This window comes from Dasypus novemcinctus, chromosome 3, assembly GCF_030445035.2.
Source record: "Dasypus novemcinctus isolate mDasNov1 chromosome 3, mDasNov1.1.hap2, whole genome shotgun sequence".
NCBI lineage: Eukaryota > Metazoa > Chordata > Mammalia > Cingulata > Dasypodidae > Dasypus > Dasypus novemcinctus.
In genome coordinates this window covers 58,860,082-59,436,797 of record NC_080675.1, presented here as the reverse complement: position 1 = coordinate 59,436,797, position 576,716 = coordinate 58,860,082, and the positions used below count along the sequence as shown (strand labels likewise).

The 576,716-nt window shown below is 37.6% G+C and overlaps 6 protein-coding genes, 1 non-coding gene and 4 pseudogenes across 14 annotated transcripts; 4 read left to right on the top strand and 7 right to left on the bottom strand.

The window, feature by feature from the left end:
- Positions 1–64,904: 64,904 nt before the first annotated feature.
- Positions 64,905–66,685, bottom strand: LOC101429141 (pyridoxal-dependent decarboxylase domain-containing protein 1 pseudogene; annotated as a pseudogene).
- Positions 66,686–75,328: 8,643 nt separating this feature from the next.
- Positions 75,329–75,678, top strand: LOC101428253 (cyclin-dependent kinase 2-associated protein 1 pseudogene; annotated as a pseudogene).
- An 8,553-nt stretch (positions 75,679–84,231) lies between these two features.
- Positions 84,232–84,338, bottom strand: LOC111759418 (U6 spliceosomal RNA). Its single transcript, XR_002793407.2, has one exon. It is a non-coding gene; the product is annotated as a U6 spliceosomal RNA (small nuclear RNA).
- Positions 84,339–96,475: 12,137 nt separating this feature from the next.
- On the bottom strand, positions 96,476–229,109 carry TXNDC16 (thioredoxin domain containing 16). Of its 3 annotated transcripts, none has more exons than XM_004449347.4 (21): positions 228,730–229,109; positions 216,075–216,117; positions 215,181–215,481; positions 214,135–214,217; positions 209,993–210,066; positions 208,653–208,727; positions 181,519–181,640; positions 164,026–164,116; positions 160,161–160,311; positions 153,607–153,773; positions 153,184–153,241; positions 145,422–145,548; positions 142,855–142,998; positions 142,277–142,336; positions 138,853–139,021; positions 138,377–138,513; positions 123,857–123,941; positions 121,623–121,761; positions 115,182–115,342; positions 112,334–112,524; positions 96,476–99,212 (listed from the first exon to the last, which is right to left on the bottom strand). In XM_004449347.4, exons 3-21 carry the CDS (start codon positions 215,341–215,343, stop codon positions 98,950–98,952), a joined length of 2,460 nt encoding a protein of 819 aa, XP_004449404.3. In that variant the 5' UTR covers positions 215,344–215,481; positions 216,075–216,117; positions 228,730–229,109; the 3' UTR covers positions 96,476–98,949. The 3 variants fall into 3 exon arrangements, with proteins under 3 accessions (XP_004449404.3, XP_071070035.1, XP_071070034.1); XM_071213933.1 differs by lacking the exon at positions 96,476–99,212 and adding an exon at positions 112,069–112,185; XM_071213934.1 differs by lacking the exons at positions 215,181–215,481; positions 216,075–216,117 and having other exon boundaries at positions 228,730–228,980.
- Positions 194,304–203,845, bottom strand: LOC139438150 (MOB-like protein phocein pseudogene; annotated as a pseudogene).
- Positions 229,110–229,271: 162 nt separating the features above from the next.
- GPR137C (G protein-coupled receptor 137C) lies at positions 229,272–296,850 on the top strand. Its single transcript, XM_058293424.1, has 7 exons — positions 229,272–230,001; positions 268,017–268,060; positions 269,573–269,801; positions 290,692–290,841; positions 292,596–292,721; positions 292,899–293,017; positions 294,032–296,850. Exons 1-7 carry the CDS (start codon positions 229,564–229,566, stop codon positions 294,207–294,209), a joined length of 1,284 nt encoding a protein of 427 aa, XP_058149407.1. The 5' UTR covers positions 229,272–229,563; the 3' UTR covers positions 294,210–296,850.
- Positions 296,851–297,491: 641 nt separating this feature from the next.
- Positions 297,492–367,460, bottom strand: ERO1A (endoplasmic reticulum oxidoreductase 1 alpha). Its single transcript, XM_058293423.2, has 15 exons — positions 367,120–367,460; positions 357,240–357,359; positions 355,963–356,046; positions 352,778–352,816; positions 322,057–322,133; positions 321,900–321,973; positions 318,631–318,751; positions 315,047–315,093; positions 307,515–307,541; positions 307,319–307,411; positions 306,408–306,654; positions 305,858–305,927; positions 301,883–301,969; positions 301,661–301,794; positions 297,492–300,607 (listed from the first exon to the last, which is right to left on the bottom strand). The coding sequence occupies exons 1-15, from the start codon at positions 367,231–367,233 to the stop codon at positions 300,547–300,549; spliced, it is 1,395 nt and encodes a 464-aa protein (XP_058149406.1). The 5' UTR covers positions 367,234–367,460; the 3' UTR covers positions 297,492–300,546.
- Positions 367,461–384,695: 17,235 nt separating this feature from the next.
- Positions 384,696–404,985, top strand: PSMC6 (proteasome 26S subunit, ATPase 6). The gene is made up of 14 exons (XM_004449344.5): positions 384,696–384,851; positions 385,831–385,910; positions 386,001–386,040; positions 386,845–386,897; positions 389,444–389,511; positions 390,144–390,258; positions 392,397–392,484; positions 394,455–394,516; positions 395,712–395,835; positions 396,275–396,336; positions 397,762–397,882; positions 398,136–398,216; positions 400,718–400,789; positions 404,477–404,985. Exons 1-14 carry the CDS (start codon positions 384,725–384,727, stop codon positions 404,593–404,595), a joined length of 1,212 nt encoding a protein of 403 aa, XP_004449401.1. The 5' UTR covers positions 384,696–384,724; the 3' UTR covers positions 404,596–404,985.
- Positions 404,986–406,730: 1,745 nt separating this feature from the next.
- Positions 406,731–436,681, top strand: STYX (serine/threonine/tyrosine interacting protein). Of its 2 annotated transcripts, XM_004449342.3 has the most exons (11): positions 406,731–407,117; positions 414,080–414,112; positions 415,152–415,205; positions 419,080–419,177; positions 424,484–424,544; positions 424,938–424,974; positions 425,402–425,441; positions 425,526–425,576; positions 427,220–427,292; positions 431,025–431,118; positions 433,085–436,681. In XM_004449342.3, exons 1-11 carry the CDS (start codon positions 407,061–407,063, stop codon positions 433,156–433,158), a joined length of 672 nt encoding a protein of 223 aa, XP_004449399.1. In that variant the 5' UTR covers positions 406,731–407,060; the 3' UTR covers positions 433,159–436,681. The 2 variants fall into 2 exon arrangements, with proteins under 2 accessions (XP_004449399.1, XP_058149405.1); XM_058293422.2 differs by lacking the exons at positions 424,484–424,544; positions 424,938–424,974; positions 425,402–425,441; ... (2 more) ...; positions 431,025–431,118; positions 433,085–436,681 and adding an exon at positions 420,507–422,030 and having other exon boundaries at positions 406,735–407,117.
- An 8,531-nt stretch (positions 436,682–445,212) lies between these two features.
- On the bottom strand, positions 445,213–456,626 carry LOC101426313 (glucosamine 6-phosphate N-acetyltransferase-like; annotated as a pseudogene).
- Positions 456,627–536,914: 80,288 nt separating this feature from the next.
- On the bottom strand, positions 536,915–552,267 carry LOC101425877 (glucosamine 6-phosphate N-acetyltransferase). 5 transcript variants are annotated; one of them, XM_058293419.1, is made up of 6 exons: positions 551,969–552,267; positions 545,073–545,237; positions 544,035–544,097; positions 541,293–541,420; positions 540,417–540,478; positions 536,915–539,614 (listed from the first exon to the last, which is right to left on the bottom strand). In XM_058293419.1, the coding sequence occupies exons 2-6, from the start codon at positions 545,221–545,223 to the stop codon at positions 539,560–539,562; spliced, it is 459 nt and encodes a 152-aa protein (XP_058149402.1). In that variant the 5' UTR covers positions 545,224–545,237; positions 551,969–552,267; the 3' UTR covers positions 536,915–539,559. The 5 variants fall into 5 exon arrangements, with proteins under 5 accessions (XP_058149402.1, XP_058149403.1, XP_004449394.1 ...); XM_058293420.2 differs by having other exon boundaries at positions 536,915–539,611; XM_004449337.4 differs by having other exon boundaries at positions 536,915–538,091.
- Between the last annotated feature and the right edge of the window lie 24,449 nt (positions 552,268–576,716).

Below are 576,716 nucleotides of genomic sequence, written 5' to 3'. Positions count from 1 at the left end.
CAAAGCCTTAATCATAATTTAATCATGCCCAGGTACAGACTAGCTTACAATAATATCTATTTTCGGAATTCATGAACCATATCAAACTGCCATACCCTCATTCAGTTTTTAGATCTAGGCATTTGAGAGAAAATCAGTGTTTTAAATCCCAACTCCCACTTCTCCCAAATTGGCTTTTTATTTCAAGAGCCCCAACCTGGCTAAATCAGAGCATAGAGTATATACCATGAGGGTAGAGTGGAAGGAATATGTGATTATGTAAGAGCAATTCCCATCCAAAAGAGAGGCATTCCACAAACAGGAAGACGAGAGTGACCCCTAGACCCCATGACCTGGAGCCAGCGGCAGAGAGCCTCTGAGGAGTTCCCCCCACTTTGCATCCCCCACTCTGGGCCCAGACATGACAGGGCTGGGGAAGCAGATTGCAAAGGGCAAACCACCAGGTAACTTTGGGAGATGGTAGAACAGAAAGGAGAGGTGGCTGGTCAGGCACCTGAGACCAAGTAGTTGCAGGTAACATGGCCCTGACAGTGGCAGGCAAGTTGCAGACACCAGGTAGGGAGTCGGGCACCAGGCAGGGGTGTTACACCTCAACTGATCTCAGCGAGGCCAGAGGACAGCATGTGGGCCTGAACCCCATGCCCAATGCCAAACATTACAGAAGCAACCTCACCTTAGGAACTTAACTCTCACTGCACAAAGGGGATACCCTGATTTTGCTTTAGCATATAATCCAAGAGCCTGTTTGATCAAGATACCTTGATTTAATTTGAAGTCTTCCCGCTATTAGAAAAATTGAGATCTTGAGAGTGAAGTAATTTCCATTATGGAGAAAAACAGTTACAGCTCCCCACATTAAAAAAAAAAGCTTAATAAAAATCTACACCAATAAATAACTTTAAACAGAGCTGAAATGGAAACTTTTGTTGAAGTAAAATCTAATCTTTGTTATATAAGACATGTTTTTATGCACTATAGTTCAAAGAAAATAATTCCATCTTATGCCTTCATTTGTAAAGCACTTTTTTCCTAAAGAAAAATGACAGTAATTCCATTGTAGTTTTCTCTCTGGGGGCCAAGATAAAATTGAATTTCATAGATAAACCAGTTCTCCTTTTCACATATCCCTTTTATAAGTCATCTTTCCCCCTTTATCAGACATGAGTGGATCATTAAAGCCCCATCTCCATCCAACATTCTGGAAGTATTCTTGACACAGAAGGAAGATAGCAGGAATCTTAACTAGTTTGTGAGGGCTGGGGGGTGGGCAGGGAAGCACAATATTTATTTTTATGGGTTTAGCAGCATAACGGAGTGGAAGTTCACAGGCCCAAGACTCTGCAGGCACGGTTTCTAGGCTCCCAGTGTAGGAGTCTAGTCTCGGGATTTCCGCAAATGTTTTGGTAGCTCCTTTCTGCCTCCACCACTTAAAAAATGAGGGGTTTGATAGAGTTGAGCACCGAAGCTGTGCGTCTCACGCTTGACTGTGAGGTGGTGTTAAGATGTCCACTCTCCCGGTAGATGGGGAGGGGGACTGACATTCTGGATTCTGAACAGCTCCCAGGTGAGGCCAGAGATGCTGGCCCAGGAGTTGCACTTTGAGTAACAAGGCTCTAGGGCAGAGTTCTTAACAAGGGGTCCATGAGCTTGAATTGAAAGTTTAAAAAAAAGAAAACATTATTCTTGGGGGGACGTGATAGTGCGGGTGTGATATATTTATTAAGTAATATACAGTATAGTGTGGACTTAGTAAGGGTCCTGTGGTTTTCACCTGACTGACAAAGGGGTCTGTGGAACAAAAAAGGTTAAGAACCCCTGCTCTAGGGAACAAACCACATGGAAAATTTTTGTTTCAGTACCTCATGTATGTGTTCAGAATACTGCCATTGTCCACATTCTAAAAATACATTCAGACAGTTAAAATTTTACAGAGAACCCATAGTATTCATGTTTTAAAGGAATTGGGGATTGCAAATCACTATAAACAAATACCTTTTTACTTCCAGCCCAGTGGTTCTAAACTGAGCTGCACATTCAGATCAGCTGAGGTTCTTTCAAAAACACACCGTCACCTACACACCTGAGTACAAGCTACTTGGTCTGGGGTAATACCCAGTCATCGGTATTTCTCAAAAGTTTCCCTTGTAATTCTAATGTGCAGCCAAGATGGAGAACCACTGCAAGCTGGTCTCTCCCACTATGAAGACATTCCAGGTATGACCAAATTGTTTTTAAAACTTCCTACAGCTGTTATCCATTAACTGGGTGCTTTCTCATGGAAAGCTTAGTTAAATTATACAACTCGAATAAACACTTCTCCTATGAACTTGTAATTGGATAAGGGTTCTCAGCAGGGAAGATGAGACATTCACTAGCTTTGCTCATTTTTAAAAATAAAGTTTAAAAATTATCACATTTTAATGTACACTGTGGCTGTAGAGCTGTAGAGAGCACACTGGTTTTAAGAGATTTTTGTCTCATTTTCTCCTTATCAAGGTTCAACTTTAGCCAATACATTCTTATAAATCTGGAAGAATCCTGTAGAAGTGGTAAAAGTTCCTGGAGATTCAAATGTGAGCAGAACAAACTCCCTCCAGTCTGCCACAGTGGTTAAGAGCAGACTCTGAAGCTGAATTGTCTGGGAAGGAATTCTGGCTATATTTTCTAACTCTATGACCTTGGGCAATTTTCTTAACACCTGAGCTTCCTCATTGGTAAAATGGTAGAATACATCATCATAACAACACAATGATTCAGACAAAAATGAGTTGAGCCTAAAGGACTTTGAGCAATGTATATAACTATTATCATCTATCCAACGACATTATGGAAGTGGAATATTACAATGGCCCCCTTTTCAATTACATCTTTGCATGGCTGTAGGCAGGACTGGGGCAGTCTTAAAGCCAAAGAGATCAGTTAAGGCTGGTTTGAGGGAGGTCTTCTGGGCAAGGCTGAAAAGGCTGGATCCTGTTGAAACTGGGAGCCACCTGAAAGTCTTGAGCCAGGAAAGGATGAGCTCAGTTTTCTGTCTTAATACAGGCCTGAGCAGAGTTCAAACGGGCTCTGCAAGTATCTCACCTCCTTTTCTTGGGTTCCCAGGTTCTCTGCCCTACTTCTTCAAGTGATACCACAGCATGATTTGTATTTGCAAATTGTGGTTTTTCTGAAGCAAAAAAAAAAAAAGACTCTCAAACCACTAACATTTCCATTTCTGCCGTGAGAGGATGACAGTTGAGGGGGAATGAAGTTCCCAAGTACAGCCTGCCCTAAGGTGATTTTGTTTCCCTTGCTATAGCATATCTGTATCAGGAAAGACCTATTGGAGATTACATTCCAGGACCCTAGCAAGACCCAAATCAAAATAGGAGAGCAAGCTAATTGGGTCACCCAGGAACCGCTGAGGCCCTCCAGGTACTCACTAGCCTGCTCTCAAGAAGCTCATGGTTTAGGCTGAAGGAATTCATGATGGAGATTTGGGGCTTGACCAGATAGGATTATATCCCAGATGCAGGAATGAAGATGTGAAATTTTCTATAAGCTATGAGACTTTTGCACAAATCATGTCCCATATACCCAAACCAGAGTACATCGGACTTTGGCCCAGTGGTTAGGGCGTCCGTCTACCATATGGGAGGTCCGCGGTTCAAACCCCGGGCCTCCTTGACCCGTGTGGAACTGGCCATGGGCAGTGCTGATGCGCGCGAGGAGTGCCCTGCCACGCAGGGGTGTGCCCCGCGTAGGGGAGCCCCACGCGCAAGGAGTGCGCCCGTGAGGAAAGCCGCCCAGCGTGAAAAGAAAGAGCAGCCTGCCCAGGAATGGCGCCGCCCACACTTCCCGTGCCGCTGACGACAACAGAAGCGGACAAAGAAACAAGACGCAGCAAATAGACACCAAGAACAGACAACCAGGGGAGGGGGGGAAATTAAATAAATAAATAAATCTTTAAAAAAACAAAACAAAACAAAAAAAAAAACCAGGTAGCCTAAAACTCTGGGTTTCTACTCAAGAAAAAGACAATATTCTTAAATAAATATATTCCTTCTAAATTAGAGGTAGGAGATATTTGAGAAGGGGAGTTGAAATGAAGTGGCTTCTGAATCTAGTTTCCCCCTGACTTGGGAAAAATCATTTAATATCCAAATCTCTGTTCTCCCCAAAATCAATAATAAATAACAAATTCGCATCCAGATGTGCAAAAGTTGAAATGCTTCAGTGCTTACTATGTGCTAGTCCCCATATTTTATTCATATTATCTCCTTAAATCTTCATAACCCTATTAGGTAATATCGTTAACCCCATTTTGTAGATATGGATACCAAAACAGAGTGGTTAAGTAACTTGCCCAAGGTCACGGAGCTAAAAAGTGGCATGGCCAGGATTCAAACACAGAATCTAGAGATGGTGCTGCTATAATAAAATGCAGTCACTGCCCTGAACAAGCTTAAAGCCTGGTGGGGAGAAATAGAATATGTATAAATATGTTCACAATGCGCGATACAGCTGCAGGAAATCAGAAGGAAGAGGAGGGAGAGAAGACTTTTGGCAGGGTAGAAAAGACTTCTGGGGAAGGTGGTATTGGAAATGGGCTGAAAGAAGAATGCTCAGGATCTCAACAGGCAGAGAGTGAAGACATTCTAGGTAGAAGAAACTTGTGTGAACAGAAGCATGGAGGCAGATACCATATTTTATACCTCATATTTTTGTGCCTAGCTTTGTTGTGATTTGCAGGTGTTGCTTGCTTGCTTGCTTGCTTTTTTTTTCTTTTTTTAACAAATTGGAGGTCTGCGGCAAACCTGTGTGGGCAAGTCTTTTAGGGCCACTTTTCCAACAGCATGAACTCACTTTATGTCTCAAACTTCTTTTTTTTTTTTTTTTTTTTTTTGAGGTACCAGGACTCCCCTGAATTGGTAGGTGATTTTCTCATTTGTTTTGCTTATTGTCTGTTTTTTAATTTGTGGTACCGGGAACAGAACCACCTCCCATATGGGAAGCAGGTGCTCAACCACTTGAGCTATGTCTGTTCCCATCTGTGTCACCTTTTTTTTTTCCATTTATTTGTCTCCCCTTCCCCACCCAGTTGTCTCCTGTCTGTGTTCATTCATGGTGTGTTCTTCTGTGTCTGCCTGTATTCTTCTCAGCAGCTCTGGGAATCTGTGTCTCTTTTTGTTGCATCATCTTGCATCAGCTCTCTGTGTGTGCAGTGCCACTCCTGGGTAGGCTGCACTTTTTTTGCACTGGGCAGCTCTCCTTACAGGGCACACTCCTTGCACTGGGGGCTCCCCTATACAGGGGACACCCCTGTTGGCACAGCACTCTTTGTGCACATCAGCACTGTGTGTGGGCCAGTTCATCACACACAGGTCAGGAGGCCCTGGGTTTGAACCCTGGACCTCCCATGTGGTAGGTGGATGCTCTATCCTTTGAGCCAAATCTGCTTCCCTGTGTCACCTTTTAATTAAGATATATACATTTGTTTTTTAGACAACGCTATTGCACACTTAATGGATGACACTATAATATAAACATAGCTTTTATATGCACTGGGAAACAAAAAATTTGTGACACAGTTTACTGTGATACTCACTTTATTACAGTTGTCTGAAACTGAACCTGCAGTATCTCCAGGGTATGCCTGTATTTAGAGAATATCACTACTGTGTACAGGAATGTAGAAGAGTACATGGAGACAGACTCCACAGATACCTAGAAAAGCATTAAGGATCTGAACTAGTTGAGAATTGAAGTAGGAAAGAAATTTAAGTAATATCACAGAGGAAGAATACCAAGGACTTAGCTACGCTTATATGTCTAATTCAACTTTGTATTTAGAGTGTCTCTATATCTGACACATAGTATACTCTTAATTTTTGTTGAATGAATAATTGGTAAAATGTGTAAAACAGTGCCAAATGATGGGCTAAAAATTCTTCAAATCCTTCGTGGAAGTAGACTAGGTATAAATAATTCAGTAGATACCCTAAAAGAACTCTGAGGTTTCATATGTGAGTAAATGGTAGAGCCATGGCTTTAAATAGGGAAGTGAAGAAGAGAAATTGGTTTGGAGGAATGCCAAGAAGCATGCAAGGTTCTGAGACAAGGCTAACACGTTACTTTTGTAGCTCTATTTGGGGTATACTTGTTTGCATTCATTTATTCAAACGTCTAAGCATTTTCTGTGTCATTTATTCAACAAATATTTCATGAATATCCTGTGCTACAAAGATTAATATAACATAATACTATCTGAGAGAATCACTACCTAGTGATTGAGGTAGAAATGAAATAGAGTAATAACATTTTACTTAACATTTGAGTATGTACTACTATATATGACAGGCACAAGTGCTTTATGTATATTGAATTACTGTGTCCTCATAACAAGCCTATGAGGAATGTATTACTATCTACAATAGACAAGATAATAGCCTCCCCTCGAAGATATCCATGTCCTAATCTCCAGAACCTGTAAATATGTTACCTTACAGCAAAGGAGAATTAAGATTGCAGATGGAGTTAAAGTTGCTAATGGGCTGGCCTTAAGAATAGGAAGATTTGCCTGTATTGTCCAGGTGGGCCCAATATAATCACAAAGGTCTTTAAAAGTAGAAGAGGGGCGGCAGACTTGGCCCAGTGGTTAGGGCGTCTGTCTACCACATGGGAGGTCCACGGTTCAAACCCCGGGCCTCCTTGACGGTGTGGAGCTGGTCCATGCGCAGTGCTGATGTGCACAAGGAGTGCCCTGCCATGCAGGGGTGTCCCCTGCATAGGGGAGCCCCACGTGCAAGGAGTGCGCCCCATAAGGAGAGCTGCCCAGCGCAAAAGAAAGTGCAGCCTGCCCAGGAATGGCACCGCACACACGGAGAGCTGACACAACAAGATGACGCAACAAAAAGAAACACAGATTCCCGTGCCGCTGACAACAACAGAAGCGGACAAAGAAGACACAATGAGACACACAGAGAACAGACAACTGGGGTGGGGATGGGGGAAGAGGAGAGAAATAAATAAATCTTTAAACAAATAAAAAATAAAAAAAAAATAAAAGTGGAAGAGGAAGGCATACGGAGTCAAAAGGAGATGTATCAATGGAAGTAAGTTTGGGGTGATGCAATGTTGAGGATGGAAGGGGCCACAAGCCAAGAAATGCAAGTGACCTCTAAAAGCTAGAAAAGGGCAGGAAATGGGTAGTCCCCTAGAACCTCCAGAAAGAATGCAGCCCTGCAAACATCTTCATTTTTTAAAACCTTTTATTTTTACCCCAGTGAGATTTATTTCAAACTTCTGACCTCTAGAACTAAGATAATACACTTGTGGTGTTTTAAGACAGAGTTTGTGGTAATTTGTTATAGCAGCTATAGGAAACTAATATTATCATAATCTTAGAGATAAGGAAACTAAAGCACAGCGAGATAGTTACTTGTCCAAAATTTGATTACTTAATATTTTCTCTTGTAGGCATCCTGCTCTTTCTCTCACCTCTGGCTACTTTTTCTCAGGTTGCTTGCAAGTTCTTCACCCCTATTCAATAAATATTAATATTGCTGATCTCATCCACTCCCAGAGTTTTAAATACCATTTATATCCAGATGACTTCCAAAATGATACCTCTAACTGGAACACCTTCTTAGCTCCAATGTAGCACACTTAACATCTTTATTTGGATAGTTTGCAAACATTTCAAACCTAACATCTTCAAAACCATCAATTCTTACCACAAAACCTGGTACCTACTTCCACATTCAATCACATTTGCCTCAAGTCAAAAAGCTGATTCAAGTTTGATTCCTCTCCTTCCCTCAATCTGTTTGTTCATCCCAGCAGTAGTCTTTCCAATCCAATCATGTTTTCCCTGTCTTCACTAACACACTCTGGTCCAAGTCACCATCATTTCTCACCTGTAAAACCATAGTTACTTCCTGTATTAGTCAGCCAATGGGGTGCTGATACAAAATACCAGAAATCTGTTGGCTTTTATAAAGTATTTATTTGAGGTAGAAGCCCACAGTTACCAGGCCATAAGGCATAAGTTACTTCCTTCTCCAAAGTCTGTTGCCATGTGTTGGAGCAAGATGGCTGCCAACTTTCAGCCTTCCTCTTTCTCTTAAAGCTCCTGATCCCAGCTACTTCCAATATCAGCTATAGGCTAGCGGGGTCTCTAGGCTTTGTCTCTCTCCCTTGGGCCCAGTTCTCTCTGGGTTCAGGCTTGCTTTTCTCCACAAGGTCAGCTGTAGATCATCAGGCTCTCTCTCTTCCCGGGGCCTCTGCCATGTCTGTGGAGGTGTTTCTATTCCTCTGTGTCTCTTCCTGTATGTTTATTTCCCAGGCTCCAGCTCAGAACTCCAACCTCCCTTCTCTGCAGTGTGGTTTCTCTGTGAGTCCCCACTCCTGTAACTCAACATCCTACTGATGTGGCCAATCAAACCCTTAATCATTATTTAATCAACTATAAGTAAAACCTCTGAATCCAATATGATCTAATATGCCCAGAGGTAAAGATCAGTTCACAAATTTAATCTAATATCTATTTTTGGCATTAATTAACATCAAACTGCTACACTTCCTAATGGTTTCTCTGCTTCTATCTTGTTTCTCTATGGATATAATTTCCTCATCAAAATGAGAATGACCTAGAAAATGTTACTGCCCTGATTAATACCCTTCAATGACTTCCCATTGTACTTAGAATAAGATCCAAACTCCTTTTCATGACTCATAAGACTCTTGCCCCCACCCCTCACCCCCTCTAACCTCACCTGCCACCATTGCCCTATACTCAACTTTCCCTAACCACACTGGCTTCTCTGTGCTGTAAACCCCACAGCCTTTCCTGACTCAGGATCTTTATCATTCCTACTCCCGTTTTGTGCTTTGCCTATCTACCACTTGTTCTTTAGTTTTCAGATTAAATGACACCACTTCAGAAAGGCTAACACCACACCAAACCACACTACCTGAGTATATTCACCTTGCCACCCCATTCCTCCTTTACGTTATTCTCTATCCCAGCTCCCATTTGTTTCCTTCTTAGCACTTATTTCAACTTGTAGTGTGTCACTTTGCTTACTTGTGCGGGTGTGTCTGTCTTTCTAGATTGTTAACCCCATGAGGGTAGGGATTGTGTCCATCTTGGTCACCAGTGTAACCCCCGGAGCCTAGTACTATGCCTGACATATTGTAGGTGCTCGATAAATATGGCCAATAGCCAGTTGAGCTTAAATTTTACAATGAAGTATAATTCCGCTGACCTCACTTAGCTAGATACTAAATCAACTATACTTTCAAAAATAAAATTTCTTATGTAATGACACATTTGATATACATTTTTAACTAAAGATGTTTGATATTGAGTAGCTTCTTTTGACCTTTGCATTATGCTAATGGTAAAACCACATAGAGAAAGGAAATACAGAACAGCTCTAACCTGCACAGAATGTCATTTTTTTTTTCAGAAGGTAGAGGTGCTGAGGGAGTTGACGGTTTAGAGTTAGTTTATAGGAAATCCCCAGTGAGAAATAAGAGGTTATAAATGACTCATGATTCTCAATTAGGTATGTGGAGATGATTGACAAGTGATTAAATATAGTAACAGGCAAGTGAAAAAATGTTGATATATTCATATCTAACCTTAAATGAGGCTATATTTAAATAATTGTAGTCACAAATGGGCCTATTTCTTTGAAAAATATGTAGAATAAGAAACACCTTCAATCCTTCATCTTTCATTAAAAGCAATGTGGTAAAATGTTAATAGAGGAGAGTAGAAAAGGCAGAGGGCATTGGGTATATGGGAATCCCCTATATTTTGTACGTGACTTTTCTGTAACCTAAAGCTTCTTTGACGATAATATGAAAAAAATAAGATACTGGGGGAATATACAGAAGAAATTGTCACTGTACATACAAGACCTTACAGTGATGACACAATGTCTAAAGATTTTTATTTTCAAATTAAAAGTTTTGTTTTTTGTTTTTAAAAACTATCATTATTTCATTTTATTGGTTATTTTGTTGGCTTCATTTTTGGAGAGGTTTTGGATCACAGAAGGGTCACAACTGTGGCAGAGGAGGATCACTGGTGTGGGCTGTTGGTGATGTGGGGATATGTGGGAAAGGATGCACCTGGGGCATGCTTCTAAGACAGCTTTTAAGACAAGTGGTCCATGTGCTTGAATTGAAATTCAAAGAAACATTTTTGTGGGGATGTGTTGGTGCAGGTGTGATATATATATGTAATACACAGTAGAGTGTGGACTTAGTAAGGGCTCTATGGATTTCATATGACTGACAAAGGGGTCAGTGGAACAAAAAATGTTAAGAACCCTTGCTCCAAAGCATGAGAATATGTACACGTGTTCATGGGCCATCGTCTCCGTGGGTGGAGATCCACACAACAATGAAAGAATATTGAATTCCTATCCTGGGAAGTCCTGCTACATTCTTTAAAAGGATGGCAAGAATCCCCCAAGTACAAGGGCAGTACATAATAAAGGAAAACAGACCATTATGCCAGACCCTTGACATTGATGATTTTACTTATGAACCTTTACTTGTGAGTTTAAAACTTAGTCTATTATTATATATTGCCTAAGAGTTACCTCCTAAAAGCCTCCTTGTTCTCAAATGCGGCCTCTCTCTAAGCCAAACTCAGCATGTAAACACTCTACCTCCTCCCCTACCCCTAGCAAGGGACATGACTTCTGGGGATATGCCTCACTGACATCAAGGGATTATTACCAAGCACCAACTAACAACTCATCTAGGAAAAGACCTTGACTAAAAGGGGAAACACCAAATACAAATGAGTTTTTATGACTAAGAGATTTCAAAGTGAGTCAGGAAGTCATTCCAGAGTTTACACTTATGTACATCTCAGCAGGATCTCATTGACTGCCACAGAAAGCAGTGCCTCAAACAGTGGGACTCCTGAGGGCCCTAGAGACATCTAGACACTATAAGCAGGACAGTCAACCTCAGGAATTGGGTACCCTGACAGAAGGCCTTACTTTGGAGTTTATGCTCCCCAGTGTAACAGAGTTAGATTCATCTGTATTTTCCATACACTTGGCACTACTGCTCCTTTTGAACCTATAATTAACACTATGCTTGTTAATGTGCTCCAGAGACCTAACTCTTTGTTCTGTTCATGTGCCAGTTGAACCCTGAATCTCAGCAGAGTTGCAATACCTACTCTTCAGTTCATTGGACTCACCCAGGACAACCAACAAGGAGATGATGATGGACAATGTTCATCCAAGGGAACAGAGAGTGTCTACATCTGCAGGCAAGATAGTTCCATCCATCTGCCCCATAGGATCTAAGCCCCCTCTCAATTAGAAACAGTGGGCATCACCACCCCAAAACCCTCAAGATTGTGGAAAGAACAATGGACTAAAGTAGACTTACTATCCTATTACAGACTTATCATTATTCTGGCAATGGAAGAGCTTTTATCACTGATATAAAGGCAGTGGCCACCAGAAGTTCTGAGGGAAGAGGGAGAAGAATAGGTGTTACATGGGGGCATTTTTGGGACATTGGAATTGTCCTACATGACTTTGCAATGATGAATACAGGCCATTAGTTATATATATATATATATATATTTTTTTAAGATTTATTTTTATTTCTCTCCCCTTCCCCCTCCCACCGTTGTCTACTCTCTGTGTCCATTCACTGTGTGTTCTGTGTCCGCTTGCATTCTTGTCAGTGGCACTGTGAATCTGGGTCTCTTTTTGTTGCATCATCTTGCTGCATCAGCTCTCCGTGTGTGCAGCACCATTCCTGGGTGGGCTGCCCTTTTCTTGCATGGGGCGGCTCTCCTTACAGGGTGCACTCCTTGCGCATGGGGCTCCCCTACATGGGGGACTCCCCTGCATGGCACAGCACTCCTTGTACATATCAACACTGCGCGTGGGCCTGCTCACTACACAGGTCAAGAGGCCCAGGGTTTTAACCCTGGACCCCCCATGTGGTAGGCAGATGCTCTATCAGTTGAGCCAAATCTGCTTCCCCGCCATTATATACTTTGTCATAACCTACAAATTGTGTGGAACAGAGTATAAACTATAATGTAAATTATAGTCCACAGTTAGTAGCAATGCTTCAAATATGTGTTCATCAATTGTAACAAATGTACCACACTAATGAAAGCCATTAATGTGAAAAAGTGTGTGTGTGGGGGGGTGGGACAAATAGGAATCCCCTATATTTTTGATGTAACACTTATGTAATCTAAACCTTCTTTAAAAATTTAAAATTTAAAAAAAGCAACGTGTATCCAATCTGGGGTCCTCCAAAGAGGACAAATAGAGATATGGGATGTAAATTTGAGGGATAATAATCATGGAATTCTTATTTTGAAGCTATAGCATTCTAGATGTTTTTAAAAATATAAAGATAAATTAATCACAATATCTGATATTATATATATTATACTCTTGTTGGATAAACAAGGCAAAATACATAGTTAAGCAATATATCAGGACCTGAGATCTCAAAAGGCAGTATATGATTACTGATAGCACAATGTGCTCTTAAGATAGACATAGGGTCAAATTCTGGCTCTAACACTTGACCAGGAGCTTGACTTTCATCAAGCTATCTAACCTCTGAGTCTCAAACTCTACTGTTAGAAAAGAATTTAGAAGATACTGTATCTCATACAGTCATGAGAGGATACAATTATATAATCCACATAAAGTATTTGTCATCTGCATGGCCCAAAGTAAGCACTCATTAAATATTAGCTATTATGATTATTTTCTTTCATAAGTTTTAAGTAATTGTTTATATAAATGGAGACAGGGGAAGCTTTTGAAATGCATTATTTGCTAAACTGCTATTATCAGTTGTAACACATTTATTATAAACTTACATCATTGGAATAAATCCTACTACAATTTTAGCCAGAACTTCGTGACTTTGACATGGCAATATCTGGAGTTGTTTTTCTACATCTAAGGTGATTGCCTTTTAATTAGATACTGCCATAAGTAAGAGGTAGAGGGGCCCTATTTATGATCACAAGGCCTATTGTAAAAGGATATTTATTCAACAAAAGCTTTTGTTTTGAAGGATACAAAATATCCGATGCAGTCTTTATCCTTTAAAAGGCATATATGTAGTCACAGAAAGCATGTACACTAAAAATGATCTTCTAAGTTGTAAGGGAGTATATTTCTCTACTTTGGAATCTTCTTTCTCATGGTTTTAATTATCTTCTACATCCTGACTCTCAAACCCACATCTGACACCGTAACCTCTACCCTCAGAATTATAGACTCAAATGATAATTGGATCGGGAAGTAGATTTGGTTCAACTGATAGAGCATCTGCCTACCATATGGGAGGTCCAGGGTTCAAATCCAGGGCCTCCTGACCCATGTGGTGAGCTGGCCCATGTGCAGTGCTGATGCGTGCAAGGAGTGCTGTGCCATGCAAGGGTGTCCCCTGTGTAGGGGACCCCCACATGCAAGGAATGCACCCTGCAAGGAGAGCCACCCTGTGCAAGAAAAGCACAACTCACTCAGGAGTGGCACCATACACAGGGAGAGCAGATACAGCAAGATGATGCAACAAAAAGACACAGATTCCCGGTGCCACTGACAAGAATGCAGGTGAACACAGAAGAATATACAGCGAATGGACACAGAGAGCAGACAACTTGGGGGGGGGTGGTAAGGAGAGAGAAATAAATTAAGTAAATAAATCTTTTTTAAAAAAGATAATTGGATAGCTCTATTAAATGAGCATGTTCGAAACTAACCTCACCATTTTGCTGCTGAATATCTATTCCTCCTCCTCTATTACCACTTGTCAACCAGTCTCGCAAGGAACTCACAGTTACCCTAAATTTCTCTTTCTCCCTTCTCCCCAAATACCATCAATCCCCTGGATTTTGCCTCTTTTGCTCCCATTCATTCCTTCCTCTATGTTGATATCACTGCTATCCTAATGTGGGCCCTCATTTCCTCTCATAAACTACTGTAAATTTGCTAAATTGGTCTCCCTAACCTGTTCTGGCCTCCTGCCAGGTCCTCCACACTACAGCCAGAGGGATGCATCTAAAAATTGTCTGACCATGTCATTCCCCTGTTCAAGAACCTTCATTGACTCTCCAATGCCGACAGGCTAGTACCCTGGCTCAGCTTGGCGACCAAGGCAGCTCAGTGCTAAGCACCTTCCCATCTGAAGAGTTCAATCATTCACTCATTAAACTGATTTTTACTGAGTGCCTGGTATGGAGCAAGTACTGTTCAAAGCATTAGGAAAAAAGTAGGAAAAATATAGGTGAGATTCTTGCCTTCATACCATGTATTCTAGTAGGGGACATATACAAAAACCATGTAAACAAATAAGGACATACTATAATATCAGGTAGTTACAATCAATAAAACAGGGTAAGCAGATTGAGCTGGATGGAGATAGCTATTTTAGGTAGACTAATTAGAGGAGGGGTTCTGAACTTTTTTTGTTACACGCACCCCTTTGCCAGTCAGTGAAAACCACAGACCCCTTAGTCCACATTATTCTGTGTATTATTTAATAAATATACCCACACCAACACATCCCCACAAGAATGTTTTTTTTGAATTTCAATTCAAGTCCATTTGCCCCTTGTTAAGAACCCCTGAATTAGAGTCTTTCTGAGAAGAGGACTCCTAAGCAAAGACTTTAATGAAGTTAAGCAATGAATAATCTCAAATCTGGGGAGAAGTGTCTCAGAAGGGGGAAAAGTATATATTTCCTGAACTTGGGAAGCTTCAGAATAGACATGAAACCAGTGTGACTGGAATGGTGTATGTAAAGAGGGGAGTGAGAGTAATAAGTATAGAGAGGCAGGGAGGGCAGACTGTGCAGGGCTTTGTAAACTATGCCAAAGAGCAAAATTACAGGAAGCCACTGAAGGTGGGTTTTCTTTTTTAAATCGAATATTTTATGGTATAATTTATAGTGAAGAAAATGTATCCTCTTTAGGTATACAGTTCAATGAGATTTGACATGTTTTGAATATCACAACAATTGAGATACAGAACATTTACATCACTCCAAAAAGTTCCTTTGTGCCCTTTGTAGTCAGTCTCCTCCCACACTCCCAGCAGCTGGTAGCCCCTGATCTGACTTTTGTTCCTAAAGCTTTGCCTTCTCCAGAATGACATATAAATGGAATCAGTCTGTAGTCTTTTCAGTCTAGTTCCTTTCACTTTGCATGAAGTTTATGAGATGCATCCCTGTTTTTACATATATCGATCTGTTTTTTTTTTTTTCCTCATTCCTGAGCAGTATTACATCATAAATATACCACAGTTCATTTATCCAGTCAATGAGTATTTGTACTGTTTCCAGTTTGGGGCTGTTGTGAATAAAACTGCTAAAAGAACACATATATACAGATCTTTGTGTGGACATATGTGTTCATTTCTTTTGATGAAATACCTAGGTGCAGAATTACTATGTCACATGATAGATGTGTGTTTAATTTTATTAGGAACTGCCAAATTGGTTTCTAAAACATCTGTATCATTTTTACATGTACCAGATGAGTATGGAAATTCCAGTCATTCTGCATGTCCTGCAAGCCTTGATACTGAGTTTTATTTTCCATTTTAGTCATTTTAGTAGTTACAAGAAGTTAGAATCCAGAGGCTGACAAAACCTGCAAGAGAAAGGAGAAGATGCCAACATGTACATTTCCATATGATAAAAAGCCAAGAGAAGAGACAGCAAGATGGTGGAGGAGTAAGGAGCTCCTAGAGTCAGCTCCTGCTACAAGGCAGTTAGTAAATACCCAGAGCTCTCTGCAACTAGCTGAAGCACCTGTTTGGGGGTTTCAGGAGGCCAGAAGGGCATCCTGCAATATCCTTGAAGGAATGGAAGAAGAAGGCTGCCCATCTACAGAGAAGACTCGTAAGTAGAGGGCTCCAAGCCATGGAGGCCGGTGTCCATCCTCCATCGGAGGCACAAGCTACCTTGGGAGCTGTTCCTTGGCTGGAATTGAAAGCTCCACTTCCCAAAAACAGAAGAGGAAGAGATGGTTGGGTACCATCTTCAGCTAATGATGAGTAAATTCAGCGGGCTAAAGAATAATCCTGAGAACAGCTAAAGTTTGAGCCTGTCCAAGTCAGAAAGCAGCTGGGAGCTGCCATCTTAACTCTGCACCTGGCACGAGGGGAAGCGGGACAGACCGAAAATCCCAGTGCTGTTGGTGACTGGCTTCTTTCCATCCAGGTCAGATTGCAGGTCTAGCCTAAGACCCAGTGCCAGCACTGACAGGGAGGAAGCTGCACGGACCTGCACCAGCCTCTCCTGGAAATTGCCAGCCAAGCCACGGAGGCCAGTGATTGTCCTACTCTGGTGGTGCAAGCCACCCCAGGAGCTGTTCTGTGCCCAGAAATGGAAGTTCCATTTCCCAAAAACAGGGAAGGAGGAGACAGTGACTGCCTATTTCAGCTACTGATTGGTAGACTTGGATGGCTAAGGAATAACCCTAGAAACAGCTGGGGTGTGAATTTGTCCAAGTCGGAAAAGGGCCAGTGGTCACCATTTTGACTCCACCCCCAGCCTGAGGGGAAGCTGGCCAGACCAAATATCACAATGACCTTAGGAACTGGTTTCTTTTCACCTGGATCGGCCTGCAGCCCTAGCCTAGGCTTCAGTTCCACCTCTGGCAGGGAGGAGGCTGGCTAGCTCAGCACCAGTCTATCCAGATAACTGAGGGTAGCTTGGCTGGCACAAACTGAATAATTGAAAGTCTACTGGGGTAACTGCAGTCATCTTGGACCTGCACTGCATAGATTGCCGCCCACACCTGCAGCTCAATCCATGCCCCAGGCAGGGGAGAAAGGGTCATGAAGCTTCATCAGTCTCTCTGGGCAACTACAGTCTAGGCCTGCATGACTTGGATTATTCCATACAACTATGACTCTGTCCCTGCCTCTGGGAAAGGAGAAAGTTGGGAGAAGATTTATAGGTCCCTGGGACAATGAGAACAGTTTGAGCCTCCATAGTTGATAGCACCAGTTATATCCTTGGCTCCTACTGCACAACCAGCAAGGGAGAAAGGGCAGGAAGCCCTAAATTAAAGAGAAAAACTGCACCAAGAATAAATACTCTAAATGGTAAGGACCAGGAAGGAATGAGGGTCCAACAGTGAGCCCATGATACTAATGACTATGCTTGTGAGCCTATATGCCTGAAATAAGAACAAGGCCTAGAGCAGAACTGTGCTTAGGAGTTTCCTCCTGACAGCCTTCATGTTACTCAAATGTGGCCAGTCTCGAAGCCAAACTCAGCATGTAAATGCAATGCCTTCCCCCCAGCGTGGGACATGACACCCGGGGACGAGCCTCCCTGGCACTGAGGGATCACTACCAAATACCAACTGATGATGCAACTAGAAAATGACCTTGAATTAAAGGTTCAACGCAGACCGGCAGAATATCCCTGTCTACATATAATAACAGGAGGTAAAAATGCTGTTTGACCTAAATTAAGGGGGAAATGGAAAGGACAAATGAGTTTATATGGCTATGAGTCTCTAAAAAAGAGTCTGGAGGATGTCAGAAGGATTGCCCTTATGCACACATGAGCAGAGTCTCAGAGACAGATAAAGTAGATACAACCCCAGGTATTGGTTCTTTTGAGGGCTAAAGAGACCCACATGTTCTAGGGTTAGGGCAGATGGGGTTCACTGCCATGTCAGTTGGCCCTTCTTTGGAGCTGGTGTTTCTGCGTGATGGAGCTGGACACAGATGGGATCGCTTTTCACAAGGCTTTCATGCTACTTTACTGGAAGTGTAGTTGGTGCTGGGGTTTAAGATATATCTAGGGGATTTGAATCTCTGGACTGACAATATGATAGCCAGGCCCTGAGCCTCAACAGACTTCAACTCCTACACTCTGATTTATTGGACTTACCCCACTCAGCTAACATGGAGTTGAAGAATGTCTACCACCACACCATGGAGCCTAGAGCACCTACAACTGAAAGCAGGAAGATTGCATCCAGTATCCATGTGGAATCTGAGCCTCCTCTTGACATAGAGTTGCAACAGACACAACCAATCTAAGGTCCACTGAGGTGAGGCAGGCTGAAGTCTGGCTGGCAAGCATAGCCGCGCCCAATGGGGGATATGCGCAGCCCACCACTTGGGTGTAGGGCGGCTGGAACGGGTGAACTGCCCTCAGCCATGGAACGGGCACACTGCCCTCGGCCCTGCCCAGGCAACCGACACCAGCCTGCTGATAGCCAGCAGGAGCTGCCTACGCTCACATCCCCCCTCCCGCACTGTCAAGCCGCAGCACAAGCCGCACCATAAAAGGCAAGGAACTAGTCCCTACCAATCACTCCCAGCCCCGTTCCCCTTTCCCGCCGGTGCAGCCCCTTCACCAACCTAGAATCTGCCTCTTCCCCCCACCAACTGCTCGCCACCGCCAATCCAATCCCCCTTTGGCCACAGCCAATCAGTCCCCTGCTCACTCCCCCATAACCCTATATAAACACATGTACTTCCCTTAATAAATTAGACCTGCGTGCTCACCTCGTCTCCATGGTGGTTTCTCTGCCGGGCGCCCTCCACGCCTCCGAGCCCCCGCAGGAGCCTAGGCCTCTCCTGCCCCGTCGTCCACCAGACAGGACGTACCGACCGCAGTCCACAGAGAAAAGGTGGCATTGGTGTGGGAAAAGTGGCCATGGTGGCTGATGGGTATGGGGAATGGGAGGAAGAGATGAGATGTGGAGGCGTTTTTGGGACTTGGAGTTGTCCTGGATGGTACTTCAGGGACAATTACCAGACATTGTAAATCCTCCCAGGGCCCACTGGATGGAATGTGGGAGAGTATGGGCTATGATGTGGACCATTGACCATGAGGTGCAGAGATGCCCAGAGATGTACTTACCAAATGCAATGGATGTGTCATGATGATGGGAGTGAATGTTGCTGGGGGGGGGGGGAGTGGTGGGGTGGGGGTGGTGGGGTTGAATGGGACCTCATATTTTTTTAATGTAATATTTTTACAAAATGAATAAAATTTTAAAAATAAATAAATAAATAAATAAATACTCTAGTAATCCCGATGCCAAGATACCAACCAAAAATTACAATCCACACCAAGAAACAGGAAACTATGTCCCAGTTAAAGGAACAAGCCTCCAGATGACATAAAGGAGTTGAGGCAACTACTTATAGATGTTGAAGCAAATCTCCTTAATAAATTAAATGAGATGGTTAAAGAGTTTAAGGATATTAAGACACTGGATGAGCACAAAGAAGAATTTGAAAGCATGCATAGAAAAATAGAAGATCCAGCAATGAAAGGCACAATAAATGAAATTTTAAAAACATTGGAATCATATAATAGCAGATTTGAGGAGGCAGAAGAAAGGTTTGGTGAGCTTGAAAAAATGGCCTCTGAAAGTGAACATTTGAAAGAACAGATGAAGAAAAGGATGGAAAAAATTGAACAAGGTCTCAGAACTAAATGACAGAGATGTGAAAACATACACATCATGGGTGTCACAGAAGGAGAAGAGAAGGGAAAAGGGGAAAAAGGAATATTTAAAGAAATAATGTTAGAAAATTTCCCAACCCTATTGAAGGACATAGATATCCCTATCCAAGAAGCACAATGTACTCCCATCCGAAAAAATCTGAATAGACCAACTCCAAGGCACATACTAATCAGAATGTCAAATGCCAAAGACAGAGAATTCTGAGAGCAGCAAGAGAAAATCAATGCATAACATATAAGGGATAACCAATAAAATTAAGTGCTGATTTCTTACCAGAAACCATGGAGGCAAGAAGACAGTAGTCTGATATATTTAAGATACTACGAGAGAAAAACTTCCAGTCAAGAATTTTATATCCAGCAAGATTGTCTTTCAAAAATGAGAGTGAGATTAGAATATTCACAGATAAACAGAAACTGAGAGAATTTCTAAGCAAGAGATCAGATTTTCAGGAAATACTAAAGGGTGTGCTAGAGCCTGAAAAGAAAAGACAGGAGAGAGAGGCCTGGAAGAAAGTCTAGAAATGAAGATTATATAAATAAAAGTAACTAAAAGTCTCCAAAGTATGATGAAAATAAAATGACAGATAAAACTCAAGTACTCAGGAATAAACATAACCAACAGTGTAAAGCACTTGTATTCAGAAAACTGCAGCCTAATGTTAAAAGAAATTTTAAAAAGTCCTAAATAATTAGAAGAACATTCCATGCCATTGGATTGGAAAACTAAATATCATTAAGATGTCAGTTCTACTCAAACTGATATACAGATTCAGTGCAACCCTAATATAAATTCCACCAGCATTAAAAAAAATTGAAAATACAACTAGCAAACTTATTTGGAAGAGTAAGCGGTCCTGAATAGCCAGAAACATCATAAAAGGAAAAGGGAACCTTCATCTCCAGACTTTAAATCATACTACAAAGCTATAGTGGTAAAAACAGCATGGTACTGGCATAAAGACAGATACATAGACCATGGAACCAAACTGATGGCTCAGAAACAGAACCTCACATGTATGGTCATGTGATTTTTGACTAGCCTGTCAAACCCACACATTTCAGGCAGAACAGTCCATTCAGCAAATTGGTGCTTAAAGAACTGGATATCTGTTCCGGTCCGGCGGGGGCGAGTCCAGGGACCTGTGGGAAGAAGCAGGGTGGGGCAGGAATCGAGAGAAGAATGGAGACAAGACAGGATTCTGATCAAGTCTCGTTTATTGGGGGTAAAACACGGGGATATATAGAGAGGGAAGGGAATGTGTACATAGGTGATAGGCTGGTCTTGTCGGTGGCAGACGTCCAAGGAGGGGATTGGCCGACAGTTCGCACCGGGTCTGCGGAGTTTCGCGCCTTGCGCATGCGTATTGCTGTGGTCACCTGAGTAGAGGCGGGAGGGGGAGAGCAAAGAAGCAGGGAGGAGAAGAATAAGGAAATGACAGGGCAGATTTGTGGACTCCGCCATGTTGTGAGAGCCACCATTTTGTGGGAGGCTATAGATAGGTCTCACAACGGGTGGCTCCCTACAGGTCCGCCTTTTCTGTTTAATGAGTTATGAATTGAAGAAAGGAACAACCGGCGACGGCTCATGATAGAGCAGGGCTTATTTTCAGTAGTGGCATGCGGCTGCTAGGTGCTCCCGTGCTGAAAGGGGGCTGTGCCTGTCTTAGGTCGGGGCTGCACCCGGTAAGCGATTCGTTTTACCCAGCATGCGATCATTCATACCTGCCATGATTGGGAATCATGGCAGCAAAAGGCCACGTGCCTGTCTTAGGTTGACTGATGGGTCAGCCCAGTTGCCTGTCATTGGCTAACCAGTCCAGCGCCTCAATGACAGATGGCTTGCCATTACAGCAAGCTATAATGGGGAGGCCTCATAGACCGTGTATGACAAGCATGATGTACTGAGATTGGTGGGTGTGGCCACACCCGCCCCGGTCTTGTCAGGCCAGGGTGCCCATTGCTCGTTCGAGCCACTGGATCTTTGCCGAAGCCGTTCAGTGATATAGATTAAACAGAGAAGGCTAAGCCATGATAAGGGAGGTGGTGACTGTAAGGGGAAAACAGGCAAAGAAATGCTATTAGGGTACAAGATAGCAAATGAAACAACATAAGAAATTTGCATTTTCAAAGGTTGGTTGTTCGTTCTTGGGTCTGGAGAGGTTGGTACTGACGAACAGCGGCAAGATACATCAAATGGGCCGAGATTTGCTTCATCTTTCTCTAGCGTGGTCCAGTCATTAGGTGCTCCGGCATAGAGCAGGAGGGCTTCTATGAATGATGCCTCCAGAAATGAGGAGAATTCCAGGAACGGTGCACACCTGCATGAAGGTTGGCAATTACCTGTGGATGAAAAGAAAACTAATCTCAGGGAGACTCCTCTACCCTGGATAGGTTGTTATTATCCACTTGTTTGACTAATCGCTCTGGCAGCCACCTGGCTGCATCTAGTTCTTTAGAGTAGACGCAGACTGATCCTCTGCCCCATATTAGGACAGGGTCTGGTCCATGCCAGGTGTTATCCATTGGGTCCTTCCATAGGACTGTGGCATGCTTTGTGCTAGTATTAGGATGCCAGAAGTGGTCAGCTGCAGAATGTCCTTTTTGATCTAAGCTTAGAAAATTTAAAATAAAGAGAGAGTGGGATAATAGGTTTTGGGGAGATCCTTTGACGGGGTACCATACCCCCTTCTTTATTTTTTCAATAGTATGTGTTAAAGACAAATGTGCCCTCTCAACGATGCCTTGTCCTTGGCATGGAATACCCATGATGAGTTTTATGTTTAAGTGTTTACAAAATGTGGTGAATACATGGCTAGTATATCCGGGTCCATTGTCTGTTTATATTTGTTGTGGGGCTCCCAACACCGACATGACAGTTAGCACATGTGTAATAACGTTTTTTCCAGCTTCCCCTGTTTGTGGTAGTGAAAATAAAGCCACTAAAGGTATCAACAGTAACATGTATATATTTTAGATTGCCAAATTCAGGAACATGAGTTACATCCATTTGCCAGAGGGCATTGGGTATTAGACCACGGAGGTTGACTCCTATATGAGGCGTAGGCAAAAGGGTTATGCAAGAAGGGCATTCTTTAACAATCTGACAAGCTTGTTCCCTGGTAATTTTGAACATAAGCTGCAAGGTATGGGCATTAATATGATGTAGTTGGTGGGCTTTAACAGCTTTGTCAAGGTTATCCGAATCGTGACGAGTGCCCTGAGTAACATAGCACAGTAGCCGAGTGGCTTGGTCAGCTAACTGATTTCCTAGGGCTAGGGGACCTGGGAGATTGAAGTGGGCTCGGAGGTGACCAATAAAGAAGGGGTGACTCCTTTTACGAATAAGGGATTGTAGTTGAGTAAACAAAATGGTTGCCTCTGAGACATTTTTCACTTGAGCAGCTGTTTCAAGCAAAGGGACTGATTGAGCTATATAGGCACTATCTGTGAAGAGGTTAAAAGAGGCACTTTGGAAAGCAGAAAACACAGCTATGACAGCTTGTAATTCTGTAAGCTGTGCAGATTTAGAATGAGTTTGAAACCAGACAGTTTTGTCATCATAGACGTAAGCAGCTATTCCTGAGGAGGAGCCGTCAGTGAATACTGACCGGGCTCCAGAAATGGGCTGGAAAGAGGTAGTTAAAGGAAAAATGAAATCGTGTGTGCTTATAAACTGCAGTAACTTATCATTAGGGTAGTGATTGTCTATTTGTCCAGCATAAGATGCACAAGCAATAGGCCAGCAGTCAGTGGTTTGTAATAGCCAACTGACTTGTGCTTTAGTATATGGTTGAATAATAGTATCAGGTTCTTTGCCAAAATAGTGCTTGCTTTGTTCTCTTCCTAGGCAGACAATGTCTGCAATGGCTTGATAGTAGGGATAAATTACCTTAGCGGGCGACGCAGGTAAGTGCACCCACATTATAGGGGCAGTTTGCCAGAATACTGCTGTGGGAGTAAGAGAGGTTTTGCATATAACAAAAAGTAAGGGTTGGTTATAGTCTATAGTAGTGACGAAATGTGACTGCATAGCTTGTTCAACGGTTTTAAGGGCTTGGCGTTCTTCTTGAGTAAGACTCCTAGGAGAATTAGGATTAGAGTCTCCTTGTAAAATGTTAAATAGGGGTTTTAAATCTCCTGTGGTTAGCTTAAGGTAAGGGTGTAACCAGTTTATGTCTCCCAGGAGTTTTTGAAAGTCATTTAGGGTTTTTAATGTGTCTAGTGTAAGGTTGGCCTTTCTTATAGTGATTTTGTTGCCGGTTATATGAAAACCGAGATAAGTATAAGGGTCTTGTAACTGGATTTTATCAGGGGCAATTTGAAGCCCGTGGTTTTGTAAGGCCTTTTGTAAATCTCCATAACAATTAAGGACATCTTGGTGATTGGCACCTGCAATTAAGATATCATCCATATAATGGATGACATACAGGGTTTTCCACATAGTTCTAGTGCCATTTATAGTGGAGGCAATGAATTTTTGACACAAGGTGGGGCTGTTGGCCATGCCCTGGGGTAAAACCTTCCACTGGTATCTATTCATGGGCTCTTTGAAATTTGTAGAGGGGAGGCTAAATGTGAAACGTTCTTGGTCAGCTGGGTGTAGGGGAATAGTGAAGAAACAGTCTTTTAAATCTACAATAATTTTGTAATATCCAAGAGGAATGGCAACAGGTGTTGGGAGACCAGGCTGCAAGGTTCCCATGGGCACCATAGTTTCATTTACTGCTCTTAAGTCCTGCAATAATCACCATTTTCCTGATTTCTTTTTGATGACAAAAAATAGGAGTGTTCCGAGGAGAATTACTTTCAGTAATATGTCCTGCTGCCAGCTGTTCCTGTACTAACTGCTGGGCAGCGCTTAATTTTTCCAAGGACAGGGGCCACTGATCGACCCACACAGGTTCACTGGAGACCCAGGTGATTTTATCTGCATGGGGTACAGGAAGATCAATGGCCCCTAGGAAAAACACCCCAGGCCTGCACGGTCTGTTTGGCCGGCGGCGGGGACGGGTTCAACCCTGCCTGTTTCTGATGTTCCGAGGCCTTTGCCAGGTTTAAAACCCTGGTTTAACATCTGTGCAGTAACTATATTATTTGGACTTCCAATGATCATTCCCATTTGGGAGAGGAGGTCTCTCCCCCATAAATTAAAGGGAACGTGAGGGAGGACATAGGGCTGAATAAGTCCTTTATTTCCCTCGTCATCCTCCCAGTGGAGGAGTAGTGAGCTTCGTTCAGGGAGCTGAGATTGCCCGATCCCACGCAAACTGGTGATAGCGGGGACCAACGGCCACGAGGGGGGCCAATGAGCTCTCTGGAGGATGGTGACATCTGCCCCAGTATCAACAAGGCCTTGAAAAGCACGGCCATTGAGGCGTAAGGTTAACATAGGTTTGGAAGGGGTAATTGGTTGGGCCCAGAAAACATCTGAAGCTCCAAGGGCCTGGTCCCCCCTATGTGCTCCGGCAGCAGCATGTGAAGTCGGTGTTAATGGTAGTAAAAGAAGCTGTGCAACGCGAGTGCCAGCGGGAAAGGAAAGCACACTCTTTGGTGCTGAAGCGAGAATTTTTATTTCTCCCGTGAAATCTGAATCGACTACACCGGGTGTAATGTGTAGGCCTGAAAGGGCACTAGACCCACGACCAATGATTAGGCCAACGGAGTTAGGCGGCAGAGGGCCAAACACTCCTGTGGGCAGGGGCTGAACGCCCATAGGGGGCGTTAGTACTGTGTGGGAGGTGGTACAGAGGTCCAGTCCTGTGCTGCCTGGGGTGGCGCGCTGGAGTTGGAGGAAGGAGGGGGACGGGAAGTGGGAGGAGCCCTTGTTGTTTGTGGGGCCTCGGGCAGGGCCCCCTTCCAGTTTCCCTATGGTGGACGGAGTGGCACCCTGGAGGCAGAGGTGCGAACGTGGCAGTCGGGAGCCCAGTGATAGCCGGGAAAACAGTGGGGGCATAGACTTGGGAGTCATGGATGAGTGGGGGAGACAGCAGGAACAGCAGGAGGATATGAAAGGCGGGAGGGGCATTCTTTAAGGAAATGACCGAATTGACCACAGAAGAAGCAGATTCTACGTGAAGGGGAGATAGCGGAGGGAGGAGGGGCTCGGAAGGCCTTTAGGGCAGCAGGGAGGGCAGCAGTGCTCGTAGTTATAGCACGACTCTGTTCTTTTAAGGCTGCAGCGATAACAAGCCCCTGCTGATTAGTGGGACTAATGTGGGAACAGAGCTTAATATAACCGGAAAGAGACTCTGTGCTTTTGTGAGCACGGAGGGCCTCCTGGCAGGCAGTCTTCGCATTTTCAAAAGCTAATTGTTTTAAAAAATCAGAGTCAGTGGCCTCTCCCTACAGGCGTTCAGCTGTGGTGCATAGGCGCCCCACAAAGTCTGAGAAGGACTCCTCGGGACCCTGACGAATGGAACTGATAGAGGTGAAGGACTGGCCTTTAGAAGGGAGACGCTTCCATGCCTTAAGGGCAGCTGTATGAATTTGGTCAAAGAGAACAGCAGGGAATTCAATTTGTTCCTTGGTTTTTTTCATAAGAACCGATGCTGAGAAGCATATCTTTAGTATCCTCAAGCCCGGTAAGGCTATTACAGTCGGCGGCCTCTTTGCAAAAGACTTCATATTCGGGGCACCAGAGGAGCGCATCGCCAGCTAAGAGGGTGGCGCGTGTGAGAGTAAACCAATCATTTGGTGTGAGCCAACCGTCAGCAAGACTCTCCAGCACCGAGAGTGTGTAAGGCGCGGTAGGGCCATAGGTGGCGGCAGCGGTTTTGAGCTCTTTGAGGGCTTTTAAATCGAAAGGGGTATGGCGCCGCTCGGAGTTACGGAGAGCGGGCCCGAGGCACTAGGGAAAGCGTCATCATCGTCTGAGGGTGGTAAATCAATGTCTGCTGGAGATTTAGTAACAGGGAAAATGGAGGCGGTGGCATGTCTGGCTAAGGCAGAACAGATGTGGTTGAGTGCACCGCGAGAATGGTTGGAGGGGCGGGTATGAGTAATGGCCTCGACGGGCATAGCAGACAAAGGAGGGGGGGTGTATGGCAAGCTGGTGGATAAGGGAGATACGCTGCTCCAAAAGGCGGTTCTTTTCTAGTAACTGAGCAGTTAGGGTGGAAACCTCAGCGCGCAATTGAGCTTTCGCATCAGGAGGTTCAGAAACAGGAAAGGAAGCAGGAGGTGGTGGCTGAAATGTAGGAAGGAGTACAGGGGGGGGGGGAGGCGGAGGCGGAGCCTGAGATGCAGGGAGAAAATTTCCGGGGGGTAAGTAGGGCGGAAGGGCGGGATAGAGAGGCGGAGGAACAGGCGTTGGTGCGGTGGCTGAGGGATAATGGAGTGAATGGTTATCCGTGAGCTCCGAAGCCTGAGATACAGGGAGGTTACCTTTAGGGGATGTGATACTAGGTTTGGGATGTGTGTCTGAGTCATTTTCATCATCAGAAGGGGAACTTTCGCCCTCATCATGTATAGTGATGGAGACTGAACTGAACTCAGGCGACTGGGAGGTCGCGCAACCTGAGGAACAGGAAGTGAGGGCTGAGGAGCCTTATTGGCTTGTATAGGAGGGGGTGAGGGGGTAGGCGAACAAAGAACTTTTTTGCCCTGTTTAGCCACTGCAGCCGCTTGGGGGCAGAGATGGCGCACAGCCAAAAGATCATTTATCACAGTCCAATAATTAAAAGCAGTAACAGGGACCCTACTGGGGCCAAAGGTTTTGTAAAAGTCCTGTAGGGCGTCACCTACGCGGCGCCACCATTGTTCATCATAGTACCTTCTTGGGGAAACCAGGGACAAATTTCCTCAAGGAAAGCAAAAACTTTAGAAAGTTCTTTAACATGAACCTTTACTCCTCTCGTCTTAAGCGCAGCCTGTAGGCCGGATAGGAAAAGGGAACGATCACTAGAGGAGCCCTGTCCCATTGTAGCCGATCACTTACCGAGACGTCTTCCAGGGAATAGGCAGTCCCCTGAAGGTCTCCTCCGCCCAAGCTGAAAGTTCAGGTCTTCCACCCAAGCTGAAGGCTCAGGTCTTCTGCCTAAAAATTCTCAGGTCTTCCTTATTTACAAAAACCACCTGCGCAGGTTTTCCTTTGTGTCGGCTTGCTTCTTCCCCCGGGTCCTGTTCAGAAATGTTGGGCGCCACTTGCTCTGGTCCAGCGGGGGCGAGTCCAGGGACCTGTGGGAAGAAGCAGGGTGGGGCAGGAATCGAGAGAAGAATGGAGACAAGACAGGATTCTGATCAAGTCTCGTTTATTGGGGGTAAAACATGGGGATATATAGAGAGGGAAGGGAATGTGTACATAGGTGATAGGCTGGTCTTGTGGGTGGCAGACGTCCAAGGAGGGGATTGGCCGATAGTTCGCACGGGGTCTGCGGAGTTTCGCGCCTTGCGCATGTGTATTGCTGTGGTCACCTGAGTAGAGGCGGGAGGAGGAGAACAAAGAAGCAGGGAGGAGAAGAATAAGGAAATGACAGGGCAGATTTGTGAACTCTGCCATGTTGTGAGATCTGCCATGTTGTGGGAGGCTGTAGATAGGTCTCACAGCGGCTGGCTCCCTACAGATATCTATAGCCAAAAGAAGGAAAGAGGACCTCGATCTCACATCTTATCCAAAAATTAACTCAAAATGGATTGAAAACCTGAAAATAAAAGAAAGAACCATAGAACATCTGCAAGAAATTATGGGAAAATATCTTCAAGACCAGGTGGTAGGTAGGTGGTGGATTCTTAATGAAGGTAAGAGAAGGACCAAGATGGACTACTGATGTTTAATGTATGTAGAAGCTTTAATTAGTTTACTGTAAAAGTGTGGAAATGTATAGAATGGGTGGTAAAAATAGTAAAGCTAGTTTATAAATAAGGATGTGACTGAAAATTGTAGTGTAGGGATGTAAATGCCAATTGACAGAATGCTAGAGAATAATCTAGGAATTGAATAGCACAGTAAACCGAGAGGTGGAATGAGAACTGTAGTTGATGGTACAGATGCAGAAGTGTCCTTTGTGAGCTAGAGCAAATGTATATCACTACTGCAGGGCATTGGGAACGCATGAGAAAAATACAACTGGAATGACCTATGGATTGTGGTTAGTAGTGATGATATAATATTCTTGCATCTATGCCAAAGATGTACTGTGTTGATAATGAGCAATATGGAAAATGTGAGCCAAATGTATACTATGGACATGGTAACAATCAGATGTAATCTCTAACAAATGTTCCATCACAGTGTGGTGTGTTGATAGAGGGGTGTTGTTTGAGAATTCTGCATATGTGCATGGTTGTTTTATAAGTTTACAACTTCTGTCATAGAAAATATATTTTAAAAATAATAAAGTGTTTTGGGGGAAAAACACACCAAATGTAAGATACGGACAATAATTAGTAGTAAGATTTTGACAATATTCTTTCGTAATTTGTGAAAAACATCTCACAACAATACAAGGTGTTGATGGAGGGCTGATGTATGGAACACCTGTGTGATGTTATGCATGTTTGCTTTTTAAGTTCATAACTTTTACTATACACTTAATTATTTGTGTATGTTCATATATAAATGACATAAAAATAATAGGGAGGGTTGGGAAAATACTTTGGTTAGTAGAAATATTTTGAGTGCTCTTTAATCATTCGTTAAAGAGGTCTAACAACAATGTAAGGTGTTGGTGGTAGGGTGAGTTATGAGAGTCCTGTATGACATTATATATGTTTATTTTGTAAATTCACAACTATTACTATACACTTATTGTTTATGTATGTTTATGTGTGGGTGATATGTTTCAATAAATTAATTTTTTAAAAAGCCAAGAACCTCAAAGATTGCTGGCCAACTGGAAGATACTGATGCTGGGAGGAAGCAAGCCTTCTAGTCTCTGAACTCAGGAGCCAATAAATTCCTGTTGTTAAGCCAACACTTTGTAAATAAATACACATTTTGAAAAACACAGAGGAATAGATATGGATCCATAGACACAACAGAGACTACGGGAAGAGAGAGAGTCTGATAGTCTTATCGTTGACCTTGTAGAGAGAACAGAGCAGTTGGGCCTGGGAAGAGATGAGCCCCAAGAAGAGAGATGAGCCTTGTCCCAACCTTAGGCTGAGATTAGAAGAAGCTGGCAGCATGGAGCCTTAAGAGGAAGAGGAAGGCTGAACCCTCGCTCACAGCATCCGCCATCTTGCTCCAACACATGGCAACAGACTTTGGTGAAGGAAGTAATTTAGTCTTTACGGCTTTGTGACAGTAAGCTTCTACCCCAAATAAATACCCTTTATAAAAGCCAACAGAAATCTCACCCTTTTGGATGACTAATACATATGGTATTTACTTTAGCAGCTTGGAAACTATGACATCTAAATGGAAATGAGGCTTGCATGAGCAACTGTTGCTTTTGCCTGCTTACCTTCCTTTCATCTTTCTAATAAGATCTTTGCTACCCTGTTTTCCCTTGGGCACCACCCCTCATGCACTCTTAGTCATGAAGTTCCTGAGGGATTGGTGCCATCCCTAGAAGTGAGCATAAGATTCAGAGTATCACAACCACTTGACCACATTGCTTAGTCTGAGGAGGTCCAATTAGGACCCATGACATTTTTGCTGGGACTATTGAAAAGTACTCTTTTCTGCCAGATTGCTGAGGAGATAGGATGCCTGCTTAGCAGTCTTCTCACAACCACGGAAAAAAGCCTAGATGAGGAATCAGAATTCAGAAGAAAACAGAGGCACACCATACTGAGAGACCAGGTCTTGATATCAGACTTTGGGCTATTGGAGTCAGCCATGCTTAAATCCTACTCTTCAGTACTTCAATTTTATAAAACATTAAACCCCTGTTTTATTTATGCCAGTTTGAATTGGGATTTCTATCATTTGCAGCCAGTAAAACCCTAACTGATAAATTGTACTTCTAAAATTTTTCCACTGAATTATCTTTAATGGCAGAGGAAAACAAATATATATCAGTGGTAACTTGATGGTGTAGTACAGAAATGGCAAAAACTACCCAAGATTTCTATAAATTCTCCTGTTTCATCCTAAAATTTAATATGAATTTTATATTGCTGTAAAAATCTGTTTTTTATTAATAAAAAAGAATGCCATCTATCTTCAAATAAAAAATGCTTTCATAAAAATGTACTCTTTCACCTATGGGCTCTGTTTAACCTCCTTTGAGATTTACGCATGACCCTAGAGCTAGAAGTCATTGCTAGAAGTCATTCCATGTGAAGTGAATGGAGGGGCAGGAGATCAAAAGAATATGTTGTTCAGTGCGAAAAATTATCTCGGAGGCAGAAGAGCTGAATGGGAATCTTTAGCTACTTGCTGGTAATTTAAGCAATCCAACTCAATTCTTTGCATTTCGCTTTCTAAATCTGGAAAAAATAGGTCTGCATGTTATGTCTTGATCTTGTACTATTTCATTTTCAATCATTTCCAACCTTTCCTACTACACCTGGCTATTTTGCAAGGACCAATCTATTGGTGAGATGATTCCCATCTCCTTGAGAAATTATCTTTGGGAGTCAACCTGGACTAAAAACTAGTCAGCTTTAAGAACTACAAAAATGCTTTTAAAAATAGCCATTTGTAACCATTTTTTAGAACAATTTGGATAAGAAAAAACAATTTGGAAATTAATGGGCTATCTTAAGTATACTATGTGTTGATTTTTGCAAACTATTTTACACAGCTTCTCAAGGTATCTTGATTGATAAAATGATGAAATTTAATATATTGGGCTTCATTTTTGAAGAAGTTTTGGATCACAGAGAGGTTCAACAATGGCAGGGGAGGAATACTGGTGTGGGAAGTTATTGACTGGGGGCACATGGTTGGAAGGGAGTTCTCCAAGGCATATATCCAGGGTACATAGAAATGTTTGGATATTTTCATAGTGGTTACAATTCAAAACAACAACTGAGGGAGTGCTGAGTTCCTAGCCAGCCAGAGTTCTATCACATTCCCTAAAGGAAAAGCAACAATCCCCCAAGTGCAACGGCAAAGACCAAAAAAGAAGGAATGTCCAACAATGAGACCTTGATACTAATGACTATGTTTGTAAGCCTGTGCACCTGAAATAAGAACAAGGCCTAGAGCTGCAGGGTGCTTAAGAGTTACCTCCTGAGAGCCTCCGTGTTGCTCAAATGTGGCTAGTCTTGAAGCCAAACTCAGCATGTAAATGTGTTGCTTTCCCCCCAGCGTGGGACATGACTCCTGGGGATGAGCCTCCCTGGTGCCAAGGGATTACTGTCAAGCAGCTGATGCTATAACTAGAAAATGACCTTGAATAAAAGGGTCAACTTGGACCAGCAGAATATCTCAGTCTACATATAATACCAGGAGTTAAAAATGCTTTTTGACCTGAATAAAAGGAGGAAATGGAAAGGACAAATGAGTATATTATATGGCTATGAGTCTCCAAAAAGAGCTGGGAGGTTATCAGAGGGGTCACCCTTATGCACACCTCAGGAGAGTCCCAGAGACAGATAAAGTAAATACAACCCCAGGTATTGGTTCTTCTGAGGGCTACAGAGACCCACAGCTTCTATGGTCATGGCAGATGGAGTTCAGTGCCATGTCAGTTGGGCCTACTTTGGAGTTTGTATTTCTGTGTGATGGAGCTGGACTCAGATGTGATCTTTGTCCACAAGCCTCTCCTGTTACTTTTACCGGAACTGTAGTTGGCACTGGGGTTTAGTGTATACCCAGGGGACCTGAATCTCTGGACTGACCATGTGATAGGCCCTGAGCCTCAACAGACTTGCAACTCCTATACTGTGGTTTATTGGACTTACCCCACTCAGCTAACATGGAGGTGAAGAAGGTCAACCACCACACCAGGGAGCCGAGAGTGCCTACAACTGAAAGCAGAAGAATTGCATCCAGCATCCATGTGGAATCTAAGCCCCCTCTTGATATAGATGTGGAGTGGACACAACCATTGTAAGGTCCATAGGATGGAGGAATAGAGTATGGATTAGAGTGAATTTACCGATATTCTATTCATGAACTATTGTGATTAGTAATAGAAGAAAATGTGGCATTGGTGTGGAGAAAGTGGCCATGGTGGCTGCTGGGGGTAGGGAGTGGGAGGAAGAGATGTGATGTGGGGGCATTTTTGGGACTTGAAGTTGGTCCTGGGTGGTGCTGCAGGGACAGTTACCAGACATTGTATGTCCTCCCATGGCCCACTGGGTGGACTGTGGGAGAGTGCGGGCTATGATGTGGATCATTGACCATGAGGTGCAGCAGTGCTCAGAGATGTATTCACCAAATGCAATGAATGTCTCATGATAATGGAGGAGGTGGTTGTTATGGGGGGAGGGGTGGGTGATGGGAGTGGGGGGTATATGGGGACCTCATGTTTTTTGAGTGTAACATTAAAATAAAGACCCAAAAAAAAAAAGAGCACAGTACTGTTTGGATGGAGTTGCAGCTGATTGAATTATAAATTAAGAGTATTGATCATTGGTTCTGTAAAGTTGACTAAGCAGTATGCTGCCAGTCTGTCTTTGGTCCTGTCAGGTACAACATTTTCTATTAATGTGTAAGAAAGTATTACAAATGAATATTAGTTATATTTGACTATCAAAAACAACAGATTAGGCACAACACTGCCTGTTGGGATCTGTGGCAGTTTGATATTTTATGAATTCCGAAAGGAAATATTATGTTTGTAAACTTGTCTGAGTGTGATATACTTTGATTTAAATTCAAAGGCTTTACATTTACTTGATTAAATCAAGTTTAGGACTTTCATTCTACCATATCTTTAGGGTGTGCAGGGTTGTGTCCCTGCCCCCTTAGTGGGCCATGTAAACGGACACTCAATTAAGAACACAGAAGTAGATACACAGAGAAGAAGAAAACTGAGGAAGAGAGACAGCTCCATAGAGAAGGCAAAGGCCCCAGGAAGAGAGATGAGCCTGATAGTTCGCAGCTGAGGAGAACAGAGCAGCTGAGAAGCCCTGAGAGGCTAGCCTTATGCCAGCCAATAGCTGAAATCAGAAGAAGCTGGGACCATGGAGTCTTAAGAGGAAGAAGGAAGGCTGAACCCTTGCACCCATCACCCACCATCTTGCTTCAACACATGGCAAATGACTTTGGGTAAGAACGTACCTCCTATGGTACCTTGAGTTAAGCTCTTTGGGCCTTGTGACTGTAGGCTTCTACCGCAAATAAATATCCTTTATAAAAGCCAACAGATTTCTAGTACTTTGCATCAGTACCCTTTTGGTTGAATAGTATGGGATCATTTTGAAATTTCAAAATAATAAATTTAAATAAGAATTTAGCTACACAGTAAGAAATTCTGGGCTTCAAAGCAATTCTTACTCAATAGATCTGAGTGTATAGTTAACTAAAAGAAAAAAATTAGTTGGAGAAAAAGTATAGTTGCTTTTCAGCTAACTTAGCTTTTAGTAGATATTAATAGGAATATAATTCCCAGAACACAGGAAGTAATAAATTAATAAATACCACATCATTCAGGCCTGATAATATCTTGTGTTACATTCTGGGCACAATATATTATGAGGGATATTAGAAAAACTAGACTATGTCTCCCAAGAGGCCACATGGTAAGGGATCTGGAAAACATTGAGGTTCTGAGGATGTTTAACCCAATGAGGAAAAACACTTGAGGGAGATGTGGTCTTCGTGTCCTTGCTGTTTCTGCCCATTCTACTTGAGTGGACAGGGTTGGGACCAGGAGGCAAAAGAGACAGGTAAAGCAGGTGCTGGCTCCAGATGAGAAAGAACCAGCAGAGCAGCCTGTCTCAGAAGGCAAACCCTCTTTTGCAGGTTGGTCTCGGTGCAAAGACTGCTTGAATCACTCTTGTTAGGGATTTTAGAGATGGACGGATTTGTTCATCTGTTAAAGCTGGACTAGAGGAACTCTCTGGTTCCTTTGAAACCAAAGTTACAAATTACTAAGCTGGGAAGTTAAATCATATAGATAGATACCAGTTCCTTACAGTGTACTTATTTTACAAATGCGAGGCAAGGCAGGAGGTGCCCATGGGTGTCTTATCTCACTACTTACTGTTTGTAGCAATGGTTTTGCTTCAGTCACTATTGCAATCAGATTGGAATTCTGCCTGGCTTTACTCCTTTAGTGAAACGATTAGGAGCTCAAGCTCTGGAGCCAGACTCCCTGTGCCTGAATTTTGGTTTTACCAGTATGGATTTGGAGCACATTACTTCCACTCTTCAGTTTCCCATCTGTAAAATGGGAAACCATCTCATTGGGTGGTTGTGAGCATCAGAAGAAAGGGTGCACATAGAGCACTTGGTGCCCTGTCAGCAGCACAGCCCTGAGAAGTGTTACCTGTTACTAGATTGTTAGTAGTGGAAGCTCTAACCTCATTGGTAATGTATCTCCTAAGTTTTACCCTTCCACTTTTATTTTATTCTACTTCAGGGGTGGAGTAACTGAACTGGTTTTGCTTTAGGAAGAGTGATTTGAAAACACAAAGGGTGGCTTCTTAAACAGATAATGAAAGGCAGCCTGGTGTAATCCTCATTACTGATGAGCTCAGTGAGCGTTGACATATAAATTATCCTCTGCACTGTAAAATGACAGTTACACTGAGTGATCTTTAAGCTCCCTTCTGGCTAAAGTGTTTCATGAGGCTGTGGATGGAAAAGAATAATAAATAATGAGGCCAGACAGAAGGAATGGGAAAACCAAAAGCCCTAATTACAGACTATTTAAAGTAGTCTGTGAGAGTCCCAGAGACAGATAAAATAAATACAACCCCAGGTATTGGTTCTTCTGAGGGCTACAGAGACCCACAGCTTCTATGGTCATGGCAGATGGAGTTCAGTGCCATGTCATTTGGGCCTACTTTGGAGTTTGTGTTTCTGTATGATGGAGCTGGACTCAGATGTGATCTTTGTCCACAAGCCTCTCCTGTTACTTTTACCGGAACTGTAGTTGGCGCTGGGGTTTAGTGTATACCCAGAGGACCTGAATCTCTGGACTGACCATGTGATAGCTAGGCCCTGAGCCTCAACAGACTTGCAACTCCTATAGTATGGTTTATTGGACTTACCCCACTCAGCTAACATGGAGGTGAAGAAGGTCAACCACCATACCAGGGAGCCGAGAGTGCCTACAACTGAAAGCAGGAGAATTGCATCCAGCATCCATGTGGAATCTAAGCCCCCTCTTGATATAGATGTGGAGTGGACATGGCCATTCTAAGGTCCACAGGATGGAGGAATAGAGTATGGATTAGAGTGGACTTACTGATATTCTATTCATGAACTATTGTGATTAGTAATAGAAGAAAATGTGGCATTGGTGTGGAGAAAGTGGCCGTGGTGGCTGCTGGGGGTAGTGAGTGGGAGGAAGAGATACGATGTGGGGGCATTTTCGGGACTTGAAGTTGGTCCTGGGTGGTGCTGCAGGGACAGTTACCTGACAGTTGTATGTCCTCCCATGGCCCACTGGGTGGACTGTGGGAGAGTGTGGGCTATGGTGTGGACCATTGACCATGAGGTGCAGCGGTGCTCAGAGATGTATTCACCAAATGCAATGAATGCCTCATGATGATTGAGGAGGTTGTTATTTTGGGGTGAGAAGTGGGGTGATGGGGGTGGGGTTTTATGGGGACCTCATATTTTTTTAATATAACATTAAAAAAAAAAAGACAAAAGAAAATACATTTTAAAAAAAAAGTAGTCTGTGAATCAGTCCCTCCTTTACAAGCTTCACTATGCAATTAAAGGTCTTTGGGAGCTGTATTAAGTCCAATAACCATGTCTTCCAATTATGAATTACTATACCTGCCTTAAAATTTAATAATGGTGTACCTTGTTCAACTGAGGTAAAGCTAAAGGTAACACATGTCAGATATTGCCACACACCACATACAGCCCAACATTACAGGCCCCATGCCACGGGAAGTGATCACAGCCTAACGGAGTAGAACACTTGCTCCTTTATGACCCCTCTGGGTTGACAATTTGATCTGCACTAAAATTCTGTAGACAGATTACATGATCATGATCTGATGGAATTAAAAGAATCCATTCACTGCCAGATTGCCACCTGAAACGTTACGCCAGAACCACATGCTTTCTATGCATCAGATAGATGGCCCCACTTGTCAAAGGCCCAAGGTTTACTCTTCCACCCTGCCTCCCCTCCACTCCTATCCTCCAGTTTATCAGGTACTTCCAGTGTGAGTGCACTGTGTTTACAAAGAATAAGATGCCATCCCTGGAGTCAAGGAATTCAGTGTCCTGGAAGAAATAGACTAAAAAATGGATGTATTTGATATCAGCTTCTAGATTTGTTTTTACAGAATTAGTTGAAAAAACTAAACCAAGATGAGGGCTGAGAATCAATGACTAGATGGATTCTCTTTTTCGTTGTTGCCTTCAGGAACTTGGGAAGGTAGAAAAGCCTGGCCTGGGGTTCACAGAGTTTTGAAGACTGAGTGGCAGGTATGATATGGGGTAAAAGCCTGGGGAGTTATGGGGTGAATATTAACCATGTTGTGGTAGCAGAACTCAGTGGCAGAGGTGAAGGGCTTTTATTTCCCAGCTAGAACTAGCAGGTTCTATGTCAGAATTCTATTCCTCATTTAGTAGCACTGTGGGGTTGGGATTAACATGAGAAGATTTACCTTGTCATGGAAATAGCCTTCCAAAACTGACTGATAAAACTGGACCCTGCCATCCAATATTGCCTGGGTCAGGAGATCATGAAGTTTTCACATTTTTCTGATCTAGGTCATTAAGTTGGCTGTGGTATAAATGGGAGTAGGGATTTGGTGGGCAAGTAGCAACCTGAGTAGAGATTTAAAATGAAAATCTAACCATGCCACTTTTGACAATCTTCAGAGGATTCCCTCCACCTACAATATACAGTCTATGCCAATGTTTTCCAATTTCCAGTGTGCATCAGAATCACCTGAGAAAACTTGATTTCTGGACCCCACTTCCAAAGTATCTAATTCATTAAGACTGGGAAAAGACCTGAAAATTCATATGTCTAACAAGTTCCCAGGTCCACAGGCCATACTTCTGGAACCACTAGCAGAGGTTACTTAGCATAGCACACATGGATTTTTTAGCTCAGTCCACACCTGTCTCTTCAAGATATCTTTCCTACCTCCTGCCTTTTGCCTTCTGATTCTGGAACAGTATATAGTTCACTTTGTTTTCATGCAGTTTCTTGCCTCTAACCCTTTGTACATTCTTTGTCCTCTGCTTAAAATGCTCATCCCTTCCAGATCCACCTTTTTTGCCTAGCTAAGTCCTATTCAATGTTCAAGGATCAGTTTAGGCATCATCTTACAATAAGCTTTTTTATCATTTAATAGCCCCACCTATCCCCATCTGGGTTAGAGTGCCCTCTTCTATTTCTGCCATATATATCTGACCTATCCATTTATGCATCCATTTCTTCTAGGACTGAATTCCTTGAAGCAAGATACTGCATCTTATTCTTTGTATGCATAGTGCAAAACACTGGAAGTGTTTGATAAACTGGGTATGGCAGTTTGATATTGTTTATGAATTCCAAAAATAGATATTGGATTATGTTTGCAAACTGGTCTGTTCCTCTGGGCATATTAGAATATACTGGATTCAGAGGTTTCACTTTTACTTGATTAAATAATGACTAAGGCTTTGATTGGGTCTCATCAGTAGGACGTTGCACCCTTTGTTGGGTGGGGGCTCAGAGAAAAGACAGGGCAGAGCACAGTGTGGAGTTTTGATATTGGAGCCCCAGGAAGTAAACACACAGAGAAGCAGATACATGAGGAAGGAGAGAAGGCCCATTAGATCCAGCAGAGACCCTGGGAAGAGAGACAAGCTGTTTGCCTGACAGTCTGCAGCTGGCCTTGTGGAGACAGCAGAGCAGCTGATCCTAGAGAGAAACAAGCCCCAGGAAAAGAGGAACCCAGGAAGCCTGAACCCTTGTATATGTCAGCAGCCATCTTGCTCCAACACATGGCAACAGACTTTGGTGAGGAAAGTAACTTATGCTTTGTGGCCTGATAACAGTAAGCTTCTACCCCAAATAAATACCCTTTATAAAAGCAACAGATTTCTGGTATTTTTGCATCAGCACCCCTTTGGCTGACTAATACACTGGGGAAGAAGAGAGAAAGGGAGGTAGGGTGGGAGAGTAAACCTTGTGTCTTTGCCTAATGGGGCCATTTATCTGATGCACAGAAATCACGTGGTTCTGGCTTAACATTTCAGGTGGCTATATGGCAGTGAAAGGATTCTTTTAATTCTATTGGTTCATGATCATGTCATCCATCTACAAAATTCCCATACAGATCAAATAATCAGCTCAGCAGGTTCATATGCCAGAAAGCCTTCTGTTCCATTAGGCTGTGATCTCTTCCCATAGCATGCAGGCATGTAATGTGAGACTCTGTGTGCTTTGTGTGGCAATATCTGACGTGTATCACTTTTATTTCTCTCCTTTTCATTATTTTATCAATTATTACTCTAATGAAATCCACTTGAAGATGGACTTGCATTTGGGAGGCTAAGCAAATTATGCGTTCCCACATATTTATACAATTATAGAGCTGGGGAGTGTCAAGATATCAAAAAGGAATATGTCCTGAAAAGCCCTCGTCATAACTATAATGTCTTCGTAGGCTGCAAAAATACACTTGGTGCATTTGGGGATATTACCTTTTCCTCAACTAAAAAATGTAGAAAACCTTAGGCTGACACTTACATACACAAAATTTGAGAACTTGGTCCATCCTGTAATTTTGTTCCAACCATTATCCTGTAATTTTAAAACTTTATTTTTTAGCAAGCAAATGCTTTTAAAAGCACCATTTATATCAACTTCCAATAGATAAAATAAATGGAACTCAAGCCACACTGGTTGAAGCTCAGGGAGAGGAAAACAAAGCACCTCCTCTAGGCAACTTGCTTGTTCCCCTTGGCAGTCGCTGAGACATCTCCCTGATCCCATTGTTTTAGAATTATTAATATATTCCCATGAGGTATGAATAATCCCACTCCATTAATAAGATTGTGGTAAACAGTTTGTGCTGAGTTTGCTGACTACTGCAATAATAAGAAGGGCCCTAAATAGATGAAAAACAGCAACCCAAAGGGCCAATGTGGCACAAAGATGCTTCTCTGCAATGAGTAATTTAACTAGGTCTAGCAAGGCCCAGATGAGGAAAAAGGCAGGGGAGATCAGGCCTAATATTGATGACTTGGTCTGGCAGAAATTAATGACCAAAAGTCTTCTAACAGCTAAAAATCTTTCATTAAAGATCTATTAACATTTAGAGATTGATACACCAGCAGGGTAGAAATTCATGCCTGTTACTGATTTCCCAGCAGCTGGTTCCTATTAACAGGAATGTTAATGAGGGAAATGAAATTCTTGCCTGTTGAAAACTGAGTCCATGCTTTTTTCCAAAAGGAAGAGTAGCTCTTTACTCTAAAAGAAAGCAGTAGGGAAAGAAGTGGCTGGATGGTAGATAACTGATATAGGTTATTCATGTGTTTAAACACATAAGTTTTCAGAGTATAAATTGTCATCTCTTATACTGCACAGCCCAAGACTTGGAATGGGGTCCCCTCTAAACCTACTGCCATCTTGGGCTACATAAATGGATGTGCTGGTGCCCCTCTCACCAGCTTGGAAGAAGCTGTACCACCAGAGCAGCCAGTTTAGATAGCAATAGCCTATGAGGTAATCTGGCCCCAAAGCACTGCCCCACAGTGAAGATGGTGATGACTGACCAAATCGACTCCCCAGTTTGCGGAATTATAATTTCAGTCCTAAAAAGTAAATTAAAAGTAGCTGGTAGGGAAACTAAAGACTAAAATAAAAGCCAGGGAATTGGAATACAGAGATGACCAAACATAGCACATGACTGCACAGTTTAGTTGAGGCGTATGACAAGAAAGAGAATTATGATCCAATATGATAAATGTAGTAGTGAGACATGGGACACTATGGGAACACAAAGGAGGGGTACTTACTCTAGCTGAGGAAGGTGACCGAGGATGGCTTTCTGCAGGAGACAATGCCAACAGGTGAGGAGCACCCTATGATGGAGACCATATCACCTCAAATTTTGTTTCAGGATAAAGTTGTGTCCTTCAAATTCAAATTTCTCAAATGCAAAACAGACTTCTTGCATCTAATTCTTATAATCCTCACAAGGTTTTAGTGATGTGCATTGTAACCAGTGTGCAGAAGACAAACTTACGGGAATGTATACTCTTATCTCCTCCATTTAGGAACTATGAGTCAAGAATCGAAACAAATGGCCCAATTTACTGATACTCAAACCAGCTTCAAATGTTACATTTTATCACAGAACACTAATTTGAAATTAAAATTGCACACACATACACAAAGGTAAGCTTAATAAAAGCCAGAACTGAATCTACATATTTTCAAAATATGCTCTTAACAGGTTTTTCATTTGGCTCAATCTCTGCATCCAGTTATATTTCCTTAGTTGTCTGACTACTAGAAGATATAAAGGCAACACAGCATGAACAACTATGAAAGAATGAAGAAAAAATTATTTCCGTTTATAATTTAGTTGAACCATTAACTGCAGTAACTGGACCAATAGTAGTATTTAATCTAGTGTCACTACCAATTATGAAAAATTATTTGTGAATGATCTCTTGCAAAATATAAAATTTAATTTAAAAATTTGGACATCCTCCTAAGATGAATTTTTAATTTACCATACAGTATAACCTCTCTAATGTAAGTTTATGCAAATTAAACTGTTAATTTGAGAAGGCTGACCCTAAAATGTCAAATTCTTTCAGCACAAAATCAGAAATATTATAAAACTAACTTTTTAAAAACCTTGAATAATACTTTTGAGCTGAAGGAATAAGTGAATTACCAACTGTGTTTGTACTATTGACATATGTCTTGGCCACTTTTGCTAGTAAACATCCTTGTCAAGCCTTTGGGAGTAATTAGACATGAATTATCTAAGTTTTGAATTTTGCCAAATCTTCAGAAACACGTCACCCACATAAAATGAAATGTATCGTTCTTTCTCTGCTTTAGTCATATGCCTGTACCATTCATGTCAAAGCTTATTTTAATTTATTGACTAGCATTGGGGTATTAAGTGGCAAAAGAATAAGTATCAATACATTTAATTTTTAGGCTATTGTGATGTTTAGAAAAACTGAAGTATATGGTTCATTGGAACCAGTCTTCTGTAGCTTTTTACTGAGTAGTATTTTTGTTTTGCCCTTTTATAGGGTTATGAAGCCCTTTGACAGTCTAAAGAAAAGTTACAGATCTAAAACCCAGAAAAATGCATAAATATACATATTTTATATTCAGGATCAAAGAATTTTATGCCATTAAACCAAGGGTGAAACACAGCTCCTGTTGTTACAAATATTTTTAGATACTCATTTTATTAACTGTTAGCAGTAAGGGCAATGAAAACAAGTTAAACATAGAAGACAAAATAAACTGCTAAATTTCATACAATAAAGATAAAACATCAATGAACTAATCCAGGGTATTTTTTTCTCTTAATATAGTTATTAAATCAATTCAACCAGAAACACAAACATACAAACATACACATATATATATATATACACACCTATAGCTTGCCCACACAGATACATACACATATACAGATATATATATCCAAGCTCAGAAACGCATGAACAAGAATGTATCTTTATATATATTTGTGGATATGTTTTTTAAGAATATACCTTTCTTGAAACAATATTCAGATTTGAAAATATAGAACAAGAAAGGGAATTGAACCTGGGGCTTTCTATCAAACCATGACATATAGAAAGCAATTCTTAAATTTAAAAAAAAGGTGGGAGAAGGAAAAACGGTTCCTTAAACTAGAAGTTTTGCCTGTTCAACTGCCTGTCCTACATATATATGAAGGGGCATTCACCCACAGGATTATTCTTTCAGAAGGCATAAAATGTGGGTTAAAATACATTGTCAAAGGAAAAAAAATAGCTATTTAAAAAAGACATTTGGAGGCCATAAAATCATTATTTTCTCTAGTAGAGGAAAAGTTAAAGACCATTCTCAGGGGGCCAACAGCAATGGACAGAGCGTGAACTCTTGGATCTCCTGTAGTATTAATAGTGATGGAAAGCGTCCATTTTATGAAGTTAAGATTAGAGCACGTGTTAACAAAATAAGGTCTGCTACACTTTGAAAAAAAATCTGATATAACAGTCCACTAAGGGATCAAGGGAGTTGCTAGAAATAACTCTGAAATTCTTTCCCACCAATCCTGAACTTACAATCTTTGTACAATGCATGTCTGCCAATGATTATGAGGAGAAAGAAGGATAAAACAAAAAGGAAAGCTATTACTGTATGATGGGTATAATTTTGTTTATGGGTTCCATTATGAAAAAATATTTTTTCAAATTTAGTGTTCTCAATGTTAGATGTAATCTTATTGTTTATAATTGCATTTGGGGAGATCTCTACAAGCTTTGAAAAGTACAATCATGTTTATAGTTTTTGCATTTACTTTTAAAAAGGCAAATTATCTCATGTATTCCCATAAGAAAAAGATCATTGTAAATTCTTGGGTAAATGCTTATGAAAAACAAGAATGCTTCCTCTTAGGAAAAGCAAATTATGGTCAAAAGTTTTTGACTCAGAAATGCAGAGCTCAACCAGAAATTCTTTCCACTGACTACTGAAGTAGTTGAGGGTGAATCAGAACACTCTGACTGAAGACATTTCAGGTACTGGTTTGTCTTCAGTGTTTTCCTGAAGCCAAATTCAGATTCATGTAAGAAATAAGAGGCTGTCTTGAATTCTAGGGCTTGGAAAGTCCTTTGGAAAAGAAATGGAAGAGAAATAGTTTCTGAGCAAACCTGGGCAACTGTGGCCTAGTGGCAGGGACATAATTGTGATGATGTAGAAAAAGGGAGATTATTGGATGAAAAACAACAAAATCCACCACATAGATTATCAATGATTAAAAATATCAAAATAAATTTATGGAAGTTCTTTATAGCCTTGAAAAAATATATCCAAAAAGTACACTATAACATAATTCGTAGAACTACACACACACACTTGAAAATAGAAAGTATTTGTAGTATACTACTTTAAATGCCACCATCTAAAGCACAAATTTTCAACTAATAGGTGATAACTGGTAACTAAAGGCAACTATCTAAATGTATTTTCTCCCAAAAGTATTTTTTATTCTAACTGTGGCTGAAGTTTTTCATTGACAATAAGATTTCTAAATAATAAGGATTTGGAAAGTCCCAGCCTCAAATAACAAAGAGCTCTCACAACCATAACTTAGTGGGATTTTTAGTGGCAAAAACAGTTCAGAGTAAAGGAATGTTACACTTCATCAACTTCACAACATGGATTGTAGGTTGCATTACCTACATTTCCATGGTCTCAGTTTATTTTCCTCTTTCTTTTTATTCTATAATTTATCATAGCCGTGGTTTGATAGAAAGCTTGAAGTCACAGGTTTAATCCCCTTTCTCCCACATATTTGCAAACATCTTTGTAAAAGTTCCTTCCACTGACCGAGAAGTGATTGAGTCTTAGTTTTATCATTTGTCATACAAAAGCAGAATTACCTACCACTCACATTTTCCTTCTTAGGGCTTGCATTTATTTTATCTTCTAAAACCTGCCATATCTCTTCCCATGTCTTTGGGAAATTATTTCAGCTAGGCAACTATTTTTTCAGTGATTCACCTTCAACTGTCTTAGTCTGCCAGAACTCCTATCACAAAAACCACACAATGTGTTGGCTTAACAACAAGAACTTGTCCTTCAGTTTTGGACGCTAGAAGTTCCTAATCAAGGTATGGGCAAGGCCATGCTATTTCCCCAAAGTCTGTAGAGGTCTGGTGCCAGCAGTCCTTGGGGTTCCTTGCTTTGTATCTCTGCTTTATTACACGGCAACCTCCTTGGTCCTTGGCCTCTTCTCTGTGTCTGTTCTTCGTGTGTTTCGGCTCACTTTAGGCTGTTGGCTCCTTTTGGGGCTTTCTCTAAAATCTCTTTATAAAGTCTCCAGTAATATGGATTAAGCTCACCCTGATTCAGTTGGGCCACACCTAAATGGGATCTTAGAAGAGCCTATTCACAAATGAGTTCTCACCTTAGTTGATAATGTGTCTTCAAAGGGTCCTACATACAAATGGGTTCACACTCAAAGGAAATCAAAGGAAAGATTTAGCACATACTTCTCTTTGGGATAGATAATTCAATCCACCACATCAACTTTCCAACTTATCATGGACTTTTTTCCACCTTGGTTCCTGAAAAGATACAAAGGACAATCCTACCCTAGCCTCTATTTTGTTTTCCTACATTTTCTGCTTTTTACACATGGAAAAAAAAAGATTACATGCAAGTCTTGAATGTCTATAGTAACATGGCCTCTCCTCTTCCCTGTCATTTATTCCCATAAAACATTACCAATCTGGACATTTCTGAGCATTTACTGTCACTCTATGTTCACTTTTTTAAATTCTCCTTTGAAAGAATATTACTCTAACATTTATCACTTTACCGTCAAGCTATATCCATCCACATCCATCCATTGACCCTCATCCACTGCTCCATCCTAACTTGTGATCTATGGGAGGCCTGGACTTGAAGTCAGCATTCCTGGTTTGAGTTCTGGTCCTACTCCTTAATGATTTATAAAAATCTCCTAAAATTTCCCAACCTGTTCATTATCAACATCATCTGAGAAGCTTTTAAACTATTAAAGCAGAATCTTGGAGGCCAAAGTGGGGGGTGAAGAGAGGAATCTAGTTTTTTGGAGACCTCTCCTAGGTGATACAAAAATTTAGGTTTCTGACCAACTTGCTCTACCCTCTCAGTTACTTTCCTCATTTGTAAAATACAGAGATTATTTTATAGTAATATTGTGAAGGTTAAAGCAAAACATAGGAAAGCACTATATAAATGATAGAGTTTAATACAAGGTATTGTGAATCAATATTTTTGTGGGGTTTAGAGTAAAATAAGGTCATTGTCAATCATTTCCATAGCAACCATCACACACAGAGGATTAGAAACAAACATAATCAGTACTGATGACCTCCAAAATGCTTATAGTACAGAATCTCAGTGTATACCAAACACAACTTCAAAAACACATAAAGGGGTTTTAAAACCAACAGACAAAATATTTTTACTGCACTTTAAAACCCATCTGAAAATAAACTTCACCCTATCTGACTTCTTGAATTATGTTAAGACTTCATTGTGGGAATCTGCTTCTCAAAGTCCCAGTTTTCTAGGAAACTAGAGAAACATTGGAACAACTTTGAAGTCAAGATGAAGTGGGGAAAAGTGCAAATATTGACCTCTGTCCTTCCATACTTAAGTTGTTTCTTGGAACTATAATAATTGAGAAGCTAAGGGAGGCTTACTAGTTTTGGGGGGGCAACTTGGTCCCCATTTTATGCATTTTATGTTGCTAGGGAATAAATGGTACTCTAATAGTCTGGAAAAATTACTGCGGGAAATGACTTAAGCCCTTGAGAGTATCTGATTCATTATAATTTCCAGGATAAAATATCCACCTACAGCTTTAAAGTCCTCAGAGGATTTTAATCAACTTTAGCTAATGCAGGAAAAGGGGCTAGTAGCGAGGGACTATTACGCAACATGATTTTAATAATCATTTCGGGTGGCCATGGGCTTTATACTTGACCCTTCATAGAGGTTTAATTTTCTTATTTCACCAAAATAGAAAACTTTGAAGTTTACTTTTGCATCTTGGGGAAAAATCACCTACTAAGTTTGTAACATAAACTCATAACCTCCCATCCAGAGTTCAAGTTCATTAATTCAACAAAATTTTACAAAACTCCTATATCTCTTTCACCTCCTGGACTTCTTCATTCCATATAGAACTGCTACTCTTGTTGTTTCTACCTGCACCCAGTTGTTTCAGGCCACTGCCCATGTTCTTCCCTCTCCCTGGAAATCCCTTATTCTTTTAGCTAACTTCTAGTTATACTTCAAAATTCAGCTCAAGCATAGTGTCCACTGGAAAGTTTTTTGGTCTCCAGCCTGATATAACTGCCTGTACTTTGGGATTCCCTACAATTCTCTGTCCTAACACTCATACACAACAGGCAGATATTATTTCCTCATCTCTCTCATTAGGAAAAGGGCTGTGTCTGATTTGACTTTATACCTACATCACTTAACTCAGGGTCTGGTACTTAGTAGGCCCTCCACAGGTGTTTTCTGGTTGAATGAATGAATATAAATAACAATATGATCTAATGGTGCATTATATAAAATCCAGAGAATCAATTATGACACCTGAAAGTATTGTAATTACTGTGTATTTTCTAATTTTTATGTAATCAAATTTCTTTAAGTTTAAGATGCTGACTTCCACTTCTCTGTTAGGCAAATAAGTAATACAAGAGGTTACCTTTGATGATTTTCCTTGTTCCTTGGAGGGCCATTTGAATTATCCTTATATGTAAAACAAAAGTAAGCCAAGAAAATCCTCTGCCCATGGAAAATGTCGAAAGGGCCCATTCCACTTTGGTTTGCAAAATTCCAAGAAGGGTAAACTGATGTGCATAAAGATTGCAGGGCTTTGGGATACCTTCCCAGTAGGCTATGTGTTCCTGAATAAGGCCAAAAGTCAAGGAAGGAAAAAAAGGCCCCCAAAATAAACACTGAATATGGAAAAGTACTAGAATTGTTGACTCACCTAACACGGAGCTAATAGAGGACTGAGAAGCAGGGTCCTGAGTCAAGAGATGGTAGGTGCCAGAACTTTCTAAACCCAGCCTCAGGGCACATTTGTATCCTGTGTGACCCAAAGAAACCAGTCACTAAGAGCTGTACCACATGTCTTCTTTTGGCATGGACCTTCTTGCTGGACAGCTGGTGGACCATCCTTACTGCTCTGATTAGAGCATATCTTCATACCAGCACCAATGTGAAGATAAAGCAGAATAGTCATAGCTGACAAACTTCTCTCCTATTTTCCTCCTTGTGCCAGAGGCTCCATTTTATCCTTTGGCTTTCCATTGTCATGTCTTACTATTTTCTATCTTTTTACCCTTTTAGTTTCCCTTACTAATAATCTTCATTTCTACACTTTTTCCAAGTCTCTTGCCCTTGTCTTTTCCTTTCAGGCTGCAGCACTCCCTCTGGTATCTCATGTAAATCTGGACTTCAGTACAAACTCTCTCAATTTTTGTGTGTCTGTGAAGATTTTAAACCAACCCTTATTTCTGAATTATAGTTTTGCCAGATACAGAATTCTTGGCTGACAGATTATCTCTTTCTGAATCTTATAAACATTATATCACTGCCTTCTTCCATCCATAATTTCTGATGAGATTCTTACTAAGTCTTAAATCTAAGCACTTCTTCCATCCATGGTTTCTGATAATAGTCTTACTGAGTCTTAAGTTTAAGCACTTAGTCTTACTGAGCTTCCCTTCTATGTGGTGCATTGCTTTACTCTTTCTGCTTTCAGAATCCTCTCTTTATCTCTGGCATTTTACGTTCTAAATAGTAGGTGTATCAGAGTAGGTCTATTCATATTTATTCTGTTTGGGGTGCATTGTCCTTCTTGGATATTGATATTTTTGTCTTTTATAATGGTTGGAAACTTTTCAGTCATTATTTCTTCACATATTTTTTTCTTCCCCTTTTCCATTCTTTTCTCCTTCTGGGACACCTAAAATTCATGTTTGTGCATTTCATTTTGTCATACAATTCCCTGAGACCCTGTTCCATTTTTTCCATTCTTTTATCTTTCTGTTCCCCTGTCTATTCAAGTTCAGATGCTTTGTCCTCCAATTCACTAATTCTGTTCTCCACCAATTAAAATCTGCTGTTATATGTACAGTAATACCATAATATTCTTACATCAATGACAAAGATGTACTGTGTTAATAATAGGGGTATGAAAAAATAAATGCCAAATGCATGCTATGGACCATAGTTAGTGGTAATAATCTGATGATAGTATCTCATAATCTGTAACAAATGTTCCACAATGGTGTGGTGTGTTGGTGAAGAGTTGTACGGGAATTCTACACATGTGCATGATTGCTTTGTAAGTTCACAACTTCTTTAATAAAAAACAGATTTTTAAAAATACAAAAGGGTAAGAAGCAGCTGTGGCTCAATCAGTTGGGCTCCCATCTACCATATGGGAAGCCCTGGGTTCGCATCCCAGAGCCTCCTTGTGAAGGCAGGCTTGCCCACACACTGTGGAGAGCTGCCCAGCCTGCAAATGCCACAGAGAGCTGACTCAGCAAAGGTGACACAAAAAAAGAGAGACAAGTAAAAACACAGAAGAGCACACAGTGAATGAACACAGAAAGCAGACAACAAGAAAGCTGCAAGGCGGGGGGGGGGGAGGGGGCGGGAATAAATAAAAAATAAATATAGACACAGAAGAATGCACAGCAAATGGACACAGAGGAGCAGACAATAAGAAAGCCGGGCCGGGGCGGGGGGGAGGGGTGAGGGAGGGAGGAATTAAAAAAATACAAAAGGGTACATTCTGAATGACTCCCTTTATATAGAAGTCAGAATAACAGTTGTCTCCAGAGTGGGATATTAAATAGAGGCATGAGGGAACTTTATAGGATGATGGAAATGTTCTATATCTTTATTTGGGTGGTACGTTACATGGTGATATAACTTATCAAATTTCATCCAAATGTTAACTTCATATCTTTGCATTGTACTGTACATAAATTATGCCTCATGAAAAATTTTTTAAAAATAATTTGAGAAACAGAAAATACAAACAGAGGAAAGAGTGCTTCATTTGATTAAAAGGCTTATGTGAAATTTTGCCCACTATAAGTCAGAAGGACTATCTGGAATATTTCATAAGACTTAAGATTCTGTATCTGTTTTTCTATAGCTCTTGAGGCCCATAAAGGATTTGACTCTGGGTTATCCAAACTAAATTTTGAATAAAATTCTATTAATATATCTTATTAAAAGAAAAAAATGAATTATTTTAAGGAAATATGAAATTACAACCTGTAACCATGAAGTGTTGTAACATTAATCAACTCTAAATGGGAGAGATGTTTGAATTCTCCGCTCATTGAATAATATAGTAATTGATAACTTTAGCATTATTTTAGATATATATTCATGTATGTTCACATACATATTCACAAAGATATGTATTCAGAGAGACAGATAGAGATTTCAACAAAGAAAGAAAAGAAATATTATAGGCAGAAAAGACTTCATATGGTGTCATCCCATAAAGTGCATAAGAATGAGACTCAGGTTTAATTCCAAGTTTTACTATATATAGCTATATGACTCCCAGATTTTTGTCTCAAGCTCCAGTTACATAACCTAATCTTCAACTCTACATCTCTAGCTATCATTTTGTTGTTGATTTCTAGGTTAATTGCATCATGGCTAGAGAAGTTGTTCTATATGATTTTGATCCTTTAAAAATTACTGAGACTTGGGAAGTGGCTGTGGCTCAATTAGTTGGGCTCCTGTCTACCATATGGGAGGCCCTGGGTTCACATCCTGGGGCCTCCTTGTGAAGGCAGGCTCGCTCACAAGCTGCAGAGAGCTGCTGGCCTGGACGCTGCAGATTGCCACCCTGTCCGCAAGCACCATGAAGAGCCGACTCAGCAAGGTGATGCAACAAAAAAAAGGGGAGACAAGTAAAAACACAGAAGGGTTCGCAGAGAATGGACACAGAGAGAAAACAACAAGCAAGCTGCAAGGGGGGGGGATAAATAAATACAGACACACAGAGGAACACACAGCAAATGGACACAAAGAGCAGACAGCAAGCGAGCCTCAAGGAGGGGTGGAATTACAAAAAATCACTGAGACTTGCTTTATGGACTACTATGTGTACTTTTTTATGAATGTGTTATGTATGCTTATAAAATAGTGTATTCTAGTTTATTCTGCAGATATCATGTGAAGTTACATCTAATTTATTAGTTACAATGTTTAAATCTTCTATGACCTCTGTGAATTTTTTCTGCCAGTTTTATAAATTACTTAGGTACTTTTTAAATCTCCTAATATGATGGTGAATTTGCTTCTATCAACTTTTGTTCCATGTTATTTGACATTGTATTATTAGGTGACTGTTATAAGTTACTGGTGAATGAAGTGACCATCTATCTTTAGTGATGCTTTCTGCTTTAATGTCTATTTTACCTGATATTAAGGTTTATCAGACCAGCTTTCTCTTAGAAACTGCATGGTATACGTTTCATTAAAATACTTTTACTTTCAACATTTTTGGATATCTAAGTTTAACATGTATCTCATATAAACTTCATATAATTCATTTTTTATCCTGAATCTCTGTCTTTTAATTAGAAAATTTGCTCAATGTGCATTTACCTACTGACACTTGAGATTAAATTGCTGTCTTATTTTGCGCTGTTTTGTCACACAATTTAATATGTTGAACATATTAAAACTTCTTGCTTTTGGTTATTTTTTATTTTTTTATCACTTTTAATCACTCTTTTCCTTGAGTAATTTGAAAGTTTTATATTCTTTTAGTCAGTACCCTAGAAATTACAAAATGCATACTCACTGAAAGCTAAAATTAATAAGTCCATCCTTTTCCCAGGGACTTTGAAACACATCAACTCCATTGTCTCTTCTCCCTGCATATGTAGTGTATATTTTACTTTCATTATTTTTGTTTTTAAAACCCACAAGGTGGAAAGCAGATTTGGCCCAACAGATAGAGCATCCACCTACCACATGGAAGGTCCAGGGTTCAAACCCAGGGCCTCCTTGACCGGTGTGGTGAGCTGGCCCACCCACAGTGCTGATGCGCTCAAGGAGTGCCGTGCCACTCGGGGGTCCCCCACATAGGGGAGCCCCATGCACAAGGAGTGCGCCCTGTAAGGAGAGCCATCCAGAGCGAAAAAAGTGCAGCCTGCCCAGGAGTGGCGCCGCACACACGGAGAGCTGACGCAGCAAGATGACGCAACAAAAAGAGACACAGATTCCCGGTGCCACTAAAAAGAATACAAGTGGACATGGAAGAACACATGGCAAATGGATACAGAGACCAGACTACTGGGGAAGGGGGTAAAGGGAGAGAAATAAATAAAAAATAAATCTTTAAAAAAAAACCCACAAAGCATTATTTCAAGCACTCAATGCTCATTCAAATTTACCCACATATTTTCTACTTTCTTTGGCCCTCATTCCCTTTTGATTCCCTTAATTTCCATCAGAGATCTCTTTCCTTTAACATGAAGTAAATATCCTGAAACTCCTTATTTTACTGGTAGCAACTGCATTGTTGCTATCCTTTTTCTTTTTTTCTTTATTAGAGAAGTTGTGGGTTTACGGAATAATCATACATAAATACAGGGTTCACATATACCACCCTGTGATTAAACCTTGCATTGGTATGGAACATTTGTTACAATTGATGAAAGCACATTTTTATAATTGTGCTAATAACTATAGTCTATGGTTTAACATAAGGTTTATTGCTTGTGTAGTGCAGTTCCATGGATTTTAAAAAAATTTTTTATTCTGTTATCCTATATACAATCTTGCATTTCCCCTTTTAGCCACATTCAGATATATATTTCATTGCTGGTAATTGTGTTCACAGTGTTGTCCTACCATCACCATCATCCATTACCAAAATATTTCCATCATTCCAAATAGGAAACTTGTATATTTTAAGCCTTAACTTTCTATTCCCTAGCCCTACCCTATCCCTAAAAACCAATATTCTGGATTCTGACATTATGTGTTTGCATATTCTACTTATATCATAACAGTGAAATCATAAAATATATGCCCTTTTGTGTATGTCTTATTTCTCTCAATATCATGTCTTTAAGTTTCATCCATATTGTCACATGTATCAGAATTTCATTCCTTTTTATGGCTGAGTAATATTCCTTGCATATATAAACCACATTTTGTTTATCCATTCATCAGCTGTTGGACACTTAGACAATTGTGGATAATGTTACTATGAATATCAATGTACAAATAACTGTTTGAGTTTCTGCTTTAATTATTTTCTTATACACCCAGAAGTGGGACAGCTGGGTCATATGGTAGTTCTATACTTACCTTTCTAAGGAACTGCCAAACTGTTTATATTGCTCCACATCCTCTCCAACACTTATTTTCTGTTACTTAATAGCAGTCATTCTAATAGAAGTTAAGTGGTATCTTATTCTGGTTTGTTTTTTTTTAATATTATTTATTTATTTATTTATCTCCCTCTCCCCCACCCCACCCCGGTTGTCTGTTCTCTGTGTCTATTTGCTGCGTCGTCTTTGTCCACTTCTGTTGTCAGCGGCACGGGAATCTGTGTTTCTTTTTGTTGCGTCATCTTGTTGTGTCAGCTCTCCATGTGTGCGGCGCCATTCCTGGGCAGGCTGCACTTTCTTTCACGCTGGGTGGCTTTCCTTACGGGGCGCAGTCCTTGCACATGGGGCTCCCCTACGCGGGGGACACCCCTGCATGGCAGGGCACTCCTTGCGTGCATCAGCACTGCACATGGGCCAGCTCCACATGGGTCAAGGAGGCCCAGGGTTTGAACCTCGGACCTCCCATGTGGTAGACGGACCTCCCATGTGGTAGACGGACGCCCGAACCACTGGGCCAAGTCCGCTGCCTTATTGTGGTTTTGGTTTACATTTCCCTGAGAGATAATGGTGTTAAACATCTTTTCTTGTGCTTTCTGGTCATTTGTATATCTTCTTTGAAGATATGTCTATTCAAGTCTTTTGCCCATTTTCTAATTGGGTTATTTGTTATTTTATTATGTTGAAGGAATTCTTTACATATTTTGGATATAAAACCTTTCTTGGATATGTGGTTTCCAAATATTTTTTCCCATTGTGTAAGTTGTCATTTTACTTCCATGATAATGTCCTTTGAGGTGCAAAAGTTTTCAATTTTGATGATGTCCCATTTATAATTTTTTCTTTTGTGGCTTGTGCTTTGGGCGTAAACTCTAAGAAACCATTGTCTTTTTTGGGAATTGGAGTTGTACTGAATGATATTGCAGGGAGAGATGCAGGACATTGTTTATTCTGCCATAACCCACTGGATGGACTGGGGAAGAGTGTGAACTACAATGGCAACTGTGGTCCATGTGGCGTGGCAGTGCTCCAGGGTGTATTCACCAAATGCAATGAATGTGCCTCACTGATGAAAGGGGATGTTGATGTGGGAGGAGCGGGGGGATGGAGGGGGAAGTGGGGTATATGGGAACCTCTTATGTTTTTTAACATAACATTTTGATCGATCTATTTATCTTAAAAAAAAAAAAAAAGGACAATAAAAAAAAATGTTAAAAAAAAATAGAAACCATTGCCTGACACAAAGTCCTGAAGATGTTTCCCTATATTTTCTTCTAGGACTGTGATAACTCTGGCTCATGTATTTAAGGTCTTTGGAACATTTTGAGTATATTTTTGTATAAGGTGTCAGGTAAGGGTCCAACTATTTTTTTTTTTTGCAAGTGCAGATCCAGTTTTCCTATAACCATGGTGAAAAGACTATTGTTTCCCAATTAGTCTTTGTCCCTTTGTCATAAACCAGTTGGCCATAAATGTGAGGGTAAGTTTGCAATTCAATTCAATAAGTCTGTATGTCTTTCCTTACATATATGTAAGTTCACAATTCAATTCAATTAGTCTGTATGTCTTCCTTGTGCCAGTACCATAGAGTTTTGATTAGTGTGGTTTTGATAAGATTGGTAAGTGTGAGTCCTCTAAATTCATTGTTTTTCAAGATGACTTTGGCTCTTCAAGACACTTACCCATCCATATATATTTGGTGATTGGCTTTTCCTTTTCTGTAAAGAAGGTTGTTAGAATTTTTATTGGGATTGCATTGAATCTATAAATTGCTCTGGGTAGGATTGACAAAATTTAGTCTTCCAATCCATGAACACAGAATGTCTTTCCATTTATTTAAGTCTTTGATTTCTTTTAGCAATGTTTGTATTTTTCTGTGCATATGTCCTTTATATCCTTGTTAGATTTATTCCTTGATTACTTGATTCCTTTAGTTGCTATTGTCAATGAAATTTTTTTCTTGATTTCTTCTTCCTATTGTTTATTGCTTCTGTATATAAACATTACTGATTTGGGGGTATTAATTTGCACCTTGCCACTTTGCTGAATTCATTTATTAATTCTAGAAGTTTGTTGTAATGCTTTCAGGATTTTCTGTAGATGGATCATGTTCTATGCAAGTATGGAAAGTTATACTTCTTCCTTTCCACTTTGGATGTTTTTTATTTCTTTTTCTTACCTAAGTGCTCTGACAAGAACTTCTGGTACAATGTTGAATATCAGTGGTGACAGAGGGCATGTTTATCTTCTCCTGATCTTAGAGGAAAAGCTTTAATCTCCTCACTGTTACGTGAGCTGTTAGCTGTGGGAGTTTCTTATATCATTTTTATCATGTTGAGAAAGTTTCCTTTGATTCCTAGTGTTCTAAGTGTTTTTATCAAGAAATGGTGCTGGATATTATCAAATATCTTTTCTGTCTCAATTGAGATAATCATGTGTTTGTTTTTTCCTTCATTCTATTAATGTGGTGTATTACATTAATTGATTTTCTTAAGTTGAAACAGTCTTGCATACCAGGGATAAATCTCACTTAATCATGCTGTATAATTTTTTAAAAGTGCTCTTGGATTTGATTTGCTAGTGTTTTGTATATTTTGCATCTATATTCATAAGAGATATTGGTCTGTAATTTTCTTTTCTTGTGCTTGCTTTTACTGGCTGTGATAGGAGAGTAATGTTGGCCTTGTAGAATGAATTAGAGAGTATTCCCTTCTCTTAAAACTTTTGAAAGAGTTTGAACAGAATTGAAGTATTCTTGGAATATTTGGTCATCTGCAAAACCATCTGCTCTTGGAAAGTTTTGATTACCTATTCAGTCTTCTTACTAGTAATTTGTTTGTTGAGGTCTTCCTGAGTCATTGTAGGTAGTGTGCATTTCTAATGATTTGTCCATTTCATCTAGGTTATCTAATTTATTGGCATACAGTCATTTATAGAATCCTCCTATAGTCCTTTTTTATTTCCAGCAGGATTGGTAGTAATGACCCCATTTTCATTTTTGTTTGTTAATATTTATATCCTTTCTCTTTTTTCTTTTTCAGTCTAGCTAAAGTTTTGCCAATTTTATTGATCTTTTTAATGAACCAACCTTTGGTTTGTTGATTCCCTTTACTGTATGTTTGTTCTTGATTTCATTTATCTCCTCTCTACCCTTTATTTCCTTCCTTCTGCTCACTTTGGGGTTAGTTTGCTTCTATTTTTCTAGTTCTTTCAGTTTTGAGGTTAGGACTCTGTTTTTGAAGTCTTTCTTCTTTTTAAATTAAAGTATATAGAACTCTAAATTTCTCCCTCAGGGAGGCTCATCCCCAGGAGTTATGTCCCACACTGGGGGGAAGGCAATGCATTTACCTGCTGAGTTTGGCTTCGAGACTAGCCGCATTTGAGCAACATGGAGGCTCTCAGGAGGTAACTCTTAGGCACCCTGCAGCTCTAGGCCTAGTTCTAATTTCAGGCCCACAGGCCCACAAGCATAGTCATTAGCATCAAGGGCTCATTGTTGGACCATCCTTCCTTATTGGTCTTAGCCATTGCCCTCGGAGGATTGTTGCTGTTCCATTAGGGAATGCGACAGAGCTCCCCAGACAGTAACTCAGCACTCCCCCAGCCATCATTCCCAACTGTAACCACTATGAAAATATCCAAACATTTTAATGCAACCCACACATATGCCCTGCAGAACTCCCTCCCAACCATGTGCCCCCCACCAATAACACCCCACACCAGTATTCCTCCCCCACCACCATCCAACCCCTCTGTGGTCCAAAACCTCCTTGAAAGTGAAGCCCAATATATTGCCAGGTTCCATTAATAGTAAAATGGAATATAGTGGTGGGTTTAGAGGTTAGATGTAGAATACATACTAATTTAGAAAAACTAAAGTAAAAATAAATTGGGGTATCAAAAAATTAAAAAATTAAAAAGCTTTGTTTTTGATGTTTTGCCTTCCATCACTGCAATAAGTGTTGCCCTGTATGCACGCTGGCAAGGAAACTTCTTCCATCTCTTCCCCAGGGTCTACGTCCTTTCTTTTTCTTTTTTCCTAATTATTAAGATTGTCTTCGCAGAAGTTTTAGTCCACAGTAATTCATATATACAATATACAGTACTCCCACATATTCAACATCAGACACTTTGTCCCTTCCCCAGCAATAAACTTTTTACATGTTCACACTATATTTACTGCAACTGATGTACAGATAGTGAGACAATAGCTTTTAAACAAGGTTACACTTGGGTTTACATTGTGGTCTATATTTTAGACTATACAATTTTCTAAATTTTTAGTTATCTTATGTTTTACATTATGATTTACATTTTAGCCTATAGGCCCCTATACATTTTTGGTGTAATTTAGCATGTCCTATATCCATCCCTGCATAATCTTGTGGAACACTTCCATTGCCCCACAGTTACATTGATTCTACCTATTCAATACCTCTTTCCTCCTCCCCTCAGGGCCCACAATGACAATCACTCTTCATTGCTTAAAGAGCCATGTTCAGAGATACTTGCAACAATGTTGAGGGCTTGACATGCTCCACTGCCCTAATGCATTGGGAACCATGATTTCTCTCGAGAGATACAATTCCCTCTATTTGAGAACATCAGTCCTCCCCAGGATGTGGATATACCTTCCCTCTCATTGTATGGGTTTCCATCCAATGATATAACCCACTATGACAAAATGAGCACTCGCACACTCCCTAGAAGCCTGTCATGTGTCAGAATCCCCCCTCTAAGCATCTTAAATAGGTAACCTTCTTTATTATATTTTTGAAAAAGTTTTCTCAACAATATACTCTCAACCACATACCTGGCAATCTCCTATGTTCATATGTTCCCCCATCCTCCCCCCAATTTCTTGGGCCATATTACCCATCCTCCCATTCCTAGCCCCCCTCAAGCCCATAAAACCCCACCCAAAGGTATCCCTATGCCCCCATTTTATCCCTTCATTGAACAAATACTTACCTCCAGCTTATCATAGATTTCACCCAGGTAGGTGTCAGTTTTCAACCTTCCTCTCCCCCCCAAATTCCTTTAAACCTGTCATCCGGTCTCTAGCTCTCTGAGGCAGCTTGTTTTACTTATTTCATAACATTGAGGTCATGTAGTATTTGTCCTTCAATGCCTGGGTTGCTTCACTCAACATAATGTTCTCAAGATGCATCCATGTTATCACATGTGTTTGTAGTGTATTCGTTCTTAAAGCTGAGTAGTATTCCATTGTATGTATATACCACATTTTATTTATCCTTCCATTTGTTGATGGGCATTTGGGTTGATTCCAACTCTTGGCAATAGTGAACAATACTGCTATGAACATTGGTGTCCTTGTTTTCAGTTCTACTGGGTATATACCCAGCAGTGGAACTGCTGGGTCATATGGCAAATCTATAACTAGTTTTTTGAGAAACTGCCAAACAATCCTCCAGAATGGCTGGATCCTTCTACATTCCCACCAACAGTGGATGAGTGTTCCCATGCCTCCATATCCTCTCCAGCACTTGTAGTCTTCTGTTTTTTTCATAGCTGCCAATCCATGGGGGTAAGATGGTATCTTATCGTAGTTTTGATTTGCATTTCCCTAGTAGCTAGAGATTTGGAGCATTTTTTCATGTGCTTTTTAGCCAATTGTATTTCTTCTTCGGAGATGTGTCTTTTTAAATCTTTTTCCCATTTTTTAAATGGGTTGTTTGTCTTTTTATTTTCGAGATATAGGAGTTCTTTATATATGCAGGTTATAAGTCTCCTATCAGATATATGGTTACCAAATATTTGTGTAGGCTCTCTTTTCACTTTCTTGATAAACTCCTTTGAGATGCATAAGGCTTTAATTTTGAGGAAGTCCCATTTATCTATTTGTACTTCTGCTGCTCATGCTTTGCATGTGAGGTTCATGAAGCCATTTCCTCTTACAAGGTCCTGTAGGTGGTTCCCAGCATTGCTTTCCAAAGTCTTTATGGTCTTAGTTCTTATATTTAGGTTTCTGATGCATCTTGAGTTGATTTTTGTATAAGGTATGAGCTGGTAATCCTCTTTCATTCCTTTACAAATGGATATCCAGTTTTCCAGGCACCATATGTTGAAGAGGTCATTCTCTCCCAGTTGAGAGGGTTCAGTGGCTTTATCAAATATTATATGACTGTATCTTCTGACAAAATGATCAATCCAATATTGAGTGATGTATTAAAGTTTCCTACTATTTGTGTAGAACTGCAAATATCTCAGTATTTTCTTCATATATTTGGGGGCTCTGCTGTTAGGTGTATATATATATCTATAGTTATTACATCTCCCTGTTGAATTGACCTGTTTATCATTATATAAGGACAATCACTGTCCCTTATAACTGATTTTTACCTAAAGTCCATTTATCTGATATTAGTATATCTGCCCAAATTCTGTTTTGATTACTACAAACATGGTATTTTTTTCCATCTTTTCACTTTCAACCTACTTTTATCTTTGAATTTAATGTGAATCACTTGCAGATAGCATACAGTTGAGTCATTATCCATTCTGCCAATCTCTGACTTTTGACTTGGGAGTTTAATCCATTTACATTTTAGATCACAACTGATAATGCAGGACTTTCTTCTGCCATACTGTTATTTAGCCTTGTTAGTCTAACACCTTTTTTGTCCTTCAATTCTTCAATTCATGCCTATTTTAATATTTACTTGTTTCTTGTGTTGTACCATAATGAGTGCCTTCTCTTTTTCTATCTGATATATTTTTCACTTATTTTCCTTGTGCTTATCATAGGGTTCAAATTTAGCATCCTAAACATATAACAATCATATTTGGCTTGATACCAACTTGACTTCAATAGTATATTCATATATGTTTCCTATATCTCTCTACCCCTCACCTTTTTTTATACTTGCTACCTCTGATATTTTTGTACCTGGTATGTCCAAAACCATAGATTTATCATTACCTTTAATGCATTTGCATTTTAGCACCTGAAAGAAGTAAGAAATAGAATTACATACCAAACAATACAATACATTAATATTGACCTCTATAATTACCCAAATGGTTATTTACCCTGGAGATCTTCTTTATGCCACATTGAACCGCTCTCTAGTCCTTTCCTTTTAGCTTGAAGAACTCCCTTTAGCATTGCTTGTAGGGCAGATCTAGTGGCAATGAACTCCCTCAGCTTTTGTTTATCTGAGAATATCTTTATCTCTCCCTCACTTTTGAAAGAGTTGCACTGGATATAAAATTCTTGATTGGCACTTGTTTTCTTTCATCACTAAGTATTTCAACCCATTGCCTTCTTGCCTTCATGGTTTTGATGAGAAATTGGTGCTCAATCTAATTGGGACTCCTTTATACTTGTTTCTTTTCTCTTGCAGCTTTCAGAATTCTCTCCTTGTTTTTTTTAATTCAATAGTGCAATCAACATATATTGAGATATATTTTTCTTCATTGTGTTCTCTGGGCTTCTTGGATGTCCATATTCATGTCTTCTGCTAAGTTTGGGAAGTACTCTGTCATTATTTCTTTGACTATTCCTTCTGCTCCTTTATAGCTTTCTTCTCTTTCTGGGACTCCCATAAAATGCACATTGTTATGCCTTATGGTGTCTGCAAGGTGCCTTAGGTTCTTCTCACTTTTTATAATGATTTTTTCCTTTCTGCTTCTCAGCTTGACTCATTTCAGTTGTGTCTTTGAGTTCACTGACTTTTTCTTCTGCCAGCTCCAGTCTACTTTTTTTTTCCATGTAAAAATTTATTGAAGTATATCATTCATACATAAATATATATAAACAACAAATGTACAGAAAAAGTTGTGAACTTACTAAACAAATGTGCATAACATCAGACAGGGCTCTCATACCTCACCCTACCATCAATACCTTGCATTGTTCTGAAACATTTTTAACAAACAATGAAAGAGCATCCTTAAAATATTACTACTAACCAAAGTATCTTACATTTGGTGTATTTTCTCCCAACTCACCCTAGTATATATTTTTAAAATATATTTTTATTACAGAAGTTGTGAACTTACAAAACAATCATGCTCATGTGCAGAATTCCCATACAACACCCTTCCATGAATATACCACACTGTGGTGGAACATTTGTTACAGATTGTGAGATAATATTAGGCTATTACCACAAACCATGGTCCTTAGCATATATTTAGCACACTTTTTCCATACTCCCCCATTATCGACACAGTACAACTTTGGCATAGATGCATGAATATTACAGTATTGCTGTTAACCAAAGTCCATAGGTCACTCCAGTTGTATTTTTCCCATGCTTCTCCACATTCCCCTCACCCTGCAATAGTGATGTACATCTCTGTAGGTCACAAAGGACACTCATGCATCTGTACCATCAACCACAATTCTCATCTATCTCTGGGTTTATTGTGTTATTCAGAACCCTAGATTATTCTGTTTTTTTTCAATTGACATTTATGTCCCTAGACTACTCTTTCCTGTCACATTCTCATTTATAAACCAGCTATTACTCATTATAATTTGTTACCATCAATTCTATACATTTCCACACTTTTATACTAAAGTTAATTAAAACTTCTACATACATTAATCATCAGTAGTCCATCTCAGCTCTCCTTTTATCTGCTTTAAGAATCTACCACCTACCATCAGATGTTGAAGATGGTTTCCTACATTTTCTTCTAGAAACTTTATCATTCTTGCTTTTATATTTAGGTCTTTGATCCATTTTGAGTTAATTTTTTGTATAAGGTGTGAGATAGGGAAACTCTTTCTTTCTTTTGGCTATAGATGTCAAGTTCTCCCAGCATCATTTGTTGAACAGACTGTTCTGCCTAAGGTGGGTGGATTTGACAAGCTTGTCAAAAATCACTTGACCATGGATGTGAGGGTCTGTTTCTGAACCATCAGTTTGGTTCCATTGGTCTATGTGTCTGTCTTTATGCCAGTACCATGCTGTTTTTACCATGGTAACTAGGTAATATGATTTAAAGTCCAGAAGTTAAAGTTCTCCAACTGCATTTGTCCTTTTTAGGATGTTTCCTGCTATTCAGGACCACTTACCCTTCAAAATAAATTTGATAATTGTGCTTTCCATTTATTTTAAAAATGCTGGTAAAATTTTTATCAGGACTGCATTGAATCTGTATATCATTTTGAGTAGAATTGATATCTTAATGATAGTTAGTCTTCCAATCCATGAACATGGAATGTTCTTCCAATTATTTACATCTTTTTTTAAAATTTCTTTTAACAATGCATTGTACTTTTCTGAATAAGTGCTTTACATTTTTGGTTAAATTCATTCCTAAATATAAGATTCTTTTAGTAACTATTTTAAATGAAAATTTTTTTCCTGACTTCCTTCTCAGATTGCTTATTACTAATATCTTTTAAAGTCTATTTCATCTTTTCATCTGATATAAGTATAGCTACTCTAGCTACTCTGGCTTTTTTTTCTTTTTTTTTTTTTTTGGTTTGTATGTGTGGAGTATCTTTTTCCGGACTTTCACTTTCTTTTCTTTTTTTTTTTTTTTAACAATTTCAAGAACCTTTATCAAATAGTATCTTAAGGGTGAAATTCTGTTTCAGTAAAACCAATTTAATAATTTCAAATATAAAAACACTTAAAAATCTTGTTAAAGGTGATAATTTACCCCTTCCACATTTTATTTGCTATACATCATTGCACCAAATAAACAGGGGAGAGTGGATGTGGGTCAAGCAGTTGAATGCCTGCTTCCCACATGGGAGGTCCCAGGTTTGGTTCCCAGGACCTCCTGAAAAAAAAAAACAGAAACAAGCAAACAAAAAGATAACTCAGGATTGCTTATGGGGCTCAGTGGTTGAGCTCCAGCTTCCTACATACAAGGTCCCAGGTTCACTACCTGGCCCCAGTACCCAAGAAGTAAAAGAAAGAAAAGAAAAAACATATACTTTGTTTAATCATCTGCACACACACACACACCAAAAAAAAAAAAAAAACCACCAAAAAAACCAAAAACCTACTCTAATGACTTTGAATGCCAAATGTCAGAAATGACATTAAATCAGAGTGTAATTAAGCTTAGTGTGGTATGTAAGGGTTAACAATACTCCAAGCCACAAACCCAATGTGAGTTCCCCACCATTTTAAAAAGATCTTCTATATCTTGAATTTGCTGGATGAAAAAGGCACAGGGGCCAGCCTTTACTTATAATAAATGAAATGATGCAGTACTTTGGAAGAGTAGAAATAGGCAGTAATTCAGGGCTTGCTTCCAATTATTTCAGTAGCAATCTGGCTTCATCAGCCTGAGAAAGATGACTTTTCTGGTTCTTATTTCTGAGTTGGGCCAAAGAGGGTGAGCTGCTAAAGGAACAGAAGCTACAGAAGCTTCGTAATTGTGAGACAGTTCAAAGGTATACTTATTTTGAACTTAACTAGGTGCTATACAGCATATGTAATATTAGGCTCTTAAGGGGAATATGTATCAGGTGTTCATATCGTAAACACAGAAATGAGCACACTCTGTACTGTGTGCCAATTTAAAAGCTTTACGAGCATTAAAAATTTTATATATATATGGTCAGACTTTACAGTTATTCTTTTTTTTTCAAGATTTATTTTATTTACTTATTTCTCTCCCCTTCCCACCCCCACCCCCACCCCTGTTGTCTGTTCTCTGTGTCTATTTGCTGCGTCTTTTTTGTCTGCTTCTGTTGTCGTCAGAGGCGTGGGAATCGGTGTTGCTTTTTGTGCGTCATCTTGTTCTGTCAGCTCTCCGTATGTGCAGCGCCATTCCTGGGCAGGCTGCACTTTCTTTTGCATTGGGCAGCTCTCCTTACGGGGCACACTCCTTGCGCATGGGGCTCCCCTGTGCAGGGGACACCCCTGTGTGGCACGGCACTCCTTGCGCACATCAGCACTGCGCATGGGCCAGCTCCACACGGGTCAAGGAGGCCCGGGGTTTGAATCGCAGATCTCCCATGTGGTAGATGGATGCCCTAACCACTGGGCCAAGTGCGCTGCCTACAGTTATTCTTAATAGATGAGTCCTTTCAATTTGTTTACAAATAGTATATAAAGGGAGAAATTGATTTGTGGCAGAGGAAAGCCACAGAAGCACTGCCCAGTCTAACATGTGTGATAACCCTGCCACAGCTTGAGTGGACACAGTCCTTACTTAGCCTCCAGGAAAAGCAGCAGTTGGGGGTGGCAGGAGAGGGCTTCTTATATACTTACTTATAGTCCCACTGAAACCCATTCTCCTTTAAGCCAAAAACAATCCAGTTGTACATTGCAACTTGATCAAACTAAAACACCAACTCAAACATATGGCAAAGAATGCTGTCTCTCCTCTGTAGAATTACAGGAGAAAACCCAGAGAGTTCTAAAAGAAAGCTATTTACGAAAAATTTATGTGCAACCTAATAATTTACACCTATGTTTAGAAAGATAACAGCAAGTGTTCCAAGTGGCAGGCACTTGAAATTATACGTGTTCTTTTTGAATAAAAAGTATTTATGGTAACTTAGGGACAAATGGTATTAACTACAGTTGGTTAAGATAGAAACAATAGTTGTTTGTTGTTCAACATACCATTAAATTGAACATTCAACTGCCCTCCTAGGAAACCTGGCTTTCAGGCAAATATTTGTGCAAAAATCCCAGTTAAGCACAAATAACAGTAATTCCTATTTATTAGCATGTGGCACAGTTCACATTTTCAATATAACTTCTTCTTCCCTGAAATAATATTCAGTACAGTCTCAAACCAACACTGAATTTTATCTTATAAGCTCTCCATCTCTTCTCCCTGTGGGCAGTCTTCTGGGCGCTGGGTCTGGGCCTGGAGGGCCTTGGTTTGGTCTGCTTCCTGAAGGGCAGGATCCCCTGGCCGCTGCCCAGGGCAGGTAGCCTCTTGGGTGTCTTGTTCTGGCCCACTGGACAGTTGCTCCATCTTTTCTAAGCCTTCAATGTGACTGACTGAGCTTGTCTCACTGAAGGCATCTGAGCCTCTCAGGGACCTTCTAAAAGGCTGCCAGCCTGGAAGTCTCTGTTTAGTTGGAGTACCTTGTACTTTAGAAACATATGTGTGTTCTGTGGACTCCAGAGAGCCTGCTGTTAAGTTAAAAGTCCTTCCCTTCTGTGAAGCTTGTACCAGAGAAAACCAATTCAGCACAGATCCTACTACGGGGATCTGCCGTAACACTCCTTCCAGAAGTCATTCCTCATTTACCTTTTGCAGTTGAACCTGAGCTTCCTGAATTCCTTTCCAAATGACTTCTGTCACATTTTCCAGCAGCCTTGAGTTTTCCTCAATTTCTCTGGCTGCAACTGCAATGGTCTCTGCTAGTTCGGCAACATCTACGCCGTTGCTTGCCATGCCAATGTAAATACAGCTCTTCATACTTTTATACACAGGGCCCATTTTAAATGTAAGGCCAGATTCCAGTTCATTTAACTTTTTCAGGAGTCCAGCAGGAATTTTTTTCCTTCAGGATCTGATTTCAAACAGCTTTTATCATCATTAGCATGTTCATATCTGACATCCCCTATTCCAGGCCAGTTGGGGTCATCCACGTATAAAAGACCAACTGTTCCTTCCACTTCCTGCTTGAACTCTTCTCTCAGCTGGAAGGTACAGGTCAGGACCTGCAGCTTGCTCTTAGGCAGGCTACGAGCCATCCACATCCTCTCCCTGAGTTCCTAAAACTGCTGCTGTCATCAAAGGGCTGAAGCACACACACGCCCTCGACCTCCAGATCCATGACAGTGAGGCCACTTGCAGGCACCAGCTGTTTCAGCTGTTCTCCCAGCCAGCAATTCTGTGCATCACAGGAGTGTCCCTCCTGGCCAGCTGCTGAAGGCACCATATTGGGCACTGGTACAGCCTTAAGCATTGGGTCAGACCTTGAGCCTGATAATTCCTGGAAAAATCTGAACACCGCTACCGGAGAACTAAGCTCATCTTCTATCAAGACTTTGAAGTGCTTCACTTTCTTCAAACTTTCTTGTAACCGCTGACTCAGTTGACAAGCATGCTTTATTCTCTCCACAGTCCCATCAAGTCCCAAGTATTGTAAAGATAACCACAATGGCAAGGCACAGAGTTTGTCTGCTGGTTTATTTGATGTAAGACTGGTGACTAAAGTCAAGTGTAACTGCAGGAACAGCTGGCAAGCCCAGCCACAGGCCAGGAGTCAACGTCATGCTATCACATTTGGTTGCAGCCAGCACTGATAAGGAGACATTTCCTAGAGCCAGTGTTGCCAGATTCACACCCTCCACGTGAAGCCAGACGCCATTATCTGTGTGTCCTGTTGCGGCAGTTCCAGCATTTGCAACAAGCAATAGGGACAGTCTTCCTCGTTCTGTATCATCTTTAATCAGTTTCTCCAAGAAAGCAACACACATTTGATGTTGAGATCCAAACATAGTGTTACAGGGCACATGACATAAGCAGGGAACGGGCAAGACAAGCTGATTACAAAGGTATTGGCCCAGGCCAGGCCTAGCAGCAGCACTAAGGTATATAACAGGTTTTTTGTTATATAATACATTAAATCCATCCACTACAAAGTCTTCACAGTGAGAATGAATGGCAAGCCTACAGATCTTTGTAAGTCCCTCTCTTTCTTCTTCATGGAAATAAGCACAGCCATTTTCATACCTGAAAATTCTGCATAGCCATAAGGTAGTATCTGAAACTATCCTAGTTGTTAAGTTTTCTCAGTTTCTCTTTGTCCAAAGTTGAAATATAAGCTCCCAGACTATGGCCCAACAAAGCCATATGACCTTGTTCTCCAATATTCTGGATTCGGGAACTCTGGGGCCCCTCATCTTCATCTCCATGCATCAAGTTCTGAACTAACTGGAGGATGCTCATCATATCTTGTCCACTGCCCTGCAGTGGCTCTGGAATGTCCCCTGCTTTGAGCTTGTTTTTATTTTCTTCCTCTGTTCTTCTTTGACTGTCCTCTAGCATCTTCATTGCTTCCTTCAAGTTTTTTCCCATTTCAGCTAATGTAGGATCTGCTAATTTCTCCAGGGATGCGTCCATGGCTGAGGTAGTTGGCGGAGCCCAATGACGGCCCGGCGGTCCTGGGCGCTACTTCCGCCTCCTGTGCCTGGCCCCAGTTTCCATGCAGGCAGCTCTGACATCCCCCATGCCCACAGCTGGTGACAGAGAGAAGGAGGAGCCACCTGGGGATGCCATGGGGTGGAGGACCAGCCTTTCACTTTCAATCCATTCGTATCCTTGGGTCTAAGGTGACGCTCTTGCAGACAACATAAAAATGGCCCATGTTTTCTTATCCATTTTGCCAGTCTCTGTCTTTTAATTGAAGAGTTTAATCCATTAATACTCAATGTTACATCTGTAAAGTCTGTTCTTATTTCACTCATTTTGACTTTGGGTTTTATCTGCCATGTTTTATTTTCACCACTCTTTTGAGACTTTAAGTTACTTTTACTGATAGAATCTGCATTTCTAGACACTCTTCCAAGTCTCCCTCACCTATCTTTTCTTTTCAGATTGTAGCACACCCTTTAATATTTCCTGCAAGTCTAGTTTCTTTGTTATAAACTCACTCAGTTTCTGTTTCTCTGTGAATATTCTAAATTCACCATCATTTTTGAAAGACATTCTTGCCACATATAAGATACTTGGCTGGAAGTTTTTCTCTTGCAGTATCTTAAATATAGCATACCACAGTCTTCTTGCCTCCATGGTTTCTGATGGGAAATCTGCATTTAATCTTATTGGGTATCCCTTACATGTGATGCATTACTTTTCTCTTGCTGCTCTCAGAATTCCCTTTGTTTTTTGCATTTGACATTCTGATTAGTATGTGTCTCAGTGTTGGTCTATTTAGATTTATTCAGATGGGAGTACATTGTGCTTCCTGGACACAGACATCTATGTCTTTCAATAGAGTTGGGAGATTTTCTACCATTATTTCTTCAAATATTCTTTCTTCTCCTTTTCCTTTCTCTTATCCTTTTGGGGCACCCATGACATATATGTTTGCATATCTCTTGCTGTCATTTAGTTCCCTGAAACCTTGATCAATTTTTTTCCATTCTTTTCTTTGTGTTCTTCTGTATGTTTGCTTTCAGAGGCCATGTCTTCAAGCTCATCAATCCTTTCTTCTGCCTCCTCAAATCTACTGTTATATGACTCCAGTATATTTTTAATTTCATTTATTACTCCTTTCATTCCCATAAGATCTGCTATTTTTCTATGTATGTTTTCACATTCTTCTTTGTGCTCATTCAATGTCTTCTTACTATCCTTAATCTCTTTAGCCATCTCATTGAATTTATTTAGGAGATTTGTTTGAACATCTATGATTAATTGTCTCAACTTCTTTATGTCATCTGGAAGCATACCTTTTTCCTTTAACTGGGCCATATCTTCCTGTTTCTTGGTATGGATTGTAGTTTTTTGTTTTTCGAGGTTTTTTTTTTTGGTTGGTTGGTTGGGGTTTTTTGTTTTTTGGTATCTTGGCATCTGGCTTAATAGATGTTTTTATTCTGGGTAGTTTCTCCCTTTAGGGCTTTTACCATTTCTTCCTTGCTGGTTTTGTAGGAGGAGCTTGGATGTAGTTGGTGCTGTAAGCTGTGGAAGCTCAAGCTGCCTGCATTGCCCTGGGGACCATGAAGATTCTCCCATCTTTCTATTCTGCCAGGGGTAGGGACAGAGCCACAGTCATGTATAATAATCCAAGTTATACAGCCCTAGACTGTACTTGTCTGAAGAAACTGATGAAGTCATGCCCAAACTTCCCTTCTTGGGGCAGGGATGGAGCTGCAGGTGTAGGCAGACATCTATGCCATACAGGTCCAAAATGACTGCAGTTGCCCCAGTAGACTTCCAACTATTCAGTCTCTATCAGCCAAATGTACCTGAAGTTACCTGAAGGGGCTGGTGCAGATATGGCCCGCTTTCTCCCTGCCAGAATTGGGCCTGAAGCCTCAGCTAGGACTGCAGTCCAATCTGGTTGGAAAGAAGCCAGTCCCTACCATCACAGTGATTTTCAATCAGCCCAGATTCCCTTCACGTGAGGGGCAGAGGCAAAATGGTAAGTAGCAGCCTCTTTCTGACTTGGACAGGTTCAAACTTTATCTGTTCTTAGGGTTATATTTTAGCCAGCCGAATTTACTAATCAGTAGCTGAAGTCAGTGACCAACTGTCTCTTTCTCCCCTGTTTTGGAGAAATGGAGCTTCCAAGCCCAGCCACAGAATAGCTCCTGAGGCAGCTTGTGCCACTAGTGAAGGGTGAGCTTCAGCCTCTGCATCATGGCATGCTCTACTTACAAATCTTCTCTGCAGATGGGCAGTCAAAAGGAATGCTGATGCAAAGTACCAGAACTCTGTTAACTTTTATAAAGGGTATTTATTTGGGGTAGAAGCTTACAGTTATCAGGCCATAAGGTGCAAGTTACTTCCCTCACCAAGTCTGTTGCCAAGTGTTAGAGAAAGATGACTCCCAACATCTGCAAGGGTTCAGGCTTCCTCTTCCTCTTAAGGCTCCATGGTTCCAGTTTCTTCCAATATCAGCTGTAGACTGGGATAAGCCTTGTCTCCCGGAGCTCATTTCTCTCCAGGCTCAGCTGCTCTCGTCTCTCCACAAGGTCAGCTGTAGACTATCAGGCTCTCTCTCTTCCTCGGGCCTCTGCCATGTCTTTGGAGCCATCTCTATTCTTCTGTGTTCTTCTCCTGTGTGTTTACTTCCCAGAGCTTCAGAATCAAAACTCCAATCCTCTCCTCTGCTGTGTAGTTTTCTCTGTGAAGGGGTGGGGACTCAATGTCCTAATCATAATGTAATCAAGTAAAAGTGAAACCTCTAGGTTTACTACAATCTAATATGCCCAGAGGAACAGACCAGTTTACAAATACAATCTAATATCTGTTTTTGGAATTCATAAACAATGCCAAACTGCTACAAGGAGTCTCTTCCTTCCATTCTTCCAAGGATGTTGCAGGATGCTCTTCTGGTCTCCTGGAGCCCCCAGATAGGTTCTTTAAAAAGCTCTGGGTGATTACTAACTGCCCTGGAGCATAAGCTGATTCTAGGAGCTCCTTACTCTGCCACCATCTTACTGGTTGTTCCAGTCTACTTTTGAAACCCTTCTCAGAATTTTTCATTTCAGTTATTGTGGTTTTCAATTCCATAGTTTTGTTTGGTTCCTTTTTAAAACTTCTCTTACTAAGATTCTCATATTGCTCAATCACTATTTCTGTGATATCTTTTAGTTCTTTCTCTGTATTTTCCTTCATCTCCTTGAATATTTTCAAGATCTTTTTTTATTTTTTTATTTTTTTAAGATTTATTTTATTTATTTCTCTCCCCTTCCCCCACTGCCCTAGTTGTCCATTCTCTGTGTCCATTTACTGCGTGTTCTTTTTTTTGTCCGCTTCTGCTGTTGTCAGCAGCACAGGAATCTGTGTCTCTTTTTGTTGCATCTTGCTGCATCAGCTCTCCGTGTGTGCAGTGCCATTCCTGGGCAGGCTGAACTTTCTTTCACACTGGGCGTCTCTCCTAACGGGGTGCACCCCTTGTGTGTGTGGCTCCCCTATGCGGGGGACACCCCTGTGTGGCACAGCACTCCTTGCATGCATCAGCACTGCGCGTGGGCCAGCTCTACATGGGTCAAGGAGGCCCAAGGTTTGAACCCCGGACCTCCCATGTGGTAAGACAGATGCCCTATCCACTGGGCCAAGTCTGCTTCCCAAGATCTTTTTTTTTTTTTTTTTTTTTTTTTTGTAAGTCTTTGTTCAGTATCTCCATTTTCTGGTCGTCTTCATTGGTGCGTTCTGGATTTTTATTCTCTTCCTTTTGATGGGCTACCACTTCCTCATTTTGGTTTGCCTTGTACTCCTTCACTGCATACCATGCAATTTTTTAAAAAGAGGTACCAGGGATTGAATCTGGGACCTCACATGGGAAACAGGTACTCAATCCATGAGCTATGCCCACTCTACACTGTATATTTTAATATTTTAAAATGTTAACTCTGGAATCTATTTCCTGAGATGTCTGTTTCTTGATTTTGTAATCAGTTGGTGATAAGACAGATTTTCTTAAGCTTTATCCCTCCTATCAGAAAAGTCTTCCTAAGGCAAATGCAGTGTATTCTGTCCTCATTACTCTTTCTGGGTGTGTGTCTTCTCCTGGCCTTTGGCTTGTTACTTATTTTGGAGTTCCCCTGTTTACAGGAGTTTGAAAGCCACCTCTCTTTCCCAGGAGACAGATCTCCCTGTCCTGCATTTTTTTAACGCATCAATTTTATTGATACATATTAAAAAAGCATAAATCCATCCAAAGAGTACAATCAGTGGTATTCAGTGTAATCACATAATCATTCTTACAGCATTTTCATTATTCCAATAATAATAAACAAACCAAACTCATCACCTCTCAATCTCTCTATTCTCCTGCCATACATAGCTGCTACTCTTTATCCTTCTCTCCAGTGTATTTGTATTTTTTTTAAAGATTTATTTTTTTTATTACTCCCTCCTTTCCCCTCCCCCATTGTCTGCTTTCTGTGTCCATTCGCTGCGTGTTTTCTTCTGTTTCTGCTTGGATTCTTATCAGTGGCACCAGGAATCTGTGTCTCTTTTTGTGTCATCTTGCTGCATCAGCTCTCCTGTGTGTGCAGCACCACTTCTGGGTGGTCTGTGCTCTTCTTGCATGGGGTGGCTCTCCTTATGGGGTGCACTCCTTGTGTGTGGGGCTCCTCTATGCGGGGGATACTCCTGCATGGCACTCCTGCACGCATCAGCACTGCGGGTGGGCCAGCTCATCACACAGGTCAGGAGGCCCTGGGTTTGAACCCTGGACCTCCCATGTGGTAGGTGGATGCACTATCAGTTGAGCCAAATCTGCTTCCCAATATATTTGTATTTATATTTTTGTAAAAACTGTCTTATATATGCAATATCACCCATATTTATGTTTTACACAAGGTTTTACTATCTTATACAGTCCCATGTTAGTTTTTAGCTTCCCTTCTAGTAATATACATGACCTTAGTCTTTCCCTTTCAACCACTGTCACACCCATACAATAGCTCTGCAAGTTACAAACACCATGTTATGCTTTCACCAATTCTATTCATTTCCAAAGATTTACAAACAAACTTTTTTATCAATTCTGCACAGATTAACCCTCAGCTTTCCATTCTCTACCCTCCTATTTTTCTGGTGACCTATATTCTAATTATTAACTCCATGAGTTTACACAATATATTTAGTTCATAATAGCACAATCATCCAGTATTTGTCCTTTTGTGTCTGGCTCAATATAATATCTTCCAGGTTCTTCCATGTTGTCATATACTTCACAAATTCATTTCTTCCTACTGCTGCTTAATATTTCATCATGTGTATACACCACAATTTGTTTATCCATTCATCAGTTGATGGATACCTGGGTTGTTTCCAATTTTTGGCATTCATGAATAATGCTGCTATGGACATTGGCATTCTCTTCCATTTTGAAAGCAGGCAAGCTTTGCCTCAGACTGTCTGCCTCTGTGATTCCTACACTCCTTTCCTTGTCTCAAGCTGCTTTTACCTGGAGGGCAAATTTTGGGGAGAGGGGACATGCAGGAGATGAGTTTCCCAACTCAGTCTTTCCAAGATGAGACAGGGTCAGGGACCCACAAAATAGGTGCAAACTGGCTTCAAAGTACCCTGGGAAGGGGGTCAGGAAGTGTGACAGGAGCTTCTTCCCTGGCTCCTCACAGTCCTGACCTTGGTTTTTTTTTTTAATTTCAAGATACTTTAATTTTTAAAATAGGTTACAACAAATAGGTTTTTGCCCACTTTGCTTTTAAATACAAGCTACAAATGCTTGCTCAGCAGCTGAGGGGCATCCTTTAGAAGAATGTCTGAAAATGAATAAAAATCTCTATATATAACACATAATTAAGTAGTTTCCATAGGAACACAGATAAGTGTAACCCTCATCTCCTAGTCCTTCATATCAGTGCACCTGTGCCAACCCTACTCTTACAAGGACATTTTAAAACTCGGAGTAATTAAGTTAAATGGTCTCCCCAAATCTCTCCATTCAAGCTAACTACCGTTAACAGCTACAAAAATGACAGTTACTCATTAATACTAGCCCGTGCCCAAGTGGCTGGGTGGCATTTCATCCCACTTCCCCAAGCACAGGACACCAGCAGAGCACTGGCATCTTCCTCCTCTGCTTTCGGTGGAAACTCAAGGTTCTTGATTTGCTGCATGACTTGCCATGTGGACCCTAACATCATGTAGAAGATAGTGGCTTCTGGAATCCATTGAAAGAGGAAGCTTCAGTAACAGCTTAAGCACCTGTGTTCTCAAACAACATCCAATCACTCTTGTGCATTTCTGGCAGGCCATCACACATCATTCCCCATATGCTAGATGAATAATACTTCTCATCTGTTTTGGGTCTCTTTTGCAGAAGGGTTACCTGCATATGATCATAAAGATGCAATTAAATAACCTATATATACTGTCTTTCAGGTAACAAAAAATTTCACTCAATTCATCTTCTTCATCAGAGCCTGCCTGTCCCTTTAATATAATTATTTTGGCAATGATGTTCACTGCAAGTGTGAAAGTTGATGCAACATAATATTGGCCTGGCCTAGCTATGATTTTCACTCCAGAATCTGATGGAAAATATTTGGCTAATGCTAGATTGATGACACTGGTGATCTCTTAAAATTTAAGCTTCATCTCATCAGATCCAGTAAAGCCACCACCAATGTCAAGGAATACGTGCTGAAACCAACCTCACCACCAAGTCAAAGACACAGCAGGCATCAGAGATGGCCTGCATGAAGGTTTCAGGATCAGTACAGTCACTTCCCACATGGAAGGTGACACTGATGACATTGATATCGAGCTCTTTTGCCTGTTCCAAAAGAAGCCTGCTTGTTTTGAGTGTGACTCCAAATTTAACACTGAGGCAACAGGCTGCTTTGGAGTCATCAGTGACAAACTGCAAATTGCCTTTGGATGTGCCCTGGCCACTTTCATCAACTTGACTTTGCTGTCAAAAATTGTCATCTCAACTCCATTGTTGGAGGCATGCTTAATTTGAGAAACTTGTTTACAAGGATTTGTATAGATTATCCTCTCTGGTGGCACCCCAAGACTCTGCACCAACTGGATTTCAGTCTTGCTAGCACAGTCAAATCCTGACACCATGGCCCAGAGTTTTCACTATGGCTCAACTGTCATTACATTTGACTGCAAAGAAGAGGGTAACATGAGAAAGAGCTTTTAACCATCTCAGATGTTTCTTTAGAATGTCTCCAAGGTCCACAACAAAGAAAGCATCCGTAGCATCAGAAGAAACTTCATTTTCTTTTGGTCCAGAATGTCCTTGGCAGTAAAACCTTCATCAAGGAAATGGCAGTCAAACTCTTCATCTCTGAAGTTGTTCGTGGTTTCTTGATGTTCCTCTGAAAGGCAACAAAATGGAAATCTCAGAGACAGAATTTAAGAGATTAATTCCAGCTATTCACAAAGGCAATTCTCCAGGAATTCCAAATCCTGCTGAATAATAAGACTTGTGCCCTTGCTGTAGCTGTGAAAACGTTTTCTGAGCACATGAGCACTGCGGTCAGTGAGAAGATGCCTGAGCTGCTGGCAGAGGGCAATAGGAAGCAGGGCTGCAGGGACCTGACCAGCTGACCTTGATCTGCCCAGCAAACGCAACCCTTCAACTAGCTATTCCCCACAGCCCTGAGGATATACAACGTTTTTAAGTCTCTTCTGTCACTGCCTTTGTCTGGGGCAGGTTGAAACAAGGGCTGCCCTCAGAGCCAAGCCCCCAGGAATTTGAAATCATTAATCAAAAAGCTATGCTCAGGCCCCTGTGCCCGCGCGCCCGATGTATGGGTGATATACTGCGGCGGGCGCAGCCGGAGGGACAGCAGTATTTGGCGGCACGGCCTGAGACACCGACAACAGAAAGTGTGCGGAGCCCGACAACAAAAAGGAGCCCTCGCCGCCTCGCCCCGCGCCCCCTCGCCGCCTCGCCCCACGCCCCCTCGCCGCCTCGCCCCGCGCCCCCTCGCCCCGCGCCCCCTCGCCGCCTCGCCCCGCGCCCCCTCGCCGCCTCGCCCCGCGCCCCCTCGCCCCGGGCCCCCTCGCCGCCTCGCCCCGCGCCCCCTCGCCCCCTCGCCGTGCGCCCCGCGCCCCCTCGCCGCCTCGCCGCCTCGCCCCGCAGCTCCCGCGCCCCCTCGCCGCCTCGCCCCGCGCCCCCTCGCCCCCTCGCCCCGCGCCCCCTCGCCGCCTCGCCCCGCGCCCCCTCGCCGCCTCGCCCCGCGCCCCCTCGCCCCCTCGCCCCGCGCCCCCTCGCCGCCTCGCCCCGCGCCCCCTCGCCGCCTCGCCCCGCGCCCCCTCGCCCCGCGCCCCCTCGCCCCGGGCCCCCTCGCCCCGGGCCCCCTCGCCGCCTCGCCCCGCGCCCCCTCGCCCCGGGCCCCCTCGCCGCCTCGCCCCGCGCCCCCTCGCCCCGGGCCCCCTCGCCGCCTCGCCCCGCGCCCCCTCGCCGCCTCGCCGCCTCGCCCCGCGCCCCCTCGCCCCCTCGCCCCCTCGCCCCCTCGCCGCGCGCCCCCTCGCCGTGCGCCCCGCGCCCCCTCGCCCCCTCGCCGCCTCGCCCCGCAGCTCCCGCGCCCCCTCGCCGCCTCGCCCCGCGCCCCGCCGCGGGCGGTGATGTGTTACAAACCGAACTTGAACGCGCACTTGCCCGCCGCCGCCCTCGACGCGGCTGGAAGTGTCCACCCTCCTACTGGCATGGCGACATCCCCACAGTACCGCCACCTGCTGAGTGGCCACGGGCCGCCATCCCTTGGCTACACCCGGGGAACTGGGAACAGCCAGGTGCCCCAAAGCAAATATGCTGAGCTGCTGGCCATCATCGAAGAGCTGGGGAAAGAGAGCAGACCCACCTACGCAGGGAGCAAGAGGGCCAGGGAGCCCTGAAACGAGGCATCATTCACGCTAGAGGACTGGTTCTCACGCTGGAGCGCTTGGCAGACACAGAACGGAATGCCGGATCCTAGCCGCCTCGTTAGCTTTGAAGGCTTTCCATCTTTTTACAAGACGAGAAATTACAGTTCATCTCCCTGTCCAGATGTAACTCTTGTTTTCGAAATGTTAACAGTTTGTTTTCATGGTTCATTAGGCTCTGAACCTACAGACTAGGATTGAAAAAAGATTTTGCAGTTGATTAGGATTTGTGTTTTAAGTAGTTAGGAAGTACCCGGGTTTTGTTTTTTTTTTTAAGCATTGATTAAAAAATAACACATGGGAAAGTTACCTATCTTACATCAACCATAGTTTGCCTCCAAGATACCAGTATCTCACTTTAATCTTCTCTCTTCAATATATTTGTGTTACCTAAATTGTTCTTTTCATAAGCTAATAAACTCTAAGGATTCTGTTTTTAGCAAATACTGACGGCACGCTTTTCTTAGTAGCCGCCCCAGTTTGGCAATACAGTGTAGATTCTGCTTTATATAACTTTTTGCCTAAGCATTTGCATGACTATTAGTGCTTTGAAGTCAAATAAAAAGTGCACAAGTTATAAATACAGTAGAGCAATCTATCATACCAAACAAGGACCCCTGAAAATTTTTCATACTGAGACTGTGTGTAGATTTCAGTTTTGTGTTTTCTGGAAGTTGATCAAAAGGTCTAGAAAAAAATGACTGAAACTGTTTGGATTTTTGCATGTATTTATTATTTGATGTAATAAAGCTTATTTTCATTAAAAACAAAAAAAGCTATGCTCAGTGATCAACATGCCCACCCTTGATCAGAGTTGGGGATGGGTGCTGGAATTTGCTGCCAGAGAGAGCAATTTACTCATCTTTACCATAATTTACCACCCTTCTCTTCTCCCTTTTCCGTGGATTCTGAACAGTGTTCTTCTGGCCTCTGGAGTTTCAGGATAGTTGTTTCAGACATTCCTGCCTGTTCAGTAGTTGCTCTGGAGGAGGGACAGAATCCTGGAGCCTCCTACTCTACCAGCTTCCCACAATCCTCACCTCATTGTTGATACTTTGAAATGTTTTTATCTTATTCCTTTTCTCGAAAAAATATTTTTGCTGTATATAAATTCTAGGTTAGAAACTATTTTTCTTTCCTTTTGGAGATACCATTCCATTATTTTCTGGCTTAGCTATTGTCTAACTTAACTGCCACTTTTTAAAATGTAATCTGTCTTCTTCTCTGGCATCTTTAAAGATTTTATTTTGTTTTTGTTCCATAGTTTCACTATGTGACTAGGTGTGGATTTCTTTTTATTTCATCTTCTTAAGAATTTATGAGGTTGCTGAATCTGTGGATTGGTATTTTTCAACATTCTGAAAATTTCTCAGCAACATTATCTCCTTGTATAGCATCTCTGATCCCATTCTCCCTTTTTTCTTTCCTTCTAGACCACTTATTATGTTAATCTTTTCCTCACTCCATTCCCTGGGACTTTTACCCTCTCTTTTATATCTTTCAACTTTTGTTTCTCTGTGATATATTCTTTCTTCTAGTTAGCCTCTTTTCAACAGAGTATAATTTGAATTTTCATTTTAATTAGTGCATTTTTATTTCTAGTAATCCTACTTTGTTCTTTCCAAAATCAGTTCTGCTGTCTTATTGCCTATGTTCCACAGATATTTTCAGGCTTACCCTTTATTTCTTCAAATATAGGAAGCATCATTATTTTATAATGTATCTAATAATTCTATCTGACATCTTTATTGGTTTGTTTCTGTTGTTAATCCATGCTACTTCTCATTCATAAGTATAGCTTGTTTTTCTTTGTGTGTGCTTTATTTTTTACTATAAAATTATTTTGGGGACTACTTTGAGGCATTGGATAAAGATGACTGGGGAACATGGTATCAGATTAGGCATAGAAATCTCAGCTTTCACAATAACAATGGAGAAAGAGCTGAAGGCTGCCCAAGGGACCTGCTTTGGGGGGTCAGCAGACAAAGGACAGTGCTTCACAACTTCTGAGAGGATGAAAGATAGACAATGAAGGTGAGACAACAAACTGAGTTACTAAACCTCCTGGATCCCAGGAAAGGCTCCCCTCACCCATCCCCAAGATAGTCAGTGGGTGGTGAGGTGGTAAAACCCCTGGCTCTTTTCAGCTGACCTAAAGGGGAGCAGACATCTTCCTCCCTGCCAACTGTTACAAGGGAAAGGGGGCCCATCGGGGGACTTTTCTTCAGTGAATTCAGCCAGCAGAGCCTACTTAGAATCTCAACTCTGGCCAAATGAAAACAAAGGAAAACCCAGAGACACACCTCCATGGAAAGGGTGTCAACGAGTACCATCTGCTGTCCAATCTGGAAATTACATGGACAGAAACTGCTTTTAGAACTCTCTTTACCCCACCCCTGGGAGAAAGTCTGCACCCCATTAGTGAGTCCCTGGCATAATTTTGATAACCTAAGCTGGGCAGTTTTAAAGGATTAAAATGAGGTGACCCAAATATCGAAGTGCTGTGAAAAAATAATAGCAATAAACAAGAGAGAGAAATTGCCTTCAGAGTAAATTCACCAACATATCAGAGGTCTAGAAATCAGCAAAAACTTGTAAACCATAGTAGGGAACAGGAAGAGATGGCCCAGCAAAGGAACAAACCAAATATCCTGACGAGATTCAGTATTTAAGACAATTAATCAATGACTATCACATTTTAAAGAATTGAAAGAAAATGTGACTAAAGAGATAAAAAAAATATTAAGAACAAACTGGGCGAGCATAAAGAGCAATTTGAAAGTCTGCAAAGAAAAGTAACAGACCTTATGGGAATGAAAGACACAATGGGTGAGATTAAAAATATATTAGAGGCACAAAAGAGCAGAATTGAACTGCTCTGAAGATAGAATTAGTGATTTTGAAGAGAGAACATCTGAACTTGAAAAGATAGGAGAACAGCAAGAGAAGAGAATGGGAAAAAATGGAACAAGGTCTCAGGGAATTGAATGGCAATGTGAAACACAAAAATATATTCATTATCAGAATCCCAGGAGGAGAACAAAATGGAAAAGGGGCAGAAAGAATATTTGAAGAAATAATGACTGAAAACTTTCCTCCCATTAAGAGAGACATAAATATCAATATCCAACAAGGACAATACACCCCAAACAGAATAAACATGATACCAAGATACGAATTATTCAGAATGGCAGATATCAGAGATAAAGAGAAGATTTTTAAAGAAGCAAGAGAAAAGCAAATCATCACATACAAGGGAAACGTGATAATATTAAGTGCCAACCTCTCATCAGAAACCATGGAGGAAAGAAGAAAGTGACATGATGTATTTAAGGTATTGAAAGAGAAAAACTGCCAGTCAAGAATTCTGTATCTGGCAAAGCTGTCCTTCAAAAATAAAAGGGAGTTCAAAATCTCCACAGACAAAAACTGAAAGAATGTGTTACCAAAGACCAGAATTACAAGAGATACTAAAGGGAGTGCTGCAGCCTGAAAGGAAAAAACAAGGGCGAGAGACTTGGAGAAGAGTAGGAAGGGGGAATATTTAGAAAGGGTAAGAAGATAGACTATAGTATAATATGACAACAGAAAGCCAAAGTTCAAAATGGATGAAATACCAGTTACAACATTGAAGGTTAATGACTTGAACTATACCAATCAAAAGACACAGACTGATAGGATGGATTAAAAAATATGAGCCATCTGTATGTTGTCTACAAGAGTCTCACCTCAGATGTAAAGACAAAACCAGGTTAAAAGTAAAAGTTTGGAAAGAGATAGTCCATGCAAATGATAACCAAAAAAGATCTGGAGTAGCAACACTAATATTGGACGAAATAGATTTTAAATGCAAAAAAAAAAATGTTGTAAGGGACAAAGATGGTCATTATATATTAATAAAAGGGGAAATTCACCAAGAAGAAATAACTATTCTAAATATTTATGCACCTAACCTCAGTGCTTAAGTTAATGAGGCACACACTGGCAAAGCTGAAGGGAGAAATAGACGTCTCTACAATAACAGTTGGAGATGTCAATACACCATTCTCAGAATTGGAAAGAACATCTGGATAGAGGATAAAGAAACAGAGCACTTGAATAATATGATAAGTGAACTAGACCTGACAGGCATCTATAGAGCATTATACCCCACAATTGAAGTATATACATTCTTTTCAAGTATTCATGGATCCTTCACCAAGATAGACTATATGTTGGGTCACAAGACAAATCTCAATAAATTTTAAAAGATTGAAATCATACAAAACACTTTCTCTCATCATAATAGAATGAACAGAAAAAGGGAAAATTCATAAATATATGGAAATTAAACAACACATTTTGAAACAATGAGTGGGTCAAAGAAGAAATTGCAAGAGAATTCAGCAAATATCTTGAAATGAATGAAAATGAGAACACAACATATCAAAACCTCTGGGACACTGCAAAGGCAGTGCTGAGAGAGAAATTTATAGCCCTCTATGCTTACATTAAAAAGAAGAGTTAAAATTGATGATGTAACTGCGTGCCTAGAAAAACTAGAAAAAGAACAGCAAACTAACCCCAAATGAAGCCAAAGGAAAGAAATGGTAAAATCAGAGCAGAAATAAATGAAATTGAGAACAAAAAGCAGAGAATCCACAAAACCAAAAGTTGATTCTTTCAGAAGATCAACAAAATCGACAAACCCTTAGCTAGACTGACAAAGAAAAAAGAAGATGCAAATAAATGAAATCAGAAATGAGAGGGAAACATTACCACTGACCCAACAGATATATGAGAGAACAAAGAGGACACTATGAACAAATGTATGCCAAAAAACTAGAAAATGTACAGGAGATGGACAAATTTCTAAAAACACACAAACCACCTACAGTGGACCTTGAAGAAACAGAAGATCTCAACAAACCAATCACAAGTGAAAAGATTGAAACAGTCATCCAAAACCTCTGAAAGGTGAAAAGTACAGGACCAGATGGCTTCACAGGTGAATTCTATGAATTAAGCTCTTCCAAAAAAAAAAACAGGAAAAAAATGCTACTGAACTCATTCTATGAATTCAACATCACCCTAATACCAAAAACTAGATAAAGATACTGCAAAAAAGGAAGATGACAGACCAATATCTCTAATGAATATAGATGCAAAAATCCTCAACAAAATACTTGCAAACAGAATTCAAAAGCACATTAAAAGAATTATATGCCACAATTAAGTGGGTTTTATCCCAAGTATGCAGAGGTGGTTCGACACAAGAAAATCAGTTAGTGTAATAAACCATATTGATAAACTGAAGAAGAAAAACCACATGATCCTCTCAATGGATGCAGAAAAGACATTTCACAAAACATAGCACTCTTTCTTGATGGGGGAAAAAAACCACTCCCACAGATAGAAATAGAAGGAAAAGTGCATATATGAAAAGCTGGCATTGTACTCAATGGTGAAAGACTGAAAGCTTTCCCACTGAGATCAGGAACAAGACAAGGATGCCAACTCACTATTATTATTCAATATTGTGCTAGAAGTTCTAGGTAGAGCAATTAGGCTAGAAAAAGAAATAAAAGGCACCCAAAGAGAAAAGGAATAAGTAAAACTTTCACTATTTGCTGATGACATGATCCTATATCTATAAAACCCTGAAAAATCCACAATAAAATGACTAAAATTAATAGACAAGTTCAGCAAAGTGGTGGGATACAAACTTAATACTCAAAAATCAATAGCATTTCTGTACACTACTGATGTGCAATCTAAGGAAGAAATCAGAAAAAAAGTTCTACTCATAATAGCAACTGAAACAATCAAATATTTAGGAATAACTTAACCAAAGACATAAAAGACCTGTATTCAGAAAACTACAAAACATTGCTAAAAAGAAGTTGAAGAAGACTTAAATAAATGGAAGGACATTCCGTGTTCATGGACTGTAAGACTAAATATCGTTAAGATGTCAATTCTACCCAAACTGATTTACAGCTTCAACATAGTCCCAATAAAAATCCCAACAGTTTCTTTTGCAGAAATCAAAAAGCCAATAATCAAATTTATTTGGAATGGTAAGGGGCCACGAATAGCCAAAAATTGATTGACCAATGGAACTGAATTGAGAACTCAGAAATTGACCCTCACATCCACAGTCAAGCGATTTTTGACAAGGCTGTCAAGCCCTCCCAGCTGGGCCAGAACAGTCTATTCAACAAATGGTGCTGGGAGAACTGGATAGCCATATCCAAAAGACAAAAAGAAGAGCCCTTTCTCACACCTTATATAAAAATTAACTCAAAATGGATTAAAAATTTAAATGTAAAAACAACACCCATAAAACTCCTAGAATAAAATGTAGGAAAACATCTTCAAGATCTTGTGATACGTGATAGTTTCTTAAACCTTATGCTGAAGCACATGCAACAAAAGAGGAAATAGATACATGGGACCTCCTCAAAATTACTTTTGCACCTCAAAGGACTTTGTCAAAAGGGTGAAAGGCAGCTGACTCAATGGGAGAAAATATTTGTCAATCACATATCCGATAAGGGTTTGATATCCATGATATATAAGGAGATTATACAACTCAACAATATAAAGACAAAGTATCCAATCAAAAAATGGGCAAAAGACTTGAAAAGACAACTGTCCAAAGAAGAAATGCAAATGGTGAAGAAACATGAAAAAATATTCAACATCACTAGTGATTCAGAAAATGCAAATCAAGGGAAACGGACTTTGGCCCAGTGGTTAGGGCGTCCGTCTACCATATGGGAGGTCCGCGGTTCAAGCCCCGGGCCTCCTTGACCCCTGTGGAGCTGGCCATGCGCAGTGCTGATGCGCGCAAGGAGTGCCTTGCCACGCACTTGCGTGGGGGAGCCCCCCGCGCAAGGAGTGCGCCCGTGAGGAAAGCCGCCCAGCGTGAAAAGAAAGAGCAGCCTGCCCAGGGTGAAAAGAAAGAGCAGCCTGCCCAGGAATGGCACCGCCCACACTTCCCGTGCCGCTGATTGGAAAACTGTAAATGTTGGAGAGGATGTAGAGAGATCAGAACACTTATTCACTGCTGATAGGAATGTAGAATAGTACAGCCACTGTAGAGGACTGTTTGGCAGTTTCTAACAAAGTTAAATACAGACTTGCCGTGGGACTTGGCAATACCATTGCTAGGTATATACCCAAAAGAACTGAGAGCAGTGACATGAATAGATATCTGCACACCAATGTTCATATCAACATTATTCATGATAGCCAAAAGTTGGAAACAACACAGATGATGAATGGGTAAATAAATTGTGGGGTATACACATAATAGATTATTATGCAGCATTAAGAAGAAATGAAGTCATGAAACATATAACAACATGGATGAACCTGGAGGACGTTATGTTGAGTAAAACAAACCAGACAGAAAAGGACAAATGCTATATGATTGCACTATTATGAACTAAATATATTACATGAAATATAAATATATTATGTGAAATATGAATATGGGAAGAATTGCATACATAAGACTATTTTCCTTTGAAGCTATACAAACGTCTAAGTTAATAGTACAAAATGTTAATATCAGACAAAAAATCATACTAAGTGAAGGAGACAAGACAGAGTACTATATATTATATGATTCCATATATAAAAATGTAAATGTAAATCAATTTATAAAGATGAAAGGAGATTACTGGTTATATTGGTCTGAGGAAGGATTGCTAAGTAGTATGGAGTCTCTCTTTTTGGAGTAATGAAATTGTCCTAAAATTTTTGAGATGTTGAATGTACAACATTGTGATTACACTAAAAGCCATTGATTATACACTTAGGATAGAACAGCCAGAAAGAGCAGCAGCTATGTACATGGGGGAAGCATAGAGAGATTGAGAGGTGAGGAATTAGCTTGTTTATCTGTCTGGTTTTTGTTTATTATTATTGAAATAATGAAAATGTTCTAATAATGATTAAAGTGATGAACACACAATTATGTGATTATAGCAAATACCATTGATTGTACACTTTGGATGAATTGCATGCTTATTAATATGTACCAATAAAATATATTTGTTAAAACAAAAGATGACTTTTCCTGGAAAGGAAGTGGTTTGCTTCTGCTACGTTCCTACTCTAGGTTCCGTTTGGGACCATTTTAAACTAAATTCATCACTTGAGATATTTTTGGGGCCATCAGGTTGTGGCAATTTGGCTTGCAAATATGTTTGCTCAAGGGTTGGATGTCATTCAGAGTTCTCAAAGATGGATTTGTTTTTTGTTTTTCTTTTGCTTACTCAGCATCAAAACACCTTTTCTATTAGTAACTGAATATGTAGGAATATGCAGTTCATCTTTACACCAAAGTTGTAGCCACTTGGAGCCCCAACTTTTTTTTTTTAATTCATTTTTTTAAAATATTACATTAAAAAAATATGAGTTCCCATTCAACCCCACCGCCCCCACCCCCCCACTCCCCCCACAGCAACACTCTCTCCCATCATCATGATACATCCATTGCATTTGGTAAGTACATCTCTGGGCATCACTGCACCTCATGGTCAATGGTTTACATCATAGCCCAAACTCTCCCACGTTCCATCCAGTGGGCCCTGGGAGGAACTACAATGTCCGGGAAAAATATGGAACGCTTCACGAATTTGCATGTCATCCTTGCGCAGGGGCCATGCTAATCTTCTCTGTATCGTTCCAATTTTAGTATATGTGCTGCCAAAGCAAGCACGAGCCCCAACTTTTTATCATGGGTGGGCCTTGGGCTGTGGCTTTGACTTTGGCTTTGGTTCCCAAGGTAGCCCACATTGGGTATTTCCTTTACCTCTCGGTTTCCTGCTTTCATTTAAATTCTGACCTGCTAATTTCTTGGTCTCTTGTCACTTCTTCAATGCTTTAAGAAATAATTTTCTTAACATTATTTAGCATTTTAAAGTGTTTTCAGTAACAGTGTTGATCCAAATGATTTAGACTGCCACAGTCTGGGAAACACTTAGTAGGGTTGTTTTCAGTTGCATATCCTTCACACACTGGATTTATGCCTATTTTGAGGGGCTTTAGGATGCCCTTGATGACATTCTAGCTAATGATATGATCATGTCAGTGCATTCTTCACTTAACAGTTTCTAGCATCTTTCTGAGGAAGGAATGCCTCTAGCTTTGCTGACATAGTCTCTTTTTCTTTCCCATTACCTCCACTTTCCTGGGACTATCTGATATACAATCTCCCACCCCTTGTGCGGCAAACTTCTCCAAGAAAGGTTATATGAACAGAAAACAATATTAAATGACATTAAAACACAAATTCCTAATCACAAATGTCCTGTTCCTAATGCCTGAGGAAGCCAACTGCCCCAAACTTCTGTGTTGTTTCTTCTTGCACAGTGACCGCCCTCCCAGTTTATACATATTCCCTGAGGCATTAATGCTTTCAAGACTCTTAACCTACTGCTTCTCAAACTTTGAAGACACAGAACCTAGTACATGTGAATCATCTGGGAGATCTTATCAAAGGCAGATTCTGATTCAGTAGATCTGGGATGGGGTCCAAGTTTCTATGATTCTGACAATCTCCCGGTGAGGTTGGTGCTGCTGGTTCACAGATCACACTTTGAGTACCAAGATCTTAGACAATGTCACATCTCTGATGAACACTTACTTAATTATGTGCTCCTACCTTTTAAGATTAAAAAATAAGTTTGTTTATTTGTACAATGTCCATTTCTTTCCTGTGCTCTTATTGTCCCAAGTTGTATGTCTTTCTTCCTGGGCAGAATCATATCTTCTCATTTAATTCACAATTTTCCCATTATCTCTGTCATACTATGTCCCCCAATCATGAGAAGCTGAAGTTATGCCAACAATTCACAAAGTTGTGGCTAAGTAGAATCACTCATTTAAGTATCTTGTAGAAACTTCAGAATGATTCCTTTTGCTTACACTGGTCATATAATGTGGTCTTTTTAAATTAAATTTTCCCTTTTATACTTTAACGTAGTACAAAGTATAAATAATTGGAAACAATTATTCTTACACATTTTCAAACTTACATTGTATTTAGCATGAGACATAAAATAATATCACAGCACCATAAAATGTTTACCTCTTTGCTAAATTATTTCAGTTCCAGATTCACACATTTTAGCATATTTCCTTCATATGTGCAAGAAAAACATGACTTCATTTGCCTACCCACTTAGTAATAGGAAAGTCAGAGGAGATATTTTATTTAAAATTCTCAGTTAATAGCATCTCAGTGGCTTGATTCAAGTAATCTTTTTGGTTTTCTTGCTCTAACAAGTAAATATTGAGTTAACTCTAAGTTTAACTCCCTATCAGGATTGTTTCTCACTGACCCCCTCCTGCCCAAACTTAACAGGAAAATGGGCAAAGAGGAGAGTATGTGGGTCTCATGGTAATGGGCTGTGAGTCTCATGGTAATAGGGGCAGAGAGGAGGGCCCATGCTCTGGTCTTAGCATGCACTAGCTGGTTTTTTTTTTTTTTAATTAATTTATTTATTTTATTGACTTTGTAATAATATTACATTAAAAATATATATGTGAGGTCCCATTCAACCCCATCCCCCCACCCCACCTCTCCCCCCTCCAGCAACACTCATTCCCATCATCATGACACATCCATTGGATTTGGTAAGGTTTTTACAGGCATAGTTGGTCTGGTCATGCTCTGTACTTTCAATTGGCATTTATGGCTTAAATCTGTAGCTGATATAACTCCTGTTTCCTGCCCAGGCAGTGTTCTGGATTATTCAGCCTTCTCCCCTGGCTATCTACTTCTCATCTGGATCTTGCTGGCACAGTGGACAATAGACCACCTGAGGTCTGGCTTTGAGTCCCATAGGCCTCTGGTCCAAGAAGCCCATCCTACAACCTCAGCTATCACTTACACCTGCCACCACAACCCCTCAGACCCCTCTACCTTCTGCATCACCCTAGAGCATATGGGAACTCCTGGGTCATCTCCACCTAATACAGGAGTCTAAAATGTTTCAAGGAGGCTAACTTATGTTCTCTTTCTAAATTTGTACTGTGCAGTCATTTTATCTTCCTGCTCAGCCCACCACAAGCTGTTTGAATGCAGTTTCTTCCCAGGGTTCTAAGTGGGGAATGGAACTCTAGACCCTATACTTTCAATTTTCCCTTCAATCTAGCTAAAATCCCTCTCCTGGAATTTCAGCCTGGGGATGCAGGTGTTGGGTAATCAGGATACATGTGTTTTACCACTTACTTACTTTTCCTACTCCAGTCTCTCCTTCTTCCTACATTGAGGGGGCCAGAAAAGGCTCTTTACCTCTTTCCTTCCGTATGACCTGAATTCCCCTTTATCATCTCCTCCTCTTTCTCCAGAAGACTGAGAATGATGGGATAGCCACCATAGTGGAAGGGATGTTCTCCATATATCACAGAAGAATTATCTGTCATCTGAGTATCCTGGCTTGGCTCTTAATATGGAAGCTTCAGACAACATAGTATCTAGGCATTACTGAGATCATTGTTTAATATCCTCCCAGAGTAGCGTTTGTCACCCACAGCACTATTGATGTTCTAAGCCAGACAATTGTTTGTTTAGATATAGGAGACTGTCCAGGGCATTGTAGGCATCTTAGCAGCATCCCTGGGCATCTGCTTATTACATTCTAGTAGCCTCTTCACCCACCTGCACCCAGGGTTGTGTAACTAAAAATCTCTCTGGCTTTAGTTGTAACATATCCTTCTGGCAGTTTCTTAGAAACTTGAGTTCCCAAAGACTCAGTTTCTCTTTATTCTACATTCTTTCTATAAGGCATCCCATCTATTCCTAAAGATTTAAATACCATCTATATGGTGAGGACTCCCAAACTGATCTCTCTTAAACCAGTAACTTCATCCCTCTAACCCCTAAGTGTTGGTGGGTCCCAGGCTAAATAATTGAAATATTTCTCTGTTCTATCTATATTTCACTACCTTGTGACCTCGGGCTTGTGGCTCTACATGCTGTCTGTATCCTGATGACTCCCAAATTACCCCCTCTAGATCAGACTCTTTAAACTCTTGATTTTATATCCTACTGACTACTTGGACTGTCACTTGGATGTCCAATAGATGTCCCAAACCTAACAAGTAAAAAGTTAAATTCCTGTTTCCCCCTCTACCTCCTAACCTGCCCCTTTCACTGTTTTTATCATCTCAGTTAATAATAAATCCATACTTCCAGTTGCTTAGCCCCAAAACCTTTGGTGTCATCTTTTTCTCTCATATCCTGCATTTCATTCTATCAGCAAACCCTGTCATGTATACTTTCATAATACATCCAAAGTCCTTCCTACTTTTTCAATCCTCAGCCAAGCCACACCTTTATCTCTCAACTGGATTATTGCAATACCCTTATAACTTTAGTCTTTCTGTCCATATACAGTCTACTTTCAACATAGCAGTCACAGTGATCCTGTTGAAGCTAAAATCAGATCATGTCACTCTCCTGCTTAAAACCCTCCAATGGCATCCCACCAGACTTAGAATAAATCTAAGTTCCTTGCCAAGGCAACAAGTCTTTGCACAGTCTTTGATAATATCTCCAAATGCATTTTCTACATTCCCCATATTCAAGTCAATGACCTCCTTGCTGTTCCTATACATCAGACCTTCTGCCATCACAGAGCCATTACACTTGCTATTCCCTCTGTCTGGAACATTTTTCCTACAAATAACCCTAAGCCTTGCTCCCATATATCCTTTCAGTTTTTGCTAATTTATTTTATCAGTGAGTCCTTCCTTAACCTTGCTGTTTTAAAGAAATCTCCATACCACTCCCTATCCCCCTTTGCCTTATTTTTCTTCATAGCATTTATTATCACCTGTTTATTTTCTATCTCACCTGCACTAGAATGTAAGCTCCATGAGAAAAAGGCCTTTCATTCACGCAGTGCCAGCCCCTGACAAACAATAGATACTCAATAAATAACTTGTTGAGTCAGTGAATGAAACCTGTCTACTGAATTCCAGATTCAAGGCATGTTCTCTGATCAGGGTTTCACAAGGTTGCAATCAATGTATTGAACAGATTGCATTCTCATCTGGAGTCTTAACTGGGAAAGAATTTGCTTCCATGGTCATTCAAGTTGGTAGTAAAAGAAATTTTCCTTACAGCAGTATGACTAAGGACCCAGCTTTTTTGCTAGTTGTTGGGGGAGGCCACGTTCAGGTCCTGGAGGTCACCCACAGTCCAAGAGTATGCCCACAGTTCCTTGCCACGTGAGTATATATCCCAACTCAGCACATTCAATAGTCACTATATTCTTCATCATACCCTCGAAACAAGGGAGGAAAAAACCGTTTCACCAAAGAACATCTTTGAAAACTATTAATTTTATTTAATTTGATTAAATCTCAAACCTTGAATACATATTATATATATATAACGTTGAAATGCAAAGTACACATAAAAGCAGGGTATTTGTCTTGAGGAGAAGCAGTTATGTGATTGTTTGGGTTGAGAGCTAAACAATTACTGTTTTTTTTTCCTTAAACATCATTTTTACTTGAAAAAAGGACAATCTATAGTTATTTCAGTATTTGGTAGACATTTCCTAATATATTAACAAAGCAACCCTGACAGTATCAAACCAACTTTGTAGCCTTAAATAAACCCCACTTAGTCATGATTTATTAACTTTTCATTTATTGTTGTTTTATATTTGCTAACACCCACAAAGATGTTGGTAGTTTTCTTGCTTCATAATTGGTTTTGGTATCAAAGTAATACAGGCTTCTGAAAATGAATTGAAAAATGTTTCCTCTTCTATTTTTTGGAGGAGGTTGTGTAGAATTGGAATTTTGTTCTTTAAATGCATGGTTAGTAAAATTTGCTAGTGAAACCATCTAGGCTTGGAGTTTTCTTTGTGGAGAGATTTTTAACTACAAATTCAATTTCTTCTAAAGATATGGGGCCGTTCAGGTTATCTATTTCTTCTTGAGTGAGATTTGGTACTTGTATCTTTAAAACTTATCTAAGTTAAGGGTTAGCAAACTTTCTTTTAAAAGGCTATAGAGACCCACAGGTTCTATGGTCATGGCAGATGGAGTTCAGTGCCATGTCAGTTGGCCCTACTTTGGAGTTTGTGTGTGTTGGAGCTGGACTCAGATGTGATCTTTCTCCACAAGCCTCTCCTGTTACTTTTATCGGATCTGTAGTTGGTGCTGGGGTTTAGTGTATACCCAGGGAACCTGAATCTCTGGACTGATCATGTGATAGCTAGGCCCTGAGCCTCAACAGACTTGCAACTCCTACACTCTGGTTTATTGGACTTACCCCACTCAGCTAACATGGAGGTGAAGAAGGTCAACCACCACACCAGGGAGCCAAAGTACCTACAACTGAAAGCAGGAGAATTGCATCCAGCATCCATGTGGAATCTAAGCCCCCTCTTGGATATAGATGTAGAGTGGACACAACCATTCTAAGGTCCACAGGATGGAGGAATAGAGTATGGATTAGAGTGGACTTACTGATATTCTATTCATGAACTATTATGATTAGTAATCGAAGAAAATGTGGCATTGGTGTGGAGAAAGTGGCCATGGTGGCTGCTGGGGGTAGGGAGTGGGAGGAAGAGATGTGATGTGGGGGCATTTTTGGGACTTGAAGTTGGTCCTGGGTGGTGCTGCAGGGACAGTTACCGGACATTGTATGTCCTCCCATGGTCCGCTGGGTGGACTGTGGGAGAGTGTGGGCTATGGTGTGGACCATTGACCATGAGGTGCTGCAGTGCTCAGAGATGTATTCACCAAATGCAATGAATGTCTCATGATGATGGAGGAAGTTGTTGTTATGGGGGGAGGAGTGGGGGGAGGAGGGTGGGGGGTTTATGGGGACCTCATATTTTTTTAATGTAACATTAAAAAAATAAAGACTAAATAAATAAATAAATAAATAAATAAAGACCAGACAGCAAATATTTTAGGCTTGGTGATTATACAGTCTCTGTTGCAAATACTCAGCCATAGATAATATGTAAACAACTGAGTGCATATATTTATAAAATAGGCAATGCCTATCTCTAATTTTTAAGATTTATTGCATCAAGTTGTTTATAATAAACCCTTATTATTATTTTAATGTCTGTAAGATCTATTGTGCTGTGACCCCTCTTGTTTCTAATACTGGTCATTTCTGTCTCCTCATTTTTTTCTTGATCAGTCTGGCTAGAGGTTTATCATTTTTATTGATTATCTCAAAAAATCAACTTTTAGTTTCACTAATTTTCTCTATTTCCTATTTTCATTTATTTGTACTTTATTATTTCCTTCTGCTATTTTTAAAGATTTTAAAAAAGTTTTTATCTTGAAATAATTTCAAATATACAGGACAGTTGCAAAAATAATACAAAAGCCTATACAGATAACTCCAAGATACTTCTCCCCCACATTCAGATCCACCAATCTATCCATCTATCAATCCATCTGTCTGTATTTCTCTACCAATTTTCAAAACATTTGAAAGTAGATTGTATACATCATATTCCTTAAGCATATAATACCTCCATGTACATTTCTAACAGGGATACTCACTTATGTAGCCATCTTAAGTTCAATGATCAAGTTCAAGAACTTTAACATTGATATAAAGCATTCAGTCTATATTCCAATTGTTCCATATGTCCAAATAATATCCTTTTGGGCCTTTTCTTCTCCATTATTATATCTAGTCTAGGATCACATATTGCATTTAATTGTCATCTTTTTAGTTGCTCTTTTTTTAAGTTATGGAAACATGTACAACACAACCTTTTCCCATCTCAGCTTCTCCCAAGCATGCATTCAGTGGGATTGATCATTCACAATGTAGTCCTGCCCTCACCAACATCAATTACCAGAACTTTCCCATCACCCAAAACAAAACCCTTGCACCATTATGCACTAATTCCCCATTCTCACTTACCCCTGACTCTGGTAACCTGTATTCTACTTTCTGTCTCTGTGTGTTTGTATATTCTAGCTATTTCATGTAAGTGGAATCATATGATATCTGTCTCTTTGTGCCTGACTTATTTCACTCAATATGATGTCTTCAAGGGTCATTCGTGTTGTCACATTTATCAGAATTTCATTACTTTTTAAGGCTGAGTAATATTTCATTTATGGATATACCACATTTCCTTTATCCATTCTCTTGCTCATGGACATTTGGGTTGCTTCCACCTTTTAGCTACTGTGAATAATGCTGCTATGAACATTGTTGTACAAATATCTGTCTGAATTCCTGCTTAGGTTTTTGGTTATATACCATAAGTTGGATTGTCAGGTCATGTGATATTTCCATGCTTAACCTTTTGAGAATCTACTGAACTGTTTTCCACAGGGGCTTCACCATATTACATTGCTACCAACATTTAAAGGTTCTTACTTCTTCAATGTTCACCAGCACATATTATTTTCTGTTATTCAATAATAGTCATTCTAATTGGTATGAGATGGTATCCCATTGTGGTTTTGATTTGCATTTCCCTAATGGCTAATAATGTTGAGAATTTTTTCATGTGCATATTGACCATTTGTATTGACTTATTTGGAGAAATGTCTATTCAAGTCCTTTGCCCATTTTCAAATTTGATGGTTTTTTTTTGTTGTTGTTCAGTTCAGAAGTTCTTTATATATTCTGGATATATAACCCCTTATCAGACATACAGTTCCCAAATATATTCTCCCATTCTGTAGGGCGTTATATCACATTCTTGATAATGTACTTAGATACTCAAACATTTTTAATTTTGACAAAGTCTATTTTATCTATTTTTCTTTTTGTTGCTCATGCAACATTAAGCTGAGGAGATTGCCTTCAGCAATAAGTGATGCCTCATCCAGTCCATTGAAGACCTTAAAAAGAGAAGTGTGTTTAGCATTCAGGGAAAGAATTCCCATCTCTACTTTAGATAGCCAGCATCTCCTGGGGAATGCAAGAACCTTCATAAGTGTCCCTGGCTTACAGCCTGCTCTATGGAATTTGGACTTGTGCATCCCCACAGTCATGTGAGAAAATTTTATAAAATCTTGTATTATTTAGTGATACCACTTGTTGGCTCTGTTTCCCTAGAGAATGCTGACTGGTATAGCCATCAATGTATGGGTTTATTTCCTAACTCTGAATTCTATTCCATTGGTCTCTTTGTCCTTGTGCCAGTACCACACTGTTTTGATTACTGTAGCTTTATAATAACTTTTGAAATCAATAAGTATGAGTCTAACTTTGTTCTTTTATATCTTCTGCTTATTTTTGGCTTAAATTGAGCTTTTTTTCTAGTTTATGAAAATAGAGATTCTGATTATTCATTTGTGTTTTTTTCCTAATGTAAGTAATTAGTGCTATACATTTCCCTTTGGACCCTGCACATCCATGTTACACAAATGTATATGTTGGTTTTTCATATTTATTCAGTTCTAAATTTTTCTAATTCCCTTTTGAATTCTTCTTTGACCCATGGATTATTTGAGAATTTTCCAGGTGTGTTTCTTTCTGTTATCAATTTCGAACTTAATTCCATTGTGGTCAGAGAGGGCATACTTTGTGTGATTTCAGTTCGCTTCAGTGAGTTTAGATTTGCTTTGATAGGATATGATTCACCTTGATGAATATTTCATGCACACTTGAAAAGGATGTGGATTATCTTCTTCTTAAGTGAAGTGTTCTATATCAATTAGGTGAAATTAATTGTTGTTTAGGTCTTTTATATTCTCATATATTTTTTATTTACATGTTCTATTAATTACTGGGAGGAATATTAAAGACTCCAAATATAATGGATTTTTTTATTTCTCCTTGCAGTTCTATCAGCTTTTAAAGATCTGTTTTTGGATGCATACATACTTAGGATTGTTAAATACTCTTGATGAATTGACCTCTTTATCATTATGTAATGTCCTTCTTTATCCTTGCTAACAGTCCTTGTTCAACTGTCTCTTTTGTCTGATATTAATATGGCCATCACTTCAGCTTTCTTTTGATTACTGTTTGTATATTATCTCTTTCTATCTTTTAACTTTTAACCTATCTTTATCTTCATTAGTTTTGGAAATTTCTCTAATTATCTCTTCAAATACCTATCCTGCTCTATTGTCTCTCTTTTCCTTCTGGGACTCCAATTACATATATGTTAAATTGTTTATGTTGTCTCACAGCTCTTGGATTCTGTCCTGTTTTACTCAGTGTGCTCCTCTTGGCATTTCAATTTCCCATTGACATATCTTCAGGCTAACTGATTCTTCCCTAAGCTCTGTCTACTAATGATCCCTTCAAAGGAATTCTTCATTGCTGTTACCACGTTTTTTATTTCTAGCATTTCCATCACTGCTGAAATTTTAGAATTTATATAGGTTGCCCACCTTTTCCACTAGATCTTTTAACATATTAATCATAAAATCTCAGACAGTTCCAACATCTGAGTCATCTCTGAGTTTAGTTCTGTTATTTGTTTCATCTCTTGACAATGAATTGTTTCCTTTCATTCTTTATAGGACTTATAATTTTTTAATTGAATGTCAGGTATCTTCTGGAAAAGAACATTAGAAACTGAGGTAAATAGTATTTACATCTGATATTTAGTTTGGGAGATTGAGTCAATCAAGTCAGTCAAAATGGTTTGGATTTTATTGTTGCTGTTTTTACCTTTAGTGCAGTACAGTTCTACATGATCCTGCAGTGACAGGATGCTATTACCTTGTACTTAGAATAGTATATGAGTGGGGAATGGATGTAGCTCAAGTGGTTGAGTGCCTGCTTCCCATGTGTGAAGTCCCAGGTTTGATCCCTGGTACCTCCTAGAAACAAAAACAAAAAACAAGGAAACAAATGATAAAACCAACTCAGTGGAGCCAGTTACAACTGGCTCAGTGGTTGAGCACTGGCTTCCCATCTATGAGGTCTGGGGTTCAATCTACAGTCCTTGTACCTCAAAAAACAAAAAAAGTATCTGAGTGCCAGAGGGTTTTTCCTCAGTATTTCCACTCTACCCTCAGATCTCAGTGGCCCCTGCTTGTATCACTGAGACATGTCACTCCACAATCTTTTTACCCCCCCAAATGGTAAATACTGTTGCTTATTATTCAACACTAACTCACGGTGGATTGAGATGGGGTTCTTGGTTCTTTTGTTCCAGTCTCAGACTTAGGTAGGGCCCATGAATCTGGGTCTTGGGGCAGGGCCTTCTCAGAATCTCTGTCTCCCTCCCCTCTAGACAGCCACACACAGTAGGAGTATCTTTCACCATTCTTGAGCAGGAGAGATTTTCCTGTGCCTCTCCCAGTGATACCAATTCTCTACTTGTTATTAGTGCAGGGTCCTGGACCCAAGAGGTTTTTTACCTCTCCTCAGTGGCAAAGGTTTTTTGCTTTTTCCCTCCTCTAAAGGCCGTCAGGGGAAGCAGACTTGGCCCAGTGGTTAGGGCGTCCATGTACCACATGGGAGGTCTGCGGTCAAACCTCGGGCCTCCTTGACCTGTGTAGAGCTGGCCCATGCGCAGTGCTGATGAGCGCAAGGAGTGCCGTGCCACGCAGGGGTGTCCCCCGTGTAGGGGAGCCCCACATGCAAGGAGTGTGCTCCATAAGGAGAGCCACCCAGCACCAAAGAAAGTGCAGCCTGCCCAGGAATGGCGCCTCCCACACGGAGAGCTGACAAGATGATGCAGCAAAAAAGAAAACATAGATTCCGGTGCTGCTGACAACAACAGAAGCGGACAAAGACGACGCAGCAAATAGACACAGAGAACAGACAACCGGGGTGGGGGGATGGGGAGAGAAATAAATAAATAAATAAATCTTTAAAATAAACAAATAAAGGCCGTCAGTCTGTGCCCAGGCCCTGGGAGCAGTAAGGTTAGTTCTTTATCCCCCAGTGGCTAGTGACTTTTGCTTCATACGAGAAAAAAGGTCAGAGAAAATGGATGTTGTTTCATGCCTGTCTCCCAATATAATTTGAGCAATACCACCTACAATGCTTATGTCACTGAGGGTTCTCTTTCTTTCCAGTCTCCTATCCCATTTTTTCTCATGTACACCCATTTAAGGCTTGTAAGGATTTCCAAAGTGAATGTAAAATGTTGTCATGTCAGGGGATCCTACTTATTCTAAACTAATATTCTAGACCACACTTGTCCTTTGAGAATTCTTTAAAATTTTAGCTGATTTCTGTTGGGAGAAAATTCACTTTGGGTGTCTCAATTTTCTGCATGATTTGTAAATAGAGACATTGACTTGCTTTTGTTCTGGATCTTTTCAAGGCTGTTACACAACAGCTTGGGAAAATAGAGATAGCATGTGCCTCTCAAGGAAAGAGAAGTTTTGCTTATGTCTACTAAAATAAAGGTGTCTCCCCCCAGAGCAAAGTGAAGGCATGATTAATATACACAAAATATTTGGGTTCCCCAAGCTTTGGGTCCCTCCTCCGTAATGCAACCCACTTCATGGAGGTATCATGTCTATTACCTTCACACTGTAGGATTAGGGCCCAAGGAACCAGCACACATGCTGATATTCTCGTTAATGATATGGCTGATGAATAAAGCCCTTCATCTCTGATTTAAGAAACTGTAGAAATGTAACTTACTTACAGGAAATGTAAAATCTCAGATTCTTCCAAGTTCCCAATAATTTCTTCTTTCTTCTTTTAAGGGCAGTTTCCCAAGCTCTGCCGAAGGTGAAACGGTTTGTGTGTTCTGTCTCTCCTTAAAGGGATTTGTCACTTCTTCGGAATTCAGTTTCCCTTGTTACCTTTTCTGACGGGTTTAAGAAAAGTTATATATATTTTTTCTTGTTAAGATGAGAGTAGCATTCTCTTGCAGTTTTCCGCAGTTTGAATAAAAGCACAACTCTCAAGGTAAACACATTTGATTACTTTTTATTACCAAATGTAAACACTTACTGATTATACAACTCTTATCATTCCACTTATACACATTTAGTTTTTAAAAGAAGCATAAGCTTAAGTGGTAAATTTCAGGAATTCTGACAAACAGTCCATGGAATATTTCATCACAAGGGCTAGCAGCAATGGACCAAGGATGTTTACTTTACAGCTTCAGTGAAGGAGAGCTAAAAGAGTCTGATTAATGAGGGACGGGATATTATACAGACTGTACACATGCACCAACCACCAACTCTTTTTTCAATTCTCAACATTCATTATCTTTTTTTCTGGTTAACAGGATATATATTTATTTTATGAAGTTTACTTCTACATATTGTAGAAGCCTTGTTAGTGATACCAATTAAGGTAACTAGTCTTCCCATAACTTTCCCTGTATTCTCTGAGAAACAAGATATAAAACATTTTGAATGTGATCCATCTTTCTGCTGTTAGTTCATGCTATAAAGATCCCAGAACAGCCAAGGTTCTTAACCTTTCAAACCCTGATTTAACTTTCCCTCTAACTCTGTGAATTATCCAATATTCCCATTTTGCTTAAGTCAACCAAAGTTGAACTTCTTTTGCTTGCAACCAAAGAAACTGCTACATGGTAAGTGGCCCAACTGCATGAGAGGGACCAAAAGAGGCTTTTGGAGATGGCCTAAAAGCCAGACACTAAAGTTATTAAAAGAACTTTTATGACAGCTGTTGAAATTGCTGTTCAAGGTATGTGATTAATCAATTTCACATTTGTATTTATAGCTAATTAGCATTTTTTAATGGTTAGGCTGATGGTGTTTTAGAATTACAAACTATATTTAGCGTTTACTCTCATATCTTCCATGAGTTAGAAAATTAAAACAAATGAGAGTAAACTGAAATAATGCATTACGGGATGAACACAGAGCAGGGGTACTGAGAACAGCAAATGGTTATGTTCAAATGAAATACATTAATTATATGCATTTGTTGAAATTAGGCATTTGAGTTTTTTAAATTCCAGTTGTGGAACTCAGTTAAACTAGATAAACCAAATGTGGAGAAAATTTCAAGAACAACATAATCCAGGGAGATATTATAAGGAGAAATATAGTGCAGTACTAAGTCCAGTGTTCTCAATATGTCAAAAGATGCACACAGCAAACATGACACAACTGCTGCAAACAGATCAACCTGACAAGTGCTTTTTGGGCTAAAACTTAATCTTTTGGCTAATATAGCTCTCTTATTTTATACAGGAAGCCATATGATCCAGGGATATCAACTTATTTGCTCAAAGCTTACAAGGCTAGATTTCAAACATGATACAGTTGCAGGATCCTCTCTGAGGAGGATGGAAGAATAGTTAATTCCTATTCAATCTGAAATTTTAGCAACATAACTTACAGATATAAGAGCAAGTTCTAAGAGTCCTTCATAGTGATATGTCTCATTGCTTTTGAAAATAATATTAAAATGAATTTAGGGGAGTGGATGTAGCTCACTGGTTGAGTGGATGCTTCCCATGTACGAGGTTCTGGGTTCAATCCCTGGTACCTTCTTTTAAAAAATGAATTTATAAGAAAAAATAAAGCTGTATCCAGATAATAATCAGCATAAGACCATTATCCTGATTATTATCTTTAATATTAATTCATTAATATTCAAGATTTTTCTCAAACATGATAACTAGGCAGAACCAGAAAATTCAAGGAGCCTAGAGTATCACAGGTTAATTTAACACAAGGTTTCTCAATATACATCTTTGATATGGGCATCTGTCCTATGCATTGTAGGATGTTTAACAGAATCCCTGACTTCTACCCACTGTATCTCAGTAGCATGCCCCTAATCAGGACAATCAAAAATGTTTCCAAACATTACAAAATGTCCTGAGGAGCAAAAATGCCTCCTGGTTGATAAACAAACATCATGAATCCAAAACAAATGCAGCTTCTAGCTGTAAGATTCCAATGTGGACCCAACTGTGATTAAACTGGAGCTTCAGTTTTACTTTAATTCAAATATACATCATAGCTAGAACGCCGTTAAATTAATTATTAGTTTTTGTCTAGAGCTGAGCTATCCAGTACAGTCGTCACTAGCTACATATGGCTGAGCACTTGCAATGTGGCTAGTCTGAATTGAGATGAAGACTTGTTATGAAAAAAAAAGTAAAATTTTACATTGATTACATGATATTTTGGATATATTTACTGGACAAAATACATTAAAATTTATTTCAAGAAAAAATTAAATTTCACTGTTCTTTTTTTGCTTTTTAATGTGCCTATTAGAAAATTCAGAATTTCACATGTGGCTCACATTTCTATTGGTCAGCACTGGTCTAGAAACTTGAAATGATTTATTAAAATGTTTTTAAATAAATAAACTCCTCAGTTTATCAAATAAACTAAAAAGACCTTGGAAATCTTCCTACAGCCCCAGAAAATTAGCTCACTTTTGAACATCATAACTCTTTATCATGCTTAAACAATTTTTCTGCCTCTTTAAGCCAATTATTTCTATTCCAATGCTTTATTCTCAATGTTTCAATTGGTTCTTTTCTGGCTGCTGATTTATCTTCATGTTTTTCATCATTCTCCTGTACATCAGTTTCTTTAATATACTCAGGGGCTTTCCTGATGGGATATTGAGACGCTGCAGCATCCATCATACTTAGAAAGTCATAAGCTGGAAGAGGAGGTTTCCATTCCTGAGCAGGTAAAATAGCTGGAAGGAATATACAATCAAAGGTTAAAGATTAACAGGTATAAAATCACATGAATATACTGGAAAATACATTAATTTGAAAACTACATCTGTAGGGGCGAAGGCTTTACTAGTGTCAAATATCTAAGCAAAAAGATATTTTTCTGTCATTATCAATAAGAAGCTTGATACATTCGTCATTTCTAGCCATTTTCATTTTATATTACATTTATAAGCTGTTATTGTCTACATAAATAAAAGCATCAATAGGGAATAAAAAGGGCAAAAATCTGCCACTTATACCTTATTAAAGGTTAAGAAAAGCTATATATGTTAATGAGATTCCATATAGAAATGTACAAATTAAAATGCAAAAGACTCACACTTCCCTCCTTACTCTTGTCTCTCTCAAAAAAATCGAGGTTTTTTTAAACATTTCATTAAAAATTTGTGGCACATATGTGTATTGTTTTAAATTATTTTGTCATTTAGACAAAATATTTTCCTTACATTCTAAAGCATTTTCTGGTTCTGAAGTTTTTGATTAACATCCTTTCCACATAGTTTATAAAAACAAGGTCACCTGGGATTGTGGAAAGATGGCATAGGACTAGCAGGCAGGGCTCCATTCTCTCACAAAAAAAATGGAGAAAGAACCAAAAGCTCATCGACATATCTGCTTTGGAGGTCAACTGACCAAGACAGTGGTGCACAACTCCCAGGAAGGTGAGGGACAGAGAGGGGAAGACCCGAAATAACAAACTGTGAATTACTAAACCCCTTGACCTCAGGGAAGGGCTCCCCTCCCCAACCCCCAAGATATTAAGCTGGGGTTTAACATCTGGCTAAATGCAACTGACTGAGAGGGAAAAGAGAGGGCAATGGGGGGGGGGGGTGCTTTTCTTCAGTGAATTCCATCAGCAGAGCCCACTTTCAATCTCCACTGTGAATTTTCAACACAGGAAAGCCGAGAATGAACACTTCCGTAAAAAGATGCACTGAGGAGTGTCATCTGCAGGCCAGCTTGGAAATTGCATGGACAAAAACTGTTTTTGATTACCTTTGTATCCTAAGCCCAGGAAGAAAATCTGCACACCATTAAAGAGTCCCTGGCCCAATTCTGATAACATAACTTATGCACTTTTAAAGACTTAGAATGAGTTGAACCAAATACCAAAGAAGAGCTGTGAAAAAAATAGGCAAGAGAGAAAAATTGGCTTTCAGAGTAAATTTACAAACATATTCAGATGCCCAGACATCAGCAAAAATTTAGAAGCCATACTAGGAAACAAGAAAAGATAGTCCAGCAAAAGGATCAAACCAAGTATCCTGAAGAGATACAGGATTTAAAACAATTAATTAATGATAATCACACAACTCTGATAAATCAATTAAAAGAATTTAAAGAAGGTATGACTAAAGAGATCAACGATATTAAGAAGACACTGGGTGAGCATAAAAAAAATACGAAAGCCTGCGAAGAAAAATAAAAACTTATGGGAAGGAAAACACAAAGGATGAGATTAAAAATACATTAGAGGCACATAAGAACAGTTTTGAATTGCTCAGAGACAGAACTAGTGATTTAGAAGACAGAACATCTGAATTGGAAAAGACAAGAGAACAGAAAAATTGGAACAGAATCTCCAAGAACTGAATGACGATGCAAAACACAAAAACATGGAAAACGGACTTTGGCCCAGTGGTTAGGGCGTCCGTCTACCATATGGGAGGTCCGCGGTTCAAACCCCGGGCCTCCTTGACCCGTGTGGAACTGGCCATGTGCAGTGCTGATGCACGCAAGGAGTGCAGTGCCACGCAAGGGTGTCCCCCGCGTGGGGGAGCCCCACGCGCAAGGAGTGTGCCCGTGAGGAAAAGCCGCCCAGCGTGAAATGAAAGAGCAGCCTGCCGAGGAATGGCGCTGCCCACACTTCCCGTGCCGCTGACGACAACAGAAGCGGACAAAGAAACAAGACGCAGCAAATAGACACCAAGAACAGACAACCAGGGGAGGGGGGGAAATTAAATAAATAAATGAATCTTAAAAAAAAAAAAAAAAAAAAGCAAAACACAAAAACATATGCATTATCAGTGTCCCAGAAGGAGAAGAAAATGAAAAGAGGGCAGAAAGAGTATTTGAGGAAATAATGATGAAAACTTCCCAACACTTATGAAAGACCTAAATATCAATATCCAAGAAAGACAATACACACACTAAACAGAATAAATACAAACAGACCAACTCTGGGAGACCTACTATTCAGAATGACAAATTATGAGAGAGTAAGAGAGGATACTGAAAGCAGCATCACATACAAGAGAAAATAAGATTAACTACTGACCTCTCATCAGAAACCATGGAGGAGAAAAGAAAGTGGTAGGATGCACTTAAGATACTGAATGAAAAACTGCCAGCCAAGAATTCTATATACAGCAAATCTGTCCTTCAAAAATGAGGATGGGGAAACGGACTTTGGTCCAGTGGTTAGGGTGTCCGTCTACCACATGGGAGGTCCACGGTTCAAACCCTGGGCCTCCTTGACCCGTGTGGAGCTGGCCCATGCGCAGTGCTGATGCGCGCAAGGAGTGCCCTGCCACGCAGGGGTGTCCCCCGCGTAGGGGAGCCCCACGCGCAAGGAGTGCACCCAAAAGGAGAGCCGCCGAGCGCAAAGGAGGGAGCAGCCTGCCGAGGAATGGCGCCGCCCACACTTCCCGTGCAGCTGACCACAACAGAAGCAGACAAAGAAACAAGACGCAGCAAAAAGACACAAAAACAGACCACCGGGGTAGGGGAGGGGAATTAAATAAATAAATAATAAATCTTTTTTAAAAAATTTAAAAAAAAAAAAATGAGGATGAGTTCAAAGTCTTCACAGACAAACAAAAACTGACAGACTATGTTACCAAAAGAACAGAATTTAAAAGATATTAAAGGGAGTACTGTAGCCTGAAAGGAAAAAACAAGGGTGAGAAATTTGGAGAAGAGTGTAGAAATTAAAATTATTGAGAAGGGTAAATTAAAGGGTAAGAAGACAGAAAACAGAACAATATGACAAAAGAGAGCCAAAGGACAAAATGAATGAAGTAATGTCTTTACAATAATAACATTGAATGTTAATGGCTTGAATTGCCCAATCAAAAAACACAGACTGACAGAACGGATAAAAAAATATATTAGCCATTTTTTGTCATCTACAAAAGACCCACCTGAGATATAAGGACACAGCCAAGTTTTAAATGTAAAAGTTTGGAAAAAAATATTCCATGCAAACAGAAACCAAAAAAGAGCTGGAGTAGTTAATACTAATATTCAACAAAAAAGACTTCAAATGCAAAACTGTTATAAGAGAAGCAGAAGGGCATTATATATTAGTAAAAGAAGCAATTCACCAAGAAGAAATAACTACACTAAATATTTATGCAACTAACCAGAGTGCCCCAAGATACATGAGGCACACAACTGCAAAAGTGAAGGGAGAAATATATATTTCTACATTAATAATAGTTGAGACATCAATACATCACTTTCGGTATTGGCTAAAACATCTGGAAAGAAGATAAATAAACAGAGCACATGAATAATATGATAAATTAGACCTAACAGACATCTATAGAGCATTGCATCCCGAAACAACAGGATATACGTTCTTTTCAAGTACTCATGTATCCTTCTGCAAGACAGACTATATGTTGGGTCACAAGACAAGTCTCAATAAATTTAAAAAGATTGAAATTATACATGGAAAGCGGAGTTGGCCTAATGGATAGGGCATCCGCCTGCCACATGGGACGTCCGCAGTTCAAACCCAGGGCCTCCTTGACCCATGTGGAGCTGGCCCATGAGCAGTGCTGATGTGCGCAAGGAGTGCCGTGCCACACAGGGGTGTCCCCATGTAGGGGAGCCCCACACGCAAGAAGTGCGCCCCATAAGGAGAGCCACCCAGCACAAAAGAAAAGTGCAGCCTGCCCAAGAATGGAGCCACACACACGGAGAGCTGACAGAACAAAATGACGCAACAAAAAGAAACACAGATTCCCAGTGCCATTGATAAGGAAAGAAGCGGTCACAGAAGAACACACAGCGAATGGACACAGAGAACAGATAACTGGGGGGCCGGGGGAGAGAAATAAATAAAAAATAAATCTTGAAAAAAAAAGAAATTATACAAAACACTTTCTCTGATCACAAGGGAATGAAGTTGGAAATCAATGGATGGAAAATATCATAAATACATACAGATTAAACAACACAATCAGTGGGTCAAAGAAGAAATTGCAAGGGTATTCAGCAAATACCTTTAGAAGATGAAAATGAGAAAATAACATATCAAAACCTATGGGACACTGCAAAGGCAGTGCTGACAGAGAATTTATAGCCCTCAATGCTTACACTGAAAAAGAAGAGCTAAAATTGAAGAGCTAACAGTACATCTGGAAGAACTAGAAAAAGAACAGTGAACTAATCCCAAACCAAGCCAAAGAAAAGAAATAGTAAGGATCAGAGCAGAAATAAATGAAATTGAGAAAACAACAACAAAAACAATATAGAGAATCAACAAAAGCAAAAGTTGATTTTTTTGAGATCAACAAAAACGACAAATCCTTACCTAGAATGACAAAGAAAAAAGGGAGAAGATGCAACTAAATGAAATCAGAAATGAGAGGGGGAACATTACCACTGACCTAGCATAAATAAGAGAGCTCATAAGAGGATACTATGAACAACTGTATGCCAAAAAACTAGACAATGCAGAGAAGGTAGACAAATTCCTAGAAACACATGAACCATCTACACTGACCCTAGAAGAAATAGAAGACCTCACCAAACCAATCAGAAGTGAAGAGATTCAAACAGTTATCAAAAACCTCCAAAAATATATATTTTTAATGTAATATTACAAAGTCAATAAAAAAAAAAAAAACCTCCAAAAGATGAAAAGTGCAGGACCAGATGGCTGCACAGGTGAATTCTACTAATCATTCAAAGGTGATATAATACCAATCTTGCTCAAGCTGGTACAAAAAATTGAACAGGAAAGAAGACTACCAAACTCATTCTATGAAACCAATATCAACCTAACACCAAAACCAGATAAAGATACTACAAAAAAAGAAATGAATATAGATGCAAAGATCTTCAACAGAATACTTGCAAACAGAATCCAAGGGCACATTAAATGAATTATATGCAGCAATCAAGTGGGTTTTATCCCAGTTTTGCAAAGGTGGTTCAACACAAGAAAATCAATTAGTGTAATAAACCACATTGATAAATTGAAGAAGAAAAAGCACATGATCCTCTTGATTGAGGCAGAGAAGATGTTGACAAAATACAGCACCCCTTCTTGATAAAAATACTTCAAAAGATAAGAATAGCAGGAAGCTTTTGGGAAGCAGATGTGGCTCAAGCACCTGGGCTCCCATCTACCATATAGGAGGTCCTGGATTTGATGCCCAGGGTCTCCTGGTGAAGGCAAGCTGGCTCATATGGTGAACTAGCCCCCATGGAGTGCTGGCCCACATGGAGACCTGGAGCAGCCAAGATGATGCAATGAAAAGAGACACAGAGGAGAGATAATAAGAGACGCAGCAGACCAGGGAGCTGAGGTGCCACTCTCCCACTCCAAAAGGTCCCAGGATTGGTTCCTGGAGCCGCCTAATGAGAATACAAGCAGACACAGAACACAAAGCGAATGGACACAGAGAGCAGACAATGGAGGGAGAGGGGAGAAATAAATAAATCTTTTTTAAAAAAAAAGAAGGAAGCTTTCTTTTTCTCAGTATGGTAAAGTGCACATATGAAAAACCTACTCAATGGTGAAAGACAGAAAGCTTTCCCGCTGAGATCAGGAACAAGACAGAAATGTCCACTGTCACCACTGTTATTCAATATTGTGCTAGAGGTTCTAGCTAAAGCAATTAGGCTAGATAAAGAAATAAAAGACACTCACATAGGAAAGGAAAAAGTAAAACTTTCACTATTCTCTGATGATATGATCCTATATCTAGAATCTCCCAAAAAATCCACAAAAAAGCTACTAGAATAAATAGACGATTTCAGCAAAGTGGAGGGATACAAGATTAATATACAAAAGTCAACAGCGTTTCTATACACTACTGAGGTATAATCTGAGGAGGAAATCAGAAAAAAAAATACCATTTATAATAGTAAGCAAAACAATGAAATATTTAGAAATAAACTTAACCAAGGACATTAAGGACCTGTATTCAGAAAACTACAAAACATTGCTAAAAGAAACCAAAGACTTAAATAAATGTAAGGATACTCTGTGTTCATGGATTGGAAGACTAAATATCATTAAGATATTAATTCTACTCTAACTGATTTGCAGATTCAACACAAGCCAAACAGCCTTTTTTGCAGAAGTGGAAAAACCAATTATCAAATTTATTTGGAAGGGAGAGGGGCCCCGAATAGCCAAAAAGATCGTAAAACAGAAGAACAAAATTGGAGGACTCTCATATCTGGACTTTAAAGCATATTACTTAGCTACAGTGGTAAAAACAACATTCTGGCATAAAGACAGACACATTGATGAATGGAACTGAATCAAGAACTCAGAAATAGAGCCTCATATCTCCTCCCGGCTGGGCCAGAATAGACCACTCAACAAAAGGTGCTGGGAGAACTGGATATCCATATCCAAAAGAATGAAAGGGGAGCCTTATCTCATACCTTATACAAAAATAAACTCAAAATGGTTCAAGTACCTAAATATAAAAACAATAGCCATATAACTTCTAGAAGAAAATGTAGGAAAATATCTTCAAGATCTTGTGGCAGGCAGTAGTTTCCTAAACCTTACATCCAAAGCACAAGCAACAACAATAAAAATAGATAAATGGGACCTCATCAAAATTCAATACTTCTGCACCCCAAATGACTTTATCAAAAGGGTAAAAAGGCAGCTGACTCAATGGGTGAAAATATTTGGCAATCACATGTCCAATAAGGAGATCATACAACTCAACAATAAAAAGACAAACTATCGGATTTAAAAATGGGCAATACATTTGAAAAGACAGTTGTCCAAAGAAGAAATACAAATGGCAAAAACAAAAACAAAACACTTCATGAAGAAATGCTCAACATCATTACTGATTAGGGAAATGCAAATCAAAACTACAATGAGATATCATATCATATCTATTACACTGGTGACTATTAAAAAGTCAGAAAACTAAATGATGGAAAGAATGTAGAGAGATAGGAATGTTTATTCACTGTTGGTGGGAATGTAGAATGGTACAGCCACTGTGGAGGACTGCTTCATAGTTCCTAAGGAAGTTGAATATAGACTTGCCAGGGAACCAACACCATTGCTAAGATATACCCAGAATAACTGAGAGCAGAGACACAAACAGATGTCTGCATACTGATGTTCACAGCAGCGTTATTCATGATTGCCAAAAGTTGGAAACAACACAGGTGTCCATCAACTGATGAATGGATAAACAAATTGTGGTGTATATCATGATGGAATAGTTTGCAGCGGTAAGAAGAAATGAAGTCATGAAGCGTATGATAACATGGATGAACCTGGAGGACATTATGTTTAAAGCAAACCAGATACAAAAGTATAAATACTGTATGACTGTGCTATTATGAACTAAACATATTGTATAAACTCATGGAGTTCATTAGAATATAGATCACCAGAAAACAGGAGGTCAGTGGATAGAAAGCTGAGGGTTAATCTGTGCAGAAATGGTAAAAAGTTTGTAAATCTTTAAAAATAAATAGAAATAGTGAAAGCACATCATGGTGTTTTAAGTAGCAGAGATATTATATGGATATGACAGTGGTTGAAAAAGTTATCTAAGGTCATGTATATTACTACGAGGAAATCTAAAAACTGTAATATGGGACTGTGTAAGATAGTTAAACCTCATGCAAAACATGCATATGGATGATATTGTAACATAAGACTGTTTTTACAAAATATAATTACAAATATACTTGAAAAAAGAATAGCTATGTAAGACAGGGCAAGCATAGAGAGATTGAGAGGTAATGAGTTTTGTTTGTCTGGTTTTTGTTTATTATTATTATTATTGGAATAATGAAAGTGCTCTAAGAATGACTGAAGTGATGAATGCACAAATATGTGATTAAACCAAATACCAGTGATTGTAGACTTTGGATGGTTTTATGCTTTATTAATATGTATTAATAAAATTGATCTGTTAAAAAAGTTCATAAAAATAATTATACACAAGGAATAACCAAAAATTGCTATGGAACCAACTGTACTAAAACACAGTGACTGAAATTTCTCTTAGATAAGCTTCACAGCAGTCAATCACAATATTATTTTAAAACAGTCATTATAAGAAGAAAATTGATTAAAGTCAGTAATATATGTGAGATAAATTAGCTAACTTTTCTCTTGCTGTAAGACAGATTTCACAAAACAGTTTCAGAATTATTCTGAAAAATAAACTATATAAGGAAATGTCCAAAGTAAGCCTTTTACAGTAAATTCCAGTAAAAGCTTCCATATACTGTTTTCTGCAGGAAAAAAAGTAAATCCTGATAAAATACAACTCTCAAATCATTTTAAATCAAATTATTATAAATACATTTTTAAAAGCTTAAGAAATTGATATAAATTGCCATTTCCTGGATTGGATTAATATATGAATATATGCAGTATATCTGTACTCTTATTAATATATAATTTCTTCCATCACATTCAATTAGATGAAATCCTAGTACTTTGTATATCAGCAAGCTTTAACTTTAGGCTATCCCTGCAATTGATGTTTCAGATTAGTATTGCCTAGGCCCAGCTTAGAAGAATAAAAAATAAGAACCAGATGAAATATTTTCTTTAATATAATTAATAGACAAGAGATAAGAATAACTGTTTATGGCATATAAATGTATTTAAACCATATTTTTAGAAAAGATTCCATTTAACGCTAAACAAATATTTAGCAATATTTATTTAAGGTAAACACTGCAGCCTAGTGGTCTGAGATATGATAAAATGCCTAAAATTTAACATTCCAATCTAGTTACTTGCTCAGGGAACTGAAAAGGGTCTTAATGTTTTCTATAACAAACTAAAACTGTACTCTAATCATGTGTGGGTAATAACTACATTATTTAATCATTAGTAATGATAAATAAATAAAAATAGCTAACATTTCCTCAGTCTTAACATATACCAGGCATTATTCATTTACTTATTTTTAAATTTTTTTATTTTTATTTTCCCCCTTTCCCCTCCTCCTGCCCTGCTGTTTTTGCTGTCTGTGTTGTCTTCTCTTCTCATTTTCTCTCCTCTAGGATTCACCAGGATTCGATCCTGGAGACCTCTGATGGGAAGAGAGGTTCCCTGTCAATTGAATCACCTCAATTCCTGGTTTCTGCTGTGCTTCACCTTGACTCTCCCCTTGTCTCTCTTTTGACACGTCATCATCTTGCTGCACGACTTACTTGCACAGGGCACTGGTTTACCAAGCGGGCACTCGCATAGGCATTGGCTCGCCGTGCAGGCACACTTTCTCTTCTTCTTTTTCACCAGGAGGCCCTAGGGATAGAACCCAGGTCCTCCCATATGGTAGGCAGAAGCTTTATCAATTTAGCCTCATCTGCTTCCCTTCATTTACTCTTTACCACAACCCCATGAGGTAGGAACGATTATTACCCTAATTTTATAGATGAGAAAACCAAGGCACAGAAATAGAAAAGCCAGGGAACTTGACCAAAGTTAAGTGTAAGTCTCAAATAAATTTTAATTTCACAGAAATTAAAGTTTGCAGCAGAAGCAGACAGCTTTGGCACCATGTTATATATTTAAGCTATTCCAAGAGAGTTGCTGACACATGCACATCTCAGAGCACCCATTCAGGTAAAGATTTGTCCACCAAAGAGTAGGGAGAGAGAGTCCTGCCAGCACAGAAGGGAGGACACAATGCACAGAGAAACGTGGTTTGATTTTCTTACCTGCTGCAGAGGCTACAAGAATGACGTAAGAATTAGAGCTGCAACACAGGGAAATGATGGCAATCCCTGCATTAACAAAATTGCAGTTGAGGATATACCAATTGTCTCTCAGGAAACAGAAAAATAATTCTGATTCTTTCCTCGTGGTAGTGGTTTGAGGTGATGGATCAAAGTCCCCAGGGATGCTCCTTTTGGGAAATTATCTTTACATGGGTAATGCCAATACATTCATTAAACAGTGAACACAGACTATCTGAATAGTTCAAGAGCTACAAGCTAAAGGATCCCTACACCACATGGCTATAAATGAAGTCAAAGATCAGTGGTAATCACAAAAAGGGCTCTTTCTAGATTATGACTTACACAAAATGGTCGCCTTAATTTTGTCCAATTTTCTAGGCAAATATAAAAACCAGTAAATACTCTTAGAAAATTAAGACTTAAAATACCATCTGAAGGAACCCTTGAAAAGGAAAATAAAGTTGGAAGGCCCATACTTTCCAATTTCAAAACTACTACAAAGCAACAGTAATAAAGACAGTCAAGCACTGGCATAAGGACAGACATACATATTAATGGAATAGAATTGAGAGTCCAGAAATAAACCCATACATCTATGACCAAATGATTGTTGACATGAGTTCCACAACCATTCAATGGGGAAAGAAGAGTCACTTTAACAAATAGTGCTGGGACAACTGAATACACTAAAAGAACAAATCTGGAACACCCACCTCACACCATACACAAAAAATTAGCTCAAAATGGATCAAAGATGTAATTGTAGGGCTAAAACTATAAAACTCTTAGAATAAAACACATGTGTAAATGTTCATAACCTTGGATTAGGCAATGGTTTCTTCGAAATAACACCAAAAGCACAAGCAAAATTAAATATTCTTGTGTAAAGGACACTATCAAGAAAGTAGAGACATTCCTGCAGAATGAAATATAGGTGATAGTGAAGAAAATATTTGCAAATCCTATTTGATAAGTGTCTAGTATCCAGAATATATAAAGAACTCTTATAATAGAATGATAAAAAGATAAATGACCCAACTAAAAATGAGCAAAGGATTTGAATAGATATTTCTCCAAAGAAGATATACAAATGGCCAATACATGCATGGAACATCATTAGCCATTAGGGAAATACAAATCAAAACCACAATAAGATATCATTTCATATCCACTAGAATGGCTTAAATAAAAAAAGTGTTGACATAGGAGGTTGAAGGATGCCCCAACCTCCCCAAAAAATATGTCTATGTCCTAATACCTGGACCATGTGAATGTTACATTATTTGAAACAGTCTTTGCTATAATTAATGGAGATGAGATCAACCTGGATTACCCAGGTAGGCCCAAAATCCAATAACAAGATCCTTTTAAGAGAAAAAAGAAGACAATATGAAGATGGAGGTGGATATTGAAGTGATATGGCCACAAACCAAGGAACACTGACAGTTACCAGAAGCTGGAAGAGGCAAGGAAGGATTCTCCCCTGGAGCCTCTAGAGGTTCTGCCAACCCTTCATTTCCCACTTGCTAAACAAATTTATTTCTATTGATTTAAGCCAGCTTGTTTGTGGTAATTTCTTACAGCAGTCGCAAGAAATGAATACAGTTGGCAATGATAGGGAGATATTGGGACCTCATAAATTGCAAGTAGGAACATAAAATGGGCAGCCGCTGTGTAAAACAGTTTGGCAGATCCTCAAAGTTAAATATAAAGTTATCACATGATCCAGCAATTCCACTCCTAGATAGGTGTATGCCTAAGAGAATATGAAACACGCATATACACAAAAACTTGTACATGAATGTTCATAGCTGCTCTAGTGACAACAGCCAAATAGTGAAAACAACTCAAATATCCAACTGATGAATAAACAAATATGGTATATCCATACAATGCAATATTATTCTGCCATAAAAAGGAATGAAGTATTGAATCATGCTACAACATGCATGAACCCTGAAAACATTATGCCAAGTCAAAGGAAGCCAGACACAAGAGGCCACATATTGCATGACTTCATTTATGTGAAATGTTTCAAAATAGACAAATCCACAAAGACAGAAAGTAGATTAGTGGATGCTCGGGGCTGGATGATAGAATAGGGAGTAACCAATGATAAGCGCAGAGTTTCTTTTTGGAGTGATGGAAATATTCTGCAATTAGATAGCGATGGTTGCACAACTTTATAAATGTACTAAAACCTACAGAAATATGCACCTTGGTGAATTTTATATGTGAAGTATATCTCAATTTTTAAAAGTATCTATATGGTAAGCACAATAGTTTAGTTAAAGTTGCCTAACGTGACAGAAATGAAGCAGACCACCTGGGAAAAATGGGTGTGCTGCAATGATAGCTCCCTAAATGAACTCAAGAATCCAGAATTTGGGAGTTATTGTGATAAGTAAATCTGATACTTCCAGGAAAACAGCACATTCTCAGTAAATACTGGCCATTATTTTTATTCCAACAGTTGACTTCTCTGATGTACTTGGCCTATGAAGCAAAGGCAAAATATGAACAGAAGGGTAGATGCATGTGATCAACAAAAGCAACAATAATAAATGTCAAGGGAAAAACTAAGGGATGTTTCAGTTTGAAATATAATTTTTAGAATATTCAGACGCAGAAATTTATACAATAATATTGTACTATTAGAAACATGCTCTTTTCTATAAAAACATATTTGCTTATAGTTGTAGGAAAAAACTGGTGGGCATATGAAAAAGCTATATAAGAATTGTCTTGTGTGAAATGTACTATTTCAGTTTTATAAAAAATAGCATGAAGGACTTGAGCTTCAGCAAGCCAATGTTCCCACTGTCACATTAGGGGAAAAAAGGTTAAATCATAAAAATATTTTTAAAGACACTGGTCATCTTACAAGCAGCAAGGACTCCATGAGCTAAAATTCCAGAGAAGGAAGAGGTCTTCTTAGGTGAGTTGATTGTCCCAGACTAAGGCCGTGCATCTCTGGCCTCAAAACTGGAGATTGTCCTGTGGCCAATGCGATTAGCACATCAATATTTAGGTCACTTAAACCATCAAAGTTCAGTCTTTAAAGGATTCATTATCTATGACTAAAATTTAGAATCCATGGAACAAAATACAACAGTATGTGAGTTAAAGAAAACAGAAAACTTACTGGTATGACTTTCTAGTCCTGCTTTTAATTTCTTAAGCCACAATAAAAGGTTTTCTTCAGTTATAGATTGGTCTGAAGGAAATGCAAATACTTGGCCATCTGTATGTAGATTCACCAAAACAAGAAGTGGAAGAGGAGGTAGAGTGTCAAAATATGCCTGCAAGATTCCTCTCCCCACAGGAGTATTCTTTCTACAAAATGGAATGATTGAACATATTAATATTTATTTCTATAAAAAAAAAGTTTGTAGAACATTAAATTTTAAATATAGTATCATGCTTATCAGTTTAAGAAAATCAAGAAGTCTATGAATATATTATTAGTAATCAAGTTTTTGAAGTTTTTTTTAAACATGAGGCAGTTTCTTTTATGAAACTTTTACATGAAAAACAGTCCATCCCACCCAAAAATAAGAAGTATCTACAAGTACAAGTAAAACAATTCCTTCCATCTGCCCCATAATCTGTAAATCTCATCTGAGCCTCAGAGCAGTCAGAGCAGACATAATCCCAAATCCCTAAAGACTGAAGAATGAATAATCGTAGGGGGAAGTGTAACCACAGACCAAAGTAGGTTTACTACTATCGTAGTTATTATTTTGTGTTAATGGAAGAAATTGTAATACTGATATAAAGACAATGGTTGCCAGGAGGTTCAGAACAGATGGGGAGGGATGAATGGGTGGAACAGGGCATATTTGGATTCATGAAAGTCTACTTTATGATGCTTCAATGACAGACACGTGACATTATACAGTTGTCAAGGCTTATGTAACTGTACATCACAACACAAAAACCATAACGTAAACTATAGACTTTGGTTAGTAACAATGTTTCTATATTGGTTCATCAACTGTAACAAATGTACCACCACTAATCTAAGATGTTAATAATAGAGGAAATGATGTATGTGGGGGTTATATGGGAATTCTCTATACTTTTGGTGTAATTTTTCTATAAATGTAAACCCAAAACTTCTCTAAAAATAGTTTAATATTACAAAAAAAAAAAAAAGTCCAAAGGCTTGCCTATTTAGGCTCGACACAATCAACAGGTTTCTTCCAAAGCTTAGCCAAATATCTGATTACATGTCAGTTCAAAATTAAATGGCTATGTGGCTATAAGATATGATCTTTCCATTTTATGAATGTTAAAACAAGATGCTTATTTTGATAAATACTACTTTTCAAAATTGAATTGTGCCTTTCCTCAGAAAAATGAAGAAGGGATTAGCTTTAAAGAGATCAAAAACAATTATATTTATACAAGGAAACCTAGTAGATTTCCTAATGCAACACATTCCACAGTATGTAAAATTTTTATATAATAGTAGGATAAAATAATATAATGTAATATAACAATATTTACCTGGGAAAATTTTGTCTCAAGCAGTGAGTTGTACTGTTAATGAAACTCGTCATAGCAAAACTACATACCCCCTCCATTTTTTAGCAATTTTTCAAATGAGTTAAAAAAATAAAATATGTTTTTCATCTGATGAGCCTGAACAAGGGATAGTATGCATATGTGAACCGTGTTCTCAGACATTAAATGTAACGCAAGCCATAATCTAGAAAACATACCAGTAAACATCACTGTTACATGCACTGAAACCTTTCTGTGAAATTAAAAACACAGAAGTACAGAAAAGGGAATTGAAGGATAATGCCAAAATATCACATTTATACTGGTAACTGACTTGGAAATTTTCCTCAGTGGACATCAATTACTTTAATTAGAGAGGTTATGAGTTTACAAAACAATAGTGCTTAAAATACAGAATTCCTGTGTACCACCCCATTACCATCATCTTGCATTGGTGTGGAAAATTTGTTACTAATGATGAAAGCACTTTTTAAAGTAATAGTACTATTAATTTTTACTAGTAGTTACATTTGTTACAATTGATGAAAGATCATTAAAATAGTTCTATCAGGAAACGGACTTTGGCCCAGTGGTTAGGGCGTCCGTCTACCACATGTGAGGTCCACGGTTCAAACCCCGGGCCTCCTTGACCCGTGTGGAGCTGGCCCATGCGCAGTGCTGATGCGCAAGGAGTGCCGTGCCACACAGGGGTGTCCCTGCGTAGGGGAGCCCCACGCGCAAGGAGTGCACCCATAAGGAGAGCCGCCCAGCGCGAAGGAGGGAGCAGCCTGCCCAGGAATGGCGCCGCCCACACTTCCCGTGCCGCTGACGACAACAGAAGCGGACTAAGAAGCAAGACGCAGCAAACAGACACAGAAAACAGACAACCAGGGGAGGGGAGGGGAATTAAATAAATAAAAACAAAAATCTTTAAAAAAAAAAAAAATAGTTCTATCATCCATTATTTACATTTGATGTATTTCCCATATACCACCCTACAATTAACGTCCTTGTGTTAGTATTGTACATTTGTTAGTTCATGGAAGAACATTCTTAAACTTGTACTATTAACTGTAGTCCATTGCCTACAGTAGGGCTTACTGTATTGTACAGTCCTATGTTTCATCTTTTAATTTTTATTCTAGTAATATTTACATCCTACAGTCACCTCTTTTAACCACATTCTCCTATACAGTTCAGTGTTGCAGATTACACTCACAATAATGTGCTACCATTTCCACCGTCCATTTCCAAACTTTACCATCAATTACTTTTAAAATCAGAAAAACTGTTATTTTAAGAAATTTATTGTAGAATAGAATTCACTTTAAAACAAGGTCATCTTGGATCATCTGAGGGAATTTTTTTACTAAAATATCATGATATTGGTCCCATAATAACTCCAAAGATGGAGTTAGTTTCATTTCCTAATGAAAATGTAATAATTACACTTTCTTTTTCTTACATATTAAAAATATACTTACAGATTTAACCAGCAAGGAGTAAGGGAATCCAGGTGTTTCTGTTTTACCAGGTTCAATATTGCTTTTTTATACTTATGATTTATGCTGCCATCACTAAACAAAATAAGAAATGGTTTCTGAAGTCTTAAATAAGCTGGAAGATTTTCCACAGTGATTTCTGGCTATTAAAAGTAGAAAAACAAAATAAAACAAAACATGGGAAATGATGATGTATAAAATAGAGAAGAATGTTCAAATCACTTCTGCAATTTTAGTTTGCAAAATTTAATTCAAACATTTTTCATTTAAGTGAAGATTTTACCATACCAACCTAATAACTATGAATCTAGAGTTTCTTTATCCCAAGCCCACCACATCTTAGTAAATTTTATTTTCAAAATAAAACTACTAATAAAATTTCAGAATAAATTAACACAAAGCAGTTTCCTGTTGTACGAGGATATAACACTTACAAAAATTTCTTAAACTAAAATCTGGGATCAGTATAGCCAATATACACAAGACAAACAAAAATCCTTTTTGTAATAATTTCCTTTATTACAAAATATGACAGAAAGTATAAATGGAATTTTAAAGGTACAGTTTTTCTCTCTAACTTCTATGAATACCTAAAGTAAGTTTAATAAAACTTTACTTTTTCCAAGTATTATGGATTTTAGCATAATTAAAATAATCAGAGATATACTCAAACAAATCCAAAAACTCAATCTCATTTCTTTTAGGTTTAAAGTAACAAAGAAAAAATTTAATAAGAAGTAAAACTAACTCTTTTAACATTTTAATTTTTAAAAATTTTTATTTGTAGAAAAGACTTCACCTGGATTATAAAAAAAATTTGAAAGAGCAACAAAGAATGCTAATATATTTAGGATTAAAAATAGCAATGACTAGGAAGCGGACTTGGCCCAATGGATAGGGCGTCCACCTACCACATAGGAGGTCCGCGTTTCAAACCCTGGGCCTCCTTGACTTGTGTGGAGCTGGCCCATGTGCAGTGCTGATGCGGGCAAGGAGTGCCCTGCCATGCAGGGGTGGCCCCGCATAGGGGAGCTCCACATGCAAGGAATGCGCCCCATAAGGAGAGCCGCCCAGCGTGAAAGAAAGTGCAGCCTGCCCAAGAATGCGCCACACACACACAGAGCTGACAGAACAAGATGACGCAACAAAAAGAAACACAGATTCCCGGTGCCACTGATAAGGATAGAAGCGGTCACAGAAGAACACACAGTGAATGGACACAGAGAGCAGACAACTGGTGGGGAGGGAAGAGAAATAAAGTAAAAAAAAAAAAATAGCAATGACTTATAATAGTAAAACCTTCTAACCACTTTCCATTTTTAATTCCATATCCATTATTTCATCTTCCTGATGTACCTGTGAGTAATAGAACCTATCAGATCAATTATCCCATGCTGACAGATGAGGAAACCAACACAGATAGGTTGCCTTACTAAAGTAACACAGCTAAGTAGGAGGAGGAGTCAGGACTAAATTAACCCAGGTGTCCTGCTCATTAGCTACTTCCTGTTTCTTAGATCACATTCAAAATCCAAATGAAGCTTTTTTTTTTTAAATGGTGTCAACCATCTCCGAATATAGTACTGGTTCAGAGATTGGACAATGTTTCCTTCCTCAAACACCAAACTCCAGCACATACTTCTCCCTACTTAGTTCTTAAAGGTGTGCCCCTCTGCAAATTTTCATTTTTCTTCAATTTTTTTCTTTCACAGTCAAAATTCTCCTTTTCTGACTTAAGTCTTAGATCCCTTCTTCTCCTTCAAATTCCCCTGTGCTGTCTTCCTATGTTAACTATCACCTTTTAATCTTCCATTTGAGTTATATCCCCTTCCTAAATATTGACAGATGTAATTGAGCCAGCAGATCTGCTCTCTCTGAACAGATTCAAAATATTTGGTGAGAAGCCAGCACTGCTCAATACAGACATTTATAAAGAAATAAAAAACTCAAAATTTTACTCTAGATGCTGAATCTATAAAGAACTAAGATACTTTTCCTGACTGCAGATTAATACTTCAGAGGAGGAGCAAATGGGTATACAAACTTCTATGATCTGTGAAAAAAATATATACAGAACAGTAAGGAAACCTACTGGCTCAAAATTAAACAAGGAATAGAAGGAGAAGGTAGGGGAGATTGTGGAGGATTTTAGCAAGTGATATTTAAGCTGGGTCTTGGATAAGGAATAAAGCCATGACAGACCAAGGCATGTACTTGAGCAAGAAATCCAGACAAAGGGCAGAGCGTGAGAAAGCCATTCAGGCATATGTACTATCTGGAGAACAGCAAAGTTAAGTGTGCCAGATTGAGGCATGCAAAAGTCAAATGGCTGCAAGACCAGATGAAGAAAGGCCCTGAAAGGTTCTCTTGACAAGCTGTGTGTCCACCAGAAATACTGAGAAGATTCTAGATCAAATGAGTAACATGATTAGGACTATTTTCAGAAAGAAGATGAGCTGGAATATTTATTTGTGGAAAGAAACACCGATGATGGGCAATATAGGATATAGGATATCTCTTTCCTACATCTGCCAGGAAAAAAAAAAGAGGTTTAACAGGAAAGAAAGAGTTTAAAAATCCAATTTAGCAATCATTAACTGGCATGATAGTACAAGTTACAGGATGGATAAAATCCCCAAAGATAGAATGTGGCCAAAGAAGTAAAAGAGGGTGAAGGATATAGATCTAGAGAACAAATGAGACTGAGTGTGGTAGCAAAAGGGTTACGGCAGTATCTGGAGAGGACTGAACTCCAAAAGCCAGGGGAGGAGAGAAATTTAAGGATTGGGAGATTGTTGGTGGTGGCAGATTTCCCTCTGAGTTTTGAAAATATTTTGCATTACATGACTATAGGTAGACAATGGGTTTTGATCTGGTTGCTTTAAATTGTTTGTGTTTTTAAGGTGGTGCCGGGGATTGAACCTGGGGCCTTGTACATGGAAAGCAAGTGCTCAAAACACTTAGCTATACCACTCCCTAAATTATCTGTATTATTTACGCTGTCCAGTTAATTACTGAATCAACTATTTGATTTGAAAGCTTATGACTTCAGGAAAATTTTCTGTTTAACTTGAAGTTATTTCTTGGCTTGCTAAGAATGATGGCATCCCAAAAGCAACATGGACTTATCTATGGTTGTGAAATGCCATTTTATTTTGAACGGTTTTTTGGTGAATGTTTAAAAAAAATACAAAGATTTAAATTACGTATTTATACACACACACAAATAAATAAAAAGTCTCCAAAATGGTCCTTGGGCATATATGGGTTAAACACAAGTTCTAACTCAGTTATTACTGGAAAATTTTTCCCACATTTGTAAAAGCTGTTCTCTAATGCAGAGGAAATAGTCTCCCAACCCAGATGAGAAAACAAGGTAAATACTTTGTGTTTTCATTAGCTTTCAAGGCTTAGTTAAATAAGCATTTAAAGTTTGCTTCTAGGGATCCATTTCTTTATGGAAAGTTGAAATCCCTGTGCAGTATCGGCACATGGAAAATAGTGAGATGGTTTGATGTTACAGTTTAGGACCTGTTGGCAAAAAGACTTTTTTAATCTAAACTATTGACCTGCATGTTTTTTCTTTACCCCCAACGTGGTCCTTACATTGTAGGCTCAATCTTTTCAGTATTTGGATTGCTGGTTCAGCAGAAGCCAAGGAAAATAATAACTTTAAGTAATCAGAATGTTATCTAACTGTATATTGTTTACTTTATTGTAAATACTGAACAGTGGTCAACAAACAGTTTTATATTTTTAAAAAATAGAAGGAATGGCATAGTCAACAGTGCTGAATGCTACTGAGAGGCTAAAGAGAAACAGTTAAAAGGTCAGCAACTGGGGTAACTGGAGTGTGACCTTGGACAATTTGAATATAAAGAGGCTATAATTCTGCCAGTCTTTGTATACCTATCCATAATAACGGCAGAAAAAAGGAACTCAATGTATCTGAGAAAAATGCTAAACGTATGTCCTAATAAATAGCTCCAACGGTGACTGCCTTGGATATATCCTTGCATATGTAGTAATTATAGTGTAGTTCAGATTCAGGCATTATTTGCCCTAATTATCATCAAGTTCATTAAAATAAAAATTTTATGTCACTTAGAAAGTCCTAAGAAAGTCCATTCCCCTTTCCCCATCCACATGAGGGACCTAAGTCTTCCCAATGCCTAACTGCTGGCCAAGAGGTGAGCTGGCTGCTACCTGGTGCTCACATGCAGTCACTGTATGCTCTGGACTTAAACCTCCAACACATGACAGTTTTATGAGTTTAAAAACCACTTGAGGGCTTCAGAATTTGTGGAAAGTTCATAAGCTAAAAACAAAATATTTAACTTTTATAATAGCTCCCCAGTATTTGGTTGAACACTGCAAACCAAAACAATGTATACTGAAACAAAGTCATAACGCTTATCACATTTGCCTTAACTGTAAACAGACTTTGACAGTTTTGTCCAAAGTTTCTTAGCATTAAAGAATATTATTTAAAAGAAAAAATTACATACCAATTTTTATACATCAGACAAAGATGAAAGGGCAAAATGATACAAATCTTCTTTAGGGCAATATAGAAATATTTCTCAGAAGCCTTAAAAACGTGCTTACTCTTTGGACTAGCAATTCAAATTCTAAGAATTTACCCTAACTATACAATCATCAATACACCTGATTATCTACAAGGATGTTCCCTTAGTAAAAACAACTAAAGACAACTTAAATACCCATCAATAGGAAATTGGTTAAATAAACTATGGCTGGCATGTGGGGTATAAAGGAACCTCGTATATTTTTTAATATAACACTTTTTGTGATCTATGTATCTTTAAAAAAAAAAGACAAATTAAAAACATAAATAAATTAAAAAAAATAAACTATGGCACAAATGTTTCCTCAATAAAGACAAACAATTTCTAAAAGTACAGGGACATATATTCTTAAATTTAAACTCAGAGAGGTTATGGTTGATTTTAATTTTCTTTTTATAGTTTTCTGTATTTTCTGGAAAACAGTCTTATTATTCTAAAAATAGTACCTTATGTACATACTAAGGGAATATTTTTTCTACTAACATGTCAATTAAGACCAAAATATTACTTTAATAATTTAGAAAATTACATCTTAAAAATATTAACCCAATGATTTGATTAATTATACCCTGTAACATTTATGGGGGTGTCTGGGGATGGGTGACAAAACCAATGTCACAGACTAAAGATTATAGTCATTTATCTGAGCCTAAAATGTGATGTCATTAGATCATTCAGTAGGATATTCAGGATATACAGTCAGCACTTATAGCTGACAATAGTGCTTTCTGTATTTAAAATGTAGAAAATATAAATTGGTAACATTCTAACCATATTTAATATAAATGCACAGTGAATGAAATCAACTAATCCAGGTTATACCTGGATTACTATTACACAAAGTAAAGCATTATAAAGGCCTTTCATATGACAGTGTCTTGTTCTAAAGCTGCATAAATAATCAGAATAGTAGCTAATATTTGTTAAATGTTTACCATAGGCCAGACACTTACATTAAGCACTATTCACATTCTGTCTCATTTAGTCCTCCCACTAATAGTAAGTCTGTGCAGCAGGTGCCGGTGCTGCTATCACCTGCATTTACATAGATGGAAACTGAGTCACAGAAGTCAACATAGGTGGCGGACTTGGCCCAGTGGTTAGGGCGTCTGTCTCCCACATGGGAGGTCAACGATTCAAACCCCGGGCCTCCTTGACACGTGTGGAGCTGGCCCATGCGCAGTGCTGATGTGTGCAGGGGTGTCCCCCGCATAGGGGAGCCCCACACGCAAGTAGTGCTGCCCGTAAGGAGAGCTGCCCAGTGAGAGAGAAAGCGCAGCCTGCCCAGGAACGGTGCCACACACACGGAGAGCTGACACAAAAATATGACGCAACAAAAAGAAACACAGATTCCTGTGCCACTGACAACAACAGAAGCAGACAAAGAAGATGCAGCAAATAGACACAAAGAACAGACAACCGGGGTGGGGTGGGGGGAGGGGAGATAAATAAATAAATAAATAAATAAATAAATAAATAAATAAATAAATAAATAAATAAAGCTTTAAAAAAAAAAAAGAAGTCAACATAAAGCCAGTAATGGAATCAAGCAAAGATCTGAAGCTAGGTGATCTAACTCTCCAGAATCCCTGTGCTTTTTTACCACACACTAGCTCAAGTACTTCAACTGAACATCAGCCATACTTAAGTCGGCAATAAAAATAATCCAAAGCCATGTAAACTTTTGGCAGTGGGTCAGACAAGCTGTAGGAATAATGAGTGAACAATAAAACAGAGAAAGCAATAAATCTTCAGATTATAAAACATCATGCCCTGTGCCAGCAAAAGCTAGAAAACTGTGTATCATAACATCCCTATTTAAAAATATACTCACAAATGTTTCTAGTAAGGCATTTGTTATTATTTTAGCTATGTCTTGTTCGTGGGAGTTAGCTAGTGGAATGCTCTCTATTTTGCCTTCTTTGTGTCTGGCAAACAGCAGGGCTGGAAGAGTTGCAGAATATTTATTTGACCTGCGGAGAAATGTAGTATTAAAATCCACAACCAAAATATATCTGGTCATCAAAAACATGAACTATTCTGCCAGAAGGTCAGAATGGGAGGCAGCAAATGGGAAGCCCTATTACTAAGGAAAAATTGAAGGCAATTTTAGGCAAACTAGTCTTCTAAATGAGGTTATCTGAGGAACTTCCGGAGCCTTGATGACTTAGATTAAAAGAAACCAACAGACAGTCATCTAGCGAGTTTTTTTTTTAGAACCATTTACTCATCAAGAAATTGTCTTAACAGGATTTCAAGGACACTGCATGGTTCTCAACGTTTTAGGCTCACCATATTGCTGAGTAAGGATATGGGCATTTATTAAACACGTACTATTTGTCAGGCACTATTCCAGGTGCTTCAGTTACCTTTTTAGTTAAGTTTTCATTTAACCCTCAGTTAGCCCTATGATGCATCCCCATTTTACAGCTGAGAAAACCAGGACTCAAAGAGAAAGATAAAGGGTAGAGATAGGAGTCAAACTGAGGTTGCTCTAGATAAAGAGCCTGTGCTCTCCTCAGGGCACCAAGAACCCCAACAAACCCCCTATTTTGTTTACTAAACCTAAAAGACAAATCTTTCAATTCTATAGGAAAAATATTTTGTGTGAAAATATCACAAATTCATATTATATGTAAAAGTTTAGTTCCTGTTGGAACATAGACGTTATAATATTATAAGCATTAGTAGAAAACACAGCTGTCAGATCACATGAAGGATCCTGTGGTGGTTTGGAGGTATATACCCCAGAAAAACATGCTCTGAAACATGAACTCTTGTAAGTAAGACCTCTGATGAGGTTACTTCAGTTAAGGTGTGGCCCAGTTGAATCATGATTGGTCTGAATCCTATTACTGAAGGCCTTTATAGGGAAGGTCACAGGGAGAGAGAAAGCCAGAGCAAGCAGCCAGAAGCTGAAGGTCAACAGAATCTGGAAGAGAAGGTAGAGGCCACCATGTGTACTGCCATGTGACAGAGAAGCCATGGACCAAGGACAGGCAATAGCCAGCCCCAGAATGTCATCTTCTAGGAGAAAGCATCACCTTGATGACACCTTCATTATGGACTTCGCCTAGTCACAAAACTGTGAACCAATAAATTCCCATTGTTCAAGCCAACCCATTGCATGTATTTACTTTAGCAATGAGGAAACTAAAACAGACCCTCTTAGTTAACCAGTTGGTTATAAACAAAATACAGTCTGAAAACTACTAGTCTAGTTCTTTTAGCTATAAATGCACAAAGACAGCTGCATAGAAGATAGTGGGTTATTATCCATGTGTCATGTTGAGAGTCCCATATTTCTTTAAAGATCTGGTGTTCAATATTTACTTTTCAAAAATCACTGGCTTCACACATATAAGAGCTTAACCATAAAGTGCATATGTCACCAGTGTTTACAATGAAAGATTTATGTTCAGAAATCACAATTAAGAACATTATAATCATAAAGTAAGAAAGACAAACTACTGAGGCTTAACAACTCCAGCTGCCCCTGGAAATGAGCCATTAAAGCAGAATGTGATCTGTATTAATAATATTCTCCAAACTTACAGATTAGTCCTTCATTCTAAAGCAGCTAAAATATTTTTGGTAGTTCACAGGAACCCCACCTTCCAAAGGTAAAGCAACTTAAGTGGCTAAAAAAAGGACTAAGTGTATACCAAAATAACTTAAAATTAGGTAGGTAGTTTAAGTACAGTTGCATTACCCTAAAACTCCAGGAGAAATAAGGGAAAAGACTGATTTTTATAAATACCTTGCTGGCAAAAACAAGCCCAGACTCTCAGGTAAAATTCTCCAAAATAAACTATGACAGCCCCAAAGAGCTAAAAATGCAGGTAATGGGGCCCAAAGAAAAAATTCCTATAGAAGGATAAAGTAAGAATCCAGAATCCAGAAAGACTATAAATAGCCTGTCACTTCCCAGAGCATCCTAGAAGAAAAATTAAGCATTTTAGTAAAGCTCATGTTATGCTACTGCCCTTTATACCTTCATTAACTGTATAAAAAGAACTATTATTTTACATAACTTCCTTACTAAAATTAGAAGAGCAAAAAACTTACAGCATCAAAACATCTTCTTCAGAATAAATTCCAGTGATGACCAACCCTTTTAGGCAGTTTGCTGCTTCAATGAAGTCTCTTTTTGCTATAAAGACAAGAATAAAAATGGAACCATTTAAAATTGTGTTATTCAATTAATATATAGATTTATAAATTGTAATACTTTTATCATTAATTCATTATAAAGAAATATTTACAGGTAGACAGCTTACATAATTTAGTGGTTCTAAAATCTTTTACATGTTTTTAACGATATTTCTTGATTACTACAGAAACGTTAACTGATGTAATACAACTGTGTTTCCCTAAATAAATGTACTCTAAATATGATTTATAAAGTTAATAGCATTCTAATCATATAGTTACTGAATAAACATTTGTTGCTTTTTTTTTTTTTTTAAAGATTTATTTATTTAATTTCCCCCCCTCCCCTGGTTGTCTGTTCTTGGTGTCTATTTGCTGCGTCTTGTTTCTTTGTCCGCTTCTGTTGTCGGCAGCGGCACGGGAAGTGTGGGCGGCGCCATTCCTGGGCAGGCTGCACTTTCTTTTCACGCTGGGCGGCTTTCCTCACGGGCGCACTCCTTGCGCGTGGGGCTCCCGCATGCGGGGGACACCCTTGCGTGGCAAGGGCACTCCTTGCGCGCATCAGCACTGCGCATGGCCAGCTCCACACGGGTCAAGGAGGCCCGGGGTTTGAACCGCGGACCTCCCATATGGTAGATGGATGCCCTAACCACTGGGCCAAAGTCCGCTTCCCAACATTTGTTGCTTTAAAATTTACTATGATGGCAGGGTAAATGGAGACAAATATTCTGCATGTAACCTGGAAAGAAAGGCATGTGAAATTATTATATACACTATAACCTACAATATCTAAACTGCCCATATGCACAGAAAAAACAGGAAAGAGAAAATTCTGGTCCTCTAATAATGTCTGTGTTAAGGTTATACAACTGTGAGGAATTTGTCTTCTTTTTTTATTGCCTATATTTTCTTAATGTTATTACTTTTGAACGTTAATTTACATGTCTTTTCTCATTAGAATATACATATTCTAGATAAAAACTATTATTTCTGTATATTTTCTGAATACAATTTCATAAATATTAACATATTCTGAATCAAGCATATGATTATCTTATAACCAAAAAACAAGCTTGAATGAAGCAGCTGTAGACTAATAAGAAAGAGCAGAAGGTGAACTTAGAGGTAAACGATCCATTTTTGCCAAGTGAAGGTTAAACGACACCTCATCTTGCTGTAGAAAAGGTTTCATAACAGTTCAAGTAGGAAAACACTGATGGAAAAACTGAGTCGTGAAGCATCTAGCAGTGTAGGCATCCTGAATCCAAAGATGTGTCCCTTGGCAGTCTGCACTCTCTTCATGAGGTGGGTATCAACAGGGTCAATGTCAGGTTACCTCAAGAATTTTTTCTTGAAAAAGAGTACATACATTCTACAAGATTATTCCAAAAGATTGATAAACACTGTCTATGGTAAGGAAGCAAACTTATCAGGGCAGTACAGTCAGCTGGGAGGCAGTACTGGAAGTTCATCTGTAGTCATGAATTTTAATCAGATACCAGCAGGAATGCAAATATTTTACTTAACCTTTGTTATACCAAAGTGGAAAATATTTATAAGATAATTGAGCAACTAAAAGGACTGGGTGTCTATATTTTCATTTCTAAGAGAAAATAGAACTAAATACTGATTAAAATTGATGATTATTTTTTAAAGCAGTAACATACTGGAATCTGTGTCAACAGCTGCTTTTCTGTTTTGATAAGTAACAGTGAGAAATACACTAATATCCCCACAAAATTTCATCATACAGAAGCCTTTCAACTCATGAAGCTGGTGACAAACTCTTTAGGAATTCGCTTGTTCATAAATCCTAGGTAACTTGTGGGGAGGAAAGGTTTAAGACTGTAGCCTTTGGATACATTTTCATTATCAATATATCAGAGTGTAAATTTTCCCCTGAAGCTTTAAGATCAAGCATATTCTTCTCCTTCTCAGTAAAAACTGCACATATATTAGAAGATATGGTAACCCCAAATGTAAGGAAATAAAATTTTAAATTAAAGATACAGAAAAAGGGTTTTTTGACCACTCTAAATATATTTACGTATGTAGATAGAATAGTTGTAGATAGCTATAATACTTAGTTGTTTAATTATACATTTTATTGCCTAAAATATAAATTAAACATTAATTTAGCCAAATTTTTCTACTATTCACGTTTTAGGGAGTAATTTGTATATATACATACACACACAAATATATGTACACATACATACATCTATATTATAGCTCTGTCAGCTGAGAGGGTTGGAAGAACACCCCAATAATAATAAGCATACCTAGTTCTGAGACCTTGGTTTCTAAATTCAATTCTCCACTAAAAGGAAGCTGCAGTTCTAGGAGAAATGGCCAATTCCAAAGATGGGACTGGAGACATTTTGTGACAAAAATTAGGGCACATTCAAAGAATGATAGACATGTCAAAAAGACATAGGAGTCAGACTGAAGGCAATGCCACTGGTCAAATATGGGACACTTTAAGCAAACCAAATAATGATAGTAACAGATTATAGAACCCACTGAATAAAATAAGAATTTAAGTCTATGTGATAAACTAGCAAACAATCAAGAAGAAGGGAAAGTTATTTCCTATAGTAGTATGCCAACTAATAAATGTAGAAGAAACGATGGAAGTTATGAAGTTTCCATTTGGGAACCATCATAATAGTGATTGTTTCAGACAATGGATTCTAAAACTGTACAGCAAAAGTGTGATGAGAAGCAGGACATTTTACAGAGTTTTAATATCCTTTAATTACAAAAGATAGTAACTTTCCAGTAGAGAGACCCAGGGGACACACCTTAGCCAAATGATCAAGGTTAACATCAACAATAATAAAAAAAAAAAAATTAGTATCATGTGCCTCCTAATTATGATGCCCTGAAAAGAACATATCATCACTTCTGTAGCTCTCACCAAAAAATGCATAACCTGATTCTAATCATGAGGAAACAACATACAAACCCACACCTAAGAACATTCTACAATAACTGGCCTGTACTCTCTTAAAACATTAATTATAGGAGACAAAAGGGTATAACTGAATACAACATGTAATCCAGGATTTTGTTTCACTATTGGTACAACTGGCAAAATCTGAAGAATGTCTATAGATTAGTTGATAGTATTGTATCAATGATCATTTTATGAGTTTGATAACTAGAATGTTGTTACGCAAGAGAATTTTCTCATTTTGTATAAATCACACACTGTAGTACTAGGGGCATCATGCCTACGACTAACATTCAAAGTATCTAAAAAATATGCTCAAATAGAGAATAAATAAAGCAAATGTAGTAAAAGGTTAACATGAGGATTTTGAGTGAAGAGTATATGAGAATTCTTTGTATGAGCCTTGAAATTTTTCTGCACATCTGAAATTATGTCAAAATAAAAAGTTGAAAAGAAAAAATTGACATTTAAAAAGAAAATAATTGCAACAAATTCTTCACATGCACCTTTGATATCAGTGTCCTCATCATCACCAGACTCACTGTTTGACCCCTGTTTTTCCAGATCTGATTAGTATTTCAGATACAGTATTTCTGAAATCATATATGTCCCTCACAGTGGAACTGTTTCCTCAAACTACATGTATTCATTTTCATATCATTAGGACAGCTAGTTTTCTATTTATTCATTGTATACTGTTCTTAAAAAATAATCTTTAAAACAATAATCATTGTAGGTCTACAGTTAAAACTACAGTGGTAAGAATGTTCATTAGGCAAATATGGCAGGGGAGGGTTATTAGTACAAGGCTTGGGGGGGTGGGGGGATATATGGGATAGGCTATCCCTGGGGCATGCATCTACAGAATATGAAAATGTTCATCTTATCATAGTGTGTTATCTCAGTGGGTGGAGACCCATACAATAAACAAGGAAACATTAAACTCCCATCCTGGGGGGTCCTTCTATGTTCTCAATTAAAGGGGCTAGAATCTCCCAAAAATGTAGGCAGTACCTTATAAAAGAAAACCGACCAAATATCAAGCCCTCAATATTAATGCATGTAACTATTAACCTTATTCTTCAAAAACTGAAATATAGGGAAACGGACTTGCCCGAGCGGTTAGGGTGTCCGTCTACCACATGGGAGGTCTGTGGTTCAAACCCCAGGCCTCCTTGACCCGTGTGGAGCTGGCCCACACATAGTGCTGATGCATGCAAGGAGTGCCATGCCACGCAAAGGTGTCCCCGCGTAGGGGAGCCCCACACGCAAGGAGTGAGCCCCGTAAGGAGAGCCGTCCAGCGTGAAAGAAAGTGCAGCCTGACCAGGAATGGTGCCGCACACACGGAGAACTGACACAACAAGATGAAGCAACAAAAAGAAACACAGATTCCCGTGCGGCTGACAACAGAAGAGGACAAAGAAGAACACGCAGCAAATAGACACAGAGAACAGACAACTGGGGGGGGGGGGAGGGGGAGGAAGGGGAGAGAAATTTAAAAAAACAAAAAAAAAACAAACTGAAACATAGGGATTACCATAGGTTCCAAGGGAAGGAGTAGGGAAAAAAAGAATAGTTGGAACATAGGGCATTTTTAAAGCATTGGAATTGTTCTGAATTATCTTGCATGATGGATACAGGCCATTATGAATTTTGTCAAAACCTGTAATAGTATACAGTACAAAATGTAAACCATAATGTAAACCATTGACCATGCTTAGTAGCAATGCTTCAATATTTGTTCATCAATTGTAACAAATGTACCATACTCATGTAAGGTGTTATTAATAAGGAAAAATGTGAGGGGGGGGGGGTTATAGGGGAATCCCCTTTGTTTTCTACGTGATTTTTCTGTAAACTAAAGCTTCTTTGAAAATGAAGCAAAAAGAATAAGACACTGGGGGAAGATACAGAAGAAATGCTACTGTATATAAAAGATAACATTTTATGGTAATGAAAGACACAAATTTTTTTTTAATTTTTAAAATTTTCTATTCTCTTTTTATTTTTGTATTTTACTTGTTATTTTTTATTATTTTCTTTTTTTATTATCTTTATTTTTTTACTTTGTTTTGGGGGAAGATTTGGATTGCAAAGGGTTATAACTGTGGCAGGGGAGGATCACTGGTGCAGGTTGTCAGTGGTGGAGGAATGTGTGGGGAGAGTGCACCTGGGGCATGCCTTTATGGAATATGAATATGTTCAAGTGTTCATGGGGTGTTGTCTTGGTGGATGGAGACCCACACAAAAACCAAAAGAATCCTGAATTCCCATCCTGGAAAGTCCTGCTACATTGTCTAATAGAGCAGCAAGACTCCCTAGAGTACAAGGGCAGTGCCTAGTAAAAGAGGACAGACCAATACACCAGGACAGACCAATACACCAGGACAGGACAGACCAATACACCAATATCAATCTTGATATTGATGGTAGTACTTATGAACCTTGTTTGTTTGAAATTGAAACCTAGCCTACTATTATATATTGCCTAAGAGTTACCCCCGAAAGCCTCCTTGTTGCTCAAATATGGCCTCTCTTAGCCAAACTCAGCATATAAAATCACAACCTTCTGCCTTTCCCTTTACTCCCCTGTATGGGCCATGACTCCAAGGGATGAGCCTTCCTGGCATTGAGGGATTATTACCAAGCACCAGAGTGAAGCATTTGGAAAAAGACCTTGAAAGAGATATTAAATACAAATGAGTTTTTATGGCTAAGAGATTTCAAACTCAGGAGGTCATTCCAGAAGTTACACTCAAGCAAGTCTCAGGAGGACCTCATTGACTGCCACAGTAAACAATGCCTCAAGCAGGGGAGTTCCTGAGGGCTCTAGAAATAACTAGACAATATAGGCAGGGCAGAAAATCTCAGGAATTTGGCACCCTGTCAGTGAGCCTTACCTTGGAATATATGTTCTCCAACGTAACAGAGTTAGACTCATTTGTAATTTCCCTATGCATGGCTCTTCTGCCCCTTTTATTTGAACCTATACCTAGCACTATACTTGTTAAATCTTTGGTCTCTAATTTGATGGTTAAGCTCTGAATCTGAGCAGAGCTGCAACACATACTCTCCAGTTCATTGGATTTGCCCAGGACAACTAACAAAAGGATGACAATGTACAACACCCATCCCAAAAAACAGAGATCTGTAACTGCAAGTAAGGCAGTTCCATCTATCTTTCCCATACAATCTAAGCCCCTCTCAATCAGAAACAGAGTGGGCATCACCATCTTAAAATCCTCAAGATTGAGAAATGAACAAACATAAGGAGAGAATGCATCTGTAGACTAAAGTAGACTTGTTATTCTAGCAATGGAAGAATTTGTAACACTGATATAAAGACTGTGGTCACCAAAGATTCTGAGGGGAGGGAGAAGGAAGAATAGGTGTAACAAGGGGTATTTTGGGGGCACTGGCATTTTTCTGAATGACAATACAATGACAGATACAGGCCATTATACATTTTGTCAAAACCTATAAAAATTGTGTAGTGCAAAGTGTAAATATAATATAAACTATTGACCATGGTTAGTAGCAATGCTTCAATATGTGTTCATCAATTATAACAAAAGTACCACAGTAATGAAAGACATTCTTAATAGGGAAAAGTGGAGGAGGGGGGAGAGGGTGAGGTATATGGGAAATTCTCTATATTTTCAATGTAACATTTATATAACCTAAAGCTTCTTTAAAAATAAAATAAAAAATTTTTTTAAAGTAGGAAGGAGAGGAAAAAATTCTTTAAATGGCTTGTTTACAATGACTTTGACAATATGCCCCAGGGGAAAAATGACTAAATTTTAAAATTTTGCCTCTTTTTCTCTGATTCCATTATGTGACCTCTCTCTGCACCAAAGCCAGAGCTGAACGGTAAGTTAATGGCTCCCCAAATACTATGAAGTTCAAAATTTAGTAATAAAGAGTATATCACAAAAAGAACTGTTTTATAAGGACTTAATTATAAGGAGACATGTTTTTTTAGGAAAAAATAAACGTTTTCTATCTTTGGCAAATATTACACATGGCATCGGGCACTCTTTTTTAAAATAATAACATTTCATTAATTTGCTGAAGAAAATAACCTCCCTCCTTGATCTCTGCAAGGATACTAGAGAATTTCTTAGCAGTCTCATTATTTGTGCTCAGAGCTTGGCCACTCACAGGGATGTGTATATTCAAATGGCCCTGATAACTTTGGAATCATCCTTGTTTTCAGACAAAAGTTTCAACAACACATTCACCAGAATTAACTTTTAAATCATCAACTTTTTCACTTCTTCTGAATTAAAATTAGTCCAACAAATCTCTGCTAATTCCCAAGGTGCACATTAAAAGAGTATTACTACCCAACTCTTCTTGCTTTTCTTTGCTAACTGTACTGCATTGGCATGGCATAGTTCACATTTTGCAGATTTTTTTTTTTCCTACTCTCAAACAAATGCCCCCCGTATGGAACATTTTCTCACCTCTCAGGTGCTTTCATCTCTCCCTTTGTTTTCATCATAATAATACACCCCTTTTAGTGGCATAGTCTATATACAGACTATTTTTACACTTACTAAAGTCAGGAAACATACTGTATGATAAGGAACAATGTGTGCTGATGATTAAAATAACTAGGAATGATTACTAATGCCATCTGTTAGTGGTGGACAGAGTTAGCTGAACTTCGGTCTAGAATGTAGCTTTTAAAGAAAATAGATACTGTAGATAATATAATTTTTTATTTCTAATATCATGGAGACCAGTCTTCCAAATAATCAAAAATTTCAGTTAATCAAGTTAATTTACAACACACAACTCTCCCTTCAGGTCTCATTCTGTACTTACCTCTGTCTACAACCTCAAATAAGACAATATTTGAAATAAACTACACTGAGGGAAGCGAACATGGCTCAACTGATAGAGCATCAGTGCTGCTGTGCGCAAAGAGTGCCATGCCACATAGGGGTGCCCCACGCGCAAGGAGTACGCCCCAAAAGGAGAGCTGCTCCATGTGAAAAAAAGCACAGCCCACCCCGAAGTGGTGCCACACGCACACGGAGAGCGGAAACAGCAAGATGATGCAACAAAAAAGAGACACAGTTTCCCAGTGCCACAAGATAATGCAAGCGGACACAGAAGAACACACAGCAAATGGACACAGAGAGCAGACAATGCGGGGAAGGGGAGAGAAATACATAAATCTTAAAAAAAAAATTTTTTTAATTTAAAAAAATAAATTACACTGAGGTTCTGAATATTTAGAGAAAAAAAGAAGCAAGAAAACAAAGAGGCAGTGGACCACCAAAGCGAACAATAGACACTTCATTTCATGTGAAACTTTGAAACCTTAAAGTATTCTCAAACACACAAGAAGTATTATATAAAATACAATTTTATACCACTGAATTGTATGCTTGAAATGGGTTAAAACAGGAAATTTTGAGTTGTAGCTATTTTACCACACTAAAAAGTTTTTAAAAATTCAAAATTAAAATTTAATAAAATAAAATTTTATTTTAAATACTTTAAGTGTTGAATATAAATAACTTTCAATTTGTAGTAAATGCTCCAAAGCTTTACCAATAAAAATGCATAACTATTTGGCTTAGAGAGATAACTATGAAAATGTATGTTTTAAATCCTAATTCATGGAAAACTGGCAGTGCTTTTTGCCAAGAGGCTATTTGAATTCTGAAATACACTAATTTAGTATGTGGAATTTGGGTCTCTTTCATATTAGCACTAAACTGACCTATATAATATATGCTCTTCTCAAATCTGTTTTTTAGTGGGGTTTTTTAGTTTTGTTTTGTTTTAACTAGAAAGTGTTCCCTTCTGATTGGCTTGCCTTAAACTCTTAAGAAGGTCTCCAATAAAGAATCTATTTTCTTTAAAAGCTCCAAGAAAGAAAAAAAAATAAAGAATACAAAGGTATATGAAAACAGCTTTTATCCTGATTTTAAAATTTATGATTTCTAAATTATGACTATGACATCAAAGAATTGCAGTTAGGGTGGCAGACTTGGCCCAGTGGCTTGCCTTAAACTCTTAAGAAGGTCTCCAATAAAGAATCTATTTTCTTTAAAAGCTCCAAGAAAGAAAAAAAAATAAAGAATACAAAGGTATATGAAAACAGCTTTTATCCTGATTTTAAAATTTATGATTTCTAAATTATGACTATGACATCAAAGAATTGCAGTTAGGGTGGCAGACTTGGCCCAGTGGTTAGGGCGTCCGTCTACCACATGGGAGGTCCGTGGTTCAAACCCGGGCCTCCTTGACCCGTGTGGAGCTGGCCCATGTGCAGTGATGATGCACGCAAGGAGTGCCCATGCAGGGGTGTCCCTTGCGTAGGGGAGCCCCACGCGCAAGGAGTGCGCCCCGTAAGGAGAGCCACCCTGCACGAAAGAAAGTGCAGCCTGCCCAGGAATGGTGCCGCACACACGGAGAGCTGACACAACAAGATGACACAACAAAAAGAAACACAGATTCCCATGCCGCGGACAAAGAAGATGCAGCAAATAGACAAAGAGAACAGACAACCTGGGGGGGGGGGGGCGGGGGAGGGCGGGGAAAGGGGAGAGAAATAAATAAATAAATCTTAAAAAAAAAAAGAATTGCACTTATGTTAAAAAGCAAAGTTTATTCTTTCAGTAAACTTAACACCTACTATGTGCCAGGCAAAATTATCATCAGTGGGAAAGAAAGATGAACAAGAACTAAAGGTACCTGCTCCTACAAAGTACACATTCTAGTTAACAGAGACAGACCTTAAACAGATATACAAATAATGAACAAGGTAATTTCATATCATGATTGAATTACAAAAGAGATTAAAATATGATAAATAGAATATTTAAATAGTTTCATGTTATGAAAGAACAAAAATCTTTAACACATCAAGCTACATTTGATTTATATGTTTTTCAGTTGATTCTCTTCTTTACCCGTCAAACTTAACCAGAGATCCAGCATGTGACCCATAGGCTTAAGATTCTTGGTCAAAAACAAAACAAAAATAAAACCCTTTATCAAATTGATAAGCACAAACTATAAGTACCTAAAGTCCTGCCAGGAAGAAATTTGAGAAGTTTGGTCTTAAAATGTCAAAGTTAACATACCTTATCTCAAATAGGACCTGAGGAATTAAAGGAAGAAAGTTTTAACTGTATATTTAAATTGTAAGAAGGATAGGTGAGCTTCCACTGCATAATCGGTCACTGAAAAAAATTAATGTCATCTGGGCAATGCACATGTGGATTTCATATTATGCTGTCCACCATTCAAAGACTGAAGATGTTTTTAACTTAAGTTGTTTATATGTCTAATGAGTGGTCCTCAACTTTCAAATGATCTCTGCTTCAAATCTCTATAGTCCTACTTTCCAAAGTAAAGATCCCCAACTTCATATAACAGTTTTTCAGTGTTATAAGTTAAATAAATTAAAAATCTGCCTTTATTTTCTTTTTCTTCCTTTCTCTATACACTGGATCTTTAGTTAAAAATTCTTTGTCTGCTAGTTTTAAATAAATAGAGTAACTGCTTGGCATAGAAAACTAAACTAAAATTTTCAGTTAATTGGAATAAAAGTTCAGAGATGTTTTACGTGGGAGTCTGTGAACTTCTTAAAATTGTATGCATATTTTGTTTTGGTGTGCTTGTGTGCATTTTGGAAGCTCTTTTACCAGAATTTCAGAGGGGTATAAGGTCCCTCCTGCCAAAACTCAGTCTTTACTTTGGGGATTTACTTTTTATTTCACTCACTTGGAATCTGAGAATCATTTTACTGAAGCTCCAATATTTTTCCTTAAAAGAAGGAAATGAAAATGAATACAGTAATAAATAACAGCTGATATTAAAATTTTCTTAAAGAGTATTTTTGTTCTTCCCTACACTAACCTAAGATAAAAGTCACTCAAAGTTTCTACTCTTAGAAATTTCCACCGATTGTACATATTTTTTTTAAATGAAAAATGCCTTTGACAAGAAAAAGCAGTCATTTAACTCCTATAATAAGAAGAACTACCAAAAAACAAGAGGTGACTAAAAGTTACCAGGACACTTACTGAATAAAACTGGTAATTAAGAGCAGTTTTCCCCCATTTTCAGTCAACGTTTAGTATATTAGTAAATTAAAAGGAAGTTTTTTCCAAACTACAAATTTTGTACTCAATTTAAAATTATTACTGGTATGATTTATTAGGGAAATATTTCAAGGCAATTGATTATTGTTTGAAAGAATTCTTTATTCAGGAATGTAATGCTATAATATACAGTAATGAGAGAGACAAACCGCATTCACAGACTTAAAAAAAAAACTTCCTCACAAAGTACTTCAAATTAATAATTACTAAGATGTAACACTTTAAAGATCTTTGCTGCTGAATCAATGAGTTTTCTCAGAAAAGATTCTGGTTTAAGTAGAGAATTTAAGGTTTATAACCTGGGTAAAACACCTGGCTGACTGCAGCCCACTGAGAGGGAAACAGGCATCTTTCTCCCTGTAAGCTGTTTCAAGGGAAAAGGGAGGGGAGATCAGGGTGCCTTTCTTCAATGAATTCAGCCAGCAGAGCCTGCTTTGATTCTCTGATCTGGAGATTCGACACAGGAACACAAGAAAGCAGAGACGGAAACAACTCCTGTGGAAGGTGCACTGACTAGCACCATCTGCTGGCCAGTCTGGAAATTGCATGGACAAAAACTGGTCATGGTCTGCATCCACCCCTTGGGAGAAAATCTGCACCCCATTAGTGAACCCCTGGCTTGATTTTGAAAATTTAAGATGGGCAATTTTAAAGACTAAGTTGAACCAAATATCAAAGAAGAGCTGTGGAAAAAAAAAACCAATAGAGAAGAGCGAGAAATTAGCCATCAGAATAAATTTACTAACGTATTCAGATGCCTAGACATCAGCAAAAAAATTACAAGTCCTACTAGGAAACAGGAAGAGATGGCCCAGGCAAAAGAACAAACCAAATATCCTTAAGAGATACAGGATTTATACAATTAATCAGAGATAATCACACACTCTCCTAAATTACTTCAGAGAATTTAAAGGAAATATGACTAAAGAAATAAAGGATATTAAGATGACACTGGGTGAGCATAAAGAAAAATCTGAGAGCCTGAAAAGTAACAGACCTTATGGAAATGAAAGACACAAGAGATGAGATTAAAACTACACTAGAAAGGGAAGTGGATTTGGCTAAATTGATAGAGCATCCACCTACCACATGGGAGGTCCAGGGTTCAAACCCAGGGCCTCCTGACCTGTGTGGTGAGCTGGCCCACGTGCAATGCTGATGCACGAAAGGGGTGCCATGCCACGCAGGAGTGGTCCCTATGTAGGGAAGCCCCACGTGCAAGGAGTGCACCCCATAAGGAGAGCTGCCCCATGTGAAAAAAGTGCAGCCTGCCCAGGAGTGGCACTGCACACAAAGACAGCTGATGCAGCAAATGACACAACAAAAAGAGACACAGATTCCCGGTGCCACTGACAAGAATACAAGTGGGCACAGAAGAACACACAGCAAATGGACAAAGAGAGCAGACAACTAGGGGAGGGGGAAGAGGAGAGAAATAAATAAAAACTAAATCTTAAAAAAAAAAACTACATTAGAGGAACATAATAGCAGATTTGAATTGCTTGAAGATAGAATTAGTGATTTCAAAGACAGAGCATCTGAAGTGGAAAAGACAGGAGAATAGAAAGAGAAGAGAATGGAAAAAAATGGAACAGAATCTCAGGGAATTGAAAGACAATGTGAAATGCACAAACATTCACATTATTGGTGTCCCAGGAGGAGAAAAGAATGGAAAAGGGGCAGAAAGGATATCTGAGGAAAGAATGACCAAAACTTCCCAACCCTTATGAAAGATATAAAGATCAATATCCAAGAAGGACAATGCCCTCCAAACAGAATAAACCTGAAGAGACACACCCCAAGACCCCTACTATTCAAAATGACAAATATCAGAATAGAGGATTCTGAAAGAAACAAGAGAAAAGCAAAGCATCACATACAAGGGAAACTCAATAAGATTAAATGCTGACCTCTCATCAGAAACCATGGAGAGAAGAAAGTGGTATGATGTATTTAAGGTACTGAAAGAGAAAAACCGCCAGCCAAGAATTCTGTATCTGGCAAAGCTGTCCTGCAAAAATGATGGTGAGTTCAAAGTTTTCACAGACAAACAAAAACTGAAAAAATATGTTACCAAAAGACAGAATTGCAAGAGATACTAAAGGGGATGCTATAGCCTGAAAGGAAAAAACAAGGGTGAGAGATTTGTAGAAGAGTTTAGAAATGAAGATTATTAGGAAGGGTAAACTAAAGGATAAGAAGAGAGACAATAAAATGATATGACAACAGAGAGCCAAAGGACAAAATGGATGCAGTAAGTAATGCCTTTAACTGAATGTTAAACTGAATGTTAATGGATTGAACTCCATTAAAGAGGTTTAAAGACAAAGACAAAGACATAGACTGATAGAATGGATAAAAATATATGAGCTGTCTACAAGAGACCTACCTCAGATGTAAGGAGGGAACACTACTTAACTCATTCTAGGTCAACATCACCCTTATATCAAAGCCAGATAAAGACACAACAAGAAAAGAGTATGATAGACCAATTTCTCTTACACATATAAATGCAAAAATCCTCAAAAAATACTACAAATAGAATCCAACACCACATTAAAAGAATTAGAACCATGATCACGTGGGTTTTATCCCAGGTATGCAAGTCTGGTTCAATAGAAGAAAATCAATTAATGTAATACACCACATTAACAAAATGAAGGGGAAAAAACATATTATGATCTCAATAGACACAGAAAAGGCATTTGACAAAATACAGCATTCTTTCTTGATAAAAACAAAAATATGAATAGAAGGAAACTTCCTCATATACTCACCATGTATTATAAAACTAATAATGTAACAATAGGCAAATAAAATGAATATAAGAGAAAAATTAAACATGTATACACACATATATAAATGTATATGAATTTAATGTATAATGATAGAATCACAAATAAGAGGAGGACAACCCATTAAATAGTTTAAAATCACAAAGACTCAAAAATAAAAATGTTCTTCATATATAGAAAAAAGGGAACAGTGTAAATAGTATTTGTAAGTAAATGATTAAATTTTTACAAACATTTAAAATTATGTTTTTGAAAAATATTAGTCACCTGGAAAAATACACCAACAGAATGCTAAATGAAAACAGCACAATATTTATCTGCATACACTTAATCCCAGTTACATTAAAGTCTATATAAACATACAATATATAGGTACAGAGAGAAAAGATGAAAGGAAATATATCAAAATTTAAAAGCATTTATTTCTGAATATTATTTTTTCTTTAAACTTCTATGTACTTTCACATTTCTCTATAAATTGAATTCTCTATGAGAACTTTTAACTATATATTTAACTATATATTTTATAATTAAAAGCTCAACTCTTCTTACCTGTTTTCATAGTTGGGCTAAATATTCCCAGAACTGAGACACTAGAATAGAAGATCAAGTCTTTATGTAATTCCCCACTTAAATATTCTTCTGCCTCTTGGACAGATGTTATGTTCACTGGACATGAAATCCTGTTGCTGAATGAATATATAATCACATTCAAAATTAAATGTTAAAAATATTTTCCAGTTTAAAAAAAATAAAACATACTGGACTTAGCAAACAATATATTCCACAGGATAATCATTTGAAAAAATAAAGACAATTAAACACTACTCTTAAAAAAAAAAAAGCCCCATTAAACAAAATAATTACTATACCCAAAAATGATAGAATGTGAAAGGGCTCTCATCAATTTTTATTATGTTAACTCAATTTTAGTATTCTTCTTATTCCATTCAAAGTATGTCAACAAAGTAGAATTTGCAGACCTAAATATTTTTTTAAAAAATCTTATAGTGAACTTGAATACTTACAGCTGAATAAATTTTAGAAGATCTTCAGCTCCCAACATACCAGTGTAAGATATTGGGTTCTCACCTCCCTTGTACATCTTCACAACAGGAAATTCAGTAACATTTTGCTTAGTACATATGTCAGACCAATCTCCACAATTTACTCTACTGAGTAGCATACTAGATGTGCCTAAATAAAAGCAAAATGTACAATTTATAAATATTAACATAGAAAACAACTGTTCAGAATTATTTCAAGTATTCAATATAACAATAATCAGAAAATGTTTGAAGATATTTCAGTGTAAACTTGTAATCTTAATTTAAAAGAAGGTCCAAATACCAAATATCCCTAATATAAATTTCACAATGGAATTAAATTCTACAAATATTTATTAAGCACCTACTGCGTGTGCTACCTAGTAAATCAGAAAAAGCCATCAGAATATTTGTTATAAAATATTCATTAAATTCCAAGCTCTCTGAAATTACAAAGTTTTAAAATACATTTAAAAACTTCAATGATAGCATTACTACAAGCTCCTAAAACTGGCAGAAATCAAAATGCAGAAATGATTTTTTCTAATTCAAAAGACTGTTATTTTTAAAAAGGACTATGTATACATAAAAATTTTTAATTATTTTACATTACTATATATATTATAAGAATTGGCTTTTCCACTTTCTGAGTTTATGGATCAATATAAAGGAATACAGATACATTTATATAAAATGCTTAGACAAATTTCATTTATCTTAACAATCTATTGAGATTTAGTGATAGACCAAAAAAAAGTTTTACAGTCCAGGAAGCAAGTCTAGATGGTACACAAACACTACTAAATATAATACAAGTTTAAACAGACTGTGTCTGTTTCACTCATCATTGATTTTTTAGCATCTGTAGCGTTTCTTGCATAAAATACACCTCAAATACATGAATAAAAAACTGACACACATGGAACTCATTTGTGGCTTCAGGTACACATCCTAGCAGAATAATATAATCTCTTCACAGTCTAAGAAAAGACATAGTGAATTCTCAAACAAATTCCTATTTGTTCTATAATAAAATATGTAAGATTCTAGGTAGATTATTGGGCAGAAAGAGATTAAAAAAAAAACATAATAATTACACAAATCAGCAACTGAAAGGAAGGAATAAATTATAACAAAAACAAACTTTAAAATCACATTAGATCAGAAAAAGAATCTTTGTGTATCAATTTAGGATATAGCCTAAATGTAACCTAACCATATGAATTATAATTGTGAAATATAGTATATTAATAATTTACCACCAAAAGTTTTAATACTGAAAATTCATTTATTTTTTGAATTATTTTAGATTATATCTCACGGATGCAATAACATCAATTTAGATTTACTGTTAATTATCTTTTTGATAATACAGACAGTGCCCATTCTGTCTTATTTGCCCCTATTTATCCCCGGCACAATGTGTTACATAGTATATACCCAATAAAACTTCATGGAATGTACACTGATATTTCTAATAAACAAATTTAAAATTTTTACACCAAGGCATATTAATTTCTAAATATTTTTAGAGCACATATACACAAAGATAAATCCTTATTTCCTTCCAAAATCAGAATCTTCCCATTGACTTCTCCACAAAGTTCTCATCTATTATTTAGTGATGCATATTTATATAGAATATCAAATTATATATTGACATCTAAGTATGGAATCTAATACAGTTCTTTCCCTTCAACAAGTACCCTCAACATGTCTACCACTGCTAAATATGTTTATTATTCCTTTGTCCCTACAGTCCAAGCAGAAAATTTGGATTCTATCTTTAAAATTGGAAATAGAATACTGATACATGTCATTAAAAGTTATGACTACTTTTATTGAAGTTATCCATTTAAAATTTTTCTTTTCTGTTGTGGGAAAACAGTAAGGAACATGGTTTGAAACTGAAACATTTCCATAACAGAGACAAAAAGTATAGGCTTAGGAACACTGTTTCATCAGCACGAAAAAATGTTTGCATGAGGAGGTGTTTGAACTTTGTATGACTTGTACCTTATTATTGTAAATGTTGCACCTGTCCCTTATTATAGTAAATAACAAACAGCTCCTTGTTAGTTCCTAAATAAATACAATGTGGAAACTAAGGTTGGAGCTCTCAGTTTCAGAAGCTGTGAGTCCCCTGGTCCCATCTTTATTTCCTCTCTTGTGTCTTTCTTTTTATCCTTTTATTTCTTCAGTTCTGCGTCGCCTTCCCTTTGTGCAAACATATTGCTGAGCTGGTCTCAGCACTTTCCTTTCTTGTAAAATAGTTTCAGTATTTGATTATGTTTCAATTGTAACACCCTAATATTCTAAGATGTCTATAGCATATATGCCATATACTTTATTAATACAGTAATTTCAAGTAGGGTTTCTAATTTTAAGGGAAAAAAAACACAGATTCTCTTAGATACAGATACTATGTAAGTATAAAAACTAGACTTTGCTGCCACCTTGTGACTAAATATTCTTCAGCATCTTAGACTAAGAGGAAAACTGGCTTTTTTCCCAAGGAGTCAACATGAAATAAAAATTATTGGGCTAAATGCCCATAGTATTATAATATTTTCCTAATTTACGTTATAGAATAAGATTTAACAAATACACAAAACACTACAGATACCTGTATGACACATTTCTACCATAAGCCCCTTGAACTTCCAAAATAGTCTACTTATCTAATTGCTAAAAAGAGATTATTATTCATAGAGAACATAATGAAGGAAAAGAGAAAAGCAAGTCCTGGGGTAGATACCTGCTTTTTTATTTACAAACACAAACAACTGTCTTATTCAAATGGTTACAAAACATTGTGCACACCTTATCCACCATTATTTCTCTTACTAACAGGCCTCCTTACCTGTAATGTCTTTGCTGGGATAATAGCAAAAACATTTGTGTAAAAGTCCATTCCTTGAATTCTTATTTGGCCATCATTGGATCAGGTTTCATAGAATAATTAAAACAAAAAGATCCACACTATGAAGAAATCTCCTGATCTGTGACGAGCTAACTATATAGTTCAAGAGCACTGGGATCTTGGATCTTTCATTGGACTGCAAGTGCTGCAAAGGACTGCCTTTTTATCTCTAGCATCTAACAGTAACTGGCATAGGATAAGCACTCAATAAATGTTTGCTGAAAAAAATGTTATTGGATTAGGTGTGCAGCCATGTAATACACAGGCTCTCTATGTTCCACTAAAGTCACTTCCAGGAAGACCATCAAAGTGAATGCTTCTGAGCATTTTTGAGACTCTTAGTTCATTAACTTAACCTTGGAAACACAAACATAATAACCTAGAATTTTATGTAATTTTCTATATCTTTAGCACTATACAAAGTCTTAGAAATTGCTATGGCTCAGAACCAGGAAAATAAATATGCATTCCATTATACAATACCTTTTAATTTAATTGCCACATCAATATAAGATTGTAGAAATGCCATGGATACTGCTTCCCCTATAAAAAATTCAGCAGATATTACATTATTCATATTTAATATGTAACATATATATAACAAACATATAGATAGGGTTTTCCAAAATTGTTACTTCTTAATAAGAAATACCCTGGTATACAATACTTAATATTTGTTCAGATGCTTATAAAGAGTTTAAAATTCAACTAATTTTTCTGTACTCATACTTCAGGAAATATAGATGAATGACTTATTTGAAAATAAAAGCAATATACTTCCTATAAATCTATAAAAACTGTTAGGATATTAAAATGATTACTCTGAATCCATATTAATTTTCCTAAATTAGTTAAACACCTAGTTTAATCATCAACTGATCCATATAATCAGTTTTACAACCTCAGAATCAGAAATGCTTCAATGTATACAGTCTATCTAGGACCTATATAAGTTATATCATTTTACAATGTAAAGGCAACACACAGAATGTGAAAATAAAATCTGTCTACTTTGAATGTCTTAATATGTAGTATAGTTTCCTCTGACGACTTATACTCACAACCAGCATAGAAGAGCACTATGCTGTCAGAAGCCATTACTGTCATGTTAAATGTCTCTTCTGTTAGTTCTACCGTGAGTTCCAAAGGTAATTGTCTCTTCCTATCTCTATAAACAGTTTCAGCCACTTCATCATCTTGAATATCTATAATGTTTGAAAAGAAATGAAATATAAATGTATTATTCAAAATATTTAAGCTCCTCTCATAAGCAAGTATAGGAGAACTTGGGCACTTGATAAGGCTTTTGATATATGGTATCCTAACAGATTGCATGACATTTTTCAAATTTTCCAGTTGTTTAGCTTCCTACGCTAAATGATTCTGAGACTTTTCCTGGCCCCAAATTGTTAAGTTTTAGTCAATTTCAAGAGCAAAAATTTAGTTTTGTTCTAGATAAATGATTAGGGCTATTTTGTTTCAATAAATATATTAATTTATAATCCAAAGAGGTTCTACCATACATATTTGACAATGTTTATTTAGCCTCTATTATAATACCAAGCATTGTGTTAGATACTATAGAAAGTGGTAACACAAAGCAGGTAGTTCCTGACCACATAGTGTTTTTATCTATGGATAAATCAGAAAATAAATCACTGAATATAACTACAAAATGTAATCAGTTTATGAAGAAAAATAAAGGAGAGATTATAACAAGGAGACTTAGATTGAGGGATCTAAAATTTACCAGGTAGAGAATTAAGACTATTTTAAGCAAAGAGAATAACATATATGAACGCTCTGAGACATAAGAGAGCTTAGCATATACTAGATACTAAGGGAAGGCAAATTTGACTAAAACAAGAAGAGGTAGAAGGAATAAATGGCATGAGAAAAGGGTAGGTTAGGTATTGGCTAGATCATAAGAGACCACATGAACAAGAATTTTGGATTTTTATCCCAAGTGCATAGAGCTAAAAATGGATTCTGAATATGTAAAAACTTGTCATTCACGGATATGTACGTATGTATATGTACATGTATGTATATGTGTGTACACACACAAACATACATCCATATTGCAGAAAAACTTATTTTCAACTGATAAACATTCTGTGGAGGTTTGTATATATTTTATGAGAACACCAAGAGGCATCTATATTGTTTAAAGAGACAATTACAGCTTCCCAGAGGAGTGGGAATACAAGTAAATACAAGTAAAACTTAGCTAGACAGAAAAGGGAGGCAGTGAAGGCACATAGAGCAAAGGGAACCATGCATGCAAAGGCACAGTGGCCTGAAAGAGTATGATGCAACTGGAAATTTGAACACTGACAATATTTGATGATATTAAGGAATTGTTTTTAATTTTTAGTTGTGATAATTATAATAATTATGTTAATTTTTAATGCACTTCTGAAATGCATAGTGAAATATTTATGGATAAAATTATATGTTTTGGATTTGCAACAAAATCATAATGAGTAGATGGTGGGTGGGTCAGAATTAGGCATGGGTTTATGATAGCTGGGGCCAGGTAATGGGTACAAGGAGATTCATTCTATTATCTTGTCTACTTTATATATCTTAAAAATTCTCACATTAAAGAAAAGAGAGAGAATGAAAGAAAATAATGTATTCAAAGAACTAAACTATTTTGCAGATGCTCTCTAATACTATAAAATAGAATACTACATCTGGACTTCACAACCATCTCACCCGTTTTCTAGCTGTGTGACTCCAGTCAGTCACAGAACTATCTGGGCCTCAGTATTCAAATCTGTGAAATATTAAAAGTTGAACTATATTAATTTTAAAGTCCTTTTAAACACCACATTCCACAATACTAAAACATTATGCCCTCAATACTAAAATTAGTAAAGGCCTATTTTCTTATTTACTATATGTTTTCCTTCTTATTCCCAATAGTTTTAGTTTCCTGCCAGTCCCTTTTATTTCCCAATCCATCCCTTCTTTTCTCCTCTTATCTTGTTCCAACACGTCCTTTCCCTCTTTCCTATATGAGTCTCTCACTAATTTTACTCACCCAGTTCTACCTTTTCACCTATTCATTACATATCCTCTTTTCAACCACGAGGGTTTCTTTTCTTTTTTCCATGTTTCTTTTTTTATAGAATGCAGTCCTTTTTACTTTGACTCATCTTGTGCCATTTCCTTTGAGGGACATTTTTCTCTGTATCCTACTGTTACATAGTAAAAAACTCTTCCCTAACCTTCATCTATTTTTCCTATATAAATAGGAAAAAGACAGAGGGAAAATTTAGGTATATGGGCACAAAATCACACAATAATTATGGGCCAGTTATAGATTATAGACATGGGACGTTCAGACCAAAAAAAGAGGGCAGGGGTCAAAGCCACAAAAGAAATACTAGAATTAGGCTCATGTGCATAAACACACATATACAAAAACACATACATTAAGCATTCTTCTATCTTTTCACCAAACTAAGTTGATAGAATATGATTCAAAATTAAATTTCTTGAGATTTTTTCACATCTTAAAAGTGAATATGTTCTATAAGAAAATTAATTCAATGAAAATATCACTGACTTATGGGAGCTGGGCAGAGCAGTGATGGGGAGGGGATCATAAAGGTGTTACCCATGTCTGGATCCTCCATGTCTTCATCATCTTCATCTTCTTGGGTTTCCTCAACGTGCACATTACTTTCCACACGGGATATTATTAAATCAATATCATGCAACACCAAAAATTCCACTGGCACTCCCTAGGATTACATTTATTTAGGAAACGTGACTAAAATGCAAATCATTTTATTTTTTGTTTTTTATTTTTTTTAAGATTTATTTTTATTTATTTCTCTCTCCTCCCGACCCCCCACCCCCAGTTGTCTGCTTTCTGTGTCCATTCCCTGTGTGTTCTTCTGTGTCCACTTATATTCTTACCAGCGGCACCAGGAATCTATGTCTTTTTTTGTTGCACCATCTTGCTGCGTCAGCTCTCCATGTGTGCAGCCCCACCCCTGGGAAGGCTGCACTTTTTTTCGCATGGGGCAGCTCTCCTTATGGGGTGCACTTCTTGTGCGTGGGGCTCCCCTACACAGGGGACACCCCATATGACAAAGAACTCCTTGCGCGCATCAGCACTGCACATGGGCCAGCTCACCACACAGGTCAGGAGGCCCTGGGTTTGAACCTTGGACCTCCCATGTGGTAGGCGGATGCCCTATCCATTGAGCCAAATCTGCTTCCCTTCAAATCATTTTAATATATGTTTTATGTTTAACTCTAAAATGAAACTAAACCTTTAACCTTCAATTTTAAAATAAAATGAAATGAAATTCACAATAAATATAAAAAGAAAAGCATTAAGTCATATTTTATATAAATAAGGTTAGTATGCACTATTAAAAAGGATAACAAAAAGAGGAATTAAAAGCCTCACTTGGGGGCCTTGACAGTGGTGTAATGATACTGTTGGGTTGGGTGGTGCTGGTTTGTCAGGGAGGTGGGGTAGTGGGGGTGCAGTGGACTATCCATGGAACTAGGGGCAGCGTTGGGGGAGGGATCAGATGAACACTGCTGGATTGATGGGTACATGGTTGAAACTACAATGTTGGGAATGCTCTTTTGGCAATATGGCAAATGAGGGTTGCTGGTTTAGGGTGTTAGATATGGGGGGCATTTGGGACATGGCATGCTTGAGGCAGGCTTCTAGGGAGTGTGTGAGTATGTAATATCAGTGGGTGGAGATCCATATAATGAGCAGCAAGGTAGTGGACTCCCATCCTGGGAAGGCCCACCATGTTCTCAAATAGAGGGACAGGGGTCTCTCGAGAGTATGGGCAGTGCCTAATGGGGAAGACAGACCAAGCCCTTAGTGTGGTTGCAAGGAACTATGAATCTTGCCCTCCAAGGAGTGAAAACTGGTGGTTGCCTTGGGTCCCAAGGAGAGGAGTATAGAACAGAACAGATGGACTAGGGGGAATTTGGGGAGCGATGGAAGTGTTCTACATGATAATGTTCTACATGATAGATACAGGCCAAGTTAAATTGCATCAGTTTATAAAAACATATGATCCAAAATGTAAACCATAATGTAAATCATTGACCATGGTTGGTAGCTATGTATTTATGTATCAGTCGTAACAAATGTACCATCCACATATAAAATGTTATTACTAGAGGAAGATGGGAAAGGGGGAGGATGTTGGATATATGGGAGTCCCCTGTATTCCGTATGTGATTTTTCTATAACCTAAAACTTTTTTAAGGACAAAATGAAAAAAAAGTAAGACACTGGGGGAATAAATGGAAGAAAATGTCACTGTACATACAGGACAACAGATCTTAAAGTGAAGAAAGACAAAATGTCAAAAAAGAATTAAATATTTTTTCATTATTTTTATTATCCCAAATTTTTATTTTATCTTATTTAAACATTTTTTTTTGTATTTTATTTCTTATTTTTTAAACTATCATTATTTCATTTTCTTATTAATTGTAATTGGCTATCTTATTGGCTTCATTTTTGAAGAAGTTTTGGATCACAGAAGAGTTAACTGTGGTAGGTGAGGATCATTGGTGTGGGGTGTCAGTGATGCGGGTACATGGGAGGAAGCTCACTTCTGCATATATATAAGGCATATGTAAATGTTCATAGGGCATTGTCACAGTGGATGGAGATTCACACAATAACCTAAGGAATATCAAATTCCCATCCTGAGGAGCTCTGCCACATTCTCCAATGGATTAGCAAGAATCCCTGTAGCACAGGGGTAATGACTATTGAAGGATGATAGTCCACTGACGGGCCCTTGATATTGATGACTGTGTATATGAATCTTTTCTCTTGAAATTGAAACTTAAGCCTAGTATTATAGGGTGCCTAAAAGTTGCCTCCTAGGAGCCTCCATGTTGCTCAAATGTAGCCTCTCTCTAAGCCAAACTCAGCATATAAATACATTACCTTCCCCCCAGAGAGGAACATGACTCTCGGGGATGAGCCTCCCTGGCACAGAGGGATTACTACCAAGCACCAACAAGCAATGTAAATGGAAAAAGACCTTGACCAAAAGGAGGAAAGGGTAAAGACAAATGAGTTTATATGGCTAAGAGACTTCAAAGTGAGTTGGGAGGTCATTCCAGAGGTTACACTTACGCAAGACTCAACAGGATCTCATTGACTGCTAAAGTAGTTACTACTCAAAATGGAGGGGCTCCCGAGAGCTCTTGCAACACCCAGACACTATAGTCAAGGCAGATAGCTCAGAAGTTTGGTGCCTTGTCAGTGGGCCCTACTTTGGAATTTATGCTCCCCAGTGTGACAGAGATGAACTCAGTTGTTGTTTTCCTATGCACGGCTCTTCTGTCCTTCTATTTGAACCCATAATTAGTACTAGAGTTGGTAGGTGTACTTTCAAGGGACTTAAATCTCTGAGCTGTCCATGTGCCAGGTGAGCCCTGAATCTCAACGGAGTTGCAACACCTACTCTCCAGTTCATTGGTCTCACCCAGGACAACTAAAAAGGAGGTGAGGATGGGCAGCTACCATACCACAGAACTGAGAGAGTCTACAACTGCAAACGAGTCCCATCCATCAGCCCTGTGTGATCTAAGCCCCATCTCAATCAGATGTGGAGTGGACTTCACCATCCCAGAATTCTCAGGATTGGGGAATGAACTATGGACTAAAGTAGACTTACTGGTATTCTACTATAGACTTACTGTGATTCTAGAAATGGAAGAAATATCATTGATGAAGAGGCAGTGATGTAGAGGAGGTTCTGAGGGCAGGGAAAGGGTGTAATGTGGGGGCATTTTCAGGACTTGGGAATTGTCCTGAATGACATTATAACAACAGATGTAGGCCATTATCTTGCCATAACCTCCAGAATTACACAAGAAAGAGTGTAAACTACAATGTAAACTTTAATCCATGCTTAGTGGCAATGTCAAAAATGTGATCATCAACTACAATGGATGTACCACACTAATGAGGGATGTTGTTAATGTGTGAAAGTGTGGGAGTTGTGGAGAGCAGGGCATGTGGGAATCCCCTATATTTTTTATGTAACACTTATGTAATCTAAGTATCTTTTAAAAAGAAAAAAATTTTTAATTGAAGAAAAAAAGCCTCACTTGCTTCTTGTAAAAAATTGTACTATACCAAAGTTTGGGAAACATTTAACATACAATAACAGAAATATAAAATATAACCCAATGTAAAATGGAAATATATACCTTTTATTGCAGAACCATACAAAATTATTTTGCTATTCCACAAAATACCATTCAAAATAATACTTAACCTAAAATAATTCCACTAAAAAGATCAATTGTCTGCTGAGTTATAAACACAAAACTACAGATCATCTTAGGAATACCAAATTCTATTCCACTGAGCGCAACACTATTCCATTAGGATTTCTCTCACTAATACCCAATATGACATTTTAGAACATTAGGTTATTTTAATAAGTTATCCCTTGCTAAAACTATATATTAGAATAAAGCCATAAAAGAGCTCCAAGTGTGTTTGTTCTTTGACATCACATATCTTCATCTTTTTTTAATATTAAATTTAAAGCAGATCATTTTGACTCCAATATAACTATAATGGAGTTAAACCGAACTTATTCCAAATATACATGATAATTGCCATAGTAAACTTTTTTATTGATATAAAATCCCCACAGAAAAGAATACAGATTGTAAGTATATAGTTTGATGAATTTTCACAAAGTGGATAAACCTGAGTAACCAACATACAAATTAAGGCAGAACGTTACCAGCACCTAAGGCTGTCTTCTTGTCCCTACCTCTTATGAACCTCCCTGAAGGTAATCATTATTCTGATCTTCACCATCATCTAAAAATGCTGCCAGTTTTGAATTTATATAATAGAATTCTATAGTTTGTATTCATTTTCTGATGGTCTCTTTTTTATTTTTATTTTTTGTGATAGCTTCTTTCACTCAACATTGTTTTTTGTTGTTGTTGTTGTTTTCTTTTTCTTTTTTAGATTTATTATCTTTTCATTTATTTCTCTCCCCTTTCCTTACCCCCCTCCCCCCCCCCCCCAGTTGTCTGCTCTCTGTGTCCATTCACTGTGTGTTCTTCTGTGACCGCTTCTATCCTTATCAGCGGCACCGGGTATCTGTGTTTCTTTTTTGTTGTTGTTGCATCATCTTGTTGTGTCAGCTCTCTGTGTGTGCAGTGCCATTCTTGGGCAGGCTGCACTTTCTTTCCCACTGATTGCCTCTCCTTCGAGGCGCACTCCTTGCTCGTGGGGCTCCCCTACGTGGGGGATACCCCTGCGTGGCACGGCACTCCTTGCATGCATCAGCACTGAGCATGGGCCAGTTCCACACGGGTCAAGGAGGCCCTGGGTTTGAGCCGCAGACCTCCCATGTGGTAGGCGGATGCCCTATCCATTGGGCCAAGTCCGCTTCCCACTCAACCTTATTATTGAGTTCTGAGTTGTTATATACAGTATTAAGTGTTCAAAGTAGATGATATATACAACCCACACTTAAGTGTTCAGAGAATGGATTGACAGACACGTAGATATACAGATAGATGGACAAAAAGATGTGCTGAATAGAATGGTGTATAGATGAATAGTATGGTAAATGTGGCAAAATGCTAAAATGGGTATATCTGAGTAATCTGGGGAGGATAGAGAAATGTCCAAGTCCTCTGTATGAGGTATTATTTTTGTAACTGTCCTTTTAAAAAATGTTAATTGCTAAATCTAGGCAGTATGTAAATGGGAGTTCATTCTATTTCTCTTTCTGCTTCTCTATATAGGAAGCTTTTTATAATAAAATATTAAAGAAAGGAATATAAAGGTTTTTTTTTTTTAACTTAGCTATAGAAAGATCTCGAGCATTGGCACTATTCCTAATAACACTACCCTAATACACAAAAAAACTCCCATTCCTAGGGCCTCTGCAGTTGTATTCTCTCTGCCTGGAACACTTTCCCCACAAATCCACAGGTTAACTCCCTTCCTACTTTTGTCAGATAGCTGCTTTGTTCACACTTATCTGCCATGACGGCCTTCTCCCCTTAACTTGCTTTGTTTTTCTCTATTGTCCTTAGCACCATCTGACATTCTAGCTATACTTTTCTTTTATCTGACTCCTGCTACTAATATATTAGCTCCATAAGGGCAGCAACTTGATTTTTGTACACTGCATATTCCTAGAGCCTAGGACAATGCTTGAAACAGAGCAGGTACTTAATAATACTTATTTGAATTAATGAACAATCATTAATATTTGTTGAACACTTACAATGTGTCAAGCCCTGTGCTAAGTACACTTTACATTACTTCATTAAATATACATAAATATAACAATCCTCCTCATTTTGCAATGGAAAAAAATGGAGACATATAGAAGTCAAATAATTTGCCCAGAGTTAAAGTAGAATTTGAACCAGAAAGTACAAATCTGTAGAATAAACTGTTAACACTATATTGCTAATCATTGTCATAGGAAAAAAAATATGTGAAGAACTAATGCAATGCCAACAGAATGTTTTATACCTTTATAATATATTCTAAGGCTTGTAATATAGAAATATGAGTATAGAATACTACCTGTGCAACAAGTATTAGTACTTTAGGACTCCTCTAACCCTATGCCAGAAGGGGTACAAGAAAGGAGAGAGAAAGCATTAATATTATTACCCTGACTGAAGAGGTAAAAAATATTTGCATTGTTTTTAAAAAAGAGACTGATAGAAAATCCTATTGCAACCTTTACAGAGAACACCTTTACAGAGACTCTTATCTAATATATAATCTATCTTACCTCTCAATATACAAAATTATTCTTAATATATTTTAACAATTTAAGGCTTCGAAACTGGGAAAACAGAGCAAACTTTAATTCTTCTATAAAACCTGCTTCCAATAACAAGCATTGTAAGTCCTTATCTAAAAATAGCTTCAGAAGTTTCTTCCTATGCTTTTACTGTTAACCTGGGCAAAGGCCAAGCATACCTGCAATATACTATAACATATTTGAAATGCTATAGTTCCCAAAAATTGTTCCCATTTTCCCTAGTCTTGTAAGTTAGAAGGTGAGGCTTTATGACTACTTCACAAGTGAGAAAAATGAGCTTTGGAAAAATTAATTCATTCATCTGATTCCATAACTAGTGAGAAACAAAACTGAAGTCTTCTGCTTCTTAGCCTAGTATTACCATAGACGTAGGCAAGAGAATCTAAATTTTAAACTGTCTGGCAGTTCTTAAACAAATTAACCAACATTTCAGCATATTTATATAATATTTAAATGATGTTAAGAATAAAGAGTTCACAAAAATTAAGAAAAAGAGAGATACTTCAACAGGAAAAAATGGGCAAAGTACACTAATAGAAATTTACAAAGGAAAAATAAATGACCAATAAGCCTAAGAAAAAATGTTCAAACTCACTAGTAATCAAAGACATACAAATTCAAATAAGAAATTTGTATTGCCTACAAAAAAGTTTTTATTTTTTAAGATGTTAATGCTCGGATTGACAAAGAAATTTAAGAAACAGGAATTCTAAACCCTGCTAGTGAAGTATAACTTTACTGGAGGGCAATTTGATAATGTATTTTAAAAGCCTTAAAAATTCTCATTTCCTTTGACAAATATCACTTCCAGGAATTTAACCAAACAAAAGAACCAATGATATTCAAAACAGGATATAAAGGTATCATAACACAATAGCAAGTAATGAAACAGTCTAGGGAAGTGAATTTGGCTCAACTGATTGAGCGTCTGCCTACCACATGGGAAGTCCAGGGTTCAAACCCAGGGCTTCCTGGCCCATGTGATGAGCTGGCCCATGCACAGTGCTGATGCGTGCAGGGAGTGCTGCACCACGCAGGGGTGTCCCCTGTGTAGGGAAGCCCCACGTGCAAGGAGTGCACACCGTTAGGAGAGCTGCCCCATGTGAAAAAAGCGCAGGAGTAACACTGTACACAGAGTGCTGAAAACACACAGCGAATGGACACAGAGAGCAGACAACTAGGGAGGGGGAGAAGGGGAGAGAAATAAATAAAAAATAAATCTTAAAAAAAAAACAGACTAAATATCTAACAGTGTGGCTATCATTAAATCATGATATATAAACTGAACAAGTAAACACGAAAAAAAGATCATAACAGAATTGGATATATAGCATAAGCCTCATTTTCTTTAAAATATATGTATGTGCGTGTGTGTATTATCTTACACATTAAAAAATATACCAAAATGTTAACAGCAACTAATTTTTGAATAGTGGCAATTTATGGAATTTTTATTTAACATAGTAAGCATGTTTTATTTTTAAGATCACATGTATTAACTTTCTTTAAGTAAGCAGACATTGTAGAACAATAAATAAAATGACTAACCTCTTCTCTTTTGAAGACCACATTAGTGTGCTGAGGAATGTTCATTTCCAAAAAGTCCCTTTTTCAAAACAGAAATAAATGTTTTAAGTTGCTAATCTAGTTATTTATGATGACACTCTAGAATAGAACTATAATTCACATACTACACAATATTTATGCAAAAAGAGTACAAAATTTAGGGAATCTGAGAAACTTCACACATAAATACAGACCAGAATTTCTAGCCTCCATCTCTCAGTAAGATTTTAAAATCTAACTTTTAATCAAGCTTATAATTAATGTACAGATTTTAACTCAGCAACTGGTTCTAACTGTATTAGAATCTATTAGAAATTTGAGTTTATTAATAAATAGATTACCATATTTAAAAATGAGTAAAATATTAGTGTTTTGCTAAATATAGTAAATATCCAACTTTTATACCTTAACAAGAGTAGAACTCCTGCTTTCCCCAGAAGACGCCAAGCAACCCATTCTGCAGTTCTTCTATCAGCCTCATATGTGGCTTGTTGACTAACAATAAAAACCAGAGGTAATCCTAGTTGGAGATGAATAGTTGATACTTGTTGAGGATCTTCAGCAACTTCAGTCTTCATTTGAAAAAATAAATAAAATAAAATGCCGTTACTGTGTGATAATAATGTCCCAACATTTGGATTTAAACTCAACTAGTTCTTATTAATAAAATCATGAGTTTTTAAAAAGTCTGTGAAATAAATCCAACATTAAGAAAAATGGTCCCATAATTTCCTGTCTAAGGATCCCAATGAGTTTAAACATTTAAAAAACTAATAAATTTTGTAAGAAATTAAAAATAAAATTGCAACTATAAGGAATAAGCATTTTACAAAGCAACAACTATTAAAACAGTATGGCACCGATAAAGACATAACTGAAAAATAATTTAACATAATTAACACATTACAGAACAATGAGGAACTTGTGAGTTAACAGACTAAATACACACATCTAATTTCACTCCCTCCAGTAATCCCACAAAAACTACAGCAGAGGAATTTTTCAAATGAAATAAATACAAAAGATGTGACAAAAGGAAAAGAGGTAAGGCAGCAAAATTTTGGAAGCTGGAGGTCAGAATAACAACTATAAAACGAAAACCCAAGTCATGAAAAGGGACAGCTAAGATACAATTCAATCTAAAGAGCAGAATTCTAAAATTCCCAGGAACTCAGTTCCTGACATCTCTGGAGCTGGGAATGAAATATTGAAGGGAATGGCTGGAAGACTTTCAAATGAAGACGAGGTAAAAGCTTTTGAGAAGCAGTTAGATCCCCAGGTTCCCCTCCCCAACTCCATGAGTTTAGGCAGCTGTCCTCCCCAACAGCAAAAGAAATCTGGGGGATTCAGGAACAGCTAAGAGTGTGAATACCCTGTCAAAATAAAGGGGATTAAGTAATGAATGCTGAGACGTCCCCCACTCAGTTCCCAGAATGTTAGTAGCCAGGCCTCTGCCCTCCAGAAGAAGGTTTATCTGGAGATCTTGAGTAACCCCAAGGAAATGCCTAGATACTGACAGGGTTCCCCCAAATCATCCTAGGCCTGATCATTCTATGGAGCTCAAAGTCAACAAGTCTCACTGACATTCTCAGACCGTCCAGTCAGCTTTTTAGCTCAATATTCTAAATAATAAATGGATATCCAGGGATTAACAACCAGCTGAAGAGAATTTCTAACATTAAAGATAGAGACCAAAACAAATAGAAAAAATAATAATTACATAAAGGAAATACAAACTATACAGAAGGAGAAAGGTCAGAAAACCATCACTGATAACCTCAAGGAGATGAGAAGAAAATGCATCCATAAAGAACTGACAAATAAATTGAAATAAGTCTCCCAGAAAATAGAACAAAAAATAGAGATGGAAAATATATAAGAAAAATGAAGGACTAATCCAATAGGTCCAACATTCAAATAATAGGAGTCCCAGAAAAACCAAAAGAAGGAAAATAGAAGGGAAGAAATCACCACAGATACAAACCAAAAAATTTCCCATAAATGGAGGATACAAGTTGCCAGGTTGAAAGGGCCTATTGAAAAACCAATATAGTTTATAAAGGCAGATATTTAGGAAGGTATAGTCTTGCAAGCTGTCCAATTATTAAAGATTTTTTAAAATCCAAAAAAAATTTCAAGGGAGACTCCTATACTTACCTATGATAAACAGTATTCTTAGATGGCCCCATAAGATTCCTGACCCCTGGCATACATGTCTCAGATAATCCCCTCCCCCTGAGTATCGGAAGAACCTGCAGGCTGGTCATTCCTTTGATTAGGTTACATTATTTAAGACTCTGTCATAGCACATAGTGAGACTGTCTGCTGGTTTTGAAGAATCAAGCTGCAGTGTTGTGAGAGGACCCTGGGGATAGGGCCTGAAAGCAACCCATAGGATCTGAGAGCAACCCCCAGTCAAAAGCCAGCAAGAAAATGGGGACTCTGATACCACAATCAAAAGGAACTGAATTCTGCCAAAAATCTGAATGAATGGAACATACTGAAGGAGAAGAGCCTGATTTCCTCTCTGTATATTTGGAGTATAGTAAATGATTCAGTATGATGAAGTAAAAGGGAAGAATAGGCAGTAAGGATAGAGGTCTGGCAATAGACCAGATCATTAAAAACCATGGGGAAAGCAGACCTGGCTCAACTGATAGAGCGTCCACCTACCATATGGGAGGTCCAGCGTTCAAACCCAGGGCCTCGTGGCCCATGTGGTGAGCTGGCATGAGCTGTGCCATGCTGGGGTGTCCCCCGCATAGGGGAGACCCACAAGCAAAGAGTGCACCCCATACTGAGCCTCCCCACGTGAAAAAAGCGCAGCCTGCCCAGGAGTGGTGCCACACACACGGAGAACTGATACAGAAAGATGACACAACAAAAAGAGACAGATTGCCAGTGCTGCCAAGAATGCAAGCAGACACAGAAGAATACACAGTGAATGGACACAGAGAGCAGACAACAGAGGGGAGGGGGATGGGAAAAGAAATAAACAAATCTTTAAAAAAATTAAAAACCATGGATATGCTGCTAAGAAACTATGGCTTTAATCCATAACTAAAGTGAAGCTGTTTATAAATTGTAAGAATTACCATGTCAAGGACATAGACATGTTTAAAAATATTCTGCCAGTGATGGGGAGCAAAAATAAGGGAATAGAGACCAGATCAGTTGCTATTACTAAAATAACCCAGATAAGAAATGCTGAGGACTTGGATTAAAGTATTGGTAGTTAGAAGGCAAGAATCAAAAGATATTGAAGATGTAAAATTATAAATGGGAAGATATAAGAACTGAGGATGAATTTCCAGGTTTCTAGTAAATATGACTAGAACATAAGTCAACCAAGGTAATGGGGAAAAAATAGGTGGTGGGGAAAGACAACACCTTAATATTGGACATACTGAGCTTAAGAAGAGAGACATCTAATTAGTTAGATATACAATACAGGAGCTCCAGAGAAATATGTGACCTGAAAAATATTTCTTTTTCTTTGCTTATTTTTTGTCTAGTGTCTAGCTTACAATTCCAAGAGTGAGCAGCCCAAGAGAGCAAGGCAGACATGTATGGCATTTTTATGACCTAGCCTCAGAAGTCACACAGCATCACTTCAGCCACACTCTATTGGTCAAGGCAGTCAAATGACCTAGCCAGGTTCAAGATAAGTAGACACTGATATAACCAATAGATGGAAGGATTATCAGAGTCACATTTTTAAAGTAGCATGTGGATGGCAGACACTATTGTAGCCATCTTTGGAAAACACAATTTTCCAGAGAGTATAAGAGAAAAAAAAGAAAAAAATCAAGGGGAAAACTCTCTGAAGAGCAAATATCCAAGGGTTGTATCTCCCAAAAAGATACATTAGAGTCCTAACCTCCACTACCTGTAAATGTGACCTTATTTGGAAATAGGGTCTTTATAAATGTAATTAGACCAGTTAGGGTGAGATCATATTGCATTAGGATGGGCCACAAATCCAATCAGTGGAGTTTTTATAAGAAAAGGGAAATTCGGACACATGGAGAATACCATGTGATGAAGGTGGCAAAGATTGGAGTGATGTGTCTACAAGCAAAGGATTGCCAGTAACTAGTAAAAGACAAGAAAGATCCTCCCCAAGAGCTTTCAAAGAGAGCATGGTCCTGCCAACACCTTGAAATTTGGACTTCTGTCCTCCAGAACTGTGAGAGAATAAATTCAAATTATATAAATATAGAAATTCAAATTATATAAATTCAAAATAAATTCAAAGTACCAAGTTTGTGGTCCTTTGTTATGGAAACCCTAGAAAACATTCATCCTAGTAAAAAGATATAACAAAGGAAGGGCAGATAAGTAGAAAAAATAATGGCAGAGTAAAATCATAAAAGTTACAACTAAAAAATACATAAATATAAGCAGAAATCAGTATAAGTGAATACATAAAAGTAACAGAAACTCTTGCATTAGAAGTGGGATTATCTCTAATTTTCTAAAATTCATGAATTATTAAATCACTTAAATAACTTTAAAATTAATTTTAAAAGAAAGGATATAATATCAGGAACCAACATCTTGCTGTACAATATTGCACACTATCCTCAAAAACTAGAAGATAAATGAATAAACCATAATAATAGCAGCCTTCTAATCACCTATATAAAAGAGAAGGTTTGATATAACTCAAGTGTCTTGGATCTGTCTGAGACAAAGAACTATCTATATCATATGCACAAACACAAAATGAATTAAAATCTTCTGAAAAATGATTACTATATATAGATATATATACACTTATCTATTTTTTAACATTTTATCAGATATTTGCATTCAATGATTCTTTTGGGGATTCAGATAAATGGTTTCCTTCTCTATACCAGATATAAATAGACTCCATCATGGAGAAAACTATCAGCATTCCACAATGTTCTTGGTATTATTAGTCATCAGGACAATAACTGAACATTTTCCCATCTCTTTTCATGGTCAGGAAACTTAAGAACAAGTATAGGGTAATTTCATGCCTGCTAGAATCTCACTTAATAGACATGACATTGAAACCCATGTGAAAATGCTATGCTCAAGATTTATTCTTAGTTTGGCAGGATTAAAATGACATGTCAGGAAGTGGCTGTGGCTCAAGTGATAGGGCTTCCACCTACCATATGGGAGGACCTGGGTTCAATCTCTGGGGCCTCCTGGTAAAAAAAGAAAAAGAGAAAGCATGTCTGCGCAATGAGCCAGTGCCCACACAGGAGTGCCTGTGCAGCAAGCCAAATGCCTGTGCAGCGAGCCGAGTGCCCATGTGGTGAGCCAGTGCCCGCACAAGTGAGTCATGCAGCAAGATGATGATACAACAAGAGAGAGACGAAGGCAAGAGTCAAGGTGAAGCAGAGCAGAGACCAGGACCTGAGGTGGCGCAATTGACAGGGAACCTTTCTCCACATCACAGGTCCCTAGGATCGAATCCCAGTGAATCCTAGAGGAGAAAGATGAGAAGACAAAAAGAGAAATAGATACAGAGGATCACACAGCGAATGGACACAGACAGCAAAAACAGCAGGCGGGGGGAGGGGAAAAAAAACATGTCCCCATCATGATAAGGCACAGTTGTATTTTATATCCACGATAATAATAGTTTCCAAGTACCTTATCTACTTAAAAACACAAGTAAACACAAACACATGAAAAAGAATCTACATCTGATTTTCATATGCTTAGAAGTGAAAGAATGATGATGCATATAATTGTAATGATCAGACACACAAAACAGCTTTTAAAAGTCTGAATTCCAGTTTCTATTTCAATTAATGTTTATAGATAAAGTTATTGTATTCACACTAAATTTTCTCAATCCTGGACCCATTAGCCCAGGCTGGTTTGCAAAGCATCTTACTAACCATACAAAACCCAAACTTAATTGAGCCTCAAAGGCTTGTATACTGTAACATTGAAGTAGAAGATACTAAAGGAGGAATAGCTAAGAGTGATGTAAGAAGAGGAAGAAAATCAGAGGGTCTGTGAGGGAATAAAAACAAAGTAAGAAATACTAATTCCAAGTCAACTACTAGTAAGTCTCTGTAGATAAGAACCTGTAACAAATCAGCAAATTTAAGGCAGTAACTTCCAAAATCTCTCTATTTCCTTCTAGTTTACTATGCCAGCAAAAAGCATAACTCAGCTTTATCAAATTTTAGTCTTAGATGTGCTTCCTATAAAAGTGTTTGGACTTACTTTGTTTTTCACCTCCAGTCTATTCCGCAAGAACACAAAACAATCTCAAATACTAATACGGCCAAATGTTTAAAGTACCAAAATGTACCAGAACGTTTTAACATCTTTCTACCCCCACAACGGTAAAACCTTAGCCATCTACCAAAAGTCTCAAGGAATCATTCTAATTTCTGTCTCCTTTTCTCCACTCTGTATTCATTGGCTCTGTTCGGGTCTGTAAAAGTCCACTAGTCTGTGCTTCTTTGCCTATCTCTAACAAGCCCTTCGGGCTGACATCCAGCTCTGGATTCTTAGCTTGGATCCCCAACCAGGCACTGACCTTCAATTCCAGGGAGCACCATTCACACTGTTTGGAAAATGTTTGTTTCAGGGGTAGCAATTCACATAGAACCCAATATAAATAGAGCCCTTGATTGTTTACAATGCCATGCTCTCAAGTGAATTCACACCTAATTGAATCCTAAGTTATTACAAAGTCTTCAAAGTTTTAGTTTTTTAGCTTCAAAATTAAGATTACACAATTCCTGATAAATATAGCAAACACAGTAAAGAAATAAGATCAGAGAATCTTCCTTATTATCGATCTAAAAAACAAAAATAGTTTAAAAAAGCAGCAAAATAAAATTCATGAGCAACAACTTTAGGAAACTTTAGTGCATCTAAGTAAAAGTCACATCTGTGACTCAAACCATAATAAATCTTACATATAAATTATCTAATGTACTAAATAAGATACATACAAGCAAAGGTGCTTCCATTGTCTTTAAAAATCGATGAATGTTCAGTGTAGTCAATGGCTGTTCCATTAGTGTTCTTCTGCATTGCTGGGTCAAGTCCAAGACGGGTTTGCAATGAAAAAAGTAAAGATGTGCATATTCTATGTCCTCGGTGCTGCAAATTTAAAAATCAGGGGCAGATCCACTTAATGAAGTTCAATGTGTGAGCTTTCTACCATTCAAAAAGATATAACAACAAATTTCTGTCTTAACTTTTCTGCTTTTCGAATTACTACTTTGGTAAAAAGCATGTAAGAGTATAATGTTAAAATAAAATGGACTTATGCAAAGAAGAGGATATGGCATATTAAAGAAAATAAACCTTAATATTCGAACAACCCATGTGAGTCATATAAAAAATATTTTTCCTGAACTCTTTCATATGATAGCTTCTAAATTAGGTATTAGGCAGGCCTGCATTTTTTTTTTTAAATAAAAAGCTGTCACCTTATAGACAATGATATTATCCTCAAATATAGTTGCTTTTCTAGAGCTATGCTAAATAAAGCTTTGTTACACAAATTTTCTAGGTTTAATTTAAACCTAAAGCTGTTTTGAATAAACTACAGCCAAAACATGCCTTAAGATAGAAACCATGTGACAATTTGTGGGAGTTTGTGAGTTTGTATCCGAAATATAACAAAACTTGGCAAATATGGCTTATAATTTGAGTTCTGGCATTTCCTTAAATATGAGAATTCAAAGATAAACTTATAGTGTGGGTAAGTTTTGCCAAAATTAAAAAGTATTTTTTAAATCTCCATATGGCATTAGTAGAGTTTGGTAAAATACTCCAAAATGTTATTTTTTAAATGTTATTTTAATTCTAGGTACATACTTATACTGAGCATCTGAGATTTGCTGACTTTCTAATTTAATAACACAGTAATTTCTAATAGATTAAATGGTTAAAGGCTTGCTAAAAATTTACTTAATGTCTACTATGCATAAAGCCGGTACTAAATACAAGAGACAATAACAAATAAGACAATTCAAATCCTTGAGGAGCTCAAACTAAAAGGGATACATTTAGTAAACAAATAATTAAAATATACATTATAAATACAATATTAGGTAAACATACAAAATGCTATGAGAAACAGAAATATTTCATTCTGCCCCAAATTGGGGAGGAGAAGGAAAAAAGGGGAAAGAAATTCATCCAACTAATTTAAGCAAACAAAAAGGGATGCAATTTACTTTATTGGAAGTTTAGAGAATACAAATATTTGTATTCAGAATACAAAGAAAATACAAATAGTTGAATCAGAGAAAAGGCAGACACCAGAATAAATGTAAAGACAAGAAAAGCAACAGTTCAGGGACCTTCCTTCTGTCATGAACACTTTTCAAGTCCCAAATTTCTCTGCAAATACACCATCTCTGCTTCAAGTCTATGTTGGCAAAACAATTCCCAAGTGCAAGACAGATACCATGCTGTGCAATCCAGTTTCTCCATGCCCAATTATAAGTTCCTGGGAGAGAGGGTCTCATTTGTTCAGGCAAACCAATGAATTGGCTGGTCCAAGGATAGTTGCCCACCTCTGATTTTCTGATTTTAAGTAACTGATATGTATGGGGCAGGGGTAACACCCTTCCTAGCCTGTCCATAGATTCTTTAAGAAGGGAGTATGGGGGAGCAAATGTAGCTCAAGTGGTTGAGCACTGGCTTCCCATGTATGAGGTCCTGGGTCCAATCCCTGGTACCTCCTAAAAACAAACAAACGAAAAAAAAATACAACTCTCCTTGGGGAGCAGATATAGCTCAGTGGCTGAGTGCATGCTTTCCACATACAAGGTCCTGTACCCCCTAAAAAAGAAAGAAGGGGGAAGTATGGATAGAGAGCAAGAAGTAAAGATTTTCTAAGGTATGCTATCTCTTTTATTGCCTATCATATATACCCTTCTTAAAAGACATAATTTCAAGCATATTCAGGCCCAACATGATATAGTAATTAATATAGTAGTCTTATGCAATGTTATAGCCCCAGCACCTGGAATAGTGCCTAGCACAAAGGTGTTTAATTCATTTGAATGAATGAATAAATGAAATGAGCAAACCAAAGAAATGTTTTCACCCCTCCCTTATGGGGAGATAACCCAAAGCCATAGTCAGCTACTTCATCCAGAAGTGATGTCATTGGACTACTGCATTCAGAATCTATAGTTCTTCCCAGTTCAGGTGTGACTCCTCACCATCGTCTCATCCATGGATAAATTCTTATCCATGAATAAACATTCTAAACACATTGAATACTCCAAAGTACATGAAAAATACAATACCTGCACATTTTAAAATTCCCATTTAGAAAATGAGGAAAAATAAAAAAGCTTTCAGAACAGTACTGTGCCTGTTTATTATATGTTGGAACTCAGTGACTACTCACAGCAAGTATTGTCAGCATTTATGGTACTGTCAGCATAATTCTCAAAAAAAAAAAAACAAAAAAACATAACTCTTGTATAAATAATAAACTCTTATTAAGGCTATATTTTAAATACATGAATGAGGAATTCAACAGAATGATGTAGTTAGTTCAGTACAAAAAGACTAATGGAAAAGGAATGCTGGTTAACGTCCTACAGGGCAATAAACACGTAACTTCTTTTTATAGGGGCTTTCTTCTCTGCCTGCCCCTCCAAAAAATCATTTCACCTTATGAGTTTTCTGTGCATTAACCTTTACATTTACAGAGTTGTAAAATGTCTGGACCTTAGTCAATTATATATAGTAAATCAAATAGAATTACTGTTTTCTGAGGTCAACAGGACTCATTTTTTCAAAAAAAACTCTTGCATGGCATTAAAAAATAACACAATCACCTTTTTGCCTTGCTTTGGATTAATTTTCCTGAATAGCTATCTGAAGCCAGACTTAGGTCTTGAAAATGCTCTGCTCATTCCTTGTGTCCTTAAGTACTAAAGGAAAGAAAAACTTTAACCCTAAGTTGCTTAGCCAAAAACAGTCAAGGATAAGCAGGCTTCTAGTTAGAATCGTAAACTGACAAAGAAAACAAACATTTAAAACATTCTGCTCAAAAACTGTACTTAAATCTATTTAAAATTATGACAAAGTTCATTACAGAACTCTGATAAAGCATTTCCAGAGCTTAGTTATAAAAGCCATTTTTTATTCCCTACTTGATCGCTGTGGAGGATCTATTCCTAAGGTGCCTCACTGGACAACTCACGGTATCAGGTCTTGTGGCTTATCCACATTGCCTTTCATCATCTTAGTCTAATACCACTTCTGTATATTTACTCATTTTCAGACTGCACAGAAGATGGCAGAAACGAATTAGATTTTAGACTTCCTGGGAAATGGACTTGGCCCAGTGGTTAGGGCATTCATCTACCACATGGGAGGTCCGTGGTTCAAACCCCGGGCCTCCTTGACCCGTGTGGAGCTGGCCATGCGCAGTGCTGATGCGCGCAAGGAGTGCCGCGCCACGCAGGGGTGTCCCCCGCGTAGGGGAGCCCCACGCACAAGGGGTGCACCCATGAGGAGAGCCGCCCAGCGCAAAAGAAAGTGCAGCCTGCCCAGGAATGGCGCCGCCCACACTTCCCATGCTGCTGACGACACCAGAAGCGGACAAAGAAACAAGACGCAGCAGATGGACACAGAGAACAGACAACCGGGAGAGGAGGGGAATTAAATAAATAAATAAATCTTTTTTAAAAAAAAAAGATTTTAGACTTCCTTTATATATTCAAATCTGCTTATGGTTCCTTTCTGATAAACCCATGCTGTAAGAGTTTTATGGAAATCCGAAATAAGTGAATAATTTTTAAAAACTTAAAAGTCTTGATATATGTCTCTTATACATACCCAATACTTTCCAAAAGAGCAATTTCTGTGGTTAAGACAAACTGGTACGTGGTCCCATATACAAAAGCAGCTTCCATGACTGCTCTGTGCTCTGAAGGAGAAATAAGGGAGTTGGGAGAGAGAAGTTATTTTATTTGACTCTGTGGCAAAATCTATTCTGAAAATTTCTTCACACCCTTTTATGCTGTATTATATTTAAACTGCTACAAAGAGAAAAAGATAAAACTTTTAAGAAAACCCTTTGTAGAGATCCCAGTTGGGAAATGTAGGCAGGCTTAAAAGTTAAGGAGAGTCTATTTTATTCAAGGTAAGAGAAGAATTAAGAGGGAGAATAAATTGAGCTACAACTGAGAACATATGACAAGCTTGTGACAGCTTCTTTCTAGTACTAAGGAAGAGCATGTGAATTCACCACACAACTTTATATTTTATATATGTGTATTTGTGTGTATAGTTTTCAGTTTAGTTATTTTAACAAATGTGTCCATATACACAGCTTAAAGAGAAATAATTCTATAAGACATATTAAGAAAACAGCACTTCTCCTATCCTCATCTTATTTCCTGTTCCCAAGGGACATCACCACTATCAACTCTTTTACTATTACTTTTGATATTTACATCCAAAACTGTAAAGCACATATTTATGCTCTTACTTCCTAATGTCTTTTTTTTTTTAAGTTTTACTATTATCTATGGACTTTTCACTACAGAAGATTATAAGTCAGCTCTTTACCGAAACCTGACACCACAAACATGCAAATTCTCCATACCCTCACTCTCCCAGTATAGCTAAAATTTTTATTACACCAACATTCAGTATTTACATTATTATAACTTAGTAAATGCCATTCACAGATGAGCCACCCAGGAAGGAACACTTTCCTTTTTGGCACAATTTTGTTTTCATACCAGTTGTAACTAATTTTAAAATTTTTGTTTAGATTTCTTCCAAATTTATTCCTGAATTCTTCCACAATTGTTTAAACCTCTAAATACTTCAAATATATCATGTATTCTATCAATTCCATCTTCTTAGAGACACTTCTGAAGGCTGTTCTGATTTGCTCTAGTGTGGACTGTTGCTACTTGACCTGCTGCACAACCGCCTTTCTGGGAAATCACTTCATCATCAACCTGGGGATTTTCTTATTCTCATCTTGTGTTGGATTCTTTTGCCTGTTACCCACAACTCTTTACTGATTTGCTCCTTTGAACCTGCATTGGTTTAAAGGGGTATCAACTCCAAAATATCATGTTCTTAAAGCTAATCCATTCCTGTGAGTGTAAACCTATTGTAATTACAATCTTTTGACTTAAGTTGTAGCTCAGGATGGGTCTTAATCCTCTTACTAAAGTCCTCCATAACAGAATGAAATTCAGTCAGAGAGAGGCATGGAAACAAGAAACTGAAAGCAATGAAACCTGGAAGAAAAGGGGGAGACCAGCAGACATTGCATTGTGCCTTGTCATGTGACAAAGGAGTCAGGATCATGAGCAGCCAGGCTTTGGGGAGAAATGAATGCCTGATGATACCTTGGTTTGGACATTTTTCTCAGCCTTGAAACTGTAAGCTTCTAAGTTAATAGGTTCCTACCTAATGTTAAAAGTAACTGCATTTTGGGGCTTTTCCGCAAGATGGTGGCTGCGTGAGCTTGCCTGGTAGTGTCTCTGCAGGGGGCGGCTGGGCAGCGTTGAAGGCTCTTTGGGACCGCGCTGTTTCGGGGATTTTTGCTGGTTGGAAGGTGTCTGGACGTCAATTCGGTGGGAAGGTAACAGAGAGGATACATCTATAATATATAAACGGAGGTCCCAGCTGGGCTCGGGAAGTTCCCTCCTTGGGTGGGCGGAGCCGCGGTAGCGGGTGCTCCTGAAGCTCCGGAGCTGCGGCGGCCAGGGTTTTTGTTTTTTTTTTCCTTTTACTAGAGGCTTTGCGGTGCTGAGAAATTCGCGGATACTGGGCTGGCTGGTGAGGGATTGTTGGGACAAGACTCCTTTGCAGATTGATTTGGGGAGACAGACGGTGTTTTCTTGTGAAGCGGGGGACGTTTTTGGTCGCCGGACAGGGGGGGTAGTGCTTCCGCCTGGAGCCCCATCCCCACAGGTCCGGCTGCCGATCTGCAACGGAATTGGATTTTGGACAATAAGGGGACACAATTGGGAGACTGTTGTAGGGTGCAGTGAGGGAGGAGGACACATCTGGAAGCTGATTGGGGGATATTTTGCGAAGTTTGGGATTTCGGATCTTAGAGTCTGTTTTCGGCGTTTCCAGCTGAAACCCACCCCACCCGGCGGGGCTTGGGATCTGGGTCATTGAACTAGCCGTGGTGTAGAGGCGCCCTCAAGTGGCCGTTGCGAGCACAGGGAGGGAGCTGTCCAAAGGCTGATACCCTGAGGAGTTAGGTGAATTTCAGGGATCAGAAATTCAATATAAAATTCGCGGATCTGGCTTCCCCCATAGGGCTGGCACCCAGCTACGGGGATCCCTGAGGGCTGTGTTGCACTGCGGGGCTCCTAAGCTTTCTGTGGACCAGATTTGAGCTTGCCAGGTCTGGGTCCCCTGAACTCTGGCGGTCCACACCTCAGACTCACACCTCTTGAGTCTTCAGTGTCTCAGACTTTCGACCCCTGAATCCATCACGCTCTGGGGTCTACCTGGGGTCCTTGAGTGCCCTGGACCTTAACGTTTGCGTTTTATCTTTATTGGTTCATATTGTTTTGTTTTTATTTTCACTTTATCTTATTTTTTACTCTTTTTGACGCCCTGATTGCTAATATTGCATTATCCCCTAGTCTTTTCTCCTAGCGTCTCCCCCAAAGTCCTTTTTTTTTTTTTTATACAGATATTTAGGGGTTTTTTTGGTTGTTGTTTTAGATAGTGTTGCAATTGTGACACGTGTATACCTGTATCTCTCTCCCCCCTATCTGTTCCCCACCGTTTGCCTATCCTCTTTTTCTTTCTTCCTTTCTTCTTGTCTTTCTTTTTTTCTTTATTATAATTAGTGTTTTTTTTTTTTTTTCGGTTCTCTCTTTCCCTCTTGTCCCTCATTTTCCACTTATTTTATTTTAATTCAAGTACACAATACGTGCTACAGGGAACACCTCACATTTGCTGGGTTTTCCCATCCTCCACTGCCTCATTTCTGTGTGAACTGATCTAGGCTACCTACACTATCCCTCTTCCCCTGCATCTTGATAACCACTACCATCTACTGTCTCTCCTATATTCCACCCCCCACCTCCCATTCTTTGATCCACAAAGTGTCTAACTCTTAATTTCTAATACCTTTGTTCTGTTTTCTGTCTGTTATCCACTCTTGAAACTATTACCTTTCTTTTCTTTTTCCTTCTCTCATGAAAACAATAGCTTTGTAGTTCATACCATATTCCGCCTATATTCAGTCATCTACTTCATAAAAGATACTCTACCTACAGCTATAACTCTATACAATCTACATGAATCTAACCTCCATCCTCCCAGATCTCATATTCTTGCTTTGTTAACATACATTACCAATACCACTTTACACTTTACCCTTGCTGACACAATTGCCTTTCCCCAACACTAATACTTTCTTCTAAAGTGAACTTAACCAACAACAAGTAACTTGAGTAAGAAGAAAAAAGTGACAAAGAGAAGATATAACACCTATGCAAAAATAACAACTAATTAACCTCCAAAAGCAGACAAAGAAGCTAAGGAACTGATTAAATTCGTCAAACTAAAGAGATGACCAGAAAGCAACAAAAATCTACAAACCAAACCAATAATCAGGAAAACATGACTGAATCCAATCAACAAACCAATAATCACGAAGGGGAGCAAAACTTGGCACAAGCAATGAAAGAACTCAGAACATTTATCACCGACAAATTTGATGCAGTAATGAAAGAGGTTAACAACATGAAGATATCACTTGGAGGGGAAATTGCAGACATACGCAAAAACATAACAGATATGATGGGAATGAACACCACAGTTCAAGAAATCAAAAATACACTTGCAGCAAATATCAGCAGACTAGAAGAGACAGAGCAGAGAATTAGTGATGTGGAAGACAGTACCTCAGAAATCAAACAGATAGTAGAAGGGGTCAATAAGAAGATAGAAAAAATCCAATTAGGATTTAGGGACCTGAATGACAATGCAAAACGCTCAAACATACGTATTATAGGCATTCCAGAAGGTGAAGAGAAGGGAAAGGGGTCAGAAGGAGTGTTGCAGGAAATAATGGCTGAAAACTTCCCAAATCTACTGAAAGAGACAGATGTACATATCCAAGAAGCACAGCGCACTCCACAAGTCATAAACCCCAACAGGGCCACCCCAAGACATATACTTATCAAATTATCCAAGGCTCAAGACAAAGAGAAAATCCTAAAAGCAGCAAGAGAAAAGAAAACCATCACATACAAGGGAAGCTCAATTAGATTAAGTGCTGATTTCTCTTCTGAAACCATGGAGGCAAGAAGACAGTGGTATGATATAGTCAAGGTACTAAAGGAAAAAAACTTCCAACCAAGAATACTCTATCCAGCTAAACTAGCATTCAAACATGATGGAGAGTACAAAATATACACAGACAAACAGAAACTGAAAGAGTATACCAACAAGAAACCTCCCCTTCAAGAAATTCTAAAGGGAGTTCTGCAGGAAGAAAGGAAAAAACAGTAAAGGCAAAGTTGGAGGAGAGTATAAGACCAACAACAACAACAAAAAAGACCAAAAAAATATACAAACAAAATATGACAAACACAAATCCAATCAAAATATGGCTAACACAAATAATTCCTTGATAGTAATAACACTGAATGTCAACGGATTAAACTCACCTATCAAAAGATTCAGACTGGGACATTGGATAAGGAAATATAACCCATCCATATGCTGTCTACAAGAGACACATCTTAGACCCAGAGACGCATGGAGATTGAAAGTGAATGGCTGGAAAACAATCATACAAGCTAACAATAACCAAAAAAACGCAGGAGTAGCTATATTAATATCAGACAAAATAGACTTTAAATGTGAAACAATTGTGAGAGACAAAGAAGGATACTACATTTTAGTGAAAGGGAAAATCTGTCAAGAAGATCGAACAATCATAAATATCTATGCCCCTAACAAGGGTGCCTCTAAATACGTCAGGCAAACGCTGGAAAAACTAAGTGAAAGAATAGATACATCTACAATTATACTGGGGGATTTTAATACACCACTATCAACTCTGGACAGAACATCTCAAAAGAGAATCACCAAAGAAACAAAACATCTGAATAGTATATTAGAGGAGCTCGATCTAATAGACATATATAGATCACTACACCCAAACACAGCAGGATATACATTTTTCTCAAGCGCACATGGATCATTCTCCAAGATAGATCATATGCTAGGCCACAAAGAAAGGCTGAACGAATTCAGAAAGATTGAAATCATACAAAACATTATCTCTGACCACAGTGGAGTCAAGCTGGAGATTTGCAAGGGACAGAAGCCCAGATTTCACACCACGATTTGGAAATTAAACAGCACACTCTTAGAAAAACAGTGGGTCAAAGAGGAAATCTCAAAAGAAATCAATGACTACCTTGAAACAAATGATAATGATAACACAACATACCAAAATTTATGGGATGCAGCAAAAGCAGTACTGAGAGGGAAGTTTATAGCCATAAATTCATATATCAAAAAAGAAGAAAGAGCAAAAATCGAAGAACTAACTGCACATTTGAAGGAATTAGAAAAACAACAACAAAGTAACCCAACAGGAAGAAGAAGGAAGGAAATAACAAAGATAAGAGCAGAACTAAATGAAATAGAAAATAAGAAAGCACTTGAACAGATAAACAAGACCAAGAGCTGGTTTTTTGAGAAGATTAACAAAATTGACAAACCTTTAGCAACACTAACAAAGAAAAAAAAAGAGAAGATGCAAATACACAAAATAAGAAATGAGAAAGGCAATATCACCACTGACCCAACAGAAATAAAGAATATCATAAGAGGATATTTTGAAAAACTATATTCCAACAAAAATGACAATCTAGAGGAAATGGACAAATTCCTAGAAACACATAAGCAGCCCATATTGACGAAAGAAGAAATTGATGATCTTAACAAACCAATCACAAGCAGAGAGATAGAATCAGTTATCAAAAATCTCCCAACTAAGAAGAGCCCAGGGCCAGATGGCTTCACAGGTGAATTCTACAAAACATTCCGGAAAGAACTGACACCAATCCTGCTGAAACTATTCCAAAACATCGAAACGGAAAGAACATTACCCAACTCCTTCTATGATGCCAACATTACCCTAGTACCAAAGCCAAACAAAGACATCACAAGAAAGGAAAATTACAGACCAATTTCTCTGATGAACCTAGACGCAAAAATACTTAACAAAATACTTGCTAATCGTATTCAACAATACATTAAACGTATTATACACCACGACCAAGTGGGATTCATCCCAGGTATGCAAGGATGGTTCAACATAAGAAAATCAATCAACGTAATACACCATATAAACAGATTGAAGGAAAAAAATCACATGATTATATCTATTGATGCAGAAAAAGCATTTGACAAAATACAGCACCCTTTCTTGATAAAAACACTCCAAAAGATTGGAGTACAAGGGAATTTTTTGAACATGATAAAGAGTATATATGAAAAACCTAAAGCCAATATTGTTTACAATGGAGAAATCCTAGACTCTTTCCCTCTAAACTCAGGAACAAGACAAGGATGCCCACTGTCTCCGCTCCTATTTAACATTGTCTTAGAAGTACTTGCACGAGCACTGAGGCAAGAACCAGAAATAAAAGGCATTCAAATTGGAAAGGAAGAAGTCAAAATTTCATTATTTGCAGATGACATGATCCTATACATAGAAAACCCTGAGAGATCTACAGCGAAGATTCTAGAACACATAAATGAGTTTAGTAAAGTCGCAGGTTATAAGATCAATGCGCAAAAATCAGTAGCATTTCTGTACACCAATAATGAGCAAGATCAGGAGGAAATCAAGAAACAAATACCATTCACAATAGTAAATAAAAAAATCAAATACTTAGGAATAAATTTAACTAAAGAGGTAAAGAACTTATACAACGAGAATTATACAAGATTATTCAAGGAAATCAAAGAAGACCTAAATAAATGGAAGACTATTCCTTGTTCATGGATAGGAAGACGGAACATTATTAAGATGTCTATCCTACCAAAACTGATCTACACATTCAATGCAATCCCAATAAAAATCAACGCAGCCTTCTTTAAGGAACTAGAAAAACTAACTATGAAATTTATTTGGAAAGGAAAGAGACCCCGAATAGCCAAAGACATACTGAAAAAGAAAAACGAAATTGGAGGAATCACACTACCTGACTTCAAAACATACTATAAAGCTACGGTGGTGAAAACAGCATGGTATTGGCATAAGGAAAGACACATAGACCAATGGAATCGAATTGAAAGCTCTGATATAGAACCTCACATATATAGCCACATAATATTTGATAAAGCCACCAAACCCTCTCAATTGGGAGACAGTGGCCTATTCAACAAATGGTGTCTGGAGAACTGGATAGCCATATGTAGAAAAATGAAAGAGGATTACCATCTCACACCTTATACAAAGATCAACTCAAGATGGATCAAAGACCTAAATATAAGAGCCAAGACCATAAAAACCTTAGAAAGCAGTGTAGGGAAACATCTACAGGACCTTGTAATAGGAAATGGATTTATGAATATCTCACCAAAAGCATGAGCAGCAAAAGAACTAATAGATAAATGGGACTTCCTCAAAATTAAAGCCTTCTGCACCTCAAAGGAGTTTGTCAAGAAAGTAAAAAGGGAGCCCACACAGTGGGAGAAAATATTTGGCAATCATATATCTGATAAGAAACTTATAACTTGCATATATAAAGAACTCCTATATCTTGAAAATAAAAAGATAAACAACCCATTTAAAAAATGGGAAAAAGACTTAAACAGACACTTCTCCGAAGAAGAAATACAAATGGCAAGAAAGCACATGAAAAAATGTTCCAAATCTCTAGCTATCAGGGAAATGCAAATCAAAACTACAATGAGATACCATCTTACACCCATAAGATTGGCAGCTATGAAAAAAACAGAAGAATACAAGTGCTGGAGAGGATGTGAAGGAAGGGGAACACTCATCCACTGCTGGTGGGAATGCAGAAGGATCCAACCATTCTGGAGGACAGTATGGCGGTTTCTCAAAAAACTAGCCATAGATTTGCCATATGACCCAGCAATACCACTGCTGGGTATATACCCAGCAGAACTGAAAACAAGGACACAAACCGATATATGTATACCAATGTTCATAGCAGCATTGTTCACTATTGCCAAAAGTTGGAATCAACCCAAATGCCCATCATCAGATGAGTGGATCAATAAAATGTGGTATATACACACAATGGAATACTACTCGGCTGTAAGAACAAACACACTACAAACACATGTGATAACATGGATGAATCTTGAGAACCTTATGTTGAGTGAAGCAACCCAGACATTGAAGGACAAATACTACATGACCTCAATGATATGAAATAAACAAGCTGCCCTAGATAGCAAGAGACTGAACGATAGGCTTGCAGGAAATCGGAGGGTGGAGGAAGGATATGAGCCGATGTCTGCAGGGGTGGAACTTAAGACGAGATGGTGGTAAGTATGAACACAAAGAAGAGATAAAATGGGGGCAAGGAGTTGCCTTTGGTTGGGGCTTTACGGGTTTGAGGGTGGCTGGGGAGGGACGGTTGGGTAATGTTGCCCAAAAGTGGGGGGAGGGAGGGGTAGCATACGAACACAGGAGAGGGTTAGGAGGTGGTGGAGAGTAAAATGCCGAGAAAATAATATCAAAATATAATAAAGAGGGTTACCTGTTTAGAATGCTCGGAGGGGAGGGTCTAATGCAGGACGGGCTCCTGGGGAATGTCTAAATGCTCATTCTGCCAGAGTGGGTGACACCATGGGGTAGAATCCCAAGTAGTGAGAGTGGGGGTGGACCCACATCCTGGGGAGGACTAATGCCACCAAATAGAGGGAACTCTATCCCTCGAGAGAAAGGGTGGCTCCCAGGGCATTGGGGCAGATGAGCAAGTTAGGCCCTAAACACTATTCCATCTATCTCTGGAAGTGGCTCCTCAGGAAACGGAGGTTGGCTGTCACTGTGGGCACCAAGGTGGAAGGGAAAATGGACGTTAAATGTGTGGAACCAAAGTAAATGGGGGGCAAGGGAGGAGTTTCTTGAGAGTACACAAGGATGGATATAAAACATGTAATATTACACCATAACATATAGGAGACGACAGACTGATAATGTAAACCATAATGTAAAACATAGGAGAACTAAAAATGTAAAGAACTGTGTATCCTAAAGTATGCACCATAATGTAAGCACAGATATTACCATGTTAGAAAGCTAATATCTCAGACTCTGTACATCACCTTAAGTAAATATGATGTGAATAGGGTGTAAGAGTATCGCTGTGGAAGGAAAAAGGTGTTGTGGTGGATGTATGGGAGTGCTGTATATTATATATATGCATTGCTGTGGTCTAGGACTCCTACGAAGAAATGCTGAATAATTAGGGGGGGGGGGGAAAAAAAAAAAAAAGGATAGGATGTGGAATTTTTTCAAGTCAACATTCTTTATCTAAGTTCTTTATCTAACTTTATCCAAGTTCTTTATCTATCCTTTAAACCCATCGCTATATGCCATTCCCTAGTAAGGGACCATGACATTATATTGGGCTTCAAATTTCGGGGAGTTCTGGATCACAGAGTGTTTCAACAATGGCAATGGAGGGATACTGGTATGGGATACCAATGACAGGTGATATATGACTGACAGGGAGCTGTACAGAACATATGTCCAGGGTGCATGGTAATGATTGGATATACTCATAGTGGCAACAATTAAAAACCCAGCAGGGGGGGTACTGGGTTCCTGGCCAGTGGTGCTCTGTCGTGGTCCCTAGGGGAGCAGCGATAGTCTCCCAGGTACAGCGGCGGGGACCGGGAGGGAGTGAGGGTTCAACAGTGAGCCCCTGATGCTAATGACTATGCTTGTGAGCTGATAAACCTAAAATAAGAACAAGGCCTAGAGCAACATTGTGCCTGGGAATTTCCTCCTGTCAGCCTTCATGTTACTCAAATGTGGCCAGTCTCGAAGCCAAACTCAGCATGTAAATGCAATGCCTTCCCTCCAGCGTGGGACATGACACCCGGGGATGAGCCTCCCTGGCAACGAGGGACCACTATCAAATACCAACTGATGATGCAACTGGAAAAGGACCTTATATGGAAGGTTCAATGCGGATCAGCAGAATATCCATGTCTACATAAAATAACATGACTTTAAAATGCTGTTTGACCTAAAGTAAGGGGGAAATGGAAAGGAGAAATGAGTTTATATGGCTACGAGTTTCTAAAAAAGAGTCTGGAGGCTGGCAGAAGGATTGCCCTCATGCACAACTGAGCAGAGTCAGAGAGACAGATAAAACAGATACAACCCCCAGATATTGGTTCCTATGAAGGCTAAAGAGACCTATGAGAGTTATGGTCATGGCCGATGGGGTTTACTACCAGGGCAGATGGCCCCTCTCTGGAAATGGTGTTTATGTGTGATGAATCTGGACTCAGATGGGATCTCCCTTCATAAGACTTTCATACTAATCTGCTGGAGGTGCAGTTAACGTTGGGGTTTAAGATATAGTTAGGGGATTTGAATCTCTGGACTGATAATGTGATAGCCAGGTCCTGAGCCTCAACAGACTCCAGCACCTACAATCTGATTTATTGGACTTACCACACTCAGCTAAGATGGAGTTGAAGAAGGACAATCACCACACCATGGAGCCTAGAGTGATTACAACTGAAAATGGGAGGATGGCAGCCAGCATCCATGTGGAATCTGAGCCTCCTCTTGACAAAGAGGTGCAATGGACACAACCAATCCAATGTCCACATAGAAGAGGTGGCATTGGATTGGGAAAAGTGGACATGGTGGACGATGGGTATGGGGAAGGGCAGGAAGAGATGAGAGGTGGGGGCGTATTTGGGATGTGGAGCTGCCCTGGATGGCGCCTCGGGGGTGATCACCGGACATCGTGGATCCTCACAGGGCCCACTGGATGGAATGGAGGAGAGTATGGGCCATGATGTGGACCATTGTCTATGAGGTGCAGAGGTGCCCAAAGATGTACTTACCAAATCCAATGGATGTGTCATGATAATGGGAACGAGTGTTGTTGGGGGGGGAGAGGGGGAATGGGGGGGTGGGGTTGAATGGGACCTCACATATATATTTTTAATGTAATATTATTACAAAGTCAATAAAAAAAAAAAAAAAAGTAACTGCATTTTGGCAGCATTAGCAGACTAAAACACTCCCATTCTCCAGCACCTTCCTGTGAAAGGATATATGGAATACAGACAAACGTTAGAGAAATTGCAGGTTTGGTTCCAGAGTACCACAATAAAGCAAATATACCAATAAAGCGAGTCACACAAATTTGTTTACCAATGTATATAGTATGCCTACATTATATTGTAGTATATTAAGTGTGTAATAGAATATGTCTAAAAAAACAATGTACATACTTTAATTAAAAATACTTTATTGTGAAAAACAATGCCAACCATCATCTGAACATTCAGCAAGTCATCATCTTTTTGCTGGTGGCAGATCTTACCTCAAGGTTGATGGCTGCTGGCTGATCAGAGTGGTGATTGCTGAAGGTTGGGGTAGCTGTGGCAATTTCTTAAAATAAGAAACCAAAGAAGTATGTCACTCTTCTTTTCACAAAATATTTCATGTTGCATATGAAGCTGTTTGATAACATTTTACTCACAGTAGAACTTCTTTCAAACTTAGAGTCAATCCTCTTAAACCCTGCCACTGCTTTACCAACTAAGTTGATGTAATATTCTAAATCCTTTGTTGTCATTTCAACAACATTCACAGCATTTTCATGAGGAGTAGATTCCATCTTAAGAAACCACTTTCTTTGCTCATCCATAGAAAGCAGCTCCTCATCCATTCAAGGGAGATTGCAGCAATTCAGCCACACCTTCAGGCTCCACTTTTAATTCCAGTTATCTTACTATTTCCACCACATCTGCAGTTACCTCTTCTGCTAAAGTCTTGAACCTCTCAAAGTCATCCATGAGGGTTAGAATCAACTCTTTCCGATCTCCTGTTAATGGTGATATTTTGACCTCCACTCATGAATCATGAATGTCCTTAATGGCATCTAGAACGGTGAACTTCTTACAGAAGGTTTTCCATTTACTTTGCCTGGATCCATCAAAAGGTTTTCCATTCACTTTGCCTAGATTCATCAGATCAGTTGTAGTTGGCAGCTACAGCCTTGTGAAATATATTGCTTAAATAATAAGACTTGAAAGTTGAAATGACTCTCTGGTCCATAGGCTGCAGAATGAATGTCGTATTAGCAGGCATGAAAACAACATTCAACTCACTGTACATCTCCATCAGAGCTCTTGGATAACAAGGTTCATTGTCAATTAGGAGTAATATTTTGAAAGGAACCTTTTTTTCTGAGCAGTAGGTCTCAATAGTGGGCTTAAAATATTAAGTAAACCATGTTGCAAACAGATGTGCTATCATTAGGTTTTGTTGTTTCATTTATAAATTTTCAGAGTGGTAAGTCAGCATTGGTTTCAACTTAAAGTCACCAGCTGCATTAGCCCCTAAAAAGAGAGTTAGCTAAACTGATAAAAAGTCTATAATAGAATATTATCCTAGCAATGGAAGAACTTTTATCATTGATATAAAGGCAGTGGGCACCAGAGGTTCTGAGAAGAGGGAGAGAGAATAGGTATAATATGGGGGCATTTTCAGGACATTGGAATTGTCCTGTGTGACACTGCAGTGATGGATACAGGCCATTATATATTTTCTCATAACCTATAAAATTGTGCAGGACAGAGTGTAAACTATAATGTAAACTGCAGTTCACGTTAGTAGCAATGCTTCAATATGTGTTCATCAATTGTAACAAATATACCACACTACAAAGGATGTTGTTAATATGTGAAAGTGTGAGAGGGAGAAGGGTTCAGGCATATGCAAATCCCCTATATTTTTATGTAATATCTATGTAATCTAAAGCTTCCTTAAAAATAAAAAAATAAAAATAAAATAAAGGGAGTCAGGCTTTCCTTTGTTTTTGTTTTTTTTTTAATCACCTTTGGGTCTTTATTTTTTTAAAGATTTTATTTTTTATTTATTTCTCTCCCCTTCCCTCCCCCCCACCCCGCCCCAGTTGTCTGTTCTGTGTGTCCATTTGCTGTGTGTTCTTCTTTTTGTCCGCTTCTGTTGTTGTCAGCAGCACAGGAATCTGTGTTTCTTTTTTTTGTTGCGTCAACTCTCCACGTGTGTGGTGCCATTCTTGGGCAGGCTGCACTTTCTTTCATGCTGGGCAGCTTCTCCTTACAGGGCACACACCTTGCGCGTGGGGCTCCCCTACATGGGGGATACCCCTGTGTGGCAGGGCACTCCTTGAGTGCATCAGCACTGCATATGGGCCAGCTCCACACAGGTCAAGGAGGCCCGGGATTTGAACTGCAGACCTTCCATGTGGTAGGCTGATGCCCTATCCACTGGGTCAAGTCTGCTTCCCCAAGCTTTCCTTTGAAACTTTGAAGTTTGAAGCTACACACTGACTTCTCCTCTCTAGTTAGGAAAGTCCTAGATGACATCTTTTTCCAATAGAGGGCTGTTTCATCTATATTGAAAATCTGTTGTCTATTGTAGTCACTTTAATCAATTATCTTAGCTAGATCTTCTGGAAAACTTGCTGCAGCTTCTACATCAGCACTTGCTGCTTCATCTTGCATTCTGATGTCAGGAAGAAGGTTTCTTTCCTTAAACCTTATGAGCCAACCTCTGCTAGCTTCCTCAACTCTCTCGGCCTTCAGAGAATTGAAGAAAGTCAGGGCTTGCTCTGGATTGTTGTGGGAAACTGGTTTACCTATTCCTTATTGTAAATGTAACACCTGTTCTATTGTAGATGTTGCAGTTGTTAGATGTTGCAGTTGTTCCCTATTATAGATAATATTGCAGTTCTGATAGCAAACAGCTGCTCAGTAGTTTTCAATAAAGGAGGTGGAAACTAGGGTTGAGGTTCTCAGTTTCAGAAGTTGTGAGTCCCCTGGTCCCATCTTTATTTCCTCTCTTGTGTCTTTCTTTCTGTCCTTTTATTTCTTCAGTTCTGCGTCACTTTCCCTTTGTGCAAACCTATTGCTGAGCTGGTCTCAGCAACTGGCGCCCAACGTGGGGCCCGAGGGGAAGAAGAGCTTCAAGCTAAATTAAAGGTGTTGTCACTGTGCAGAGCCCTGCGTGGTTAAAAGGCCTTCCAAGTCCTCGGTGAGTAAGGACACTCTTGGGTATTCTAGCAGGGTTACATGGGAAACGAAGACAGTTCTACAAAATATCACCCGTATGTCTGTCTCCTCCAACAACTCCTCAGGGCAGGAGGAGCTGAGGCCAGCGAGTCTTGTATTTTAGAACTTTTACAGATTATAGAAAAACATTGCTCATGGTTCCTAGCAGTAGGAAGTTTAGAATTAGAAGATTGGGAAAGAGTAGTAAAAGAGTCAGAAAAATTACATGTACAAGGTGTTCCCCTCCCCGTTACTATTTGGTCTACTTGGACAATTATTAAATGTTTGGAAACTTTGCAAACAGGAGATGAGGAAGAGAAAAGTGAAAACAGAGAAGGTGAGGAAGTTATTCCCACTGGATTTTTCGATGATACTAGAGATATTTTGCCTTCACCTCCTCCATTATCTGACTTTAGAAAGTCACTTTCCACCCCCCTGCTGACACCTCCTCCCCCTCCTAGGTTCGGAGACAGCCAAGGTTGTCAGCTTTACAACAAGGCATTTTACAGGCTAGAAGAGAGGGTGACTTAGAGGCACTTCAAATGGCCTTTCCGGTCACTGTACAAGAAAGAGTAGCTCCTGGAGTGGATTCTCAAGATCCAAATGGAGTTTATGAGTTCACTCAGAAACCCTTCCCATTTAAAGTTGTGAAAGAGTTAAAAGTAGCTGCGCAACAATATGGTCCAAATTCTCCTTTTACCTATGAACACTGCAGGAGCTTGCTGAAGGCTCTAGGCTGATCCCAGCTGAGTGGTCTACATTAGCATGCATTACCCTAGGGTCTGGAGAGTTTTACAATGCAAAACCTGGTAGACAGATCTTGCAGAGACTCAGGCTGCTCATAATAGAGCCTATAATATCCCCATTTCCTTGGATCAGTTAGTGGGGGTGGGGAGTTGGGCAGGAGTAGATCAACAATTGACAATGAATGAGCAAGCCATTGCACAGGTCCATGGCTGTTGTTTAAGGGCACAGGAAAAAATTGAGGCGAGAGGCCAGCCTCCAGTGTCATTTCAAAAAATATTACAAGGACCTAAAGAACCTTACCCTCACTTTATTGCTGGGTTACAAGATGCTATCAAAAAACAGGTCAATAATTTTGAAGCTGCTGATATTCTTTTATAGCAAATGGCTTATGAAAATGCTAATCAGGATTGTCAAAAAGCTATTGGGATTATGAAAGGCAAAGTGGATTTGACTGGATATATTAAATTGTGCCAGGATGTAGGGACAGAGGGCCACCATGCTACAATGACAGCTCAGGCTATGGCAGGAATGAAAATCAATAAGAGGTTCTCTGGAAAATGTTTCAAATGTGGAAAAATTGGTCACATGAGAAAAGATTATCAGAAAAAGCCTGAGGGAAAAACAATACCGCTGGGACAGAATATTTCTGCTCAGATACCATTTGAGCCCAGCCCCCTGCTGCGGTAAAGGAAATCATTGGGTTAGCCAATGTCGGTCTAATTACCATAAGAATATCACTCCCTTGAAAAGAAACTTCCAGCTTAGGGGCTGCTCCTAGCCCATTCCAAAAGGTTTTGTGGTTCAACAGAGCAATCCCAGCACCCTCCAACACTCTGCAGTGCCCCTGACTTATCCCATGCCACGGCAGGAAGCGCAGCTGTATATATTTCTATGGCAGAACCAGTTTTACTGCTTCCAGAGGATACCCCCATCTGTGTAAAAACAGGAATAGGGGAATCTTTATCAATTGGCACAGTGGGACTTCTCCTCGGGAGAAGCAGTCCCACCTCCCAGGGGGTTAGAGTACATATAGGAATAATTGATTGTGACTATCAAGGAGAAATTCAACTTATCATGTCCACCTCAGTTCCATGGAAAGCTGATATTGGAGATCGCATAGCACAATTGTTGTTTTCTTATGTTCCTGTAGGAGCTAGTGAGAAAGTCCGAGGGAAAAATGGTTTTGGAAGTACAGGAATAACAGGAGTATTCTTAACTGAAAAAATTTTAGAATCTCGCCCTGTTTGTGAAGTGACCATTCAGAACAAACAGTTTAAAGGACTTATTGATACTGGAGCTGATATTTTTATCATTAGTTCTAACCCTTGGCCCTCTGCTTGGTTATTACAAGATGCATCTATTTCTGTTGTGGGACTTGGCACTCCCAGAGGTTTAAAACAGAGTGTGCAAATTTTTCATTGTCTGGGACCTGATGGGCAACATGCCACCCTGCAGCCGTATATTGCAGACTTGCCTATTAATCTCTGAGGACGTGATCTATTAGAACAATGGCAGGCTGAAATTCATATTCCCCAGGTTAGCCAGTATAGTAGACAAAGCCCACAATTAGTGAAAAGACAAGGACATGTTCCAGGGTCAGGACTGGGTAAGCACCACCAGGGAATTGTTAAATCAACTGATCCCACAGCTTATGGTAATCGTAAAGGATTAGGATATCCATCTTTTCCATAATGGCCACTGCTCAGTCTAGCCTCCTTGGATCGCCCAAACTCATCCCTCTCAAGTGGACTACAACCTCTCTGGTTTGGGTTGAACAGTGGCCATTAACCCTAGAAAAATTGGAGGCACTTCATAAATTAGTTAAGGAACAGGTAAACCAGTTTCCCACAACATTGGATTAGGCTCTGGCTTAAGGGAACTGGTTTGATCTTATATCTAGACCACTAAAACTTTCTCAGTATGAGCAATATGGCTGTTTTACTTTATCATCATTCATGTGTTCAATGGAGTAGCACCTTTAATTTCCTTCAAGAACTCTTCCTTTGCATTCAGTGTGGCTGTTTGGCACAAAAGGCCTAGCTTTTGGCCTATCTCAGCTTTTGACATGCCTTCCTCACTAAGATTAATCGTGTCTAGCTTTTGACTTAAAGAGGTATATTATTCTTCTTTTCACTCGAACACTCAGAAGCCACGGAGGATTATTAACTGATCTAAGTTCAATTTAAATTTGTTTTAAAATATAAGATTATGATCAAAATATACTATTTTAAGTACTTCAACATACCCAAGTATAGAGGCCCAGCAGAGATTAAAATAAAAGTTAATAAATACCTGATGTTCCAATGGCTCTTACATATGAGAACACAATATTTCCTTTTCCTTTTAGAGCAGATTCTACATTCTGAAGGTCTTCCCGGGTGCTGATATATTTTACTTCATTAAAAAGAAGAGCACTGAAATAAACAGATTTAATTTGCATAAAAATGTGTACTTAATACATATTTGTTGAATAAGTTAAAAAAAACTAATTTAAAAAAATGCAATTCCTTGAAGCAAATTATCAGTAGTAAGAACCTTATCACTTTATACTGAATTAAAATTACTCTCCAAATCATTAGTCTGTCCCTGAGAGTATCACCAGAGATAGTTGCCCCAAACAATGTACATGCTCCACCACAATGACCTTAACAGATTTAAACTGTTTCCACTAACATCCTCATCTGGCCAAATAATCACTTAACAGATTTTGTAATCTTGAACAAATTTGAGCTCTTCCCACATCTAAACTGCAGACTTCTCTCCAAGGGATATATGACCTGATGACCTAGACCTTGCCTATCTCTCCAATCTCATTTTGTTCTACCATTCCTTGTGTCTACCATACTCTAGGCACACTAGCTTCCTGAAAGGAAGAAGTGAAAAAGCAGATCTCTTCAGGACCTCAGGGCCTTTGCACAGAGTTTTCTTTAAGCTGGAAGTTATTCTCCCCACTCCTTCTCATATATCTGGGTCTCAGCTTAAATGTCATTGCCTCTGAGAATCCTTCCCTTTTGGTTCTAGGTAGATCTTTAACACTTTTCTCTTTCATTTTACTATTTGATTTCTTCATATAACTTACTACAATCTAAAAATTTTTATTTATTCACCTACCTGCTTATCCCTGCTTCCGCCATTAAACTGTAACCTCCTTAGCACAGGGACCTTGTATATTTTATCAATACATTTGTAATAACATAGAATTGGGTTTAGCACACTGCAGGCAAGCAATAAATTATTATCGAATGAATGAATAAGTAGGGCAGGAACTATTCATTCCTATTCATTTGAAGAAATGGAAGTTCAAAACCCTGAAGCACTTAACTCAAAAGACACATTTACTGAATCAAGAAACCAGAAACAGAACACAAAACAGGATTCCTACTCTTAGTCCAGTAATCTTTCTTCACTATAATTCTTCCACATCATCTTTTTACTGTATAACTCAGATTAATTGAACATATTTATCTATCCAAAAGAATCCCCTTTTTTCTTTTCTACTTAAGTTCTCTATGCCTAACAACTTAACCCATATATATGTAAACAAACACACACACATATATATGCTACATTTCAAGGCTTTTTGAAAATTGCTCCCAGTCCACATACTTTCACTTAAATAAGCAAAGGTACAATAAAAAATCTCCAATAAATTAGTCAAGCACAGTTGCTTCTTAAAGCAAACATGGTGCTTTCTCCTGATATAGCAGTTCTCAAACTTTTTGATATCAGGAGCCTTTTAAACCCTTAAAACTTACTGAAGTCTCAAAGAACATTTGTTTTTGTAGGTTATATCAATAGCAGTCAAAATAAAAATTAAAAGAGAAACTGAAAAATATTTATGAATTCATTTTAAAAGAACAGTAAACACCACTGCAAGTTAAACTACTACTTTATTAAAAACGTTTTCCAATTTAAAAAATTTGGTAAAATTAGTGGCCTTTTATATTTTTGCAGTTCTCTTTATTAATGGACTAAATAAAGACAGCTGGATTCTGATTGTGTCTGCCTAAATTTAGTCTGCTGTGACATCACAGGTCATATAACCTCTGGAAACTGCACTCCTTAGAAAATGAAAGTGAAAAAGGCAAATAATGTCTTGGTGTTATTATAAAAACCTATTTATCTCATGGACACCCTGAAAGTGCTGCCCTAACAAGTTACATTGGTTTAAGTTTTATGTCTCATTACAAATTTCTTCAACATTTAAAAAGGAATGTAAAACTTGGACTATAATCCCCAGGGATCCAGGGCTCTTGTTTTTAAAAAGATACTTACTGAGCATCGCTTAATATGTGTTAGGGATTTTCACATGATTTCATTTCAGTTCTCAACAATATTCTTGGAATATTGTTTATTCAAGAGGGGGTAGGGAGGAAGAGAGAGAGCAGTCCAAGGGGTCAAGAAATCTGCCCCAGGTAATACTGTTAGTAAACAGTAGAGTTGAAATTCAAACCCAGCCTTCTGACACTTGGGCCAGGGCTTTCTAAACTATATTACTGACCTCTCTTATAAATGGGAAACCAGGTAGAAAGGAAAGGAGCTAAAGAATGACAAGGAAGTTGCAGGGTCAATTTGGGCTATTAATTACTTATATGTTTTGGTCAGTGAATCCAGAATTACCCTTGAGTTCTTTCAAAATGATTGGGGAGGTACCATCTTGTAAATTCAATTGGACTACTGGTAAATCCTAGGTATGGAAATTACATCCACCCATTTACATTTTGTAGATCTAACCTATTGGCTTTAAATAGAGTGGAAAAGGTCCTAACCTCTTTTCTCAATACCTTGCAAAGATAAATTTTTTTTTTTTAAGATTTGTTTTTATTTATTTCTCTCCCCTTCCCCCTTCCCCCTCAGTTTTCTGTTCTCTGTGTCCATTCGCTGCGTGTTCTTTTTTGAACACTTCTGTTGTCAGCGGCACGGGAATCTGTCATCCCCTTTAGCTGCGTCATCCTGCTGCATCAGCCCTCCGTGTGTGTGGCACCATTCCCGGGCAGGCTGCACCCTCCTTCGCGCTGGGCGGCTCTCCCCATGGGGCGCACTCCCCGTGCGTGGGGCCCCCCCACGCGGGGGACACCCCTGCGTGGCAGGGCACTCACCGCGCACATCAGCGCCGCGCATGGGCCAGCTGCACACGGGCCAAGGAGGCCCGGGATTTGAACTGTGGACCTCCCATGTGGTAGACAGATGCCCCAACCACTGGGCCAAGTCTGCCTCCCAAAGATAAATTAATAAAAGCCAACGTTTATTAGGCCCTTGCCCATGTCAGTGACAGTACCAAGCATTTTATCTGTTGAGGCCAACTATCGGTTTGGGGGGCCCAGTTCTGAATGCCTCTCTTTTTCTATGTGAATTCTCAGTTCTCTAAGTCTTAATGGTAGGCAGAGCCTAAGTCCCAGTATAGAGGCTGACAGTATTATAGACTTTGGGCTCCCTACTGCAAGGCATGGATACTTGACCCAGAATCACTTGCCCGAGGCTCTGAACCAGGAGCTAATGATGCAAAGAATCAAGGACAGTAGAGAATTGTTTCCAGAAGCAGTAGCAGCAGTAACTTCAAAGGCAGCAGTCACAAGAGTGCTGCTAATGAGTCCCCATTGTATGGCATGCAGAGTGTGGCATCCAGTGCTCAGCAGGAATGCAGCAGTCCTCCCCAGACTATTTCTGTGTCATGATTTTGGCTCAATTCAGGACTGAATAGCCTTTAAATCCAATTCTCCAGGCCTTCTAGTGTGCCTGAGAAACCCATATGTACTATCCAAAACCTTTTCTGCTTAAGCCAGCCAGACCCAGATTCTAGGGCTTATAACTAAGAACCCTCAGCAATGCCTTCTGACTTAATTTTCATGAAAACCATCTGAGATCAGTACTATAATTGGCCCCACTTTGCAGATTAAGCCATGGGAGCTGAGAGGTTACCTTGCCTAATACCCCAAAGATCATTTAGTAGTCATTATCCATGAAGCAAAAATAAAACTAATGACATTAATAATCTAATGATCTGTGATTTCTTTCAATGGCTTATTAACTTTAATAATATTTTTTAAATATGTTAATTTCCAGGATGAGGATATCTGGGGATCTCTAGAATACATTCCTCAAGCCTGTGCTACTTCATTCCAGTCCAACGAGGAAAAATATTGACAGAAATGGGTAAAGGAAAAGTCTCCCTTGGGATTTTCTTTCTCTTATGATGGGATAAAATGGCCTTAGGAACTCCTCCTGTCCCGGAAAGGCTTTCTCCTGGCATGCTTTTCCTGAGACTCTTTTCAGAGCCATTCAGTAGATAAGATATATGGCCAGGAACTGAGTGAGCATCAGGAAGAAGAAGACTGTGATGGTTAGACTAATAGGCCCACTTGGCCAGGTAATGGTGCCCAGTGTTTTGGTCAAGCAAGCACTGGGCTAACTGTAATACAAGGGCATTTCACGGACTTTAGTTATGCATTGATCTTGATTGCATAGATGGCTGGTTACAACTAAAAAGAATGATCCAATCAGCTGAAGGCCTTAAAAGGGGAAGTGATTTCAGCATTCAGAGAGAAAATACCCATCTCTACTTCTGACAGCCAGCTTCTTCTGGGAGCTCATCGAGGACCTTCATCAGAGCTCCTGGTTTACAGCCTAACCTGCAGAATTTGGACTTATGCATCCCCACGATGGTGTGAGACAATTTTATAAAATCTCATACTATTTACAGATATCTCTCCTGTCAGTTCTGTTTCCTCAGAGAATTGTAATACTTTGAGAATAGATCTCACAGTTTTGGACTTTTTTCTCCAGAAAACAGACCATTTTTATAGTGTAAAACTGTCATTAATCAAACTCTAAATTTTTGCCATACCAAAACCCCCATGACAAAAGAAAGGGGGAGGGGGGAGCAAAAGAGAGACAAATTACTTCTCTTTAAATGAATTATATTGCTACTGGGCAGATCCATGTATAAGTGAGATATCCCAAAGTACTCCATTAAGTGTTTCCTAAATTAATAGGATTATAGAAAGAACAAATAAGTGGAAGTCACCTTGGAAATGTGAATTCAGAGTACCAAGAGTAGCTTCCTCCAGAAGTTCTATAGTAACATCAGCTAAAAACTCAATATCCAATCTCTGAAATAATGTGTTGAAGAACAAAATATTAGCTGAGCTATGATAGTTGAAACCAATTCCTATAGTGAATTGGCACTAGGAATAGCATGTTAATTTCAAAGGAAAGACACCTTCCATTTTTTGACAAAATATTAGTTATAAGAACATAAAATACCACATCTGACAGAAGAGTTAATAAGATTGCACTGTGGCTTACAGTACTGGATAATCTTCCCCTTTAGCTTCATTTGGTAATTTTTAGGAGTCAATAATGACCAGGTAAAAAGTAAAAAAACAAAAAATGGTCTTTCTTTGCAACTGTTGCTTCATGGCAACATGACACAGCATAAACTCACATGAACCTGCTTCACATTGTTGGGTTTTTTTAACTGCAAAATGATATTTCCTAAATTTGTATTTAAAAAAACAAAACCTAACATTTGTAGAGTTTTGGGGTAAAATCCAAAATGCATTTTCACATGTTTTACCTTATTTGATCTTCACAATAATCTCATGAAGTTGTAATTATTATAATTTAAAGATTAGGAAAACTAGGGATCAGAAAAGATAAATTGCTCATTCACACAATGGAAGATAAGGATTAGGGACTTAAATCCTCAGTAAATCGCGGCTTCTTCACATATTGTACAGCCTTCCAATCTACATTCTGAGATTATAGTGCCTCAATCTCCTATACCTCCAACACATTTGGCCTCAGGCTAGTTAAATATATAGTATTTTCAATCAAGGAAGAAAGACTCATTATTACTGTACCTCTCTTTTCTAAAATATTACCCTTCTTAATCTCACTTAGAAGCTTTCAAGTAAAATTTTCTTTACATAATTAACAAACCTCCCAATTCCACCAGTTTTGACTACTGACATTTTAGAAAATAATTTTAAAATTTTAGACTACAAATCCAAATTCTTATTTTTATTTTAAATTTCATTTTTAGAATTAGTAATATTTTTATATGGTTCAAAATTCAAAAGGTACCAAAAAAGTTGAAAATTGAAGAGTCTATCTATGACTCTAAACTCCCCAGACACCCTATTTCATCCCTGTCAACTATATTACAGGTTTCTTGTGAAACTGAGATATTTATGCCATATATTTATATATCCCTCTGTTAGAAGTCAATCCTTTCTCATTTCTCAGAGCTCCTGTAACGTCTGAGCCTTTTTTTTTTTAAAGATTTTTTATTTATTTCTCCCCCTCCCCCCCAGTTGTCTGCTCTCTCTGTCCATTCACTGTGTGTTCTTCTGTGACCGCTTCTATCCTTACCAGCAGCACAGAAAATGTGTTTCTTTTTGTTGTGTCAGCTCTCCGTGCATGTGGTGCCATTCTTGGGCAGACTGCACTTTCCTTCACGCTGGGCGGCTCTCCTTACTGGGCGCACTCCTTGTACATGGGGTTCCCCTACGCGGGGGACACCCCTGTGTGGCAGGGCACTCCTTGTGCACATCAGCACTGTGCATGGGCCAGCTCCACACGGGTCAAGGAGGCCTGGGGTTTGAACCGTGGACCTCCCATGTGGTAGGTGGACGCCCTATCCATTGGGCCAAGTCCACTTCCCCATCTGAGCCTCCTGAACACAGAAACTGGCAAGAAAAAGATGGAGAATTTCTTGGGGGGAAGAGATTTCCCCAGAGCCAAATGCTTATGTATAAGGGTAGAGACCTTCTTTTCATTCCCCAAAAAAGACTTAAGTTCCAGAGAAAATGATAAGCACTTTCTGTCTGGAGTGGGGAGTATATATGCCAGCTCCTATATAAAAACCTCATGACTAGGGAGTGGATGTGGCTCAAGCAATTGGGCGCCCGCCTCCCATATAGGAGGTCCCATGATTGGTTCCTGGTGCCTCCTAAAGAACATAAGCAGATGCTGCAATGTGCAGACGCTGCAACAAGCAGACACCACTACTAGCTGATAACACATCCAGAAGATGACACAACCACCAGGGAGCAGAGGTAGCTCAAGTGGTTGGGCACTCGCCTCCCACATGGGAGGTCTCGGGTTTGTTTCCTGATGCTTCCTAAAGAAGACAAGCAAGCAATGAGCAGAGGGAGCTCTAGGGGTGGAGGGAGAATAAAAATTATTTTTAAAATTTAAAAAACCCACAAAACTCAGTGATGGATGCTTTCAGGGTTCTGTGATACAAACCCTGTCATATGTGCAGGTGTAACCATCTGGCTGTCTTTGTTACCCTGTGGAGAACTAGTTGTAGGGAACTGGAGCTACCATTTTACCCTGGCCGTTATTCATGCTGTAAGTTCTGAGGTCCAATTCATAGGACTGGTATTTCTGCAAATATACATATTTGCAAGTAAGGTAACATCTCAGACCCTTCACAGTTTGAACTAACACCACCCCCCAACATACATGGTACTAAGCTATCCCCTGAGCACTTGGTTTATCACTTAAAATATCCTGGAAAATCAATTTGAGAAAAATTTAATAGACCAAAAGTCAGTATATTTTAGCAATATTATAAATGGCCTACAAAAATAAGCCACATGGCAAGCCGTAATGGTCCAGAAAATTTTTTTTTTTAATTTGAAAAGGTTGTCCTGAGTTTGTACTTCTTATTCTATGTCCAGATTTTACTACCTTAGTTTTTTCACCAACTGCTCTTCTGAAAATAAGGAATTATCTAAAACCTTGATCTTTTCTGTTGCCAAAGAAGCAAAGTTCAAGTATTTTTGTGGATCACTGGTCTCAATCAAAACATTCTACATGAACAATAAATTAAATGCTTTGGGGAAAAGAATAATGGGAGAGGCTTACTTATTTTTTTAAAAAGCAAACAAAACAAAGCAATTTAAATATTCTGAAATGCAAGCTTCCATATCATACACAAGTGTTTTGAGAACTATAAAAATAACCCAGCAATACAATCTGCAAATATTTCTCCTTCATTATTGGGCTAAGGAGTGGATTTGTGTTAAAAATAACCAAGTTAGTTAAATAGAATTTATTTGAATATGTGTTAATCAATTTTTGTAAATGAATAAAATGCCAGGAAATTTTGGCTTGACTATTGCCTAATAAAATTCAAACTTAGAACAGTTATTAATGTATGGCTATTCAGTTACTGTATAATTTGTGATATATACATATAGTTCATATAGGTATAAAATATCAGAAAACACTATCTTAGAAGAAAAACTTAATTAAGGATATAAACCAAAAAAATATAACTGTTGGGGGGCAGGGAGAGGCAACTGGTGAGCTGACAGGCACCTAAGCAGCCTGGAAGAGAAGAGAGGCAGAGAGCAAGCCAGCAGGTTGTCAGGTACCCAGCCAGCTCCCTGTGGCGGGTAAAGGGGGCCTGTAGGACAAGCAGCCTCACTACAGGGAACTCAGACTGAGATTTTTTTTTAGGTTTGTTTATTTACTTTTTTTTCTTTTTTTTTTTCCCCTCTACATCTGGGTAGCTCACCTATGGAGGGCTGCCACAGGGTGACTGATTGGTGAGCACTGGCAGCCTGAGACAGTTGTTAGTGCCTGAGAGTGAGGCCTATTTTTTCTGCTATTTTTTTTTTCTCTTTTTCCCTTTTTCTTTTTTCTCCTTATTTTCTTTCTTTTCTTTCTTTCATTTTTCCCTCTCTTTTCTTGTTTCTTTTGTTCTACCTTCTCTTGTTTGGTCTTCATTTTCTTTCTTTCATTCTCATCTTACCAGCCTTTTGTTTTATTTTATTTCCTGTTTTTTTTTTTCCTTCCACCTTTTTTATTTTTTATGATTTTTAACTCTTATTACTTATTTTTTTCTCTGGCTTTTTTATTGTTCCTTTTCCATCCTTTATTATTATTATTCTTTTTTTCCTCTTTCCTTTTCTATGGACTTAATATTTTTGGGGGGAGACACAGACAACCACAAGGATATAGAATAAATGAAACCAAGTATCAAAGAAGACCTTTCACACACACACAAAAAATGAAATAAAACCTTAGACTAGAAAGAGAAGTTAACCAACTGAATAAGCCATCAAGATAAACAGATGCCTATACACCAGCAAAAAATTACAAGCCATACTAAGAAACAGGAAGACATGGCCCAGACTAATGAACAAACTAAAAAGCACAGGGAGACATAGAATGTGGAACAACTAATCAAGGATGTCCAAACAAATATCATGAATCAACTTAATGAAGGGAAGGAAGAGATAAAGGATATTAAGAAGACACTGGGGGAACATACAGAAGAAATCATAAACACACATAAAAAGACAACAGATCTGATGGTGATGAAAAGCACAGTGCAAGAAATTAAAAATATGCTGGAAGCACATAACAGCAGATTTGAACAGGCAGAGGAAAGAATTAGTGATGCTGAAGATAAAACATCTGAAATTGCACAGAGTGTAGAACAGAGAGATTTAAAAAATAGAAAAAATTCAGCGAAGATTAAGGGAAAACAACACGAAATACACAAACTTATGCATTATAGACATCCCTGAGGGAGAATAGAAAGGAAAGGGGACAGAAAAAGTATTAGAGGAAATAATGGCTGAAAATGTCCCAACTCTTATGAGGGACATGGATGTACATGTCCAGGAAGCACAGCACACTCCAAATAGTATAAATCCTAACAGGTCTACTCTGAGACACATACTTACCAAATTGTCAAATGCTCAAGTCAAAGAGAATTCTGAAAGCAAGAGAAAAAGAGATCATCACATATAAGGGAAGCTCAGTAAAATTAAGTGCTGATTTCTCATCTGAAACCAGGGAGGTGAAAAGGCAGTGGTATGACATAGTTAAAGTGCTAAAAGAAAAAAACTGCCAGCCAAGAATTCTGTATCCAGCATAGCTGTTGTTCAAAAATGAGGGAGAGTTCAAAATAGTCACAAAAAGAAATTTAGAGATTTTGCCAACAAGAGTCCTGCCTATCAAGAAATACTAAAGGCAGTTCTGCAGGTTGAAAGGGAAAAACAGGAGAAAGAGGGTTGGAGGAGCATGTAGAAAGGAAGATTACTAGTAAGAGTAACTAAAAGGATGAAGAGAAAAACAAATATGACAAATATAAACCTAAAGAAAAAATGACTAATGTAAATACTGCCTTCACAATAATAACATTGAATGTAAATGAATTAAATTCTCCAATCAGATGACACAGGTTGCCAGAATGGGTAAGGAAATACAACCCATCTATATGCTGTACACAAAAAATTTACTTTAGACCCAGGGACACAAGGAGGTTGCAAGTGAAAGGTTGGAAAACTATCATATACACAAACAATAACCAAAACAGGGTGAGAGTAGCTAAACTAGTACTGGACAAAATAGGCTCTAAGTGGAAAACTACTGTAAGAGACAAATAAGGACACTATATATTAATAAAGCGTAATCTATCAAGAAGAAAGAACAATCATAAATATTTATGCACCTAACCAGGGTGCCTCAAAATACATGAGACAAACAATGGAAAAACTAACAAGAGAAATAGATGCCTCTACAATCAAAGTGGAGGACTTCAATACACCATTATCACCATTAGACAGAACATCTCAACAAAAGACTAATTAAGAAAAAAACCTTGAAAAATACATTAGGGGAACTAGACCTAATAGACATATACAGAAAATTACACTCAAATACAGCAGGATATATATATATTTTTTTTAAGATTTATTTATTTATTTATTTATTTCTCTCCCTCCCTCCCCCCCCAGTTGTCTGTTCTCTGTGTCTATTTCCTGCATCTTCTTTGTCCACTTCTGTTGTTGTCAGCGGCACGGGAATCTGCGTCATCTTGCTGTGTCAACTCTCTGTGTGTGTGGCACCATTCCTGGGCAGGCTGCACTTTCTTTCGCACTGGGCGGCTCTCCTTACCAGGCGCACTCCTTGCATGTGGGGCTCCCTACGCGGGGGACACCCCTGCGTGGCAGGGCACTCCTTGCGCACATCAGCACTGTGCATGGGCCAGCTCCACACGGGCCAAGGAGGCCCGGGGTTTGAACCACGGACCTCCCATGTGGTAGACGGACGCCCTAACCACTGGGCCAAGTCCACCGCCCGGATATATTCTTCTCTAGTGCACACTGACCGTTCTCCAGGACAGGCCACATGCTAGGTCACAGAACAAGTCCCAACGAATTTAGAAAGACTGAAATTACACCAAGTAATTTCTCTGACCACAATGGAAAGAAGCTGAAAATTAATAAGGGGCAGAGAACCAGAATAGGCACAAATATATGGAAGTTAAACAATATATTCTTAAATGATCATGGGTCAAGGAGGAAACTGCAAAAGAAATCAGTAACTACCTAAAAACAAGTGAAAATGAGAATACAATTTATCAAAACTTATGAGATGAAACTAAAGCAGTGTGAGAAGGAAATTTACAGTCCTAAATGCCTCTATTAAAAATGAAGAAAAAGATAAAATCAAAGACCTAATTGTACATTGGAGGAACTAGAAAACAAAAAACAAAATAATCCCAAAGCAAGCAGAAAGAAGGAAATAACAAAGATTAAAGCAGCTAAGTGATATTGAGAATTTAAAAACAAAACCAAAAGCTGGTTCTCTGAGAAAATTAATAAAATTGACAAACACTTAGCTAGACTAAGAAAGAAAAAATGAGAGACAATGCAGATAAATAAAATAAAAAACAGGGGATACCACCACTGATCCCACAGAATTAGAGGATACTCTAATTCATTAGAGAATACTCTGAAAAGTTGTATGCCAACAAGATGGATAACAGATGAAACCGACATATTTCTATAAACCCACAAGCAAACTGCACTGACAAAAGGAGAAACAGAAGAACTCAACAGGCCAATCACAAGTAGTGAGATTGAGTTAGTCATCTAAATCTTCTCAACCAAGAAAAGCCCAGGATGAGATGGCTTTACAGGTGAATTCTACAAATCACTCCAGAAAACTAATACCAATCCTGCTTAAACTCTTCAAAAAATAGAAGTGGAGGAAACATTACATAACTCATTCTATGATGCCAGCATCATCCTAATACCAAAGTCACATAAAGACATCACAAGAAAAGAAAACTACAGATCAATCTCTCTAACGAATTTAGGTACTAAAATTCTCAACAAAATACTTGCTAATCAGTAGAAATGATTATGTGATTTTTTTTTCTTTTGATCTGTTGATGTGGTCTATTACATTGATAGATTTTATATTGAACCAGCTTTGCATACCTAGGATAAAACCCACTTGATCATCGTGTATAATTCATTTGATGTGTTGTTGAATTTGATTAGCAAGTATTTTGTTGAGAATTTTAGTACCACTTATAGATGCCGGTGCGGGGCAGGAGCTGTGGCTCTTCTACCTCGCAAGCTGCATTCTCCGACACCTCCTCTGTCGCCTTGGTACAGCCACCTGCAAACTGCTGGTTGGACATGGAGCTCATGGTCGTCGCCTGAGCCCGCTGGCCCCAGAGAAGTCCAGAGGCAAAAAGGACGGAGGGTGAGGCAGTGGAGTCCATCTAGTCTGCCAAGGGCCTGGAATCTATCTGGGTCACTGGGCCTGGTGCAGTGTTCTGTATTGGGACATTCTGTGAGAGGCGGCCAAAGGGGAAGACTATGCAAAAGCGCAGACCAAAAGGAGACAGGTGCTACAACTGTGGAGGTCTAGACCATCACGCCAAGGAATGCAAGCTGCCACCCCAGCCTAAGAAGTGCCACTTCTGCCAAAGCATCAGCCATGTGGTGGCCTCATGTCCACTGAAAGCTCAGCAGGCCCCCAGTTCCCAGGGAAAGCCCTCCTACTTTTGGGAGAAAGAAGAGATACACAGCCCTACCCTGCTCCCAGAGGCCCAGAATAAAGCAGTGAGTGGGGGCAATACTTTTGCCATCAAGTTCTAAGGAGCAGGCATCAATCAGCAGAGTGGAGAAAGTGGGATAGGGTGGGTAGGGGTCAGCTGGCACTGCCCTGGATCTCAGGCTGGGATCCACAGCATCACTCCCTCTTCATTCTTGGTGCAGGGAAGGAGTGAGGCAAAGGAACTCCAACCATGCTTAATCCAAAAGCAAGTGAGAGCTTTCAGGAGAAATACCTTGAAAGCCTGCACGAAATACCTCGAGAATCTCCAGTTTTTTGATAATGGCTTGGAGAAAGAAGTTGTTTTCCTTTGAAAGAAAAATTTATAAAAGTATTTCTCATGCCAGAGTGAAAAGATTAAGTATGAGAGCAGATTAATGGACCCAACCCAGGAGTCACTACATTCCGTGGGAAGGAATGTCAGGGCTAGGGAATCTCACAAATTGTCTTCTCATAACCTACTCTGGGGACAGGGTGCTGGGAACTGTTCCAAACGGTGGGTCCTGAGGACAGGCAAGACAGGTGGTTGGGATAGCCGCAGACCTACTGCTCCTAACCTCACTCTTACCCTGTTCTGGGCCAACAACTTTATTTATTTACTCCCTTGGATAACTGTACCTTAGGTCCCACTTTCTCCAGGATGCCAACTACACTAGCTGTGTGTGAATGACATATCTTGTGCATTTTAAAACTTTTTAAAAATATACATATATATTTTGGTTTTGTATTTTTGTATATTTTAATCTAAAGTCCTCATTCCTGAACTGTGTTCTCAGGTACATGAGCAATCTCAGAGATAAGTCAGCAGCAGGTCCAGGTCTGCACAGCAGAAATACTTTTTTGCTGTTTTTGCTTTATCATCACAAAGAACAACTATTTGAACTACCTCAGTTTTGCCAATTAGAGCTGGCCTTTCTGCCCTAGCATCCTCTTGAAATCCCTCCACCTGGAGAGTGTTTCATGGGAGCCTAGGTCTTTAATTGGGTCACCCCATGACTTGATCTCCTATCGGAAGATTGGAAATTAGTCTAAAAGGGAAGGTGGTACAGAGAGGTTAGGAGAGGCTGGGCTAGGTTACAGATCAAGAGAGGAAAGCCAAGGTTAGGTGAAAGTTACCTATGTAATAAGGGATTCAAGTCCTCATCCTCTTCTTTCTGGGGCACGGGACTTGCTAGGCATACCAGATTCATCCTTCACTGGATTAGGCTAGGCTTACAATGCACAGTGAGTGTGTGTGAGAGAGTGTGTGTGTGTGTGTGTGTGTGTATGTGTATGTGTCCAAGGACAGATGTCTGAAGCAAAGACTAAAATCCTTAACCTTTTAAAAATCGGGACTTTTCATGCTTGGTTTCCAGAAAGACCATAAGTGAAGGCTACTTTGTGGTTCCTGGAACCAATGTCCTACCCTGCTGCAGTAGCGATTAGTGTCGTGTTAGCTAAAGGAGAAAGTGGGGTTTGTTTGCATGCTGTGGGATCAATGCCAACCTACCTCACTGTTTTGAAATGGGGCAAATGCAACAGAACAAACACATTGGGTGATGTGTGTCTTGTCTCCCCCAAATGCTGCTCCCCTCTAGTTATTGTATTTGTCTGGGCTTTGTAGAACTTCACGAGTTGCTGGTTTGGTGATTGCTAGGTGGCCTTATTGGTGTAAATATAATGTGTTGGTCTTTCTCTGTGTTCTTTTTGGGGTTTTTATTTTTACAAACTTCTTTTCTGTGTTGAAAGAAAAATAGCCAAAGCATCTTTGACAGAAGATTCTGCACTAGGCAAAAGATCAGAAACATATACCTGGGGTTCCCTCTTGAAGCAAGGATCTTGAACCATCCTTTTTTTGTGTGTTTCCCTTCCCCTATTTTCTATTTTGGACTAGATTTTCTGTCCGGAGAACTAATCCCATTGCCCCTCTCCAGTTTCCCTTCTCTAATCCCCCTTATATTAATTTTGGGGGTATCTCCATAACTCTTCCATGATTTATACAAAAACCTGAATAATCTAGAAACACTCCATCCTTCATTCCCAACCTTCTGAGTAAATACTACTCCTTGATGTAATTCAAGCCAAAAGATTAACACTGCTGTATTTGGATTGACCAAATCTACTTAATCACCAATCCCAGGATAGAGAGAAACAATGGGGGAATGGAGGGTTGGTTTCCATGTAGAAAGCAAGTGTGAGAGATCTAGAAAGGGAAGATGAAAGTATATCCAAATTACTCAGGATCTTTTATGCAGGTGCAAGAAACTTATGTCAAAGTGGCCACAAGATTGTTTAATAGGAGACAGAAGAAAGTAACTCCGTGTTTACTGCTAGAAACTAAAATTTTGTGTGGGATCTTAATTTATTGAGAGGAAAGGAGGGTAGGAAACCATGTCTGTTATTTCCTTAATTCTTTCCCCTCATTCCTGAATTGCAAGAGACTGAGCTCCATTGGGCTTTGGTGACTCTGTCATTGGGGTATGCCTATCTGATGGTTGATTTTGTACTGGGTTTTACTTTCCCTTCTGCTATCATTTTGTAACACATGCTGATCCTTTTCTCTTCCCCTCTTTTCCTTGAGATAATACAATGAATAAAGAAAGACTTATTGGTACCGAAAAAAAGAAGTACCAAATCGAGCAGTTAGACAAGAAAAAGAAATAAGAGGCATCAAAATTGGAAAGAAAGAAGTAAAATTTTCACTATTTGCAGATGACATACATATATAAGAAAGCCACAAAAAATCTACAACAAAGCTTCTAGAGCTGATAAACAGGTTCAGTAAAGTGGCAGAATATGAGATCAGTACACAAAATCAGTAGCATTTCTGTCCACTAATAATGAGCAATCTGAGGAGGCAATCAAGAAAAAAATTCCATTTACAATAGCAACTAAAAGAATCAGGTATTTAGGAAAAAACTTAACTAAGGATATAAAGGACTTGTATACAGAAAAGTATGTAACATTTTTAAAGGAAATCAAAGAAGATGTAAATAAATGGAAGAATATTCCATGTTCCTGAATTGGAAGATTAAATATCATTAGGATGCCTATCCTACCCAAATTTATTTACAGATTTAACACAATCCCAATAAAAATAACAATAGCATTTTTTACTGAACTGGAAAATCTAATTAGGTAATTAATCTGGAAAAGCATGGGACCCCAAAGAGCCAAAAACATACTGAAAAAGAAAAACAAAATTGGAGGAATCACACTACCTGACTTTAAAGCATACTGTAAAGCTACTCTAGTCAAAACTCCATGAAATGTTAGACATACTGACCAAAGGAACTGAATAGAGAGTTATGCTATAGATCCATGCAAATATGGCCAAATGATATGCAACTAGGTCACCAAGTTCTCAACTGGGACAAAGTAGTCCCTTCAATGGTGTGGGGAGAACTGGATATCCATATCCAAAAGAATGAGAAAGGATCACAATCTCACATCCTATACAAAAATTAACTCAAGATAGATCAAAGACCTAAATATAAAAGCCAAGATCAGAAAGCTCCTAGAAAATAATGTAGGAAGCATCTATAAGATCTTGTAGTAGGAAATGGTTTCATAAACTTCAAACCCAGAGGGCAAGCAACAAAAGAAAAAACAGATAAATGGAACCTCCTCAAAATTAAAAACTTTGTGCTTCAAAAGAGTTTGTTAAGAAAGTGAAAAGGCAGCCTACTCAATGGGAGAAAATATGTGGGAGCTACTTATCCAATAAGGGTCTAATATCCAGCATATATAAAAAAAAGATCAACATCACTAGCTATTAGAGAAATGTAAGATATCATCTTACACCTATTAGATTGGCTGCTATTAAAAGAAACAAATAGAAAACGTCAAGTGTTGGAGAGAATGTACTAGAATAGGAACACTCATCTACTGCTGGTGGGAATGTAGAATGGTGCAGTCATTGTGGAGGACAGTTTGGTGGTTCCTTAGAAAAGTAACTACACAATTGCCATATGATCCCACAATCCCATTGCTGGGTATATAATAAGAAGAATTAAAAGCAGGGACATGAACAGGTATATGAACATCAATATTGATAGCAGCATTATTCACTATTGCCAAAAGATGAAAGCAACCCAAGTATATACATCAACAGATGAATGGATAAGCAAAATGTGGTATATACATACAATGGGTATTACTCATGTGTAAGAAGGAATGAAGTACTGACACATGCAAAAATACGGATGAATCCTGAAGATCTTATGTTGAGTGAAGTAAGCCTAGTTACTAAAGGACAAATATTGCATGAACTCACTGATATGACCTAAGTATATTGAGCAGACTCACAGAGCTAGAGTCTGGAAAATAGGTTATCAGGAGAAAGAAAGTGAGTAGAGGGTGGTGACTTGATGCTCAATACAGGCAAAAAACCATGATAAGATGGAAAGGCGTGGTTTGGCAGTGGAGGGGTGTGATGGTGATGCAGGGATGGGTGTGATGGTGATGCAGGGTGATGCAGTGGAGGGGTGTGATGGTGATGCAGGGATGGAGGGGTGTGATGGTGATGCAGTACTATTGAGGTCAATAGTACTGGAATGTGAAAGTGCAGGGTGGGGGTGTTGGGATGGACTATCCATGGAACAGAGGGGAGGGCTGGAGGAAGTAACAGGTGAACTCTGGGGATTTGTAGGTCTCTGGCTGAAACTACAATGGTGTGAATGTTTCTTCTGGCAAATATGGCAGGGGAGGGTCACTAGTGCAGGGCGTCAGTGGTGTGGATATGTGGGAAAGCATGTACCTGGGGCATGTTTCTATAGAATATGAGTGTGTTCATCTTAGCATAGGGGGTTATTTCAATGATGGGAGACCCACACGATAAACAACAAAATATTAAACTCCTATCCTGGGGAGACCTGCTACATTCTCAAACAGAGGGGCAAGAACCTCTGAAGTACATAGGCGGCACCTAATAAAAGAAAACAGACCAGTGTGTCAACCCTTCAATATTAATGCATGTAACTATGAACCTTGTTCTTCAAAAGCTGAAATTTAGTGGTTTCCATAGCTTTCAAGGGAGGTAGAAGGAAGAATGGGTGGAACACAGAGCATTTCTGGAGCACTGGAACTGTTCTGCATGATCTTGCAATTATGCATACCCGCTATTATGTATTTTGTCAGAGCCTATAAAAGTATCTGGTGCAGGGAAGCAGATGTGGCTCAACTGATAGAGCATCCATCTACCATATGGAGAGTCCAGAGTTCAATCCCCAGGGTCTCTTGACCTGTTTGGTAAGCTGGCCCATGCACAGTGCTGCTGCCACATGCAAGGAATGTTGTGCCATGCAGGGGCATCCCTGTGTAGGGGTCCCCCACGTGCAAGGAGTGTGCCCTGCAAGGAAAGCAGCCCTGTGTAAAAAGCAAATCCTGCCTAGGAGTGACGTCACACACATGAAGAGCTGATGCAGCAAGATGACACAACAAAAAAGAGACAGTTTCCCTATGCCGCAGGATAATGCAAGCTGATGCAGAAGAACATACAAAAAGCAGACAACAGGCGGGGGGTGGGGAGGAGGGAATGGAAGAGGAATAAATAAAATAAATCTTTTAAAAATATATATATATATATGGCGCAAAAGGTAAACCATAATGTAAACCACTGATCATAGTTAGCAGCAATGCTTCAATATTTGTCCCTCAGTTATAACAAATATAACGTACTCATGTTGGATATTACTGGTAGGAGAGAATTTAATGGAGCGAGTGAGATATATGGGAATCCTATATTTCTTCTGTGACCTCTGTAACCTAAGGATTCTTGTAAAATAAAGTAAAAAAATAATAATACAATGGGGGAACATACAGAAAAAGTTGTCAATATACATAAAAGATAACAGATCTTAAATAAAAGGCAAAATGCAAAAAAAAATTTTATTTTTTATCTTTTTTTCCTTTGTTTTTGAGGAGGTTTTGGATTGCAGAAGGGATACAACTGTTGCAGGGGAGGATTACTGGTGTGGAGTATCAGTAGTGGGGGGATGTGTGGGGAGGGGTACAACTGTGGCATGCCTCTCTAGAATATGAATGAGTTCATAGGTTTTGGTGGGTGGAGACCCACACAATAACCAATGGAGTACCAAATTCCCATCCTGGGGAGTCCTGAAACATTCTCTAATAGAGTGGTAAGAATCTCCAGAGTACATGGAAAGTGCCTAGCAAAGGAGGACAGACCAATACATGAGGCCCTTGTACTTACGAATCTTGTTCATGTGAAATTGAAACTTAGCCTACTATTATATATTGCCTAAGAGTTACTTCCTGAAAGCCTCCTTAATACTCAAATGTGGCCTCTCTCTAAGTCAAACTCAAATATAAACTCACTTCCCCAGTGTGGGACAGGACTTCCAGGGATGAGCCTCCTTAGCACCGAGGGATAATTACCAAGCATCAACTAGCAATGCATTTGGAAAAAGACCTAGACCAAAAGGAGGAGATATTAAATACAAATGAGTTTTTATGGCTAAGAAATTTCACAGTGAATTGGGAGGTCATTCCAGAGGTTACACTTATGCACATCTCAGGTGGATCTCATTGACTGCCACAGTAAACAGTGCCTCAAACAGGGCTCTAGAGATACTATAGGCAGGGCGAACAACCCTAAGAAATCAGCACCCCACTGGTGGGCCTCACCTCAGAATATACGATAACATATCGCCCTAATGTATCAGAGTTAGACTCATTTTTAATTTTCCTACATATGATACTTCTACCCCTTTTATTTGAACCTTAATTAGCACTATACCCATTATATATGTCCCGAAGACTTTAATCTTCAGTTTATTCATATGCCAGTTGAGCCCTTAATCTTAGCACAGTTGCAGCCAACAACACTCTTCAGTTCATCAGACTCACCCAAGATAACTAACAAAATCATGATGATGGACAATGCCCATCTCAAAAAACAGAGAGTATCTTCAACTAAAAGCAAGACAGTTCCTTCCATCTGCCGCATAAGACCTAAACCCCCTCTCAGTCTGGAGTGGGTATCACAATTCCAAAGTCATCAAGATTGAGGAATGAACAAACATACGGGGAGAATGTAACCATGGACCAAAGTAGACTTACTTTTGTAATAATGGAAGAACTTGTAACATTGATATAAAGATAATGGTTACCAGAGGTTCTGAGGGGAAGGGAAGGAAGAATAGGTGGAACATGGGGCATTTTGGGGGCACTGGAATTGTTCTGCATGATATTGCAATGACAGCTACAGGCCATTATATGTTTTGTTAAAACCTATAAAATTGTACAATGCAATGCACACACCATAATGTAAATTATTGACCATGGTTAGTAGCAATGCTTTAATATTTGTTCATCAGTTGTAACAAATATACCACACCAACATAAGATGTTATTAATGTGGGAAAATGTGGGGGTAAGGAGGTATGTGGGAGTCCCAATATTTTCTTTTTTTTTTTTTTTTAAGATTTATTTATTTATTTAATTTCCCCCCCTCCCCTGGTTGCCTGTTCTTGGTGTCTATTTGTTGCGTCTTGTTTCTTTGTCTGCTTTTGTTTCTTTGTCCGCTTCTGTTGTCATCAGCGGCACAGGACGTGTGGGTGGCGCCATTCCTGGGCAGGCTGCACTTTCTTTTCACGCTGGGCGGCTTTCCTCATGGGCGCACTCCTTGCGCGTGGGGGCTCCCCCACGCGGGGGACACCCTTGCGTGGCACGGCACTCCTTGCGCGCATCAGCACTGCGCATGGCCAGCTCCACACGGGTCGAGGAGGCCCGGGGTTTGAACCACGGACCTCCCATATGGTAGACGGACACCCTAACCACTGGGCCAAAGTCCGTTTCCCTCCAATATTTTCAATGTAACTTTTCTGTAGTCTAAAACTTCTTTAAAAATAAAGTTTTGGAATGCAGATGTGGCTCAAGCAATTGAGCTCCCACCTACCACATGGGATGGCCCAGGTTCAGTTCCCGGTGTCTCCTAAAGAAGACAGTGAGTTAACACAATGGGCAGGTGTGGCGAGCTGACACAACAAGATGATGCAATGAGAGACAAAGAGAGGAAAACATAATGAGAGACACAACAATGCAGGAACAGAGGTGGCTCAAAGCAATTAGGCACCTCCCTCCCATATCAGAGGTCCCAGGTTCAGTTCCTGGTGCCACCTAGAAAAACAAGGAGGATGAGCAGACACAGCAAGTACAAACAATGAGGGGGTGGGGAAATTTTAAAAGTTTTAACTATACATATATAACTGTTTAACTCTGAATAGTGTTTTGCACTGAGTAATGGGATTATAAAGAATTTCAAGTTTTATTCATGGCTTTCTATATTTTTTCATATATATTACAATAAGGATATTATGCAGAGTAGCTACAGCTCAGTAATTGAGCATCTGCTTTGCATGTATGAAGTCCTGGGTTCAATCTCCAGTACCTCCTTAAAAAACAAATAAGGATATTATTTCTGCAATCTAAGAAATTTATTTCCAGTCTTTTTTTTTTTAATAATAATAGAAAATCAGTGAGGTAGAAGGGCACAAAATTAATACCCAGAAATCAGTAGTTTCCGTATATATATGCATATATAATATATAGCTATATAAACTACACAAAATATATTAGCATATTTGTCTACATATGTCATAAGATAATGAAATAAAAGACTCATTTACAATAGGAGCAAAAGAGATAAAATACCTAGTAATAATTTAAATTGTCTATGATAAACCTGAAGAAAACTTTAAAACACAACCAGAGGACACAAAAGAAAACTTGAACAAATGGAAAGATGCCATGTTCTGGGACAGAAAGATTTATCAAAAAGATATAAATTCTGTCTACATTAATTTGTAAATTTAATGCCAGTAGGATTGGGGCAAGGAAGAAAAGAAACTTGTCAAACTAATTCTATATATTAAACATAAACAAAATAAACAATTCTGAAAAGAGAATATATAAGGTGTTAGATCTATCAGATTTTATAACATAGCAATTATTTAAAGTAGTGGTACTGGTTTACAAATAAAGATTAATGAAACAGAATAGAAAGTCCAGAAATAGACCCAAATACATAAGGGTGTTTAATGTAAAAAGTAGAATCTCAAAGGGTGAAGAGATTCATTAATATCAGTTGTATTGTGATAACCAAGTAGCCACAAGGATAATATATAGCTTAATTCATTTCTCATACAATTTACCATGTTAAATTCCAAATGGATCAAAAATTTAAAAGTAAACCGATGACACAAAAATGTTTCATTTTCATATTCATCAAATATCTGCTGATGATGAAAATATTCTGTAAATTCTACGGCATACTGATCCTAGTTTTGCTACAGATGATTCCTTTACGCTAACTCTGCTGGGAAAATATTTATTGCTATTCAGAAGACATGCAGCCCCATCAAGGGTGTGCCTAGTGTAGTCTATGGCATGACACTCTTGGAGTTTTATGAGCTGCACAAAGAAAAATCCATTGTTCAGTTGCTGTCATCTGAGTACATGTATTTGGATGGCACTCACTCTGAAGTTTGACAGCAAGTCCATTTAGCTCAAGGCAGAACTGCCTCAAATGTTCATACTTCCATACACCTTCATCTTTGCCTTCAGGTGGTTCAAGAATTTTGTCAATATTGGAGCAATCTGCCCTTATGTTCTGTTGAATATACTGTTGAACAGCTAGTGTACTGTCCATCTCATCAAAAAATTCATCAGGCCAATTATAGAAATCCTGCGCCTTGGTGCCCAGCCTGTTCTGCCTCAGCACTGCCATCCCCTCTGCTATGACCTCTAAATTTGTGATGAAATATAATTTGATGTCCAAGGATAATCTGATTGTACCAATTTTAGAAGAAGAAGTGAAGAATTCAGTTTCTGGAGAAAGTGAAGCATAAAGGAAATCAGAGAAAAATGTACTGAACACATAATTAACTATAATTATGTACTGTATATATATATCATTTAGACACATCAATCATGTATCCAAATTATAGCTTTTTTTTGTTTAGAATAGGTTTTTGTAGGCTGTGTATAGCTTTTTAAAATGGGAAATACTTCTTAAGTTATTCATGAGCTGTACATTCACTGGTGCGGCACTCATGGTTTTTAAATAAGATTAATATCTGTTTATAATGCCTATTAATAAAAGGATTTACAGTTTGGTAAAACTGCTGCTAAACAATCATTGGGGGTCACAATCCTCATCAAATAAACCCATCTATATAAAGATGAGTGAGCTTGAGTTTTCGCACAAGCCATTTACTAAAGAAAATAGTATAGTTTTCCTTTAGTTTTTGTCCCTGAGTTTAGATATTCTAGAAAATTCTGTAATTCAAAGTTCAGTTTTAACTGTTAATTGTTCAAAAAAGGGATGAAAATATTTAAAAATTCTGTTTATAGTTTTTGATATGCATATATAATTATGTGTATATCCAAATATAAATGCAAATGAAGTATTAGTAATACTTAAATGATTTTACTATGCCACATAAAGTATATTCTTGGCCAGCCATCTGGAAAGGATTTACTTTTCTACAACAATGGATGTTACATGTGAAATGATGATAACTATAAGGCACGTAAATGATGTTCCCACTGGAAACCCTCTCCTCTGTCCTTTCCTAATTCCCTTTACTCTCTTCCCGGACTGCTTTTCATAAGAAGCTTTTCATAAAAATGTGATTTAGTGGTGGCTTATACTTATACCTATTTATATTTGTATTCATTGCTTACAAATTATACCTCATATTAGCAATTACATTACACTACAGGAAAAATGTATTGGCATAAACTCTTACCTTTGTTTTGCAAAATTGTTTTAACTACTTGATTCTTTAAAATATTTGATTCTTCTGTTAGTAGCATTAATATTTTCATCTAACCATAGAGGCAGCATTTAGGTAGATTGAGAGAATGTTGTAATATTTATTTTGTACCCTCTCCCCACAAAGTTTATGTTTGAATTATATGCACATGTGAGATTATTTGCAATAATTCACAGGTTCCAAGGGTGTTAATGAATAGTCATACATTTTTTGGACTCTGTTATAATTCATTGTTTTAAGAAGGATTCTACTTCAGATTTAACCATCTAATATTCTCTTGAAGGCAATTTTTAAAAAGGCACTGGAGGTCTTTCTGCCAAACTGTTTGTAGTGGGGCATTAAAGGTGAAGAAAATATTTAAATGCATCGCTTGAACAAATTTAACAAACATGGGGAACTTTGTTTTCAATTTTCATTTTCCTTTCATAAAAGGCTTATTTTGAAATGAAGATGAAAATGTATTCAACTTACTTGAAGTGAGGAAATAATTTATAGAAAATGAGACAAGTATGTATGGTAAAAATGTGGGAAATAGTAGGATACTGAAATTATATGTATAATTTATGCCTTTAAGAGCCTGCCAGCCTGTTTGGCTTTGAACAGTGCTGTCCGAGCAGCCATTCATAACTGTGCCCCAGCCCACAACTATCTTTTAGTAAGTTTTATGTTCTCAGTGAAAGGAATGCTGACTTTGAAATTATGCATTTATACTAATGTTACTATAGATCAATGGGAAGAGTAATTTTTAAATGAACTTGCTAAATATTGAGAGACTAAACTACTAAATAAATTATACAGTAATGTTAAAAAAAAATTTTTAAGTAATAGTGAAACCATAAAACCACAAGGAGGAAACATGGGTAAATTCCTTTATAAGGCAAAAGGAGAACTTTACTACAACTTAAAATTCAGAAGTCAAAATAGGAAAGCTAAATTTGACCACAGATTTTTTTAAAAGTATACACTACAGAAATTCAAAAGCTAAATGACAAACTTGAAAAAATATTTTTGTAGTTCATATCACATAAGTTACTCTCCTTTACATGAGAGACTGGCTAGAATTTAATAAGAATAAAGTTCAAAATACAATAGAAAAATGGGCAAAAGCTATCACATAACAGTTCATTTCCTATTTTCTGAATAGTGTGCAAGTACAAGAGAATACAAGAGGAAGAAACTGCATACCAGGCCTTGGATATTTCAAACTCATGGTTTTAATCAGGCAAAAGTAGGCTAATAGATGAAAAGCCTTGTTTTTTTCCTCATGGCAATTTGTAAGGTACAGTTAAGATACAGAACACCATTTAACAGTTTCTTCAACATTTTAAATATCATTTGTAGAATACTATATTCCACAAGACATTTTTCTTAATTTAAACAAAAAAGAGGACACTGCTACTTTGGAATTGTACCTATTTGAAGTGTAAGTGTTGCCCTGGGGTACACTCTGGATGCCCTAGATATTGACAATACCTAAATCTGTGCTCCCCAAAAGCTCAAATTCCTACAGTTGCCTACTTGACACTGAACCATGATGGATACTCAACTTGTTAAAGTAGACTCATCCTTTCCTGCAAATTAATCTTGATTGCCTATATCAGATAGTGGTGAGATTGGATTGGAGAAGAGCAAAATAGGGAGAGAAGGGAAAAAGAGACCAAGGCTTAATTCAAATCTGTAGTTTTTCTTGGGTAAAAGGTCCTGTTACTAAGTTTATCCCACCTCCTAAACATTAAATAAATAAACAAACAAACAAACAAATAAAATTTTAAAATAAAAAAATAAATTTAAAAATTCCTTCTTTGGTATCTCTACTCTACATCTCCCTAGACTATGCAATAGCAGTTTCTATGAATGATTGGATCCAGCAAATCTTTCTCATATTCACCAGAAAGATTCAAATACAAATGTCTTTCTATCACACTTGAGTGATGACGCAAAAGCCTGAACTGATCCTTCACACAGTAAACAAAGACCACCTTCCTACTTCTCTGCTCTCATCTGTAGTTTCACATTTTATATTCCAGTAAAATCACCTTCTCCAAACTATTTCTAAACTCCATAGCGTTGCTTACAGCTCCTCCTATTTTCCTACCCTTGCCCTTCTTCACCAAGCAAACTCTTACTTATCCTTAAAGACATATCTGAAGCATCACCTCCTTCAGGAAGCCATTTTGATAAACATCTTCTCTCATTCCAGACACAAATAAGTATCCCCTACTTTGTAGTTCTATAAGTCCCTATACATATATAATTTTATTATTTTACTTATAACATGTTTTCTGTTTATATACATCTCCCCAAGAAAACACTAAATTCTAGAAAACAGAGGCCAGTTTCTATTCTGTTTTGTATACCCTGTTCCTGGTAAGTGTCTGGCAGATAGCTGTAACATGGGAAATAGTCTATTTGTGGAACTGGTATTCTATAAAACAGCATTAGTACAAATCTAAGAACGGATTGAAAGACATAAGCCTCTGGGACAACCAGGTCAGATAACAGGGTGCCAGCACTGACAGCCTATCCTCATCCAGGGCCCCACCTGTTTCAAAACCACTTTGTCATAAGGTTGTTCCAATATGGACCTGATGCTCAATAACTTGGCTTCATACTTTATGTGGAAAGACGGTCTTACCATACCCCTATCCCTCTAAGAATCTCCTTTCTGTTTCTTCACCCTTATATCTGGGTCAAAGACAGAATTCACTGGAAAAATGGCAGAAACCAGTAAGTTCCTGAGGACAAACATATCTATCACTTGGACTCTTTGCTAAGCTTCATATGACTCCCACCCTCAAGGCAGAGACCCCTACTCCATCCCTGAAAAGGGTTTCCAAGGTGGCCCCGACTGCTCTTCGAAATTCCTCCTTTAAAACACCACCCCTCACCCATTATAGTTGGCTTCTAAGTCTACAAGCCATAGGGCCTATGTTTGTCAAGAACTTCTCAAGACCTTTCTTCAATACATTATCAGAACAGGAACATTTGAAAGTGTCCATCTGCAAAGTGGTAACAGTAAGTTTCTACTTATAAGTTTGAGTTTTCTGTAAATTTAATTTCCACCCAATTTTTTAGGAAATTGGGTGGAAAAGGAAAAGGAAATAGAGGAAACCAAGCAGAAAACATCAGTGAAGATCTTAATGGGCAACAAACCTACAACAGTGATAAACTGGAAAAGCCCATGTGAACACTTATTAAGAAGTCATATATTTTCTGGCTCTGTCACAAAAGAGAATGCCATACCTCATTCAAGGAAGATTGCAGAAATGGACCCCAGATGGGCCTGAATCATAGGCCTAAAGAAGCCATGCCAGGGAAATGATTTTTTTTTTTTTGGGGGGGGGGGGAATGAAATTTTGATCCACCCCATTGCTCAGTAAACACTAAGGCATGTGCTGGGACTGTTTAAATTATTTCTGCACTTAACAGGCACAAAGCAAGATATTACAGAAAAATATCTGGCTAGGTTAAGAAGCCAGGCATCTAAAATAACCCAGCCATAATAGAAAAGATGAGCTTTTTATCTGATGAAATCCTCACTCCAAAACTCAAATCAAAAACAACCATATAACTCTGTGGTCATGTTGGATTACAGAATCCATTAAAGAAATTTTAGATCCTCTATGTGGGGAGATAGACCAGCGATTTGTGTGAAAATAATGCTTACAAATATAATGTTAAAATCCTAAAATATTTTAATGGATGTGGTTGTCTATGTGAAATCAAGAGATAAGTAAATACGTGAATGAGTAACCCTGTACTTACAAGAGAACATGAGCAACAATGGCATCCACATCAAACAAGGTGTCAGTAGGGAATTCTCTGAGTAGTATGTTGCCCCTAAAAAAAATTTAAAAACACATTAGAGAAACATGTTTCTCAAGAATTCAATTACTGTCTAACACACCTGGCTGTAAGTTCTTTAATGTTAGACTACTGTGACTTATCAATATATCCTCGTGCCTAACAGAGTGCTGGCACATAACACACACACACATGCTTACTGAATTCATACTTGATAAATGTTCACCTTAAAAGCATAGGCTCAGGGCCTGGCAAAAAGACTGAAAGAAAATATGAGTCCAAACAAGGCTTCCCACCCACCTTCCCATCAAACACACATGTGCAGTTTCCCCAAATTGGACTGGAATGGGAAGTAGTAAGAAAAAGAAAGAACTTTCCTCAGAAATAGGTCCCTAGGGGAAGCAGACTTGGCCCAGTGGTTAGGGCATTGGTCTACCACATGGGAGGTCCATGGTTCAAACCCCGGACCTTCTTGACCTGTGTGGAGCTGGCCCATGCGCAGTGCTGATGCGCAAGGAGTGCCGTGCCACGCAGGGGTGTCGCCGTGTAGGGGAGCCCCACGCGCAAGGAGTGCACCCCATAAGGAGAGCCGCCCAGCATGAAAGAAAGTGCAGCCTGGCTAAGAATGGTGCTGTCCACATGGAGAGCTGACACAGCAAGATGATGCAACAAAAAGAAACACAGATTCCCATGCCGCTGACAACAACAGAAGTGGGCAAAGAAGACGCAGCAAATAGACACAGAGAACAGACAACCGGGGCGGAGGGGGGTCGGGGAATAAATAAATAATAAATCTTTAAAAAAAAAAAAAAAAAAGAAATAGGTCCCTAAGGATTTGGGACTTCTCTCTACTTCCTACGCCAAATCCCAAGTGTAGGAAAAGATTTGAGAAAACTCAGAGATTAGCAGATCCAACTACAGAATCCATAACCTGGACACTGGTAAGTCCCTCAAAAATAAAGTACATTTATTTCACACCTGAATATGGACCTGCCATGTCTACACATAAAATCCAATTTACTAAGCATTAGCAGTAGGAGTTTACATAAGAGTCATACTTCATAGTCAAAACAATTCTGTGAGGTAGATATTATTCTCATTTTATAGAAAAAGAGGCCAAAGTGCAGAGAGGTTAAATTATCAAATATCACATCTATTACTCAAACTTTTGCTAAACTTCATATGATCCTCACTACATAAAACTTTATTCTGGCTTAGGGATATCTTATATACTTAAATATTCTATAAGCATGGCTTTATATTTTTCAATCACACTAAAAAAAAACAAAAAACTTATTTACCTGAATAAATATGCTTTCATCAAATCCTTTTCTTTTCCACAGTATCTTGATGTTTCTTCTTTGACACAATTAACCTTTAAAAGATTACATTTAAGATTTAGAATATATATCAAAAAGTCAAGTGTCATGGTTAGGAAAATAAAGAGAATTAAACATTACAGCTTGTCTCCAGGTCCAAAATTTCTTTTTTCTGATTTTTATCTTGTAATTTATCACTTATTTAAGTGCTTAAGGCAACCAGAAAAGGGAATATTTAATTATACCTAACAGTTCAAATTTAATACAATCTTATAGAATGAGCAGAAGGAAACCAGGTACTGAAGGAGGGAAACAACATTTACAGCAGGACAGAAAAAATAAAATAAAACATGAGCAGATGCTTGAAAGCACAGAACTGAATGGTATGGTATTTTGGAACCACAAAAGCTTCCCAGCAGCTGGAATATAGCTAAGGCAGATACTTCTGGTTTCCTACCTAATATCCATGCTCCCCTTCTGTCTTACTAACAAAACTTCTCTAAAAGTAGAGCCCCATTACAAGACATACCCAGTCTCCCCAGGAGCTAAGGATGGCTGACAGAGATGTCAGCAAAAGTCACTGAGTTGGGATTCTAGGAGCTCTTTTAGGGGCTGACTGACTTAGCCAAGAGGATACTTTTGCTCTTCCCACTGACAAAAACAGTCAGAGAGAGCACCAGCAGAAGTGTTGAATTATAAGGTACCTTTTAAAAAGAAGCCACTTGCTAAGGATAATGCAACAGAAAGAAACAGAAAGAACAGAAAGAAAATGAACGTGACAACAGAAAGAAACAGAAAGAAAATGAACGTGAGCCCCTGATATAAGTACAGCATACCAGTCCTTGATAGCTTATAACTGGGACCCTATTAGTGAAAAATAAGGACAATATTGGAAGCAACATGAAGATAAAATGGAAGGCAAAAGAGATCAAAGATAAGGAAGTTAAGAGGATATTACATTAGTAGAGGCTAAGGAAGACAGGAGCCTGAAGAAAAGCAGAAAAGGACAGAATAGATTCAAAAGACTTTGCACATATGCAGTAAGTAAAACTAGGAAGAAGGTTGAGCATGCGTATGCTGCACGGGATAGAAGGGGTGAGGAAACAAAGAATGAAACAGTTTCTAAATGGGGCAACCAGGAGCTACCAATATAAACAACCAACACTGAGGCTGAAGAACAGCCTGATAAAATGTTTTGGTTATTATGGTGTTTTGGAGCTATATATCCTTAAAACCATGGTCTTAAACTTAATCGATTCTTGTGGATGTGAATCCATTGTAAGTAAGTAAAGAATTAATTTTAAGATGTAATGTTAAGGAATAATAAATGCTATAAAGAAAAAAACAGTAAGTAGGGAAAGTATGACAAGACATGGTTAGATAGTCGAGGTTTCTCTGAACAGATAACATCTACATAAAGAACTGAAGTAATGGAGTGATCCATATAAACACATAAATATGGGAAGGAGATGAGTTCAAAGCAGAAGAAAAGCACCTGCAAAGGCCCTGTGGTAATAGCACTCCTAGCAGGTTCAAGGAACAGAGAGATGAACAGTACGTGTCAAGATCAAAAAAGGAGATCAGAGAGGAAATCACAGTGTTCACACAGTCAGGAGTTTAGATTTTAGCATTAACAGTAATGGGAAACTTTTCTGAGCAAGGCAGCAACATGATCTGACATATCTGACTTATATGTGGAGAAGAGTTTGTAGAAAACAAGAATGAAAGGAGAAAAGCCAATTATTAGAGGTTATAATGTTTTCCCAGGTGAGAAGCAATAATGGCTTGGACAGGGCAAGAGTGGCATTAAAAATGAAGGTACAAAGAAACAAGACGCAGCAAAAAAGACACAGAAAACAGACAACCGCGGGAGGGGAGGGGAATTAAATAAATCTTTAAAAAAAAAAAAATGAAGGTACAGGAAAGTGGTTGGATTTTAGAAGTTTTAATAATAGAACCTAAAGGAAGTATTGATGGCCTGAGTGTAAGAGAAAGAAGTTAGGGATGACTCAAAGATTTTCTTTTGTTTTGTTTTTATTTTTGTTGTTGTTGTTTTTACATCTACTGTCTCATAATAACATAGCTACACAAGCTTTCTTTTGGTTAGCATTTGCACATTATATCATCTCCCCTCATTTGATTTGAAGATTTCTAAAGCCTTTATTTTAGATGTGCTTCTAAATAGATACAGTTGGGTTTTGTTATTGTATCCAGCATGGCAATGGTGGGAAACTGGCTCACCTGTTCCTTATTGTAAATGTTACGCCTGTTCTACTGTAGATGTTGCAGTTGTTAGATGTTGCAGTTTTTCCCTATCATTGTAGATGATGTTGCAGTTCTCAAAGCAAACAGCTGCTTTCCAATAAATACAAGGTGGAAACTAGGGTCGAGGCTCTCAGTTCCAGAAGCTTTGAGTTCCTTGGTCCCATCTTTATCTCCTCTCGTGTCTCTCTCTGTTCCTTTATTTTATAAAGTTCTGCATTGCCTTCCCTTAAAGCCAACCTATCCGTGAGCTGATCTCAGCAGCAATCTTTTTCTTAACTGGAATATTCAGTCAACATATCTTTTAGTATTGGATTCATCCACCTCTGCCTCCTGAAATCTTAACTTTTGAAGACAATCTCAAATGCTACATTTTGTGAAGTCTCTCCCAATACCATATATTACCTTCCACCCCAACAATTAGATTTAAGCTGTCATTCCTTTAAACCTCCATGGCATTTTATTTCTATCTCCCTTATGACAATGACCAGGTTGTGCTAGTTATTAAAATGATTTGTGAACATATTTTATCCCCCTGTTTAGGCTAAACTCTCCAAAGAAACGGACTGGGTTATATTCATCTTTCTATACAAAAAAGACTAACTATATTAATAGTAGGCTCATTTCAATCCCAAGAACATTTGTTGAGGATCTACTATGTGGGAGGGACTCAGCTAGGGTCTCAGTATGGGTCTGTCTTATTCGCTACTGCTCCTTACCATATAGCTCAATGTCCTCAACTGCAAAATCAAAAGTTATGTTCCTCCAAAAAAGGCAACACCCTGGGCAGGAGCCTTAACATTCTACTCCAGTTTTTAGATACAAAATTACTAGTCTACTAGTTACTAGGTATACAATATGACTATTCCTTTTGAATTTCATATCAATCCAATATTTCATTTCTAAATTTCAGTTTAAAATTTAATTCAAAGTGTCTCAGAGATGAGTGACATTATTATTCCATAGTGCAATCAAACTGTTGTTCAAAGTTAAATGAGACCTCTATCATAGAGCATTGATATACATGTGCATGCACTCACACACATATACACATCTAAAATATGTAGCCAGGGCTATTTAACCTTTCTAAGCTTTCTGTCCTGACAACACTGTAGCTGCAGAGACAAAGAGGAGAGTAGCCATCTCTCAGGGGAGGAAGGCTGATGAACTAAGAAAAATAAATGTGCACAGAATGTCAAGACAGATACAAATCTGAGAACAATTTAATATCAATGGATTATATCTCATTCAATTTTATGAAATACAAATTCTAAGTTTACACTAAAGGCTCATGTAGCTATTCAACCCATGATGCAGGTAGAAATTTTCCTTAATACTCCAAGGCAATTTTTAGCTTTTTTTGAGGAAAAAAAAATACATGATTTCAAGTTGGAGTACTTAAACTTTGTTCTAAAATAAGAGAAATTGCAACATAAGCCATTATAAAAACTTAGAATAGGAAAAAAAATACTTCAATTACCTCAACTTCGTTATGTCAGTTGTGCTTACAGAAATTCACTCAACAGTTGAATTGTGGATATTCATTATATTATGTCAGGCAAAGCAAAACAAAAACATTAACTACAGGTATGAAAAATGACACCATAATCCCAGAGGCAGGGTTTACAAAATAAAATTCTAAGCTAAAAAATTTTAACCAATTTTTTTCTATATATTTACTCATTTACACAATAATCTCAATGTATTTTCTGTGTTTCTTTTTCAACTTATGAAAAAAAGGTATAAAGTAATATTTTTAAGTTGTGGAACATAATAATTAAATATTTTTAGGTATTCAGTATTAAGTTATAGAGTTATAAAATGTTTGTCACAATATTTTACTAGCATAAAAATATTTCTACCTTTGTAACTGAAATTCCATAGTCCAGGAGAGGTTTAACAGCCTTTTTCAGTTCTTCAAGAAATAAAGTTGTACTTGGAGAATCTAAAGAAAGAAAATATTATTGAATGTTCATGACTTGCCCTTAAAATGCCATATTTTTTAAATTAAAGCCCAAAACTGAACAAGAAATATATTAGTTTACCAACTAGTCTGCAATGACAAAAAAAATCAAGTAAAAAAAAAAAGCAAGTAAACACAAGTTACATAGTTTCATAACCTTATTGCCTTATTGTTCTTATTTCTAATGTTTTTATCATGACATTTTAACTTTGTAAACTACCTTAAAATCTTTCTAAAATGAGAATACTTCTTTAAACTTAACATTTGGTATTATTCTTCTGAGTTTAATAGTATATATATATGTATACACACAACACATATATACACACAGAGCTTTCAAATGATTTTAAACTACCATTTTCAAATTATATTTATAATACAGTAGTCAGTAGAATCGTGGAGTCATTTTACTAGTTAATTCCAATTACAAAATGTTTAAAGCATAGAGACTTATATGAGACCATTATAATCATTAGTTATTTTTAATAATTATATTAATCAATATCATTAATGATACAGATCAAAAGCAGTATATTAAACTAAAGCATAACTATTATTACATTTAGAGTTGCAAAATGTTTTTTAAATATTTACATGCTAAAAATATAAGAAAGTCTACTCTCAGAAATGAGTAAGTAAAATTCAGATGTTATTTTATTAGTAGCAGCTAATTCTTAACAAGTACCTGCAATGGACCATAGGAACCTTATAGAACAAGTACTATTTCCTCATAATAGACAATAAAATAGAGACATGGAGAAATTAAGTGACTTGAACAAAATCTTACAGCAGGTCAAGTGGCAGAGTGAGGATTCAAACCCAGAATCATATGCTAATAGCAGCTTTATAGCACGTATTATTAATCCTGACAATATATTGCCACTGAGCATATTCATTAAATAGCAATAGAAACATTACAAGAATCAGAATTTTTTAAATGCTTACCAGCTTGACAAAAATAAGCTAAAGAGACTTTTCCTGGTTGCAAAGTACTGAAATATTTGTGAGGACTCAGTTCTGAAAGAGTGTCTCCTGTTGACTTATAAAAAATGCACATCATGACAACAGAGATCTCAACTCTTAATATATTGAAGCTGGAAGACATCATCAGCTCAAGTTGTATTCAGACGGGATTTTGTCTGTTTTGTTCACCACTGTGTTTCTAGTGCCCAAGACAAAAGCTGTCACAGAGTGGTTTTTCAATAAAGTTTTGTTGAATGAATTTGTTAAATGAATGAAGTAAAATCTGCAAAACGAAAAAGTTATGGCATTACTTATATTATTTGGATTTTACTAGTATTTTATTATTTCTTGTAAATATTTGAGGGGGTAACCTGTAATGATTTTAATATGATAATACTATTAATTTTTGATCCTTGCACTGATATCTATAAAATACTATATTAAATATCTTAAGTTTTATATCTATTTACTAGAATATGTTAAGCTAATTGTTATTTTTTAAAAGTTCTAAAATAAATTCTCAAACATTACCCAATCCATTTTTTAAATTGGGCATTTTATCTTTCTCTAAAGTTGATTTATAATAAATACTCAAATAGTTATTTAATACCATCTAATATATATGCCTACGACATTTACATTCCTTTTACTTTAAATCCCTAAAAGTTATCTACTAAAACTAAGAACATTCCTTTTAAATATACATATATTTTAATGTTTAAATCTTAGATTTCTTTATACAGTTTAAAATTCAAAGATATTTTTAAAACCTATAAAATCTAAGGCCCCTTTTTCAACTATTTTAATTCAATTCTATGTTCTGGACTCAAATTTATTTTTATATCTTTCTCACATCTTCTTCCATGATATACTTACTTCCATGCTGTCCTCTGCTGTCAATTCTCTTCACCTTTTTTTGCTAATTTCAAGGTTTAAAGGAAGACAGGTTAGGAAAAAATAGTCTACTATAAAAATCTCATCATCCTTCTAAAAGGTAAACATATATATATATCCACAGATACAGGAGATATATATTTTTTAAATTTCAAATAAGCCCCATGTTTTTAAAATACAAGATCACTATCTCAAAATAGGTGACAGGTAAAAACATTAAGAATTATTTTTATATACTTCTAAGGATATGGATAGAATCTCTCTGAGTAAAGAATAAGATGAGAGAGAATGGAAATCTGAGAAAAAAAACTTACTAAAATTGAAATTTACTCTGCTTATTCAATACCATCAATAAGCACATAACACCTCCCTACAAGCTTCTAAAAAAGGAGCAATAACTCTGACTACTTCCTATTAATTCTGTACATTCAAGTTAGCTTATTTCAAACAGTGAACAAAAACTGCCATCAATTTTAAGAGTCAAGAATTCAAACTCTAGAATGGTGAGGATTATGAGATGTATATAAAAATGTAATTTTAATTAAGGAGTATCTTGATATTAAAATGACTATACCTTATAGGCATTTTTTTTTTGTTTTTTAAAAATCAATAAATTGGATTTAATCAAGAAAATAAGAACCTTATAGGCATTTTAAACCAGCCTACTTTAAAGTAGTATTCACTATTCATTCACTATTTTCTTTATTTTCTAGGGGAAATGTATGTGTTCCTGAGGTCTAAGGGAATAAATGACTATGTAATTTTCATTACTTTATGAAATAACTGCAACCTAAACTCTAAAACATTTAAGTAAAAGCACAATTGAAAGATTCAAAAAATATATATATTTTCCTGGCCTTGTGGTTACAACTCAATTAATACTAAATTAGACATTAGAGTTAACACATTGTTCTTTTCCCCTAGAAAGTGTTTTGTAGCTCCGAAAGGTCTAACTACATATCCAATGCTTGAATACTTTTCCACATCTTCTGTCCATTAAACAGATGAGATTACTTACATGGAAATAAGGAAATACTATGCATTTGGTCGATTAGAGATAATGGCCATCATTCTTAAGTACTTTTACAGTTAGGAACTCAATAGTGACCTCTGCAGTTTGTTCCACCTTTGATAAGATTTGACTATTTCAAAAATTACTTAAAACAGAGAATACTGCTCAGGCCAGGTAGGAATAGAGTTTACAAGATCATAATAAAATAAACACTGAATAACTACAGTTAGGAAGACTGGGAGATAGAAAGTAAGAGAGCATGTGGTTGAAGTGGGAAAAAGAATGAAAGAGAGCTAAAACTTCATCTTTCACAAGATCAAAAATCATGGTTATTGGAAATATGAAGGTAAAGGTCAAAAGAAATTGAGTGGTTAAAAGCAATTGCTTCTAAAGAAGAAATTGGAGGACAAGAGGGCTTCTGTAGCCTTATAGAACCATCTGTCTTTAAATAGTGTACCTTTTCATTTCAGTTTTTTTTAATTTATTACTTGTAGATAATCCAGTCTTCCATAGCGGCTACTCAGATTTATCTAATCTACCTCCATGTGGTCATACATGTGCACGGAAAATAAAATGCATTTTCTCATCCATATAAAGCTTCTCTTTTATTCCCATAAATATTCTAAAATATGTATGAATTCTTATAAATAAAATGAGTCTACATATTTTATATCAAAATATTGTACTAGACAACTGGAACACTCACACATTCCTGGTAGGAATGTAAAATTTTACAACCCCTTTAGAAAACTGTTTAACAGATTCTAATAAAGTTAAACATACACCTACGATGTGACCCAACCATTCCACTTCTAGGAGAAAATAAAAAACATGTCTACACAGAGATTTATACTCAAATGTTTATAGAAGCTTTACTTGTAATATGCAAAAGCTGGAAATATCCCATATATCCATGAAAAGGTGAATGGATAAACAAATTGTGGTATATACAGACAGTGAAATACTAACCAATAGAAAGATGTAAAGTGTTAATATACACAACAGTATGGATGCTGAAAGAAGTCATACAAAAAGACTACATACTACATGATTCCATCTATAAAAAAATTCTAGGAAATGCAAACTAATCTACGATGATAAAAAGATCAATGACTGCCTGGGGATGGAGCGGAGGGAAGGTTAAATTACAAAGAAGCTTGAGGATGCATTCATTTTCTTGATTGAAGTGATGGTTTTACAGGGATACATATATGACAAAATTCAAATTGTATACTTTAAGTATGTGTTGTTTATTATACATCAATTATACCTTTTAAAAAAACTGTAGAACTAAAAGAAAATGCATTTGGACAGAGTACATACTCCCCTCACAAAAAGATCTTAAAGAGAAGGGAAGTCTGAGTGGGGTAGGGCAGGGAAAGAGAGTATCAGTAAGAGAGTAAAAACAAAGATAAATAGGGTATTGCTGTTTTTCATTCCAGTAATTAGAAAAGGGAATTAAAAAAAAAAAAACCTAATGCTTCAGAAATCTAAATACCAAAAAAAGTGATGGGCAACTTCGGAAAAATATGACCTTGTTACCTTGGTTTGACTGGTGCAGTGCAAACAGTTCCAGTTCTCCCCTCAGATATAAGGTAGGATTGCATTTACCTTATCAGTCCCCTCTCGCTACCTCCAGTGAATTATAGTTAGCTAATAAAATGTGAGCAAAAGTGGCATACCTCTTTTTCAGGCAACATGTTTAAGAGCTAATGTGTGAAACGTCAGGCTTTATTTTCTTCTGCCGGTTACCAAAAATGTGCAAATGGTGGCTATTCTGCCAGCAGAGATCCCAAAATGGGCGCAACCCAGAGAGCCCCAGATGATGCACAATGAACATGGAACCTAAGAAATAAATCTTGTTGTTGTAAGCCACTGTGATTTCAGAGGGTATAACTAAAACATAAACTGATTTGGGATGCAACATTCTATTTATGTTAGGTCCAAATCATCATATTGTTCAAGTTCTGTTTCCTTGTTGATCTTCTGCCTAGTTGAACTAACGATGTGAATGGTGTGTTGAAGTCTCCATCGATTATTGTAGAGACGTCTATTTCTCCCTTCAGTTTTGCCAGTTTGCCTCATGTATTTTGGGACACCCTGATTAGGTACATAGGTATTTATGACTATTATTTCTTCCTGATTGATTGTCCCTCATTAATATATAATGGCCTTCTGTACCTCTTGTAACTTTTTTGCATTTAAAGTCTGTTTTGTCCAATATTAGTATAGCTACCCCTGCTCTTTTTTTTTTTTTTTTTACTGTTTGTGTGGCATATCTTTTTACAATCTATTTGTGACTTTGGGTCTAAGGTGAGTCTCTTGTAGGCAGCAAATAGATGGCAAAGGTTTTTTAACTATTCTGTCAGCCTTTATTTTTTTATTGGGGAGTTTAATCCATTCACATTCACTGATATTACTGTAAGTGGATTCTTTACTACCATCATTTATTCTTTGGTTTTTATATGTGAAATCTTATTTTCATCTGTCTTTTTACTCTTTCAATTATCCTTTCTGTTATTCTTGCCTCTACACTCTCCTTCAATCCTCTCCTTTTTCTTTCAGGCTGTAAGGCTCTCTTTAATATTTCCTGCAAAAGTTGGATTCTTTTTTTTTTTTTTATTGAAGTATATGATTCACACATGAACACACATAAACAGTAAGTGTATAGTAAAGATTGTGAACTTACAAAATAAACATACATAACATCACACAGGGGTCTCATACATCACCCCTCCACCAACTCTCTCCATTGGTGTGAAACATTTGTTACAAACTATGTAAGAGCATCATCAAAATACTATACCAACTATTCCTTATCTTACATTTGGTGTATTTTTCCCCCAATCCATACTATTTTTTTTAATGTATTTTTGTTTTGGACATTGTGAACTTGCAGAACAATCATACAGATGTGTAGATTTGCCACACAACTCCACACTCTGGTGGAACATTTGTTACAGATTATAAGATAATATCATCAGACTATTACCACCAATCATGGTCCAGAGCATACATTTGGCACACTCTTTCCATATACCTCCATTATCAACACAGTACAGCTTGGCATTGATGCAAGAATATTATAGTATTGCTGTTAACCACAGTCTATAGGTCACACCAATTGTAGTTTTCCCATTTTCTCCATATTCCCATCACCCTACAATAGTGATGTACATCTGCTCTAGCTCACAGAAGGACTCTCCTGCATTTGCACCCTTAACCACAATTCTCAACCGCCTCTGGGTTCACTGTGTTATTCAGTCCCTAGATTATTGTTTAGCTTTCTTTCTATCAACCTTTACTTCTCCAGACTACCTTTTTCAGTCACAATCCCATCTATAAACCAGTTGTTACTCACTATAATGTGCTAATATGAACTCTCTCCATTTCCACACTTTTACAGTCAAGTTAATTAAAAGTTCTACATACATTAAGCATCCATAGTTCTTCTCAATCCTCCTCTTATCTCCTTATAACCCATATTCTAGGTTTTAATTTCATGTGTTTATTATTTGTATTTAGTTCATATTAATGAGACCATGCAATATTTGTCCTTTTGTGTCTGCCTTACTTAGCTTCATATAATGTCTTCAAGACTCATCCATGTTATATGTCCCAATTTCATTTCTTCTTACTGCAGAATAGTATTCCATCGTATGTATATACCACATTTTGTTTATCAATTCATTGGTGGATGGACACTTGGGTTGTTTCCATCTTTGGCAATTGCGAACAATGCCACTATGAACATAGGTGTGCAGATGTCTGTTTGTGTCATAGTTTTTAGTTTTTCTAGATATATTCCTAGTAGAGGAATTGCTGGATCATATGGCAGTTCTATATTTAGCTTCCTGAGGAACCACCAAACTGTCTTCCACAGAGGCTGCACCATTTTACATTCTCACCAACAGCGAAGGTGTGTACCTATTTCTCCACCTCCTCTCCAGCACGTATTGTTGTCTACTTTTTTAATAATGGCCATTCTATGTGGTGTAAGATGGTACCTCATTGTTGTTTTAATTTGCATTTCCCTAATAGCTAGTGATATGGAACATTTTTTCATGTGCTTTTTGGACATTTGTATTTCCTCTTTGGAGAAATGTCTGTTTAAATCTTTTGCCCATTTTTCAATTGGATTGCTTGCTCTTTTATTGTTGAGTTGGATGATCTCTTTACATAGAATGGAAATCAAACCCTTATTGGAAAAGTGGTTTCCAAATATTTTTTTCCCATTGACTGGGCTGCCTTTTCACCTTCTTGATGAAGTCCTTTGAAGGGTGGATTCTTTTTTAAACACTCTCTTAGTTTCTGTTTATTTGTGAATAGTTTAAACTCACCTTCATATTTGAGGGACAATTTTGCAGGATAAAGAATCTTGGTTAGCAGTTTTTCTCTTTCAGTATCCTAATTGTATCATAACACTGTCTTATTGCCTCCATGGTTTCTGATGAGAAATCGGCACTAAGTCTTACTTGGCATCCCTTGTATGTGATGGTTTGCTTTTCCATTGCTTTCAGAATTTTTTCTTTATCTTTGAAATTTGGCATTCTGAGTAGTATGTATCTTGGAGTAAGTCTATTTGGGTTTATTCTGGTTGGAGTACACTGCACTTCTTGGAAATGTAAGTTCTTTTATGAAAGTTGGGAAATTTTCAGCCATTATTTCCTCAAATATTCTTTCTGCCCCTTTTCCCTTCTCTTCTCCTTCTGGAACTCCCATGATACTTATTTTGTTGCATTTTGTGTTGTCATTCAACTCTCTGAACCCCTGTTCAATTTTTTCCATTCTTTTCTATCTGTGTTCTCTCTCTTCAATTTCAGCTGTTCTATCTTCTGTATCACTTATTCTTTCTTCTATCATTTCGTGTCTGCTGTTATATGCCTCTACTGTGTTTTTTTTTTAAGATTTATTTTTAAAGTTTATTTCTTTCCCCTCCCCCCATAGTCGTCTGCTTTCTGTGTCCATTCACTGTATGTTCTTCTGTGACTGCTTCTATCGTTATCAGTGGCACCAGGAATCTGTTTCTTTTTTTTTTTTTTTTTTTGCATCATCTTGTTGTCAGCTCTCCATATGTGCGGTGCCATTCTTGGGTAGGCTGCACTTTCTTTCACACTGGGCGGCTCTCCTTACGGGGCGCACTCCTTGTGCATGGGGCTCCTACACAGGGGACACCCCTGCGTGGCACAGCACTCCTTGTGTGAACGAGCACTGCACATGGGCCAGCTCCACACGGGTCAAGGAGGCCCAGGGTTTGAACCGTGGACCTCCCATGTGGTAGGCGGATGCCCTATACATTGGGCCAAGTCCACTTCCTGTCTACTGTGTTTTTGATCTCACCTATCATGTCTTTCATTCCCATGAGCTCTGTTATTTTTCTATTCAAGTTTTCAAACTCTTCTTTGTGCTTGCTCAGTGACTTCTTGATGTCCTTTATCTCTTTAGCCATATTGTTTTCAAGCTTATTAATTTGATTTTGGAAATTTGTATGAATCTCATTGAATAGTTGTCTCAAATCCTATGTCTCACTCATCTGGGGCTTTTAAATATTCCTTTCCCTGAGCTATTTCTTCCATTTTCTTAGTTCAGCTTGTAATTTTTTTGCTGATGTCTAGGCATCTGATGATTATGGGAGTTTACTCTGATGCTCAATTTCTCTCTCTTTCATAGGGATTTAGTGTTGGGAGGCTGTTTTTTGAGCCATCATTCAACCTGTTCTGGGTCTTTAGGATCGTCCCTGTTGGTTGCTCAAGTCTCGGCCCTGGACCCAGTAACGGGTTGCAGACCTGTTTCCTAGGACCTTGGAGAGGGAGGATGTAAAGGCTGGAAAAAGCTTCTCTTACTTATTTACTTCCCCACCACCCCCCAAGATGGTTGCCGCATCTGTTTGCTCATTGTTTTTGCTCATTGTTTGCACTCATTGTCTTTGCTCATCTGTTTGTTTGTTTTGGTTTTTTGCTTGTTGTCTGTGCATTGTCTGTTTTTTTGTTTTTTTCATTAGGAGGCACCAGGACCTCCCATACAGGAGGCAGGCACTCAACTGCTTGAGCCACATTCATTTGTTTTTGCTCATTGTCTGCTCATTGTTTGCGCATTTTTTTCTCATTATCTGCTCGTTGTTTTTTCTTGTTGTTTTTGCCTAATGTCTGCTCACTGTCTGCTTGTTGTTTGTCTTCTTCAGGAGGCTCTGGCAACCAAACCTGAGACCTGCCTTGTGCGAGGTGGGCACTCAACTGCTTGAACCACATCTGCTCCCCAATTATTTACTTTTAATTTTCTTCCATGCACTTCATTGGTTATTCATCAGATGGTGCTCTTTGGCAGCCCTCTCAGTTCAATGCCTGGTCAGAGAGTGTGTTTGCTGCAAAACGGACCAGATCAACATGATAGAGAATCCTGCCTGGAGGATAGGAACCTCATCATTCAAACTTTCTCAGAGGTTGTTCTCCAACCATTGCTGGCAGCCCCCTTTCTTTTCCTGTGTAGTAAATAATTCCACTCTCCTCCATGTCCTCAAAACCAGTCCCAGTCTGTAGGGAGCAGAGTCCTGAAGGGTTCATGGGATACAGCAGACCAAATTTGTGGGTCAAAAGCTGAGTCAGCCGTAGGTCGTGTCCCTCTCTCTTCCATTTCCTGGGAAGGTGGAAACCTGCAGCCCCTATTTCCTGTAGTTGCTTGCTCAAGGCCTGAGAATTCAAAATTGTCTGTAGGGTGAGGCAGGACAACAGCAGTTGCAGCTTTAACTCAGTTTGGCCGTCAAGATTCTTTTTCTTTGCCCCTCTATCTTCTAGGTGGTGTCCAGCCTTCCCTGGTGTCCAAAACCCTAGAACTTCCCTGCCCCGCCCCCCGGCCATTTCTGCCTGTTCTCTAGCTGTTTTTTGGGGAGAGGAAAGGGTCCCATGTCTTTCTAGTCTATCATTGTCCCGGAAGTCCTTCCGGACTTTCTGAGAACCTTGCAGTGGGAGTCTAGTAGGAACTCACTTTCTGCAGTCATTAGGGATACAACAATGGACGGCTTGATGAAGTCCCAAATGCTGCTGCCACATACCTGTGTAATGAGTTTGCACCTAGGTTCAGGTAGCTAATTAACTTATAGTTCTAAAAACCTAGAAGACAGAAGTTTAGTAGCGTTTAATGGTCACTATTGTGCTTAGTAAAATATTAAAACAAAGAGAGAAGAACCACTATCCAAGAGATAAGCTGTTCTAAACTCAGAATAATCATTAGGCCCCCACCCTTCTATGGCCAGGATGCAGGCTGACACAGCTGCTCAGCCAGGAAAAGAAGCCATATTCTCCAAAGCCAACTTCAGATGTGTCCATGAATAACGAAGGAAGGATCTCTCACAGGGCAAAGCCAAGGACCACAGAAAGCAATGCCACAGGGTATAATACATGGACGAGTGCCAGAATCCAAACTGTTACTGGTCCACAATGAGATATATCCAGTAACTGAGTATAAATGTTTGGAAGGTTTTATAGCATTTTGACAGAGTATATTCATGTCTGCTGAACCTAATAATAATTTTTAAATTGGGCTTATAATTTGATGTCTTTCATTTCATTTTTCTTATCATTTTGTCATGTTTTACAAAAACTTCAAAGTAGAAAGGAATCTTTTTTAAATTGGTCCTTCACCACAGAGTTTGGAAATTTAAAAGAAAAAAAAAAATCAGATTATTCACCATCAACACCACAGTTTGAGAAACCCTGACCAAGAGAATCCAGGAAACAGAACTGGAGTGCTAGGAACATTTCAAAATTGCTACAGAATAGAGTTGGTGTATGTCTTCCATTTTTTCCTCTCCAAATGGGAACACTTATTATATTGATCTCTCCCTACACACCCTATATATTCAACAACAGGTGGAAGAAAGGAAACCTAGGTCCAAACCAATAAGGAAATTACCACTAGTGGACATTTCTCAGAGATTCTGGACTGTGAGATTTACTTGGTGACTGGATGGAATTTTGGGATTATCTCATCGGGGAAGGACCAAGTATGAAGTACATGCAGATAGGAAAATTAGTTGACAAGAGGCATGCATTGCCCAAATGTTGTAGTTCTCCTTTGAACATGTTAAAATTATACTTCCCCACTTCCTTGAGTTAGGTATGGCCATGGCTTGACTTGGCGAATGAAATGTACAAAGTGATGTATGTAACCTTTGAAAGCTTTTAAGAGCTGGTATACTCTCTCCCAGTCCATTCAGTGGGTATAGCAGGATATATAATGTCCTGAATCTATGTCCCTATAATGTCCCTGCAATATAATTCAGGACTACTCCAAGTCCCAAAAATGCCCCCATATCACACCTCCTTTTCCCTCTCCCTGCTTTCAGCAACTCCCGTAGCCACTATCTCCACATAAAATTTCTTCTATGAAGTGTATCAACAGGTTCAATCCCTGGCCCCTGGTACTTAAAAAAAAAAAAAAAAGCCAGTATATTCCCTTGGCTGTAATGATTGATAACATGCAAAATGGTTTTCTCTATCAGCCGGAGTCCCAGATAAAGGACAAGAGAACATAGCTCATGGCTAATCTGTACCATGCTTGCAGTGAGAACATAAAATAAACTCTGTTGCTTTAAACACCTGAAGTTTTGGGGTTGTCCCTGTGATATAACCCAACTTAAACCTATCGGTACACCCGGTCTTAGTAACACCTAAGAGAGTGGCTTGAACATACATACATATATATATATATACACACACACACACACACACACATATAGATAGATAGATAGATAGATAGATTTAAAGCAAGATTTCAAAGAATTCACAGGAAATTGACCCAATTTCACTGTGGGAAGATTATAAAAGAGAAGAGGACTCAAAAATGCAAATGACTATAACTACAACAGATGCACATACCAAAAGGGGGAAATTATAGGCAAGTATTTGCTGTAGCTTGCTATAGCAATACTACAGACAAACAACTTTCAACTATGAGCAGACTGTTTCCCCTTCAGTCTGAAAGGGACTAAATTCTTCAGTATAATGCTCCTATTAGCACTGATCAAAATAGTATATAAGATGAAACTTGTTTCATCCCTAAACTCTAAATAAGTATGTGTGCATGTGTAATACAAAGATGGAAAGAATGAATACATGTAACTAAAGACAAATACAAAAGGGTAACAAGCACTATAAGGATGAGTCAATGAGGCTACAGTACAAAAACAGCTCATTTTCAAATAAAATGCTAAGGGGGCAAAAGTTTGTTTTATTCAGGGCCAAAATATTGAGAAAGCCCCCAGAGGGCAAAGAGTTCGAAGTACTCCAAATGAAAAAACCCTAGTCTTAATTGCCAGGAAGGGAAGGTGGGGGGATCTGCCCTTATATGTTCCTTAGATGGGTCGAGCAGCTAGAGCAATCTCATTTTGGAATTGAGTCTTATATATAATACTTAGAAAACAATTCTTCTACTTTTAAATGTTTGAAACACCACTGTGCTAGAGTAATCTGCCCTCCTAAAACAATAATATTCAAGCAGCGTGCATTTGGACACATTTCAAATTTTAGAATCTTTGGCGGCAAACTGTTCTAAGATACCCTTGATTAGTTAGGTTACCCCTTTATAGACCTAAAGTCCCCTTACAATTAACCATAAAATTAATGGTTTGTCCTCTCAGGAAAAGAGGAAATTAACAACTGTAACCTTTAAACAAATTATATTAAGATGTGTAGGCACCCTTACTGGGAAAAGACACATTTTGTATTTTGCAACAAATGAGGCATACAAAGCTTACAAAGTTCCTGTAAGAACATCCTGTCAAAAATCATAGTTCAATGCTACTACTAAAGAACAGTGAGAGATCTACTTATTGAACCAGCCTCAAATAAAATGTTGCTTAGACCCCAACACAGTTTATCATGTAAGAACCAGAGGAGGCAGTAAAAGGAATCACCTCTTTGAAGCTCATTTAAAGTAGATGGAGCAAAACCCTCTGTCTGCACCCTCACACACACACCCATATATTAAAAAAATATGTGGGGAACAGATGTGACACAAGCAGGTTGAGCACCTGCTTCCCACACGAGAGGTTCTGGGTTCAGTCCCCACCCTCTGGCAGCTCAAAAAAAAAAAAAAATGAGGAAGCAAGGAGGAGACAATCCAAACTTGCGCTGACACTTGGGAAAAAAGTCTCATCAGCAAAAGTTTAAAACAAGCGTGGGTACTAAGCAGGTGTTGTTTAGTATCACTCTGAGTAAAGAACATAGCAGAAAAAGGAAACCCTTTCAGGGTGAAAGTCTATTCATGACCTGAAACTTTCACCTCAAAAAATAGGGCATGCCTGAGAACGGGTACTGCCTCTGATTTTGAAAAGTACTAAAACCACGTAGCTATAATTTTACATTTAACTGATGTGCTTAAATATATAACTGCAATCAGTTACCTCAACTGCAGTTATGAGCAATCTGTCCCCTAACTGAAGGAACTGTGTCCTGCCCTAAACACATTAAGAATGCATGAGGCAAAGTTCTCAAGTTCCAATAAATGAGTTCTCCTCTACCCACTGATGTTGGAGTAGGCCTGTAACTTCTTACAGCACATTGTACCCTGCTCTATGCCGCACTGCACACTGAACCCTGATTGATGTGCCCATAAACAGTGCCAGGCCTATACTTCTTTCAGTTTGTTAGCACACCTATAAAGAATCCAAACCACAACAAAGTGTGGTGCCTGGGTGAACTACTGTCCCAGACAGTGCAGTACAAAAACAGGCTTTAAAGTCCCCTGTGCAACACTAAGATAGGAAAGAAGGAAGCAACATCCATCAAGGCAAAAGCATTAGGACAAAGGTCAGTGAGTTAGGAAAGGTTCGGTCTTGGTGTCTTCAGTAAATGTAGCAGTGTTTTTCTAGGGTATACTGAATTTGTGATGTGCCCTTCATTCAAAGGAGAACACAAACTATTCCCTCTTCATCTCCTACTACCTTCATCGTTTTATTACCAAATATTAAAAAGTTGACAAATGTTGCGTATCAGCTCAATATACCTTGGGAGATCTCATTTTATTCCTTCTATATTTACAGCAGTAACATAAAAGAGCATTTATTTTGTATCTCTCTCTCAGCCTCAGGAACAGCATACAAAACTCAAGACTTCAAGGAAACATGCAATTTAAGGTGCACAGTCTATTCTCTCTAGACATTCTTCAAAGACTTACAGTACTGCTTCTCCCTTTTTACCTAATCCTTTACTCATAACATTTTCCAAACTCTAAGTTGCAAAGCACCACCTCCCCGTTATCCATAAAGTGCTTCAATATCCGTTTCATCCAAATACTACTCTTCCATAAAGGACATTTCCCGAAGGAGGGAGGGACTTTCACTTAAAGCTTCAGTTCACCGCCCTCCTCATTCCATCTCCTGTTTCCCCAAAGTTCACATCCACGAAGTAGCAATGTGGCGGAAGCACTGCATCATTTTAAGCTCAGAATTTTTTTTCCTACCGTTCCACGGTCGGGAAGGTGGGGAGTAAGATGCCCCTCAGGTGCAGAGAGGCAGGTGTGCTAAGCCAGATGCCAGGGCTCCGCGCTGCGATCACCGCCGGCCTGAGCCACCGTCACGGCAAGCAGAAACCACAGCCCCGCGCCTGAAGGACCCGAGCTGCAACCTACCTGCCCAAGACCTGAGTGCGAGACCTGCGTGCAAGGACCCGTCCCGCCACGCGACGGAAAAGGCTGACAGGGGGTTCGGACTCGGGTCGGCAGGGCTTGGCTAGACCCCGTTCGCCCCGGAGCCGCAAACCGCTGCGCCTACCCAAGAAGGGGCAGGCCCCCACCCTCCACGCGAGCCGCCCGCCCTACTGAGCGGGCCTGCAGAGCAAAAACAAGCCCGCGAAGCTCCTCCCGCTCCTCGTGCTCTCTACGCGGGGTTCTCCAGCCTGTGGGAAACGGAGGGGGCGGAGCGAGAGCCGCCCCAGGTGACTGACGACAGCCCCCTCCTCCCGGCGGCGCGAGCCAGCCGTGCAGCTCCTGGGCCAATCAGCAGTGTGGGTGGGGAGGGAGGGGGTGGAGAAAGCGTGGCAAGCGGGCGCCCAATCACATCTTGGGGCCTTCGAGCGACGGGTCGCGCGGCCCGTGGCCTTCCGAGCGCGGCGCGCAGGGGGCGTGCCCGCCTGGGCCAATCCGCGCGAGCCCACGGTGCGGAGCGAGCGCCTCAAATGCTCGGGTTTCTCAGCTGATTGTCTCCAGCCGAGAGTTGTTTTTCGCTGCTTCGGAGCCGAGCGGCAGCCGGAGGAGCCGAGACCCCCGGGGGGGCGGGCGAGAGGAGGCAGGGTCCGAGGGAGCCGCGGCTTTCCTGCGCGGGGCTCCGGGTCCTGTCACGGCGCTTCCTGGGGTTGGAGGCTGGGGTGGGTGGGGGGTAAGGGGCCAATCCTTCTCCCCCTCGACGGCCGCTCCGAGTCCGGCCCCTTCCTTCCCGCGCTCCCTCGCGCGACCCCCAGCCCCCTCATGAGGGTGCCCGAGCCGGGTCCCGCGGCCGCCGCCGCTGCCCCCGCGGCCGCCCGCGAGCCCTCGGCGCCCGGCGAAGGCGGTGGGGGCGGAGGCGCCGTCGCTGGCGCCGCGGTGCCCGGCTCGGTGCAGTTGGCGCTGAGCGTCCTGCACGCCCTGCTCTACGCCGCGCTCTTCGCCTTTGCCTACCTACAGCTGTGGCGGCTGCTCCTGTACCGCGAGCGGCGGCTGAGTTACCAGAGCCTCTGCCTCTTTCTCTGCCTCCTGTGGGCAGCGCTCAGGACCACCCTCTTCTCCGCCGCCTTCTCGCTCAGCGGCTCCCTGCCCCTGCTCCGGCCGCCCGCTCACCTGCACTTCTTCCCCCACTGGCTACTCTACTGCTTCCCCTCCTGTCTCCAGTTCTCCACGCTCTGTCTCCTCAACCTCTACCTGGCGGAGGTAAGGCGGGAGGACCGGCATACGGGGCCCGGGCGGGCGAGCAGGGGCGCCTCGATCCTCTGGGGCTGAGGTCCGGGGGCCTGGGGAGGTGGGCAGTGGGAGGCTTACTCGAGACCAGCCCAAGGAAACCGAGGCACGCCTGGAGTGTGCGTCAAGGTTTTCGCCCCAAACTTAAGCAGCGGATTGACTATGTTATCGGAGGGGGTGGGGAGTAAGTGAGCGAGTGTGTGTTCTGACAACTTAAAAACAGCCCTTTGTTCAGCGTTCTGACCCGCTTAAGGTAAGGCGTTGGAGGCACCCACAAAGTAGCATCGCAAGAAGTAGCAGCCCCGGTAGCTCAGCCAAAGCTAGACTGTGTTGAGGGAGGTTGGATGCTGAGGTAGCAGCAGCTCTGCTGAAGCTGGACTGCTGCCAGCCATTACGTCACCAGGCAGAGCTGTTCCTCTGCTATTGTTGCTGCGTTTCTTTTATTAGAAGCTTATATTCCCTCCTGCATCTCCTCTCCTATGGCTTGGTAAGCCTCACACAAATTCCGTTCAACAGTTCTTCAGCAGGGTTAATGATAGGTGACCAATGCTGAGGGTCAGTATGAGGACCTCCGTAAAGCCCTCAATTTTTGTTCCAGTTGCCTCATGCTTTAGCAGTTTATCCAACCTCTTACAGCCTCGTCTGTCTGTCTTTTCTTAAGCTAATTGAGGGAAAATACTAGCCTAACCTGTGCCTCTTGCAGAAACAAACCACCAAACTGTTTTAGCAATAACTTGCTTAATAGCTGGAACCTAATCACACCCCCTTTCTCTTTTATGGGGAACTGCTGCTTGGATTGCATTGTTCTGCAGCTTTACGTATTTGACCCATTTCAAACAGGTTTGGAGGTGTAAGGTTGTCAATCATGTGGGTCAGCTAATGGTATTTAAGCTACAGTGTTTTGAGAATTGACCAAATAGTGTCCCCTCCTCCAAAACAAAGCTCGAGGAGGGGAGGAAACAAGGTGACATCATATGCTTAGTACTGACTAATATAGAACAATATTGGCCTATGCAGCTAATCTTCTCAAAGGCTTTTGGAGGTGATGAGAATTAACATAGTTCTGAGCAAAAGTGAAAAAACATTTAATATAAATTGTTTATATTTCCTTTGTAAACCAACTCTTTTCTCCCTTAATAGATGGGAAATAGAATGCATAGTTTTAAAATCATGCAGTCGTAACTCCCTAAAAACAACAATTGAAATTAAGTAACGAAACTAATTTATATTTAAAAATTTTCCTTCTACATCCTTTGAAAGTTCACGCAGTACAATGACAAAAAGACAGTAAGAAGCAGAAATAAAAGGCATAGGTAATCATAAATCCGATGACCATGCCCTATGTCACTGATTTGACCATGTTCTAATCTTCTAGTTGTACTTTATACTGTTTTAAAACTCCTTTCTCTCTTACAGCTTACACTTATACATAGTCTTCTTCCTGCCACCATTTCTCATAGTGGATACCAGTGACCTCTCATCAGTAAAGCTTTACACTAGCTTCAGATATAGTTAGTTTACCTTAAAGTGACCGGAAATCTTTATGCAATGAGCATCAGATAACTTATTTTCTTCCTATGCATTGTGACTTATAAAATCATATTGATGGTTCACTGTAAAATGGCTGTTGGACATTTCATAAAGTGGCTAAACACTTTTTTTTGCACTAAAACGCATACCATAAAGTGAACAAAGTGTGCAGCTAGATGAAGTTTTACGTATGTATAATCCCATGTTATCACCACCCAGATTAAAATATAGTACGTTTCCTGTGCCCCAGAAGGTTCCCTTGAGCCCTCTCGCAGTCAGTACCTCTCACCTCTAGTTAAATTCGAAGGCGTGAAACACTATCACAGAAGGAAAAGTATCATATTTAAGTTCACGATCCTAAAAGTATGGTTCTACAACTTAAAATACACAGTGTATACAGATTGGGTTTCCAGACTTTTTAAATTGCTAATATTCCAAGCTAGTGAGGAATTTTAATGTGTAAGAGTCTTCCTGTTAAATGAATCTCTTGTTTGTATGGTGTACTTTAAACTCTATTAACCTGGAAAATATAATTTGGAAAGAAGCTGGACTATAAAGCATTTTTTTTCAGTATCTTTTAAAAAGAGTGGGTTGTTTGTGCTTGACTTCATAACCAAACTAACAATTTTAAGACACATGACTATTTAAGAAAACAAATTTTCACCTTTTTGAAGGACCTATTTAAAAATGTAATCAGAAATCATTGTGGGGAGCAGAAGTAGCTCAGTAGTTGAGCACCTGCTTCCCATATATAAGGTCCTGGGTTTGATCCCCAGTACTTTCTAAAAACGAACAAATGAAAACACCAACTCTCATTGGGGAGCAGATGTAGCTTAGTGGTTAAGCACCCATTTCCTAGGTGCAAAGTCCTGGGTTCAGTCCTCAGAACCTCCCAAAAAATAATACTGGGAGTGGATGTGGCTCAAGCAGTTGAGTGTCTGCTTCCCACATGGGAGGTCCCAGATTTGGTCCCCAGTACCTCCTAAAAACAAAAAGAGCAAGCAAGCAATTGAAAAATCAACTCAGGGAAGCCAGTGTGGCTCAGTGGTTGAGCACCACCTTCCCGCATATGTAGTTCAGGGTTCAGTCCCTGGCCCTGGTACCTCAAAAAAAAAAAAAAATTTTTTTTTTTTTTAATTTTCCTGTTCACTAGAGATAAACCCGAGGAACTTGTACTTAAAAGGGTATTTGCATTCAAGTTTTTATTTCAATCTCAGGTAACTGGAAATATTCTTCCCACTGATAATTCTGAATTAATAAAGCTTCCCAGTAAGTTAATAGTGTAGCAAAAGTGGAAGGCCACCAAATGCAATGAATGGCTCATGATGATGGAGGAGATTGTTGCTATGGGGGGAGGCGGGGGGTGAGGGGGGTGGGGGATGTATGGGGACCTCATATTTTTTTAATGTAATATTAAAAAAATAAAGACAAAAGAATAAAAAGTTTTTTTAAAAAGTGGAGGGGAAAGTTTGTGGTGACAAATACAAAACTTAACTGATGTTTTAGGATTTTTTGTTTTATTTTTTTAGCCAAAAAACCCTATATTTTCAATAGTTGTGCTTATTGATTACCATATCACTCTAACTTTATTCTGTCATGTTAAATACCAGTTCCATTTTACTTTTAACTTGTTTAAAGCATTTTTTATGTCTGTTTCTTACTAATTGAAACATCCTAACTTTAAGGACTAAGTTATAGAGAACATTGGTCAATATAAAAATAGTAAAACAACCATCACTAATTTGAAATTTGAATGCATATAGCTGGGTCTTTCAAAACCAGTAAGTTTTCAAAAAGTTAAAACTGCCTAGACCTCTCTTTCTTTTGGTGACTACACTTGAATGGAATTGAGATAAGGGTAAGTGACCCTTTCTAGAACAATTATGCTTTTCAATTTATACTTAACCTCTTGGAAGCAGATATTTGGGGGAAAAAACTGTACACTAATCTAAAAACACTCATTGAACTTTTTCTGGCAGAATATGTAGAACACATATCTTTACCAGAAAAAGCTTCAGTCTTTAAAACATTATTTGATGAAACTGATGCTCTCTACCATTAGGACATATAAAAGTCTTAAAATGACAATTGAGAATATACTGTATTTGGAGCATGGTGGTATATGCCAAAATCAATGAGTTCATCTCAAGCCTCATATTGACATTTTTGCAATTCTGTAACATAAGTGCCAGTTGCTTAATCAGGACAAAGTACAGTGACCTAATCACAATGCCAATACGACTAAGAAAATTACACCCAGAATCTTAACTCTTACATCCATGGAAGCTGTCATTGTCACGTCAGTAGATATATTCTTCCGAATATTGATAGCACTTCAAATAACATGCAAGTTAACTACAGGTATTTTGGTTTTGTTGTAACATTCTGTGCTTTCTCACAAAGGTATTCTCACCAGAAAAACTCTTTGACGGTGTTATTTTATCGTATTTTTATCTCATAGCAACTAGAACAATGATGAAAATGTCGTTGAATGGCAGTTTATAGAGGCAAAATCTAGAAAATATTTAGCCCTCCAAAATTTTAGGATTAACTTTACTTTGATGAATATTTGCAGTAAATCATTTATGTAGGTTCTAGTGTCTTTAAAGTTTCTGTCCAAGATTCCCTATGGTATGTGTTTTAGTTTCTTGGCTGCTAAAACAAATGCCATATATGAGTTGACTTAACAACAGGAATTTATTGTCTCAGTTTCAGAAACTAGAAGGCTTACTTCCTCCAGAGGTTGGTATATTCTGGCTGGCTGGCAATCTTTGGGGTTCCTTAGCTTTTCTGCCACATGACAATGTACTTGGTGTTTTCTCCTTTCTCACTGGTTCTTTTGACATTCAGCTTCTGGCTGCTCCTGGCTTTCATTGCTTATGAAGAACTACAGTAATCTGGGTTAAAGCCTAATTGATTGATTTGGGCCTCACTGGAATTGAAGTAACACCTTGAAGAGATCTTGTTTACAGTGAGTGCGTATCCACAAGACCAGAGGTTGGGGCCTGAAACATGTGGAGGACTTGATTCAATCCCCAATAGTATGAATGCTCATATGCTCTTAGATTATCTTGGTTAATCAGAACAACTTGATTTGATGACTCCAGGTAAAATCTTACTAATTTAAGCTACTTTAATATAGACTTTTACACAGCAGAACTATTTTTATATCATGGCAAATGGCCCATAATAATAGGGCTTTGCTAATTTGGTTTCCACAAATTCTGTTAAATAGAAGTCTGTGAAACAAGTCTTACATCATGAATCAGTTACTATACTAGAAATAGTGATTTAGTTCTGTGTTTGATTTTTAGCTCAAATGTGACTATAAACTGTTTATCTGAATATATTAAACTACTTATACCCACTAATTTGATTCTATTTTTCTCTGAGGCCAGAGTGCCATGCATATCTGTGGCACATGACATGGTTGTTATCCTTACATTTTATGTGATTTAATGTTTTCAGAGCACTTTCTAACACTTATTGTCACAACCTCTGTGAAAAATTAGGCAGATAGGATTGCGTTATGAATTGCCCAGGATTATATGGCCACTATGTGTCAGATATAAGACTGCTATATAGCCCAGGTGCTGTAAAATCTTGTCAAATTAACCTCTCCCTATACCATCAACTTTCCTGGATACCATCACTTCTCTATTTAACTTCTTTCCTATTTACTGTTTCAAATCTTTTCTACTGTCCAGCAAAATCTTCCTTCCCACTTTATCTTTAGCATATGACCTATACCTCCTAGTTTAGAAAAGTAGAAGCCAGGGTCATCTAGCAGACCAGAGTTTCAGAAACATGCCTAACAATGCTGGATAGATTATTGCAACTTTTTCAATGCATAATTGAGCTGATAAGTAAGTAATCACTCAGAGGCTGGAAACCACACAGTGAATGTGAAATGATAAATGATAATGGAGATTGGGGATGGTTCTCAGCTGCTTCCTGCTATCCTAAATCCTGTATTTTAACTTTATGTATTGGGGAGAAGGTACACTGTAGATAGTACCTTGCAGGGAGGTCTGATCTGAGACCTCATTGCTTCCAGCATAAAGCCAGGATCATCAAAGTGTACACCTTAGAGGAGGAAAAAAAAAAAACAGCAAGCAAATCCTTAGAGGTTGATGGTGGAATTTGTGCCTGTCTCTGCTTTCACTATGGGCTATCATGGTAGAGAGAGAAAAGAAATGTGCCATCACACAGGTTTGACACCCTAGCTTCACTAGTTGTGTGGCTTAGGGGAGGGGGACACGGGAAACCCAATGTGAAAATGTAATTTGAGGTTATCCTGGCTTGGTAGTGACCTCAAGCATCTGGAAGGAGCAAATGCAAATTCTCTTTGGAGGAATGTACTTTAAACCCAGAATTCTGAAAGATAAAATTCCAAGGAACATGAGCTAAAAACAAAAAATCCTATTAGGGAATGTGACCAAAAAAGATTGTCAGAATTACCAAATAGGATAAAATAATTATGTGAATTAAGAAAATAAAGACTATTAAGAATAAGGGAGGGGAGGTGGGGAAGAAAAAAAAAAGAATATGGTAAAGAAATGACTCAAAATTGACCAGGGAGGTTTGGAAAGGAAAAATTGTTTATAGAAATGAATGATAAAATTAGAAACTAAAATGGATGGTTAAACAACAGCTTTTAAACAGTTAAAAAAAATGAACTAGAAAATCTGAAGGAAAAAATTACCCAGACTTTAGCCCAGAGAAATAAAGGATGAAAAGTGCGAAGGAGGAGTTAAAGAGAGAATGGAAATATAATTAATGATCAGACCTAACATCTAACTGAAATTTTAGACAGTTACTCAAAGTAATAATGACAGAGTTTGCTGAAATTTATGAATGACACCAAGTTGAGTTTAAAAAGCCTGATTAATCCCAGGCAGGCTAAATGACAACACATCATAGTGAAACTTCAAAACACCAAAGGTAAAAATATTTTCAAAGTCACTAGACAAGAAAGATGTTACCAAAAAAGGAATGAAAATTAGTTTGAGTGCTGGTGTTTCAATAGTAACTAAGAAATCTGAAAGTTAGTGAAATATCTTCAAAATGCTCGGAAAAATAGCCAGCAACCCAAAATTGTACCCATGATGAAATTGTCAACAATAAGAGTGAAATAAAAGCAAGCCGAGACCAAAAATAAACAGGGTTTATTACTAACTGACCCTCACCAAAAGATATTCTAAAGGATATACATAAGAAATAAGGGAAGTTATCTCAGGATAAAGTCTAAAATACAAGAAGGAATGGTGAACAAAGAAAAATGGTACGTATGTAGGTAAATCTAAATACAAATGTATGAAAATTTCTAGTTTATAGGACTAAAATTGACAACTAAAATTCTGAAAAATAGCATGTAAATAGGGGTGGGCAATAATTGAGTTAAAGCATTGTAAGGTCCTATGGAGAAGCAGACTTGGCCCAATGGATATGGTGTCTGCCTACCACATGGGAGTCCATGGTTCAAACCTTGGACCTCCTTGACCCATGTGGAGCTGGCCCATGTGCAGTGCTGATGCACGCAAGGAGTGCTGTGCCATGCAGGGGTGTCCCCCGTGTAGGGGAGCCACACACACAAGGAGTGCGCCCCGTAAGGAGAGCCGCCTAGCACAAAAAGTGCAGCCTGCCCAAGAATGGCGCCGCACACGCGGAGAGCTGACACAACAAAAAGAAACACAGATTCCCGGTGCCACTGAGAAGGATAGAAGTGGTCACAGAAGAACACACAGTGAATGGACACAGAGAGCAGACAATGGGGGGGGGGGAGAAGGAGAGAAATAATTTTTTTAAATAAATAAAAGGTTCTATGTTGTTTAGAGGAGGTTAAACATCATATTTTAGGTTGAATATGCCTTTCAGAGAAAACAGAATATAACTTCAAACCATTCTCACAGAGGGGATGTACATGGTGGATGGTGGGGTGAGGGTAGAACTTGTTCAGGACAAGGTTGGGAAAAAGGGGGAATTAAAGTTCAAAACTATTCTAGCCAATGTCATGACTTAATACTCCAAAATAAAATAAGTAATACTGCATTGAAAAACATGTCAGGTATATGCTATTTACAAGAGATATTCCTGAAACAAAGGGTGAGAGCAAAAGCATGGGAAACTGATATATCTTGTCATGCTAACCAAAAGAAAGCAAAAATTAACAATTTCAAGGAAAATTTGACAAATTCAGTGTTTCATTGGAAGGTTTTTAAGCATACCTCATTGATAAAGCAGACAAAATCATTAAGGATATTAACAAGGAAATACAAAAAAAAAATCTAATGGCTATTTATAGAACACTGTCTACCAATGGGGTACATTTTCTTTTTATAAATGTTTGGAGTATTTTTTTTAAATTAACCACACAATAGAACATAGAGGAATACTTAACAAATTGGTGTCAGTGAAAAAAAAATTGTCAGTCATGGTGATTGAGAGTACCTTTTTTTTTTTTTTTTTTTTTAAGGTTTTTTTTATTTCTCTCCCCTTCCTTCCCCCCCCCCCCCCCATCCCGGTTGTCTGTTCTCTGTGTCTATTCACTGCGTGTTCTTCTTTGTCTGCTTCTGTTGTTGTCAGCAGCACAGGAATCTGTTTCTTTTTGTTGTGTCATCTTGTGTCAGCTCTCCGTGTGTGCGGCACCATTCTTGGGCAGGCTGCACTTTCTTTCACAATGGGCGGCTCTCCTTAGGGGAGGCATTCCTTGAGCATGGGGCTCCCCTACGCAGGGACACCCTTGCGTGGCACAGCACTCCTGGTGCGCATCAGCACTGTGCATGGGCCAGCTGCACATGGGTCAAGGAGGCCCGGGATTTGACCCGCGGACCTCCTGTGTGGTAGACGGACGCCCTAACCACTGGGCCAAGTCCACTTCTGAGAGTACCTTTCAACCACAAGTCAACTGTGTAGCCTTACCCAAATTACTAAACTTCTCTGTGCCTCTCCCTATTTCTAGAACTGTTAATTATTATAATGCCTACCTCATGGAATTGCTGTGAGGAGTAAATGGTACCAAAATTAGACAAAGACATTAATGAAAAAGCATTATAAATATCTTATAAACAGGTGCAAAATCCTTAGGAAATCAAATCCAAAATAAATAGCAAGTAGAACATATCCCAAGAATGCAACATTGGTTAAACATTGAAAAATCAATATAGCTTTCCTGGCTGTCAAGGGGTTTCTGGATTCTCCTCTCTCAATAAAGGCTAGTTTGTGTGTGTAAAAAAATAATAAACCATATTTGAAGTAGAAAGGAGAAAATCATATCATCCCAATAGATTCAGAAAAAGAACTTGACAAAATCCAATATCCATTCATGATTTAAAAAAAAAAAACCTTAGCAAACTAAGGATAGAATAAAAATTCCTCAATCTTAGAAAGTTCATCTATGAAAAACTTAACAGCTGATAATGATGAAAGATTGAAAGTTTACTCCTTAGGACAAACACGAGGCATCTCACTTCAACTTTGTGCTTGAGGTCCTAAGCATTGCAATAAGGCAAGAAAAAAAAGTCAAACATTGGAATAAAAGAAAAAACTGTCCATTTGTAAATGACGTGGTTCAGGCAGAAAATCCTATTAGCACTTCCAAAAACTACCAGAACTAAGTGACTTTAACAAGTTTGCAGGTTATAATTGTATTTTTTTTATATAAGCAGAAAAAACTGGGAAATAAAATATATAAACAATTCCACTTGTAATAGTGTCAATATTTGAATACTTAAGAATAGCTATAATTAAAACATGCAAGGCCTCTACACTGAAAACTACAAAACATTGCTGTGAGGAATTAAACCTAAGCAAGTGGAAAAATATACCCATTCAAAGATTGGAAGATTTGTTATTTTTAAGATGTCATTTCTCCCCAATTTACATACAGATTCAATGCAATTCCTATCAAAGTCTCACAGAATTTTTTGGTAGCACTTGCCAAAATGATGTGTGGAAATGCAAATGTCTTAGAATATCTGAAAAATTTTTGAAGAAAACCAAAGTTGGAGGATTACCTGGTTTCAAGACTTGTCGAAAGTTATAGTGATCAAGAAAGTGAACTACTGGGGAAAAGATAGGCATATAGATCAGTGGAGCAGAATAGAGAATCCAGAATTAGGCCCACATGTATTAATCAACTGATCTTTGTCAAAGATGCCAACATAATTTAATGGGGAAAGGAAAGTTTTTTCAACATACAGTACTTGAATAATTGGGTATCCATTAAAGGAAAAAATGAGCGTTGATTCTTACAGCACACCATACCTAAAAATTAACGTAGATGTAAAAACTAAAATTTCTGGAAGCAAACAGGAAAAAAATCTGCAACCTTTGAGGAGGCAAAGATTTCTTAGGTAGACAACAAAAACTGTGAATCATTAAAAAAAAAACAAAAAAAAAAACAAATGAGTCTTTACCCAAACTAAAAGCCTTTGTTTTTTGAAATACAAATGAGAAGGCAAGTCACAGACTGGGATAAAATAATTGCAGCACATGTATTTGACGAAGCATTTATATCTGGAATGTCTTACATCCTTTACAATTCAATAATAAGACAACCCAATAAAAATGGCCAAAATATTAGACACTTCACAAAAGAAAATATATGAATGGCCAAGAAACCCATGAAAAAGTTGCTCAAGATCATTGTCATCAGGAAAGTGAAATCCCTCTGAAGACTAAAAAAGACTGGCACTTTGGACAGATTGTACAGTACATGAATATATCTCAATAAAATTGCTTGAAAAAAAACATTGGCAAAGATGTGTATAACTGGAACTCATACTGAGGGTGGGAATGTAAAGTTTTATAATCACATTGGAAAACAGTTTGGCAGTTTTTAAACTGTAAAAAAGATATAAAACCTGGCTATTACATACCTAGATACTTTCCCAAGAAAAATGAAAGCATATGTGGATGCAAAAACTTGTATATGGATGTTTATAGCAGTTCGTTGTTCATCTAAAGTCAATGGATTTGGATAGATTTATAGTTTGTGAATATGTCTCAATAAAACTGCTTTTTTAAAAAGTCAATGGATTAATTGATATAGAACTAAACTCCAATATGGTAGCCATGAGCCACGTTTGGTTATTGAGCCACTCAGATATGTCTAGTTTGAATTGTAAAATATACACTGGATTTTACATACCAAAAAAAAGAATGTGCAATATCAGTAGTTTTTATATTGATTACATTTTTAAATAACTTTATATGTTGGATTAAAGTATTAATTTTTTAAATGAATGGATAAAAATACAGTATATCTATATAAAAATACTAAGCTGTAAAAAAAAAAGAAACTACTGATTAACATAACATGTATGAATTTCAAAATCAGTATACTGTATAAAGGAAGTGAGACAAGAGTGAGCTCACAGTATATGATTCTGTTCACATTAGATTATAGAAAAAGCACACTAACTTACAGTGACAAAAAGCAGATCACCAGTTGCCTGAGACCTGGGGTAGAAGTTATGTACTACAAAGGGGCAGGATGAAATTAGGGGGTGTGGAAGTATTCTTTATTTGATTGCGGTGGTGGATACGTGAGTGTACACATCTGTCAAAACTCATCAAATTGTAAACCTGAAATGGGTGCAGTTTGTTATATATAAATTAAACTTAAATGAAATTGAGCTGGAAAAAAAGTATAGGGTTCTGCTTGCAAATTAATCCAAGAATAAAATCTAAACTAGGGGAAATTTTGTAAAAAAAAAAAAAAAAAAAAAAAGTACAGCTCTACCACTTATCAGCTGTGCAACATTGAGTAAATTACCTAACCTCTCTCTCTCTGCCTACTTCCTATTTGTAAAAATGAGAATAAAATAGTACCTACCTCAAAAATGTTGCAAGGATTAAATTATATAATTCATGTAAAATCATCAAAGTGGGGCATGGCATATTACATACACTACATTCTCTCCTCAAAATGTTACAATTCAGTAATGAAAATAACTTTTGAAAGTATAGTTGGAAATTTTTAACACTTTCGAACACATGGGCAAAAGAAATAAATTTAGAAAATACCTAGACTATTATAATAAAATACTATGTTTCAGAACTTGAATGGTATGGCTAAATTGGCATGCAAAAGCAAATTTAGAACTTTAATGTTTATGTTATATTTATGTTCAGGGAAGCCTTCATCCATACTATCCAACTAAATCAGATTCCAAATTTATAGATTCCCAGAGCATTATGCTCCACTCCTTCATATCATTTGCATCCTTGCAATTTTACATTTGTTTGTATGACTTGTTTCTATGAGCTTACTAGACTAAGCTCTGTACAAATAGGGAAGACATCTGTTCTTGCTGTATCCTTAATAACTAATTTAATACTGATATGTATTAGGTGTTTAGTAAATATTTATTGAATGAATGAATGAATTTGAAGTTCTTGTTCACCATATCCCAAATATCCTGGGGTGGAGGAATTCCTCAGTATATAACTTCACAGTAGAGCCTTTTCTATTCTTCTTCCTTTTACTTTTCTCACTTAACTAGTACCTTCCTCAAAAAAGAAGTGATTGCTTTGAAACAGGGGTCCCAGACTCAAATACCTACAGGGACCTAAATGGATGCAACTATCCGATAGAGCATAAGGAAAGGTGAACTGGAAATAGTGTGCTCTGTCTAAAGAGGATAGCCACATTAATTCAGTTCCAGCTGTGAAATGGAATAGCCAAATCATCTGATTTTTCAAGAGAAGTCAGAAATTCTTTTTAAAATGTAAAATCTACTTTAAAAACTACTACAGACTACTAGAAGAGAAGCCAAACAAAACCTTTTCATGGGTCAAACCTGATCCATGTGCTATGAATTTGAATTTTCTTCTATTTCTCTTCTTGCCTTTCTCTTTTTCTCTTCATTCTTCACTTCTTCTTCCTCTTCGTTCTGTATTGTCCTTCTTAAATAAAATAAGTGAATATAATCTTGTCTTTATAATTTCCATATAGCTAATCTGAATTTAATACCCATCAAGGTTGGTTAAAATAAATTGAGTAATTTATACCTCAACTTATACCAAAACTATGGTGTTCTCTGACCATTGTATTTTGTAAAATACCATCTATCATATGATATGTCATCAATGTCCCACTTCTCTTACTGCACTGTATATTGCTGTAGGTCAACCACTATTTTACACATATTTTGAAGGAAATTTTATCTGCCCTTCAACATCTCGAATGTTAGGTATGTAGTCAGGGTTTAATGATTTGGATGGTTGAGCCAAGTAGTGGTAAAATGAAGGGAATTTATTGAAAATGTTTCCATCTCCACAAACAAAATTAGAATTTCTAATTTAGCAAAGAGAAACTTTTCATCTAGTTTGTTTTAAATAAAGACAAACTTGTTTTTTAAGTGTCCTCCTAATCTTATTATTTTAATCATTGAGGAGTCTGTTTCAGGTAGTATAACTTCATCAGTAGCCCTGAATTATAAGTCCAGGAACCTGAGTTCTAGTCCAGCTTATGTTCTACCTGGCTAATTGATATCCATCAAATCACTACTTTGTGGCTAGATTGTTTAATTTGTAAAATAATCTCAGTAATAACCAAGGCCCCGTTAATTCTAATAGTCTAACACTAATAAATTTGGATTTTAAGGGATTTTTAACTCTTCTTTCTTTATTAAAAACTAATTCTAAGACTAGTACAAAATATGAATTCCAATTAAAGTTATATATACCATGTTACCACAAATCAAAATTTGCTTGGTTTAGTATTTGGGGATCATCTTTCTAAAATAAAATGTAGCCAGATATTTCAAACCTGTATGTTCTATCTTTTTACAAAAATTTAATCCTAGTTGCCATTTTTCTTTAGTATATTGATCATAGTCTATAAATTGTTTTCTCTACCTTCAGGCACAGCGTAAAAGTGCTTAAGTAATTTTTTCTTAAACTTCATGCTCTAACCTCAGCTACTGCATAGACTTCTACCCAATGGTTGAGCCAATCATTTGGGCTGTTTTGAGGTGATACGGTGCATTTCTTTCAGGAAGATATGATTAAAAGATTACTCCCTTACAGCTTCACTTCAGGTTCTCTCATTGGTCAGGAGCCTCTGTTATTCTTTCTCTCACTTTCCAAGGGCTTCTATGGAAGGCAGAGATGAGTGTGAATGTTGATGTTATTGAACACCTAACTGGGGTTTTTTAAATTTGTTTTGGAATGGATGTAACTTAATGGAGCATTTAACGGCAAAACCAACACCAATAACTTAGAAAGATATATACTTAGCAGTAGCAGGAAATCCTTTTGCCCAAAGTTGAAAAATTAATATGATTACCTGGTAGGAGCATTACACATAGGCATATTTCTTTTAATGAGTTAACAGGCCAGAATCAGTCATGGCAAGTAGCACCTACATTTCTAAATGGGTTCTGGATCTTCCAGATTTTGTGAACTGAAGATTTAGGAATACAGTTAGAACACTGAATAGGCAGGAATAATGTAATTTAAAACTTGGATACTAAAATCCCATTCCTTGGACCATTGTTGTATGACCTTGAACAATTTACTTAGCTTGTCTGTATCATAGGTTCCCCACCTGTAAAATGAAAATAATTGTGCCTGTCTCATAGGGCTATGAAGGTTAAGTGAAATAATACTTTAAAAGTTCTGAGAACAGTACCAGGAACATAATAAGATTCAAATATTAACTATATTATTATTTCAGTCAGGAAAAAAAGGAAAATGAGAACATCCCTAAAATTAAGATTTCCCTCTGACTGGTTTCTTTCTTACATGTAAACTTTAAGCAATGTAGAATGTTCACTTTTTCCAATCTAAGAATATAGGTGATGCTATTTTTCTGTACCATGTTATTAAGATGGTAGGTATTATCCCGATTTTTCAGATGATTAACTAAGTCCATGATTCTGTCCTAAACCACACTAGAAATTAGGATGTCAGGTTTTTTTCTGACATACCATAGAATTAGCAGGTATAAGCCAAAGTGAGTGATGATCACCATTAATTACATTCAAATTGTTATTTTCCTTAAACAGTCAAGATGAAAGCAAATTTTTCCTTCTGCTTATTTCTCCCCTAAGATACTCTATTTCTCCCAACACATTCTACCCTTTTTCCTCCACTATTCAAAGACTTATTCTCCAGTAAATATGACCCCTTGTCTCTTATCTTTGCAAAAAGCAATTCTGTTATCTATCTTGTTCAACAAAAATGAAGGAGTTATTCAAAAATCAGTAGTATAGAATAGAGGATTTAGAATTGAAGAAACTTTAAGGATAACAGGGTTTCAGCACAAATAAAATTCAAATCAATTTCCTGAAGAGTCTAAATCTGTAATATATGAGACTGTTCAGAAATAAGTTCTGTATATTCCTAAACATAAGATAGGTTAAATTATTTTCTACAAACTATCCATAGCAAACTAATAAACTGTCCATAGTAATCATTATATTTCAGGGTAATTATCCACAAAGAAAGCTCATGCATTTTTCTTACCAACCAAAAAGTTAATACCTCATTCTTGAATAATTTATTTATGCTTTTGTTATACTTCTAGTTATAACTCCTAGCATTATTCCTTGAATTAGAAGTCAGGACACTGAGTTTTAATCCTGATTCAATTTCCTGTGTTCCTGGGTAATCCACTTAATCTCTGACATTCAGCTTTATCATCTGTAAAATTAAGTTATTGAACTAAATCTCTAAGGTTTCTCCCTACTATATAGTATGACTGTAGGAAAATTACATCATCTGGGATTTTTGAGTATAAGATACCAAGTGAAATACACTCATCTAATTCTGCTCCTTCCAAAACCCCAGTAAACCAATTATGAGACTTTGAATTTTTTTATCATGTACTATGTGTACATATAAAACATTTGTATGATTTAAAGATTTAAAGAAAAACACAGATATCCCTGTAACACTGAGGTTAAGGAAGTAAAATGTCGTTACCTGTACTTTACAGGCCCTGTTATATCTCTGACCAGTCATACCCCCTAATCTCATCTCCCCACCTGTAGATAACCACCTTCCTCCTATTTGTATTCATTTTCTATTATTTTCCTTACAGTTTGATTAACTGTCCATAAAGCCCTAGAGAGAGAGAGGGGGTTTTGAATAAAGAATAGCAACTAGAAATCCATCTGTGAGGAATGGACAATGGTGTCGCTATTATTTGAAGACTCCCAGGGAAAGATGTGCTAATTAGAGTCTATGGATCATAGTATGGTTTCTTCTTTTTTTGAGAGTTCGTAAGAATACTTCCGAGGTATACAGTGGGCAACACCATAAAAGAGAACTAGAAAACAGGGTCTCATTATTGCGGGAATATGGACCAAGAGAGTAGATTTCTCTGCATTTTTCTGTTTCTCAGCTAGGTGGCCATTACTCAGAGTTAATCTTCTGGAGAATGAGATGTTTATCTTCAGTGAATCCAAGCAGCAAGAAATGGAGAGAGCAGTACCTAGAGTTGTCCTGAGTTACAGATAAGATTGCATCGTATTTACCTGGACATTCTTTCCTCAGGTCATAAAGATGATGTAATAGTAGTGAAGAGCTTTGTGATATGAATACCCAATAAGTCTGTTTCTTGAGTCACATTGCTCTCCTCTGGACCAGTTGCACCAGGATTTCCCTTCATCCTTTTTGGGGAATTCCATTTCCTAATCTTGTTTCACTATTCCATGTCCTCTTCCTTCTTTATTCCCTTTTGTGTTCAGGAGTCCCCCAAGATCATACTCAGGTTGAATAGTTCTCTGGGAGAACTTGCAGAATTCAGAAAAGCTGTTTTACTCACAGTTTTGATTTATTACCTTGAAAGAATATACATTAAAAGTAATAAAGGTTAGGTTTCAGTCAACCAAGATGTCAGCATAAGACGCTCCAAGGTGTCACACCCCACAGAATCTTAGAACAACTAGCAAAAACTTGCAGAGCCATCTTCCTCAGACTCAAAAATAGTTAAAGGGTTGTAGTAACTAAGCAAGTGTCAAATCAAGAAAACACAGCTTTAAAAAATGGTAAGTGAGGAGCAGATATAGCTGCATGCCTGTTTCCCATGCACAAAGTCCCAGGTTCAGTCCCCCATATCTCCTAAAAAAAAAAAAAAAAATGGTAGGAGAAGTTCATAGCACCCTCGCTTGCTGGCCCTGCCCCATGTCCTTCCCAGCACAGTACAGAGCCAGCCTGTGCTCCCATTGTGGGATCCTGACCCTGTTCTAGAGGTAGCCAAGAAACCCCTGTGCACATATTGTGGTACCTGTATGTCACTGCCAATATGTCAGGTCACAGGCTGAAAGTTTGAAATGTAAACCTTTCTGGCTCATCCTCCCAGAACTTGCCCTGCAGGCAGAAGTAGCTTGCGAACAGCAAAAGCATTGTAAGAAACAATTAAGTCAAAGCATTTTGGGGCAAAGGATTACTTGTTTTAAGTCATGTTTAGAGCCTCCCGGGAGGGGGAGAGAGTATTTCATTGTACTCACACAATGTCTTCTTGATGTCAATTATCTCTTTAGTCATATCGTCTTTCAACTCAATTTGATTTTGGAAATTTGTGTACATCTCGCTAATTAGTTATTTCAAATCCTATGTCTCTTATGGGACTTTGATATATTTCTTTACTTGAGCCATGTCTTCCATTTTCTTAGTATAGCTCGTAATTTTTTTGCTGATGGCCAGGCATCTGATTAGGATATGGTTTCCTCAGCTGCTCAATTTCTTCTCTCTCGTATGGATTTGGTGGCAGGAGGCTGTGTGTTACCACTGCTTTTTGATTCTTGGCTCCACCTGAATTGTTAGGATTGTCCCTGCCAGTAATTGATTGCAAGTGGTCTTCTTAGGACCCTGGGGAGGGAGGGTATGAAGACCAGAAAAAGCCTCTCTCACTTTTTTTTTTTTTTAGTTTTCTCACTGCGCTTCCTTGGTCTGCCAGCAGATGGCAGTCTTAGGCAGCTCTCAGTTCAGTGACTGGTCAGAGTGTATTTGTTGTGGCACAGATTGGATCCGTGTGATTGAGCTTCCTGCCTGGGCTAAGAGCCTTGTAAATCAAACTTTCTCAGTGGCAGTTCTCCAGCCTCTTCTGGCAACCCCCTCCCTTTTCCCGGTTCGGAAATGTTTTTATTCCCCTCTGAGTCCTCAACAATCAGTCCCTGATAGTTGAGGAAGAGATTGGAGGGTCGTGTATCTTTAGCCCCTTGCTGGCTTCCAGAGCAAACAATGGGCAGCCCCTCCCGGCCTCGGAGGGCTTCTGGGACACAGCAGGTAAATCTGTGAGTCCAAAGCTGAGTCAGCCTTGTGCTACCCCCTTCTCTCCCTTTTCCTCTGGGGTAGTGGATCACTGGAGCCCCCTTTGTCTGTAGCAACAGGCCCAGAGGCCGGAGAATTCCAAATGTCTTTAGTGAGGGGAGGGTGCCAGCAGCAGCCACTGGTTTCAACTCAGTTTTGTTGTTGCTATTCCCCACCTTTGTCCCTTTCTCCTCTGGGTGGTGTCCAGCCATCGCCTGGTGTCCTATACCCTAGAAGATCTTTTTCCAGGCTGTTTCAGCTTATCCTCTAGCTATTTTTCTGGAGGAGAAGAGAGTCCTGTATCTTCGTAGTCTGCCATCTTCCTGGAATTCCTCTAAATTCCTTAATTATAGTAAGGATATTGTGGTTATAAAAAAAGACCACCTTATTTTAAGTCCGTTAAAGCTGAAGTATTTAGCAGTAGAGTGCCCTGGTGCCTGAAACTTTCTTTCAAAATGTTTAGGAAAACAAATTAACAAATAAGCAAAATGAATATCTGGAGAGAAATAAGGCAATATTCCAAACATGTGCAATTGGACAATCAAAGGAAGCTTATATAGGTGTAAATTGTACTATTCTTCGAAGTGTTCTATAGACTAGAAACGTTAAAAGAAAAGGCCTCTGCAATGAGAACCACCTACAAGATTTTAAGGGCCATGCAGACCACGTTCATACATTACCAGGCAACCAGAAGTTATCCTGCCTTGAGTCTTTTGATGGGATCAAGAAGACAAATTGAGAGTATTTTATCGGAAGTACAGGGGGCATTCAAATATCAAAGAGAATCCCTTAGGCCACAAGCAAGCACACGCTCATGACAAATAGCAGATTCAGAAAAGACAGGACCCTGCACTTCTTCATTTGCCTCAGACTGATCTTAATAGGAGGGCTAAATTCTGAAGAAGAGCATGAGCCAACACAGAGCCCATTTGCTAAAACTGTAGAAGTGTAGTTTTGTGTTAGTTTGTTATTGTTAGCTCATGGCATTCTAGGAAATCTGTCATATCATTAACTGGATAAAAACAGAACAGCATCTCAAGGACTAAATCCTAGTTAAGACTTTAAAATACTAAAATATACAGCGTGCAACAAAAGATTACAAAACAAATATGGTAGTTTGAAGCTCTTTGTGGATCCCAGAAAAGATCATGTCCTTAGAGCTAATCCATTCTTGTACATGTAAATCTAATGTAGGTGGGAACTCTTGATTAAACTATTTCTGGCGAGGGCCTGTGATTAGATTGTATGACCCAATGTGGGTCTGTATCTTTTTACTGGAGTCCTTTATAATTGGAGAACTAAAAGCAGCAGACACAGAAACAAGTAACAGAGGTAAAGAGAAGTATCTTGAGCCTGAGACAGAAAAGCCACAGGCCTGGAGGAGAGGGGAGAGATGAGCAGACCAGCATTGTGCCCTACCATGTCCCTGATCACCCACAGCTGCAACCTGGTGAGGTGACATCTCTTGATCATGCCTAGATTTGAACATTTTCTTTGCCTAAGAACTGTAAGCTTTTAACCTAATAAATTTCCATTCTGGTACATTGCTCCAAGCAACCTCTAGCAAACTAAAACAACAAACAGTAAATAAAGTCCCACCCAAAGGAGCAAGATAATAAACCCAGAAACCATCAATAAAGAAGACCTGACTTTGGACATACCAGGCAAAAACTCAAGGACATAAAGGAAAGCACAGAGAAAGGGCCAAAGAATATCAGGGAAAAAATGAGAAATATAAGAATCTCAGTAAAGAGAATTTTAAAGAAGCAAACAGAAATTGGAGTTGAAGAATACAATAGCTGAAATGAAAAATTCCTTAGAGGATTTCTGTAGCAGATTGGAGCTGGAAGAAGAAAACAGTCAGTGAACTCAAAGACAAGATCATTCAACTGATTCAGGCTGAGTAGAAACAAAGAAAAGAATGGACAAAAGGGAGCAAAGTCTGAGAGACTTGTGGGACACCATCAAGCATTTCAGTAGACACACACTTATATACACACCATGATCAAGTGGAATTTATCCCAGCCTTGAAGGAGTAGTTCAAAATAAGAAAATAAATTGTAATATATCATGTAACAACAAAGGAATAAGACCACATTATTATCTCAAGGCAGAGAAAGCATTTGACAAAGTCCAGCACTCCTTCTTGATAAAACACTTAGAAAACTAGGAATAGAAGGAAACCCACAGCTAACATCATGCCAAATGGTGAAAATCTGAAAACTTTCCCTCTAAGATCAAGAACAAGACAGGGATGCCCACTGTCAGCACTGTCAGCCAGCATTGTTGTATTGGAAGTTCTTGCTAGAGCAATTAAGCTAGAGAGAGAAATAAAAAGCATCCAGATTGTAAAAGAAGAAGTAAAACTTTCCCTATTTGCAGATTACATGATCCTATATACTGAAAATCCTGAAAAATCCACAACAAAGATAATGAACAAAAATTCAGCAAAGTGGCAAGGTTCGAGATCAACATGCAGAAATAAGTATTGTTTCTCTACTTAGTAATGAACAATCTGAAGAGGAAATCAAGAAAAACTTCCATTGACAATAGCAATTAAAAGAATAAAATATCTAAGAATAAAAATAACAAAGCATGGTGGTTTGAAGCAGTGTGTACCCCCAGATAAACATATTCTTAAATCAAATTCATTCTTTGAGTATAAAGCATTATAAGTAGGTCCTTTTGATGAGGCTACTTCAGTAAAGTTGTAACCCACATCATTCAGGATGGGTCTTAATCGTATTACTGGAGTCTTTTGTAAACAGAATGCATACAGGGAGAAAAAAGCACAGAAGCAAGAAGCTGAAATCAGTGAAACCTGGAAGAGAAGGGAGAGAGAGCAGATGTTGCTGTGTCTAGCCATATGGAAGAGCCCAGGATTGCATGCAGCCAGTCCTTGGGAAGAAAACATCACCCTGATGATGCCTTGATTTGGACATTTTCTCAGCCTCAAAACTGTGAGCAAATAAACTCCAATTTTAAAGCTGAACCATTTCATGATATTTGCTTGGAGCAGCCTCGGAAACAAAAACACCAAGGATATAAAGGACTGTACATAGGAAACTACAAAACATTGCCAAAAGAAATTTTAAAAGACCTAAATAAATGGGCATTCCATGTTCATGGATTGGAAAACTAAATATTGTTAAGATGTCATTTCTGCTCAAAGTGATTTGAAGATTCAGTGCAACCTCAATCAAAATTCCAACAACCTTCTTTGCAGAAATGGAAAAGTCAACCATCAAATTTTTATTAATTAGTAAGGGGCCCCACGATAGCCAAAGACATCTTGAAAAAGAAGAACAAGGTTGGAGGACTCACACTTCCTGATCTTAAAATTTACTACAGAGCTACAGTAATCAGACACATGGTACTGGCACAAGGACAGACATATAGACCAATGAAATCAAATTAAGTGTTCAGAAATCAACTCTCATATTTAAGGCCAGCTGATTTTTGACAAGAAGTCAAAGACCGCGCGATTGGGAAAGAATTGCCTTGATGATGCCTTGATTTGGACATTTTTCTTGGCTTCAAAACTAAGCTAATAAATTCCTATTGTCTAAAGCCAACCAATTTCATGGTATCTTCTTGAAGCAGTCTAGGAAACTAAAATATCATATATTAGAGAAGGACTTAATATCCAAATTATTTAAAGAAATCCTACAACTCAATGACAAAAAGACAAATAATCCAAATCTCTCATGTAGAGAAATTGGAATGTTCTTTCATAGGTGGTGGGAATGTAAAATGGTGCAACCACAGTGGAAGACAGTTTGGCAATTCTTTAGAAAGTTAAGTATAGAATTACCATTTGACCTGGTGTTTTAGTTTGCTAAAAGCTGCTGAGTCCCCATGCATATAAATATGAAAATAATAAAATCAACTTCATAGATGTAAAAAAAAAAAAAAAAAAACTGCTGGGAGCAATATACCTGAAATAGGTTGGCTCTTACAATGGGCATTTATTAGGTTAAAAACAGTTTTGAGACCATGAAAGTATCCAAATCAAGGCATAATCAGGAGATCCTCTCTTCCTGGGCTGCAGCTGTGGGTGATCAGTCACCCAAGCAGCATCTGCTGGTCTCTCTCCTCCAGACCTCGTTGCTTTCAGCTTCTGGCTAAGGTGGCCTACTCTCAGCTTCTCTGTATGCAGATTTTTTCTGTATGTGCAGATATTTATTCCTCTGTTTATAAAGGACTCCAGTAAGAAGGTTAAGACACACCCTGCATCACACAATCTTATCTAAGTCTCTTAACTGAAGTAATTTCATCAAAAAAGTCTCACAATAGCTAATCCATGCATAGAAATGGATTAGCTCTGAAGACATGATCTTCTGGATCCACCCAGTTTCAAACTGTTTCTCCTGGCAAATCTCACTCGTAAATATATATCCTAAAGAATTGAAAGCAGGTTTTCGAATAGATTTTTGCACAACAGTGTTCATAGCAACATTCTTTGCAATTGCCAAAAGCTGGAAGAAACTCAAGTATCCATTAACCGATGAACGGATAAACAAAACGTGGTATGTATAATACATAAAATGGAATATTCAACCAGAAAAGGAATGAATTCCTGATGCATGCTGCAACATGGATGAACCTTGTAGGCATCATGCTGTGTGAAATAAGCTAGACATAAAAGGACAAATAGTGTATGATGTCACTGACATGCAATATTTAGATTAGCTAATTCATAGAGTCAAAAGCTAGTATATAGGTTACAAGGGGCCGAGTGGAGGTAGGGACTCGGGCATTAATGTTTAATTGGTAAGGGTTTTGGTTTGAGATAAAAAGTTTTGTAATGGATGGTGCTGATGGTAGCATAGCATTGTGAATGTAATTAACACCACTGAATTATATATTTGAATATGATTACTGGGGAATTTCAGTTGTATATATTTTACTAGAATAAATTTTTTAAAAACACAGGACTCTACAACATGAACACTGAATCCTAATTAAACTATGGACTATAATTAGTTAATAGTATAATTATAGTAATATTGTTTTTCATCAGTTGTCACAAAGATACTATATGAATGCAGATTTTTAATTGTAGGCAAAACTCCACGTGTGGCTGGGGGAATCTAGAGGAACTCTGTATTTTCTTCATACATTTTCTGTATCCCTACAATGTATCTAATTTTTAAAAATAGCAATGTAAAAGGTAAAAGGACACAGTCCAGAAAATACCATGGAAAGCTTTCTGTTTTCCACTCCCAGAGGAGTCTTATGGACAGTGTTTAATTCATCCAGCAACTATGTGTGACAACATACATGAAGTATTGCCAACTAGGGAAGCTCAGTTTCGTATCCAGAATTTTTAACTGGGGATCAGTCATGTAAACACAAAGCATCCGTGTGTCTGACTTTAGTTTCTTAGTCTCCAGCCTCCCTAGATATCAAACTACAGGGACCAAGGGCCCCACCATAAATAACATTGTTAACATAAACTATCTGGTGTGGTTCAAAGCTCCAGGTAAACAAAGACACTCTTATCAGGCAGGATATTCCAAGGGTGTTAGAGATTATTTCCCAGGATCCAGGCAAGGGCCAGCCCATTCTTTTCCATGTACAGGTTTTGAGCAATTTAGGCCTGCTGAGTAATTCCTTTACTGCACATTTTATTTCAATAAAATACGTTCTCTATCAGCTTCTTGAGAAAGGATGCTGGTAGGCAAATCTTTTAGGCTGTTCAAGTTTTAAAATGCTTTTATTTTACTGCCGTATTTGACTGATAGTTTGGGCAGGTATAGAATTCTAGTTTGAAGAGCGTTTTCCCTGAGAATTTTGAAGGCATATCTTTACTTCCAGTGTTGTGAAATTGGAAAACCATTCTTATTCTTGATGCTTTATATGTGATTTGTTTTTCTCCTTTCTCAAAACTATTAAATTTTTCTTTGACCGTAGAGTTCTGAAATTTCACAAGGATGTATCCTCATGTGGGTCTGTTTTTTTTCATTCATTGCTCGGCATTCTACAGATCCCTTTCTTTTGGTAACCTGTATCCTTTAGTTTAGGGAAACATTCTTGAATTATTTAATTGATTTTCTCTCCTTTATATCTGTTTTCTCTTTCTGAAACTTCTAACATTTGGATGTTGCACCTCCTAGACAGATCCTTTTCTTATTTCCTCTTTTCTATTTTACATCTGTCTGTATGATCCAATTTTGGGGGAGATTTCCTCAACTCCCCACCCTTCTCTTGAGTTTTTCAGTTCTACTAGAATGTATAATTTCCATGAGCACTTCTTCTCTAATATTAACCTGCATCTTTGGTTTTCTCCGCTTGAATGCAGCATCTTTTTATTTTTTTTTTTATTTTTTTTTTAAATTTGCCTCTTATTTAATCAACTATTTTTTTAATTGATTTTGTAAAAATATTACATTAAAAAAATATATATGAGGACCCATTCAACCCCACCACCCCCACCCCACCACTCCCCCCCCCAGCAATCCTCCCGCTTTCAGTTGTAGGCACTCTAGGCTCCATGGTGTGGTGGTTGTCCTTCTTCAACTCCATCTTAGCTGAGTGAGGTGAGTCCAATAAATCAGATTGTAGGTGCTGGAGTCTGTTGAGGCTCAGGGCCTGGCTATCACATTGTCAGTCCAGAGATTCAGATCCCCTAAATATATCTTAAACCCCAACACCAACTATAACTCCAGCACAGTAGCATGAAAGTCTTATGAAGAGAGATCCCATCTGAGTCCAGATTCATCACGCATAAACACCAGCTCCAAAGAAGGGCCATCTGACATGGCAGTTAACCCCATCTGCCATGACCATAGCACCCATGGGCCTCTTTAGCCTTCAAAGGAACCAATACCTGGGGGTTGTATCTACTTTATCTGTCTCTTAGACTCTGCTCAGTTGTGCATAAGGGCAATCCTTCTGACAGCCTCCAGACTCATTTTTAGAGACTCGTAGCCATATAAACTCATTTCTCCTTTCCATTTCCCCCTTACATTAGGTCAAACAGCATTTTAAAGTCATGTTATTTTATGTAGACAGGGATATTCTGCTGATCCACATTGAACCTTCCATTCAAGGTCATTTTCCAGTTGCATCATCAGTTGGTAGTTGATAGTGATCCCTCGGTGCCAGGGAGGCTCATCCCTGGGTGTCATGTCCCACGCTTGGGGGGCAGCATCTTTTTAAATCTCTGAGTCTATTAATGATAATTTTTGGTTTTGTTTTTTTCTATATCATTTTTATTTTCTTGTTTTGAGTTCTTTCAGTAAAGACTTTTGAGATATCTGGTAATCATTGGTTGTTCATAATTAAGAATTGAAGCGCTGAACGTGTAGGTAAGATACATACATGTTGAATTTCATTGTAGGGTGATCTGGCTGGACCATTTGTTAGGTAACCCATGATTCTGGTATATTTGGGTCTTTTCTCTTGGACTTAATGGATTCCTCAGGGAATAAATCCTTATCTTTTAGAGATTAAAGGTCTTAATTCCAGTATTTGGTAAGTGGGAAAAAAGAACTGGGGTAGAAAAGAATCTCTATATTCAGTATACCTCATTAATTTTCCTGTTTTCAGTTTGGTGCCAAACCATGAACTGTGCCTGATATCTAATTGGCATACTCCAGGGCAGAGGCTTTTTGTGGGCTTTCCAGGAAATACACACCCAGATATCTGCCAGGATGATGAAGGGGTATTTGCCATGACATGGACTGGGGATGGATTTAGGAATTTAACTGCTCTCAAACAGCTTGTATCTATTCCTTGTTTTAGCCAGACCCACCTCTCAGTCCCAGTAGTACCTGGTGCTCCCAGTCCCTGTACTTTTTGAAGATTCTGTGATGTATATCAGGTCAGGCCTCAACCCTACTCACTACTGGCTTGGAAGTCACCTTTTTTGGGTAATCACACATTGTTTTGGAGGTCCCCAGAACTACTCTGAGGTCTGATGATTTGCTAGGCAGACTCATAGGCCCCAGAATTGCTATACCCATGGCTATGAGTGTTAGAGTAAAGGACACAGAGTAAAATCACCAGAGGGTAAAGCACATGGAGCAAAATCCAGAGAAAACCAGGAGCAAACTTCCAAGAATTCTCTTCCAGTCGGGTCACAAAGGATGTGTGTCCAGCAATAAATCTTAGGATTATACTTTAGCCAGCTGCGTTTACTAATCAGTAGCTGAAGTTGGTGCCCAACCAACTCTTCCTCCCCCAATTTTGGGAAGTGGAGCTTCGAATTCCAGCCATGGAACAGCTCCCGAGGCTGCTTGTGCTACCTATGGAGGATGGGCACCAGCCTGCGCTGTGTGGAGTACACTACTTACAAATCTTCTCTACACATGGGCAGTCTCCTACCATTCTTTCAAGGATGTTGTAGGATGCTCTTCTGGACTCCTGGAGCCCCCAAGCAGGTGCTTTAAGTGCCTCTGGGTGATTACTAATTGCCCTGTAACACAGACTGACTCTAAGAGCTCCTTACTCTGATACTGTCTCACTGATTGTGTCTCCCGATGTCCATGTTTTGTTTGTTTTTATTTTATTTTGTTTTGTTTTGGAGGGGAGGGGGTGCTGGCCACACATACTAAAATTCCAGACTCCCAGTAGGAAAGCAGATGTTCAGCATAAACCATATAGTCTATAAAAACAGTTTAGGCACAGTGAATCACCCTTATCATTTTGGGACTGGTGGTAATGCTCCTGAAAACCAATTTTCCAGAGACCAGCCAAGGGCCAGTTGTATAAAAGACTCCTCTGAGGATGATTAGCATCAAGCTTGCTATGTTAACTATCTTCTGAACATACACCCATCTGCTTTCTAGATTACAACATTCTATTTTTATTTAATTTCCCATTCTCCCCGAATTGACTGGTTTATGCCTTTTAAGAAAATCTCTTTATTATTGTTTTTGTGAAGTTCCAGGAGGGGACAAAATTAGGTATTTATGTTCAATATTGACCTGAAACTTAGTTTGATTTTAAATTAAACCACCCTAATTTGATTACATAAAATCGTATTTTTTAAGCACTTGCTTGCAAGAAGACAGAAGAGGGGAGGAGAAACTTAAAACAGAAAGAGTGTTAGTATCCTAAGAGAGGTACAAGAAGATACTGTATCCTAGAAACAAGAACAGACTGTTGTAAAGAAGTAGTATTTAGAAGATGACATAATTCTTTAAAATGAAATGTAAGATAGCAGTTGAATGAGAACAGCTCAGGAAATGTCTGGCTATTCAATTTATAGCTAAAGTGGCTAAAATAATTTCATATTTTGTATGCACATAGTCACAAAGGTAAACTTGGAAATAGTGTGTACTCTCCAGAGTAACGTAAGCAATTGAGATAGAAAATGTGGGTAACTACTCCTATGAAAGTGATCTACTGAGTTGGATATATATGTCTTTCTATTCACCATAGTGAAAATAATCTATTCATCACAATTCATTTTTGTCTCAACTCTAAGTTTTATATAGATTATGTTCTCGAATAAAATTTCCAGTTCAAATCAATAGAAGTAGGAAAATCAACCTGACAAAAAGAAATTCCATAGTAAAGCATCTATTCTGTAAGTGTTTCAGTACCTGCCATCTTCAAAGCAGTATGGATCTACTTTCCATGGGGACAAAAGATGTTACACAGCCCCAGTGTAACCCTTAAATCTTGGGGTACCTGTATTGATTTATTTTTATCAAGTAACATTTATAAATAAAATATATTTTACATATTCTTTATTTCCTTTTATTTGATGAACTAAATAGACAAAATATGGAAGTCTGCATTTTTAAATGGAAAATAATTTTAGATCACTTATTTATGGGTTAAATAGTGTAAAATAAAGTTGATTGGTATGATAGTGATAACAGTATTTTAAATCTTTGTTAATGCAAAGACTAAATTATTATTGTCTAAATTAAGGATGACTGGTTCATGTGTGATGTAAAGGTAATTTATATGATAAGAAACATTTAATATTCATCAACCCATAAAATTCTTTATACTTTTATAGAAAGAATGATATATTCTATAAATGCCCAATTTATTCTGTTTTTCTGGAATAAAGACCTAAAAAGATATCTGACATAAATTAACATCAGAAAGTCATTTAGATATGTTATTTACCCTTCTAAATGTCAAAATATCTTTATCAAGCACATGTTTATTATATTCAATGAAGTTTAACAAAGTGTCCTTCACTATGTGTTATAGTGTCCTAGGCTACTCAAGCAAATACCATGAAATGGTTCAGCTTAAACAATGAGCATTTATACACTCTCTGCTTTTGAGTTTTGAGGCCAGGAAAATGTCCAAATCAAGGCAGCATCAAAGCAACACTTATTTCCCAAAGACTGGCATTCTTGGGCTGGCTACCTATGATCCTTGGTTCCTCTGTCATATGGCAAGGCATATGAAAGTATTTCCTGCTCTCTCCTTTCTCTTTAGGGTTCTGTTGATGTAGCTTCTTGTTTCCTGTGGCTTCTCTCTCTGTGTGTCTAGATCTCATTCAACTTATGGACTCCTGTAATGGGAGAAAGACCCTCCTAATTGAGGTGGGCCACACATTAACTGAAGTAGCCTCATCAAAAGGTTCTACTTAAAATAGATTCACACCCACAAGAATGGATTAAATTTAAGGACATATTTTTCTGGGGGTACATACAACTTCAAACCACCACACTATCTTAAGTAATATATAATTGCTTGATGTTCTTGATATTACTAATTTTTTTACTCAGGATGATGTCCTCTTAGCTATATTCTTTCAAAATACTTGGAATCCATTCGTATCAGATTATTTTTATCAATCTTATCATAATCTAAATCTGATTTAAGCACTTGGTTATATTATGCACTGGAACATATTTTGCAAATCTGACACTGTAGCAGACCTTTAGTTCGTTTCTTATCTAGCTCAACTCCCTTTCAATTCATTATCCAGCCCATCCTATGGTATGTAATCTAATGGGTTACTTCCTACACACACACACAACATCCTATCCCCATTTTCTTCTTCATATGGTCCTTTTAAATGACTTCACTGAAGTCTAGCTTTTCTCAGATGATATTTCATGCTTTATAAACCCCCAAACTCAATCCAAGGAAAGAATAATCAGACTATGTTATGCTTTCCAATGCTATTTACTATGTTATTACCACCATCATCTCTCTGAAATCTATGCCATCGGATTAGGTCATTATTGGCTATGATAATAATTTCCACCTTCTTTTTTTTTTTTTTTTTTTTTTTGACATAATTTCTTTTTTAAGATTTATTTATTTATTTCTCTCCCCTCCCCCACCCCCACCCTGGTTGTCTATTCTCTGTGTCTATTTGCTGCGTCGTTGTCTTTGTCCGCTTCTGTTGTCAGTGGCACGGGAATCTGTGTTTCTTTTTGTTGCATCATCTTGTTGGGTCAGCTCCCCGTGTGTGCAGCACCATTTTTGGGCAGGCTGCACTTTCTTTCACACTGGGTGGCTCTCCTTACAGGGCGCACTCCTTGGGCGTGGGGCTCCCCTACGCGGGGACACCCCTGTGTGGCACGGCACTCCTAGCACGCATCAAGCACTGCACGTGGGCCAGCTCCACACGGGTCAAGGCGGCCCGGGGTTTGAACCGTGGATTTCCCATGTGGTAGATGGATGCCCTAACCACTGGGCTAAGTCCGCTGCCAATTTCAGCACTTTATTCCTTCTGGCCTGGCCTCCTCAGTACCTGTCAATTCACTGGTTTCTCAGAGCTCTGAAAACCTCCATTTGAGCCACCCAGTAGGATGACAACACTTTGGATTAGCTCTTGAAAAAGGAGCTCTTTTGGGTTGAATTATATTCCCAAAAAACATATTTTGAAGTCCTAACTCCTACCTTTTACCTCAGAAAATGACCTTATTTGGAAATAGGGTCATCGCAAATATAATTACATAAGGTGTAGTCATTTTGGAGAATGGTGTGCCCTTATTCCAATATGACTGGTATCTTTATAAGAGGAAAAAAGTCACAGAAACAGAGACACAGGGAAAAGATGGCCATGTGAAGATGGAGGTGGAGATTGAAGTTGTGAAGGGTTCCCTAGAGCCATCCCCAAAGCATGCCCCACTGACACCATGGTTTTGCATTTCTATCCTCTAGAACTTTGAGAGAATAAATTCCTGTTCTTTTAAGCCACCCAGTTTGTGGTATATGTCAGTCATTGAAAACTAATACAGGAAACATTCTTTCTGACCTGTGTCTTCTACTTCTTTTTCCTTAAACATCTTGGATTCATCCTTTTATCTGCTTTTCACCCTCATCGTATAGTTGAGTCACTTCACCTCTTCTGTTTCCTCCACTCATTATCCCATTCTGATGTAATCTGCACTTAGAAACTATGGTCAATCCGGTTTTCCTTATCCCTTGACTTTTTGTTGTACCAGTCTGGTTCACTCACCTTTTCGTTCTTTCTCTATGATAGTTCCCACATTTTAGAGTTTTAAATTATTACATGAAAAATGTAGCCTAGTTATTGGAACTTTTTATAATGTCATCCATTCTTTCTATTAGATTGATTTCATTCTAAAATCAGGAAACGGCTGATTATATCTACTGTCAACTGTCTGACTTTAACTGGATTTTCTCTGCTTCTCAATACATTCTTTTATAATCCTTCTATTCATGTGTTCCAAATGTTTTCCATATTCCAAAAGTTTAGCTAACATTCTCTTCCCAGGAGATGACCTTGCCTCCTACTTTACAAGAAAAAAATAGAATCCCTCTAATTCTGTCATCCTTCTTTAAAATGTTTGTATCCATACTACATCCATATTTCTTATTTTAACAAAGAACTAGTTTTTAGATTATTTAAATTTTTCAATACAGACCTACAGGTTTTTCTTCAACCATCTTTTCTCCCCTCTTGACTCAAAAGTATGTGCCTTTTCAAGGCTAACTGCCTCTTCTAAAGCCTTCTTTAAGAATTAAGCACACTCTTCCTTACTCTTCTAGGACACTATGTATTTAACTCAAATCTGTCAACAGATTGTTAAAGTCAAAAACTGCGTAGTGTCTGAGATTTTACTCTACTTGAAAGCTAAAAGTTAGCCTGGTGTAGTTTTATATACGTTTACTGACAATCATGGTTCAGAGAAAAAGACCCAAATTACTCATGGCAAAACCGGCAACCAGATCTATGTCTTGCATCACTTTTCCTGTGTCCAAGTTCCCATAGGCTAAACAGTGAGGACCAGATATTACCTGTGCATGCATTAAGATGTGTTACAGTAGAGAACCTTGAAGGTTGGAAACTTTGATCTTATATAGGACTGCTGGTGACCTATTCCCAGAGAGAGAAAGAGAGAGAGAGAGAAAGAGAAAGACTGACTGTGACTGAAATTTAAGCAAATTTCCAGGGAGGAAAAAGGGACATTGCCTTCCTGGAATGTTCTCAAGGAGATAGGGAGATGTTCTTTATTATACTGGTCAGGAAACAAATCTGCCCCTGACCTTGAAGTACACGCTGTCTCTGGCTTCCAAGGATGTTTCTTATGCTAACCTTTTTGCTCAGAGGACCCAGACTATGCAGACATGTAGGATATTCATGGAGAATTGTGTACCAGCACAGACTTGCTCAGGTTTCTCTTATCTTCAAATATCTTTCATGTAATCTATGCTCACTGCCTCTGCCTTTTTACTTCCTTTCAATTCCTTGCTTCTGCTCCACCATTCTACTGAAAACTTATTTTCTCCAAGGTGCTAGTGACATGCTAGTCATTCTAATCAAATAGTCTTTTCTTAGTTATTTTTTACCTTTTGCAGAATTTAGCAATGACTTTGCTTTCTTCCTTGTAACTCTAAACTATTCCATTGTTTTCTCTAATTATTGTCTCTCTCCTTTGCCCATCTCTCTCTTCTTCATGTTTAAGCTTTCCATTCTAATTTTGAAATGTGAACATATCATAGGGTTGACCTCTCATTCTATATTTTTTCCCTCAGATGTCTTCTCTGAGTTTCAATTTCTGTAATTAACTCTAATTTCCTTCTTACATTCTAAAACATGCCTGCCTTCTCAAAATTTCTGCCTGGATTACCTGTTCTTCACCTCATGTAATGAAATTTAAAACTAAGAATCTATTGCACTTCCTGACTTTTTAATTTTTGTTACTGAGGTCCTCATTCTATCAGTTCTTTAGATTCAACATGTGAAAATGTGCTTTACTGGATTCACTCTTATTGTAATTCTTTACCCCTCTCTAGTTCATTTTCCACACTGTTGCCTAAGTTATCACTCAAACATAAAATCACATTATTGAGTTTATGGGGGTTAAATCCTAATTCTTTAGCATTTTAATAAGACCTTAATGATTAGACAGTTGCTTGCCTCTCCTGTTTCAGTCACATCACCATACTAAAGCATTTGCTTTGTCCTGTTTTTGTCATTCATTCACTTTCTGAAAATCTGTGTACCAAGTATTAGGCTAGACACTAAGGCTATTAACATAAGTTATGGTGTCTCTTAAAAAGGAAATGTGTAAATAAATGCCATTGACTGTGATTAGTATTGCAAGGATACAAAATGTTTCCTCTCTTCCTGAAGCAGTTAAGGTGACAACATTGAGGATGACACTTGAGTAAAATCTTGAAGGATGAGTTGGTATTTTTTATAACCATGAGAGCATATTCAAGATAAAGTACAAAATGTACAAACTCACAGAGATGTGAAATTGAGTCCCTGTAAATAATTCAGAATGATCACACCGTAAGATTGAAAATGGTCATAAAAGGAGACAAGGATAGGAATATGGGGCCCAATGATAAAAAGACTTTTATGTAACAAAGGAATGTGGACATTTTCCTGGAATTGTATGATCAGATTTAATTTTTTAAAAGTTTCTCCATTATCATCATAATTTATTCAGGTTAGCATCATAGATAAATGTTAAAACCAGTTGATAAATGTTTAAGGAATAAAAGAATTTATATTGTCTTTAAGTATCTCTCCACATAATAATGGTTAATTACAATAGGAAAATAGTAATGTAACAATGGAGAAATTTGGTAGACACCACCTTAACCAAGTGGTGGGTGTTAGCATCACAAGAATGAAGCAAATCAACATGGTGAGCCTCCTCATATGCACTGAGAAGAACACAGCAGTATCACTTCTGTAGTATTCCTTATAAAATGCATAACCAAAATCTAATCGTGAGGAAGCATCAGATAAGGAGCATTCAGAAGACTGAGGAGCATTCTACAAAATTACTAGTCTGTTCTTTTCAAGAATGTCAATATCATGAAAGCCAAAGTAGAAAAAAAATGAATTAAATGAGATTAAATAAATATGACTTGTGAATGCAGTAGATAAACCTTACTGTTTTTTTGCAATAAGGGACATTATTGAGACAATTGACAAACTCTGAGTACAAAGTCTACGGATTAGATAACAGTATTGTATCAATATTCAATTTTCTGATTTTGGTAACTATACTGTGGTAATGTAAGAGAATTTGCTTTTTAAAAAAAAAAAATTTGTTTCTCCCACGCCACCTACTTGTTGTTTGCACTCACTGTCTGCTCTCTGTGTCTGTTCATCATGTGCTTTCTGTGTCTGCTTATCTTCCTTTTTAGGAGGCACTGAGAACCAAACCCAGGACCTCCCATGTGGGAAGGAGGCACCAATTGCTTGAGCCATATCCACTCCCTGCTTGTGTCTCTCCTGTCTCCTCATTACATCATCTTATTGCATCGTCTTGTTAAGTCAGCTCACCTCAGCAGCTTACTGTCTTGCTCATCTTGTTTAGGAGGCACCAGAACCAAACCCAGGACCTCTTGTGTGGGAGGCTGGCACCCAACTGCTTGAACCACATCTGCTCCCTGCTCTCATGTTTTATTATCTCTGTTTTGCTGGTGCCTTAATCTAGTATGGCCCTAAATATGCTCAAAGAACTAAAAGAAAACATGGACAAAGAACTAAAGGGCATCACAAAAACCGTACAGTAACACAAAGAGAATATCAATAGAAAAAGGGAAATTATAGAACGGAGTCAAGGGAAGTAGGTGTAACTTAAGTGGTTGGGTGCCTATTTCCCATGTACAAAGTCTCAGTACCTCTTAAAAACAAAACAAGCAAACAAATGAAAAGACCAATTCAGGAGCTGGTGTCCCCTGCTGACTTCCCACATACGAGGTCCCGGGTTCAATCCCCAGCTCTGGTACCTGAAAAAAAAAAAGAATCAAACATAGCTGAAGACCACAGTAACAAATTAAACATTCCCTAGAGGGGTTCAACAGCAGATAAGAGCAGGCAGAAGAAATAATCAGAGAACTTGAAGATAAGACAATTGAAAGCATCTAGTCTGAGGAGCAGAAAGCAGGAATGAAGAAAAGTGCAGAGAATCTGAGGAACCTGCAGACCACCATCAAGCATACCAATATACACACTGTAGGAGTCTCAGAAGGAGAAGAGAAAAAGGCAGAGAGAATATTCCAAGGAATAATGACTGAAAACTTTGCATATTATGAGAAAAATGAATTTACAAATCCAAGATACCCAATGAACTTCAAACAGGACAAATCTAAATATACCCACATCACAGCATATTATAATCAAACTGCTAAATGCCAAAGATAAAGAGAAAATTCTGAAAGCCACAAGAGAAAAGCAACATGACCTGTACAAGGGAGCCTCGATATGATTAAGTGCCAATTTCTTATTAGAAACCATGGAGGAAGGAAGGCACTGGGATGACATATTTTAAGTGCCAAAAACAAAAACTGCCAACCAAGAATTCTATATCTTGCAAAACTATCATTCAAAAAGATAGCAAGATAAGACACTCCCAGATACACAAAAATTAAGGGAGTTCATCACCACTAGACTGGCCCTCCATGAAATGCTAAAGATGAGTTCTGCAAGTTAAAAGGAAAGGACAATAGATAATAGATCAAAGCTGCATGAAGAAACAAAGAGCTGCAAGAAGTAACGATTAGGACATGGGTGAACATTAGTGCCAGTATAATAGTATTTTTGTTGTGTAACTCCACTTTTTACTTCTACAGGATCTAAAAGGGTAATATGTAAAATATAATAATAAATCAGTGGTTTTAGACTCAATGTATAAATATGTAATTTATGATAAGAACTACATAAAGGGGGGGTGGAGGAGTATAAGAACATAGTTTGTGTATACTATTAAAGGTTAAGTTGATATCAAATCTGTAGATTTAGGATGTTAAAATTTAAGCCCATAGTAACTAAAAGAGGAAATATTGGAGAATATGCAAACTCACAGAAATCAAAGTACATGTTGCCAGGGGCAGGGGACGGGAGGAATGAGGAGTTAATGCATAATGGGCGTATGGTTTCTGTTCGCAAAGATGGGATAGTTTTAGTTATGGAAGGTGGTGAGGGTACTACAATATTATGAATACGAGTAATCACATTAATATGCTTGGGAGTAGTTGAGATGGGAAAATTTATGTTGCATGATGTTCCCACAATTAAAAAATAGAAGTAATGGAAGAGACAATGTCAATAAATGCAATATATGATCATGACTATACACTGTAAGTTTTATATCAATGTTAAATTTCTTGAACTTGATAACTGTTCTTACATAAATCAATATTTTTAAAATAATTTTCCATTATTTTTTTTCAGCTTGCTTTATTTGTTTTTAAGATTTATTTATTTCTCTACCCTCACCCTCATTGTATACTCCCTGTGTCCATTCGCTATGTGTTCTTCTGTGTCCTCTTGTATTCTCATCAGGTGGCACTGGGGATCTGTGTCTCTTTTTGTTGCATCATCTTGCTGCATCAGCTCTGTGTGTGTGTGGCACCACTCCTGGTGGGATGCGGTTTCATGCAGGATGGCACTCCTTGTGCGGGGGGAGGCCACTCCTTGCGTGGGGGCATCCCTGCATGGGCCAGCACTCCTTGCATGCAGCAGCACTGTCCATTGGCCACCTCACCACATGAGCCAGGAGGCCCTGGGTATCAAATCTTTGGACCTCCTATATGGTAGGCAGATGCTCTATCTGTTGAGCCATATCCGCTTCCCTCAATATTCTTAGTCTTAGGAAATGTACATGGCAGTATTAAATATTCAAGGAGTGTGAATACTGTCCTACATTCAAGTGTTGAGAAAATGGATTGATAGAGAGGCAAACAGATAGATGGATAGATAGAATGATATGACAAATGTGGCAAAATGGTAAAATTGGTGGGTATAGGTATCTGGGGCGGGGTAGGAGTATGTTAGAGTTATCTGTATAGGGTTTTATTATTTTTGTAAGTATCCTGTAAGTTTGAAAGTATTCCAAAATAAAATTTTTAATGTAAAAATCATCTTTCAAAAGGCAGGAACAAATCAAAAGTGGTAATATGTTAACATTTGGGAAATCACGTTATTATTCTTGGAACTTTTCTATAAGTCTGAAATTATGTCAACACAAAAGCTACAAGAAAAAACCATTACCTTCTAAAGATTTTTTTTAAGATTAATTTTTTTATTTCTCACCCCTTCCCCCCACCCCACCCCCCATTGTCTGCTCTCTCTGTCCATTTGCTATGTGTTCTTCTGTGTCTGCTTGCATCCTTGTTAGCAGCACTGGGAATCTGTGTCTCTCTTTGTTGCTTCATCTTACTGTATCAACTCTCTGTGCAGCACCACTCCTGAGCAGGCTTTGCTTTTTTTTTTTTTCACTTGGGGTGGCTTTCCATGCACTCCTTGTGCGTGGGGCTCCCCTACACAGGGATGCCTCTATGTGGCACGGCACTCCTTGTGCGCATCAGCACTGCGCGTGGGCCAGCTCACCACACCGGCCAGGAGGCCGTGGGTTTGAACCCTGGACCTCCCACGTGGTAGGCAAACACTCTTATCAGTTGAGCCAAATCCCCTTCCCTTCTAAAGATTTAGAAGGAGTTACGAATGGAAGCAAAGAGACCAATTAAAAAACACCTGTAATAATTCACAGCAGTCATGGAGATCGAGAAAAGGATGCATCTAAGAATGATATGTGATAGAATTCAGAGACTAACAGGATAACATATCTTAGACAACCCCATCACATCCAGCATCTAATAGATGGTGGTACTGTTAACCAAGGTGCAGTAGGTATGAATAGATGCATAGGCTGCTGTATCTGACTGAGCATTCATTTGACTCACGGCTCAAATGTGGCCTCCTTTGAGAAATCCTCCCTTCTGCACATAGTCTTTCCCTTTCTAATTGAAATGAATTAACATCTTATGTATTTATAACACAATGTGTCAAAATAGATGGTTTACCTATATCTCCCATACACTGAACTTAAGAGCAGAAGCAGTGGTAGTGTTTATGAGTCCTTGTACCTTTCAGAGTTTGTGATATATAGTTCCTGCTCAGTAAATGTTTGAATTATACCAATAAATTACCAACTACCTATACTATGTTTTTTCTTAATGTTTTGTGCTTGCCTCTTTCCTTCCAGAACCCCAATGTCTCATACCCTATTTCAGTAGTCTGGCAACCAGTCTTCTTGTTTCTAGTCTGTAATTCCTCTAAAGTAGCCCATACCCTGATGCCAGATTAATGAAATTCCATATTGTGGAGTGTCTATATAAAAACCTTTAATATCTTCCCATATATAAAGAATTAAGTCCAAATTCACCAAGAGCACTTGAAATCTTCCATAGAAGATTTCTCTTGAAATCAGATCCTACTTACCTACCTGCCAAACTTTATTCAACAAACATTTGAGCACCTGCCTTATCCAAGGCTTTGTGAAAGAAGCAAGTGTGCTAAATAAGTTAAAGGCTCATTATCTTTGTGTTCAGTTTTTGGTCCCTTATTTCCTTTTACCACTTCATCTCATCAAAGGGGAAAATAATCTTTGGGAACATTCAGCCATATTAAGAAAGTAGTTCCATGGGTAATATAATGAAGTTTAGAATAGGTGGCAAGCCACCCAGCACAATGTCTGCTCCTAATAAAAGTTCAATAAATGTTTAAACTGAATTAATACTGTTTAAAATTTTAGTAGAAATATAATTTTAAAACTATAACAAAGGAAGTTAATTTATTGTTCAAGCCTTTGGAAACCTGTTTATTTTTGCTTTATGGCATTTCAAATGTTAACATTTGAACTTTACTTGCTATCTATTATTATATGTAGTTGTAAAATATCCACTTTGAAACACACAGTCAAAATAAATTTAGGAATATTCTATTATACTTGTTTTCAAAACTTTCTTTTATACTCTCTTTATAGGTTATATGTAAAGTCAGATGTGCCAATGAACTTGACAAACACAAGTAAGTTCACAAGTAGCAAGATCTAAATTTTTTTCACAGACTTCTTGTGGTAGAGCAGAATGGTATTGAGAGTGCCTTAGCCATTTTATAAAAATTCAAGTAATTAGATTTGTTCAGAGGAAGTGAATTGGCTAACTAACCCACAGTTCTCCCTTTAGCTATACTGCTACCTAATGATTTTTTTTGGTTTTGGTGCTCTGACTCTCCCCTGCTTCACATGTAGCTTCATAGGATCCACAAATAGTAAAATTAGGTTATGCTGTTCGGGATGAGAATGTATACTATAGTTCCATGGAATAAGTAATGTTTTAGTGATGATTAACCTCAAAAACTAGAGTTCAGAACTGGGGAGTCAAGAGACCTGGGTTTCAGACCTAAATTTCCCACTAACTTGCCAACTATGCCATTCATTTACACTCTCTAGGCTTTGGTTTCCTAAACTACTGTAATTCCTTGGATTTATAGGTAATTTCAGGGTCTTTGTGGGATTTCAAAATTTGTAATTTTTTGAAAATTATTTAATCTAGGAGCATGTTAAGATCTAAATTTTTTAAACTACAGACTTTGTACTTTGAATATACACCTAAGTTTGTTGCAGATTATGTTTTACCTTCAATTTACCTTTTATAAACTATTTCCAAAGATAGATTTTTTTTAATGGTCACATTAAAAAGTGACCCAAAATAGAAGATATTTCAGTGACAAATACATTTCTGCATTGTATGTATTTAATTTGGTGTGAAGTATTTGAACTGGGATTACTCTCATACAGATAGCTGTCACCACTACTTGATCCAGGTAGCCACACCTTACCTGAAGAATTTTTATAAGGTGTTCTAATTTTCCTTAGGGGAAACAGTTAAGCATTTCATTTTCATAGTTGTTCTGTATGCATAGTAAAATGCAACTTTATAACAATAATAGGTGTTCCTGAGTTCTTGAAACTCTACATGTACTATTTCCATCTTCTCCTTTAGTCAAGTTTGAAAACAATGTTTGCTATAATTAGAAATTCTTAAGATTGAATACTGTTTAAAACACATTTTCTCTTACCTCTTAAAATTAGTATTAGATGATCAGTTTAAATTTAGGTACATTAAATTACTTTCTAGGCAAATTATAAAAGCCTGGTAATTCTTGGAATGGAAAGGTCAATGAAAATATGCTTAATAGTTATAAAAGCAAAAAGATTCAATATTTTTTTAAATGTGTTAAAAATAGCCCTTTATTATTCCTCCTAGTAAAGGTAACTGAATTCAGGTCTACCTGAAGTTATTTCTGAAATTAACATTTAAAAATCTAATGCCATTTTAAATGGTTTGGATACTCATTTCATAACTGCAAAGATAGTCCAAGTAACTCTGAATGATTATTAAACTTTTATTTAATGAAAGTATAACCATTTTAGACTGAAGGGATTACTATACCTAAAATAACACACAAATTTAGAAATAAATTTAGCTTCTCATTAGTTTTATAAACATCTAATAAACTTGTATTTTTTCTTTTCAGAATTCTACTGCATTTAGGCTTTATATTGGCAAGCCTTCTCTTTTTAGTGGTGAACTTGACTTGTGCAATGCTAGTCCATGGAGATGTCCCAGAAAATCAGTTGAAATGGACTGTGTTTGTTCGAGCACTAATTAATGATAGTCTGTTTATTCTTTGTGCCATTTCTTTAGTTAGTTACATATGCAAAATTACAAAAATGTCATCAGCAAATGTCTACCTCGAATCAAAGGTAAGTATTTTTCCTAATTTGTACTTGAAAATCTAACTTGAAATCTTATGAATTGTATTTCAATGGAAAGATTGTTACTTTTTAAAAGTATCCTGAGTGACATGTACATTTTTGAGCATTGGAGAATACTCACTAGAAATTAAAAGGTATTCAAAAAAACTTGGCCCTTACTAAAAAATTGTTTAAAAAAAAACTTATTCTAAGCAATTTGTGTTTTCTTCTATCTTCTGTATATCCTTATATCTTCTACATTGGAGACTAATTAAATGAAATCAGAATTTATAAGAATAACTCAAAAATAGTCTATAAAGCTACACTAACAAGATTTTTGTCCCCTAAGGATGGTAGTATTGCCATTAAACAAATTTACTGGATTATGTCTACACATTGTGGGATAACAATGTTAAGATGTCATATTGGTAAAGTAGGGTCTATTTGTACAAAGGTTTAGAAAACATGACTTGACCCCATATTATGAAATGTATATGATACTTGAAACAGCCAGTCATATAGCTAAATTTATAAATGCCTTGCACTCCCTTTCCTTGTGCTTTGAATCAGCAAACAGAAGCCAAATATCAAGCTATTAACAAAGACTAATGAAACTTTCTGCTGTTGATTTACAATGTGGTTGAGTAATCTATCATCATAGTATATGTGTAGCATTGGGTATTGGGTGTGGATGTGTGGATATTGGAATATGATATATACATACACACATTTTTGCAATCACTTGCCAAGGAGAGCTTGCTTTAATTTGGCATCACTACCTAGTCATTGAAAATAAGCAAAATAGTATTTTAAACAGAACAATTTTCTAGAACATTTTTAGACTGCCTTATCCTTAAAATAGTCCTAGTAAAGTAAGCTACTATAATTAAATATGTGGTAATCAACTTGTACTTAAATTTAAGTGGAGGATTCAATTTTACTTCTAAACTAAATTCAGTGGAATGCAGCCATGGATAAATATATTGATGATAGACATACAGATAGACAGATAATGTAAAGAGTCAGACTTTCAAATATTCATCTTAACCTGGAAAATTATTTTATTGAACTTCTGTTCTAAAGAGTTAATTCCTAAAATTTAAGTATTTTAGCTACTTGATTAGATATTTGATTGTTAAAAATAATACAGGCACTGTTATGGCCTACAATTGTTAACGAATGCATCTTTATTTAGTGTAATAACTTCCCACAGTTTATACTTTTGCTTGTATAGTCTTAAAGCATAAATAGATGTGACTGAATATAAAGTATTTCTCTGGATATTTAGCACCTTTGTAAGTTTGGTTTTACTTACTTTGAAATATATAATTCTCTGAATATAGTAAAGTTGCAAATCTAAGTCAAGGGTTCTTAACAATGGGTCTGAGAGCTTGAACTCAAATTCAAAAAAATATTCTTGTTGGGATGTGTTGGTATGAATGTGATATATTTATTAAATAATACACAGTATAGTGTGGACTAAGTAAGGGGTCCGTGGGTCCATGGCTTGCACCTGACTGGCAAAGGGGTCCATGAAACAAAAAAGGCTAAGAACCCCTGATCTAAGTCATCCAAAATTATTTCAAACACCTTCCCCTAAAAATCATGTGAAAGGTATTAATTACTATTATTATTATTATTTTAAAAGGCTTAAATTTAAAGCCTACATGGATTCTGTATTCTCTAAGAACGCTACAGAGAGACATGTTCAGATACATTCCTATAAAGATAAATATGAGATACTACATTATTTGTTATATTTTATGTAGTTATTAGTCTTCCTAATCACTGCACTCATTTTTGTTTTCTTATTGTTTTACTTTTATGACAGTATACAGTCATGGCCATATCTTTTATTCAGTCAACAAATCTACCTCCTCTACATTCAAACTGAACTTATCCTGAACTATCCCTGAGAACATTTCCCTAAGTCTTAGACTTCGGGTCTCGTTTTTACCTTTTTATTCTTCCTTCCTTCCTCCCTCTACATACTCCGTACTAATAAGATACTCCATAATTTGTCTAAACTAAATTTTACCAACCTTATTTCCAAATTACACATAGTATGCTTTCCTGCCTCTGTGTCCCTAGGCTGTTTCAGATTTCTGGAATGCTTTTTTTCTTCCCAGAGCCCTATACCTGTTAGTCCATATCTTACTCAACTTTAAAGGCCTAACTCAAATGTTTCCCTTTATTTTCCTAACTTAATTTTCTCCATCTCCAAAATAAAATCTGGTAATGTCTGTATCTGATTTCTCTTAAACATTGTATTTATCCCTCTCTCGGGGCACTCACAGCTTTTGCTATGGAGCATTTGTATGTATGCGTCTGATTTTTCTCTCTCAGCTCTTAGAAGACAGATCCACTTATTCACCTCTCCCTTGGGGCCTAATGCTTGGGGGCAATAAACATTTATCTGAATGATGACCTACAAATATTTATTCTTATCCAGATCTGTAGCTTAGCTACCTGTTGGATATTTTCCCCAGCCCGAATACTTCATTCTTTTTCCATCTGCACCCTATACCTCTCTGCATTGTTCTGGTTTTGTCATTGTCATTGTTCTCTCATTGACTTGGACTCAAATTTAAAGTACCCTGAGTGTTTCTTCATTCCATGTTTCCTGACCCAAACTCCTATGAACTTTTTCATTTCAAACATCTCTTCTATCCGTTAAGAGGCATTAAGAGGGACATTAAGAGGCAGAGGTGTAGTGTAGTTTATAAGGCCTTGGTATGACCTGGCTCCTGCCTTTTTCTGACCTCACCTCCTACCAGTCTCCTCTTCCCTGTTCCAGCCACATGGGCCTTTTTTCCCTGAGTTCCTCACCATGAAACACAAAACAAACCATGTAGCCTTTGCATATGTTGTTCCTTTTGCCTAAACTGAACTTCCTACAGTGTGATGATTTCTTTGCATTCAAGTGTCAGCTCAGATGTCACTTTTTCAAAGCTGCCTTCTCTAACCACTCAATTAAGATCATCCCTCTCCCCCCAACTATATCCATCTCTTTTATCATCATAGCATTTGTCAGTGGCTGATATCGTATTTTTGTTTGCACATTTATTTCTGCTCCTTTCTCCTAAAGTGTAAACTCTGAAAGTAATTCCTTTGCCCGTTCATTTTTCTATCGCTTTTGTCTAAAATAATGTCTGGCATATAATAGGTGTTCAATAAATATTTGTTGATTAAATACATTCCAGTATTCTTTATAATCATGCATTGACTCCATTTTTATCACTCTATATTTACTTATAATCTTTGAGGATATACATTTTTAAATAGTTATAATATGGATGTATACATTTGTTTATATGCAAATAGCATTTTCCCACATACATTCTTACTAGATTTGCCATACTACTTTCCAAAAGAACAAACCATTTTATAATGCTACCATCAATGTGTGTGTGTGTGTGTGTGTACGCGCGCATGCGCGCATACCTCATTTCTACTTCTCCATCTATATTTGGGTTCAAGTTTTATTTATTTTGGTTATTTTAATTAATGTGTCCTAAAGTTTTAATTTAAATTTATTTAACTGATATGCATATATGTTTCCATGTAGAGATTTACCATCCACACTTGTATATATATGAACTACTCAACAATTTATAGAGCTGAATATGGATAATTGTTCTTTATATATTTTACATGTTTCTGTTTGTAATAAAATATATTACCTTTGTTAAGAATTATAGCCTTTATAACTAATAGTCTTGTGTCTGTCTAGTTAAAAGATGTTTAATCTTATTAAATCCTTCTCAGTAACTATTGGTATTGCTATGATTTTGTTTTAGCTATTTATTCTACAAATATAGTGAATTATTTGATTAGCTTTCCTTGTGTTCTTTGAATTCTTGGAATAAACCCTATTTTATCAATTCTTTAAATGTTTTATATTTCTATTACTATGATGTTATTTAAAAGGCATTAAACCTAGTCTTGACCTTTTTTTTTCCTTTCTTGGTTTTAGAATATAAACATTTATCTCATCATCTGAAATGTGAAATATATATATACCATGCAGTACAGCAAAGTAGTTAGATTGCCTAGATTTGACATAGAGCTCTGCCATTTATTAACTATATGACTTTGGTACATCAACCCCTTTGTCTGTCTTTAAGCTGGAGATAAGTATAGTAACTATCCCTACAGTAGTGTTGTAAGGATAAAATGATAATGTGTGGGAAACAGTGTACTGCCTGACACTAAAAATAAATGGTTGCTGCTGTTATCTTCATCATCATATTTTGACCCATTTTATATAATAGGCTTGTTCTCACTTTAAAAATTTGAACAAAGTTTTCCATTGTCCGTTTGACAGAATGTTCTTCTTTGGTAAATGTTCTTGTTTATATTTTGTTTCCCTGTTATTTTTTTTATTCCTATGCTGATTATATTTCTATCAGACTTGCTGTCCTGTAGTTTTATAAGCAGTTATCTGTATGAATATTATTATTAAAAATATCATTCTGATTGTTAAAAAGTATTTTTCCATAGGAAAAATTATGGCTTAAAAGAAAAAAATTAACGTGTCACCACTGACACCTAAGTGTATTTTGGACTCAATGTAAATATTTTATATCCTGCTTTTCCCCTTATACTAGTAAAGCATTTTCTTATTCTATTAAAAACTCTTTTTAAGACCGCATAACATTCTATCATATGGATATATGCCAAAATTTAACTCTTTTGTTACTGAGAGGCCTTAGTTTTCAAAAAGAATGCCAGGCTCCATAATGTTAATTTTCTTCAGAGTCGATTTTGTACTTTTTTTTTCAGTGAGTGAGTTAGGGTTCTATTAAGTACACCTAGACTTCTCCATCCCAGTCTCTATTTACAGAAGACTTAATTATCTTTCATGTTGTATTTTCATTACTTTTTTTTTTTAGTTTATTCTTTCAGCAGTTGGATAGTGTGATTTGGTTCTCTGTTTCCTTTTTTTTAAATAGTTAATTGTACAGTTTTTTTAAAAGATTTATTTTTTTTTTTAAAGATTTATTTTTATTTATTTAATTCCCCTCCCCTCCCCCAGTTGTCTGTTTTCTGTGTCTTTTTGCTACGTCTTGTTTCTTTGTCCGCTTCTGTTGTCGTCAGCGGCACGGGAAGTGTGGGCGGCGCCATTCCTCGGCAGGCTGCTCCCTCCTTCGTGCTGGGCGGCTCTCCTTATGGGTGCACTCCTTGCGCATGGGGCTCCCCTACGCGGGGGACACCCTTGTGTGGCAGGGCACTCCTTGCACGCATCAGCACTGCGCATGGGCCAGCTGCACACGGGTCAAGGAGGCCCGGGGTTTGAACCGCGGACCTCCCATGTGGTAGACGGACGCCCTAACCACTGGGCCAAAGTCCGTTTCCCTTAAAAGATTTATTTCATTTATTTCTCTCCCCTTCCCTTCCCCCCCCCCAATTGTGTGCCTTCTGCACCCACTCGCTGTGCTCTCCTCTGTGTCTCCTTGTATCCTCGGTGGCACTGGGAATCTATGTCTCTTTCTGGTTGCATCATCTTGCTGTGTCAGCCCTCCATGCTCACAGCACCACCCTGGGTGGTCTGCACTCTTCTCGCACAGGACAACTCAAACTCAATGCGGGGCACACTCCTCCACGCAGTGGACATCCCTGCATGGCATGGCACTCCTTGTGTGTGGCAGCGCCGCATGTGGGCCAGCTCACCACACAGGCCAGGTGGCCCTGGGTTTGAACCCCAGACCTCCCATATGGTAGGCAGACATTCCACCAGTTGAGCCACATCCACTTCCCTCTTTTTCAACTTACTTGCTTTTTAAATACTAGTTATTGTTAGTTTGAGTAGTTTTATTTCTGCTCTTTCATTTTTTTACTTTCTTACATATTTATTTTGTTCCATGCCATGTCTCTTAACAGAACATTGAATCATTATTTTATAAACCTGCTTTTGGCAGGTTTCCATAATCTTTGATATATTGTAACAATATTCCTGATTTAACAACAACAAAGAAAATTTTCTGTTTTGAATATCAGCTATGTCTCAAACATGTATTTACACATTGGTGTGAATTAGATGTTATCTCTATCCACAGATCTTCCTTCCACTCACCTTTGAGGACAGTCTAAAATTCAAATGTCTTTCCTGTTTAGACCTCCAACTTCCATAAGAAGTTATCAATTTTACCCTTTCCTTGATTGTCCATGCATATTTATCTGGCATACTAAACAATTTAAGATTCCTGACACATTCTTGTCAGAAAAAATAAATTCTCAACTGCCAAATTTAAAAGCTTAATTGACAGAAAGGTTACCTGAAGGATGTGCATTCTGTCCATTTCCCTATCTATCCTACATTTGATTCTCAGCTCAATCCAAATCATTGACTTTTTTTTTTTTTTACCAAGGCTGCATTTATACCCTTTGTAGAATTGTCTTCTCCATCCTATAGTTTGACATCATACTTTGGCCTACATCAAGATACGATTTAAGAAAAAATTATCTTAAAGTCACTCTTTTATAATGTTGAGGATATTGTCTACACAATGTCCCCATAAGAAATCTTTTACTCAGTTTGAATGCCAGAAACAACAATGTTGATGAAATCCTCTCCTCTGGCACTTTGTTGTTCAGAGTCAAATGTATGACTCATCTCTATCAATTAGGGAAAACTTCATGACACCCATTTTTGGTTCTGACTCTACCTCTAGTTTCAACTCATTTTCTTACCTTTTCCCTCTACACATTCTTATGTTTATTTCTTGTGCTTTATCTCTAACTGCTTCAAATTCTCTTTCACAATGAGAGAGGTATAAATGGAATTGGATGTGTTTATATCTCTTTTGTCAAGAATATAGGTTTTTAAAATTAATATAAAAGAAAAAATTAATATAGGAGGACCTTAGTGACAGATAGCATATCATAGTGATTAAAAGCAGTAAACCTGAGATTAGAGATATATGGATATAAAGCCCATTTCTGCTGCTAATTGGCTATGTGACCTTGGACATGTATCTTAGTATCTAAGCTTCCCTACTCTGTAAAATGGAGATAATGGCAAGATTGATATCTTGGATTGTTATTAGGGCAGTAGTAGTACCTAGCTTGTAAGGTTATTGTAAGATTAAGTGAAAATGCATATAAAGTGCTTAGTATAAAGCACAGCACTTAGAAGGTGCCTATAAATGTTAGCTTTTACAGTCCTAATGGGATGGTAACCTAGCTTCAGTAAATTCATGAATACATGAAATTGTTGGCAAAATGTGCACATTTATCTGAGGAGGCATCCTATATATTTAATCAAATTCTCAAAAGAATCAATGACACCCAGAAAATAATACTAAAGAATGAGATTTCTCTTTTGAATATTTTATTTTAATTTTACTTATTTATGTGCCATTCCTCTGATTTTTTTGCTTAATCTCTGATATTTTGACAAGGATTGAAGTCTCCAATAGATTATATTTTGTCTAGTATTTAGTTTTTCCTTGAAGAATTTGGAACAAATATTGCTGAAATTTTGTAATGGCCTTTTTACTTGTGGATTTTTTTGTTATGAAATCTCTTGTATCTTTTACTACAATCTTAATTTTCTTTTATTTGCACAAATACCACCATTAACTTTTTGTCTATTGCTAACATTTCAAGTGTGTCTCATTAATTTAGACAAGTATTATAGAGGATTTTTTTTAGAAAAAATAAGGGATTAACAAGATATAGAGGCATGTCATTTTTAAGGGACAAATAATTCATCGGCATAAAAAGTTCAAAATCAGTGGTAGATACTTAGTCCCTGTGATGACCTGTTAGGATTCTTTGAAAGATCACTCAGGGACAGGATGAATAAAAAGTAATCTTTCAGGCTTATATCTCTGGCAAGGACAGACAGTTTTAATTTTATGTCTCCCAACATAGTCATCTATTTGCAAATAATGAATTTTCTCTCTCCCTCCTTAATCCCTAAGTTTTAATTACTATTCCCAACTTTACCCAATCCTTGATCCTTATTATTTAATGTATTGGGATGGGAGGCAGCATCAGCATCTTACAGAGACAAAGTAACATTCAACCAAACTATTTCTGGTCTTCCATGGGGCCCAGGTAATCCTATAAGACTAAGATGGTATTTATGGTAATTTAGGCCACAGAGAAACAAGTTAAAATATTATTCGTGTTTCTCTCCCACCATCCTGAAATACAACTTAACCAGAATTTGAAGAGGGTGATGATGAAGAGATGGGGGCTACCTCATCACCTTTCATAAGTGCGATCACCCCTTCCTGGTATTTTTATAAGTTCTCTTGTTTGATTAAGTTTGCTTTATCCATTCTAAATTGTGGAGTTTCTTTAATTTGCTGCCTTAGTTAATCCAGTTCTTATACTCCAAGTCTTATTTCCTATGCTGCTGCTGAGCTGATCTACCACACACTTGCCCTGTTTGAAAAATCCCTGCTTACAACCTTGGGTTAATATCTTATGTATTCCTAGATTCAGATAGTTTTCCGTATACTTATAAACCCTTTTATTGTACCAGCCAGCATTTTCAGAATTCTTAAATTTTTCCATGGCCCGAAGCTCCACCCAGTAAAAGCCATCTACTCCGTAATGCTAGGGTCACAGGATCCAGAAAACTAATTTTATCTTGTCTTAGCAGCATGATACTGTTTTTGATACTGTTTATTAAGCCTTATGATTACCAAAATATATTTTAGGTCTACTAATTGAGACCACTTTATTTTCTTATTTTTAATGCTTAGTTTGTCATTTTAATTTCAAAATGGAAATAACATTTATTGGTTTTAAAATATGTACAGGGTTCTGCTTCTGGTAATGGGTGAGTAGCTCCTAGTGGACCATTCTTCCATGGATTGCAATGATAAATTCTGAACAAAATATAAAAAGCACTGAAGGCACTGGAGAACAACTGCTTAAAAGAAGGAAATAAAACTGAGTCAGTTTCCTGTTTTTTTACAGCTTCTAACCTGAGAGAATGTCCTATACTTGGGGCATCCAAGAACTTGGAGAAATTCACTGTTTACTGGCTTGAAGTACTGGAAGTTAAAATTCAGAGTAACTACATCAGATGGAAAGTGAGTGGGAAGTCTCAGGAAGGAAAGAGCCAGATAGAGGAAGTCTCTAATTCTGTTTATAAACTCTGCCAAAATTTTATCTGACACATGAACTACACATGTGCAAGACAGGCTTCACGCAGCATAGTTAAGGATGAAGGAATTGAAATTTGCTGTCTATGCAAGGGAGATTGTTTGGGATTTGAGTCCAGCCAAGTTAATTGTTGGCTAACCAAAAAAAAGTCAGTAGTTTTCAGAGGAATATAACAATCCAGAATACCTAAAATATGTCATTCACAAAATTCAGAATACAATGCAAAGTTGCTAGATATATGAAGAAACAGGAACAACAAAAAGCAAAAGCAGTTAATGGAAACAAATTCCCATAGATGACCAAGATATTGGCTATATCAGGCAAAAATGTTATAATTTCCTCAAGGATGTAAAGGAAAATACATTTGGATGAATTAATAGGAAGTCTCAAGAGAAATAGAAACTATAAAAAAGAAACTGAAATTCTAGAATCAAAAAGTATAGTATCTAAAATTAAAAATTTGCTGGTTAGGCTTAACCACAGATGGAAAATGAAAGAAGGAAGAGTCAGTGAACTTAAAGATAAATCAATAGAAATTGTCTGATCTGAAGAACAGAGAGTGGTAAAAGTATTATTATAAAATGAACAGAAACTTGGGGTCTAATTTTCCTTTGGTGTCCCCAAAGGAAAAGAGAGAAAATAAGGTTGGAAAAACAATTTGAAGAAATAATGACCTAAATTTTCCAAATTTGGTGAAAGACATTTACAGTTTCAAGAAGCTCAGGAAACCCAATAAGAACTAATATAAGGAAAACCTCATCCAGGTTCATCATAAAGTGTTTGAAGATAAAGTCTTGAAAGCAAAGAAAAATGGCACACTATTCAGATGATCAATCATTTATCAGAACTGAGACTGGAAGATATGGAAACAATGTCTTTAAAATGTTGAAAGAAAAAAGCTGTCAACCCCACAATCTATATCCATTGAAAATATTCTTGTAGAATGACAGCAAAATAAAAACATTTTTAGATAAAAGGAAACTAAGACGGTCAAACCTGTGCCACAAGAAATACTCAGAAAATTTCCTTCTCCAGGCTGAAAGAAAATAAAACCAGCTTGTCTTTCAGCTCTTCAAGAAGGAATGAAGAATAACAGAAATAATAGATCTGTGGGTAAATATTTCTTAATTTCTTTAAAATACATATGAATGTGCAAAGGAAAAATTATAATATTGAGAAGTTTACATATGTAGATGTAATATATAATTCTCCCTACATAATATATAGCCACTGTGTCATAAAGGACAAAATGTAAATGGAGCTATACAGTTACAAAGTTCTAACATTTTACATGAAATGATATGATAGTTGTTGTTACTTAGAACATGAAGAGTGAAACATATCCATTGTTATCCCTAGAGTATGGTTCTCAAACTTTTGGGTCTTAAGAATTGAAGACCCCAAAGAACTTTTGTTCACATGGATTATATCTATTGATATATATACCATATTAGGAACTAAGTTTGAGAAATTATGAAAACATTCATGTATTCATTTAAATGACAATAAACCTATTACATATTAACATGTTTTTATGAAAAATAATATTCCAAATTTTTTAAAATTAGAAGATTGGGGTTGAATTACATTTTGCAGATCTCATCATAATGTCTGATTTATTAGAAGACAGCTGTATTCTCATATCTGCTTCTGCATTCAATCAGTTGCAATATGTTGTTTAGGTTGGAGCATGTGGAGAAATTCCATCCTCACACATACAGTAGCTGGAAAATGGAGAAGAGGTTTAATAACCTTTTCAGATAATTTGTGAATAGTCTTTAGTACTGCACCAAAACGCAGAGGTGCAGGTTTCTTAAAGGTTAGCTACCATAGGGAATATAAAACTGTATCAATGAACGTTTTTTACTCTCCATTGGTCTATTATGAACTTTAAATGATTTTTTAACATTATGCATTGATCATTTGGAAAATAATTTATGGAGTTACACATATCTTCAAAATGTTGACATATTTAATTAGACCATATCCAAAAATTGCATTTGCTCATATCACTACCAATCTCATCAGAAAAGTCTTTAAGTTTTAGGAATCTCCCAGTCTTACAGTAATGGACACAAGTCTTCAAAATTCTAATTTTTATTTGAAAGCTCAAATTTCATCATTGACAACAGGCTCTCTTGGTTTTTATTTTTTAAATATATGTCCAGTAACCAAGTCTGAATATCCATAGTTTATCTGTTGGTTATTCTTTCAATTAAAAAAATGGTATTCCATGGAAAAAGCAACCAGTTAGTTCACAAGTCCACCAAACACACAAGTGCCTTTCCTCAGATAACCATTGTCATTCGGTATGCAGTAGAATTACTTTAAGTGCACTTCTCATTCCATCACACAGATTATTAAATAAACATGTATTCCAAAGTCTAGATTTAATAAATATTTTCACTGCCATGTGAAGGATTTTTTTTTTAAGTGAAATAGACTTTCTTTTTTAACTGGGAGTACATGGCAGTGAAGAATGTAATCACTTTTAGTACAGTTCAGTGCCAACTGCATTTGTGCTAAAAACCAGCAGTTTTACCCATCATTACTTTTGTGCCATTAGTGAAAATGTCAACACAATTTGTCTAGGATAAACAATAAATTCAAAAAAGTTAGTCAACGCTTTAAATATTTGTACCACTTGTGGTTTGTTGTTAGGCATTGACATAGAAAAATATCATCTTTGATGATTACTTGGTACTGACACCAGATAAATACAAGCAAAATAGTAAGTCCTACTACATATGTAAATACATTCATTTGTAAGGCAAAACACAAGTCTGTAGACAAGATATTAAATCAGCCTCCATTTTGTTCAATTAAATCTTTAATGAATTCCTGTTTTCTTGGAAAATGGCAATGCCAGGATTTCTTTTACTGCCTGTCCATCTATCTGGTATTGAGCAATGTCAACTATACAGGCTTTAGTAGTCTCTCAGTTATTGTGTGTGCTTTTCCAGCCAATGCATTATCATAACTTAGCCTGTAAGATCCTTAACTGGCTTTTTCTTTTCTAGCTTGGAAAATAATAACAAAATTATAAAAAACAATCTTAGGTGTTTAAAGCATTCACCACATCTTTATTTAAATTTTCAATTCCCTTTGCTTTAATGTTTGAATGATTGATCTCAATATGATGCTGCACTTTAACTGGCACCATAATGCTTTTCAAAAATGTTCTGTTGTAGAAGACATAATGAGGTAAATTATTAACATAAATAAAACCTATTGAAAGAAAACTTTCATTATATTTTTGTTTCTTATTTATCACTTCATTCAATTTCCTTGGAATAGATTTCCCTCTTGAATCAGAGTTCTCTGACATTTTTATTTTTTTTAACATCTTTAAAGATAAACAGGGAAGCTGTGTGTGGAGAAAGAGTTTTTTATTTTCCTTTTTAAGCCAATGATCCACTCTTAAATATGGGAAATATTATAACATCTTCATTTTAGAGTAAAATAGTTAGGCTTAAAATAAGCTCTATATAAAATTTTTAAATTTAGAGAAGTCTTTGAAAAATTCTTAAATATTGTAAAGCAAGTCCTCAAGGTGTAGTTATTCTTGTGTTTCACATAGGTACAAGGAAATTTTCAGAATTTCAAATAATGATTTATTGGGTGATAATGAGGTTTCAGTGAATACAGCAGCTATAGTCAAAGTAAACTAGCAAGAGTCCAGTAAAAGTACAGAAAACAGAGTAATTCTCTAAAAATGCACATATTTATACCCTAATTCTTTTACCTCAGAAATTCAAGAAAAGCAATCATACACTTACAGAGTGATGACTTCATCACAATAACCTGTAGCATCTGGAAAACTCTATAAACTCACAAGAGAATGACACCAAAAAAATGCAAATAATATCTTAGCATTTTTTAAAAATAATTTTGACTTTGAAAGTGTTGTGGGACCTTTAGGGTCCCTAACCCACACTTTAAGGACTGCTGCCCTAGAGCAACCACTTAAAAAATGCAGAAGAGTGTAACTGAAAATACAATAAATTAGAATGAAATTCTAAAAAATATTCACTTAGCCCAAAAGAAGTCAAGAAATGATGGATAGAGGAGCAACAAACAACAACAAAAGAGAGACAAAGCAAAGAGTAAATTGAAACATATCACTAATTATATAAAGTGACTATACTAAACATTCTGTCAAAACAAAGCAAGACATGCTGGCTTCAAAAAATACACTTTAAGACATATAGGTTTAAAATAGATGGAAATAAATATACTATGCTTTCAGTAAGCTTAAGAAAGCAGGAGTGGCTATATTAATATTAAAGTAACTTCAAGACATTTTACTAGATACAAAGAGGTTATTTCATCAGGAAAACATAATAAATGTGTGTGAAGAAAAATTGTAAGAAACAAAAGGGAAAACAAACAAATCTACCATCATAGTTGGAGATTTTAACATCCCTGCCCTGCCAGTTGTCAGAACAACAAAAAGTAGTCCTAGAAAATCTGAACCTCACTCCCAACCTCCTGGAGCTAATTGATAGCCAACAACTGCAAAATATATTTTCTTTCCAATAGAGCATGGAAATGGTCATCAAAATCATACAACAGACAACAAGCAACAAAATATTCAAAAGGAATGTAATCAGCCAGAATGTTCTCTGGCCACAGTACAATTAAATATCAATAATAATATATCTATAAAATTCCCAAATATTTGGAAATTAAACACAATTCTAAATAAGCTATGGTTAAAAGAAGAAATCACAAGGGAAATTAGAAAATATTTCAAAATGAAGGATAATGAGAATATATCAATTTGCAGGATGCAGCTAAAATAGTAACTGAAGGAAAAATTATAACTTTAATTCTTGTTAGAAAAGAAGCAAGACATAAAATCAGTGACCTAAAATTCCACCTTAGAAACTGAGGAAAATCGAGGGAAAGGGATGGGAGAGTTTTAAGAGAAGGACTGAAGTAATAAACAGAAGAACAATAATCAAAACAGACAATAATAGACTTAACATAGCCAAAAGTTCTTTTAATAAATCAACAGACTTGATCTACAGAAGAAAAAGAAAAACGGATTTCAAATAACAAATTACCAATGCCATGAATGAAATGGTATGTCACCGCAAAGGTATTGCCATTAAAAGAAAAACAAGTGATGATTATTTACAATTCTGGTGAATATTTGAAAACTTGGATAAAACAAATTCCTTTAAAAATACAGATTACCAAAACTGGTGCAAGATGAAATACAAAATCTGAGAAGTTCTATATTTATTAAAGAAATTGAATTTCTTATCCAAAATTTCCCTCAAAGAAAACGCCAGGCCCAGATGGTTCCACTGGTTAGTTCTATCAAATATCTAAAGAAATAACACCAATATTAAACTCTCCTAGAAAATAGAGGAGGAAGGACACTTCCCAAAATATTTTATGAGGCTAGCATTACCCCAGTAACAAACTTGACAGAGATATTACCAGAAAAAATTTAAATTGTAGACCAGTATCCCTCATACTTAACAGCCACAAAATCTAAACAGCTTTTAAAAAGGATAATACTTCATACCAAGAGAGGTTTATCCCAGGAATGTACCATTGGTTTAGCATTTGAAAATCCATGTAATGTCCACACGATCATTGAAAAGTTTCTCAATCTGATAAAAGACATCTATAAAAACCTACAGTCAAATCATACTGTAAAATATTGAATGCTTTGCCCCTAATACTGAGAACAAGGTTAGGATGCTAGGATGTCCACTTTTACCATGTCTATTCAATATTGCAATAAGGCAAAAAAAAAATAAAATAAAATTGGAAATGCAATAAAACTGTCTCAATTGCTGATAACATGATTGTTTATGCAGAACATTTTAAAGGATCTACTAAACATCTAGATTAATGAGTGAATTTAGTAAGTTTTCAAAATAAAAGCTCAAAATTAAAAAAAAAATTATATTTCAGTATACCAACAGCAATCAACTAGAAATGAAATTTAAAAAAACAATTCCATTTACACTAGCATCAAAATACAAGCTACTTAATACATTTTCCAAAAAATCAAGAAATACCTCTACACTGAAAACTACAAAATACTGCTGAGAGAAATTAAAGAAGGCCTAATTCAGTGAAGAGATATACCATGTTCATGGACTGGAAGATTCAGTGTTGTTAAGATAGCATTTCTCTCCAAATTGATCTATAGATTCAGTGCAACGAATCTCAATCATAATTATTTCACCATGCTTTTTAAAAAATAGAAATAGACTGATTCTAAAAGTTACATGGAAATGCAAAGAATGTAAAATATTTAAAGTAGCACTACCCTGTAGAACTTCCTGCAATGATGGTAATATTCTATATCTACTCTAGTCATGGGTGACTATTGAGCACTTGAAATGTGGCTAGTGCAATAGAGGAACTGACCTCTTAATTTCATCTAATTTTAATTTTAATACATGTGGCTAGTGCCTGCTATATTGAAAAATGCGGAAAGTAACCTTAAAAAAGATGACTTTAAAAATTAATATAAAGCTACAATAACTAAGTGTGCTAGTGGCAGAAGAGAGACAAATAGATCAATGAAACAGAATAGAAAGCCAAAAAAAAAATCAGTCCACACTTACATGGTCTTTTGGTTTTTACTAAGGTGCCAAAGCAATCCAAAGAGTCAATGATACTGGAACACCTGGATATCTATACAGAATAAAATGAGCTTCGAATTCTATCTCATACCATACACAAAAATTAACTCAATATGGACCATAGTCCTAAATGTAAATGAAAAAAGTATAAAATTTCTAAAAGAAAACACGGGGGAATGTCTTTACAAGTTGGATATAGCCAAAGATTTCTTAGGTCATAGAAAGTAATCACAAAAGAATAAGTTAATTAATTAGACATTAAAATTTAAAATTTCTCATCAAAAGACATGACTAAGAAAATGCAAAGGCAAGTTAAAGACTTCCAAGAATGTATCTTCAATACATATATCTGAAGGAGACTTAATAAAAATAATAATAATAACCCAATTTGAAAGAGATCAAAAGATTTGAATAGGGAAGTGAATTTGGCTCAATGGATAGAGCAGCCGCCTACCACATGGGAGGTCCAAGGTTCAAACCCAGGGCTTCCTGACCCCTGTGGTGAAGCTGGCCCACGTACAGTGCTGATGTGCACAAGGAGTGCCGTGCCACGCAGGGGTGTCCCTCACATAGGGGAGCCCCACGCACTAGGAGTACACCCCGTAAGGAGAGCCACCCTGCACGAAAAAAGTGCAGCCTGCACAGGAGTGGGGCGGCACACATGGAGAGCTAATGCAGCAAGATGAAGCAACAGAAATAGACACAGATTCCCGGTGCTGCTGACAAGAATACAAGCAGACACAGAAGAGCACACAGCAAATGGACACAGAGAGCAGACAATTTGGGTGGGGTGGGGGAGGGGGCAAAGGGAGAGAAATAAATAAAAAATAAATCTTAAAAAAAAAAGATTTGAATAGACTTCACAAGAAAGATATACATGTGGCTGATAAATAAGGAATTGATCAATAATATTAATCATCAGAAATATGTAAAATCAAAATAAGATACTACTACATACCTACCAGAATCACTAAAAAAGATTTACAACCCCACATGTGGGCTAGGATGTGGAGCAAATGGAACTCTCATACTCTCTTGGAAGTGTAAAATTGTGCATCCGTTTTGGAGAAACATCTTGCAGTTTCTTAACAAAGCTAAATTTATACCTACCATATTACCCAGCAATTCTGCTCTTCAGTATTTACCCAAAAGTTTAAAAAGCCTATGTCCACAAAAAGATTTATACGAGAATGTTCATAGAAACTTGATCGTAATAGCCAGAAGCTGGAAATAGTTTGGCTGTCCATCAACAGAATAAAGGATGAAAAATAGTATCATATAATCATACAGTGGAGTGATTGTCCCAGTTTGCCTGGGACTGAGGAGTTTCCCAAGATATGCGACTTTCAGAAGTAAAACCAGGAAACTCTCCAACAAACCAGGAAGAAGTCGTCACCCTATTTATCCCATAAATAATGACCAAACTTCTTATACATCCAACAACGTGGATAAGTCTCAAAAACTTTAGGCTAAGTGAATGAAATGTCCATGAGTTCATATTCTTCAATTCCATTTATTTTTTTTTAACTTTTAGATAAATGTTTATTTAAATAGCATACATACAAAAGGAAAATATTGTATTATTTCACATAATACATGAAAAGTCTAGAATAAAAGAATAGAAAGATAAAGCAGATTAGGGGTTATCAGTTTCAGGGGCAGGAGAAGGGGAGTTAATACTTAATGGATACAGAATTTCTTGTTTGAGGTGAAAATTTTTTGGAAAAGTTTGGTGGTGCTTGTCACAAAATTTAAATATAATTAATATTATTGAATTGTACTCCTGAAAATGTTCAAAGAGGGAAATGTGTTTGTATATATATATCATTAAAATACTGAGAAAAAAATGAAAGTATTGATAATTACTGTAGCATGGATGAGCCTTAGAGATAGTATACTAAGTTTAAGAGGTCAACCATGCTCAGTTCCATTTATATGAAGTTCTAGAGTAGGCAGAATTAAGTTGTGGGGGGGGAAAAAGGATAGTATTTACCTTTGGGGACTTGGAGTAGGGATTCATGAGAAGGTATGTGAGGGAATTTTCTGGGAGTATAATGTTCTGTATTTTGAAAAGGATTTGGGTTACACAGGTGTACATGTTTTAATAAATGTACATTCTCAACACTTCTATAAACAAATTGTTTAGGATTGAGATACAACTCTATTGTCAAATGTGGAATTTTTAAAAAAGTGGTATGTAGGCATCAGGGGTGGGGAAGGGAAATCATTCTTTAAGGATTGCTACTTATGAAATTGTTCATTCTTACTGTATTTATATTAGGAATATTTTCTTTAACTTTTTAGAAACATTCCATATTGTTGTTGGATTCTTATTTTTCCTTGTGTAATCCTGTATTTTGCAGTATGAACCTTATTTGTTTTCTAAATCCATGGATTTCTTTCATTGTTATATTTATGTAATTTGACTTTATTTTATTAATTTCTTTGGTATTATTGATTCTTTGATATTTCCTCACACATTTTTACATTTTTTAAATTACAAGTTGAAGCAGGGTCTTTCCATATTATAACTTGTTTCTTTTAGCAGTTTTATTTCTTAAAGCAGTTAATAAAAACTTATTTATGATTATTTTAGAGGATGGTAATGCTTACAGCAGTCTGTTTTCTTGTTCCTGTTGCCTTATTTCTCTTTGATAATATAGTACTTTAAAATTAAGATCTGGATTAGTTTTAGATTAACTTTCTTATAACATTTTATTTGATTCACAAAAATAAAATATACTCATTGTAGAAAATGTTAGCATTGATTTTTTTAAAAGATTTATTTCTTCCCATCCCCTCGTTGTCTGCACTTGCAGTGTCTGTTCGTCTTCCTTACTTCCTCTCAGGAGGCACCAGGAACCAAACCCGGGACCTCTGACATGGGAGGGAGGCATCCAATCACTGGAGGCACCTCCATTCCCTGCTTTGTTTTGTCTCAATTTGTTTTTCTTCTTGTGCCTGTTGTTGCATCATCATGCTGAGTCAGCTTCCCCACCTGCCTATTGTGTCAGCTTGCTGGCTTGCTCATATTCTTTAGGAGGCACTGGGAACCTCTGCACCCTGCTTTTGTTGTATCTCTTATTATTTCTTCTTGTGTCTCTTGTTGCATTATCTTGTTGTGTCAGGTTGCCACACCTGCCTGTCACTCCAGCTCACTGTCCTCTCCAGGAGGCACCGGGAACTGAACCAGGGACCTCCCATGTGGTAGGCGGTAGCCCAATCGCTTGAGCCACATCCACTTCCCTGATTTTTTTAAAGTTTTTTTTTTTTAAAGATTTATTTATTTCTCTCCCCTTCCCCCCCATTGTCTGCTCTCTCTGTCCATTCACTGTGTGTTCTTCTGTGTTTGCTTACATTCTTGTCATGTGGCACCAGGAAACTGTGTCGCTTTTTTTGTTCTGTCATCTTGCTGCATCAGCTCTCCATGTGTGTGATGCCACTCCTGGGGAGGCTGTGCTTTGTTCATGCGGGGCAGCTCTCCTTGTGGGGCACACTCCTTGCATGTGGAGCACCCCTATGCAGGGGACACCCCTGCATGGCACAGCACTCCTTGAGTGGCAGCACTGCACATGGGCCAGGAGGCCCTGGGTATCGAACCCTGGACCCTCCATATGGTAGACGGACACTCTAGCAGTTGAGCCACAACTGCTTCCCTTTTTTTAAGTTTTTTAATTTTGCTGAAGTTTCATTTATTTTCACACATTTCTTGTTGTTATTGTAGTGATTAGCTCAGAGAGTACTCTATTACTATTCCAGCATGTTTCAAAGCATTTTTCACTGTTTAGTTCTTTTTCTTCTCATGTACTTCTAAAATGTGTTCTTATAAGGAAGTCAGTTATAATAATGGTTATTAACCCTTCCAGCACCCTTTCAATAATAAACATTTTTAGTAACCTATTTATATCCTGAAATCAATAGACTGTTTAACCTAACTGTATATATACAATTCCACAAATTCAATGTAATACCCTAATTAAAATATAAAGGAGAAATGAAAGTAAATTATAAATAAGTGACTTAAATACCACAAGCCGTGTTGTTATCACCATTGTGATTTTTGGAAATATTTGAATAATTCTTGATAATGTTCTGAACAAAACCAAGTGGAATTGCTTCGTTTTACAGGTTATATGTGTTTCTGGAAATTTTGGTACATCTAAACTATTCTAATATATACTTTGTTTATATGTAAAAGAGTTAGGTTCTGGCTCAGATCATTATAAACAGGGTTTTCATCTATATGATTGTCCAGGAGGACATTTGAAAGTATGGAGGTCATAGAACATTCTGTGTAGAGGGCTTTCTAGCATCTCTTGACTAGTACACTAAATGCCATCATTGTCTTTTAATCATGTTACAACCAAAACACAAATTTCCAAATGCAATAGATCTGTTTGGCAATGGTGCCACTTCTCATAATATTATTATTAATATATAAGATAAAATACAGGATTAAAAAGAAAATCAATTATTTAGAAATAAATATCCTAAGAATCCCTGCAAGGAGTAATACCACCCCTGCCAAATACCCACACTCCACTTGAGAACCACTAAGTTATAAGAGTTTTCTAAATGTTGAAAATATTCATATTAAATATTTAAATTCAAACTATGGGTTTGAACGTGCATTTGGGTGCCTAGGTTATTTTGTCGTCAACATAAGGGCATCAGTAGAGAACCAACATTGACTCAATAATAGAATCTAAGAGAATAAAGCAGATAGCATAGAAATTGTATTTCTATTCTAATTTTGCATCTTATCAGAAATTCAGTAGATCATGGACTAATGTTTCTATTTTCAATCCTTCTCTCATTATGCCTAAACTACGTCTCTGATAAATATAAATTAAGACCCAGATCTTTTGGCAACTTGTTTATTCATATATTACTTATAAGAGTAAGGTAACCTTGGCAGAACAAAATCTTCCTCAAGCTGCTACTGAGCAAACTGGCAAAGAACTTAGTAATAGTGTAGTGTAAACACAAGTGATTCTAAGAAAGGAATTGCAAAGCAAGATAATCAAGAGTTTATTTCAAGAAGTGTTCACTCAGTGTTTTCTAGAAGTGCATTGCAAGAGTTGATCATACTATATATGGATGCATAGCTTGCCATGATAAATGTGCAGAGTATCATGATGATCATTTTTATCTTTTAGGGTATGTCTCTATGCCAGATTGTCGTTGTAGGCTCTGTAGTCATTCTTCTCTACTCTTCAAGAGCTTGTTATAATTTGGTGGTGATCACCATATCTCAGGATACATTAGAAAGTCCATTTAATTATGGCTGGGATAATCTTTCAGATAAGGTAAGTACCTACCATATATTGTCAATATAATAGTGTAGTAATGAAATTATTCTTAATTAGGAGACTATTTTAAGTGTTTGACTTATAAACACTTACATGGAATTTCTATCAGTAATTATACTAAAGCTCTATCTTTTAAAATACTCATTTACATGTGCCACTTGAAACATCCTTCAAAGAGGACTTCTCCCAGAGCAGAATTTCCTTTTCTTCATGTAAATAGCACTAATAGCTGGATATTGGCCATAAACCTATCTTACTTTTTTAAAGTTGGCATTTAAATATTTTTAGATAAGTTGATTGCCTGTCATTAACCAGTGTATATGGGTATGTCTTTATTTTGTTAGGATAAAATTAATTCTCCCTTACCCAAGTACTACATATAACCTAAATACTTGGCTCCGTTTTAGAGGTTTAAATAATGATTTTCATGTAAATCAAGCATTATTAGTCTTGATAACAGGAGAGTATTCAAGTTGTTTGCTATAGTAATTCCCTATACTCTAGAAATCTATGTTCACTTAGCCTCCCAGCATTCTCCATCGTCTTTCCAAAAATACAGCTTGATGAAAATATGTCATATCTTTATTTATATTCATTTAACATTGTACCACATTTAAGGCCTCCTGGGATACCAATTTACCAGAATTTCAACTGCCTTCCTAAGAATAATTTTCACATATGGTTCCATGTGACAGATTTTTCTTCAGTCCCTTTCATATTTCTCTGCTCCTAACATCTGTTAGAATAGAAATAAACTCAGTATAGAGATAAGGCCTCAAAGCATAAATTTAAGTATGAGCAAAGCTGAGCAACATAACATGTATGACTCAAGAGATGTACTAGTATGTTGCCTATGGAGAAACTAGAACCAGTAGTCTTTTTATACTGACATTTTTCAGTCCATGAGACCTAAAACAAGATTACTCCATATTATCTGTATATTAAAAATATTTTCAGAAATATATGCCTTGAAAGAGTTAGTAGCTTTTTAAAATAAAATGTTATTGAAAAGGAGATGTGGTTCAAGCAGCTCAGCACCTGCTTCCCACATGGGAGGTTCTCGGTTTGGTCGCCAGGGCCTCCTGAAAACAAAAACAAAAAAAACAAAAAAAACTCAGGGGAGCCAATGTGGTTCAGTGTTTGAGCCCCGGCTTCCCACATACGTGGTCCTGGGTTCAATCCCCAGCCCAGATAACTAAAAAAAAAATTTTTTTAATGTTATTCAAGTATAGCATTCATACACATAAACAGTAAGTATATAGTAAAAGTTGTGAACTTAGAAAACCAACATGCATATCAATCATACAGGGCTCTCATACATCACCCCACCATCAACACCTTGAGTTGTTGTGAAACAGTTGTTACATACTATGAAAGTGCATCATCAAAATGTCTTACGTTTGGTGTATTTTCTCCCAAACTCACCTGATTTTTAACACCCTGTGTTAGTAGTATATGTATGTGTGTGTTATATTTAATGAGAGAACATTCTCATATTCTGTTCCACCACAGGATTCCGTGTTTTCCAGTCCCATGCATTGTACAATCCTTCCCTTTTTATTCTACTTAACATCAAAGCACTTTTTATTCCCTTTAAAGATAATTATCATCACATGAGAAACCACAAAATAGAGAGTTTTATGTGCTTATAGTTGATACGTTTTACTTACCCTACCTGAAGCAAGTTAATTATAGAGGGTAGTTGTTTATACATAAAGCAGAATTAATTGCTCTGCCATACTCTTTTACAGGCTCATATGGAAGACATAAGTGGAGAAGAGTACATAGTATTTGGAATGGTCCTCTTTCTGTGGGAACATGTGCCAGCGTGGTCGGTGGTACTGTTTTTCCGGGCACAGAGATTAAACCAGAATTTGGTATGGTGTCATAATATACCCTAATACCTGTTCTCTTTATTTTTAAAAACAACAGTACATTTATATTGATTTTCTATTTTTGGCAAACTTTTTAAGACTAAACATCAATATAGATCCCAGCATCCTTTCTTATTTGAAAAGTAAATCTTCACTTGCTATCTGATAATTTGTTCACAGGCACCTGCTGGCATGATAAATAGTCACAGTTATAGTTCCAGAGCATACTTTTTCGACAATCCAAGACGTTACGATAGTGATGATGACTTGCCAAGACTGGGAAGCTCAAGAGAAGGAAGGTAGATGTAACAAAAGTTATTTAGCCTGAACTAGTACTTAAATAGTTTGAAAAGCACAATCTAAACTTTTACCCAAATATGAAAAAGGTGATTTGATAGTATATGTCAGTAAATAAGATCATTTAAATTTGGAGCTTAGAGCAGTGAATAGTAAACCCATGGTGGGACCTGCATTAGGAAGAACTACCTTCTGACTCTAAGCCTATATATTATCTTCATTTGAGACATGCCTTTGGGGTAAAATGGCACTTTCATTTTAGGATCCCTTTTTGGTTCAGAGCTGGGAGATGGATAGGGAAGGAATACAGTTACAGTAATTATATATCTGTTTCCATATCTCTAGTGCTATTTAAAATCCATGTAGGAACCCTAGGTAAAACTCTTGGGAAGTTTAAGTGCCATTAGGAAATCTTCCCATGTCCACCTTGTTCCAAATGACTGTAAATCCTTAACTGGTACACCATTGGCTGGGTATGAGTAAAGTGAAAGCTTTAATGCACACTTACCTAAGACTTTTAGCCTGATACAGCATTTTCTGTAATTTTACCTTCATCTGGGCAAGTTAATCTTGTTTTTTTGAGCTTCACTGTAAAAGAGGGAAAATAGAACCTATCTCATAGTGTTGTTATGAGAATTAAATGAATATATGTGTGTGTATCCACATGTGTATGCACATATACATACATGTCTTAGAATAGTGTCTAGCACATAATAAGCACTATCAATGATAACGATGATGATGATTACTATTATCTGATAATCAAGTTCTACCAATCCTGGGTGGTATTCATTTTTTGTAATATAATATATTGTAGAATTAAAGGTATTACATAAGAGTCATTAAATTTTATGAAAGTCATGTTATTTGGCAAAAACAAATTTCAACATATTTGATATTAACTGTATTATAAAATTCATTGAAAACTATAATCTTTAATGAAAACTTTTAAACACCAGTGCAGTTTATTATATCTTGATCACCATCCTATGGCTTTCTTTGCCTTTTTATTGCAGTTTATCAAATTCACAAGGTTTGGGCTGGTATGGCACCATGACTGGATGTGGCAGCAACAGTTATACAGTCACTCCCCACCTGAATGGACCTTTGACAGATACAGCTCCTTTGCTCTTTACTTGTAGTAATTTAGATTTGAACAATCACCATAGCTTATATGCAACACCACAATACTGACAGCATTACCAAGTCATGTTTCTTGAATTGTTTTTCATGATTGTGTATATTCAATGTGTTTAAGTTCCATCTGCATAAACATTCCATTATCTGTTGCAACTGAAAACAAAGTCTGGAAATGTGTCTGTGTTCAGGAGAGACTACAGTTGAGACCACTTTTTAGTAAATTGAAATAGAATGGAAATTTTCAAGTGGGAGAAAAGAGATAGATGTTAAGGCACGTGATGGCCTTTAAACACCCTGACTTTGTAACATCAAATGTATGTTTGCATATTTGCACTTTTATATGTTTTGAAAGAGTAACCTGCAGTCCCCAAAGTCATATTCCAGTGTTCATGCTGTTGTATCATATTGTACACCACATTGGGAGGTAATATCCCTGCAAAAATCAAAGCCTGTATATTCTGTGGTGTACTCTATATGGAATTCTTACCCAATAAAAGTTTTACAGTATGAACAGTGCACAGAATTAAGGCATTAAAATATATCATTCATTTTTAAAAGGTACTACGAAAAATATTTAATCATTGATGATAAAGTTCTTTTAAGCATGAAATAACAACTGAAATTAAACAGTTATTTTAAACACATGCTAGTAGTAATTCTTTACATTGATGGCCAGCAGTGTTCTTTGAAAAGCCACAGTCATTTCTTCAAAAGGAAAGCATACCAGTGAAAATTGTGTGGCTGCTTTGAGTAGAATTGGTCAAGTGATTATTTTGTATGATTAAGATATATAATAGTTTAAGCATGACTCTTCAAGAAAGCAATAGTGATTTTTGGATAGGGATATTTTGGTAGAAACTTCTTGGGACTAAAGTTTGTAAATGCATTTAACAATTATTCAGAAAATGTACAATTCTAAGTTAAAACTTGGATACATTCTCAAAAGCATTCAATTTAGCTGAAACACAAGATATAGCTGATTTTACCTGTTGATTAGGTAGGACTCAGGTCAATTAAATCATGATAACTTTATTGAAGTGAACTGAAGTGCAATACTTGGTAAGACATATAATTCCTCTTTTAGTTTTCAAATTTATATCTTGTATATGGGCAAAGCCAAATTAAATTGAAGTTAAGTTAGTTCAAGCACTGGACTAAGCAAATTTATGTAAAGAAAAGGTACTATTTAGGTATGTATTTTTAAAAAGCAGTGGTTAACAATATTGGAACAATTTTAGAATTATGTCAAAATTATCTTAAATGTCCTATCCCAAATCTAAAAAATGCATGGTAAGCTAAGGTAATAAAGAATATTAAAATGCACTTTCTACCAGTGTCTATATAGAAAGAAGTAGATGCTGAATACCTCAAGATGCCAAGGGAACAGGTAATTATTAGGAAGTTGTTGTAACGTGCTAAAAGACAACAAACTATACGATTGTCTGCTGATTTATTTCTTCAGAACTGGAATTAATGCACCTGTATTTTTCTGTCTCTTCTACTTTGAGTAGAAAGTTATGTTTTATTTCTACTCTTAATTACAATTCCTTTCTACTTTTTAATAACTGATGTAGTAACTTCACAAAAGTATAATTAGTGGGTGAAAACTGAAAAATGAAATTTTTAATGCTTTTGATCTTGTGGGAGGCTGGTACACAGCCAAAGAAATTTCTTTTTTCTATGGTACAAATGACTTTGAATTCAACCAGAAGTATAAACTTATAGTTATAAATGTTACTTTGGATTTGTTTATAACAAGTTCTTTCATTTTAACCAAATTATTTTAAAAGTTTATAGTACAGAAGTTAACTTGTTATTAACATGGCACATAACATGCACTTAATGGAGTATATATTTTGAATACAACATCAATTATTAGATTTCTTTTCAGAATGCCAACTATTTATTTTGCTATCCAAAGCTGTCTGAAAAGATCTGTGTTGTCTTTGTTAATCTGTTGTGGTTCATGGGGATGGAGAAAATTTGTTCTCCATAGGCTTCCCTAGATAATGTTCTTATTTGACCAGAAAAACAAGTTACTTTCAACATTTTTCAAATAGAACAACTTGGTTCTTTTAGCTGCACTGACTCTTCCAAATTTGAGATTTCTAAGTTTATTCTTATCACTGACTAGGGTACCTAAATTCTTGCATTTGTCTCCTTACACACATCTCCCACAATACATCACCAAAGACAAAGAAAAATAAGCTTCTGGCCCAGTTTATGGTTAAAATTTCCAAAGCACTAGGAGCACTTTAGGTTTGGTCTCCAAGGAAGGAGTTGTTTATAAAATCAAAGGGCTACCGATTCCCTTTTCATCCTGCACTGAAGCACATGATGACAATTTCAAACCTTCCTTTTTGGTTCATTAATTAGAAAAGCAAATTTCATTAAGTGTATAATTCTACAGTGATTAGCAGTATTTGTTTTTATCATTTCATTTGGGTGGCCATTGATTTTAAAACTGTTACCACTCATTGTAGTTAGTTGTAGTTTTATGGAGGATGTAATTTATAGCTAAAGTGGTTTTTTTATGTATAGCTGCCTTTTTTATTGTTTAACAGTGTTTCTCAGCTATATAATCGGTTTCAAACTGGTTGTAAAAGTATAGCTGTGGCCAATGAATGTATTATTTGTTGTTTCACTGAATTGTAACAAAACACTACTGTTAAAAATAAAAGTGTTTGTGCTTTTATTTGCAGGTCTTATTTTCTTAATCTCTCTTAATGCATTACACCAATAAAGTTTCTCTATCATGTAAGGACACCAGTTGAGTTTCTCTATCATGTAAGGATAAGAATGCTTGTGCTATTACAGAAAAAAGAAAAATGTCAGGAGTTACAAATGATAGTTTGTTTTTGCTGATCTCATAATTACATATATCTGGATATCATATCCTTTAGTATTTTATAACAATTTTATATGATGTGCCATACGTGTTACCTTAAAATTCCAATCCAACATTAGATAATAGATGTTTCTTCAAACATTAAGGTAAGGAAAGTTCATGTATGAAATAATTTATAGTATCTTTCCTCTTCCCCTTAGAGTCTTAAAGAGAAATGTTTTTAACTATCCCATAATCCTGGGCAACTATTCTTTGATTATTGAAGAAAATTCCTCAATGACGCTGCCCTTTCCCTTGAAAGAAGATTCTTTTTTCCAGAATAGACTCCTTTCAGGACCTTCCCAAATACCACACCAAATTTGGAATACAATTTTAGGAACTTTATTGACCCCTTAAAGTCTACAAACGAGAGTTTACTAACCTTTGCTATAAAGAATATTTGGAGTGAAGATGTGACCTCTAATGTAATAAAGTCACTTTAAAAGCAATATATTCAATAAACATTTATTAAATGTTCATATGCCAAAACTATACTATAGAGATGGAAAAATGAATAAAGTTCCTTTTCCTGCCCTTAAGGAGCTCACATTCTAATAAGAGAGGCTTTAAAAAAAAAAATACAGTACAATAAATGATCAATAAGTGACACAAAAGAGGTAGGTTCTAATTACAGTGGTGGTACAGAAAAAAAAAAAAACATTAGATGCCTCTCCTTGAATGGAGCAAGGGAGATTTCACAAAGGAGATGCTTATCATGAGCCTGCAAGGATGCAGAGAAATTTCCCAAGGAAGGAAAGCTGGGGAACTTAATGCATTGAGAACAACCAAGCTTCGGGGACCTGAACATGTGGTGCATTTGAAAAACTGTGTGCAAGCCTGTTTTATCAGAACACTGGCGTGTACATCAAGAAACCTCATACATCAAGCAAAGGAGCTTCGCTTTCTCATGAAGGTTCATGACGTCACTGAAGGGTGATAAGCAGGAAATAACATTGTCAGAGTGCTTCTAGAAAGCCCACTCTGGTAGCATTGTGGAGCAACAGAGAGGAGACAGTCTCGGTACAAGGAGTCAAATTATTGTAGTACCTCATATAAGAGCAATGAAAAGGGAAAGGCAGTGATGTATCAGAGATACGGAGTTGAAATCAGTAGCTCTTAGATACTTAACTGGATAGGAGGAAGGTGGGGGACAGGAGTGAGTCTAGGAAACTTAGAAGATAATGGTCCTGAATTTAACCAAAATAAGGAACATATGCGTATGAGTAGGTTTAGGGGAGGAATGATTGTTTTAGGCCCATGGGCGTCTATGGGACAGACAAGTGAAGATATGCAGTAGGCAATTGGATTAAGAGGTCTGGGCTAAAGACAAGGATTTAGGATCACTGGATTGGGATTACCCCAAGAGTAAGAACTGGTATAGTAATTGAGGGCAGCAAGTATAAAAGTATGAGGTATAATGTCTAAAGATTAAGTGAAAATCTGAAACAGAGTTCTGGAAGGGAGTCAAATGTAAAGAACCAAGGGAATAAAGAATTTTAAAGTGGGAGTTGTCAACAATGTCAAGTGCAGCAAGAGGTCAAATAAATGGCTTGTGAACTAAACTGTGGATTTAGAGTTAGGATTTTAAAATTCATGAGAAATTTTTAAGAACTACAAAGCCAGAAGCTAGGTTTTTAGTTAAGGAGGAAGTGACAAAGGGAGGGCAGGAATAATCTTTCACAAAGTTTGGCTATTAGGGGGGAAAAAGGCATAAGATTAGAGTTAGAAAAGTACATAAACAGAATTAGCATTTGAAACCAGCTACCACATTCTCAGAGTACAATAAACGTCCTAAAACTTTTATATATGGTGGTAACTTCATAGGGCTTTGAGTCTCCAAGAGGATTGATTTAATTATTGGTGTAACACCTATCTTTTCCTGCCCTATTAAAAAAAAAAATGAGGAAAAGGAAAATAGGACACATATAGTTAAACTTAGGTCTGTGATTATTCATTTAAAATATACAGTATATATTCATACAGTCATTCAACAAATATTGGATACCCACCATATGCCTGGCACTCTACCAGGCCTTAGGAATACAGAGAAGAAAAAATATACAACAGTGTAAAGTGACATTTCCTAAACCTTCATATAAATAAACCCTGCTTTGTTAATCATGAACATCTCAACATGGTATGCTTTCTAAAACACATATAGAGAGGGTGCATAATTTTGAGGTACACAGTTTCTTTTTCCCTACAATTACCACAGGATATAAATTTCTAACCTCTTCAAACATTTTTATCACTGAAGAATTTTCACTAAAGAAAATATTCCAAAATTACACCAGTTTTAGGGAGGCAAAGGAAACAAACTTCATTTTAAAAAAATGTCAAATGACTACAGATCAAGTATAAAAAGAGCAACAAAACTCAAAAAGAACTTTAGATGGGGATTCAAAATGATCCCTTATTCTAAGGCTTACAGTATCATAATTCCATATCTGTTTTTCTTTTTGTTTGGAGGTGGCGTTTTTTTTGTTTTTTGTTTTTGAGATAGTCATTTTTTAAGAATTATTCATTATTACGTCTGAAGTACTAAAGAAGCATGATGGTTGTAACTGACTTTTAATAACTGAGGATAAAGTAGTAGCTGAGTGCATACATACAAAGAGAACACAAAAGATAAAGCAAATAAGAAAAACTGGTGAATCTAGGTAAAGGAGTTCTTTGTACAATTCTTAAAACTTCTCTGTAAATTTGAAATTTCATCAAAATAAAAGTTCCCCCAAACTGTATTCAGTATTAGGGGAAGTATTATGAGAATAAACATATAAATCTACTCAACTTTTCACAATATTTAGAAATTCCTCATGTCTTTGAATTGTCATTGTGCCTTTCTACATACCAAAACAAACCAATCAAAAAAACAATGTAATATACTAAATGTCGTGTTTCATACCACTGTATTTAGGATTGCCAAATCAAATACAGGGTTCCAAGTTTGAATTTCAGACCAATAACAAATTTTAGTATATTCATGTCCCAAATAAATCATGAGCCACACACTAAAAACTATTCATGTTTAACTGGGCATCTGTGTTTTTATTTGACAAGCCTAAATGTACTGAAAAATTCTAGGCTGTTAATTATGGATTATTCATGAGCCTCCTTAGAATATTCCTATTAAACACTTTCCACGTGGGCCTTAATTTTATTTATATTGTATCTTCTTTCACAAACCTCTTCTTGGAAAGACTTAAGACATCATACATTTAGTTTTACCATATATGAATTGAATAATCCTGATTTATTCACTATTAAACTTTAAAATTTATACCACATTATCAAAGTATTACTTTTCCTCACAGTAATATTATACACAGACTTAACACAATTACAAAAAACTGTTTACTTAAAACAATATAATTCTCCTCTTACAAAAGCAGCTTTATATAAAAAGTTTGGCTTAAGACTGTAATTGATATTATGCCTTGAATAAATTACACTCTTTGGCCTCCACTGTTCAAAAACAGGCACATTTCAACTCTCATTCTCTTTTTAATGAATATTTTGTAACAAGTTCCTGAAGTTTTCTAATTCTCTCACACTTGTAGAAATTCTGTAACCAAAAAGAAAAAATTCACTCAGAAACAATCTTAGATAAATGTTCCCAGTAAAAGTTATTCATTTTGTATTTTTAGAGTACAGAAAAGTTTTATCATTTATTTCAACAAATTTAAAGGTGTATAAACCATTTAACCTAGTTCAGTGTGCTTTCATCCGTGATTTGGCATGATAAAACTAATATAATATTGTCTGGGCAGAAATGAGATTTTTTTAAGTATATAAATAATTAAATTAATATGCCATATTTAAGAGATGTACAAGTCAAAATTTTGGTCTATAAAGAGTGAGAACAGTAAATGTGTGACCAAACTGTTTTCATCAGTTCATATAAAAATTAAGTTTGTTCAATATTTTTAAGTACTCTTTGGCTCTGCTCTCTACCATAAAAAAATGTAGCAGAATATTCAATAATATATAACTGTCAAGCTTTTATGTGCTAGAGAAATAACTCTGAAGGTCAATTATTTCAAACCCAAAATATTAAATCACCAATTTTTTAAAAGCCAAGAAATGTATTCCTCAAAAAATTTTAACTTTTGTAAATCTCTATATTTTTTACACATCACAGGCCAGAAAGAAATGCATTTATACTTAAAATTCTTAATATAGGTTCCTTATCCCAAGCTCATCCTCTAATTATTTTGATGAACAATTATTTTTAAAAAGAATTAACTTTTTTTATATACTAGTTAATTCACAGAGAAATTTTACATGTATACCTATAGTAAACATTTTCAGGACTGTCAGAAAAGTAATCAGGTAGCACAAAAAGCTACCTTGAAAAAAATGGAAAAATATACAGATTCATACAGATGAATAATGAAGTCCAATCAATAATTTAATCAGGATTATAAAAGTCAATAGATGAAAATAAAAAATACCATCCAATGACTATGTCTATGTACTTGATATATTTCATAAAATCATATAATTTTATATTGAGAATAATTTCACCAAATAGGATATTTCTTATCCAGTTTCATCTGAGACTATATGTATTATACTTAATGGCTAGCAGAAACAATTTCAGCACATTCAAACTAACCTTCCAAATGCATTAAATAATGATACTATTTCTTGTCTAGTTAGATGGAATTCATAACTGGGCCCACTTTCTGGCATATTTGCTATCAATTTCTCAGAAAACAATATCTTCAGAGCAGTGCCCAAACCCTGAGTCTATAATAGAAAGAAGAAAAAAAGAAAAAATTAGAAACTTCATTCAAGAAAAGGATAAATGAGAAATGATTGAACTAGATTTGCTCACCTGAAGCTTTCCCCATAGTCGACATTTCAAACAACCAACACAATCCATGATTCTTGAAATATTTCTAAAATGCAGTCGAAAGTCCTCCTAAAAACAATTTAACAACATGTATTAAGATGTAATATGTAGCCACCTAATAAGTATTTTCTGGGTGTCTTCTATGTGCCTAAATGTACCAGGTGCTATGGGCACCAAAAAACGGAGAAGAATTAAGATTTATCGAGCACCTCCTACACACCTGAATCTTTACATATATATCAATTAATCCTTTCCACAACTCCAAAAGCGGCTATTATTATAATCTCCACATAATAACTAAACAAGGTTTATAGAGGTTAGGTAACTTGCTTGAATTCTTACATCTAGTATGCAGCAAACTCAGAACCCAGGTCTTCTGCCTCCAAAGCTAAACTATCTGCAAAGGTATATAAAAGTAATTTAGTTGAGGTGTCCTGTTGTATGTAATTATTAACTACGTCAGCATATGTGGGAGGATAGGGGAAGAGAGGGTCAGATAATGTTTGTTACCAAAGAAAAGTTAAATTGCATCCCTTCTTGTATTAGTTAGGTAAAACCATCAGATTTTCTTTTATTGTAATTCTTATTATCATTATTACTAATAATATTCAAAAAATATAGAATATAGTGAACATCCATGTACCCACCAAGTTTTAGAAAGAAAACATTACATTACAAATGAAGCCCACTGTGTAGCCTTCCAAAGTCTTAATCCCACACTCTTTCACTATCCTGAATTTGGGTTTATCATTCCCTTTTTGTATTTACACTTTTAATACATAGCTATGTATCAATGAACACTAAGAGTATTATGTTTTATAATAGAGCAACATATATCCAGCTCACCCAAAAGTAGTATCACGTCCTTATGGAATAAAGAAAAAAAGGGAAGTCAAGAACACATCCTTTTACTCCAGTGGAAATTATTCATTGATCCTCCAGGTGACCTACCTCTGTTCTGGACTTAGGGTAGAATCCCAACCTTAAAGCACTTTAAGCTGGAAATCTGACATATATTACAGATGAAATGTCCATTATACTAACTGATCTATAACATGAGGGATATAGTGTTTCACTTTTTAAAATGTGATAAATCAGATACTGAGATGAACAAAGAACTATACAGCTAAAAATGGGAACTCAATTTGCTCTGTGCACAGTCTTTCCCCAAATATTTTAGTCACTGAGATTTCAAAATAGCTCTAACATGTAAACAATTGTTAAAAGGATTCCAGATCTTGTATCTTTATTAATGTAACACAAAGTTTAATAGAATTGTTACTAGGTACTGACAATATTTCTATCTTGTGTTTCTGTATCTTTTGGACTGAATTCAGTAAGAGGCAATTTTAAATAATAATTGGATATTAATATATATATTTTTTGAGGAGACACTGAGTATTGAACCTGGGACCTTATACGTGGGAAGTAGGCACTCAACCAGAGCTATATCTGTTCCCCTGGATACTAATTTTAAACCTGCTTTTAAAAAAAAATCTACCCAGTAGCATCATTCTAAATAGATTTTGGTGATTTCATTTAAGGTTTCCTTTAAACTTATGTTTCTACCTTGATTAAAGAAAATACACACTTCGAAACAATAACAGAGTAATAAATTACTTTAAAACAGCTATTGCCATCCTATAAGCTATCAACTTCTAGAGAATTTCATAATTGTTATAAAAGTTTACAAAATGCATATATAGACAGCATTGTGTATAGACAGAGTAAATAGGTCACACGTATGCACTATAAATTTCCAAATGGAAAATAAATGTTATGTTCAATGAAATACAACTTTTGCTTCAAGGGTGTTATTAAATGCATAATAGGTTTTTGGTGATTATATTTTCACAATAATAGAAAAAATTACCACTGTCATGGGGGAGTCCTTGAAAGTTTTTGACTGTAAGGGATTCTCATACTTGTAAAGGCTGGAAGCTTCTAAAAGATCATATATATGCCTAAATTGAATTCAGTGCTCGAATCTACATTTGTTAATTCAAATTCTTGAATGTGGCAGATCTTGAGTAAATCTTTGTATGGCAGGTACAGAGAGCAAGCATGGTTGCTTACAAGAGCCAAAATAACATTGCAAAATTAAAATCAAGCACATTAAATGGCATGCATCTTTCTGCTTAAGTAAATTTAGAATGCTACAATCAACCAATAGGCTAGAATATGCTAGGTCAGAACAGGAAAAATCCTTGTGGTTTCCACAAATAACAATCAATGTCCAATAACCTGACATCTTAGAATTATTTAGATTAGAGAAATTATGAATCTTTAAATAACCAGATATTACAAATTCTCCTTTAAAATTCTTATAAATTCTCCCTGTTTGGGCACATAGTTTTAGGTCAACACTTTATAAAATAGAGTTTGAGTACAAAGATCAAACATTATGCAATTATATGGTATGATTTATATTCAACAAAACCAGTTGACCAAAAAACAGATCTCACCCAATCCTCAAATGTTTTATAAGCCTTTAGTAATATCCCATTCTATTTTGAATTGAACACTAAAAAATTTTTATGTAAGTCCTCTATTTCTAACTTTCTACTTCTAAGAGACAAGATGAGATTAAAAAATGAACTCATAAATGTGACTGTTCAAACTCCATGATGTTCACCAGAAACTGCTTTTGTCATAAAAGTAAATCTCTGATATTAATGTTTTCTTGTAAAAGGATTTAGAAAAAAAAATCTGATAATTACAGATTATCTATATAAACTTCATAGGACATCAAAACTAAGTGTTTCAGAGATTTGATGAAATTATAACATTGTGAGAAATATTTCATCTGCACAATATAAAAAGGGTTGATGTCAAATCACTCCAATAAATCAGCAACTGAACTAAAAATAAGTAGGATGTTGAAAATAGTAGGGAAAATGAAGTCACTGCAGCATCTTCCCCCTCACCTTACCTTCCAACTTCCTGGAGTATTGGGAAGCTATTTGTGAGGTTATATAAGCACTGAGGAATGTATTTCTAGCAATACTGCTTTAAGTAGGAGGTAGAAGGGAAGTTAAGAATAACTATTATCTAACAGCAAAAAACAGTACAAAAAATATTTTGTTTGCAAGCTGTATAAAATGAGCTTCTTTCATTACATTAAGAAACAAAGAATAAGAAACAGAAGGAGACTATCATAAATATTCTGATGAAATCAGATCAGCCTGGTATTACTAAGGACTGCCTGCCTTTACTGATTAATACCTTTCTAAGAGAGAGCAGTAACAATTTTACTTGAGTCTCCAAATAGACTGAAATCCTTTGAGGGTAGGAACTGTCTCTCCCTTTAATGAAAAGAAGCATGCTCTGCACAGAGTGCACATTTAATAAATATTTCTAGTAATATTTTACATCTGTAGTGTTTTGAGCAAATATACAGGGTCATAGATGGACTTACCCAAGGCCACACCCCAAATAAGGGGCAAGGCTAAGACCAGACTCTGTTTCCTGTGGTATCAGGTCTTATGGTCTTTCCATGACTCCACATGGGCATTCCTAACTGCCTTTGCTTCTTAGTGAACAAGAAAAATGACAAAACTTCCTAAAGAGGATCCTTTAATTTAACCAAAGCCATTTTTAGAATTCTTTTCGGCAAAAGAAAGACTAATCCAACCACTCATGCTCTTCCCTTTAATTTACAACCTGTACATAATAAATAGTATTACATGAGATCACCAGTGAGAAAGCCATCTCTAAGATGTAAAACAAGACACAGATTTCAGCTGAACATAATACAAAACAGATCTTAAGTTGGACCCTGCCATTCAACTTCATTTTCTCAAGGGAAAAAAAAAAACCTGTGACACTGATTTTCTTACAATTTCATAGTATATACTAAGATTTATTATAAGTCTAGAAACATGGACTTACAGTCATACCTACGTAAGCGCTAAACAATGTACATATAAAATTTAAGTTAAATCATAAAATAATTACCTTCAATTTGTTTGCTTCTTTCTTATCCCCAGCAAAAAAAGAATTCTCATCAAAATGCAAAGGAAATGATCTGAATTTTAAAAGAGAATATTCATGTTCATTTATTATAAAATGTTAAAATAAAAATCCTGCTAGTAAACATTTTTCTGGTAATTGATTAATAATAAATTCAAAATAGAGGAGAAAGTATAGTAAAAACCAACACTCTGATGCCCCAAAACAAATTCTTATCCACAAATTTAAAAGCAAATTACAGATATAGTAGAAGTTTGGCCCCAAACCCAATCTACTCAACTAAATAAGAAAATAATGCAAGTATCAAGTACTTAAAAGAGTGCTCTTAAAATAAAAATGTATAAAGTACAGTATCTAGGCCGAAAACCAACAACAAAACAAAAACATCTCTCTATTCTAAAAGACCTACAAACAAAAATAACTTTTAATTATTTTCTAACTAGCTTTCCTTTTTCTAAATGAATACTTAGCAACTTAATTTTGGATACCACTTGTCACACTTCTACTAATGTAAAAGTTATAGTATATAATTTACTTGACTTCATGAAGTATTTCCAGAAGTAACATTTTGTTTTCTGCATCCTGAACTTTATTTCCAGTGAAGAGCTGAAAATCTGAGCGCTCAAAGAATGGCAGCACTTTAGATAAAGCCCTTAGTTCTATTAGGTAGAGAAAGTACAAGTTCTTAAGTCTTCTTGGACCTTCCCCTTCCGTTAAAATTCCATCAAACCGCTGTTGAAATTCTGTAATGTTGTGTCCCCATTTCTTTTCCAACCACGTATCTGGTAAGAAAGAATTAAATATTAAACTGAATTTAACATCAATAAATTTTCCTCTTAATTATACTACGTTATTTATACCTGCAGAAGTTAACTTTCTTTTGAATTTTAAGATATATATCATGGTAACTGGTAAATATTTTTCATAACTTTGCCCTTAACAGTTCTATATTACTATTTTATTCTATAGATTCCATCCTTAAAAGAAAATAGATTCAAATTTTATTGAAAAACCAGGTTTTAGTAAAAATCAAATTGCTCTATACAAACCTATTCACAAAACCAAAATCTGCAAATAAAAAAATGATTATTTAAATTTATGAACGAGTTTGAAACCCTATATAAAAGCAAATTTACATTTTTTCTAAGAGTAAGAGACACTTTAATTCTAGAAGAAATAAATTACTGATGAAAAGCAACCATGTTCTCATTTGTCATTAGCATTCTTAAAAGAGATGCTTTCACCCATTAAAACTGGCCTGAAAGTGGCACACAAATAAAAATGTTCTGATACAAGAATATTTAATAAATACTGTGCTGTTAACAGTTATTTTAATTTCCACAGCAAAATAAAGGAATATTTTCCAAGTGGTATGTACGATTTTAAGCACCGCTTAAAGAAGGTAAAATGAGATAAAAACACTAAACTAAAGAAACTGTCACATACTTTGTAAAAGATATCTTGCACTCAAATGCACATTGATGCTTGCATGTAGGCCAGAGATAAGTCTGTAGAATGCTCTTTTTTCTACACAGAGACCTAAAAATGTTGATAATTTGGAAAGAGAAATTTCACATGTGAAATTTGTATGATAAAAACTAATTTTATATCTCTTTAAATTTGTTTAAAAGTTTCCAGTTACCTTCTAGCCAACTGTAAAATGTATTCTCTGAAATTAAAAAAGAAAAATAAGTCACTACATTGTAAAAATGCCAAAATGTAAACTTTTTATGTTTTAAAACATTGTAACAAACTTGTGCCAGACAGTGATTTGAAGATTATTTAACTAAAGGTTCAAATATTATTTGTAATTTCTCTAAAGGAAGAAGAGAAGTTCTTTGTATGGATTTAGTTAGGTTCAACTCTACATTGCTCAGTCTTTAAAAGCCTTTTAGGTAGCCCCAGACTCATAATGTTCTGGATAAAGTCAGTACATCAATATCTGGAAAAATAGATGTTGCCTTGATGGCAAATTATGCTGTGAAAATTAGGGACTCAGTATATTTTTTTTTAATTAGAAAAATTTAAATAGTATTGGGGATATATTTGTGCATAGGACATGTCATTCCATATTTCAAAAGAGCAATTCACTTGAAAATGTTACATAAAGTAGATATCACTTATATTCTACTGTCCTGTAAGAGCACTTTTCATATTACTTAGGCCTGGTAATTATGATTTTAAGGTTATACTGCAAAGAAATAATTGGGGGATAGGGAAAAAATCTGTAAAAAGAGGATTGTGTTATTTTAATTTTTAAAATCAGAAATAACCAAAATATATAATAACTACCTAGGTTAGCATGATAGACTACTACATAACTATTAAAATAACAAGAACGTGGAACATGACAATATATAAAAATGTTTATATGAAATAGTACATAAAAAGACTGAAGAAATATTTCTTTTAACTATGAAAAATGTACATGTATACTTGCTTCAGAGATGGCCAACATGTTACTATTCAATCTTTTGACTAAAGTTGCTTATAATAATACTTAAAATGAACCAAACAAGTATAGAAGTAATGGAAGGAATGACAAAGGGAATAAGTAACTAATGAGACTATATACAAACTTAAAACATGTTTGTCAGAAAACTTCATAAACAAAAGTAAAATGCAAACAACAAAGTAAGTGAACTGTATTTTGTAAATATGCCAATGGGATAATGTACTTTAATATATAAAACGCATAAACTGAATAAAAATGCTAAAGTATCCATTAAAAATGGACATGGGGGAGCAGGTGTAGTTAAAGTGGTTGAGTGTTCTGCTTCCCATGTACAAGGTCCTGGGTTCAATCCCCAGTACCTCCTATTAAAAAAAAAAAAGGGCAAATAACATGAATATATAATTTACAAATAAAAAAGCAAATGGTAATAGATAAAAAATTTTTCAATCTCACTTGAAATAAAATATAAAATTAAAACAATAAAGAAACCACTTTTACTTATCAAATTAGTAACGGTAAAAATGTGATCATATTTAATGCTGACAAGGGTAAGGTACAACTGGCCAGCACACTAACTGAGGGAGTTTAAATTAGCACTTCCTTTCAAGGATAGAAAGCAATCTGGTAATATATAGCAAGAGTCTAAAATGTCCATATCCTTTAATCCAGTAAATCTATTTCTAGTAATCTAGGCTAAAGAAGCAAGCAGGAATGGAAATAATAATACACAAAATTATAAATATATTATATCAATATAAATATCATATATTTAATAATAATGATTGAAATGTTAACAGAAAAGCATTATGAAGTAGTAATTAAGAACATGGACTCTGGAATCAATCTGCCTGCTTAGAATCCTGACTCTGCTTCTTACAAGTTTAATGACTAGCCAAGTTGCTGAACCTTTCTGGGTCTTACTTTCCTCATCTATAAAATAGGGTTAAAAACACTACTTAGGGAAGCAGGTGTGGCTCAAGTGATTGAGCTCCCGCCTACCACACGGGGGGGGGGGTGGTCCCTGGTTCAGCTCCTGGTACCTCCTAAAGAAGACAGTAAGCTGGCGCAACAGGCAAGCACAACAAGCTGATGCAACAAGAGACACAAGAAGAAAAACATAATGAGAGACACAACAAAGCAGAGAGTGGAGGTTCCTGATGCCTCCTTAAGAGGACAAACAAGACTGAGCTGATGGAACTGGCAGGTGCAGCAAGATGAAGCAACAAGAGACATAAAAAAAAATTTTAAAACCACAATGAGAGACAAAACAAAGCAGGAACAGAGCTGGCTTAAGTGAATAGGTGTCCCCCTCCCATATCAGAGGTACCAGGTTCGGTTCCCACTGCTTCCTAAAGAAACAAGGAAGATAAACAGACACAGCAAGTGCAAACAATGAGGGGGTGAAGAGAAATAAATAAAATACATCTTCAAATTAAAAAAAAAAAAAAAACTATTTATTCCCTAGGGTTATTGGAAAGATTAAGTGAAAGAATATGTGTAAACTGCTTAGAAAAATACCTGGCTTGTGGTATTAGCCATTATCATCATCATTTTGGTGTTACTGGTCATTTGTTTCTTTGTAAAAAAACTTTCAGGGTTTTTTTTTTCTTTCAAGTATTTGACCATGAATTGGAGGAGAGAATGGAATAATATTGCTTGGGACCTAGGCTCACAATGAAATTTTCAGTTCAGTTTTATAATTCTCAAGTAGCTATTCTACACTTGAGATGACTGTGATCCAGTTAATTACCTGCTATGACAGCTGTCAGAGATATTTTTATATTTGGACAAAATGAATAAATCAGATAGTTTCTTTAAGGATGAGCACCATAGGTTAACAAACTTTTGCTCTACTATCAAGAGACTGGTTGGGATCTTCAAATAGTATTTATTTTCCTCTCCCCTTCCTCTCCACACCCCCCCCCCCCCGCAGTTGTCTGCTCTCTGTATCCATACACTGTGTGTTCTTCTGTGTCCACCTACTATTCTTGTCAGCGGCATGGGTATCTGTGTTTCTTTTTGTTGCATCATCTTGCTGCATCAGCTCTCCGTGTGTGTGGCGCCACTCCTGGGTAGGCTGCACTTTCTTTTGCGTGGGGCAGCTCTCCTTACAGGCTGCAATCCTTGCGCGTGGGGCTCCACTATGTGGGGGACACCCCTGCGTGGCATGGCACTCCTTGCACGCATCAGCACTGTGCATGGGCCAGCTCCACACGGGTCAAGGAGGTCCTGGGTTTGAACCGCGGACCTCCCATGTGGTAGGCAGATGCTCTATCCATTGAGCCAAGTCCATTTCCCTCTTCAAATAGTATTGAAAAACTATAGTAGCCTCCTCTAATGTAGCTAGAATATAGCACAGAATTAGGAACACCCAAGGTAGAATAAATTTACTAAGAATTGAAAATTATAGGATCATCTCTATTAACCTTACTGCTAAAGATTTTCTCTTCCAAACAGTACAGAGTTCTGATTCAGATATTTATTTAGTTGCTGCTATTACTATAACATAAAGTACAATAATAAAAGAGCAATGTTAACAGGTTTTAATATCCTGTTATTTAGGCATAATACAAAAGGAATTCATAAAAAATAATGTTCAGAAGATCGAGGATTTTGAAGAAGAGAAAAAGTAATATTTCACTTTTAGCAATGTCACCTAGCTGGAAAAAGCTAAGCATTTAAGTATTTTCATATCATTAAGCACATGGTCTTAAGAATAATAAAAGTCATTCCGATCTTACTCTTAAAGAAAAAAGATGCTCAAAAAGGCAAAACAGGGAAACGGACTTGGCCCAGTGGTTAGGGCGTCCGTCTACCACATGGGAGGTCTGTGGTTCAAACCCCGGGCCTCCTTGACCCGTGTGGAGCTGGCCCATGCGCAGTGCTGATGCACGCAAGGAGTGCCGCGCCACGCAGGGGTGTCCCCCGCATAGGGGAGCCCCGCGCCCAAGGAGTGCACCCGTAAGGAGAGGCGCCCAGCGCGAAAAGAAAAGTGCAGCCTGCCCAGGAATGGCGCCGCCCACACTTCCCATGCCACTGACGACAACAGAAGCGGACAAAGAAACAAGACGCAGCAAATAGACACAGAGAACAGACAACCACAGTGGGGGAGGAATTAAATAAATAAATAAATCTTTAAAAAAAAAAAAAGGCAAAATAAACCTAAAATATGTTAACAGTTTTAGGATTGCTATTAACTTGAAGAGTTGGCAATGATATCTACACCCGAGGGTCAGCATAAGTCTTAGAAGTCAGCTCTGAAATCAACACTTATATCATACCCAGCACCTTCCAAATCCAGCAGGTCCTACAAGCTCAACCAGTAAAAGAGAAGGGGAGAAGTTTTCCTTGACAGAGGCCAGGGAAATGCCCAGCTTCCAGATTCAGTGGACAAAATGTTCGATCAAATTTATCTCAGGCAGGTTGTCTCTAATACCGGAGCCCAGGCACAAACATTTTTCCTTGATTCATGCTTCCCCATTTGGAGTTTCAGGTAAAGAAATACAAATTAAGTTCTTTTGAGTCTCAGAGGTAGAAAGAAAAGATAAAATCTGCCATAATAAACTTGTGAATCTATTAGCAATTTCATATATGGAAAGTTTGATAAAGAAATTATACATACCTTCACTTTTCCCTGAAAAATAAGCAAAATGTTTATTATTATAAACTCCTTCCAGATGTACCTTTTCATATGCTGCACTAAAAAAAAAATAAGACCTTTTAATAATGGTTAATTTTAGTCCATCAGTTCATCAACATAAGCAAAATTTTTTTAGTGTTAAGACACTTGTGACTGCAACTCTATCTAGTGGTAATATGAATTATGCCTGATTCAACTAAATGGCATCTTCTCCAGGAACCTGGATAAATCCTTCCCATCATCTGAGAGTACCCTTCAATATCTTAAGGAGTACAGTTATCTGGCTGACAGAGCCTTTTCCCAAATTTATTTATCCTAAAGCTATAACATAGTTTCTTTTAAAGGTTTGTGTTATTAATTTCAAATCTCTAGACTGGCATTATAAAATATAATCTTATTTGGGAATATTTTAAAATATTATTTGTAATATTCAAAATATAAGCAATACAGCAGATTATAAGCAGCTTGTTCATATACTGTTGAAAAATGGTCTTCATTTTTCTCTAGGATCATCACTGATAATTAAAGTAATACACACTCATTGCAACAGGTTTTTTAAGAAAGAGGACACAGTAGAAATAAAAAATCATCCATAACTTCCTCTGCCCAAAGATAAACACCATTTATATTCAACAAATTTCCTTTTTGTGTATATAGTTTTAGAAATGATATTAATTATGGTTTTATAAAAATACATTATACATACTGTTTTGATACCTGCTTTTTTCCTCTGAGTGAGCTACTGATTGCTTTTAATATAAATGAATACACATTTACAGTAATATTTATAATGGCCGCATTCTACTATATAAATATACCATAACTCATTTAACCAGTTCTTCAGTGATAAACATTTAGATTGTTCACATTTATTTTTAAGGCTAGTAACAGGAGTTAATTTATCAAGCCATAATTTGAGTTCAAAGTGAAGATCCCCTCTTTTCTATGAATTTGCATTTTATCTAATATTAGATCCATAGCTTTCACTGAGTCACCACATGTGACTCCCTAGAAACACCAAAGCCTTGTTTTTTCATTCGTTGTCTAACAAAGACTGGTCTTCCAGAATCTAGGGAATGATGCAGTTTACTGCTTTCCAGGAGGAAATTTATATTTATTGATATAGATCAGCATCTCTTCAAATATATTTTGAAAATAAAAACCCTACATATTTGCTAAGAGCACATAAAAGATTTCATCAGTAAGCACACATTTAAAGAGAACATGGATATATATTTCCTAAGGAGAGTATCTAAAATTATCCACTAAAATGATATTCAAGAAACTATAATAGAGAGGCATGATTTGTGAGTCCAATTTTATGTCTTTTCTGGCACCTAAAACAGTGCCTAGCACAAAGTAAATAGTGGATAATCATTTGTTGAATAACACATTGAATATTGTAGACAAGACTATTAAATGAGGAGAGCAATTTTCATTGACCGTTTGTCTAACAAACTACTTTATCTATTATGTACTAGGTTCTACATTAAAAGATGAACAGATAAATGCTGGCAATATGTCTGTCCAAAGAAGTAGGGTAGATCAATAGATATATAAACAATTTTTAAAATTATGTTAGGCAGTAGAAAGGGCTATAAAAGAGAAACAAAATATGGCATGAGATTAGTTGATAAGAAGAGAGAAATTACTTCCATTTAGGAGGTTCAGGTAAAGTTTAATGGAAGAGACAGCATTTGGGCTAGAGCTTGAGTATAACTAGAAAATGAAAAATGTTAATGAGATATAAAAACAGGTGCAAGAAGCGGGCTTGGCCCAGTGGTTAGGGCATCTGCCTACCACATGGGAGGTCCGCGGTTCAAACGCCGGGCCTCCTTGACCCGTGTGGAGCTGGCCCATGTGCAGTGCTGATGCGCGCAAGGAGTGCCGTGCCACACAGGGGTGTCCCCCGCGTAAGGGAGTCCCACGCGCAAGGAGTGCGCCCCATAAGGAGAGCCGCCCGGCATGAAAGAAAGTGCAGCCTGCCCAGGAATAGTACCACCCACACGGAGAGCTGACACAACAAGATGATGCAACAAAAAGAAACACAGATTCCCATGTCACTGACAACAACAGAAGCGGACAAAGAAGACGAAGCAGCTAATAGACACAGAAAACAGACAACTGGGGTGGGGAAGAAGGGGAGAGAAATAAATAAATCTTTTTTTTTTTAAAAGTATAGCTTTCATAAATAAATGGATGAATCACACACACACACACACAAACCCATTTAAAAAAAAAAAAAAAAAACAGGTGCAGGGAAGCAAACTTGGCCCAATGGATGGGGCATCCGCCTACCACATGGGAGGTCCTCAGTTCAAACCCCAGGCCTCCTTGCTCATGTGGAGCTGGCCCATGCGCAGCACTTATGCGCGCAAGGAGTGCCGTGCCACGCAGGGGTGTCTCCACATACGGGAGCCCCATGGGCAAGGAGTGCACCCCGTAAGGAGAGCCGCCCAGCATGAAAGAAAGTGCAGCTGCCCCGGAATGGTGCCACACACACGGAGAGCTGACACAGCAAGATGACGCAACAAAAAGAAACACAGATTCCCGGTGCCACTGATAAGGATAGAACAGAAAGAACACACAAGGAATGGATACAGAGAGAAGACAACTCGGGGGGGGGGGGGGGGGTAAATAAAAAACAAATCTTAAAAAAAAAAATGGTGCATTTGAAATCAGACTCCCAATATATGCAATAATTTCAAATTGTGACAAAATTTTGAGGCAAAAAGTATTGGTTATTCATTTAACTGGAAGATGAGTAAAAGTAGCAGAAAAAAATGAAAACACAGTGACATGTCTGCAAAAATGCACAGAAGAATAAATATATATATTCAAATGCCATGCTATGACAGCCCAATACCTTGAACATCTTTACAAAAATACTCATTACTGAAGGTTAAATTTTTTAAACACCTATTTCTCTGCAAAGAATGAGTCATAACTTCTGTGGAAACAGCATTGTGGACTGTACACCTGCAAATGTTTTTGCCAATCTTTTATCTTACCTTCACCTGCCTTCTAACCAAAGTTTACTGGCTGATAAATAATATAACAGTGCAAATAAATAACTCACCTTGACCAGAAGCCAACGGATTTAAAGGTCTTTTAATTGTCTGTGGCCTAGAAATAAAAGAATTAAAGTATAAAATACAAATGTTACCAATCATATTATAATTATTTAAGTAAAAGTGAAGTTATCTCAAAAAGTTACTTCATGATTATATCCATCCAAAATCACACTGTTTTGAGATAATAAAATATTTAGTTTTCTCTAATTGTTTAAAGGGAGGTGGTTGTTATCTGTTTTAGCCATAAAGGCTCCTGATCTTTCCCCATTACAAGCAGCCAGAACATCATTTCCTAATCACTTCTTCAAAAAAAGGAGGAAATAAAAATCAGTCATGTTCCTCTCCTAGAATCACTAAGATGTTTTTTTAAATTATTGGGATAACATATAAATAATGTAAACTTTGTCATTTTAACCTTTTTAAGTGTATCATTCAGTGGCACTAATTATATTCACAATGTTGTGTACCTATCACCACTATTTCCAAAATATCACATCTCCAAACAGAATCTCTGTACTATTAAGAAATAACTCCTCAGGAAGCGGACTTGGCCCAGTGGTTAGGGCATCCGCCTACCACATGGGAGGTCCGCGGTTCAAACCCCCGGCCTCCTTGACCCGTGTGGAGCTGGCCCATACGCAGTGCTGATGCGCACAAGGAGTGCCGTGCCATGCAGGGGTGTCCCCGCATAGGGGAGCCCCACACGCAAGGAGTGTCCCCCGTAAGGAGAGCTGCCCAGCGCGAAAGAAAGTGCAGCCTGCCCAAGAATGGTGCCGCCCACATGGAGAGCTGACACAACAAGATGACGCAACAGAAAGAAACCCGATCCCTGTGCTGATGACAACAACAGAAGCGGACAAAGAAAAACACGCAGCAAATAGACACAGAGAACAGACAACTGGGGCGGGGGGAGGGACGGAGAGAAATTTTAAAAAAATAACTCCCCATTCCTCCTTCCTGAGCCCCCAGTAACTTCTAATCTACTTTCTCTGTCTGTGAACTTAATTTCCCTATTCTAGCTATTCCATATAAGTGGAATCATATCATATTTGTCCTTTTGTGTCTGGCTTATTCACTTAGCATAATGCTTTCAAGTTCATCCATGTTGTCACATGCATCAGGACCTCATTCGTTTTTATGGTTGAATAATTTCCTATGGTATGGATATACCACATTTTGTTTAACCAGTCATCTGTCAGTGGATACTTGGGTTATTTCCCTCTTTGACTACTGTGAATATGCTTCTACAAACATTGTGTATTTGTCTGTTCGAGTCCCTGTTTTCAATTTTTGGGTGTATATACCTAGGAATGGAATTGCTGAATCATATGGCAATTCTATGTTTAATTTCTTGAGGACCTGCCAAACTGTATTCCATGCAGCTGCACCATTTTACATTCCCACCAACAATGCAGGAGAGGCCCAACATCTCCACATCCTTGCCAACAACTATGTTTTTGTGGGGGGGAGGCGCACAGGATGCACCCAAACTGAAAGACAAGCAAGCAAAAAATATAAATACCCAATACAAGCATTAAAATTAAAAAGGGGAAAACAGTGTGGGTAGATTATTTTCCACTTAGGTATTTATAGGCCTATCAATTTGCCTGTGGCCATCAGGTTTGTTATGATTTAAATAAAAGGTAGAAAAAAACTTTAATAGGAAAATAAGAGCCAGAAGTTTTATGGAGCGTTTATAAGTCACTAAAATGCTTTTGAACCCAAAATAAATGTGCATTAGTATTAGTAAAGTATAGGAATTGTTTTAATGGCCATAATTTAAAATTTAAAAATTTGCACAACTTGAGACATTTTGAAAACAAAACATGTAATCTATATCTCAACGTACTCAATACAATTAATTTTGTTTCCCATATACTGTTCATACTGACAGAAATATTATGGGATATGAATCAGTTATGAAATAACCTTAAAATCAATATAGATCTAACAAATACTTCCAATGGATTCTTTAGTTCTCATTTAAAAAAATAAACCTTTAAAGTAAGCCAGTATAACCAAACATTCCTAATAATAGTCAAGGGAATTTAAGTGACACACATGGCAAAAATAAGTAAAATAAAATTCCAATGAAAATTCTCCATTTCCCAAACTGGAGAAGAAATTCTTCAAGTAAAACAAACAAACAAACAAAACGATGTCTTTATTAGTCTAATTGCTGAGCTCTTATGCTTATATTTGACTTATAAAAAGTGAAATTTACTCTATATATGGCAACTCCAAAGATTTCCCCCAAATCACCCCCCATACCAATCTCTGAGATAGCATAATACACACACAATAGAATTCCAAAACAGAACTAAAAGGGTTGCAAGTGGGTAATGTGAAGCATTTCTCAGTTACTCGGTGATCAACTTGACTGCTTTCATTGTCGCTATTAAGAAAACAAAGCTGGGTTCTTCTACTTACTGGATATTTGACATGGGACAAATCACTTAACCTCTGTCTCAGTTTCTGCATCTGTAAAACAGTCATGACTTCCCCACAAAGTTATTGCAAGGACTAAAGGAGAAAATGTTTCTAGCAAAACACCTTGCTGAGTGCTGAGAAAGGTTAGATATAATTATTCTCTGAAATAAATTTAACTTTGACTTTAATGAGGTTAAAAAAAAAGAAAAAGAAAACTCTAGCCACAGAAAGGGGAGAACAGAGCACTTAAAAGAGAATTAAGACTTGTTCATTCTAACCTACACCCTGCCACTAACTCTATGATCTTTGGAAATTTAAATCTCTCTGGCTCTAGAAAATTTTGGCAATAATATGAGATCCTATAGTCCACTTAGAAACATTTTCTGAGTGACTATAACACTCCCACAAAGGTCTAAAAATCTAAGTCTTTTAAAGAAGATAGAAGTATTTGTTGAAACTCACTTGTGAAGTTTTAACCAAAAAGGAGGATTCTGGATGAATAAGTATGTTTCTGTATCCAAATACATTCTTTAACAAAGTGAATTTGATTTGTAATTTTGTTTTTTTTAAGGAGGCACTGGGAATCGAAACCGAGACCTCATACATGGGAAATAGGTGCTCAACCACTGAGCTACTCCCACTCCCCTGATGTATAATTTTAAATCATTATGATTTTGTTCATTTGTTTATTTTTTTTTTAAAGATTTATTTATTTATTTCTCTTCCCTTTCCCCCCGCCCCGGTTGTCTTTTCTCTGTGTCTATTTGCTGCGTACTACTATTTCTATGTAGTGGCATGGGAATCTGTGTTTCTTTTTGTTGCGTCATCTTGTTGTGTCAGCTCTCCGTGTGTGCAATGCCATTCCTGGGCAGGCTGCACTTTCTTTTGCGCTGGGCGGCTCTCCTTATGGGGCACACTCCTTGCACATGGGGCTCCCCTACGCAGGGGACACTCCTGCGTGGCACAGCACTCCTTGCACGCATCAGCACTGCCCGTGGGCCAGCTCCACCTAGGTCAAGCAGGCCCAGTGTTTGAACCACGGACCTCCCATGTGGTAGACGGATGCCCTAGCCACTAGGCCAAGTCCACTTCCCTGTTCATTTGTTTATAAAGAGAAATTGCTACATCTTACGGGACTTTTTAAATGAAAATTACATACTTAAAGCAGTTTTCTTCATAGATGACATTCCATATCTTCCAAGCATCTGGTCCCTTATAACCCGTATATCGCTCTGGATTAAGGAGTAAATCTACATATTCAGCATCAGGAGACTGTATGTCTGAAAAATTTAATATTTTATTAAGTCTTAATATTTTATTAAGTCTCTTCTTCAGTTACCTTAAAAAGTTGGTATACAAGACTGTATTACATTAGTTCTAAGCCACCACAAAGGGTTTTAAAGACACACCAAGGATTTTAAAACAACTTTTCAGAAAAAAGGAAGGAAGGAAAGGCAGAAGGAACAAACATAACCACATTAAATGTATACACTCATTACAAAAGCCTCCTAATTTAAGAAGTAATTTTAAAAATAAGAATATATGGGGAGCGGATGTAGCTCAAGTGACTGAGTGCCTGCTTCCCACGTGGGAGGTCCCAGGTTAAGTCCCCGGGGTCTCCAAAAGCAAAAACAAAAACAAACAACAATTAAACAAGCAAAGGAACCAACTCAAGGAAGCTAATGTGGATGAAGAGACTGGGTTCCCGCCTACCCCATGGGAGGTCTGTGGTTTGGTTCCCCATGCCTCCTAAAGAGAGCGAGCTGGGTCAATGGGTAGGCGCTGCAAGCTGACACAAGACGACACAAGAAGTGACACAAGAGGAAAAACATAACAAGAGATACAAGAAAGCAGGAAATGGAGGTGGCTTAAGTGATCAGGTGCCTCCCTCCCAAATAGGAGGTCCTGGGTTCAGTTCCCAGTGCCTCCTAAAGAAACAAAGAAGACAAACAGACACAGCAAGTGCAAACAATGAGGGGGTGGGGAGAGATAAATAAATAAAATCTTTTTTTAAAAAAGAACATGTGAATCTTATTTTGAAGAAACATTATAACTCAATACCCATAAGCTATCTTATGAATATAATATATAATATAAATATAATACATATTTCCCTCCCACATTAACCCAAGCAGTTATAGCACTAGGACCTTAAACAAATGTAAAAGTATTAGTACCGATCCTGTATTTCAAATGAGACTTCACTGCTATACACTGCTCCTTACCAAATATTTTCTTCTTACATGGCTACCAAAGGGATCTACTAACAAACTGTTCCAAATGCATAACCTTTTATATGCACAACGTTATATGCAGGAAATTTGTGTCAGCATTATACATAAAAGAGAAAATTGAAAGCAACCTAAATGCCTAACATAGCAATGTAGATAGGGGTATGGGCCCTGGATCCAGGCTACCTGGGTTAGAATTCAGGACCCAGCACTTACTCTCCATGTGAGCTTGGGCAAGTTATGTAAAATCTCCATGCCTTGGTGTCATCATGTATAAAATGGGAATAATACTCATAGAGTTCATGTGAGACTTAAATAAGTCAAAATTTACAAAGTACTCAGAAAAATGGTTTAAGAGTAAACATTAATTAGTAGCATTGGTGTTAGATACATCTTAATAAACCATTTTATAACCAATAAAACTATTAAAAACAAAGATTATTTAATAACATAAAAAGATGAGCATTACAGAAAGGTCAATTACAAAGATTTTTATAAATATATACATATTAGTAGATGAAAATATACAATTGATGGAATACTGGTTTTCTTTTTTGTTTCTCATATGTTTAAAGATTTATATAATGTTTTATGCTTTTGAAGCAAAAAAGATGGCCCCTAGTCCTCCTGTTAGGATTGGGGAATGATTTATGATCACAGCAATACTTTACCCATTGACAAAAAGCTTCACAATGTGAACCAACACAAGAAGTGAACAAAAATGTCCACAAAGCAAGAAAAGAAGATGACAAAAATCTAAGCACAAACGTGCTTGTAAGAGAGTCCATCAAGCTCTCAATAGTACCTACTTCCTCTTATTAAAAACAAAACAAAAAACTAAACAACTATTTTTCCCTTCCAATTCACAGTATTTTAGAAACATAAATTAGGACAAAAGTTGATTCTAGAAGCAGCACTGTGACAGCATCTAGAAATAACTAAGAGGCCAGTGCAGAAGCAGCAATTAAAATAACTAGAAAAAGTGAACATCAGAACTTAAAAAAATACATTAGCATGAAATCAGCTCTGTTCATCTCAAATACTAAAAGCATTGCCATGGTATAGCACATTATAATAAATTCATAAAAAATAACCCTGCACTGAAATATATGAATATTTCTGTTCTGAAATACATGAATATTTACACTAAATGAGTCTGTGTTAAACTTAGGGGGAAAAGTCCAGTTTTTAGATTTCAGAATTAGGAACATGGGATGATAGCTATGTATTTGCCATAATATGGTCATGTTGTTGTTGCTGTTTTACTAAAGAAAGCAAATAGGTTTTTTTTCCAAAAAGCAGCCACAAAATTAAAAATAAGTACTTTCCCCCTTTTCTTTCTCTATTTTGAGAATTTCATCTTTTGCTTATAAGTAGTATGATCTGTATCATTCTTTGCACTGATTTTTTACAGATCATTAATAAGTTCTAAAAGGGCCTCAACTAGATTTTGATTTTCTTTAAACAATTAAAAGACTAACAATTCAACTGAGAAAAAGGAAGAACAGAAGAATCAGTAAATCTTTTTCTTTTAAGATTTATTTTATTTGTCCCCACTACCTCATTGTTTACATTTGCTGTGTCTGTTTATTGTGCACTGGTCTTTTTAGGAGGCACTGGGAACAGACCCTGGGACCTCCTGTGTGGTAGGCAGGAGCTCAATCACTTAAGCTACATCCACTTCCCCTTAAATCTTGAGTAAAAGAGTCCTAATGGGTTCTAAGGCTCCTGGATTTCAACAGCACCAGAGCTCTGGCCTAACTTCAGATATTGAAGACACATCTCACAGTCCAGTATTTTCTTCTACAAAGCAACACACCATCATTAAGGAAAATGTACAAAAATCTAAAACCAATAGAAGACTTTGTAACCCCTGCATTTTAGCTAGTTATACAAAATACCTCAATGTATTATAAAAATTGAGTAAACCGCTAGATACACAGAACCGAAAACTTAACAGGTGGATTTTTTTCAGAAACTGAGTTATATAAAATATGTTCTAGAATTTCCCAGTGGGATTATATAAAAACTCCTCCAAAACTGAGTTATTTTTAAAATATATATAAACTAAATTCCTTATTTTTAATTTTAAATGTTTAAGTAATTTTTAAAAGAAATTATTTTTTTAAATAACTTTGGAAGAATTTTTTTCTTAGTTATAATTTTAAACATAATAAACACTATAAAAATATTATACCGTCAGCTTCACAGAAGTTGTCTGATGAATCATCATGCTTAGTCCACTGAAGAACAGCCTTCTGTGTTTCCTCACTTCAAAGAAATAATTAAGGTTATTATTTTTTAAACTGATATTTGGCATGAAAGAAACATAAAATAATGCTAAAAAATTCAACCTCAGAGATTCATCCACAGCTCCAAGCCGTTCAGCTTGTTCACATTCTTCGATGAGATTATTGGCTGCTTCGGAATACTAAAATAAAAAGGGATTAAATAGAATATAATTCCCTTAATGCATTTTTTAAACTTTTAAAAAGAATTTAGAATTTATTTGAGGTTCTTTTTTACATGGCACAATCACCTTGGATTCAAAACTTAAAAAAATTTAAGCCTAGATTTCAACAGCACCAGAGCTCTGTCCTAACTTTAGGTGTTGCAGATACATCTCACAGTGCAAAATTCTCTTCTGCAAAGCAACACATCATCATTAAGGAAAATGTACAAAAATCTGAAACCAACATAACAGAAGCAAGATTTTGTAATCCCTACATTTTAGCTGCTTATGCAAAATACCTGTATAGATTAGAAAAATTATATAAACCACTAGACACACAGAACTACGAACTTAAAAAGTGGATTTTCTGAAAATAAAAAATAAAAATAAGGTTTTTCCCTTGATTTAGTTGGAGAAAACAATTTACTTTCCACTATGTTCACAAAATAAAGGTTATAGTCCTAATAATTCATTAATGGTCATGATATAAGGAAGTCACTAGGCAAAGAATACAAGGCACTATTCCACTTTTCTATAGAGTGTCTGTTTCATTTCTTGCTTTTTGCTTGTTTGTTTTGCTAGGCAGGTACATAGCACAGAGGAAGCAAGAGTGGGTCATGAGATTTTTAAACCACACCATGAAGTTGAAAGACAACATTGGAAACAGGAGGTCAAATACAAACTTGACAAATATTTATTGAGTGTCAATTACAGCCCCATTGTTAACGTTATCACACAATTTATTGTCCAGATTGGGACACTTTTGAGGCTAAAAGGCAACACTAAAATATTTTTTAAATATCGATATATTGAATAACGATTTTCTGTATTATATTGGTCAACCTACAAAACAATTCAATTAAAAAACTATTTTCAAAAATTCATTCATAATTAAGGAATAAGAGATAAAAGGACATTAATATACTCAACCTACTCTCAAATGGTTTGGAAAATAATATATATATAGAGAAAGCATAATGAAGAAAATATGGCAAAAATTTTAAAATTAGTGAATCTCCATAAATGATATGCAGAAGATCTTTATACTAATTTTGTAACTTTTCTCTAAGTGGAAAAATATATCAAAATAGAAAGTTAAATTACATACCAAAATTTCAATAAAATTTATTCAAAAAGTAACATAACTTCAATATAAAAACAAAATTTTAAAAAACATAATTGTAATTACCTATTTTAAAACTAAGTTAAACAGGTTAGAAGAGTTATCATTGTTAAGATATCAATACTATCTAAAATGATTTACAGAGTCATGGAATCAATCAAAAATTCAACAGTCTTCTCTGCAGAAACAGAAAAAGTCAGTCATCAAATTAATATGAATAGTCAAAATGATCTTGAAAAAGAAAAACAAAGTTAGAGGCAAAACTTATTACTAAGCTATAATAGTGAAAACAGTGTGGTACAGCACAAGGACAGGCAAATAGACTAATGGAATAGAACTAAGAGCTCAAAAATAAATCCACACATTTATGGCAAATTGATTTTTGACAAGAGTGCCAGGTCCACTTAATGAAGAAAGAACAGTATCTTCAACAAATTGTACTGGAAAAGCTAGATATCCAGAGATAAAAGAATAAAGGTAGACCCCTACCTCATGCCATAAACAAATATTAACTCAAAATTGATCAAGGGTCTAAATATAAGAACTAAATCTACAAAACTCTGGAATTGAAGACCACAATCTGAAATGAAAAATGCCCAGGAGAATTTCAAAAGCAGACTGCAGCTGGCAGAAGAAAGTATCAGTGAACTTGAAGACCAGACACTTAAAATGACTCAGGCTGAGACACCGATGAGTCTAATTAATAGTAGGAGACTTTAATACACCACTCTCAATAATGAATAGAACGTCCAATCAGAAGATCAATAAGGGAGTACAAGACTTGAATGATACTCTAAACCAACTAGACCTAACAGACACATATAGAACATTTCAACCAACAAAAACAGAAGACACACACTTCTCGAGTGCACAGGGATCATTCTCCAGGATATACTATATGTTGGGTCACAAAGGTTTCACTTTGTTATACAGTCCCATGTTACATTTTTTATATTTCCTTCTACTAATATACATGTCCTTAGACTTTCCTTTTCAACCACTGTCATACTCATATAATAGTTCTGCTAGTTACAAACTCTATGATGTGCTTTCACTGCTTCTATTCATTTCCAAAGATTTACAAACAACCTTTTTAACAATTCTGCACTGATTAAACCTATGTTTTCCATTCTCTAACCTCATTTTACTTTCTGGTGATTTATATTCTAATTATTACCTCCAGGAGGTTGCACAATATATTTAGTTCATAATGGCAAGTCTATATTCAGTTTCCTTATGAAATGCCAAACAGTCCACCACAATGGCTGTAACATTCTACATTCCCAACAACAGAGAATAAGCACTCCAATCTCTCCACATCCTCTCCAACACTTGTAGTTTTCCAACTCTTTAATAGTGGCCATTCTAATAGGTATGAAATATCATTGTAGTTTTGATTTGCATTTCCCTAATCACTAGTGAAGTTGAACATTTTTTCATGTGATTTTTTTTCACCATTTATATTTCTTCTTTGGACAAATATCTATTCAAGTCTTTTGCCTATTTTTTAAATGGGTAGTTTGTCTTTTTATTGTTGAGTTATAGTATTGCTTTATACATGTCATGGATATTAAATTCTTATTGGATATGTGATTTCCAAATATTTTCTCCCATTGAGTCAGGTGCCTTCTCACACTTTTGAAAAAATCCTTTGGAATGCACAAGTGTTTAATTTTGAGGAGGTCCCATTTATCTATTTTTTCTGTTGTTGCTCATGCTGTGGGTGTAAGGTTTAAGAAATTCCTGCCAAGCACATAACCTAAAGAATGTTTTCCTATATTTTCTTCTAAGAGTTTTATGGTTTATATTTCAGTCCTTGATCCATTTGGAATTAATTTTTGTGTAAGATGGGAGATAAGGTTCCTCTTTCTTTCTTTTAGATGTGGATAACCAGTTCTCCCAGAACCATTTGTTGAATAAGCTGTTCTGGCCCATTTGGGAGGGCTAAACAGCCTTGCCAAAAATCACTGAACCAAAGATGTGAGGGTCTATTTCTAAGTTCTTGATGCAATTCAATTGGTCAAACTGTCTATACACTAGTACCATGCTGTTTTTATCACTGTAGCTAAGTACTATGCTTTAAAGTCAGGAAGTGAGAGTCCTCCAACCTCATTCTTCTTTTTAAAGACATTTTTGGCTACTCAGGGCCCCTTATCCATCCAAACAAATTTGATAATTGACTTTTTTCCATTTCTGCAAAAAGGCTGTTGGTATTTTTATTAGGATTGCACTGAATCTGAAATCAGTTTAGATAGAACTGACATTTTAATGAAATTTAGTCTTCTAGTCCATGAACATGGAATGTCCTTCCATTTATTTACATCTTCTTGGTTTTCTTTTAGAAATGTTTTGTAGTTCTGAATACAGGATTATGTCCTTGGTTAAGTTTATTCCTAAATATTTTTTTCTTTTACTTACTATTAAAAATGGATTTTTTTCCTGATTTCTGCCTGAGTTTTTAGGATTTTCAAGATATAGGATCATATCATCAGCAAATAGTAATGATCCTATTTTGGTGCCTTTTGCTTCTTTATCTAGCCAAAGTGCTCTAGCTAGAACTTGTAGCACAATATTGAATAACAGTGGTGACAGTGGGCATTCTTGTCATTTCTAATCTCAGCAGGAAAGCATTCAGTCTTTCACCGTTAAGTACAATGCCACTGTAGGTTTTTCATACATGCACTTCACCATATTGAGAAAGCTTCCTCCTATTACTATCTTTTAGAGTGTTTTTATCAAGATAGGATGCTGTATTTTGTCAAACCCCTCTTCTGCATCAACCAAGAGAATTATGTGATTTTTTTTCCTTCAATTTATCAATGTGGTTTACTACACTAATCGATTTTCTTGTGTTGAAACACCTTTGCACACTTGGGATAAAATGCACTTGACTGTGGTGTAAAATTCTTTTCATATGCTTTGGATACAGACTGAAAGTATTTTGTTGAGGTTTTTGCATCTATGTTCATTAGAGATATTGATCTGTAATTTTTCTTTTTAGTAATATCTCTATCTTGTTTTAGTATTAGGGTGACATTGGCTTCAAAGAATGAATTTGATAGCTTGTTTCCAGTTCAATTTTTTGGAAGAACTTGAGCAAGACTGGCATTAGATCATCTTTGAATGATTGGGAGACTGCACCTGAGCTTTTCATCCTTTGGTGTTTTGGGGTTTTGTTTTGTTTTGTTTTTCATTTAAAAAGTGTTTTGAAGTATATCACTCATACATAAACATACATAAACAATAAGTATATAGTGAAAGTTGTGAACTTGCAAAGCAAACATGCAATATTATACAGCGATCCCATATATCAACACACCATCAACACATTGCATTGTTGTGGGACATTTGCTACAAATTATGAAAGAATATCATCAAAATCTTACTACCAAATACAATCCATGTCTTACATATGGTGTATTTTCCCTCAATCCACCCTATTAATTTTTTTAAAGATATTTTTATTACAAAACAATCATGCCCATGTGCAGAATTCCCATACAACACCCCTCCATCAACACACCACACCATGGTAGAACATTTGTTACAGATTATGTGATAATATCATCAGACTATTACCATTAATCATGGTCCAAAGCATATATCTGGCACACTTTTTCCATAGTCCGGCATTATCAACACAGTACATCTTTGGCATAGCTACATGAATAGCACCATATTGCTGTTAACCACAGTCCATAGCCGACCCCAGTTGTATTTTTCCCAGGCTTCTCCACATTTCTACCACCCTGCAATAGTGATGTACATCTGTTCTAGCTCACAAAGGACACTCTTCCATTCGTACCACAATTCTCATCCACCTCTCAGTTCTCTGTTATTCAGTCCCTAACTTATTCTCTAGCTTTCATTCAATTGTCATTTACATCCCTAAACTACTCTTTTCAGCCACATTCCAATTTATAAACCAGCTGTTACTCACTATAATGGGTTAACATCAACTCTATACATTTCCACACTTTTACAATTAAATTAATTAAAACTTCCACATACATTAAGCATCAGTAGTACATCTCAGCCCTCCTCTAATCTACTGTCAAATCCATCACCTACCAGGAGGTCTTGAAGATGTTCTACATTTTCTTCTAGAAGCTGATGGTATTTGCTTTTAAATTTAACTCTCTGATCCATTTTGAGTCGTTTGCTATATAAGGTGTGATCTGGGGGCCCTCTTTCTTTCTTTTGGCTATAGAGATCCAGTTTCCCAGTGCCATTTGTTGAATGGACTGTTCTGCATGAGCTGGGTGGGTTTGACAGGCTTGTCAAAAAACACTTGACCATACATGTGAGGATCTGTTTCTGAACCATCAATTCAGTTACACTGGGTCAATGTGTCTGTCTTTATGCCAGTACCATGATGCTAGGGATTTATGATTCCAAGTCCAGAAGTGAGAGTCTTCCAATTTCATTTTTCCTTTTCAACATATTTCTGGCTATTTGAGACCCTTTACCCTCCCAAACAAATTTGATAATTGTGTTTTTCATTTATTTAAAAACTGCTGGTGGAATTTTTATCAGGATTGCATTGAATCTGTACATCAATTTGGGTAGAACTTACATCCCAATGATATCTTTGAGCATGGGATGTTCTTCCAAGTATTTAGGTCTTTTTTAAATTTCTTTTTAAAATGCATTGTATTTTTATGAAAACAAGTGCTCTACATACTTGGTTGCTTATTCCCAAATCTTTCATTCTTTTAATCGCTATTGTAAGTTGAGTTTTTTCCTGAATTCCTCCTCGGATTGTGCATTACTAGTGTCTTTTAAAATCTATTTCATCTGATATAAGTATACCTACCATTCCAGCTTTTTTGTTGTTGTTACTGCATACATAGAATATCTTTACCCAGCCTTTCATTTTCAATCTATTGGTATCATTAGCTCTAAGGTAAGTCTCCTGCAGACAGCAAACAGATGGTTCATATTTTCTTATCCATTCTGCCAGTCTGTGCCTTTTGAACAGGGAGTTTAACCCATTAACACTCAATTTTATTAATGTAAAAGCAGTTCTTATTTCACCCGTTTTGACCTTTGGGTTGTAGCTGTCATATTTTATTTTCACCATTCTTTTGAGAAGTTACATTTATTGATAACAATCTTCATTTCTGCATTCTCTTCCAAGCCTCTCTCCTGTCTTTTCTTTTCAGACCATAGCACACCCTTGAGTATATTCTGCAAGGCTGGTCTCTTAGTTATAAACTCTCTCAGTTTGTTTATCTGAGAATATTCTAAACTCACCCTCATTCCTGAAAGATAATCTTGCTGGTTATAAGATTCTTGGCTGGAAGTTTTTCTCTTGCAGTATTTTAAATATATCATACCACTGCCTTCTTGCCTCCATGGCTTCTGGTGAGAAATCAGCACTTAATCTTATTGAGAATCCCTATTCTCTAGCTGCTCTCAGAATTCTCTTTTTCTTTGGAATTTGACATACTGATTAGTATGTGTCTCAGAGTTGGTCTATTTGGATTTATTCAGATGGGAGTACATTGTTCTTCATGGACATGGATATTTATGCCTTTAAATAGGGGTGGGATGGTAGGGAAGGGGAGAGAAATAAAAAATAAATCTTTAAAAGAAAATAGATGTGGGAAATTTTCTTTCATTATTCCTTCAAATATTCCTTCTGCCCTTTTCCCTTCTCTTCACCCTCTGGGATAACCATGACACATATGTTTGCACATCTCTTGTTCAATTTTTTCCTTTCTTTTCTTCATGTTTTTGTATGTTTGCTTTTGGAGGCCATGTCTTCAAGCTCACCAATCCTTTCTTCTGCCTCCTCAGATCTGCTGTTATATGACTCCAGTGCATTTTTAATTTCAAATTTGCCACTTTCATTCCTGTAAGATCTGCTGTTTTTCTATGTATGTTTTCAAATTCTTCTTTGTGCTCACCCAATGTTTTCTTAATATCCTTAATCTCTTTAGCCATATCATTTAATTTATTAAGATTTGTTTGAAAATCTATGATTAGTTTTTTTTGTCATCTGGAGGTTTATCTTGCACCTTTAACTGGGCCATATCTTCCTGTATCTTGCTATGGATTGTAGTTTTTTGTTGGTGTCTTGACATCTGACTTACTAGATGTATTTATTCTGGGTGCAGTTTCTCTCTTTAACTTAGGGCTTTCTTGTCTTTTTCCCTCTTGCTGGTTGTAGTAAGAGCCAAGGATGTAATTGGTGTGTAAGCTGTGGCAACTCAAGCTAGCTGTGTTGCCCCAGGGACTGATGAAGCTTCTCCTACCTTTCTCCTTTGCCAGGGGTAGGCATGGAACCACAGCTGTGTGTAATAAACCAAGTCCTGCTGGCCTAGGCTGTAGTAGCATGAAGAAACTGATGAAAGCATGCAAACCAATTACTAATAAACAGATTAAATCAGTAATCCAAAACCTCCCAACAAAGAAAAGCCCAGGGCCAAATAGCTTCACAGGGGAATTCCACCAATATTCCAAGAAGATTTAACTCCTATTCTGCTCAAACTCTTCCCAAAAAGCTAAAGAGGAGGCAACACTCCTAACTTATTCTATAAAGCCAACATTGTGTATCAAAGCCATATAAAGATAACAAAGAAAAGAAAATTACAGACCAATATCTCTAATGAGCATAGGTGCAAAAATCCAAACAAAATACAAGGAATCCAAAAGCACATCAAAAAAATTATACACCATGATCAAGTAGATTTATCCCTGGTATACAAGATTGGTTCAACATAAGAAAAGCAATTAATGCAGTATATCACATTAACACAATGAAGGGGAAAATCATATGATCAACTCAATTGACGCAGAAAAGGAATTTGACAAGATCCAACCTCTTTTGCTTATTAAAAAAAAATACTTAGAAGAATAAGGATAGAAGGAAACTTCCTTCAAAAGGATAAAGAGCATATATAAGACACCTACAGCTACCATCAGACTTAATGGTGTAAGACTGACAGCTTTCCTTTAAGATCAGGAACAAGACAAGGATGCCCACTGTCACAACTGTTAGTCAACATTTTAATGGAAGTTCTAGACAGAGCAATTCAGCAACAAAAAGAAATAAAAGATATCCAGACTAGAAATGAGGAAGTAAAACTTTCCTTATTTGAAGATGACAGGATCCTATATACAGAAAATCCTGAAAAATCCACAACAAAGCTCCTAGAACAAATAAATGAATTTGGCAATGTGGTGGGGTACAAGATCAACACACAAAAATCTGTAGTGTTCCTATACAAAAACAATGAACAATCAGAAGATGAAATCAAGAAAAAAATTTCCATTCACAATAGCAACTAAAATATCTAGGACTAAACCTAACCGTGGATATAAAGGACTTATACACAGAAAACAACAAATCATTTCTATAAGAAATTAAAGAAGAACTAAATAAATGGAAAGATATTACATGTTCATGGGCTGGAAGTCTAAATATTGTTAAGATTTCAATACTACCCAAAGCAATTTATAGATTCAATGTAATCCAAATCAAAATTTCAACCACCTTCTTTACAGAAATGGAAGAGTCAATCCTTAAATTTATATGGAAGGGTAAGGGACCCTGAAAAGCTAAAGCCACCTTGAAAACAAGAATGAATTTGGAGGACTCACACTGTTCAACCTTAAAACTTATTACAAAGTCACAGAAATCCTGACAGGACAGTACGGGCACAAGGGACAGACATATAAACCAATGTAAAAGAACTGACAGCTCAGAAATAAATCTCACATTTATGGCCAATTAATGTTTTGTAAGGGGCAAAGAACTCTTAATTGTGAAAGAATACTCTCTTCAACAAATTTTGCTTGGGAAACTGTACCCCCCATTTGAAAAAAAAAAAAAAAGAGGAAAACCCCTACCTCACACACACCTTACACAAAAATCAACTCAGAGATTTCTGGGAAGATGGTAGACTAGAAAGACATGGTCTTTCTTCTATCCCAGAAAAGTAGCTAGAGGGCAGGGAGAAATGGCCTGGGAAAAAATCTTCGAGAGTTTAGGAAACCGGCGAAGACTTGACACCATCCAGAAGAAAGAAGGCCAAAGGAAAAGAATCGTGACAAGGAAACTGTGCGTTAACAGCAGCAGCTCCTACTGCTGGCACCCTCCCACACACTAAAGGCACTTCTGCCTTCTCGGGGCTCGGGGCCGCAGCTACAAAGGGGACCCCAGGGATTCACCTCCCAGGCAAGGTGAGAGAGAGAAGGACACAACTCAATTTTTTCTCTTTTTCTTTTCTTTTTTTAACTCAAATTTTGACTGGCAAATTTGGTCTGCTATGTCCCAGGAGCCCTTCTAGGCCAGGTGTGGTCATGCCATTGTTTGCCTTGGGAGCCGGGTCAGGACTAAAGAGATATGTAACTAAAGAGACTCGACTCTCTCAATCTCCCTCTCTACTAACCAGGAATGATTGTTAAGGATGAAGCTCCCCAGGAAAGGGGAGAGAGAGGGACACAGCCTAAGCCTGACTCAGCTTTTGACCCACAAATTTGGTCTGCTGGGTCCCATGAGCCCTTCTAGGCTGGGTGGGGTGCCACTCTTGCCTGCATTGGAAGCCAGATCAGGAATAAAGAGATCTGACCCTCTCAATCTCCCTCCCTACTGACAGTGACTGATTATTGAGGACACATAGGGGAGAGGCAAAATTTCCTACCTGGGAAAAGGGAGGGGACTGCCAGCAAAGGTTGGAGAACTGTCTCTAAGAAAGTTTGAATTACAAGGTTCTTAGCCTCTAGATAGGAACCTGTATGACATTATCCAGTATGTGTTGCAGCAAACACTCCAAACAAGCATCAAAATGAGAGCACCATCTGCTGGCAGATCAAAGAAGTACACATGAGGAAATCAAAAGTAAATAGACTATTTCCAGCCTTTATAGCCTCCCTCCTCAAGGCCATTGGAAGCAGGTCTGCAATCCATTACTGGGTCCAGAGCACAGTTCTGAGCAACTAACAGGGACAATCTTAAAGACCCAGGTTTGAACCAAGAATCAAAGAACAGCAGGAACACACAGCCTCCCACCACAAAATCCCTACAAAAGAGAGAGAAATTGAGCATCTGAGTAAACTCACCATCCTAATCAGATGTCCAGATATCAACAAAAATTTGCAAGCCATACTAAGAAAATTGAAGACATGGCCCAAGAAAAGGAAAATATCAAAGCCCCAGAAGAGATGCAGGATTTGAGAGAACTAATACAGATGCACACAAATTTCCAAAATCAAATAAATGAATTGAAAGACAATATGGCTAAAGAGATAACATCAGGACGACATTGAGCAAGCACAAAGAAGAATTTGGAAACCTGAATAGAAAAGTAACAGAGCTTATGGGAATGAAAGGCATGATAGGTGAGATCAGAAACACAATAGAGGCATACAAGAGCAGACTTGAAATGATAGAAGAACGAATAAGTGACAACAAAGACTAAACAGCTGAAATTGGAGAGAGGAAAAGAATGGAAAAAAATTGAGCAGGGGCTCAGGGGTCGAATGACAACATGAAATGCAACAACATAAGTGTCAGGGCAGTTTCAGAAGAAGAAGAGAAGAGAGAGGGGACAGAAAGAGTATTTGAGGAAATAATAGCTGAAAATTTCCCAACTCTCACCAAAAAATGAACTTTACATGTCCAAGAAAAGCAGCAAACACCAATCAGAATAAATCTGAATAGACCTACTCCAAGACACATACTATTCAAAATGTCAATACCAAAGATAAAGAGAAATTCTGAGCGCAGTAAAGGAGAAGCAAGCCATCACATACAACAGATTCCCAGTAAGACTTAGTGCAGATTTCTCATCAGAAATCACGGCGGCAAGAAGACAGTGGTATGATACAATTAGGATAGTGAAAGGAAAAAAGTGCAAGTCAAGAATTATCTTGACTTATCCAAGAGCCACCCAGCGCGAAAGAAAGTGCAGCCTGCCCAGGAATGGCGCCACCCACACTTCCCGTGCCGCTGATGACAACAGAAGCGGACAAAGAAACAAGACACAGCAAAAAGACACAGAGAACAGACAATGGGGGGGAGGGGGGTTTGGAATTAAATAAACAAATAAATCTTTAAAAAAAGAATTCCTTATCCAACAAAACTGTCCTTCATGTATGAAGTATAAAATATTCACAAACAGAAACTAGGAGAGTTTGTAAGAAAGAAACCACCTTTGCAGGTGTGGGAAACAAAGGCAGGTTGTTTCCATAGTAGCAAGTTACTTTCTGACCACTGGGTCATGCTGTCCCTAGAGATATACAGGTGGCTAATCTCTCAGGGAAACATAACATTCCAGCAGAACCCGGACTTGATAGTACGAGTAACCTGGGCAACAAGATTTATGAGTATATTTGTTTCTATAACATAATAGAACATCTTGAACTTTAGTTACTATCTTATCCACTGTGCACTATGTTTTCAAGAATGAGGTAATGGGAATAGTCAGCTAGAATAGTTGCTGGTTCTCACGATTGCTTGGAGTATATAAGGAAGCCCCTGATATTAATAAACTTGTCTGATGAGCTTGAGGCTTCAATGCTCTCAGATCCCCTGATCCCAATCTCTTTATCTTTCATTCCCTATACCCTTCGGGTCCGCGACTCCGACATCTGGCGCCCAACGTGGGGCCCAAAGTAGTAAATGCAGCAGAGATTCTTCCACGACAGTATCGGGAACGCGGAAACTGAAAACCTTCCTGAAAGGCTGAGGCGTCTATCAAAAGGGTGACTTGAGTCTGACCATACAATGGTAAGAATTTTAATTAATTTTGTTTCCCCTAGCATCAGGGTATGGGTAATCAACCAGGACGTCTGGAAGAATATTCACAGGTAATAAAACTCTTTTAAATACTGTCGGAGTCTTGGTAAAAACTACTGATTTACTTGAACTTTTAGATCTAGTTCAAAAACACTGTTACTGGTTTCAGCTGCAAGGGAAAAATCTTTTGAATCTGAAACAGTGGAAAGAGGTAATGAAGGTACTACGTAGAGCATATCAAAGAGGGGAATCCATTCCTTTATCTGTGTGGGCTTTGTGCCAGCAAATTGCTGCTGCCTTAGATCCTTTACAATCAGATACTTTACCCTATATTAATAAGATAATTGTTCCCAACTCAATTCCTCAAACACCTTTAATGCCCTGTTTATTGCACAGATCTCAACGAGGGGATCTGGAGGCCATGCAATTATTATCAGCTTTTCTGGTTATATTATGACCAACTCCATCAGATGCTAATAATCCTCAGGGAGGTGTTGAGTTCCATCTTGAACCAACACCTCAAACTACTGAAAGATTTAAAATAGGTAAAAATACTAAATAAAGTCCTTGTTAGTGAAATCAGGCTTGTAAGAAAACTCTCTGTTAAAGTGTTAACTAAGATAAGGAAACTACTCTGGCAGCAACTCTGCAAACCCCCTGCTGTCTATATGACAATGTAGCTGTGGGCTAGTGGGGGTTAATAGAGTTAAGCCATGTTTCCATGATAATTCTGATTGGGCTTATTTATCCATGATAATAAAATTAGTACAAAATTTTTATCAAGATTTAAAAAGGAATTTTCAGTTTTAAATCAATAGGTTACTCCTAAACTTCAAGTCCCAGTATAGTCTTACAGAGTAATAATCCAAAAATGTGTGTTAGTGGTCTGTCTCAAGTTATCTTGATTGCTGATAACTAATAAAAATGTTTCCAAGCACAAGCTTGCATGTTACAGGCAACATGGATTCCAGAAGAAATCTTAAAAAGGGAAATCTAAGATGTGATATAACAGAGAACTTAAAAACAGCTATACCAAGAAAGTAAGAATTATGAGTTAATTGTAAACTGTATGTTTCTGTTAATGTGTTGTAATCGTTCTGTGTTTGTTCGTTCAATGTCAGTGTATATTTTGATACCTCCAGATGGTAATATAAATAAAAATTTTTAAAAAGAGCTCTATTCAAATGGCCAAAAATTAAATAAGCACTTATATTAATACTTAAGTTTAAATGTTAATAAAATCTCTACAATGATAAAAATTGTAAGTCTTGATTAACAAAATTACTATAAGTCTTTTCATAAAAAGTTGTTCTTGCCTAGATTGAAATGAATAGCTTATTTTTCTTCACAGGATAAAATGAAGGATGTAAAACTTAAATGAATATTAAAGAAGGTTAAAAGTTTGTGGAAATGCTGGCTGAAATTTAATAAGTTTTTTCTAAAAAGTGTGTTTTTTCCTAAAGTAGGATGGCTAATTTTCATAAACTCTTGGAACTTAAATGCATGTAGCAAGTTATAGAAAGTATTGTGGTAACTTTAAGTAAGGAAATGTGTTCTGTGAAGGTAAAATTTGTCTTAAAATAATATAATTATAGTCTATATAGTTATAAATAATTATAAGAAATTTAACGAAGCATTGTTTAAATTAAAGTGTTTAAATGGCTAATTCCAAAAAGTCATTATTAAACAAACCTGAATTAATAATAATAACAATAATAATAATAATAAAAGGTAATTTTATAACAGGAAAACTTGGCAGTAGCCAGCCTCCCCTGACAACTTGCTTCTAGGAGACTGTTTTGGATATTGCATCCTACTAAGTATTTAAAGTAAAGAAAAGTTCATTGTTTTAACAAGCTTGTTTAGTGTTTGGTGGTATTATGTTGTAAGAAGTTTGCTTGATAACTTCATATTTGGGCTATATGGAATGTGTTTTTATTATTAAGGAAATAGGAGATGATTTTGTCCTAAGATAAAATGATTGATTATTGGGAAAGAGTAGAGTGTGGAACAAAACCTAGGTGAATACTAAAGTGTAGAAGGTTCGTAGAAAAGAAATTTTTATGATCAAAGTTAAATAAAATTTGATGGGTCTATCTATAAAATTTTAAAAGATTTAGTATCAAGTAGTATGCTAATGCAAAGTTAAAATTTTGTTCTTTCTCAAAGTCTCTCAAGTCATTAATCTGTTTTGGTAAAAGTTTTTATCCTCAATAATCAGTATACAAAGAAAGTCTGTTTTATCAAAATAGTTTCTTGTGCTTTAACCTCATCATTGCCTCGGTGTTCCAAGAAGGAAAAGTTTCATCTCTGTTAAAATAACATAATGTTCAAACCTGCTTTCTCAAAATCAAATCCTGAAAAGTAGCCTTTTATTCCAAACTAATTATAAGAGATTTGTTCTTTTGCCTTGAAAGAAAAATTAAAGTAATAGTTAAGTTCATTTTATAAGTCAAATAGAAGGTGTTTAAAAGTGTTATAAAATTAACAAAAAATGGTTTTCTTTAACCCTCTGTTAATTAAAGTTGTATGAGTAAAAGTTTCCTATGAATACTTAACAGTGTATAAATTTACCAATATTTCAGCATAATATTAAACAGAACCTATGATTATTCCTTGTATAGATGACATATTGTTTGCTCATGCTTCAAATGATAAACTGTAACAAATATTTCAGTATGGTGAACAAATTCTTCCTGAGTATGGTTTGCAAATTAACCCTGAAATAATTCAAAGGAATGCACCATATTGTTATTTGGGTATGAAATTGGCTAATGGACGTATTACATCACAAAAGGTGCAAATATGCCGGGACAAGTTAAATACTTTAAATGATTTCCAAAAATTACTAAGATATATTAATTGGACTCGGCCTACCTTAGGAATCCCTAATTATATGTTGTGTTAACTCATTTATTTCAAACATTAACAGGAGATTCTGATCTGTCTAGCCCTAGGATCTTGTCTAAAGAGGCTGAAAAAGAATTGGCGTTAATAAAAAATTGAATCTCTCAAGGGCAATTAACACAAATAGACCCTGATAAAGCTATTGATTTCATTATTTTCTCAACCCCTCAATCTCCTACAGCTTTATTTTGGCAAGAAGGTATATTGGAATGGGGTTTTTTTACCTAATAATAAACAAAAGAGATTGCAAACATATCTCCAAAAAATTATTTCCATACTAGCAAAAGGCCAGGTGAGGTTGTTACAATTAAAGGGGTCTGGTCCAGATAGAAGTATTTGTAATCTTTCTCATGAAGAAATTCAACATTTGTATATAACTAATCCTCAATGGCAAATTGCTATCAGTGATTTTCAAGGCATTATTGATAATCATTATCCTACTTCCAAACTGTTAACATTTTTACAAAGCACCACTTGGATTTTACAAAAAAATTATGAAAACTGTTCCTATTGAAAATGCATGTACAGTATTTACTGATGGTAGTAATGGAAAAGCAGCTTATGTTACCTCTAAAAAGAACAGGTTTGGCAGACTCCTTATTCGTCTGCTCAACACTCAGAGCTTTCAGCCATCATTAAGGTTTTACAAACGTTTCAAGAGCACTTGAATATTGTCTCTGACTCCAAATATGTATGTTTAACTGTAGGCCATATTGAAACAGCTCATATTTTTATTACTGATGAATTGTCTCAACTTTTTGCTGACCTTCAAGCCCTCACTCGGCAAAGAAATCAGCCCATATATATTACTCATATCCGGTCTCATTCTTCCCTTCCTGGTCCTCTAGCTACCCAAAATGCAAGAGCTGATTTATTAGTAGGATGTTTGCAAGATGCCAGTAAATATCATGCATTAACTCATATTAATACTAAGGGACTTAGACATAAATTTCCTCCATTAACAAAACATCAAGCTCAAGAAGTTATTCATACCTGTCCCACCTGTGAACCCTTAACTGCAGTGCCTTTTCAGGCTGGGACTAATCCCAGAGGCCTGGCTCCTAATCAACTGTGGCAGATGGATGTTACTTACATACCATCATTTGGTAAATTACGATATGTCCATATTTGCATTGATACTTACTCTCATTTTTTGTGGGCTACTGCACAAAGTGGTGAATGTTTTCATCATGTTTGCTCCCATTTATGGTCTGCTTTTGCTGTAATGGGATGCCCCTTGAAAATTAAAACTGATAATGGTCCTTCTTACATAAGTAAGTCTTTTGCTTCTTTTTGTTCTACGTATGCTATAGAGCATGTTACTGTATTCCTTATAATCCTACAGGTCAAGCCATAGTTGAACGCAGCCATCATACCCTAAAAACTATGCTTTTAAAACAAAAAGGGGGAGATGATGGTATTATAACACCAAAAGATCAATTGGCAAAAGCTTTAATTTACTTTAAATTTTCTTAATGTTTATAATTCATTGACATCTGTGGAATGTCACTTTGGAAAATGTCAAACATCTATAGTGGACATTAGAAATAAAGACCAACCAATATTCTGGAAAGATATTTTAAGTAATGAATGGAAAAAAGGCAGGATTAAAGTATGGGGGCAAGGCTATGCTCTTGTCATTTCAGAAAATGGAGAACAAATTTGGCTACCTGCAAAGAGGATTAAACCTCGGAATGAAGTGATGGGGTCTCCTACGACTTCTGATGATGGTGATCATAAGTAATGAGGAAGCTGCCGGTAATTATATTTATTGGACCTATATACCTAACCTCCCATTACTTACAGTGTTAACTTGGAAAGATCCATTCCTTCCTATATATCTGAATAAAACCTATATATTCCCTGGACCAATTGATGATCGGTTACCAATTAAACCCTATGAGGAAGGACAAAGAATTTATAATCTTGTATTACCATTTGATTATCAACCCTTATGCATTGGTAACCCTTCCTGTATGTATGTTAAAAATCAGACCATGATTATCTTCAAAAATAAATAATACTAAGTCTATTGTAACTTTATTTCCTCTTACAATTTTATCATGACAAAAATCCTTCTTATGATTGTCCACAAAAAGACAATCTGACATTTTTAATGATTCCTATGGAATAGTGTGGGAGAGTGCCCCAATGGGGAGTCCCTCTCCATATAATGGCAGATTTATTTGGTATGGTCTAAATAGTAAAGGACAACAAAAAATAATTTTTACTAAAAATAATAGTGTTTGGAAATATAAAGGGAAATGATCCCTTCTCCATGATGTAACATTACATCTATACATAAACAAAAGAATTTGTGGAAAGTTTTTCTAGGAATAGCTCCTACTATAGAATGGATTGGGAATAATAGTAAGAATGGTCAATATCTGCATTTAGATCAAATTCATCATTTTCAATCGTGTGTAAGAAACCCTTATGTGTTTCTGGTCAGAAAATTAACCATAACCGAGAATGCTCTATTTTATAAAAGTGGGGCCTTGCATACCTGTTTCTCTGAGAACATTTTACAGAATGGGGATTTCATTACAATGGCTCAGAAGGTGGCGGGGAGTGTGGATCCCAGTGCGACTGAACCAAATTTGGCAATTGTGACCTGAGAGTCAACTGCTGTTACATATGGCTCAAGAAATCCTGAAACGGTTGAAGCGATTTGTGGGACGGATAACAGCTGGCATATTAGGACTGACTGGTGTCATTGCAGCTGCTATTACAGCTACAGTGGCCTTGTATGAGACGGTGCAGACTCAACAATACGTGCATGATTGGCATAAGAATGCTAGTGACTTATGGCATAGTCAAGAATATATTGATGGAGAATTAAACAGTAGAGTTAATGATTTAGAATCAGCAGTTTTACATCTTAGAGATCAAGTATATAACTTAAATCTACTTAGGGGATTGAAATGTGATTGGAATGAAAGTAACTTTAGTATTACCCCACTTGCTTATAATAATTCTCTGTTTAATTGGGAAAAGATAAAAATCATTTGATAGGTCATAAAGGTAATATGTCATTAGAAATAGAAGAATTACCAAAAAAAGATATTAGAAATGTCTCATAATCAGATTTATGTAGCTGAAGATAAGGATATCTTTAATGATTTGATTTCTCATTTCAATAAGTTTAACCCAGTAAATTGGTGGAAGTCTCAACATTTTTGTCAGCATTAGGAATAGGACTTTGTGTGTTAACCTTGTTGCTCATTGTTGCTTGCCTGGGATGAGAAGTGTGGTGAAGACTGCATCAATGCAATGGGAAAAGCTAATAATTTGGTACTTGCAAAAAATCTGATATAGTTCCCCATGGTCAGAGCACTTGGCTGGTAGTCAATGACAGGTAAGACTCTCAGAGGAGGGCAACCTAAGACAGGCACAGTCACCTTGACTAAAACAAAAAGGGGGAAATGTGGGAAACAAAAGAATGTTGTTTCCATAGTAGCAAGTTACTTTTTGACCACTGGGTCATGCTGTCCCTAGAGATATACATGCAGGTGGCTAATCTCTCAGGGAAACATAACATTCCAGCAGAACCCGGACTTGATAGTACGAGTAACCCGGGCAACAAAATTTATGAGTATATTTGTTTCTATAACATAACAGAATATCTTGAACTTTAGTTACTATCTTATCCACTGTGCACTGTGTTTTCAAGAATGAGGTAATGGGAATAGTTAGCTAGAATAGTTGCTGGTTCTCACAATTGCTTGGGGTATATAAGGAAACCCCTGATATTAATAAACTTGTCTGATGAGCTTGAGGCTACAATGCTCTCAGATCCCCCGGTCCCAATCTCTCTTTATCTTTCTTTCCCAATACCCTTCGGGTCTGCAACTCCGACAGCAGGAAGTATTAAATTAGACTCTGCAAGAAAAATGAGAGAGGCTTGGAGGAGAGTATAGAAGAGTAGCAGAAAGGATAACCAAAAGAATAAAAAGATGAAAATAAGATATGACACATGAAAACCAAAGAATAAAATGGTGGAAGTAAATGAAGTATTTACAGTAATATCAATGTATGTGAATGGATTGAATTCCCTGTAGCAGCTTGATATTATTTATGAATTTCAAAAAAAGATATTGATTATGCTTGTTAACTGGTCTGTTCCTCTGGTCATGAAACCCTTAGATTGCATTTGATTCAGCTTTGATTAAATTATGTTAAGATTCAGGCTTCCATTTGACCATATCATTAAGGAGGCTCGGTTTGAGTTCCCACACCCTTTGTGGGCTATATAAATGGACACTCAATCCAGAAGACACACACAGAAGTAGATACACAGAGAAGATACACAGAGGAAGAGAGACAGCTCCATAGATATGGCAGAGGCCCCAGGAAGAGAGACTAGCCATTTGCCTGAGAGTTTACAGCTGGCCTTGTGAAGAAACAAGAGCCTCTGAGCCCAGAAAGAAATGGGCCCCAGGAAGAGAGATGAGCCCTATGCCAGCTAAGATCAGAAGAAGCTGGACCCATGGAGCTTTAAGATGGAAGAGGCTTTAAAAAAAAAAAAAAAAAAAAAGACAATTAAAAAATTTTTTTTAATTTAGAAAAGAAGAAAAAAGTCAGTCAATGTCAACAGAGGGCAGAATTCAGTGGAAAGTCAAAGAGCATACACAAGGAGGGAGATGTCACCATGTGATAGAAGTAAAGATACAAGCCAAGGATCCCCAAGATTTGGAGTTGTTCAAAACTTGATCTCTATAGATGTCAGAGAGAAAACATGTCCAGTCAAGACCTTTATTTTGGTCTTCTAGTTTCCAAAATTTGAGGTGATAAATTCTGGTTGTAAGCCAAACAGCATGTGGAGTTTGTCATAGCAGCCCTGGAAAATGGGGATGTTATCAATTAAAGCAATTTAAGCACATAAACATTAAAAATGAAATCTAAAGAAATGGTAATCTAAGCCAGTGATGGAACAAAACTAATGTTGTAATTCATGGAAAGTGAGAAAAATAAATAAATATGTTAACAAAAATTAGAACTAAGGGGGAAAAAAAGATGGACAAGGAAGGCTGAACTCTACACTAGCACTGAACAATCTGAGAAGGAAATCAGGGGGGAAAATTCCATTTGCAACAGCCACAAAAAGACTCAAATGCCTAGGAATCAATTTAACCAAAGAAGTACAGGACCAAAAGCAGAAAACTACAAAACAATGCTAAAAGAAATCAATAAAGACCTAAACTAATGGAAAGACATTCTGTGTTCATGGATTGGAAAACTAAATATTGTGAAGATATCAATCCTACCCAAACTGATTTATAAATTTAATATAATACCAATCAAAATTCTAACAGCTTACTTTACAGAAATAGAAAAGGAAATTACCAAATTCATTTGGAAGGGAAAGTGTACCCAAACAGTGAATAACATTCTAAGAAAGGAGAGTGACATGGGAGGAATTTCACTGCCTGACCTTGAAACATACTACAAAGCTATACTAGTCAAAGCAGCATGGTATTGGCATAAAGATAGACACATTCATCAGTGGAACAGAATTAAGAGTCAAGAAATAAACCCTCACCTCTACAGCCAACTGGTTTTTTACAAACCTACCAAGACCATGCTAAAGGGACAAAACATCTCTTCAACAAATGGTGCTGGGAGAACTGGATATCCATAACAAAAAGAATGAAAAAGAACCCATACCTCACTCCCTATACAAGAATCAACACAAAATGGAAGAAAGACCTAAATAAAGGATCCAGGACCATAAGAATTCTAGACCATAATATAGGGAAACATTCTCAAGATCTTGTATTATACCCTGGGGAGGACTGGCAAACCCACCTGCCATCCTGCCAAGGCTAAGCATTTTCCCACCAGAAGGGAAACAGCAAATGAGGTGGCTGGGACCACTTCACATTAGCCCCATCAAAATGATCTATGGGCAACCTTTTCTCACCCAGGACCTAAAAACCAGGTTCTGATCAAAGCATGGCAGGAGAACAGGCCTCATTCTCAATTAGAGCCAAAATGGAAGGGACCTTACTCTGTGGTTCTGATCACTACCACAGCTGTTAAAGTTAAAGGGATTACCAGCTGGATGCACTTATCCTGAGTAAAGCCAGCTGCCCAAGGAATGCCAGCTCACTAGAAGCACCTGATAGGATGTATGAGTGCCAGTCATTGGACAGCCTGAAATACCTCTTCAAGAAACAAAGCTAAATAGTGTCTGTATCAAAGCCAGCTATTCCCTGTAACTCTAACCCAAACACCTATTGCTAAGGGGTAAGGCAAGCCAGACACCCCCTAAGAAATCTTATCCGTTTTCATTTTCTGTAGTTTCTCCCTACAAAATAGCTAAACGGGAAATGCCTCTTCTCATTCCCCTCTTAGCTGTCTTAAACAGAACCACCACCATGGACGACTGGGATTGGCAATTTATACCAAACCCCATTTTATCTATTACAATCTCTCCCTAGAGCTAACTAACCGCATAGGAGAAACTAGCTGTGCCTTAGAAGTCCTAAAACAGCAAACAGACTCTCTTGCTGCTGTGGTACTACAAAATTGTAGAACCCTAAACCTGCTCACAGCAGCAGAGTGGAGGACATGCCTACTTCTCAAGGGAAAATGCTGTTTCTTATAAATCCAGAATGGTCCTAGCCATTATTGGAAACCTGCAAGATGAAGCCCACCATCTTCAGGGGGATGCAGCCCCTGAAGGCACCTGGCCTTCCTCACTGTCATGCTCCAGTATGTCATAGCTGGCTCCCATTTGGGGCCCACTTACCACCACCTTCTTTATCCTTTTAATGGGGCCATATATCTTCAAGATTCTAAGTTTATTTCTTATAGAATCAATGCCTTCCAAAACAAGATATTAGTCACGCAGGGATTCCAGCCAGTTCCAACCACAGTGTCAGACCTGTCTTTCCTCAACTTCAACAGACTAGCCAGAGAGGTTTATACCCTGTCAAGCAGGGACTACTGCCCTAACCAGCAGGAAGTAACTACAGAAGAATGATCAATGCCCCTCAGCACCCCTTAAGAATAAAGGCACAAACTCTCTGAGGGGTGGTTGAAGCAGGTTAGTCAAGTTAGCCAGGGATATGAGGAGAAGATGAGTTACAACCTAGCCAACAGACAACATGGCCAACAGACAACATGGCCGACAGACAACATGGCTGCAAGACCTCACTGAGACCTTGAATTTAACCTTGAAGTCCCAGTTTCTTTTTCCGGGACCTCCCCTTGGCCCCAAATATTCCAAACAGGCCTCACCACTGGCCCTCACCATTGGTGGAGTAACCAATAACAGCCGGGGCCCACCCCCTTATCATTAGCAAGGAGGAATAATTAACAGTTTAAAAGGTAACCACACAAGGCAGAGCTCGCACTCTCTGCCTAGAGGAACCCCAACCAAATCTTGGTGTGTATTTCCCTCTTTCTCTCCCATTTCTCAGCAAGCTCTGTTCTCTCCCACATTTCCCAATAAATTTTTTTCACTGGCATCACTAAATTAAAAAAATAGAAAAATTTTTAAAAATCTTGTGATAGGTGGGGGTGTCTTGGACCTTACACCCAAAGCACAAGCAACAATAGAAAAAGTAGGTAGGTAGTAGTCTCTTGGACCTTACACACAAAGCATGAGCAACAAAAGAAAAAATAGATAAATGGTACGTCCTCAAAATTAAACACTACTGCACCTCACAGGACTTTTTTTCAAAAGTGTAAAAAGGTAGCCAATTCAATGGTAGAAAATATTTGGAAATCATATGTTAAATATTCATGATATATAAAAAGATGTTATAACAATAAAAAGGCAAACGGCCTGATTAAAAAATGGGCAAAAAGACTTGAATAGACATTTGTCCTGAAAAGAAATATAAATGGCAAAAAAACACATGAAAAAATGTTCAACATCACTAATGATTAGGGAAATGCAAGCCAAAACTATAATGAAATATTATTTCACAACTATCAGAATGGCCACTATTAAAACGACAGAGAACTACAAGTGTTGGAGAGATGTGGAAAGATAGGAACACTTATGAACTGTTGGTGGGAATGCAGAATGGCACAGCCACTGTGGAGGACTGTCTGGCAGTTCCTAAAGAAGTTGAATTTAGATTTGCCAGGTGACCCTGCAATACTGCTACTGGGTATATACCCAGAACTGAGAGCAGTGACACAAATAGATATCTGCACACCTATGTTCAAAGCATAGTTATTCACGATACCCAAAAGCTGGAAACAACCCAGGTGTCCATCAGCCAATGAATGTATAAACAAACTGGTATATTAACACGATGGAATATTATGCAGCTGTAAGAAGAAATGAAGTCAGAAAGGATATGACAACATGGATGAACCTGGAGGACATATGTTGAGTGAAGCAAAGCAGGCACAAAATGACAAATTGCACTACTATGAGTTAAATATATTGTGTATAATATTGTATGGTTCCAGTCCCCTAAGGAATGAGGTAAATTGAGGCAATTTACCACCATCTCTCTTTTCTCCATCCTTATCACAAAAATACTGTATTTTTCATTTTCACATATCCTAAGGCTTTCAATCTTGGGGGAATGAGGAGCTCAGAGTTCCAGAGAAGTGAACAACCACTGACGTGCCTGCAACTAGACTTTTTCCAATCTGCAGGTTATGCAAGAGATACAAAACCCTGTCTGTAGTTCAATAGGGGAGAAACTCAGAATTTTCCAAGCCCTTATATGAGTTTCTTTGGAATATTAACAGACCTAAACCAATTATCATTTGAGTTTAAAATGTCGGAAGGAGTTCATTAACTTGACTATAAAAGTGTGGAAGTGGATAGATTTGATGGTAACACATTATAGTGAGTAGAACGAATGCAGCTGGTTTATAAATGGGATTGTGGCTGAACAGGGTAGTCTAGGAATATAAATGTCAACTGAAAGAAAGCTAGAAAATAATCTAGGGACTGAATAACATAGTGAACCCAGAGGTGAATGAAAATTGTGGTTGATCGTACAAATACAAGAATGTCCTTCTATGAAATAAAACATACATCAAAATTTTAAGGTGGTGTGAATGTAGAGAAGCATGGGGAAAATACAGTTTATGTAACCTATGGACTATAGTTAAGAGCAATACTATAATATTCTTGTACCAAGGCCAAAGATGTAGTGTGTTAATAATACGGAGGTAAGGAAAAAATATGCCAAATGTACACTATAGGCCATAGTCAGTGGTAACAGTCTGAAGATAATATCTCATAATTTGTAACAAATGTTCCACAATAATGTAGTGTGTTGGTGGAAGAGTGTTGTATAGGATTTCTACATATGTGCATGATTTTGTGAGTTCACAATTTCTCTAATAAAAATATATTTTACAAAAGCATATTGTATGATTCCATTTATATAAAATAAAAATATAAGTAAATTTATAAAGATGAAATTAGATTAGTGGTTACATATGGTTGGAGAAGGCATGGGTGTGGAGTTTTTCCTTTTGGATTATTGAAATGGTTCTAAAATTTTTGGTGGTGATGAATTCATAACATTGTGATCGTACTGAAGGCCATTGTAGACTTTAGATGGATCATATGGTGTGTGAATATATCTCAGTGAAACTGCTTAATAAACAAATAAATAATTGTGCAAGAATAGCCAGAAATAGCAGTTATGTACAACAGGGGAAACAGAGAGAGTCTGAGAGGTAAAGAATTTTCTTGTTTGCTTTTTGTCTATTTTTTTGTTTCATTATTATTAAAATAATGAAAATGCTCTAATAATGATCAAAGTAATGAATGCACAATTATGTGATTATGCCAGATACCACTGAATGTACCCTCTCAATGAATTGTATATATATTTTTTAAAGATTTATTTTTTATTTATTTCTCTCCCCTTTCCCCATCTGTTCTCTGTGTCCCTTCGCTGTGTGTTCTTCTGTGTCCGCTTGCATTCTTGTGAGCGGCACCAGGAATCTGTGTCTCTTTTTGTTGCGGCATCTTGCGGCATCAGCTCTCCCTGTGTGCAGCACCACTCCTGGGCAGGCTGCGCTTTTTCACGTGGGGCGGCTCTCCTTATGGGGCGCACTCCTTGCACATGGGGCTGCCCTACATGGGGGACACAAATGCATGGCACGGCACTCCTTGCATACATCAGCACAGCACGTGGGCCAGCTCGCCACACGGGTCAGGAGGCCTGGGGTTTAAACCCTGGGCCTCATTATTTATATATATCAATAAAATGTATTTGTTTACAAAAACAATCAACACAAAATGGTCCAAAGACCTAATATTATAAGAGCCAGAACTATCAAACTCCTAGAAGAAAATGTAGGGAAGCATTTTTAGGGCCTTATATTAGGCAAAGGTTCTCAGACTTCATCACAAGCAGCAAAAGAAAAAAAGAAATAAATGGGACCTCATCAAAATTTAAAACTTTTGCACTTCAAAAGGCTTTATCAGGAAAGTAAGAAGACAACCTACAAAATGGGGAAAAATATTTTGAAACCCTATATCCTGTGAAGATTTAATATTCAGAATATATAAAGAAATCCTTCAACTTAACAACAAAACAACCCAACTGAAAAAAGACCAAAACACTTGAACAGACATTTTCCAAAGAAGTTATACAAATGGCCAGAAAGTATACGAAAAAATGCTCGACGTCATTAGCCCTCAAGGAAATACAAACCAAAACCATGAGATACCATTTCACACCCATTAGAATGGCTGCTATTAAATAAAAAACAATTTTTGGAGAGGCTGTCTAGAAATAGAAACACCCATTCACCGCTGGTGGTAATGTAATGACGCAGGCACTGTGGAAAATAGTTTGGTAGTTCCTCGGAAAGCTAAGTATAGAACTACCATATGACCTAGCAACCTCACTATTAGCAATATACCTAAAAGAATTGAAAGAAGGGATTCAAACAGATATTTTCATACCAATGCTCATAGCGGCATTACTCACAATTGCCAAAAGGTGAAAAAAAACACAAGTGTTCATCAACTGATGAATGGATAAATTACGGTATATACATACAATGGATTAGCCGTAGAAAAGGAATGAAGTCCTGACACATGTGACAACATGGATGAATCTTGAAGATATCATGTTGAGTTCAATCAGCCAGACACAAAAGGACAATGTATTACCTCCCTGATTTGAAACAATTAAGTAAACTCAGAGAATCAGAATCTAGAATATAGGCTACCAGAGGATTGGGTGGGTAGGGAATGGGAAGCTAGGCTTAAAATGTACAGGTTTCCTATTTGGAATGATAGAAATGTTTTGGTAATGGCTGGTGATGATGATAACACAACATTATGAACATAATTAACAGCACACTGAAACATATATCTGAATGTGAATTAAAAGGAGAAATGTTAGATTATATATATAATAAGAAACAAAAATTACAAAAAATAAATCCATGGCACTACACTACACAGTGAGCTGTAAGTTAAACCATGGGCTATTGTTAACAGTACAATTATAAATATGTGCTACCATGAATTGTAACAAATGTCCCACACCAAAGGAAGATGTTAATAACAAGGTGGTATATGGAAATCCTGTATTTTATTCATGATCTGTGAATTCACAACTTCTCTAATAAGGAATAAAAAATAGGCAAAGGATCTGAATTAACATTTCTCCAAAGAACATGTACAAATGGCCACTAAGCACAGAAAAAGATGCTCAAGAAATGCAAATCAAAACTGCAATAAGATATCACTTCATTAAGGGCTATTACTTTAAAAACAGAAAATAAGGTTTGGAGAGGATACACAGAAATTTGAATCCTTATACATTGTTGTTGGGAATGTAAAATGATGTAGCCGCTATGGAAGACACTTTGGTGGTCCCTCAGAAAGTACAGAATTACTATATGACCCAATAATCCCACTTCTAGATATATATCTAAAAGAATTGAAAGGAGGAACTCAGACAGATACTTGTACACCAGTGTTTGAGCAGCACTATTCGTAACAGCCAAAAGTTGAAAGCAACCCAAGTATACTCAACAGATGAATGAATATTATTCACCTGTAAAAGAAATGTAGTTCTGATATATGGTACAATATGGATGAATCTTGAAGGCATCATGTTGAGTGAAATAAGCCAGACACAAAAGGAAAAATATTGTATGATTTCACTTATATGATATAATTAGAATATGCAAATTTATAGGGACAGAAAGTAGATTACAGGTTACTAGGGAATGCAGAGTTAAAGGCTGATGGGTACAGAGTTTCTATCTGCAATGATGGAAAAGTTTTGGCAATGGATGATGATGACGGTAGCACAACATTATACATGATTTTAATACAAATTACTTGTATACTTGAAAGTGTTAAAATGGGAAATTTTATGTATATATATTACAATAAAATTGTTCAATTAAAATAATTTCTACTTACTACTTTGTTACCTACGTCGGTCTCAATATTGTATCATTAGCATTCTTCTGAAGAACTTATCTTTTCTCTAGTATGGTCTTATTTTTAATTTTTTATAAAATTGCCAAAAATTTTCAAAGTTACATTTTATGGCTAAACTATTTGAAATTACTGACAGCTTCAATTAACTCTTCTCTACAGACATGATTTTTTAACTGAGAAAATATTGTCTATATGGGTAAATACATGAAAATATTTCAGCCCAAATATTTTCACAAGTTTATTTTTTGTCACAAAAATGCATTTCTTCAATGAATATTTTTAAGATAAGACTGATCAAAAAGTTGTCTTTTTTTAATTCTAAATGTTTTTATAATTAGATGTTACAAAATTGTAACATCGTAATTTCATTCCCTTTCAGATGAGAATATAAATTGACCCAATTAAAAGTTTCATCAAGAGGAGGTACTCAAAAAGTAGACCTACTCCAAAGCACAATTATAAAGTTTAGAAATTAAATCTTGTACATCATTTTAGCTTTCATCATTTAATCTGTTCAATTCCTCCCTAGTTTTTTGTGAGGATAAATTTCAAGGTCTTTGATTACAAGGTTTGTTTAAATAATTGCAATCGGCTGAAAGCATCAAAAGCTGAAATTTGTTTAGTATTTTTCTTTAAGCACTCCATTCACTTGAATTTTAGATAAAGATTTTCCACCGATTTTGAACAATTTGCAAACAATATCTAACTACCAATTCACAGAGAATAAAGTGAATAAAGAGATACGTTAAATGACACCACAAGGATATAATCAGCTAAATACAATGCATGGGAAATTGTACAGGATAGACCCACTTTATTCAACAAATAAATGGTAGAGAAGAAAAAAAAGAGGGAGGTGGAATTATTAATGGATTGAATTGTGTCCCGCATAAAAGAAAGGTTACAGTCCTTACTCCCAGAATCTCAGAAGGTGACCTTTTTTGGAAATGGGGTCATTGTAGATGAATTCTTAAGTCAGGATAAGATGAGGCCATACTGGAGTAAGGTGAGGCCTTAATCCAATATGACCAGTTTTCTCTTGTCATGATATTAAAGTCAGTAGGTTCAAGGTGTTGTAAACTGGATCCATCCATTATAAAGCTCCCTAGTAAGTTTTAGCAGCTGTTGATGATTACAAGGGAGTAAAGAAATGTAAAGAAGGGGGGATGAGGCGGGCAGAGAAGACCATTTAATGAGGGAGGCAGAGATAGAGATACAGCTGCAGCTGTAAGCAAAGGAACACCAAGACAGTTGGCAAACCAAGAGAATCGGGAAAGAGGCAAGGGAGGACCGGTTCTCCACTAGAGGTTTCAGAGGGAGCTCTATGGACAACCTGATCTGAACCTTAAGGCAATAAATTTCTGTCATTTAAGACACCAAATTCTTGGTACTTTTTTACAGCTGACCTAGTAAACTATGACAGGAATAGACATGGATTAAAAGAGACTTTTTAGTCCCAGAAAGTAAAGAAGTGCTAAAAATAAATAAATAACCCACAATGCTGGGGATGTAGGCATGTATAAGACAAAGTGCCTCTCTAGCTGCATTTTTATTCAAATGGTAGCACACATATACACAGAAAAATACATGATTTTGTTTTAATTTTTAAATAAATGGTGGCATATTGTACATATTGTCCTCAAAAAAAAAAAGAAAAGAAAACCCACAACAATGATGGGGGTATGTCAAAGGGGTAGAGGAGGCAACCAAAAAGGTTTCCAATGGCCTAAGTAGGAAAAATTTGAACAAAACTATAGAGTATTAGATTATAACACAAGGTATTAAATATCCAAGAGTCCATACTGATATAAATAAATGATTAAATAATTAAATGGAAAGATATGAATTGCCCATACAGAAGGATTCCAAATAACTTGATTCTCCACCCTCAAGGAGGAGGAGCATAACTCCCCACTCCTTAAGAAAGAGCCATACATAGTATACTCTCCTTCCAAAGAAAACGGTATAGGGAAGCGGACTTGGCCCAGTGGATAGGGCATCTGTCTACCACATGGGAGGTCTGCGGTTCAAACCACGGGCCTCCTTGACCTGTGTGCAGATGGCCCACACGCAGCGCTGATGCGTGCAAGGAGTGCCGTGCCACGCAAGGGTGCCCCCCCGCGTAGGGGAACCCCATGCACAAGGAGTGCGCCCCATAAGGAGAGCCGCCCTGTGTGAAAGAAAGTGCAGCCTGCCCAGGAATGGTGCCACACACACAGAGAGCTGACACAACAAGATGACACAACAAAAAGAAACACAGATTCCCAGTGCTGCTGATAAGGCTAGAAGCAGTCACAGAAGAACACACAGCGAATGGACACAGAGAGCAGACAATGGGGGGGATGGGGAGAGAAATAAAATAAAAATAAAATCTTTAAAAAAAAAAAACAGTATAGAAAGAAAAAAAGTAATTTTACAGTGGAGAAATGTGACAAATGCTACTTTAGCCAGCCTATAAAGGTCAACATAAACAGTGATGTTAGGTTTTCAGTAAGTACTCATGATATACAATGAAATGATACTTTACCTCTGTGATTTTCCTCCCAATAACATCATAACACAATCTAATTATAAGAAAATTATCAGACAAATCCCAATTGAGGGACATTCTACAAAATACTTGACCGATACTCCTCAAAACTGTGAAGGTCATCAAAACCAAGGAACATCTGAGAGGATCCTAAGGAGTATTCTCGGTGAGAACAATGGAGAAAAAGGATGGGATCATGGAGGAAAAGGACCAGGTAAAAACTAAGGAAATCTGGATAAAGTATTGACTTTAATTAATAATAATGTATCATATTGACTTGCTAATTGTAACAAATGTACCATACTAATGCAAGATGCTAGTAATAGAGGAAACCATATGTGGACCTTTCTGTAATATCTTTGTAGTTTTCTGGAAACTTAAAACTGTTCTAAAATAAAAAGTTTATTTTAAAAAGAGAAAGAAACTTAAGAGACATATCAACCAAACATGATATTTGGAACATGTTTGAATTCTGTTTCAAACAAACTACTAAGCCATTTATGAACTAGCCAGAGAAATCTGAACCCTTACTCTTTTTTAAAGTATCCTTTTGCCTTAGAGATGCATATGAAGTATTTGTAGACAAAAGGATTTATCTGAGAAGGCTATTAAATAATTGGGAGCAGGGTGGAGGGGGTATAGATTAAATAAGATTGACCATATATTGGTAATTCCTGAACCTGGGTGATAGACACATGGGGGTTCATTATACTACTTCTCTATTATTTTTTGGTACTTTCTATAATAAGATTTTAAACAAAAGAAAAGAATTGGGGCAATGGGTAATAACTCTCAAAGAGTTTTGCTGTAAAGACCAGCAGAGAAATGTAGTAGTAAGGGGCAGAGAAAATCTGTTTCTTCTGAGTTTTTTGTTAAGATATTAGACAAATCCATAAGTATATGTACATACCTTGTAGCTCGCAGATTTAATACCATCAGGAACTTCATCCTGAAAAAATTTTTCAAAAATTGTTTGTAATGGTGACATTTATTCTATCTTTTGAAAAAATATTTACATTTTCTATGATTCATGAGAAAAAGTCATAAAACACATCATTAAAGCAATCAGATTTTTAACTGAAAATAGGCGGTTTCACACTTATTTCTTAAAAGTAAACAAAACTCAATAACAAATTATTCTATGGATTGCTAATCATATATTATGTTACAGCAAGGAAACATAAAAATAGTCAGCATTATTCCTTTTGATACTTAAATTGTCCCATATTTGACCACTAAGAATTCCACTAAGTGCTAACTTGATGTTAGCACCTGTATCCTCTTGTTATTATCCTAGTAGTCTTCATTTTAGTTTAGCTGCATGTTTTGTTTTCTTTTATGACAAGCTATTCCAAGTTCACCTTTTATATTTCTTGCTCTAGTCATGGTTTCCAAACTTTTTTAAGGAGCACTGGTTCTTTTTAGAGGAAAATGGTCCTAGTTTTCAGTCATATCTTGTCCACTTTCTAGCTAGAGGAACTATCTGTTTATCCTCAAAGTAATGCTGTGAGTAGAAATGATGTACATGGGGGAACACTGTGAAATACAGGGCACTATTTCAATGTTAGGTATTAATATCTTTCTGAAATAGATTAGACATGCCCAAATGGAAGGACTAACACAGAGATAATCACTTTATTGTATACCCTTCCCAACTTTGGACCAGGTCAATGTATAATCTCTTTCTATGCATGAATATGTAGATAGATTGCCGTTTTTTCAGATAATAAACCATACCAAATTTATAGGTTAATTTCAAGAGAACTGACATCTTTACAATATAAAGTACTGCTTTATGGTCATCCTTGAACATCTGTCCAAATATTTTATTAAGTGAAGTCCCTAGTAGAATTGCTAGGTCAAGATTTTTTATATATTTTGCCAAAATCACCCCTCCTTCAGTGCCTCCTCCTCTTCCCCTTCAGTCTATCTCTATTACGGTGCTTTCACATTTGTATTGAAATGATCATTTAGTGTTTCTCTCCCCTACTAGATCATAAGTTCCTCAAGGCCAGAATGCATCTTTATGTCCCAGTCCCGGCACATAGTAGGCCCTCAAGAAATATTCATCATTGAACCAAATTACATTCAATTTCTGATTGATATTCCTTTACTAGTCTCCCTCTATCCATCTCCCCATCCTCCACATGGCACTCACCCCAATATTGCCAGTTCTCTTTCTAAAACTTGGGTCTATAAAGGCACTTCTCTGCAACATTGGTATATATATATGTATTTATTTATAACTGAGACTATTTTAGGTGGATAAGCCTCTTTTAATTGCCTTTTAAAGAAAAAGACTTCTCTCCACCATGAAACAAGTTCAAGAGAAAAAATTGGTTTGGAGTAAAAGGCACTCTGCTCCACTTTTGCAGAAGCTGAAATAACCAGATTCTCTCAGTTTCTCAGTACAAATTTCAAACTTCTGTGTGATTCTCTTAGCATTTTGATGTGTTCAAACCAAATAATATAAATATATCTTTTAGCACTTCTTAAATGCTAAAATTGGTTGTTTCAATAGAATAGGCCTCATCAATCAATCTGCCAGTCTGGTAATCAAGAAGCTATTATTTTGTTTGGGAAACAGACTTGGCCCAATGGATAGGGCATCTGTCTACCACATGGGAGGTTCGCGGTTCAAAACCTGGGTCTCCTTGACCCGTGTGGAGCTGGCCCATGCACGGTGCTGATGCAAGGAAGGAGTGCCATGCCACGCAGGGGTGTCCCCCATGTAGGGGAGCCCCACGTGCAAGGAGTGTGCCCTGTAAGGAGAGCCACCCAGTGCAAAAGAATGTGCAGCCTGTCCAAGAATGGTGCTGCACACATGGAGAGCTGACACAACAAGATGACGCAACAAAAAGAAACACAGATTCCCGGAGCCACTGATAAGGATAGAAGCAGTCACAGAAGAACATACCACGAATGGGCACAGAGGGCAGACAACTGGGGGGGGGGGCCGAGAATTAAATGAAAAATAAAAAATAAATCTTTAAAAAAAAAAAGAAGCTATTATTTTGTGCTAAACATCTTTCAGTTTTTCTGCTCTCTCCAATCTTCTTCTAAAGATAGTATTCCCTAGGTCTTTCCTTCGTTAGTAATAATAGGAAATAACTTCTACCTCAAAATGAGATTCTACTTTGCAAAAGTTACAAAACTATTTGCTTTTACTGACTAATGTTCATAGAACCTCATTTAATGCATATGTGTGAATTAAATGTCTTTATTAAGTATCTACAATGCATGTAGTATTTTTTAATGTCATATAAGTAAATTATTAGTACATTTAAATTCCCCCACCTAGTTTTCTCCTATTGCTGAAGCACAAACAAAATAACTTATGAAATTAAATGAAATGTTTTGATAATATCACTTTAATGATATGCTCATGTGTTAATAATCATGAGATGTTTTTTATAAATTAATCATTGAATTTTTTAAAAAGTTGTATCTACAAAGACTAAGGTAACTTAAGACATGCTTTTCATTCATTCTCATGGATAAAATATCCATAAATAATAACTTTCATTTTCCTCCATTCTCCTGCTAGATAGCTTTATATAGCAATGTTTACATGTGTAAAAATAAACTGTTTCATTGAAAAGTATAAAAATCTCTGCTTTCCCAGTAGAACACTTCAAAATTTAATGTCTTAAGAATTCCTAAGTAAACCCAGGTGTTTTGTCTACCCTCCCCCAAAACCAAGGAAATCCAAAGAAAATAATAAACCCATGAAAAGGAGAGGGAGTTTGTTTATACTTCAGATAAATATAATTTTTTTAAAACTATAAAGATAACTTTGGGTAAGATGTAAGAAAAAAAAAATTCAAGCGAAAAGAAATGTGAATCTTACTAGTAATTCAAAGGATTATATTAACCACAAAATTTAAATTCTATTATTATGAAGGCAGTATAATTCAAAGTGTGCTTTATATTTGTAAGTTTACAATTTTAACTATATAAATATTAAATCAACATTATATTTAACCTAAAGACTAAAATACTATTTTCAATTATATTGGTACCTTTTAAAAAGTTTCAATGGACAAAAAAAAAAAAAAAGATGTAACAGTTCTTAAATATAGATGTGGTTCTTACAAATTGACAAGGCTTGACAGCACAGTCCCTTCTTCCACACTGGCTGATATCATTCCAGAAAGGACATGGCCTCTTCAGATTTACCTGTAAAATAATAATAGAAAAGAGGCATAAAAATAAGTATCACAAGGTTTAATTGACAATGTTGAATTATGATGCTATAACCTAGTCATGTTATCGGCTGCTATGTTGTTAAGTTGCAATAATTGTGTAAGTGGCTAGCTGGCATAAATGTTTTGGTCAACTTGGTCAGAAAGACACAGACTTAAAACAGGGGGCAACTAGAAGACAAAGTAGCTCATACCATCACTGCTCATGTCATTTTCTTTTAAAGCAAATAACATTTAAGAAGTAGACCAGTTAGACAACCGTGAGCTCAGAATATAACTACACACTCCAATAATAAGTTTTGCTAAACTCTTTCAGTAGATATCATAAAATAAAATGCCAAAATAAAGTGATTGATGGCAGAATAGTCATGTGACTTCTCAAAAACATTCACTTTAATTGCTTTAGTCAATTGGTGTAAATCTGATGTTTTAGAAAATTATAAACTCAGTGTTTAGATAACAATACAATGGTTTCTATTCTTTGTTCAATCTAACTAACTAGTTTCTAACTCTGGCAAAATTCAGTTAATGAAATTAAAAATGTATCCTGTGACCGGATGTGGCTCAAGCAGTTGCGTGCCTACTTTTTACATGGGAGGTTCCAGGTTCAGTTCTAACACCTTCTAAAACAGAAGAACAAAAAAAAAAAAAAAAAAAAACACACAAGCAAATGAACAAAAAAATTAACTCAGGGGAGCCAAAATGGCTCAGTGGTTAAGTGCCAGGTTCTCACTTAACAAGGTCTTGGGTTCAACCCCCAGCCCTGGTATCTCAAGAAAAAAAAAGTATCTAATAGAGCCCACCATTCAGAACCACATGGTTCACTTTTTTTTTCCCCTATCTGGTTGTATCATCATCTTTTTGACACATCACTTCACCGCATGGGGGCCTGTACCTCACCACACAAATCTGGGATGCCTTTTTTTCTTTCTTTTTTTGGGGGGAGTGGAGATCCCAGGGATTGAACCCGGGTCCTCCATATGGCAAAAGGGAGCTCAATTGCTTGAGCCACAGCCACTTCCCCATGGTTCACTATTGTGAACAGAATTTTCTTAACAAAACTTCTTTCAATCTTAAATACTCACAATTTCGAAGCTTAGTAATTCCTAAGAAAATACAGTATCCATTTAAATTTTAAGTATTATTATACCAAGAAAATTAAAATACCTTGTAATATCTGAAGTAGTCACTTTCAAGTAGTTTTTGTAGTCTTGGGAAAAGCTTGTAGTTATTAAATCTATCAATGGTTTCAACATCACAGGTACAGTCATCCAAGTAACCACTAACCTGTTACAAAGAAAATGAAATATTAAATCAAAATGTCCCCGACACAACAGTGTTCTTTTTCCCTCCCATGGTTATCATGAAACAGCCCCCTACTCAACCAGCCCTTATCTTCCCTTTCCCTCCACCCCCATAATTTTCTGACATGAGGTATGACATTAACCCAGTAATAATAATGCTCTTCCTATATACCTAGAATGCAGGGGTGGGCATCTGACCCAAACTAGAAAATGGCCCCACTCTCCAGAAATCTGAAATTGAGGTATCTCTCCCTATAGCTAGACCTATAAACAAGTAAATGCAGACCATATTCTGTCCCGTGGACTGAGGAGCATGTAAGTCAGTTAGTAGAGAGAGGAAGACTTTAAAAGATATACAAAGATGCAGAGAAATGAGATAGGGAGTATATGTGCTACTAGGACTCCCTACGGTTTTCCAGCTCCCACTTCTACCTGCCCTTCCTGAAGCTCAGCTGCATTCCTGTCCTTGAGTTTCCTGAGACTTTGCATTCTTATAATTCAGTTGTCTTTATTTCCCTTTATTTTAATTTCCCACAGGATGTATAAACAGAGACAAGCTTGGTGCATGTTTGAAAAGAAGTGATACTGGATTCATAAGAAAAATAATAAGTCATCATAAATACCAAACAACCCTTAAATATTGTACCATAACAATTTTTATAGGTTCAGAATGGTGAATAAAATTTATCATTAGAAATTAGCAACACTGAAGTAGTAAACTGACCACATAACCAATCCTGACCTTCAAATGTTTAAAATTAGTATCTTAACTGTGTCTACTAAACCAAACTATTAAAGGCACCTATACAAGGATGCAATGGGGAATCATATCATAATCAGATAATGTTATCAGTTGTGAAACTATTATTCTTAGATGTTTATCTGGTTAAGCAAGCACCTAAAATAATTTATTAAACATTGTTTTATAAAAGTAACAAATACAACATAAGAAAAATAACTAGAAATTTTAAAAATACAGCATGCTGCAGAAGAGATCCATATTATACTTGGGTCTGAATATGTGCAGTACAAATTATTGAACAGATTGACCAGTGGAATCAAATCAAGAGTTTGGAAATAGACTCTCACATCTATGGTCAGGTGATTTTTGACAAGGCTGTTAAACCCACTCAACTGGGTCAGAATAGCCTATGCAACAAATGATTCTGGGAAAACTTGATATCCTTATCTAAAAGAAAGAAAAAGGACCCTTATTCACACATTATACGAAAATCAATTCCAAATGTATCAATGACCTATATATGAAAGCTAGAATCATAAAAATCTTAGAAGAAAATGTACAGAAACATCTTTAACATCTTGTGCTTGGTGTAATTTCATGGACCTTACATCTAAAGCATGAGCAACAAAAGAAAAAATAGATTAAATGGAACTTCCTCAAAATTAATTTGTTCTTTGAAAGACTTTGTCAAGAAAGTAAAAACACAGCCTAGCTAATGGGAAAAAGAATCTTTAAAAGCCATATATCTGATAATGGATTGATCTCCATGTTACAAAAAGAGATCACATAACTTAATGAGAAAACGGCAAGCAACGCCATCAAAAAATGGGCAGAAGGGAAGTGGTTGTGGCTCAATCGAATGAGCTCCCATCTACTATATGGGAGGCCCTGCATTCGCGTCCAGGTGCCTCCTTGTGAAAGCAGGCTGGCCTGCACCTGCACCACGGAGAGCTGACACAGCAAGATGATGCAACAAAGGGAGACAAGCAGGCACAGAGAAAAAAACCCTGCAGCAAATGGACACAGAGAACAGACAGCAAAACAAGCCGCAAGGGGTGGGGAATAAATAAATAAACAAATCTTAAAAAAAAAAAAAAAGGGCAGAAGAATTGAACAGATATTTTTTCTGAAGTGGAAATACAAATGGCCAAAAGACACACGAAAAGATGTTCAACATCACTAGCTATTAGGGAAATGCAGATCAGAGCTACAATGAGATATCATCTCATACCAGACAGAATGGCCATTATTAAAAGAACAGAAGACTTCAAGTGCTGGAGAGGATGTGGAGAAATAAGAACACTCCTTTACTGTTAGTGGGAGTATAAAATGGTGTATCCTCTGTAGATGATGATCTGGCAGTTCTTCAGGAAACTGTCATATTATCCAGCAGTCCCACTACTATGAAAACAAGGATGTGAACAGATATTTGCACAGCAGTGTTCATAGTGGCATTATTCACAATAGCTAAAAGACAGGTAACAACCTAAGTGTCAACCAATGAATGGATAAACAAGATGTGGTATATTTACACAATGGAATATAATTCAGCATTAGGAAGAAATCAATTGGGGAAGCACATGACAAGATGGAGGAACCTTGAGGATGTTATGTTGAGTGAATAAAGCCAGACACAAAAAGACGAATGTGGTATGGTCCCACTGATATCAACTAAATACAAGAAAACTTATGGAGTTGAGCTATGGAGTGTAGGTTGGTGGGAGATGGAATGTGGGATAACAAGAGGAAGAAGATGCTGGATGTACGTAGAATGTTTAATTAGGTCAAATGTAAATATGTTGTTTAATGGTGGACTTGATGGTAACATATTATAATGAATGTTTTGATGTATGGATGTTATTTTGGCTGAAATGAGTAGTCTAGGAAGATTAATGTTAGTTGGAGGACAGCTAGAATATTGCGAATGTAAAACAATGATTTTGGAAGTAGATGAGGTTTGTGGTTAATAATATAAATATAGGAATGTTCTTCTGCAGGGTGTTAAGAATGAGGTGATACAAGAGAAAACTATAACTAATGTAATTTATGGACTATAGTTAACAACACTGTAAAGTTTTGTAGCAAGAGCAAAGTTGGTCCTATATTAATTCTAAAGGTAACAAAATAATATGGGGTTTGGTTTTGTGAAATATGGTTATGATTATGCATTTTTTTCTCTTCATTTTTTTCATTAATAAGGAGACCTTGGCTATATCATTTAACTAATCTGTGTTCATCTGTGTATCTTTCTGAATACTAGAGGAAGAACTGAGTTAGCATTGGAATTAGATGAGATAAAAGTGCCTGAAAAAGAACTTTTTAGGAGTAATATTTCCATAACTTGTTGGGCTGCCTTTTTCTGTTCTTTTTGTTTTATGAATTAAAGTTGTTAATAAAAAATAAATTTTTAAAAATCTACTGGCAAGGAAGCAAATAAACAATACTTTAAGGACTGAATTTAGATGTTCTCCCTTTAGATTATGTAAAATCCTGCATCACCTTTTAATTTTAGAACATCACTAAAGAGTAATGGAATTTTTTTTACCTAAGAAATAGGAGTCCTTTGGATGATAGCAATAATATTCAAGAACTAAGGTTTTACTGATTTGCCTAGTCTTATTTTGTTTTGGAGTAGCTAATTCAGTTATTTGAAACCTGATCTACACGTTTTGTCACTGTGATAACTATTTTCATTTCATATGTAAACATGTCCTTGATTCCTCCTAAAAACGCTATGTATAATAAATACAGAGTCCTAGTTTTGGATACCAACAACACAAAAATGCTTCTAATTTAGATGATTTTATTTTTCACTCCTTTTTCTTTTGAGCTTTAAAAGCAGAACTTGTAAGGACATAAAGGACATAAAAGAGCTACTGTTTCTTCCCTTTGATACAAATGAGTATACAAAGATTAACAGTCTCAGAGATTGCAAAGGCCAAAGAGAGATGCAAAGTAGAAATACTAAGTCAAAAACAAACAAACACACGAAAGCTTGAAAGAAAGAATTTGAAACAGTCCATCTCCACCCTCTTCCCGAGAAATTAATTTATAAGGTAAAAATATACCTTCCAGACTCAGCTGAGAAAACATCTTTTTCAGGAAGCTATCCCTCGGGTACCACCCCCACCTGCTCCATGAACTGCCCTTCTTATACGCTCCCAGGACACTCCACATACTACTACATAAGAATTGCTTCAAAGTATTGAATTTGTCTATTTCTCGCCCGCCTACTCAACCATAAAATCCTTGATAGCAAAATCATATTTTTTTCATTATTGTATTCCCAGTACCTAACACTGTATTTCAAGAAAGCATATAGTATTGCTCAATGAGTAATGGTTTAATGAGTGAATGAATGAATGAATGAATGCTATCCACTCTCACTCATTCACTAGGGACCTACACCACACTAATTACACCTATGAACCATAGTGCCACCTATGGTGATACTCAGTGCTACATACCACATAATTACAAGAGATAAGAACGTACTCATATAACAAATAAAGGAGGATGGCTTTTAAAACAACCCTTTGCATCTATATTCAAATTACAAAGGAAGTTATAAGAAGCCCCAAACCAGAAAGGAATGCAAGATGCCTCTAGAGTAGAAACGGTTTATAACCTTAAGAACCCAAAAGTAGAGAAGAAGGCAGAACAGTGAGAGATTTTTAAATCTTCTGCACCTTACCTTAGATATCTAATAGAAGTAGGGCAGTAACAGACACAGCATAGGGGTGGCAGGGGTTTCAGCAGCTGGTGAGAGCCCAGCAAAGAAGAGACAGGTAGATACTCAGAAATCTAAACCATCTGACAATTCAGATAAACCTGCCAACAGGCTGCAGAACCTGATCCCTGGAAGAAAGCTTGGCAAGTATAATGTCAGGTCCCATTCTAGAAACTAGAGATCCAGGCATATTTCCAGAATGGAGTGTCTGGAAAAGACTAAGGTAGAAACCCAGTTTAATAGACCCACCTTATTACCTAAAGTAAGACCTGAGACCAAATGACAGGCACCAACCAGTAACAAGGATGACCTGATGCTGTACTTCAGATTGTGTTAAACTGCTTCAATAACTACTACACTATCTCTCAAAGTGAAACAGAACTCTGGCCCTACCAAAAGAGTCTCCATTTTTAAAGAAATGTATCTTCCCCACCCCACCCCCAAAGTGATTCCATGCACACAAAATCTGAAGTCCCCGCTCTAAGCGTCAGGTAATAACCAGGGCAGCACCAAGCTAACAGGTGGAGATTAAAAGGCCTTTTTGAGGGATGGTATTTATGAAGACCAAACTAGGCCTGATGCATAATATCAATCAGTGTAGAGCCCTAGGCTCTAAAGAGTCGGAAAGTCTTTGAAGACCTTCTATTCCAACCTTCCAAGCAATACAGTCATCCCCACCCCCACCCCACTCCACCAAGGAGGAAGTGGCTTTAACAGCAGTTAAGGCACTGGCTCTGAAATCAGACCTTCTTGGGTTTGAATCCCATCTCTACCAATTACCAGTTGTTGATCTTAACCAAACTATTTAACCTCTCTAGGCCCCAAATTTTCTATCTGAAATCAAAATAGAAATCAAAATAGTTCCCATCAGGGGGAAAAGGATATGCAGTAAATATCCGGTAAATATTAATCATTATTATTACCGTTCTTCTGCTTATATGTTTCCAGGGAAAACGATTTTACTACTCTCCAATGCAGTTCACAACATTTTTAATGAATAAGAAAAAAAAAAGGGCCAAGTTTGTAGTCTATAATTTTTCAAAAATTTTACATATGTCGTCCTAATAGAACAAAGAACTCCAGCCTCCGTTACTCTTCTCCATCGACTCTGATTTGTTTGGGCCAAACAAAGGAAATAATAACACTGCCCTGCTTCTTCTCTATTTTCTGATTATAGTTTATTGTGTACCAACAACTTTTGGTCCTATCATAAGTCATCTTTTAAATTTTTGTTAGTCAAAGCACTGCAAGAGTAAATTCCTCATACTTGTTTTGCATGAAATGCCTTTTAAAAGTGCTCAAAGTGTTTCTTTGGCAAGAACTTTCAGTGTATTTAATTTTATTGTGTTTTGTGACTATAAAAAAGAACACTGAAATTATTGATTCATTAACAGAGTACATACACTGGGACAACTCTATTAAATGAGGCATGAAAATAGCAAGCAAAGACTCTATACTAAGTAGTAGTCCATTTAAGGACATGGACTGCTAAGAACTATTTCTGCTTTAAACTATTGGTTTTGCTACAACTTTAAATTGTTGTCAAATGACCCAAAAGTATGGCAATCAATATGAAAGTATTTCCTCAAATTACTTTGCTCAGAAAAGTGTGGAGGGTAGCAGGCCCTAAGAGTCAATGGCTACCTCTCCAATGCAACCTATTTCAAAGACTCCTCTAAGTTTTAAGGCTGGGCTTATTTCTACCAACTACCCAACATATTTTCATCAACAGTGTTTCTCCAATGGCTCAGCCACTTGCACTAACAAATAAATGCTAGTTTTTAAATTGACCTAAACAAGACACTTGATAGGTTAGTCAGACGTAATACACATATATAGACCATATCTACAATGCATTCCAAACTAAAAATAACCCATTTTTGGAGTAGCCGTTTTGGATCATTTGAGCTACTCTCTCATTAGCCTGTTAGAGATTTTTTGTATTCAATTAAGTGGATCTGACTGTACCACTATGCACCAGCTGCATTAAGTCAATCAAATATTTTAAACAAACTCTGTTTGTTTTTTAGGAGGTGCTGGGGATTGAACCTGGGACCTTGTAGATAGGAAGCAGGTGCTCAGTCACTGAGCTACACCCATTCTCCCAAACTCAGTTCTAATTAATTTAAATGAAAAAAGATGTCCATATTTCCTCCAAGTCTGGGCTTCAATAATTCTTCTGAGGTAATTTTTTTTAATGCATTCTGGGATTCCACGAATGTAAAATTCTGTTACACTCATTCTATCTAATGGTACATAATGGGGCAGTAATTGTCTAAAATTAAGAAGCTTTGAGAGTTCACTAACTTCAAGGCCAATCCTATTACAAAAGTACTGTGAATATTATTTTGGTTTAAAGAAAGGGTGGCTCTTGACAATGGGAGTGATTATACAAATGTATACATGTGTTAAAAACTCCATAGGCTTATACAACTAAGGGTAGGCAGAGGCAATTTTACTGAATAAGTTAAAAATTAAAAAATGTTAAAATGGAATGATAAAAAAAAAAACTGGGACTGTATATAAGGAAGATTTACACATCCTAAGCTTATTTTGAGAAACACTGAAGCACTGATATCAAAAGAATTCGCAACAAATAGTGAAATTGGTTTTAGTAGGATTTGATGTCAAGTACAAGTATCCAACTTACAGAAATACACAAAAATTGATGAAATTCAAAGAATCATTGGAGCAGTCAACCCACATGAGATTCTAGAAAAACATGCAAATGGCTTGCTAAGGAGAATAATTTTTAAAATATGCTCCTGCTCACGTAATACATAATGTATTGTAATTTCCTTAACATTTGCTGAGTACCAACTACATTCTAAGCTTAGTATTCTACAGCATTAGAACTATGTTTTTATTCATTTTTTTATCTCTCCTCCCCAGATTGTCCACAGCAGGCCCCAATAAATGCTTGTTGAATTTAATCCGATTATTTGTTGGGCTCTATACCTTTTACTTCAATGACTAAAATCATATAACTACATCCTGCTCTGGCTCAAATCAGAGCTGACATTGTGTTTGTTAACTGAGTCCCAAGCACCCATGTAACAGAGTGAAGGTGATTGGTGATGTGGTAACCCAAGGCAGAAGTGGAAAGAATGGTAAGAAAGGTACTAGGAAGGGAGAAAAGGGATAAAGCCTATTAACAAAGCAGAATCAATAGGACTTCTCTGGTTCAAATAATACCAGAGAAGACTTTAACTTGTATTTCCAAACATTAGGTGACAATTTTCTTTTTAGTTTAGTTTTCTAGTAACATTTACTAATTTTGTTCTTTCAGGTGTTTAGAACTGCCCCTTTCCCTCAGATGAACATTATTCACTAAAGAGTGAGCTCTTCAGGACAGGGATCAGGCCATAGTCTGTAACCTAAGCACTGGATCAATGTATACTTTATCGATGTGATGATAAAAGTTTGTTAAATTATTTTACACTATTCATGTCCCCTTATCTTTTCTTTCTCTATTTCTTCTTTCATCTCTCTCTTTTGTTTTTATGTGCATCTCTATATGCTTGACTCCATTTTTCTTTTCGTGTCTATTCCTGACTTACCCTCTCCCCTCTTTACCCTATCACCCCTACCCCTTCAATTACTGGCCATAATATAACTGAAATAAATTTTTATTTGTTTCATTTATTGAATTGGAATTAATGGCTTTTGTTCTTAAGGTTTTTTTTAAGTAAATAGTTTATAATTGTTCTTAAAAATTGTGTTTTTTACTATGTGACTTTTGATTTATTATTTTAAGTTGACCCCAAAAAAGAAAAACAGCCACTCCAAAAGGAAAAATATCTTAACAGATTTTTGTGCTGAAAGAATATTTAAATCTGAAGATACTGTGAAAGGGGGGGAAGTTCAATCACTAGTCAGAAAACAAGGGGGAAAAATGTAAAAAAATTAAATTTCCCTAATTTTAAACAGGTATCTAAAAGAGTTATTGGGAATCAAAAAGTTAAAGTTAAAGAGTACAACACGTACTTTTATTCCTTTATCCAAACCTCTAGAATGTAGTTGAAAATGTTATGTGAAACATTTTCTTTCAGCACTGAATACATCATTTCTGTTACTTATTTTTTAAATGTTTAAACTTCTCATTATATTATATTTCTAATCAGAAGAAAAATGATCCGTTTCCCTTTGAAGTACTTAATTGTGGCTGTTTACAATCACTAAAGAGGAGCTTCTCAATCTCACAGCTGTAAAGCAGCAATTTTCCTCAATTTCCCTGCACCTTCCCGGATAACACTCACTCAACTCCCAAGTCATTCAACAAAACAACAAAATAAAAGTATTTGAAGCAGTGAAAGCGATGATTCCTCTTTTTCTCATAATATTTAAAGTATTGCTTTCATCTACAAAATAGTATCATGGCCCTACACACATAAAATATTATTTCTAATAATAAATAATAAAATCCACTTGAATAATTTGGATGCCCATCCCTCAGTTTTTTATAAAATGTAATTTTTATCAACAGAGGCTAACCTAAAGGTGGCTTTAACAAGGCGTCACTTTGAAATACTATTAGTGTTTCTTTGAATTTTTTAGTCAGGGAATCCACACCCCGTAATAACAGAAGAAAATGACCATGATAAGGCTTTAACTACATTGCGCAGTGAGGGGTAAAGACTATACATCCTCCTACTTCAGACCAGCTAATGGGTGTCACTGTAAGAGAATCACACTCCCTTCGAGGAAAAGGAAGCACACGTTGAGTTGCCTCAGGGCAACCGCGGCCCCAAAGAAACCAGGCAATGGAAGTTAGACGCAGAAAAGCCGCACGAAACCATTCGCCTGGCCTCCCGCCCCCAAGAGCCTGTTCAGGCCCGAAACGCTGGTGAAAGCACCAGCACGAACACATCACACACAAGCTTCGTGTCATGGCAGAAGTTAGAAAGAGCAGGGCTCAGTGAAAACAACACTAGTACTGTGCGCGCGCACACTGTGCACCTTCTGTCAGGGCAGGGAGGATCAAGAAAGATGCGTCAGCCAACTCCGTAAAAACACGCAGCGTGCACCCACACCCCTCTCTCCACCCCGACCCCAAGCCCCGGAGGGGCGCCGACGTCCACGCTGCGGTGGGCGACCGGCGCCCGCCACTCCAGGCGAGCTGCACAGGACTCAGATCCGGCCACCAGCAGAAGCACCGGGGTCTCATTCCGGGCGGGAGGACCTGCAGAGACCCAGCCCCAGCCCCTCCACCTGCCGGAGCGCAAACTGAGGCGGGGAGCGCGCGGACGGGCACCGACGCGCGCTTCTCACCTGGCAGAAGCACCTCTGCGCCGCCGTCTCCGCGGGCCGCTGCCCGCCGCGGCCTGAGCCCACCAGCCACGCGGCGCCCAAGACGCCGATCAGGAAGCTCCAACCGCGGCCCATGGCCGCGCTGACCGCCCGCCGCCCCGCGCCTCGGAGCCTCGGGCAGCCGAGCGCAGGCCGTGCACCCTCAGAAGAAGCCCGCGCGGGCCGGCCCCCGGCGGCGCCCCACCTCCGGACCACCTCCCAGGCCCGCCCTCGGCTCTCCCGCCTCTCAGCGGCCGCCACCTCCCGCCGGAGCCTGCGGACGTGCCGCGGCGCCCGCAGCCCCGGGCCTCGGGCCGGCTTCCTTCCCCGCGCGTGGGCTGACGCACGAACCCGCTCCACGGCTTGCCCCGCTCCGCCCCGCCCGGCCCGCCGCGGCCGCTCCCGGACCCCTGACGTCCCCGCCCGGAGATGGACGGTGCGCGCCCGTACGCAGCCCCCGGGCCGGGTATTTCCCGCTTCCAGAGCAAGGGCAAAGGCCAAAAGGGCCTAAGGTTTCCGACCGGGGCCCGCCCCTTCCCGGCTCACGCCCGGCCAGTTCTTCCGTAATCTCAAGGCAAGGAAAGCAAACCTATGAATTACGTGTCCATCGTCTCCTTGGTAGAATTTTAAAGTTGAAAGAGATATTAGAGACATTCTAGACCAGTGCTGTCCATTAAAAATACGTAATTTAGATTTTTTAGTAGCCATATCAAAAAGTAGAAAAGGTGAGATTAATTTTTAAATATATTCTTTTATTAAATATGTGTGCAAAACTCTATTTCAAAATGTAATCAATGTTAAAATTATTCACAAAGTATTTTAGATACTTTTTGTCTTTGAAATCTGGTGCATATTTTATACGGACTATAGGCATTAAACAGCCACAGGTGGCTGGTGGCTACTGTACTAGCGCAAGTCAAGACCACCCTCTCATTTTAGAGAAAGAATGAGGCCCAGGGAAGTGAGGTGATGTGAGCAAGGACTAGGACCTGGGTAGTGTTAGAGCCAGGTCCTCCGACTCCCAATCATGGTCTTTTTAACATTCAGCCATGGGACGCATCTATCTACTTTTTTGTTTTTGTTTTTGTTTTAAGAGAATTTCAAGGTGTTTCCAATTTCTTGAAAATTAAAAGTACAAATATTCCACATCACATTATTTTTGGGTGGATAGATTTTTTTTGCATTGTAATATGCTAATCTTTTTATTAAACAAGTTGTAGTACAGTGTTCCATATTACAGTCATTATGTTATGCTACCATCACCACCATCCATTACCAAAACTCTTCTATCACCCCAAACAGAAATAGTGTGCCAATTAAACATTAATTCCCCATTGCCTACCCCAGTAGATAGATTTTTTTTAAGTCACTGTTTAATGAATTAGTTTGGATATGCTAGCCCAAAATAGGTATTATTCCTATATTCTGGCTGACAAAATAGGCACAGAAAGTTTACATACATTATTCCAAATCACATGGCTATGGTAGAGGTTAGATTCAAACTTGATATAGCTTATTGCACCTATGCTCTGTCTACTACTACCAACCAGCCTGGCATGTGGTAAAAAAGTCATCAGATCACCAAGAAGTTCTGATTCTACTATCTACAAAATGTCACATGTACATATTAATACAATTTCCCTCTTTAATGGGAAAGCTTTACTATATTATATCTATATTCAAATTCTACTTATCCTTTTAGAGCCAGGCCCAGGTCACACGCTCCCCCTTCTAAAATGTTCTTCCTTGTTTACTCTTCTGCAAGTTCTAGCTCTATGAATTTCAATTTAGGAATTAATTGTGCCAGACTGGAAATACAGCATGTGTAGGGGCACCACATAGAATTTAGTATTGTAATCTTTTATGGCATTTTCTACTTCCTATTATAGCAATTTGTGAATATGACTTACCTCTACCACTAAACTGTAAAATTTAGATTTCTGTGGAAAGTACCTAAACATTTTCTGGCATTGAAGAGACTGGACTGAAATAAGATTATGTTTGAAACATACACTTTACTCCCAGAAATTCAAAGAAAGTAGCAGTCTTTTTACATATTTACAGAATGAATGTAGACTGTAGAATGAATGAATAGCTTTCATATGGTCACAATACTAATATGTGACAATTAGGCCATCAAAAATAAGAGGCACAATAAGGAAAAGGGGAGACTGACTAAGATTTCAGTAGGCAGCAATCTGAATATGAATCATAAGATTTCACCCTGTTGCAATAGCAAGTAACCTGGGGGCAGCTTAAAGTGTACTCCCAGAATGAAAATTCTGTTCCATAAGACTTGAACTCATTCCCAAAACAAATTTCTAAGCAAACATAGTTAGAAACAATCTCCCATGTGAGACAATTTTTTTACTTTATTGTCTTGATAATTATAATTTTTCCTTTCAGATTTGTAAGAGACTCTAGAATATGTAAAATATGGTTTATGTGTGGTGTGGATATCACTAAAGTTTCCCTGAAAATACTTCAAGTCAAGGTGTGAATTTACCTCTTCAACTCCATCAGCTCCGACAATCATCTCACCTGTGTAAGGTCCCACAAAATAACTTATTAGTCATCCAATAACTATTTAAGGAGCACCCACAGGGTATGAAGTTCAACCTTTAAATTCTGAAAGCCTAGCCTCTCATCTATTACAACTTGCTAAACAACATTAAATTTTTTAGAGATGAACACACAGCCTTGTTATTCTAATACTAGTAATTATGACAGGAATATGACTTAGTTTTAATGTACACAGCATGTCTTGAAAGAATTCTGATTACTGTGCAATAACACCTTTTATTATTTTTTAATGACCAAAGCGGGAAATGGCTTAAGCCTAATTTCTCAGAATGGGATGTGGAGATTTTTGTGTGTAAGTACCCAAACATTTTCTGGGATTGAAGAGACTGGACTGAATAATTTAAAGGGGAAAAAAAAGGCCTATGCAAAGGAATATCATGACACACAAGAGGAAGAAAGGCTAAGTGAAAACCTGAAGGTTTGGGTAAATATTTTCATTAGATTCATTTATCTAATTAATATTTACTGAATATTAATATGCACACGGTATGTTGCTAGACCTTTCTTGCAAGGTGTTTAGAATCCTTTGAGTTGGAGGGACATACCATCTAAGAGCTACCCTCTCCTTTTCCTAAAGGTCCTGAAAGAACAATCTATATAACAATTTCTGCCTTTACTTCTGAAATTCTCATTACTTCTCATTACTCCTTAACTTCCCATTTATGCCTTAACCCACCATGCAGGCTTCCAAATCCACCCTCCTGAAACTCCTCTTTATGTGACCTTCTTATTTCTAAATCCAGTGACCATGTTTTATGAAATTCCTGGACCTCTCCGCTACATTTTTTTGTATGCGGCAAACATTTAATGATTATTGTTGAGCATACATTTTGGAAATTTTTTACTTCAAACTGCAACAAAGTAAATAAATATTTATAATATACAAAGAAAATACAACCAAAAGTAAAACTTTCTTTAAGTATGTCTTGCACCTAGATCAGTGTTTTTTTATTCCTTTTCTTAATATATCTTTATTTTTGAGTTGCGCAAACACACTTAAGAATTTGATCTTTATAGCACGGTATTTAGGAAATAAAAATATACTCCCAGGGACTCAAAGAAATAAAATGGTTGTACACGATTATATGCCAAACAAAAAAGAAAATGCTAGAGTACTCTGATAGTGCAGGCATCATTAAAAAGGAAAAGATGAAGCTTGAGATGCTCGTTACTGTCTATGTTTTAAGGAAGCAGGATTTTTAACTAAGCAGCGTAGAAGCCTCTGCTGCATTTTGACAATGCTGATTCTTCTCTCCTTCAGTTCAATTTCCTATGCAACAAACACCCCAAATTCTCCGTATATATCCCCGATATTATTTAACTCTTTCATGAGTTTTTCCTAGTCTACCTCTAAGATGTGAATGTTCCTAAGGATTCCATCCTTTGTTCAGTGTTCTTCAGTATCAACACTTACCCTGGATAAATTCATCTGGTCTCATGATTCTAAATACTTCCTCTGTGCTGATGATTTCCAAATCTATATTTCCAATTCAGGCTTTTCCCTCAATTTCTCCCCCTCTATAACCTCCCATGACCTATTGATACCCAAGTCTTGTCAATTCTGTCTTCTTAGTTTATCTTGAACTTGTTCCCTCCTCTCCATCTTTACTACCAAAAACTTACTGTCTCTCACTTATTGCAGCATTCCTTTGACTGATCACCTGGCCTCCAGGCTTGTACTCCAAAAAAAATTCTGCCACACTAGATTGGATTCTCAAAATGTAAATCTGCAACATGGATGAACGTGAAAACATTATGCTAAGAGAAATAAACTGGGCAAGGGGCAATAAAAGGGACAAATATTGTATGATTCTACTTATATGAAATATCTAGAATAAGCAAATTATAGAGACAAAAAGTAGATTAGAGGTTACCAGGAACTGGGAGGAGGGGAAATGGGGAGGTCTTGTTTAATAGGTAAAAAGCTTCTGTTTTGGGTGATAAATTTTAGAAATGGATGATGGCAGCTCAACATTGTGAAAGTATTAATACTACTGAATTGTACACTAAAAATAGCTAAAATGGCAAAATTTGTTTAATATATACATATATATAAAACCACAATTTTTAAAAATGTAAATCTGACCAAATCATACCTCTGTTTAAAATCTATGTTCCTCATGCCTGAAGAATCAAGCTCAGACTCAGCATGATATTCACAGTCCCCATGATCTTCGTCTCCAACACCTCGCTGCTATGTAGTCAGTGAACTGCTAATAATTCCCCTTAAATGCTTTGTTGTTTCCAACCTCCATGCCTGTTTCTCACCTTGTTTTTGCTCCTGAAATGTCCTGTCTCATACCTACCACTCTGGCTAACTACTTTAAGATTCAGCTCAGGCCCTGATACCTCCATGAAGTCTTTCCTAATCTCTCTTCTGTGTTTGGATTAGGTTCCTCCTCTTTGGTTTTGTTTTAGTTTGCTAGTCTGCTGAAATGCAAAATACTAGAAATGGGTTGGCTTTTCCAGTGGGCATTTATTAACTTATAAGCCTACAATTCTGAGGCCATGAAAATGTCCAAATCAATGTATCATCAGACAATGCTTTTTTCTTGAAGACCAGCTGCTTGCAATCCTGGATTCCTCTGCCACATGGTAAGGCACATGGCAGCATCTGCTGCACTCTCCCTTCTCTTCCTAGCTTCCTTGCTTTCAGCTTCTGGCTTCAGTGGTTTTCTCACTGTTCCTATGGCTTTCTGTTTGTCTGTCTCTCCATATTAATTCCACTTATAATGGACTCCAGTGAGAAGATTAAGACCCACCCTGAACCATGCCCCAACTGAAATAACCTAATCAAATGTCCCACCAATAAGTTCACATTCACAGGAATGGAGTAAGTCTAAGGACATGATTTTTCTGGGGTCCATAAAAGGCTCAAACTACCACAGGTTCCATAATTTCTTAAAAGTGTGCTTATCACACTGAATCATATATAACTGGTTATGTATAGAATTTTTCCATTTAACAGATGGGTACAGAATTTATCTTGGTCTTCTCAATATTCCCAGTATTAAGCATTGTGTATGTGTTTCACAAAATGACTTTTAAATGAATTAAATTAATGTTCAAATTAGCTAATTAAAAACCTGAAAAAGATAAAACCAGTGTCAGATATCACAGGGCAATGTGTGATTAAGATCCAAATAAATGCTGTAAGTTCAGAGGCAAAGCAATCACTTTGGGTTGAAATCATTTTGGATGTGGAAGAGGACACTATAGAAAGAGAAATTGGAATCAACAACAGAAAATTCACAAAAGGTATGGATATTGGAAAACTGATGAGAAAGTAGGGGTTTAGCTACTAATAGATTTGCTAGAAAAAATAAAGTCTTTAACATTTAGTTAGAAAACATTTCAACATCAGGATTGTCCCAGTCAAGAAACAAAAGTGGCTACAAACCCAGGGGTTCAACTCAACACAATTCCAGGGAAAGTGAGAAGAGAGAATTCTGAACTGAATAAAATGTAGGTTCAGTGAGTCCCCCCATACTGAATGTCAAGAAATCTCCCACCCTAGAGCCAACAAACCCTACATAATGCTCATCTCCAAAACTGCAGACCACATAACACACCTGCTTTCCACCCACCCTGTTCTTCCTCACCTCCTTTCCCATTCTAAAAGGGGCTTGGAGAATTCCTCCATGAATAAACAAAGGCATCAAAGAAAAGACAGTGAGTATCATTTTTGGATATCCCCAAAAAAATAGCTGGACCTTCCCACCCACATGCTCAGCATTCCACTGCTTTTTTCCCCACATACCATATGGTTTTTATTTTTAAAGAAGCTTTAGATTACATAAATGTTACATCAAAAATTACAGAGGATTCCCATATGTCCCACCCCTGCCTTCCCACACTTTCCCACATTAACAACAACCTTCATTTCGTGTGGTACATTTGTTTCAGTTGGTGAACACATATTGAAACATTGCTACTAACCATAGAATATAGATCACATTATAATTTACAATTCCCCCTCCCATGATTTTATAGGTTTTGACAAAATGAATAATGGCCTGTTATTGCAATGTCATGCAGAACAATTCCAATGTCCCAAAAATGCTCCATGTTATACCTATTCTTCCTTTTCCCTCCCCTCAGAACCTCTGGCGGCCACTGCCTTTGTATCAATGATACAAGTTCTTCCATTGCTTGAATAATAATGTCTATAATAGAATAATAATAAGTCTACTTTAGTCCACTGTTCATTTCCCAATCTTGAGGATTTGGGGATGGTGATGCCTACTCTGTTTTTAATTGAAAGGGGGCTTAGATCCCATATGGCAGATGGATAGAACAGTCTTGCTTGCGGTTGTAGACACTTTCTCTTCCTTGGGATGGGTGTTGTCCATCATCATCTGCTTTTTAGTTGTCCTGGGTAAGTCCAATGTACTGGAGAGTAGGTGCTGCAACTCTGTTTAGATTCAGGGCTCAACTGGCACTTGAACAGACCAAAGATTTACGTTTCTGGGACATATATTTAACAAGTATAGTGCTCATTATAGGTTCAAATAAAAGGGGCAGAAGAACCATGTATAGGGAAACTATAAATGAGTCTAACTGTTAAACTGGGGGGCATACATTCCAAAGTAAGGCCCACTGACAGGGTGCCAAATTCCTCGCCTGTCACCATACTTATAGTGTCTAGATGCCTCTAGAGCCCTCAGGAGCCCTGCTTGTTTGAGGCTCTGTTTACTGTGCCAGTCAATGAGATCTTGATGTGTGTTACCTCTGGAAGGAGTCCTGACACACTTTGAAATCTCTTAGCCATAAAAACTCATTTGTATTTAATATTTCCTTCTTTTGGCCAAGTCTTTTTCAGATGCTTTGCTATTTATGCTTGGTATTTAGGGAGAGGTTCTGGATCATGAAGGGTCATAACTATGGCAGAGGATGCACCTGAGGCATGCCTCTCAGTCATATGAATATGTTCAAGTGTTCATGGCGCATTGTCTTGGTGGGTGGAGACCCACACAACAACCAAAAGATTATTGAATTCCCATCCTGGGGAGTCCTGCTGCATTCTCTAATGGAACAGCAAGACTCCCATAAGTACATGGCAATATTGGAAAGGAAGACAATTATGCTGGGCCCTTGGTATTGATGATTGTACTTATGAACCTTATTCTTGTGAAATTGAAACTTAGCCAAGTATTATATATTGCCTAAGAGTTACCTCTTGAAAGCCTCCTTGTTGCTCAAATGTGAGCCCTCTCTAAGCCAAACTCAATATATAAAAACACACAATCTTCCCCCTGGCATGAGACATGGGGATAAGCCTCCCTGGCACCAAGGGATTATTATCACTGCTTTTTAAATGTATTCATTCTTACCATGATTAGAAAATAAAGGCTCACTAGACTCTTGAGGAAATCCTCCAACATGAAATAGATAGACTAAAACAAACAGGAAAAAAAGCAACCGCAAGGAAACAGAGGAAAGAAAGGAAAATAAGTAAAAAGCTATGATTAATCCATCAACTATATAAGAACAGAAGTCTAAAAAAGGAATAATCAGAGAACAAGAAAGAGCTCTTGGAAACTAAATATATGATAGTCAAAACAACATTAAGGAAATCTTCTAGATATGGAATAAAAAGACAAAGAAGCAGAAAATGATGAGAAAAGATGGGGAAAAATTAGAGGACTAATTCAAGGATAATAGAGCCTGATTAATAAGAGTTCCAAAAAGAGAAAGCATAAAAACAGAAGAGAAAAAATAATTTTAAAACTAATTGAAGAAAATATTCAAAATTGAAGGATGACTATTTAGACTGATGGAGCCCACTGAGGGCCCAGTTCAGTGGGTGGAAAATGACCCTACCAGGGATAAAGCTCTCAGAAAAAGAAATTCTGGTCCCCTACAAAGAACTGAGAATCAGAAACATCTGACTTATCTATAGAAACACCAGAAGCTAGAAGACAATGGGGCAAGGTCTTCAAAATTCTGAGAATTCTATAGCCAGTCAACTATAAATCAAGTATGAGAATAAAACTAAGATATGCACATTCTTAAATAATGTACACCTTTAAATCCTTTTTCAGTAGGAAACTACTGAAAGGATATAATCTAACCAAACAAAGGAGTAATCCAAAACAAGAGAAAGGCATGGGAATCAGGAATAAGAAGATATCACACAAGAGAGGAGTTAAGGGAAGTTCTAGAAGGTAGTTGTGCAACAGCCCTAGAGAGCAAACATTCCAGATTAGAGCAAGAAGATGTAGATCTCCAGGAAGAGTGTCTCTAGTAAAAAATAAAACTGGAGGAATACCTGATATGGTTGATTTTCTAAAAAACAGTTTTTAAAGGAAGTCTACAATTGTCTTGGAAAGTTGGGAAGAATTAAAGATTATAAAAACAAATAACTGAGCACATAAAAATGAGACAATCTTAATTCCAGGAAGTTCAAAAAATGCTTTACATTAAAGTGAATATAATGACAATATATTGCTTTACATACCTCACAATAATATAAATATTGAATAGTGATTTAATAAAAACCTGTATATTAGAGGATGGCTGTAGGGAAAGTAGAGGGAGGGGATGGACTAATGTAAGTGTGCTAAGTCCTTAATAAAGAAATCTAAAGATACTATCCAAAATTGATAAATAAAAAAATTAGCAGCATAGGCATATTATTTAGAAATATGAAAGTAAATACTGGAGGAAATATGTTAAAGAATTAGGAAAAGAGACTCAGGGGTAGAGTAAGGTGGCTAGTGTATTGCTCTTTTGCCATCTAAACATTGTAATACTTTTTAAAAACAATCTTTTTTGCAACAATGAAGACTATAATGGTTATGAGTATTTCTTCCTTTTTCAGTTATGAATATGTGTGTGTGAATGGATGGATAGATGGATGGATGGATGGATAGATAGATAGGATAGATAGATAGATAGATAAAGCAAATATCTTTGTTTTCTTCCCTATCTTAATATGTGCTAACTTTGCATCATGGTATTTAAGTTACAGGATATTAACAATAAGGGTGCCTATTGGTCAAGGACTTGCATCCTTTTCTGTAATAAGAGCTGCTGTGTTTCCTGTTGTATGCAGGACATTTGAATTATGTCAGCTCAACTATGACTATGTTACTGTCCTCAGAGGTTAAGGATGCTTTCTGGAGATGTGTATGGGTGCCGCATTGACAAGGGGTGGAACATGATGGTTCATTTCATGTGTCAACTTTGCTAGATTATGAGCTCCAGTTGTTTGGTCAAACAAGCACTGAACTGTTACTGATGGATCTAAATGATTACTCGGTCGATTGCATCCATGGTTGGTTACATCTATAATCAACAAAGGAGACTACCTTCAGCAATGTGAGGAGTCGCCTCATCCAATCAGTTCAAGGCCTTAAAAAGAAAACTGAGGATTTCAGCAGTCAGAAAGAAGAATTTCTACCTACTTCAAGCAGCCAGCTTCTCCTGGAGAATTCATGTCACCTTTTTCAAAGTTCCCAAACTGTGTCTCCTCCCGGGGAATTCAAAGTCACCTTCATTGAGTTTCCAACTTGCCGCCTGCCCTACAGAATTCAGACTTGCCAATTTCCATGGTCACATAGCCAATTCCTCTAACAATAATATCCTAATATTTACATATATATGTAAATATATATCCTGTTGATTCTGTCTTTCAGAGAACACTGACTACTAAAAAAAAATATATTGTTTATATGACCACCTTGCTAATTTTATACCTTGCAGAATTAACAGGAATTCTTAAATATTATCTAATATCTAATCCATAATTAAATGCCCTGGATTTTCAAAAAGTTGTCTTTTTACAGTTGATTTGTTTAACTGAGAATTCAAATAAGTTCCGGTTTGCATTTAGTTGTTATGTTTCTGAAATTACTTTTAATCTGGAACGGTCCCCCAATTTTTTTGATACCATTGATTCATTTTAGATGTCTCTTGAAAAAAACGCACCTTGAGTTTTGTGGTGTCCCCCATGGTCTGAGAATCTTTGTCCTTACTTGAAGCATTTAATTCATTTATATTTAATGCGATTACTGTTATATTGGGGTTTAAATTCTACTACCTAATTTTGAGGTTCTTTTTCATCTTGTATATTTTATTTTTTGTTTCCTCCTTCTAAATATTTTTTAATCATTCCATCTTTTATGTCAGCTAAGGTAAAAACTATACATTTTGTTTATATTCTTTGGTAGTTAGTCTAAAAATTATAATCATATTTTAGTTACTAAAACCAAAAGCTATTCAATATCTTTATCCTCATTTCAGACAACTCAAGAATCCGAGGTCACTTTACCTCCATATACTTGACTCCTAGATTATATGTTATTACATTGTATATTTTCATTCAATCCTGTTTTTTTTTTTTTTAAGATTTATTTCTTTTCCTCCCCTCATTGTTTTCACTTGCTGTCTGCTCTCTGTATCTGTTCATTGTGTGCTCTTTGTGCCTGCTTGTCTTCTTTTAGGAAACACTGAGAACCAAACCCAGGACCTCCCATGTGGGAGGGAGGTGCCCAGTTCCTTGAGCCACATCTGCTCCCTGCTTATTGTATCTCTCATTGTGTTTCCTCATTGTGTCAGCTGACCATGGCAACCCCCTTTGCCACCCCTTCATGTTAGCTCACTGTCTTGCTTAACTTCTTTAGAAGTCACGGGGAACCAAACCCAGGACCTCCTATATGGAAGGCAGGAACCCAACTGCTTGAGCCACATCCACTTCCAAAGTGATTTTTAAAAAAATTTTTAACATTATTTTGTACATTTAATAATTGAAAATATAAACAATAATTTTAAAAAAAAGGAAATACAGTTGAATAAAAACATAAATTTCTCAATTAAACGTTTTGAATACATATAATTTTTTTTAAAATCATACAATATGTTATACAATACATTTGGTTCATAGTAATGCAATCATACAGTATTTGTTCTTTTGTGTCTGGCTTGCTTCACTCAACATAATGTCCTCCAGGTTCATTCATGTTGTCATATGATTTATGACTTCATTTCTTTTTACTGCTGCATAATATTCCATTATGTGCATACACCACACTTTGTTTATCCATTCATCAGTTGATGGACATTTGGGTTGTTTACAACACTTGGCAATCATTAATAACACTGCTATGAGCATTAGGTGTGTTGGAGATTTGGACCCGAAGGGTATCGGGAATGAAAGAAAGAGAAAAGGGAGAAAGAAACAAAGAGAAATAATGAGAGAGCTGGGATCAGGGGGTCTGCGAGTAATGACTCCCCAGACAACTTTATTGTTTACAAGGGGCTCTCTATATACCCCTGTGTATGTGACAAGAAGCAGGCATATGTAGCCTACATGCCAATAAGCATAAACATAGCATACATGACATCAAGCAGCAACACGTATTTCCTATCAGCATTACCCATAGTCTAAGGAATTTAAAAAAATCTTATCTCAAGGTACAAAGTCTAAGTGTTCTATTCACTACAAAAGGTATGTGCTCATCTTTTCTTTCAGCCTTTAACAGCCTCATCCCATTTGCTGGGAACTCTTAATTACCGCATTCCTTAGGTTGCAAGCATAGCCATGGAGACAGCACTAGCATGGAGACAGCACGTCTCTCCTTGAGAGGCCACTGTGCCTCAGTTTCCTACAAGGTGTGCAGATATCTGACCTCAGTTCTTCTGATTATATACCCAGTAGTGGTATTGCAAGGTCACATGGCAACTCTATATTCAACTTCTTTAAGAACTACCAAACAGTCCTCCACGTGGCTGTACCATTCTGCATTCCCACCAACAGTCAATAAGTGTTTGTATCTCTCCACATCCTCTCCAACACTTGTAGTTCTCTGTCTTTTTAATAGTGGCCATTCTGATAGTTGTGATTCTGTGTCTATTTGCTGCATGTTCTTCTTTGTCCACTTCTGTTGTTGTCAGCAGCAACAGACTGTTTTTGTTGTGTCATCTTGTGTCAGCTCTCCGTGTGTGCAGTGCCATTCCTCGGCAGGCTGCACTTTCTTTCGTGTTGGGTGGCTCTCCTTACGGGGAGCACTCCTTGCGCATGGGGTTCCCCTACGCAGGGACACCCCTGCGTGGCACGGCACTCCTTGTGCACATCAGCACTGCACATGGGCCAGCTCCACACGGGTCAAGGAGGCCCGGGGTTTGAACCGCGGACCTCCCATGTGGTAGGCGGATGCCCTAACCACTGGGCCAAGTCTGCTTCCCAATTCCTAGGTATTTGAGTCTTTTTGTTGCTATTGTAAATGGAATTTTCTCCCTGATTTCCTCCTCAGATTGTTCAATATTAGTGCACAAAAACATTACTGATTTTTGTGTGATGATCTTGTATCCTGCCATTTTGCTGAACACATTTCATAGCTCAAGTAGATTTGTTGTGGATACTTCAGGATTTTCTAAATACAGGATCATGTCATCTGCAAATGGTGAGAGCTTTACTTCCTCTTTTCCTATTTGGATGTCTTTAATTTTTTTTTCTTGTCTAGTTGCCTTAGCTAGAATTTGTAGTACAATTTTGAATAACACTGGTGACAGTGGGCATCCTTGTCTTGTTCCCAATCTTAGAGGTCAAGCTTTCAACCTTTCCCCATTGAGTTCGATGTTGGCTGTGGGTTTTTCATATATGCCTTTCATCATATTGAGGAATTGTCCTTCTATTCCTATCTTTTGAAGTGTTTTTATCAAAAAAGAATGCTGGAATTTGTTGAATGCCTTTTCTGTGTTGATTGAGATGTTCATGGTTTTTTTCCTTCAATTTGCTAATGTGGTGTATTACATTGATTGATTTTCTTATGTTGAACCAGATTTGCATTCCAGGAATAAACCCCACTTGGTTGTGATGTATAAATCCTTTGATATGCTGTTGGATTCAATTTGCAAGTATTTTGTTGAGAATTTTTGCATGTATGTTCGTTAGAGAGATTGGTCTGTAATTTTCTTTTCTTTTATCTGGCTTTGGTATTAGGGTGGTATTGACATCATAAAATGAGTAGGTAATTTTCCCTCCTCTTCAGTTTTTTGAAATAGTTTAAATAGGATTTGTGCTAATTCTTTTTTAAATGTTTAGTGGAATTCACCTGTGAAGCCATCTGGACCTGGCCTTTTCTTTGTTGGGAGATTTTGATTACTGTTTCAATCTCTTTAAATGTGGTTGGTTTGTTAAGTTCTTGTATTTTTTGTAGTGTTAGGGTAGGTTGTTTGTGCTTCTAGGAATTTGTCCATTTTGTCCAGATTGTCCAGTTTGTTGGCATACAGTTTTTTACAATATCCTCTTATAATCCTTTTTATTTCTGTGGGGTCAGTTGTAACTTCCCCCTTTCATTTCTGATTGTATTTATTTGCATCTTCTCTCCTTTTTTCTTTGTTAGCCTAGCTAGGGGTTTATCAATTTTATTGATCTTCTCAAAGAACCAGCTTTTGGTTTTGTTGATTTCTCTACTGTCTTTTTTTTTTTTAAGATTTATTTATTTATTTAATCCCCCCCGCCCCAGTAGTCTGTTCTCTGTGTCTATTTGCTGCGTCTTGTTTCTTTGTCCGCTTCTGTTGTCGTTAGCAGCACGGGAAGTGTGGGCGGCACCATTCCTGGGCAGGCTGCACTTTCTTTCACGCTGGTCGGCTCTCCTTACGGGGCGCACTCCTTGCGCATGGGGCTCCCCTACATGGGGAAACCCCTGCGTGGCAGGGCACTCCTTGAGCACATCAGCACTGCACATGGGCCAGCTCCACACGGGTCAAGGAGGCCCGGGGTTTGAACCGCGGACCTCCCATGTGGTAGACGGACGCCCTAACCACTGGGCCAAGTCCATTTCCCTCTCTGTTGTCTTTTGTTCTTCATTCCCACCCACCCCCACCACGAGGACTACGAGATGGTAATTTTTTTAAACCACATTTGTGTATTTGATTAAAAGAATATTTCCAAGAAGGCTAGGAATTCTAATTTCTATTCTTACCCCAACATTTGCTTCATAATAGCCATATCCAATTAAGTGCATTCTAACAGATATTTGGATTAGAAGTTTAGAATAATTTCTTAAGACTCAAATGTTGTGGCTGTCATGTGAGCAAAAATAGTTGCTCTTTGCCTATCTGTTACTGTTTCTTAATTTCTATCCAGAAAAGTATCAGTTCCTGTTGTATTACTCATCTGTTTCTATTTAACAATTCACCCCAAAACTTAATGGCTTAAAACAACACCTAATCCTCTCATTGTTTTTATGGTTTGGCAATGTAGGAGCAGCTTAAATGAGTTGTGTGACTTAAGGTCTTTCATGATGTTGCAGTCAAGACTGGGATGGTAGTTATCTGATTTCCTTCGATGGTTCACTCCTGTAAACTCCAGTTTACAGGAGGCCACAGTTTCTTCCTGGCTGTTCCTTGTCATGTGGGTCTTTCCATAGATTTGCGGATGTGTCCTCACTGTATGGCAACTGGTTTTCTCCAGGAGTGATCCAAGAATGAACAAGCAGGAAGCCCCAATGCCTTTTATAATAAAGTTTCAGTAATCATAAACCGTCACTTCCTTCTTCATTCTTTCCATCAAAAACAAGTCACTAGGTCCAGCCCACACCCAAGCAGAGGGGAAGCAGACTCTACTTCTTGATATGAGAAGTATGAAAGACTTTGTGTGCATATTTCAAAACCACCACACCCATCAGTGCTAACTTATAGGAAAATAGATTGATTTTTTTGAAGATCTAAAGTTATCTCATCACTCTTTTATATGATATTAATTTTAATGACCCTCACATAAATTAAGATATACTCTACTTTCTCACATTTTCTTCTCTACCTTATGTTACTATAAGTTACTTAAGCACTGGTGGCACACCTTAGGTTTTTTTTTTAAGTGTGTGTGTGTTTTTTAGCCCCCTTCACCCCCATGGGTCCCTCATCTGTTTGTACTTGTTGTCTGCTCCTTGTTTTTTCTCACTGTCTGCTCATTGTTTTTTGGCTTGTTGTCTGCTCATTGTTTTGTGTTTCTTTTTTTTCTTTAGGAGGCACAGGGAACCAAACCCAGGACCTCCCATGTAGGAGGCAGGCACTCAACTGCTTGAACCACATCCACTGCCCCTCTTAGTCTTTTTTATATCTATGCTTGCCTATCATAGTGCCCCACATATTCATTCATTCATTCACTCATTCATTCATTCATTCAATAAGCATGCATATAAAACCACCTGCTATCTTCCAAGATTATGCTAGACAAGAGATACAATAATGCACAAGAAAAAGTCATGGTTCTTGTTTTCCTGGAGCTTATAGATTCCTGGGAGAAAAAGATATTAAACATTTTACCACATTTATTATGTAAATGTATAATTACAAATTTAGCTGCATTTTCTGATGGAGATGAATATGGTCTTCCAGGTGAATATTATAAAGAAATAGGAGTGTTCTTGTACAGGCATGGGGAAATAGAAGTTTCATCTGAAGTTTGCCAATTGGGTGAGAGAAAAAGAACAAGCATCAAGAGAATATGAATATTGGTGAGAAGTTGAAACAACACACCAGTGTGTGCTCATAAATATCTGTTGAATTGAACCAAACTGAACTGATTTCTTTTACCTTTTTTTTTTTCTTCCTTGTCCTCTCTTCTTTACTTCTTGAAGTGCATACGGTGTGGATGGACTTGTTTGACTAGAGTAATTGCAATTTAGTGGGAGTAGGGACGCTTTTTTTCCCAAATATCTTCTTTGTTTATTGTCTGCTTTAAGATCCAATTATATTTAGAAAAGTAGAACAGAAAGTTCACACAACGCCTATAAGATTTCTTCCTAATAAATTTGAAGATATCCTTTATGTGACTTTGGTCATTAATTCACAAAGATTTTTACTTTATATGTATATATAGGTATACATTTTTAAACTCAAATATCCAGTGTCACTAGATAAGATGAGATGAAATGGCATCTATTTGGGGATGTTGACTTATTTTATTGAGACAACAATAAATTGTCTCTAGGAAAAATGCTGGGAAGAGGTACAGCAATGGGGATTTGTACCTCAAAAATTGGTCATTACTACCCTTAATATAAATACTAATTGAAAATAAAATTATTGAGTACTTACTATGTGCCAGACATTGTATAATAGCTTTGGGCACATTAATTCATTTGTTGCTCATGACAACCCTAGGAGGTAGGCATTATAATACTTTACAGATATAGAAAATTGAAATAATTTGTCCAAAATCATAGAAATCTGAAAGCCAGTTCCATCAGACTCCAAAATTCCTGTTTCAGCCTACTTCAGCATTTCTATCTTGTGCCCCAAATCTCTATAACCAACCCCCACCCTCAAACCCCCGACTCTCCATTTCAGGTCTCCTTGTCCTCCTTTCTGTTCCTAGAAGTAAGTCAAGCTCTTTTCCACCTCAAGATCTTTGCATTTCTTGTTTCTCTGCCCAGAAGGGTTTTCTCAACTCTGTTGCCTGGCTGACTTCTCATCCCAGTTGTCGGTTCTAAATTAGTTCTTTCCTCCTTACTCTATAACATAATGCTGTTTTATTTCTATAATATTACTTATTACACTCTTAAGTTATTTAAAAAAAAATTTCCCACAGATCATAAGCAGCAGTATCCTAGGTCTTTACTGACAAAAGGAAGGGATGAATGGATGAAATTGCCTACCCTTCTATATTTGGCGGTCATGGGCAGTACTGTGTTATACGGCTTTCCCATAGGCAATTGGAGTTATTTTGAGATACTGCACTACTTCTCTTCCACCTTAATTTATTACGGGGCCTTTTGTGTTTCCTGGACTGTAGTGACTTAATATCAAAGACTCTCAAGGTTAATTAAGACCTGGATAACCGCGCCCTGCTTTACCTAGCTCCGCCTGCAGGGGACGGTGTGGACGGAGGTCTTCTTCAGAGTTAGCGGAAGCCCTAGGTGAACACGCAGACGCAGCCGTGGATGAAGTGGAGTGGAGAGGCGGGGATAACCGGAAGGGGCGTGACACACACGGATACGCCCCCAGGGAGTCGCTCCTCCCTCGCCCCGCCCCTTCCCCCGCCCGGGCGGCTATGGCCATTCCCGGCATCCCCTATGAGCGACGGCTTCTCATCATGGCGGACCCTAGAGATAAGGCGCTTCAGGACTACCGCAAGAAGCTGCTGGAGCACAAGGAGATCGACGGCCGTCTCAAGGAGTGTGAGTGCACTTTTCTTTCCACATAATATCGTGCCTGTACTGCTTTCTGCCTCTGATAAAGCAGCGGCCTTTAGCGGAGCCCAGCAACCGAGCCCCGAGGATGGGAAGGCCTTGGTCCAGGGACAAGGCGCTTTGTCATCCGGCCCCGAGACTGGGAAGTGGTACCTTTTTAGCGTGAAATGGTCCACTCTGGTCCGGGTGACAGAGAAAACATCCCCGGTTGAGATGGAAGTGCAAGAGCACTAGAGGAGTGGGGAAGAAAAGGGCCAGAGATATTTCTCAGATTGGAGAACAGTGCTGGTGGAGTTTGGGGACTAGGAGAGAAGAGGCTTGACTCAACGAAGCGCAAGCCAGAGATGAGACCTTCGGGAGTTGACTTAGTGGAGTGGAAAGGCGGACGCGGAGCTTAAGAGAGAAGGGCCTTGCGGTCCCTTCTCTTTTCTCGTTCTTTTCTCGTCTTTCTTGTATTGTCAGATAACACACAATTCCCTTACCAAGTGAGCTAAAGGGGTACTTAGATGTTTCCACATTGCACCTTCATTAAAAAATTTGTGGTTTAATTAAATGAAGGAAGGTCATAGCCATAAATTCTACGGAGAACTGTTCTTGTTCAGCTAATTTAGGGTAGAAAGCCAGAGACTAATCCTGGTGAGTATGTGAAGAGGTGAGGTAGGGTCAAAACATTTGGATTAGTAGTCGCAAATCCGAAAGTGTCTGGATGTCAATACCTATTAAAAATGTAATTTAGAATGCGCTTAAACAAATACGCTGCTCAATGCCATGCTTTCTCTAACATTTCGTTTGTAAACACATCACTATTCATTAAAAAACGGTTTTATTTCTTTTGTGGTTTGATATAGTGGATATAAAACTTAAGTAAACTGAAATAGACTTTAGTAACTTAGGTAAAGTGAGACTTAGTGAGATAGACCACTAAGGTTATTGTATAATTAAAAATATTCAAATTATATTATTTCAGTAAGGGAACAATTAAAAGAACTTACCAAGCAGTATGAAAAGTCTGAAAATGATCTGAAGGCCCTACAAAGTGTTGGACAGGTAGGTAATGGATTTTGGGGTTGAAGATGATGGTAATTTGCTTTGTTTTTTAGCTGTTGACGAAAAAGTAATTCTATTTTTCTTTTTTAGATTGTGGGTGAAGTGCTTAAGCAATTAACTGAAGAAAAATGTAAGTGGATTAATTTGTTCATTACTAAAGGAAAAAAGGAGCCAAACACAACTACCACCACCCCAACTTTATTTTAATTCTTTTTCTTTATTTTTTTTAATGTTACATTAAAAAAATCTGAGGTCCCCATATCCCCCACACACACCCCCCTCACCTCACTCCTCCCATAACAACAGCCTCCTTCATCATCATGGGACATTGATCGCACGTAGTGAATACATCTCTGAGCACTGCTGCACCACATGGTCAATGGTCCACATTATAGTTTACACTCTCCCCCAGTCCACCCAATGGGCCATGGGAGCAGTGTCCAGTAACTGTCCCTGCAGTACCACCCAGGACAACAATACCCCCACATCACATCTCTTCTTCCCACTCCCCACCCTCAGCAGCTACCATGGCCACTTTCTCCATCTCAATGCTATATTTACTTCTATTACTAACCACAATGTTCTAGAATAGAATATCAGTAAGTCCACTCTAATCCATATTCTATTCCACCATTCTGTGGACCCTGGGATGGTTATGTGCACTCCACCTCTGTATCAAGAGGGTGCTTAGATTCCACTTGGATGATGGATGCAAATCTCCTGTTTGCAGTTGTAGGCACTCTTGGCTCCCTGGTGTGACCACCCCAACTTTAGAAATGCTTGTTATTTTGATGACAATAATGAAAGGAAATGGTATTGTTCCATAGACTTAAGTTTCCACTCAACTATTGTCTCCTTGGAGGACATACATAAAACTGATGTTGATGTATTTATTTTTGACTTATCAATATGTTCATTCATTTTCTTCATATAGTCATTGTTAAAGCTACAAACGGACCAAGATATGTTGTGGGTTGTCGTCGACAGGTAATACTTTATATGTTTTTATAGTGCTTTATAATTGACAGAAGTGCTTTCATACAAGTTACTACATTTAATCCTTGAGGTAAGCAAGTCAGGCATTGTGCCCATAACCACCAAGGGTAGTTTTGTCCTGACATAGCTAATAATTAGGAAACCCTGAATTCAAACCATGGGCTTTGACTCCTGGTGTTCTCTACTTTCTGCTGTATTACTTTGCCTTAGTGAGCTCTGTATACTGAAGAAATCAAGGAATTTTTCTTTTTGAAAGTCATGGTAAATTTTTATCTTTGCTAACATGACTACAGAGGTCTTTTCCTTTTCTTTTCTTTTTTAATTCAACCCACAACATACCCATAAAGATTTGTGGTTAACACACAAATACAGAATAACTTAGAATTTTAAAAGTTGACTGCTATTTATCATAACAGAATAGGGAAAAAAATGTATACCTCCACTGTTACAAGAAAACATCTAGAAATTTCACCCTCCTTCAGGTCTTTGCAAATAATCATTTCCAGTATTTGTTCCTTATATTTTATCAAGTTGTTTTTTTTTTCTTTTGTGGTCAATTGAATTTTTAAAAATAATTTATTTTTTCTTAGAGAAGTTGTAGATTTACAGAAATTTTATGCATAAAATACCACCTTATTAGTAACATCTTGCATTGCTATAAATAAGGAATTTTAGAACTAGAAATCATCTAAAATCATTTTAATGTCTTTTTGAAGAGAACTTAAAAGTGTTAGACTCTATTGATTATATGTTTTATACTTAATTATTCAGAAATGTTATTTGTGGACTATATCATAAACCAAAGTTGATTTTAAATGAGTTCATTTAGATTAGAAATGGCAAATTGAAATAATTCCTTATTTCATTTTGCAGTCATCAAAAACACCAACAAAATGCTTTGAATCATTCAGTAGCATTTGAAACCAGTTTAATCATTCAGTAGCATTTGAAACCATTCGGTAGCATTTGAACTACCCTACTCTTTGGGAAGTGTTCTTAGGTAAAACATTCTTATAAATTTATTGAAAGAGCTTTCTCTGAGTGTTTATTATATCAGATTCAGATTTTAAAACATTGATTTGACATGAGCATGATGTCATATTTAATCCAAAGACCAAACTAATGTTAGGATTTTGCCTAGCATTTAAGTGCGTGACATTTTCTAAATCAAAATATTAGATGCATGAGTGACAAAGGATTTTTATGTCCCTTTCAGGGCCTTTTGGATGGTAAAAGTTAACATTTCTTGTATTTCATGGTGGTATAAGAGCAAGAGAATATTTGAAAACTGGAAAATATTAAAAAAGCCAGAGTATATTTATTTTCTCTATAGATATGTCAAAATAGCTTCATATTGATCTGTTTGTCTTTTTTCAAGTACCTCACCTAGCAACTTTTTTTTCCTTAGATTTAATCCATTATATTAATATTAAAACTAGTGTTTTGCCTATTTTTACTTCATTTTACCTGCCTCTAAATTTGGATATTTTTGTGAAATCCTGTGAAAAGGGGACAATAATTTGTGTGGCTATTAAATTGTATTGGCAAGACGGTTACACTTAGCAGTTTTTAAAGTATCAAAAAGTAATTATTTTTGAAAAGTAACATCCTGAGTATGAGGTGAATCTATTGGATAGATGCTCTGTAGAACTAGACAAATCAGCCTGCCTAGGTAAGACAATAAATTGTTTAGTGTGATTGAACCTAATATATCATGTGCTTACCATAGTACATTTTAGCATAGATCTTTTGATGTATAATTTTTTTTTCACTTAACTGATTTTTTTAACAGATCAATTTTATTGATACATACTAATGAAACATAAATCCAACCAAAGTATATAATCAGCGTTAAGTGATTTTTTTTTTTGCAGTTTAGTTTTCTCATTGAGATGTAACTTATATTCAGTTGCATTGCATTTATATATCCTATTCCGTTCATGTAACAAAGGCATGAATAGTGGTTGCTTATTTTTTAGCACTTTAATCAAAATCTCTAAGGAGAAACAGTACTTTTTCCCCTACTCGCCTGTGATTAACACATTTTTTCCCAAAAGTTATTGTTTCCAAAATAAATCTAATGGTCTGCCTTTAATCTACCCCCCACCCCCCCAAATGTTCTCTAAGTGATTTCTCTTTAAATGTTTGGTACCAGTTCCTGAAGTCAATATACTATAGTGCCTGATTCAAAATAACAAAAAGAACTATTAAATAGTGAAGCTTTGAAAGTAAAATACCAAGTCCATTCCTCTTGAAAAACAAAGCCATTGCCACCTCAAACTTTGTGTGTCAGTGATATTATCACATTTTATGCTGTGATTGTACAAAAGGGTATTTATTCTTTTAAAGGGCAGTTGGAAATAATTTTTAAAATTCTTAACTTTTGTAAGTCCTGTTGGCATGGAGTTTCTAATCTGATATTATAAGGTTGTTTTCTCTGAAGGGTAAAAACGACTATTTGACTTCTAAATATTATGTTCTAGTATATTTCTCCTTTTTTAAATGTTTATGTAACACCTTTTGTTTTACAAAATTAGCTTGACAAAAGTAAGCTGAAGCCAGGAACAAGAGTTGCTTTGGATATGACTACATTAACTATCATGAGGTGGGTTTCTTTGTTTACTTCATTTACATTTTTTTTTCACTGAGTGAAGGTCTTTTCCAAAAAATGCTTTTTGAGATCACTGATTTTTAAAAATTTTTTTCCCTTTTACTAATTTCTAATTAATCATGTCTTCATAAGATCACCTTCTAGCATGAGAGTCAGTATACTAGGGAAGTGGACATGGCTCAACTGATAGTGCATCCATCTACCATATGGAGGACCCAGGGTTTGATCCCTAGGGTCCCCTGACCCGTTCGGTAAGCTGGCCCATGCGCAGTGCTGCTGCATGCCATGAGTGCTGTGCCACTCAGGAGTGCCCCATGCATAAGGAGTGTGCCCCACAAGGAGAGCTGCCCCATGTGAAAAAAGTGCAGCCCACTCAGGAGTGGCGCCACACACATGGAGAGCTGACACAGCAAGGTGACACAACAAAAAAAGAGATGCAGTTTCCCAGTGCCACCTGATAATGCAAGTGGACACAGAAAAACACACAGTGAGTGGACACAGAGAACAGACAACGGCGGGGAAGGGGAGAAAAATAAATACATCTTAAAAAAAGTCAGTATATTGTATCTATAGGCTGAGAGAAAATAACATCTTTTAAAAGGAAAATACATACCTAATCATTCCAGATATTTGCCAAGAGAGGTGGATCCACTGGTTTACAATATGTCTCATGAGGACCCTGGGAATGTTTCTTATTCTGAGATTGGAGGGCTCTCAGAACAGATCCGGGAATTAAGAGAGGTTGGTACTATACGCTTTGTTCTCTAAACTTACTAATAAATACTACTGGTTTTAGGATGCTTGAAGGAACAGGCTGAAAAATTGCTTTGTCCAAATTGTGACTACTGAATATTATGCATTTAATATTCTTGCTGAAAAAGAAGAACACTCAATTTCTAGCTATGAAAATTAATAGTGTTTGGTAATTTGGAGATTTTGATATTAGAAGAAGTCTCTTGGTGGCAAAGGGAAGAAACAAAAAACTAGGAATAACCAATAAAATCCATTACCTTTGCCTTCTCTGTTTTAGATAATCACATAAGGTTATTTAGGTTGCCGCACATTTGAATGATATGTGCATGATGTTGTTTTTTCTATAGACCTATCAATGTTAGCTTTCTGTCTTTAGGTAGAGTAATTTACCTGTGCTTTAAATGTTTTATTTAATCTGTTTGCTGTCATTTAAGTAAAGTACTGGCTTTAGGAGTGGTTTACGTCTCATAAACTGCTAGGGAAGATTCAAAATCAGGATTGCCTTGCTTGAAGCCCAGATGACTTTGTATAACAGTTATCATTAAAGCAAATTACATTTTCCTATTGATTTTGTCCTTAATTTAGGCTGGAAATATTTAGGAATGGGGATAGTCAGAACATCTTCTGTCTTATTTAAACCCTAAGCTAGTAGTTCTCAGACTTCAGCACATTAAATTTTTTAGAACTTATTAAAAAGACAAGATTTCTAGGCCCTCTGAGTAGGTTTGGTGGAGTAGAATAGGGTTGGAGTGTAGGAATTTGCATTTAAACATGCATTCTAGGTGATTCTGAAACCAAATTGCTTTTTGACCATACTTGAAGGAGCACTGGCTTGAGCTTAAATGAAAGCCTAGTCTTACCTTCATGGAACTACAAAACCTTGCCTTTTACAGTGATTTGCTGCATAAGTCATAGGAACAGAAAAATATCTGACAATTTCCCCTCTCCCTCTCCTTAGTACCCTCTTCCACTTGCAGAGATGCTGATTTCTCACACTTGTGGCTTGTCCTAATCCCTACTGATTTCTACACTTCTGGCTTGTCCTAATCACACCTTTTGGACACAACTATTCATTAGAAGTTTGTCTCTAAAGCTAAAAATTGTAACATGGGGCTGTATAGCATAGTGAAACCTCATGTGAAATATGAATATGGGTAATATTGCATATATAAAACTACTTCTCTTTGAAATTGAACAAATGTATGTTAATGTTACAAGATGTTAATTTCAGGCAAAAAAACAAACAAACAAAACAGAATGCTAAGTGAAAGAAACCAAAGTACTATATATTGTATGATTCTATTTATATAAAATGTAAATGTAAATCAATTTCTAAAGGAATTAGATTAGTGGTTATGTAGGGCTGAAGAAGGATAGAGGGATTGAGAGGTGACTACTAAGGTGTATAGAGTTTTTTTTGAAGTAATGAAATTGTTCTGAAATTTTTTTGTGGTGATGAATGTACAATACTGATTATACTAAAACTATTGATTGTACACTTTGGATAGACTTATAAATAAAACTGCTTTTAAAAAAAAGTTTATCTTTCAGTTTACTAATATTGTGAATAGTTTCAGAGGTTGGGCGATCAAACTCGTTTTTTCGTTTTCCAGTTTTCTTCCCTTGAATCAGAAAAGGAGAGCATATTATTATTTTAAGGCTGGTATGGCAAAATGTCAAGAAATGAAAATTTTGTTTACCCTTTCACTTAATGGCAAATAACTTACCAAATCCATTTCCCAATTCTATAATTCTTTTGTATTGTATTTCCAAATGCAAAATAATATAGATCTTTTGATATATTTTTTGTGGTTTAATTTTTTATTAAGGTTTAATTTGTAGCCAATAAAATAGAGATTTTAAGTGTACAATTCAAATGTGTTTTGACAGATCATACACCTGTCACCATCACAATCAAGAGTGTAGTGCTACAATAACCATTATTTTTTAAATTATAGATTAATTTAAGAGAAATAATACCGCTAATATATTTTTATATGGCATGGAATTCCAGAACTATAGTAAATTATGTGTGTATCTAACTATGTTGATATTTTACTTACAGTATCTGACAGTACATAAAAATATTTACCAACTTTTTAAGAAACATGCAACTTCTTTTCTAGGTAATAGAATTACCTCTTACAAACCCGGAATTATTTCAACGTGTAGGAATAATACCTCCAAAAGGCTGTTTGTTATATGGACCTCCAGGTTGGTATTGAAACTATTTCTGCCTCACTATTAAGGTATGAAAAAATGAGATGAACAATTTCAGCCTCCATTCCATTCAGAATGAGGATGGAATAGGAGATGTGTGTCTGCCCTTCCCTCATGCATTAGTATTCTTGTGCCTCATTAGTATATAGGATATATATCTTAACATACCATGTGATTCAAATGCAGCCATCCTCAAAGTGTGGTTCATAGTCTTCTGGGCACCCCCAATACCCTTTCAGGGAATCTGCAAAAAACTGCTTTTTTAAAAAAGATTTATTTACTTATTTATTTCTCTCCCCTTCCCCATCCCCCCAGTTGTCTGCTCTCTGTGTCCATTTGTTGTGTATTTGTCTGTGTCCGCTTGTATTCTTGTCAGTGGCACTGGGAATCTGTGTCTCTTTGTTGCGTTGTCTGGCTGTGTCAGCTCTCCATGTGTGCAGTGCTACCCTGGGCAGCCTGCACTTTTTTCGCACTTTGTGGCTCTCCCTACGGGGTGCACTCCTTGCACATGGGACTACCCTATGCAGAGGACAACACTGCATGGCACGGCACTCCTTGTGCCCATCAGCACTGTGCATGGGTCAGCTCAACACCCAGGTCAGGAGGCCCTGGGTTTGAACCCTGGACTTCGCATGTGGTAGGCAGGTGCTCTATCCATTGAGCCAAATCTGCTTCCCCAAAACTACTTTTATAATACAAAAATGTTAGCCTTTTCACCGTGTTGACAGCTGTCCTGATGTACAAAATCAGTATGGGTAAAATTGCTAGTGCCATAGCATGAATCGGTCATGTGGCATCAAATAATAGTACAAGTAGTAATTGTGTTCTTGACTGCCACACACTTACAGTGTAAACAGAATGCATGTTTCACTTTAAAAAGTCCTTGTTGAAGTAGTAAAAATTCCTAATTTTATTAAATCTTGGTTCTTGAAAATGTCTTATATTCTGTGGGAAGAAAAGGGAAAATACATTTAACTTCTGTTGCATACTGAAGATAGTTGTCTCTAGGAAAAGCAGTCCTGCAATTATTTAAGTTGCCTGCTAAATTAGCCACTTTTCATAGACTGAACCACTTTTTTTTTTTTAAGGTTTATTTTTATTTATTTATCTCCCCCCTTGCTTCTTGCTTGCTGTCTGCTCTCTTATGTCCATTCTCTGTGTGTTCTTCTGTGTCTACTTGTCTCCTTTTGTTGCATCATCTTGCTGTGCCAGCTTTCACAGCCGCTGGCTGTCAGCTCTCCTCAGGTGTGGGCCAGCTTGCCTTCACAAGGAGGCCCTGGGAAGTGAAACCAGGGCCTCCCATATGGTAGATGGGAACCCAGTTGGTTGAGCCACATCTGCTTCCCAGAATAAACTACTTTTTATTTGAAAGGACTGTTTACAAAATATTATTCAGACTTGATTGTTGGTTATATAGTTTGTTAAAAAAGAATGAAGTCAACTTGTCATGTTAAAGAAAACTATGTTGCCTCTGATAAAATTTTACCTTTCAAGTGAAAATAAGAATTTTTGAAACCTTATGTCTGACACTATTAGCTTGACAAAATCCTAATACATTAATACTTAAAGACTTTTCTGATGAGATGCGGAAGTATATTAACAAATGTAATTTTTAAAATTTTGTGTAATGAAATATGTCAACATTCTGAAGATTTGTGTAAATCACATAACCATTAGTTTCCAGGTAACTAATGCTTGATAAAAAATCATGTATAGGTAAACGATCAACTCAGTGGATTTTAATGTAATTGAAGTTTTCATCCTAGTCTGTATATATTGTAAGAGTTTTGATGTATTTCTAAAATTGGGTATTTGGTGTGATTAAAATATAAGGGATGCTTTGAAATTTTAAATGCAATTCTATTTAGGATTTAGTTTCTGCATTGGAAAACTTGTTAGCTTAAAAAGCTTTTAAAAATCTGTTTTACTCTCCGTTTACATAGGACTTCTTTTGTCATTTCTAGGTACAGGGAAAACACTTTTGGCACGAGCTGTTGCTAGCCAGCTAGACTGCAATTTCTTGAAGGTAAAGAGAAGATTCTTTGATAGTAGCTGAAATTAAATCTTTTTTTTTTTTCTTGGTTATTTCTTTCTATTTCCTTTTTTTTTGTTTGTTTAACTTTATTTTTATTTTTATTTTTTTAATTATTTATTTATTTATTTTTTTAAAAATTACATTATGAAAAATATGAGGTCCCATTCAACCCCACCGCCCCCGCCCCCCACTCCCCCCACAGCAACACTCTCTCCCATCATCATGACACATCCATTGCACCTGGTAAGTTCATCTCTGAGCATCACTGCACCCCATAGTCAATGGTCCACATCATAGCCCAGACTCACTCACGTTCCATCCAGTGGGCCCTGGGGGGATCTATAATGTCCCGTAATTGTCCGGGAAGCACTATCCAGGACAACTCCACGTCCCGAAAACGCCTCCACATCTCATCTCTTCCTCCCGTTCCCCACACCCAGCAGCCACCATGGCTACCGTTCCCACACCCATTCCACATTTTCTCTATGGACATTGGATTGGTTGTGTCCATTGCACATCTATGTCAAGTGAGGGCTTAGATTCCATATGGGTACTGGATGCACTCCTCCCGCTTCCAGTTGTAGACACTCTAGGCTCCATGTTGTGGTGGTTGATCTTCTTCAACTCCATGTTAGCTGAGTGGAGTAAGTCCAATAAATCAAAGTGTAGGAGCTGAAGTCTGTTGAGGCTCTGGGCCTGGGTGTCATATTATCAGTCCAGAGATTCGAATCCCCTACATATATCTTAAACCCAGCACTGACTACAATTCCAATAAAGTAGCATGCAAGTCTTGTGGAAAGAGATCCCCTCTGAGTCCAATTCCATCACACAGAAACACCAGCTCCAAAGAAGGGCTATCTGTCATGGCAGTGAACCCCTTCTGCCATGACCATAGAACCCGTGGGTCTCTTTATCCCTCAAAAGAACCAGTACCTGGGGTTGTATCTACCTTATCTGTCTCTTAGACTCTGTTCAGTTGTACATAGGGGTATTCCTTCTGACAACCTCCAGACTCTTTTTTAGAGACTCACAGCCTTATAATCTCATTTCTCCTTTCCATTTCCCCCTTACATTAGGTCAAACAGCTTCCCGAAGTCATGTCATTATATGTAGACAGGTATATTCTGAAATTAAATCTTACCTGAATTGTCTTATGTTTAATTTTTAATGTCTTTCCTTCAATCAGGTTGTATCTAGTTCTATTGTAGACAAATACATTGGTGAAAGTGCTCGTTTAATCAGAGAAATGTTTAATTATGCCAGGGACCACCAGCCATGCATCATTTTTATGGATGAAATAGATGCTATTGGTAAGAAAAAATATATTTTACATTTTATTTAAAAATTATCTTGAAAGCGTTAGCAAATTTTTAAAAAATCTAAAGAAAATTTTTTCCCACCTTCACTGTTAATTGTGACTTGTATGGAGTAGGTAGCACAATGAATTAGATGTTATTTTAAAAAAATTCACTGTTAATTGTGACTTGTATGGAGTAGGTAGCACAATGATTTAGATGTTATTTTAAAAAGATCCTTCCGAAAGTTTAACCAACTTTAATAAATAACTTTCGACATTGAAAAATGAGAAATGTTATATCAAATTCAATTATAAATATGTTGGTATTATGCTTACTAATGAATTTTCATCTGCATGTTCTAAAACGGAGACATGATCACATTCTGTTTTTTTAACTGATGATAATGGAGGAAAAAAATAATGCATGTAAGTTTACGAATCTATTATTTTAGGTGGTCGTCGGTTTTCAGAGGGTACTTCAGCTGATAGAGAGATTCAGAGAACTTTAATGGAGGTAATATTTTGTAAAGGGGTTTATAAAGAAATCAGTGTTTATTAAACGAAAAACTGAACCTCCCATACTTGAAGGTCAAAATGGGTGCAGTACTTTAGATAAAGAATACATTTAAATGTGAAATTTGAAAATATTGCAGGAGCAAACACATTTCTCTTCCACAACCTCCATTAGGAAAATGACTACTAGAAAATAATAGGGGTCTCTACAAATTCCATGTGATGTACATATGTACTATTCCATTATGTGTTTTTCAGAAGATCAGCCATTTAGATATTTAAATTGTATAGTGAGCTTTATTTTTGTATATTGAACTTTAACATTGTGAATGTGAGTCTTGAAACTAGTTTTGTTAAGACATTTACAAGTAATGATCATAAGACTGCTGGCAATAATAGAATTATAAATTTTGTATGAGGCTGCTCTAAAAATCACTAACTCTTATCTTTTGCTTTACTGGTGAGACTGAGAGGCAACTAAAATACCTAGCGGTTTTGATAATTGAAGAAGGTGGATGAGGAAATGATAGAATATACATAAAGCCTTTCATGATAGAATTCTATGAAAGTGAGGCAAGACCCGGAATACATTTCCCACTAATGCAAATAGAAATTAGGTAGTATTAATATTGCTGTATCAAGCTGTTTCTTGAGGCATATTTTTCTTTTGGGGGCTTTTATTACTTTTCTTAAGTTATATTGATCTCAGAAGAATTAGTTATGTTAAAAATGCTAGAATCTCTTAGAAACCTTAATGTGAGATATTTTAAATCATTGCTTAAAACTTTTTAAATTTATGTAACTGATATGCTGTCAGCTAATATATTTTGTGAAAATAAATAGACATTGTTAAGCTAGCTCTATTTTAAAGAATTTTTAAAATGCAGTTAGGTTCTTTAACATCTATTCAAGAGAACTTTGAGAATCAAAGGAAATATGTTTGATATCTCATGGTATTTCTATGTATAAGAGAATTAATTGAAAAGATATTTTATGGGTTTCTTATCAAATTTGAGAGAAAATTTGTATCCAGTTTTCCTAATATAAATTTTATGCCTGGCATATCATAAGCACTTTATACATTAGATGTTATTGTTTTTATCTTTAAAAGTAATTTTAATATTGAAAATCAGATCCACAGTTTAATGTAGTAATTCTTGACTATATAGAAATCTTTAGATATATAAAAATTATTAAAAAGTACATAATCTATCGTAGAGGAATAATCTATATTAGAGGATGAAAAGTATAGCTCTTTTATATAAGAAAGGAAAGAGTAGGGTTCAGTCAAATAGCCATCCTAAGGTCACATATTTGTAGACAGTACAATTCAGGGTATTAGTCATATGTGAGGTGTGTGTTGTGTATTTTTTTAATGCTTGAGATTTTTTCTGCTTACGATTTTTCTTTACAAATATGTTCTTAGTTATTGAATCAAATGGATGGATTTGATACTCTGCATAGAGTTAAAATGATCATGGCTACAAACAGACCAGATACTCTGGATCCTGCTTTACTGCGTCCAGGAAGATTAGATAGAAAAATACGTAAGTTAAAGTTTTTTACTTGCTATCCATTTCTCTTTTTCTTTCCTTTTTTTTTTTTTTTTTAAGGCAGTACTGGGGATTGAACCTGGAACCTCGAACATGGGAAGCAGGGACTCAACCACTGACCTACAGCTGTTCCCATTTTCCTTTTTCCCTTCTTCCATGTCCATTTCTGTTTCCATCCTACCCCCACCCCCTTCTTTATTAAAAACAAACAAACAAACCTGACCATAGAATAATTTCTTATTTTCAGATATTGATTTACCAAATGAACAAGCAAGATTAGATATATTGAAAATCCATGCAGGTCCCATTACAAAGCATGGTGAAATAGGTAAGGAAATTAGCTATTTTGTATGTATTTACATTTGGTAAATGAACTAATGTGCTATGGCTATTACTAGTAGTCCACTAAATGTGGTTTTTAACTTAGCATGTATTTATTGAGCATCTACTGTATGCTGGGAACAATTCTTAAGTGCTGGGGATACAAAAATGAACAAAACATAAACTCCTACCTTTATAGAATTAACATTCTTATCAGGAAAGACAAAGTATGATATATAGTATGTTAGATGATGATAAGTGCTATGGAAAAAAATACAGAAAGAAAAGAGGGATAAATAATGCCAGGAACAGGACTGCGTATGTACTTTTTTAAATAGGGGAGTGACTTGATACATGCAGAGAAGGCCTTACCATCAAGGTGATTTTTAAGTAAGAACCTAAAAAAGGTGAAGGATAAGAAGTAGATATGTGGGGGAAGATCATTTTATGTAGAGGGAGCAGCAAATGAGAAGTTCCTGAGGTGGGAGCATGCCTGGTACATTCAGGCAATAGCAAAGAGGTCAGGGTTGTATGTGGCAGAATAAACAGGACAGTAGGAGGAGATTAAGTCATAGAGGTAAGGTGGGCCATATTGTGTAGCACCATATAGAGGCTGTGGTATAAGAGATATTTGGCTTTTACTTTTAGTGAGGTGGATACCATTGGAGGATTTTGAGCAATAGAAAATTACAACACAAAAATAGAGTAAAGGGTGTAATGAATTCCCGACCCCCACTTACCCATCCCCCAGTTTAAATAATTCTTAACTTTTGCCCAGTCTTGTTTTATCTGTAACCCTTCCTTTTTACCCTCCTGCTGGGTTTTTTAAAAAGCAAATCCCAGACATTATATCATTTTGCCTGTAAATATTTCAGAATTCACTTGTGTTTAATTCACTGGCGTTGAATAAACTGTATAGGGGCAAGAATGGAAGCAGGAGGATCAGTTAGGAGGTTATTTCAGTAATCCAGATAAAAATGGTGTCTTGGTCTAAGGTAGTAGCAGTTAAAAGTCTTTCAAAATGATGACATTTTGGATATATTTTGAAAGTAGTGTGACTGGATGTGCTAATGGGTTGGATGTGGGTTATGATCTAAAGGGAAGAACCTGGGAAGACTTAATTAAGAGTTTTGACCCAAGCAACTGGGAACATAAAGTTGCCATCAGTTAAAATGGGGAAAACTGGAAGGATTAGATTTTAAGGGGAGGATAGAGATATTACATTTGAGTGGCCAATTAGATACTGAAATAAAGGTGTTGATTAGCATTTCAGTATACATCTGAAGTTCATTTGAAGGTTTTTGCTGGAGCTAGAAATGTGGTATCAGCAGTGATAGAACCAGCAAAGGAAACTGAAAAGGTTTAGTCAAAAAAGTAGGAGTAAAACCAGGAGCTGGTAATGTCCTAGAAGCTAAATGAAGAAATTTGTTTAAGAAGGGATCAATCCCCTATCAAATGCTGACAATAGATCAGGTAAGAGCAGATCTGAGAATAGACATTTGGAGTTTGCAGAGGTCATTGGTGACCTTGTCAAAAGTAATTTCTTTGAAGTGGTAGGGGTAAAAACCTGTTTGAAGTAGATTTCAGAGAGAATGGGAGGAGAGGCATTAAATTGAGATATTAATTTCAAGGAGTTCTGCAGTGAAGAAATGGGAGTATAGAGACAAAAGGATTTGGGGAAATTTTCTTCAGGATGGAAGAATTTACAACCTGTTTTTTTTTGTTTGTTTGTTTGTTTTTTAATGCTGCTGGGAATGATCTAGGTGAGAGAGACACTTTCTATGAAGAAGAGAAACTTAGAGTGAACCTTATTGATAGCTAATTAATAAATATCCATATCAGTTTAAATAGAGATTGACATACCCTACATTGCCTGACAGTGTCTCATCGGTTATTCACATTGTAGTAGCCTGTATCTCTGCTCTCTTATTTATCTCTCTATTCTTTATCAAATCCATGGCTGCTACCGCAAACTGGCATTTCTTCGATTCATTCTGTCATGTGGGTAGAAAGGTCACTCACTGAACATTACTGTCATAGGACTGACGCTTCATCACTTGAAGTTCGTACATAAACCAGAAAAGCCTACCCAGTGCCTGTTCTTGTGTTTAAAAATTATATTTGATTAAATTATGTTTATAAACTTGGGCATATTTTATATTGGCTTATGTGATTAAGGTAAACTCTGTTGTGGTTACAATTGGTTTTGATTGTTTCAGCATTATTCAAAGTAAAGATTTCATTATAGACTTAAGAATCATAGCTTAAAACAGGTTAAGATGCTTTCAGATCTTTCCTGATTTTAAGGCATCTGAAGTATATATGTTTCTGCTTGTTGATTTACTTAACAGAAGTCTAAATTTTGGTTGTTAATATTGTGAAATGTTAACAAAGATGATGCCTAGCCGAAGAAATTGAAAACAGGCTTTTCAGTTGAAATTTTCCACGTGGAGATAAATTTTTAAAAGTCTTAAGTGTTTACTAATTTCCAGTATTTTTTCCTGACAGATTATGAAGCAATTGTAAAACTGTCAGATGGCTTTAATGGAGCAGACCTGAGAAATGTTTGCACTGAAGCAGGTAAGTATCCATAGTACATATTCTGCTATTGGTTTTGCTTTTTAAAAATTTGCTAAAAATGTGTTTTAGTTTGGGTTTGCCGAAAAGCAGACTCTGAGCATCTGAGCCTTGCAAGGATTTGGGTGCATGTAGTTTTAACCTTTTTTTTTTAAAGGAGGTACCAGGAATTGAACTTGGGACGTTGTACATGGGAGGCAGAAGCTCACCCACTGAGCTACATCTGTTCCCCCAGGGTGCATGTTGTTTTTCGGGGGAACTGATTTCAGGAAGCAGAAGAGAGGAAGAGAACAGGTTAAAAAAGAGAACAAAAAAAAAAAAGAAAAAACAAAACAAACGAAAAAGAACATTTGGTGAGATGGAAAGAGGAAAATCTAATAAAAAGGTGCACTATTAAGGTGGCTGCTGGAGAAAAGAGGATTTTGATTCTCATGAGACCACTGAGAAATATACAGAATGTCTTCCAGGATTATCTGCCTGGAGCATTTATTTACCAGCTCTCATCCTTCATAGGATGAGATTTACCCTTGGGGGTATTAACCTTTTTTGTACTTCTCAATGCCTTGGAGCAGAATGTGGAAAGACAGGAATGTGGTAGAGCACAGGCTTTCTGAGAAGTCTGAGGTTACAGACCTGATTACTGTACCTATGGCTGAAATCAGAATGGGCCAGTACCAGAAGTATTTGCTGCAAAGTGGATAAGATGTGTGTTATTAGTCTCTGAGCAATAAGCTTTGCAAGATTTATGAATTCTGTGTTCATGCTACATGTGTGAAATGTAGGAGTATTTGAATATAATAGTCTATGTAGATTATGTGGTTCTGTTTTTATTTTTGTTGCTTTGAAACCCTACATAGTCTTTTGTCTTTCACACAGAATCCTAAAATTGAAAAACTAAATTTCTACAGTTTTTATAGTTACTGACTTCAATAGACGAGATTTTCTTAGGTATAATATTATGTGATTTCCTTTTGTTTTCCAATAACCTTTTGTTTTCCAATAACCTTTATAATATTTCTTATAAATTCAACACACAGTTTTTAAAGAGGCTACTCAGGCATAGTTTCTCAGTCGGAGTATCTTCATGGATATACTGTATTTCAGTCTGGATCAAGATTCTGCGGTCTAGAAACTCTTAATACAATTAGAGTAAATCATCCTTACAGAGCCTTGTTAGTAAACAAAAATATTAAATGCTAAGCTGTCATGTCATTTAAACTACTTAGAATAACTTATTCTCTTTATAAAGTCTACACTGGACCAAATTACTACCAGAAGATTACTTTGGTGAAATTCTAATCCAAACAAAAGTCATGCTATGATCCTAAGGGCTGATAGCATCAGATTATAGTACCTTTTTTTTTCTTTTAACACATCATATTTTTAAAAAGTTACTTTAAGCTATTTCTAATAAGTAGCTGTAACTTCTGTGTGGAATAAAATGCTTTTTAACTGGGTGGGAACTTCACATCTGGAGACATACTGAAATTCTTGTTTGGCTTTATTAGACTTTAAGCAAACCACTGCCCTTTTTGTTAACATACATTCTGTAAGTTATAATACACTTGATTCTACCATAGTTGTCTTCTCCATTAAAATTCTGAGATTATCACCCTGTTTTGGATTAGTATATATCTCTTTTGCAGATTCACTCGTTTGTTAAACAGTTTGGTTGGTATTATTATTAGTTTCACTCTTAAGAAGATGAATTGTCCCTAACCTTACTTTTTTATATAGTTAAGACCTTGCCTTATGCAAATATTTAGTGAATTTATAATAAATGTTAGAGAAGAAATAATAAACATTTGTATCTAAAAAGAAGTTGAATAAAAAATTAATAGAGAAAGCTTAGCTATCTTCTACTTAATTAAAAATTAGTGATAAAAACCTTCACCTAAAATATTGAGATTCTTAAAACTGAAATGTCTATTGAAAATTTGGCTTGACCATCATTCAACAAGTATTGCATGTATACTCTTTGTCTTCATATGGAAATTTTATAACTTTATAGAATAATTGTTCTGGGTGTGGGGGAAAAAGTAGCTAAGTATTAATTCTTAAATGAAAGCTGAGATTTGATAACCACATAACTATGAAATCCCAGTTTATTGCATCAAAGTCAAATTTCCATTGTTAGAAAAATCCTTCCAGAGGCGTTTTACCATACTCTTAGAATTGCTTTCAAATGGTTTTAATATACTTTTTTCAGAAGCCTACTCACTTTTTGACCAGAGGTTATAGGTGAATGGATAGATAGGGGTTTATAAATAGTTTTAAGTCTATGGCGTTGATACTGATTCTTTGTAGGTATTTTTTTAGATTGCCTTTTGTAAGCAAACTTCTTTATATAAAATGTTTATTAAGTGAATTGGAGTATACCATGCTCCCTTACAAAGGCTCATGATAGATAAACCGCTGTTTCTGTAGAAAAATAATCTGATTAAAGTTTAATGTGATTTGGAAGCAATCATAAGCATAAAGTTTAGAAAAATGACTTACCTAATTTAGTTTTAGCCTTTTACATAAGTTTTAAAACTTCAGGGGAATGGATGTAGCTCAAGTGGTAGAGCACCTGCTTCCCCATGTATGAGGTTTGATCCCCAGTACCTCCTAAAAAGAAAGAAACAAACGAACAAAAAAGACCAACTCTCATTGGGGAGCAGATGTAGGTCAGTGGTTAAGTGCCTGCTTCCCATGTATGAAGTCCTAGGTTCAATCCCTGCTATCTCCTAAAACAAACAAACAAAACAAATTTGAGTTTAAAAAAATCAGTCATTTCCATTCTTCTGATTTCTGAGGACAACATAGAGCAGCTACTTCTAACATGCTTATATAGAAATCTTGGAAGGTAAAGAAGTAACACTTGAAATCTTCTATAATCCCATCATTTTATATAAGTGAAAATTCAATAGAAGCATATACTCAGTGGAAATAGTAGAATTCATTTAATTTGTGGATAATAATACCAGATTTATTTTATCATGAAATTGGGATTGTCTCATAATCTGGACCTCATGTGCTTGGTACAACTAATGTTAAAAAAAACAAAAATCACCTTTTACTCCTTTGTCAAGTAGTAATTGACAATTTATTTGTCAGGCAGTTATTAATTGAAAGAAACAATTGAGTTGTGATGCTTGATAAAAATATCAACTTGTATGTAAGGTAAATAAATTTTAAAACATGAATAATGGTGCTGGTTTTTGTTAAGGCCCACTGTTGGCTTTTTGTACTTTCCATTTCTCTTAAGTCTCAAGTTCTTAACAAGGAACAGCTATCAAAATTATGGAAGGTGTTTTGTAAAACCATGCATGTGCTCCCTCCTTCCAGGGAATTGTTACCTGTAAAATTAAGAAACTGCCACTTAAAATGTATATTTGTTATTTTTATTTAGAGATGCCATTGGATAAGGGACTATGTCAGCTGGATTTGAGATAGTCTCCATTTTAAATATTCAGATAATTGTATCACATGTTTTCTAGTTCTTGGTTTGAACAATATAATTCACCATAGTTATGGAAAATTAATTGAACAAAAATAGTGGTCTTTAGCAAATTAGAACTACCAGTTTAGAAGTACTAAATCCAGGCTCCTCCACATTTACTCTATAGTTGCATTATTTAGTTCTCTTATAATGACCTAAGAATTCAGATACTTTATATAGCAATCACATTGCTTTATTCTCCACAGGTATGTTTGCAATTCGTGCTGATCATGATTTTGTAGTACAGGAAGACTTCATGAAAGCAGTCAGAAAAGTGGCTGATTCTAAGAAGCTAGAGTCTAAATTGGACTACAAACCTGTGTAATTTTACTGTAAGGTTTTTGATGGCTGCATGACAGACATTGGCTTAATGTAAAAATAAAGTTAAGGAAAATAATGTATGTATTGGCAATGATCTTATTAAAAGTGTATGAATAAAAATATATATGAATAACATCATAAAATTAGTAACTCAGTAATTTTACTTTTAAGATTGGTACAGAGAAATTTGTATTTTTCTTAATGCTGCATTTATTGCAGCAGAAGTTAAAAAAGAATGTATTGAAGCTTTTCATATTTGCCGTGTGAGCATTTTGTAAAACACTGAAAATGGTTTGAGATAGTAGTACAAGAGAACATTTCTCGACTTATTTTATACCATTTGTTTTCCTCATCTTAAAAAGTTGAATAAAATCTGTTTGATTCAGTTCTCCTACATATATTGTCTTTTCTAAGAGTACATTCACCATGTTTCTTTAGTAAATAAACTATTTGATAGCCAAGATGAAGTTATATTTAGATTTTAGGCTTTTGAATTTTACTTGAAAGCACTCCCTACACTTTGTATCCATAAAATCATCTTATTATATTTAACATGGATGTATGTGTCTGTAGGTAACTGAAATACATACATATCCATAACTTTTTTAAGGTTATGATTAAAAGTAACATTTGCTAAAAATGTGGCTGGGTTTTCTTGATTTATGTGAGATGACAGTTCCCTTTTGAGAATCTATTAAGCACTGGACCCTCATCTCGGAAAAAGTCACACAGACACAAACATTTTCATATACTGTACTGTTATTTCAGTAGTTTTATTTCCCAACTCATATATGGACTCTAATAATGGTATCTATGGATACCAGGCTAAGATTGTCTGAGGTAGGGGATTTTGATGTCAGAAATGTTCTCAAAACAAAAGTTTTTGTTACCTATACATAATTCTTTCTCATACCATGTGATAATAGAAATTTTTAACAGATTACAGAGGGGAATCATCATTGGATATCAGTTGAGATTATTAAAGGTACTGATAAAAAAAGTTGACTTCAATTTCATAAACACTATAAGACAAATTATATATGATCCAGTTAATTCATACACTTCTTTAAACATTCACTAGCAAAGTATTGTGTGCCTTATATGTATTTTTTTAAAAGTGAAGAACGATTTACACAGTGGTAGAGTGAAAATAGAGCACGCTAGCTGGCCACCTATTTGTACATTGAAAGGGCATATTATAAAGATGACAATGTAAAACTAATAGAATGTGTATGGGGGGAATCTAGGTCAAATATCTAATTCCATGTGATCTTTTTACTTTTATCCGGTGTAATTTGCATTTTAGTTAATGTGTAACTAATAATCTTGCCTTTTTACTTTTCTGGTTATGGCTGTTTTTAAAAAAAATTCAGTTTGGCGTATAAACCTTAGTTTAAGTGTGGTTTCTTCCACCTATAAGTTTGAGTTTCTTCGTATGTTTAAAAACAAAAAGGATAATACCTCCCTAGGTCCACAGAAAGTATCATGCAATCATAATACTTAACCTCTTTTAACAATATAGTATTAACTCCGGTCAGACTCATTTTTTTAAAAATGTTGAAAGGCATGTAATTTATTAATATTCGGCATTAAAGAGGAAAACTTCAATATTCCTTTCAGTTTACTGAAGGAACTACTAATTACGTTTGTTATTTCTTTTGACTTTTTCTATTTGCCCAACTTTCTTGCAATTTTCTAAGTTGTTACATTTCTTAAAAGTCTACAGATTAACTGTTTAAAGGTAATAGGTGTTTCATTTTCTGCGTAACATAACGTGGCTTTAAAGTGAAGTTTTCTTGTGTTACTCTTGATTATAACCTCACCAGCTCAGGATTCTTAGAGGAAAGAAGTTTTAGTTTTCTCTTCGGGTGCCAGTTTTTTGTGGCCGGGATGTTTTGTCTTTTTATACCAAAGAAGGGATCTGCGTTCTGTCCGTAAAGGGTAGAGCTAATTCCGACTGCCTTTCACAACATCTTCCTTCCATTCTTCTGCAGCCCTCCCTTCTCCACACTGGGCGAGCTCCGGCTGACGCGCCGCCGAGGCCCCGCCCGTCCGCGTCTGCGCTCTCGGGAAGGGGCGGGCTGGCGGCGCGCTGACACCTGGCGGCGGCGGGGGGCGGGCCGAAGGCAAGCGTGGGCTGGGATTGGCTGGGTCTGGAGGGAGGAGGGGAGACGGTTGTAGGGCTCGTGCCTGTGCTGGAACCTCGGCGGCCTGAGGGTGCGGAGACATTGAGGGAGGGAGACGGCGGCAGCAGCATGGCGGCGGGTTACGGGCGGCCCAGCCCGCCACTTCCACGCCGTCGCTGTCACCGGGATCCTTTAGTTTACGTATGTTGAGTTATAAACCCGCCGCCAGCCCGCAAATCCTCCGGTCCACCGGTTCTCCATTGCGCCTCCACTGCCTGCCGCGGGGTCGGCCGGCCGGGTAACTCGCCCTTCTACCCCACCCACCGGCCCGCGGGCCGGGACCATGGAGGACGTGAAGCTGGAGTTCCCCACCCTCCCACAGTGCAAGGAAGATGCCGAGGTGAGTCAGTGTCCGGCGACTGCCACGCATAGGCCTCCCCTTGTGGCTTCTCGGCCAAGGGGCCACCCCAGGCCCCAACCGTCTCTGACTTCAGCTCCTCAGAGCGTCCCGGGACCCCTGGGGCCGGAGCCGCCTCTGCATTTTGCGGTGGGCTCTGACCCGGGCTCTTAAGTTCCTCTTCCTCTCTGAGACCCTGGCGGAGAAGCTGGATCGGGTGTGCTTAATGTGGTGAGCTGAGAACTAGTCCCTTCGCCCCTAGGCATGGAATCGAGGATTTACTTGGAGTAAGGCTCACTTTTATTGTCAAAGGAATACGAGGGCAAACGTTTTATCCCCACCTTCAGGGATCTCCTGGGTGTCACCGACTCATAGTGGCCCCATGGCCCCACATGGGACAAGTGCGCCTTTAAAAAGTTTCACAAAGTTGTTTTTTGAGGCAAAGCTATGACCAGCCGAATGAAATGTCACAAAGCTAGCTCATTTGAATCGGAAGATTTCGATAAATCCTGCCCTTTACAGGGAAATTAGTATTAATAATGAGAGCAAAATTCTTTATACCTTGGTCTCCAGATTTCTAATTCTAAGTCAGGGTTCTTTTTACTTCCTCTTTTCCCCTGCCTAACAATTGTTAAAAAAAACCAAACAAACCTATTGCTAGTTTAAAATAGTTTATGGAATTGAGGATTACTAAATTCCAAATTTTTGAGAACTATGTGAGCATCAGGGCAAAATTTCTCAGTTATGCTTTAATAGGATCAAAAAAGGAAGAAAACTAGAATTTCTACAGTTTTAAATACCTTAAAAGTAATTGGAAAAATAAAGCTCTGTTTTTAGGGGACCATTTTTACCGGATATTCATTCTATTGAGTATACCCATTTGGGGTTCACATTTTTATTTAGAGGGATCACTTGTTTGTGGTAGTGATGCTTGAGAATTGCATACATTTAAAAGTAGACTCATTTTTAAATTAAAACAAAGCCGTATTTGGGTTAGAAAAATAAATTTACACTTTTTTTTCTTTAATATAGCAAAATATACATGAGAAGCGTGCTGTTTATATAAGGCAGTTATTCCTCAAAATGATTCGGTAATGTCAGCACTTGAGACAACCTTAGAAATAATGTAGAGCATTCTCACATTTCAGGTGAGGAAATCGAGGCTTTCTGAGAATAAGTGATATGCCAGAGTAACAGAAAAGACATATGAGGACCATGGTCTCTTCGTTTCTAATTGATTGTTCTTTTTAATAAACCTCAATTCTTCCCTGCCCTAATCTTAGAAGTTCTAGTTTACAGTGTTTTCACACTTTGCATTTAAATTACTTATTGTGGATTAATATGCCATATCACTGCAATATTATAAAATCTTACTTGGAATATAGCTTTCTTTCCAGCGTGGGGCAGAGGTAATACTTAAAGCCTGGTGGGTGATTATACAATTATTTGAATCTACTGAATGCAAATTCATTCCTTATTTCATGGTATTGGATTTTTGGTCTCTTCATTTTTTAAATTCTAGAGGACTGGCCCAATTTAGGTGATGTCCCCACCCTTTGGATTTGTCATTGTAGCCAGGATGGGGAGGAGTACAAAGAATGGCCTACTTTAGTTCACATACCCACTTCCTTGGCCAGGAGAGTGATATTTGTCATTGGTAGCTCTCCTACCAAAATCACAGGAGAAATTATACGGAAGATGTAGGGTGCTTTTTTGGTCAGGCAAAAACTATTAATATCCATTAAATAGGGACATGATTATCAAACTGTTACTCATAAAAAACTTAACTAGTAAAACGGTATTTTCTAATTTCCAATGAGAAATGTAAAGTATCAAATGGAGTTACCTACTTAGAGTGATTAGCCAGCAAAGTCTTTCACATAAGAAGAAACATTATATAAAAAGCCATATTATAATACAAATCTTGCTTTAGTAAAAATGGAATTCAGGTAGAGATATTTTAATGAATACTCTTAATGATTAATGTAATCCAGTTATGAAAGCTTAGTGATTCTGCTTCTGTAAGAATATGACTCCGTGGTTCATGTGAAATAGCGGTCAAGATATTCTTTATATAGTACTGTGCTAACAAAAATTTAGCTGCGTTGACTATTCAGTGTACAGAAAGATTATGTCAATTCCCGGTACCTCCTAAAAACAACAAAATACAAAAAAAAAAAAACTGTTTAAAACTTTAAAATTAAAATGATTACCCATCGTTTTGAGGATGAAGTTGAAATGCTGACTCCTTTCATCTACCTCATACCTCCTCCACCTTCCCCAGAGTAGTTCTTTCTCCTGGTTTATAAACTTCTGTAGGACTTGATACTTTTATTCCTACTTTGTTACAGTTGTCATTCTATAGTTTTTGTTCAATATCTTTTTTCCACAATAGACTAAAAGACTCATGGGAGCTTAGTCCCCATAAATTCATTCCTTATTCACCACTTTTTCACTTAACACAGTGCCATTTAACAAATGTTTATTGAATTAATGAAAGAATCTTTATTGGTTTTGATAGTAGAGTCTTACTTGTGAAAAGATTACAGTATCATTTTAGATGTGAGAAAGAAAAAAGCAGTTTATAATACCAATTTTTAAGCTATATAATTGTATAGCTAGGGCTATTGAATTCCTAATTCAGAAAGTAATATTTTATCATCTTCAGACAGAGAGTGAAATGTAAATGCTTTTCATCACAGGTTGGCAATTTAAATGTTTCCCTGTCCATTTTCTTTTCTCTTTTGATTTCCATAGTGTAGAAGCAAAGATAAGATTTGCTTACTACCTCTGACTGAGGATCTCCTAGGTTTTATTTTTTGTTTTATTTTTATTTATTTTTTTGAGAATGGTACTTTTTAAATCCTGATTGTAGAGTAAAATCACTCAGGAACTTTTAAAAAATTCCCAGGCCTGGTCCCTACCACCACTGAATCACATTTAATTGGTCTGGGATGGAACCTAACTTTTAAAAATGATAATAGTATAAAGCTCACCAGACAATTCTGATGTGCCACTGGGTTTAGGAATCATTGATTCAGCAGTATCTTACTTGAAATTACCTTCTGCCTCCCCATTTTCCACTAATCCTCTCATTTTTATTCCAGTAAAACTCTCATTTTCTCGCTGTTCCTTTGGTTTAAGCAAAGCTTGAGCTAGGTGTGGGAACTAAAGGAAAAGGTCCTATTCTGGAGCAGTCTACTTTTTTGGGATTTCATGAGAAAGTAATACTAATTTTTCTGTTTTGTGAAATGTTTCATCTCATGTGTAGTATTCTGATGATTTTTCCCCGTGCAAACTGCCTTTCCCCACCTCTACCCCATGTAAAATTTGTATTCTCTCTTGCTATTTCTGAAAGTTACATGTTTCAACCCACTGATCCTTCTGATGATAAGAATTAAGTTTTTATTTTATCTAATGTTGATAGCCTGTATCTTAATTAGTGCATTTATTTGCTGATCTTTGAACATTTTTATAAAAAATTTTAATAAGACCCAAATGCAGTTTTATAGATCACATAATTGTGTTTGTATGGAGAGAACCTGAGAGATGTTTTAATATATGGTACCTTCCATATATTCTCTCCCTTATTCTGTCTTAAATTTCTATTAATTGCTCATATTTTCTAACTCTGTTTCTCTATGCTGAATTTCTTCTAAATTTCTTCAGTTCTGTTTCCCATTTCACAGAGTCTGTTTTTCTGTGTCCTGTTTTTTGATTAACTTTTCCAGTGATTTTAAATTTCAGTTATTTTTAGTTTCTACATATTCTGTTTGACTTTTTAAAACAAATCAATTTTATTGATACATATTAAAGCATGAATTCATGCAAAGTGTACAATCATTGGTATTTAGTATAATCACATACTTATGCATTCCATCAATTCAATCATCATTAGAATGTTTTCATTATTACAATAATAGTAATTTTTTTAAAAACCTCATCATCTCTCAATCTTTGTTTCCCCTGCTGTACATATTAATAGCTGCTATTCTCTTTCCTTCTTTCTAGTTTATTTGTATTTATATTTTATAAAAAGTCTTTAGCACATCATAGACTTTGTAACTAGCAGAGCTATTATATAGGTATGATAGTAGTTGAAAGGGAATGTCTATATATATATTACTTGACATATATATTCCTAAAAGGAAAGCTAAAAAATGAAACTTGGGACTGTATAACAGTGAAACCTCATGTGAAATATGAATATGGGTGATATTGCATATCTTTGACTCTTTTAAAAGTAGCTCCTCAATCTCTGATCATACTTCTGATATTCAGTCATTTGTTTAAATGTATGTTTTATATATTTTTCATTGTTAATTGTAATATCTGCAGTCTCGTGGGTGTGATTGCTTTCTGCTTCTCAAGGTGGCTCATTGGAACTGTATATAGGTGAATTATTTCTTATCTAGGTTTAAGGTGTGTTCTTTCAGACAGAAATTGCATTTGCTTCTCCCATGAACCCAGGAGCATTGTTTACCCAGTACCACCAGTGTTTAAATTGTCATGGACTCACATAGATAATTGAATTATAACTCTAAGCTTGAATGAAGGCCACATTAGTACTTTCTACCCAGCCCCAAAGCTAAGAAAGGAAAGAGTCCTCACCTCTATGGAAATGAGGTGTTTTTTGTTTTTCCCCTCCCTATTTTATCTTTCACTGAGGGAGTTACCTTTTGGAGTTCCAGCTTTTTGGTTTTCATCTGACTTTCCATCTTTAGCGGGTCCTAGACTTTATCTTATGTTTCACATGAACAGTTCCATTTAAAATAAGGCCCTCGTGAGGATGTGGAAAACTGGAACTCCCGTGTTTGCTGGTGGGAGTTTAAATTGGTTTTTGAAAACATTTGGTGGTGCCTAGTTTACCAAACATAAACCTACCCTGTGCCCCAGCAATTCCATGTGTATGTCCACCAAGTAAAAGAAATTTCATAACACCTTTATTCATAGAGGCCAAAAACTGAAAGCTATTTAAATCTTCACCAATAGGAGAATGAGTAAATCCTGGACAAGTCATACAATAGTATACTACACAGCAATACATAGGAACAATTTACTGACAGGTACAAGAACATGGTTGAATCTCATTGACGTTAATTAGATTAGCTAGACACAAGATATTACTACTGTAATGTTTATATGACTTTCAAGAACAGGCAAAGCTAATGAATGGTGATAAAAGCCACCACTCTGGAGAACAGAGTATTGACTGGAAAGCGGCATACAGGAACCTTCTGGGATGATGTGATCTTGGTGGGTGGTGTATACACCTGGGTGGTGTATACATTTATGCATACGTTTATATGACTGTATATTTTTATAAAAATTCAATGAGCTTTACATTCAGATTTGGGTACATAATATCTAAAAAAAAAAAGCAAAAAAAACCCCAGAAAAATACAGGGCCATGAGAGATCAGCAGATGTTCTCAGCAGAAACCCTCTGTTTCATTGCTCAAGAACTTTCCCAGGTTTGTGCTTTCTTGCGTTTGTGTGTGCATGTCTATTTCACTCTTTTGTTAGATCTTCCTATGTATTCAAAGAGATTTTATTTGTACTAAAATATATATAACATGAAATTGCTGTTTTAACCACTTTTTTTTTTTTTTTTTGGTTAAAGATTTATTTATTTAATTTCCCCCCCTCCCCTGGTTGTCTGTTCTCTGTGTCTGTTTGCTGCGTCTTGTTTCTTTGTCCGCTTCTGTTGTCGTCAGCAGCACGGGAAGTGTGGGCGGGGCCATTCCTGGGCAGGCTGCACTTTCTTTTCACGCTGGGCGGCTTTCCTCACGGGCGCACTCCTTGCGCGTGGGGCTCCCCTACGTGCGGGACACCCCTGTGTGGCAGGGCACTCCTTGCGCGCATCAGCACTGCGCATGGCCAGCTCCACACGGGTCAAGGAGGCCCGGGGTTTGAACTGCGGACCTCCCATGTGGTAGACGGACGCCCTAACCACTGGGCCAAAGTCCGTTTCCCCTTAACCACTTTTAAGTATATAGTTCATTGGCATTAATGATAATTACAATGTGTACAACCATCAATATCTGTTTCCAAAATTTTTCATCACTGGAACAGAAACTCTGTTAACCAATAACTCCTCATATCCTGTCCCCCCAGCCCCTAGTAACTTCTAGTCTACTTTTTGACCATTAATTTTCATGTTTTAGATATTCCATAAAAGGGGAATCATACAATTTTTATCCTTTTATGTCTGACTTATATCACTTAGCATAATGTTTTCAAAGTTCATCCATGTTGTAGCATGTATCCGAACTTCATTCCCAAGATGGCTCCCTTGTCTGTTTGCTTGTTTTTGCTCATTTTTTTTTGTTGTTGTTGTTCTTTTGTTTATTTCTCTCTTAGGGGGCACCAGGAACCGAACCTGGGATTTCCCATATGGGAGGTGTGCGTTAAACTGCTTGAGCCACATCTGCTTCTTGCTAGTCTATTTTTCCTCGTTGTCTGCTTTTTGAGTTTTGTTTTGCTTTGTTTTTTGCTCGTTGTCTGCTCATTTTTGCTTAATATCTGCTTATTGTTCTGTTTCGTCTTCTGGGAACCAAACCTGGGACCTCCCATGTGGGAGGCGGGCACTCAACAACTTAAGCCATATCTGTTCCTTAATATATATTTTAACTACCATTACTCTTTTTCCATTACAGATGTATAACATTTTTACCTTATGTGTTAAAAATACAGTTCCATGTTTTATACAATCCATTCAAAGTGTATACTTTCTCGGTTTCTTCATAGAATTGTGCTGTCATCACTAATCTTTGTTTCTCGATACTTAAAATTTTGAGGTGTTTTGTGAAACCAACTGTATCTACTGTTTTATAGAAAGTTCTTAATGTATAATGTAATTTTTAAATATCCACACATTTGTATGTCACATCTTTAAGGTTAAACTGATTGACATTTTCACAATGTTATTTACTTTTATTCCTATGTTTTCCTTCCATTTTTAAGGAGTGGACCTATCCTATGAGACGAGAGATGCAGGTATGACAGTTTTGTATTTGTCCAGGCCTACCTGTTTTGTTATCTTTGATATTACTATTAAATAACTTGACCGCATTTTGTAACGGACTTGAGATTTGCTGACTCGTAATCTGTAGGTGTATCACTAATAAATAATATTCACCAATTTAAAGTTTCCTTGGATCTTAAAAAGATGGAAAAATGAATTGTTGCCATTCTTTCTTAGATTATAATCAGGGACATATATTACATGTATGTGCTAAAGGAATCACATGCTTTTTCTTTATCTGAATAATTGGATACTGTATTTGTATTCCTTTTGAAAGTATCCTTATACTTTCATTACTTAGCTTTATATATTAGCTTTAAATGCCACTTGTCTTCTGTATTTCTTTGTTTAGATATTCAGGAGAGTTAACTGCTCATCTTTGTGTCTGATTTCTAGTCAACTTCCATAATTAGGTCTTCTAGAAGAAAGACTTGAAAAGAATTAAAATGATAGCTAATCCCTTTTTTTTAAATTTTTTTTTTATTTTACCATTTACAATCAAATCTATCAGCCTTAGGATCAAGCCATGTCTTCTGTTCCTTGGACTCCCTTGACTTCTAAAAAACTGTTCCTTTCTCTTGTAGTGAAAATTTATTTTAAAAAAAATATGCGAGTACTTATGAGGCATTTTACTTGATGCTATGGAGAATAAAATTAGTAAAACATAATTTCTACCCAGAAGAAGGTGATAGAACTTGGACCTATACCCAAATAATTATGATGTCTTTTAAAACTAAGAAGGGTTACACTATATTAGTACCCAGGGAATGATATATCAAGACTGAGAACTAAATTGTTAAGACTCTGTCAAAAGGTAAAAATTTACTTTTTTAATGTCTCAGTTGATATTTTAAAACACATCTGGATTTGCTCACTGTGGCTACGAAATACTCTTTAATAAACTTTTGAGAAAATTATTGTAACAAATATGAAAACCCTCCACAAATCTAGTTATATGGTACATATAAAGATTTCCTTTACTGACAATATATATCTCAATTTTTTTTCTAGGAAATTTTACCTGGATTGTTTTTAGGCCCATATTCATCTGCTATGAAGAGCAAGGTATGAACTTTAGGTTAGGTTCAGCAAGGGATTTTATTAACCAACATTTCTGGGGTAAGTTTTTTAGTAGAGTTCTGTTTTAGGAAGTCTAAATTGAAAACCACAAATCACACATGAATTCTAATATTTTATTTTTCTCATGAAATCCATGTGTTTGAAAGATTTTTTAATCAAATTTATGTTCTAAAATATTAGACATCTATTAGTAATTAGTAATGGCTAATCATAGCATCTGAACAATGAAATATAATTAAAGCCCAAAATAAGGAAATTTAATAATTTAGTTAAATTTTCCTTATGAAAGGTAAGTGTGTGTGCGTGTTTATGTATGTATTTTAATTGAAAGTGACTAAAATCTTAATTCTGTTTTTGCAGACTTTAGAGTTCTCGGTGCTTCAGGTTGGCAAATATTGCACTGTGTAGATGTCCTTTATGATCAAACTAAATTAATGGGCTTCTCAGTTACACAGCTAAAATGGGTAGAATATCATTTTAATATATGTAGTAATGTTATCCCTTCCCAGAGGATTTAATCCATGCTAATATTTCTTTGCTTATGAAAATGCTACTCATTCTCTTTGAATTAGAAACCCAGTATCAACAAATATTTTCTCCAGTACCTTGGCTATTTAGAAGTCAGTATTCTTAAATCGTGATCTATCTATCTATCTACAGTAACTTTTGTAATAACTGTAGACTCTTAAATATTCATAATATAACTTGATAGGTTTACAAATTTTAGGAGATTGGAAATTTTTAAGAGTTGCTCCTTCTTAAAGTAGAAAGTATTTTGACTACTGAGCTATGACCTTACACAGCTAGGTTGGAAAGGTGGGGAGTTAGTAAAAATATTAGGAAAAGGTAACTATGGATAACTGACACTTAAATGATAAACACAAAAAAAGTTATTGCCCAAATAAAGTAGTATTCACCAAATACTGGACTTAAAGATGGTTTCCAGATGATTTGCTTTTTCTATTCTCACTGCGCTTATTATAGTAATTTTTTTCTTCTGTAATTTTTATTAACAGTAAAGTTATTGTAGCCCTATTGTACTCACTGTTTAAAATATTTCTAGTATCATGATCACCTTACTTCAGTAAGACCCATTTAAATACAGTTGGTTGTTGTTAGCAGGGATCTTTTACTGCAAACATACATTTTGGGTTTTTTGGATTTTTTTTGTTTTAAATATATTTTTAATTTACTTTTAAAAGATACTTAAATTACATAAAATGTTACATAAAAAAATATAAGGGATTCTCATATGCGCCACTCCCCACACCTCCCACTTTTCCCCACATTAACAACTTCTTTCATTAGTGTTGTACATTCATTGCAATTGATGAACACATTTTGGAACACTGCTGCACAGCATGGGTTATGATTTACATTGTAGTTTACACTCTCTCCCACTCATTTTGGTAGGTTATGGCAGGATATATAATGTCCGGTATCTGTCATTGCAATGTCATTTAGGATAATTCCAAGTCCTAAAAATGCCCCCATATTATTATTATAGTATATATCACATTACCTTACAAGTAATTTGTTTGCAAGTCTGTCTTTTTTCACAACCTCTTTTATACCATGATCTTATGAGCCTTAGAAAAAAGACCTTGTTTGTACTATGGCAAAATTTAATATAGCCCACTCTGAATCACCATAGTATAGCCCATATTTCTTTTACTAACTTAACATTATCTTTCTTCAGAAATAGTAATAATAATAATAATAATGGGCATAAAGAAACTTTAGGGAATAAACTCCTTTTCAAAGCCTCATTTTCTTAAGCCTTTCATTACATTCAAGTATAGTTTTAATGAAAGGGACAAGTTTAGGTTCTTTGTAACTAAGCTATTTCTTTTTGTAAGTTTATCTATTGTATTAGATAAAGTCATAATTTGCTTTATATAAAAATCCATTGAAAAGTACAAAATATTCTGTTTGCTATTACCTTTGGGTTCTATTTTGAGTTTGTTTTTTATTTAGTAATATTCTAATTTGCCTTCATGCTTGATAAAACAGGTTTTTATTTATAATTATAGATGTCATCTTTAGTTTCTCACATTAATAAAATAGTTTAAATAAATATATAATAGATAGGTTAAATAGATTTAAACTTGATAGATCAAGTTTAGATGAAAGAATGAACATCAAATTAGTTTATTTTGAAGGGTTGACATAAATGTGAATAAGATATGTTGATGATTAATCCTACCCTAAATACTTATTTGCCTTAAGGATCTCCTTAAGAAATATAAAAATGACTGAATCCTAATCTATGCCAGGCATAGGTTAAATAGATTTAAACTTGATAGATCAAGTTTAAATGAAAGAATGAACATTGAATTAGTTTATTTTGAAGGGTTGACATAAATATGAATAAGATATGTTGATGATTAATTCTACCCTAAATACTTATTTCCCTTAAGGATCTCCTTAAGAAATATAAAAATGACTGAATCCTAATCTATGCCAGACATAGGAAAAGGTGCTGCAGAAATTAACATATAAAACTGTTGAAAACCATAGTAATTTTTCTTTACCATATCTCATGATTTTTTTTTTTTTTTAAACAATCAGTGGCTTTTAGTATGATCACAGTATTGGGCATTCATCACCACAAAAAATTTTAGAAAAATTTCATTACTCCAAAAACTAAAACTCTGCACCCCTTAGCAGTCACCCCTCAATCCCTCTGTCCTTCCCCAGCCCTACATAACCACCAATCTAATTCCATCTTTATAAATTGATTTTTATTTACATTTTATATAAACAGAATCATATAATACTTGCATCTGGTTTCTTTCACTTAGCAATGTTTTTGGTTTTTGGGTTTTTTTTGCCTGTTAGTAACATAATATAACATTAACCTACATAACATTTGCTCAGGTTCAAGGAAAGGCAGATATAAGAAAACTTGCTATAGAAATTAACTTTTAAAACTTTTGAAAAAGATATGTATTTTTCTTTATTACTACTGCTCATGAATTATTAGTATCCTTTTGGGTTATTATTTCTTTTTTTATTGTTATTTTTTGTTTTGAACTACTTAGTGCAGAAATGGGAATTAAATATATAGGATTATAAGCTGGAAGTGTCTTAGAAATACAAGGTCTTTATATCTGATTCCTCTTAACAGCATGATTTGTTCATTCTTTGGAGTTACCATTTTTAACTTTAGAAGAAGTTTGAAACTGAAAGGTTTGATTTGCATCTCTAATTGTATGAATAAATTATTGTTTGTAGTAGAAAAAAGCATACTGGAAGGAGTGGTAGTCTAGAGGTTTGTGCTCTGGTATTGCTATTAAGTAGGTAGTGATGTTGAATTATTTAGTAATTTAACTCTTGTATGTCTTAGTAGTCGCCCTCTAAAGAACAAAGGTTATAGTCCAAGTATATAACTACCATTTTAAAGCTTGGGCTTTTATGACTCCAGTGTTATGCTTTTTACCACTACTAAAAAGCAGGTTTCCCTGCACCTTGATCTTCTATTATAGATACAATTCCCTTGCCTATAGGCATCCACCATTACCTCTTCCTTAGTATCCTTCCGGAGTTATGTGTTATATATACAAGCATAATCTATATATAAACTTTAATTTTATTTTTGTGTTTTACACTGAATTTCCCAAGTAGATTTTCTTTAAGGTCGTGTCTAGATATATATAATACCCTTTTTAACCTTTGGATGATCTTGCTAATTACTTCAGTTATATTTTTATAAAATTAGCTTTAACCAAGCTTAAGGCTCAGATGTGGCTGTACTATTTCTTATGTTGGGTCTTATGTATTTTCAAAGAGCTGTGTTATAGTAAGATATTGTTTACTATTTAAAATTTTTCTCTTCCCTCTCCCTCCCTTTTTATAGCTACCTATACTACAGAAACATGGAATAACCCATATAATATGCATAAGACAAAATATTGAAGCAAACTTCATTAAACCAAACTTTCAGCAATTATTTAGGTAAGAATTTTTGCTATGATTTGTGTTGAGAGCAGCAAAGTAGCTAGTGTTTTTATTTTAAGTTTATACTATCAGACTTTATTCTGTACATATCTGTTTTGTGTAGATGGGGACCACACAATACATGATTTTAAAAATAAATTATGTTAAAAATGTTTAGCTTTTTACAATTCCCCTCTCTATAAACATCCAACATTACCTCTTCCTGAGTATCCTTCCAGAGTTATGTGTTACATATACAAGCATAATCCTATATATAAACTTTCATTTAGTTTTGTGTTTTACACTGAAATTTTTTTTTTACTTTATATTTTATGGAGATTAATTCATCATATCAGTGCATGTAGAGCTGCCTTATTGTTTTTTAGTTACATTGTAATTCATTTTATGGCTCTACTAAAATGTGTTCTATCAGTGTCCTATTGATGAACATTTAGTTCATTTTCAGACTTTTGCATGTATAGCTTATAGTGAATATCCCATTGCATTATATGTGATTCTGTCTCTAGGATAAGTTTATTGACAAGGAATTACTGCATCAAAGAATATGAACATTTTAAAGTATAATCGATTTTATAGGCTGCCATCCAGAGAGTTGTATCAATTTACTTTCCCACTCTCAAGTGTTTTAAGAGTGACTTTTTGTAGTACCTCACCATGCCAGGTTATAAAACATTTTTAACTTTTCCCAGTCTGATGGAGTAAAATTGGTGTCTCATTTATCCTAAAAGAAAAATGATAAATGCTTTTAAATTTTGTTTATTTTCCCTTCATTTATCAAATGAAGAATATATTACACATGATATAAAAGTCAAAGCATACATACAGTACATAATGGAAGTCTCTTTCCTCCTCTAAACCCAGCCACCCTGCTTCTCTCTTGAATGGCAGCTACTATTAATTCTTCCTTGAATATCTCTCTAGGAAGATATATGTTCAATTATTTTTAATATATTAATATTTAATATTAAAATATTCTATATAAAATATTTTATATAGAAAAACATGTATTAAAAGTAATGCTAATTACTTTATAGATTAAATGCAATACCAATCAAAATTCTGATAGCCTACTTTACAGACTTAGAAAAGGCAATTACAAAATTCATTTGGAAGGGAAAGTGCACCCAAATAGCCAAAAGCATTCTAAAAAAAAGAGGGACATGGGAGGTATTCACTGCCTGACTTTGAAACATACTACAAAGCTTCAGTGGTCTAAACAGCTTGGTACTGGCATAAAGATAGACATGTCAATTAGTGGAATAGAATTGAGAATCCAGAAATAAACCCTCACCTATATGATCAACTGGTTTTTGACAAACCTACCAGTTTCTTCAACAAATGGTGCTGGGACAACTGGATATCTATAACCAAAAGAATGAAAGAGGACCCTTGTCTCACTCCCTATACAAGAATCAACGTAAAAGGAATCCAAGACCTACATAAAAAAGCCAGGACCATAAAACTACTAGAAAAAAATTTAAGGAAACATCTTCAAGACCTTGTAGTAGGTGGTGGTTTCTTGGACCTTACACCCAAACACATGCACCAAAAGAAAAATAGGGAAATGGAACCTCCTCAAATTGAACATTTTTGCACTTCACAGGACTTTGTCAAAAGGGTAAAAAGCCAGCCAGTTCAGTGGGAGAAAGTATTTGGAAATCACATATCCGATAAGGGTTTAATATCTAGGATATATACAGAGGTGTTACAACTCAACGATAAAAAGACAACCTGATTAAAAAATGAACAAAAGACTTGAATAGACATTTGTCTAAAGAAGAAATACAAGTGACAAAAAAAAACACACATGAAGAAATGCTCAACATCCATAATGATTTGGCAACTGCAAATCAAAACTGTAATTTGATATCATTTCACACCTATCAGAATGGCCACTATTAAAAAGACAGAGAACTACAAGTGTTTGAGAGAATGTGAAGAGATAGGAACACTTATTCACTGTTGGTGGGAATGCAGAATGGTACAGCCACTGTGAAGGACTGTTTGGCAGTCCCTAAAGAAGTTGAATATAGACTTGCCACATGACCCTGCAATACCCATCCTGGGTATATACCCGGAAGAACTGAGAGCAGTGACATGAACAGACGTCTGCACACTGATGTTTATAGCAGCATTATTCACGATTGCCAAAAGTTGGAAACAACCCAGGTGTCCATCAATCAATGAATGGATAATCACACGATAGAATATTATATAGCTATATGAAGAAATGAAGTCATAAAGCATGTGACAACATGGATGAATATGGATAACATATGTTAAGTGAAGCAGTCCAGCCATAGAAGGATAAATACTGTATGAGTGCATTACTATGGACCAAATATATTGTGTAATATATTGTATGATTTTTTAAAAAATTGTATGTATCCAATACAGTACATTTAATTGGGAAATGTATGTTTTTATTCAGCTGTGTTTTCTTATTTTTTAATACTGCTTATATTTACAATTATTAAATGTACAAAATAAAGTTTAAAAAAATAATGATTGTATTTATTGTTTTGTATTAATGTATGTAACCATGTCATTGTTATAGAATGATCTCCAAGATTGACTACATGAATAAAAAGCCAAGGTTCAGAACTAAGTGTTATACTTACAATATGTTTTAAAATATATATAAATATATATTAGGCATATACTTGTATATACACAGAAAATTTCTGGAGTAATAAACTAGAAATGTCATAGTAGTTGCTTCTGAGAAAGGAAATTTAAAGTCTGGGATGATAGATGGACCAGTTTTTCTTTATATATGCTTTGTTACTTTTAGAATTATTTGACCATGTGCATGTATTTTTCAGTTAATAAAAACTAGTTTTTAAAAAAGTAGTGTCTATAGTGTAATAAAAAATTTATTTTTTAATTGTAAAGGAAATACTTGTTCTCCATGGATATTTTGGGAAATAAAGACACCAAGAAAAATATTTTAAAATCATCCGTAATTCCATAATCCAGAGAAAACACTTCAACATTTGTGTATATCCCCTTTTATAAATCTTTTTGTTGTATATGTATATATGTATATAGACAATAAAGACTTTTGTATACTAAAGAAAATGAGAATGTTGTATTTTAAAATACCACATTCTAGGGAAGCAGATGTGGCTTAACCACTTGGGCACCTGCCTACTACCTGGGAGTTCCTGGGTTGGGTCTTGGTGCTTCCTAAAAGAAGATGAGCAGACACCGCCTCCCAGCATATCAGAGCTAGCTGTTGCCTCCTGACACAACAGAGCTAGATGCCACCCCTGCTGCAACAGCTAGATGCCATCTTCTGATGCAACAGAGCTAGATGCCACCTCCCAACATGACAGAGCTAGACACCACCTCCCAATGCAATAGAGCTAAATATCGCCCCTGCCGTAATGAGCAGCCAGCAGATGCAGCAGCCCTTGGGGAGCAGATGTGACTATGCCTGTTGGGCACTCACCTCTCGTGTGCTGGTCCTGGGTTAGGTTCTTGGTGCCTCCTGGAGAAGGCAAGCAAATGAGCAATGAGTAGACATGAGTGAACCTTCTGGGGGAAGGGGGGGATAAATAAAGTAAATTTTTAAAAAAAAATCTTTAAAAAAGGAATTTTAAAAATACCACATTCTATACATTTCTAATTTGTATAGAATTTCTGTTTTTAGTTATTAATGTTCTGGGTGCAGGTTCTTTATCCTAAAGGAAAGACCCCTTCTCCCTAGACTTAGAATACAGACTTCTTTTGATTGATAGTTCTAGAAGTAGTTCTTGACATTCAAAGTGCCATACCGTAAAATGTTTTGAGTTTGACTCTGATTTAACATCTTCCCTCCTGAAGCAGTATTTTGTATAACATCTAAGTCTACCTAATCACTTTATAATAGTCATTGTTAGAATCCTTGTGTTTATATTGGATGTTCCTCAGATCCTGAGCTTCACTTTTTCTGTGATAAGGGCTGAATTTGTTGAAAGTTATTTTCTAACCACCTAAATGATTATTAAAGAACTGTAATTTTTTAAGCAACATTGACCTTAATTTCATAACTTAGTTAATTTCCTTTACTTATATTAATATAACTAAATCCTCAATAGGTTAGAAATGGAAGTTTTTATTTCAAAAAAAATAAGAAAAAAAGAAATAGAAGTTTCTCACTAAATAAAATAAGCCTAAGTATAAAATTCCAGGACAGGTGGTCTCTTAGCTGCTTTTTCTTTACTGAAGATGAATTCAAACTGAACACATTTGACTAATAGTTCCATTAGACCACTACCTTCTGTTTTTGCTTTTGGTTTTTTAAATATTTGTTTTATTTATTGCCCCCTTCCTCCCCGCCTTGCCACTTGTGCTCGCTATCCACTCTCTGTGTCCATTTGCTATGTGTTCTGTGTCTGCTTGTCTTTTTCATGTCTTTCTCTTTAGGAGGCACTGGGAACTGATCCCAGGACCTTATGAATGGGAGAGAGGCACTCAGTTGCTTGAGTCACTTCACTCCCTGGTTTGTTGTGTTTCTCGTCTTTCCTCTATTGTCTCTTTTTTGTTGCATCAGCTTGCCTTCACCAGGAGGCCCCAGGAACCAAACCCGGGACCTCCCATATGGTAGACGGGAGCCCAATTGCTTGAGCCACATCCTCTTCTCCCTACCTTCTATTTTTATGAGCACTTCCTCTTCCAGTCTTCAGGCTTTCATCTCAATTGTTCTTTGTAGGGTTGTGTGGAGGAGTCACAGGGCCACGTAGAAAAGAATCTAGTTCTAGGGAAGTTGTTAGAAATAGAAGAATAACAGGAAGGATGAAAAAGACTATCTTTTTATATTTTCTGAGTCTTCCTGTTAGTGGTTTTTCTTAGTTTAAGAAATGGATTTTTATGGCTCACTGGGTGGAATGTGGGAGAGTGAGGGCTATGATGTGGATCATTGACCATGAGGTGCAGTGGTGCTCAGAGATGTAGTCACCAAATGAAATAAATGCCTCATGATGATGGAGGAGATTGTTGTTATGGGGGGAGGAGTAGGGGGAAGGGGGTGGGGGTTATATGGGGACCTCATATTTTTTTAATGTAATATTAAAAAAAGACCAAAAAATGGATTTTTAAAAATATTAAAATATCAGAGAAATGTTAACATGTTATTTAAGGCTTTAAATGCTGTGTCTTCAAACAACCTAAAATCCATGACCCAGCTTTTTAAAATATGAGACTTTGAAAGTTGTTTTGCATTTTTTTCACAGTTGCCAAAAAATTTTCAGTTACATTTTTTATATATAAATAGAGTGTTGTTTCAAATTGTACTAACCACAAAAATACTCTATTTTCAGATATTTAGTCTTGGATATTGCAGATAATCCAGTTGAAAATATAATACGTTTTTTTCCAATGGTCAGTATCAGTATTTTAATATTTAAATTTATGATTTGATACCTTAATTGTGGTTCTAATTGCCCATTCTTTGGTTTGTTTTGATTGAAATTGTGGGATTATTTTTAAAGAAAATGAATTATTTGTCAAAACTTTTTTGTAATCTCAGTATATGAGAAATCACATTTTGAATTTATTAAATTCAAATTCATATTAAACTTTAGCTCCTGTATGATATTTTAAAATTATGTGAGTTATATTTGTAGTACTTTGGAACTTCTTGAATAAAGATAATTTTCATTCATATAAATTAGAAAATTTACTAATCTTCAATGTATTTTGTTTCACAGTTTATATTTTATGCTTAATGTTGATCCACATGTTTTATTATAAGCCATTGTCTTTTGCCTTCAGACTAAAGAATTTATTGATGGGAGCTTTCAAACTGGAGGTAAATAATATTTCCTTTATTTAGCTATGCTTATTTTCAGGAGATTATTTATTTGTTATCATTATTTTCTTAGTTTGTATTTGCCTAAAATGGAGAATATGGCTATTGTAATGATGTGTAATAGAATATCCCCAAATTTGTATTTTCCCAACTATTTGTTTCATTTGGGTAGGCTTTCTTAAATATCTCTAGACAACTGTTTTCATATGCTCTTTAAGTCTCTTGCATATTCAGCTTTAAATCTTCAGCCATAGAGTCTGTTGTAAATCTCTACACAGTTAATGTAAATAAATTAAGTGGTGTATATATGATATTAAATCTTTATGAAAAGATTTATTTTACTGTGATGTAATATATGGTTTTAATATATTTTAGCTGCTGTTATTCAGGCGTTTTTCTATCAAAATGACTATTTCTCACTTTTCAGGAAAAGTTCTTGTCCATGGAAATGCAGGGATCTCCAGGAGGTATGAAGTTAGACTTTTCCCCCTATCTTTTAACTAATGGTGTTTGTTTTCTATTTGTCTAAAACAATTTTTCCCTTTCTTCAGTGCTGCCTTTGTTATTGCGTACATTATGGAAACTTTCGGAATGAAGTACAGGTAAGAAAGTACTCTGAAACATAGACACAATTTGGATCCTCATTAAAATGAAGCTTAATAGAGATGGTTTGGGAATTTCAAATTAATATTCCCCTGACTATGTCATCCAGTTATATTTGATTAGATAGGCCCTTATATGCATCCCATGGCTAGTCTCTTAATCTCTATAGCATATCTTCCTTGTATAAATTTGTGTAGTCTAATATTTTTATGGGGCTAGTGCTACTGTCATTATTTTTAAAAGCCAAGGCAGTATGCTAGATGGAATAACCCATGGAAAACTACTTACTTAAAATTAGGGAATTGGTTAGTCTGAGTTTAAAAATTCCTGAACATAAAAGTTAGTTGCTTGCCTTATTTTTAAAAGGCTAATTTTTTTTTTTTTTTCCAGCATTTGGCTAGATGAAAATTTATCTGGGATTTATTTGGAGCTTCTGTTCATACTTCAGTGTAGTCTAGTCTTTCATATCTAAAATCTTATTTTCCAAGCATACTACATAATTTTTTTGGAGGTAAGAGAGTGCTCGTGTGCTTCTTACCTCCAAACAAAAAAGAAACCTAGGGAAGCGGACTTGGCCCAATGGATAGGGTGTCCGCCTACCACATGGGAGGTCTGCGGTTCAAACCCTGGGCCTCCTTGACCTGTGCAGAGCTGGCCAATGCGCAGTGCTGATGCGCGCAAGGAGTGCCCTGCCACACAGGGGTGTCCCCCATGTAGGGGAGCCCCACGCACAAGGAGTGAGCCCCATAAGGAGAGCTGCCCAGTGCAAAAGAAAGTGCAGCCTGCCTAAGGATGGCGCCAACCACGCGGAGAGCTGACACAACAAGATGACGCAACAAAAAGAGACACAGATTCCCGTGCCACTGACAACAACAGAAGCGACAAAGAAACAAGACACAGCAAATAGAACAGACAACTGGGGTGTGGGGGGGGGGAGAGAAATAAATAAATGTATCTTTAAAAAAAAAAAAAAAGAAACCTAATCAGTGTACAGTTGTTACTTTTTCTTTTCTCCCTTTTAATCACCATTCTAATGTCCCTAAATCCAAGCTCTATTAATGTCCCCCTTGGAGAGTTCCAGTAGTATCTATAGGGGACACATCTAATCTTTTTCCAGTCTATTCTGTTCTCTGCATTCCACAATATAGTTGGAGTGATCTTTTCAAAATATAAATCTCATAGAATCACCTTACCCCAAAAAGCTCTCAAGGATTTCTGATCCTTAATAGTTCTGAACATGGCTAATGAACCTTTACATGATATGACCCCTATCAATCTCCCCATCATTCCTTTCATTGCACCCACATGTCTGACACATAGTAGACATGCACATGCTCGTTTAGTTTACTTGGTATCCTTATGTTTAAATGATAGTGGTAAAGTTTGCTTAAAAATAGCAGCTCTTAAAGGAATATTATTTGAATACAAATGATTTGTTTATTTAATTGAACCAGTTAACCTATGATAGTATTTTGAGTATGTACTTACATGATACTTACACTTATCTCCCATTCTCATACTAGCCCTCCAACATAGGTATTATTATAATTCCCATCTTATAGATGAGAAAAATAAAGCTTAGAGCAATTTTAATTAATGAAATAATTTTAACATCATGTCCTTAATTTTCTTTTTCTGTCAGAGATGCTTTTGCTTATGTTCAAGAAAGAAGATTTTGTATTAATCCTAATGCTGGATTTGTCCATCAACTTCAGGTGATTTCTCCTTTTCCTCGTTAAGACAATCAGAAAGTAGAATAGTTAAAAATCTTAATACCCATATAAACTCAATATAGAACTTACTTTCTAAATGCTTAAAATTGCTATGGTTCTATGTATACTACATATAGCAAGTTTTCCTATTCTGTATGCTTTATCTTTTCCATGTTGATTCAAGTTTCATTGATGCTGGGCAGATGCAATAAAAAAACATAAACCTTGGTTATCTGCTTAGGTGGGTTTATTCAATTTTTTCTAAGAGAAATCAGGTTAAAGAATGTGCTCTGGGTAATTCCATGCAATTATACAGGAATAAATCTTACATTGAGATACCAAGAGCAAACAAAGAAAATTATTGCTTTGTTACCAGACTTTAAAATAGAGGACATTTTTATTTCATTAAAAAATGAAACACAATGGTATCTGTCTTCAGCCTAAAAGTTTTGTTTTATTCCTTCTTTGAAATAATTTTGTAGAATACAAAACCAACTAACTTTGATTTGTAAATTTCTTTGGCTTTTACTGTGTGGTGTGAAAACATTCTTTTTAAACTAATTATTATATTTAAAAGAGTAGTAATACATTCACGGTTTAAAAAATTAAAATTCAGCTGTGTCTAAATACACCAATAGAAATGAAGTCTCAGTTGTATGTCTTGAAGATCTTTCTATAACATCATGCATAGCTCTGTCTCTTTTAAATATGGCCAGTCCCTTATTGATAGACATTTAGGTTGTTTCTAGTCTTTCCTGATTACAAATAAAATTGCACAGAATATCCTGGTATGTACATCTTTTGTACATGGGTAACTATACCTGTAAGATAATTTATGGAAGTAAAAATGCAGGGTCAGAGGACAATCTGCCATCTTTTATTTGAGATTGGACCTCTTTTCCCGTGTCTGAATCATTTGTTTTGTTTTTTGTTTTTGTTTTTGATTTTGAGGTATTGGGCCCAGGGATTGAACCTGGGAACTTGTATGTCAGAAGGCAGTGCCCAACCACAGAGCTACATTGGCTCCCCTGAGTTGTTTTTTCCCTTTGTTTACTTGTTTTTTGCTTGTTTTTTTTTTATAAGGCACCAGGAACCAAACCTGGGACCTCCCATGTGGGAAGCAAGCGCTCAACTGCTTGAGCCACAGCAGTTCCCTGAATCATTTGTATTTTTCTAAGAACTGATTGTTGGTATTTTTTGTCCATTTTTCTATCACGTTGTTGCCCTTTTCTCACTGATTTCTAAGAGTGCTTTGTGTGTTAAAGGAATCTTTCTTTGCCCCACTGATTTGAAATGCCACTTTTATTATATACCAAATTCTGATGTAGAAACAATTTATGGTATGGCTTAAGATCCCCCTCATTGATATTCTTTTCTAGAGTTTTCCTGGAAAGTTCTTATGTTTGTTTTTTGGTCTTACTGGAGTCCTACCGACATTTTAATAATATATCTTTACATTCCTACCTCAGAAAAAATTGACATGTTTAAATTTTGAGTCTTCCTATTTAAGAATAGGTTCCATTTACTTAAGTCAACTGTTGTGTCCTTTATCATTTTCATGTTTTCTTTGTGTGGAACATATGCATTTCATATGAAATATATTCCTAGCCATTTTTTCTTTTGTTCCTATTATAAATGAGGTGTATTTTTCTTCCTCTATGTTTTCTAATTGGGTATTTTTATATTAGAAGGCTATTGATTTTTCTGTTTTAATTTTGCAGTAAGGACTCTAGTGATAGGATTAAAACTTACCCTGATTGGGGAAGGCCTGGGATGGGCCTTGTCCATCATCATCCTTTTGTTACTGGTCTTCGGTGAGTCCAGTAAACTGCAACTCTTCTGAGATTCATGGCCTAACCAACAAATGAACAGAACAAAGATTTAAGTCTCTGGGACATATATTTAACAAGTATGATGCTAATTATAGGTTCAAATAAAAGGGGCAGAAGAGCCATGTGCAGGGAAATTTTAAATGAGTCTAACTCTTTACATTGGTTAGCATATATTCCAAATTAAGACCCTTTGACAGGAATTCAGGAAGAAAATACTTGGAGAGAGCTATCCATTGTATTGAAGTCTGATAATAGGTTAAATAAAATAAGTACTGAGAATTGGCCTTAGATTAAGGACATGAGGTCTTTGGTTTCCTTGATGGAGAGGAGGAGGATAAGCAAAATTGTAGAGTTCAAGGGAAAATGGGAAGAGAGGAATTTGAGCAGGTAGAATAGATAATACTAGGCATTTTGCATTTAAGGCGAAAACAGAAGTGAAACAGTAGCCTGGGGGAGAAATAGGATTAAGAAAGGTTTTTTGGTTTGTTTTCTTAAGATGGAAAGTATAACATTTGTATGCTGATTGGAACAATCCAGGAGAAAGGGGATATATTGATCTTGCCCTGTGAATTGCATAGTAGTCTCTTCACCTCTTGGTTGACTCTTAACTGTGTTTATTTTTTCTTTTTCTCTCCTCCATTTCTTTGTTGAGCTCTGATAGTTAATATGTCATCTTCTTCTATTTTCACATTTCTTCCATGATCCTTCTCTTGTTTTTTTCATTAATTTATTTTTTCTTCCATGAGTCCTTTTATCTCCTCTGCTTTTAGTGGAGAATTGTCATTTTCACCTGCTTCTCCATGTAATTTTCATGGTGTATTCTTTATATGCCTTTGTATTATAATATTGTTTTCCTTTTTTTTTCTTCCAACATCTTTCCATAAGATCTATGCTGGTTCCTTTTTGATAATTGTTCATCTTTAAATTGGCATCTTATTTCTTAGGCAAAAAAATGGCTTCAGTTTTCCTAGCTGTCTTGAAAGACTTCTCACCACCACTTTTCCCTGGTGTATGACTCAACTTAAGTAGTAGGAAACAAATCCTCATATGTCACAGATTTATTTTATTTAGGTTACTAAACAATGGGTGGACCTTAGAAGCATCTGTGAGGACCTCATCCATACCAATTGAATCCGAATCACTGGGTGGTGGTATTTGGGCAAATATATATATATATACACACACACACACACACACACACGTATGTTTTTTTTCCTTTCGAAAGAAGCTTTCGCTTATTTAAATGTTACATTAAAAATATAGGGGATTAAATATATTTTTAAAATCTCCTCAGGTAATTCTTAATTATATCCAGTGTTGAGAATTACTAGTTTAGCCTTTATTTTCAGCTGACTAGGATCAAGAGATGCTTGGGTACATAAAACCATTTCTAAACCTTATTGTATTTATAGCCCACTTCTTGCAAAAGTAACAGATATATGAGTCTTCATATTTTCCTTACTACACCCTGCTTCCTCCCATAGTCTACTCATACTTACTAACTCTGCCATGCTACACAAAGGCTTCTTGGTTTAATCCTTTGATTTGCCACCTTCATTTTATTCTTAATGAAGTGTAATCTCATTTTACTCTTATAATCATTGCCAGTTAAGGTTTTTTTGTTGTTGTATTGGTTGTGTTCGCACATGCAATAAAAGATCATATAGCTAACTCACCAGGGCCAGAGAACACATAACTAACTTGGCATTTCAGTGAGTGATACCCTAGTGCAAGGTATTGGTCTAATTTTATTTATAGCCTTCCGTACTTGTGAAATAATGAGACAATATGGCAAAGTATTTTTCAGTGTAAACTAAGAATATCAGTGTTACACAAACTAATCGCTGCTTTGGATCTCCAAAAATTTAAATGTGTATTGGAAGTTAATTAAAATATTTTGTAGGAATATGAAGCCATCTACCTAGCAAAATTAACAATACAAATGATGTCACCAGTTCAGATAGAAAGATCATTATCTGTCCATTCTGGTACCACAGGTAAGGATTTTTTACTTTTTGGAGAAAGTTGGGGGAGAAAGATGATGGCATGAAATGTGGGAAAAGAAGCATCTTTTGTTTGCTACAAATTATATTGAACAATTTAAAATTAATTATTTAGAAAATTTGGGGTGAACTTCAATTAAAACAATTTCAACAGAACTAATTTTGTAGTGAATAAATATTTCTTTTTTTTTTTAAAGATTTATTTCTCTCCCCACTCCCCACCCCGGTTGTCTGTTCTCTGTGTCTATTTGCTGTGCCTTCTTCTTTGTCCGCTTCTGTTGTCGTCAGCAGCACGGGAAGTGTGGGCAGCGCCATTCCTGGGCAGGCTGCACTTTCTTTTCACGCTGGGCGACTCTTCTTACGGGGTGCACTCCTTGTGCATGGGGCTCCCCTATGCAGGGGACACCCCTGCGTGGCATGGCACTCCTTGCGCGTTATCAGCACTGCGCATGGGCCAGCTCCACATGGGTCAGGGTGGCCCGGGGTTTGAACCGCGGACCTCCCATGTGGTAGACAGACGTCCTAACCACTGGGCTAAGTCCGCTTCCCTAAATATTTCTTATATTGAGTTTCTACTGTGTGTACCCACTGTGGCTTGTTCATTATAATATGCAGCTTGGAAGACCAAATTTCTTCTAGTTGGATTCTCTTAAGCAGTGTAACTGTGTTACAAAGATGAATATAATAAGTCTGGAGAAAGGGTCCTAACAAACTTAAGTGATATTTTTTAAAAAGGAGGGTTAATAAATAAAATCATGTTTAAAATTAAGTAGGGTGATTACCCTGACCTACCTCAGTTTTTATTTTGCTGTCAAAATTCCAATCCTTTATCCCTTCCTATTTCATTAGCACCCTCCACCTTTTCAAAGTTAGTGATCCAAGCGTGCTCTCAAAACCTTTTAATTTCTACCTTCCTTCTCCAACACCTTTCTGTCTTTGTTTATTCCCTTTCTTTTTACACTGCTAGAACACTCATGGCATTCATTTACTCATGACCTTTCTCCCCCACATTTCATTTCAGTCTTATTTCAACCAGACAGCCTCATGAGTAGGAAGAACAGTTGCCTAGCTTATAGTGTTGGAGCTGGAAATTGAGAGCAGTTGATCTGACCTGCAAATGTAGCCTGTGGTGATAATGCTGCATATCCATCCTTAAGGCCCAACTTCTCTAGTTATCATTAACTCTTTCTTTCCTTTGATACCTCTGTCTATTCACTTTCCAAATCCTATAGGAACTGTTTCCTCATTACTTAAAAAAAAATTTCCCTTAATATATAATTTTGTTTCTATTAACCTGAATGTCAGTCTATTTCAGGTTTATATTGGCCTTTTACCTAAACTCTTGTTATTCAGTCAATTCTGTGCATTGTATCCAGGCCTATTTTCATGAAAAATAGTTCTAATAATATTTTCCCTGTTGACTTCATTCCTACAGAAGAACATGTAGGGTACTCTGGGTAGGAATTAATGTCTCCCATATCTTTCTATTTCTGTTTTTCTGTATTTCCTTTTATATAGTTCTCTTCTTCCAACTCTCTCCTCTTCCAACTCCTAGTCATTTAGAATGCCCATAAAATCCTACAACTATAAAATTAATTGCTTAAATTTTATTTCCTAAGTCATGTTCATGCCTAAAAAACATGAACTTGGTAACCAAACATTTATGTATCATCTTTTTTAAAAAATTCTGTTTTCAAACTGTTACTATAAAAAAATTAATATATGCAATACTTAAAATAGGTTTATTCTCAGCAATAAAAATGTACCCTGTCATGAAGGTATAAAGTTATTTAGGTATTTTATAACAAAAGAATTTACTAAAGTTTTCTAAAAATTCAGTCATGGAATTTCCATAGTGTGTGTATGCATGGTAACACTTCATGAAAATCAGTATTTTATTAGCTGTGATGTTTTAACACATTTAAGTTCCCATTTTATGTTATGATATGATAACTTTTAGGCAGTTTGAAGAGAACACATGAAGAAGATGATGATTTTGGAAACATGCAAGTGGCAACTGCACAGAATGGCTGACTCGAGCAACATTATAGAAGATGTGAATTTCTATTGGAATGGAGAAAATACAAGAGAATAATCTAAAATGGTAAAAACACAAGTAGTTTCTTTTCAATTATATGTTGCTTCTAAACATGTTTTTTCAACTTGTTGAGCAACATTTTAAGAAGATGTTGGACTTCTGCAATAGATGGCACTGGTGGTTTTGCTTTTTTTTGTTTCTTTTACACTTGACAGTTTTATTATAAACCAAGAATTTTGGATTTGCAAAGAGGTATTATTGCAATAATGCACTTTTCATACTTGAAATTTATTTGTATGATACAAAGTTATTACTTTAAACAAAATGCAAGTTAGGGGGGATTTGTTTATAAAATCTGGGTAATTTATAACAATTTACTGAAATTTGCTAAAAACTCATTTTGTGTTATGTATATTGCATTTTAAAAATAACTTTACAGTTCAGTTTTATGATGGAGCCTCTTACAGAAACATTAAAAAAATGCAGAAATCTGCCACATTTCTCTTTTTTGGTATAACTCAGTACCTTAAATGTCCTTTTATTTTTCTAAGGTCTTCTTGATCCTTCACTAATATTCTTTAAATCATGTCATTAGCCATCTTACCTTACAACATGATCCAGTTAATGCTTCCTTTTCCTTTTACCTTCCTAATTTCTTTATTCTATTAAAAGTTTTTTTAAATAAACAAAGGAAGGTGTTTTACTGAATGTTACCAGATTATCTCCCCCCACCAAAAAAAAATAGAAGTTTCAAGTGACTTTTCTTTTTGCATTACTTTTTATTTTTATCTGTTCTTTTGAGAACCTGTTTCATTTTTGTTTTTACTTGGTTCAGAATGGTTCTGAATAGAATATAATATACTAATATAGCATTATTGATTTTTTTTCCTAAATAAAACCCAAAAAGAAAAGTGCCTTGCATCATTTAAGGAATAAGAAGATAAATCCTTATGACCTCCAAATTAGTATACAGAACAGTGGAAAAATAAGACTTGTTTTTCTATAATTTCATTGTGTTTTAAACTGTAAGTTAGTTTAAAAGAAAATATTAAGGTTTGAAGAGGCCTCAGTAAATTATTTGGAATATGTAATATTTACTCCTGTTCATTTTATGTTGTCTTAATGATTCTGTGAGATTGTTGTGGCCTAGACAGAAGCTTTTCTCTGAAGATGCATTTACTGGGTGAAGTGATTTGTAGGAGTCCTTATTGAAGTTCTTTAAATTGAGTTAATCCGAATTTCCCCCATAATTTGCATTAGCAAAGTCACTTTGTGGATCCTTGTTTCTCCATATTTTTATTTATATGTATAAAAATTGTTCTAAGAAAAACATTTGCTATTTTAAGTATGTGATGTGTGAGGGAGGAGAGGAGTGTTCTTAACTTTTTATAGTTGACGTCTTTAGGGTAGCACAAACAAAACTGCTTTGTATTTCACTTTTTTCAGTCCTCTCTTGAGGTGCTTTACTGATGGGAATGATTTCTATACATTCCCATGGTACCAAGAGGTACTATGCAAAGTAACCTATTACACCATGTTACTTGCTTTGCTTTCCTATGATGTAACAATACAGTAAAAGCTATTTTATCTTGCATAGTAAGAGTTAATTCCTGTTGACCCAGGTGATATTCCTGTTCTGATTTCCTTTCCCTTTCCACATTTTACTCCTGAAAACAGTTTAGTGTTAATCCCATTGTGGTCAAGCATTCTGATGTATGGTTAGGTCATTTGATGTAGTGGTCTAGTGGAGTCAAGATTTGCACTGGGTGTTCAGAGATTCCAGTTAACAAAGTGCCAGATAAACAGTTAAGCTCTGTATATATATATATCACTTATTGGATAGGTCAACAAAGAATTCTCTTGCAATTTAATAATCTGTGATGTTTCATTCTACAGAGAATATTCATAATTGTAAATTAAGTTTTAAAAATGAAGCAATAAAATTTTCTTATTAGCTTCTTAAATACACACATTCTGTCTAGTAGCATGGCCAAATATACAGAGTTGGTTACTGATATTAACTTAAAACTGGTAATTTTCCACTTTTTCTAACGACGATAATTTTTATGCTGTCACTAAAGTGCCTGCCCAGCACTGTATAATGAAGACAGTCTCTCATAGACATTAGAAAAAGGACTGCCATCATCTTGGGTGCAATAATAATAATGTGAACAAAACATGGAGTTTATTTTTTCTTTAATAAGAATGTTGTAAGTTTGTTTTTTCTTGTATCCGCTTCCACCTAATATTCAGCTAGTTCTCTTGGTAGCTTATCCTCTTCTAACTTTGGTTCAATATTTGTGATTTCTTTATTTGCACTGATATTTTATGATAGTTACAAAGATAAAAATTTAACCAATCATGATTCATTATCTAAAGTATTTGAGTAATGTATGTATGACAGAGCACCCAACCTTAAAATTAAATATGTAATCTGGGCACATAACTTAAAATGAAATTGTTGCAAAACATAGGAAAACTACATTATTAAAGTGTATTTTTGAAAGTATGTAATAATTCACATAAAATAGTCACATTGAAAGTAATTGACCTTTTACTTTCAGTCCATTGGTTTGTGTTAATTTCTTATCTATGAGATGTTTAAACGGCAGTTACCTTTATTTATTGGTATCTATTCTGCTGGAAATGTTAAGCAGTGATAACTTTTGCTATACCAACTTTGAACCACTTAACGTTTTGAACTGAATATTAGTTGGAGTGGGGTGTCTGTGCTTTATTTGAGTTCAGAAGTAATGTCAAAAAATGTTAAGCATGTCCTTTTAAAGAAAATATAAGATTTCTAATTGTCTTATTACCATGGTAATTCAAGTAAATTAGAAGTATTTTACTGCAGTCTTGAATTATAAAGTTGGGATGTACATACCAGGATCTCAACTTGATGTAAAGTAAATGAGCAGTTACTTGGCAGACTTTTTCTTTATTAACTGGTTTATGCATAATTCCATAACGAAATTAGCTCCACTTCAATATTTATTTTATATTTGTACATTCAACAGTGCTCAAATTAGGAAATGATAGGAAATATCTGAGAATTACTATATAAGATTTTATTTTTTTTATTGATTAGAAAAAAGTTTGTAGGCTCTCTGAATGCTGGATTTTTTTGTCTTACCCATCCATGGCAGCTAAAAAGAAAAAAAAAAGAAAGAAAACCACTTAAAATATTCAGGTTTACATATTAGCTTCCTCTCAAAGAGAGTTTCATACCTCACAGTTCAAAGTGTATTCTATAGATCAGTAACATACTGACATGTAATTGCAATTTACTATGCAGCAAAAATGATTCAAGAAGAAAAATAACTTAACAGTGTCTATTTACCTTTGTATAGGCAATTGCTTAATTTACTCTTTTAACAAACATTTGTACTTGGATAAAATGCTTCTGTGTGTATAGGAATGTCACAGTGCAAGATGCTGCTAGCTCAGGCACAAAGTATTAAAATTATTTTGTGATGATTGGTGGTTGTATTAAACTATTGTGCCATTATACCTCAAAAAGATTGAAAAATTCATTTATACTGCTTATGACTCAGAACTTCTTTACTTAGATTGTTAACTTCTGGGTAAAAGTAATCCAGTTTTACTCCTACAGATTGAGAAGAATGAATGAACTTTGGATATTGAGACCAACTAGAGTGCACTACAAAAAATTGTGGTCATACATACAAAAATTACGGTTAGTGGTCCAGGCAAGGCCAATGTTCCAGCTTAAGTATTTTTTTTTAAAGATTAGTTGTGCATATTTGGGGTTGGAAGTAAGAAAATCATGATCAAAGAAAAACAGATCATGATTTAACCCCTTAAAAAAATAGTCACTGCTTTTATAACACCCTCTACTACCTCTTTTAGTACCCATCAAATCTATGATGTCATTACAGCTACACCATTATTTTAGATTATCACTAAAAGGCAAACTTTTGCTGTGTAATTTATGATAAGTCATTAATGATGACACTTACCAACATTTCAGAGATGTTAATGTGTTAAAAATTGCATCATGGGAGCAGAGGTGGTTCAAGCCATTGGGCGTCTCCCTCCCACATGGGGAGGTCCTGGGTTTGGTTCTTGGTACCTCCTAAAAAAGACAATGAGCGCACAACGAACAGATACAGAGAGCAGACAGCAAGTGCAAAACAACAAGGTGGGAGAAGGGATAAATAAAATAAACCTTTCTTAAAAAGACATCTTAAAGTCAATGAAATATAAGTATACAAAATATATAGAGAGAACATGGTAAAAATCACAACTACCCTTCATTAATTATACTTTTTCAAAGCAAACAGTGCGTAAATGTTTCATACATTATAAAATGTTTCATACAGCTTCTTTTTTCCTAATCAAGTTTATTAGCAACATCGCTTAGACAATTATAAACATGCTCTTGTTAACTAAAGCTAAATGCAAGGCACCATATCCCTCTGTGAAAAAACTTTTTTTTTCCATTTATTTTTTTTATTGTCCTTTTTTTTTTAAGATAGATACATCACACAAAACCTTATGTTAAAAAACGTAGGAGCTTCCCATATACCCCACTCCCTGCCCCCACTTCCCCCTCCTCCCACATCAGCATACCCTTTCCTCAGTAAGGCCCTTTCATTGTATTTGGTGAATACACCCTGGAGCACTGCCACACTGCATGGACCATAGTTTACATTGTAGTTCACATTCTCCCCCAGTCCATCCAGTGGATTATGGCAGGATATAATGTCCTTCTGTCCCTGCAATATCTTACAGGACAACTCCGAAAATGCCCATATCATACCTCTTCCTCTCTCTCCCTGCCCTCAGCAACCCCTATGGCCACTGTGACCACATCAGTGATAGTTATTTCCATTGCTAGAGTCACAACAGTTCTATAGTAGGATACCAACAAGTCCACTCCAATCCACAGTGTATTTCTCCATCCTTTGGACCCTGGGGTGGCTTTGTCCACTCGAACATCTCTAAATCCAGAGGGGGTTAGATCCCACATGGCTGATGGGTGTGCTTCTCCTGCTTGCAGTTGTAGACACTCTTGGTTCTCTGGTGTGGTGGTTGACCATTCTCAGCTCCCTGTCAGCTCAAATGGGTAAGTCCAATGAACCAGAGAGTAGGTGTTGCAACTCTGCTTAGGCTCAGGGCCCAGCAGGCGCATGGACAGTCCAGAGATTCAAGTCTCCTGAGCATATACAAACACCAGTATCAACCACAGGTTCAGTAAAAAGTTCAGAAGAGGCATGTGTAGAGAGGTCACATCTGAGTCCAACTCCATCACATTCAGGAGCACAAATTCCAAAGTAGGGCCCACTGGCAAGGCACTGAACTCGAGAACCATCTTTTATGACTGTAAAACGTGTGTCTCCATAGCCCTCAGGAGCACCAGTACCTGTTGTTGTGTCTACTTTGGCTTTCTCTGGTGTCCTGCTAAGATGTGCGTAAGTGCAACCCCTCTGAAGACCTCCCGGCTCATTTTGAAGTCTCTTAGCCATATAAACTCATTTGTCTTTACCATTTCCCCCATTTATTCAAGGTCTTTTTCTAGTTGAGTCACCATCTGGTGATGGTAGTAATCCCTCCACGCCAGTAATTCCAAGGAGTCATGTCCCACGCTGGGGGGAAGGTAATTCATTTACACGCTGAGTTTGGCTTAGAAAGTGGCCACATTTGAGCAACATGGAGACGCTCAGGGTAACTCTTAGGCACCCTGCAGCTCTAGGCCTAGTTGAAATTTCAAGTACACAGGCTCATAAGCATAGTCATGAGTATCAAGGACCCATCATTGGACCATCCTTCTTCACTGATAATTGTATTTGTGTTTGGGTGATTGTTACTGCTCCATTGGGGAATGTGACAGAGCTCCCCAGGATGGGAACTCAGCACTCCCTCATTTGTCATGTGTAACTATCCACTATGACAATACTCAATAAACATCCAAACATATCTATATACCCTACATGCATGCCCTGGAGAACTCCCTCCTACCCATGCATCCCCCATTAATGACACCCCACACCAGGGCTCCTCCCATGCCATAGTTGAACCCCTCTGTGATCCAAAACTTCTTCAGAAATGAAGCCTAATATATTGCCAAATTAAATTAGTAGGAAAATGAAATAGTATTGACAGGTTTACAGATTAGAAATAGAATACATAATAATTTTAGAAAAACTAAAGTTAAAAATTGGGGTATTAAAAAATGTTTTTGACGCTTTTCATCACAGTAATAGGTGTTGCCTTGCATGTACAGTGGCAAGGCAATCTCCTCCATTCCTTCCTCAGTGTCTACATCCTCTTTTTTTTTTAATTTTGTCTTGTAAAAAGTTTTAGATCACAGTAAAGTCACAAATACAAAATAGGGGACTCCCATATACACAACATCAAACCCTTTTTCCACTTCCCCAGCAATGATCTTTTTACATGTGGATGTTATATTTGCTACAGCTGATGTACAAATATTGAAACATAGCTACCAACACTGTGGTTCCATTATGGCTTACATTATGGTTTATATTTTAGGCTGCACACTTTTATAAATTTTTGGTTACATAATAGTTTACATTTTAGACTACACTTAATAAATTTTTGGTGAAATCTAGCATGGCTTATATCTATCGTTTCATGATCTTGTGGAACACTTCCATTGCCCCCCAGTTACCCCTACTTCCATCTATTCTATTCCTTTCTCCTCCTCCCCTCAGGGCCCACAGTGACAACCAAGCTTTACTGCTTGGACAAGATTCATAGATAAAACAATGCTGAGAGCTTGACACTCTAGTCTGACCTCCCCCACTGGGAGCCACCCATGCTCTCCAGAGACACCCTCTCCTCTGAGAACATCAGTCCACCCAAGGATGGGGATACAACACTTTCCTGCTCATTGTATGTGTCTCCACCCACTGATATAAAACAATATGACATGATGAGCACTCACTCCCTAGAAGCCTGGCCCAGGTGAACCCTGTGCCAGATGCCCCCATCAAACACCTTAAACAAGTAATCCTTGTTATATTTTCTAAAGAGTTTTCTCAACATGATAGTTTCATCCACATATCTGACAATCTCCCTTGTTCATCCGCTCACCCCAAACCCTCGCCCCATTCCATGGACCATTTGACCCATCCTCCCAACTCTAGCCCCCCTCAAGCCTGCAAAGCCCCACCCAGTAGTACCCCTATGTCCCCGTTTTATCCCTTCACTGCACAACTACTTACCTCCACTTTATCATAGATTTCACCCATGTAGGCATCAGCTCACCTTTCTTTTCCCTGCCCCCACCCCCCACCCCCAATTTCCTGTAAGCAGATCTTCCAATCTCTAGCTCTTTGAGACAGCTTGATTTGCTTAATTCATATCAGAGGGGTCATGTGTGCTTCAATGCCTGGCTTATTTCACTCAACAAGGTCCTCAAGATTCATCCATGTTATCCCATGTGTTAGTATTGTATTCCTTCTTACAGCTGAGTAGTATTCCCTTGTGTATATATACCATATTTTGTTTATCCATTTATCTGTTGATGGGCATTTAGGTTGATTCCAGCTTTTGGCAATAGTGAATAATGCTGCTTTGAACATTGGTGTGCATATATCAGTTCGTGTCCTTGTTTTCAGTTCTTCTGGATATACCCAGCAGTGGAATTGCTGGGTCATATGGCAAATCTATAGCTAGTTTTTTAGGAACTGCTAAGCTCCTCCAGAATGGCTGGATTCTTCTCCATTCCCACCAGCAGTTTATGAGGGTTCCCATTCCTCTGCGTCCTCTCCAACACTTGTAGTCCTCTGTTTTTTTAATAGCCACCAGTCTAATGGATGTAAGATGGTATCTCGTTTTGATTTACATTTCCCCAATAGCTAGTGATGTTGAGCATATTTTCATGTGCTTTTTGGCCGTTTGTATTTTTTCTTTGGAGAAGCATTTGTTCAAATCTCTTGCCCATTTTTTGAATGGGTTGTTTGTCTTTTTTTTTTCGAGATATAGGATTTCTTTATATTTGTTGGATATTAGGCAGCTTTCCGATATATGGTTACCAAATATTTTCTCCCATTGGGTAGGTTGTGTTTTCACTTTCTTGATAAACTCCTTTGAGGTACAAAAGGCTTTAATTCTGAAGAGGTCCCATTTATCTATTTTTTTTCCCCTGCTTGTGCTTGGATGTGAAGTTCATGAAGCCATTTCCTATTACAAGGTCCTGTAGATGGTTTCCTACATTGTCCTCCAAGGTCTTTATGGTCTTGGCTCTTATATTTAGATCTTTGATCCATCTTGAGTTGATTTTTACATAAGGTGTGAGATGGTAATCCTCTTTCATTCTTTGGCATATGGATATCCAGTTCTCCAAACACCATTTGTTGAAGATGCCATTTTCTCCCAGTTTAGTGGGCTTTGTGGCCTTGTCACATATCAGATGACTGTGTATATGATGACCTATATCCGAACTCTCAATTTAGTCCCATTGGTCAGTTGTCTGTCCTTGTGCCAATACCATGCCGTTTTGACTATAGCTTTGTAGTACATCCTTTTCTTTTTTTAAGATTTATTTATTTCTCTCCCGCCACCCCGGTTGTCTGTTCTCTGTGTCTATTTGCTGTCTTCTTTGCCCGCTTCTGTTGTCAGCGGCTCGGGAATCTGTGTCTCTTTTTGTTGCGTCATCTTGTTGTGTCAGTTCTCCATGTGTGTGGCGCCATTCTTAGGCAGGCTGCACTTTCTTTCGCACTGGGCGGCTCTCCTTACAGGGCGCACTCCTTGCGTGTGGGGCTCCCCTACGTGGGGGACACCCCTGTGTGGCACGGCACTCCTTGCACGCATCAGCACTATGCATGGGCCAGCTCCACACAGGTCAAGGAGGCCTAGGGTTTGAACCGCAGACCTCCCATGTGGTAGATGGACACCCTAACCACTGGGCCAAAGGTAGTGTGATTCCTCCAATTTCATTTTTCTTTTTTCAATATGTCTTAGTGGCTATTTGGGGCCTCTTTCCCTTCCAAATAAATTTCATAGTTTTTCCAGTTCAGTAAAAAATGCTGTGTTGAAATTTATTGGGATTGCATTAAATCTGTAGATCAATTTCAGTAGGATAGACATCTTAATGATATCTAGTCTTCCTATCCATAAGCAGGGAATATTCTTCCATTTAATTCTTCTTTGACTTCCTTTAACAATGTTGTATAGTTTTCTGTGTATATGTCTTTTACATTGTTAAATTTATTCCTAGGTATTTGATTTTTTAATTTACTATTGTAAATGCTATTTTTTTTCTTGATTCCTTCCTTAGATTGCTCATTATTGGTTTACAGAAATTTTTGTGCATTGTTCTTACAACCTGTGACTTTACTGAACACATTTATATGTTCTAGAAGCTTTGTTGTAGATTTCTTAGGGCTTTCTATGTATAGGATCATGTTGTCTGCAAATAGTGAAATTTTGACTTCTTCTTTTCCCTTTTAGGTGTCTTTTATATCTGTTTATTCCCTCAGTGCTTGCACAAGTACTTCTGTCACACTGTTAAATAGGAGCAGTGATAGTGGGCATCCTTGCCTCGTTCCTGATCTTAGAGGGAAGGATTTTAGGATTTCACCATTGTATATAATGTTAGCTGTGGGTTTTTCATATATACCCTTGCTCATGTTCAGAAAGTTTCCTTCTATTTCTGTTTTGCAGTGTTTTTTTCAAGAAAGGTGCTGTATTTTGTCAAATGCTTTTTTTGCATCTATAGATACAATCATGTGACTTTTTTCTTTTGATCTGTTTATGTGGTGTATTACATTGATTGATTTTCTTATGTTGAACCATCCTTGCATACCAGGGATGAAACCCATTTGGTCACAGTGTATAATTTGATGCCTTAGCAAGTATTTTGTTGAGGATTTTAGCATCTGGATTCATTAGAAAGATTGGTCTGTAATTTTCCTTTGTTTTTTTTTTTTTTTTTTTTTTTTTTGTTTCTTTTTACAAACCCTTGTGTGGAGGGCTCACTTTAAATAGATCACAGTGAGGCAGCTGCTCTGCAACGTATGAAACCTGGACCCAGGAGCAGGTCATCTACGAGTGGTTTAGCAGGTCTGTAATTTTCCTTTCTTGCGTTCTTTATTTGGCTTTGGTATTAAAGTAATGTTGGCATCATAGATTGAGTTAGGCAATATTCCTTCTATTTTGATTTTTTGGAAGAGTTTAAGCAAGATTGTTGTTAGTTCTTTCTGGAATGTTCGGTAGAATTCACCTGTGAACCTGTTTGGCCCAGGGCTCTTCTTAGTTGGGAGGTTTTTAATGACTGTTTCTCTTTACTTGTGATTGGTTTGTTGAGATCATCAATTTCTCCTTTTGTCAATGTAGGCTGCTTATGTGTTTCTAGGAATTTGTCCATTTCCTCTAAGTTGTCCTTCTTGTTGGCATATATTTTTTGCAAAGTATACTCTTATGATAGTCTCTTATTCCTGTGGGGTCAATGGTGATATCCTCTTTCTCATTTCTTATTTTGTGTGTTTGCATCTTCTCTCTTTTTCCCTTTGTTAGTCTAGCTGAGAGTTTGTCAATTTTATTTTCTCAGAGAACCAGCTCTTTGTTTTATTTTTTCTAATTCTTATTTTCTGTTTCATTTAGTTCTGCTCTGATCTTTATTTTTTTCTTCTTCTTCTTCCTTTGGGGTTAGTTTTTTTACTAATTCCTCCAAATGTGCATTTAGATCTTTGGTTTTAGCTCTTCTTTTTGATGTATGAATTTATGGCTATGAATTTCTTTCTCAGTACAGCTTTTGCTGCAGCCCACCCATAAGTTTTGATATGTTGTCACTTTCATTAGCTTCAAGGTAGTTATTGATTTCTTTTGAGATTTCCTTCTTGACCCACTGTTGTCTAAGAGTGTAGTGCTTAACTTCTGTATCTTGGTGTCTAGTCTGGGCTGGTGGCCCTTGCAGATTTCCAGCTTCATTCCACTGTGGTCAGAGAAATTAGTTTGTATGATTTCAGTCTTTCTGAATTCCTTGAGACTTTCTCTGTGGCCTAGCATGTGGTCTGTCTTGGAGAATGATCCATGTGCACCTGAGAAGAATGTATATTGTGCTGTATTTGGGTGTAGTGTTCTGTGTTATGTCCATTAGGCCCATATCCTCTAATATATTATTCAAAGTCTTTGTTTCTTTATTGATTTTGTTTAGATGTTCTAATGGTGATAATGGTGTATTAAAGCCCCCAACTATAATTGTAGAGGCATCTATCCCTCCACTTAGTATTTCCAGTGTTTGCCTCACATAGTTTGAGACACTCTGATTAGGTGCATAAATGTTTATGATTGTTCTTTCATCTTGAAAGATTACCCCTTTTACTAATATATAGTGTCCATCTTTGTCTCTCAAAATAGTTTTGTATTTAGAGTCTATTTTGTCTGATATAAGTATAGCTACTCCTTCCCTTTTTTGGTTACTGTTTACTTGTAAGATTGTTTTCCAGCTGTTCACTTTCAACCTCCTTGAATCCCTGGGCCTAAGGTGGGTTTCTTGTAGACAGCATATAGATGGATGTGACAGAACTTTTATGTAGTATAACTTACCTATAATTCTGTTTCCTGTAAGAAGAGTTTAAGATAAGACATTAAGAACACCATTTAAGGGGGTTTATTAAAATATTAAATTCACTAGACAATTTTGCCTTTTTCGAAGCTTATTTTTTAACTTGTGTTTTTAATTAACAGAATATAACTAATAAAGTGATTGTCATGCTAAGGTTGTAGGACTCCTCAGATGACAAAACTACCTTTGTTGCTTTCACAAAGACTAGATCAAAATAACCCATCTATTAATCTGTATAGGTCATTCTCAGACTTGAAGTGCAGTCTCTATTGATGAAGGGTTTCCATTGTAACATTATGGGAAATTGACTTTTAATAGACTTCATGGAAGAAAATCCAAAATCAGGTGAGAGGTAAGTGATTCAAAGGGATGATAAATAGGAAGTCTTTACTTTACAGGTTCATCTTACAAAGAATACACAAAACTAAAACTTGATGAGTCAGGACTTGACCTAACAGGGTTCAATAAAGACTCAAGAAAAGCACGGACAACATTAGGCTTCCAACAAAAGATTGTTCCTCACAGTTTTAACATAACATGGAATGCAAAACATTAGAAACATTGAAAGTATCTAATTCTTCGACTTAAAAAGAATAAATAAAATCAAATCAAGATAGTAACCAGAATAATAGTATCATAATATTAAATAGATAAGTTCCAATCATTTTAAGAATGTGACAAATACAATATAATACATTCTTAACTATCCATTCAATTATGTATATTCTACTTTTTTTCCTTCATAAAATGCTTTTCATAAGAGAGGCTTCAGATAACTATGAAAACATAAGAATTCAGATTGGAGGTATATTATATGCCAGAATTTACTAATTCACTGTTAAAAAGTACCTTACATATCCTACCATATTTGTTTTTTCTTAAGGGTTTTTAACAAATGATTTTATCTACATTAGAATTATAGAACCTTTCAACTATATATTTTAATTGTTTTACTTTGAACCCTGCCACATTTTATATTAGTTTTCATTTCTACTCCTTTAAAAGGTTGACAATGTTGCTAGCTGGTATTAGGTGAAACAAATGTGGTCTGTACTACATTTCATTACAGTATCTAAGCTACTAATTTCATGTTAATTAATATGTGGGAAATGATACAACCCTAAGTGGTATTTAGATATGTTCTCTGAAACAAAAAAATTTTTTTGATGTGATAGTAGACTTACTCAAATGTATGTTGTATTTCTTTCTCAAAGAGTAGTACAAATGATAGATATGTTAACTCCTGACTACCAAGAAATGAAGCCAAACTTTAGAAAAATACAATGCAGGAGAAGATTTAGGTTAAAAAATCTTCATTTATATAATATTCATTTATAGTCTAAACTTAGCATGTGCCACCAGCCCAAAATGATATCCTAAATGCCATCATTCTTGTAATATTGCAGTGTTTTTTCTGTCCAGTATATATAGTATCCGTGGATTGTAGCAACAAAATACTTAATTCTAGGACAAGTATACAGCCTTGTTGCATTAGCTCCTTTGACAACTTCTTAAGATTTTTACTTTAGAAACCTACGACACATGTAGTTTTCTTCAGAGACTGTGTATCCAAACTTTATATAGAAACCAACATTTTGTGGTAGGCATTCAAGAGTAATCTTGTAACAGTTCAGTTTCTTGCTTAGCAAAGTAAGGGTTGATAATAACCTGAAATTAAAAAGAGGGGGAGATATGCATAGAACATTTGTTACTGAAAATCAATCTTATTAACAGTATGAATGAATATGAAAAATTAAACTTCAAATTTATATCAGAAATACGTTTATATCATTTAAATATCTATTCATTTAAATATTCTAATTAGAAGTGGATAAACATTTAAATCACCCAAAGCATTTTATTTGGTTTCAAATACACCTTAGCAATCTGCAACTCCTTAGTAGGACAAATAATAAACTCACCATAAACCCTCTTTAAAAATGTTTTAGGATTAATTTTAACAGTAGAGATTATCAACCATTGTAAAAATATGGCCAAAATTATTTTGTAACAGGACTTGTTTCCTAAATCTATTCAAACTACTTCAGAAACATCAACATCCTTTGTTCTTTAATAAATTTTTAAAGCCATTTTAATATTTGTGAAACTGTATAGAGATTAACTCTGGATTGGTCTTATTAACATGAAATAGACACAAAGCAAAAATCACAATCATTTACAAATCCTTAAAGAATCCACACCCAGTATAAGAATGTAGTTCTAACTGTCTTAGAGTGGAAAAAAATTAGAAAACATCTACAAAATTTTCATGAATTTTCTCATATTTGCAGATACTGAAAATATCATTTTGAAGAGAAAAGATCTTGAAAGGTATAGTTAAATGACATAGAATACTAGAAATTAGTCTGTTCTGTTCATTAATATATCCCAAATACCTAAAACAGTATCTGGGATACAGCAGATGCTTAATATTTATATGTTTCTAAAATGTTTTGAGACTTAGATCACAGAGCAATCTATTTTAAAAGAGATGAACATTTCCTGTGTTCTGAAGTATGAAAGAGAAACTTGGACAAATCAATTGATTTACCCAAAACTTTCTATTTTCTATTAAATTGAGAACTTAACCATGTTACTGTTTGTAAAGGAGTATACTATGCTTAGTATTTCCAAACTCTGAGATAAAATTAATCATTAGAAGAATACTTTTTCTTTATTTAAAAAAAAGTTTTTCTTCATATATTTTAGTCTAAGCTAAAGAATGAGAGTGGATTCATATTAATTAAACCTAGATCTTCAAACAGTTTTTTAACAAGTATCTTGTCAAAAAACTGTAAACTGAAACACAAAGATTATCTAACTTATCTAGAGTTACCTTGTTTTTGCTTACTTACAATTTGCCAGTCTGCTTCCCTCTGCATTCATCACTAACGACAATGTCTTCTACTCGTCCTCTCTGAAAATATTGAGTGTTTAAATAACTGAACATCTAGCTTTGTTTTTAGATAAATCAACAAGTGACAGTTGGTAAGCATTCATTGATAAAAAGAAATAAACATTGGGAGTGAAGGTGGCTCAAGCCATTGGGTGCCTCTGTCTCATATGGGAGGCCCTGGGTAAGGTTTCCAGAGCCTCCTAAAAAAGAAGACAAGCAGATAGCAAGCATAAACAACTGGGTGTTGGTGGGGGACAAGTAAATCTTTAAATAAAACTCCACAGAAACCAAAAACCAATTAAAAATTTTTATTATTGAGGGAATAATATCATGAACCTACTTGTGATCCAATCTTGTTTTGTCTATATCTCTAATCCCTCCTACCCTGGTGTTTTAAAGCAAATTTCAGAATTCATATCACTGAAATGTAATCCTGTATGACAGTACTACATCCAACACTCAACTCCTTGCTTAGTAACAATTTACTATAGAGACATCCAAACAAAATTTATTAAATTTCTAGTAAAGAAACTACCAAAATTCGTAAGATCAAAAATTTCCCAAGTGTTCCCATCTTACTCTCAGTGAATTACCTAGATTATCTTTACTATTTCATGCAAGTTCCTAAAGGGTGAAACACTTGACAAAAGCATTAGAAGTGTTAAATAAAACAGAAGACAGAATTTTAGCATGTGGACATTGATGGGAATTTGGGAATAATGTAGTATATTCAAAGTATTGTTTTTGAAATATGTAGTAGGGTTCCAGCATTAGGGATTCTAAACATTACTGCCAAATTACATCATACTTAGTTTCTCTGTGACTTCTAAGCAGCAAAACTTTTCTCAGTGCACTATAGCTCTGGTTTTATAATGAAAAGCAGTGTGTAAAAACCCCAGTATGTGTCTAAGGGAAACTCAATGTCAATTTTGCTATGAAACACCTATCCATTTACCGATGAGCACATACCTTAGTACAGGAATGGATGAATTTATGTTCAATTATCAGAGTTGCTATAGCAACAATCTGTCCTAGAGTCACATCTTCCACAACAGTAACATAAAAATTCCCAGATTTCTTCATATGCTCAAAAGATTCTGTGGGATTTGGAAAACGTGTTATATGGCAGACATTCAACTTAATTAGGTGTCAGGAAAATACCATGACTCACTGACATGATAAATATTTAAAGCTGTTTTACCATAGTAATTTACAATTTCTGTTTCTAAAGAAATTATTTAAAATGACTAGTTGAAACATCAGCAATTGGTATCAATTGGAATATAGTCCATACATCTTAAAAATCTGCTAGAGGGGAAACGGACTTTGGCCCAGTGGTTAGGGCGTCCGTCTACCATATGGGAGGTCCACGGGTTCAAACCCCGGGCCTCCTTGACCCGTGTGGAGCTGGCCATGCGCAGCGCTGATGCGCGCAAGGAGTGCCCTGCCACGCAGGGGTGTCCCCCACGTGGGGAAGCCCCACGCGCAAGGAGTGCGCCCATGAGGAAAGCCGCCCAGCGTGAAAAGAAAGAGCAGCCTGCCCAGGAATGGCGCCACCCACACTTCCCGTGCCGCTGATGACAACAGAAGCGGACAAAGAAACAAGACGCAGCAAATAGACACCAAGAACAGACAACCAGGGGAGGGGGGGGAATTAAATAAATAAATAAAATCTTTAAAAAAAAAAAAAATCTGCTAGAAAAAAAAGACTGATATAGCTATAACTATTTAAGATGAACAGTTGTCATTTCGGTCATTAATATATGAAAACTTTAATGTCTTCATTTAGTTGCTCTTAATAGTTTTCATTAACTTTTACAATTAAGAGTTATTTATTCAAATACCACAAAAATGCAAATTTTAACAAGAATATTTACAAGTCTACATTCTGTGATTTCTTTCATCTTTGAGTTTCAAATTTTTTGACAAAATAATTTTCAACTTTCCTTTTTTTAAAAAAAAAAGATTTTTTATTTATTTCTCTTCCCTTCCCCCTCTCCCCTATTGTCTGCTCTTGGTGTCCATTCACTGTGTGTTCTGTGTCCACGTGGATTCTTGTCAGCGGCACCAGGAATCTGCATCTCTTGTTGCGTCATCTTGCTGCATCAGCTCTCCGTGTGTGTGACGCCACACCTGGGCAGGCTGTGCTCTTTTTGCATGGGGCAGCTCTCCTTGCAGGATGCACCCCCTGCGCCAGGGGCTTTCCTACGGGGGGGACACCCCTGCGTGGCACAGCACTCCTTGCATGCATCAGACTGCATGTGGGCCAGGTCACCACTTGGGTCAGGAGGCCCTGGGTTTGAACCCTGTACCTTCCATGTAGTAGGCAGATGCTCTATCATTTGAGCCAAATCTACTTCCCCACTTTACCTTCACTGGTTTCATGATTACATGGCTTACTTTTTTAGATATAGAATGATCATTTTTTATTGCTTTGCAAGCACCTTGTGAAGTAGGTGGAAAGCATGTGTGCATTTCCATGTAATTTTCCCAAGGTCACATATCAAATAGGAGCACAAAAGGAATAAATACTTGCCCCTTACATTGATTTAGTACTTATACTCTGAAACAACATGGTTTTCTAGTCTAATCTACTATGCATGCTTAGAATAAAAACTGAGTCTAATATCTCATATTGTTTATGTCTAAGGTCTCATTCTAGATAGGGGTCTGGAGTAGAAAGAAGAAATAGATTCAATGAAGGAAAGCAATGAGAATCAAAGTATAATGGTCTTCATTTTCAGGAGAGTCAGAGTTTAAAACAAAGAAGAGATTCTAGAAAACAGGAAAAAGCAGTGGTCATAGAAAGGAAAGAGCACTAGATGGAGTCAGGAAGATTCTAGTCTTTTCTGTAACAGTTATTTGTGATCTTGAGTAAGTCATTTGACGTCTCTGGATCTCCACTGCTTTATACATAAAAACAAATTGAGCTAACTCTGTAAGATACCTATATCTTACAGTATAAGGTGATGGAATTTCTGTAATCTTATGTGAAGGGAAATACAAGGAAAAAAATCACTTGAGTGGCTGCCAACTAGGTCATATGCTATAATAATTGTCTAAAAGTAATCAGGTATTTTGCAAAACTAGGTAATGGCTATATTTTGGTTCTAGAATAATTCAGACACATTAACATTTAAATTGAGAACATAACTTGTTATTTGAACAACTTCAGTTATATGAACAAGAACACATGTAGGCACTGAACAGAGCTCTAAACAAAAATAAAAACTGATCTCCCTTTATTTTCATACAGGAAAAAGAGGCTGTAGTACTTACGCATAAATTGCTCAGGGTTGACTACTCCAGTCTCTGTCAGCTGACCCAGTACCTTAAAAAAAACCTGCCTGGTTTTGAGAAACAGGTTTCAGGTAATGAGAAGAGCAAATGGAATGTATTATACCAAAAGAAGTAATTTCTTCAGCTGGTGGGAATATGGGCAATTATTTTTTCAAAATTTTCTGTAATGAGTTGTCATTCTAAAAATAAATTATTGTTTTAAAAGATCAAACAAACCTATTACTCCTTTCTATACTAAGTACATATAACATAGAATTTTAGAGTTCACTAATTTTTTGCCTACACAAGATTTTTGGATTAGTGATCACCTTATTACTCTATACTTAACAGAACCAGTACATACATTTTTCAGTGTAATCTGTATTAAATTGGAGGCATACCAATTTTTTTAAGGTTCTTAGTTAACTTTTAACTTCATTATCTTAATGTGAACAGTATATTTTAGAACTCTGAGAATCTTAACTTTTATACATTCAAGGAATTTGACCAAAATCAATTTCTTCAAATTTTCTCCTGTGAAAACTAAAAGTTTTTAATTACCAAACTTTAAGCAAAAAATTATTTTGGAGAATGTAGTTGTTTAAAAAAAAATCCATGTAGACAAAACCCTTTGCAGTTTATTATTCAAGGCAAATTATCTACATGTCACTCCTCATTAAACACAATAATTTCACTTTTGTTTATGAGAAGAATTTTGGCTTCTTAAGAGGGAACAGTGCTGTACTTATATCATTTGAAATATTTCACAGTAATATTTGGTCTTAGACATACACTGGAATTTAGTGTTCTAGTCTCTTTAAAAATTAAGCATAAAAATATTCCACAAGTCAAATATTTTTAAAAAATTATCACTATCATCATGTTTGTGGAATAAACAGAAGGCTAACTATAATTCTCACCAGGACTTTTAAACTGAGTCCATACCTCTATTTCAGTCAGCAGTACAAAGAGGCCTTAAAACCAAGCCTTCTCCAGGATGAGTTGGGGAAATAGCTGGGGAAAATGTAGCTGTATCCTGGCTCCAGTCCACTTGGAGCAGACTTGGGTCAAACATAGGAGTTTCATCAGGTTTCATCCTTATAATACGGTCTGAAATAAAATTTTATATGTTACAGCCTTTAAGAGTAGGAAAACTATTATGATTGGAGAAAGTTAATTAAATTTATTAGAAATTAATGCAATTAAGAAAATTCTTCAACAGATCTGAGAGGTATTTTAGTCTACCCTGAATCAAATCATGATTATTATTGGAAAATGGAATATTATACATGTGACTAAATTAAGAAGTATTAAACCTTAAAACCCCATTTTCTAGTAAGCTTGTGAAGCATTTTCCCTATGGGTTGGTTCATAGTGTAGCCATGTGAATAAGCCCTGACTTCTCAAGGGTCTTATATTTTTCAGGTTATACATTTCAATTTTATTATTGAGATATCTTATTTGTTAGTCTTTTCTGCCACCAAGGAAGGCTTATTGGGCATGTAGTTTGTATACTTATATGAACCATGAACAGAAAATAATTGAACTGGCTCAAATTACTTAATTATTAATATTGTCTGCACTCACAATACTGTTTGGTCTTAGCTATGGTAAATTCAAAATAAGAGTGTTTGGGTTGAGGGAGTAGCTGTAGTTCAGTGATTGCGCATCCAGTGTGCATTTACAAGGTCCCAGGTTCAACACCCGCCTCTGCCTCCTTAAAAAAAAAGGGGGGGGGGGGTATTTTTTCACAGCAGGCTTTCTAAAAATCCATAATGGTAGTTTTCTCAGCTGGATTTAAGCAGCAGCAGAATAGCCAGTGTTCTTCAGGATACTGAAAAATAATCCACTATGGTATTTTTCTCTTGAACGTTCAGAATTGTGCAAATTCTCACTAGTCGGGTTCTAATTAGACTGAGACAAAATAATAGAGATACACCAATAGAAGGGATGGAAAATAATTATATAAAGCATAAACTGAGAAAGGGGCACTTCTATGAAGCATGGAGTTGCTAAAAGAAACAGGGTCTTACAATTTTAAGGAGACTGTAAAGCAACTCCTAACTTTCATTTCTATCCCTATACCTGATTAAAGAAACTCTACTATTTGACACCTGCCTCTACCACTTTGAAACAAAGAATTTAAACAAGGAAGCAATACAATAATGGAAAAAAAAATTCCATTTAAAGACAATTGTCCAATAATCCAACTCCCATATGTTCTCTATATTTTAAGATATAATATGCTTAAAGCAAATTTTCTTAGCTTTTCCTTAAAGGTAAATTAAACTGTGTAACCCTCTGTAACTATACAGGTAATGCTGCAATACAATACAGACTTTGGGAAGGTAGCGTGGTGTAAAAAGTTAACTTTTCAGCACTTAACTCCATCCCAGGCACTATTCAAAGAACTGTACACATTACTAACTGATTTACTTCAACAAAGCATTGGGATATATACATTATCCTCATTTTAACAGATGAGGAAATGCAGGCACAGAGATGTTAAGTAACTTGTCCAAGGTCACAATAGAAGGAATGGAACTAGGACTTAAACCTAGGCATGGAAAAAGCAGTAACTTTCAAGTCAGGCATGGTGTTCAAATGCCAACACTGTGAGGTTGGCTTAATTATACTTTTAGAAGCTATTTCCTCATTTGTAAAATGGAGATAAAATTATTGGAAGGATGAAAAGAATTACTTATATGCAAGCAACTAAAAGATGGCACATTTTATGTCCTCAACATGATAGACTCTAGTCAGCAATTATTTTTAAAATCATGTTTATAAATTCTTGAGGTTTTTTTTTCCCCCCCTTTAAATTAATGAGTCACTGTGTATCTATTAGGGGCCAAGTACTGTGCAGGGTTTGGAGACCATGAAAAGAATGACACAGGTTATCTATTATATTTATGTCAAACCAAGGTAGCATCCTTGGATACAAAAGAAAGAAAAAAATCATAGTTTATTATGTTAAATTCTGAGATATTTTTTCTCCCTCCAAAGGATTCAGATAAACTCATGCTATAAAAACTAGCTAACTTTGTTCTATACCACAAATAAACTGTGGTGGTTAAAACAAGCACTTGTATCAAACTTAACATGAAACAGATTTTTAATGGATTAATTTTAGTGCACGCATTTTAGTCTATAACCCTGACAATTGGACCCTGAGGGTTTGGAATATAATATAAGAAAGATGGGTAGCAACGTTGTTGTTTTCAGGTATGCAAATGAACAGGCTATTTATCAATAAAGTAAAATGTGTACTTTAAATACAGAAGCCAAAAGACTTTTAGAAACAAAGTCTTCAAAGCAAGTTTGATGTTTGTTGTAAGCATGAAGCTTAAAGAAAGCTCAAAAGAGAATTTAGAGGAATATGAAAATTTACAGTGAATTAGATTACTTTTTCCTATAATGTTGCCTGAATTAACAATAAAATGTAGCCTAGAAAAGATGCAAAAGAGGGTTAATTTCCATGAGAGAGAGGGGAGAGGTACACAGGATAATTAAAGATTATGGAGCCCTTTAATCAATTTTAATCAGTAATTACTAATATTTTCCTTTGCTTTCTTTAACCAGATGGTCCTATGTCATGAATAATCATAATGATACATCATAAAGTGTTTATAGTTATTAACTCTTAATTCTCAAAACACAGTGAAAATTGTATCAATATCCCTCTCTTAAAGATGAGGATACAGGCACAGTAACTTACTCAACGCCAGTGAAATGCTGTGGAAATTAAAGAAAGAAAAGAGTTTGATACCAAACTTCAAAGGATTTTTGGAAAAAAATTAAATTGGTAATTGTATTTGGTTTAGAAAAGAAATGTTATAATCTTAAAATTCCCCAGGGCATCTTAAACAAGACACAGACAAGAATCTGCTAGGAAATTTCAGTAAATTTGCACAGTTGTTTGTAAATGAATCTCATAGATTATCATTGGGGTTTAAAAAATATTTTTAGATTAATTTTAAGAAGCAAACCCTTGTCCTCAAATATTTCCTAAACTTCTGTTTAAGGGGTAAATTAGCATACATTTGCAAGGAACATATATGCCTACCCTTAGCCCAATAAATGCCTACTGAAGGCATAGTGAATTCTGTTAAGACTCATCTGGAGGTCATATTTTTAAAAATCCAGAAGAAAAAGATTCCTTAACTACCACTAGTGATGTCACCAAACCCGTTTTTACTAGGATCTCATCAGGTTTTCATTCAATCAACTGTTGATTAGACATAAATTCAACAACAATTTGGTTTCTTAGCCTAATCTGTAAAGATTAGATAGCAATATATGTATATATCAGAGAAATAAATGGAGGAAGAGTTGCTGTTAGAATGAAGCAATTGAGAATAACAAATGATAGATCCTGGGGAGAAAGGCTCTCAAAGAGTTGATACAAATGTAAAAGGTATAATAAAGGCCAAAGCTCAAACGCCTTCTATCAAGGATTTCTGGGGAATCACAACGTTGTGTACATAGTGAATGGGAGAAGGGAAACTCATTTTGCTGTTTAAGACATTAGGGTTCATCTACATACATCTTATAACAAGTTCAATAATTTGACTCAATTTTAATCTAAGGAACACTTAACTCCCTGACGATTTTAATAACTTGGCTACATTTATTGAATTGTGCATACATGTCACTGAACATTTCCTGAAGTATTTTCTGGTACAGTTTATTTGATCCTTACAACCTAGGCATTATTCACACACTACCAACGAGGTAGCTGGAACACGAAGGTTTCATGACTTGCCCCAAAGTAACTAAACACACGAGAGGCTAAATTCCTCCTTATCTTGTTTCCCCATCCTGAGCTCTTTAATACTGTACTCAAAGTACGTCACTCTTCCACATCATCATACCTGTCTCGCCTATTCTTAAAAAAAAAAAGGAAAAGGAAAGAACCCGGCTTAAATATAACTGGTTTAAATGATTTCTTGAGATCCATTGTAAGATTCACTTATAAGTCATATCCTAACACAGCGAATCCCATAATCGCAGCTTGAATTTTGTAAGGAATTTAAGAGTTCGGCTTACATAAAATCAGCTCTTGCAACAGAAAACACAGTACGCGGCGAGTAGAGGAGACACCGGCCCCAAGAGACAAAGGCTGTCCCTATCACCCCCTGGAAAGCCCGGGTCTAGTCGGTCAGGAGATTCCCTTCCTGCAGGAGCGTGTGCTCAGCGGCTCCCCGCCAACCCGGAGCGCGCCGGAAAGGGACGCGTGGAAGGAAGCCCATTCAAAACCCACGGCTGCAGGACCGCCAGCAACTGTCTCGATCCTGCACGCCGAGAGTTAGCTTCCACCCCAGTCGCTGCTTCTGGCCCAAACCCGGGACCCCTACCTGGCCAGGACCACAGGCCATCCTGCTAACCTCTCCTCCAGGCGGGAGCCCGCTCCCCTGGCTCCACGCGGCGCGCTCCGCCCCCACGTGCCGCCCGCTGGCGGAGAGAAACGCCGGCTGCCCCACGAGCACCTCCCGGGGGCTCGCCCGCCTGGCGGAGGGCAGCACACACACCTGCTGGAGAAATCCGGGGGCAGGCCCGGCGGCCGCCCCGGACTCCCGGCCCCGGCCCGCGCCCGCCCCTCAGCCCTCGTCCGCCCCTCACCCGCAGACGCCCCGCAGGAGGCGCCCTCTCCAGGTCCTTTCGGAGCCTCACGCACCCGCGTGCGCCGCACCGGATCCGGATCCGGCTTCAACCCAGCCCCGCCGGCTGCACTCCCACGCCACTGTAGCCGCCGCGTCCGCCCCTAGGCAAACAGCTGCCTAGACGTGGCAGCGCCATCGCCTTCACCCCGCCCCTGTCTTCTTACGCAGGGCGCGCGCAGGCGGGCGGGGGCGGGGGCGAGGCCCGCGGGAGCCGGGAAAGCAGGGGCGCGGGCTGGGCCGAGTGGGGCGGGCCGAGTGGGGCGGGGCCGGCGGGCATCCAGAATCTGGGTCTTTTTTGTTGCGTCATCTTGTTGTGTCAGCTCTCCGTGTGTGTGGTGCCACTCCTGGGCAGGCTGCACTTTTTTCATGCTGGGCAGCTCTCCTTATGGGTGCACTCCTTGTACTTGGGGTTCCCCTACATGGGGGACACCCCTCTATGGCAGGGCACTCCTTGCACACATCAGCACTGCACATGGGCCAGCTCCACATGTGTCAGGGAGGCTAGAGTCTGAACCTTGGACCTCCCATGTGGTAGGCAGACGCCCTATCCTTTGGGCCAAATCCACTTCCCGATTAGCAGTTTTGACAGAGCTACTTGTGTTGAAAATTTGTTAACCGTGACATAAGCAGCGTTTTTTAGGTAATCAATCATATTTTAAAAACACAGTTATGATGTTATAATTAATAACCTAAATATGAAAAACAACAGGTCGAAATTGTCTTCTGTGACAAACACAAAGACACTTGCACAGTTTATTCAGATAACATGGCCGCCTTTGAAAATGTGAGTACTTTTCCTGCTAACTTGAGAAATCTGTTTGTTACCTCAATTTTGTGCTGGCAACTCAACGCCTAGTAGTGGTTCAGCTACCAAATGGTGAAGTCAAGCATTCCCAGCTTGGTTGCCCAGTGATTGCGTTACATTCAAGTATTTTCCTGTCTACAATTGTTTGTTAACAAATAAGTGAAAGTAGGTAAGTTGTTTTCATTGATTCTTAAAATTTTACAAAACTGGTCAGTTTAAATGAGAATGCATAACTTTTTGTAAGTAGGTTACTTTTAACCTGAAAAAGACACCCTGTCTAGGAGTGTAAATCAGGCATGCCCACCTTGAGTTTGTTGATCCAGGCAATCAATGTTTATGTCTTTCAGTTGCTGATATCGACGTGTGTAACTGTTGGTGATCCTAGCAATGTCTGCAAGTGTCCACATGCATGATACATTTTTCTTTTGCCACTATGTTTCTAGTAAGTTTCTGAAATCCACTTGACTTCACACATAATTCCAGGAAAGACAAGAAATTCCAGACATGAATCCTGATCTATTGCTGTAATCTGCGTGTCTATCTGAGAGTTAAAAATTATTTATTTATATGCATATTTATAAAACAAATTACTTTAAAACCTTACAAAATACTGAGTGTTAAAAACTGTCAATTAAATTATATACTTTATTTTACAGACCCAACTTAAGTTGAAATATCGAAAAGGAAGTATGATGAAAGTTATGTATTATTTGGTTTTACTTGTATTAATCAGTGTGGTGGAACTTAAAAACTGCTGTGTTGTTTGCATGGAAAAGTTCTTGCAATCGGAAGTATGAAGTCAGCCATACTGAAAGATCATCTTATGTCTGCCCACGATGAGAATACATCTGAAGGATGTGAGTTTTTTTCATGTGAATAAAGCTCAATTAGAAAAAGATGCTTCCAAAACTTGGATTTGCCATTTCACAAAAGCCTCTGCTTGAAGTATCCTATAAAGTTGCTTACTGGATTGCCAAGTGAAAGAAGCCCCACACTATTGGAGAGACTTTAGTAAAGTCAGGTGCACTGGAAATGGTAGAATTGGTGTGTGGACTGGAACAGAAGAAGAAACTGGAAGAGGTTCCCTTGTCAAATTATATAATACATTGTAGAATTATTGATATGTCTTTAATATTTTAAAACAGGTCATCCAGGAATTGGCAGCCTCACCATTCCCCTTCAGTATGCAATTGGATGAAACTATAGATGTCTCTTATTGAAGCCAACTCCTTGTTTTTGTTCACTATGTGCATGCTGATGCCATCAAAGAAGAAATCTTATTTTCAGTCTCTTTCAGAAACTATGAAGGCCATTGACATTTTCAAAATGGTAAAACATTTTTTTCACAGACAAAACTTTGAATGGAATGAAAAATTTCTTCCTCTTTGCTCTGATGGAGCTACGCTGATATGCTTGGTAATATATCTGGTTTTGCTACTTTCATAAAAAAGAAGCTCCTTGTATTAGTCAGCCAAAGAGGTGCTGATGCAAAGTACCAGAACTCTGTTGGCTTTTATTTTATTTGTTTATTTTTTTAAAGATTTATTTTTATTTATTTAATTCCCCTCCCCCGGTTGTCTGTTTTCTGTGTCTTTTTGCTGCGTCTTGTTTCTTTGTCCGCTTCTGTTGTTGTCAGCGGCATGGGAAGTGTGGGCGGCGCCATTCCTCGGCAGGCTGCACTTTCTTTCGCGCTGGGCGGCTCTCCTTACGGGTGCACTCCTTGCGCATGGGGCTCCCCTTCACGGGGGACACCCCTGTGTGGCAGGGCACTCCTTGCGCGCATCAGCACTGTGCATGGGCCAACCCCACACGGGTCAAGGAGGCCTGGGGTTTGAACCGCGGACCTCCCATGTGGTAGACGGACACCCTAACCACTGGGCCAAAGTCCGTTTCCCATGTTGGGTTTTATAGAGGGTATTTATTTGGGGTAGAAGCTTACAGTGACCAGGCCCTAAAGAGTCTAACTCAAGGTATCATAAAAGGTACTTTCTTACCCAGAGTCATTTGCCACATGTTGAAGCAAGATGGTGGGCAATGTCTGTGAGGGTTCAGCCTTCCTCTTTCCTGTTAAGGCTCCATGGTCCCAGCTTCTTCTGATCTCAGCTGTAGGCTGGTATAAGGCTCTTCTCTCCCTAAGGCTCATTTCTTTCTGGACTCAGCTGCTCTGTTCTCTTCACAAGGTCAGCTCTCGAGCTCATCTCTCCTCCCAGGGCCTCTGCTGTGCCTAATGAACTGTCTCCTCTCAGTGTGTCTACTGCCTCCATGGGAGAGTCTGTTTTATCAGTGCACCGAGGTGGCTGGGACTCAATGCTGAGTCACACTCTAATGATGTAGTTGAATCCAAGCCCTAATCTTAACATAATTTAATCAGACATTTCAGCTGAATCTAATACAGTCAAAGAGTTATTATGCCCAGAGGAACAAACCAACTTACAAACATAATCTATATCTCTTTTTGTAATCCATAAATATTAAACTGCCACACTCCTCAGGTAGTCATCCTTTACTGCTTTTTACGCACACACTGGCAAACAGACTCTTCCAACAATCTTGAAAGAAATCTTGTCAGCAGCCATAAAAGTTATCAACTTTATTAACAAAAGCTAACCGAATCATCATATTTTTAAAAGATTTTGTCAAGAAATGGGAGCAGAATATGAAGTCCTGCTCTACCACAGAGAAGTGCGCTGGCTTTCGAGAGGACAAGTCTTGAAGAGCTTCTTCAAAGTAAAGGCAGAAGTTTCACTTTTTCTGAAAAAAGAAAGAAAGAAAACCTACTCTTAGAACATTTTGGAAAAAAGGATTTTATCCATGGGTTGGCTTACCTGGCAGATATTTTTCACCATATGAATGAGATAAATCTTTCCATGCAAGGTCGTGGAAACACCATTATGGGTGCAACTGAAATATTACAAGTTTTTTTGGCAAGTTACCACTATTGAAGAAGAGAGTAGAAGCTGACATTCTTGCAAACTTTTCAATGTTGGAGGAAGTACTTTACCAATATGAAGTTGAAGTACAAAATTCTCTGCCATTTTTTAAAAAGAGATCTGCAAACACTTGGAAGCATTACAGAACTCTTTTAAAAGTTATTTGTATCTTGATGGCATGAAAATTGAAACATGGATCTGCAATCCTTTTCTTTCTGATATAAACTGTATCGGGGATGTTGACTTAACCAAAGATTAGCTTATTGATCTTAGGACAAAAAAACTTGCTCCAATTGGAGTTTAACTCAAAAAGCCTTGGAGAATTCCGGTATTCCCTACAAGAAGCCTATTCCCGTTTTGCAAAAACAAGCTATGAAAGCTTCAATTTCATTTGTAACAATATATCCTTGTGAATCAGGATTTTCAACACTTGTAACAATGAAAACAAAAAGTCCAACTTGATTAGATGGCCAACATGATAGGCCTGATGCCTTGCTAAATACTACACCACAGTTTAATGTTCTTATTCAAGATAAACAACAGCCTGCACACTGACATGTTTATATGTGTGTATACACACACACACACCAAGATGACTCCCTTGTCTGTCTGCTCAGTATGTCTGCTGATTGTCTGTGTTTGTTGGGTTTGCTCATTGTCTCTGCTCATTCTGTCCACTTGAAGTGTCCACTCATCTTCTTCAGGAGGCACCAGGAATCGAACCCGGGACCTCCCATGTTGGAGGTGGGTGCCCAAATGCTTGAGCCACATCCACTCCCTGCTCATTGTGTCTGCTCATTTGTCAGCTTATTCCATCAGCTTGTTGCATCAGCTCATCTTCTTTTTTTTTTTTTTGATTTATTTTATTTCTCCCCCCGCTTGTTGTTTCCACTTGCTGTCTGCTCTCTGTGTCTGTTCATTGTGTTCTCTCTGTGTCTGCTCGTTGTCTTTTTAGGAGGCACCAGGAACCAAACCTGGGACCTCCCATATGGGAGGGAGGCACCAAATCACTTGAGCCACATCCACACCCTGCTTGTTGTGTCTCTTGTTGTGTTTCCTTGTTGTGCCAACTTGTGGCATCATCTTATTGTGTCAACTTTCTGCGCTAGCTCACTGTCTTGCTTGTCTTCTTTAGAGGCACCAAGGGTGGCGGACTTGGCCCAGTGGTTAGGGCGTCCGTCTACCACATGGGAGGTCCGTGGTTCAAACTCTGGGCCTCCTTGACTCGTGTGGAGCTGGCCCATGCACAGTGCTGATGCGCACAAGGAGTGCTGTGCTACACAGGGGTGTCCCCCGCGTAGGGGAGCCCCACGCACAAGGAGTGTGCCCCATAAGGAGAGCCGCCCAGTGTGAAAGAAAGTGCAGCCTGCCCAGGAATGGTGCCACACACACGGATAGCTGACACAACAAGATGATGCAACAAAAAGAAACACAGATTCCCATGCCGTTGACAACAACAGAAGTGGACAAAGAAGAAGATGCAGCAAATAGACACAGAGAACAGACAACCGGGGGTGGGGGGGAGGGGAGAGAAATAAATAAATCTTTTTAAAAAAATAAATAAATAAGACATTTTTTAAAAAATAGAGGCACCAAGGACTGAACCCAGGACCTCTCATGTGGTAGGCACATCATCTTCCCAGCTCATCTTCTTTAGGAGGCACCGGGAACCAAATCTGGAACCTCCCATGTGTGTGGCAGACACCCAACTGCTTGAGCCCCACTGCTCCCCTTGACATGGATTCAAAAAATAAAATTCAAAGTGCAATGAGTGTCCCATGATGGTGGAGGAGGTTGTTGTTGTGGGAGGAGTGGGGTGAGGGGTGTGGGGGGTATATCGGGACCTCATATTTTTTGAATGTAACATTAAAAATAAATAAATAAAGACAAAGAAATTTTTAAAAATAAAATAAAATTTAACTTTCCTATATTTTTGATGTATTGGATTATTATTTAATGTGTTAAGAAAGGACATATGTATAGTATTATATCATGTTTTTTATTTCAGTAACTATTTCAATATATGTAACTGATTTCTTTTGTAATTTTATTTTATGCACTTAAAAACATTATTCTTGTGGGGACATGGTGAGGGTATGATATATTTATTAAATAATATATGGTATAGTGTGGACTTAAAATGATTTTTATTTTGATGCATTGTGTTCTGAGTGCAGTGGATAATTGCCTGCAAAAAAGGTTAAGGATGGTAGAGATAGTTTTATGACATTGTAGGAAAACTCGAATTTCTAAAGGTTTGCCAAAAATGACTGTTTGAACAGATGTTGAACTGTGTTAAGTTATCAGGTATTAAGATGATGGGAAAGTGATAAAACATAATTTTGAATAATTCTGTAATTTAAAACATGCTGATGTTGAGTATCATAAAACTATCTACCACTTCATTCTGAGAAGGGGTCTGTGATTATCACCTGACTGGCAAAGGGGTCCATGGAACAAAAAATATTAAGAACCCCTGTCTTAGAGTTAGACTCAGATGTGACTTCTCTACACATGCCTCTTCTGCCCCTTTTATTGAACCTATAGTTGGCACTGGAGTTGGTAGGTGTATGTCCAGGAGACTTGAATCTCTGGGCTGTCCATGTGCCAGCTGGGCCCTGAGTTTGCAACACCTACTCTTTAGTTCATTGGACTCACCCATGACAGCTAACAAGGAAATGAGGATGGAAAACTACCATACCAAGGAACTGAGAGAATCTACAACTACAAGCAAGAGATTCCCACCCATCAGCCATATGGGATCAAAGCCCCCTCTCAATTAGAGGTAGAGTGGGCATTGCCATCCCAGAATCCTCAGGACTGAGGAATAAATATGACTAGAGTGGACTTACTGGTATTCTACTATAGACTTACTGTGATTCTAGCAATGGAAGAAATTATATCATTGATGTGGAGACAGTGGCCACAGGAGTTGCTGAAGTCAGGGAGAGGAGAAGAGGTGTAATGTGGGGGCTTTTTCGGGACTTGGAACTGTCCTAAATGACATTGCAAAGACAGATACAGGACATTATATATCCTGCCATAACCTACCAAATGGAGTGGGAGAGAGTGTAAACTGCAATGTAGACTATAATCCATGCTATGTAGCAGTGCTCCAAAATGTGTTCATCAATTGCAATGAATGTACAACACTAATGAAAGAAGTTGTTAATGTGGGAGGTGGGAGGTGTGGGGAGTGGGGCATATGGGACCCCCTATTTTTTTAATGTAACATTTTTTTTGTTATCTATATATCTTTTAAAAATATATATATATATATATTTTAAAAAAAGAACCCTTGTCTCAGAGGCTTCATTTGTGTCGTGTTCCCTCTTCTTCAGGATTCAGTTTGGTAATTAGGACTCAGCTACTCACTGGCAGTTCAAAGCTCCTCAAACTGAGTTTTTCGAGCGACAGTCCCTGTCTTCTTGAAACTATGACTTGGGCCACTGAGTTCTATTCCTCCAGAACTATTTTATTTCCCTTTCAAGTCATTTTTGGATGATGGTGAGGTTAGAGCAGTGGATCTCAACCATGGTGAGTTTGCCTCTCAGGAGACGAGGCAATGTCTGGAACATTCTGAACCTCAGCCTGGGGTAGAGGTGCTACTGGCATGTAGGGCAAAGCGGTGGGGGGTGCTGCCACACATCCTGCTATGCACAGGACAGTGCCCCATAACAAAGAATTTTCTGGCCCAAAATGTCAATAGTACTGAGGTTGAGAATCCCTGGGTTAGGAAAAGGAAAATGTCTTTGAGCCCCCATTCCAAAGTGTCTCATCTAAATAGCACTTGTCCTGTTTTTCAAATTAGGAAACAAAGGTTCAGAGGTGTTAAGTAATTTACCAAAGTCACATAGCTGATAGCTCCTCTTCCTGGCCTTGTACCATAATTTTAAACTTATTAAAGTTGGAAAATGTTGCCTTCTTAATCAATACTATCCAAAGAATTAGCACTATTTAGTCTAACATGAAAGTATATTTTCTACTCATTTGTGAAATGTAAGTATCAGTTAACTCCCTTCATGATTCATGCACTCTCATAACTTCAAGCATCTGTCAGGATAATGACAGCCTCATGTCTGTACACTGCTCTGTTTTTCTCACCGTACATAGAAAAAACTGTATAAGGCATAAATAAAAATAAACATCTATGTATGCACCACTAATCTTAAGAAACCTAGTCTTGTTTTCTTATCAGACTTGGGGGCATGAATTTTCAATGACTTTCATCCAAACAAAAGAACTCTATAAATTTTATAATTTAGCAAGGAGTGAAACATAATCAATTATAAACTTTATCAGAGAACATAGGAGTTCTCAAAGGTACCCCCAGAAGATCTCCTGCAACCAGATGTACTCCTTATGATGTGGGCTATGGGTGGGAGGCTCTTTGTCTCTTCAGAGATAACCTTAGCCTAAGCTGTCTGTCCTGACTTGTGGGTGTGGGATGGTGAGAGGCTGCAGTCCTGCCCTTGGTGACCATGGCAACAACTCCAGTCCCAGGAAACAGTTTAACAACGCAAAGTCTATAAACTTAAATATTCAGGGAAAATGCAAACCAAATGTGCTAAAGGCTTATCTAGAATGTATGAAGTCCATGCTAAAAGCTTACCTAGGATGTGGAAAATATATGCTAATTCAAGCCTATTGAGAATTGAAACAAAAGGACCATTTGGCCTTTCCTCTCTGTATAAAAGGGACTCAAAAATCTTGTTGGGGCTCGGTATTGAAACAGAAAGCTCCTGAGTCCGGCCGTCCATCAATAAACCATTTTCCCTTCTCAAAATCATTCCTGAGTCCTGGCCTCTCTATACGCAAATAATTGAACCTCTCTCAAATTCTACAACACGTACCTCTGCTGTGTCATTGGAACCTAATTTCCCCTTAACAATCAAGATCAATCACCCTGGCGGGTACAGTAAGCCCCGGCTTTGCCTGTTGGTTTACTTGCACTGAGGAGCCTGAAGTGATGAAGGGACACTCATCTTCTAGTTTACTGGAACTGTTGGTATAACTACTGGTATGTTCTGATGCTTTTAGTTATTTTTTGGATTCTTATAAGAAATGCTGCATCACCAGCATCTTGATGACAGAGAAAATATTGTGTGGAAATCATGGATACCATTGAATAAGTGGAGAAGTAATTCAGGAGTGTGAGATTCAATGAATAGAAGTTTTAATAGCAACCCATTTATTTCATTTGTATTTTCCTGTTAATGTTTACACAAGAATTAGATATAACAATCCATGCCTAATTAAATATACAGGGCTCTTTTATTATTAAATACAAGGTTGAAGTGATTATAATTCATGTATTATAGTTTTAAATTGGCCGCACTGTTTCTTAGTGGTATATAAATTAATGATGTGTCATACAATGGATATGTCTTAAATTTGATGAAATGTGGTGTATACCTTAAAATAATAATAATTCTCTGAGTTAATACTCAGGTAATTTTCCTTTTCTTACGGGGAAGTTTGTATTTTGTGTTATAGACCTCTGAACTCAAGAACTTAACAAAATAAAATAGTTCAATAATTTGTTTTCTATAACATTAAGTAACAAATTTAAAGCATTTTTATTCTTGAGTAGAACATGTTACGTAATAGCACCTTTTGAAAATGTGCTATTATAAATGAAAGATGAAAGGTGGGAGTTAATAATAGGGAGATACATGTGTGGGGTTAGGGAATATCCAGATAGGACCGAAATTCCTATTACCTGGGGAAGGAAGCAGAATATTAAGCTTGGGAGAAAGGTGGTAGGATGGAAAATATCTCAAAGTAAGCAGAAATGTTTTTATGGTATTTGTTTTCATATTATAGATTCAGTTATTATTGTTTAGTCCTTGAAAGATAATTCATTTTCTCTTAGATACTGTGCCTTCAAGCTATATAGTTGCTCCACCACTGCTATTCAAGATTGTATAGGAAGTTGTGTCCAGAGCATTTAGGCAAGGAGAAATGAAAGGCATCCATTGGGAAAGGAAGAAGTAAAACTATCCTTCTTTGCAGGGGACATAATCCTATTATATAGAGAAAATCCTGAAAAATCTAAGAGAATGCTACTAGCACAAAGTAGTGGGTTATAAGACAAACACACAAAACCAGTGGTACATCAGCATTCCAAATCTGAAGTATTTAGTGTATTCCCAACAGGCGGTATCAATTTCTTACAGGAAAGCCAAGGGACTTTCTCCTGATTCTTGCATTACTTCACTTATCCATTGTAAATTTACTGCTTCCGGGATCTCTTTCTACTCTGAATTAGCCCAGTCCTCAGCAGGGTTAGCAATCCATTAAGTTTCTTTACCGGTGCTGCTTGGTGCTGCTAATTTCTCTCTAACATACCCTGAGTTGTTTCTCTGTTTCTTTTCCATTTCCTGCTCTGCTTTTTCATTACTATTTTCCCTTCATGTCCTGTTATTTATCCTTAAGGCCTCAATACCGGTCGAATTACAGGTTAGAATAATGAAGCTTTCTATTTTCTCTGGGTTCTTTTTATAAAGTGGGCCACCTTATTCCCGCCTACGTAAATCTGACAGGAGGAGTAAGGTAAGTATATGCACAGATTCTTCATCTATTCCTAGACACATTACCCAGAGGAACAGAAAATTTTTTGGCTCAGCTGCTGATCTTAGAAAGTCATTCTGGCCAAGCAGAGAGACAGGATTTTTCCCTATAGAACCATATGCCAGCCATTTTCTACCATATTCTAAGTTATTAATATATTGTGGCTAAACTTTGTTACAGGAAAAAAAATTATAGGCTCATGCATAAGATTTTCTAGTCTTTCCTAATACAGCATAAATGGGTACATTTAGGAATGGTAGTGAAATTAGATTTGTCCACTTTAGAGCATTTCAGTAACCAGTAACCAATTAGGAATCCATGAGTAGTATAAATGCAGTTAAACACTAGTTGAGCAGTTTAGACAGATGCTGAACATTTACTATCCCTAAGCCACACATACCATGTAAAGAACAGACACAACACTTTCTGTATTCTGTGTCACTTTTTAGGAGTGTACTTGACTAACAGACTTAATTAAGCTTTAGAAAGTGGCCACAGTAGCTGCTGAGGGTAGGGAGAGGGAAGAAAAGATACGATGTGGGGGCATTTTCAGGACTTGGAGCTGTCCTGGGTGGTACTGCAGGGACAGATGCTGGACATTGTATATCCTGCCATGGCCCACTGGGTGGACTGGGGCAGAGTGTAAACTACAATGTAAACCACTATCCTTGTGGTGCAGCAGTGCTCCAAAATGTATTCACCAAATGCAATGAATGTGCCACAATGATGAAAGAGGTTGTTGATGTGGGAGGAGTGGGGTGTGTGTGTGTGGGGTGGAGGGTATATGGGGACCTCATATGTTTTTAATGTAACATCTAAAAAATAAATAAATAAAGAAGGGGAGAAAAAAGAGGAATATCCAACTGACATAGTGCAGGAATACACTTAATGGACAGATTTCAGGTTGGTGACGTGAACCCCAGATAGAATGTAACCACCCCCCGCAATAAAGGAAAGGGTGGAGAGGTCAGAGACGGGCATATTTCCAGGAGGAGTTTAAGGGAATTCAAACCACAGAACTAACTTCCTGACTTGCTTCTGCCTTGGTGCTGGAATTGTTTCTCTCTTTGAAGCTTAAAGCACCTTTAGGACCTGGAGTGCCGGTGAGGCAGGAAAAACCGGACTGTGACGCTTTTAGATCCAGGAGGTCGAGTGGGCGCAGAAAGCTCTATCACGGTGCTTCCCTCCCTTGCTGGTGCCCCTGAACCTCGGGCAGTCGGACTCTTTCAGGGACCCCTTAATCCTTAGTCCCACCAGAGTCAACAAATTGATACTGAGCAAAAGCAGGTTCTTTTTTTCCTGCTGCGTCTTTAAAGCCAATTTCTGAGACACCGGGTGTCAAATAGAGAAAGGGTTTATTTGGTTGTGCAAGAAAAGGAGCTTAGTAGGTTTCATGGCCCCAAACTGCCTCCCTGATCTCAGAAATTCTAATGTTTTATAACGTTGGGATGCTAATGAGTGAGTTGGAGCCTGACACAAGGACCTTCATTAATAAACATTGAGGGACTGAAGTGGATGGGAGGGCAGTGATGCCCGAACCTGGGGGAGTCACAAAATTACAATCATTATAGGACATCAAGGTTCTGAAATAGGAAAATACAGAGTAGAGGTCAGTCATAGGGTTTTGCATATGGATATGAAACGGGGGATTGTGGAGTGGTTACCACCCCAATAGTAAACACACACAAGGGTGAGCCGAAGCCACAAACCAGGGGAAGTCAATCTACAATTACCATCACAAAGGTAAGCACGCCCAATGGTGAGGTTCAGCCTAGAGTCACCAGAAACAGGGGTGAGACCACTCTAGCCAGCGTCAGCAGTTTCAGATATTAACCTTTGCTCTTTTATGATTTAAAGTCATCTCTATAATAATTATAATAATTTAAAGTCATCTCTATATAAATAATTCTAATTATTTCTTAATAATTAACCCTCAGTTATAACTCCTCCCACTCAGTTTTGTAAAATTCCCAATTTCCAGGATTATCCGGACATCATATCTTTCTGGCTTCCTGCCGAAAAGGAGCAATGACTTAATGGGGACTAAAGGAATTCAGCTGGTTGTCCTTCTTGACCTCTGGGTTCCAGGGCTTGTCTGGAAGGGAAAGAATTCAGAGACTTTCTGAAAAATAAACTTAATATGTAAATTGAGACGTATAGGTTTAAATAACCATGTTACATTGGGTAAATAATTTTAAGCTTTTTAAAGATATAGTACAAAGTATTCTTTTGGGCTTTGCTTACTGTGGCTTTGTTTATTTATTTATGTGCACTACCTGGTAAAACCTGCACAAGTGTAACCTCCAGAATGACCTCTCCAATCTGTTTGAAATCTCTTCACCATTAAAATCTTATTCTCTTTATTTCTTTCCCCTCATTTGGTCTAATCCCACATAGTCAGAGAAGCCCATCCCTGATAGCTGTCAAGTCATGCATTGCCAGGAAAAATCACTGGAAGTCAAGTCCCATGATGACAGGGAAAATTTTATACATGTAAGTCCTGTCACATGTAGGGGGGAAGGTAGAGTTTGGCTTATAGAGGCAAGCCACATTTAAGTAATAGAGAGATTCTCTAGAGGTGACTTTTAGGCATTAAGTATAGTTAGGTCTAACCATGTCATTATGGAAATAAGTTTCATGTGTGCAAGCCTCAAGTCAAGGGCTCAATTTAATAGCATATTTCTTTTTCGCAGGTTTTCCTGGCAGAGTTCTACCATTTCAGTAAATTGGGAGCTCCTACTGTCACCGGATTTTCTCTAAATTCTTGACTATGTCACAAAAAGGAATTTAAGTTCATGCCAGTTTAGTGAAGCCAGTAGTTTATTAAGAAAATGAGAGAAGAGAAATGGGGGGAAATAACAGATTATGGGTCACAGGTAGAGAGGAAAAGTACTAAAAAGGGGTAAAAAAAATGGCTGATTTTTAGTCTATAGGTCCCCATTACAGATTATAAATCCCCAGGTCTACTTGCATGCTAATCCTGGCTAGGAGAGAAAGGGCAAAACAGGGTAAAATCAGGGCTCAAAAAGGGCAAGGGAAAAAAGAAAAAGGGCCAAATTAGCTTCCACACTTGCTTTGAGAACCATTAGTTATTCGGCCCCTTTGCTAATGTTGGGGAGGAATCCTAGCTGTTTGCTGGTTTGATTAGTTATCCTGCCCGCCAATCCCCCTGGGGTGCCAATGGCAAGGTCCCTTGAAACATCTAGGGCTTTTCCTTGGTTCTGGCGGAAATCCCATTCTAAATGAGGAATTCCCACAAGATTCTTCCAGTAACCATCTTGTAAGGTCTTTCCCACAGGGGGCAGTTTCCACAGCCACGTGTTCCATGGCCAGGGTTTTTCTGCCAGGTCACAGATTTGTCTCTTATTTCCTAAAATAGACTGCTTCACTATTGTTTGAGAGAGTAATAGGAATTTCCCAGGTGAAGAATTATTTCTACATCTTTCCCAGGCCCTTAGGGGACTTTGCAAATGTCTTTCTATCTTGTGCCCAAAACACTTTGAAATGCGTCAGGGTATTACAACAACCCTGTACAGAATATCACAATCTCATTCACTCTTTTAGGTTCCATGTTAGCTATGCTGTTTGTTAGAGGTTTCTCCCTTAAAAGTTTGTAATGATTAACTGATCACAAGGTTTACAATGGTTAACGAACAGTGACTTGCATTCCTAAGAATAGAACAGCCCCCCCCATCCATAGCCTATGTTATCAGATACAGCTCATTTCTTCGCAAGAATAGACAAAGGAGCCACATGGCTCCACCAACCCCTCCCGCATCCCTAGAATTCACTACCCCTAGCCCACCACCCCCAGTCATACAAGGGGGAAAATTCGCCTCTATAGTATCCTATTGGCCCTCAGGTCTTACCCAAACCCAACCCCTACCACTGACTAAGCATTTTTCCATGCCAGTGGCAAGGGCTGGGGTCTATTCTTCAGGCCTCTGTTGGGAAAGCTTCCCAATAAACTTTCTGCCTGCAATCATCAGTCTGCATGTCCCAGCGAGTGCCCTTTCCTCTAACACTGTTTAAATAAGCTGACTAGTCAGGTTAAATTAGATGGTGTACTACAGAAATTAAAATAATTTTCTTGATAAAATAAATTTCTTTCTGGTCCCCATATTCCTTACAATTCTGAAATACCAATAATATTACATTTCCCCCTATATCCTGAGTCTCCTTAGTCTTTATATTAACCCCATTTACATTTTAATTAAAGTCTGATTTCTTTTAGCTCCTTTAATTGGGATGGTATTTTAAAATTAATACTGCTTTTTCAGCCCCTTTAGAACTGGTTAACATTACCTCTGAATTCCATGTGTCATACAGGCCCTTAAAAATTCCAGGGAGCTATTAGGTTGTACACAAAAAGTAAAGCATCTTAGGACTTAGAAATAACAATTAGAGATCAGAGTATATATATGACTGCTGTAAGAGCTTACAGTGTAGGCCCTAATTTCCCTATGAGCATTTTATATAAAGCTATTTCTAGAGATCATTAACTACAGACCATAGTAAGGGCTTTGGTTCATTTTACTTTTTCATTTTTACCAAGATTATGTTAGTCAACAGGTAAAACATAACTTATAGACTTCTTGCCTTGCTTTTCCTTTAAAGTCCCTTTTTGACGATGGGGTGACTGCATGCTTTTTTAGAGAAGCATCAGAACAAAACAGTGTAACCAATAAGAGATTTTGGTTGTTTTCATAAAATCACATTTTCCTAAGAATAACTAAAACTATAATCACAATATCATCATACAGATCAGTATTAGAATAGAATAGACAGTGAGAACTTTAAAAGTCTTTAAGAAGTTTTATACAGTCCCTCAGTATATATGTACATTACACATTTAAATTCTCCTTCATGTTTTCTCTTTTAGAAAGATACTATTTACCACAAAGAAACTTCAGTAGTACCAGAAGAAAACAATTTTTTCCTTGTAAATTTTACAAGAACCTAAGATTACCAATGGAATCAAAATTATCTTCTCGCTATGACCATCTTAGTATGATTACATACTTATTGGAACATTAATATCCTTACCCTAAGAATATATTACTTTCAACAAGAGGGTGATTTTTTTAAAACTTCAGAGTGGTAAATGTAATATGGATCTTTGCAAGTATTTTAAGTGTCTGAAATAGTTAATACCAGATTTGATATCATTTTATAAATAATATTTCCCTTAGCAGTAAACGTAAGTCTACACATTCACAAGAGTCCTAGGAAATAAATATTGTGGTTATTGACAGCATTATATGACAAACTGTTTTTTTTAAAAAAGAGAAATTTAATACCTTGATAAAAATTCCTCCACAAGGTCAGCTGTAGACTATGAGGCTCTCCAGGCTTTGCCTCTCTCTCCACAAGGCCAGCTGTAGACTATCAGGCAAATGGCGCTGTCTCTTTCCCCAGGGCGCCAGTTTAAGTCTTCAGCATCAAACTCCAACATCAAAACTCCAACATCAGAAAACCCCCAACTCTGTCCTTTGCCATGTTTTTTATCTGTGAGTCCCCACTCACCGAGGGGCAGCGACTCAATACCCTAAGGACGGCCCGATTAAAGCCCTAATCATAACTTAATCACGCCCAGGTCCAGACCAGATTACAAACATAATCCAATATCTATTTTTGGAATTCATAACCATATCAAACTGCTGCAGGGCATTACAGGAAAAACTATGCAAAACAAGGTTTATTCTGTAATATCCCCTGTCCCTATCATTTTTAATTTCCAGGACTAAGAGACAGAGTTCTAAGCTAAATCCATATCTCCCTCATTTTTCCTCACCCAGTGCATCTCCCATAGTTCCTAAATCAGTTTTAATGAGTCACTTGAATTCATTCAAGTATAGGAGAAGACACTGTGGGTAGGATAGGCTATAGAAAGATTGTGGAGGAATTCAGGACAACCTTTAGTTTGTAGTTTTTTCCCTTGAAGTAGTTTCTTTAGTCAGATTGTTTTGTGTTTTGAGGTACTGGGCCTGGGGATTGAAATCAGGACCTTGTATGTGGGAAACCTGAGCTCAACCACTGAGCCACATCAAGTTGGTTTTTCTGTTTGTCTGTTGTTTGTTTGTTTTTAGGAGGCAATGGGAACCAAACCCAGGACCTCCCATGCAGGAAACAGGCTCTGTACTGCTTGAGCCACATCGGCTTCCTAGTCAGATTTTTATATGACCTTTTTCATCCTGTATGGCTTTTCTAATTTGGGTTCCAGGAGTATTCATTTACATATATAAGTGCTTATTTAATTTTTAGTAATTTCAATAGTGCTCTTTTAAGAATTTTCCTTTCTTCATTTGATATTACCATCCAGAGGTATGAAAATATACACTGAACAAACAGACACAAATAGAGTTAGACATACCCACAGAAATATAAAGCTCACTAATCTGACTCATAATTCTCACTCTTTTGGTATGGCTGTCTCCAGGTTTCCTATCATTCCACATCTCTGGTTTTTACCACTTTCAAGACAGCCTCTGGGATCAGTCTTGCTGGTAATATGCAAGGTCTTGAAAACACTCATGTATAATAATTGGAAAAAAATATATTGGCATTATTTGGTTGACAAGTTATAGCAAGGAAGGTACATTTAGGAAGCTGTGCTTCAAATATTTGGTTTTAATTCAGTAATAAGCTACTCTCCCCCAGGCCCTTTCATTCCAGGTTCGGTTGCTTCCCACCTAGCTGTTCTTGGGGTTTTTCTGGGGGGTGAGTCTACACAAGACCTTTCCTGGTATCCTTCTTTGCAATATGCACATTGATTGGTTCTTACTTTTAAAACTTCTCCCGTCCCTGGAGGGACAGAGGTTGGGCCCAGGGGTCTTACTTTTTGAGGCAGTCTTCATCTGATTGTTCTCAGTTTATTAGAGCTTTGAGTAGATCATTTGCCTTTTGAAGTGCGGGTTTTCTTTAACTTGGTCCCTACTGTAATAAATACATAAGCAATGCTAACTAAACTATAAATAGGTAATTCTAATCCCCCATCAATTTTCTGTAGCTTCTTTCTTATATCTGGAGAACTTTGAGTAATAAAGGTTATATTTAAAAGTTTTGTATTTTCTGGACTTACCAAATAATAATGTATTAGTGTATCACTGACAGGTACTACAAATTCATTCTAGGAAACTCAAGGGACTTTTTTCTGATCCATGCATTACTTCACTTAACCTTTGTAGGTTTATACCTTCAGGTACCTCTTTTTCTCTAAATTAGCCCAATCCTCAGCACTATTAGCATTCCATTTAAGATTCTTTAGTGGTAATGCTTATTTCTCTCTAGCATACCCTGAGTTGTGAGGATATCTTTGTTTCTTATTTGTTTCTTCCTCTGTTTCTTCATTTAGTATTTTCCCTTCATCTCTTCTTATCTGTAAGGCCTCAATACCATCCAGTTAGAGGTTGGGATAATTAAGCTTTTTACTTTATCTGGGTCCTTTGTATAGAGTGTAAATCTGACTGTGGGGATGTAAGCATGTACATAAATTCTTCGTCTAGAGGTGTTCCCGGGAGGAGTAGAAACTTTTGTGGTTCAGCTGCTGATCTTAGAAAGTTGTTCTGAGTCAAATGAAGATACAGAAATTTTCCCCATAGAACCATACTCCAGCCATTTTCTTCCTGATTCTAAGTTATAGTGTGGCCAAACTTTGTTACAGGAATAAAACTATTTCCTGCTTTTTCATAGGCTCATGCATAAGATTTTCCATTCTTTCCAATTGCAGCCTAAATGGCTATATTTAGAAATGCTAGTAAAATTAGAATTTCCCATTTTGAAGAATTCAGTAACCAGTAACCAATTAGGAATACTTGAGCAGTATAAATGCAGTTAAACACTAACTGAGCAGTTTAGACAGATGCTGAACATTTCCTATCCCTAAGCTGCACACATCATTTAAGGAAGTGAATTAACACTTCCTATGTTCTGGATTACTTTTCAGTAGTGTACTTAACCGATAGACTTAAGGTTCAAGAGTATGTCCAATGGACAGACTCAGTGCAGGAAGTACACTTAACAGACAGACTTAAGGTGGGGACTTGAAACACAGAATGTATCCCCCCTTAAAAAAAAAAAACAAACAGAACAGGAAAGGGTGGAGAGACCAGAGCAAGGGGAATGTTTCTGGAAGGAGTTTAAGGGGACTCAACCACTTAACAAACTTCCTAATTTGCTTCTGCCTTGGTGACCCACTTACCCAATCAGTTGTCTGTACTCAGGCTGGAATTGTGTCTCTCTTTTGAATTTTAAATACTTTCAGGACCTGGAGTGCCAGCAAGGTAGGAAAAACCTGATTGTCAAGCTTTTAGATCAAGGAGGTCTAGCAGCTGCAGAAAATTCGATTACCATGTTTCCCTCCCTTGCTAGTGCCCCAGAACCTAGGGCAGTCAGACTCCTTCGGGGATCCCTTTGTCCTTAATCCTGCCGGAGTCACCAAAATGATACTGAGCAAAAGCATGTTCTTTTCTCCTGATGCATGTATAAAGCTGATTTCTGAGAAACTTGGGTTTCAAAGAGAGAAAGGGTTTCTTTGGTTGCTCAAGAAAAGAAGCACAGTAGACCTCATGGCCCCAAACTGCCTCTCTGATTTGCAGAAATTCTAATATTTTATAACATTGGGGTGCTAATAAATAATTTGGTTGGAGCCTGACAGCTCACAGCTGACCTTGGGAAGAGAGAAGAAAAGCCAAGACTGATACAGGAAGCCCAAAGAGACAAGCCTTTTGCCAGCTTGCAGCTGAAATTGGGAAGGAAGCACAGCAGCTGAGCCTGAGAGAGGTAGCCTAGAGGGGAGGGCAGAGACCAGCCAGAGATCCTCCACCATCTTTCTTCAATGAATGTCACCTGACTTTGGTGAGAAAGCACTCCTTACAGTGCCACAAGTTGGACTTTTCATAGCCTTGGAAGTATAAGTTTTCTCCCAAATAAATACCCTTTAGAAAAGCCAACAGAATTCTAGTACTTTGCATCAACACCTCTTTGGCAAACTAATTCAGAAATTGGTACCAGGAGAGTGGGGTTGTGCTGCTGCAATTATCAAAAATGCTGGAATGATTTTATAAATGGGTAAGGGGTACTTTTTGGAGCAACTTGAGATGCTTGACAGCAAAGGCCTAGATTGCTTTAAAGAGACTACTGTTAGAAATATGAACCCTGATGTTTTTTTCTGGTGGGGCCTTAGAAGGAAATGATGAAGCTATTATTGGAGACTTGTTTTGCTGTTGCAGAAAACTTGGCAAGATTGACTCCAGATGTTAGATGGAAGGCAGAATTTGAAAATGATGAGCTTGGACACTTAGCTGAGGAGATTTCTAAAGTAAATGGGGAGAATGCAGCCTGGCTGCTCCTTGTAGCTTATAGCAAAATGTAAGAGGAAGGAGATAAACTGAGACAGAGTTGTGGGGCACACACACACATAAAAAACAACTGGTTTCAGAAATTCCAAGCTTCTGGAAAAATCATGCCCCCAGAGAATAGGGCACCATTTGAGGAATTCACTAAACTTGGAACTTGTAAGTCAGAACTGAAAATGCAGTTATTGTGGAAGGACTTGTGGAAAGTCTTACTGATGGCTTGGACTCCTGCTTCCCGCATGTTAAACCATCAAGGTTTTTGTGAGCTCTGTATGAACAAAACCACTGCTGGCCTGGACTAAAAAGGACAGTGAGGGTAGAACTTAGAAGGGCAAATGACTTTAAGAGGAAAACATGGAAGCTGAGGTCTGTATTAAGACATCTCTTTGGGCCAAGAGAGGGACCCCACTCATGCATATAGAAAGATTAAGTTTGCCTTGGCATTTGAAGAGTGTGGGTGTTCCAGCCCACTGTTCAGAGAATTTGGCTACCCCAGATTACAGAAGGGGTAGAGCAAATTCCCTGATAGTTGGGGAGAATTAGGTTATCACTCCACTTCTCTGAGGGGGTTAGGCCTGTTCCCATAGCTTGGAGAGAGCTAGGTTGCCACCCCACTTTTCTAAAAGGGTTGGGCCTAGTCCCCATAGATTAGAGAGGGTCAGTTTACCAAATCACTGCTCTAAGGTGGTTGGACCTGTATGCCAGAGATTAGGGAGAATGTTGCTGCCACTTCACTGTACTAAGGGTGCTGAGACTGTACCCCTGAGATTGTGGAAAGTGTGGCCATCACCCCAGTGTTCTTTGATTGCATTAAATGCAGCTGACTAGATTACCTGTTAAGATTGTTTTAGGGCTTTTGATTTCATTAAGTCAGTAAGGCATGACTCAGGTTGTCCCCACCCCATTGCCTGATCTGATATAAATGGGCTCACTTGGACAAACAGACAGTGGAAGAGAGAGATTTATTGTTTTTGATCCTGCCATATGACAGAATGGAGAAGGCTCAAAGAGCTGATGCCCTAGGGAGAGATGAACCATTTGCCTGAGAGCTTACAGCTGATACTGGGAAGAGAGTGGGACAGCTGTGCCTGATATATGAAGCCCTAAGAGACAAGCCCTATGTCAGTCTAATACACATGTCCAAGAAGTGCATTCAAGAAGTGGATGTGACTCAAGCAATTGGGTTTCCACCTACCATATGGGAAGTCCTGGGTTCAGTTACCAGTGCCTCCTGGAGAAGGCAAGCTGGCATGCCTGGCAGGCATGGGGAGCTGACACAAGATGATGCAACAAAGAGACAAAGAGGAAATGCAATGAGAGACACAACTAACCAGGGAGCTGAGGTGGCTCAAGTAATTGAGTGCCTCTCTCCCACATAGAAGGTCCCAGGTTTGGTTCCTGGCACCTCCTAAAGAGAAGAGGAACAAGCACACAACAAATGGACATAGAGAGCAGACAGCAACTGCAAACAATGAGAGGGCATGGAGAGGAATAAATAAATAAAATAAATCTTTTCTTAAAAATGAAGTGCATTGTACTCTGACCAGAATAAATCCAAACAGATCTACTCCAAGACACAGAATACTCAGAATGTCAAATGCTAAAAATAAAGAGAAAATCCTGAAAGTAGCAAGGGAGAAGTAAAAATTCTCATACAAGAAATGCCTAGGAAGACAGTGCAGATTTCTCACCAGAAACCATGGAGGTGAGAAGATAGTGGTATGATATAATTAGGATTCTGAAAGAGAAAAATTGCCAACCTAGAATTCCATACCCAGCAAAATTGTCCTTCAGATATGAAGGTGAGTCTAAAACATTCACAAATAAAAAGTTGGAGAGTCCATAGGCTTATGTGTGTGATTTTCCAGTCTTTTCTAATACAGACTAATGAGTTACATTTAGGAATGGTAGTAAAATTAGAATCCCCATTTTAAAGAATTTCCATTATGAGTAACCAGTAACTGGTTAGGAATACTTGAGCAAATAAATGCAATTAAACACTAATTGAGCAGTTTAAAATGATGCTGAACATTTACTATACCTAAGCAAACACACCATTTAACAAACAGACACTTAACACTTTCCATATTCTGGATTACTTTTCAGGACTATATTTAAATGACAGACTTAAGCTTCAGAAGATTATCCAGACTTCTGGGAAGATGGCAGACTAAAAAGACATGGACTGTCTTCTTCTCTTTCAGAAAAATAGCTAGAGGACAGGCTGAAACAGCCTAGGAAAAGATCCTCTAGGGTTTAAAACACCAGGCAAAGGCTGGACACTGTCCAGAGGTGAGAGGGAAAAAGGAGGGAAATTGTGACTACAGAACTGTGAGTTGAAACCAGTGGTTGCTGCTGCAGGCACCATCCCCCACACTAAAGACACTTTAGAATTCTTGGGCCTCTGGTTCTGAAGCTACAGACAAAAGTGGCTTCAGGGATCTACCACCCCAGGAAAGTTGAGAAAGAGGGACATAGCCTAAGGTGATTCAGCTTCTGACCCACAAATTTGGTCTGCTGTGTCCTGTGTCTTTCCAGGCTGTGTAGGACCACACTGTGTGTGTGACTTGCCCTGGGAGCTGGCACAGGACTGGAGAAATCTGACCCTCACAATCTCCCTCTTTTCTAGCCAGGAGTGATTGTTAAGGACACCCAAGGAAAGGGGAGAGATAGGGACATAACCTAAGGCTGACTCAGCTTTAGACTAAAAAATTTTGTCTACTGTGTCCTAGGAGCCTTTCCAGGCTGCACCATCATTTGCCTTGGGAGCCAGCAAGGGGCTAAAGATATATGACCCTCCCAATTTCCTTCTCTACTAACCTGGACTGATTGTTGAGGACTAAGAGGGGAGTGGAATTATTTCCTACCCAGGAAAAGAAAGGGGACTGCCAGAGAAGACTGGAGAACCATCTTAGAGAAAGTTTGAAGTAAAAGTCTCCTCTCCTCCAGACAGGAAGCTCTATCACATTGATCTGGTTTGTACTGCAACAAATACACTCTGACCAGGCATTGAGCTGAGAACCACCAAAAAACACCATCTGCTGGCAGACCAAGGAAGTACACACAAGAAAATAAAAAATAAGTAGGAGAGGCTTTTTTCAGACTCTATAGCCTCACTCCCCAAAGCCCTAGGAAGTGAGTCATAACCAATTACTTGGTCTAGTGCCCAGTTCTGAGCACTAGCAGGGAGAATCCTAACATTCCAAGTCAAGCCAAGAATCAAAGAGCTGTAGTAATACACAGCCTCCTGCCACTAAATTCCTTTAAAAGAGAAAGAAATTGAGCATCTGGGTAAACTACATCCTTATCAGATGCCTAGACATCAGCAAAAAATTATGAGCCAGGCTAAGACATGGCCCAAGGAAAGGAAGATATCAAAACCCCAGAAGAGGAGAAGATTTTGAGAGAACTAATTGTTGTGAGAAACTGGCTTACCTGTTACTTATTGTAAATATTGCACCTGTTCTATTGTAGATGTTATAGTTGTTCCTTATTATTGTGGATGATATTGCAGTTCAGATAACAAACAGCTGCTTGGTAGTTTACAATAAATACAAGGTGAAAACTAAGGTCGAGGCTCTCAGTTCCAGAAGCTTGTGAGTCCCATGGTCCCATCTTTATCTCCTCTCTTGTGTCTTTCTCTCTGTTCTTTTATTTCTTTAAGTTCTGCATTGCTTTCCCTTCAAGCCAACCTATTGTGAGCTGATCACAGCAACTAATCAGTGAGATGTGGACAAATTTCCAAAATAAAATTAATGAGGTGAAAGACAATATGGTTGAAGAGATAAATAACATCAAGAGGACATTGAGCAAGTGCAAAGAAGAATTTGAAATCCTGAACAGAAAAGTGACAGAGCTCATGGGAATAAAAGACATAATAGTTGAGATAAAAAACACACTAGAGGGAAGCAGACTTGGCCCAGTGGTTAGGGCATCCATCTACCACATGGGAGGTCCGTGGTTCAAACCCCAGGCCTCCTTGACCTGTGTGCAGCTGGCCCATGTGCAGTGCTGATGCACGCAAGGACTGCCCTGCCACGCAGGGGTGTCCCCCACATAGGGGAGCCCCATGTACAAGGAGTGCACCCCATAAGGAGAGCTACCCAGCATGAAAGAAAGTGCAGCCTGCCCAGGAATGGTGCAGCACACACAGAGAGCTAACACAACAAGATGACACAACAAAAAGAAACTGATTCCTGTGCCGCTGACAACAACAGAAGTGGACAAAGAAGAACATGCAGCAAATAGACACAGAGAACAGACAACCGGGGTGGGGGGGAAGGGGAGAGAAATAAATAAAAATAAATAAATCTTTAAAAAAAACACACACTAGAGGAATTCAACAGCAGACTTGAAATGATAGAAGAAAGAATAAGTGATACAGAAGACAGAACAGTTGAACTGAAGAGAGAAAAGAATGGAAAAAATCGAGCAGGGGCTCAGAGAGTTGAATGACAACACAAAACACAACAACATATGTGTCATGGGAGTTCCAGAAGGAGAAGAGAAGGGAAAAGGGGCAGACAGAGTATTTGAGGAAATAATAGCTGAAAATTTCCCAACTCTCATGAAAGAAGTGAACTTACATGTCCAAGAAACACACTGTACCCAATCAGAATAAATCTGAACAGATCTACTCCAAGACACATACTACTCAGAATGTCAAATGTCAAAAATAAAGAGAAAATTCTGAGAGCAGCAAGGGAGAAGTAAATCATGATGTACGAAGGATGCCCAGAAAGATTTAGTGTGGATTTCTCTTCAGAAATCAAGGACAGTGCCCATGCAGGGAGCCAAGTGCCCACATGTTAAGCCGAGTGCCTATGTGGGTGCCTACATGGCAAGCCAAGTGCCTGTGTGGTAAGCCAGTGCCCACATGGCGAGCTGAGGGCCCATGCAGCAAGCCAGGTGCCCACATGGTGAGCCAGTGCCTGCACAAGTGAGTTATGCAGCAAGATGATCACTCAATAAAAGAATGATGGAGGGGAGAGTCAAGGTGAAGCACAGCAGAGACCAGGAACTGAGGTGGTAAAATTGACAGGGAACCTCTCTCCATATCAGAGGTCCCCAGAATTGAATCCCAGTGAATCCAAGAGGAGAAAGATGAGAAGAGAAGACAAAAAGAGAAATATATACAGAAGATCACACAGCAAATGGACACAGACAGCAAAAACAGCAGAGCTGGGGATTGGGAGGGGAAGAAAAAAAGAAATATTAAAAAAAAAAACAAAACATGGAGGTGAGAAGACAGTGGTATGATAAAATTAGGATACTGAAAGATAAAAACTGACAGCTGAGAATTCTTTATCCAGCAAAATTGGCCTTCAAATATGAAGGTGAGTATGAAATATTCACAAACAAACAGAAAGTAAGAGAGTTTGCAAAAAAAAGAATCCACCTTTGCAGGAAATAGTAAAGGAAACTTTAGAACCTGAAGAAAAAAACAGGAGAGAGAGGCTAAATGTAGAGTATGAAAGAAAGAATAGCAGAAAGGATAACCAAAAGCATAAATAGACAGACAAAAATATGACATGACATATGAAAATCAAAGAATAAAACAGTGGAAGTAAATAGTGCCTTTATAGTAATATCATTGAATGTGAATAGATTAAACTCCCCAATCAAAAGATACAGGCTAACAGAATGGATGAAAATAAAAACAAAACAAACATGAGCTATCCATATGCTGCTTACAAGAAACGCACGTTAGATCCAGGGATATAAATCAGCTGAAAGTGAAAAGTTGGAAAAAGATATTCCATGCAAATAGTAAACAAAAAAGAGCAGGGGTAAATGTATTAATATTAGACAAACAGACTTTAAATACAAAAAAGTTATAGGAGATACAGAAGGCATTATATATTAGTAAAAGGGACACTCCAAGAGAAAGATATGACAGTCATAAATATCTATGCACCTAACCAGTGTGCCCCAAAATACATTAGACAAACTCTGGGAAAAATGAAGGGAGAAATAGACATCTCTACCATAATCTTTGGAGACTTCAACACCCCACTCACATCATTAGATGAAAAAATTAGAAAGAAGATCAATAAGGAAACAGAGAGCTTGAGCTATATAACAAATGAGTTAGACCTAGCAGACATACACAGGACTCTGCCTCCAACTCAGGAGGTTATACATTCTTTTCAAGTGCCCATGGATCTTTCTCCAGGATAGACCAGGTTAGGGCACAATGCAGATCTCAATAAACAGAAAAAGCACCTTCTCAGATCATAATGGAATGAAACTGGAAATCAGTAATAGACAGGAGAAAAGTAACTTCACAAACGTGTGGAGGTTAAACAACACACTTATAAATAATCAGTGAGTCAAAGAAGAAATTGCAAGTGAAATCAGTAAATGTATTGAGACAAATGAAAATGAGACATGACTTATCAAAACTTATGGGATATAGTGACGGCAGTCTGGAGAGGGAAATTTATAACCCTAAATGCCTATACTAAAAAAGAGGACAATCAGCAAGATGGGGGCAGAGTAAGGAGCTCCTAGAGTCAGTTAGTGCTACAGGGCAGTTAGCAATCACCCAGAGCTATCTAAAGCACATGTTTGGGGGCTCCAGGAGACCAGAAGAGCATCCTTAAACATCCTTGAAATAATGAAAGGAGAAGACTGCTCATTTGCAGAGAAGACTCAGGAGTAGAGCACTCCACTCCCCAGAGGGAGGTGCCCATCCTTCACTGGTGGCACAAGCCACCTTGGGAGATATTCTGTAGCTGTAATTGGATGCTCCACTTCCCAAAGGGAAGGAAGAAACAGTTGGGCACCAACTTCAGCTACTGGTTAGTAAATTCAGTGGACAGAAAATTTGAAACTGTCCAAGCTAAAATTTGAAACTGTCCAAGTCAAAAAGAGGCCAGTAACTGCCATTTTAACTGCCCCTGGCATGAGGGGAAGTGGGGTGGATTGAAGATCACAGCACTGGTAGGGAATGGCTTCTTTCCATCCAGATCAGATTGTCACTCTAGCATAAGACACAGACACACCTCAGGGAGGTGTCAGGGAGGAAGCTAGGGACCTACGCCAGTCTCTCTGGGAAGATACAGACCATGCTGTGGAGGCCAGTGAGCATCTTACTCTGGTGGCACAAGCTGCCTCAGGATCTATTTTGTGGCTGGAGTCGGAAGCTCCATTTCCCAAAAACAGGGGAGGAAGAGATGATTAGCCACTGATTTCAGCTAGTGATTAGTAAATTCAGCTGGCTAAAGTATAACTAAAGAACAGTTAAAATTTGAACCTGTCCAAGTTTGAAAGAGGCTGGTAGCCACCATTTTGATTCTTCCCCCAGCATGAGGGGAAGCCAAGCTGACTGAAAATCACAGTGACAGTAGAGAGAGGCTTCTTTCACCCAGACTGGTCTGCAGCCCTAACCTTGGCTTCAGCTCCACCTCTAGCAGAGAGGAAGCTTGCAGGCCCTGCACCAGCCTCTCAGGTGACTGAAAATACAATCAGCTGGCACAGTCTGAATAGTTGGAAATCTACTGGGGCAACTACAGTCATTTTGGACCCACACAGCATAGATTGATGCTCACACCTGCAGCTCCCTCCCCACCCCAGGCAGGGGAGAAAGGGACATAAAGCTTCATCAGTCTTTCTGGGCAACTACATCTAAGCTTGCTTAATTTGGATTATACACAGGACTATGGATCTGTCCTGACCCCTGGCAAAGGAGAAAGTTGGGACAAATTTCATTGGTCTCTATGGCAATATGAGCAGCTTGAGCCTCCACAGCTTATGGCACCAACTGTATCCTTGGCTCCTACTGCACTACCAGCAACAGGGAAAAGACAAGAAAACCCTAAACTAAGAGAAACTGCATGCAGAATAAATACTCTAGTAAGGTAGATGCCAAGACATCACAAAAAATTACAACCCACACCAAGAAACAGGAAGATATGGCCCAGCTAAAGGAAAAAGATAAGCCTCCAGATGACAACTAATCATAGATGTTCAAACAAATCTCCTTAATAAATTCAATGAGATGGCTAAAGAGATTAATGATATTAAGATATTGGATGAACACAAGAAGAATTCGAAAGTATGCATAGAAATATAGCACATCTTATGGGAATGAAAGGTGCAATAAATGAAATAAAAAATACACTGGAATCATGTAATAGTGGATTTGAGGAGACAGAAGAAAGGATTGGTGAGCTTGAAGAAATGGCCTCTGAAAGCAAACAAACAGAAGAACAGTTGAAGAATAGAATGGAAAAGAATTGAACAGGATCTCAGGGAACTAAATGACAGCAAAAGATGTGCAAACATACATGTCATGGGTGTCCCAGAAGGAGAAGATTAGGGAAAAGAGACAGAAGAAATATCTGAAGAAATAATGGTAGAAAATTTCCCAACCCTATTGAAGGACACAGATATCCATGTCCAAGGAAGATGACATACTCTTATCTGAATAAATCTGAATAGACTCTAAATGAAATTTAGAGTCAGAATAGACTCTAAATTTATTCTTATCTGAATAAATCTGAATAACTCTAAGACACATACTAATCAGAATGTGGAATGTCAAAGACAAAGAGAATTCTGAGAGCAGCAAGAGAAAAGCAGTGCATAACATATAAGGGATACCCAATAAGATTAAATGCTGATTTCTCATCAGAAACCATGGAGGCAAGAAGATAGTGATATGATATATTTAAGATACTACAAGAGAAAAAGTTCCATCCACGAATCTTTTTTTTTTAAAGATTTATTTTATTTATTTCTCTCCCCTTCCCCCCATTGTCTGCTCTCTGTGTCCATTCGCAGTTTGTTCTTCTGTGTTCACTTGTATTATCTGGCAGCACTGGGAAACTGCATCTCTTTTTTTTTGCATCATCTTGCTGTGCCAGCTCTCCATTTGTGTGGCACCACTCCTGGGTGGGCTGCACTTTTTTTCATGTGGGGCAACTCTCCTTGTGGGGTGCACTGCTTGCACATGGGGCATCCCTACGTGGGGGTGCCCCTCTGTGACACAGCACTCCTTGCAAGTGGCAGCACTGTGCTGTGTGTGGGCCAGCTCACCACACAGGTCAGGAGGCCCTCAGGATCAAACCCTGGACCCTCCATATGATAGGTGGATGCCCTATCAGTTGAGCCACGTCTGCTTCCCATCCAAGAATCTTATATCCAGCAAGATTATCTTTCAAAAATGAGGGTGAGATTACAATATTCACAGATAAGCAGAAACTGAAAGAGTTTTTAACCAAGAGACCAGCTTTGCAGGAAATACTATAGGCTGTGCTAAAGCCTGAAAAGAAAAGACAACAGAGAGAGGCTTGGAAGAAAGTCTGTAAGTGAAGATTATATCAATAAAAGTAACTAAAAGTGTCAAAAGTCAAATAAATAGTGAAATAAAATATGACAGTAAAAACTCAGATATTAGGAATAAACTTAACCAACAATGTAAAGCACTTGTATTCAGAAAACTACAACTCATTGTTAAAAGAAATTTAAAAAGACATAAGTAATTGGAAGAACATTCCATGTTCATGGATTGGAAGACTAAATATCATTAAGATGACATTTTACCCAAATTGATATACAGATTCATGTCCCAATAAAAATTTCACCAGCATTTTTTAAATAAATGGAAAACAAAATTACCAAACTTATTTGGAAGGGTAAGGGACCACAAATAGCCAGAAACATCTTAAAAAGAAAGCAAAGTTGGAGGACTCTCATTTCTGGACTTTAAATCATATTACCTAATGACAGTGGTAAAAACAGCATGGTACTGGCATAAAGACAGAACATAGACCAATGGAACTTAATTGATGGTTCAGAAACAGACCCTCACATCTAAGATCAAACCCACACAGCTTGGGCAGTACAGTCCATTCAACAAATGGTGTTTAGAGAACTGTATATATATCCATACCCAAAAGAAGGAAAGAGGACCCCTATCTCACATCTTCTACAAAAATGAACTCAAAATGGATAAAAAACCTAAATGTAAAAGCAAGAACAATAAAGTTTCTGGAAGAAAATGTAGGAAAATATCTTCAAGACCTGGTTGTAGGTGGTGGATTCTCAAAGGAGATAAGAGGAGGACTGAGATGGTTTACTGATGTTTAAGGTATGTAGAAGTTTTTTTTATTAACTTTACTGTAAAAGTGTGAAATTGTACTGTGGTAATACAGTATAGTGAATAACAGCTGGTTTATAAATGGTAATGTGGCTGAAAATGGTAGTCTAGGGATGTAAATACCAGTTGATAGAAAGCTGAGTATAATCTAGGGACTAAATAGCACAGTAAACCCAGAGGTGGATGAGAATTGTAGTTGATGGCACTGATTCAAGGGTGTCTTTTTTTTTTTTTTTAAGATTTATTTATTATTTATTTCTCTCCCCTTCCCTCTCTCGCCCCTGTTGTCTGTTCTCTGTGTCTATTTGCTGTGTCTTCTTTGTCTGCTTCTGTTGCTGTCAGCGGCACAGGAATCTGTGTTTCTTTTTGTTGCATCATCTTGCTGTGACAGCTCTCCATGTGTGCAGCCATTCCTGGGCAGGCTGCACTTTCTTTTGTGCTGGGCAGCTCTCCTTACGGGGTGCACTCCTTGCGCGTGGGGGTCCCCTATGTGGGGACACCCCTACATGGCACTGCATTCCTTGTGCGTATCAGCGTTGCACATGGGCCAGTTCCACACGGGTCAAAGAGGCCTGGGGTTTGAACCGCAGACCTCCCATGTGGTAGACGGATGCCCTAACCACTGGGCCACCAAGTCCGCTTCCTAAGATTGTCTTTTGTGAGTAGAGCAGATGTCCATCACTATGTAGGGTGGTGGTAACGTGGAGAAGCATAGGAAAAATAAAACTGGAGTGAGTGACGGACTGTAGTTAACAGTAACAATATAATACTCATGGATCTATGCCCAAGATGTACTGTGTTGATAATGGGGTATAATGGAAAAAGTGTGTCAAATATATGCCATGGACCTGGTAATAATCTGAGGATATTATTTTATAATCTGTAACAAATGTTTTACTACAGTGTGGTGTGTTGATAGAGGGGTGTTGTTTGGGAATTCTGTACATGTGCATGATTGTTTTGTAAGTTTACAACTTTATCATAAAAATATATTTAAAAAATATTAGGGAAGCAGACTTGGATCAACAGATGGTGCATCCGCCTACCCCATGGGAGGTCCATGGTTCAAACCCAGGGACTTCTTGACCCATGTGGAGCTGGCCCATGTGCAGTGCTGATGTGAGCAAGGAGTGCCGTGTCATGCAGGGGCATCCCTCACATAGGGGAGCCCAACGCACAAAGACTGCACCCCATAAGGAGAGCTGCCCAGCATGAAAGAAGGTCCGGCCTGCCCGGGAGTGGTGCCGCACACAGAGAGAGCTGACTCAGCAAGATGACGCAACAACAACAACAACAACAAAAGAGACAAGCAGACACAGAAGAACACACAGTGAATGGACACAGAGAACAGACAACTGGGGAGTGGGTAGGGGAAAGGGGAGGGAAATAAATACAAATAAGTCTTAAAAATATAATAATAATAATAGGGTGCATTGGGGGGAAAATACACCAAATGTTAGATAAAGGACTACAGTTAGTAGTAAGATTTTGACAATATTCTTTCATAATTTATAACAAATGTCTCACAATGCAAGGTGTTGGTGGTGAGTTGATGTGTGGGACCCCTGTATGATGTTATGCATGTTTGCTTTGTAAGTTCACAACTTTTGCTATGCACTTATTGTTTACGAATGTTCATGTAAAAGTGATATAAAAATAATAATGATAGGATAGGTTGGGGGAGAATACTTTGGTGGTTGTAATATTTTGGGGATGCTCTTAAGTCATTAGTTAAAAATGTTTCATAACAATTCAAGGTATTTATGGTAGAGTGAGGTATGAGAGTCCTGTATGAGATTATGTATGTTTGATTTGTAAGTTCACAACTATTACTATACATTTATTGTTTATGTATGTTCGTGTATGAGTGATATAATTCAATAAAGTAAAAAAAAAAAGAGCTAAACTCAAAGGTTTAATTGAACAACTAGAGAAACTAGAAAAAGAACAGTAAACCAATTCCAAAGCAAGCAAAGGAAAGAAATAAAAACATTAGAGCAGAAATAAATGAAATTGAGAACCAAAAAAAAGAGAGAAAATCAACAAAGTCTGGTTCTTTGCAAAGATCAATAAAATTGACAACCCCCCCTAGCTAGACTAACACTAAGAAAAAGAGAGAATATGCAAACGAATACAATCAGATGAAAGGGGAGAAGTTACAACTGACCCCACAGAAATAAAAAGAATCATAAGAGGATATTATGAGAAACTGTATGCCAACAAACTAGACAACCTAGATGAAATGGACAAATTCCTAGAAATGCACAATCTACACTGATGCTAAAAGAAATAAAAGCCCTTGACAAACCAATCACATTTAAAGAGATTGAACCAGTGATGAAAAATCTCTCAGCAAAGAAAAGTCCAGATCCAGATGGCTTCACAGCTGAATTCTACCAAGCATTTTGAAAAAGAATTAACATCAATCCTGTTTACACTCTTTTGAAAAATTGAAGAGGAGGGAAAATTACCCAACACATTTTATGAAGCCAGTATCACCCTAATACCAATGCCAGATAAAGATACTACAAGAAAAGAAAATTATAAACCAACCTCTCTAATGAACATAGATGCAAAATTCCTCAACAAAACACTTGCGATTTGAATCCAACAGAATATAAAAAAACATACATCTCAACCAAGTGGGATTTACTCCTGGTATGCAAGGCTGGTTCAACATAAGGAAATCAATCAATAAAATATACCACATTAAAAAATTGAAGGGAAAAAACCCACATGATCATCTCAATTGATGCAGAAAAGGCATTCAACAAAATCAAGCATCCTTTTTTGATAAAAACATTTCAAATATAGGAATAGAAGAAAAATTCCTCAATATGATTAAAGGCATATATGAAAAACCCACAGCCAACATTGTACTCAATGGAGAAAGGTTGAAAGCTTTCCCTCTAAGACAGGGAAAAAGGCAACACTGTCACCATTGTTGCTCAATATTGTACTAGAAGTTCTAGCAATGGCAATTAGACAAGAAAAGAAAATTAAAGGCATCCAAATAGGAAAAGGAAATAAAACTCTCACTGTTTGCAGATGACATGGCTCTGTACTTAGAAAATTTTGAAGTGTCCATGACAAATTTACTTGAGCTAATAAATGAGTTCAGCAAAGTGTCAGGATACAAGATCAACATGCAAAAATCAGTAATGTTTTTGTACACTAGCACTGAACAATCTGAGGGGGAAATCAAGAGGGAAATTCCATTTACAATAGCAACAAAAAGACTCAAATCTCAGAATTAATTTAAGCAAAATAGTACAGGACCTACATGCAGAAAACAAGACAATGCTAAAAGAAACTTTAAAAGACCTAAACAAAAGGAAAGACACTCCATGTTCATGGATTGGAAGAATAAATACCATGATGATGTCAATTTTACCCAAAATGATTTGTAAATTCAATGCAATACCAATCAACATCTCAACAGCTTACTATACAGAATTATAAAAGGCAATTACCAAATTCATTTGGAAGGGAAAGTGTACCTGAATAACTAAAAGCATTCTAAAAATAAAAGTAACATGGGAGGAATTTCTCCTGATCTTGAAACATATTACAAAGCTACAGTGGTCAAAACAGCATGGTACTGGTATAAAGACAGACACATTGATCAGTGGAATAGAATTGAGAATCCAAAAATAAACCTTTTCCCATATGGTCATCTGGTTTTTGACAAACCTACCAAGTTGATGTTAATAGGACAAAACAGTCTTTTTCACAAGTGGAGCTGGGACAACTGGATATCTATAACCAAAAGAATGAAAGAGGACCCCTATCTCACTTCATATGCAAGAATCAACTAAGAATGGATCAAAGACCTAAATATAAAAGCCAGTACAATAAAAGTACTAGAAGAAAATATAGGGAAACATCTTTATGACCTTGTGGAAGGTGGTGGTTTCTTGGACAATAATCAAAACTGCATGCAACAAAAGAAAAAATAGAAAAATGGGACCTTCTCAAAATTAAATACTTTTGCACCTCACAGAACTTTGTCAAAAGAATGAAAAGGCAGCCAACTCCATGGGAGAAAATATTTGGAAATCACATATCCAATAAGGGTTTAATATCCAAGATATACAAAGATATTACAACTCAACAATAAAAAGACAAATGAGCCAATTATAAAACAGGTAAAAGACTCAAATAGTTATCTATCCAAAGAAGAAATGCAAATGGGAAAAAACACATGAAGAAATGCTCAACATCACTAATGATTAGGGAAATGCAAATCAAAACTACAATGTGATATCGTTTCACACCTATCAGAATGGCCGCTATTAAAAATATAGAGAACTACAAGTGTTGGAGAGGATGTGGAGGAAGGGAAGGAGCAAGAAAGAAAGGAAGAAAGAAAGAGACACAGGGCTATGAGAAATCAGCAGATGTTCTCAGGCATGCTTTGTTTCACTGCTCAAGAACTTTTGCAGATTTGTGCTTTCTTGTGTTTGTGTGTGCATGTCTGTTTCACTCTCATTATTTCATCTATGCATTCAAGGAGATTTTATTGCTTGTACTAAAATATACATAACATGAAATTTGCTGTTCTAACCTCTTTTAAGTATACAGTTCATTGCCATTAATCACACTCACTATGTGTGCAACCATCATCATCTGTTTCCAAAATATTGCATCATCCCAAACAGAAACTCTGTACCCTTTAACTAATAACTCCTCATATCCTGTCCCCCCAGCCTCTGGTAACTTCTCATCTACTTTCTGACTACTAATTTTTATATTCTAGATATTTCATAAAAGTGGAATCATATAATTCTTGTCCTTTTGTGTCTGACTTATTTTACTTAGCATAATGTTTTCAAGGTTTATCCATGTTGTACTATGTATCAGAACTTAATTTTTTTATAGCTGAACAATATTCCATTATATGTAGATACAATTTTATCTGTTAAAGATATTTTTTACTTTCATATGTTTATTATTTTTAAACAAATCAAATGTATTGATACATATTAATAAACCATACATTTCATCCAAAGTGTACAATGACTGTTATTTGGTATAATCCCATACTTGTGCATTCATCACCTCAATCATCATTAGAGCATTTTCACTATTTCAGTAATAATAATTAAAAACAAATTATCAAGAAAATTCTTTACCCCTTGATATCACTATGCTTCCCCTGCTATACATAGCTGCTATTTCTGGCTATTCTTGTACAATTATTTACTTATTAGGCAGTTTTATTGAGATATATTCATATATCAATCTATCTGAAGTGTAGAATCAATGGCTTTTAGTAAAATTACAATGTTGTGCATTCATCACCACCAAAAATTTTTTTTTTTAAAGATTTATTTATTTATTTAATTCCCCCCCCCCCCCCCCCGTTTGTCTGTTCTTGGTGTCTATTTGCTGCGTCTTGTTTCTTTGTCCGCTTCTGTTGTCATCAGCGGCACGGGAAGTGTGGGTGGCGCCATTCCTGGGCAGGCTGCTCTTTCTTTTCACGCTGGGCGGCTTTCCTCATGGGCGCACTCCTTGCGCGTGGGGCTTCCCCACGCAGGGGACACCCTTGCGTGGCAGGGCACTCCTTGCGCTCATCAGCGCTGCGCATGGCCAGCTCCACATGGGTCAAGGAGGCCCGGGGCTTGAACCGCGGACCTCCCATATGGTAGACGGACGCCCTAACCACTGGGCCAAAGTCCGTTTCCCACCACCAAAAATTTTAGAACAATTTCATAACTCCAAAAAGAAAAACTCCATACCCCTTAGTAGCACTTCCCTAGCCCTACATAACCACTAATCTAACTTCATCTTTAAACATTGATTTACATTTACTTTTTTTTTTTTAGATACTGGGGCCAGGAACTGAAACTGAGACCTCATATGTGGGAAGCTGGCACTCAACCACTGAACTGCATTGACTCCCCTGAGATGATTCTTTCATTTGTTTCTTTATTTTCTGTTTAAGAGGTACCGGGTATTGATCCCAGGACTTTGTATGTGGGAAGCAAGAATTCAACCACTTGAACTACATCTGCTCCCTATATTTACATTTTATATAAGTGGGATAATACAATATGTAGTACTTTGTGTCTGGTTTCTTTCACTTAGCCTAATGTGTTGTTGTGTTTTTTCGTCTCATATTAACATTTTGTAGTGTTCACGTACATTTGTTCAATTTCAAAGAAAAGCAGTCTTGTATATGCAATTTTACCCATATTCATATTTCATATGTAGTATTACTATGCTATAAATTTCCAGGTTACATTTTAAAAATCTTTCCTTTTAGTAAAATGCATGATCTTAGACTTTCCCTTTAAAACCCTTTTATACCCACATATTAATACTGCTAGTTAGAGATATTATGTTGGGCTTTCACCTTTTCTATTCATTTCCATAGATTGACACACATATTTCCCCCTACCCCTGCAGATTTTTTTTTTTTTTGCTTGCTGTCTGTTTTCTGTGACCATTTGCTGTGTGTTCTTCTGTGTTTTTATTTATTTTTCATTTGTTTATTCCCCCTCTTGCGGCTTGCTCCATGTCAATTCGCTGCATGTTCTTCTGCGTTTTTGCTTGTGTCCCTTTTTTTGTTGCATCACCTTGCTGAATCAGCTCTCTGCGGCACTTGTAGGCTGGCGGCTCTCGGCAGAGTGTGGGCGAGCCTGCCTTCACAAGGAGGCCCCAGGACGCGAACCCAGGGCCTCCCATATGGTCGACGGAGCCCAGCTGATTGAGCCACAGCTACTTCCCAACACACATACTTTTTAAAAAATATATTTTTTATTGAAGTTTATCATTCGTGCATGAACATGCATAAACAATAAGTGTCTAGTAAAGACTGTGAACTTACAAAATAAACATACATAACGTCATACAGGGTCTTATACATCAGCCCTCCGCCAACACTTTGCATTGTTAGGAAACATTTGTTACAAACTATGCAGAAGCATCATCAAAATATTACTACCAACTCTAGTCCCTATCTTACATTTGGTGTATTTTCCCCCAACTCACCCTATTTAAAAAATAAATATTTTTATTACAGAGGTTGTGAACTTGAAAAACAATCATACATGTGTAGATTTCCCATACAATACCACTTACCAACACACTACACTGTGGTGGAACATTTGTTACAGATTATAAAATAATATCATCAGACTATTACCACCAACTATGGTCCATAGCATACATTTGGCACCTGTTTTCCATATACCTCCATTATCTTTGGCATTGTTGCAAGAATATTATAGGATTGCTATTAACATAGTCTATAGGTCACATCAAATGTAGTTTTCCTATGCTTCTCCACATTCCCACCACTCTGCAATAGTGATGTGCATCTATTCTAGCTTACAGGACACTCTTGCGTTTGTACCCTCAACCAAAATCCTCATCCACCTCTGGGTTTACTGTGTTATTCAATCCTAGATTTTTCTTTAGCTTTCTTTCTACTGACATTTACTTCCCCAAACTACCCATTTCAGCCACAATCCCATTTATAAACCAGTTGCTACTCATCATAATGTGTTACCATCAACTTTATTCATTTCCACACTTACAGAGCAAAGTTAATTAAAACGTCTCCATACATAAAGCATCAGTAGTTCTTCTCAACCCTCCTCTCATCTCCTAATAACTATATTTTAGGTTTTAACTCCATGTATTTATTCTTCGTATCTAATTCATATTAATGAGAACATGCTATATTTGCCCTTTTGTGTCTCGCTTGTCCAATGACTTCAAGATTCATCCATGTTATCAGATGTTTCCCAATTTCATTCTTACTGTAGCATAGTATTTCATCATATGTATATACCACACTTTGTTTATCCATTCATTGGTTGATGGACACTGAGTTGTGTCTAGCTTTTAGCAATTGTGAATAATGACGCTATGAACATTGGTGTATAGAAGTCTGTGTCACAGTTTTTAGCTCTTTAGGATATATTACTAGTAGAGGAATTGCTGGATCATGCGGTAGTTCTATATTTAGCTTCCTGAAGAACCACAAAACCGTCTTCCACAGAGGCTGCACCATTTTACTTTCCCACCAACAGTGAAGGAGTGCTCCTATTTCTCTACATTCTCTCCAGCACTTATCATTGCTTGTATTTTTAAATAATGGCCATTCTATGCAGTGTTAGATGATATGTCATTGTTGTTTTAATTTGCATTTCCCTAATAGCTAGTGATGGAACGTTTTTTCATGTGCTTTTCGGCCATTTGTATTTCCTCTTTGGAGAAATGTCTTTTAAAATCTTTTGTTCCATTTTTTCATTGGATTGCTTGCTCTTTTATTGTTGAGTTGTATGATCTCTTTATATAGAATGGAAATAAAGCCTTCTCAGATAAGTGGTTTCCAAATATTTTCTCCCATGAGTGGGCTGCCTTTTCACCTTCTTGATGAAGGTCTTTGAATCACAGAAGTGTTAAGTTTGAGGAAGTCCCATTTTCCATGTTTTCTTTCATTGCTCATGCTTTTGGTGTAAGGTTTAAGAATCCACACCTATCACCAGGTCTTGAACATATTTCCCTATATTTTCTTCTATGAGCTTTATTGTAATTGCTTTTATTTTTTTTTAATTTTTAAAAAAGATTTATTTATTTATTTCTCTCCCCTTCCCCCCCACCCCGGTGTCTGCTCTCTGTGTCTATTTGCTGCATCTTCTTTGTCTGCTTCTGTTGTTGTCAGCGGCACAGGAATCTGGGTTTCTTTTTGTTGCATCATCTTGTTGTGTCAGCTCTCCGTGTATGCAGTGCCATTCCTGGGCAGGCTGCACTTTCTTTCACACTGGGCGGCTCTCCTTACGGGGCACACTCCTTGCGCATGGGGCTCCCCTACGTGGGGGACACCCCTGTGTGGCAGGGCACTCCTTGCATGCATCAGCATTGCACATGGGCCAGCTCCACATGGGTCAATGAAGCCCAGAGTTTGAACCGCAGACCTCCCATGTGGTAGATGGATGCCCTAACCACTGGGCCAAGTCTGCCACCTGTAATTGCTTTTATATTTAGGTCTTTGATCCATTTTGAGTTAATTTTTGTAGAAGATATTAGATAGGGGTCTTCTTTCTTTCTTTTGGCTATGGATATCCAGTTCTTCTAGCACTATTTGTTGAATAAACTGTTTGGTTCCAGCTGTGTGGGTTTGACTGGCTGTAGAGGTGAGGGTCTGTTTCTGAACCATAAATTCAGTTCCATTGATCTATGCATCTATTTTTATGTCAATACCATGCTATTTTTTACCACTCTAATTAGGTAATATGATTTAAAGTCTGGAAGTGAGAGTCCTCCAACTTTGCTTTTCCTTTTTAAGATGTTTCTGGCTATTTGATGCCTCTCGCCCTTTCAAATAAATTTGATAATTGTGTTTTTCATTTGTTTAAAAAATGCTGGTGGAATTTTTATTGGGATTGCATTGAATCTGTATATCAATTTGGGTAGAATTGACATCTTAATGATATTTAGATTTCTAATCCATGAGCATGGATGTTCTTCTAATTATTTAGGTCTTTTAAAATTTCTTTTAGCAATGCACTATAGTTTTCTGAATATAAGTGCTTTACATCCTTGGTTAAGTTTATTCCTAAATATTTGATTCTTTTAGTTGCTATTGTAAATGGAATTTTTTCCTTGACATCTTCCTCAGATTGTGCATTACTAGTGAATAGAAACACCACTGATTTTTGCATATTGATTCTGTATTCTGACACTCTACTGAAATCATTTATTAGCTCTAGCAGTTTTGTTGTACTTTTTTGGGACTTTCTAGATATACAATCATATCATCTGTGAATCGTGAAAGTCTTAATTCTTCCTTTCTGATTTGGATGCCCTTTATTTCTCTTTCTTGCCCAGTTGCTCTAGCCAAAACCTCTAGCACTATATTGAACAACAGTAGTGACAGTGGGCATCCTAGTCTTCTCCCTGATCTCAACAGGAAAGATTTCAGTCTTTCACCATTGAGTATAATGTTAGCTGTGAGTTCTTCACACATGGCCTTTATCATGTTGAGAAAATTTCCTTCAATGCATATTTTGTGTAGTGTTTTTATCAAGAAAGGATGCTATATCTTGTCAAATGCCTTCTCTGTGTCAATTTATTAGATCATGCGATTTTTCTTCTTTGATTTATTAATGTGGTGTATCATGCTAATTGATTTTCTTGTGTTGGGCCAGCCTTGCATGCTTGGTATAAAACTCACTTGATCATAATGAATAATTCTTTTACTGTGTTATTGGATTCAATTAGCAAATATTTTATTGAGGATTTTTGCATCTGTATTCATTAGAGAAATGGGTCTGTAATTTTCTTTCTTTGTAATATCCTTATCTGGCTTTGGTATAGGGTGATATTGGCTTCATAGAATGAGTTTGGCAGCATTTCTTCTTGTTCAATTTTTGGGAAGAGCTTGAGTACGTTTTGTAGTAAATCTTTGGATACTTGGAAGAATTCACCTGTGAAACCATCTGGTCCTGGGCTTTTCATTTTGGGGAACTGTTTGATGACTGTTTCAATCTCTTTACTTGTCATTGGTTTGCTGAGGTCTTCTATTTCTTCTAGGGTAGTGTAGGTTGTTTGTTCATTCCTAGGAATTTTCCATTTCATCTATATTGTCTAATTTTTTTGGCATAAAGTAGTTCACAGTATCCTCTTATGATCTTATTTCTGTGGGGCCAGCAATAATGTTCCCCCTTTCATTTTTTATTTCATTCATTTGCATCTTCTCTCTTTTTTTCTTAGTCCAGCTAGGGTTTGTCAATTCCATTAATCTTCTCAAAGAACCAACTTTTGGTTTTGTTAATTCTCTCCACTTTTTTTGTTCTCAATTTCATTTATTTTTCTTCTTATCTTTGTTATTTCATTCCTTCTACTTGCTTTGGGATTAGTTTGCTGTTCTTTTTCTAGTTCCTCCAACTGTGTCGTTAGGTCATTGATTTTAGCTCTTTCTTCTTTTTTAATGTAAGCATTGAGGGCTATAAATTTTCCTCTCAACACTGCCTTCACTGCATCCCATAGGTTCTGATATATTGTATTCTCATTGCCATTCATCTGAAGATATTTACTGATATCTCTTGAAATTTCTTCTTTGACCCACTAATTATTTAAGAGTGTGTTGTTTTATCTCCATATATATGTGAATTTTCCCTTTTTTTGCCTCTTGTTGATTTCCAACTTTATTCCATTATGATCAGAGAAGGTGATATGTATAATTTTGGTTTTTTTGAATTTATTGAGATCTGCTTTGTGACCCACCATATGGTCTATCCTGAAGAAATATCCATGAGCACTTGAAAAGAATGTGTATCCTGATGTTTTGGGGTACAGTGTTCTGTATATGTCCACCAGGTCCAGTCCATTTATCATATTATTCAAGCTTCCTGTTTCTTTATTGATCCTCTACCCAGATGCTCTATCCAATGTTGAGAGTGGTATATTGAAGTCTCCAACTATTATTGTAGAGGTGTCTATTTTTCCCTTCTCTTTTACCAGTGTTTGCCCCATGTATGTTGGGGCATCCTGATTGGGTGCATATATATTTATGATGGCTAATTCTTCCTGGTGAATCATTCCTTTTATTAATAGGCAATGACCTTTCTTGTCTCTAATAACAGTTTTTCTTTTAAAGTCTGTATCATCTGATATAAGTATAGCTACCCCAGCTTTTTTTTTGTTGTTGTTACTACATGCAAGAAATATCTTTTTCCAACCTTTCACTTTCAATTTATTGATATCCTTGGGTCTAAGGTGGGTGTCCTACAGACAGCATATAGATGGTTCATATTTTTAATCCATTCAGCCAGTCTGTGTCTTTTGAGTGGAGAGTTTAATTCATTAACATTCAATATTATTACTGTAAAGGCAGTTTTTATTTCATCCATTTTGATCTTTGCATTTTACCTGTAATTTTTTTGACACTTTTACTTACTATTATTGATACAGTCATTATTTCTAGACTCTCTTCCAAGCCTCTTTTTCCTGTCTTTTCTGTTTAGGCTGTAATGCTCCCTTTAGTATTTCCTGCAAAGTGGGTATTTTTTAATAAATTTTCTCATTTTCTGTTTATCTGTAAATATTCTAATCTCACCCTCATTTTTGAAAGATAATCTTGCTGGGTATAAAATTCTTGGCTGGCAGTTTTTCTCTTGGAATATCTTAAATATATCATACCATTCCCTTCTTCATGGTTTCTGGTGAGAAATCAGCACTTAATCTTATTGGGTATCCCTTATCTGTTATGCATTGCTTTTCTCTTTCTGCCATCAGAATTCTCTTTGTCTTTGGCATTTGACATTCTGATTAGTATGTGTCTCAGAGTTTGTCTATTCTGATTTTTTGGGATGGGAGTATGTTGGGCTTCTTGGACATGGATATCTAGGTCCTCCAATAGGACTGGAAAATTTTCCACCATTATATCTTCAAATATTCTTTCTACCCCTTTTCCCTTCTCTTCTCCTTCTGGGTCACCCATGACATGTATGTTTTCATGTCTCTTGCTGCCATTTAATTTCCCCTGACCCTGTTCAATTTTTTCCATTCTTTTCTTCATCTGTTCTTTTGTTTGTTTGCTTTCAGAAGCCATGTCTTCAAGCTCACCAATCTTTTCTTCTGCTCCCTCAAATCTGCTGTTATATGCCTCCAGTGTATTTTTAATTTCTTTATTGCACCTTTCATTCCCATTAGGTCTGCTATTTTTCTATGTATGCTTTCAAATTCTTCTTTGTACTCATCCAATGTCTTCTTAAAATCCTTAATCTCCTTGTCCATCTCATTGAATTTATTAAGGAGATTTGTTTGAACATCTAAGATTAGTTGTCTCAACTCCTTTATGTCACCTGCAGGCTTATCTTATTCCCTTAAGTGGGCCATATCTTCCTGTTTCTTGGTAAGGATTATAATTTTTTGTTGTGTTTTCCAATCTGGCTTGCTATGTGTATTTATGCTGAGTGCAGTTTCTCCTTTTAGTTTAGGGCTTTCCTGTCTTTTCTTCCTTGCTTGTTGCATAGTAGGAGCCAAGGATGTAGTTGATGCTGTAAGCTATGGAGGCTGAAGCTTCCCACATTGCCCCAGGAATTGATAAAGTTTCTCCCACCTTTTTCCTTATCAGGGATAGGGACAGAGCTACAGTTGTGTATAATAATCCAAGTTGGGCAGGACAAGACTATCTTTAGTTACCTGGAGAGCCTGATGAAGCTTCACACCCCTCCCTACCTTGGGCATGAATGAAACTATAGTTTTGGACAGCAATATATGCTGTGTGGGTCCAAAATGACCACAGTTGCTCAGGTAAACTGACATAGTACCAGTCCCTATCCCTGCCAGGGGTAGCAATGTACACTCTGGACTGCCCAATAATCTAATCTGTGTGGGTCAAGTATGCCTGCAGTTGCCCTGAAAAGGCTGAGGGAGTACTGTCCCTTCTGCCCTTTAGGGGTAAAAATGGAACCACCAATACCCAAAAGTTCAGTCCCTATACACTGAAAGTACCCACCATCACTTAGAGTGGCTGAGGAAACACCAGCCCCCTCCTATCTTATTGGGTGGTGGGGGTGGGAGTATGGGCATCCAACAGTTCAGTCTCTTTAGGTTGAGAATACCTGCCATTGCCTGGAGAGGCTGTGGAAACACCAGCCCCCTCCAATTTTATTAAGACATGGGGTTGGATCCACAGGCACCTACCAGTTCAGTCCCTGTTGGTCAAAAGTACCTGTCATTGTCTGGAGAGGCTATAGAGACACCACACCCTTCATATCCTATTGGGGGTGGGGTGGATCCATAGGCGTCCAACAGTCCAGTCCATGCAGGTCCAAGGCCTGCCATTGCCTGTAAAGGATGTAGAAACACCAGCCCCCTCCTTTCCTATTGGGGGATGAGGGGTGGATCCACAAGTACCCACCAGTCCAGCCTGTGTGGATCAAAAGCACCTGCAGTTACCCAGAGAGGCTGGGCAAACACGGTCTGTCTCTTGTCCTATTGGGGATGGGGGTGGAGCCACAGGTGCCCAATGATGGGGCTTGTGCAGGCCAAAACTGCCTGAAGTTGCCCTGAGAGGCTAAGGGAACACCAGCCCCCTCCTATCCTGTGGGACACAGAGGTGGAGATGGGCTTGAAGGCACTCAACAAACCAGTTCATGTGGGCTGAAAACTCCTGCCATTGCCCAGAGAAGCCAAGGATACCTAGCCCCTCTCCTATCCTATTGGGGTGCATGGATGCAGTCTGTGCTGGTGAAGAGCACCTGCAGTTGTCTGGAGAGCCTGGTGCAGGTCCCACCAGCTTCCTCTCTGCTGGAGGTGGGGCTGGAGCCTAGGCAAGGGCTGCAGTCTGATCTTGGTGGAAAGAAGCCAGTTCCTAATTTCACTGGATTTTCAGTCAGCCAGGCTTCCCCTCATGCTGGGGGTAGAGTAAAAATGGTGGCTACCAGACTCTTTCCAACCTGAACACACTCAAACCCTAGCCGTTTCCAGGATTACACTTAAGCCAGCCGAGTCCACTAATCGGTAGCTGAGGTTGGTGGACAACTGTCTCTTCCTCCACCATTTATGGGAAATGGAGCTTCTAAGTCCAGCCATGGAATAGCCCCTGAGGAGGCTTGCACTGCTAGATTAGGATGGGCACTGGCTTCTGTGTGTGGCTTGCAGCTCCCCAGAGTAGTGGTGCAGGTCCCCCAGCTTCCTGCCAGAGGTAGGGCTGGGGTTTAGACTAGAGCTGTAATCTGATCTGGGTGGAAAGAAGCTGGTCCCTACCAGCACTGTGATTTTCAGTTTGCCCCACTTCCCCTCATACTGGAGGCAGAGTCAAAATGGCAGTTACTTACCTCCTTCTGACCTGGACAGGTTCAAAGTTTAGTTGTTCCTAGGATTATACTTCAGGCTGCTGAATCCACTAATCAGTAGATGAAATCGGTGCCACACCATGTCTTCCTCCCCCATTTTTTGAGAAATGGAGCTTCCAACTCCAGCCATGGAATAGCTCTCCAGGCCACTTGTGCCCCGGGCACCAACCTCTGTGGCATGGAGGGCTCTACTCTTGAATCCTCTCTGCAGATGGGCACTCTCCTCCTTTCCCACTCTCAAGGATGTTGCCAGATACTCCTCTGGTCTCCTGAGCCCCCCAAATTGGTGCGCGTTAGGTAGCTCTAGGTGACCACCAACTGCCCTGTACCACAAGCTGACTCCAGGAGCTCCTTACTCTACTGCCATCTTGGCTTCCCCCAAGACACATCCTTTTGACCAATTCTGCACTAGTTAACTCTCAGCTTTCCATTCTCTATCCTCATTCTATTTTCTAGTGACCCATATTCAAGTGATTAACTCCATGAGATTACACAATATGTTTAGTTCATAATAGTGCAAGCACAGTATTTTTCTTTTTGTGTCTGGTTTGCTTCATTCCACATTATGTCCTCCAGATCCATCCATATTGTCATATGCTTTACAACTTCATTTCTTCTTACAACTGCATAATATTCCATTGTGTATATACACCACATTTGTTTACCCATTCATTGGTTGATGGACACCTGGGTTGTTTCAATCTTTTGGCAATCATGAATAATGCCTCTATGAACATTGGTATGCAGATATCTGTGCCACTGCTCTCAGTTCTTCTGGGAATATACCTAGTAGTGATATTGCTGGGTGACATGGCAAGTCTATATTCAACTTTCTTAGGGGCTGCCGGTCTTCTACAGTCCACAGTGGCTGTACAGTTCTACAGTCCTGCCAACAGCGAGTAAGTGTTCCTTCCTATCTCTCCACATCCTCTCCAACACTTTTAGTACTCTTTTTAATAGTGGTCATTCTAATAGGTGAAATATGATATCTCATTGTAGTTTTGATTTGCATTTCCCTACTCACTAGTAGCATTGAAATTTTTTTATGTGTTTTTTTTTTCACCATTTTTATTTCTTCTTTGGGAAAATGTTTGTTCAAGTCTTTGGTCTATTTTTTCATTGGAGAAAATATTTGGTAACCATCTATCCAATAAGGGCCTAATATAAAAAAATCCTACATCTCGAACCAAACAATCCATTTAATAAATGGGCAAGAGATTTGAATAGACTCTTCGCCAAAAAAGAAATATAAATGACAAAAAAGCATATAAAAAGATGCTCGAAATCACTAGTTATTGGGGAAATGCAAATCAAAACTACAATGAGAAATCATCTTACACCCATTAGACTGGTGTCTACTAAAAAAACAGAGGACTACAAGTGTTGGAGAGGATATGGAGGAAAGGGAACACTTATCAACTGCTGGTGGGAATGGAGAATGGTGCAGCCATTGTGGAGGACTGTTTGGCAGTTCCTCAGGAAGCTAATGATAGAATTGTCATATGATCCAGCATCTCACTGCTGGGTATATTCCCACAAGGACACTAAAAGGTACATGTACACCAATGTTCATAGAGACATTATTCACTATTGACAAAAGCTGGAAGCAAACCAAATGTCCATCAACAGATGCATGGATAAGCAAACTGGTATATACATACAATGGAAAATTACTCAGCTATAAGAAGAAATGCAGTATTAACACATAGGATAACATGGATGAATCTTGAAGACCTTATGTTAAGTGAAATAAACCAGGCACTGAAGGACAAATATTGCCTGACCTCACTGATACAAATTAAGCAAATTGAGCAGACACACAGAGCTAGAGTCTGGAAGACAGGTTTACAGGAGACAGAAAGGAAGTAGAGGGTGGTGAGATGATGCCCAATGGGCAAAATCTATGATAAGGTGGAAGGGTGTGGTTGGGCAGTGGATGGGCATGAGAGTAGTGCAGTGATGTGATTGGGATAGGTGGTGCTGGTCTGTGAGGGAGTGTATGGAGGGGGGTTGGGTTAGACTATCCATGGAACTGGTGAGAGGATTGGAAGAAGGAGCAAGTGAACTTCGGGGATTTGCTGGTCTATGGTTAAAACTACAGTATTGGGAATGTTCTTTTGGCAAATATGGCAGGGGAGAGTTCCTGGTGTAGGGCATCAGGTATGGGGGGATAGATGGGATGGGCACACCAGGGGGCATCCTTCTATGGAATATGTAAGTGTTCATCTTGTCATAGTATGTTGTCTCAGTGGGTGGAGACCCACACAATAAACAAGAAAATATTAAACTCCCATCCCAGGTAGTCCTCTATGTTCTCAATTAGAGGGAAAAGAATTCCTTGAGAATATAGGCAGTACCTGATAAAAGAAAACAGACCAGTATATAAAACCCTCAATATTATTGCAAGTAGTTATGAATCTTATTCTTTGAAAATTAGTGGTTACCATAGGTTCCAAGGGGCGGGGGGAGGGAAGACTAGAATAGATGGAACATAGGGCATTTTTAGGGCATTAGAACTGTCCTGCATTATTGCGCAATTATGGATGAAGCCCTTTTTAAATTTCATCAAAACCTATAAAAGTATATGGTCCAAAATTTAAACTGTAATGTAAGCTATTGACCATGATTAGATTAATATTTCAATGTTTGTACATCAGTTGTAACAAATGTAACAAATGTAACAAATGTACATTTGTTAATAAAAAGTTATTAACAGGGGAGAGTGGAAAAGGGGAGGTGGCGGGGTATATGGGAATCCCCAACATTTTCTCTATGACTTTTCTGTAACCTAAAGCTTCTTTGAAGATAAAATGGAAAAAATAAGACACTGGGGAAATATACAAAAGTAACTGTTACTGTACACACAAGACAACAGCCCTTATAGTGATAAAGACACAATGTCTAAAATTTTTTATATTATTTGAATTTTAAAATATTTTTTGTATTTTATTTTATTTTACTTTTTTGCATTTAAAAAAATTTATTGAAGTATATCATTCATACATAAACAATAAGTGTATAGATATAGTTGTGAACTTACAAAACAAACATATATAACATCATACAGGACTCTCATAACTCACCCTACCTCCAATACCTTGCATTGTTGTTAAACATTTTTAACTAGTGATTAAAGGGCATTGTCAAAATATTACTACTAACCAAAGTATTGTCCCCCAACCCACCCTATTATTATTATAGTTATATCATTTATATATGAACATATATAAACAATAAGTGTATAGTAAAAGTTGTGAACTTACAAAGTAAACATTTATAAAAATAAATTTCATTAAAACTTTTTCTTTAAAAGTCTTTTAAAAATAAAATTTTATTGAAGTATATCAGTCATATATGAACATAGGTAAGCAATAAATGTATAGTAAAATTTGTGAATTTACAAAACGAACATGCATATCACTAAACAAATCTCCCACACATCTGCCTACCACCAACACCTTGCAGTGTTGAGAAACATTTGTTACAAACTATGGAAGAGCATCATCAAAATATAAAACTACTAATTATAACCCATATCTTACATTTGATGTATTTTCCCCCAACAAACCACTTAACACTCTATATTAGTATTATATATTTGTTATCATTCAGGAAAAAATGTTCTCTTATTTGTCCTGTTAACCACAGTCTATCTGTGTTATACAGTTCCAAGCTTTGTACAATCCATTCAAAGTATCCACTCAGTGGCTCTCATTTTCATCACAGAGTTGTGCTGTCATCCCTTTAGTCAATTTTAAAACTTTTTCATTACTCGAAAAGGAAAAATCCAATACCTTCATATACCCCCCATTTTTGTCCCTTAGTATTGAAAAATTATCTTCTTGCCATTGATGCAAAATATTATAATATTGCTGTTAACTATTTCCATAAATTAGTTGTAATTTTCCATGTATCACCATATTTTTAGCACTTTGTAAAAGAATATTCTTATATTTATACTATTAACCACAATCTTCATCCGCTACTGAAATTACTATGTTATATATTCACTAGATTATTCTCTAGTTTCCTTTCAATTAGCATTTTCTTCCACAGACTACCCCTTTCAACCACAATCACATTTATAAATCAATAGTGTTAGTTATACTCATTATAATGCATTATTGTCAACTCTATTCATTTCCAAACGTTCACAATTAAGGTTATTAATAATGCTACATATGCTAAACCTCATCTTCTGTAAAAAACAAAACAAAACAAAAATGTTAAAAATTATTTGCTCCAAGGATTGCATTCAATGCTACTAGCATTGCATGATTATCTGGTATGTTTGTATAAAAAACAAAACAAAACTTTAAATACCATCTTCCATTCTCAGGCCACATTGTATTTCCTAGTAACTTATGCTTTAGAGTTTACCTCCATGAGTTTATTTATCGTATTTAGTTCGTATTAGTGAGACCATACTGTATTTGTCCTTTTTTTAAAAAAGATTTATTTTTTATTTATTTCTCTTCCCTTCCCTGCCCCCGCCCCCCTGTTGTCTGCTCTCTGTGTCCGTTTGCTGTGTGTTCTTCTGTGTCCTCTTGTGTCAGAGACACCTGGAATCTGTGTCTCATTTTGTTGCATCACTTGCTGTGTCAGCTCTCCGTGTGTGTGGCACCACTCCTGGGCAGGCTGCGCCTTTTTCGCACAGGGCAGCTCTCCTTAGAGGATGCACTCCTTGCACTTGGGGCTCCCCTACGCAGGGGACACCCTTGCATGGCAGGGCACTCCTTGTGCTCATCAGCACTACGCATGGGCCAGCTCATCACACTGGTCAGGAGGCCCTGGGTTTGAACCTTGGGCCTCCCATGTGATAGGCGGATGCCCTATCCGTTGGGCCAAATCCGCTTCCCTATTTGTCCTTTTGAGTCTGGCTTATTTCATTCAATGTAGTATCCTCTGGCTTTATCCATGTTGTCATATGCATCCCAATTTTATTTCTTCTTACAGATGAATAGTATCCCATTGTGTGTATATACCACATTTTGTCTATTCATTCATCAGCTGATGGATACTTGGGCTGGTTCCATATTTGAGCAATTGTGTGAATAACGCTGCTGTGAACAACAGTGTGTAAATGTCAGTTCACATCTCTGCTTCCAGTTCTTTTGAATATATTCCTAGTAATGGGATTTCTGGATCATACAACAGTTCTATATTTGGCTTCTTGAGGTACTGCCAAACTCCCTTCCACAGAGACCGCACCATTCTACATTCCTAACAAAAGTAAAGGAGTGTCCTGTTTCTCCACATCCTCTCCAGAAAATCCTTGTGGTTTTCTGTTTTGTTACTAAGGGCCATTCTATAAGACATGAAATGATATCTCATTGTAGTTTTGATTTGCATTTCCCTAATCGTTAGTGATATTGAACATTTTTTCATGTGTTTCTTCACCATTTGTATTTCTCCTTTGGACAGTTGTCTTTTCAAGTCTCTTACCCATTTTTTTTTAAAGATTTATTTTTTGTTTATTTCTCTCCCCTTGCCCGCTCGCCCCTCCCCCCGGGTTGTCTGCTCTCTGTGTCCATTTGCTGCGTGTTCTTCTGTGTCCACCTGCATTCTTATCAGTGGCACTGGGAATCTGTATCTCTTTTGTTGTATCATCTTGCTGCGTCAACTCTCCGTGTGTGTGGTGCCATTCCTGGGCAGGCTGCACATTCTTTCGCGCTGGGTGGCTCTCCTCACAGGATGCACCCCTTGTGTATGGGGCTCCCTTACATGGGGGACACCCCTGCATGGCAGGGCACTCCTTGTGCTCATCAGCACTGCGCATGGGCCAGCTCATCACACTGGTCAGGAGGCCCTGGGTTTGAACCTTCGGCGTCCCATGTGGTAGGTGGATGCCCTATCTGTTGGGCCAAATCTGCTTCCCTCTTTTGCCCATTTTTTAATCGGATATTTTGCCCTTATGTTGTTCAGTTGTATGATCTCCTTATATATCTAGATGTTAAACCCTTATTAGATATATGATTGCCAAATATTTTCTCCCATTGAGTAGGCTGCCTTTTTACTTTCTTGACAAAGTCTTTTGAAGAACAGAAGTGTTTAATTTTGAGGAGGTCCCATTTATCCATTTTTTCTTTTCTTGCTTGTCCTTTGGGTGTAAGGTTTAAGAAACTACCACCTACTGCAAGATCTTGAAGATGTTTTCCCACATTTTCTTTTAAGAATTTTATAGTTGCAGCTTTTATATCTAGGTCCTTGATTCATTTTTACTTAATCTTTGCGTAATGTGTGCGACAAGGTTCCTTTTTCTTTCTTTTCGGTATGGATATCCAGTTCTCCCAGCACCATTTGTTGAATTGACTGTTCTGGCCCAGCTGGGAGGGCTTGACAGCTTTGTCAAAAATCACCTGAACAGGGAAGCAGACTTGGCCCAGTGGTTAGGGCATCCGCCTACCACATGGGAGGTCTGCGGTTCAAACCCCTGGCCTCCTTGATGTGTGGAGCTGGCCCATGTGCAGTGCTATGCGCGCAAGGAGTGCCGTGCCACGCAGGGGTGTCCCCCGCATAGGGGAGCCCCACGTGCAAGGAGAGCGCCCCATAAGGAGAGCCACCCAGCGCAAAAGGCCTGCCTAAGAATGGCACCGCCCACACAGAGAGCTGACACAAGATGACACAACAACAAAAAAGAAACACAGAAACACAGATTTCCATGCTGTTGACAACAGAAATGGACAAAGAAGACGACGCAGCAAATAGACATAGAAAATAAATAAATAAATCGTTTTTTAAAATTCACTTGAACATAGAAGTGAGGGTCTATTTCTGAGTTCTCAGTTCAGTTCCATTGGTCAATGTGTCTGTCAACCATGCTGTTTTTTTCACTGTAGCTAAGAAATATACTTTAAAGTCAAGATTGAGAGTCCTCAACTTCGTTCTTTTATTTATTTATTTATTTATTTTTCTTTATTTTCTTCCAAATTTGAATTAAAAAAATATGAGGTCCCCACATAATCCCCACCCCACCCACACCACCCCTCCCACATCAACAAACTCCTCCATCATTGCGGCACATTCACTGCACCCGGTGAATACATTGTGGAGAACCACTGCAGTACATGGACTACGGCCCACACCGTAGTCCACACTCTCCCCCAGTCCACCCAGTGGGCCAGGACAGGACACACAATGTCCAGCATCTGTCCCTGCAGCACCACCCAGGACAACTCCAAATCCCAAAAATGCCCCCACTCCATATCTCCTCTTCCCTCTCCTGACCATCAGCAGCCACCACGGCCACACTCTCCACATCACTGCTACAATTTCTTCCCTTATTAATCACAATAGTTCCCCAGCAGAACACCAGCAAGTCCACTCCAATCCATACTCCATTCCTCCATCTTGTGGACCTGGGATGGCTATGTCCAGTCCCCCTCTACCTCAAGAAGGGGCTTATCATTCTTCTTTTTAAAGACATTTTGGCTATTCAGGGCCACTTTCCCTTCCAAATAAATTTGATAATTGGCTTTCCCATTTCTGCAAAAAAGGCTGTTGGGATTTTATTGGGATTGCTTTGAATCTGTGAATCAGTTTGGGTAAAATTGTCATCCTAATGATATTTAGTCTTCCAGTCCATGAACATGGAATATCCTTCCATTTACTAAGTTTTCTTCACTTTCTTTTAGCAATGTTTTGTGGTTTTCTGAATCCAGGTCCTTTACATCCTTGGTTAAGTTTATTCCTAAATATTTTATTTTATTTTTTGCTATTATAAATGGATCTTTTTCTGATTTCTTCCTCAGATTTTACATCAGTAGTGCATAGAATGCTATTGATTTTTGCATATTCATCTTGTGTCCCAACCCATTGCTGAACTCATCTATTAGTTCTAGCAGCTTTATTGTGGATTTTTCAGAATTTTCTCAAAACAGGATCATAGCATCAGTGAATAGTGTTTCTTCCTTTCCTATTTGACTGCATTTTGTTTCTTTATCTAGCCTAACTGCTCTAGCTAGAACTTTTAGCACAATATTGAATAACAGTGGGGAGAGTGGGGATCCTTGTCTTGTTCCTAATTTCAGGAGGAAAGCTTTCAGTCTTTCACCATTGAGTACAATGCTAGCTATATGTTTTTCATATCTGTACTTTACCATATTGAGAAAGCTTCCTTCTATTAGTATCTTTTGGATGGTTTTTATCAAGAAAGAATGCTGTATTTTGTCAAATGCCTTTTCTGCATCAACTGAGAGGATCATGTGCTTTTTCTTCAATTTATTAATATTGTTTATTAAGCTAATTGATTTTATGTGTTGAAATACCCTTGCATACCTGGGATAAAACTCACTTGATTGTGGTGTATAATTCTTTTAATGGGCTTTTGGATTCAGTTTGCAAGTATTCTGTTAAGGATTTTTGCATCTATATTCATTAAATACTGGTCTGTAATTTTTTTTCATAGTACATGATCTGGTTTTGGTTTTAAGGTATTGTTGGCTTCACAGAATGAGTTTGGTAGCATTCTTTCTTGTTCAATATTTTGGAAGATGTGGAGAAAGATTGGCAATAGATTGTCTTTGAATGATTGGTAGAATTCACCTATGATGTGCATTTCATCTTTGGGAGGCTTTTTTTTTTTTTTTTTTTTTAGGTACTGGGGCTGGGGATTGAACCTGGGACCTTATATGTAGAAAGCTGATGCTCACATCAGCTTCCATAAGTTGGTGTTTTCTTTTCATTTTGTTTTGCTTGTTTGTTTTTGTTGTTTTTCCAAGAGGAACAGGGAACCAAACCCTTGACCTCCCATGTGGGAGGCAGGAGCTCAACTACTTGAGCCACATCCGCTCCTGGGAGGTTTTTGATGACTGTTTCAATCTCTTTACTAGTGATTGTTTTGTTGAGGTCTTCTATTTCTTCCTGGATCAGTATAGGCTGTTCATGTGTTTCTAGGAATTTGTCCACCTCATCTACATTTTAAGGTTTGTTGGTATACAGTTATTCATAGTATTCTCTTATGATCTTGCTTATTTCTATGGGGTCAGGGGTAATGTCCTCCCTCTCATTTCTGATTTTATTTATTTGTGTCTTTTCTCTCTTTTCTTTGTCAGTCTAGCTAAGGGTTTGTCGATTTTGTTGATCTTCTCAAAAAAACAACTTTTGGTTTTGTTGATTCTCTCTGTTGTTTTCTTGTTCTCAATTTCATTTATGTCTGCTCTAATCTTTATTATTTCTCTCCTTCAGCTTGGTTTGGGATTAGTTTGCTGTTCTTTTTCTAGTTCTTCCAGGTGTGCAGTTAGATCATCAATTTTAGCTCTTTCTTCTTTTTTAATGTAAGCATTGAGGGATATAAATTTCCCTCTCAGCACTGCATTTGTGGTGTCCCATAGGTTTGATAAATTGTGTACTCATTTCCATTCTATTAAAGATATTTGCTGAATTCTCTTCCAATTTCTTCTTTGACCTGCAAATTGTTTATGAATGTATTGCTTAATTTCCACATATTTATGAATTTTCCCTTTTTCTGTCCATTATTGAATTCCAGCTTCATTACTTTATTATCCAAGAAAGTGTTTTATATAATTTCAGTCTTTTAAAATGTATTTTTTTAACATTAAAAAAAATTTTTTTAAAAAGACTTATTTATTTCTCTCCCCTTCCCCCCTGCCCTGGTTGTCTGTTCTCTGTGTCTGTTTGCTGCGTCTTCTTCTTTGTCTGCTTCTGTTGTTGTCAGCGGCACAGGAATCTGTGTTTCTTTTTGTTGCATCATCTTGTGTGTCAACTCTCTGTGTGTGCAGTGCCATTCCTGAGCAGACTGCACTTTCTTTCCCGCTGGGTGGCTCTCCTTTTGGGGCACACTCCTTGCACGTGGGACTCCCCTACGCGGGGGACACCGCTGTGTGGCACAGCACTCCTTGTGGGCATCAGCACTGCGCGTGGGCCAGCCGCACACGGGTCAAGGAGGCCCAGGGTTTGAATCGCAGACCTCCCATGTGGTAGACGGATGCCCTAACCACTGGGCCAACTCTGCTTCCCTTTTAAAATGTATTGAGACCTGTCTTGGGACCCAACATATGGTCTATCTTGGAGAAGGATCGATGAGCACTTGAAAAGAATGTGTATCCTGCTGTTTGGGGATGTAATATTCTATAAATGTCTGGTAGGTCTAGTTCATTTATCATATTATTCAAGCTCTCTGTTTTATTTATCCTCTATCTAGATGGTCTATTCAATACTGAGAGTGGTGTATTGAAGTCTCCAAATATTATTGTAGAGTTATCTCTTTTTCCCTTCCGTTTTGCCAGTGTGTGCCTCATGTATCTTGGGGCACCCAGGTTAGGTGCATAAATATTTATTATAGTTATTTCTTCTTAGTGAATTGGTCCCTTTACTAATATATAATTACCTTCTTCATCCCTTATAACAGGTTTGCATTTAAAATCTCAGTAATTTGTTAGAGTGCTTTGTATATTAGGGAAACCTATCTTTGCCTCACTGATTAGAAATGCCACTTTTATTACATACCAAATTCTGATATATAAACAATTTATGGTGTGGCTCAAGACCCACCCCCCCTCATTGATATAGTTTTCTAGAGTTTTTCTAGCAAGTTCCTACATTTAATTTTTGGAGTTAACTTTACTGGAGTCCTGTAGGCGTTTTTAATAATATATCTTTACATTCCCAGTTGAGAATAAATTAACACATTTAAATTTTGAGTAGTCCAATCTAAGAATATGTTTCATTTATTTAAATTAACTGTTAGGTCCTTTAGCATTTTAGTATTTTCTTTGTATGAAACATATACATTTCTTATCAAATTTATTCCTAGACATTTTTTCTTTTGTTTCCATTAAAATGAGATTAGTTTTTCTTCCAGTATATTTTCTAATTGGGTATTTTTATATTGGAAAGCTATTGATTTTTCTATTTTAATTTTTGCAGTTGACAGCCTTATTGATTCTATTACATTTTTCAGTTGGATCTCTTAGCTTTTCATCTCATCATCTCTAAAGCTTTTCATCTCATCATTATAATATTGGCACCTTCCTAATTGATTTTTACTTCTTATTTTCTTCTCATTGTATGATCATTGTATCAGAACAAGGGCAAGTAGCAGTGGTGGGTGGTGGTCATACTTACCTTATTTTTAATTTTAATGTGAATGCTTCTAGTATCACATTGAATATGTGTTGGTAAATATGTGTGTATGTTAGTATCCATCAATTCCTATGTTAAGCATTTTTATCAGAGATATATATTGATTTTCAGCTTTTTAAAAAAAGTTATTAATAGAGTGCATGTTTAGTTTCCTTGACTGCTCATGCAAATACCATGGAATGCTTGGCTTAAATAATGGAAATTTATTAGCTCACAATTTTAAGACTAGGAAAAAGTCCAAATCGAGACGTCACCAAGGTGATTCTTTATTCCCAAAGACTGAGGTCTGGGGCTGACTTCTGGAGATGCTTGCTCCTGGGCTCCTCTGTCACGTGGCAGTGCACATGGTGGCCTTTCCTGGCCTCTCCCTTCTCTTTCATTCCATTGACCTTCAGCATCTTGCTTCACCTGGCTTTCTCTGCCTGTCTGACTTTCTTTCTGTTTATAAAGAACTCCAATTGTAGGGTTAAGACCCATTCTGATTGGGGTAGGCCACACCTTAATTGAAGTAATCTCATCAAAAGATCTTACTTACAGTGTGTTCATACCCACAAAAATGGGCTAAGTTTAAGAATATGTTTTTTTGGGGGTACATACATTGCCAAACTACCACAAACTTGGAGCCCTTGATTTGATGGATTGAGTCATTGGACCACATTATTTAGTTTTTTCTTTTAATATAGATTTATGCTTTATTAATATGTATGAATGAAAATGACTTGCTGAAAAAAAGACACAACAATATCCAACATCCTTTTATGATAAAAACACTCAGAAACCTAGGAATAGAAGGTGTTTTCGTTCTGGACAGCTTAAGCAAGTACCATGAAATGGTTTGGGTTAAACAATGGGAATTTATTCACTCATGGTTTTGAGGCTGGGAAAATGTCCAAATCAAGTCATCATCAAGGTGATGCTTTCTTCCTGGAGACTGGCTGCCAGTGATCCCTGGCTCCTCTGTCATGTGGCAAGGCACGTGGCAGTGTCTGCTGTCTCTCCCTCCTTTTCTGCGTTTCACTCATTTCAGCCGCTTGCTTCCATGGCATGCTCTCTGTCTGAATTTCATTCTTTTATAAAGGCCTCCAGTTATGGGATTAAGACCCATCCTGATTGAGGTGGTACCTTAACTGAAATAACTTCATCACAAGGTCCTACTTCCAAGAATGAATTAAATTTAAGAACATATTTTTCTGGGGTACATACAGTTTTAAAACACCACAGAAGGGAACCTTCTCAGCATGATAAAGGGCATTTATGAAAAACCCACAGTAAGCATCATACTCGATGGTAAAAGACTAAAGCTTTCCCCCTAAGATCAGCAGCAAGACAAGGATGCCTGCTGTCATCACTGTTCTTCAACATTGTACTGCAAATTCTAACCAGAGCCATCAAGAAGAACGAAACAAATGTCATTCGAATTGGAAAGGAAGATATCAGATTACCCCTCTTCACAGAAGAGATGATCCTATACATAAAAAAATCTCAAAGAAACAAATTGTAGCATTGATGTGAAGAATGTGGCCATGGTAGTTGCTGAGGGCAGGGAGGGGAAGAAGGGATGTGATGTGGGGGCATTTTCGGGACTTGGAGTTGTCCTAAATGATATTGCAGGGACAGATGCTGGACTTCTATATCCTGCCATAATCCACTGAATGTACTGGGGGAGAGTGTGAACTACAATATAAACTGTTATTCATGTGGTGCAGCAGTGCTCCAAAATATATTCGCTAAATGCAATGAATGTGCCACAATGATGAAAGAGGTTGTGGATATGGGGGGGGGGGGGGAGTTGGGAGTGGGTATATGGGAACCTCTTATATTTTTTTGATGTAACATTTTTTTGTGATCTATATGTCTTCAAAAAAATACAATTAAAAAAATAAAATAAAATGTAATTTTAAAAAGATGAAATTAATGAAAAGCAATAGAGTAGTGACCCATATTCTGTCTATAAAAGCAAATTATTTCTATTATGAATTATAAGACATAGAAAATATAATCAACTATGCTACTTTTAATTTTTTTAAAATCCCGAAGAATCTACTAGAATCTATAAATTAAGCAAAGTTTATAAGATAAACATGATGAATTCATTTGGGTTTCTATATAACAGCAAGAATCTAAAAAGGAAATCAAGAAAATAGTTCCATTTACAACAGCATCTAAAAGACAAAAAACAACAAAACTAGGAATAACTTCAACCAAGGAGGTGAAAGACTTGGATACTGAAAATTACAAAACATTGCTGGAAGAAATTAAAGAAGACCTAGATAAGTAGAAAGACATCCTGTGGTAATGGATTAGAAGACTTAATACTGTTAATATGTCAATACTGCCCAAATCGATTTACAAATTCAATGCAATCCCTATCAAAATTCCAGCAGCCTTTTTTAAAGGAATTGGGAAAGCTGATCCTCATATTCATATGGAATTGCAAGTGCTCCAAATAGCCAAAACAATCTTGAAGAAAAACAAATTTGGAGGACTCCCACTCCCTGATTTCAAAAATTACTTCAAAGCTGTAGTAATTAAAACAGTTTAGTACTGGCAGAGGGATAGACATATAGATCAATGGGATAGAGTCACATGTCCAGAGATAAGGTCATGGAGCTATGGCCAGCTGGCTTTCAATAAGGGTGCCAAATTCATTCACTGGGGAAAGAATAGTCTCTTCAGCAAACAGTGCTGGGACAACTGGAAATCCACATGCAAAAGAACGAATGTGGACCCCTACCTCTCACCATATTAAAAAATTCAATGATTACAAGGTGGTAAGAATATGGTGATGACGGGGGAAAATACAATTAATGTAACTATGGGCTGTAGTTAACAGCAATATTGTAATATTCTTATATGATTGTCAAAGAGTGTAACTGTATCAAAGCTAAGGTTCAACAATGGGGATATGGGATTTTTTCTTTCAGACTAAGGAAAACGCTCAAAAATTTACTGAGGCTATGACTGCACAACTCTGATAAAAGTGACAGTCACTGAGTACACACTTTGGATAGATTCTACAAGGCATGGGACTGTATAACACTGTGAACCATGTGGTAGAAGATAAGACTATGGTTAACAATACAAATATGAGAATGTTCTTTCATGAACTATGAAAGAACATGTATATTTCATGAACAAATATACAATAATCATACATGGTGTTAATAATTGGGAGCATACAGAGAAATTATGCATACTACGGACCAAAGTCAGTGGTAATATTCTAACCATGTTCTTTCATAATATGTAACAAATGTTCCACAACAGTGCAAACTGGTTAATGGGTAATATATGGGAATTACACACAATATGATTGTTTTGGAAGCTCACAACTTCTCCAATAAAAAAAAAATATATTAAAAAAAATTGGGAAGCAGATGTAGCTCAAGGGGTTGAGCACCTTCCTTCCGTGTGCAAGGTCCCAATTCTATTCCCTGTACCTCCTAAAACAACAAACAAATGAAAAAGGCAACTCTCATTGGGGAGTGGATGTAGCTCAGTGGTTGAGTGACTGCTTCCCATGTATGAGGTCCTGGGTTCGATCCCTGACACCTCCGGAGACTCTGTGGGCCATGAGTCAGAACGCTAAGCACAGACAGCTGGCTCACAGAGTGTGAGACTTCCCAGAACCAGAACAAGCACACGCCCCATGGGAGTCCTGCTTCTTTCCACACACAGCCAACAAGCCTGAGGATAAGCCACTGCCACTGCCCTTATATTGGATTTTTAATACTGACTCATCTTTTTCATCTGGGAATAGAACCCACTTTGTCATGGTATGCTATCTTCTTAATGCGTTGCGAGATTCTATTTGCTAATTTTTGTTTGTTTGTTTGTTTTTCAGCATTTTGGAATAAGTTGAATATGAGATACTGGTTTGTAGATTTTGTCATTTCTATTTCATTTGCCTTTTTTCCTTCCCAGGATACAGTTGACATTGGTCCCCTTTAGTCTTACATATCTGCATTTTAACTATAATTGTTTGCAACTTTGTTCTTTTCTCATTCTTTTTTTTTTTTTAAGATTTATATTTTTAAATTTATTTCTCTCCCCTTCCCTCCAGTTGTCCACTGTCTGTGTTCATTCACTGTGTGTTCTTCTGTGTCCGCTTGTATTCTTATCAGCGGCACAGGGAGTCTGTGTGTCTTTTTGTTGTGTCATCTTGCTGAGTCAGCTCTCCGTGTGAGTGGCGCCACTTCTGGGCAGGCTGCACTTTTTCGTGCAAGGTGGCTCTCCTTTTGGGGTGCACTCCTTGTTCGTGGGGCTCCCCTAGGCAGTGGACACCCCTGCATGGCACAGCACTCCTTGCGCACATCAGCACTGCGCGTGGGTCAGCTCACCACACAGTCAGGAGGCCCTGGGTTTGAACCCTGGACCTCCCATGTGGTAGGAAGATGCTCCATCTGTTGAGCCAAATCCAATTCCCTTTTCTCACTCTTTTTGCTTGATTTTTCTCTCAAACTAGTCTTCCATATCCAGTACTATATTATTTCATCAAATATTTATTTGGCACTATTCTAGTCACTGGCAGTAAAACAGAAAATGAAACAGAAATCCCTACCCTCATGGAACTTACTTCAGTGGGGGAATCAGACAATAAACAAAGTAAGATATTGTAAATGAGTCTTGAGAAACACAAGGCCCTGTATGGGAGAGAGGGTGAGACAAGGCATTTTTTAAGGATCTGTTTTATTTCTCCCCAGCCCCTCACTGTTTGCATTTGCTGTGTATGTTTGTCTTCCTTGTTTCTTTAGGAGGCCCTGGGAACCGAGGCACCGGGAACCACCACTCCCTACTTTGTTGTGTCTCTCATTATGCTTGTCTTCTTGTGTCTCTTGCATCAGCTTGCCTCACCCGCCTGTCATGCCAGCTTACTGTCTTCTTTAGGAGGTACTGGGAACCAAATCACAGACCTCCCATGTGGTCAGCGGGAGCTCAATCACCTGAGCAACATCCACTTCCAAGAATGACATTTTTAAAAAGGTGATCAGTGAAGTCCTATTGAGAAAGTGTTATTTGTGCAAGGACTTGGAGTAGTTCAGGGAATAAACCAGGCAGATATGTGAGGAAGAGATTTCTATGTAGAGAGAATAATAAGTGCAAGTGCTCTGAGGTGAGAGCACGCATGGTATATTCGAGGAATTGTGACGGAGTAAGCAGCTGGGATAGTAGGGCTGATATCTGAGAGGTAATGGTCTTTAATAGTTGACTGTAAGGCTTTTGGCATTTATTTTCACACAGAGGAATGCTCTTGTAACAAGATCACTCAGGTTTTGGGTTGGGTGTAGCCTGTAGGTTGAGTTGGAGGCAAGGGCAGAAGCAGTTAGAAGGCCATTGTAATAATCCAGTCCAGGGATAATATTGGTTTAAACCAAAGTTGGTAGCAGAAGTGGGAGAAGAAATCAGATTCTGCATCTATTGGAAGGTGTAACTGACAGGATTTGCTGATGGATTGGATGTGGAATCTGAAAGAGAGGAGATAACAATAAGTCTAAGTTTTTTAGCCTGAATAACAGAAAGACTGGAATTGCTACTAACTGGTCTGGGAGAACCTGCATGAAGAGAAAGCATGAAGCAAGTAGTTTGGTCTTAGTCATGCTAAGGTTGAGATGGCTACTAGATAGTAAGTCTGGAGTTCAAGAGAAAGATCCAGACTAGGGATGCAGGGGTTGTCAATACATAGATGCTATGGAAAGCCCTGAGACTATATGAAATCATGAATGAGAATGACTGGAGAATTTTAAGATTGAACCTTAAAGCATTCAAACATGTACAGGTTGGGGAGAGGAGGAGGAATTAGCAGAGGAGACTGAGTAGGAGTGTTCAATGAAGTAGGAGAAAAATCAGGCTGGTATGGTGTCTGGTAAGTTAAGGGAAAAAAGTATTTGGAGGGAATGATCCACTGTGTTAAAGGCTGATAATAGATTAAATAAGATAAGAACTGAGAATTGACCTTAGATAAAGGACATGAGTTCACTGAAGTCCTGAGGTCACTGTGGAGAGAGGAGGATAAGCAAAATTGCAGAGAGTTTATGAGAAAATGGGAAGAGAAGAATTTGAGCAGCAAGAATAGATAATTGTAGCAATTTTGCATTTAAGACAACAGAAATGAAACAGCATCTGAGGGAAAAATAGAGATTTTGGGGTTTGTTTCTTAAGCTGGGGTAAAGTATAGCATTTGTATGCAGATTGGAACAATCCAGGATAAAAGGGGTATTGATTTTGCCTGTGAATTGCATAGTAGTCTGTTCTTTCTTGGTTTTCTTAGTGTTCATTATTTTTGTGGTTTTCTTTTTCTCCTTTCGAATTCTTATATGTCATCGCCTTTTGTGCTCACGTTTATTCCATAAGTCCTTTTATTTCTTCTCTGCTTTTTATGGAGAAGTATTTGTTTATAATTTTCACCTGCTTCACAGTGTAATTTTCATGGTATATTCTTTATATCCCTTTTGGTTATAATGTTGCTTTCCTTTTTTTTTTTTCCCCTTGCAATGTCTTTCCGTAAGACCTATGCCAGTTCCTTTTTGATTATTGTTCATCTTTAAAATGGCATTATTCTTCTTAGGCAGAAAAACAGCTTGAATTTTCCTAGCTGCCCTGAAAAACTTCTCACCAACACTTTTCCCTGGCATATGACTCAACTCAAGTAGCAGGAAGCAAATCTTCACATGTCACGGGTTTATTTTACTTAGATTGCCAAACACTGGATGGACATTAGAAGCACCTGTGAGGACCTCACCCAAACCAATTGAATCAGAATCACTGGGCAAAGTAGGTTTTCTTAAAGCTCCTCAGGTAATTCTTAAGTATAGCCAGGGTCAAGAATTATTGGTTTAACCTTTACTTTCAGTTGACCAAGAGCAACAGGTGCTTGGCTGCATAAAACCGGTTTCTCCACCTTTATGGTATTTATAGCCTGCTTCTCGCAAAAGTGGCAGGTATTGCGGCAGGCCAGAATAGGGATCTGAGGGGAAAAAATGGTACTGCAGGAGAGCACTAGGGCAATAAAGACAGAACAGTCAGTTCTGTGTAAAACTCCTCCTCCAGCCTGCAGACAAGAGAGGAGTCAGCTGCTCAAGGCCGAAAACCTAAAGACAATAGATTCATACCCTCTCCCCTGACTCCCACTCAGGCCAGAGGACACTCAGAACCAATGAGAATGCTGTAACTCACAAGTCTTCATTTATATGGAGGAAGGAAGCAGGGAGGCCAGCCTTCCATAGGGCCAAGGCCCAGCCTCAGCACAGTCTCTCCCCTGACCATGCTAGCACCCCTATCTCGGGGGTGTGCTTTCTCTTTCTTTCGCTTTACAATGAACTCTTTACTTGCTTGCTTAAAATATGGCACATCCCTAAATTCTCTTCTGCAACGTGGCCAAGTACCTGGAAACCCACCGCGGGCGGCAGTATGAGTCTTCACATTTTCCTTATTTATGCGCTGCTTCCTCCCACAGTCTCCTCATACCACCTGACTCTGCCATGCCACACAGGGCTTCCAGGTTTAATCCTTAGATCTGCCACTTTCTTTGGAGAACTCTGCACTGTACCCATGCTGCCTGATACCTGCAGAGGCAGGCATCTCCTATGCCTATCTTACTCTAATTCCATTTTCTGAATTATAAGACACAAATAGAAAAATGAGTAAAATATAAATACATGTAAATATGACCCATATCAAGAAATTGAATATTTCCCAGGACCCCCCAAACCCTCTTGATGCCCTTCCCAGTCCTGACACTTTTCTTCTCTCTTGACCTGTTTGATAATTGCTTCCTTGCTTTTCTCCTTATTCTCATATGCGGGATAATGGGTATTTCTCAGTTTGAGAAAGGGGAAACTGGCAGAAATGCCATTATTTCTCCATCTTTAGTAGAAGTACAGGGGTATCATTTTTAAGGAATTAGAGAACCAAACATGTATTTGAATCCATTAAATGCCTTATTAATCTGGCTTTTAAAAAATTTTACAACTGTATAGCATTTCATTCTTATGGAAGTATAATTTCATTTTATTTTTACATTCACTTTATGAGATTGCCAGTTTGTTTTTTTGTTGTGTTGTATTGTGTTATCCAATGAAATAAGAGATCATTCATTAACTCTGTAATGACAAAGTACACATACTCTAGTACAAGCTATTGGCCTAACTTGATTTATAGTCATCAGTAGCTGTGAAATTGTGAGATAGAAATTTTCATCCTGCATTTCTCTTTCAATGATATGGCAACATATTTTTCAGTGTAAACTAAAAATACTAATACTGTACAATTAATCACTGCTTTGGGTCTCCAAGAATTTAAATGTATATTGAAGTTAAATTTTTTGTAGGACTAAGGAGCCATCTGTATTAGTCAGACAAAGGGGTGCTGATGAAAAATACCAGAAATCTGTTGGCTTTTATAAAGGGTATTTATTTCGGGGTAAAAGCTTACAGTTACAAGGTCCTAAAGAGTCCAACTCAAGATTACTTCCTCACCAAACTCTGTTGCCACATGTTGAGGCAAGATGGCGGGTAATGTCTGCAAAGGTTCAGCCTTTCTTTTTCCTCTTGAGACTCCATGAATAAAGCTTCTTCTGATCTCAGCTATAGGCTGGCACAGGCCTCAGCTGCTCTGTTCTCTTCAGCTGCAAACTATCAGGCAAATGGTTCATCTCTCTTCCCGGGACCGCAGGATCATTCTCTCCTCTTCTGTGTCTATGGAGCTCTCACTTTCTGTGTATCTACTTGCATGTTCTCCTTGAGTGAGTGTCCATTTATATAGCCCATCAAGGAGACTGGAGGACTCTACACTAAGTCACCCTAATGACATGGTTGAATCAAAGCCCTGCTCTTAACATAATTTAGTCAAAGACATCTCAAATGACTCGAATACAATCAAAGGGTATCACACCCAGAGGAATAGATTAGTTTACAAACATAATATCTTTTTTTGGAATTCATAAGTAATATAAAACTGCCATACCATCTACCTAGCAAAATTAACAATACAAATTATGTCACCACTACAGTTAGAAAGATCATTATCTGTTCATTCTGGTACCACAGGTAAGGATTTTCTCTTTTTTTGGAGAAAGTGGGGGGAGAAAGATGATGGCATGAAATGTGGAAAAAGAAATATTTTGCTTGCTACAAATTATATTGAATAATTTAAAATTAATTTTTTAGAAAATTGGGGGTAAACTGTTCAATTAAAACAAAATTTCAAAAGGACTAATTTTGTAATTAATAAATGTGTATTATGTTGAATTTCTGCTGTATATACACCACTGTGGCTAGTTCATTAGAATAAGCTGGTTGGAAGATGAAATTTCTACTAGTTGAAGTCTCTTAAGCAGTATGACTATGTAAAAAAGATGAAAATAATAAGACAAGTCTATGGGGAGTAGATGTGGCTCAAGTGATTGAGCTCCTGCCTCCCGCACAGGAGGTCCTGGGTTTGACTCCTGACACCTCCTGAAAAAAAAACAAAAACGAACAACAAATGAAAAAACCAACTCAGGGAAGCCAATGTGGCTCAGTGGTTGAGCGCCAGCTTCCTACATATGAGGTCTTAGTTTCAACCTCCAGCCCCCAGTACCTCAAAGAAACAAACAAACAAACCCCATGAGTCTGAAGAAGGGGCCCTAACATCCTTAGGTGATCTTATTTTTAAAAAAGGAGGGATAATAAATAAAATCATGTTTAAAATTGAGTTGGGTGATTACTCTGACCTACCTCAGTTTTTATCTTGCTATCAATATTCTAGTCCTTTCTCCCTTCCTTCCTATTTCATTAGCACCCTCCACCTTTTCAAAGTTAATGATCCAAGCATGCTCTCAAAACCTTTTAACTTCTACCTTCCTTCTCCAACACCTTGCTATCTTTGTTTATTCCCTTTCTTTTTACACTGTTAGGACACTCATGGCATTCATTTATTCATGACCTTTCTCCCCACATTTCATTTCAGTGTTTTGTTTTTTTTTAAAAGATTTATTTATTTATTTAATTCCCCCCCCTCCCCCGGTTGTCTGTTCTCTGTGTCTATTTGCTGTTCTCTGTGTCTATTTGCTGAGTCTTGTTTCTCTTGTTTCTTTGTCAGCGGCACGGGAAGTGTGGGCGGCGCCATTCCTGGGCAGGCTGCACTCTCTTTTGCGCTGGGCGGCTCTCCTTACGGAGTGCACTCCTTGCGCGTGGGGCTCCCCTACACGGGGGACACCCCTGCGTGGCAGGGCACTCCTTGTGCGCATCAGCACTGCGCATGGGCCAGCTCCACACGGGTCAAGGAGGCCCGGGGTTTGAACCGCGGACCTCCCATGTGGTAGACGGATGCCCTAACCACTGGGCCAAGTCCATTTCCCCTCATTTCAGTCTTATTTCAACCAAACAGCCTCATCAGGTAGGAAGAACAGTTTGTCTAGCTTACAGTGTTGGAGCTGGAAATTGAGCACAGTTGATCTGACCTGCAAATGTAGCCTGTGGTGATAATGCTGCATATCCATCCTTAAGGCCCAACTTCTCTAGTTATCATTGACTCTTTCTTTCCTTTGATACCTCTGTCTATTCACTTTCCAAATCCTATGGACCTGTTTCCTCATTACTTTTAAAATCCTTTCCCTTATTCATATTATCCTGAATCTCAATCTAGTTCAGATCCATATCGGCCTCCTTCCAAAACCCTTGTTATTTGGTCCATTCTGTACATTAAAGCCAGGCTTATTTTCATAAAAGATAGTTCTAGAAATGATATTTTCCTGTTGACTTCATTCCCACAGAAGAACATGGAGGGTACTCTAAGTAGGAATTAAATTCCTCTCAGATCTTTCTATTTGTGTCTCTCACTGTTCCTTTTTATATATTTCAATTCCAGAGAATTGAACTAGTGATGGTTTCCTATGTATGATTTCTTTCCTCCACCTAGAATGCATCGCATTGTCTCCCTATTCCTAAAAACTTAGTTCAGATGTCATCTCCTCAAGAAGATTTCATGATTAACTCTCTCTTCCTCCAACCCCTAGTATTTGGAGCTCCCGTAAAGTCCAACAAATATAAAATTAATTGCTTAAATTTTATGTCCTAAATCACGTTCATGCCAAAAAAGCATGAACTTGTTAACCAAATATGTTTGGAATACTTTCTTTCCTTAAAATTCTATTTTCAAACTCTTATTGCAAAATTTAACATTTAGGGAAATGGATGTGGCTTAAGCAGTTGGACTTCCGTCTACCATAGGAGGTACAGTGTTCAATTCCCTGGGCCTCCTGGTGAAGGCAAGGTGGCCTTCATGGCAAGCTGGCCTAAGTGGAGAACTGGCTCACAAAGTGCTAACTGTGCGCATGCTGGCCCACACAGGAGTGCTGGCTCGGGCAAAAGTGCTGGCCCATACAGAGAGCTGGTACAGCAAGATGACGCAACAAAAAGAGACACAGAGGAGACACTGTAAGAGATACAGCAGACCAGGGAGCTGAGGTGGTGCAAGAGATTGAGGCCTCTTCCACTCCAGAAGGTCCCAAGATCGGTTCTCAGTGCTGCCTAAAGAGAAGATAAGCAGACACAGAACACACAGTGACTGGAGACAGAAAGCAGACAGTGAATGCAAAACAAGGGGGCAGGGGGTAATAAATAAAGAAATCTTTTATTTTTTTAAGATTTAATTATTTCTTTCTTTCTCTCCCCTCCCCCCCACCCCGGTTGTCTGTTCTGTGTGTCTATTTGCTGCATCTTCTTTGTCTGCTTCTGTTGTTGTCAGCGGCACGGGAATCTATGTTTCTTTTTGCTGCGTCATCTTGTTGTGTCATTTTCTCTGTGAGGGCAGCGCCATTCTTAGGCAGGCTGCACTTTCTTTTGCGCTGGGGGTTCTTTTTACGGGGCTCACTCCTTGAGCGTGGGGCTCCCCTACGCGGGAACACCCCTGTGTGGCAGGGCACTCCTTGCGCACATCAGCACTGTGCATGGGCCAGCTGCACACGGGTCAAGGAGGCCTGGGATCTGAACCGTGGACCTCCCATGTGGTAGACGGACGCCTCAACCACTGGGCCAAGTCCGCCGCCAATAAATAAATCTTTTAAAAACTTTAATGATTATTATATGTGTAGTACTTTGATATGGTTTATGAGTTCCAAAAATAGATATTGGATTATATTTGGAAACTGGACTGTCCCTCTGGACATATTATAGTACGGACTAATACTCTAATATTAGAGTATGGACTCAGAGGATTCACTTTTACTTGATTAAATAATAATTAAGGCTGATTGGGCAATGTCAGTAGGATATTGAGTCCCACCCCCTTGTTGGGTGGGGACTCATAGAGAAATTGCACCACAGAGAAGGGAAGTTGGAGTCTTGAGCTGGAGGCCTGGGAAGTAAGTGCACAGAAGAGCTTTGTCATGAGGAAAGAGGAAAAGTCCCTGGGAAGAGAAACAAGCCATTCATCTAAGAGTCCACAGCTGGCCTTGTGGAGATAGAGCAGCTGAGCCCAGAGAGGGGCAAGCCCTAGGAAGAGAAAAACCCAGGAAGCCTAAATCCTCACAGATGTCAGCAGCTATCTTGCCCCAACATGTGTCAATAAACTTTGATGAGTAAAGTAACTTATGCCTGATGGCCTGGTAATTGTAGGCTTCTACCCCAAATAAATACTCTTTATAAAAGCCAACAGATTTCTGATATTTTGCATCAGCACCCCTTTAGCTGACTAATACAATAAGTAATACTTAATATACACTGAATTCTCAGGAAGAAAAATATACGCTGTGTTTTAGTCAGCCAAAAGGGTGCTGATGCAAAATACCAGAGATGGGTTGGTTTTTACAAAGGGTGTTTATTTGGGGTAGGAGCTTACAGAAACCAGGCCATCAAGCATAAGTTACTTCCCTCATCAAAGTCTATTTCAACGTGTTGGAGCAAGATGGCTTCTGACATCGGTGAGGGTTCAGGCTTCCTGGATTCCTCTCTTCCCAGGACTTGCTTCTTCCTGGGCTCAGGGTACCTTTCTTCCTGGGGCTTGCTTCTGTTTCCTCTGTGAGCTTACTTCCTGGGGCTCCTCCAGCTTAAGGCTTCAGCATCAAACTCCAACATCAAAAACGCTCCACACTGTCCTTTGCCATGCCTTTGATCTGGCAGGCCAGAGGGTGGGGACTCAATGCCCTAATTATGTGACCCAATCAAAGCCTTAATCATAACTTAATCATGCCAGGTACAGATCAGATTACAAACATAATCTAACATCTATTCTTGGAATTCATAGCCATATCAAACTGCTACACTCTGTCATGGAAATATAAAAGTTACTTAGGTATTTTATAACAAAAATTTTACTAAAGTTTGCTAAAAATTCATTCATGAAACTTTCATAGTTTATATATACATAGTAACACTTCATGAAAATTAAATTTTTATTAGGTGCGACATTTTAACAAATAAATTTATTTACGTTCTCATTTTGTATTAAATTCATACAATACCTTTTCGGCAGTTTGAAGAAAACATGTGAAGAAGATGATTTTGGAAATATGCAAGTGGTGGCTGCACAGAATGGATGACTGAAGAGCAACATAATAGAAGGTGTGAGTTTCTATTTGGGAAGGAGAAAATACTAGAGACAATAATAATGTAAAATGGTAAAAACACAAGTAGCTTCTTTTCAGTTATATGTTGTGTCCAGATGTGCTTGTTTGCAACTTATTGAGCAGCATTTTAAGAAGTTGTTGGACTTCTGCAATGGATGGCACTGTTGGTTTTATTCCTTTGTTGTTGTTTTTCTTTCACTGTACAGTTTTATTATAAACCAAGAATTTTGACTTGCAAAGAGGTATTATGCAATAATGTGCTTTTCATACTGGAAATTTATTTGTATGATATAAAGTTATTACTTTAAACAAAATGTAAGTTAAGGAGATTTTTAAAATAAAATTCAGGTAATTTATAACAAAAGAATTTACTGAAATTTGCTAAAAATTCTTCTGTTATATATATTTCATTTTTAAAATGATTTTACAGTTCTATTTTATGATGAAGTCCCTTGTAAAAACACTAGAAGAAATGCATGAATCTGCTACATTTTTCTTTTTTAGTATAACTCAATACCTTAAATGCCCTTTATTTTACTAAGCTCTTTTTTTTTTAGGTTATTTGATTTTTTTTTTATTTTTTAGTATACTTTAAAAAATCTTTTTAAAAAATTACTTAGATTACATAAATGTTACACAAAAAATTTAGGGGATTCCCATATGTCCCACTCTCTACCCCTCCCACACATTCTCACATTAACAACATCAATCATTAGTGTGATATATTTGTTACAATTGATGAGTACAATCTGGAGCATTGCCACCAAGCGTGGATTATAGTTTACATTATAGTTTACATTCTCTCCCACACAATTTTGTAAGATATGACAAGATATATAATGGTCTGTATCTGTCATTGCAGCATCATTCAGGAATATTCCAATGTCCCAAAAATGCCCCCATATTATACCTATCTTCCTTCTCCCTCCCTTCAGAACCTCCGATGGCCACTGCCTCCACATCAATGATAAAAGTTCTTCCATTGCTACTTTAACAATAGTCTATAGTAGAATATCAGTAAGTCTACACTAATCCATCATTTATTCCCCAATCCTGAGGATTCTGGGATAGTGATGCCCAGTCTGCCTCTAATTGATAGGGGGCTTATATCCCATGGAGTTGATGGATGGAAATATCTTGCTTGCAGTTACAGAATCTCTATATTCCTTGGGATGGTTGTTATCCATCAACATCTCCTTGTTAGTCATCCTAGGTGAGTCCAATGAACTGGAGAGTCAGTGTTGCAACTCTGTTGAGATTCAGGGCTAAACTGGCACATGGACAGCCCAAAGATTTAAGTCTCTTGAACATACATCTATCAACTCTAATATAAATTATAGGTTCAAATAGAAGGGGCAGAAGAGCCATGTGTAGGGAAAACACAACTGAATCCAACTCTGTCACATTGGGGAGTGTAAATTCCAAAGGGCCCATTGGCAGGGTGCCAAACTCCTGAGCTATCTGTCCTGCCTATAATGTCTGGATGTCTCCAGAGCTCTCAGGAGCCCCACTATTTGAGGCAATATTTACAGTGGCAATAAGATTTTGCTGAGATGTGCATAAGCATAACCTCTGGAATGACTTCCTGACTCACTTTGAAGTCTCTTAGCCATATAAACTCATTTTTCTTTACCCTTTCCCTCTTTTAGTCAAGGCCTTTTTCCAGTTGCATTGCTAGTTGGTGCTTGGTAGTAATCTCTCGGTGCCAGGGAGGCTCATCCCAGGGAGTCATGTCCCACACCAGGGGTGTAGGGTGTGGGGTGGAAGGAGGTAATGCATTTATATGATGAGTTTGTCTAAGCGCTTCTTGATCCTTCACTAATAGTCGTAAATCATGTCATTAGCCAACTTTCCTTACTTAAACATGATCTAGTTAATGCTTCCTTTCCTGTTACCTTCCTAATTTGTTTATTCTATTTTAAAAAGTATAAGAAATGAAGATGTTTTACTTTATATTACCAGATTCTCTTTATCAAAAAAAAAAAGATCAAAATTTCAACTGACTCCTTTTTGCATTACTTTTTATCTCTTTTTTTGAGATTCTGTGTTTTTAAAAAAATTTTGGCCAAAGTGGTTCTTAATATTACCAATGTTGCCCTATTGTTTTTTTTTTCCTAAGTGAAACCCAAGAAAGAAAAGTGCCTTGCATCATTTAAAGAATAAAAAGATAAATCCTCATGAGTCAAATGGAAGCTGATGCTATGTATCAGAAATATTTTGGCTTTTATAAAGGATATTTATTTGGTGTAGAAGCTTACAGGTATCAGGCCCTGAAGAGTTCAACTCAAGGTACCATAATAGGTACTTTCTCACCCAGAGTCTGTTGCCATGGGTTGATGCAAGATGGTGGGTGATGTCTGTGGGGGTTCAGCCTTCTTCCTTTCTTGTAAGACTCTGTGGTCCCAGCTTCTTCTGATCTCAGTTGTAGGCTGGCATAAGGCTCTTCACTCTCCCTGGAGCTCATTTCTTTCCAGGGTCAGCTGCTCTGTTCTCTCCACAAGGTCAGCTGTAAACTATCAAGCTTGTCTCTCTTCCCAGGGCTGTGTCTATGGAGCATTCTCTCTTCCTATATACCTGCTTCTATGTTCTCCTTTTCCTTGTTCTTGATTGAGCATGTATTTATATGGTTGTAGATGGGGACTCAAGCTAAGTCGTCCTAATGATGTGGTCAAATAAAAGCCCTAATTTTGATTTAAAAATGTAAAAGTGAAACCTCTGAGTCTAATACAATCTAATAAGCAGAGGAACAGACCAGTTTACAAACACAATCAGTATTTCTTTTTGGAATTTATCAGTAATATCAAACTGCCACAACCTTCCAATTAGTATGCAGAACAGTGAAAAATAAGACTACTGTTCCTCCATAATTTCATTGTCTTTTAAACTATAAATTTTTTTTTTCATTTGTGAATTACTTTATTTTTTTTTATTGATTTTGTGATAATATTACATTAAAAATATATATGTGAGGTCCCATTCAACCCCACCCCCCCACCCCACCTCTCCCCCCCCCCCCCCCCCCCCAGCAACACTCGTTCCCATCATCATGACACATCCATTGGATTTGGTAAGTACATCTTTGGGCACCTCTGCACCTCATAGTCAATGGTCCACATCATGGCCCATACTCTCCTCCATTCCATCCAGTGGGCCCTGTGAAGATTTACAATGTCCAGTGATTGCCTCTGAAGCACCATCCAGGGCAGCTCCATGTCCCAAAGACACCTCCACCTCTCATCTCTTCCTGCCTTTCCCCATACCCATCAGCCACCATGTCCACTTTCCCAATCCAATGCCACCTCTTCTATGTGGACATTGGATTGGTTGTGTCCATTGCACCTCTATGTCAAGAGGAGGCTCAGATTCCACATGGATGTTGGATGCAATCCTCCCACTTTCAGTTGTAATCACTCTAGGCTCCATGGTGTGGTGGTTGTCCTTCTTCAACTCCATCTTAGCTGAGTGTGATAAGTCCAATAAATCATATTGTAGGTGCTGGAGTCTGTTGAGGCTCAGGACCTGGCTATCACATTGTCAGTCCAGAGATTCAAATCCCCTAAATATATCTTAAACCCCAACATTAACTGCACCTCCATCACCTTAGCATGAAAGTCTTATGAAGGAAGATCCCATCTGAGTCCAGATTCATCACACATAAACATCAGTTCCAAAAAGGGTCCATCTGACCTGGTAGTTAACCCCATCGGCCATGACCATATCTCCCATGGGTCTCTTTAGCCCTCAAAGGAACCGATATCTGGGGGTTGTATCTGCTTTATCTGTCTTTCTGACTCTGCTCAGTTGTGCATGAGGGCAATCCTTCTGCCAGCCTCCAGACTCTTTTTTAGAAACTCGTAGCCATATAAACTCATTTCTCTTTTCCATTTCCCCCTTACTTTAGGTCAAACAGCATTTTAAAGTCATGTTATTTTATGTAGACAGGGATATTCTGCTGATCCACATTGAACCTTCCGTATAAGGTCATTTTCCAGTTGCATCATCAGTTGGTAGTTGATAGTGGTCCCTCGGTGCCAGGGAGGCTCATCCCCGGGTGTCATGTCCCACGCTGGGGGGAAGGCATTGCATTTACATGCTGAGTTTGGCTTCGAGACTGGCCACATTTGAGTAACATGAAGGCTGACAGGAGGAAATTCCCAGGCACAATGTTGCTCTAGGCCTTGTTCTTATTTTAGGCTTATCAGCTCACAAGCATAGTCATTAGCATCAGGGGCTCACTGTTGAATCCTCACTCCCTCCCGGTCCCCGCCGCTGTACCTGCGAGACTGTCGCTGCTCCGCTAGGGACCACGACAGAGCACCATTGGCCAGGAACCCAGTACCCCCCCTGCTGTGGTTTTTAATTGTTGCCACTATGAGTATATCCAAACATTACCATGCACCCTGGACATATGTTCTGTACAGCTCCCTGTCAGCCAAATATCACCTGTCATTGGTATCCCATACCAGTATCCCTCCATTGCCATTGTTGAAACACTCTGTGATCCAGAACTCCCCGAAATTTGAAGCCCAATATAATGTCATGGTCCCTTACTAGGGAATGGCATATAGCGATGGATTTAAAGGTTAGATAAAGAACTTGGATAAAACTATAAATTAGTTTAAAAGAAAATATTAAGGTTTATTTGGAACATGGAATGTTTACTCCTGTTCATTTTATGTTGTCTTAAGATTCTATGAGATTGTTATGGCCCAGACAGAAGCTTTTCTCTGAAGATGCAGTTACTAGGTAAAGTGATTCGTTGGAGTCCTTATTGAAGTTCTTAAATTGAGTTAATCCAAATTTCCTCCATAATTTGCATTAGCAAAGTCACTTTGTGGATCCGTGGTTCTCCATATTTTTATTTATATGTATAAAAATTGTTCTAAGAGAAATATTTGCTATTTTAAGTATATGATAAGTGAAGGAGAGGAGTGTTCTTAATTTTTTACAGTTGATGTCTTTAAGGTAGCACAAACAAAACTGCTTTGTATTTCACTTTTTTCAGCCCTCTCTTGAGGTGCTTTACTGATGGGAATGATTTCTATACATTCCCATGGTACCAAGAGGTATTATGCAAAGTGACCTGTTTCACCAAGTTACTTGCTTTGCTTTCCTACGATGTAATAATACAGGAAAAATTATTTTATCCTGCATAGTAAGAGTTTATTCCTGTTGACCCAGGTGGTATTCCTGTTCTGATTCCTTTCCTTTCCTGCCTCTTACCATCCTGAAAACAGTTTAGTGTTAATCCCATTCCTCATCAGGTATTCTGATGTGATTAAGTCATTTGGCATAGTGGTTTAGTGCAGTCAAGATTTGCGCTGGGTGTTCAGATTCCAGTTAGCAAAGTGTCAGATACAGCTTACCTATATATAGATCACTTATTGAATAGATCAACACATATCTTTCTTGCAATTTAATAATCTGCAGTATTTCATTCTGCAGGGAATATTCATAATTGTAAATTTAAGTTTAAAAAATGAGGTATGGCTATTTGAGATTATTTTTATGAATCCCAAAAAGTAAAATATTATGTTTGTAAACAAATCTATTCCTCCAGGTGTGATACCCTTTTATTACATTAAATTCAGTTGAAGGGTCTTTGATTAGATTGATAGGATCACTTCAGGGTTTTTGATTGGACTAAGTCAGTGAGGCATTACTCAGGTTGACTCTTTGTCCCCTTGCTGGATCTGAAATAAACAGAAACACGGAGAGAGGCTCAGACAGAGTAAAGGGAGCCAGCTTATTTGATTCTGCAATATAAGAGAGAGGACTGTAGGAAAACGGAAGCCCCTGAGAAGCTCAAAGAGGCTGGGCCCACAGAGAAGCTTGAGGAGATAGTGAACCCAGAGGGGAAGGCTTAGACCTCGGCAGAGATCGACAGCCATCTTGCTTTGCCACAAGCCTGGACAACAAAATCAACAGTAGTTGACATTAGTGAGAAAGTTGACATTAGTGAGAAAGTATCTCTTTTCTTTCTTTTTAAAAGATTTATTTATTTATTCTCCTCCCCTACCCCTCCTCCCACCCTGCTGTTTTTGCCGTCTGTGTTGTCTTCTTTTCTCATTTTCTCTCCTCTGATTCACTGGGATTCATTCCTGGAGACCTCCTATGTGGAGAGAGGTTACCTGTCAATTGTGCCACCTCAGGTCCTGGTCTCTGCTGTGCTTCACCTTGCCTCTCCCCTTGTCTCCTTTTTGATGAGTCATCATCTTGCTGCATGACTCACTCGCATGGGCACCGGCTCACCACACGGGCACTCGCATGGGCACTGGCTCACCACGCGAACACTCGCATGGGCACCGGCTTACCACACGGGCACTCGCACGGGCACCGGCTCACCACGCGGGCACTCGCACGGGTACCGGCTCACCACGCGGGCACTCGCACGGGCACCGGCTCACCACGCGAACACTCCCATGGGCACCGGCTTACCACACGGGCACTCGCACGGGCACCGGCTCACCACGCGGGCACTCGCACGGGCACCGGCTCACCACACGGGCACTCGCACGGGCACCGGCTCACCACGTGAACACTCACACGGGCACCAGCTCACCACACGGGCACTCGCACGGGCACCGGCTCACCACGCGGGCACTCGCACGGGTACCGGCTCACCACGCGGGCACTCACACGGGCACCGGCTCACCACGCGGGCACTCGCACGGGCACCGGCTCACCACGCGGGCACTCGCACGGGCACCGGCTCACCACGCGGGCACTCGCATGGGCACCGGCTCACCACGCGGGCACTCGCATGGGCACCGGCTCACCACGCGGGCACTCGCATGGGCACCGGCTCACCACGCGAACACTCGCATGGGCACCGGCTCACCACGCGAACACTCGCACGGGCACCGGCTCACCACACGGGCACTCGCACGGGCACCGGCTCACCACGTGAACACTCGCATGGCACCGGCTCACCACGCGGGCACTCGCACGGGCACCGGCTCACCACGCGGGCACTCGCACGGGCACTGGCTCACCACGTGAACACTCACATGGGCACTGGCTTGCCGCACAGGCACACCTTCTCTTCTTCTTTTCACCAGGAGGCCCCAGGGATTGAACCCAGGTCCTCCATATGGTAGGCGGAAGCTCTATCATTTGAGCCACATCTGCTCCCTGAAAGCACGTCTTATGGTGCCCTGATTTGGACTTTTTACTGCCTTGGAGGTGTAAGCTTTTACCCCAAATAAATTGCCTTTATCAAAGCCAACACATTGGTGTTACTTTGCACTGACAGTCCTTTGGCAAACAAAACATGAGGCAATAAGATTTTCTTATTAACTTCTTAAATACATATACCCTCTCTAGTAGCATGGCCAAAAATACAGATTTGGTTATTGATATTAACTTATAACTGGTAATTTTCCAAGTTTCTAAACACTATATAATTTTTATACTGTCACTAAAGTGCCTGCCTAACACTGTATATTAAATACAGTCTCTCACAGACACTAGAAAAAGGACTGCCATCATCTTTGGCACAATATTAATGTGAACAAAACATGGAGTTTATTTTTTCTTTCATAAGAACATTCCAAATTTGTTTTTTCTTGAATCTACTTACACCTAATATTCAACTAGTCCTTCTGGTAGCTTATCCTCTTCTTACTTTGGTTCAATTTCTATGATTCTTTTATTTCCACTTATGTTTTGTGTTAACAAAGATAAAAATTTAACCAATCATGATTTATTTCCTAGAGTATTTGAATAATACTTATCTTAATTAGAGCACCCAATCTTAATATTAAATATGTAATCTGGGCACAGAACTTAAAATGAAATTGTTTCAAAACAGGAAATCTGCATTATTGTCTATTTTTTGAAAGTATGAATAACTTATTTAAAACATTCAAATTAGAATGACAGCAAAAAAAAATTAGAATGGCAGATTTACTTCTAATTTCAGTCCATTGGTTTGTGTTAATTTCTTACCCATGAGATGTTTAAACAGCAGTTACCTTTGTTTATTGGTATCTGCTCTGCTGGAAATATTAAGCAGTAATAGCTTTTGCTATATCAACTCTCAACCACCTAGTTTTAGCTCAATATTAATTGGGTGGTATAGCAGTTTGTTATTGTTTATGAATTTCAAAACGAGATATTGGATTATGTTTGTAAACTGGTCTTTTCCTTTGGGCGTATTAGATTGTATTGGATTCAGAGGTTTCACTTTTGCTTGATTAAATTATGATTAAGGCTTTGATTGGGCCACATCAGTAGGATTGGTGGGTGGGGACTCACAGAAAACTATACAGCAGAGGAGTTAGTTGGAGTTTTTAATGCTGGAGCCCAGGGAAGTAAATACACACAGAGGCAGATATGTGAGGAAAGAGAAGGCTCCATTAGACAAGGCAGAGGCCCGAGGAAGAGCGAGGAGGCATTCACCTGATAGTTTACAGCTGGCCTTGTGGAGAGCAGAGCAGCTGAGCCCAGAGAGAAACGAGCCCCAGGAAAGAGATGAGACTTATCCCAGCCTACTGAAAGAAGCTGGGACTATGAGCCTCAAGAGGTAAAGGAAGTTTGAACCCTTGCAGATATCAGCAGCCATCTCGCTACAACACATGGCAACAGACTTTGGTGAAGGAAGGAACTTACTTTATGGCCTGGGAAATGTAAGCTTCTACCCCCCAAAAATAACCTTTATAAAAGACAACAGATTTCTGGTATGTTGCATCAGCACCCCTTTGGCTGTCTAATAGAGGTGGGTATGTTTTGTGTTTCATTAGAGTTTAGAATGTCAAAAAATGTTAAGCATGAACTTTTAAAAAAAATAGTGTTTCTAATTCTTATTACCATGGTAATTCAAGTGAGTTAGAGGTATTTTACTGCAGTCTTGAATTATAAAGTTGGGATGTATATGTCAGGATCTCAACTTGATGTAAAGTATATGAGCAGTTACCTGGCAGACTTTTTCTTTAATAACTGGCTTAATCCATAATTCCATAACAAACTTTGCTTCAATACTTGTACATTCAACAGTGTCCCAATTAGGAAATGATAGGAAATATCTAAGCATTACTATAGATTTTTTATTAATTAGTAAAAGTTTACGTTTCTGGGGTTTCTGAATGTTGGATTTTTTTTGTCTTATCCATCCATGGCAGCTAAAAAAAAAAAAAAAGAAAAAAACACTCAAAATATTCAGGTTTATATATTAGCTTTCTCTCAAAGAGAGCTTCACATCTTACAGTTCAAAGTGTATTCTATAGATCAGTAACATTTTACTGACATGTAATTGCAATTTACTATTCAGCAGAAATGATTCAAGAAAAATAACTTACAGTGTCTATTTACCTTTGCATAGGCAATTGCTTAATTTACTCTTTCAACAAATATTGTACTTGGATAAAATGCTTCTGTGTGTATAGGAATGTCAGTGCAAGATGCTGCTAGCTCAAGCACAAAGTAGTAATATCATTTTTTTAAAAATTTATCTCCCCTTCTCTCCCCACCCCACCGTTGTCTGTTCTCTGTGTCCATTTGCTGTGTGTTCTTTTTGTCCTCTTCTGTTGTTGTCAGTGGCACAGAAATATGTTTCTTTTTTTATTGTGTCATCTTGCTGCATCAACTCTCTGTGTGGGCGGCGCCATCCTTGGGCAGGCTGAACTTCTTTCGCGCTGGGTGGCTCTCCTTACGCAGCGCACTCCTTGCACGTGGGGCTCCCCTACGTGGGGGGCACCCGTGCATGGCACGGCACTCCTTGCACACATCAGTGCTGCGTGTGGGCTAGCTCCAACGCAGTGGTAGGCCAACGCCCTATCCACTGGGCCAAGTCTGCTTCACAGTATTAATATCATTTTGTGATGACTGGTGGTTGTATTAAATTATTGTGCCATTATACCTCAAAAAGATTGAAAAGTTCATTTATACTGCTTATGACTCAGAACTTTAGATTGTTAACTTCTGGGTAAAAGTAATCCAGTTTTACTCCCACAGATTAAGAATGAATGAACATTGGATACTGAGAACAAATTGAGAATACCGCAAAAATTGTGGCCATACATTGAAAAATTATGGTCCATGCAAGGCCAATATTCCAGCTTAAGTATATTTTTTAAGGATTAGTTGTGCAAATTTGGGGTTGGAAGAGAATCACAACCAATGCAAAAAGGCCATGATTTAGCCCATTAAAAAAATAGTCACTGCTTTTACAAAATCCTCTTCTTCCCCGATAGCTACCTACATACTGTTCTTTATCAAATCTAAGATGTCTTTACAACTACACCATTATTTTAGATTACCACTAAAAGGCAAAACATTGCTGAGTAATTTATGACAAGTCATTAATCATTAAATGCACCCACATTTCAGAGATATTAATGTATCTTAAAATGTGCATCTTAAAGTGAAATATAAATATATAAAAAATATGGACATGGTAAAAATCGCAGCTGCCACTTCATTATATCTTTTCGAAGCAAACAGTGCATAGACGTTTCATATGTTATGAAATGTTTTATGCAGCCTTTTTTCCTAGTCAAGTTTATTAGCAACATGGCTTAGAAAATTATAAACACATTCTTGTTAACTAAAGCTAAATGCAAGGCACCATTTCCCTCTGTGACACAATTTTTATGTAGTATGACTTACCTAACCTATAATTTTTGTTTCCTATAAGAAGAGTTTAAGATAACACAGTAAGAACACCATTTAAGGGGGCTTATTAAAATACCAAAGTTAGTAGACAATCTTGCCTTTTTCTAGGCTTATTTTTTAACATGTGTTTTTAATTACCAGAATATACCTAATAAAGTGATTGTCATGCTAAGGCTGTAGGAACCCTCAAATGACAAAACTACCTTTGTTGCTTTCACTAAAATCAGATCAAAATGACCCATCTATTAAGTAAATCTGTAAAGGTCATCCTCAGATTTGTAGTGCACTCTGTATTGGTGAAGGGTTTCCATTGCAACCATTATGGGAAATTGACTTTTAGTGGACTACATGGAGTCCAAAATCCAGATGAAGTAGGTAAGTCAAAGGGATGAGAAACAGGTGGTCTTTACTTTACAAAGTCATTTTACAAAGAATACACAAATCTAAAACTTGATGAGTCAGGACCAGGGTTCAGTAAAGACTCAAGAAAAACACAAAAAACATTAGGCTTCCAACAAAAGATTGTTCATCACAGTTTTAATGTAACATGGAATACAAAAGATTAGAAATATTAATAAAGTATCTAATTCTCACTTCAACTTAAAAAATAATTAAAATAAATAAAATCAAAACAAGATAGCAACCAGAACAACAGTACCATAATAATCATATTAAATAGATAAGCTTCCATCATTTTAAGAATGTGACAATTGCAGTATGGTACATTCTTAAACATCCAATTATGTAATATTACATTTTTCATAAAAATGCTACTCAAAACTAAGGCTTCAGATAACTATGAAAAGATGAGAAATCATATTGGAGGTATAGGATATGCCAGAATTTGCTAATTCACTGGTAAAAAGTACCTCACATATCCCACTATATTAGTTTTTTCTTAAGTATTTTTAACAAATGATTTTATCTACATTAGGATTTTATATAACCTTTAAACTATACATTTTAATTGTTTTATTTTGAACCCTGCCACATTTTATATTAGTTTTCATTTCTACTCCTTTAAAAGGCTGACGATGTTGCTTGCTGGTATTAGGTTAAATACTGGACTGCACTACATTTAGTTATAGTATCTAACTTATGCAATTTCATGTAATTAATGTATGGGAAATGATACAATCCTAAATGTTATTTAGACATGTTTCTTTGAAACAAAAATATTTAATCTCTGGAATGTAATAATATACATATTCAAATGTTGCTGTTGTTTTAATTGAGTAGTATAGGTAGTAGATATTTAACTCCTGATTAGCAAGAAATGAAGCCAAATTTTAGAAAAGATTCAAGTTAAAAATATATTCCTTTGGTTAAAAATCACTACTTCATAATATTCATTTATCATCTAAATTTACAGCATGTCCCACCAAAGTAATCTAAATGATATCATACTTGTAATATTACAATGTTTTTTCTGTCCAGTATTTATAGAGGTCAGTGAGTTGTAGCAACAAAATATTGTAACTCTAGGGAGAGTATATAACCTTGTTGCATTAGCTCCTTTGACAAATGTCTTAAGATTTTTACTTTAGAAACCTCCGGCACATGTAGTTTTCTTCAGAGACTGTATATCCAAACTTTTTATAGAAACCAATATTTTGTGGTAGACATTCAAGGGTAATCTTGTAACAGTTCAGTTTCTTGCTTAGCAAAGTAAGGGTTGATAATAACCTGAAATTAAAAAGGGGAGTATATTCATAGAATATTTTTACTAAAAATCGATCTTATTAACAATATGAATGAATAAGAAAAATTAAGACATCAAATTTATATCAGAAATAAGATTATACCATTTAAATGTCTATTCATTTAAATATTCTAATTGTAAGTAGATAAGCATTTAAATCACCCAAAGCATTTTATTTGGTTTCAAATAACTTTAGTAATCTCCAGCTCCTTGGGAGGACAAATAATAAACTCACCCTAAACCCTATTTAAAAAGATGTATTAAGATTAACTTTAGCACTAGAGATTATCAACAATTATAGTAATAGAGCAAAATTATTTTGTAAAATAACTTTTATCTTAAATCTATTCAAACTGTTTTAGAAGAGTCAACATCCTGTGTTCTTGTTCTTTAATCATTTTTAAAGCTACTTTAATATTTTTGAAAGAATGTAGTAGATTAACTCTGGATTGGTCTTATTAAGTAGACACTAAGCAAAAAATCACACACTTTACAAATCCTTAAAGGATCCATTATCTAATATAAGAACGTGATACTAACTATCTTAGAGAGGAAAAAAACTAGAAATGATCCTCAAAATTTTCATGAAGTTTCTTATAGCTGTAGATGCTGAAAAATATCATATTGAACAGATAAGATCTTGAAAAGGTATAGTTAAGTTAAATGGGATAGAATACTAGAAATTAATTCTGTTTTGTTCATGAATGTATCCCAAATACTAGAGTCGTACCTAGCACATAGCAGATACTTAATATTTGAGTGAATTCCTTAAACTTCAGGAGAGGTAATATCAAAAAGCAGGTTCTACCTTATAAAATTGGCAAAAAATTTTGACTCTTATCTGTATTTTCCTTATAAATTATAGCTGAATATAGAGGATTACACAGTACAAGTATATGTTTCTAAAATGTTTGAGACTGAGATCACAGAACAATCTATTCTAAAAGAGGGGAACTTTTCCGGTGGTCTGAAGTATGACTTTGATTCACCCAAAAGTTTCTGTTTTCTGCTAATTTGAGAACATTGCTATTAAAAGTCCATAATGTCCAGCATCTGACCTTGCAATATCATTTGGGACAACTCCAAGACCAGAAAATGCCCCCATATCACAACTCTTTTTCCCTCTCCCTGCCCTCAGCAACTACCATGGCCAGTCTCCACATCAATGGTACAATTTCTTCCATCGCTAGAGTCATAATAGTTCCATAGTAGAATACCAGTAAGTCCACTCTAATCCATATTTTACTCCTCCATCCTGTGGACCCTAGGCTGGTAATGTCTACTCCACCTCTAAATCGAGACAGGGCTTAGATCCCACATGGCTGGTGGATGTGATTCTCCTGCTTGCAGTTGTAGGCACTCTCGGTTCCATGGTGTGGTGGATGACCATCTTCACCTCCCTGTTAGCTGATCTAGGTTAAGTCCAATGAACCGGAGAATAGGATTTGCAACTCAGCTGAGGCTCAGGGCCCGGCTGGCACAAGGCCAATCCAGAGATTTTAGTCTTCTGAGTATAAACCAATCCCAGCGCCAACCACAGGATCAGTAAGAGAGACAGAGGAGGCACATGTAGAAAGATCACATCTGAGTCCTTCTCCATCATACTCAGGAGCACAAATTCCAAAGTAGGGCCCATTAACAAGGCACTGAACTCCAGAGCCATCTGCTATGACCACAGAACCTGTGTGTCTCCATAGCCTTCAGGAGCACCAGTACCTGGGGTTGTATCTACTTTGGCTTTCTCTGGGATCCTGCTGAAACCTGCATAAGTGTGACCCCTCTGATGACTTCCTAGCTCTTTCTGAAGTCTCTTAGCCATATAAACTCATTTGTCTTTACCATTTCCCCCTTTTATTCAAGGTGCAGTGCAGCAGTGCTCCAAAATATATTCACTAAATGCAATGAATGTGCCCAATGATCAAAGAGGTTGTTGATGTGGGAGGAGTGGGGAGGGATAGGGTGTCGGGTATATAGGAACCTCTTATGTTTTTTAATGTAACATTTTTTGTGATCTTTGTATCTTTTTAAAAAAGATAATTAAAAAAAAAAAGTCCATACTTAAAGATGTTACTGTCTATAAAGGAGTATACTATATTTCTTATTTCCAAACTCAGAAATAAAACTAAGCATTAGAAGAACATTTTCTTCATTAATTTCAGTCTAAGCTATAGACTATGAAAGTTGTTCATATTAATGAAACCCAGAACTTCAAACAATTTTTAAAATAAGTATCTTGGAAAGAAACTGTAAACTAAAACATCTAAAGATTATCTGATTTATCCAGAGTTACCTGGTTTCTGCTTACTTACAATTTGCCAAGCTGTTTCCCTCTGCATTCATCACTAACGACAACATCTTCTACTCTTCCTCTCTGAAAATTTGACAATGTTTAAAGAACTGAATATCTTTGTTTTTAGATAAATCAACAAGTGACAGTTGATAACCACTCATTGATAAAAAGAAATGTTTTGTAAACTTGAACTCTACAGAAACCAAAAAACAATTTTAAAAATTTATTATTGAGGGAATAGTATCATGAACCTACTTGTGAGCCAATCTTGTTTTAGCTGTATCTCCAATCTCTCCGACCCTACTGTTTCAAAGCAATCTCAGAATCCACATCACCAAAATATAATCTTGTATGAAAGTACTACATCAACACTCTACTCCTTGCTTAGTGACAATTTACTGTAGAGACCTCCAAATAAAATTTATTAAATTTCTGGTAAAAAAAAAAAAACTTCCCAAATTCATAAAGCTTAAAAATTTCCCGTGTTTCCATCTTACTCTCACTGAATTACCTAGGTTATCTGTATTATTATATTTCATGAGAGTTCCTAAGGGGTGAAACACCTGACAAGAGCATTAGAAGTATTCATTAAAACAGAAGATGGTATTTTAGCACTTGGGCACTGATGGAAATTTAGGCTAATGTAGTATATTCAAAGTATTGTTTTTGAAATATGTAGTAGGGACCCAGCATTAGGGATTCAAAACATTACTGCCAAATTGCATGATACTGACTTGGTTTCTCTATGACTTTTAAGAAGCATAACCTTTCTCAGTGCAATATGGCTCTGGTTTTATAGTGAAAAGCAGTGCGTAAAAACCCCAGTATGTGTCTAAGGGAAACGAAATGTCAATTTTGCTATGAAATACCTATCCATTTACTGATGAGCACATACCTTAGCACAGGAATGGATGAATTTATGTTCAATTATCAGAGTTGCTGTAGCAACAATCTGTCCTAGAGTCACATCTTCCACAACAGTAACATAATAATCCCCAGATTTCTTCATGTGCTCAAAAGATTCTGTGGGAATTGGAAAACAAAGTGTTATATGGTAGAAATTCAACTTAATTAGGTACCAGAAAACTACAACTGGCAGACATGATGATTTGTAAAGTTATTTACCATAGTAATTTACAATTTCTGTTTCTAAAGAAATTATTTAAAACGACTAGTTGAAACACGAGCAATATAGAAATATAGTCAATACATTTTTAAAAATCTGCTAGGAAAAAAAGACTGATATAGCTATAGCTATTTATGAGCAGTTGCCATTTCTGTAATTAACAGATAAAAGTTTTCATGTCTTCATTATTTAGTTACTTTTAATAGATTTCTTTAATCTTTACAATTAAGAGCTATTGAAATATAACAAAACCTCAAATTTTAACAAGCATGTTTGCATGGTTACATTCTGTGACTTTTCATCTTTCAGTTTTAAATTTTTGCTTTGTATTGTTTTTGTTTTTATGGTAGTCAAGGGAGTAAAGAGTTTATTAACAAACAAGAAAATGAGAAAAGTCCAAGGTCTGAGGCATGGATGACAGGCGTGCTGCAGAGTGAGATGTGCTCGTGGGGCCCCAGGTTAGGCCTTTTTAAAGTCTTTCCTCCTCCACCTTCATAATGCTATGGCTGGGCCCCAACTCTTTGCTGTTCTGATTGGTTGCCCCACCTGTCAGTTCTCAAGGGGCCAAAGGAGAGGCCTTTTGAGGGTATCCAGGGCTTTCCTTGAATGAGATTCTCTTGGCCAGGGTCTCCTGGAATCCCTCAGGAGGTTTCCAGGTGGGTTCTCACAGCCACGTGGTCTGCTGACCATGTTGTCTGTTGGCCATGTTGTCTGCCGGACCTCAGCCACCTTCCCTCTTTTGCTATACTAACCTGTCTCGACTTTCCTCCATCCCCCGGGGGTTTACACTCTTATTCTTAAGGGGGTGCTGAAGGGCAATGGTCATTCTTCTTCAGCTACTTCCTGCTGGTTGGGGGAGTAGGCCTTAACTGACAAGGTGTAAAACCCTCCAGCGACTCTACTGCAGTTGAGGGAAGATGGGTTTGGAACCCTGGTTGGAACTGGATGAAATCCCTGCATGACTAATAAGGTGTTGATTCTGGAAGAAATAAACTTAGTTAGAATTTAAGAAAGCTGGTCCTACTTAAAAGGATAAAGAAGATGGTGAGAAGCAGGTCCAAAAAGGGGGTCAACCAAGACATACTGGACCATGAGAGTGAGAAAGGCCAAGTGCCTTCAGAGGCTGCATCCTCCCAAAGTTGATGGGAAACAGCATTCTTCCTTAATTTCTTTTATGCTGTTGGTTAACTCTACAGAGATTGTGGTTGACCTGCTGGGTTTGGGTATAAACTGCCAACCCCAGTTCTTACAGCAGCGGTTATGCTTAGGACAGCTGGGAGAGGTATAAAGAGAGGCACTGCCCTACACATAAACTCACAGAGACAGTATAGGCAACAAGAGAAGCATATCGCAAACAAAATAAAGACAGTACTTAAGAGAGCCATTACTTTATCTTATAGGCACTTTATAATTAATAAATTTACCTTTGTCTTAATTTATCTTTATCTTAATTTCATTAAACATGAACTTACACTTTTCATCACCTTAAAGACTTAATACATTAATGCTAATTTACTTAATTGGTATTCTATATACCTAGAAATACTTTTTTAGAAATAGAATGATAATTTTTTATTGCTTTGTAAGCATCTTATGAAGTAGGTGGAAAATTGTCTCCATTTCCAAGTAATTTTCCCAAGGTCACATATCAAATAGGAGCCAAAAAGGAAAAAATACTTTCCCCTTACATTGATTTAGTACTAATACTCCTGAAATAACATGGTTTTATCATCTAATCTAGTATGCACATTTAGAGGAATTCAGGTTTAAAAAATGAGTCTAATATCTCATATTGTTTATTTCCAAGGTTTCATTCTAGATAGGGGTCTGGAATAGAAAGAAGAAATAGATTCAATGAAGGAAAACAATGAGAATCAAAGTATGATGGTCTTCATTTTCAGGATGGTCAGACAGAGTTCAAAACAAACGTACCTATTGAAGGATATGAAGAAATTCTAGAAAACAGGAAAAAGCAGTGGTTGTAGAAAGGAAAGAGCACTAGATGGAGTCAGGAAGGTTCTAGTCCTTTCTGTACCAGTTACCTATGATCTTGAGTAAGTCATTTGAGATCTTTGAATCTCCATTGCTTCATACATAAAAACAAACTGAGCTAACTCTCTAAGATACCTGCTAAACGTAAATTTCCGTATAAGTGAATCAAAAAATAAATTCTCTTACATTTTTGATTTGGTGACTGAGTTTCTGTAATAAACTTACATGAAGGCAAATACAAGGAAAAAATCACTTGAGTGGCTGCCAACTAGGTCATATGCTATAATAATCGTCTAAAAGTACTCAGGTATTTTGCAAAACTAGGCAATTGCTATATTTTGGTCCTAGAATAATTCAGCCACATTAACATTTAAATTGAGAACATTAACTAATTCATTATTTGAACAACTTCCAGCTATATGAACAAGAACACATGTAGGCACTGAACAGAGCTCTAAACAAAAATAAAAACTGATCTCCTTTTATTTTCATAAAGAAAAAAGAGGCTATAGTACTTACGCATAAATTGCTCAGGGTTGACGACTCCAGTCTCTGTTAGCTGACCCAGTACCTTAAAAAAGCCTGGTTTTGAGAAACAGGTTTCAGGTAATGAGAAGAGCAAATGGAATGTATTATACCAAAAGAAGTAATTTCTTAAGCTGGTGGGAATATGAGCAATTTTTTCTCAAAAATTTCCGTAATCAGTTGTCATTTTTAAAATAAATTATTATTTAAAAAGATCAAATTGAAATATATTGCTTTCTATAATCATACATATTACAAAGAATAATAAATTTCACCTATGATTTTGTGTACACAAAATTTTTGGATTAGTGATTACCTTACTACTCTATACTTACAGAACCAGTGCATATATTTTTCAGTGTAATTTGTATTAACTGGAGGCATGCCAAATTTTCTTAAGGTTCCTAGTTCACTTTGTTTTTTAATTTATTCAGTTTTACTGAGATGTATTCATATATCATACAACCTACCTAGTTAACTTTTAACTCACTAATTTATCTTAACAGTATATTTTAGAACTTTGAGAATCTTAACTTCTATACATTAAATGAATTTGACCAAAATCAATTTCTTCAAATATCCTACTGTGAAAAGTAGAAGTTGATTTTTGATTACCAAACTTTAAGCAAAAAATTATTTTGGAGAATGTAGATGTTTAAAAAAAAGAAATTCATGTAGACAAAACCTTTTGCAATTTATTATACAAGGCAAATCATCTATATGTCACGCCTCTTCCCAACTTAGAGAAGATTCTTATGTGTCATTATACATGATAATTTCACCTTTGTTTATGAAAAGTATTTTTGGCTTCTTAGGAGGTAACAATGCGGCACTTATATCATTTGAAATGTTTCATGGTAATATTTGTTCTTAGCCATAGACTGGAATTTAGTGTTCTAGTTCTTTAAAAATTAAGTACAAAAATATTCCAAAAGTCAAATATTTTTTAAAAATTATAAGCATCATTATATTTGTGGAGAAAATAGAAGGCTACTTATAATTCTCACCAGGATTTTTAAACTGAGTCCATACCTCTATTTAAGTCAGCAGTACAAAGAGGCCTCAAAACCAAACCTTCTCCAGGATGTGTTGGAGAAATAGCTGGAGAAAAAGTAGCTGTATTCTGGCTCCAGTCTACTTCGAGCAGACTTGGGTCAAACATAGGAGTTTCATCAGGTTTCATTCTTGTAATGCAGTCTAAAATAAAATTTTAAAATGTTACAGCCTTTTATTTATTTATTCTTAAACATATTAATTTTATTGATACATATTAATAAAGCAAAGAATTTATCCAAAGTACAGACTTTTATTTAATTATGATTGGAGCAAGTTAATTTCTTAAAAATTAATGCAATTAGAAAAATTCTTCAACAGAGCTGAGGGGAATTATACTCTAAGATGAATCAAATCATGACTATTATCAGAAAATGGATTCTTATACAAGTGACTAAATTAAGAAGTATTAAACTTTAAACCCCATTTTCTGGCAAGCTTTTGAAGAATTTTCTCCTATGGGTTGGTTCATAGTGTAGCCATGTGAACAAGCCCCTGACTTCTCAAGGCTCTTGTATTTTTCAGATTATACTTTTAGATTTTATTATTGAGTTGAGAAATCCTATTTGTTAGTCTTATCTCCCAACAAGGAAGGCTTATTGGGCATGCACCTTGTTTACATGGACCATGAACAGAAAATAATTGATGAAATGGCTCAAATTACTTAATTATTTTCGACATTCACAACATTCAAGACATTCATTTGGTCTTAGCTTTGATAAATTCACATTAAGAGCGTCTGGGTATTTTTTCACAACAGGTTTTCTAAAAATCTATAATGGTAGTTTTCTCAGCTGCATCTAAGCAGAATAGCCAGTGTTCATCATGATACTGAAAAACAGTCCACTATGGTATTTTCTCATCTTGAACATTCAGAATTGGACAAGTTATCACTAGTTGGGGTCTATTAAGACTGAGACTAAATAATAGAGATACATCAATAGAAGGGATGAAAACAAATTATGCAAAGCATACAGTGATAGGGACACTTCCATAAAGTACAGAGTTGCTAGAAGATACAAGGTCTTCCTAACAATTTTTAGGAGTCTATAAAGCAACTCTCAACTTTCATTTCTATCCCTATACCTGATTGAAAAAACTTCTATTTGATATCTGCCTCTACCACTTCTTTGAAACAAAGAATTTAAACAAGGAATCATTACAGGAAAAAGTCCCTTTAAGGCAACAACTTTCCCAATAACCCAACTCCCACATGTTTTCTATTTTATAAGACATAATATACTTAAGGGTAAATTTTCTTAGCTTTTCCTTAAAGTCAATTAAACTGTGTAATCCTATGTAATTATACAGATAATGCTGCAATACAACACAGGCTTTGGGAAGCGCTAATGCGAGCAAGGAGTGCCCTGCCATGGAGGGGTGTCCCCTGCGTAGGGGAGCCCCACACACAAGGAATGTGCCCCGTAAGGAGAGCTGCCCAGCGCGAAAGAAAGTGCAGCCTGCTCAGGAATGGCGCCGCACACACGGACAGCTGATGCAGCAAGATGACGCAACAAAAAGAAACACAGATTCCGGGTGCCGCTGATAAGGATAGAAGCAGTCACAGAAGAACACATGGTGAATGGACAATCAAAGCAGACAACTGGGGTGGGGGCGGGGGGGGGGGGGGGAGAAATAAAAAAATAAAATCTTAAAAAAAAGAGGTTAACTCTAGTTCAGCACTTTATGTCCTATGCACTATTCAAAGAATTTTACACAATACTAATTCACTTACTTTAACAAAGCATTGGGATATTATATATTATCCTCATTTTAACAGATGAGGAAATGTAGGCACAGAGATGTTAAGTAACTTGTCAGGGTCACAACAGAAGGAGTGGAGCAAGGACTTAAACCTAGAATGGGAAAAGCATGAGCTTAAGAGTCAGGCATGGTGTTCAAATGTCAACACTGTGAGTTTGGCTTAATTATGCTCTTAGAATCTATTTCCTCATTTGTAAAATGGAGATGAAATTACTGGAAGGATGAAAAGAATTATTATATGCAAGCACCTAAAAGTGCATGGCACATTTCATGTCCTCAACAAGATAGACTCTAGTCAGCAATTATTTTTAAAATCATGTTTATAAATTCTTGAGATTTTTTTTTCTCCTTTAAATTAATGAGTCACTGTATATCTATTAGTGGCCTGGTCCTGTGTGGGGTTTGGGGACCATGAAAAGAATGACACAGGTTATCTATTATTATGGTTATGTCAAACCAAGTGTGATGGTTAGGGTAATGTGTCAACTCAGCCAGGTAATTGTGCCCAGCTGTTTGGTCAGGCAAGCACTGGGCTAACTGTAACACAAGGACATTTATGGACTTTAGTCACCAGTGAGTTTATTGCATAGATAGCTGATTACATCTACATCAATCAGGGAGACTGCCATCAGCAGTGAGTGATGCTTTATCCAGTTGATTGCCTTAAAAGAGGAAATGATTTCAGCATTCAGAGAGAACTTCCCAGCTCATCTTTGGACAAAGTCTCCCAGAAACTCATCAAAGACCTTCATTGGACTTCCATCGGAGACCCTGGTTTGCAGACTGCCTGTGAACGTGGAGTTGTACATTCCCACAGTTACATGAGAGACTCATAAAATCTCATACTATTGACAGATATTTCGTATTGATTCTGTTTAGCTAGAGAACTCTAAGACACCAAGTTAGCATCCTTGGATACAAAAGAAAGAAAAAAAATCATAGTTTATCATGTAAAATTTCGCGATGTTTTTTCTCCCTCCAAAAGGACTCAGATCAACGCATGCTTTAAAAACTACCTAATCTTGTTCTATACAATAAATTGTGATGGTTAAAAGAAGCACTTGCATCAAACTTCACATGAAACAGATTTTTAATAGAATAATTTTAGTGCATGCATTTTTTGAAAAAGATTTATTCATTTATTTTTCTCCCCTCCCCTGCGCCCCAGTTGTCTGTTCTGTTCTCTGTGACTATTTGCTGCGTGCTTTTCTTTGTCCGCTTCTGTTGTCAGCGGTACAGGAATCTGTATTTCTTTTCGTTGTGTTATCTTGTTGTGTCAGCTCTCTGCGTGTGCAGCGCCATTCTTGGGCAGGCTGCACTTTCTTTTGCACTGGGCGGCTCTCCTTATGGGGCACATTCCTTGCGTATGGGGCTCCCCTATGTAGGGGTAGTGCATGCATTTTAGAGTATGACCCTGATAATTGGGCCCTGAAGATTTGGGGTGTAATATCAGAAAGATGGGTAGCAATCTTGTTGTTTTCAGGTATGCAGCTAAATAGGCTATTTATCAATAAAAGAAAATGTGTACTTTAAATGCAGAAGCCAGAAAGAATGAAAAATTTAAGGTCTTCAAGGCAACAGTTTGATATTTGTTGTAAGCACAAAGCTTAAAGAAAGCTCAAAAGGGAATCCAGAGGAACATTAACAAAATTAACAGTGAACTAGATTCCTTTTTCCTATAATGTTGCCTGAGTTTACAATAAAATACATGTAGCCTAGAAAACATGCAAAATACTTTTTCCATAAGAGAATGTTAATTTCCATGAGAGAGAGGGGAGAGATACACGGGATAATTAAGGATTATGGAGCCATTTAATTAATTTTAGTCAGTAAATTACTAATATTTTTCCTTTGCTTTTCTTTAACCATATGGTCTTATTTCATGAGTGATTGTAAAGATAAATAATAGTGGTTAACATGTATGGAGTGTTTATATTTATTAACTATTAACTGTCAAAACACAATGAAAGGGAAGCAGATTTGGCTCAACCAATAGAGCATCCACCTACCACATTGGAGGTCCAGGGTTCAAATCCAGGGCCTCCTGACCTGTGTGATGAGCTGGCCCACGCACAGTGTTGATGCCACAAGGAGTGCCGTGCCATGCAGAAGTGTCCCCCGCGTAGGGAGCCCCACGCACAAGGAGCATGCCCCGTAAGGAGAGCTGCCCAGTGTGAAAAAAGTGCAGCCTGCCCAGGAATGGTGCCACACACACAGAGAGCCGACGCAGCAAGATGACAGAACAAAAAGAGACACAGAATCCTGGTGCCGCTGACAAGAATACCATCAGACACAGAAGAACATACAGTGAATGGACACAGAGAGCAGACAGGTGGGGCGGGGGTGGGTGGGTAGGGAAGGGGAGAGAAATAAAAAATAAATCTTTAAAAAAGCAAAACAAAAAACAACACAATAAAAGATGTATTAATATCCCGATCTTACAGATGAGGAAGTAGGCATGGTAACAGGCTCAGGGCTCAAAGCCAATGAAGAACCCAGGTAGGATTCAAAACCAGCAGCAGAACTGGCTTTATAGGTACTTGACATGTGCATATGCACCAGGACCCCAGGATTGGTTTAATCTCTGCTGTCACCATCTTGAAATTCTTAATTTCTGAAAAAAGAAGCCTGACTGCATTTTGCACTGATCACCAGACTTCCTGGTTTTTTTGTTTTTTGTTTTTGAGGTACCAAGGGTCAGGGATTAAACCTGGGACCTCATGTGTGAGAAGCAGGCACTCAACCACTGAGCCACATCTGCTTCCCTGAGTTGGTTTTTCATTTGTTTTGCTTGCTTTTTTGTTTTTTCATGAGGCACTGGGAACTGAACCCTGGACCTCACATGTGGGAGTCAGGCACTCAATCTCTTGAGTCACATCCACTCCCTCTTAACCATTACACTGCAGATGCATTAGAGTAGATGAATTTTTTACCATATTGTTTTTACAGGAGTTAAAAATGTAGCCAAAAGCAGCACATAGGATCTAATATTTGAAAATATATACTTCAGACTAATTGCAACACATTAAATAAACAAAGCACTCTGGATAGATAAGAATTCATTAACCAAGCATTCAGAAATTAATGTTAAAATGCTTTTGTGAGCTATTTTACATTAAAGGGCCTGCTTAAGTTTATACCTTCTTTATCTCACTCCAGCGAAGAGTAAAATTCTACTGGTACCCCACTAATGTGCTAGGCAAATTAAACTAAGATGTGATTTTGACAACAAATTTCAAAGGATTTTAGAAAAAAATTAAATAGGTAATTGTATTTGATTTACAAAATAAATATTATAATCTTAGATAACCCAGGTACTGCAAAACATCTCCACATAGAGAAAGCAGAATCTGCTAGGAAATTTCAGTAAATTTACACAGTTATTTGAAACTGAATATCATAGATTAATTATCATGGGGTTTTAGATTAAATTTTAAAAAGCAAATCCTTGCCCTCAAATATTTCTCAATAAATTTTCTTGTTTAAATGGTAAATTAGCATGCATTTACAAGGCCCATATATGCCTAACCTTAGCCCAATTAATGCCTACAGAAGGAACAATGAATGCTGTAAGACTCATCTGGAGATCATATTTCAGAAAATCCAGACAAGATTCCTTAACTACCACAAGTGGTATCACAAAAACCAGGCACCAAACTCTCATTTACTAGGATTGCATCAGGTTTTCATTCAGTTGACTATTGGACATAATTTGAAGAACAATGTGGTTTCTTAGCCCCTATAGGGATTAGACAGCTTTATAAATATATATATAAATAAAAATGGGGAAAAGCTGTTAGAAGCAACAATTGAGAGTAACAAATGATAGACCCTGGGAAGAAAGGCTTCAAAGTCGATATACAAATTTGAAAGGTATAATAAAAGGCCGAAGCTCAACTGCCGTACATATCTCAAGGGATTCTGAAGAATCACAACATTATGTGTGTCCATGGTGAATGGGAGGAGGGAGATTCATTTTGCTGTTTAAGACATTAGGGTTCATCTACATGCATTTTATAACAAGTTTAATAATTTGACTCAATTTTAATCTAAGGAACACTAAACTCCCTGACGATTTTAATAACTTGGCTACATTTATTGAATTGTGCATACATGTCACTTGAACATTTCCTAAAGTATTTTCTGGTACCGTTTATTTGATCCTTACAACCTAGGCATTATTCACACACTACCAACGAGGTAGCTGGAACACGAAGGTTTCATCACTTGCCCCAAAGTAACTAAACACACGAGAGGCTAAACTCCTCCTTATCTTGTTTCCCCATCCTGAGCTCTTTAATACTGTACTCAAAGTACGTCACTCTTCCACATCATCATACCAGACAGGTAGCACTGTCTCGCCTATTCTAAAAAAAAAAAAAAAAAAAAAAAGGAAAAGGAAAGAACTCGGCTTAAATATAACTGGTTTAAATGATTTCTTGAGATCCATTGTAAGATTCACTTATGAGTCATATCCTAACAAAGTGAATCCCATAATCGCAGCTTGAATTTTGTAAGGAATTTAAGAGTTCGGCTTAATAAAATCAGCTCTTGCAACAGAAAACACAGTACGCGGCGAGTAGAGGAGACACCGGCCCCAAGAGACAAAGGCTGTCCCTATCACCCCCTGGAAAGCCCGGGTCTAGTCGGTCAGGAGATTCCCTTCCTGCAGGAGCGTGTGCTCAGCGGCTCCCCGCCAACCCGGAGCGCGCCGGAAAGGGACGCGTGGAAGGAAGCCCATTCAAAACCCACGGCTGCAGGACCGCCAGCAACTGTCTCGATCCTGCACGCCGAGAGTTAGCTTCCACCCCAGTCGCTGCTTCTGGCCCAAACCCGGGACCCCTACATGGCCAGGACCACAGGCCATCCTGCTAACCTCTCCTCCAGGCGGGAGCCCGCTCCCCTGGCTCCACGCGGCGCGCTCCGCCCCCACGTGCCGCCCGCTGGCGGAGAGAAACGCCGGCTGCCCCACGAGCACCTCCCGGGGGCTCGCCCGCCTGGCGGAGGGCAGCACACACACCTGCTGGAGAAATCCGGGGGCAGGCCCGGCGGCCGCCCCGGACTCCCGGCCCCGGCCCGCGCCCGCCCCTCAGCCCTCGTCCGCTCCTCACCCGCAGACGCCCCGCAGGAGGCGCCCTCTCCAGGTCCTTTCGGAGCCTCACGCACCCGCGTGCGCCGCACCGGATCCGGATCCGGCTTCAACCCAGCCCCGCCGGCTGCACTCCCACGCCACTGTAGCCGCCGCGTCCGCCCCTAGGCAAACAGCTGCCTAGACGTGGCAGCGCCATCGCCTTCACCCCGCCCCTGTCTTCTTACGTAGGGCGGCGCGCAGGCGGGCGGGGGCGGGGGCGAGGCCCGCGGGAGCCGGGAAAGCAGGGGCGCGGGCTGGGCCGAGTGGGGCGGGGCCGGCGGGCGCGTCACTGCGCGGTGCGGCGACGAAGACGCCTCGGCGCTCAGCTCTGCTGTGGCGCTGGGACCAGGGATTTAATGTCGCTGCTCTTTCTCCGCGGCATACCTTACTGTGTCAGTATCTCGGTTTATCAGGAAATAAACATACTTAGGAGTCAGCGGAGCAGTGGGCCCCGTGGCTACAAGAGTGTAAAGACGATGTACAGTGCGGGCCTCTGGTTCTACTAGACCAAAGGACAGTCATCTTTTATAGGCGTCATTTATGTTTTGTTGCCTCTTCCCTCAGGATTCAAGCCGTTAAGTAGGTTCAGCTACTCACTGGCAGTCCAAAACGCCTCGTCCCCAGTTTTCTAAGCGACAACCCCTGCCTTCTTGGAACTTTGAGTTTGGTCTACTGTTCTATTCTTCTGAAACCATTTTTTTCCCCTTCAAATAATTTTTGGATGAAGGTGATGTTAGGGCGTTGGAGGTCAAAGATGGCAAGTTTGCCCCTCGGAAGTCATTTGGCAATGTCTGGAACATCTTGGACTTCACTTGGGCAGAGAGGTTCGGCTGGAAAGTAGGGGGCCGTGGTGGGGGATGCTGCCAAACATCCTACAATGCACAGTAAGGTGCCCAAAGAGAAAGAATTTTCTGGCCCAAAATGTCCATAGTGCTCAGGTTGAGAAACCCTGGATTAGAAGAAGGAGAATATTTCCTTTAGACTTTTCTCTGAGCACCCATTCCAAAGTGTCTCATCTAAATAGCACTTGTCCCCATTTTTCAAATTAGGAAAAAAAGATTCTGAAGTGTTAAGTAATTTGCCAAAGTCACGTAGCTGATAAAGCTCCCCTTCCTGGCCTTGCACCATAATTTTCAACTTATTGAAATTGGAAAATATTTTCTTCTTAATCCATTCTATCCAAAGAACACCAAATAATCTATATGAAAATATATCTTCTGCTCTTTTGTGAAATTTAAATATCAGTTAACTCCATGATTCATGCACTCTCATAACTTTAAGCATCTGTGAGGATAATGACAGCCTCATGTCTGTATACAACCCTATTTTTTTCACCATACATACAAAAAACTGTATAAGGCATAAATAAAAATAAACATCCACCTACACACCACTGATCTTAAGAAACAGTCTTGGGAAGCGGACTTGGCCCAGTGGTTAGGGCGTCCGTCTATCACATGGGAGGTCCGCGGTTCCCCGGGCCTCCTTGACCCGTGTGAAGCTGGCCCATGTGCAGTGCTGATGCGCGCAAGTAGTGCCCTGCCACCCAGGGGTGTCCCCGGCGTAGGGGAGCCCCACGCGCAAGGAGTGCACCCCGTAAGGAGAGCTCCCCAGCGGGAAAGAAAGTGCAGCCTGCCTAAGAATGGTGCTGCCACATGGAGAGCTGACACAACAAGATGACGCAACTAAAAGAAACGCAGATTCTTGTGCTGCTGACAACAGAAGTGGACAAAGAAGATGCAGCAAATAGACACAGAGAACAGAAAACCGGGGCGGGGGTGGGGGGGCGGAGAAGGGGAGAGAAATAAATCAATAATCAATAAATAAATCTTTTTTTTTTTTTTAAAAAGAAACAGTCTTGTATCAGACTTAAGGGTCTGAATTTTCAATTAATTTCACCTGAAAAAAAAATGTTATAAAATTTATAATTTAGCAGAGATGAAACATAATCAATTACAAACTTTATCAGAGAACTCAGGAGCTCTCAAAGGTACCCCCAGAAGATATGCAACCATATGTACTCCTTACCTCTGCTGTGCCACTGAAACCTAATTTCCCCTTAACAATCAGGATCAATCACCCTGGAGGGTACAGTAAGCCCCTGCATTGCCTGTTGGTTTACTTGCACTGAGGAGCCTGAAGTGATGAAGGGACACTCATCTTCTAGTTTACTGGAACTACTGGTATGTGTTCTGATGCTTTTAGTTATATTTTGGATTCTTACAAGAAATGCTGCATCACCAGCATCTTGATGACACATAGTATTGTGTGGAAATCATGGATACCATTGATTGAGTTGAGAAGTAATTCAGGAGTGTTGGATTCAATGAATAGTAGTTTCAACAGCAACCAATTCATTTCATTTATATTTTCCTTTGAATGTTTACACAAGAATTAGATATAACAATCTATGTCTAATTAAATATACAGAGCTCTCATTCAATAGGAAATACAAAGTTGAAGTGATAAGAGAGCATCACATAGTATAGTTTTAAATTGGCTGCATTGTTTCTTTCTTAGTGGTATATAAATTAATGATGTGTCATACTAAGGATGTGTCTAAGATTTGATAAATTTGGTACTTGTCTTAAAATAATTCTCTGTGTTAATATTCAGGTAATTTTCCTTTTCTTACAGGTAAGGCTGTGTTTTGTTTTATAGACCTCTATACTTAAGAATTGTTAATTCTTAAATAAAATAGTTTAATAATATATTTCTGTAACATTATTTATAGCTTCAGGGACCTCTTTCTATTCTGAATTAACACAGTTCTCAGCACCTTTAGCACTCCATTTAAATTTCTTTACCCGTGCTGCTAATTTCTCTCTAGCATACCCTGTGTTGTGAGGATTTTTTCCCTCTGTTTTTTCTGTTTCCAGCTCTGCTTCTTCATTTACTATTTTCCCTTTATCGCCTGTCATTTATCCTTAAGGCCTCAATACCAGTCCAATTACAGGTTAGAATAATGAAGCTTTCTATTTTCTCTGGGCCCTTTTTATAAAGTGGGCCACCATATTCCCACCTATGTAAATCTGACAGGAGGAGTAAAGTAAGTACGTACACAGATTCTTCATGTATTCCTAGAGCCATTTTCTGTAGAAGTAGAACATTTTTTGGCTCAGCTGCTGAACTCCTGGCTGAATGGAGATAAAGAGTTTTTCCCTATAGAAGTATACTCCAGCCATTTTCTTCTCTAATCTAAGTGATATTGAGGCCAAACTTTATTACAGGGAGAAAACTATTTCCTGCTTTTTCATGCCTAAGATTTCCCAGTCTTTCCAAATATAGACTAAAGGACTAAGTTTAGGAATGTTAGTAAAATTAGAATTTCCCATTTTAAGGAATTTCAATAATTAGTAACCAATTAGGAATACTTGAGCAGTATTGTTGTAGAAGTTGAGAGAGGTTCAATTATTTGTGTACAGAAAGGCCAGGACTCAGGAATGATTTTGAGAAGGAAAAATGATTTATTGATGGCTGGCCGGACTCGGGAGCTTTCTGTTTCAAACCCGAGCCCCGAACAAGAATTTTGAGTTCCTTTTATATAGAGGAAGGGCCAAATCATTCTTTGTTTCAGTGCTCAATAGGTTTGAAGTAGCATATATATCTTCCACATCCTAGGTAAGCTTTTAGCATGGACTTCATACATTCTAGATAAGCTTTTAGCACATTTGGTTAGCATTTTCCCTGTATATTTAAAGTTTATAGAGTTTGCATTGATGAACTGTTTCCTGGGACTGGAGTCGTTGCCATGGTTACCAAGGGCAGGGCTACAGCCTCTCACCATCCTACACCCACAAGTCAGGACAGACAGCTTAGGTTAAGGTTATCTCCGAAGAGACGAAGAGCCTCCCACCCATAGCCCACATCATTTCCCCCCCCTCATGCCAAAGCTTAACTTGCTAAGCTTTGGCATAATTATTGTTGGAGCTATGAGGTGGATGGCTGTTTATTGTTTTGATTGATTACTTTTTATTTATCAATTTTTAGTGTAGCATCGAGGACTTTGTTTTTAGAAGTTTAGAAGTTTTCATTCTGGACAGCAGAATCCTGGGATGGGGCCTGCAGTTATCCTGGGGCCACCGGTGCTTACGCAGATTTCCAGTCAGGCTCCAGATCCATCTATTAATTTTGTTTTACCCTTAAAGAGTTTACACCTTTAATCTTAAAGGGGTGCTGAAGGGAGATGACCTCTTTTCTGTAACTGCTTCCTGCTGGCCATGGGCTGTAGTCATTACCTAACAAGGTGTAAAACTTTTATTTTATTTTAACTGGAGGAAGATGGATCTGGCATTCTGTACGAAGTTGGATGAAGTTTTCATATGGTTAATAAGATGATCACTCTGAAAGAACCAGGGCAGATGGCCCCTCTTTGGAAATGGTGTTTATGTGTGATGAATCTGGACTCAGATGGGATCTCCCTTCATAAGACTTTCATGCTAATGTGCTGGAGGTGCAGTTAATGTTGGGGTTTAAAATATATTTAGGGGATTTGAATCTCTGGACTGACAATGTGATAGCCAGGTCCTGAGCCTCAACAGACTCCAGCACCTACAATCTGATCTATTGGACTTACCACACTCAGCTAAGATGGAGTTGAAGAAGGACAACCACCACACCATGGAGCCTAGAGTGATTACAACTGAAAATGGGAGGATTGCATCCAGCATCCATGTGGAATCTGAGCCTCCTCTTGACATAGAGGTGCAATGGACACAACCAATCCAATGTCCACATAGAAGAGGTGGCATTGGATTGGGAAAAGTGGACATGGTGGACGATGGGTATGGGGAAAGGCAGGAAGAGATGAGAGGTGGAGGCGTCTTTGGGACATGGAGCTGCCCTGGATGGTGCTTCAGAGGTAATCACCGGACATTGTAAATCCTCACAGGGCCCACTGGATGGAATGGAGGAGAGTATGGGACATGATGTGAACCATTGTCTATGAGGTGCAGAGGTGCCCAAAGATGTACTTACCAAATCCAATGGATGTGTCATGATGATGGGAACGAGTGTTGTTGGGGGGGGGGGAGAGGGGGGGTGGGGGGGTGGGGTTGAATGGGACCTCACATATATATTTTTAATGTAATATTATTACAAAGTCAATAAAAATAAATTAAAAAAAATTGGAATACCCATTTTTAAAAGAGGACATTGGATTACAGAGGTAGACAAGGTTAGGTGCTTATAAAGATGGCACTCTTTTTTAAAAGCTGGTGGGAACAGTATATATATATATTTTTATATTAAATATATATATAAATATATATATATAAATATATATATATATTTTTCCTCTAAGTTATTTTCAGAGAGAAATTGCAATAGATACTTAGCTTTGTTTTGAAGATGCATTTTAGGCTGTTTAATAATTGGCACTTGTGTTCTGTTAGATGTTCCTGGTGAACTGGCACCTTTTGGACAGTTGGTTTCATTCAGGATTAGTCCACTAAGATGGAAATTTTCTTAGTTTTAGCTGTGGGAGTGGATCAGAACTACAGAATAAAGTTTTTTTTTACATTTCGGTTTAATTGTACAATTTCTGGTAATTTTGATGGTTTAATAGGTAGCAAGCAAGCCTCATTTTTGCTACACAGTAGAGTACACTAGAATAGTGTTGGCTACTCTAGATAGAATAGTGTTGACTACACTAGAAATAAATTGGCTGAGCTTGGCTAAGATGGTTGCCTTATTTTATAGACATGTTTATTAATTATTTAGAAAATAAAGTTACCAGGAGTTTAACATGTCTAATATACTTTTGTACTTGATCCAGAATAGAAAAGATAATGTTATAATTATTAGGCATATATTTAGTACAGGATAAAAGTACAGCACTTTAATATTAATTAATGTATTACTTAATGCATAAGGATTCTGAGTTGCAATTAATAGTTTTAAGTTTCGGGTTTGTAATACTCTACATGTTATCTCTCCATGGGAGAGGCCATAATGCCAATTGTGTTCAAGTTTTACTTACAGTATCCTGGTATCATGGCTCCACTTAGCATGTTTTTCACACAGTGAGCAAGTCGCAGCATTGTTGATCCTAGAGAGAGTTTCCAGTATTCTACCAGCCTGGTGCATAGTGCTCTTTGGCACTATGGAACAGTGCCAGGCTGGAGGCAATGTTTATTGTACACTTGGCTGTACCGAGTCATCACTGGCTGCTGCAGGAGCTTGAAACTGCAATGTAGTTTCCATCGACTTCAGGAGCAGAACCAGAGGCTGATATAGCAAATATTTCTAATTGAGGGGTCAGTGACCAGCCTAGCCAATAACTCACATGGAGAGGCAACCTGTAATGTATTCAAGGCCTGGTTTGAATGCACGAAAGAGTCTGACAATGTTAAAGTTTATTCCTTGTTTATATATATATTAAACAATTTAATGCAACACATCATGTATCAAATGACTGTTTACTTATACAATTTTATCATTAAGATAATAGTAGGTATTTTACTTTAGTAATAGAGGGGGAAAAAACTATATTTCATTGTTAATTTGAAAACAGAAGATTTCCAATAGAATCAAGATAACTTTTTATTACCATTTACTTAAATATGCACCTTGCGGTGGCCTTCAGACAGGTTTTATTATCACAAAGTTATTCTTTGCCACCAATACCAATCCAAGTTTTTAGTTAACAATGACTTCTAGAACTAGAAATATTTAAACATTTTCAGTTTGAAAGATATTTTACAAACTCTTTATAATTGACTACAACCACATTGACTAGTTACCTTATGTTTAAATAAGCTTATTAAATTACAATTAGTAACCAAAGAAATTTACTTTATTTATTTAAGAGAACATATCTACAATCTTTCTTCTTTAGCTTAATTTCATTGATGTGAACTTATAATTTTTATTACTCTAAAGATTTTGTACATATATTAATTTATCTAATGGGATTTTATAAACTAAGGGAGATTACACCTAAGCTAAATAAAATTGAAACCATTATAGTTTATGCAAGGAATGTTCTTTTTTTTTCTTTATAGGAAGTTAAAACTTTTTTCTTTAAGTTATGAAAATGAATAATTTTTAAAAGCACATTGACTACCAGGTTTCAAAACACATTACATAATTACTTAATTTGTTTAATCATAAGCCTGGAAAGATCTTTCCATAGTTTTTATGGACTTTTTTTACTTACTGAAATTTGTCAACAGAGCCACTAATTACCCCTATTTTATGGCTATCAAAAGGTGTAAAGTGGGAAATTACAGGGTAAACTGATTCTTAATTCCCCAGCCTAGTAGATAGGTTTAATTTGCCACACCTAGTCCTGCCCTCAAAGCTCTTGCAAAGAGGAGGCCCTTTCCCAATAGTTCCTATAATCAGATTTTTATATGACTTTTCCATCCTGCTTAGTCTAATTTGGGCTCCAAGAATATTTATTCACATATATAACTGCATATTTAATTTTTAACAATTTGAATAGAGCTCTTTTAGGAATTTTCACTTGTTAATTTGATATTATCATCCTGATGTATGAAGACATATACTGAGCAAATGGGCAGACACAAATAGAGTTAGACACAGAAACACAACTCATTGATGTTACTTATAATTTGCATTATTTTATATACTGTTTAGCTTAATTTGGGGTCCAAAAATATATATTACTTATATAACTGCATATTTAGCCTCAACAATTTGAGCAAATAGGCAGGCATAAATAGTTTGACACAAAAACATAACTTTAGTTACTTAAAACTTCCATTTTTTACAAAATAAGTGTGAATGCAAAACATTTCAAAGACTCCTGAAACTTTTCTTAATTTGCACTATGACTGTGCAGTTTTACACTATGACCCTGCAGTTTTACACAAGAATTTTGTTTTATAACTAATGGATTGTAACCAAATGTTCTCAATGTTTTAACACAATTTTCTTTTGTTTCAGAACTTTATATTTTACCTTGAATTTAGCAGAATTTTGGATAAGCAACAAGATTAATTCTATGTGTATTTACTGAGACTATTTGAAGACTCAGGGAGACAGACTGGTTTCTCTCATGAATTGCCACTCTTAGGAACACTGACGGTTAAGGCAGGAGACTTCCATTTTTTTTTGCCCCAGTTCTTGGAGATAATAAAACTCCAGTGGTCATTTAAACCCAAGGGCTAAGAATTCCATCAGACAGCAATTTAGTTTACACTTGGATTCATGAGAGAAAGCAGGGTTATTAATACCAGTAGGACAGGAGATAGGGATGTCCCCAAGTTTGCCTTTCCCTGGACTATAGGGACAGAAGCTGTTATGAAATGACCATAGGCAAAGGCAAGGCTAGATTTGAAGTAACCATAAATGACGCTGTTAAGGTTAGTTTAGAATTTACACTTACAATAATGGTTTCAGGCTAAATTCACCCAGTTTTAAAATCAGTTATTATCCTTCCACTGTTTTATAATATAAATGCATCTATAAATGATCTTAACTCTTAGTTACAGTTTTTATTAATTTTTTTAACCTTAAGGTGAATTGGATACCTTTATTAATTAAGCTACAAGAATTTTATTAGTAATAATTTTGTGAAGTCCTGCCTTTTCTTAGTAATGGAACAAATTCTCATCTGCAAGTTATGCATTTAATTCACCAGCGAGAGTACTGGCATTTAAAGATTCATTTTAAACTATGTTTTTACCTTTTATACTGTGAATTCTTAGGTGCCAGCAACTGACAAAAGCCAGACATAGATTTTGAAGTGGCATTATATTCCTTTTTTTTTTCTTTTTCCTCTGTAGTCTCACAACCCTGAAGTTCCCAGCTAGACCATTTTAAAGGCTATCAAGTGATTAGAGGTCTATTGTTTCAAGCCATAGCCTCCTTTCTTCGGAAAAGTTCTAAAACATTTCAAAGTATTTCTACAGTCTTACAGAGAGAGAGATTTGGAAAAGTAAAAACCTGGGCAGAATGCAAATGTATTTTGGCCTTTGACACCCTAGGGAGGGAACTTTACTGCATTTATTTTGATTCTGCTTTTCATCCCCTTCACCTTCCCCCTTCCAGGCAGTCAGGTGCACAACAATCAAATAGGAATGTGGCTTATGAATAGAAGGTGTGAACTCACAGGAAAGGGGCAAGCCGCTCCCCCCTTTCCAGCTTTCTGCCAAAATGGGCAGACAGAACCTACTCAAATTCGGCACCCCCTCCCAGGGACCCAGCCACCCTGACTGGGGCAGCCCCAATAAACCCGGGTGCATGGCGTGGACACAGACGGCCTCCAAACCCTGGCAAAGGGCAGACCAGAGAAGGGGCAGCAGAGTATGCGCAAACATCCAGACTCCACAAACATCCAGACTCCTCAGTTTTGCCCCATAATCAATTCACACCCTTGCCAATGGTAAGGGAGTGTTCCAGCTTAATTAAATTACACCACTTTATATAACTACACAACTCTAACACCAGCATCGAGCTGACACAGACAGAAGCACAAAGGTCACTACTCTGACCCACAAGTTTTATATATATATATATTTTCAGCATGGCTGCCCCCACAGCCATCACAAATCTGAACACTTAACATTAACATCTGGTATAAAGACAACACATTCGCAATTCAGCACCATAACAATAGATTCCAGCTAGACCTTTTTCACTGTTTAACTTTACACCAAGACTAAGCTTCACTAGAAGAGCCGATCCATTTTCCTGTAACCAAGTTTTTTAAAAATCCAGATCAATTTCCAGGACATTGGGACTTTAACCTATAAACATCCCTTCCTATTAAAATCAAGCCTCTACTCCTTCTGTGGACATAAGACCAGTACCAGATTCTAACATGCAGTTAGACAAACCCAAAGCACCAGACTTTTCCTGGTTTTTCTCCTTTTTCCAGGCCTAGAGAGAATGGCTTCCCCCTCATTTTTGGGGGCTACTAGGGTTCTCTCAGGAGGTGATCAGCCTCCCTCCCTAGCAATTAAAGCTAGGGTTCTCCAGGCTGTGCTCGCTCGGGGAGTCTTACCTTCTTCCATGTTCAGAGTTCTTTTGTGTTCCCAGAATCCCTCTCTTCAGACCTTCCATTGCCCTCGATTTTTGTTGGGAAGATTCTGGTGGAGCCCACATCTTTTCTGGATTAAATTTAACCCAGGGGCACCCAGATTTGGGGTTCACCCGAGTCTTCCCAGCTTCCTTGGGGATCTGGAAGGGGCAGCAAAATACTACCATCTCTGGCCTTCATTTGCAATCCTGGATGAGCCCCCCAAAATGTTGTAGAAGTTGAGAGAGATTCAATTATTTGTGTATAGAAAGGCAGGACTCAGGAATGATTTTGAGAAGGAAAACTGATTTATTGATGGTCGGCCGGACTCGGGAGCTTTTTGTTTCAAACCTGAGCCCTGAACAAGAATTGTGAGTTCCTTTTATATAGAAGAAGGGCTAAATCGTTCTTTGTTTCAGTGCTCAATAGGTTTGAATTAGCATTTATATCTTCCACATTCTAGGTAAGCTTTTAGCACATTTGGTTTGCATTTTCCCTGAATATTTAAAGTTTATAGAGTTTGCATTGATAAACTGTTTCCTGGGACTGGAGTCATTGCCATGGTTACCAAGGGCAGCCTCTCACCATCCTACACCCACAAGTCAGGACAGACAGCTTAGGTTAAGGTTATCTCTGAAGAGACAAAGAACCTCCCACCTGTAGCCCACATCAGTATAAATGCAGTTATACACTATTTGAGCAGTTTAGACAGGCACTGAACATTTATTATCCCTAAGCAACACACACTATTTAATGAACAGACTATTAACATTTTCTATATTCTGCATTACTTTTCTGGAGTGTATTTCACTAACAGACTTAAGCTTCATAAGTATATCTAACAGACAAATTCATAGTTCAGACAGACTTATGGTGGGGACTTTAATGCTGGACGAATGGTATGCCCCGGACCAAAAAACAACAAAAACCAGGAAAGGATAGAGAGCAAGGGGAATTGTTCTGGAAGGAGTTTAATGGACTTTACCTAACTTTCTGATTCCTTTCTACCATGGTGAGCCACTTGCCTGCTCAAAAAGGCTGGAGAGATCAGAGCAAAGGAAATCATTCTGGAAGGAATTTAAGGCAACTGAAACCACTAAACTCACTCCTCAATTCTCTTCTACCTTAGTGGCCCACTTGCCCATTCAGTTGTCTGTTCTCGCAGCTGGTTTTCTCTCCTTGAAGCTTTAAAGCACCTTTAGGACTCCAGGCCAGTGAGGTAGGAAAAACATGATTGTTGACCTTATGGGTGCAGCGGCACGGAAAGCTGGATTACCATGCTGCCCTTCCTTGCTGAGGTCCCAGAACCTTGGTCAGTTGGACCCCTTCAGGACCTCTTTTGTCCTTAGTCTCCCCAGAGTCAAAAAATTGATACCAACCAAAAGCAGGTTCTTTCCTCCCTATGCATCTTTAATGCCAATTTCTGAGTTACCTGGGTTTCAAAGAGAGAAAGGGTTTGTGTGGTTATGCAAGCAAAGGAGCATCGTAGGCCTCCTGGCCCGAAACTGCCTCCCTGATCTGTAGAATTTCTAATGTTTTATAACATTGTGGTGCTAATAAATAATCTAGGTGAGTTAGACACAGGTTCCTTCACTAATAAACATTAAGGAGCCGAACAGGACAGTAGTGGGTCCCAAACTAGGGGAAATCACAAAATTACAATCATTATCAGAGATCAAGGTTCTGAGCTTGGAAAGTACAGATAGAGATCAGTCACAAGGTTTTCCATATGGATATACAAAAGAGAAGAGTGGAGTGGTTACATCCCAACAGTAAGTTTACACATGGTTAGCCTAATCCAGAAACAAGGGCAAGTTCAATCTAGAATTACCCTGACAAAGGTAAGCATACACAAGGGTGAGGTTAAGTGTAGAGTAACATAAACTGGAGTGAGACTGCCCTAGCTAGCTTCAAAAATTTCAGATATTAACCTTTTGCTATTTTATAATATTTAGGCATCTATATAATTATTTTGTAATCTTATTTGTTAATACTTAATCCTTGTTTCCAGAAGAAGAGAATGAAAAAGGGGCAGAAAGAGTATTTGAGGAAATAATGGCTGAAAATTCACCACATCTCATGAAAGAAATTAATTGACATGTTGTGACAGTTTGAGATTATTTTATGAATCCCAAAATCAAAAGATTATGTATATAAACTAATCTGTTCCTCTGGGTGTGAAACCCTTTGCATTAAATTCAGCTGAAGGCCCCGGATTAGATTACTGTTAAGGTTGTTTTAGGTCTTTTATTCAACTATTTCAATAAGGCATGACTCAGGTTGAGTCCCTAACCCCTTGCTGGGTCTGATATAAACGGACTCACATGAACAGACAGACACAGGAAGAAAGAGTTCTGTCATTTTTGATCCAGTCATGTGACAAAAAGGAGAAGGCTCAAACAGCTGAGGCCCTGGGGAGAGATGATCCATTTGCCTAATAGCTTACAACTAAAATTGGGAAGAGAGTGGAAAATCCAGGACTGATATAGGAAGCCCTGAGTGACAAGCCCTGTGCCAACTTGCAGCTGAAATCAGGAAGAAAGTGGAGCTGCTGAGCCACAGAGAGGAAGCCTAGAGGGGAAGGAGAGACCAGACAGATATTGCCTGCCATCTTGTTTCTTTTTCTTTTTTTTTAAGATTTATTTACTTACTTATTTCTCTCCCCTCCCCCCTCCCCCCCTTTGTTCTGTGTCTATTTGCTGCATCTTCTTTGTCCACTTCTGGCATTGTCAGTGGTACGGAAATCTGTGTTTCTTTTGGTTGCGTCATCTTGTTGTGTCAGCTTTCCATGTGTGCGGCACCATTCCTGGGCAGGCTGCACTTTCTTTCCTGCTGGGCGGCTCTCCTTATGGGGCGCACTCCTTGCGTGTGGGGCTCCCCTACGCAGGGGACACCCCTGTGTGGCAGGGCACTCCTTGCGTGCATCAGCACTGCGCATGGGCCAGCTCCACACGGGTCAAGGAAGCCCGGGGTTTGAACCGTGGACTTCCCATGTGGTAGATTGATGCCTAACCACTGGGCAAGTACGCCGCCTGCCATCTTGTTTTAATTGTGGCAGCTGACTTTGGTAAGAAATCACCGCTTATAGTGCCATGACCCTGGAACTGTAAGCTTTTACCCCAAATAATCCCCTTTTATAAATGCCAACAGATTTCTGGTACTTTGAATCAGTATCCCTTTGACAAAATAATACAGAAATTGGTACCAGGTGAGTAGAGTTGTGCTGATGCAATTAAAAATTCTGGAACAGTTTTATAAATGAGTAAAAGGTATTTTTTTGAAGAAACTTGAGATGCTTGATAGAAAAGTCCTAGATTGCTTTGAAGAGACTGTTGGTAGAAATATGGACCCTAAGGTTATTTTTGGTGAGCCTTAGAAAGAAATGATGGCTCCATTATTGGACACTAGAAGAAAGGTGATCCTTATATTGATTTTGCAGAGAACTTGGAACCATTGACTCTTTTTTTTTTTTAAATAAGTTTTGAAATTACCATAGGATTCTCTCTTTTTTTTTTTTAAGATTTATTTTTATTTATTTAATTCCCCTCCCCTCCCCCAGTTGTCTGTTTTCTGTGTCTTTTTGTTGCGTCTTGTTTCTTTGTCCGCTTCTGTTGTCGTCAGCGGCACGGGAAGTGTGGGCGGCGCCATTCCTCGGCAGGCTGCACTTTTTCTTTTGCGCTGAGCGGCTCTCCTTACGGGTGCACTACTTGCGCATGGGGCGCCCTTACGCAGGGACACCCCTGTGTGGCACGGCACTCCTTTGCGCGCATCAGCGCTGCACATGGACCAGCTCCACACGGGTCAAGGAGGCCCGGGGTTTGAACCGTGGACCTCCCATGTGGTAGACGGACGCCCTAACCACTGGGCCAAAGTCCGTTTCCCCCATTAACTCTTAATGTTAGATGGAAGGCAGAATTTTTAAATAACTAGCTTGGACATTTAATTGACGACATTTCCAGAGTAAATGTGGAGAATGCAGCCTGGCTTCTTGCAGTGTATACCAAAATGCAAGAGGGAAGATATAAGCTGAGAATGGAATTGTGGGGCACATAGAAACCAGAGACTGATTTCAGAAATTCCAAGCTCCTGGAAATCAAGTCCAGACAATAATGCTCCATTTGAAGAATTAAATAAATTTGGAACTTGTAAGACAGGATTGAAAATGCCATTTTGGTGGAAGGACTTTTGGAAATTCTTACTCTCTGATGGCTTGGACCCCTGCTTCCTGCATGCTACACCAACAAGCTTTTTGTGAGAGCTGTATGAAGGTAACCACTGTCAGCCTGGACTAAAAGGGATAGGGAGGGGGAGAGACTGAAGGGCAAATAGCTTTAAGAGGAAAACTATGGATGCTGAGGCCTGGAATTAAGATAGCACCTTGGTTCAAGAGAGGTTCCGCACCCATGTGTATGGATAAGGTATGTTTCCCAGCCTTTGTCTAGGGTGGATGTTCCAGCCCACTGTTCAGAGAGAATTTGGCCATCCCAGACTACAGAAGGGGTAGAATGCATTCCCTGGCATTGGGAGAGTTAGGTCACCACCCCACTTTTCTGAGGAGGTTGGTCTATTCCCCATAGGTTGGGGAGAATGAAGTCACCACTTCACTGCTCTGAGAGGGGTGAACCTAGTCTCCATAGATGAGGGAGGGCCAGATTGCCACTTCACTGTTCCTAGGGGGTTTAGCTTCTATGCCAGAGATAAGGGAGGATGTTGCTGCCACCTTACTGTTTTGTGGGAGTTGAGACTGTACCCCTGTGATTGGGGGAAATGTGGCTATCACTCCAGTGTTCTTGGACAAAGATGTCTGTAGCTCGGTCCCCACCCAGATGCTTGATGAGGGTGTAACCAAGAAAATGGCACTTGGGCGAGCCTGTGGAAAGGGTGGGCCCGCATGAGGCCCCAAGGAGATGAAGAAGCTATCATTTTAAGGATGACTCTCAGACTTTGAAATCTAATGGTGTATGCCATGCAGTTTTTATTTTTTATTTTTTATAAAGAGTATTTATTTGGGGTAGGAGCTTACAGACACCAGGCCATAAAGCTTAAGTTACTTCCCTCACTAAAGTCTATTTTCATGTGTTAGAGCAAGATGACTGCCGACATCTGAGAGGCTTCAGGCTTCCTGGGTTCCTCCCTTCTAGGATCTTCTTCTCTCTGGGTTCAAGTTAACTTTCTTTCCAGGGCTTGCTGCTTCTTCCTGGGCTCAGGGTTCCTCTCTTCCTGGGGCTGGCCTCTCTTTCCTCTGTGTGCTTACTTTCCAGGGCTCCAGCTTAAGGCTTCAGCATCAAACTCCAACATCAAAGCTCTGACAGCAGAAACCCTCAACTCTGTCTTTTGCCATACCTTTTATCTCTGCAGTTTTTTTCTTAAACTGTTGGGGACCTGAGATGGATGTTTCCCTCCCAAATTCTCCTTATGGTAATGCAAATGTTTATCCTATATATGTCCCTACTTTGTATATTGGAAGCAAATAATATATTTTCTAAATTTCACAGGTCTATAGCCTGGGCAGAGATGATCCATTTGCCTTATATCTTACAGCTAAAATTGGGAAGAGCGTGGAACAGCCAAGACTGATATAGGAAACTAAAATAGACAATCTCTATGCCAACTTGCACTGAAGTCAGGAAGAATGTGGAGCTACTGAGAGGAAGCAAAGAAGGGAAAGAGAGACCAGGCACAAAGACCTGCCATCTTGCCTCAGCACATGGCAAATGACTTTGGTGAGAAAGCACCTCGTATGGTGCCTTGAGTTGAACTGCTCATGGCTTGGAACTGTAAGATCCCCCCTGCTCCCCCAATAATTCCCCTTTATAAATGCCAACAGAATTCAGATTCTTTGCATCAGTACCCTTTTGGAAGACTAATAAACATGTCCATGAAGTGCAGCATAATCCAATGAGAATAAATCCAAATAGATCTACTCCAAGAAACATAGAATGCCATACACTAAAGAGAAAGAGAAAATTCTGAGAGCAGCAAAGGAGAAACAAACCATCACCTACAAGAGATGCCCAGTAAGACTTACTGTGGACTTCTCATCAGAAACTTTGAAGGTGAGAAGACAGCACTATGATAAACTTTGGATTCTGAAAGAGAAAAATTGTCACCCTCAAATTCTTTATCCAGCAAGACTGTCCTTCAAATATGAAGGTGAGTTTAAAACACTCACAAATAAACAGAAACTTAGAGAGTTTATAAAAGGAATCCAGTTCTGTAGGAAGTATTAAGGGTAGCCATACAACCTGAATGGAAAAGACAGAAGAGAGAGGCTTAGAGGAGAGTACAGAAGGGAAGACTACATTCTTCTCGAGTGCCCATGGATCTTTCTCCAGGAGAGGCCACATGTGGGTCTCAATAAATATAAGAAGATTCAAGTTATACAAAGCACTATCTTATATCATCATGGAACTAATTTGTAATAGGTGGGAATATTTGCAAATGTGTTGAGGATACACAACACACCCCTACAAATTGGTGGGTCAAAGAAGAAATTGTAAGAGAAATTAGTAGCTATCTCAAGATAAATAAAAATGAGAACACAACTTATCAAAATGCATGGGATACAGAGAAGGAAGTGCTGACAGGGAAAATTATATCCCCAAATGCCTATATTTAAAAAAGAAGAATGAGCTAAAATCAAAGACCTAACTGAACACAGTTAGTAACTAGGAAAAAAACAGCAAATTAATTCTAAACCAAGCAGAAGGAAAGAAATAAAAGAATTGGGAAGAAATAAATTAAATTTGGAACAACAACAACAAAAAACAGTAGAGAAAATCATCAAAAACAAAGCTGGGGGAAATGGATATGGCCCAACCAATTGGGCTCCCATCTACCATATAGGAGGTCCAGGGTTTGATGCCCAGGGCCTCCTGGTGAGGGCAAAGCTGGCCCATGCAGCAAGCTAGCCCACACAGAGTGCCAACCCACACAGGAATGCTGCCCCACGCAGGAGTGCTGTCCTGTGTGGGAATGCTGCACAGCACCAGAAAGCCACCTTGTGCAGGAGTGCCGGCCAATGTGGAGAGTTGGTGCAGCAAGATGATGCAACAAGAGACAGAGAGGATAGAAAATAAGACTTAGTAGAACAGGGGCTTGAGGTGGTACAAGAGAATCACCTCTCTTCCACTCCGGATGGTCCCAGGATCTGTTCCCGGAGCCACCTAATGAGAATATAAGCAGATGCAGAATGCACATTGAATGGACACAGAAAGCAGACAACAGGGTGATGGGGCAATAAAAATAATCTTTAAAAAAAACAAACAAAGCTGACTTTTTTTAGAAGATCGGTAAAATTGACAAAACCTTAGCTAGACTAACAAAGTAAAAAAGAGGGAAGATGCAAATAAATCAGAAATGAAAGGAGGGAAGTTAATGACCAACCCCACAGAAATAAAAAGTTCATAAGAGGATATCATGAGAAATCGTATACTAACAATTAGACAACCTGGATGAAATGGACAAATTCCTCTAAACTCACAACTTACATTGACTCTACAAGAGATACAGGAACTCAACAAACCAATCATACTTAAAGAGATTGAATCAGTATCAGAAATCTCCTAACAAAGACAAGTCCAGGACCAGATGGTTTCACAGATAACTTCTACTAAGCATTTCAAGAAGAATTAACACAATCCTGTTTTAAATCTTCCAAAAAACTGAAAAGGAGAGAAAATTACCCAACACATTTTATGAAGCCAACATCACCCTAATACCAAACCCAGATAAGGAATCCTCAAGAAAAGAAAATTACAGGCCAATTAAAAAAATTCTTGACAAAATACTTGCAAATAGAATACAACAGCATATCAAGAATATTATACACCACTACCAATTGAGATTTATTCCTGATTTGTGAGGGTGATTCAACACAAGAAAATCAATTAGCTATTACATCTTGTTAACAAATTGAAGGAAAAAAAACACATGATCATCTTGTTTGATGCAGAAGAGGCATTTGACAAAATCCAGCATTCTTTCTTGAGAAAAACACTCTCAAAGAAGGGATATATGGAAAGTTTCTCAATATGATAATAAGCATATATGAAGAACCAACAGCTGACATTGTACTCAATGGGAAAATGTTGAAAGCTTTCCTTCTAAGATTGGGGAAAATATAAGGATGCCCACTGTCACCACTGTTTTCAACATTGTTCTAGCTAGAGCAATTAGACAGAAAAATAAATAAATACATTTTAAAAGAGCATCCAAATAGGAAAAGAGAAAGTAAAATTCTCACTATTTGCAAGTTACTTGATCCTATATTTAGAGAATTCTGAAATATCTACAAAAAGCTACCTGAGCCAATAAATGAATTCAGCACAGTGGCAGGACACAAGATCAACATGCAAAAACCAGTAATGTTTCTGTACATTAGTATACAACAATCTGAGGAGGAAATCAGGGAAAAAAATCCATTTACAATATCAACAAAAAGACTCAAATATCTAGGAATCAGTTTAACGGAAGATGTACAGGACCTATATTCAGAAAACTTCTATACAACAATCCAAAAGGAAATCAGAGACCTAAACAAATGGAAAAACACTCCATGTTCATGGATTAGAAGACTAAATATTGTGAAGACATTAATCCTACCCAAATTGTTTTATAGATTCAATGCAACACAAATTAAAATTCCAACAGCCTACTTTACAGAAATAGAAAAGGCATTTATCAATTTATTTGGAAGGAAAGTGTGCCAGAATAGCCAAAAGCATTCTAAAAAATTAGAGTGATGTGGGAGGACTTTCAGTGCTTGACCTTGAAACATACTACAACTCTACACTGGTCAAAGCAGCATGGTATAGGCATAAAGATAGACACGTTAATCAGTGGAATAGAATTGAGAGTCCAGAAATAAACCCTCACCTCTAAGGCCAACCATTCTTCTTACAAACCTATCAAGTCCATGTTAACGGGACAAAACAGTCTCTTCAACAAATGATGCTGGGAGAACTGGATATCCATAACCAAGAGAATGAAAGAGAACCCTTATCTCACTTCCTATACAAGAATCAACTCAAAATGTATCAAAGACCTAAATATAAAAGCTAGGACCATAAAATTAGATGATAATGTAGAGAAATACAGTCAAGATCTGGTGTTAGGTGGGGGTCTCTGAAACCTTATACCAAAAGCTTGAGCAATAAAGAAAACATAGATAAATGAGACCACCTCAAAATTTAACACTTTTGCACCGAAAGGTCTTTGTCAAAGGTGCAAAAAGGCAGCCGATTCAATGAGGGAAATTATTTGGAAATCACACATCCAATAATAGTTTAATATTCATGATATATAAAGAAATTCTACAATCAACAATAAGAGACAAATGACCTGAAATAAAAATGGGCAAAAGACTTGAAATGACACTGTCCAAAGAAAAAATACACATGGAGAAAATCATATGAAAAAAGGTTTAACATCACTAGTGATTAGGGAAATGCAAATCAAAGCTATAGTAAAATATCATTTCATACCTATTAGAATGTCCACTATTAAAAAGATGGAAAACTGTAAGTGTTGGAATTGTTGTGGAGAGAAATAAACACTTAGACATTGTTTGTGGAAGTGTAGAATGGTAGAGGACTATTTGGCAGTTCCTAAGGGAGTTGAATTTGGATTTGCCAAGTGGCCCATCAATACCATTACTAGGTATATACCCAGAAGAACTGAAAGCAGTGACACAAATAGACATTAGCACATCAATATTTGTAGCAGCATTATTCACAATCACCAAATGATGGAAACAATCCAGGTATCTGTTAACTGATGAATGGGTAAACAAATTGTGCTGTATATGTATGATGGAATATTATTCATATGTTGTATAAACTCGTGCAGTTAATAATTAAAATATAGTTCACCAGAAACAAGACTGAGGTTAGAGTATGGAAAGCTGAGGTTTAATCTGTGCAGAATGGGTAAAAAGGTTGTTTGTAAATCTTTGGAAATGAGTAGAAATGGTAAAGCCCATCATAGTGTTTACTAGCAGTGTTAATATATGGCTATGGTAGTGGTTGAAAGAGATTCTACATTTCAACAATAAAAATATATATTAATACTAGAAGGAAAGCTAAAACATATAACATGGGACTGTATAGCATAGTGAAACATTATGTGAAATACAAATATGGGTAATAGTACATATATAATAGTTTTTCTTTGAGGCAGAACAAATGTACGTTATTGTACAAGATGTTAATATCAGGCAAAAGTAGAACCAAAGCAAACTATGGACAGTAATGAATAGTAATATATAAATAATCTTCCATTAAGGGTAAGTGGCACAAGAATAGGCATGTAGACCAACGGAATAGAATTGAGAATGCAAAAAGAAATCCCACATATCTATGGCCTGTTGATTGTCAACAAGTGGGGGCAAGAATAATCTCTTCAACAAATGGTGCTAGGAAACTGGATATCTGCATACAAAAGAATGGAAGTGGGGCCCAATATCTTCCTCTATACAAAAATTAATTCAAATGTATCAAAAAAAATCTAAGTATAAGTTAATGCTATAAAACTGTTAGAAGACAACATGGGGGAATAGCTTCAGGACCTTGTATTAGGCAATGGATTCTTAGATTTTACAACAAAAGCACAAGCAACAAAAGAAAAAAAATAGATAAATGGAACTTATCAAATTAAAATCTTTGTGCATCAAAGACATTATCAAGAAAATGAAAAGAACCTAGACAATGGAAGAGAACATTTGGAAATCATATATCTGATAAGGGCTTAATAACCAGAATAAGGACAGAATTTATACAACTCTGTAACAAAAAGACAACCCAATTTAAAAAATGGACAAAGGATTTGAATAGTAAGCCTTTCTCCTAAGAAGGGAATGGCCAGTAAGCACATGAAAAGACGTTCAACATCATTAGCCATTAGAGAAATGCAAAATATAATGAATACTACTTCACACCCGCTAGGATGGCTATTATTTTGAACATGGAAAATAACAAGTATTGATGAAGAATGTTGGTAGTGGTGGTAAGAATGTAAAATGATGCAGCCTCTGTAGAAAACAGTTTGATATTTCCTCAGAAAGTTCAGTGTAGAATTATCATATGACCTGGCAATTCCTCTTCTAGGTATATAGCCTAAAGAACTGAAAGTGGAATTCAAACAGATATTTGTACACCAGTGTTCATAGCAACATTATTCATAATAGCCAAAAGGTGGAAGTAATCCAAGTGCCCATCAACTGATGAATAGAAAAATAAATGTGGGAAATACATACAATTGAATATTATACAGCTGTAAAAAAGGAATGAAGTTCTGACACATGTGACAACATGGACGAACTTGAAAATATTATGTTGAGTAAAATAAGCCAGACACAAATCTAGAATAAGAAAATTCATAGAGACAGAAAGTACCTTAGACTACCAGGAAAGGAGGGGAATATTGAACAGATATTCATACAGCAATATTCATAGCAGCATTATTGACAGTAGCCAAAAGGTGAAGCAACTCAAGTATCCATTAACAGATAAATGGATAAAATATGGTATATATATATATATATATAGAGAGAGAGAATGAAATATTATTCTGCCATAAGAAATGAAGTTCTGAAACATGCTGCAACATGGATGAATCTTGAAGACATCATATTGAATGAAATAGGCCAGACACAAAAGGCCCAATATTGCATATTCTTATTTATATGAACTAACTAGAATATGTAAATTATAGAATCAAAGAGTAGTTTACAGGTTACCAGGGCCAGGGGGAGAGGATATGGGGAAATGGTACTTGATGACTGCAGAATTTCTGTTTGGGGTGATGGAAAAGTTTTAGCAATGGATGGTGATGATGGTAGGTAGCACAATATTGTGAATGTAAAAGCCAGCAGATTTCTGGTACTTTGCATCAGCTCCCCTTTGGCTGACTAATACAGAGTCATACAATGTTGAACTCCTGAAATGGGGATTCAGATCCTGGGCAGCCAGCAAAATTACATATATACTTGATCATTCTATATTATTCCATATATTTTAAATATAAATATGATTGAATATGTAGAATACTTTAAATATGCATTACTGGGCATGAACGTAGCTCAAAAGGTTGAGTGCCTACTTCCCATATACAAGGTCTCGGGTTTGAACCCTAGTACTCCTAAAAACAAAACAAATGGGGAAAAAAAAAACATCTGTCATTGGGGAGCAGATATAGCTCAGTGATTGAATGCCTGCTTCCCATGTACAGGGACCTGAGGTCAATCCCTGGTACCTCCTTAAAAAAAATTACTAGAACCATTTTTAGCTGCAAGTAATTATTTGTTTTTATTTTTATTTATTTTCTTTTACAAAGAGATGTTAAGACCTGAAAAACCTACAAAATTTTCCCAGAACTATTTTGTTATAGGCATGGCCATTTTATTAACTCCATCCTTGCCAAAATTTAAATATATAGGACTATATTTCCTCCAGGAAATGAATCCAACTTTATTGTGAGATAAAGTACAAGTCACCTTACTTGTTGAGATTCACATATGAAACCAGGTATGCTGATAGATAGTGAAAAGTCATTTTTAGACATTCCTTGATTACACCAAGCTCCAGTGATAATTTCCATCTCTGAATTCATAGTCTTTAAGTATTTAACATATTGTTTTGTTGTGGAAGCAGAGAGATTCATTGGTTGCATATTGAAGGCCAGGACTTAGGAATATTCCTGAGAAGGAAAAAAAAGATTTATTATGACCGGCCGGGCTCAGGGACTTCTGTCCAAAAACCTGAGCCCCAAATAGGATCTTTGGGTTCATTTTATACAGAAGATGTAGAAGGGGGGAGTTAGATGGTGCTTTTATGCAAAAGGACTTTCTTTGTTAGTTTCTTAGAGTTTCAGGTGTTTGAGTATCAGATCGGTCTTGAATTAACACATATCCCCCACATTGCACGTAAGCTTGAATTAATACATTTAGTCTGGATCCTCCCTGAATATCCAAAACCTATAGAGCCTATATCACTTAATTGGCTTTCTGGGAACTAGGTAGACTGGAGTGGTTGGCATGGTTATGAGAGGCAGGGCTGCAATTTTTATTGTTTGCATTCACACATGGCTTATGCTGGAATCTTCACAGCCCAGGTTATTTATGAGGAAACACAGCCCCTCCCCCCCAGCCCATATCAGTTTATCTGTTTATTGCTTATTGAAAATGTAATGCACGATCTTCATAAATAGTAAACATTACAGAAATGCAGAACAAAGAGTGATCAGTCCCCATAATCCTGCCCTTAGGGGAAACCACATTTAATAGATTAGTAGTTGTTCCTCCAGACTGCCTGGGTTCTTTTTCCAGCCCTTCCATTTAGCTGGCAGCATTGGGACAAATTATTTGTCCTCACACTGCCTTCATTTCCTTATCTCAGCAGAATATACTGGCTTACAGGGTTTTGTGAGGGTTTAATAGGATATTATAAGGAAATATATATGTGTATTATTTGCCCAGCATAGTTCCTAGTATATATTAAGCGCTTAATAAAGACTAGTATGTGTTAATGTACCAGCCAGGATAGGCTAGATTATGCTGCAGTAACTAACAACCTCAAAAAATCTCAGGTGTTTATTGAGTAACAATGTATTTCTTGCTCACTCTGCCTTTTCTACACAGGTGGTCAGGGTGGTTACTCCATGCATTCACTCAGGACCCCAAGCTGATGGGGGCTCGGCCATCCTGTAGTCACACTCTGAAATACATGATCTCTTTAGTCACCACAGTAGGTGAAAAGGAAGTAGGAAATCATATGGGATATATATATATATATACACACACACACACACACATGCTTTATTTATTTTTAAAAGATACTTAGATTTCATAAAATGTTACATAAAAAATAAGGGATTCCCATATGTCCCACTCCCACACCTCCCACTTTTCCCCACATTAACAACTTCTTGTATTAGTGTGGTACATTCATTACAATTGATGAACACATTTTAGAGCATTGCCACTCAGCATGGATTATAATTTACACTGCAGTTTACACTCTCTCCCATTCAATTCTGTAGGTTATGGCAGGATATATAATGGCATTGCAATGTCATTCAGGACAATTCCAAGTCCTGAAAATGCCCTCATATTACACCTCTTTTTTCCTCTCCCTGATTTCAGTACCTTTAGAGGCCACTGTCTCCACATCATTGGTATAATTTCTCCCATTGCTAGAATGCCAGTAAGTCCATTCTAGTCCATATTTTATTCCCCAATTCTGAGGATTCTGGGATGGTGATGCCCACTCCACCTCTAATTGAGAGGGGGCTTTGATCCCATATGGTTGATAGATGGGACTCTCTTGCGTACAGTTGTAGACTCTCTTAGTTTCTTGGTGTGGTGGTTTTCCATCCTCACCTCCTTGCTGGTTGTCTTGGGTGCATCCAGTGAACTGGAGAGTAGGTGTTGCAACTCTGCTGAGGCTCAGGGCCCAGCTGGCACATGGACAGCCCAGAGATTCAAGTCTCTTGGGTGTACACCTACCAACTCCAGCACCAACTATAGGTTCAAATAAAAAGGACAGAAGAGGCATGTGTAGAGAAGTTACATCTGAGTCAAACTCTGTCACACTCAAGTGCACAAACTCCAAAGTAGGGCCCACTGGCAAGCACCAAACTCTGAACTGTAGGATCTGGTTGTCTCGAGAGCCCTCAGGAACCCTACTATTTGGGGTAGTATCTACTTTGGCTGTCTATGAGATCTTGCTAAGATGTGCATAAG

Excerpts from the sequence above, each read along its gene's own strand:
- ERO1A (XM_058293423.2), bottom strand. The coding sequence starts at position 367,233 with ATGGGCCGCGGTTGGAGCTTCCTGATCGGCGTCTTGGGCGCCGCGTGG. Across the intron at positions 307,412-307,514 it reads ATTTTACAGTTGGCTAGAAG|GTCTCTGTGTAGAAAAAAGA; the intron begins GTAACTGGAAAC and ends CAACATTTTTAG. Across the intron at positions 306,655-307,318 it reads TGCAAGATATCTTTTACAAA|ATACGTGGTTGGAAAAGAAA; the intron begins GTATGTGACAGT and ends CTTTCTTACCAG.
- GPR137C (XM_058293424.1), top strand. The coding sequence starts at position 229,564 with ATGAGGGTGCCCGAGCCGGGTCCCGCGGCCGCCGCCGCTGCCCCCGCG. Across the intron at positions 269,802-290,691 it reads ATGTCTACCTCGAATCAAAG|GGTATGTCTCTATGCCAGAT; the intron begins GTAAGTATTTTT and ends TTTATCTTTTAG. Across the intron at positions 290,842-292,595 it reads GGGATAATCTTTCAGATAAG|GCTCATATGGAAGACATAAG; the intron begins GTAAGTACCTAC and ends ACTCTTTTACAG.
- PSMC6 (XM_004449344.5), top strand. The coding sequence starts at position 384,725 with ATGGCCATTCCCGGCATCCCCTATGAGCGACGGCTTCTCATCATGGCG. Across the intron at positions 394,517-395,711 it reads TAGACTGCAATTTCTTGAAG|GTTGTATCTAGTTCTATTGT; the intron begins GTAAAGAGAAGA and ends TCCTTCAATCAG. Across the intron at positions 400,790-404,476 it reads AAATGTTTGCACTGAAGCAG|GTATGTTTGCAATTCGTGCT; the intron begins GTAAGTATCCAT and ends TATTCTCCACAG.
- STYX (XM_004449342.3), top strand. The coding sequence starts at position 407,061 with ATGGAGGACGTGAAGCTGGAGTTCCCCACCCTCCCACAGTGCAAGGAA. Across the intron at positions 414,113-415,151 it reads CTATGAGACGAGAGATGCAG|GAAATTTTACCTGGATTGTT; the intron begins GTATGACAGTTT and ends TTTTTTTTCTAG. Across the intron at positions 427,293-431,024 it reads GATTTGTCCATCAACTTCAG|GAATATGAAGCCATCTACCT; the intron begins GTGATTTCTCCT and ends AATATTTTGTAG.
- LOC101425877 (XM_004449337.4), bottom strand. The coding sequence starts at position 545,223 with ATGAAACCTGATGAAACTCCTATGTTTGACCCAAGTCTGCTCGAAGTA. Across the intron at positions 540,479-541,292 it reads TCATCCATTCCTGTGCTAAG|AGAGGAAGAGTAGAAGATGT; the intron begins GTATGTGCTCAT and ends TCAAATTTTCAG. Across the intron at positions 538,092-540,416 it reads GGGAAACAGCTTGGCAAATT|GTTATTATCAACCCTTACTT; the intron begins GTAAGTAAGCAG and ends TTTTAATTTCAG.
- TXNDC16 (XM_004449347.4), bottom strand. The coding sequence starts at position 215,343 with ATGATGTCTTCCAGCTTCAATATATTAAGAGTTGAGATCTCTGTTGTC. Across the intron at positions 142,999-145,421 it reads CATGGAGGATCCAGACATGG|ATATTCAAGATGATGAAGTG; the intron begins GTAACACCTTTA and ends CAAACATTATAG. Across the intron at positions 142,337-142,854 it reads AGTGCTCTTCTATGCTGGTT|GGGAAGCAGTATCCATGGCA; the intron begins GTGAGTATAAGT and ends AATTTTTTATAG.